The sequence below is a fragment of the Hyperolius riggenbachi genome, chromosome 2, assembly GCF_040937935.1.
Source record: "Hyperolius riggenbachi isolate aHypRig1 chromosome 2, aHypRig1.pri, whole genome shotgun sequence".
Lineage (NCBI taxonomy): Eukaryota > Metazoa > Chordata > Amphibia > Anura > Hyperoliidae > Hyperolius > Hyperolius riggenbachi.
In genome coordinates this window covers 110,302,104-110,708,361 of record NC_090647.1, presented here as the reverse complement: position 1 = coordinate 110,708,361, position 406,258 = coordinate 110,302,104, and the positions used below count along the sequence as shown (strand labels likewise).

The 406,258-nt window shown below is 45.3% G+C and overlaps 6 protein-coding genes across 19 annotated transcripts in view; 4 read left to right on the top strand and 2 right to left on the bottom strand.

Moving 5' to 3' along the window:
* Positions 1-270: 270 nt before the first annotated feature.
* Positions 271-226,250, top strand: KDM8 (lysine demethylase 8). Of its 6 annotated transcripts, XM_068267211.1 has the most exons (12): positions 271-414; positions 11,455-11,574; positions 18,169-18,306; positions 24,096-24,165; positions 132,279-132,407; positions 203,956-204,492; positions 206,723-206,808; positions 208,605-208,765; positions 215,694-215,826; positions 219,713-219,757; positions 221,680-221,829; positions 225,356-226,250. In XM_068267211.1, exons 6-12 carry the CDS (start codon positions 204,051-204,053, stop codon positions 225,518-225,520), a joined length of 1,182 nt encoding a protein of 393 aa, XP_068123312.1. In that variant the 5' UTR covers positions 271-414; positions 11,455-11,574; positions 18,169-18,306; positions 24,096-24,165; positions 132,279-132,407; positions 203,956-204,050; the 3' UTR covers positions 225,521-226,250. The 6 variants fall into 6 exon arrangements, with proteins under 6 accessions (XP_068123312.1, XP_068123308.1, XP_068123309.1 ...); XM_068267207.1 differs by lacking the exons at positions 271-414; positions 11,455-11,574; positions 18,169-18,306; positions 24,096-24,165; positions 132,279-132,407 and adding exons at positions 142,386-142,465; positions 225,162-225,254; XM_068267208.1 differs by lacking the exons at positions 271-414; positions 11,455-11,574; positions 18,169-18,306; positions 24,096-24,165; positions 132,279-132,407 and adding exons at positions 142,390-142,461; positions 225,162-225,254.
* On the top strand, positions 142,373-171,846 carry MFSD5 (major facilitator superfamily domain containing 5). Of its 6 annotated transcripts, none has more exons than XM_068267202.1 (3): positions 142,378-142,465; positions 168,980-169,245; positions 169,569-171,846. In XM_068267202.1, exon 3 carries the CDS (start codon positions 169,606-169,608, stop codon positions 170,959-170,961), a length of 1,356 nt encoding a protein of 451 aa, XP_068123303.1. In that variant the 5' UTR covers positions 142,378-142,465; positions 168,980-169,245; positions 169,569-169,605; the 3' UTR covers positions 170,962-171,846. The 6 variants fall into 6 exon arrangements, with proteins under 6 accessions (XP_068123300.1, XP_068123303.1, XP_068123302.1 ...); XM_068267201.1 differs by having other exon boundaries at positions 168,980-169,311; XM_068267204.1 differs by having other exon boundaries at positions 142,379-142,461; positions 168,980-169,311.
* A 2,133-nt stretch (positions 226,251-228,383) lies between the features above and the next one.
* Positions 228,384-249,427, bottom strand: PFDN5 (prefoldin subunit 5). The gene is made up of 6 exons (XM_068267198.1): positions 249,315-249,427; positions 244,515-244,617; positions 244,387-244,418; positions 237,391-237,465; positions 235,381-235,486; positions 228,384-229,360 (listed from the first exon to the last, which is right to left on the bottom strand). Exons 1-6 carry the CDS (start codon positions 249,384-249,386, stop codon positions 229,290-229,292), a joined length of 459 nt encoding a protein of 152 aa, XP_068123299.1. The 5' UTR covers positions 249,387-249,427; the 3' UTR covers positions 228,384-229,289.
* Positions 249,428-260,397: 10,970 nt separating this feature from the next.
* ESPL1 (extra spindle pole bodies like 1, separase) lies at positions 260,398-316,040 on the top strand. Of its 2 annotated transcripts, none has more exons than XM_068267196.1 (31): positions 260,398-260,535; positions 263,010-263,108; positions 265,096-266,184; positions 268,217-268,321; positions 270,843-270,963; positions 272,615-272,751; positions 274,415-274,605; positions 274,702-274,944; positions 275,078-275,222; positions 276,702-276,855; positions 277,433-277,572; positions 279,831-279,965; positions 283,305-283,424; positions 285,559-285,730; positions 287,491-287,619; positions 287,714-287,870; positions 289,009-289,118; positions 290,152-291,152; positions 293,019-293,391; positions 294,251-294,418; positions 296,337-296,550; positions 297,360-297,535; positions 297,617-297,744; positions 297,937-298,059; positions 298,870-299,025; positions 304,397-304,567; positions 308,230-308,334; positions 311,002-311,117; positions 313,659-313,742; positions 313,831-313,995; positions 315,786-316,040. In XM_068267196.1, the coding sequence occupies exons 2-31, from the start codon at positions 263,028-263,030 to the stop codon at positions 315,985-315,987; spliced, it is 6,411 nt and encodes a 2,136-aa protein (XP_068123297.1). In that variant the 5' UTR covers positions 260,398-260,535; positions 263,010-263,027; the 3' UTR covers positions 315,988-316,040. The 2 variants fall into 2 exon arrangements, with proteins under 2 accessions (XP_068123297.1, XP_068123298.1); XM_068267197.1 differs by lacking the exon at positions 260,398-260,535 and adding an exon at positions 260,544-260,589.
* A 17,424-nt stretch (positions 316,041-333,464) lies between these two features.
* Positions 333,465-372,979, top strand: MYG1 (MYG1 exonuclease). Of its 2 annotated transcripts, none has more exons than XM_068265098.1 (7): positions 333,465-333,719; positions 339,904-340,016; positions 345,242-345,401; positions 346,531-346,680; positions 363,279-363,401; positions 368,102-368,283; positions 372,722-372,979. In XM_068265098.1, exons 1-7 carry the CDS (start codon positions 333,480-333,482, stop codon positions 372,879-372,881), a joined length of 1,128 nt encoding a protein of 375 aa, XP_068121199.1. In that variant the 5' UTR covers positions 333,465-333,479; the 3' UTR covers positions 372,882-372,979. The 2 variants fall into 2 exon arrangements, with proteins under 2 accessions (XP_068121199.1, XP_068121200.1); XM_068265099.1 differs by lacking the exon at positions 333,465-333,719 and adding an exon at positions 333,794-333,865.
* A 13,185-nt stretch (positions 372,980-386,164) lies between these two features.
* AAAS (aladin WD repeat nucleoporin) overlaps positions 386,165-406,258 on the bottom strand; it is a 44,402-nt gene continuing 24,308 nt past the window's right edge. For both annotated transcript variants that reach the window (XM_068267193.1, XM_068267195.1), the window contains 12 exons: positions 402,371-402,417; positions 401,456-401,554; positions 401,054-401,197; positions 399,106-399,226; positions 398,907-399,031; positions 397,573-397,633; positions 397,112-397,202; positions 390,150-390,243; positions 390,002-390,069; positions 389,838-389,919; positions 386,494-386,578; positions 386,165-386,417 (listed from right to left, as the gene is read on the bottom strand). In XM_068267193.1, the coding sequence (XP_068123294.1) occupies positions 386,274-386,417; positions 386,494-386,578; positions 389,838-389,919; positions 390,002-390,069; positions 390,150-390,243; positions 397,112-397,202; positions 397,573-397,633; positions 398,907-399,031; positions 399,106-399,226; positions 401,054-401,197; positions 401,456-401,554; positions 402,371-402,417 (1,161 nt within the window). In that variant the 3' untranslated portion in view covers positions 386,165-386,273. The remainder of the gene's footprint in view (positions 386,418-386,493; positions 386,579-389,837; positions 389,920-390,001; positions 390,070-390,149; positions 390,244-397,111; positions 397,203-397,572; positions 397,634-398,906; positions 399,032-399,105; positions 399,227-401,053; positions 401,198-401,455; positions 401,555-402,370; positions 402,418-406,258) is intronic.

Here is a 406,258-nt window from a genome sequence, read left to right as displayed (position 1 = left end):
GCCAGTCCCACCTCTAATGGATTAACATTCAATGCCATGTGCATCTGCAGACTGCCTACTAGGCTACATCATTTCTTCCCCAATTCAATGGTTATTTCTCCCCACCTATCAGCATTCTAGTATGAATAATGATCAATCAATCTGATCTCAGAGATTAGATTGAGGTGATAACTGGAGGTGGTACCAGACAACCACATGACAGCGATTAGCCAGTAAGAGATCAGGGAGTTGCAAACAGCCAAGTAGCCAGTTAGCTATGGAGTGGAGGAGTTATACCTATATGAGCAATATTCATCCTAATTTATCCAAAAGTAGATTGGATTTATCTTTGGATTATAAAGGAAATCTTTTTTTATTTTCATTTTTTCCTGTGTGGCCTTGTAAACCTCCCCATGATAACCGGATAACCTGCAGGTAAGATATGTCTTTTCATGGACAATGAAATAAAAACCTATTTCCAATGAAGCTGTTTTTGTGTGGTGGGCAGGGATCTTATTTTCCAGAGCAGAGATCACCGGAGATGGCTAATCTGGTAAACACCAAAAGTGATTTTATAAAATCCTTTGCCTGAAAACAAAAGGCATTAGTGTAAAATAATGTTAATGTCAATAACCATATTTTTCTGTAAATATTGAGATAGTCAAAACTTTTATTAGCAGCATTTTCATTTTAGGTTGTAGTGGTTTCTTTAAGATAGGCCACAACCACTTCCTAGGCCACACTGCTCTTACCGCCTCTCTCCAACTGCCAGTAGTAACTGAACCTTCCAGTTGCAGCAGCTACTGACTCTCCTCTGCAGAGCAGAATTTATTGTGCAGATAAGAAGCAAGGTATAGTACATTATACAGAGGGCCCGGAGCTAGTCTACTTTAGGGGACCCACCGTAAATCCCCATAGAGAATTGGAGCTGTGCTGAAAACGGAACAAATTTTCCGCTTTCAGCTCTTTTAAACTCCCACAAGTTATACATGTATGGAAAGCTCAGAATCTGCTCTAACGAATGATGCCACTTTCGGTGAGAAGAAACTGAAAGTCACCGTGAACGAGGCGCCGAAAGGCCGCAATCGCGGCTCCGTCAGCCATCTTACATCTGTGTTGGCTCATATTGTTCTCCCTCCTCATTGGAGGGATTGTTAGCTGGGGGCGTGCCAGAGGAAAAAAAAAAAAACAACCGTCAGGTAGCTAGTTCTGCGTTTGTCTTGTCCGGGGAGAAGGGAGAGCAGTTTCTGACACGCCCCCAGCTAACAATCCCTCCAATGAGAAGGGAGAAAAATGAGCAGCACAGAAGTAAGATGGCCGACAGAGCCGCGATCGCGGCCGTTCCGGCGCTTCCTACATGGTGAGTTGCACCTTTTGCTCACCGAAAGTAGCATCATCCGTTAGAGCAGATTCTAACCTTTCCAAAGATCTATAGCTTGTGGGGATTTAAAAGAGCTGAAAGTGGAAAATTTGTTCCGGTTTCAGCACAGCTCCAATTCTCTATGGGGATTTACGGTGGGTCCCCTAAAGTAGACTAGCTCCCGCTCCCACAGCTACAAGGGGCAGGAGTTTTCTTACAGGGTTCCTTGCTATATTATTATATAAGAGCTATGGCTCGCCAGACGGAGGAAAGCCAATGCATCCTCACTGAGGACGACATAGACATTGGCATTGAATGTTGGCTTGAAGATGATGAAACATTCCTCAATAAGTTCATCAGTGATGATTTTATTAAATTCTTGCTGGATCCCATCATTAATGACTCCACCAATGACTTCCTTGGCCTTACTGGCACAGAGCAGCAGTCGGCCACAGCCACTGAACCAAATGACAAAACCACCAACCAAACTGGTGTAAACATCAGTAATGATACCAGCAAAAATGAGGAATGCATGATGGATCCGTCAATCAGCTCCCAAAGCAAATATAATTCAATCTCCAGCACATGCATGGAGCCCTATTTTTCAGCAACATCATCAACTGCCAAATTCCAGGTCAACCTTCAACCTAACCCAGCTTCAATCAATGCAGAGCTACAGCCTATTACATCAAATGTCTTGCCACCGCTTACAGCTAAGGCCCCATAGAAAATGGCAGCAGATACAGGTACACTTATGTTGATACGTACTTTTTTTAAGAACACCTTGGTGCTTTACAGGGTAGACACTCTGGCTACCTCACAGGGGGACACTCTGGCTACCTTGGGGGGTGAGGGGGCTGGGAATTCTGGCTACTTTACAGGGGGGCACTCTGGCTACCTCATGGGGGGCACTCTGGATACTTTACAGAGAGGAACTCTGGTTACCTTACAGGGAGGTGGGCACTCTGGCTACTTTACAGGGGGGCACTCTGGCTACCTCATGGGGGGCACTCTGGATACTTTACAGGGGGGAACTCTGGTTACCTTACAGGGAGTGGGGCACTCCGGCTACTTTACAGTGAGAGCACTCCGGCTACTTTACTGAGGGGGCACTCTGGCTACTTTACTGAGGGGGGCACTCTGGCTACCTTATGGGGGGCCCTCTGACTACCTTACGGGGGGGGGGCACTCTGGCTACCTTGCAGGAGGGACACTCCGGCTACCTTGTGGGGAGTACTCTGGCTACCTTGTGAGTGGACACTCTGTCTACCTACATGGGACGGGGGGGGGGGGGGTGTTACTGGCTACGTATACTGGGGGGCATCTTACACTGTGGGGGATGCATCTGGATATTGGGGGCTTCTATGGCTATCTATGCTGGAGGGAGCAGTACCTGGCTAATTAATACTGGGAGCTCCTCTGATTACCTATATAGGGTGGGTGGCTACCCCTGACCAGTGATGCTCGGATACCCCTTTTTATAAATCGAGTTTGGTCGAATTCGAATAGTAAATTATTCGAATTCGGTCGAATATTCGAGTCGAATATTTTTTACTATTCGATTTGACCTCGGACTTCGACCTCACTATTCGAGTCGGTATTCGAGCTCATTATTCGAGCTGACTATTCGAATTGGCCTTAAATAGCTTCCAACACTTGTTTTGAGGGTGAATGATGCAAGAAACATCTTTTTTTCCAAGTAACAACAGCAAGTGATTATGTGGGGATGTTCCTTTAAAAAAAAAAAAGGTGGAAAGAGAAGTTGTGTCCAAAATGTTGTTCAGTACTGTATATACTTCTTCTTCTTCTTTATCTTCTATATCTTCTTCTTCTTCTTCTTCTATATCTTCTTCTTCTATATCTTCTTCTATATCTTCTTCTTCTTCTTCTATATCATCTTCTTCTTCTTCTTCTTCTTCTTCATCTTCTTCATCATCATCTTCTTCTTCATCTTCTTCTTCTTCTTCATTATCTTCTTCTTCTTCATCTTCTTCATCTTCTTCTTCTTCATCTTCTTCATCTTCTTCATCTTCTTCTTCTTCATCTTCTTCTTCTTCTTCTTCATCTTCTTCATCTTCTTCATCTTCTTCTTCATCTTCTTCATCTTCTTCATCTTCTTCTTCTTCATCATCTTCTTCTTCTTCATCTTCTTCATCTTCTTCTTCTTCATCTTCTTCATCTTCTTCATCTTCTTCATCTTCTTCATCTTCTTATTCTTCATCTTCTTCATCTTCTTCATCATCTTCTTCATCTTCATCTTCTTCTTCTTCATCATCTTCTTCTTCTCCTTCTTCTTCTTCTCCTTCTTCTTCTTCTTCTTTTCCTTCTTTTTCTATATCGTCTTCTTCTTCTTCACTTATTTCTCTTTTATATTTTTTTTTAAAGAAATGCAGCTATTTTTGAGCGTAATAAATAGCTGGTTGAGCACGCATGTTGGAAGCGCCATTGTATGTGCTCCCTGGCAGTGGAAACACACAGACAGCAGGAGGTAAATTCAGCAGCAGGAGGAGGAGGATGATTGTGTGGCAGCAGGCAGTCAATGAGGCAGGCAGCGAGACGAGACATAATAGGCTGTGGTACCTAGCGGTGGTACCAGGCCGTAAATACACAGCATGAGGTTCCAGACAGCGGTCGTGAAGCCCACATCATGTCCAATACACAACTGGGACAACACAGTTTTCAACCCGGACACCTCTAAAAATAATATCACACAGTATTAATAAAAAGTATATATAATTTTTGGTTTTTTTTAAAGAAATGCAGCTATTTTTGAGCGTAACAAATAGCTGGTGGCGCACGCATGTTGGAAGCGCCATTGTATGTGCTCCCTGGCAGTGGAAACACACAGACAGCAGGAGGTAAATTCAGCAGCAGGAGGAGGAGGATGAGTGTGTGGCAGCAGGCAGTCAATGAGGCAGGCAGCGTGACATAATAGCCCTGGTACCTAGCGGTGATACCAGGGCTGTAAATAAACACAGCAGGAGGTCCCAGACAGCGGTCGTGCAGCCCACATCGTGTCCAATACACAACTGGGACAATACAGTTTTCAACCCGGGCACCTCAGAAAAATTAAACCTTTTTTTTTTTTTGGTTTATTTGTTTTGTTTTTACAACAAATTACACAGACAGATATAGCTATTGTTTGACGTAATAGCTGGTGGCAGAGTGGCAGCAGAAGGTAATTCTGTGTACCCTGGCAGTGGGAAACACAGACAGACAGCAGCAGCAGCAGGAGGAATGGAGGAGTAATGTGAGCAACTATTGTTTGACGTAATAGCTGGTGGCAGAGTGGCAGCAGAAGGAAATTCTGTGTACCCTGGCAGTGGGAAACACAGACAGACAGCAGCAGCAGCAGGAGGAATGGAGGAGTAGTGTGAGTGTGGCAGCAGGCCAGGCAGGCAGCGTGACATAATAGCCCTGGTACCTAGCGGTGATACCAGGGCTGTAAATAAACACAGCAGGAGGTCCCAGACAGCGGTCGTGCAGCCCACATCGTGTCCAATACACAACTGGGACAACACAGTTTTCAACCTGGGCACCTCAGAAAAATTAAACCTTTTTTTTTTTGGGGGGGGGGGGGGTTTATTTGTTTTGTTTTTTATAGAAAATTACACAGACAGATATAGCTATTGTTTGACGTAATAGCTGGTGGCAGAGTGGCAGCAGAAGGTAAATCTGTGTACCCTGGCAGTGGGAAACACAGACAGACAGCAGCAGCAGCAGGAGGAATGGAGGAGTAGTGTGAGTGTGGCAGCAGGCCAGGCAGGCAGCGTGACATAATAGCCCTGGTACCTAGCGGTGATACCAGGGCTGTAAATAAGCACAGCAGGAGGTCCCAGACAGCGGTCGTGCAGTCCACATCGTGTCCAATACACAACTGGGACAACACAGTTTTCAACCCGGGCACCTCAGAAAAATTAAACCTTTTTTTTTTTTTTTGGTTTATTTGTTTTGTTTTTTATAAAAAATTACACAGACAGATATAGCTATTGTTTGACGTAATAGCTGGTGGCAGAGTGGCAGCAGAAGGTAAATCTGTGTACCCTGGCAGTGGGAAACACAGACAGACAGCAGAAGGGCAGTACACAGCAGCCCACTGTAGGTGTAAAATGTGTGGCTGCAGGCGACGTAATTGTCAAAGTGAACCAGGCTGGCTTAGTGAGCAGGAGCCAGGAGGTGGTAAAGGGTGGTAAGGCACATTAACGATGGTTCTTCAGTTCATGTCCCCCTCTCGCCGACAACAGGGGCCAGGAACTCGCCTTCCACCCACGCCTCGTTCATCTTGAGAAACGTTAGTCTGTCCACAGACTTGTGAGACAGACGTGAGCGTTTCTCAGTGACCACGCCACCAGCTGCACTGAAGCAGCGCTCAGACAGCACGCTGGAAGGGGGACAGGACAGCACTTCCAGGGCGTACTGCGCCAGCTCGCTCCAGATCTCCAGGCGCTTGACCCAATACTCCATGGGATCAACAGGGGCATCGCTGTCAAGCCCGCTGTAGGACCCCATGTAGTCAGCCACCATTCGGGTCAGGCGCTGGCTGTGACCGGAGGAGGATGCTGCTGCATGCACCTCCTCTCTAGTCACTGCTGCCGGAGCCTCTACAGTCCTGTAGAGCTCGTTGCTGAGAGACAGCAGGTCTGTGGGGCGCTTGCTGCTGGATGCAGGCACCTGCTGCTGCCTCTGTGCTGGCTGGACAGTGGGGGTGGAAGGCTGGGGGAAGGCTTCCTCCAAGCGCTCAACAAGGGCCTGCTGCAAGCTCCTTATTTGTTGCGCTGGGTCTCCTCCTGCAGGCGGCAGGAACTGGCTCAACTTCCCCTTGAGGCGTGGGTCCAACATCATGCTGATCCAGATGTCCTCCCTCTGCTTCATCTGGATCACCCTGGGGTCCTTGCGCAGGCACGTCAGCATGTGCGCTGCCATTGGGAAGAGGCGGGCCACGTGTGCTGGCACATCGACGGCAGTGCTGTCCTCATCCTCCTCCTCTGCCGCCTCATCCTCTCTCCACCCCCGCACCAACTCAGCTGCGCTGTGCTGATCCCCCTCATCAGCAGCAAGGTCAGGGACCTCCACCAAGTCCTCCTCCTCCTCCCCCTCAGAGGTGGACTGTGCAGCTGCATGACGCTCCTGCTGGTCCAAGGCTGCCGCTCCCTGTTCCAGCAAAGCATCGAGGGCCCTGTTCAGCAGACAAACCAGGGGCACCCACTCGCAGACCATAGCATGGTCCCTGCTCACCATGTTAGTGGCCTGCAGAAAGGGAGCCAGCACTAAGCACACCTGCTGCATGTGCCTCCAGTCATCATCGGGGACGATGGACGGGATGTTGCTGGTCCTGTCCCTTCTCTGAGCGGCGGAAACAGTGGCTTGGGCAAGGTACTGGTTGACAGCGTGCTTCTGTTCAACCAGACGCTCCAACATCGCCAGGGTGGAGTTCCAGCGAGTCGGAACGTCAAGGATCAGCCGATGGCGTGGCAGCTCCAGCTCCTTTTGCACGTCTTCCAGGCTCGCACAGGCTGCAGCCGAGCGCCGGAAGTGACGCACAACGTTCCTTGCCATTTCCAGCAGTTCGCCCATCCCCTGGTAGGTGCGCAAGAACTTCTGCACCACCAGGTTCAGCACGTGGGCAAGACAGGGGATGTGGGTCAGGTTTCCCCTGTCTATTGCGGCAACCAGATTGGCCCCATTGTCGGCCACCATCTCTCCGACTCTGAGGCCTCTGGGGGTCAGCCAAATCCTCTCCTGCTCCTGGAGTTTGGCCAACACATGGGTTGCCGTCAGTTTGGTCTTCCCAAGGCTGACCAAGTGCAGCAGCGCTTGGCAGTGGCGGGCCTTCACGCTGCTGCTGAGGCGGGGGGTTTGGCCAGGTGTGCCGGAGGATGGCAGAGGATCGGAGGAACCTGCTGCAGTTCCCCTGTCCCTGCGGGGTGGCACCACCCACTGTGTTGCTGCTGCTGCTGCTGTGCCCGCTGCTGCTCTCCCATCCTCACCCCCTTCCACCAAGCTGACCCAGTGGACAGTGAAGGACAGGTAGCGGCCTGTCCCGAAGCGGCTGCTCCAGGAGTCCATGGTGACGTGGACCCTTTCACCAACTGCGTGCTCCAGCCCTCGCTCCACATTGGCCATCACAAAGCGGTGCAGTGCAGGAATGGCCTTGCGGGCGAAGAAGTGTCTGCTGAGGAGCTGCCAGTCTGGGGCTGCACAAGCAAGCAGCGCACGCATGTCGCTCCCCTCCTGCACGAGCGTGTACGGCAGGAGTTGGGAGCACATGGCCCGTGCCAGCAAGCCGTTCAGCTGCCGCACGCGACGGCTGCTGGGAGGCAGAGCCCTAACCACCCCCTGGAAGGACTCGCTTAAAAGGCTCTTCAGCCTCTAGAACTCCTCATGCTGGTGGAAATGTTTCGCAGCAAGGTGGTTGATGAGCGAGCTGGTGCTGAACTTTAAGGGGTCTGCACCTCTCTGCTCAACTTCCGCTGACAGTGGTTGCAAGTGGCGTACTTGCTGTACACTGTGGGCATGGTGAAAAACCGCCAGATTGGTGACAAAAACAACCCCCTACGGCCTGAAGCCGCTGCTGCCTGTCTCCCTGTGGTGGTTGGGGCGGGGGCTTGGGTGCAGCTGGTGGTGGTACTGGCAGATGCTGCTGCTGCTGAGCCTGAGACACCAGCAGGCTGTGGGACCTGACTACTGCTGCCAATGCTTGCAATGATGCGCCTCCTTGCAAGGCCCACAAGCGCATCCTCCTCCTCCTCAGAGCTGCTGATGACGACATCCCCTGGAGCTGGTGGCACCCAGTCTTTGTCTGTCACCGTGTCATCATCATCCTCCCCCTCCTGAAACATGTCTTGCTGGGATGATGACCCCCCAAACTCCTCTCCTGATGCATGGATGGGCTGCTTGACTGTCGCCACAGTCTTGCTGTCCAATCCCTCCTCCCCCCAAAGTGCCCATCAGCATCTCCTCCTCAAGATCGACAACAACAGCAGACAATTTACTCATGATGCCTGGGGTCAAAAGACTGCTGAATGACAGGTCGGCGAGTGACAGTGAACTGGCCTCCTCCCCAGGCCCTGCTGGGCGGCTGCTGCGAACAGGGGTGGTGGTGGTGGTGGTGGTGAGGGTGGAGGCCTCGGATGCAGAGCTGATGGCGGGCTGCTCATCCTCTGTCATCAGTTGCACCACAGTGTCTGCATCCTTTTCCTCAATGGGACGTTTCCGACCCGGCTGGAGGAAAATCGGAGCAGGTGCTACGCGCTGCTGCTGCTGTGTCTCTGCAGCGTGAGTTGCAGATGCTCCTGCTGGGCGGCGCCCAAGGCATCCACGGCCAGTGGCTATAGGAGGAATGTTAGCCACTGACGCTGCTGCTGCTGCTGCTGCTGCGGAACTGTGCATGGTGGCGCGGCCGCGGCTTGCCACAATGCTGCTCCCTCTCCTCCTGATTCCCTTGCTGCCCTTCCCCTTGCCCAAACCGCGCTGGCTGCCACTTCCAGACATCTTAGATGTTTTGGGCGTAAACACAAAAGTTTTTTAAAAGGGCGGGTGAAAAGTGGGGTACTTTAATGGAGTGGGTTGGTGGGTGAGGTGACACTAATCACTAAGTGATTAGATCGCTAACTGATTAGTACAGTACAAATACAAAATACAATAATCGGTAATCAGTAAGTGTGAACAGTGAGCATTGAGTGTGTCCCCTAGTACACTAACTAGAAATTACAATAATCAGTAGTAATCACAAGGAAATAGAGTGTGTGTACACTACAGACAGTGAGTGCACGCACGCGCACACACGCGCAGGAGCTAGCCTATGAACAGTGACTGAGTGAGTGTCCCTAGTACAGTAAGTAAGTAGTAACAGTCAGGAAGTACAACTAGAAATTACAATAATCAGTAGTAATCACAAGGAAATAGAGTGTGTGTACACTACAGACAGTGAGTGCACGCACGCGCACACACGCGCAGGAGCTAGCCTATGAACAGTGACTGAGTGAGTGTCCCTAGTACAGTAAGTAAGTAGTAACAGTCAGGAAGTACAACTAGAAATTACAATAATCAGTAGTAATCACAAGGAAATAGGGTGTGTGTACACTACAGACAGTGAGTGCACGCACGCGCACACACGCGCAGGAGCTAGCCTATGAACAGTGACTGAGTGAGTGTCCCTAGTACAGTAAGTAAGTAGTAACAGTCAGGAAGTACAACTAGAAATTACAATAATCAGTAGTAATCACAAGGAAATAGAGTGTGTGTACACTACAGACAGTGAGTGCACGCACGCGCACACACGCGCAGGAGCTAGCCTATGAACAGTGACTGAGTGAGTGTCCCTAGTACAGTAAGTAAGTAGTAACAGTCAGGAAGTACAACTAGAAATTACAATAATCAGTAGTAATCACAAGGAAATAGAGTGTGTGTACACTACAGACAGTGAGTGCACACACGCGCACACACACGCAGGAGCTAGCCTATGAACAGTGACTGAGTGAGTGTCCCTAGTACAGTAAGTAAGTAGTAACAGTCAGGAAGTACAACTAGAAATTACAATAATCAGTAGTAATCACAAGGAAATAGAGTGTGTGTACACTACAGACAGTGCACGCGCACACACACGCAGGAGCTAGCCTATGAACAGTGACTGAATGAGTGTCCCTAGTACAGTAAGTAAGTAGTAACAGTCAGGAAGTACAACTAGAAATTACAATAATTAATCAGTAATCAGAAGGAAATAGAGTGTGTATACACTACAGACAGTGCACGCACACACACACGGTCACACGCAGGAGCTATGAACAAACAGTGACAGTGAGTGTCCTAGTACAGTTATATAACTACAATACAAAATACAATCACTCAGTACTAGTAAAGGACAGCAGAAATACTGGTATAGATGAGAAATAAACTAACAGAGGACAGGAGAGAACAGCTGAGCTGCCCACACAGGCAGGCCCTGAGGCCTAAAGTTGTGTAAGCTTGCCTGCAGCAGCTGGCTCTCTAGTAACACACAAGCTACTAACTAAAATACAATGTCTATCTAACTAACAACAATATAGGTGTATATAGGAGGTGTATGTGAGCAAAAACGCTAGGTGAATGACCACAATAAAGCTCTTGCTAAGCCAAAGCACAAAGGAGCAGATCTCTCTCTGTACAAAGTCAGGCAAGGACGGAAAAACCTAACATGGCGGCCGCTATTTATAGGGTAGGGGCTGGCCAGGGTCCCCCTCAGTGATTGGCTGCCGTCAGAGGGCCTGGGAGCCCTCTGATTGGCTCTGAGGACATCAATCTGGGCTATGACGCTATTCGAGCTCGGTATTCGAGCTCGAATAGCGCTGTTAGCTCGAATAGCGTGAATAGTGAATGTGCTATTCGAGTTCACTCGAATAGCCCATTCGAATATCTCCAGCTATTCGGAGCTCGAATACCGAGCTCGAATAGCTGAAAAAGAGCTCGAATATTCGAGCTACTCGAATATTCGAGCTCTGTTGAGCACCACTGCCCCTGACTAACTAATACTGGGGGTGAACTCTGGATAGCTATATTGGGGGCTACCTTATACTGGAGGACATCTCTGGCTACCCAGCCTCCCCCAAGTATTAGGCAGCTAGAGGAACCGTGGTGTTAAGTAGCTAGAACAGGGTGAGCAACCTCTCATTTACGCTCTACTCTGGACTCTGCATAGGGAAGGAGGGAGGGAGACACTCATGGAGGGGAGTGAGACGCCTTTCCATCACCAGGTGCCTGTAGGCACGTGCCTACAGTGCCTTATGGTAAATCCAGCCCTGAGAACTGTCATCATTTTCTGCCCAGAGAGGGAGTAGGGAAATCTCTCCAATAGTGACAGAGACAGCAACAAATAAAAATTTTATCTTTTTCTTTTTTTTTTTTCACTGAGGAGCTAGAATCCCTGACTAGTTTTTATGGCTGGCTCTCATTTCCTGTCCCTACAACTATCAGTTCTCCTATGAAAGCCACACGTTTCCATGTAGGACTCCGGAACAGGAAACCACAGAGAATTCCCTCCAATGGGGACACAGACAGCAATACCCATACATGCCTATAGAAATCTGTTAAAGAAAATATTTTGTTCCTTTCATTACTAACTGAGTTGTCCTCTCCTTTAGCTATGCAGTACAGGCCGCAGCAGGGTATGAAGAGGAAGGAGCCCCCTAGTGTTTCCACTTTCCAAGCCTCCGCGATACCTCAGTCTCACCAGACCACTAGTGATTCAGATATCTTTCCAGGTAACGGTTACATAACCGTAAGGAAAGATTTTTTGTATATAAATCTTTCTTTTGGGTACAGCATGGGAGAAGATTGTCAGAAGAGGATGTGGTCTAATTTTAATCACATTTTTGGCTAAGTAGGTTTTGGAGTAAATCTGCTGTTGTTTTTATTTCCTTTTTTTTTCTTTCTAAAATGCTACTTGCCTTGGCGTCATGCCAATCCTTTGCCTTTATTACTTGGTGAGTTACTGACTCTGAACATGCACAGGCTGCATGCTTGTTCCGGGTTTGGCTCGGAAACTAAAGAAGCCGGGGAATCAGCATGACAGCCAGGATACCTTTAAAACCGAAGTTCAGGCTCTTTAGTTAATTATTACTATTATTTAGTTATTTATATAGCGCCAACACCTTCCGCAGCACTGTACAAAGTTACTCTAACTGTCCCTCAGAAGAGATCACAATCTAATCCCTACCATAGTCCTCATATGTCCATCAGAGTCTAGGGCCAATTTTTAGGGGGAAGTCAATTAACTTATCTGTATGTTTTTGGGATGTGGGAGGAAACCAGAGTGCTACTATCACCGAAGTTCCTAGGTATATTAGAGACAATAGTGGGAACAAGGCAAAACAATTATTTTAAAAAATATCTAGTAGTTTTTGGAAACTTGTCTTAAAGTTACGATAGTTAAAATGTTTTTTCATAATTGCAGTTAAATGACCGATTGCTGTGGTTTGCCTAATAACGTGATTTTTTTTTTCATTCCATTACATTTTAAGAATATGGACAGTGTGGGGTCTCTCCTTCCTAAGTGTTTTTAACTCCTTGTCACCTATGGAAGCTTGTATAGCCAAAATTCAGAGTCCGGACTGGGTGTGGCTCCGCACCTTGAGCTATGCTGTCCCACATGGTCCATGGTATATAGGGCGATCTGTAAGAGAGGGGCAGCAAAGCCTGCTCCCCTTTCTGAAAGCCTTTGTTTTTATCATGGACAACGGGCTCATTCCCAATTCTAACAAAGAGTCAAAGCATGTATGCCTGAATGAGTGAATGAATGAATAAAAGCAGTTATTAATAAAATGCAAAGTCAGCTCACAAAGCAAAAAAATGTACTTTTGGGAAGCTATGCCTTATAAATGAATAATACTGTATATTTCTCTACTAAAAATGTGTTTGATTGACTCTAAACTTTATTACCATCCTTTAAATTGATATATTATTAGTTTTAAAATGTTAATATGAAGGAAAATGAACCAGGATAGAAAGGACCAGTGTGGTTTGAATTATAAAACAACATATTTTTCTTATGAAATATTTATGGTATGCGTGACAAGGTGTGTGACAGGGGCCTGATCAGGGGTGTGGCAGGGGCATGGCTTAAGTGTCTCTCTTTCCCATCTCAAAAAAGTTGGGAGGCATGCTGTATAGACCTAATTATAAGAGCACTTGAAAAAAGAGATGGAAATTAGATACCTTAACAGAGGGAAGCCCCCTGTGTCCCAACATTCAAGAGCTGGCTCCCTCTAAGTGTATTCGACAAGAGCTTGCTAAATATGCTTTTGTAGCCATGCACCTGTTTGTGTACGACAGTGACTGTACTGCACATACACAAATACACATATAGTAGCATGGATTTTTACTCTGCACGAGACGGACCGTATGCCTGCATGCAAAGTACAGTTGCCCTCGTACACAAATGGGTGTGCAGCCACAGAGATAAAGTGGATCTCAGACAGCAGTGATGGGTCATGGCGATCCAGGGAAACCTCTGGATGCCCCAATACATGTGTAAGCAGCTAAAACTCTCCCCACAGGTTTACTTTAACAAATTAAGGACCCTTGACATGTTGCTGGAAGGAAGAAGACTTAGGGCTGGTTCTCACTTGTTTTAAAAACGTATCCGTGTCCCCGTTTTTGGGCCCGGATCAAAAACGGGGACACGAACACCAATGTTAAAAATAGCAACAGTCTTCACTTACTTCAAAATCGGATCTGTGGGTGATCCATGGGATCATATACAAAAACTGAACGGAGAGTCCCGACTTGTCAGGACTTCACGGACCCGGATTCATCACAGATACACAGAGGGGTAGTGACAGGCAATGCAAAAACGGATCTCTCTCTACATGGAGAACTTTGCACACAAAACGGAGGGAGATCCGCATTGCCTACTGCCTGCTCCTTCCCCCTACAGGTTTCCCCCCAGGTAGCCTGAGGGGGTAGCAGCCAGGATGGGGGGTAGCATGCACAGCGGCGGGGAGAGGGGACGCCCCCCCTCACCTGGGCCCCCCCCCGTCCCCGCTCCCCCTCCAGCCATGTGCCACAAGAGTAAAATGAGCGAGCAGGGAAGAAATTACCTTACTTCCCCTGTTCGTCGCATAACTTCCTGCAATGCTGCCCACTAGAAAGCGGCATTGCAGGAAGTCACGGCAAGCAGAGGAAGTAAGGTGCTTCAACGCTCGCTCGCTTATTTTACTTTTGCCGCACATAGCTAGAGGGGGAGCGGGGACGGGGGGCCCAGGTGAGGGAGGGGGGACCAACCCCCCTTCCTGCCCTGTGCCTGCAGCCCCCCCATCCTCACTGCTACCTCCTCAGCCATCTGTTTGAAAAAAAAAAAAAAGACGCAAACAGATCAAAAACATATGCTGCAAAAGGGCAGCACGGATCCGTTTGCGTTCTGGTTTCTTTAAACGGGGCGCCCGGACCGCAGATTGCGTTCTGCTACCGGGTCTAGTGTGGACCGACCCTAAGAACCTCCAGGCTATAGGAGCATTAGGTTAAGTCAGGTTTTACACCTAAATTAACGGTGTGATGCAGTGCAAGCATCGCTCCATAGAAGCCAGTCTTCATATGACCCTGTGCCAGGTGCAGCAGCAGAGTCATTTATTATTATTATTTAGTATGTATATAGCGCCGACATCTTACGCAGCGCTGTACAGAGTATATTGTCTTGTCACTAGTTGTCCCTCAGAGGAGCTCACAATCTAATCCCTACCATAGTTGTATGTCTATGCATGTATGTATCGTGTAGTGTAGTGTATGTATTGTAGTCTAGGGCCAATTTAGGGGAAGCCAATTAACTTATCTGTATGTTTTTGGGATGTGGGAGGAAACCGGAGTGCCCGGAGGAAACCCATGCAGGCACGGGGAGAACATACAAACTCCTTGCAGATAGTGCCCTGGCTGGGATTCGAACCAGGGACCCAGCGCTAATCACTACGCCACCGTGCTGCCCAGTCATATGCATAACCCAGCCTGCAGCTAGTGATATATTCCTTGCTGGGCAGCAAGTACATTACTGGGATTCCCATCGGTCCGCGCATGTGCATACTGGCTGTTCTGGATTGGGCAATGGTCCTGTCACTTATATGCACACAGGACCATTGCCCAATCCGCAACAGCCAGTATGCTATTGGCAGCGAAGGCTGTTCAGGCGGGCTTACAGATAGCCCCTACGTGGTATACGCTGCATGATAGCATTTTGGACCGATCACACCTTGCTGTAGGAGTGCCATAAATCAAAGCGAGCGTGCGTTATTTAGGAGCGCATGCTACGCTGCACTACCGTGCATACCGTGCTCCCATCGTTCACAATTGCTGCGTGCGACTTCCATTGCTGCATAATCTGTGCGGTAGGCATGGATCATGCGGCAACGCACTGCAGACTTTGGGGTTGATTCATTAAGCTGCAGTGTTAAAGCAGCACGAGCTTAATGACACCAACGCCCTTTAAATACAGCACTGTACTTTATGCACGGTAGTGCAGCGTAGCATGCGCTTCTAAATAACGCACGCTCGCTTTGATTTATGGCGCTCCTACAGCAAGGTGTGATTGGTCCAAAATGCTATCATGAAGCATATACCACGTAGGGGCTATCTGTAAGCCCGCCTGAACAGCCTTCGCTGCCAATAGCATACTAGCTGTTCTGGATTGGGCAATGGTCCTGTGTGCATATAAGTGACAGGACCATTGCCCAATCCAGAACAGCCAGTATGCTATTAGCAGCGAAGGCTGTTCAGACGGGCTTACAGAAAGCCCCTACGTAGTATATGCCACATGACAGGCAGCATTTTGGGCCAATCACATCTTGTGGTAGGAGTGGCCCTAAATTAAAGGGAGCGCGCATTATTTAGGAACGCACGCTACGCTGAACAAACACGCATAGCGTGTGGCGCTGTATTTAGCGGGCGTTGGTGTCATTAAGCTTGCGTTGGTTTAACAGAGCAGCTTAATGAATCATCCTCTTTATGTCAGGAATGTTAGCAGTAAAGCATAAAGTAATGCAACATTAATTTATCCAGAAAATCTCTACAAAATGATTCATCATCACACAAAAAAATATTAAGAAATGAATAACTAACCACTCGTTTTATATTAATATACAGTGGGATGCGAAAGTTTGGGCAACCTTGTTAATCGTCATGATTTTCCTGGATAAATCGTTGGTTGTTACGATAAAAAATGTCAGTTAAATATATCATATAGACAGTGTTCCCCAACCCTGTCCTCAAGGCCCACGAACGGTGCATGTTTAGTATAAATCCACAGAGGTAGTTAATCAGCTCTGCTGCAACACTAATTACCCCACCTGTGTGCAAAACATGTACTGTTGGTGGGCCTTGAGGACAGGGTTGGGGAGCTCTTTGGAGACACACACAGTGATATTAGAGAAGTGAAATGAAGTTTATTTACAGAAAGTGTGCAATAATTGTTTAAATAAAATTAGGCAGGTGCATAAATTTGGGCACTTTTTGGACAGGTTTTGTCATTTTATTGATTCCAAAACCTTTAGAACTAATTATTTGAAGTGAAATTGGCTTGGTAAGCTCAGTGACCCCTGACCTACATACACCGGTGAATCCAATTATGAGTGTTTAAGGGTGTCAATTGTAAGTTTCCCTCCTCTTAATTTTATCTGAAGTATAGCAACATGGGGGTCTCAAAACAACTTTCAAATGACCTGAAGACAAAGATTGTTCACCATTATTGGTGTCTGTTTCCACAGTAAGGAACATATTGAGGAAATGGAAGACCACAGGCTCAGTTCACGTTAAGGCTCGAAGTGGCAGACCAAGAAAAATCTCGGATAAACATAAGTGACGAATGGTAAGAGCAGTCAACCCACAGACCAGCACCAAAGACCTACAACATCATTTTGCTGCAGATGGAGTTACTGTGCATCGTTCAACCATTCGGCACACTTTACACAAGGAAGTGCTGTATGTAGAGGAAGCCTTTTCTCTGCCCACAGCACAAACAGAGCCGCTTGAGGTATGCTAAAGCACATTTGGACAAGCCACCTTCGTTTTGGAATAAGGTGCTGTGGACTGAAGAAACTAAAATTGAGTTATTTGGGCATAACAAGGGGTGTTATGCATGGAGGAAAAACAACACAGCATTCCAAGAAAAACACCTGCTACCTACAGTAAAACGTGGTGGTTCCATCATGCTGTGGAGCTGTGCAGCCAGTGCAGGGACTGGGAATCTTGTCAAAGTTGAGGGACGCATGAATTCCACTCAGTATCAGCATATTCTGGAGACCAATATCCAGGAATCAGTGACAAAAGTGAAGCTGCGCCGGGGCTGGATCTTTCAACAAGACAACGACCCTAAACACTGCTCAAAATCCACTAAGTGATTCATGCAGAGGAACAAGTACAACGTTCTGGACTGACTACCTTCAACCAGAAATACCTTAAACCAGAATCCAGACTTTCATTGGAACCTACAGGAAGCGTTTAGAGGCTGTAATTTCTGCAAATGGAGGATCTACTGAATATTGATTTCATTTCTGTTTTGTGGTGCCCAAATTTATGCACCTGCCTAATTTTGTTTAAACAATTATTTCGCACTTTCTGTAAATCCCATAAACCTAAATTTCACTTCTCAAATATCACTGTGTGTGTTTCCTATAGGATATATTTAACTGACATTTTTTATCGTAACAACCAGCGATTTATATAGGAAAATCATGATGATTAACAAGGTTGCCCAAACTTTCGCATCACACTGTATGAGCAGATGAATATATATTAGCTGAATAAGTTGGCAGCATTCACTTTGCTACATGTGCCCCTAGTATGCGGTAGAGATGGGTATTTTTTCTTTACCCATTATGCTACTCTTTGTTCCAACTACTACGATAACTGCCACACCTCTGGCATCACTGCTGCTAATCTATACATGCTTCCCTAAAGGCACTTACACTGACACACCTGAATAATCATCCTGCATTTAATCCTATTGTCTGCTTGCAGAGCAGTACTACTTACATTGTCAGATCCTGTCTAACTTGCATGTTTGTATCATCTTTCAATGCCAGCAGGAGCTTGCAAATTTACAATTACACACAATATAAACTGCTTACAGTGGCATCGCTAGAATGGTTGGTGACATAGGCAGCAGGACATTATAATTATATCAGTGTAGTTACGCAGAGCCCGATGCACCAACATGTCCTATTTCTTTACCGTCAACGGGAGTCATTTTCCTACAGCCACCAATTACATACAGATGTTAAAGTGTACCCATACGTGACATGGTGAAATAACAAGTGTATGTACAGTACAAAACATATTAATAACCAGGCTGTTTTACTTGTTTTATTTTGCAGCGTGAAAGAGTTAATTTCTAGGCATGGAAGAGACAGCTTCTGTCTTGTCGGTACCTTGTCGGGAATATAGTAAACTTCACTGATAAGCAGATTACAGCCATAAAAGGTTTCCTGGCAGAATACAACGTCTGAGGGCAGGTAGAGATAAAATGCATAAACTATTGACCTTTTTCTAACTCTGGGTCACAGTAAAACATTCAACCTACTTTGTAAGTGTTTAAATATAAAATAAAACCAGGGGATACTTTAAAAAGTCATTTTTAGGAGAAGGAGGATAAATATAATTGTTTATCTCATCCATGTAAATTACAGACATCCAAGGGTTGCCGACTAATCTGAATATAATCAGATTGGATGATGGTTAAAGGTCTGTAGGTGGGGTCAACCTTTCACAGACCTCCCACCTCTAACCCTCTTCGAAGACAAAGTCATCAGCCAAACTCATTCCTCATTTCAGTACATAAAAATCAAATTGATTGCTGTGGGATTTTGCAACAGTTCTTGATTGCACAATTTTATTTCTGGTCACATGCAACTGATACTCAGAGGACTTGCCAAAAAATATATACTTTTTTGGGGGGTGGGGTGGGAGGTGGAAACTGTCACCGACAGTCATCTGAGCAGAGTAGGGAGCACTGATGTGAAGCAATCTTACACACAAAAACAATATTGTAAAGCAATCTAAACCACAAAATGAAAAAGCTAATGGACTGTTGATGTGGGTTCCAGCTTCCTTTCTGCTAACCCCTGCTGAATACCATTACCATCCACAGGACGGTGTGCTGTGCTGCACAAGTAAGTCACAAAGGAGCTCAATCAGCTACTTATTAGTTTTAGGTTAGTTTAGGTCAAAATGCTGAATAATGGAAAAAGCATTGGAATTCCAGAGAAATTTATTTTTCCTTGAATCGCTTTTTAAAAGCATTTGCCTGTATGGACCATAACAAGCCGAGAAAGTCCTTCCAGGAATATGTGGACATCAAACTAACAAAAATGTATTCAGGTAATACAGTTAATGACTAATGGCTTTTGAAACGTTAAAGGACTAATTTAGGGGGAATACAAATTGAACTTACCCGGGGCTTCTAATGGTCCCCCGCAGACATCCTGTGCACGAGCAGTCACTCACCGATGCTCGGGCCCCACCTCCAGTTCACTTCTGGAATTTCCAACTTTAAAGTCTGAAAACCACTGCGCCTGCATTACCGTGACCTCGCTTCCGCTGATGTCACCAGGAGCGTACTGCACAGGCCCAGACTGTACTGGGCATGTACAATACACTCCTGGTGACGTCAGTGAGAGCAAGGACACGGGCCGCTAAAGCGCAGTGGTTTTCCGACTTTAGAGTCATAAATTCCAGAAGTGAACCGGAGGCGGGGCCGGAGCATTGGTGAGTGGCTGCGCGGGCACAGGATGTCTGCGGGGGACCATTAGAAGCCCTGGGTAAGTTCAACTCTTTTTCACCCTACCCCCCTACAGTAGTCCTTTAAAGGGACTCCGAGCAGTGCAGAAACTATGGAAAGATGCATATCATTTTAAATCTCTCTTTCTCCTCTTTCCAATGATATATAAACCGCTATTTTCGCTATTTTCGCGATTGAAATTGCCGCGGCCCAAGGTAGACAAATACCAAAAGATATGGGATCCTTGGAAAAGATATATGGGTTTAAACTAAGGTGGTACACTGCACTGTATAGGTTGAGCTTTGGTAGATTCAGTCTTCCTGTTTTCCCCTCTTCTCCCTCTTTCTTTCCCTTTTCTTCCTGACTTTACTTCCTTCCTCTTGTTTTCACTTTTTGGCTCCTAGGAGCCCGGGATTGGGTTACTCGATAACAGTCTACAGTAGGTGTATTCTCCTGAGTTCAGGATCACTAAGAATCTTAACTTTTTACATATAGAATGAGAGGCCTTTGGCAAGACTCATGTGTTCCTATACTCATTATATAATCTTGTTATACACGCCTACACTGTTGAAGATTTTGTTTGATTGTACAATCCTATTTTGTATTTTCGGATATATTATTGTCTTTTATTACAATTTAAAAAACAATAAAAATTTTGAAACAGAAATTGCCGCGGGCGCGATTTCAGTCACGAAAATAGAGAAAACTAAAAGGCGTAGGGCGACGATTTAGGTGTCGCCAGAAAGAGGAGAAAGAGAGCTTTAAAATGATATCCATCTTTCCATAGTTACACTGTATTACACAGGGCGACTTTTTCCTAAAGTCAGCAGCTCCATTCTGCTGCTGACACTGGGGAAAGTGTCGTCCTGTGTAATACAAGTAACTATGGAAAGATGGATATCATTTTAAAGCTCTCTTTCTCCTCTTTCTGGCGACACCTAAATCGTCACCCTACGCCTTTTAGTTTTCTCTATTTTCGCGATTGAAATCGTGGCCGTGGCAATTTCGATAGTGAAAATAGCAAAAACTAAAAGGCGTAGGTTGGCGGTTTATATATCATTGGAAAGAGGAGAAAGAGAGCTTTAAAATGATATGCATCTTTCCATAGTTTCTGCACTGCTCGGAGTCCCTTTAAGTTTCTTCTTCAGGCAGGATACAGAAATGGATCAGAGCCATACAGTTCTGATCCAGTTCTGTACAATACCTGAAGAAGAAACTTAACATTTCAAAAGCTCATAATAAACCATGTGTAGTTAGTCAATAACAGTACAGTATAATCCCAATATGATAAACTCTGATATAGTAAACATTCGGGTATAGTAAACTAAATTTCATGTCCTGACCAAGCATTATTAGAACTATATGGGAGTAATGCCTGGCAGTGCTGGGCGTAATGGAAAAAACTACGCTTACGGATCATTACGCGCAATTTTACGCTATTACGCATTACGGAATTATGCTTACGGCGTAGACATTCATTTACGGTACATTTCTGTAATTACGCATAGCCCGTACGCAATTACGCGTAAGAATACCATAATTCAGGTTGTTACGTTAATGGCTTACGCGTAAATTCCTACTAGCAATTAATGTGGTCATGCTGCCAAGCGGAAAAGTTGACGCATGGATCAATGTTAGGTAGCCGCCGACTTTAAGGGTTAATAGCAAAGCCCCCTTAATTGCTAAGAGCCTCAAATTTGGAGAATATATTAAGGAGATCAGAAGGAAGAAGAGGAAAAAAATTTTTTTCAAAAAGACCTTATAGTTTTTGAGAAAATCGATGTTAAAGTTTCAAAGGAAAAATATATACATTTAAAAACCCGCCGACTTTAACGGTTAATAGCAAAGCCTGCTTAAAATTTAGGAACACCAAATTCACAGGGTATATTAAGGGGATCAGTGGGAATAAGAGGAAAATTTTTTTTTCAAAAAGACCTTATAGTTTTTGAGAAAATCGATTTTTAAGTTTCAAGGGCAAAAATGTCTTTTAAATGCGGAAAATGTCAGTTTTTTTTGCACAGGTAACAATAGTGTTTTATTTTCATAGATTCCCCCAAGTGGGAAGAGTTTTACTTACTTCGTTCTGAGTGTGGGAAATATAAAAAAAAACGACGTGGGGTCCCCCCTCCCAGACCTCTTTAACCCCTTGTCCCCCATGCAGACTGGGATAGCCAGAATGCGGAGCACCGGCCGCGTGGGGCTCCGCACCCTGACTATACCAGCCCGCATGGTCCATGGATTGGGGGGTCTCGGAAGGGGAGGGGCAGCCAAGCTTTCCCCTCCCCCTCCGAGCCCTTGTCCAATCCAAGGACAAGGGGCTCTTCTCCACCTCCGATGGGCGGTGGAGGTGGAGGCCGCGATTTCCTGGGGGGGGGGGGGGGTTCATGGTGGCATCTGGGAGTCCCCTTTAAAAAGGGGTCCCCCAGATGCCCACCCCCCCTCCCAGGAGAAATGAGTATAGAGGTACTTGTACCCCTTACCCATTTCCTTTAAGAGTTAAAAGTAAATAAACACACAAACACATAGAAAAAGTATTTTAATTGAACAAAAAACATAACCACGAAAAAAGTCCTTTAATATTCTTAATTAACCATTAATACTTACCTGTCCCTTTAAAAGCCAGTTCCCACGCAATATCCTCGGAAATATACTAATCAGTTACAATGTAACAAAGTTGTTACAATGTAACAACTTTGTTACTTTGTAACTCCACCACACCCGACGTCACTCGCCGCTCACCCGCCGGCCGCCGCATACACGCTAAGTCCCCGCCGGCTCCCGCCGTCCACTCCGCCCACACCTGTCACCCATATACATGCTGGCACCCATGGGTGCCAGCATGTATATAGGTGACATGTGGGAGAGGCGGGGAGGGCAGCGAGAGCCGGCGGGACTTAGCGTCTTTCACCCGACAGAGCTCTGAGCTATATAGCTCAGAGCTCTCTAAAGCATCTTTGTATTTGGGCTCCAAGGAGCCCCATTGGTCCTTAGCAGACCAATGGGGTTCCTTCAAATCAGAAGGCCCCCCAATCAATGGACCATGCGGGCTGGTATAGTCAGGGTGCAGAGCCCCACGCGGCCGGTGCTCCGCATTCTGGCTATCCCAGTCTGCATGGGGGACAAGGGGTTAAAGAGGTCTGGGAGGGGGGACCCTACGTCGTTTTTTTTTTATATTTCCCACACTCAGAACGAAGTAAGTAAAACTCTTCCCACTTGGGGGAATCAATGAAAATAAAACACTATTGTTACCTGTGCAAAAAAAACTGACATTTTCCGCATTTAAAAGACATTTTTGCCCTTGAAACTTAAAAATCGATTTTCTCAAAAACTATAAGGTCTTTTTGAAAAAAAAAATGTTCCTCTTATTCCCACTGATCCCCTTAATATACCCTGTGAATTTGGTGTTCCTAAATTTTAAGCAGGCTTTGCTATTAACCGTTAAAGTCGGCGGGTTTTTAAATGTATATATTTTTCCTTTGAAACTTTAACATCGATTTTCTCAAAAACTATAAGGTCTTTTTGAAAAAAAATTTTTTCCTCTTATTCCTTCTGATCTCCTTAATATATTCTCCAAATTTGAGGCTCTTAGCACTTAAGGGGGCTTTGCTATTAACCCTTATAATCGGCGGCTTTTTTATATTATACGGGAGCGTAATATTACGCGATTACGGCAGACTGTGTAATTTCAATGGGAGTTTACTGTCTTACGCGTAATTTGTTACGCGTAATAACGTAACCTATGGTCTACGCGTAATTAATTACGCGTAATACCGTAACCTTACACGTAACGCTTACGGTGCATTTGTAGTGAATTACGATGCGTAATTACGCTAATGCGTAATTTCGGCCCAGCACTGATGCCTGGTATAGTAAACCCTGATATAATAAAACTTCAGTTATAGTAAACCTGTTTTTTGGTCCCAGAGGTATTTTGTATCAGACTTTTTTGGAAAGTTGGGGGCGCATACATCATAGTCAGTTGGAGACCTATGAGCCAAGGTTGGTAGCCTGCTCGCTATCTGCGCATTACTCTGGGCCTGCATGGATTACTTCAAAAACACCATCTAGTGAGACCTATGCTTCCTGTGTTAGCTACTGCCTGATTACTGAGGGACTTGCCTTTCATCTGGGACTTGCTTGTGCATGGCTGCAATGCTACAACATCATCCAGGCTGCACAGAAGTGTGGACAGTGGAGCACAGTATTAATACTGTACCTGCGTTAACTGATGAGATATATGCTTCCTGTGCAATCTGCTGTGTGATTATTGCATCCAAATTCCTGCATATAGCACACTGTGCATTTTGATCTAGCTTAGACAATGTCTGTGCTCACTTGCTGAATCACTGTAAAGAAAAAATGACTCCTAAGTATTTGCTGAATTAAGATGCAGCACTACAGTATATTTTATGGGCTTGAGTATACGTTTACCAAAAGGGGATTCTACTGTATTAACCGAATCAAACTTTGTCCACGTATCTGCTCCGCGACTAATACCAGACCATACTTTACTTGCTTTGCCAGGAATACGGATACAGTACTGCTTTGTCTCCTTTGCCTCTTGAGGAATATCTGTGCAAACCTATAAGCAAAGGTAAGAACCAAATATGAAACAACTAAATGGTTCCAGATTTGAGAGGCGTAGAGTATCCATCAGGGGGACAGGAAGTACTGTTGCATAGAGCCCAGTGAATATATTGTCTGGTGCTTGGGCCAGAGAGGACACAGTCACTGATGCCCCACAGAGGCCTGAGCACAAATCAGGACCCTGGCCACACCTAACAAGAGCACCATTCTCCATGTGTGTATACTCACACACAACAAATAAAGATAATATCCATCACAGGTAAAGAGCCTACAGAAAACTTGTGCTGCACATTGGGTCTACCAAACACATTATACAAATACCAAGACGTCTCTGGCAGGATTTAGTAAGCAATGATGTCACCTCCTGCAGGGTAGTAGCTCCACTTAAAGAGGAGCTGTTAGGTATAAGGTCTCAGAGAAAATAAACACATATATCAGTAGCTAAAGATTGGCTGTACTTACATTACATATGCATTTCACTGTCCACGTTTGGATTTCACAGAATTTGTATATAGTATATGCAGAGATAGATGCTCCTGACAGCTCATGGCAGGCTCCATGTTTTTCTGTCAAATGTGTCGTCATGTCCTGCCTGCTTCCTGATCACAGATAAGCTCCTACTTGAACAACACAGTGTGCAGTGAATATTAATGAGCCATGTGGCTAGGAACAATAGCTGACTCCTGCAGTGTACTCTGCCCAAGATTTATCAGTGCTACGCGATTACAAGCTGCTGTAACGTCTCATTAGCAGCCGAGGGGAGAGCCCCAGAATGCTTTGCAGTATGGTATGCGGCTTGCGTCTTCTTAAGAATAACAGACTTGCTGATAAGCACACATCAAAGGTAACTGAGATTTTTATCTTCACTAATTGCTTTTGGGCTTCCTTCTAAACTGTTTAACACAGGAGAATAGAGGTTTAAATTAGCTTCTGCAGCCTGACAGTTACTCTTTAATTCAATTAAAGGGTTTAAGAAACCCCCTTTTAATACTCTCTTTTCTTTTTTTCTATAACAATAACAACAATAACAATAATATTTATATAGTGCTTTTCTCCCTGGGGACTCAAAGCGCTGTGACCATGCATTATGCAGTCTCAAAAGCTAGGGAAAAGACTGAGGTGAGTTTTTAGCCTTTTTTTAAAGCTGTCCAGAGAAGGAGCCTCTCGTACTGATTGTGGAAGTGAGTTCCATAGAGTAGGGGCTGCATAGGAAAAGGCCCGAGCACCAAATGTTAAGTGTATCCTGTATCCTGGGAATAATCAGCTTCATCTTGTTGGCAGAGCGGAGGGTGCATGGAGGGGCATAAAGTTCCAATAGATCCGCTATGTATTTGAGTCCTATGTGGTGTAGAGCCTTGAATGTCAGCAGGCAGATCTTAAAATTGATTCTCCATTTTACTGGCAACCAGTGAAGAGTTTGCAGTACTGGGGTGATGTGTGAGCTGCGGGGGGCATTGGCTAGGAGTCTGGCTGCAGCATTCTATACTAGCTGTAAGGGGCGGAGAACCTTATCTGTAGATCCGATGAACAGGGCGTTGCAGTAGTCTAGGCGGGAGGATACAAATGCATGAACTAGGACAGGTAGGTCTTCAGCTGGGATAAGGTGTTTGATTTTCGCCATGTTTCTTAGATGGAAGAAGGATGACTTGACGACAGCTGATATCTGCTGTTTGAGTTTTAGATTTCCATCCAGGATCACCCCAAGGTTTCGCACAGAGTCTTTATACCGTACAGTATCTCCCCCAATTGCTAGTTTGAGGTGGTGAGCGTTTTGAACTTTATCCATCATGTGTGGACCACCTACCACCAACACCTCTGTTTTGTCAGAGTTCAGCCTCAGCCAGCTGGTGTTCATCCAATTTTGTAACTCCACTAGACACTGTAACGATTGCGGAACTTTCTCCGTGATCAGCGCACAACGTGTGCGCTGACACGGCGGAAATCCTCCACAAGCGTATATTTGCAGGCACCCAGCAAAAGGTGCTACGCACCTGTAGAGGGAAATTCCTGTCGGCAGATGGCGCTGGGAAGTGCAGAGGAACCAATCCTCTGACCTCCACAAGTGCCAGACAGGAATTGTACGAAGCGCAGAACGCAATCGCAAGAGAGGCTATTGCGAATGAGATTGAGCAAAGGGACAGGTTGTATGTGTGTGCGCCAATCCAGTCGCCACCCCGCGACCCCGCACACACAACAGCAGATATGAAATAGGAACGCGATCGCGAGAGGTGCGATCGCCAGACGTGACACAAGGCAGATCAGAATAGAATACGAGGGTAGCAAAGGCACAGCAAATAATACAATAAGGAGATACGGAAAATAACAAATGCTAGCTAACCGCGAACACCGCACTCATTCGCAACAGTGCACGCGGTTATGCGCGGTCTCCACGTGATAAGCACAATAGAGACAAGCACGCCTAACTAACCATCGACAGACAAACATGAAACAGAGGACGCGAGCGCTTGCTTAACGGTTACCTCACCGAGCCTCCAGCAAGCGTAGCAGACAAGACAGACACACGAAAACAGGGACAAGCGAGAGATAGGATCCACAGCACTAGCGAAAAGTGGCTAGCGCGATCCAGGTACAGAGTAGCAGAACAGAAGGATCCCCAGCGCTAGCGAAAAGTAGCCAGCGCGATCCCAGAAGACAGAACAGAAGGATCCCCAGCGCTAGCGAAAAGTAGCTAGCGCGATCCCAGGAGACAGAACAAAAGAGATAGCTGGTAGCAACTGCTGCACCAGCTATACTCCAAGAACAGAGATCAGAACCATTTCCTGTCGACCACCTTTGGGACTGGACAATGGCAACAGGCAAGACAAGACAGAACAGGCAATACAGATAATACAACCTGACTGGGCTAGAAGGGGAGCCTAAAGCAACCCCCAGGAATTAACTATACTAGATAGCAATGGCTGACACTCCAGCAGTGTCCATCAGGAACAGCCACAAAGATGTGTAAGACCGCACACTAGCGATGTCGGGGAATAGGCGTGCAGCGGATCCACCCCTGTACCCACAGGGTATAGCGTACAATTCCTCCAAAACGATCCAGCACAGCTCTTTTAATCAGAAGATTATTTTATTGGATCATAAAAATACAAATATTAAAGCTGCATAGTGGCTACGGTCCACCGTTTCGGACCATCACAGTCCTTGTTCACGCCACACAGCCAAATGAACAACTGCAGACATGCTCTTTATATAGTCAAAGCTCCAACAGGGCAACCAATCAGAGGAACCTATGCAAATGACTGGACCTGATGGGGAACTACAGGGCTTGTCCACAAAGGGTACCGCCCTCCCACTCCATTGGTCAAACATTTTGAAATGTATGATGTCACAGCAGGAACATAAACACATAAATAGAAACATTTCTAACTCTGATCTATGGCACCTGTTGAATATCTAAAAAGATCCTGGGAGGAATCCAGGGGGACTAAATAAGGAATACGACTTAAATTTTGTGTGGTAGATGTTCTATGGCTCTGGGTCTGTTGTTTGGGGGTGGGGGGTGTCCTTTGGGTCCCCTTCTTATTTGTCACTTATGTATCATAGGTTCTTTTGCACATTTTTACCATGCATTATTGAACTAGGGGTGTTATTTTATGGGTGGAGTCCAGGTCATCTATTGATAGCACTGGGCATGCGTATTTTTGTTTGTGTCTGTTTCGTATTTTTATACGCATACTATGCGTCTGTTTTTCCGCATCGCGGTGGCAATAGGACGCCAGTATAGGCGTCATTGCGTACGTCCTTCCGCATTGGTTGTCATGTGACGGTGGTTGCCATGTTGACGGCGGGCAGCGCTCGGTGTTTGTTCGTTTACAGTTTTATACTGTATTTGACACATCCAAACCCATGCCCTCTGCATCAGGATGCCCTGGATTCGTCCCAGGATCTTTTTAGATATTCAACAGGTGCCATAGATCAGAGTTAGAAATGTTTCTATTTATGTGTTTATGTTCCTGCTGTGACATCATACATTTCAAAATGTTTGACCAATGGAGTGGGAGGGCGGTACCCTTTGTGGACAAGCCCTGTAGTTCCCCATCAGGTCCAGTCATTTGCATAGGTTCCTCTGATTGGTTGCCCTGTTGGAGCTTTGACTATATAAAGAGCATGTCTGCAGTTGTTCATTTGGCTGTGTGGCGTGAACAAGGACTGTGATGGTCCGAAACGGTGGACCGTAGCCACTATGCAGCTTTAATATTTGTATTTTTATGATCCAATAAAATAATCTTCTGATTAAAAGAGCTGTGCTGGATCGTTTTGGAGGAATTGTCCATCAGGAACAGACCATGGAAAGGAAATGACCAGCAAAGCCTTCTGGGAAACATAAAGCTCTTATAGTGCCAGTCATCAAAGAAGGCAGGTAGGGGATTTGCATAACGAATGTATGCAAATTCCCCAGCAAGAGAACAGACCAGAAACTTGCAATGGAAAGACAGGTCTCTGTTCCAGAGACCTGCAGCCCACAGACTAGAGGAATGGACAAACAGCTGTCTGCCTGTGCAGCCAGCTGAGCGGATCATCACAGTACCCCCCCCCCCCCCCCCCCACCCCTCTAGGGATGGATTCCAGACATCCCTCAAAACTGGTATCATCACAAAACTCTAACTGAAGACTCATGAAGGTCGGGACAGCCCAACAAGGCCCAATTCCAGAGTCAGTCCATCCGAAACCGACCTCACCGGAAGCAGAAGCCACCGAAACATGCCCATCAGCACTACAAGTCTCAGCGTAACACCCATCAGGACTGTGGACACCAGAGAAGAAGCCATCGACACCCTCCAGACAATACCCACCACCTTCCAAGGAGCGTCCAAGAATACCAAACCTGCCGCAATACCTGTTCGAAGTGTCCCTTACAACACCAAAGCCATTGCTGATCGTATTCAGGGCACCAAGCAAAACCTTTCCCGGAATCTCCCAGAACGCCTTGAAGCTCCGCAGAGATCCCAAGAAGCCAGAACGCTCACCAGGCTCACATGGAGAACCACCAAGAACCCCTATGGAACCTATGATCATTCCAGACTCAAAATTAGCAGGACACCCATCAAGATCAGGACTTTCAGGGACCACTTCTGGGCATGCAAGCAGGCAGGCTATATCAGAACATGTCTCCACTGAGGAAGCATCTGAGTACGCTGGTAACTGAGGCACACTTGGGCTTTCTGGGTCACAGAGCACATCGGGGTACACTAGTACAGGAGAAACCTCAGGACATGTCGGGGAACTGCCAACCTCAGAGTCCGACACGACAAGACCAAAACCAGTACCGGGCAGAAAATCATCACGAGTAAAGGTCACAGGTACTGGTCTTTCAAAAGAAGACTCGGACTCAAATTCAGAATTTTCTGTAACTGTAATATCATCATTGACTACACATGAATGAAGCTCCACAAGAGCTGCAAAAGTAGTCAGCAAGGCAGCAATGCCTACTGAAGTGGGCAACACCTCAGAAGGACCTGGGAGGCAGGAGACATCTCCTACAAATTCTGAACCCTTTGGGAGGAACTCGGAGACCTTCAGATCATCAAACAAGACCTCAGGAACATCATTTTTCAAGTTGTCTAAGAAGGATTCTGTACTATCCATGTTACAGGGCAAAACTAGAACTTTACTTTGAGAACAGGGCAGATGTCCCAGGGAAGGTTCCACCATAAACTGAGACTGAATTTCATCATCATGAGTGGAACGTACAGGAATATTCACTGGACCACACACTGACTCCCTAACTTTAATCTCGCTGCACCCAGAATTCTGCGTAGTAGTCAAACTAGCTTGCAACTCCAAAACTGCAGAAAGACAGGTAAAAATAGCAGCAATACCTAGACGAGCCTCTAGGGGCAGGGCAGGAGATATTGTACAAGGCAATATTGACTCATCCAGAGTACTGGGTGGAGAGTCAATACTTTCTTCAGAATCAGACTCGCAAATGTCAACGGAAGTGGACATCATGCCTTCATTCATGGTACAGGGCAGGTTCAGAGAAAGCTTCTCTGGACAAGGCAAAGAAGCTTCAGCATCAGATTCGCAAAACCGAAGCGCTGTCTCACTCTTAGATTCGGCTAACAATGTCGAATCCGAGGAGTCAGAACGCAAAATTTGCGGATCCAAGATCGCTTTAGGTTGCGAAACTGACGCTTCCATATCGCAAACCTCCGCGATCTGCGGAGCAGACTGCAAGGCATCTAGGACAGAAACACTGGAGCAACTGTCATCAGGCAACAGGCCTGCACAGGTGCGAACAGAATAAGACATAGATTCATTTGCAAAAGAAGTGGCGACAACAACAGGAGAAACTTTATTAGACACATCAATAATTTTCTTAAAGTTGCATAACTTAGGAATTTTCCCCATGGCAGGCTCACAAACGGACGATCTTAGAGAACCTGAGGGAAAAAATCTGTCTTCCTTAGACACAGGACCACACAGACCTTTTGCAGCCATACGTGCGGTGGCGACATCAGACCGCACTGGTTCAACTTTCACACAAGCAACTGCTCTGAACGACTTGCACTCAGACTTCAAACACTCAGTTGCTTTGGGAAAGGGAATGCATTCAAAACTCACTTTCTTTAAATCCAGAGGATTGGAACAATCGTCCGCTGACAATGTGTTTTTAGCAGATTGAAGCGCATGTAGTTCATCCAAAATCATTCTCCACACGTCAAACAGCGGAGTCACAAAGTCAGAGATACATTCACCATTCTTGATTAAAGTGCACGCAGACTCAATGCACGCATACAAAACTGCTTCGTTTTTAGAACGGTAATGATTGCAAAACGATCTCCAATCACATTCCAATTCATAGACCAGGAGCTCGATCTCCCATTTCTCAAATGGGGGCTCCCATGCACACTTAACAAAGGATGAACAATCATAGTGCGCACAGTCTACAGATGGAACTGGAGCAGGAACAGAACGGGAATCTTTTACCTCTTTATTGGGATCAATTAATTGGTGTGTGTGTAATTCATCCAAAATGATCTGCCACACATACATCACCAGATCCACAACACACTCGTCACATTCATCAGACTCAATCAAAAGGCACACAGAGTCAAGACAATCGTTCAGGACATCCGCGCTTTTTGCGATGTAAAAATCGCAAAAGGCTTTCCAATCCAAATCAAATTCCTCCACCAAGGCCCCGATTTCCAATGAGGCAAATGGTGGTTCGAACAACCCAGTATCTAAATAATCTCCATATGGGTGGGGATCAGGAACGAGTACAGATTTTTTAACTGCTTTAATATAGTGTGCGATCCTACCTATAGCAGGATCCACATAAGCTTTGGATTGGGGCAAAAAACCTAGAAACCGATCAGCAGATGCATTATAAACATCATTATCATACTGCATGGTTTTGCCCATTTCAGACTTGACAGAAATAACCTCTCTATCTGTGGTTGCCATGGGCAACCGATCTTTCCGCTGGGAAGCCTTCCTAGATCTTTTACGTTTAGACTTAGAGGCTTTGGATGGCTGCTTTATGGATGAAAGAGTAGATGGAACAGCTGATTGAGCTGCTGACAACAACTCATTAAGGGGGTATGGTAATTGAGGTAATCTCAGCCAATTGTGAATTAAAAAGGCCAAGAATTCCAGGGGTCTTTGACTCAGGGTGGTATGATCTAACACATCATAACCCCACATTGACATTTCGCCCCCAACAGAATGTAGACCATTTGGGGGGCCCAGGTAGACACTGGGGTGCATTGGAATTCAGGGTTCGCTAACAGTTTCGTACACTCAGACAAAAATTTGTCTGCTGATTCAGGTTCAAGTTTTTTAAATCTCTTAAAGGTACAAGATCGTACAAATCGGAAATTCCGTCTACACTGGGGTTTTGGGTTGGGCTGGTCATTCTGTAGCGATTGCGGAACTTTCTCCATGATCAGCGCACAACGCGTGCGCTGACACGGCGGAAATCCTCCACAAGCGTATATTTGCAGGCACCCAGCAAAAGGTGCTACGCACCTGTAGAGGGAAATTCCTGTCGGCAGATGGCGCTGGGGAGTGCAGAGGAACCAATCCTCTGCACCTCCACAAGTGCCAGACAGGAATTGTACGAAGCGCAGAACGCAATCGCAAGAGAGGCGATTGCGAATGAGATTGAGCAAAGGGACAGGTTGTATGTGTGTGCGGCAATCCAGTCGCCACCCCGTGACCGCGCACACAAAACAGCAGATATGAAATAGGAACGCGATCGCGAGAGGTGCGATCGCCAGACGTGACACAAGGCAGATCAGAATAGAATACGAGGGTAGCAAAGGCACAGCAAATAATACAATAAGGAGATACGGAAAATAACAAACGCTAGCTAACCGCGAACACCGCACTCATTCGCAACAGTGCACGCGGTTATGCGCGGTCTCCACGTGATAAGCACAATAGAGACAAGCACGCCTAACTAACCATCGACAGACAAACATGAAACAGAGGACGCGAGCGCTTGCTTAACGGTTACCTCACCGAGCCTCCAGCAAGCGTAGCAGACAAGACAGACACACGAAAACAGGGACAAGCGAGAGATAGGATCCACAGCACTAGCGAAAAGTGGCTAGCGCGATCCAGGTACAGAGTAGCAGAACAGAAGGATCCCCAGCGCTAGCGAAAAGTAGCTAGCGCGATCCCAGAAGACAGAACAGAAGGATCCCCAGCGCTAGCGAAAAGTAGCTAGCGCGATCCCAGGAGACAGAACAAAAGAGATAGCTGGTAGCAACCGCTGCACCAGCTATACTCCAAGAACAGAGATCAGAACCATTTCCTGTTGACCACCTTTGGGACTGGACAATGGCAACAGGCAAGACAAGACAGAACAGGCAATACAGATAATACAACCTGACTGGGCTAGAAGGGGAGCCTAAAGCAACCCCCAGGAATTAACTATACTAGATAGCAATGGCTGACACTCCAGCAGTGTCCATCAGGAACAGACCATGGAAAGGAAATGACCAGCAAAGCCTTCTGGGAAACATAAAGCTCTTATAGTGCCAGTCATCAAAGAAGGCAGGTAGGGGATTTGCATAACGAATGTATGCAAATTCCCCAGCAAGAGAACAGACCAGAAACTTGCAATGGAAAGACAGGTCTCTGTTCCAGAGACCTGCAGCCCACAGACTAGAGGAATGGACAAACAGCTGTCTGCCTCTGCAGCCAGCTGAGCGGATCATCACAGACACGCATTTATGGATGCTGATGGGTTGTAAGGCCCTTCAGAGTACCTGCTCACAAATCAGCTCCAATGCCCCAATCTATCACCACACGCTTCACCCTATGTGGCGCGTCCCCGCTTGAACAGGAGGTGAGGAAGTAACACCTACCTGACTTCGGTTACACCCAGGCCTTAAAGAGAAACTCCGACCAAGAATTGAACTTTATCCCAATCAGTAGCTGATACCCACTTTTACATGAGAAAAATAATGATTTTCACAAACAGACCATCAGGGGGCGCTGTATGACTGATTTTGTGCTGAAACCCCTCCCACAAGAGGCTCTGGTACCGTACGGTACTCTGGGCAAACTGTCACAATGTAACAATGTTCAGACAGGAAATAGCTGTCTGTTAAAGCCAGACCAGCTAGAAACAGCTCCATAATCTGCCCACAGTAACAATGTCACCATGTAATACAAGTCAGAATGTGAATCTGGGAGAGGAAAGATTTTACAATGAGCAAACACTGACTAAATCATGTATACATAATTATTGTAAAAATGAAGCACTTTTTTTATTACATTATTTTCACTGGAGTTCCTCTTTAAGTGTGCAAAGTATTGGAGCTGAATGCAGGGTGAGCAGATAAACCTCCAGGCCAAACAAGACACACAGAATATATTGAGTCCAGAACAGTCCAGGGTCATACACGTGAGATCAGATATGCAAGGTACAGAGCAGTAGGCAATAAGCAGAGTCTAATAACAATCCGAGTCAGGGCAGACGGCAGGCAAATAACAGAGTCCAGTAACAATCCGAGTCTAGGCAGGCGGCAGGCAATAACAGAGTCCAGTAACAATCCGAGTCTAGGCAGGCGGCAAGCAAGAGTGGTCGAGGTACAGGCAAAGGTCAAAATCCAGGAATCCAATGACACAGAAGTATAACAGCACCCAGGCAACTAGCAAAAGCTAACGCTATCACGGGCAATGACAGGAAGCACTCAGCAGGCTTATATTCTACATGCAACCAATCAGTGGCCGGCCACATGCACCCAACAGCCAATCACACACAGGCATTAATCAGCTGACAGTGAGGTCAGCTGAAACAGATGACCACAACAAGCCAACTGACCCACCCAATACTGAGCAGCAAACCTTTCTGACAGTATTAGTCATAGCACAGTGGTCAAGCTCACCACCTCTGATGTGGGAGACCAGGGTTCAATCCCAGGCAGGGTCAGAAATTATTATTTCATATTTAAATAAAACCCCTGCTAAGTGTCAGCTGACTACCTCAGTCGTCGCCTCAGACCATACTGCGGCCGAGAGGAGCGGATCCTTACAGTACCCCTCCCCTGAGGAGTGGTCTCCGAACACTCCAACCTGGGTTTATCTGGAAATTTGCTATAAAATTCTTTAATTACCTCATCAGCGTGAACATCTCTGGCCGGAACCCAAGATCTTTCCTCTGGCCCATAACCCTTCCAGTCAATGAGAAACTGAAGGGATTTCCTGACAACACGAGAATCTAAAATTCTCTCGACCTCGTACTCCGGATTACCATCAATTTCTACAGGAGGAGGGGGACTGGACTGATCACTCTTTGCTGCAGACTTTAAAAGAGAAACATGAAAAGAATCCACACCCCGAACAGACGAAGGCATCCTAACCCTGTAAGTAACTTTATTGATTTGTTCAATCACTGGGTACGGACCAATAAATTTAGGACCTAACTTAGATGAAGGTTGTCTTAAAGGGATGTTTCGTGTGGACACCCATACCAAATCCCCTGGGGCAAAGACTGGTTCCGGAGTACGATGATGATCAGAAAAAATTTTTTGTCGTTTTGTAGCAACCTCAAGATTAGTTTTTACCTGTTGCCAGACAGATGTCATATGTAAAAAACAATTTTCCAAACTTGGAAGATCAGATGGAGGACCAGAGAGAGAACAGAACTTGGGATTCCGTCCAAAAACAACCTGAAAAGGAGACATTTTAGTAGAAGCATTAATTAAATTATTCATGGCAAATTCTGCGAAAGGTAAATACTCCAACCAATTTTCCTGCTGACTGGCTACAAAACATCGTAAAAACTGTTCCAACGATTGATTCGTTCTGTCTGACCGTTAGACTCAGGATGGAACCCAGAGGAAAATGACAGAGTGATTCCAATTCGATCACAAAATGCACGCCAAAATCGTGACACGAACTGGACCCCCCTGTCAGCTACAATATTCTCAGGTATTCCATGTAATCTGAATATGTTCTCAATAAATAAAATTGCCAGCTCTTTGGCTGTAGGCAGCTTGGCAAGAGGTACAAAGTGACACATTTTGCTAAATCTGTCTACCACTCCCCAAACTACGGTATAACCTTGAGAAGGAGGCAACTCAACAATGAAGTCCATAGAGATTTGAGACCATGGCTTAGACGGTATGGGTAATGACAGAAGAGACCCTTGAGGAGATTTACGTACTGCTTTACTCCTGGCACACACATGACAGGCTTTTACAAATTCCTGAGCATCCCTTCTTAAGGAAGGCCACCAAACATGTCTCTTTAAAAGATCAATAGTTTTAGTCTCCCCAGGGTGACCCACACTCTTGGAATCGTGAAATTGTTGGAGAACCTGCAACCTAAGGTTAAGCGGAACAAACAATTTATCAGACGGTTTTCCTGCAGGAGCTTCACTCTGGCAGGCCCTCAAACTCTCAGAAAGATCAAGAGACAGAGTGATATTTGCAGACACAATACAATGGGAAGGTATAATGGGTGTATCAGACTTAGACAGCACACATGACTTCTCAAAACAACGGGATAAGGCGTCTGCCTTGATATTTTTAGAACCCGGTTTGTACGTAATTCTGAAATTAAAGCGTGAGAAAAATAATGACCAGCGTGCCTGACGAGGATTCAACCTCTTAGCATTTTCAATATATTCTAAGTTCTTATGGTCGGTGTAAACGGTGACTGGATGCATAGCCCCCTCTAACCAATGACGCCACTCCTCAAAAGCCAGTTTTACACCCAATAGTTCCCTGTTTCCAATATCGTAATTTTGCTCGGCAGCTGAAAACTTTTTAGAAAAAAAAGTACAAGGGTGAAGTAGTTCAGGAGTACCTGCAAATTGAGACAAGACAGCTCCCACCCCCCGTTCAGAAGCATCCACTTTCAGGAAAAAAGGGCGCTGCACATCAGGATGCACCAGGATGGGGGCGGAGCAAAAGGCCTCCTTGAGAATTTTGAAGGCCTTAAGAGCAGAAGGTCCCCAATTAGAAGGATCCGCCCCCTTCTTAGTGAGATCAGTCAATGGAGCGACCTTGATGGAAAAACCTTTGATAAATTTCCTATAAAAGTTAGCAAATCCTAAAAATCTCTGTAAGGACTTCAAATCAGTAGGTTGTGGCCACTCCAGGACTGCTGACACTTTAGCTGGATCCATGGCCAAGCCAGAATCAGACATGACATAACCAAGGAAAGAAACTTCATTTTTCTCAAACTCACATTTTTCCAACTTAGCATATAAGGAATTCTCCCTTAATTTTTGAAGAACCTGTTTTACATGCCTACGATGTTCAGGTAATGAAGAAGAAAAAATTAATATGTCATCAAGATACACAACAATAAATCGACCCAAAAATTCACGGAAAATATCATTTACGAAATCCTGGAAGACGGCTGGGGCATTACATAAACCAAATGGCATTACCAAGTATTCATAATGCCCGTCTTTGGTGTTGAAGGCCGTCTTCCACTCATCACCTTGCCTAATCCTGATTAAATTGTAAGCTCCCCTAAGATCCAACTTGGTAAAAATGCGAGCCCCTGCCACCTGAGTAAACAAATCGTCAATAAGAGGTAAAGGATACCGATTTTTTACTGTAATTTTGTTGAGACCCCTGTAATCAATACAGGGTCTAAGACCACCATCCTTTTTTTCTACAAAAAAAAACCCGGCACCTGCTGGAGAGGTCGAAGGACGAATAAATCCCTTCTCCAAATTTTCTTTTATATAATCTTTCATAGCCTGATCCTCAGGACCCGAAAGATTATACAAATGACCACGTGGTGGCATGGTTCCTGGTAAGAGATCAATAGGGCAGTCATAAGACCTGTGGGGAGGTAGTTTGTCAGCAGCCTGTGGACAGAAAACATCAGCATATTCATGATACACTTAAGGTAATTTTTCATCAATAAGGACTGCATTCAATTGCACATTATTGAGACAATGATTAACACAATGGGATGACCATTTGACTAGTTGTCCTGTCTGCCAATCAATAATAGGATTATGAAGCTTCAACCAAGGGAATCCCAAAATGATTGGACTGGAGGGAATGTTTAGCACAAAAAATTTTAAACGTTCTGAATGAAGTGCCCCAACTTTTATCGAAATGTCTGGCGTGACAGAAATTGGTTGACCGTCCTGTAAAGGTGTATCATCAATGGCAGTCACATATAGTTTTTCAGGCGAGGCTGAAACAGGAATACCGAGCTCCTGGGCCAAAGACAAATCCATAAAGTTACCAGCAGCGCCACAATCAATAAATGCCTGCCCCTGATAATCTTTCTTATCCCCTTTGACACTAATGGGCAATAAGACACGTTCATATATGAGAGGAAATACCTGCTCGCCTAGATGGGTTTCCTCGACCCCACCTAAGCGCTGAAGTTTTCCGGCTTCCTTTTAACTGGACACACTCGAGCAAGATGCCCTGCCCCACCACAGTACAGGCACAACCCCTCTGTACGTCTCCTTAACTTCTCAGCAGAAGACAATTTTGAGGAACCTATTTGCATAGGCTCCTCGTGGACGGAAGATGAAGTGGCTCCAATATGGCTTATAGATGAGGTGGAGACAACTGAAGGAGACCTTCCTTGACATCTCTGACGAACTCGACGGTCAATTCTGATGACCAGCGTGATGGCTTCTTCAAGAGAAACTGGAACTGGGTGGCTTAACAAAATGTCTTTGATAGTGTCGGAAAGACCGAACAGAAATTGATCAAGCAGAGCGGCCTCGTTCCACTTAGTAAGTACAGACCATCGCCGAAAATCAGAGGCATATTCTTCGGCTGACCTGCGACCCTGTCGGAGATCTCTGATCTTTTGAACGGCTGTGGTGAAAATGTCAGGATCAGCATATAATACAGACATTGCTTTAAAAAATTCTTCCACTGAAGATAAGGCGACATGCTCCTGTGGCAAACCAAAAGCCCAGGTCTGAGGTTCCCCTTGCAATAAGGAGATAACCAAAGCCACTCTCTGAGACTCAGAGCCGGATGCAATAGGCCGAACCCGGAAATACATCAGACAGGTGTTCATAAAATTGCTGAACTGCTCGCGGGAACCTGAAAATTTCTCCGGTAATGGCAATTTGGGTTCCACAAAAGACCCCGGAGGCAGAGGTCGAACTGGAGAGGTGGAGGAAGAAGCATCAGAAGGTGCAGAAGCTTGATTATGTCCTTGTAGGGTAGTAACCATCTGGGTCAGCTGATTTACAGCTCCTGTTAACTGTAAAACTTGATGACGTAGGTCCTCCATGTATATATATATTTTTTGGGCCCGTGATAATGTAAGGCCCTTCAGAGTACCTGCTCACAAATCAGCTCCAATGCCCCAATCTATCACCACATGCTTCACCCTATGTGGCGCGTCCCCGCTTGAACAGGAGGTGAGGAAGTAACACCTACCTGACTTCGGTTACACCCAGGCCTTAAGTGTGCAAAGTATTGGAGCTGAATGCAGGGTGAGCAGATAAACCTCCAGGCCAAACAAGACACACAGAATATATCGAGTCCAGAACAGTCCAGGGTCATACACGTGAGATCAGATATGCAAGGTACAGAGCAGTAGGCAAATAACAGAGTCCAGTAACAATCCGAGTCTAGGCAGGCGGCAGGCAATAACAGAGTCCAGTAACAATCTGAGTCTAGGCAGGCGGCAGGCAAGAGTGGTCGAGGTACAGGCAAAGGTCAAAATCCAGGAATCCAATGACACAGAAGTATAACAGCACCCAGGCAACTAGCAAAAGCTAACGCTATCACGGGCAATGACAGGAAGCACTCAGCAGGCTTATATTCTACATGCAACCAATCAGTGGCCGGCCACATGCACCCAACAGCCAATCACACACAGGCATTAATCAGCTGACAGTGAGGTCAGCTGAAACAGATGACCACAACAAGCCAACTGACCCACCCAATACTGAGCAGCAAACCTTTCTGACAGTATTAGTCATAGCACAGTGGTCAAGCTCACCACCTCTGATGTGGGAGACCAGGGTTCAATCCCAGGCAGGGTCAGAAATTATTATTTCATATTTAAATAAAACCCCTGCTAAGTGTCAGCTGACTACCTCAGTCGTCGCCTCAGACCATACTGCGGCCGAGAGGAGCGGATCCTTACATGGGTCTTGGGTGCCAGGCTTGAAGGACAGATACAGTTGTGTGTCATCTGCATAACAATGGTATCCTAGGCCATAGTTCTAGATTATTTTGCCCAGTGGGAGCATGTAGACTGCAAAGAGTAATGGTGATAGTACAGAACCCTGTGGAACTCCATAGGGAAGTGGCACTGGATTAGAGTAGTGTGTGCCCAGACATACTTGCTGTGTCCTCTGCCAGATAGGAAGGTCTGAAACCAGCTAAGAACAGTACCCCTTAGGCCACAGTAATTCTTCAGTCGCTGGATTAGTATTTCATGATCCACAGTATTAAATGCTGCAGACAAGTCAAGAAGAATCAGAATTGAGCAATCACCCTTGTCCCTTGCAGTAAGTAGATCATTCATTACTCGGACTAATGCCGTTTCAGTGCTGTGTAGGGATGGTCGGAATGCCAATTTCCGATTCCGCGGTAAATCCGCATTCCGTCATGTACCGATTACCGATTCCGCATTCCGCTACCAATTTCCGCATTACAAGGCGGAATTTCCGCCGGAAATCGCGGAAATTCCGCCCGATTTTAACATCGATTTTCTCAAAAACTATAAGGTCTTTTTGAAAACTTTTTTTTGCATCTTGTTCAGGAGATTCTGTTTAATAAACCCTGAAAATTTGGTGTTTCTAGGACTTACTGGGGATTTGCTATTAACTGCTAAAGTCGGCGGATTTTTACTGTAATGTAAAATGCAGAAAATAGCCAGATGCAGGTTTTCTGCATTTTACATAACAGTAAAAATCCGCCGACTTTAGCGGTTAATAGCAAAGCCCCCTTAAGTCCTAGAAACACCAAATTTTCAGGGTTTATAAAACAGAATCTTGTGAACAAGATGCAAAAAAAAGTTTTCAAAAAGACTTTATAGTTTTTGAGAAAATCGATGTTAAAGTCGGGTGGAATCCGCCTACGGCACTTGCATTACTGATTTCCGCATTCCGATGCGGAAATGCAATTTCCGATCGGAATTTCGGAAATTGCATTTCCGTGGAATCCGAATGAGCATCCCTAGTGCTGTGCCTTTCCCTGAATCCTGACTGAAAAGTATCAAAGATGTTGTTATCTGTAAGCCTGGCTTCTAGCTGGTTGGCGACTGCTTTCTCGATAACTTTTGATAGGAATGGTAAGTTTGCCACAGGTCTGTAGTTGGTTACAGAATCAGGATCTAGTGATGGTTTCTTCAAGAGTGGTTTTATGATTGCTTTCTTTAGTTCTTCTGGGAAAAGTCCACTTTGCAAGGAGCACTGAGTGATTTTGTGACGTGCTGGCCTGATCAGCTCTGGGCACTGCATTAAGGATCCAGTTGGGCCAGGATCCAGGTCGCAGGTAGTGGGTCGGAGACTTTGAATGAGAATTCCAAAATCTTCTTCACTCAGAGTGTCAAAGACTTGCCATGGTGGTACGGTAGTAGGCAGATGCAAAGTCCAGTGGTCAATTGTTGTTGTTGGTGTAATGCTGGCACGGATGGTAGACACCTTGTTTGTGAAGAAGGCAGAGAATTCTTCACACCTTTCCCTGGAGAATGTGGTTGGGGCTTTTAGGCAGGAAGGGTTGCAGAGTGATTCCACTGTGTGGAAGAGTTGACCAGCTCTGTTGTTGGCTGTAGATATTTTGTGCGAGATAAAGTCTGATTTTTTTTCTTGGTTATTGCTTGTTGGTATTGTCTGAGGTGTTGAACTAGGCTAGATTTGTGCTCCTCAGACCCTGATTTACTTTCTGTCTTTCTGGTCTGCGCCCTTTCTTTTTTAGATCCATGATGGTTTTGCCAAACCAATTAGCTTTCTGCTTTTTGGTTGCTAATTTGGTGTGCCTTGGGGCAATACTGTCAAGTGTTTCATATATCGTGTTGTTGTACTGGGTTACTAGAGTGTTTGGGTCCATTTGACTGTGGAGCAGATTTGTAAAATCCAGGTTTGCAGTTATCCTCTCTGGCAATTGCATAACTCAAGTAAAGCATGATATAAATACAATACAGTGGATTGCAAAAGTATTCGGCCCCCTCGAAGTTTTCCACATTTTATCATATTACTGCCACAAACATGAATCAATTTTATTGGAATTCCATGTGAAAGACCAATACAAAGTGGTGTACACATGAGAAGTGGAAAGAAAATCATACATGATTCCAAACATTTTTTTACAAATAAATAACTGCAAAGTGGTGTGTGCAAAATTATTCGGCCCCCTTTGATCTGAGTGCAGTCTGTTGCCTATAGACATTGCCTGATGAGTGCTAATGACTAAATAGAGTGCAGGTTGTCTAAGAGAATATTGGGAGCAACAACACCATAAAGTCCAAAGAACACACAAGACAGGTCAGGGATCAAGTTATTGAGACATTTAAAGCAGGCTTAGGCTACAAAAAGATTTCCAAAGCCTTGAACATCCCACGGAGCACTGTTCAAGCGATCATTCAGAAATGGAAGGAGTATGGCACAACTGTAAACCTACCAAGACAAGGCCATCCACCTAAACTCACAGGCCGAACAAGGCGAGCGCTGTTCAGAAACAGGGCCGCCATCAGAAATTTTGGGGCCCCTCACACAACATCAAGCCTGGGCCCCCCTACAGACTGCTGTGCACGCCCAGTACAGTGCCCCAGTATAGCCAGTACAGTGCCCCAGTATAGCCAGTATAGTGCCCCAGTATAGCCAGTACAGTGCCCCAGTATAGCGCGCCAGTATAGTGCCCCAGTATAGCTAGTATAGTGCCCCAGTGTAGCCAGTATAGTGCCCCAGTATAGCCAGTATAGTGCCCCAGTATAGTGCCCCAGTATAGCCAGTATAGTGCCCCAGTATAGCCAGTATAGTGCCCCAGTATAGCCAGTATAGTGCCCCAGTATAGCGCTCCAGTATAGCGCCCCAGTATAGCTAGTATAGTGCCCCAGTATAGCCAGTATAGTGCCCCAGTATAGCCAGTATAGTGCCCCAGTATAGCTAGTATAGTGCCCCAGTATAGCCAGTACAGTGCCCCAGTATAGTGCCCCAGTATAGTCAGTATAGTGCGCCAGTACAGTGCCCCAGTATAGCCAGTATAGCGCGCCAGTATAGTGCCCCAGTATAGCTAGTATAGTGCCCCAGTATAGCCAGTACAGTGCCCAGTATAGCCAGCACAGTACCCCAGTATAGTGCCCCAGTATAGCCAGTACAGTGCCCCAGTATAGCCAGTACAGTGCCCCAGTATAGCACGCAAGTATAGTGCCCCAGTATAGCCAGTATAGTGCCCCAGTATAGTCAGTATAGTGCCCCAGTATAGCCAGTACAGTGCCCCAGTATAGCGCGCAAGTATAGTGCCCCAGTATAGCCAGTATAGTGCCCCAGTATAGTCAGTATAGTGCCCCAGTATGGGTAGGTGGTGCTCGTCCCCGCCGCTGTTGTTACCTTAACAGCGGCGCTCTCCCCTCTCCGGCGCGTACTTTCCAGCAGCATCTCCCGGCTGCTCTGTGTGAGGCGGCAGGAAGCATGGCAGCGGCTTCCTGTAACGGCGATCTGTATCGCCGTTACTATGGGAACCGAGCCATGCTTCCTGCCGCCTCACACAGAGCAGCCAGGAGATGCTGCTGGAAAGCACGCGCGGCGGAGAGGGGAAAGCGGCCGCTGCTAAGGTATTAACAGCGGCGGCCACTGGGGGAGGGGAGGTGGGAAAAGACCTCTCAGGAGGGGGGGGGGGAGGGTGGCCCGAGGCTGCGGGCCCTAGGCCCGCCCCGGGCCCGTGACGGCAGTCACGCTTGTACCCCCCTGATGGCGGGCCTGTTCAGAAATGCAGTCAAGAGGCCCATAGTGACTCTGGACGAGCTGCAGAGATCTACAGCTCAGGTGGGAGACTCTGTCCATAGGACAACTATTATTCGTGCACTGCACAAAGTTGGCCTTTATGGAAGAGGGGCAAGAAGAAAGGCATTGTTAACAGAAAGCATAAGAAATCCCGTTTGCAGTTTGCCACAAGCCATGTGGGGGACACAGCAAACATGTGGAAGAAGGTGCTCTGGTCAGATGAGACCAAAATGGAACTTTTTGGCCAAAATGCAAAACGCTATGTGTGGTGGAAAACTAACACTGCAAATCACTCTGAATACACCATCCCCACTGTCAAATATGGTGGTGGCAGCATCATGCTCAGGGGGTGCATCTCTTCAGCAGGGACAGGGAAGCTGGTCAGAGTTGATGGGAAGGTGGATGGAGCCAAATACAGGGCAAACTTGGAAGAAAACCTCTTGGAGACTGCAAAAGACTTGAGACTGGGGCGGAGGTTCACCTTCCAGCAGGACAATGACCCTAAACATAAAGCCAGGGCAACAATGGAATGGTCTAACACAAAACTGTGTTAGAATGGCCCAGTCAAAGTCCAGATCTAAATCCAATCGAGAATCTGTGGCAAGATCTGAAAACTGCTGTTCACAAACGCTGTCCATCTAATCTGACTGAGCTGGAGCTGTTTTGCAAAGAAGAATGGGCAAGGATTTCAGTCTCTAGATGTGCAAAGCTGGTAGAGACATACCCTAAAAGACTGGCAGCTGTAATTGCAGCAAAAGGTGGTTCTATAAAGTATTGACTCAGGGTGCTGAATAATTACGTACACCCCACTTTGCAGTTATTTATTTGTAAAAAATGTTTGGAATGTTGTATGATTTCCAATCCACTTCTCACATGTACACCACTTTGTATTGGTCTTTCACGTGGAATTCCAATAAAATTGATGCATGTTTGTGGCAGTAATGTGACAAAATGTGGAAAACTTCAAGGGAGCCGAATACTTTTGCAACCCACTGTATAGAATACAAAAACCTTTGTAGAGTGTTTTTCTCACATAGGATTTAAAGTACATAGATATGTCTCAAATCAATACATGGTTACAAGGTGGACTGGAATTAGTGAGGTGTTCATAAATGCCAGACTAAACAAGAGGCTTTTCAGTTTGGACCTAAATGCTTCCAGGTTTGGAGACGTCCTTATTGTATGTGGCAAGGAGTTTCCAAATGTAGGGGCACCATGTCTCCAAAGGTTTTGAGATGGACTTTGTAGGGGGGAGGGGAGGGGGGAGTTATTAGATCCTTTTGATCTAAGTTTGTGGAAGGTGTGATGCAGTTGCAACAAATCCATCAGATATCGGGGGCCCAAATTGTGCAAGGATTTGAATGTCAGTAAACCAATCTTATATAGAATTCTCCATTCTATTGTCAGCCGGTGGAGTGAGTGAAGGATCCATTTTAGGTGGGAATGACGGGGTTGGCTTGTTAACAGCCTTGCTTGTCAACAGTTCTGTGCAGGTGGTTCAGGTCTTTGTTTGGAAGGCCTGTATAGCGAACATTGCAATAAACCAAGGTGATGTGATGAAGGCATGAACTAGGGTTGGAAGGTCTGCTGGAGGTATGAGGTGCTTAATTTTAGCAATGTTTTTTTAAGGAATGTTTCACAACAGCTAATTTAAAGAGACACTGAAGCGAAAAAAAAAAAATGATATTATGATTTGTATGTGTAGTACAGCTAAGAAATAAAACATTAAGATCAGATACATCAGTCTAATTGTTTCCAGTACAGGAAGAGTTAAGGCCCATACACACGTCGGATTTTAGCGAACGACCCGTCGTTTGAACGTTCCGTCGTTCGGACGTTTTCGCGTCAAATCCGACGTGTGTACAGACTATCGTTCGGGTGATAAGACTGGTTACCAGCGATCCGCCCGGCGGATCGTTGGTAACCAGTCTTATCACCCGAACGATAGTCTGTACACACGTCGGATTTGACGCGAAAACGTCCGAACGACGGAACGTTCAAACGACGGGTCGTTCGCTAAAATCCGACGTGTGTATGGGCCTTTTAGAAACTCCAGTTGTTATCTCTATGCAAACAAGCCATTAAGCTCTCCGACTAAGTTAGTCGTGGAGAGGGCTGTTATCTGACTTTTATTATCTTAACTGTAAGTGAACTGTTTACTTTTTCTCTGCTAGAGGAGAGTTCATTACTTCACAGACTGCTCTGAAAGAATCATTTTGAATGCTGAGTGTTGTGTAATCTGCACACATTATAGAATAATGCAATGTTAGAAAAAACACTATATACCTAAAAATAAAAGTATGAGAATATTTTCTTTGCTGCTAATCTTCTAGAAATTATTCATAGTACACAACCAATTCATTATATCATATTTTTTTTTCGCTTCAGTGTCTTACCTAAATTAATACAGTATATGCGTTTATATTTGTGGACTGTGTCTACCAGATTTTTCTCTGTACCACAAGGTGACTTTGTTATCAAGAGGGGTGAAATTGAATTTTTAATCCAGGGAGGTTAAAGAGTCTTCTTTTCAGTAATCTATACCCCCTCTTAGTTTAAAAACCACGCCCTGGATCCTGTCGACATACAGACCAGCGAAGATTGAACTTCCTTTCCTAGTTGTTTATGCTCTGTAGTTGGGACTAGCACCGTACACAGTTAAAATTGGCCCCAACCATTAGCTCCCCTACTCTAATATATTTCACAACCCTGTATTCCCTGCCGGGGTATTGGCTAATAAGTTGTTTCAGTGGGCTAGATATGACTAACTGAGATCAAAAGATGTTGGCGGTTAGTTTCCAGTGCTTGATCCTTTTATTAATCAAAATTGGATATTATTATATCCAAAATTGGATATTACTTTCCCAGGTTTATGTCCTGCTGAGAGAGAGCACCTAAGGGGCCCACTTCCCTATATGAGATATTGGGAATCTGCTTTACCTGTTGAGCCCCAGAGGGTTATACCCCATCAGATGTCAGCGCTATATAAATACTTTAATTACATATTGAAACAGAAAAAAACCCCGGTCTGCCAGTGCTGATCAGTATCAGCTGATCATGTGAGTGCGAGCTCCCGTCAAATCTGGCTCCTCGCGACATGACGCCACATAGCGTCGCTGAGACCTGAGAGAGCTGCTGTCCCGCCACCATCCTGCATTAGGCGGACGGGAAGAGATTAAATAGACAGTTCTCTCCCAATATTTTTATTGAATGAGTGGACAAAGATATTGTTTTATACACACTAAAAGTAACAGTCACCAGGAGAGGAATTTTAAGATTTTGACTCTATTGTACAGATGCCCCTCCTCTCGTCATGTGGTGGCTGGATAGTGTAATGGTTAAGGGCTCTGCCTCTGACACAGACACAGGAGACCAGGGTTCGAATCTCAGCTCTTCCTGTTCAGTAAGCCTACACCTATTCAGTAGGAGACCTTGGGCCAGCCTCCCTAACACTGCTACTGCCTATAGAGCGCGTCCTAGTGGCTGCAGCTCTGGCGCTTTGAGTCCGCCAGGAGAAAAGCGCGATATAAATGTTCTGTGTCTGTTCTGTGTTCATCATATATATGCAGATATTTCAGAATTATGCTGGAGATGTCATAAGGAAATTGGCACTCCCATTCATATCTGGGAATTGATTTTTCAGATCTACCGCGTAACTTCAATTCCCCTGAGCTGTCTCGTCTATCTCTACTTCCAGCCTAGGCCCAGTCACCAGATCTAAAAAGAATATGCTTAATCACTGTCTTACAGCGACGATAACCGTGAAGCCAGATCTTGGAAGGCATCTCTTTCTCCCTCACTAAGACGTTGGGTGAAAACTATGAATTAATTAATGTGGATGGAATGAATGAATATAGTCTTATATGTCCTGTTGGCTGGTTTTCAGAGACTCAGCGGCATTTTGGGATATGCTATAGTGTAGTTTGTAATAGATTCTCATAGCACGGTTGCGCTAGCATTTTGCGTGCGTAATAATGCGCGTAACGGTTTTCACACGCAATCGTGAATTTTCATGCGCAAAACGCTAGCACGATCGTGCTATGCGTTAGCTTTGTGAATAAAGCCCGATAAGTTTCCTTTTTTTCTTACTCCAGAGCAGTTGCCCTACCTTATCTGGCTGGATCTCCCCCTTTTCCTACATATGCCCCCACCTTGCCCTTGTATATATTCCCAGACCTCTTCCCCTCCCTCATCCCTTGTTGTTCCTTCTCTCCCCTCTTGGACCTGATACTAATCTGATGGTATCTGATTGTAGACTCTATTCATTTTTGTTCAATTTATGTCTAGTGATGAGCATGCCGGTTCTAGCTACAATGTGGCCCTGGGGCAAAAGTAACCTGGCCCCTCCCACCCCGACACTCATCCCCTTCCCCCTAGTATAGTAGTCAGATGCGCCCCTAATGACCCCACTCCCCTGTAGCGTTATGGAGGCAGTTGTGACAGGCAGACACTCACCTCCTCCGAGTTCCAGGTACTGGAAGTCCCTGTCTGTCTTCTCTGCTCTGCACTTCCTGCTCCTCACAACAGGCACTAGAGCCCAAATGGAGAAGCAGGAAGTGCAGAGCAGCAGTGCGCCAACACTTAAGAGAAAACAGATGGACTGGCAACACCTGGAACTCAAAGGAGATGAGTATGTGCCTGTCACCACTGCCTCCATAACGCTGCAGGGGCGAGACTATTTAGTGGGGTGTTGGCAGACACTTGGGGGCCCCTATGGATGCTAGGCACCTGGGGTTATTGCCCCCTTTGCCCATATGGTAGTGCCAACTCATGTGACGAATAACTAGCTGATGTAGAATATATATATATATATATCCCTCCCACCCCAGCCGTCACACACTGATTGCTATTAGACTAACAGGCGCCTCAGGGCCCCCAAGACCTTAAACTCTAGTTATCTGGCTTGCAGTTACTGCCATGTATCTCTTTTTCTTTATTCTCTCTGCTTCAAACACAATAGGTGAATGATAGCTGAGTGAGTTGTGCGTCCCCTCCTACACTGCGCCCTGAGGCTGGAGCCTCTCTCGCCTCTGCCTTGGCCCGGCCCTGGTGCATAGTAACAGCGCTTGTTCATTTCAGAAATGTATTCGCTACCTTTGACACAGACATGAAATGGAATAACCTTTGTTGTGCTCTTGGGTTCCTCCAAATTCTCAGAGCATGTTGTGCTCCTGGGCTCCTCCACCACTCAAAGCATCTCTCCTGCTGCAGCAACTGGCATTACAGCAGTAAGGAAGTGGAGTTTTATTGAAGGGGGACACACTTGGCCGCAAAAGAGGAAATCTTAGTGACGGCACTGGAATGGTCTCTGCATACCTTAAAGTGAACCAGAGACGAAGCACCCTCATGTATTTGCCATATATATCAGTGGGAACAGTAGAGAAAACACCTACCTTGCTCTCTGCTTCATCCTTCTCTGCTCAGTCTGCCTGTTATCAGCCCTGATAAAATCCCCAACTAAGCATGCAGTCTGGCTTTCCTCAGGAATCATTATAGCTGATGTCTTTTCAAGCCCAAGCCTGCCCCTTTCTGGCTCTGCTATAATGACTCAGCTATAATGATTCCTGAGCAAAGCCAGACTGAATACTCAGTCGGGGATTTTATCAGGGCTGATAACAAGCCGGCTGAGCAGTGAAGGATAAAACAGAGAGCAGGGTAGGTGTTTTTTCTAATGTTCCCACTGATATATATGGTAAAATTCATAAGGGTGCTTCGTCTCTGGTTCACTTTAACTGAGGAGCCTGCAGGTACATCAGGGTCGAACAAGATGATGGCAGAGAAAGTGGTATAGAGTTGCCAGTACAAAGAAAGCTTCCCTCCCATCCCTCCCCACCGCAGCACCCTCTGTTGCCTCACCCTCAGCCCGGCCCTGCACTGACCCACCAATAATATGTTGTACATTTTTATGACACACCCATTTTTTTCAGCTCTAGACCATATTTCATGAATAACTAGACAAGTATAAAAGGCAAATGTCAAAAGATCAAAACAGTATTTAATTAAAAAGGAATTTGGAGTGTCTCTTTGGAAACAATGCATTGTTCTGGGATATTATAAGGCGTGTTGTGTCTGTACATGTTATACAGCCTGAGATTAAGCTATTGATAATATACAATATCATGCATCAGTAGGAAAGACACCTTAAGCTACTTTCTTTCCGTGACTCCAAATTCCTCATTGTCTTCCTTCCGCCGTGGGTTATATACGGGGCACGGCGTATCTGGAACACCGCACAGTCTTTATCTCCTCTTATTCCTGTATACACTGATAAAATTATCATCTCAGTGCACGAGGATTCCTAATGAAGTATGTAATTAGCTGATCAGTCATGGTTTTTCTTGTCAAACATTTTCTATGGAGTTTTGGAAAGGTTATGAGACAGTGACCCCCCACATTGCTACCACCAAGATAGCAAAGACTAAAATCTCTGCTGCTAAGCCCTGGCACAGTGTGGATAAAACACGTAACAATGGGAATAGGTGCAAAATAGAAAATCATTTCTAGAGTGAAAGTGAGGAACTGGAAGTCTCAGTCAAGGATCAAGAATTAAACGTATGTGTCAATCAGCAATCAGACGGGAAACCCAAGCACAGCCCAAGTGTTGCAACAAGCTTTACCAGCAGTGATGGACTAAGGCAAAATGGGGTCCTAGCAGGGCTGGATTTAAGCCAAAGCCCCATAGACCATGGCCACAGGATCAAGGGCAGGTGGGCAGCAGGCTATACTGGGATGGGGGGATGGGTCACCTGGCTACCTATACTGGAGGGAGGCTATCTATATGGAAGAGGTGCAGGTCATTTGGCTTCTTATAATAGAGGAAAGGGGCGATGGGCTACCTAAAATGGAGGAAAGGGGAAGGATCATCTGACAACCTGTACTGGAAGGGGGGGTGTCATCAGCTGCTGACAGCGACCTTGGGTGGTAAAGAGTACAAATACAGTCCTGGGCCCTAGGCAACATCACATCTTTGGCTTCTCCTGCTTGCCACCAAGTAAAGTGAGATGAGAGGAGATAGCAGCCAGGTCCCTCAACACTCACCAGTTCCTGGGGCACCTGCTTTGTGGACGATTCACCTCTGCTAATCAAAAGTACCAATGCACCTGATGATCTTACGCTGAGGCCCTCTACTAATAGCTGATGGCCATACCGCCCAACAAGTGAAGAAAGAGGGACACTTTAAGACACTCCCCTGCCACACCTCTAACCACGCCCAGCCACACCCCTAGTCATCCATATCCCAAAGAATTCATAAGGAACATATGTCGTTTTATCATTAAAACCACAGTGGTCCTTTCTATCATCATTAGTTTTATTTCATATCATTTGAAAGTAAGAAATATGTCAATTTAAAGGATGGGAACAAAGTTTAAAGTCAATTAAATAAAAACATTTTTAAATAAATATTTTTTTTTCAGTAGAAAAATACATATACTTGAATAGATCTGTTCTGTACATCAGTCCTGAAAGAGAAACAGATGAGGAAGAAAAGGGACAGAGGGATTTGGCTCCCAAAGAGGGACTGTCCCTCCAAAAAAGGAATATTTAGGAGTTATATGATGACCCAGGTGGCTGTAACAAGGAATAGAAAGACCCTTAACCTCCAAATTTGTTTGAGCTCATAATTACTGGTAATATAAATATTCACCACCTTACTACATGGGATCATCTTTACTGCATTCATTGTATACTCTTTACTAGATACACTTTAAAATCACATTTTTACTTTTATCAAAAACAATGGCTTTAAAGAGAACCTGAGGTGAGCAGATGGGGGACAGATGGGACACTCTCTACCCTCCCTCCGCCGCACTATAGCCCCCCCAAAATTAGTGACATTATTTGTCGCTATCTCGGAGGTAAATACAGGGAGAGGAATTCCCTGTTCAAAACACCCACCAGGGGCATTCCTACAGGGTTTCCAGAGTTACCATTGGGCAGCTCTCTCTCCCTGGCCGCACCCCCTGCCACTACCCCGCCTCCCTGCACGCTGCGAGAGACTCACAGTCTCTCCTTGCAGCATCATGACCTATGGGTCACAAAAGTGAAAGTGAGCCAGTGCGGCCCACAGGAGCGGCGGGGAGAAGCGTTTTTTGCGGCTACCTGATCCGCTCAGCCCACTTTTCTTTCATTTTTTTTAGCCCACCTCAGGCTCTCTTTAAGAATCTTTGGATCTTATGGCTCTAAAAATGTTCTGAAAGGACAGCTAAGATCAAGTCAAGTATATGGCTCAGCCTACAGCAAACACACAATAGTAACAATAAAGTGTTGTCTTTAAAATAACAAAATTTTGAAGATATTGTTTACAAATAGTGGTCGGAAAAATACAAGTTGCAGTAATAAACCAGCTGTGATCCACAGGGCCCTTCTGGCACTTTTATCCTCACCCCAGGCAATAGGCTGCCTGTCATTGAGAGGCAGCCTAGTGGCCCATCAGAGTGCGTGGATCACGTCCTTTAATGCAACTGAACCCGAAGGGGCTCAGGGCGGGAGGAGTGGAGCGGGCATAAAGTTACTAATGCTCGCTATGCTGCAGTACAGCATATGGGCAGCTGCTATGGGCAGTAGTAGGTTTTTTTATATACACTTAGATTTTTTTTATATTGGATCCAATACAGATATTTGTATTAAATCCAATATAAAAATTAGAATTTTCCGGTTGATGTAATGATGCTACATACGCCCGACACCAGGAGGCGCACACATCATTATAAGAGGGACACGCCAGGGGGTGTAATAGCCAAAGGACAGGAAGCGGCAAAATAGGACGAAGAGGAGATCGCCAACAGGGATCGCTGAGATGACAGGAATACACTCGCAGGGAAGCCGCGAGGTGCCGGCGAGGGATCCCGCATGCCAGAGATGCCACAGGTGAGTAATTGTAATTACTGGACGAGCCTGACTCGTCCTTACCGATTCTAGCATTTGTTTTAGCACAAGTCAGTTTGCCCCTAATGCTAGGGAGGTTAATGGCTGTTTATCTGCCTATTAAATTAATCACTTTTATTTGCACTATTGCCAATTCCTTATCTTTTACTTTAGTAAACCTATGCCTTAATGGCTATTTGTCTGCCAATTAATGTTTGATAATTATTGTCTGTTATGTGCACCATCGCCAATGCTGTGTGTACCGTACCTCAAATACCGGGTGAGACAATATTGTACTTTGCGAAAGTTGATTCTGATTTCTTATTTTATTTACAGTATTTTATTCACATCCTTAATTAAAGAGTAATTTCTCAATATTCATCTTTGAGCCATAATTACATGACTTAAATCCTACAAACTGCAAAAAAGCTTATTTTTATATTAAATGATAATCTGATATATATAAGTGTAGTTTTCGTGGCTGTGAAATGTGGGTCCACAGATACACACTGATCAGCCAAAGCACTTAAACTGCCTGCCATGTATTGTGTGGGTCCCTCCACCGAAGCGACTCTAATGCTGGGAATACACGGTACGTTTCTGTACCGTGTATTGAGCCGCTGATGGCTCAGCTGATAATTTCCGACGTGTCCGATACCCCGCCGGATCGATTCCCCGCTCGATACCGTGGGCAGGACAATAGGGAAAAACGAGGAAAAGATAAGACGTGCCCGCGTATCCCCAGCACAACTCATCAAAGATTAGACTCAGGAAGACTTCTGAAGAAGCTCTGTAGTATTTGCTGGCACCAAGACCTTGGCTGCAGTACTTTTAAAGGGAAGCTGAGCCGAAGCGCGGGTTAAAAAAGAGATGATTACCTAAAGAGAGGGAAGCCTAAGGATCCTATCGAGGCTTCCCTCAGCCTCCTCTGTCCTCCAACTTGTGAGCGCGGCCCCCTCTCACATGCAGTAGCCACGTGAGCACAGTTGCGCTTGTGCAGCAGCACAGAGCCACTCGTGCATGAAGGGCTCTGGCTTACTGTGCATGCGTGGCCTGGGCTGATGGCAGAGAAGGTGCGCGGCCCTAATAAGTTTGCCAACAATCCATTGTCGGTAATCTTCTGACGGAAGCCTCAATAGGATCCTGAGGCTTCCCTCTCTTTAGGTAATTATCTCTTTTTGTTCCCAAGCTTTTGGCTTGGATACACGTTATATCCTGTACATTGCAAGGTGGGGCCTCCATGGATTGGGTTGAGATCCCAGGAATATGGAGGCCCCCAAAAAAAATAATCAGAGCAGACGACCAACTTTTCTATTCTTCTATTGCTCCAAGTTCTGATTCTGATGCTCACAAGTCCACTGAAGGCACATGTGATAGTGCTCATGGATTAGCCTGGGTACTCTGGCTGGTTTGTAGCTACACAGCCCAATATGCAGCAACTTGAAGTGCATTGTTTGTTCTGACACCTTTCACTCCTGAGCAGGATTATTTCTTTTCAGCAATTTGTGCTACTTTACTACTTAGGTGGGATGGACCAGATGGACTCATTTTTATTGCTTATGTACAACAATAAGCCTTGGGCACCAAAGACACTGTGTCACCAGTTCACTAGTTGTCCTTCCTCGGACCCCGTTTGGTAGGTATTAACCACAGTATACCAAAAACACCCTGCAAGCCTGCTATTTTGGAAGTACCTTAGTCATCAAGACATCACAACTTTGCCCTTGTCAATGTCATGCAGATTCTTAGACCACAATTACAGGATTACTCATGTTTTCGATGTACTCCTGTCTAGGAAAACTATAATAAATAAAACCAGTGGGGTAACTACAAACCATTGGGCCCCCCAGAAAAACTTTGATAGCCCCCCCCCCCCAATGTTCACACCCTTTCCCTTGCCTACCCCTGGTGACCCTCACAACCCGAGGGTTCATCTTGCAAGGGTCAATAAACAAGTGTGGACATTGTAACCTTCAAACACATAACAAGTGTAGCCACACCTGATCTGAAGGATGGACCCTTTTAGCAGAGAGAGTGAAGTAGTAGCTGAGGCCCCCTAACAACTACGGGCCCTCCTGTGGTTGCAGGGGCTGCTCCCCTCTAGTTACGCCCATGAATCACACCATTGAGAGTGAGGTAGAGATATATGATAGGTGTTATCTGATTGGTTGTTATAGGCTACCAATTATCTTCCTTGTTGATTATGCACATCAGGCTCATAACTCCCATCAGAACTCTTGACTGTGAAACTGAGTCTAGGAGATCTTTGAGATCTTTAATGTGGTCTTACGTATTTCACAGTTCAGAAAGAAACTGATCCTACTGCCATAGGAGAAGGTAAAATTCAAGTTTTATTAGAAATGATTTCATAAAAATGCCTAGTTCCATTTCATAACACGATTTCGCCGTACTCTAGCTGAATGCACGTTTTATAATAAGCTTAGTTTTGGCAGAGTATGGATGACTGCTGAGTTTTATGGACCATTCTTAAGAGCGCTACGCAGGTGTTACTACTTATGGAGAACTCTTATTCTACCCAGAAAATGCTTAATTATCTCAGCAGCCACAGAAAGAAGCGTTAAGATGACATGGCTGAAACATTTCCAGGATGATCGTTTCTAAAAGCTGATGCTTGCTATGGTACTTCGGGATTTACGTTGTTTTGTGAGAGATGCAGATTTTGTTTGGCGACCCATTTAGAAGCAGTAACTACAGGTAGTCCTCCACTTACACTCACTATAAAATAACCCACGGATGTTGCACAGAAAAATATCCCTGGATGCCAGTGCCAATACCTCGATCTGGTCGCCAATCCCAGACCCAATGCTATGCAATATTCAATGAAGAGACACCACTGGCTTGCCACAATTAAGACTTGTATTGAGACAGGTTACCTTTCATGTTGCGGACTATTCGTCTTTTGTCAGGTGAACCCCATACACCTGACGAAGGACGAATAGTCCATAAAATGTGTTGTAACCTGTCTCTATACAAGCCTTAATTGCAGCAAGCCAGTGCTGTGCCACCTCCTCATTCAGTAGTCCCCGACTTACAAACTCCTGACTTACGAACGATCCGCAGATGCGAATGGCCTGAAAATGGGACGTTTCATTGCGTAGGAACAAGTCAAAACATTTTTTTTAAAAAAATTCAGGTCGCATTCACAGTGGGACGTTGCGGTTTAAGGCTATGTTAAAGTTGCAACATGCTTGCATTGAGAGGTAACACACAGTAAGCAGTGAGTTACCACAACACAACATTTCTCACTGTGAATGGCCCATAGGATTAGCATTGCAGTGCGGTAAGCTGCGTTATAAGACTTCATAATGCAGCTCTGCCACGTGGCACTGTGAATGCAACCTCAAAGAAAAAAAATGTTTTTCTTACACACGTAAAATGGCAATTTGCTGCGGTACTCTGAGGGCACAGACAGAGGTGACACAGTGGAGAGGAGCAGAGGTGGCATAGAGAGTGAAACTAAAGGCACTGAGGAAGTGACACAAAGTGGACCACTGGAGGCACAGGGGGCATAGAGGAGGAACAGATGACAGAGATGGCACAGTGTTTCAACTTGAGCTGATACTGAAGTAATTTCTTATTCACAAGTTTTCATTTTTATATATACTTACTTAACCTGTATTTATAGGTATATAAGATTTTACTGCTACCACGTTATCTGTAGCAGCCAGGGCTGTATTTGGGTACAGACATTTTACGAAGAATCACACAAACACATGCAGTCATTGAGAATCATTACGCCCGATTGCACATTGTGTACATTTTCTAGTAAAAATGTTTCTGTACCGTGTTAGCCAAACAATATATGTTTGGCTAAGAGACGGCCCTGCTCCATCTACAGGACCACATCAGTTCTACAGGATGCTGCCCCCTGAAGCTGCTCCAACCAGTGCAGGCAAGTCCTGGCCGCACACAAGCAGCTCTCCATCATCGCTGCTGGACCAGTATTAGCCTCTATCCGACCTCTGGCACAGTAAGCCACTGATCCACACCGGTCCCAGTCTCAAGTAGCCCAGCATGGCCCCCAGGTGCTCTCCTCCACCGCTGCCAGAGCCACAGCACCACAGACACTGAAGGCCCGGGTTCCCCCATCATGCCAGGTCTCCTGCGCCCACAGCCCTTTGTCGCTCCAGCCCAAGGCCATGGACCAGGCCGCAGCCACCAGAGCCTCTACACCAAAGGCACATAAGGGGTACCAGAGTACATGTTTGCCATATGCTCCATCATCAAGCTGGGTTCCCTGCAGCCCCTCTGTTGGACCTTATACTGCCAGACTGACCGACCGCACTGACTAAGCCACAGTAATGGCTAATGCCCTGCCACTGGGACATGCAACTAGGCCACCAGCCAGCTACGGCACTGAATGCCGCAACCCGCAGGGACTTTTTCTTTCCTTTTTTTCTCTCCCTCTTTCTTCTCTACTATCTCTCCACACTACTTTTTCCATAGGCATTCTGGGGGGGCATCCGAATAGCTGCAGAGCTGTTGAGAGCGCTGCAGAGAAGGTAGCGACTTCACTCACATAGCACTTGGATGTCCCCTCTGGACCGTCTACTATGTAACTATGTAACTAATTATTATGTCCCATGCACTGTGTACTCCCTACTAATGTAATGTACATTACTGCTTGTGTTTTGCTGTACCATCACCGACCCTGTATGTGCCAAAAATAATTCCGGGTACAACCCCCATTGTACTTGGCGAAATAAATTATTCTGATTCTGATTTTGATATGTAGGTAGAAAAACAAAGTCTTGTAAAAGTAATACCTTTTAATGGCTAACTGATAAAGTTAAATAATGCAAGCTTTCTGGGATCGAGTCCCCCTCTTCAGGCATATTTCCAGATGTAAGCTGTAGTAAAACACTGATGCAGGTACATTTTCTACCTACATATATGTGCATTTTCTACAAACCCAGCCTTACACCGTCTAAAATGAAAAAAAAAAAACATGTTGAGGGTGAGGTTTGGTAATGATTACCTCTGTATGCAGCCATCCTTAGCAGGTTTTGGTGCTTCATATACACTGGTGTAGCTAAGGAGTTGTGGGCCCCGATGCAAGTTTTACAATGGGGCCCCCCCAAGCACTCTATACATAGCAATTGATATGCAGCACCAAAACCTGCCAATGGCAACTACAGTGTCAGAGGTGCAAGAAGGGGATGGGAAACAGTGTGTTAATGATTACCACTATTCAAAGTATCTATAGAAGTGATTATTATGAGCACAGGACCAATAGAGAGCTAATACTGTAGTTGAGGGAGGGCCCTTCGGGCCCCTCTGGCCCAAGGGCCCCGATGCGGTGGCTACCTCTGCACCCCCTATTGCTACGCCACCGTTCATATACAGTGGGTTGCAAAAGTATTCGGCCCCCTTAAAGTTTTCCACATTTTGTCACATTACTGCCACAAACATGCATCAATTTTATTGGAATTCCACGTGACAGACCAATACAAAGTGGTGTACATGTGAGAAGTGGATCAAAAATCATACATCATTCCAAACATTTTTTACAAATAAATAAAGTGGGGTGTGCGTAATTATTCGGCCCCCTGAGTCAATACTTTGTAGAACCACCATTTGCTGCAATTACAGCTGCCAGTCTTTTAGGGTATGTCTCTACCAGCTTTGCACATCTAGAGACTGAAATCCTTGCCCATTCTTCTTTGCAAAACAGCTCCAGCTCAGTCAGATTAGATAGACAGCGTTTGTGAACAGCAGTTTTCAGATCTTGCCACAGATTCGCGATTGGATTTAGACCTGGACTTTGACTGGGCCATTCTAACACATAGATATGTTTTGTTTTAAACCATTCCATTGTTGCCCTGGCTTTATGTTTAGGGTCATTGTCCTCCTGGAAGGTGAACCTCCGCCCCAGTCTTTTGCAGTCTCCAAGAGGTTTTCTTCCAAGTTTGCCTTGTATTTGGCTCCATCCATCTTCCCATCAACTCTGACCAGCTTCCCTGTCCCTGCTGAAGAGAAGCACCCCCCGAGTATGATGCTGCCACCTCCATACTTGACAGTGGGGATGGTGTGTTCAGAGTGATGTGCAGTGTTAGTTTTCTGCCACACATAGCGTTTTGCATTTTGGCCAAAAAGTTCCATTTTGGTCTCATCTGACCAGAGCACCTTCTTCCACATGGTTGCTGTGTCCCCCACATGGCTTTTTATGCTTTCTGTTAACAATGCCTTTCTTCTTGCCCCTCTTCCATAAAGGCCAACTTTGTGCAGTGCACGAATAATAGTTGTCCTATGGACAGAGTCTCCCACCTGAGCTGTAGATCTCTGCAGCTCGTCCAGAGTCACTATGGGCCTCTTGACTGCATTTCTGATCAGCGCTCTCCTTGTTCGGCCTGTGAGTTTAGGTGGATGGCCTTGTCTTGGTAGGTTTACAGTTGTGCCATACTCCTTCCATCTCTGAATGATCACTTGAACAGTGCTCCGTGGGATGTTCAAGGCTTTGGAAATCTTTTTGTAGCCTAAGCCTGCTTTAAATGTCTCAATAACTTGATCCCTGACCTGTCTTGTGTGTTCTTTGGACTTCACGGTGTTGTTGCTCCCAATATTCTCTTAGACAACCTCTGAGGCCCTCACAGAGCACAGGCAATGTCTATAGGCAACTGACTGCACTCAGATCAAAGGGGGCCGAATAATTATGCACACACCACTTTGCAGTTATTTATTTGTAAAAATGTTTGGAATCGTGTATGATTTTCGTTCCAGTTCTCATGTGTACACCACTTTGTGTTGGTCTTTCATGTGGAATTCCAATAAAATTGATTCATGTTTGTGGCAGTAATATGACAAAATGTGGAAAACTTCAAGGGGGCCGAATTCTTTTGCAACTGTAACGATTGTGGAATTCTCTCCGTGATCAGCGCACAAGATGTGTGCGCTGACACTGCGGAAATCCTCCACAAACGTATAATTTGCGGAAACCCAGCAGAAGGTGCAATGCACCTGTAGAGGGAAATTCCTGTCGACAGGGGGAGCTGTGGAGTGCAGAGGAACAGCTCCTCTGCCCTACCACACACGCCAGACAGGAATTGCACGAAGGGACGGAACGCAATCGCAAGAGAGGCGATTGAGAATGAGCACAGAGACAGATTGTATGTGTGTGCACCAAACTAGTCGCCAACCCGTGACGGTGCACACACCACAGCAGATATGAAGTAGGAACGCGATCGCGAGAGGTGCGATAGCCAGACGTGACACAAGGTTACAGCAAGGCAGAGCACGAGAGTAGCAAAGGCACAGCAAATCATACAATGAGGAGATACGGAAAATAACAAACGCTAGCTAAACGCGAACACCGCACTCATTCGCAACAGTGCACGCGTTTATGCGCGGTCTCCACGGGATAAGCACAATAGAGACAAACACGCCTAACTAACCACCAACAGACAAACATGAAACAGAGGATGCGAGCGCTTGCTTAACGGTTACCTCACCGAGCCTCCAGCAAGCATTCGTAGCAGACAAGACAGACACACGAAAACATGAATAAGCGAACGATAGGATCCACAGCACTAGCGAATGTGGCTAGCGCGATCCAGGAAGACAGAACAGAAGGATCCACAGCACTAGCGCAGGATACTAGTGCGATCCAGGTACAGAGTAGCAGAACAGAAGGATCCACAGCACTAGCGCAGGATGCTAGTGCGATCCAGGTACAGAGTAGCAGAACAGAAGGATCCACAGCACTAGCGCAGGATGCTAGTGCGATCCAGGTACACAGATCAGAAGGGGCTACCAGTAACAACCGCTGTTCCGGTTAGCACCCAGACACACAGAACGATTTCCTGTCAACCACCGCTGGGACAGGACAATCGCAACAAACAAACAAAACAGATAAGCAATCCTAACTGCACTAAGCAAACCTGCCCAGTGCAGTTTCCAGGGATTACTCTAGGCTAATCTTCAACAAAGAGCAAGGCTGACACTCCAGGCGAGTGTTACACAGGATCTAACTCTTATGACCGGCCACTTACTGTGGTATCACATAGTATTTATAGAGCAAGCCCACAAGGGATGTGGCTAGGCAATCTGCATGACAAACATATGCAAATTCCTCAGCAGCAAGTTGCAATACTGACAAAAGGTCTCTCTTCCAGAGACCTGCAGAATGCAGACCTGAACAGTGGTCAAAAGGCTGCCTGCCTGCGCAGGCAGCCCAGCGAATCCTCACAGAAACCCACTGTAAATTGTTATGTATAGGATCAGGGGCGAAACTAGAAATCACAGGGCCCCCGTGTGAAACTTTAGATAGGGCCCCCTCCCACCTTCTCTCCATAACCAGACACCTCAAGCATCACTACAGGATACAGCACTTAGGGAGGGGTAGAAAAGCTGAAGGTAGAACAGGCTGTACACAAGACCCTGCTGCACACTGAATAGGGACTGTCTACAAATCTTTCTAGGATTTCTTATCAGTGGCTGAGCAGATGCAGTCATTAGAAAGATCAGAAAGATTTTTTCTCTCCTTGCCCTTAGTTCAGTCTGTCAGGATGGAGCCTCCTGTGGCTCTTGGGCCCCACTGCAGCTGCATCCCTTGCAGGGCCTATTGTGATGCCCCTGTATAGGATGTAGAGAGCGCTTGGAGGGCCCAATGTAAAACTCACACTGGTGCCCAGAGCTCCTAAGCTACGCCACTGATCAGAAGTTAACCACTTCTGGACAGTTGTGATTGAAATCTACGCCCTGTTTTGATGCTGTTATACCTGCCAGGGTGTAGATTTCACATCACCGCCGCCGAGCGTTCTCTCTCTGCTCTCTCCCCGACGCAGCTCACTCGTCCTGCCGTCTCTATAATGGCAGAGCTCTGTGAGCCAGTCAGGAGCCGCTTTCATTGGCTCCTGACACTGTCCATCAATGTAAGCAACGCCCATTGGCTTACATTGATCACACGGTCAGGAGCCAATGAAAGCAGCTCCTGACCGGCTCCCAGAGCTCTGCCATCATAGAGACGGCAGAGTGCGTGGCCTTAAGCGTCATGTGTGCTTCGTGGACGGCGGTAGTGGGGGGTATGTGCGGCGATTCCTTATGCGCCGGTTTCTGGTCCTTAATAAGGGGGCAGAGACTGCTGGTACTGAAGGGGTTAATGTATGTTGGAGTGGTTTATATAACTGGCGTTCAATTTTAAATTCCTCCACCACAGTACAGACACGCTATTGTGAACATTTCATTAAAATCTAAGCAGAGCACCTCTCAGCAGTGTTTAGGCATAGAATCTAGAGAAGGCAATAAGATACAGCATATAGGGAATAGGGATAGGTTAGATGGATGGACAGAGCACATTGCCAGGCCAAGCATTAGTCTCTGCTGACATTGCTGCAAAAACTCCAAATACTTCTTCCAATCAGCAGATCTTTTCACCAATTAGAGCGAATCCACCCTGCACCCCACTGGCAGCTCGCTGGCAAGGGAGCAGGAAGTGGTGAGTGTGGCTTGGAAATATTGTGTGAGTCACCAGATGAAGTGGCACAGCGACGTGTAACTCTTTATTTGCAGTTTCAAGAAGGGAAATAAAAAAAATAGCGACATTTTGTAAGTGAGAAATCAGTGCTATAGCTTTGGGCTGTGCTCTCAAAACCTTCTGCAAGCTGGAATACGTTCCAATAAACATCACATTTTTAAAAAGTGATGGGTGCAGAACAGTACAACACATAAACTGCAATCACACACCACTAGTAATTAAGCGCTTCTTGACTCTTACTGTGGTCTGATATGACCCAGGTGAGGGTTACAAAATTTTTAAGTAAAGCAGACAAATACTTTCTAGGGATGGTTGTTGTCTGTGAGGCTATAAATTTAGCCCTGCGCTCAATTCTGTGCTTACAGGGAGTTTATAAATTGTCGAATTCTGCAAAATGGGTACTTACCTAGGTTGAGGCAATCGAGAGGCTTCTCCCATCTCTCTCCCCCTTGCAGTTCCAGCGGTGAGACTCCCCTAAGCAGGGTCGGACTGGGACACTGGGGGCCCACCAAACAAATTTCAACCTGGGGCCCACACATCCCATGATTGCAGTGAAAAAAGGGTGTGACCATGCACCGGAAGGTGGGCGTGGTCACAGGGCCGGGCCGAGGCATAGGCTGGAGAGGCTCCAGCCTCAGGGCGCAGTGTAGGAGGGGCGCACAATTCATTCAGCTGTCATTCCTAATTGTGTTTGAAGCAGAACGAAATAAGAAAAGGAGATACATGGAAGTGACTACAAGCCAGATAACTAGAGATTAAGGTGTTAGGGCCCCTGAGTGCCTCTAAGTCTAATAGCAATCAGTGTGTGACAGCTGGGGTGGAGGGATGGGGGGGCGCACTTTGGTGTCTCAGCCTTGGGTGCTGGAGGACCTTGTCCCGGCTCTGCGTGGTCATGATGTATTATGGACAGGGCCAAATGTACATGATCTTAGCAGCATTGTAATTCAGAGACACGGCTGCCCAGCAAAACTTTGCATAGAGTCCCCTCCTTCAATATAAAGTAATGTCCTACTTTGCAGAGGTTGCGACCGCAGAGGTTGCAGAGGTTGCGACCGCATCGGGGCACTTGGGCCAAAGGGGCCCCGAAGGGCCCTCCCTCAACTACAATATTACCTTTCTATTGGTCCTGTGCTCATAATAATCACTTCTATAGATACTTTGAATAGTGGTAATCATATAACAAGCTATTTCCCATCCCCTTCTTGCACCTCTGACACTGTAGTTGCCATTGGCAGGTTTTGGTGTGTCGTATCAATTGTTATGTATAGAGTGCTTGGGGGGCCCCATTGTAAAATTTGCATTGAGGCCCACAGCTCCTTAGCTACGCCAATGCTCCCAGCATGAGTGATTACAGCACTGAGAAGAGAATTTGTGTGCTGCAGGCAGCAATTGGAGCTCTGTCAGACAAGGAGGGGGGGCCCACCAGAGACCTGGAGGCGGGGCCCACCGAGGGAAAATACTGTACTACTGTGGCCCAGTCCAACCCTGCCCCTAAGCCTGATGACGAAGGCTTGCCCATGGAGTCGTGTTGTGCAGGCGCAGACGGCTCACGCCAGTGCAGTAGCACAGAATAGAATGGCTTCATCTATTTCCACTGAGCCCGATTGTCGGGTCTGTGCTACTGTGCAGTCTCGAGCTCACGAGCTGTCCGGCGCCTGCACTGTGAGGCTGCTTGTTCTCTTACAGGATGCGGCCGCATGCTTTAGGGATCCCAGTGTTGGAATGGCAATGAGAGGGAAGACCAAGAAACCGAAGCAGGCAATTTGGGCACCCACTAGCGCCAGAAGTTTGGGTGCTGAACAGCCCCTGCTATTTATAAGGCACCCCTGGCGCCCAAATTACCCCTTAACCTTCCTGGCGGTAAGCCCGAGCTGAGCTCGGGCTATGCCGCGCAGGAAGATATCTCAGCCCCTGATGGAGCGATTTGCTCCATTTAAAATGCTGTACGCGCAGCTAGCACTTTGCTAGCCGCGCGTACAGCTTGATCGCCGCCGCTCTGCGGCGATCGCCCGTACGCAGCGGCGCAAGAGGGGCCCCCCCCCCCGCCAGAGCCCTGCGCTGCCCGGACCAATGAGTTCCGGGCAGCGCTATGGGCTGGATCGGAGGTGTCTGACGTCAGGACGTCGGCTGACGTCCATGACGTCATTCCGATCGTCGCCATGGCGACAGGAGAAGCCAAACAGGGGAGCGCGTTATATACGCGTTCCCCTGTTTGCTATTGATGCCGGCGACGATCGCACTAGAGGGACACATGCGCCCTCTAGTGGTGTTTCATGTAGCTACCACTCTGGTAGCTTTACATGAAACACAAAAAAAAAAATTAAAAAAAAAAGGATTTTTGCCATTTTGGCAAAAAAAATTAACCGCCAGGAGGGTTAATAAAAATTGTGTTTTTTTTCTATAGCACTGGGGTTGGGGGCGATTGGCAGCGGGGGGATTAAGGTTAGGCGGGGGGGGGGGGGGGGTTAGGCATCAGGGTGTTTGTGCAAAGGGGGGGTTAGGCGTCAGGTAGGTAGTTTGTGCGGGGGGGGGGGGGGGTTAGGCATCAGGTAGGTAGTTTGTGCGGGGGGGGGGGTTAGGCGTCAGGTAGGTAGTTTGTGTGGGGGGGAGGTGTTAGGCGTCAGGTAGGTAGTTTGTGTGTGGGGGGGGGGTTAGGCATCAGGTAGGTAGTTTGTGGGGGGGGTGTTAGGCGTCAGGTAGGTAGTTTGTGCGGGGGGGGGGTGTTAGGCGTCAGGTAGGTAGTTTGTGCGGGGGGGGGTGTTAGGCGTCAGGTAGGTAGTTTGTGTGGGGGGGAGGTGTCAGGCGTCAGGTAGGTAGTTTGTGCGGGGGGGGGTGGATTAGGCGTCAGGCAGGTAGTTTGTGCGAGAGGGGGGGTGGGTTAGGCGTCAGGTAGGTAGTTTGTGCGGGGGGGTTAGGTGTCAGGTAGGTAGTTTGTGAGTTTGTGCGGGGAGGGGGGGGGGTTAGGGTTAGGCGTCGGGGGGAGGGTTCAGTGTAAGAGTAGGCTTGGGCTTAGCCATAGTAAAATTCTGTATTTAGGGATGGTCGGAAATGCCGATTTCCGATTCCGCAGAAATTCCAATTTCCGTCAATGCCGATTACCGATTGTGCGGATTTCCGATCTGTTTCCGATTTCCGAGTTCGGATTTCCGAGTAGTGTCTTTTTATCATTTTTTGCATTCTCTGATTGGCCAAATACTTCCGAGTTGACTCTGCATTCTCTGATTGGTCCAATGCTTCCTAGTTCTGTGATTGGGCTGAAATTACCAAATTGCAGTAATGCAGTATTTCTACATAAATCCGATTTCCAAGCTCCATTTTCCGATTTCTGAGTTCCGATCGGAAATTCAGACATTTCAATTCCGCAATATCCGAATGAGCATCCCTACTAATATTCTACACTTTAATAGTAAAATATTGGCGTGAGGCATTGTAATTGCTTGTGTCTTCATTTGCCATGGTCACATCAGTGAAGCGCACACCAAGGGCCCTGATGCGGTCGCTACCTCTGCAACCCCTATTGCTACGCCACTGTCTGGATCCTAATGAGACTCCCCCCATCCTCCCTCGGTTCCAGCGCTGGAAGCCACGAATGGCAGACATGTAAATATTTACCTGCCGCAACCAGCACAGGCGCAGTAGCAGCTTTCTGATTGGGCTCAGGCAGAAATAGCCGACCCTGATTGGTCCTGCTCTACTCACGCCTGCGCAGTAGAGCGGACCCGATCGGGCTCAGTTATTTCCGCCTGAGCCTGATCGGAAAGCTGCTACTGCGCCTGCGCTGAAGCCGGGGAAGGTAAATATTGCAGACGCTACTGCGCCACAGCCAACATCCTTGTTGGCTGTGGTTTTGGGGGAACCAGCGATGGAACCAAGGGGAGGGGTGGGGGGACGGATCCAGAGGCTTCCCCTCCCTAGGTAAGTACTCTCCGGTTGGGGGGGGGGTGGAGGGTTTCTTACAGAGTCTCTTTAATACCAAACTACAAGTAACTGCATTCACATGCCCACTATTTCACTATCCTTCTTGCAATCCTTGTAACAAGAGTGGGATACCCAGAGACTGGCCAGCATTATTGTTATTATTAATTAGTATGACATCTTTCATGTCGCTTTATAGAGTATATAGTCATGTTACTAACTGTCCCTTACAGGGGCTCACAATCAAATCCCTACCATACTCATATGTCTCTTATAGTCAATGGCCAAAAGGGGGAGCCAATTACATTTATCTGTATGTTTTTGGGATGTGGGAGTAAAGTGGAGAAAACCCACACAGACACAATGAGAACATACAAACTGCTTGCAGATAGTGCCCTGGCCAGGATCCAAACCAGAGACCCAGCATTGCATGGCCTGAGTGCTATCCACTGTGCCACCATGCTGCCCCAGCATGCTCATAACCTCAAGATGGATGGAAGAGACAGCTTGGCCACATATCTCACCCTAACCGCCCTCCAATTATGGAAGAGAGGAGGATAACATAGCACCATCAAAAGAATAAGACAAAATGGGGCCGAAGGCAAGGTAGTGGCTCCTCACTATAGTCTTTCTGGTCAGCTGAGGTGAAAGAGAGGTCAAATAAGGTGGCATCGGGCCCCTTGACACCACTAGGTCCCAGGCACCTGCCTGAGTTGCCTTGTGGATGATCCTGCCCTGCCTAACACAGAGGCAGTCCTGTCACTAGACTCCAACTTAAAGAGAAGCAGTAACTAAGAATTGAACTTCATCCCAATCAGTAGCCGATACCCCCTTTCCCACGAGAAATCTTTTCCTTTTCACAAACGGATCATCATGGGGCTCTGTATGGCTGATATTGTGGTGAAACCCTTCCCACAGTGTGATGTCAGGACCATAGTTCTGACATCACACTGTGGGAGCCTAGTTGCATTGTGGGAAATAACAGCCATTTACAGCTGTTTACAACTGCCAAAAAAGCAAGCAGCATCTCCTTCCAGTGACATCACCTGCCAGCAGTACAAATGTCACCATGTGATAAATGTCAGAATGTAAATAAGGGAGAGGAAAGATTTTACAATGGGCAAACACTGACTAAATCATTTATACATAATTATTGTAAAAATGAAGCACTTTTTTTTATTACATTATTTTCACTGGAGTTCCTCTTTAAGGTTCATAAAGCTGCTTTAAAACTTTTCTTCTCTCACTAGTGGGAAAGAAGACAAGGCAGCAGGGTAATAAAAGCTGAGCCTGGATAGGAGCTCTTTTAACTGAGGCTTTTTATGTTTGCCTGGATTTCAGCTTTAAAAAAAAAATCTCATAACATTTACAAAGATACAGGTACGTTCTGTACACAGACATAAAATACGGCAATCAAAAGGGCTATTTTGAAAGGCGACTGGTTCCTGGGCAAGCAAAAGAGGGATTTATGTGGATTTTTAAAAGAGCTTATTATGGCTCCTGTATACACCGCTTTTATGAATAAACCAGATTACTTAGACTATGACCAGGGATTTAGCATCTGCATATTACCAGTATATTTAATGTTTGCCTTGTTATTTTAACCTCTTTGCTGCCACGGGCTGTTCTGGCAGCAAAGGGTTATTATAATGGCATATTCTGTACACCATTTTACTAGCTGGAGAAGGCCCCCTTCAGACTTCCTGCTGTGTGAGCGGGTGGGGAAATCCCCCATAGCAGACACATCTGTAACTAGTTTCAGCTGAATGGCGCCTGTGTGTTTCTTGCCCTCCAATTCTCTGTTCATTCTAGGTGAGACATAAGGTGTTAGGAAGGCCAGAGCAATCAGCGCTTTCACCAAGTCACTTCTTAAAAAACTTTATTTGCCTGGCCGCCGCTCAACTTCCTTGCCTGGGCAACGCCAGTTGCTCTGTTTCTAAAACGGTTTTTAATATTTACAAAACCAACCTGCTGTGCGCACTGCAAAGCAAACAGAAAGCAGAGACACAATGCCTGAGAATATTGGGTGTAAAACATGTCAGATATGTGCGTTTGTTTACTTTGTGTGTGTTTTGTGAATGTTGTCTGCAGAGTGTGGGGAAAGTTAGACTTCGCTTTTAGTCTCTTCAGTTTGGTTTCTCTCCAGTGGAGAGGTGCTAGAGGCTGCTCAGCTCCTGCCGGCTGCTATTCCCAGGGTGGGTGAGACTGGTGTGATGGGCAGGGCTAGCGGTTCTTTCATCGCTAGCCAACTACCAGGGCCGCGACTCAGGCAGACGCTGCAGGAGCCAGAGCAAAACTCTCATACGGGAGGATGTTCTAGAAAGAAAAAAAGACCTCCTGACTAGCGCCAATCTAACATCTGAAGGGTCTATAAAATCTTCAAAGAGGTGCTAGATTCAGGCGGAGAGGGCGCTAGCCAATTAAAGATCCAAATGCAGAATTATAAATCAGCTATAAATTTCCAGGATACTGGGGGGCTTATATTATTACAGTGACATTAGTGCAATATTGCACAAAATATGCTCAGACCCACAGCCCATACATACGGAAACGGTAAGTATATGTTGTAGTGCCCCATAGTAAATCCATTGCAGGGTCCTTAGTTCTGCCTCAAAATCAGTTTTTGGGGAAAACTTTCAGCACCCTTAATACAAGCGTGCATGAAATAGAGGCGTGGAGACATTTGGGCACCTGGGAAAAGCCTATAATAGAATATGGGTATTTTAGGATATTCTACTACAGTGGTATTTTTGGTTAGTAAAATGCAGCAGAGTCCCCAGTATCCGGCATCAGCGGGGATCGCTTGGTGCCGGATACCTGTGCTTCCCGGTTGCATGAGCAATAGGAGGAAACAGTGCAAAGCTCCCCCCTTAGATACTTACCGAGGCTCCAGCGATGTGTAGCAGCCTTCCTGTACCTCCCCGCTGGCTCCAAGCGGCTTTTGGGCTTCCCCAGTGCAAGAAGAGTGTCAGCTGACCCGCATCGGGTCATGTGACACGGCGGCTTCTGTACACAGACCCCAGAAACCACTAGGAGCCCACAAGGAGGTACAGGAAGGCTGCTACACATTGCTGAAGGCTCGGTAAGTATTTTAAAGCCTGCCAGCACCCACAGAAAGCCCCCCAAAAGAGGTTGCTGTTATCCGTCAGGCATGTCGGTTAGTTGAGACTTCCGGTTGCCTGATATCCAGGTAACAGGGACTCTGCTGCATTGGTAAAAATTACCAATATTTTACTACAACAAAACCCATCACTATTCTCACGCAAAATCCTCCCTCTACGATACTTAACCCTAACCACCACCTTTGGACTCCATACCTTAACCCCCCCAAGGCTAATCTTAACCAACCCCTACTCATGCCTAGCCTTACTGGTCCCCCCCATGGTTAACCTTAACCACTCCCCCCTCACATCTATCCTTAACCAACAACCCTCCCCCCAAAGTATGGAAAGCATACCTATTCATTACGATGAAACACGCCCAGGAACACATTATTGCCGGACGCATGTAAGTTCCCATCTAGTTATATCAGAATCAATTTTATTTTGCCCAAATAAGTTTTTTTTAAACACTTTTATTGAACAAATGCACGGTCAATACATACAGTATCATACAGTTTATAATTAGAGTCCAGTACAGCATGTACATATGGTATGGTGGGTGGCATTATTAACAATAAATCAAGATACAATTTCCGGTTTATCAGTAGGATACTTCCATATATCTTAATAAACATTATAGATGGGAACAGTACCAATGTACAAATAAATTGTGATATAAGCCAAGAAGACTGTAGCCATCCTTAATAAAAACAATCGAATCAACCATACAATGTTCAGTGTTGAACATTCAACATCAAAATCAGTGGTGCTCAGCAGAGCTCGAATATTCGAGTAGCTCGAATATTCGACCTCTTTTTCAGCTATTCGAGCTCGAATACCGAGCTCGAATAGCTACAGCTATTCGAATAGGCTATTCGAGTGAACTCGAATAGCCCACTCACTATTCGAGCTATTCGAGCAAACAGCGCTATTCGAGCTCGGGTACCGAGCTCGAATAGAGTCATAGCCCAGATTGATGTCCTTAGAGCCAATCAGAGGGCTCCCAGGCCCTCTGACGGCAGCCAATCACAGAGGGGGACCCTGGCCAGCCCCTACCCTATAAATAGCGGCCGCCATGTTCGGTTTTTCCGTCCTTGCCTGACTTTGTACAGAGAGAGATCTGCTCCTTTGTGCTTTGGCTTAGCAAGTGCTCTATAGTGGTCAATTACCTAGCGTTTTTGCTCACATACACCTGCTATATACACCTATATTGTTGTTAGCTAGATAGAGATTGTATTTTAGTTAGTAGCTTGTGTGTTACATAGAGACAGCTGCTGCTGCAGGCAAGCTTACACAGCTTTAGGCCTCAGGGCCTTGCCTGTGTGGGCAGCTGTCCTTCTGTCCTCTGTTAGTTTATTTCTCATCTATACCAGTCAGTGTTTCTGCTGTTTATTCTACCCTGTCTTGTCCTTTACTTACTGATTGATTATTGTATTTTGTATACTGTACTAGGGAGTAGGGACACTCACTGTTACTGTTCATAGCTCCTGCGTGTGTGTGTGTGTGCACCGTCTGTAGTGTACACAGTACACAGTATTCCCTTCTACTGAATCATCTGATTACTACTAAATCTGATTATTGTATTTTCTAGTTGTACTTACTGTACTAGAGGGACACTCAGTCACTGTTCATAGGCTAGCTCCTGCGTGTGTGTGTGTGCGTGCACTGTCTGTAGTGTACACACACTCTATTTCCTTCTACTGAATCTGATTACTACTGATTATTGTATTTTCTAGTTAGTGTACTAGGGGACACACTTACTGATTACTGAATTATTGTATTTTGTATTTGTACTGTACTAGTAATCACTTAGCGATCTAATCACTTAGTGATTAGTGTCACCTCACCCACCAACCCACTCCATTAAAGTACCCCACTTTTTCACCCGCCCTTTTAAAAAACTTTTTTGTTTACGCCCAAAACATCTAAGATGTCTGGAAGTGGCAGCCAGCGCGGTTTGGGCAAGGGGAAGGGCAGCAAGGGAATCAGGAGGAGAGGGAGCAGCATTGTGGCAAGCCGCGGCCGCGCCACCATGCACAGTTCCGCAGCAGCTGCGTCCGTGGCTAGCATTCCGCCGATAGCCACTGGCCGTGGATGCCTTGGGCGCCGCCCAGCAGGAGCAACTCACGCTGCAGAGACACAGCAGCAGCAGCGTATAGTACCTGCTCCTATTTTCCTCCAGCCGGGTCGGAAACGTCCCATTGAGGAAAATGATGCAGCCACTGTGGTGCAACTGATGACGGAGGATGAGCAGCCCGCCATCAGCTCTGCATCCGAGGCCTCCACCCTCACCACCACCACCACCCCTGTTCGCAGCAGTCGCCCAGCAGGGCCTGGGGAGGAGGCCAGTTCACCATCAGTTGGCGATCTGTCATTCAGCAGTCTTTTGACCCCAGGCATCATGAGTCAATTGTCTGCTGTTGTTGGCGATTTTGAGGAGGAGATGCTGATAGGCACTTTGGGGGAGGAGGGATTGGACAGCAAGACTGTGGCAACAGTCAAGCAGCCCATCCATGCATCAGGAGAGGAGTTTGGGGGGTCATCATCCCAGCAGGACATGTTTCAGGAGGGGGAGGATGATGATGATGACGTGGTGACAGACAAAGACTGGGTGCCGCCACCACCAGCACCTGGGGATGTCATCATCAGCAGCTCTGAGGAGGAGGAGGAGGAGGAGGATGCGCTTGTGGGCCTTGCAAGGAGGCGCATCATTGCAAGCATTGGCAGCAGTAGGCAGGTCCCACAGCCTGCTGGTGTCTCAGGCTCAGCAGCAGCAGCAGCAGCATCTGCCAGTACCACCACCAGCCGCACCCATGCCCCCCCCCCCAACCACCACAGGGAGACAGGCAGCAGCGGCTTCAGGCCGTAGGGGGCTTTTCTTGTCACCAATCTGGCAATTTTTCACCATGCCCACAGTTGACAGCAAGTACGCCACTTGCAACCACTGTCAGCGGAAGTTGAGCAGAGGTGCAGACCCCTTAAAGGGAATGTCCAAGCAAAATAAAAAAAATGAGTTTCACTTACCTGGGGCTTCTACCAGCCCCATGCAGCCATCCTGTGCCCTCATAGTCACTCACTGCTGCTCCAGTCCCCCGCTGGCAGCCTGCCATTTTTACGCGTTACTGGTTCAATGCGTACATTTTTACACATTGAACCAGTAATGCGTAAAAATGTATGTGTTAATGTTCCTGCACCAGCGGGAATGCGTAAAAATGAACGCAATGCGTCCTGCCGACCTCCGAGGTCGGCAAGCTTCCAGCGGGGGACTGGAGCAGCAGTGAGTGACTACGAGGGCACAGGATGGCTGCATGGGGCTGGTAGAAGCACCAGCTCTCTGATCAACCATCTTGCTGCTAAACATTACCACCAGCATGAGGAGTTCCAGAGGCTGAAGGCATCTGGTGCTGGCAGTGGCACCACACCCATCACTGCACAGCCTTCAGCAGCAGCAACAGCAGCCACCCGCCCTCCTGCTCCTCCAGCAGCACCAGCAGGAGTGCGGAAACGCACTGCTCCTCCCCCCTCTGCAACTCCTGCCGCCGACACTGAGGCCTGTTCTGGCAGCCAGTCCTCAGTGGCCTCCTCTGCTGTCTCCGCTGATTCCCGTGCTAGCAAAAGGCAACGCCAGAGCCTTTTGAGCGAGTCCTTCCAGGGTATGGTTTGGGCTCTGCCTCCCAGCAGCCGTCGTGTGCGGCAGCTGAACGGCTTGCTGGCACGGGCCATGTGCTCCCAACTCCTGCCGTACACGCTCGTGCAGGAGGGGAGCGACATGCGTGCGCTGCTTGCTTGTGCAGCCCCAGACTGGCAGCTCCCCAGCAGACACTTCTTCGCCCGCCAGGTCATGCCTGCACTGCACCGCTTTGTCATGGCCAATGTGGAGCAAGGGCTGGAGCACGCGGTTGGTGAAAGGGTCCACGTCACCATGGACTCCTGGAGCAGCCGCTTCGGGACAGGCCGCTACCTGTCCTTCACTGTCCACTGGGTCAGCTTGGTGGAAGGGGGTGAGGATGGGAGAGCAGCAGCGGGCACAGCAGCAGCAGCAACACAGTGGGTGGTGCCACCCCGCAGGGTCAGGGGAACTGCAGCAGGTTCCTCCGATCCTCTGCCATCCTCCGGCACACCTGGCCAAACCCCCCGCCTCAGCAGCAGCGTGAAGCCACGCCACTGCCAAGCGCTGCTGCAGTTGGTCAGCCTTGGGAAGACCAAACTGACGGCAACCCATGTGTTGGCCAAACTCCAGGAGCAGGAGAGGATTTGGCTGACCCCCAGAGGCCTCAGAGTCGGAGAGGTGGTGGCCGACAATGGGGCCAATCTGGTTGCCGCGATCGACAGGGGAAACCTGACCCACATCCCCTGTCTTGCCCACGTGCTGAACCTGGTGGTGCAGAAGTTCTTGCGCACCTACCAGGGGATGGGCGAACTGCTGGAAACGGCAAGGAATGTTGTGCGTCACTTCCGGCGCTCGCCTGCAGCCTCTGCAAGCCTGGAAGACGTGCAAAAGGAGCTGGAGCTGCCACGCCATTGGCTGATCCTTGACGTTCCAACTCGCTGGAACTCCACCCTGGCGATGTTGGAGCGTCTGGTTGAACAGAAGCACGCTGTCAACCAGTAACTTGCCCTGGCCACTGTGTCCGCCACTCAGAAAAGGGACAAGACCAGCAACATCCCGTCCATCGTCCCCGATGACGACTGGGGGCACATGCAGCAGGTGTGCTTAGTGCTGGCTCCCTTTCTGCAGGCCACCAACATGGTGAGCAGGGACCATGCTATGGTGTGCGAGTGGGTGCCCCTGGTTTGTCTGCTGAACAGGGCCCTCGAGGCTTTGCTGGAACAGGGAGCGGCAGCCTTGGCCCAGCAGAAGCGGCATGCAGCTGCACAGTCCACCTCTGAGGGGGAGGAGGAGGAGGACTTGGTGGAGGTCCCTGACCTTGCTGCTGATGAGGGGGATCAGCACAGTGCAGCTGAGTTGGTGCAGGGGTAGAGAGAGGATGAGGCGGCAGAGGAGGAGGATGAGGACAGCACTGCCGTCGATGTGCCAGCAGACGTGGCCCGCCTCTTCCCAATGGCAGCGCACATGCTGACGTGCCTGCGCAAGGACCCCAGGGTGATCCAGATGAAGCAGAGGGAGGACATCTGGATCAGCATGATGTTGGACCCGCGCCTCAAGGGGAAGTTGAGCCAGTTCCTGCCTCCTGCAGGAGGAGACCCAGAGCAACAAATAAGGAGCTTGCAGCAGGCCCTTGTTGAGCGCTTGGAGGAAGCCTTCCCCCAGCCTTCCACCCCCACTGTCCAGCCAGCACAGAGGCAGCAGCAGGTGCCTGCATCCAGCAGCAAGCGCCCCACAGACCTGCTGTCTCTCAACAACGGGCTCTACAGGACTGTAGAGGCTCCAGCAGTGACTAGAGAGGAGGTGCATGCAGCAGCATCCTCCTCCGGTCACAGCCAGCGCCTGACCCGCATGGTGGCTGACTACATGGGGTCCTACAGCGGGCTTGACAGCGATGCCCCTGTTGATCCCATGGAGTATTGGGTCAAGCGCCTGGAGATCTGGAGCGAGCTGGCGCAGTACGCCCTGGAAGTGCTGTCCTGTCCCCCTTCCAGCGTGCTGTCCGAGCGCTGCTTCAGTGCAGCTGGTGGCGTGGTCACCGAGAAACGCTCACGTCTGTCTCACAAGTCTGTGGACAGACTGACGTTTCTCAAGATGAACCAGGCGTGGGTGGAAAGCGAGTTCCTGGCCCCTGTTGTCGGCGAGAGGGGGACATGAACTGGCTGCCGGAATCGTTAATATGCCTTACCACCCTTTACCACCTCCTGGCTCCTGCTCACTACTAAGCCAGCCTGGTTCAGTTTGAATATTACGTCGCCTCGCCTGTAGCCACACATTTTACACCTACAGTGGGCTTACCTTCTGCTGCCACTCTGCCACCAGCTATTACGTCCAACAATAGCTATATGTTAAATTTGCTGTAAAAAAAAAAAAAAGTAAACCATTAAAAAAAAAAGTTTAAATTTTTCTGAGGTGCCCGGGTTGAAAACTGTGTTGTCCCAGTTGTGTATTGGACACGATGTGGGCTGCACGACCGCTGTCTGGGACCTCCTGTTGTGTTTATTTACAGCCCTGGTATCACCGCTAGGTACCAGGGCTATTATGTCACGCTGCCTACCTACCTGCTGCCACACTCACACTACTCCTCCATTCCTCCTGCTGCTGCTGCTTTCTGTCTGCTGTGTTTCCCACTGCCAGGGTACACAGATTTTACCTTCTGCTGCCACTCTTCCACCAGCTATTACGTCCAACAATAGCTATATGTTAAATTTGCTGTAAAAAAAAATAAAAATAAACCATTAAAAAATAAAAAAGGTTTAATTTTTCTGAGGTGTCCGGGTTGAAAACTGTGTTGTCCCAGTTGTGTATTGGACACGATGTGGGCTTCACGACCGCTGTCTGGAACCTCATGCTGTGTATTTATGGCCTGGTACCACTGCTAGGTACCACAGCCTATTATGTCTCGCTGCCTGCCTCATTGACTGCCTGCTGCCACACAATCATCCTCCTCCTGCTGCTGCTGCTGAATTTACCTCCTGCTGTCTGTGTGTTTCCACTGCCAGGGAGCACATACAATGGCGCTTCCACCATGCGCCACCAGCTATTTATTACGCTCAAAAATAGCTGCATTTCTTTAAAAAAACGAAAAAAATATATATACTTTTTTTAATACTCTGTGATATTATTTTTAGAGGTGTCCGGGTTGAAAACTGTGTTGTCCCAGTTGTGTATTGGACACGATGTGGGCTTCACGACCGCTGTCTGGAACCTCATGCTGTGTATTTACGGCCTGGTACCACCGCTAGGTACCACAGCCTATTATGTCTCGCTGCCTGCCTCATTGACTGCCTGCTGCCACACAATCATCCTCCTCCTGCAGCTGCTGCTGAATTTAGAAGAAGAAGAAGAAGAAGAATAAGAAGATATAGAAGAAGAAGAAGAAGATATAGAAGAAGAAGAAGAAGATATAGAAGAAGAAGAAGAAGATATAGAAGAAGAAGAAGAAGAAGATATAGAAGAAGAAGAAGAAGATATAGAAGAAGAAGAAGAAGAAGAAGAAGAAGAAGAAGAAGAAGATATAGAAGAAGAAGAAGATATAGAAGAAGAAGAAGATATAGAAGATATAGAAGAAGAAGAAGATATAGAAGAAGAAGAAGATATAGAAGAAGAAGAAGATATAGAAGAAGAAGAAGATATAGAAGATATAGAAGATATAGAAGAAGAAGAAGAAGAAGAAGATATAGAAGATATAGAAGAAGAAGAAGATATAGAAGATATAGAAGAAGAAGAAGAAGAAGACGATATAGAAGATATAGAAGAAGAAGAAGAAGATATAGAAGAAGAAGTATACAGTACTGAACAGAATTTTGGACACAACTTCTCTTTCCACCTTTTTTTTTTTTTTTAAAGGAACATCCCCACATAATCACTTGCTGTTGTTACTTGGAAAAAAAGATGTTTCTTGCATCATTCACCCCCAAAACAAGTGTTGGAAGCTATTTAAGGCCAATTCGAATAGTCAGCTCGAATAGTGAGCTCGAATACCGACTCGAATAGTGAGCTCGAATTTCGAGGTCGAATCGAATAGTAAAAATATTCGACTCGAATATTCGACCGACCTCGAATAATTTACTATTCGAATTCGACCTAACTCGAATAATAAAAAGGGGTATCCGAGCATCCCTAATCAAAATGTAACCTTGCGTGCTGGTTCCCCCTTCTTCCTCCGCCCTATTGAATTATAAAGTAGTGAGGTAGCCAGGGACCTTTTAATCTTGATATGGATAAGATTGTAATTTTAATATTTGTACTCCCAGTGATTCTACTCAACTCTTGGCCAAATAAGTTTACACTTACAATGAATTTGACTTAGCAGCAGTTGCTTAACAGATGCAGACAAAACAATACAGTGTACATATTTCAAGTCAGTGACTCTGAGCAGGACCAAAAAAAACATACTGAACTTCCCTGGGGCTTCATCCAGCCTCTCCTAGTCCGCAACGTCTCTCAGTGTCCTTCAGGCTTGCTCCGTTCTTCTCCCAGCGGCTCCGTTACAGAGACGACTTCGGCTGAAGCCGCCACTACTGCGCATGTGCCGCTCCACGCCTGACTCACTCGTGTGCCTGTCGCTGTAAATGTAATGCGTACATGCGGTTCATTCTTTTCTTGAACTGCGTGTGCGCAGTATATTTATGCCGACACGTGCGCGAGTGAGACAGGCGCAAGGAGGGGCTGCATATGCGCAGTAGCAGTGACTTCAGCTGAAGTCATATGGAGGCTTCCGTGACTGAATTCCCTTCACAATTATAGAGCAGAGGCAACGCCATACTTTACTTTCTTCCAGCCGCCGTAAAGCTCATTTCTTTGTGTCTCCCATCTCTGCATGTCATGTGACACGCAGAGATGGGAGATTGGCTGTATGGTGGCTACAGTGAAGAGAGGAGTAAGGACAGTTGCCGCTAGACCTTGCCACAGGACTGGGCTACCTCAGCCCCTACAATGACAGTGGGTGTTGTGGGGCTACTGTTACTCCCCAGTGTGTGAATCACAATATACTGAGGCCAAAGGAACAGCATGGCAGCAAAGCAAATACCATATATACCAGCATATAAGCAAACACGTGTATAAGCCAAGGTACCCACTTTTCTCCCAGAAACCAGGAAACAGTGATTGACTTGCATATAAGTCCCCTCCCCAGTATAGCCCCCTCCACAGTAGCCAGATGTGCCCCCAGTACAAGTCAGCCACCCTCCCCATAGCCAGATGTGCCCCAAGGATGATACAACTGTGTCTCAAGACGCCACTAGATGGCGTCATAGTTATGAGACACAGTGATTGCCACACAGGAAGAATCCCCGATCATTGCACCACTGACACATTGCTTGCACTCTCCGCTCCACAAGCCAGGGTACACAGGTAGTCTTGAGCAGCATACTCTGCACACATGTTGCAGGGGATGGGGGCACGGACACAGCAAGGAGCCAGCTGACAAGAGCAGGATCACTAGTGCACAAGCTTAAAGTGAACCTCCGGACTAAAAATCGACTCAGCAGCACTGAAAAGGCTTTGTGTTTCTTTAACAGTTTCACAGCATCAGAACTTAGTTTCTCTTATACAAGCCTCATTTTTAGCTGCACAGAAGAAAACTGCCTGGGCTTTTTCCCCCTAATGCTGTGCAAAGCATGATGGGATTTCTGATTTTGTTGTTCTCGTTCTGCTGTTTTGGTGCAAATTTTTTTTTTTTTACATTTTGATTTTGACATTTGAAGCCTAGCGTGTGCAGCTGGGAGGGGTAATCAGGACACAAGATAGTTGGAACTGTGTCTCCTGCTCCTTGTCACCTCCTTTCAACCAAAAAGATGGCTGCCCCCATGACAAAGATGGCAGCCCCCATGAATCACAAACATTTGCCTGTTCTTTTAAAACAGGGTGGGTAAGAGATTATATTACCTATCTATTCTAATTAACATAACTAATGTAACTTGATGACAGTATGTTTGTTTAGGCTGAAGTTCCCCTTTAACACTCTTCTGCTAGTAACAAAACCTGCTCCACCATCTGTTCTGCTCCACTGTCTCGCATATAAGCTGAGGAGGTAACTTTTGAGGACATTTTTTGTGCTGAAAAGTTAGGCTTATATGTGATATATAAGGTACCATTTTTTTAAAAAAAGACAGCAATGGCACTCAAAATATTTCTGTCACTTTTTACGGCAGTGAAATTGTACTGTGACGGTTTTTATGTATACAGATTGTGCTGTACAAAGAACAAATATGCTTTAGAGGACAGTTTGCCAATACTACAAGCAACAACTTCATGTCAAATGAGTTGCAGAAGAAATACACAATTATATGCATGCTTAACCCACTTACTCCAGCCAGCTAAAACTTGGTGACACTTGTTACGCAGATATTAATAGGGTGCTTAGTGGAAATGTGTACTATATTCAAAACATCCACATAAAGATGATAAAACAGCATTATACTCTGATGATCAGATCAGTAGTGTGAATAGGTCAACATTCTTCCAATAAGTGTGTAGCCCAGCACAGAAGGACTAAAGCTGGCCAAACACTGGTCAATTATGATCCGATATGCCAAACTGATAAATCCCTACCAGATTAGAATTCGGTTGGACCAAATGTACAGGAAAAATACAGCTGCACTCTTCGCATCTGTGTCGGGGTGCTGCTGGACTACAAGCAGCAACACTGGAGAAATGGAAAATGTTCGCACTCACCAACAAGTAGCTTCCATACGCTTTATTAGACATCCATAAAACAGCAAAGAAAGGCTGACATGTTTCGGAAAAATTGTGTCCTTATTCATAGCCTTATTCATTGGGGCTATGAATAAAGACACAACTGTCCCGAAACATGTCAGACTTTATTTGCTGTTTTATGGATGTCTAATAAAGCGTATGGAAGCTACTTGTTGGTGAGTGCGGACATTTTCCCTTTCTCCAGAATTCGGTTAGATAGTGATCGAGTCCTTCCCCACACCGGAGGCTCAGTCTTGACAGATTTCAGCAGATTTCTTGCCCTGTCCTCCTCACATTGAGATTTTCCAGGATATCTGCTTAAATTGGCAAATTTGATCAAAGTGATTTAATCAGCCAGGAATCAAATGGAAAAAATGTTTTTAGCTTAACTCTGCAGATTAAGACTCTTTTTCCGATTTAGGACACAGAAGAGAACTGATTCCCAACAGGGGTAAAAGAGGCCATTCATGAGCAATCATCCATTAACAGAGGAGAAGGCCTTCAATTCCATTTATGATCAACATGCAATGCAACCCAAAGATTTAAAGAGAATACACACCTTTTGCCTGGCTCAATTAATATCTGCATATTGAGTCTTAATTAGCTTTGGTTGGATGGAGCATGTGAATTGTCTTGGAACAAGGGGAAATCCAATTTGATCAAAAGACCGCACTCACGTCAGTGGGTAAGCTGGTGCCGGGCTCCAAGGCTATCAATAACAGTTATCATGAAGGAGTCCGCACACAGTGCGTATGCCATACGGGGATACGCGCGATCACACGTGTGACGCTGCGGCACCCTGATTGGTGGATAGCTGTTCACCTGTTGATAGGCCTAGTATGGCGGCCATTGGCCACGCCCATTGCGCGCATGACGGAGACATGGGTAGGACGAGCGGCAGTGTGATTTTTCAACTCCGAGTGTGGGCTTGTGGAGTCTGTGAGCGGAGCAGGCTGATGGACAGGTTAGTGAGCCCAACGGCATTTCACAGTGATGTAGTTTGAATGTGCAACGTTTTATTGATTGATGTGACCGCCCATGGGCGGAGTTGGGAATTCTTGTTTGGGGGTATTTAATGTGGTTTTGTGTACTGACTAGGTGTATATGTCTTTTATGCTATCCGCTTTGATAAAGGGGACCCTGGGTGGCCCCGAAACGATCATCGGCCTATGCAGGTCAGACTATTTATTCACACACATGTGATGGGACAATAAAAATTTACGTGTATTGCTCTGATAAGTCTGTGTGCGGACTCCTTCATGATAACTTGGAACAAGGGGACTCTATAATAATTCTTTCTCCTGTTGGACTCAAAGCGCTCAACAGCCGCAGCCACTGGGACACGCTCAAGAGGCCACCCTGCAGTGTTAGGGAGTCTTGCCTTGAACCCCCTTCTGAATAGGTACTAACCCTAGCTAGGATTTGAACCCTGGTCTAACATGTCAAAGGCAGAGCCCTTAACCAGAACACTATCCAACACTATAAGACCCAGAGCCTTCTCTCTCCATAGGTAAGTATTTGTTATTTAAATTTGGCTTCAGGTTTGTTTTAAAAAAAGTAAATGAAGTTATGTGAAACATAAGCTAATTTGAGTCAACTTATTCGGAGAACTTTTTAGCTAGCTGGGCGACTGAATAAGTATTTTATAGATTAGGTGCAAAACAAAAGTTTCTTCTACAGGGAAATTGGTTGATCCTCATCAGTGCATGGCATGGATTAATGTGGCTGTATGGAGTAGGACTTGAAGCACCTGTGACAGACTACCCAGTTACAGATTACCTACTACTCTCAATGGAGTGTGTGAGGGGCTACAAAGGACCAAAAAAGTCCTCTTACTGAAATGCTATGCAAAACAAATGTTTGTCTTGTTAAAACAGAAGGTATTTGCGATTATTCAGCTTGGAGTGAGCATATGGTGTCTCCCACAATGCTTCACTGCTGAATATGCAAATCACTCTTTGATGTCCCTGTAAGTTAAACACACCTCCAGATCCGCTGGATTGCAATGATGTGTAAATGATGTGTACATTTTAGTAAGAGGGCTTTTTTGGTTCCTTCTACACACTCCAATGAGTTCTGGTTCACCATGAGCTTGCTGGGCATTCTGTAACTATAGATTAGGTGCAAAACCCTCTTTTGTGAGAAAGTTCAGGAGAAACGTTTATTGAATTACAGCCATGTCGTCTGCATAACTCCTTCCAAAGGCACAACAAAAAATAAAAAATAATTATCTTTCCTACCAACCCATCATTCAATCAATCTGTGTTTGAACGTTCATGTGTTTTTCTAGTAAAAACTCTTTGGCTGGTGGTGCACCTCAGTATTATTCCACAGTATAAATGTTGTTTTTTTAGTCTTTAGTGGCGTATTCCTACCACTTTGTGTCACTCCTTCCTCGTGTGTGTCACTGAGTGAAAAAGGCACCTTTTGTTTATTAAGGCAAAAACACTGTGACACAGCAGCCTTCCAGTAAACCTCCTCCCAGATTCCTCGCCTGCTGTGTATTTATGTGTATGAATGTGTGGTGTGTGCGTATGCGCTCACATTCTCCATTACATTACCTCACACTTTCCAGTGCCACTGGAACATATTGTAACTATGGCAATGCAGCTTAAAAAAAACAAACCTTAATTACGAGGAACTATTTTGTTCAAATGTCGAAGCCACTCCACTCCCTGAAAGACAGGCGGCTGATGGAAAACACTGAGCTGGCCCTCAGGGGAATAGTTTTAACAATTAAAATATGAAGTGACTTTATTAACAACGTTTGCAAACTGAAGTCATGTGTGGCAAAGTAAAGCTGGTTTGTTTTGAGCTGTTTTTATGTTTACGGTTTTATTGAGCTTCGGAAATTGTGAGGTTCACTAGAGGATATGTATCAATTGTGTTGCTAATCAAATAATGGAAAACAAGCAGATTGTGACAGGATTTTTATACAAGGGACGCTTGGTTCATTAATTCCCCTCAAGAATCTAGTGTATGTTGTAGCTGTGTTAGAATAGTAAGGCATTAAAACTAAACCTCCCCTCTGAAATGACAAGTGTACTAATTAATATTATAATTCAATCCCTTTTGCCCCCTGATCAATAATGTAGTTATAACACATTCCTGATTTACAACCTTTGAAGAGTCAAGTGGGTAATTCGGGTAGTTTGGAGAGCACACCTTACCAAACATTGGGTGTATACAGGCTCGGTCCGCCCACGTTGCCAAGTGAGGATTCCTCAGGTGAGGGTAGCCTGAGGAAGTCTGGGGGTAGCACCAGGAAGAAACAGGAAGTGAAGAGAGTGCATGGCCAACCTATACTGGAGGCAACTGTACCTATCTAACCTATACTGGGGGCAACTGTACCTATCTAACCTATACTGGGGCAACTGTACCTATCTAACCTATACTGGGGCAACTGTACCTAGCTACCAATACTGGGGGCACCTATACGTGGTTACCTACCTATACTGAGTGTGTTTTTTGGGGGGCTCACCGCAACTATAATGTGCGGTGCAAATTGTCGGGTGCTGTGAGATCATTCCAATTCTGGGGGGGGGGGGTCACGCATCCTCACAAGTTTGCTTCAGGCAGCAAAAGTCTAGAACCGGCCCTGGGTGCATAAACAGGATGCTAAGCAACTACTGTAAGGCTTGGTGGTGTATTCTCCACAGTCAGCATGCAACGCATGAGCTGGCGTGGAGGAGGTACACACACTAGCACCAGGAAACAGGCTATCCCTAGTATAGTGGAGGGGAGGACTGACTCCAATAGGAGATTGTGGCGCACAGAGCCGGTGCAGATCTGACAGCCACAAACAATGCTTTCGTATAACGTCTCAGCGCAAAGTAGCGCTGAGCGCACAAACCAGAACTGAGGAGATCAGGACAGGTAGACAGAATGAACGCTTGCTAGCTAGCGGCTACTTAGCGACAGCAAGCGTCCAAAACCAGACAGACTGGAATGAGGCAGCCAATGCGCTGCGGCGATGGCGTGCCTCACAAAGACAGGACAGGACAGTCAGGAAACAGCAGGATCGAGATAGATGAACGTAACACAGATAAATATACAATAAGTATGTTTTCCTAGCGTATTACAATTACAGCTATCAATGAAACTATTTGTAACGTCTGACTAACATATGTATATATCGGCAATGAACCGATATATGACATAAGCAGGAACGCTGACTAAGACTGGAGTAATACAGGGGACAGGACTCAGAAGGATTCGCTATCTCTTCGCAGAAATGAACGCAATCCACAAAACGGTAACAGGACAGGATTCAGAAGGATTCGTTATCTCTTCGCAGAGATGAACGCAATCCACAAACGGTAACTGGACAGGATTCAGAAGGATTTGTTATCTCCTCGCAGAGATGAACGCAATCCACAAACGGTAACCAGGAGCAGGGTAACTACCTCAGCACGGGTGGTCACGGTACGCGCAACCTACCAAAACGTGCTGGAAAGCTGACTAACTGCACACAGGATATAAACAGTTCGTGTACGTATACATCAGCGACACTGATGTATCAACGTAACACAAATACAAGGAAAATAATAAACGTGCTGGTATGCATATATATGGGCAATGAACCAATATATGATGCAAAACCAGCAAAGTATCTTTAGAACAAGAAACACGATCGGGGCTGAAGCGACAGCAAGACTGGCTTACACTGAAGCTATGAAAACCCAAGGAAACCCTGCAGGAAGCAGATCTTTATACTGAGGTCATCCAATGGGAGCAGACATGCAGATTCCCACACAGGTGAATGATAATCAGTCACAAGCTGACAGCAGGGAAAGACAGACAAAGCTATGCAGCTTGCATGGAAATAGATCAGAACTGCCTGAGCTGCAGCACTACTACTTCCAGCAATAGCTGCTGCAGCAGCGATCATTACAGTACCCCCGCCTTTAAAAGCGGATTCCAGACGCTTTTCAAAACTGAAATTCCCAACAAAACAGTCTGACTGATAATTCATGATGACCGGGACAGCCCGGCAAGACCGAATTCCAGAATCAGTCCCCACAAGACTGGACCCATCAGAACCAGAACCTACAGAACCATGCCCATCAGTACTACAAGCCCCAGTGTGACACCCATCAGAACCATGATTTCCAGAAGAAAGCCCTCCGAAATTCCCTGAGCGATACCCACCGCCTTCCAGGAACCGTTCAGAAACGCCAAAGCCTTTGCAATGCCCACCGGTACTGTCTTTACCAACACAAAACCCACTGTTGAACCAGTCCAAGGCACCAGGACAAGTTTTCTCAGAGACCACCCAGAACACCTTGAAGCTCCAAAGAGATCCCCATAGGTCAGAATGCCCCTTAGGCTCACATGGAGAACTATCAAGAACCCCTATGGAACCTAGGGCAATTCCCGAGTCAGGGCCACAAGGACAAACATCAATATCAGGGCTTTCAGGGACCAGAACCATCTCTGGGCATGCAGGCAGTCTGGCAACATCAGAACGTGTTCCCACTAAGGAAGCATCAGAGCACGCTAACACCTTAGACACACTTGGGCATTCTGGCACACAAAGAACATCTGGGCACACCGGCACAAGAGAAACCTCTGGGCATGTCAAGGAACTGTGAGCCTCAGGGTCAGCCAAGACAGGACCAAAACCAGGACTGGCCAAAAAAAAAATCATCATGACTAAACTTCGCAACTACTGGACTTTTACACGAGAATGCTGGATCGGACTTAGATGTCGCTGATTCCAGCAAAGTCAGTAACAAATCAGATTCAGGGACACTAACAAGACAGGACAAATCTTCTGATGTATGCACTGAACCAGATAGGGACTCCACAACTACCTCTGGACTGGACAGAGACTCATTTAATACACTGGATTGGAGCTCATGAGACGCTACAGAACAAGTCAGTATTGCAGCAGCCCCCACTGGACTAGGCAAAACTGAGGAATTCCCTGGACAGGAAGGGGACTCTGGAACCTCTGCCACAGCGGCCAGAGAACCAGAATCTTTCAGGATACAGGGCTGGGTTTCAGGAACACTCATCAGACCGGACTGAAATTCTGAGATTTCTATTATTTTGACCAGAGAATCAGAATGATCCATGTTACAGGGCAAGACTTCTGAAACATTCAGAGGACAGGGCTGGAGTTCCTCGGCTGTTACAACACTGGAGAGGGACTCAACAACATTGGTTAAATCAGACTGTGTACAGGGCAAGGTATCTAACACACTTGCTGACGAGGACAATATTTCAATGGCTTCTGCTTTGCTGGGCAGAAATTCATCAAGTTTTATTAGAGCAGACTGTAATTCCAAAACAGCTGCTAGACAAGTGAATATTACTGCAACACCAACTGAGGTAAGCAGTACCTCAGACTCCCCTGCTAGAGGGTTTGAAATATCCAAAGTACTGGGTGAAGCATAAGACTCTGCGACCACAGCTTCACTGGACAGGATCACTGAACAGTCCATATTGCAGGGCAAAACCATGGAAGCACCTGCTGGACAGCATAATGATTCTGTGACCTGAGTTTCATTGGAGAGATCTACTGCACAATTCATGGTACAGGGCAAATTTATTGGAACATTTTCTGAACAAGGTAATAATTCTGCGATTTCAGGTTCACAGAGCAGATGCTCTGAGCTATTCACGAAACTAGAGCGAGGTGTAGAAACAGGAAGATCAAGACACAATGTTTGCGCATCTGAATAACCATTCAATTGTGAAATTGGAAAATTCAGATGCTGGGGTTCTGAGGTTTCTGGACAGGATTGCTGGGACTCGGAAACTGATGTAGTGCATCTATTGGCATCTGCTGGATCAGACAGGAGTTGAACCTTATTAACACGGGTAATTTCTGCAGAAGTGTTTGCAGAGACAGGCAAGATTTTTCTGGTGTCTGTTTCACTGAACAAAGACTCATGAGTACTGGCTAGGCTGGACTCAGAAGTCAGCAGGACCTCTGGATTCTCTGCTGAGAAATTTGTGCAGGGCAAAGTTAAGAAAGTATCAGTGGCTTCTGTTTTACTGGGAAGTAACACTGAGTTATCCATGGTACAGGGTGGAATTGCAGGAACTTCAATTTCACACAAAAAGAGCTCCGAATCACCTGCTGAATCAGCCAAAGGTGCTGAAGCAGGCGGGTCAGAACGCCAAATTTGCGAATTTGGAGTCACATAAAAATCATCCAAAATCAGTTCCCACACATCAATCAATGGAGCCACAAAGTCATACTCACACACACCAGTTTTTATTAGGTTATAGGCAGACTTAATGCATGCATTCAATACCAATTCACTTTTTGCACTGTAAAATTGACAAAATGAACTTGAATCATTCTTCCATTCATTGACCAGAGCTTCCATCTCTCCTTTCTCAAATGGAGGATTCCAAGCATACTTAACAGGCAGATCATGGTTTGCAGATATGATTGTAGCAGGGACATATATTGGGTTAATTAGCAGGTGATTGGCAGATTCCTTATTCCTAAGAATCTCCAATACCTGTAGCAAGTGCTGAACTGTAGTGTATGCAAACTTTCCTTGCTTTACAAATAAGTTGATTTGTTCAATACTCTGTAATATCTCCTCATAATCATACTCAGATAATTCTTTTAAACAAAAATCTTTATTTTCCCTAGCCAGGGAGGAAAGTTCATTAGTAGTTTCATAAGTCCATTTAACTCCCCTGAAAGACAATTGCATTTCATTATCTGTTAATGGCAGAATCTCATTATAGGTCTCAGTCGCTAAGGATAACGACTCTGCAGATCGGACACGTTTCTTAGAACGTTTGCGTTTGGCCTTAGACCCTGCTGTTTTTGGTGATTTATTCAAGGCTGCAGGAAAATTATCAGGAACACTCTCTGCTTGCTGATCATTTTTGCAAACAATTGAAGGAGCAGCTGATTGGCCTGCTGCCAGGAGTTCATTTAGAGGAAAAGGCAATGGATCTATGCGCAACCAGTTATGGATCACAAACGCTAGAAATTCCAGCGGTCTCTCATTCAAATCGGAATGATTGAGAACATCACATGCCCACTGAAGCAATTGCCCTTTAAACAAAATATAAACTAGCTGGAGTGCCCAGGTTGAAACAGGAGTCGCTTGGAGATCGGGATTGGCCAGGAACCTGGCACATTCAGAGAAAAACTCATTTTCTGTTTCAGGGTTAAGTTCTTCAAATTTCTTAAAGGAACAGGAACCATAATTAACTGTGTCATACTTTCTGGGAATCCCCCCCACAATGGGGATTGGTAATGGGGTTTTCATAATGTAAGGCTTGGTGGTGTATTCTCCACAGTCAGCATGCAACGCATGAGCTGGCGTGGAGGAGGTACACACACTAGCACCAGGAAACAGGCTATCCCTAGTATAGTGGAGGGGAGGACTGACTCCAATAGGAGATTGTGGCGCACAGAGCCGGTGCAGATCTGACAGCCACAAACAATGCTTTCGTATAACGTCTCAGCGCAAAGTAGCGCTGAGCGCACAAACCAGAACTGAGGAGATCAGGACAGGTAGACAGAATGAACGCTTGCTAGCTAGCGGCTACTTAGCGACAGCAAGCGTCCAAAACCAGACAGACTGGAATGAGGCAGCCAATGCGCTGCGGCGATGGCGTGCCTCACAAAGACAGGACAGGACAGTCAGGAAACAGCAGGATCGAGATAGATGAACGTAACACAGATAAATATACAATAAGTATGTTTTCCTAGCGTATTACAATTACAGCTATCAATGAAACTATTTGTAACGTCTGACTAACATATGTATATATCGGCAATGAACCGATATATGACATAAGCAGGAACGCTGACTAAGACTGGAGTAATACAGGGGACAGGACTCAGAAGGATTCGCTATCTCTTCGCAGAGATGAACGCAATCCACAAAACGGTAACAGGACAGGATTCAGAAGGATTCGTTATCTCTTCGCAGAGATGAACGCAATCCACAAACGGTAACAGGACAGGATTCAGAAGGATTCGTTATCTCCTCGCAGAGATGAACGCAATCCACAAACGGTAACCAGGAGCAGGGTAACTACCTCAGCACGGGTGGTCACGGTACGCGCAACCTACCAAAACGTGCTGGAAAGCTGACTAACTGCACACAGGATATAAACAGTTCGTGTACGTATACATCAGCGACACTGATGTATCAACGTAACACAAATACAAGGAAAATAATAAACGTGCTGGTATGCATATATATGGGCAATGAACCAATATATGATGCAAAACCAGCAAAGTATCTTTAGAACAAGAAACACGATCGGGGCTGAAGCGACAGCAAGACTGGCTTACACTGAAGCTATGAAAACCCAAGGAAACCCTGCAGGAAGCAGATCTTTATACTGAGGTCATCCAATGGGAGCAGACATGCAGATTCCCACACAGGTGAATGATAATCAGTCACAAGCTGACAGCAGGGAAAGACAGACAAAGCTATGCAGCTTGCATGGAAATAGATCAGAACTGCCTGAGCTGCAGCACTACTACTTCCAGCAATAGCTGCTGCAGCAGCGATCATTACAACTACATCCATACAATCAAGCAAAATGTCCGAAGTAGGTTGGCACACCTAGATTGACAACTGTTTCAGGGCCACGGAGGGCCCCCTTATTGTTTGTCTGCACTGATTCTGATAAAGCAGAATCTCCGCTGGTCCAAAACAATTGTCAAGTGTTGACTAAAATTGCTTCAACAATGGGCCATATGCAATTAACTTTTTGTACTGAGTTTTCTCCTAGTTGATATTTTTACACCTCATTAATAAAATGCCTTTAAGCCACCAGCAAGCAAGAAAATAGTCAGAATCATTTTGATAGTCCTTTTTACCTACTTTTCAGTGCTGGAAATTTATTTCAAACAAAAAGTAGAAAATATTCTGGGAGAATTTGGCCCATATGCAAATACCATAACTTTTCTCCTTGAGTTTTCACACCTTCGGCCATTTGCAATCCACTTTTTCTCCTAAGCTTTCTCCTAGGACCTAGGTGATATTTTTAAACTTGTCTTTTAAATCACCAGCAAGCAAAAAGATACTAAGAATAATTTTGGCAGTACTTTTTCACCTAAGTTTGGGTACTTTTTTTAATTGCAGAATGCTGAAAAGTTATTTCAAACAGAAGATGAAACATTATTTCCTAGGAGAAAACTCAGGTGAAAAAGTGAATTGCATATGGACCCTTGATAATGTTTTATCTCCTCTTTAAAATATTGTTTCAACATTTTGCAAATGAAAAAGTATCAAAAAGTGGGTGAAAAAGTAGTGTCAAAATTATTTTGAATATTTTCTTGCTTGCTGGTGGTGTAAAAAAACTATTAGATGGGCCATTGTCAATAAAATTATTTTTAAACCACCTGCAAGTAAGAAAATGCTCAAAAATAATTTTGATAGTACTTTTTCATCTACTTGTTGGTACTTTTTCAGCTGCAGAGTGTTGAAAAAAATTATTTTAATAAGAAGTTGAAAAATTACATGCAATTAACTTTTTCTCCTGAGTTTTTTCCTAGAAGATAATTTTTATTTTTCTCTTCAAAGTAACTATTCAGCACTTTGCAATTAGTATCAAAAAGTATCAACAAATAGGTGAATAAGCAATCTCAAAATTATTCTGAGTAGGACTTTCACACTTCCTGGCATGATGATGCGTAGTGTGCGCGGTGGGGGCACGCACAGCCGATTTCAGGTCAAAGTCGCTGATTAATCTCGCTGTCTTAAACCCCCTAGTGACCAGCCCATTTTTTACAAAATAGGCCACTGCAGCTTTAAGGGCTCGTTGCAGGGCCGTACAACTCAGCACACAAGTGATCCCCACCCCCTTTTCTGCCCACTAACAGAGCTTTCTGTTGGTGGGCTATGATCGCTCCCCCAGTGTTTATTTTTTGTTTGACAAATATTTATGTTTTTATTTTTATAATATATTTCCCAAGTTCTTGAATTAATTTTTTACACCACCCCCTCCCTCCCTCCCCCCGCCAGCCAATCAGCACGATCAGCTGTCATAGGCTTCAGCCTATGACAGAGGATTGCATTTGTGTGTTTCAGGGGGACAGCCGGGTCACACAGCGTTGCCTTAGATAGCAGCACTGTACAGTGTTATTATACGGCGAAACAGTCTCCTAGCAGCGATCACCGCTGGGAGGCTGATGACGGAGCGGAGCACTGCGTGCGATCCCCTCTCCGCCCCTAGCACGTCACGCAATTGGCGTGGAGCGGTCCTGGGGCTGCCGCCCCGCCAATCGGCATGGATCGGTCGTTAGGCAGTTAAGTGGCTGCAGCTCTTGAGCGCTTTGAGTCCGACAGGAGAAAAGCACTATATAAATGTTTGGATTATTATTATTATTAACGGAGCCACCAGCAGGACCAGGAGAGGAGCTAGGACCTTGTGGGCTATGGGGGGGTCCAAATTTTGTTTTTAGCCTGAGCGCAGGGTCTTTTTAATTGCTTTGCTTTAGTGGTGTAGCTGTAACATCTGCAAATATGGCGGCTGCGGACACGCAGCCGGGTATACCCGCAGCCGCCTTTGTTCCCTGTTCACAGGCCTCATCCGTTCCGTCGGCGTCTAGCACGCCGGGAACGGTACTCTCTCGTGCTCATAGGGTCGCTGTATCGAGTGGGCGCGTGTGGAGACAGGACCTTTATGCTGAAAGAAGGCGCGTCAGCTGACCTGCCGGTTGGCTGACGTCAGAGGTGACTGACGCCGTTTCGGATTGGCTGATTTGTAAGGGGCGCGGCTGTGAGCTGTCCTCGGCTTCCTAAGCCTTCACTGGTCATTTGCAACTTGTCTGCTGTTGCGAATACACCCGTGTTAGCGCTCAGACTTTAGACTAGTATCCGGTGTGCTTTGATCTGGGAGGAAACCAGGGATTTCACACAAGACTAGGACTATTGTTATATTGTATTACTGATAACCTGTGTATGATTCTGGCTATACTCTGACCTTGCTATTGCTCATCGAGTCTGTACTTCTGCCTATCTGACTTAGTTGCTGAACCTCTGCCTGATAACTCACTATTCTTCTGCCTCACGTTTCTGTACAGTATCTGCCTCTCAGTTGCCGAACCTTGCCTGTCAGACCTCTCTACTCACCAGTGGGCCCTTGCCACTGGTGAGGTGCTCTTTGACTAATACCCACCAGCTCCCCTGGTGAGGGCTAGCACTGTTGTTGCAGCTAGTGCCCACCAGCTCCCCTGGTGAGGTCTAGCACTGTTGTTTCAGATAGTACTCACCAGCTTCTCTGGTGAGATCTATCCATTTGTTCTACTGTTGCACCAAACACTTTACACGTCTGTTTCTCAGCCTTCTATACTTGCATTATTGGTGATACTGCAGATCACTACATAATCGGGTATAGAGTCTGTATTATTGGTGATTCTGCAGATCACACAATAATCAGACATCTGTGTGCTACACCAATCGTTACAGAACAGCAGACCAGAAAAAAACATGAATATACTGGCTAGTCATGTGGAAGTCTTGATTACGGCTGTTGATCGACTGTCTCTCATGGCTGTTGATCGACTGTCTCTCACAGTTAGCACTCAACAGACTCAGATTTACCAACTGTCTGAGGCCCTACAGAACATTCCAACACATGCTACACCAGTGTCATCCCCTCTTGTTTTGGAACCCAGACTACCTCTTCCAGAATCGATGCCTTTCATATTTCGAATTATGTCCTACGGCATCAGGGTCTGAAAGCCAGAGGGTCGTTTTAATAAAGACTTTATTATCAGGAGACTCGCAGTCATGGGCCTATTGTCTCCTAGATAACCATGAGGATTTGGCTTCTGTGCAGGATTTCTTTAAGGCTATGGCAGTTATATACGATGATCCCGATTTAGCAATAACGTCAGAGAGGAAGCTTAAAACCCTCAGACAAAGTCATAACACTGTAGAGTTGTATGCAGCAGAGTTTAGAAGGTGGGCAGTGATGACTAGATGGGAGCAGCATGCTTTACTTGATTGTTTTTTATCTGGATTGTCTGACGCTGTGGCCGATTTAATGTTCGGTCACCCTGAACCTAGGTCCCTTGACGAGGCAATATCTTTGGCAATTAAGATCGACCGCCGACTTCGCCATCAGAGACGGACTCGGGTTAAGATCAGTAGGAAAGCTGGGGTGGTTCCTTCACTTTCTCAGGATGACTCAGGACAACCCGATTACTTCAAGTTTCGCGAGTCTGAGGGAGATGGGAGATCTCTTTCGAGATCCTGTTCCCCGACGCCTGAGATAGATCATATGGTTCAAGATTGTCTCAAGGAGACGGACACTTCATATCGCTCTCTTATGGTTGGTGGTACCACGGTGGGCGACTCAGCTGTCCCGATAGGAGATAGTAGATTACTCCTTCCATGCACTATTACCTGGGGAGATCAAGTCCAGGATACACAAGCATTCATAGACTCGGGTTCAGCAACCAACTTTATGGATTATGATTTTGCAGTTCGGCTTGGCCTTCCTCTCCAGTCGTTGGGACATCAGTTCATTCTCACTGCAGTGGATAACTCACCACTACAGGGAAAGCGATCCTTCTCGCAGACTCCTGTATTGTTATGTCAGATTGGGGTTCTCCATAGAGAACAAATACAGTTTCTTGTTCTCAAAATGGCAACCTCCTCGGTGATCCTTGGTATGCCCTGGCTTCAGAAGCATTCCCCTTGGATCGACTGGAGTTCTAGACAATTACTAAGTTGGTCCTCTTTCTGTCAGCAACATTGTTTGGGGAAAGTCACGTTATGCGCCACGGAAGTCCAGGTGGAGGGTTTGCCTAGTCAGTATTCTGATTTCGCAGATGTATTCTGTCCCCGGGCTGCAGACAAGCTTCCACCCCATCGAAGCTTTGATTGCCCCATAGATTTAAGATCAGGTTGTATGCCTCCTAGGGGCCATCTGTATAATTTGTCTGGGCCCGAAAAGCTTGCTATGCAGGAATATATCACTGACAATTTGGCCAAAGGTTTCATCCGCCCTCCTAGGTCCCCGGTCGGGGCAGGTTTCTTCTTTGTAAAAAAGGACGGTGGCCTCAGGCCGTGTATCGATTACAGGGATTTGAATAAGATTACAGTAAACAATCGTTATCCTCTGCCCCTGATTGACGATTTATTCTCTCAGATTACTGAGGCTGCTGTGTTTACCAAACTTGATCTCAGGGGGGCATACAACCTGATCCATATAAGAGAGGGAGACGAGTGGAAGACGGCGTTTAACACGCCTGACGGGCACTACGAATATCTCGTTATGCCCTTCAGGTTGTGCAACGCACCCGCCGTCTTCCAAGAACTGATAAATGAGGTGTTCAGAGAGGTTTTGGGAAGATTCGTCCTCGTCTATTTGGATGATATTCTCATTTTTTCCCCTACTTTGGCCGAACACAGAAAACATGTTAGATATGTCTTGGGTAAGTTACGGCAGAACTCCTTGTACGCCAAGATAGAAAAATGCCTTTTTGAGGTTTCGGAGATTCCTTTTTTGGGGTATGTGATCTCCACTGCAGGTCTATCCATGGACCCCAAGAAAGTATCTGCTGTACTGGAGTGGCCTCAGCCTGTGGGGTTGAAGGCACTCCAGCGATTCCTTGGCTTCACCATTTACTACAGGAGATTTATAAAAGGCTTTCCTTCTGTAGTCTCACCTCTGACGGAACTTACCAAGAGAGGGGCAGACACTTACAACTGGTCGTCAGAGGCACAAGCCGCCTTTTCATCTCTCAAACAGTTGTTTTGTGCTGCCCCCATCTTGAGACATGTGGATGTGTCCCTTCCCTTTATTGTTGAAGTGGATGCTTCAGAGATTGGAGTGGGGGCTGTGTTATCCCAGCATTCTGGCCTGCAAGGCAGGTTGTATCCATGTGCTTACTTTTCTAGGAAATTCTTCCCCGCTGAGAAAAATTATGACATTGGGAATCGCTAGCTATTAGCCATTCAGCTCGCATTTGAGGAATGGCGACATTGGCTGGAGGGGGCTGAGCACACTATAACAGTACATACGGACCATAAAAACTTAGAGTATATTGAAAGTGCCAAACGTCTTACCCCTAGACAGGCTCGGTGGTCATTATTTTTCACGCGTTTCAGGTTTATTATCACCTACAGGCCAGGTAGCAAAAACGCGAAAGCAGACACGTTATCTAGATGTTTTGAGCCTGAGTCAGTGCAGCCTGCCACTCCAGTTGGCATTCTTCCTGAAAAATTGTTCTTGCAGCTGTTGATTTTGGGGTTGAACAGACTTCGCTTATAACAGTTCTTCTCTATTAGACAATAAAAGACAGTCTGAGAAATGGGAGTTCATTCCAGGGGATGTAATTTGGGCTCTGCCAGCTAGGTAAAGAGAGTCCAGATCTTCCTCTATCCTTCGTTTGGGTTCTCTTGTTCAGGGACATCCCTTTCCCTCCCTCCCTGGGTTCGCTGGGGCAGATAAATTGGGGGAGAAGTCCCATGATTGGTGTCTTGACACTCAAGATGAATTGTGTCCAAAGTCCACGCCTAGAGAAGGGGGGGGGGAGGTACTGTAACATCTGCAAATATGGCGGCTGCGGACACGCAGGGTATACCCGCAGCCGCCTTTGTTCCCTGCCTCATCCGTTCCATCGGCGTCTAGCACGCCGGGAACGGTACTCTCTCGTGCTCATAGGGTCGCTGTATCGCGCGGCGCGTGCGGAGACAGGACCTTTATGCTGAAAGAAGGCGCGTCAGCTGACCTGCCGGTCGGCTGACGTCAGAGGTGACTCACGCCACTCGGATTGGCTGATTTGTAAGGGGCACGGCTGTGAGCTCTCCTCGGCTTCTTAAGCCTTCACCGGTCATTTGCAACTTGTCTGCTGTTGTGAATACACCCGTGTTAGCGCTCAGACCTTAGACTAGTATCCGGTGTGCTTTGATCTGGGAGGAAACCAGGGATTTCACACAAGACTAGGACTATTGTTATATTGTATTACTGATAACCTGTGTATGATTCTGGCTATACTCTGACCTTGCTATTGCTCATCGAGTCTGTACTTCTGCCTATCTGACTTAGTTGCTGAACCTCTGCCTGATAACTCACTATTCTTCTGCCTCACGTTTCTGTACAGTATCTGCCTCTCAGTTGCCGAACCTTGCCTGTCAGACCTCTCTACTCACCAGTGGGCCCTTGCCACTGGTGAGGTGCTCTTTGACTAATACCTACCAGCTCCCCTGGTGAGGGCTAGCACTGTTGTTGCAGCTAGTGCCCACCAGCTCCCCTGGTGAGGTCTAGCACTGTTGTTTCAGATAGTACTCACCAGCTTCTCTGGTGAGATCTATCCATTTGTTCTACTGTTGCACCAAACACTTTACACGTCTGTTTCTCAGCCTTCTATACTTGCATTATTGGTGATACTGCAGATCACCACATAATGGGGTATAGAGTCTGTATTATTGGTGATTCTGCAGATCACACAATAATCAGACATCTGTGTGCTACACCAATCGTTACAGTAGCACAACCACAATACATAGTAGAGGCTGCTCTCATTAATTATCGCGGTCCCGCAACACCACCATTGCACAGCAATTAGAACGATCACTGGTAGCTTTAGAGCAGACGTAGCATGCACGCACTAATTTTTTTTAAGTTTCTTTTTATATAGTTTTAAAAACATACAATAAAAACAACATTCCCCAAACAGAAGGGGATTACACACATATAAACCATTAGAAGAAGCTTACAGTAAGGACACTCTGAATACAAAATTATTTTACATAGAAAATGGTTAGACATTAAGCATGTAATATAACTGCATCCAATTACGAAAGTACAGAATCATATAATCTATAACAATTGATATGTACACAGGTAATAACCTCTCATTAACACCTTTTAACACCCATTCCCCCCATCTCCCCCAGATACTATAAGCAGATTGTAAGGGCAAATTACTAGAAATGCATATTTTGCATATGTAAAGGTTTGTAGCTTTGATTGTACATCTAAAGTGTGAGAAAACGCTGAAAAGCCGCCACCTGTGCTCAGAACAAGGCGGCTGATTCCGCATCCAACGCGGCGGTTTGCACGCATAGGCCTACATCTGCCAGTATGGCTGAACGCGGAGAAACCGCCGCATGCCTTGATAGCGGTGCGGCTGGCTCCACGTCCAGAGCGGCGGGTGGTACGCAAGACATGTCTGGTGTGGCTGGGACTGATAGTCCACACAGGTTCAGAAGGACGCGCGCGCGCGCGCTGAGAGGCAGAAATTTTATGACAGCCAGAAGGGAGTCAGCTGACCAAGCCGGTCAGCTGACGATTGTACCAGTTCCCATTGGTCCAGCACTTAGGGGAGGCGCTGGAGAGCGCTGGGCTATATATACTGGGTGCTGGTCATTCGCTGGTTGTCTGCCATTGCGATCACTACGTGGAAGCACTCAGACCTTATTGTCAGAATCTGTGTTATCATTCTGTTATACTTCAGACTAGTTCCAGGGTGTTGATGATCAAGGACCTCACACCCAAGATTAGGGACTTGTGTTATCATTCTGTTATACTTCAGACTAGTTCCAGGGTGTTGATGATCAAGGACCTCACACCCAAGATTAGGGACTTGTGTTATCATTCTGTTATACTTCAGACCAGTTCCAGGGTGTTGATGATCAAGGACCTCGCACCCAAGATTAGGGACTTGTGTTATTCTGTTATACCTCAGACTAGTTCCAGGGTGTTGATGATCAAGGATCTCACACCCAAGATTAGGGACTTGTGTTACCATTCTGTTATACTTCAGACTAGTTCCAGGGTGTTGATGATCACGGAGCTCACACCCAAGACTAGGCATTGTTTATTATCTGTTATGACTTTCTGCTTTTCTGACCACTCTTCTGTTCACCGATTCGGTACTTCGCTATATCTGATACTCTGTTGCCAAACCCTGCTTGCCTTAGGATTACCGAATCAGCCTCCTGTCTTTGTACTTTGTATGTCCGTGTGTTGCCGACCTGGCTAATCCGACCTTGAGAGCCATCTCCCCAGTTAAGAGATAGTTCACAGATCAGTCAGTGACATCCTCCTATTGGTGTCACGCACGCTCTGGTCCTTTCCTCTCCCAGTCTGACTTCTCCCTGCGGGAGATTCTCAGGCTGCTGAAAGGTACTCATACTCTAGCAGTATTCCTTACTGCCTTTGTACCTGTCCTCCTGATATTGTTCTCAAAGTATTACTGTTGCACCAAACACTCATATCTCTCAGGTGTCCAGAGGTTAGTAATATATCTGATTATCGGTGATACTGCAGATCATCAATAATCAGGTATATATCTGTATTTTTGGTGATACTGCAGATCACCAATAATCAGATCCTCTCTGTGTTACACCGATCGTTACATAAAGCTTACATAAGGTGAGAAGACCCGTTCCTCCTTGTCAAATTTTACACATTATTCAAACTGAGGATATTGTTTCCCGGTTTTTAGTCCATATTCCCCAAACTTTTTGAAATTTAGTGGCACAACCACTGGCAATGTATGCTGCCTTGTATAAGTGCAGGGATGTGTTAATAAGGTTTTTCCAGAATGGTATTGTTGGAGGGTCCTGTTGTTTCCAATGCAGCAATATGGATTTTCTGTAATAAAACAGCAGAAGACCCAATAACGCTCTTTGAGCTCTAGTTGGAGCTAAGGCTGTTACTTCTCCGAGAAGGCAGTGCAATGGTTCAGATGCACGCACTAAATTAACCAGCGATGCTTGTGTGCAGTAGGGTTATGGTCCCCATATCTCTTTTTTTTTTTCATATTATCTTTTTATTAAAGCTTTCCAATACAATAACTTGGCAGAAGTATCAAAGTACTGAATGTATAAGAGAATAACAAGGAGATCCATACATATAGGAAACCATCAGAAGGATCAAAAACAGTTAATCAGAAAAAAAAACCACCCAGGTAATATCGAGCACGGTCATAAATCCACCAACGATAAGCAAAACCTAACAAATGTTTAAAGGTCCGTATATATACTTAGTCTAAGCTCATTACGTAATTGGCCCATAGTTCTGTTCAATTTTCCATATGTCCCATAACCGCCAAACCTTATCAAAAAGGTCTACCCTGTCGTTCAGCCTAGCCGTCATTTCCTCCAACCGCTTTACGTCCAGAATTTTCTCAAGTAACATATCTCTTGTTGGAGGAGATTGAGAATGCCACAATGCTGCAATAGATCTTTTAGCAGCATTAAATGATAGCCACAAGCGTATTAGTTTTACGTGATAAGTTTGGCAGTGGGTAACCTAGAAGTAAAGTAAGTGGTTTACGTTCCACCCGTGTTCCCAAAATTTCACTTAATAATTGGGCAACTGATTTCCAAAAAGGTATGATACGCAAGCATTCCCAGAAAATATGCATCAAACTACCAGTGGCGTTCTGACATCTCCAATAGCAAGCTGGGACATTGGATTCCTATTTGTTGATAATGGCTGGGGTCCTATACCACAAAAGCATAAGCTTGTAATGATTTTCTTTGTAGGCAGTGCATATAGGGAGCATAGCAGATGTCTGCCATAGCTTCTGCCACATGGGAAGAGTAACCCATATCTCTTTAAAGAGGTAAAGGTCCAAAGTAGGTTAGCACACTATGGGCTTGATTCACTAAAAATTCCAGCAGCCGTCTCCACTGTGGCCACCTGATCTCTGTATGACGCGCATAATGATGCCTCATGCAGGGAAACAGGAAGTAGAGAGGAGACGGCTGCTGGCGAGGACACGTCACATGGAGTGAGTGAGCAGGTGAGTTAATTACAACCCACACCACTGTGCCAGCTCTGCAGGGGGGACAGGAGTGAGGCCCATGGAGAGGGAGCAGCAAGGAATGATGTCGGCTCCCCTCCCCACTTCTGCCTCCCTGACGCAGGATGCTGCCTGAGGAAGAGGCGTCACCTGGCGTCATGGGCGGCTCGGGGCTGTATAGAGGAATTGTCTTGTCTCCTTTGCCTATCATAGTATGAACACATTTTAGAATCATAGGACTGATATATGAAAAAATAATGTAATAAAGGTGGCTCTTGATCTGAGCGATCTGATGTTTCATCCAGATTCTTCACTGGTGATGGTGATCAATATTTTGTTCATAAACATTTATGAATGCAATCAAGTTGAAAGATTACACTGCTATATTTTTATATTTTATATGTGTTAACTTCTCATAAATGTCTTATTTGTCACCTAATTGATAAAAAAAATAACCTTTTAGCACATTTACAAGCAAAATAATCACTCTGTAATGATCTGCTCTGCTGTCTGCACAGGCAGACAGCTGTTTGACCATTCTTTAAGTCTGAATGCTACAGGTCTCTGGAAAAGAGACCTGTCTTTGCTTTGCAAGTTTCAGAGTTGCTCTGCTGGTGAGGAATTTGCATACACTTGTGTAACGATTGTGGAATCGTCTCCGTGGTCAGCGCACCAGACGTGCGCTGACGCGGCGGATTTCCTCCACAAGCGTATTATTGCGGACACCCAGGCTAGGTGCTATGCACCCACAGAGGGCAATTCCCACCGGCAGATGGCGCTGTGGAGTGCAGGCGAACACAGCCGCTGCACAGCCACAGATGCCAAATGGGAATTGTACAGATCCGGGACAAGGTACAATCAGGCAGGGCTGGATAGCCCACAGGGAACAGAGCAAAAGGACAGAACCAATGTGTGCCCACCAAATTAGTCGCCACCCAGCGACGGCGAACACACAACGGCGGAAACGAAGTAGGAAACGCAATCGCAAGAATGGCGATTGCCAATAGCGACACAAGACTGAGCAGGACAGAGCACAAGGGTAGCAAAGGCACAGCAAATCATACAAAGAGAAAGATAAGGAAAATAACAAAAACGCTAGCTGAACGCGAACACCGCACTCATTCGCAACAGTGCACGCGTTCGTGCGCGGTCTCCGCGTGTTACGCACAACAGAGACAAGCACGCCTAACTAACCAAAGACAGACAAACACGAAACAGAGAACGCGAGCGCTTGCTTAACGGTTACCTCACCGAGCCTACAGCAAGCGTTTCGAATCAGACAAGACAGACAAACGTGAAACAGGAACTAGGCAGAAAGGATCCACCGCTCTTCCGTCAGAGCAAGTGTGATCCAAGCAGAAACACAGATCAGAACGATCCACAGCCGCTACCGCTAGCGGTTAGTGCGATTCAGGAAGACAGATCAGAAGGATCCACAGCACTAGCGAAAAGTGGCTAGCGCGATCCAGGTACAGAGTAGCAGAACAGAAGGATCCCCAGCGCTAGCGAAAAGTGGCTAGCGCGATCCCAGAAGACAGAACAGAAGGATCCCCAGCGCTAGCGAAAAGTGGCTAGTGCGATCCAGGTACAGAGTAGCAGAACAGAAGGATCCCCAGCGCTAGCGAAAAGTGGCTAGCGCGATCCCAGAAGACAGAACAGAAGGATCCCCAGCGCTAGCGAAAAGTGGCTAGCGCGATCCCAGAAGACAGAACAGAAGGATACACAGCACTAGCTCAAAGAGACTAGTGCGATCCAGAGAAGATAATAACAGAACAGAAGGGCCTACCAGTAGCAACCGCTGCTCTGGTTAGCACCCCACAGACAGACAGAACAGGCAATACAAATAATACAATCCTAACTAGACTAGGGAATCTGCCTAGCGCAGTCCCACGAATAACTCTAAACTAATCTTCAACGAGAAGTAGCATGGCTGACACTCACTAGGAGTGTATACTACAAACCCTGAAGGAATGACCAGCAAAGGACTGTGGGTAATTTCAACCTTTATACTGCCAGTCATCACAGGAGGCAGGTAGGGGATTTGCATAACGAATGTATGCAAATTCCTCAGCAGCAAGCTGCAGAACTGACAAAAGGTCTCTCTTAAAGAGACCTGCAGAATGCAGACGTGAACAGTGGTCAAAACGCTGCCTGTCTGCACAGGCAGCTGAGCAGATTCTCACAGTACCCCCCCTTCTAGGGTCGAATTCCAGACGACCCTCAAAACTGATATCTCCAAACCTCTCTAACAGAAGACTCATGAAGGTCGGGGCAGCCCGACAAGGTCCAATTCCAGAGTCAGTCCACCCGAAACCGACCTCATCGGAAACAGAAGCCACCGAAACATGCCCATCAGTTCTACCAGTCTCAGTATAACACCTATCAGGACTGTGAACGCCAGAGAAGAAGCCATCGACACCCTCCAGACAATACCCACCACCTTCCAAGGAGCGTCCGAAAATACCAAACCTGCCACAATACCTGTTCGAAGTGTCCCTTACAACACAAAAGCCACCGTTGATCTTATCCAGTGTACCAAGCAAAATTTCTCCCGGAATCTCCCAGAACCTTTTGAAGCTCCACAGAGATCCCAAGAGGGCAGAACAATCACCAGGCTCACATGGAGAATTACCAAGAACCCCCATGGAACCAATGACAATTCCGGATTCAGAATTACGAGGACACCCATCAAGATCAAGACTTTCAGGGACCACTTCTGGGCATGCAAGCAGGCAGGCCATAGTAGAGCATATCTCCACCGAGGAAGCATCTGAGTATGCTGGTAACCGAGGCACACTTGGGCTTTCTGGGTCACAGAGCACACTGGGGTACACCAGCACAGGAGAAACCTCAGGACATGTTGGGGAACTGCCAACCTCGGAGTCCGGCACGACAAGACCAAAACCAGTACCGGGCAGAGAATCATCATGAGTGGAGGTCACAAGCACTGGACTTTCAAAAGAAGACTCGGATACAAATTCAGAAATTTCTGTGACAATAATATCATCATTGACTACATATGAGTGAAGCTCCACTAGAGCTGCAAAGGTAGCCAGCAAGGCAGCAATGCCTACGGAAGAGGGTAACACCTCAGAAGGACTTAGGGGGCAGGAGACATCTCCAAGTTCTGCACCCTTTGGGAGGAACTCAGAGACCTCCAGAACATCAAACAAGACCTCAGGAACATCATTTTTCAAGTTTTCTAGGAAGGATTCTGAACTATCCATGTTACAGGGCAAAACTGGAACTTTATCTTGTGGACAGGGCAGATGTCCCAAGGAAGGTTCCACCATAAACTGACATTGAATTTCATAATCATGAGGGGAATGTACAGGCATATTCACTGGACCACACACTGACTCCCTAACTTTAATCTCGCTGCACCCAGAATTCTGCGTAGCAGTCAAACTAGCTTGCAATTCCAAAACTGCAGAAAAACAGGTGAAAATAGCAGCAATACCTAAACGAGCCTCTAGGGACACTGCAGGAGATATTGTACAAGGCAATATTGACTCATCCAGAGTACTGGGTGGAGAGTCAATACTTTCTTCAGAATCAGACTCGCAAATGGCAATGCGAGTGGACATAATGTCTTTATTCATGATACAGGGCAGGCTCAGAGACATCTTCTCTGGACAGAGCAAAGGTGCTTCAGTATCAGGTTCGCAAACCCAAGGCGTTGTCTCACTCTTGGACTCGGCTAACGATGTCAAATCCGAGGAGTCAGAACGCAAAATTTGTGAATCCAAGATCGCAGTCGATTGCGAAAGTGGACATTTCGAAGACAGGGATTCAGAGGTCTCCAGGCTGGATTGCTGGATCTCAGAAACACCAGCTGACAATGTGCTTTTACAAACATCAACTGAATGAAGTACACGTTGTTCATTCAGAATCATTTTCCACATACAAATCAGCGGACTCACAAAGTCAAATTCACACCCCTTTCCTTTTCTTAAGGCAGAAGCAGAACTTATACATGCTCTCAAGACAGACTCACTTCTGGCAATGTAGTACTCACAAAACGACTTTGAATCGTTCTCCAATTCGTACATCAGCGATTCGAGCTGCTTTTTCTGGAACGGGGGCTCCCATTCACACCTGACTAGATCTGAGCATACATACTGAACAATGTTAGAAGAAGGAGTTGTGACAACAACATGAGAAACTTTATTAATCACATTACCCTTACTCTTGAAACTGCATAGTTTGGGAATTTTCCCCATGGCAAGATCATAGATGGAGGATCTTAAAGTAGTACTGGGAGAAGAAGATCTGTTTTTACAGGACAAGGGATCCCACATATCATTGACAAAACTGACACACCCACGCTGATCACAATCGGCAGGAACATCTGAGAAACAGGCATCAGATCGTACAGATTTAACCTCTAAACAAACAGAAGAAACTTCATCAGAATTCACACAGGTGTCCACAAACGAGGCACACCCATTCATTTCAGGTCGCACAGTGTCCAAACTCACTTGCTTTACCCCAGAAAGACAGGAATAATCATGTGACAAGGGTGTCTCTTTATTTGAAATAATTGGTTGATGTGTGTGCAATTCGTCCAAAATAGTCTGCCACACATAAATCACCAGATCCACATCACACTCATCACATTCATCAGAATCGATCAAAAGGTATATAGAGTCGAGACAATCATTCAGGTCATCCGCGCTCTTTGCAATATAAAAATCGCAAAAGGCTTTCCAATCGAAATCAAACTCTTCCACCAAGGCCCCAATTTCCCATGAGGCAAATGGCGGTTCAAATAGCCCGGTATCGAGATAATCCCCATATGGGTGGGGATCAGGGACGAGCACCGATTTTTTAACTGCTTTTATATAGTGTGCGATCCTACCTATAATAGGATCCACATACGCTTTTGTCTCAGGCAATGACATCTGAATCAAATCAAAGGTTCCCTCTGCCCTGGGAATTTTGGTTTGGCTGGTCATTCTGTAACGATTGTGGAATTGTCTCCGTGGTCAGCGCACCAGACGTGCGCTGACGCGGCGGATTTCCTCCACAAGCGTATTATTGCGGACACCCAGGCTAGGTGCTATGCACCCGCAGAGGGCAATTCCCACCGGCAGATGGCGCTGTGGAGTGCAGGCGAACACAGCCGCTGCACAGCCACAGATGCCAAATGGGAATTGTACAGATCCGGGACAAGGTACAATCAGGCAGGGCTGGATAGCCCACAGGGAACAGAGCAAAAGGACAGAACCAATGTGTGCCCACCAAAGTAGTCGCCACCCAGCGACGGCGAACACACAACGGCGGAAACGAAGTAGGAAACGCAATCGCAAGAATGGCGATTGCCAATAGCGACACAAGACTGAGCAGGACAGAGCACAAGGGTAGCAAAGGCACAGCAAATCATACAAAGAGAAAGATAAGGAAAATAACAAAAACGCTAGCTGAACGCGAACACCGCACTCATTCGCAACAGTGCACGCGTTCGTGCGCGGTCTCCGCGTGTTACGCACAACAGAGACAAGCACGCCTAACTAACCAAAGACAGACAAACACGAAACAGAGAACGCGAGCGCTTGCTTAACGGTTACCTCACCGAGCCTACAGCAAGCGTTTCGAATCAGACAAGACAGACAAACGTGAAACAGGAACTAGGCAGAAAGGATCCACCGCTTTTCCGTCAGAGCAAGTGTGATCCAAGCAGAAACACAGATCAGAACGATCCACAGCCGCTACCGCTAGCGGTTAGTGCGATTCAGGAAGACAGATCAGAAGGATCCACAGCACTAGCGAAAAGTGGCTAGCGCGATCCAGGTACAGAGTAGCAGAACAGAAGGATCCCCAGCGCTAGTGAAAAGTGGCTAGCGCGATCCCAGAAGACAGAACAGAAGGATCCCCAGCGCTAGCGAAAAGTGGCTAGCGCGATCCAGGTACAGAGTAGCAGAACAGAAGGATCCCCAGCGCTAGCGAAAAGTGGCTAGCGCGATCCCAGAAGACAGAACAGAAGGATCCCCAGCGCTAGCGAAAAGTGGCTAGCGCGATCCCAGAAGACAGAACAGAAGGATCCACAGCACTAGCTCAAAGAGACTAGTGCGATCCAGAGAAGATAATAACAGAACAGAAGGGCCTACCAGTAGCAACCGCTGCTCTGGTTAGCACCCCACAGACAGACAGAACAGGCAATACAAATAATACAATCCTAACTAGACTAGGGAATCTGCCTAGCGCAGTCCCACGAATAACTCTAAACTAATCTTCAACGAGAAGTAGCATGGCTGACACTCACTAGGAGTGTATACTACAAACCCTGAAGGAATGACCAGCAAAGGACTGTGGGTAATCCCAACCTTTATACTGCCAGTCATCACAGGAGGCAGGTAGGGGATTTGCATAACGAATGTATGCAAATTCCTCAGCAGCAAGCTGCAGAACTGACAAAAGGTCTCTCTTAAAGAGACCTGCAGAATGCAGACGTGAACACTGGTCAAAACGCTGCCTGTCTGCACAGGCAGCTGAGCAGATTCTCACAACTTGTCATGCAAATTGTCTAGCTGCTTCCTTTGATGGCTTGCAGTATAAATGCCTTTTGCTCCCAGAATTAGCCCAGATGTGACAAGTGGCTCGGCAGACCGTGATGTCACAAACAGGGAAATTGCGTTAGCCTCTGGCCAGGAAATGGCTTATTATGCCAAGAGCAGTCAAGTCCCCACCTTTGATCTGCTGTGAAATACACTTTTAAAACTAGTTCCTCCCCTCCCCAAGGAAGTTACAGCCTCCGGGCGTATCTCACAGTATAAAAAGCAGGGCCAGATGCCTAGAAAGGATCTTCTCTTGGAGGTAGCGCATAGCTAGAGGGATCCCGAGCGAATCAGAACGGCGTTCTCCCGCCAAACCACGTTCTAACCTACGCGGTAACGTTATATGCCATTTTTATTTTTATGCAAATATCCTTGTGTGTATCTTGTAACTTTTACTTTGTAACTTTTTTTTACTTTGTTTTTTGTACATCTTTTGTATATATTATTTTCTGCATTGTTCCATTTTTTTCTGGAATATTAAATTGTTATTTAATAAGATTGACTTCTGTTGTACTAAACTAACACTCATAGCCTAGAAGAGACTGAAGTGTAACTAAGTTCATGCCTGATTGTATGATTGAGCGACGTTACCGTATGAGATTGTAATTGCATTGTGTGTATGGGGCACTTCTGCGCTCGACAGCCGAGTGGGAAGTCTAACAGTATCGTTCGGAACGACTGTTAGTGGTTTTGCTTCACTACAGTGTAAGATTGCAACTGTGTGTGTGTGTGTGCGTGGCGTTCTCGTATTCGGCCTAAAGCGCCAAGCTGACCCAAATACGAAAACGCAGATTGCATGTTGATGCCCCAACAGCTGAGTGGATGTGTCTAGCAATGGCTAGTGGTGGCAGTGGGAAGTGTTTGAGGGGTCCCAGCCTTGTTTGTAGCTTGAATAAGGCTGCTCCCCGCTTGATCTGGTCAAACCCGCAGTCGGGAACCGTATACGCAGGCGTGCCGCGGGCCGGTTCCTGACACAGTGGAACTGCAGCAAGGTAAGTAAAGCTTAACGTTTACCTTTATAAGCTCAGATATCTGTTAAGACTGTAAGCTGATAACCAGAGGACACTGCAGGTACTATTCCGTTAGCAGGGCGCAACCACCAGGTGGCGTTAATTACTATTCCCCCTCCAGGCCGCCATGGATAGTAGGGCAAGATGTAACTCTGGTGGAGTTTTATCGCCAACTAGTGGATACCCCCGGCTAACGGAAAAAAAACACACTGCATTCACGACTTGCAAAAATATTTTCATATAGTGATTTGTCAGACCGTAGGACAGTTTTCCAGTTCATCTCAGTTCATACTAAATAAGCTTTAACCAAGAGAAGGCAGTGGCATTTCTGGAACAGGTTTATATATGGTTACTTTTTTTGCATAGTAAAGTGTTAACTTGTATGTCTACATACAGCGCTGAACAGAGTTTACAGGCAGTGGTTTTCAGAAGTGTCCATCCAGTCATTTGCACCACAGATTAATTTATATGTTCAATACAGTGCTGTTCTTCTGAGGTCTCGTTCACACTAGGTCCGGAAACGTATCTGTGGCTCTGTTTTTCAGGCCGGATCAAAACCAGAGCCATGGATACCAGACAGAAGCTGTCTTCACCCATAAAAACAGCAGATCTGTCTGCATTTGCGGGGACCCGTTTTCAAAACCTGAACGGAAGGTCCGGATCTGCTGCATTTTCACGCAATGGATCTGGATCCTGATACACGGAGGGGTAGTGGCAGGCAATAGAAAAAGAACGGATCCCCCTCTACACAGGCAGATCTGGACACAGAAACAGATCCGTCACAGCCTGTTGGGGGAAAGGGGTCGCAATGCTGGAGGGATATAGCAGGCAGGATGGGGGTAGCAGCGGTCAGCGGGGATGTCCCCCCCCCCTCACCTTGATCCCCTGTCCTTGCTACCCCCTCCAGCTACATGCCGCAAAACTTGTTACAATGTATAGCGGCGGCGAGCAGGGAGCTTCCTTCTCTCCACTTCCTCCACTTGCCGCATCACTGCCTGCAATACTGCCCTACAGAGGGCAGCATTGCAGACAGTGACATGGCAAGCGGAGGAAGGGGGATGTCCCCCTTCCCCGCTGACCGCTGCAACCCCAGTCCTGCCTGCTATACCCCTCCAGCATGGTGGCTGCCTCTCCCTCCACAGCTAGGCATACGTTTCCACGGACTATGCTACAAAATTGCATTTCTGGAAAAAAGGTTGGAGAAAAAAAAAGTTTAGAAAAACGGATCCGTTTGAAATGAATCCGATCCTGAACGGACCAGTGTGGACCTAGCCTGAGGCCTTGAAGATCTTGCCCATCATACATTGGATTTTGGCTTTGCCCATTTCTTACCGAGTTCCTCCAGATTCTGTAAATTATTTAATAATATTTTGTACTTTAGATAAATACCTCTCCACACTTTTATCCTGAATTCCTGATGGACACTATCTGTCCATGCTTTGTTTCACAAAGTGGTATATCCTTCTCATTTTTTCTTCTGAAAGATTTGGCCTTTCTGGAATGCTGTTTTTATACTTAATCATGTTATTGACTTGTTGCCAATGAACCTAATAGTTGTGGAATATTTCACCAAGTTCCTTTTAGCATGAGTTAGGCAATTATATTAAATGTGAAGCTGCAGCAGCTAAAGCAAATAACCGTCTGGGATACATCAAATTGGAAATAAAAACACAAGATGGTAGTATACTACTGCCCTATATAAAGCACTTGTGAGGCTACATCTTGAGTATTGGTTACAGTTTTGGGCACCGAACTGCAGGAGGGACAATGAAGTATAGTTATCTAAAGGATGGAAGGTCCCACCAAGAAAGGTTAGATAAACTGAGCTTATTTAGCTTGGCAAAGAGATGACTCAGAGGTGAACTAATTACCATGTATACATAAATCCAAGGGCAATATGAAAGCTTGGCAGAAGAGCTATGGATCCTTAGACCTGTGCAAAGGACAAGAGGACATGAAGAACACACCGATGAAAAGGACATTCTACCACCTTTTTAGAAAGGGGCTCTTTACAGATAGAGCGGCTAAGATGTGGAATGTCTTACTATTAATATTAGGTGCATAAAAATAACACCTTGATCCAGGCAGAAAGATATTTTTTACATTTGTGGGTTTTCTTTCTACTAGATTATAGTGAGGCTAAATTTAACCACTTCACACCTGCTAGACCTTTTTTTCCATCGATTATCGACGAGAGCAGTTCTGATGTGTTAGCTATAGTATGTCCCTGTTTAATCAGTAATATCGTTATCACTACTTAGGACACCTTAGGGCTCGATTTACAAAACAGTGCTAACTTTAGCACTGGCCCTTAGCACGTCTAAACTCACTCCAAATCTGGTGAAAAATGAAATCGCGCGCAAAGTGTAGCGCGCAAAGTTTTGCGCGCAAAGTTTTGCGCGTGCTAAAACAAGAGTACGCGCGCTAATGCAGTACTTCACGTGAAGACGTGATGACGCCTCAGATCGCGCGTAGTGAAAACAATTGCACGCGATGGGAACTATAATGCGCTAATTTAAGTCTGCTGAGTACATTACCACAATCTATCTATCTAGTGCGCGAAGTAACATATTTAGCGCGCGAATCACGCATCGTGCACAGCGAATCTCTGTGCGCACGCTACTATAACACATCCTGCGCGCATTATACTTTGCGCACGCTGCATTGGTCAAAACTAGTTAGCGCTTTACTTTGCGCACGCAAATGTCTAGCGCGTGATGGCTGAGTTAACACCTTTTCGTAAATCGAGCCCTTAGTCATATATATGGTACATCATTGTTTTTGGAACAAAGTAGACTTTCTTTGGGTACTTTTATTTCCTATGCATTTCAAAAAGTAAAAAAAAAAAAAAAAAAAAGTAAAATTCAGTTTAAACAATAATAATAAAAATAGTTTCTCAGGTTTCACCAATTATTGTTTTAAAATAAAAAGTGCTACTGTAAATTAAAAAAAATGCACATGAAATGAAGCTGTGTATTGCATTTATCATAAAACTTAAATTGTGTCGCTGCTACAATATATGGTGATGATATTTGATTTTCAAATAAATATTTTTTCAGCATTATGTACCGTACTTTTTTCTTTTAGTACTGCAATAAGAAAAACATGTCCAAAGTTAAATAGGGGTAATAAAAGTTTTATAGAAGGTGTAATTAGTTGCTTTATGCAGGGGGTGTGATCTCAAAAGTGGGCAGGGTTATAGGATGTGGTTAAATAGTCTTTTTATTCTAACAGCCTCCCCTCTTTGTTATAGCTTGCCCGGGTGATCTAGTGATTCCCTTATTTATAGCATTTCCTGGAGTCAAGTGGAGCTTTTATCTGTGGTCCAGTGGTTCCCATCACCTTTGTATATTTTCACTGGTAGTCTAGTGTCCCCCCTCCCCCTTTGTAGCTTTTCCTGGACCCCCTTCATAGCTTGCCCTGGTAGTCTAGTGCCCTCTCTCACCTATAGCTGTTCCTTGTAGTTTATGGTCCCTTCCACCCTTTTATAGCTTTCTCTGGAAGTGTAGTGGTCCTCCCTACTCCCTTACAGTGGTACCAAGTAGTCTAGTGGTAGCTTCCATCCCTTATAGACTTCCCTGTTAGTATTATTGGAAGTATCAACATAATTCTTACCTAAACTGCAGTATAGTAAAACAACCACAAGATGTCACTGTGTGTAAAATATGATGATAAGTTATATGGGATTGTTTTTTTGCTGTATTCACTCTGTGTTCCTCTCTGTTCTAAGTAAGCTGTATTACCTGATGGTGGTGTATGATGCATGTCTTGCTTCAGTAAAGAGTTCAAACTTGTTATATGGTGTGCCTATCTGTGTGTACAGACCGCTCTGCTCCATCAAGTTTGATGGCTTCCCTCTACGCTTATAGCTTTTCCTGGTAGCCTAGTGGTTCCCTCCTTCCTCTTTCAGTCTTTCCCTGGTAGTCTAGTGTGGCCTCTATCCTTCCCACAGCTCTCACTGGTAGTTTATTGCTCCCTGTCCCCTTTCTTTGCAGAGATTGGCAGAAGAAGCAATGCTGGGTAAGTGTCTCTCTCTCACCTCGCCCATTCCTGCGGTGATCGTGGTCTTCCCCTGGCTTGTACTGATGCCAGCCTCTTGTATCGCATACACTGACATCAAGCCGAAACCAGATAAATGTCCTATTTGTGCACCTTAAGTGCAAATAGGATGTTTATATAAACACCCATTCTGACGAAGTGCACATGCACGTGTGCTGAGGAAAAATGCTTGCACGTGTGCGCAGATTTATACCCTACAGTCCATGGCAGGAGGTGGTTAAAGGGAACCTGAACAGAAGCCATAGGTATGCATACAAGCATACCCACGGCTATTTAGTAAAGAGGGGACCACCAGCCCCCTCAGGAAGCGCTGCTTCTCCCTGGGTGGCCACTATAAATTACATGGCAACAAGCGACACTGAAGCAAAGTCGCACTGTGCCCGGACCAGGAAGCCTGCGGGTCCTCTCTGCACATGCGCAGGCTTCCTGGCTTCTTCATCCCCTCCGCACGTGAACCACATAATGACGCGCGACAGAGGGAGGGGGAAGAAGCCAGGAAGCCGGCGCATGTGCAGAGAGGACCCGCAGGTTTAAAAATTTTGTCCCTACGTTGCGAATTCATAATTTTGTATCTGCCATACAAACAGTAATTCGGTATTCCGTAAGCAAAATTTCCATCACGTAATTTCACGTTTTGACGCAAATTCGTATTTAACGCAAAATTTTGTAATTTCATGTTTTCTATAGAAACAGTTATTTTAATTACGAAAATGAACGTCATTTCGTTTTTAATAGTAACTATGCAAATGTAATTAATTACTAAACTCAGAAAAGTTACTCATTGATTGTACTTACTGATATTGCAAAGGCCCATGCATGTGCTGTCGCTTTAAATGTATCAAGAGCTCTACCAGCAGCCACATCTAAGACAGGTGCTCTTTGCCAAGGTGCACTTAGCGGTCACGCATGCTGAGACATTTGGTTTTGGGCCTTGCAATATCTGATAAGGCAAAGGTCCCTGCATGTGCTGTCGCTTTAAATGTATCAGGAGGCTCTGGATTGGAACACAATTTTGAGAATGGCCAAATTTCTGCTTTAAACACGAAATTCTGATTCATTTCCGTTATCAAAATGAAGGTAATTATGAAAAACGATCATAATTACGAAATTCTGCATAAACGCAAAATTTCACGTAATTTCGGGAAATTTTTTCGCTTGCCGCCATAATCATAATTTCGCATAATCATACCTAGGTCATTACGCTCATCACTAGACTTTGCTTGAGTGTCGCTTGTTGCCATGTAATTTATAGCGGCCACCCGGGGAGAAGCAGAACTTACTGAAGGGGCTGGTGAGTGTCCTCTCTTTACTAAATAGCTGCGAATATGCTTCTATGCATGCCCATGGCTTCTGCTCAGAGTCCCTTTAGTGTCACAGGATATATGAGACTGTCCGGACTAAATGCCATTTACGATCATGAATTGAATTATATCCCACATTAACGTCTAATCATCATGATCGGGGTAATTCAGGGCCGCTGTATCATGTGCTCCTGGAACTCCAGTCTTCTTAATCTGCCTCTCATATTTATCACATTCGTCTAAAACTCTTCAACAACAGTGACCTATTTCTTCAAGGCATGATTCGTAAAATGTGGCTTGTTGTTAAATGGCATGACACGCAGTTATTCAATAACAACACAGGGTGGATATTGTTCTACCACAACACTTCCCTTAGCTAGATCTAAGGTCGGGCGCCTCAGACAGAACATTTTTGTGGCCACCAGACAGCAACCAACCAAAATTTTCAGCTGCTACATTATAAAGTGCACAACATTTCAAATAATTGTATACTGGGTGTGCTATGTTGTTTTATTATAGGAAATGGTAAATGTTTTAGTTGTTTGAATTCCCCTATACCACAGAATAGCCATATTTAAGGATTGTGGAACTATCTCCGTGGTCAGTGCACAAGATGTGCGCTGACACTGCGGAAGTTCTCCACAAGCGTGTAAAACGACAGAACCCAGCTTTGGTGCAATGCACCTGTAGAGAGAAAGTGAGCACAGAAACAGAATGTATGGGTGTCCACCAATCTAGTCGCCACTCAGCGACGGTGAACACACAACAGCGGAAATGAAGTGGGAACGCAATCGCAAGAGTGGCGATTGCCAAAAGTGACACAAGACCGAGTTAGACAGAGCACAAGTGTAGCAAGAAAGACATAGCAAATAACAATGATCAGAACGCCAAGGAAAATAACAAACGCTAGCTAAACGCGAACTCCGCACGCATTCGCAACAGCGAACGCGTTAAAGACACGATCACCGCGCGTTAGGCGCCCAATGATAAGCGTGCCACCCTAACTAACCAATGTACACAAACACGAAATAGAGAACGCTAACGCTTGCTAAACGTTTACCTCACCGAGCCTACAGCAAGCGTTCGTACCAGACAAGACAGAGAGAAGGAGTAGCCAGCAGCAACCGCAGCTCTGGCCTACACTCCCAGACAGAGCACAGAAGGAACCACCGCCACTACCGCTAGAGTGGATGCGATCCGGACAGACAAATAGATGAAGCAACCGCTGCTCTGGCTTGCACCCCTAAGACGGAGTGCAGAAGGAACCACCTCCACTACCGCTAGGGCGAATGCGATCCAGACAGACAAACAGATGGAGCAACCAGTAGCAACCGCTGCTCTGGCTTGCACCCCTACAGACAGAACGATTTCCTGTCGACCACCGCTGGCGACAAGACAATCGCAACAGATAGACAGTACAAGGCAAAACAGATAATACAACCTGACTACGCTAGAAGAGATGCCTAGTGCAGTCCCAAGGAATTACTCTAAGATAATCTTAGCAAACAATAGCAAAGGCTGATACTCCAGGTGAGTTAGCAGGAACAAACCATCATGACCAGCAAGGAATTCTGGGAGCAAAAAGGTATTTATACTGCAAACTATAAAAGGAAGCAGTTGAGCAATTTGCATGACAATTGTATGCAAATTCCTCACCAGGAGAGCAACTCTGAAACTTGCAAAGTGAAGACAGGTCTCTTTTCCAGAGACCTGCAGCACTCAGACCTAAGGAATGGTCAAGACAGCTGAACAGATCATTACACCATATAAGAAAAACCTTACCTTACCAACCCACTTATTAAATCATTGGAGCAGATGTACTGCACACAGTTGGAACATTATCTGCACCTTCACTTAAAGGAATACTGTAGGGGGTCGGGGGAAAATGAGTAGAACTTACCCGGGGCTTCTAATGGTCCCCTGCATACATCCTGTGCCTGCGCAGCCACTCCCCAATGCTCCGGCCCCGCCTCCGGCTCACTTCTGGAATTTCAGACTTTAAAGTCTGAAAACCACTGCGCCTGCATTGCCGTGTCCTCGTTCCCACTGACGTCACCAGGAGTGTATAGCACAAGCCCAGTATGGTCTGTGCCTGCACAGTATGCTCCTGGTGACATCAGCGAGAGTGAGGACACAGCAACGCAGACGCAGTGGTTTTCAGACTTTAAAGTCTGAAATTCCAGAAGTGAACCGGAGGCGGGGTGAGTGGCTGCGCAGGCACAGGAAGTCTGCGGGGTTCCATTAGAAGCCCCGGGTAAGTTCAACTCATTTTCACCCGACCCCCACAGTATTCCTTTAACATGCATGCATAGCTGTGTATGTTTTCACAACTTCTTTCTAATAGCCGCATTCTGCTGTCTGGCCTTTTAACTGATTGGGAGTTGCTGTCAACATTGTGCACAGCAGATTAGAAGACCCTGTGCTATTTCTGTCTCTAGCCTCAAGTTATATAGCATTTCGCTATTTACTACAGTGACCAGATTTTTCTGGGCTGATTTCGAAGGGAACGTTATATAGTACATTATACAATACATTGTAAAGTAGAGAAGTAACAGAAGTGCAGCAAGCAGGTGGGGACCATGAGGGGTGGGTCAATGAGGAGGTGCAGGCTTAAAAAAATAGCAGCCTGAATTAACGTGTATGGTATAACTCACTTTAGCGTAACTAAATGGACTAGATCAGGCATGGGCAAACTTGGCCCTCCAGCTGTTAAGGAACTACATGTCCCACAATGCATTTGCCTTTATGAGTCATGACTGTGGCTGTCAGACTCCTGCAATGCATTGTGGGACTTGTAGTTCCTCAACAGCTGGAGGGCCAAGTTTGCCCATGCCTGGACTAGATCCTAACAGAGGTGTGCGGATCCTATGTTAATTAATAGGATCCATTTACATTTCTCTGTTAGAACAGATACGTTCGTCCCGTTCCACCGAACAGAATAGTTTGGGGTGGGAGCAATTTTTGAACTGCCTGAGGTCTAGTTCACAGTGGTTCAGTTGCGTTGCAGAATATTCTAACTTGCTGCAGGCTTTGTATTAAAGTCTATGGCCAGTCTCCATTGCAGTTCACACTCATTATAACACGTGCGTTATGCAACTGACCACTGTGAACCAGGCCTCAGAAATCTGATTTCCCATTGTTTTCGATATAAGTCGATCAGTGAGAAAATTGAATGGTGTAGGATAGAATGTCAATTAATTGATTGAAAGACCCAAGCAATTCTTTTCTGAGTTTTTTATCATTTTTTTCATAATTGGGGAAAAAAATTACTCCAGGTGTGTGAAGCATAAGTCACATTTTTTAAATGTTACAATCAATCTAAAAAATGTATGTATGGTGTTTGGCCACCTTTAGGCCCTGTTCACAGTGGTCAGTTGCGTTGCACAATAATCCTGCATGTTAACTCACTGCCTACAGGGCCGGTTCAAGTAACAATTGGGCCCTAGGGCAAAATTATCCTGGGGGCCCCCCAACAGATACCCCCACCCAAAAAGCGTCATTAGAGGCCCTTTGCTGCAGCCAAATATCCCTCCTGGGCCCCTGAGTTGGCTGCTGACCCTCCCCCAATCACCTCCCAACTTACAGACTCTGCAGAGTCCCTGGAGACTAACAGTTAAGATGGGGAGGGACACCTAGGGGGCCCCTACAGGCTCTGGGGCAATTGCCTATTTTTTTTCTATGGTAGCTCCGGCCCTGACTGCCTATACTCTCTGCATGCAGGCTTTGTATTAAGGTCTATTGCCAGTCTCCATTGCAGTTCACAATAACGCATGAGCTCTGCAACTGACCACTGTAAACCTAGCCTTAGGGTGGCCATACACGTTCATTGCCACCTAATGTGGCAAACAGATCAATCCCTCTCTCATTTGAATATGAACAGAGAGGGATTGAATCACCCATACACTGCACACAGATTTTCTGTGAGATTTTCGATCTATCAAACTGCAGCGTTTCACAGTGCAACGTTATGGGCCGTTAATCTGCTGCTGCTCCCCCACCACATCCGATCGATTAAAATTTATTGTCTGGTTTGATAATAATGTTGATTGATTTCAGCCGCAAAAATATTGAAATTATAACTGATGTGGCTCGTTGCATACATAAGTGGATTAACCACTTAAAGGAACACTATCGATTAACATGTTTTTTAACCTGGGTTTAAGAGCGTTCCTGAAGTGCTGGTAAATAATGATGTATACATTCCATTTGCTTACTCTTTTGTTTACTGTAACAAATTCCGTTCACTCTGAGCTGACGGCAGTCTGCTTTAAACTGATGGCAGCGTGAACCATGAAGGGAGGGGGAATTCCCTCACAGTGCATCTGTTAACCCTGTGTGTAACTCTGTGTGTGAGAGAAAGCTCTCAGCAACTACAGCTGCCTGAGTCCTGTGTCTCTGACTGAAGTGTCTGAAGAGAGCAGAGGAAGTGTAACTTGTTATAAACATTTGTAATTGTCTGTGACACCACAGCTTTTCATACTTTTTTTTTTTGCTTTCAGAGAAAAATACTCTGTAGTCTGATATGAAAAAAACCAACACTGGTTGTGCATTGAAGCAGACAACCTTTTGCAAATGATTTGTCCCAATAGAGCTAAATCCTACACACAATGAATTAAAGCTTTTGCCTCTATTTAACATGAAAAGTAGGAAAATGTTTACACAGCTACTTAGACATTATTTGTACATCGTCATTTTAGAACACTTGGTTTCATAATGTTCCTTTAAGTACCAGCAGTCTCTGGCCCCTTAAACACTTCAGGACCTTAGGCTTACATCCTTCTAGTGACCAGGCTATTCAGGGTCGGACTGAGCCACAGTAGTACAGTTTTTTCCCTCGGTGGGCCCCCCCTCCAGGTCTCTGGTGGGCCCCCCCTCCTTGTCTGACAGAGCTCCAATTGCTGCCTGCAGCACAAAAATTCTCTTCTCAGTGCTGTAATCACTCATGCTGAGAGCAGTGGTGTAGCGAAGGAGCTGTGAGCCTCGATGCAAATTTTACAATGGGGCCCCCCAAGCACTCTATATATAACAATTGATACGGTGCACCAAAACCTGCCAATGGCAACTACAGTGTCAGAGGTGCAAGACGGGGATGGGAAATAGCTTGTTAATGATTACCACTATTCAAAGCAGGCACGTGCACAGGGGGGGTGCTCTGGGTGCCCAGGCACCCCCTTTTTAAAATCTTCAAAAAAGGCCCCTTTCGCCATGAAAAATAAGCTCCGGCCCTACCGCGATAAGCCCCGCCCACCCGCGGGAAGCTCCACCCCAGCCTGGGACACTTTCAAGTGAAGAGGCCCAGACAGGAATCCTAGTGTGGCATACTGACCTCTCCCTCCACCTAGGACCCATACTGACCTCTACCTCCCTCAGCACCCATAGTGACCTCTCCCTCCACCTAGTACCCAGTGACCACTCCCTCCCCTAGCACTCACAGTGACCTCTCCCTCCACCTAGGACCCATACTGACCTCTCCCTACCCAGTACCAAAGTGACCTCTCCCTCCCCCAGCACCCACAGTGACCTCTCCCTCCACCTAGCACCTACAGAGACCTCTCCCTCCACCTAGGACCCACAGTGACCTCTCTCTTACCCAGCACCCACAGTGACCTCTCCCTCCATCTAGCACCCACAGTGACCTCTCCCTCCACCTAGCACCCACAGTGACCTCTCCCTCCACCTGGGACTCATAGTGACCTCTCCCTCCCCAGCACCCACAGTGACCTCTCCCTCCACCTAGCACCCACAGTGATCTCTCCCTCCACCTAGGACCCATAGTGACCTCTCCCTCCCTCAGCACCCACAGTGACCTCTCCCTCCACCTAGCACCCACAGTGACCTCTCCCTCCCCAGCTCTAGCAGTGATCCTGCCTACCCCAGCACCCACACTGACCTATCCCTCCCTCAGCACCCACAGTGATTTTTCCCTCCCCCAGTGGCTACCCTCATGTCCCCTGCAGCACCCACAGGGATCTCCCATCCCAAAAGCAGCACCTACAGTGACATCTCCCATTGCCAGCGCCCACAGTGGCTTCTCTCAACACCCAGCATCCACTCCCTCCTCCAGTAACCACACTGACTTCTCCCAGCACCCACAGTGGCCTACCCTTCCCCCAGCACCCACACTGACCTCTACCTCCTCCCTTAGCAGCAACTATGCCATTCATAGCAGCACCCATAGTGATCTCCCATCCCCTGCACCCACAATGACCTCTACCTCCCGAGGCCCACAGTGATCTCCCCCAAAGGACCCACAGTGACCTCCCTTTCCTCCAGCACCCATACTGACCTCTACTTTCCACAGCACCCAAAGTTACTTCTCCCCCCAGCACCCACAGTGACCTACCCTTCCCCCATCAACCACACTGACCTCGACCTCCCGTAGCAGCAACTATGCCATTCATAGCAGTACCCACAGTGACCTCCCACCCCCAGCACCCAGCAATCCCACCAATATTCAGCACCCACATTACACTCAACCAGTAACCCCCACTATAGCAAGCACCCAGTACTTGCACCAAGCACCCTGCACCCAATACTCACATCTGGCCTCAATATGGCACTTAGTACTTGCATCAAACAGCCACACGACACCCAATACCTGCACCCCTTCACCCTATAGCTGGCACCCAGTACTCACACTTACATGGCACAGTACTTGCACCCAGCTCTGACATGTCACTCACTACTCACACCTGCACACAGCCTCCACATGGCACCCACTCACATAACCAGTACTAGCACCTGATGCACCTGCACTCAGAACCCACGTGACACACAACACCCACCCAGAGCTAGCACCCAGTGCAGGCATGGCACCAAGTATTTGCACCTATGTGATACCCAGTACCTGCACCCAACACCCACTTGTTTCATCTGCAGTAGTTCCAGTTGCACTAAGCCTCCACTTGGTGCCCAGCACCCACACAAAGCACTCACATATGACATCCAGAACTTGCACCCAGAAAAAGGGACTGAGTACCTGCAATCAACACCTACATGATGGTTGATACACACCCATACTGCCAGAATCCACATGACACCCTGTGCCAGCACCCAGAACCCACATGGCACCCAGCATCTGCCTTTAGCACCCACATGACAACAAATATCCCACTAACCAGCACCCATCACCCATATGTCACGATGTACTCACTCCCAGTACCCACTTGGCACTCAGTATTAAATTGCACCTAAGACCCACATACTCCCATAATCAACACCCACATGGCACAGTACTCACGCGTCACCAAGTTCCAAAGTCATTATATGCACCTAGTACCCGTCCATGGCCAGCACCCAAATAGCACCCAGTACCCATCCTTGGTCCAAACCCATATGAGACTCAGTACTCTCCCATGGCACACATCCAGACCACGCATGGCACTCTCTACTCACTCATGTCCACTCACATGGCTCCCTGTACCAATTAGCACTCACATGGCACCCACTATTGTTTATCACCATCTGCTACTTATTCAGCACCCAATACTGCATAGCACCCACTGCAAATAAACACCCAATACAAACTGGACCTTGGTACCCAAAGCAGCTTGACACAGACTTTACATTGGCATCTCGGCACCCACTGCAACTTACCACAAAGTGAACCTTTGCGTCTTACCATCCACTGCATCTGGGCACCCACTGCACCTTGGCACTTACTGCAGTTTTGCATCTACTAATGCTTAGCAACCACTGCATATTGGTAACCACTTCTTTGCCTGAAAAGAGGCTTGAGTGCTGATCAAGAGGGACAGAGGTCCCAGTAATGAAAGGTGAGTCTGTGCCTCCACTGTGGGCTTCATCGTGCCCACTTTAACCCACTAACAGTGGGCACCTATCACTGCTGATGTGAGGGTGGTAGCACCAAAAAAGGTTCGAAGGAGACACACAACCTGTCTGATACTGCTGTAAAGGTTTGTGTGTGTGTGTGTGTGTGTGTGTGTGTGTGTGTGTGTGTGTGTGTGTGTGTGTGTGTGTGTGTGTGTGTGTGTGTGTGGGGGGGGGGGGGGGGGGGGGGGGGTAGATAAGACTGCCTTATGCTTTATGGAGAGGGGGTATTACATACACGATTTAGCACGATTTATCGATTTCAAATTTGAGCACCACACCCTTGAGGATCCTCTGCATGGCCCTGCCCCTTCCTGCAGCACCCACACTGACCTCTACTTTTCCCATCAGCCACCCCTTCCCCTCATAGCTGGCACCCAGTACTCACACTCACATGACACCAAGTATCTGCACCCAGGCCTAAAATTGCACCCAGTACTCACACCTGCACACAGCTTCCACATGGCACCCACTATCTGCACCAAGTATCCACTTAACCCAAAGTACCTGCATTCAAAACCCATGTGATGCCCAAAGCCCACCCAAAGCCAGCACCCAGTACAGGCATGGCGCCAAGTATTTGCACCCATGTCACACCCGGTACCTGAACCCAGCACCCACATGACATCCAGTACATGCACCCAGATCTTACATGGCACTAAGTTCTTGCAATCAACACCCGCATGACACTCGATACCCAACCATAGCCAGAACCCACATGACACTCAGTACTTACACCCAGAACCCACATGGCACCCATCATCTGCATTCAGCAGCATGACAATCAATACCCCCCTAGCCAGAAACGGGGAGGGGGGGCATGCGGGGGAAGACAATGCCAGGCCCCTTTTTTAAATTTGAGCACCCCCCACTTAAGGACCCTCTGCACGGCCCTGATTCAAAGCATCTATAGAAGTGATTATTATGAGCACAGGACCAATAGAGAGCTAACACTGCAGTTGAGGGAGGACCCTTCGGGGGCCACTCTGACCCAAGGGCCCCGATGCGGTCGCTACCTCTGCAACCTCTGCGGTCGCAACCTCTGCAAAGTAGGACATTACTTTATATTGAAGGAGGGGACTCTATGCAAAGTTTTGCTGGGCAGCAGTGTCTCTGAATTACAATGCTGCTAAGATCATGTACATTTGGCCCTGTCCATAATACATAATGACCACGCCCACCTTCCGATGCATGGCCACGCCATTTTTTCACCGAAATCATGGGATGTGTGGGCCCCAGGTTGAAATTTCTTTGGTGGGCCCCCAGTGTCCCAGTCCGACCCTATTTGTTACAATTAAATGTTCTGCAGCTTTAAAAGCTTGCTGCAGAGCATCACAACTTAGCACACAAATAATCCCCCCCCCCCCCTTTTCTGCCCACCGACAGAGATTTCTGTTGGTGGGCTCTGATTGCTGCTGCCATGGGTACTTTTTATTTGTATTAATTCATTTATATTATATTTTTGAATAAATTTGACTATTTTTTGCTTAATTTTTATTACACCCTTCTTCCCCCGCACCAGCCAATCACAGCGATCGTCTCTCATAGACATTAGCCTATGAGAACCGATCAACCTTTGAGCCTCTCCAGGGGACAGCCAAGTGATGTGGCTGTCCCCAGTACAGCGCTGCCATAGAGCGCTGTACAATGTAAATAGACAGTGGTTTTGCTGTCTAACAGTCTCCTAGCTGCGATCACCGCTGGTAGACTGATGATTGAGTGGAGCTCTGTTACTCAAGGATACCTGTGCCTAGGAGCGCGCGATCCCCAGCAAAACACACCCCCAGAAGTTCACACCAATTGGTGTTGCGCGGTCTTGGAGCTGCCACCTTGCGACAGCCGATTGGCGTTAGACGGTCGCAAGGTGGTTAAGGACCAGAAACTTTCAGGTACAAAAACGATGCTTATCGTCGTCACGCCACATGGATCCGTCACTTTCACCGTTTGCGCCGCTCTCCTGTCGCTGAAGCCTACTCGCTCTGCCAATACTATGACAGCAGAGCTCCGTGAGTCGGTCAGGAGCCGATTTCATTGGCTCCTGACCCTGTGATCGGCTCACAGTGATCACAAGGTCATGAGCCAATGAATTTGGCTCTTGACAACCTCACTGAGTTCTGCTCTGTGATTGCAGAGCAAATGTAGGCTGCAGTGATGGGAGAGCGGCGCGATCGGTGGGAATGGTAATTGAATGGTCGGTTCAATATCATATCAATGGTAATTGAAATCTACCCCTGGCAGGGATAACAGGTCCCAATTCATTTACCAACGTCCAGGAATGATGTTTTGAATTTCCTAATTCTACTGTACATATGAACTTAAAAAGAAAGGGAAACGGAAAGAAGAAAGAAAATAGGGGGAAGGAAGCAGAGTGCAGGACAGAGTCAATTCAGCTTACATGTGTTAGCATGTCAGAGAAGTCCTGTGCAGAAGTTTACACAGCTCACACAATGTTTACATAGGCTGAATTTGCATACAAGTAAAAATTGGAAGGAAAAGAAGATGAACAACGTTGAAACTCTGGCTGAGAACAATGAAGGATGTAACGCAAGCTTATGTTTATGTTGGTGTGCCATGAATTACAAATGATGAGAGTACAAGCTAATAAACACATTTGTTAAAGATTAAGGAATCCTGGTTAAATTGATGAACACCTTGGGGGCCAGCACTGGAGGTTGCACAAGCCAAAATCACTGCATTCATTCTTCATACTTGCGTGTCCCTTTTCAGAAAGTGATGTTCCTCACCTGTGTGTCTTTTTGTTTGGAAAATAAGTGTACTTCTTTGTGAACTGTGCATTACCTATCTATAAATCTTAATATTATACAGTGGTCTAAAATAGTACTGCCTCCCTTCAAGATTTTCCTTGTTTTGCCTATAAGCTAACCTGACATGAGGGGAGTCAAAGAATTCATACTTACCTGGGGCATCCTCCAGCCCCATGACCACCGTTGCCTCCCTTGCTGTCCTCCCAGTTGCCTCCATTCGCCTGCTATCAGCCCTGGTAATCCGCCTTCAGTCACGTCAGTCAGAGTCCTCTGCGCATGCGCGGCCAGGCCATGCTCCGCATTCACGTTGCCAGGAGTGACTGAAGGCAGATTACTGGGCCAATAACAGGCGAACGGAGGCACCCGGAAGGACAGCGAGGGAGGTAACGATGGTCATGGGGCTGTAGGAAGCCCCAGGTAAGTATGAATTATTTTACCCCCTTCAACTCAAATTCTCTTTCATTTTCTTTTTACCTACACATACATTTTTATTATTATTATAATTATAATTAGTAGTATTTATATAGCGACGACATCTCCGCAGCGCTGTACAGAGTATATTTCCTTGTCACTTAACTGTCCCTCAGAGGGGCTCACAATCTAATCCTTACCATAGTCATATCTCTATATATGTATTGTGTAGTGTATGTATCGTAGTCTAGGGCCATTTTTTAGGGGAAAGCCAATTAACTTATCTGTATGTTTTTGGGATGTGGGAGGAAACCGAAGCGCCTGGAGAAAACCCACACAGACATGGGGAGAGCATACAAACTCCTTGCAGATGTTGACCTGGCTGGGATTCGAACCGGGAACCCAGTGCTGCAAGGCGAGAGTGCTAGCCACTACGCCACCTTGCTGCCACATACATGTACCATGAGGCTTAATTTCCGCCGAATGCGTCACATTATGCTTGTGGCACATCACAACAGATCTCAAAATAGGCATCTTCTGGCAACACGCATCGCTACACTCGGTGGCGCACAGCTCGCCTTGCGTTATCACTTTGGAACGTGACACACCATGAAGACAACACAACAATGTGAATGGGCCCATTGTGTGTCCACTGCTGCATGTGGTGAGCGATTATTTGTTATTACTGAAAATTTATATAGCGCTGACATTTTCCACAGCGCTGTACAAAATGTGTAGTCTTGGATGAGCAGCTACTGCGCAGCCGTGCTTTTATCATGGCCATGTCCCTGCCAGTGGAAGAGCGTGGCCCCGATGTTCCGGAGGGTCAACGTGGAAAGCCTCTGGAGGATCCAGGTGCTTCCCTCTTCAAAAAGAGAACCCGAGGTGGGTTTTACAAATCCTATTAGAACACAGAGGATGGGTCTGCATATAATGCACAGCGTCTGTTACTATACAGTTCTCACCCAGGCCCCCCTGCGCGCTGCTGTGCCCCCAAAATAAAGCCGCTGTGCTATCGACACATAGCGTGCGGCGTGCTGTGTGCTAATAGGATTTGTAAAACCCACCTTGGGTTCTCTTTAAGTAAGTTATCTTTTCTAACCCTTTTTTCACCCCGGGTTCTCTTTAAATGTTTTTGTTGATTTTCCAAGGTATATAAATAAACAGGAGTACAATAAGTACAAAAAAACCTCCTGTATTCTGGTTTTATGTAAATAATATATGATTAGCTAGTACTAATGCTTACAACTTTTTAACAAATGAAATTAACTACTTGTAAGGTTTCCTTGTGCATTAATGATTCATTATGTTTTCATGCAAAGCGTTTAAGATTTTGATTGTAGGCGAATGTCAGCATCTTTGATACTGAGAACCAATACTTTTATGTGTCTAGCATACTTTGAAATTACACTACTGCCACCTAGTGTCAACAGATGATATAGTCAATAGGAAATATAATGTGAAATTATGAATTAACATTTACATTTGATTCTATTAAAGGACCACTAATGCGAAATTCATAAAATTTTAAAGTACATATACACACATTCAAATACGAAGTACATTTCTTCCAGAGTAAAATGAGATATAAATTACTTTTCTCTTATGTTGCTGTCACAGTAGGTAATAGAAATATGACAGAACCGACAGGTTTTAGACTAGTCCATCTCTTCATGGGGGATTCTCAGGGTTTTCTTTATTTTCAAAAGCACTTAGTAAATGTCAGTTGCTCCGTCCAGCTACCAAAATAGTGTGCAGCAAGCCGGGAGGCAGCATCTTTGTATAGATCCTTTTCAGGGAGTGTCTTTATAAAGAATCCCCCCATTAAGAGATGGACTCGCCCAAAACCTGTCGGTAATGTCAGATTTCTACTGCCTACTGTAAGTGACAGCAACATAGGAGAAAAGCAATTTATGGCTCATTTTACTCTGGGAGAAATGTACTTCTTATTTGTATGTGTTTACATGTATTTAAAATGTTAAATTTTTCCGCGATAGTGGTCCTTTTTGGCCTGATTCACACTGGCCTAAAAAAAGGTCCGTTTAGTGGACCCTAACAGAACTGACCTTGACGGAGGTGACCAGATGGAGGTGAAAAGATCCTATATTAAGCAATAGGATCTGTTCACATTGCACCGTTCGAACTGATTCATACGTCTCGTTCCGCCAAATGGACTGCAAGTTTGGGTCTGCATCGATTTTTCCAGATCAACAGATGCATCACATTGACCACGCTGAATGGAGGGTCATGGATGGGAAACTAAGCCTTTAAAAAACTAATCCATGCCACAGATCAGTTTTTACATCCATCCATGCCACTGCGAATCTGGCCTTATTCTCACAGCTACTGCCTTGGATGAAGAATTATAATTTGTATATCAAAATCAATTGCAGGTAAAGCTTGTATTACAACCCAGCCATTTCATATGTGAAGGGACGTTACATTTATAAACAACATAAACAGAAAGCGTGGTCTCACAGCTTCTACAAGGAAGCTGCATGAGCAATCCATTTAAAGACAGGTTTAACTGTAATTACTAATTTCTATGATGGTTATCATGGTATACATAAACTAGTGAGATACTTACCTAGGTAGAGGGAAGTCTCTAGATTGCAAACTAAAAGAAGGTGGGCGGGGATACACTTCCGCAACTCTGCAGAGTGCTGTGGTTTGACCAAGCCAACATTGGATCCAAACTTGGTGTGCCCACAGACAATCCCGATGAGGTCCCAGCCCGGCGAGTGGGAAACCCGGTGAATACGCACTACACAGACACCCCGGGACCTGAAAGGTAGTGGCTGGTTCTGGTTGCCTCCCTGAGAAGCAAAGGTTTACCACTGTGCAGACTTGGCACTAGGTGCATTGTTACTGTCACCTATAACCCCCACCCTAAAGATACCATCTTGATGCTTATGGTACCTGAATGAGTTAGGTATGGGAGCGGTATGTAAGTGACAGTCTATATTCTCAGAGCACTCTGTTGAGGTTTTTAATTGGTTTTATGTTGTATTGATTGGTGTACACACCTAATTTGAATTAAATATGGCCTTTCTGTAACATGGAAAGGACTGCTGAGTGATGGCACTTTATCTCATTAATAATAAACTAAAAGAGGTTCCCAGCCTCTGGTGCAGGGATGTCAGACTCCAGTCCTCCAGGGCCGAGGTCCTCACACATTTTTGGCACAGCTCTAATTAATTGATAGGGCTGAATCCAGAAAGGAGTGGGTCATCATGTAGATCACATTTCTCTGTCCATCCTAAACTCTGGCATGGATATGACCCTTGAGGACTGGAGTACAATACCTGTGCTCTAAAGGCTTCTCTCTCTTTTAAAGGAGTCATCAATCATATAGTGCTACCCCTCATACTACTTACACGGGGCTTCCTCCAGCCCCTGGCAGACGCTATGTCCCTCGCAGCATCTCCACTCCGCCGCTGGCTCCCGGTCCCCGACAGTGCCTCGCCAAGCATCCTCTACTGTGCCTGCGTGAGCACCGCTGTCAGTCACCTCCACGTGGTCTGGAGCAGACTGCACAAGTGCAGAACTACTGTACCTGCACAGTAATACCCCGGACCATGTGGAGGTGATTGACAGCAGCGCTCATGCAGGCACAGTAGAGGACGACGTAGAGGTCGTCCTGCGCACCGTTGGGGACCAGAGCTGAGAGCGGATATGCAACGAGGGACATAGTGGCTGCCAGGGGCTGGAGGAAGCCGCGGTTAAGTAGTACGGGGGGTAGCACTATACGATAGATGACTCCTTTAAGGTAAGTGTTTAGCTTTGGGGGGGGGGGGGGGTTGGCGCTGCTTGTGCAGGCAGTAAAGTGGCTGTTTTGATCCATGTGTGATCCATATACCTCGGCTAGAGACTTGGTGTTCCCTTGAACTAACCAGAGCCCTCCTTTCCAACTCCTCCATATAAAGGTCTACTACAATGGAAGCTGGCCATGGGATCACCAGCTTCCATTGTAGTAGACCTTTATACGGAGGAGCTGGAAAGGAGGGCTCTGGTTAGTTCAAGGGAACACCAAGTCTCTAGCCGAGGTATATGGATCACACATGGATCAAAATCTAAATGTAAAGCACAACCTTTGATCGCACAAATTACTTCAGTTCACACGGAAAGACACAGAAACAACAAGTTCATCTTCTTGGACTGAATGTTCAGTGACAAGGTTGGGAGACTCCTTTTTGCCCACTGGGATACAAGCTGTGTGCCATTAGAACTCTAGCCCACTAACATGAGATGGTAACTACCAGCACAGAGGGAAAACAAGGAATGCAAAAAACTCATAGAAGATTTTATATTTGTGGCTATGCAGACTGGGCCTTAGTGAAGACCGCAAGATAACAAGAGCGCCCTAGAACAAAGGAACAGTCACCGTGTTTGCTGTACTCATTTTCGAACGTCTTCAAAAACCTCTTTCGATTCTTTCTAATTATAGAAGGCAGTCACTGTGTTTGCTGTACTTCCTATTTTGCAGTATAGCATAGTGTTCTTTACTGTTCTTCTTAGTACTTGATTATGTATTATGTACCACATCAAACAATCACTGTAAAATAACAGCAGATCACTTTAGGTCCAATACAAAAATCCTGGAGGTTCTGTCTCTCTCTAACTGAAGGAGGAACTTTATTGTACACAGCTTATTGAATACAAATGTTTATTTTAACAGCCTACATTATATTTTTTTAGTCAATGTTTGCCCATTGAAATCTTTATCTCACCCCTAAATTTATGTTTTTAAACTGATCCCAGCATTTTTTTTAACAAATAAGAGATGCCTGCATCTTTACTACCGGCAAGTTGAATCACTGTGAAATGTTAATTCCCCTTTCTATAAAGTGAGCAGGAACATCACAGAGTGCTCTGGGGAAGTATATAAATATTGAAAAAAACGCGCTCCCATGGTTTAAGATAAATACCAATGTTCATTGGGGGTCACAACCTTCATTAAATTCCCTTTACTTTATTTCTAAGATATAGTTCAAATGTGCTGTGCTCAATCCAGTTGCCTCCCTCTACAGATGCAGTGGTATACCCTAAGAAAACGTTACAAATCGCACATTGGGGTTGATTCATTAAGCTGCGCTGCTTTAGCAGTCCACTCCACTGAACCCACCCCCCGAGCCCCGACGGGTCCAGTGGCTTCAATGGATGTGATCCACGCACTTTGATTGGCCCAATAAGCTGCCTGTCACTTGCATAGTATAATACCGGTATTACAACTTACTGATATTACTACTATCAGCAGCGCACGCCAAAACTTATTGTCTAAAGTGGATGTAAGCTCATGGTATTCTGAATAATTTCTTATGTTCTTCTGTCTATCAAGCCTACCATAGAGTCATATGTCATCCATACCCTATGCTAATGAAGGCCAAAGCAGCCTTAAACAGCCATATGTAAGCTAAACTATATGGCTCTATATTTGTAACATAAGCATTACAATTAGTTTTCCCTGGCTTTAAAACAGGTAAAAATGGAGAACATTAGCAAGAAAGAGGACATAAAAATGAGTACATGGTCAAATGAAATAAGCCGTACAAACAGAGCAGTGAGTCAAGTTGTGTAGGCTAGAAAAATAAGAGAAAATAAGGGAACTCAATTGGTCCCCTGTAGTTCCTTTCTCATATTAATAGGAAGCCCAAACCCAAAGGGCAAATTAAAAAAGGGGGAAGGTGGGGTGGAGGTGTTAAGGGCATGGGCATGTTTTAGGCTAGTTACATTCTAAGAAGTCAGTGTCAGTGAAAACTCACTACAAGGGAAGTGGCCAATTTTCAAAGAGTGGGTTTAAGGGACACTTAAGCCAGGTTTTACTTTCCTGGGGCTTCTACCAGCCCCCTACAGCCGTCCCGTGCCCTCATAGTCGTTCACGGATCCTCCGGTCCCCCGCTGCCAGCTAGTTTTGTTTTCGCTGACAGGCCTGGCCACGAGTATTTTTCTTCGCGTTCCCGTACAAAATACTGTCCTGCACCTGTGCAGGAGCTACTGAGGAAGGGAACATGAAGGAGGATATGCCTGGCCAGGCCTGCACAGGCGCAGAAAGCCCACCGACTCCCTGTCAGCGAAAACAAAACTAGCTGGCGGCGGGTGACTGGAGACTCCATGAGTGACTGTAAGAGCACGGAACGGCTGCAGGGAGCTGGTAGAAGCCCCAGGCAAGTAAAACTGATCTTTTATTCCTGGCTTAAGTGTCCCTTTAAGGCATGTGCCATCAGAATAAGAAAATCAGAGATTCATGAATCTTTTATAATTATCACTATTTTTATAATCTAAGCAGGGAGACCAGGGGGTAAACATTTCTACATCCTGCCTTCACTGGTAACAATGATCTATTCCATTTCCATTATGTGGTAAATTTATCAAACTATTATTTGATTATCAGAGCAGCCCTGGACATTGAGTAAATGCCATGTAAGAAATCTTTAGAAGGATTTCATCGGCATGGAGGTATACTGTAATAAGGCCACTTAAGGTGTTGTGTGATAGTTTATTGCAATCAATCATTTCAACAGGATTAAAGATATCTGACCAGTATATGGAAATATTGGGGCTGCCGCACCAGATGTGGTTAAAGGTTGTGGAAAACATTTTATTAAGTCGGGTTGGGATGTAGAACCATTTTGAGATCATTTTGTAGTTTAATTTCTGTGTTAACATTACGTGATCCTTTCTGGATCAAGAGGCAGCACTTCAGTGACTGTGAATGTATGCCCTTCTTCAAATTCCCATTGACATTTCAATAAAAGCTTAGCTTCTTTATAAGCTTCTGGCAACAATGAATGAAAAAAAGTGTGTGTAGTTGAATCTGCTTCTAAACAGTTGTCTTCAAATGGAGAATATGGTGGCTGCCATATTTACAGTGGGTTGCAAAAGTATTCGGCCCCCTTGAAGTTTTCCACATTTTGTCACATTACTGCCACAAACATGCATTAATTTTATTGGAATTCCACGTGAAAGACCAATACAAAGTGGTGTACATGTGAGAAGTGGATCGAAAATCATACATCATTCCAAACTGCAAAGTGGGGTGTGCGTAATTATTCGGCCCCCTGAGTCAATACTTTGTAGAACCACCTTTTGCTGCAATTACAGCTGCCAGTATTTTAGGGTATGTCTCTGCCAGCTTTGCACATCTAAAGACTGAAATCCTTGCCCATTCTTCTTTGCAAAACAGCTCCAGCTCAGTCAGATTAGATGGACAGCATTTGTGAACAGCAGGTTTCAGATCTTGCCACAGATTCTCGATTGTATTTAGATCTGGACTTTGACTGGTCCATTCTAACACATAGATATGTTTTGTTTTAAACCATTCCATTGTTGCCCTGGCTTTATGTTTAGGATCATTTTCCTGCTGGAAGGTGATCCACTTCTCACATGTACACCACTTTGTATTGGTCTTTCACATGGAATTCCAATAAAATTGATGCATGTTTGTGGCAGTAATGTGACAAAATGTGGAAAACTTCAAGGGGGCCGAATACTTTTGCAACCCACTGTAAATATGGCAGCCACCATATTCTCCATTTGAAGACAACTGTTTAGAAGCAGATTCAACTACACACGCTTTTTTTCATTCATTGCTGCATGCTTATTAAGGGTCTATGGTTAAAAGTATTAGAAGCAGAGGATCGGGGGGATAACCAGGCAACTGGTATTGCTTAAAAGGAAATGAATATGGCAGCCTCCATATCCCTCTCACTTTAGTTGCCCTTTATGCAATACCCGTTGCCTGGCAGCTCTGCTGATCCTCTGCCTCTAATACTTTTAGCCATATACCCTGAACGAGTAAGTAGCGGATTAGATGTTTCTGACATTGTTGTCAGATCTGACAGGATTAACTGCATGCTTGTTTCTGGTGCTATTCAGACACTACTGCAGCCAAATAGACCAGCAGGGCTGCCAGGCAACTGATATTGTTTAAAAGGAAATAAATATGGCAGCCTCCATATTCTTCTCACTTCAGTTGTCCTTTAAGTTCGTCGAGTTCCAGCATCCTACCTATATTGAGAAAATAAATAGTCCTGGGTAGTGAATCATGCTTCCATTTTGGGGAAAACATTGATCCTGTCCAGCAGAGAAGCATGCATTGTTTCTAATAGGGAGAGGGAGCCAGGATTCCAAGTTCAGAGAGTGAGCAACGAAATACCATGATCCTGTTTTCTTTAATCAGTGAGTGATCTTAAATACGTTTTTGTAGTTTCAGCCAAAATAAACTTGACAGGTTTCCATGGGAGTCCTCCAATTGCTTCTCCAATCAGGGTCTCCTCCAGAGCAACTCAGTCTTCCTCTTGCCAGTGCACATGCCAGTCAAGCCCTATTATATTTGGCAATATTAGGGGTAACCAATTCCCCCTCCCTCCAGGTGTATAACTACAGGGAAGCAGACCCGGCAACCCAACTACTAACCTTCCCTTCCTCCAATAAATGGGTCTATCCTTCAGATCAGGTGCTTGTGGCTATACTACGGGTGTAAATATTATGACTTGTTTTATGACCCTTGCAAGATGAGCCCCCAGGCTGTGAGGGACACCAAAGATAGGCAAGGGAAAGGGTGTGAACATTGGGGGCCCAATCAAAATTGTGCTTGAAGAAATGAACCGAGGGTGAAGTCTAGCAGCTATCCACATCAATGAATAGACACTGAGCCTAGCCTTCTTAATCAAAATTCGTTATTTTTTCCCTTGCTTTTTTTGTATATAGATTTTGTATATAGATGGTTGGGGACTGAGTCTTTCACTACATGCAAGGGTTATCTTACTTTTTAATTTTTATATATATGTGGCTATTGACTGTGGTCTATTCGTGCACTGCTGCTTCAGTGACCCTCTTGATTTTGCTGGTGTTGTCCATAGTGGGTTGTTGGATGCTTGAAAAAGGGCTTGATTAAGCTCAAAATGGACTGGTGCCGTCACATCATACTGCACAACTGTTTATCACACTTTCAAGAACTCACAAGTGGATTGTTTACACGTTGCTTTATTACAACCAACTGATTTATGAATTTTGGATTGAAAGGGGCTACTGTGAATGCCATTTGGGAATTCAACACTTATTTTCTATGGATTTTTAAGAATGAAATGATAGATATTTTCTGCTACAATGTACATATCCCACTTCTTAAAGAAAATGAAATGAATTGATGTGGTGATCACCAATAGCCATATGATTGAATCTTCTCTATATTTGAACACGGCGGTGTCTTGAAATAATTACCAAGACCTAATGAGTAGCAGGAACTGGAAAAAAATGGGAACAACTGCTCTAATCTAGATAGGCCTGAACAAAGATTAATTTACACTGTAGACAGCAGCTCCAATCAGAATGGAATTTGCATACTCCATGAAATGTTTTGCTCAGCGCTGCTAAGTACTGTAGCATTGTTATACCATTTCATTTGTTCTTGCAGTTAACTGTTCGACCACAAGATGGCAAGTGCATTGTCCACTCTTTCTATTGTGCCTATTCTTCCTAATTACATTCCTGGGAATTGGGCATTCAAATCAGCAGGACCATCTCTACCCCAGAGTAACTGCAAGTACAGTATATTAATTTAGTGCAGCTTGTTAAAATGCTGAAAATACATATGTATATATTCTTAGGGAAAGTCGAGCAATAGATTGTTTATACTTGTACTAAATTCTCATATTAAAACATGTTCACTAACTATAACCACATGAAAAAGAAATGGCTCTTAGTTGCATGCCGATATAAAATAAACTTTTATTATGTCATACATCACAAAAATCATAAAACCACAAATACCTAAATATAATACCCATATCTGATCTTAATGGCTCCAGGACGTTTTTATAAGTCAGCCAGTGCTGCTGCCGCTATGCACGTGAAAATAGTGAAAAAAGAACCCAACCCACCAAAGAAAAAATACACCTTTATTTCCAAATACTATATTGTCACCATACTTTGTACTAGGGACATAATTAAAATCTTGTGATAACCAGAACAAATAGGCAGATACAATGTGTGGGTTTTATGCACAGTAGCAGTGTTTATATTAAAACTATAAGGTATGAAGTTGGAGAAATAGTGTATTTTTTCATTTTTTCCTTGTTTTTCCCTTTAAAATGCACACAAAATAAAGTAATTACTGAAAACAAATATCAACCCCAAAAAGCCCAATGGGTGGTGAAAAAAACAAGATATAGATCATTTAATTGTGATTACCGTGTTTCCCGGAAAGTAAAACCTACCCTTAAAGTTTAAGCCCTAGCAGATATCGAGCAGCATGCCCAAAATATAAGCCCTCCCTGAAAATAAGCCCTAGTGACAGTGGCAGAGGCAGTACCGACTCCCCACCCCTCTCCCCCCCCCCCCTGAGCCCCCCGTTATGTCGCCACATTACCTCCTGCTGGCTCCGCTTTCAGAAAGTCGCATCCCCGTGCTCATAGTCAGACCCCCGGCGGCAATTTTTCCAACCGCAGATCAGCTGGGATCTGCGGTGAAGGCAGCTGCAGATTCAGTGTAACAGCGCCTCTGTATACAGGAAGTGGCATCTCTGTTTACTTCCTGCATACGGCAGTACTGTTACACTGAATCTGCAGCTGCCTTCACCGCAGATCCCAGCTGATCTGCGGTTGGAATAATTGCCGCCGGGGGTCTGACTATGAACACAGGGATGTGACTTTCTGAAAGCGGAGCCAGCAGGAGGTAAAGCGGCCACGGTGGAAGTGGTGGGGGGCGGGGGCTGGCGGAACTTATGCACAAGTGGGATCTGGCTATACAGGGGGGGGGGGGGGGTTATCTGGCTATTAAAAAGAGAAACTCCGACCAAGAATTGAACTTTATCCCAATCAGTAGCTGATACCCACTTTTACATGAGAAATATAATGATTTTCACAAACAGACCATCAGGGGGCGCTGTATGACTGATTTTGTGCTGAAACCCCTCCCACAAGAGGCTCTGGTACCCTACGGTACTCTGGGCAAACTGCCACAATGTAACAATGTTCACAGACAGGAAATAGCTGTTTAGAGCTGTCTGTTAAAGCCAGAACAGCTAGAAACAGCTACATAATCTGCCCACAGTAAGGCCTCTTGCACACTGCAAGCGATTCCGATTCAGATTCCGCTTTTTAATCTGTTTTTACATCCGATTCCGATTTGCAGGGTGCAGGGAGTAAACTGCAAATCTGAATCTGAATCTGAAGTAAAAACTGATTAAAAAGCGGAATCTGAATCTGAATCGCTTGCAGTGTGCAAGAGGCCTAACAATGTCACCATGTAATACATGTCAGAATGTGAATCTGGGAGAGGAAAGATTTTACAATGAGCAAACACTGACTAAATCATTTATACATAATTATGGTAAAAATGAAGCACTTTTTTTATTACATTATTTTCACTGGAGTTCCTCTTTAAGGGGGTGTCCCCCTCATAAACAAGAGGGGGATTTAACTATACATTAGGGGGGTTCTGGTTATACACTAAGGGGATGGGGATCTGGCTGTACAATTAGGTGGGTCTGGTCTAGGTATACTTAAGGGGGATCTGGCCATAAACAAAGGGATTGTGGATCTGGCCATAGACTTGGGGATCTGGTTATTCACAAGGGGGTTTTCGTTGCCCCCACAAAATATAAGACCTCCCCGAAAATAAGCCCTAGCACATCTTTTGAAGGAAAAAATAATATAAGACAGTGTCTTATTTTCAGGGGAAACACGGTAGTAGTGATTAGGGCTGATCGGAACAGCTGAATTCCGATTTCGTCGAAATTCCGTGTACCACATGCGAAAACCGAATTTCGTGTTCCGAATTTTCGTGTTCCGAGTGCATTTCTATTGAATTAAATAATGCCAACTTCTGCGGTTAATTGTAAAGCCCCTGTACATGCTATCATCACCAAATTTGGCATGTATATTAAGCAGATGAGTAGGAACATGGTAAAAAAAATTTGTGAAAAGACCTTATAGTTTTTGAGCAAATTGATTTCAAAGTTTCATAGGAAAAATGGTTTTTAAACTGTGTAAAATGACACTGCTGCAGTACAGGTTACTGCATTCAGAGTTCTGTATACATATGGTATACATTTCATGAAAACAGACAGCGTGGGGTCCCCCCTCCCAAGCCTCCTTAACCCCTTGTCCCCCATGCAGGCTGGGATAGCCAGAATGCGGAGCCCCGGCCGACTGGGGCTTCGCACCCTGAGCTATACCAGCCCGCATGGCCCATGGTATGGGGGGGGGGGGCTCTGGAGCAGAGGGGCGGCCAAGCCTCCCCCTCTCCCCCAGAGCCCTTGTCCAATTCATGGACAAGGGGCTCTTCCCCACCTCCGGTGCCCCAGGAGGAGGTGGGGGCCGCCGACGTCCTGGGGGGTTCATGGTGCCATCCGGGGTTCCGCTTTAACAAGCGGACCCCGGAAGCCGCCCCCTCCCCAGGAGAAATGAGTATAGGGGTACACGGTACCCCTTACCCATTTCAGCATAGTTAAAAAAAGAAATAAAAACACGACAACGAAAAAAGTCCTTTATTGTTCTAAATTAACCAGGGATACTTACCTTGCGATAATCCCATGCCAGTATCCTCAGGAATAACAACTGGAGTTTCTCAACTCTTCCTGTACTGGAAACAATTACACTGATGTATCTGATCTTAAAGGGAAGGTTCAGGGACTAACTAAAAAAAATAAAAATCCATTTCCACTTACCTGGGGCTTCCTCCAGCCCGTGGCAGGCAGGAGGTGCCCTCGGCGCCGCTCCGCAGGCTCCCGGTGGTCTACCCGACCTGGCCAGGCCGGCGGCCAGGTCAGGCTTCTTCTACGCTCCATGGTGCGTTTCACGCCGGCGTGATGACGTCATCGGACGTCCTCCGGGCTGTACTGCGCAGGCTCAGAACTACTGGGTCGGCCAGCGGAGACCACCGGGAGCCTGCGGAGCGGCGCCGAGGGCACCTCCTGCCTGCCACGGGCTGGAGGAAGCCGCAGGTAAGTGGAAATGGATTTTTATTTTTTTTAGTTAGTCCCTGAACCTTCCCTTTAATGTTTTATTTCTTAGCTGTGTTACACATACAAATCATAATATCATCATTTTTTTTTCGCTTCAGTGTCTCTTTAAGCTGTAAATGTTTTGATTTTGTCTCTATATTGATTGTTGCAACATTCCTGGATTTCCAGGACAATATTTCAACTTGTAAAGATCCAGGCTTCACACAAACAGTATATACAGTGGTGTGAAAAACTATTTGCCCCCTTCCTGATTTCTTATTCTTTTGCATGTTTGTCACACTTAAATGTTTCTGCTCATCAAAAACCGTTAACTATTAGTCAAAGATAACATAATTGAACACAAAATGCAGTTTTAAAATGATGGTTTTTATTATTTAGTGAGAAAAATAACTCAAAACCTACATGGCCCTGTGTGAAAAAGAAATTGCCCCCTGAACCTAATAACTGGTTGGGCCACCCTTAGCAGCAATAACTGCAATCAAGCGTTTGCGATAACTTGCAACGAGTCTTTTACAGCGCTCTGGAGGAATTTTGGCCCACTCATCTTTGCAGAATTGTTGTAATTCAGCTTTATTTGAGGGTTTTCTAGCATAAACTGCCTTTTTAAGGTCATGCCACAACATCTCAATAGGATTCAGGTCAGGACTTTGACTAGGCCACTCCAAAGTCTTCATTTTGTTTTTCTTCAGCCATTCAGAGGTGGATTTGCTGGTGTGGTTTGGGTCATTGTCCTGCTGCAGCACCCAAGATCGCTTCAGCTTGAGTTGACAAACAGATGGCCGGACATTCTCCTTCAGGATTTTTTGGTAGACAGTAGAATTCATGGTTCCATCTATCACAGCAAGCCTTCCAGGTCCTGAAGCAGCAAAACAACCCCAGACCATCACACTACCACCACCATATTTTACTGTTGGTATGATGTTCTTTTGCTGAAATGCTGTGTTACTTCTACGCCAGATGTAACGGGACACGCACCTTCCAAAAAGTTCAACTTTTGTCTCGTCGGTCCACAAGGTATTTTCCCAAAAGTCTTGCCAATCATTGAGATGTTTTCTTAGCAAAATTGAGACGAGCCTTAATGTTCTTTTTGCTTAAAAGTGGTTTGCGCCTTGGATATCTGCCATGCAGACCATTTTTGCCCAGTCTCTTTCTTATGGTGGAGTCATGAACAATGACCTTAATTGAGGCAAGTGAGGCCTGCAGTTCTTTAGATGTTGTCCTGGGGTCTTTTGTGGCCTCTCCAATGAGTTTTTTCTCTGCGCTCTTGGGGTAATTTTGGTCGGCCAGTCACTCCTGCGAAGGTTCATCACTGTTCCATGTTTTTGCCATTTGTGGATAATGGCTCTCACTGTGGTTTGCTGGAGTCCCAAAGCTTTAGAAATGGCTTTATAACCTTTACCAGACTGATAGATCTCAATTACAGTACTTTGTTCTCATTTGTTCCTGAATTTCTTTGGATCTTGGCATGATGTCTAGATTTTGAGGTGCTTTTGGTCTACTTCTCTGTGTCAGATAGCTCCTATTTAAGTGATTTCTTGATTGAAACAGGTGTGGCAGTAATCAGGCCTGGGGGGTGACTACAGAAATTGAACTCAGGTGTGATAAACCACAGTTAAGTTATTTTTTTAACAAGGGGGGCAATCACTTTTTCACACAGGGCCATGTAGATTTGGAGTTTTTTTTTTCCTCAATAAATAATAAAAACCATCATTTAAAACTGCATTTTGTGTTCAATTATGTTATCTTTGACTAAAAGTTAACGTTTTTTGATGAGCAGAAACATTTAAGTGTGACAAACATGCAAAAGAATAAGAAATCAGGAAGGGGGCAAATAGTTTTTCACACCACTGTATTTTTAAATAAAGGGACTACACACCTCTCTTAACCTCCCTGGTGGTATAATTCTTTCCAGATTTTAGGGTCAGAAAGCGGTACCATTTTTTAATGAGCTTTTAGACTGTAGAATTTTAGCTTTTAGACTTTTAGAATGTAGAAAAAAAATTATACTACAGAGAGATCTGCAGCAGCCCCTACACATTACTTACCTCCCCGGGATCCAGGACTGCAATTCTTCTTTCTGTCCTCCGGGTGGTGTTCTACCCCCACATTGAGATCACCATCTGTTTTCATGTAAAAAATGGCAATCTCACCTGGATGGTGAGTGTCAAAGGACCAGAAGAAGACGGGCAGTGATGTCCAGATCCAAGGGGAGGTGAGTTATAAACATTGCTTCGCTGCAGGCTCTGCATACACCTCCCGGAGGCTACCCAACCCAGGCTCAGGATTACTGCTCCCACCATCTTTTTTTTACTGAGCCTGGGTTGGCAATACCGCCAAGGAGGTTAAAGCATACCTGGGAGATTTGCAATGCTCATTATTATTATTATTATTATTATTATTTATTTATTTATAAAGCGCCAACATATTCCGTGGCGCTGTACAATGTAAGAAAACAAACAAGGGATACATAATGATACAGACATGATATACATGGAAATATGAACACTGATACAAGATACAGCACTGCTGATTACAATTTGATTTAACAGGATGACTAAAATGTATAAATTTCTAACAGTGTGCAAGCAATTGAATTAATAACATTCCATGACACAAAAGGGTGAGAGCCCTGCCCTTGCGAGCTTACAATCTGAAGGAATGGGGTGGAAACAAGAGGTGGGGGAAGTATACAGTATATGTACAGGCAGTGCGTAATTAGGTTATTTAGTGGGTGCATGGCCTAAGCTAGAGAATATGCTTGTCGGAAAAGGTGGGTTTTGAGGGAGCGTTTAAAGATTTCAAAGGTGGGAGAGTGCCGGATGTGTTGCTCATAGAGGAATACTTACCTCGGAAGGGGAAAGCCTCTAGATCAGTGCTGGGCAAACTATGGCCCGCATGAGTTTTTACACCGACCAGCCGTCAGGCAGCCGGATTTCCCTCCTCCCCCCTTGTAAAATAGCGAGCGGACACCGAGATATTTTGAAACGCACCTCCAGTCATGGAAGTCCCGCGTTGTCTCCATGGCAACAGGACGTCACATGATGTGACGTCAAGAAGTGCCAGCGTATTACACACTGGCAGTCAGTTGTTGCCATGCAGACTATGCAGGACTTTCATGAGCGGAGGTGAATTTCAAAATCCCCTGCTGCCCGCTCTCTGCTTTAAAGGGGGAGGTGGAATTTAAAGAATGCGGCCCCGGCCTTGTAAAGTTTGCCCAAGCCTTTTCTAGATCCTATAGAGGCTATCCCTATTCTCCTCTACCGGGTAGATCAGGGGTCCCCAAACTTTTTCAGTCAAGGGCCGGATCAAAATATTTCAGACTGCTGGGGGGGCGGAGTATACATAAAATGATGAAAAACATAACATTGAACCTAGGTATTACAAACAACATCTACTAACAAATGCAGTCTCATGTCTCAGCATGTTCAGATAGTATTGCCCCCCCCCCCCCCCCCCCCAACTCAGCAAGAGCAGTTATTATGCCACCAACACAGAATCAGAATCATTTATTTCGCCAAGCATGAGGGGACATGCCCGGAATTGTTTTTGGCACAGTACAATACAATGGCTCAGGAAGAGTGCATAGAAGGAGGAAGAAGTACAGAGAAAGAAAGAGTGCATAGAAGGAGGCACAGCAGATATCAGATTCACACAAACATTGTAAAAAAAAAACAAAAAAAACCCCCACACAATCACAATCCTAGTGTCTCCCTACGGTGTCGATAGTTAGGTCTTGTGGGCTGGACGGCTGTACGGCCGTAGCGCCGCCGGCCTCGCCACTCGTTGAAGCTCGCTTTGATGGTAGAACGTGGAGGGAGTTTAGTAGGTTGACTGCCGAGGGGAAGAACGAGTTCCTATGTCTCGTGGTTTTAGTGGAGATGGCTCGTAGCCTCCGTCCCAAGGGCAGAATGCTGAAGTAGTGGTGGCCAGGGTGTGAGGAGTCATTTGCAATCCTCAATGCCCTGGTTTTTAGTCTTTTGCTGTGTAGTAGGGCAAGTGAGGGGAGCGGGCACCCAATGATCCTCTCCGCTGACTTGATGACCCTCTGTAGTCTGTCCCTATCATTGACAGTGGCGCCAGCATACCACACCAGGATGGAGGAGCAGAGAATTGACTCAATGGTGGCGGAGTAAAAGTTGGATAGAATTTCTTGAGTCATGCCGAACTTTCTCAGCTGGCGGAGGAAGAAGAGTCTCTGCTGTGCTTTACGTTGGGTGGCAGTGATGTTGGGCTTCCAGCTGAGGCCACTGGAGATGGTAGTACCTAGAAGCCGGGCGCAGGGCACTCTGGTTACCTCCTTGCCGCCAATGTAAATTGGGGGTGGGGTGGGAGCCGCCTTCCTGAAGTCGATGATTAACTCCACGGTCTTTGCGGTGTTGAGCACCAGCCTGTTCTCCTAGCTCCAATTGCAAATTCTCTCCACCTGCTGACGGTACTCTTGGACGTCGTCCTTGGTCACAAGGCCAACGATGGTGGTATCATCAGCAAACTTGATAACCTTGACAGAGTCTGCCTCGGACCTGCAGTTGTTCATATAGAGGGAGAACAGCAGTGGTGACAGTACGCAGCCTTGGGGGGCTCCTGTGTTCGTGGTCGCAGCTTGAGAGTGGATATCGCCCAGTCTGACGACTTGGGACCTGGCAACCAGGAGGACTATAGGATGGCAAGAAACGACCTCAAGCGGGAGTTGGGAGCGGCCAAAAAAAGAGTATGCGGAGAAAATTAGACTTAACCTGCGCTCAAACGACTCACGGGCGGTATGGAAGGGGTTGAAGGCCGCCACAAACTACAAGCCCCAACCCCAGCATGCAACACCCAGCCCGATACTAGCAGAAGAACTCAGTAGTGTCTACCGCAGGTTCGAGAATCAGGAAGAACTGGAGGACAACCAGGTACCGGCTACCCCTCCCCCATGCACTGCTGGCAACACCGCAAGACTGCCCCCTCCCACAGTGGTGAGTGAAGCAGAGGTCCTGCGCCTCCTCTCAACCTTAAATGCCAGGAAGGCCCCCGGCCCAGACGGTGTATCTCCAGCTTGCCTGAAAACCTGCTGCAGGCAACTTGCTCCCATCCTCTACGCGATCTTCGCCAAGTCCTTAGGGGAAGGCAAGGTCCCGGCGTGCTTCAAGAAGTCTACCATCATACCTGTGCCTAAGAAACAAGGGGTCACCGAACTGAACAACTTTAGGCCCGTGGCCCTGACATCCGTCATCATGAAAACCATGGAGCGCGCCGTCCTGGCCCACCTCAAGCTCTCCACCTCGCCACTCCTAGACCCCTTCCAGTTTGCATACAGAGCAAACAGGTCCACTGACGACGCGATCAATATCTGCCTAGAGCTCATCAATGACCACCTTGATAGACCAGACACTTATGCTAGAATACTACTTCTGGACTTCAGCTCGGCCTTCAACACCATCTGTCCACGCATTCTCCAACGAAACCTGGCTGCACTTGGAGTCCACCCAAGTCTACAACTTTGGATTACAGACTTTCTTACCAACAGGTCCCAGCAAGTGCAGATATTGTGACGCTAGCATAGGAAGTCATATGTGAGCCCTAATGTCATCCCCGCTCCTCACAAAAATCCCCCGTCTCCAGTAATTGCATGAACTGCAAATTATCCACGCCTACACCTGGCAGTGAATGACTGCTTTCTGGCTTCCATGTGGAAGGGTAGTGCCAACTCTGCTATTCTACACTATATGCAGTCACCAATATTTAAAGATGCAGCAGGCCACATATATATGTAATACATTTTGTGTGTGAAGGGCCTGTAAAAAAGCCTCAGGGGGCCGCGGGCCTTAGTTTGAGGACTCCTTAGTTTGAGAACCACTGGACTAGATTCAGCGCTGGAACACACGAAGTACGACCTTACTGCTTCTGTAACTTAGAACTGACCCACTCAGGGACCAATGATAAAAATTGAGCCTGATTAGGTCCGTGCTACTGCGCAAGTACAGACAGCTAACACATGCACAATAGTATGGACCTGATCGGGCTCAACTTTTACAGGATAGCTGAATGCGTAATATAAAAGGTGAAAATCGCTCTTGTCCGTTTTATAATATAATTCAAACCACACTGGTCCTTTCTATCCTGGTTCATTTTCCTTCATATTAACATGTTAAAATTAGTAGTATATCAATTTAAAGGATGGGAATAAAGTTTAGTCAATCAAACACATTTTTTAGTAGAGAAATATATATACCTAGAAAGAGGGACAAATGAGGAGGAAAGAGGGTCTGGGGTTCCCAAAGAGGGAGCTATGCGTGTAGAGGGAACACTCAATTGTGCACTTCTGAACACAACAGCATCAGGCAAAAATGAGGGCAGGGCAGGGACCACGGGTAAGGAAACGAATACCGTACATGCTACAGCAGCCTTGCCCTCATAAAGTGCAGCCCTGCCCCCTGCAGCTTTCCACACACATGAAATAAATGCTGGAGGAAATGTAGTAACACAACCCCGCCACTCTCTGCCAGTAGCGCACCCGCCTCCCACTGATGTTCTGCTTCCTGCTAGGTGACGCGGCCGCCGCACGTCATCTCCACCCTCCACGCTGAGAGCTGCAGCTAGAAGCTGGCTGCTGGAGGACGGGAAGCAGGAAGCGGCGGAGGGTCGCTACATGGTCGGTATGTTAGTGGGGGAAGCTGGGTGTGCGATGTTGTCTGATGATGACGTAGCTTGTAGCATTATCTGGTGGGTGCCGCTGTCTGGTGGGGGAAGGGGCGGCTGATTTGTGCACAAGTGAAAGCTGCCAGTCGGGGATGGTCGTCAGTCTGCTCACACTAGCCAGAAAATAGCGCTATTTCTGCTGCCATACCAGCAATGCTTGCTAGGAATATGTCTGCTGAAGTTTTGACAATTATTCATGTATGTAAATAGATGCAGCCAGGTTAAATGCTTTCCTTTTTCAGCCCTGACCATCACTGTTTAGCCCTGGTTCACACAGGCGACTACTGGCATTCCAACTTTTCAGCATACCCTATGCTTTCTTCTGCGATTTCACAACCTCCTTCATTTATTTCATAGTGTCTGCACAGCACTGTTGGATCCCCGGCATTTGGGGACATCGTTTACCTCAGGGGTCGACCGACGCCCGCTGGGATGAATGAGATTGATCATCTCGTTGCTTTTGCTGGCAGTATCACATGTAGTATCCTGTGGTGCATACATTTGAAATCGGCGCCGGTACACTTGGGCGCAGGATACAGCCGGTATATGACTGAACCTGCTTCTGCACAAGTCCGGGCCATATTAAACAAACAAACACAGAACATTTATATCGCGCTTTTCTCCTGGCGGACTCAAAGCGCCAGAGCTGCAGCCACTGGGACGCACTCTATAGGCAGTAGCAGTGTTAGGGAGACTTGCCCAAGGTCTCCTACTGAATAGGTGCTGGCTTACTGAACAGACAGAGCTGAGATTCGAACCCAGGTCTCCTGTGTCAGAGGCAGAGCCCTTAACCATTACACTATCCAGCCACTACATTATTCATTTTAATTACTATTCCATATATCATTATTATTAATTACTATTCCCCCTCCAGGCCGCCATGGATGGTAGGGAATTATATAATTTAGCTTCCAGTGATTGCTGGAGGCTGAATTATTATTATTTTTATTTTTTTTTAAGCAACCTCGGCTCCGTCTTCTGACAGCGCCGACGTTACTCACCGAGTGCTGCTCAGTTGTGATTCCCGTCTATGGAGGCGCCGCCTGTGCCCAAATCTAGCAGCACCGAAAAGCACTGCTCCATCCTGTGGTGGTTGCGTTCGGTGGCTTCGTGTTTCCCATGGGGGAGGTGGGACAGGAACAGAAGCCCATGTGAATGAGCCTTTAAAGCAGTGGTCCTCAAACTAAGGCCCGCGGTCCGAATGTGGCCCCCTGAGACTTTTTTACCGGGACACACACACACACACACACACACACACACTCACACACACTCACACACACTCACTCACTCACTCACTCTCTCTCTCTATTACTTATAGATGCGGTCAGCTACATATTTAAATATTGGTGATCCGCATATAGAATAGTAGTGCTGGCACCACCCATCCACATGGAAGCCAGAAATCAGTAATTTGCTGGTTACCAATCAAATTCCACATCAGGTAACACTGCTGTCCAATTGGACTGCAGGCTTTCACCTGGGTAAGCTTCACTGTCTGGCCCGTAGACTTCTACATCATTTTATGTATGTTCCGGCCCACCAGCAGTCTGAAGTATGTTGACCCGGCCCTCGACCCAAAACGTTTGGGACCTCTGCTTTAACCACTTGAGGACCCACCCTTTACCCCCCTTAAGGACCAGCGCTGTTTTAGCTGATCTGTGCTGGGTGGGCTCTACAGCCCCCAGCACAAATCAGGGTGCAGGCAGAGCGACCAGATCGCCCCCCTTTTTTCCCCACTAGGGGGATGATGTGCTGGGGGGGTCTTATCGCTCCTGCCTGATGGGTGTTGCGGGGGGGCACCTCAAAGCCCCCCTCCGCGGCGAGATTCTTCTCCTCTCTCTCCCCCCTGGTGATCTGGGCTGCACAGGATGCTATCCGTCCTGTGCAGCCAGTGACAGGCTGTCCCCTGTCACATGGCGGCGATCCCCGGCCGCTGATTGGCCGGGGATCGCCGATCTGCCTTACGGCGCTGCTGCGCAGCAGCGCCGTACAATGTAAACAAAGCGGATTTCCGCTTGTGTTTACATTTAGCCTGCGAGCCGCGATCGGCGGCCCGCAGGCTATTCACGGAGCCCCCCCGCCGTGAATTGACAGGAAGGGAGCGGCTGCTTCCTGATTAATTAGCCTGCAGCCGGCGACGCAGAACTGCGTCGCTGGTCCTGCAGCTGCCGTTTTGCCGATGCGTGGTATGAGTGCGCGGTCGGCAAGTGGTTAAAGTGTACCTGAGATGGGGATTGAAAGAAAAAATATACATGCCTGGGGCTTACTCCAGCCCCCTCCGGCCTGATCGATCCCTCCTTGTCCTCACTTGCCACCTGGGTCGTCCACAACTGGCCCTGGTAAGTCGTCCAGTCAGCGCAGACACAGTTTGGCCACGCGCTCCCTTGTCGCACAGGTGCAGAATGTTGGCAGCGGCAGTGTACGCATGGCCCAGGGCCAATTGCAGAAGGACCAGGAGGTGACTGAGGACAACCAGGGAGCAATCAAGCTGGAGGAAGGCCCAAGTATGTATATGTTACGGCCAGAACCCGAAGTGTGGCCACTTCTAGTTCTGGCCGGCCACTTCGGGTTCTGGCCGGCCAATGTGCGAAGTGGCCGCAGCGCAGCGGCCAATGTTAGAAATGGAATGTTTCCTTTGATTATTAATGTAGTTTTCCGGCCGTCTCTGCCCGCAAATGTAGCAAAACAGGTAGTTCATTGAATGAAATGAAGCTGGCGGCTCCGCCTCCTCTCCTCCGCCCCCGCCTCTCTCTCTCTCTTCTTCGGGCAGCCGGCGGGGACACGCGTGTCCCCGAGAGTCGTTCGTGGCGGCAGGAAAGCAGAGCGGGGAGGCTGCAGACATTGCTTCTGCCGGCACCCGCTCTGCAGGGACGAACGACAGGATTGCCTGCCGCGACGAACGACTCTGGAGGGGACACGCATGTCCCCCGCTGCCAGTATCGGGGAGGAGAGAGAGGCGCAGGGGCGGAGGAGAGGAGGCGGAGCAGAAGCCGGGCGGCTTCATCCTTCTACATTGCCGCCAGCTTCATTTCATTCAATGAACTAACTGTTTTGCTACGTTTGCGGCCAGAGGCGGCCGGAAAACTACATTAATAATCAAAGGAAACATTCCATTCCTAACATTGGCCGCTGCGCTGCGGCCACTTCGCACATTGGCCGGCCAGAACCCGAAGTGGCCGGCCAGAACTAGAAGTGGCCACACTTCGGGTTCTGGCCGTATCAGGGCTGTGGAGTCTGAGTTGTGGAGTCGGAGTCGTGGAGTCGGGCAATTTTGGGTGCCTGGAGTCGGGAAAAAATGCTCCGACTCCGACTCCTAATGAATTTGTAACTGTAATTAAAATAGAAAATATGATAAAATGTTCTATTTCTCAGATAATAGTCATTAAAAATAATGTATATATACAGTATATATACAGTAATAGCTGTGCTTAGTCCACAAAAATGAAATAAACCAATCAAAATTAGTTACTTGTGCTGCTTCAATAAAGCAGTCCCCGTATTTTTAAAGTCAGATATACATATCTGATTGTGACTGTATATATGATGTGTACACAGGAATCTCTTATATATACTAAATAACATCCATGCTGTAAGTATAAAGCCTGATGTGTAGCCATGTCACTAATAGAGATGGTCAACGAGATGGAAATAATTCTGCATTGATGCTGATTTATGCAAATGTATGCACTCCCTTTGCTGATGAAATCAAATAATTTGGTTCTTGACTACAAATTAAAGGGTAACTGAGACGGATGAAAAGTAAAGTTTTATACATACCTGGGGCTTCCTCCAGCCCCCTTCAGGCTAATCAGTCCCTCGCTGTCCTCCACTACCCGGATCTTCTGCTATGAGTCCTGGTAATTCAGCCAGTCAGCGCTGTCCGGCCGCATGCCGCTTCCACAGCCAGGAGCGTTCTGCACCTGCGCAATAGTGCTGCACAGGTGTAGTATGCTCCTGACGGCGGAGTGTGTGCATGCGCACTACGCCTGACTGGCTCAAGTACCTGGACTCATAGCAGAAGATCCAGGTGGTGGAGGAGGACAACGAGGGACTGATTATCCTGAAGGCGGCTGGAGGAAGCCCCAGGTATGTATAAAACTTTAATTTCATCTGTCTCAGGTTTACTTTGTTACACAGTAGTACTATACTCTACATATGCACTCCCCACAGAGCTGCAGGGAATCCACTGAGAATGCTGTGCACATTGAACACAGAGGTGTTGTCTGTTTACAATCTCCTCATTCCCCTGCAGAGTACCTGCACATCATTCTTACATGCACATCATTCTTACATGCACCCACACTTACATTGCCTAGGGCCTGATAGATGTTCTTTGTTCCGGTTTGTACCTTTTACAAGTACTCTTACCAAGGACTAGTTTTAGTCTAAAGGGAATAAATATAGTAGTCTACATATCCTTCTCACTTCAGTTGTTTTGTAAAATTCCTAAGCGTTGGCAGTTAAGAGACGAATTTCATGTTACATACTTTTAATCAACAAAATTGTAATATGCAAATTAGAGGAGTCGGAGTCGGTGGAATCCTAAACTGAGGAGTCGGAGTCGGTGGATTTTTGGACCGACTCCACAGCCCTGCGTAACATATATATTTTTTCTTTCAATCCCCATGTCAGGTTCAGTACCTGAAGCCAGAATAAGGAAAATTGGATACCTACCTGACGGTAATTTTCCTTTCCAGATGTATCCATGGCAGCACGATCGGGTTAAACCCCGCCCTCTTTAACCCCCATAGGACCTGTATCTATAAATTTCTCCCACAAGCTCCTCCCCTAGTCTTTCTCCTCCTAGCCACCGAATCTAGGGAGGGAGCCTCGTGCTGCCATGGATACATCTGGAAAGGAAAATTACCGTCAGGTAGGTATCCAATTTTCCTTATTCCATATGTCTCCATGTCAGCACGATCGGGAGTTAACTAGTAATAACCACTCAGGGAGGGATGAGGTGCAATGCTGGCAAACAATTTATTTACATTACAACGTATTTGATCTCAACACATTTGCACCAAACTGCAGCGTAGAGTTTGCTGCAGGGTCAACTCTGTAGTGTTTCATAAAAGTGTTCATAGACGCCCAATTGGCCGCCTGACATATCTTTTCTGGTGAAACTTTGGTAAATGCAGCCCATGAGGCCGCCATCCCTCTTGTCGAGTGTGCACTAACTTGATCAGGTAGGGGTAAGCCATTGACTTTATATGCTTCCTGAATTATTTTAACTAACCAATTAGCTAATGTTCTTGAGGAAGCAGCTTGCCCCTTTCTATACCCTGAAGGAACTACGAACAATCTTTCCGTCTTCCTAAATTCTTTTGTTTTTTCCACATATATTCTTAATGTCTCTCCGACATCAAGTGGATGAGGGTTTGAGTCACCCTCCTCTCTTAGTGTTGGCAATGTCCAATCCTGGTTGAAATGATATTCCGTGACTACTTTGGGCACAAAGTGTTGAATTGGGCGTAGAACAACGCGATCGCAGAAGAAAGTTAATGAAGGTTCCTCCCATCCAAGAGCTTGTATTTCTGACACTCTTCTTGCTGAAGCAATCGCCACTAAGAACACTGCCTTGTGTGTTAATTGTATCAAGGAACAACTTGAAGATGGTGAAAACGGTGGTCTTGAGAGTGTGTCTAATACTAAAGGGAGATTCCACTTAGGGAAAAAAGTTTTCCTAGGTGGTCTCTGCTTCATAACTCCTCTTAAAAATTGTATAACTAGAGGATGATTTGCCCATCTTACATCTGTTAGGGCTGATAAGGCCGTTATTTGTACTTTCAAGGTACGATATCCTAGCCCTTTGTCTAGCCCTGTCTGGAGGAACTGTAAGATCTGTGACACCTGAGGATGTAGAGCATCAATCTCTGATCTACTGGCAAAGTCTCTAAATCTGTCCCAGATTCTGTGGTACGTGACGTTAGTAGAGTATTTCCTTGATTTCAGCATTGTCTCTATTACCTCACTAGAGCAACCTAAAGATTGTAGCTTCCCCCTTTCAACTTCCATATTGCAAGATTTAGTCTTGTCGGGTCTGGATGAGATATTGGACCCTGTGTTAACATGTCGGGTATTATCGGTATCATTATTGGTTCCTGTAGTTTGAGTCTCCATAATAGAGGGAACCATGGCCTTCTTGGCCAGAATGGTATTACAGCCAGTAGTACTACACTCTCCCTGAGCAACCTGATCAGTAGGCGTTGAATTAATGCTACTGGGGGAAATACATATGCTACTTTGAAGTTCCATCTGGTCGACAAAGCATCTGTTGATTCCGCCAGTGGTGTCCACTGTCTGGATATAAATCTCTTGCATTTTGTATTCTTGCTCGTTGCCATCAAGTCCAGTTGTGGATTGCCCAAGTGTTTGCATATGTACTGGAAGATCTCTTGATGTAATGACCACTCGTTGTGATCTAGTATCGATCTGCTGAGGTAGTCCGCTTTCTTGTTCAGAACACCTGGAATATAAACTGCCGTTAGGCTGTGGAAGAGATTCTCCGCCAGGTTGAATATCGGTGTTACTTCTGTGAGCAGTTTTCTTGACCTGGTTCCCCCTTGTCTGTTGATATATGCTACTGCCGTTCGGTTGTCCATCTGCAGTTGGACATCCCTGTGTATTAGCTCGTTTTTGAATCTCTTGAGAGCTAAGTATGCAGCTCTGATTTCCAGAATATTGGCAGGGGTCTTCCTTTGTGGTGTACTCCATAGTCCCTGGATGGATTCTGATTGTAATTGGGCTCCCCAACCCCTGCTGCTGGCATCCGTGGTAACAGTGATCTGTGAAAATGTCTGAATTGAACGATCTCTCTTGAGGTTCTCGAGATTCAACCACCACAATAGACTGTTCCTCATGTCTCTTGTGATCACGATTGTCTGATTGATGGACTTGGATTTCCACTGGCCTAGAAACCCATTCTGCCATTCCCTGCAGTGCCATTGGGACCATCTTACCATAGGTATGTTTGCTGTCATTGATCCCAACAGACTGAGACACTGTCTTGCTGTTAAGGTTGTAGCAAACAACCTGTTCTGAATCTTTGTTTTTAACTTGTGAGCTTTCTCCAGAGGAAGTCCTATCGAGTTCTTGTCCGTCTGTAGACGTGCTCCTAGAAACACAAAATCTTTCGTAGGCTGTAGCTGACTTTTTAAGATATTTATCTTCCAACCAAATTTCTCCAGGTGGTGCAAAAGTATCTGTTTGTGTTGCAGTATGGACTGTTTGTTCTGGTCTAGAAGCAGTAGGTCGTCCAGATAGTGATGAAGTCTGAGTCCCTTTATTCTCAGTAGCTGCACTAGCGAGACAAGGAGTTTGGTGAACGTCCTTGGGGCAGTGCAGATTCCAAAGGGAAGACATCGGAATTGTAGATGTATTTCTCCCACTTTGAACCTCAGATATTTTTGGAACTGCGGGTGGATCATGACATGCAAATAAGCGTCTTGTAAATCCACTGATATAGCCCAGTCGTTCACTAATATTACTTTGGTTATGGTGTGAAGAGTTTCCATCTTGAATTTTTCCTTCATGATGAATGAATTTAACGTTCTGAGATCCATCACAGGTCGGAGGTCCCCGGTCTTTTTCTTTACGAAGAACAAGGGAGAGTACACTCCCTGTCCCCTTTGCTGTTCCGGGACCTCCACTACTGCTTTCTTTGTTAAAAGTTCCTGGATATATTCTAGCAGTATTCTTCTTTTCTCCTGATTCCTTGGAATCTTTGTAATCTGTATAATGTTTGGTGGTTTCTTTGAAAAAGTCCAGCGATGGCCTTCTGACACTGTCTGCGTCACCCATGAATCTTTTATATTTTCCATCCAGACCTCCTTGAATACTTGCAGTCTTCCTCCCACTGGTAGTGTCTGGATGGACTGACCATCAAAAGGACTTCGTCTGGGTCGGTGGTTGTGTGGTTTTCTTTTGTTTGTTGAATCTGGCTAGTGTGGACTGAGAACTCTGCCAGTTCCTACGATATTCTCTCCCTGGTCTGTAGGGTGTATTGGTTCTGTATTTGACCTGTTGAAAAGAGTTCCTCTGTGGAAATCCCTGTTTCTTTGGCTTGCGGTCCTGAGGAATCATGCCAGATTTTCCTCCCGTCACCTTCTTTATGGCGGTATCTAATTCTTCCCCAAACAAACTCTTCCCATCATAAGGGATTTTGCACCAGTCCTGTCGGGAGCTTGGGTCAGCCGACCACCCCTTCAACCACAAGGCTCTTTTGGATATTACTGAATGCAGCATGGCTCTGGTTGAACACTTCAGTATATCTATGGCAGCCTCTCCCATGAAATCTGCGGTCATCTTTACATCATCTAATGCCGCTATTATTTCCTCTTTCTCCGCGTCCGCTCTAATGGCGTCTTCTATATTTTGGACCCAGGATCTTAATGCCTCTGCCACTGACGTCAATGCGACTGCTGGTTTACAGGCCGCCCCTGAAGCGGTATATGACTTCTTTAGTTCGGCGTCTATTTTCTTATCCATTGGGTCTTTGAATGAGGCTGCATCGTCTCTAGGTAGTGTTACATGCTTGGCTAATCCTATTACAGATGCGTCAATTTTTGGGGGATCTTCCATTTTTGCCATTTCCGTATCTTCCATAGGATACATTTTATTAAATCTATTGACTAAGCTGGGCTTCTTATCAACCTTTTTCCATTCTTCTTGTATTATACCCTTTATGGTCTCAAACAATGGGAATCCTTTGGTCGATTTTTTCAAATGGGAATAGTATTCTCTTTGACTCGTCCCTGGCTGTTCCTCTTCATCTTGCTGATGCCATTCAATGGCCTCTCTGATCGCCTTTATGAATGGCTGTACTAAGTTAAAGTTAAAACCAATCATAGATTGATCTTCCTCCTCATCTACATTGTGAGATGGTTCCGGTAAAGCTGCTGTGAGGTTCTGCTGGTTCGGGGTCGATAACGATGCTATATAATTGCCCATTGATTCTTGGACAGCGTCCTTTATCATTAGAGCGATATCTTTGGGCTGCTCCGTCTCCCTAGCCATAGTATAGAAGCATGCCTGACATACTAGTTTCCCTGTCATGACATCGTCTCCACATGCCCAGCATCGTTTTCTCGATGAATGTCTATGATCGTAACGTCGCCTATTAGGCGATCTGCTGTGATCTCGCCTCCTAGACCTCGAACGTCTTCTAGAGTGTGATCTTCTCCTTGACTTTGATCTTGCTCTATATGAAGAGTAATTTCTGCGTTTCGAACGAGATCTTGATCTCGACCTTGATCTTGATCTAGATTGAGGTCTATGGCTGCGTCCGTCGTTACTGCAACGACAGTAGACAGCCAATTAGTATGCACTCTTTTCCTAAAGAAAAACACCGAGTATACACTTACTGCCCTCTTACCTCTTACTCTTTGGCCGGTCATTATCTGGTAATGTGTGATCCTGGGGTGACGGAGGATCCTGTTCAACACCTACAGCATCTGCTGTAACATATAAAGAGACTCAGTATATATATATCTATTTATGCACAAAATATATATATATATATATACATATATATACATATATATATATATACCCATATATATACATCTCCATCTCCCTATACATTTAATCTACTATATATATAACTAATCCTACCTAACCAACAGCTTCAATGCAGAATTATACAAGCCTAACTAGCCCTATAAATATAAGAGCGACAAATGTATATATGAAGTCTCTGCTGACCTGCGTCCTGTCCATCCTGTCCCTCCTGTGACATAGTGAAGACCTGCGCGAGTAGTTCAGCTACTTCCCTGCTGACATCCACGCATAGAGTGACAGCGAGGAGTCTTAAATAACCCTCCTCCCGAATCCAGCCAATCACGGAGGCCGAAGGAGGCGGGCTCTGATGAGTCACCAAACTCACATCCCTAGACCAATCCACGCCAGAGGGGCGTAAGCCGACTCCGGCGAGGGCCAATAGGAACTTACAGGAAGCAGGAAGCGACAATCAGCCACAGTGGTGCGCATGTGAAGCGCACGCTCTACCACATGCCGCCGATCCCCCGCACCAGGATCATTACCATAGGCGGCGGCCATTAGCCGCACACACACCAGCAACAACAGGAGGCACAGCTGCTGCTCACCCCGAGACCGGAATCAGGGATCCCTGCGCCATGCCATTTAGTTATGGCGGTAGGGACAACATAGGAGAGGCCAACCTATGTGTGAGGTAAGAGGGGTTTACTTGGAAGCTTGATAGCAGTATCGCTCGTATCCTGTTCATTCAGCAGGTGCACTGGTCCATGGAGGTTAGATGAGGTGAGCGAGGAAAAAAGAAAGACTAGGGGAGGAGCTTGTGGGAGAAATTTATAGATACAGGTCCTATGGGGGTTAAAGAGGGCGGGGTTTAACCCGATCGTGCTGACATGGAGACATATGGAAAAAAAAGTTGAATACTTCAGTAGAGGGAAGCCTATGGATAGTCCAGAGGCTTCCCTGGTCTTACACCCTCTGTTCCTACACTGGGACCCTTTTTACAATATTTACTATCATTGTTGAATAATGCATTCAGCCGTGCTACTTTGTAAGTGCACAACTGTTTAAGAGATTGTAAATATTGTACGTTTTTTATACTGTGAGGTTCTTTTAATTTGAAGCTATTATTGCAAGAGTATCTGGTTTCAAATATGAAGTGGACATTCTAGCTGAGGTCTACTGCTGCTGATGATTTTGCCAGTGAGGTGGGAAATGGCTATGCTGACTTACATATAGGTCCTTGGATCTGATCAGTCCATTTACATTGGGTGTGGTGTTTTTTATCATCTGCATTATTGTATGATTATCATAACAAGATACATATGGGAATAGCCTGAATTTTATTGGCTGTTATTCTGATGACCAACATGTTGTGTAGCGCTACCTTCTAAAATTAGATATTTGGAACGATTAAGAAGGGTGGCGATCCAACTGCTGTTTTTTAATATATTCTGTATAACTTTTAAAGTCCGTTTTTTGTACCGTGTAGTGCTTCCAACATAAGAACTAATGCATCATGATACCCAAGCAGTTTGGGGTGACCCAAAACCTCTAAGAAAGTATAGGGGACTAAAAGAGACCAAAAAGCAGTGTCATTTTCTTTCTTAACTACCTAACGACCGCGTCACGCCAATGGGCGTGAACGCGGCGGCAGCCCCAGGACTGCCTAATGCCAATTGGTGTCAAGTCCTGGAGCTGCAGTTTCCCCAGGGAACGGCTGTGCGCATGCAAGATCGTTCCCTGCCCGTCTACAGAGCGGAGCTCCGTGATTAGCCTGCTAGCCGCCAATCACGGCTAGCAGTCTATTTGTAAACGAAAGGGGAAATAAATCCCCTTTGTTTACATCAGTACAGCGATGCGGTCCCCGGCAGCGCTGTACGAGATCGGCGATCCAAGGCCTGTGATTGGCCGGGGATTGCCGTCCTCTCATAGGCTGATGCCTATGAGAGGCGGAGAACAGGACGGATCGCTGTCCTGTTCAAACCTTGAGGTGAAGGGGAGGGAGGGGGACGGCGGCAATGAGAGCCCCTGAGGCAAAAAAAAAAGTGGAGCAGCGATCGGACACCTCCGGCGGCATGTCCCCTTTGGGACAAAAAAAAAGGTGAGTCTGATCGCCATGCTCCTTAGCTGGGCTGTGCAGGAGGCTGAAAAGCCTGCACAGCCCAGTGAACCAAAAAAGGGCTGGTCGTTAGGGGGGTTTAGCACTGTAGTCCTCAAGTGGTTACAACAGAAAATATTTGCAATAATTCAGCTTTAAGTCATTAACTATGGTTTCCCAAAATGCATCACTACTGAATATGCAAATTATCTCTTTAAGACCCTGAAGCCAGGCTTCCATCCAGAACTGGTGTATGGCAAGCCTATAGTTTATAAATATGCAACCTGTTAGTGTAATAAAAGCGGTACATCACCTCTATAGAATTACATTATATACTACACCCAATTGGGTCATTCCCATTTTTTAAATCATTACAGTACAGTGATCAAAGCACAGATAACCAGGGAATGAAATATGATTGCCCTTTTAGAACTACAGTATAATCTTGTTATAATAAACTCTCGTATAGTAACAATTTGGGTTTAGTAAACTACCTCTCCAGGTCCCGGCCAATTTCCATTAAGTCTATGGGAGCAACACCTAGTATCGTAAACTTTGATATAATAAAACTTCTGTTATAGTAAACCTTTTTTTTGGCCACTACATGACGCTGACTCTGGATAAAGTAAACAGTGGGCGGTGCATGTGTCAGAGATTTAACATTTTTTAGGTTAGTCTTACCTGACAGACTCGCTTGATATTGGCAGATTCATTCACTTTCATTGAACCTGCCTGATATCTTCTGCTTCAGTGAAATTCATAAATAAAATCAGTCTGTTATAAAACGAATTGGGGACAGAAGAAAAACTCAGCACTCACTGGAGTAAGGCAGGGGTCACGCTTACCGGCTTTCGTACGAGTTTTCTGCACAGAAAAACTGACTTCAACTGAGAACTCATGTTAATCAATAAGCAAGGTCACACTTGAATGCAGATTTCGTATGCAGAAAAAAACTGACATCTTGCGCAATTTGTCAGTTTTCCCTATAAATTACATTAGCTGCTGTAAGGCAGGGATCACACTTGTCTTTCAGTTTTCTGCAAAGTGTAGAAACTGAAAGACAAGCGTGACCCCTGCCTCATGGTATTGTACTGCACAGAGCAGGATGAAGTCATGCATTGCATAGGGATCAATACATGTTGGTAATATTTCAGCTGAAGTGTAATGGAAATAAAGCCTGCAGTGTAGTTAATTGTTGTCTTATGAACATACTGCTTATGCAGCCCATGAAACCTCCATGGTGGCTAAAGGCTCGTACACACGCCGTACTAAAGGCAACCACGGGCGAATCGTTCAGAAACAGCCTTATCAGTCCGCCGACAGACTGTACACACGCTGTACTGTCTGCTGAAAACCCGCCCAGCGGGAGGTGACGACGGACCCGTCGTTGCCTTTAGTACGGCGTGTGTACGAGCCTTTACAGGAAACCCATTGGATGAGGTTTGGGCTGGCACATTAACAATAGAATAAAAGTTGCTGCCTTTTCCCCCTAGAACATCACATACAGGAATTCTCACTGAGCACCCCTATTCACTACCCGTATGAAATGCTCCTAAAGTGAACCAGAGGTGACCGTGATACGGAGGCTGCCATATTTATTTCCTGTTAAACCTTACCAGTTGCCCGGCAGTCCAAATCACACCAGAAACAAGCATGCAGGTAATCTTGTCAGGTAGCCTTGCAGCGCTGGGTCCCTGGTTTGAGTCCCAGCCAGGTGAGCAAATGCAAGGAGTTTGTATGTTCTTACCGTGTCGGCGTGGGTTTCCTCCCACATCCCAAAAAACATGCAGGTAAGTTGATTGGCTTCCCCCTAAAAATTGGCTCTATGCTATGATGCATACGCTACACAATACAAACGTAGGCCTATGACTATGGTAGGGATTAGATTGTGAGCTCCTCTGAGGGACAGTAATGCTGGGAATACACGGCTCGATTTTGAGCCATTAAGATGGCTCGATAGATAATTTCCATCATGTCCGAATACTGTTTGATCGTTTTGCTGCTCGATTCCTCAGTGAAGTGAATTGAAAAAAAGATAAGAAAAATGAGTGGAAGATAAGAGAATCGAGCGGGCAAAACGATTGGGCGCAGAATAGAGCGCCAGAATCGACCCGTGTATTCCCAGCATGAGTGACAAGACAATGGCCTCAATTCACTAAGCTTATCTCCTGTCCTTAATAACGTTTCTAGAGTTGTTACCATGGTGATAAGGCATGCAGTATTCAGGAAACATTTGACCTCAGGCAAACCTAAAGTTAACTTTTCTGTCTTTAAGTTAAAGTGAGATCTCTAAATTTAACATTTTAATCCTTAAAATAACTACAGAATTCTAAAGTTAAAGACAGGCTTTTAATTAACTACATGTGAAAATAACTACAGAGGAGGTAACTTAAGGAATGAAGAGATAAGATAACTCTCTCACTGTGTGGTGGCAAGTTTTCTCTTGCCTTAACCACCCTGGCGTTCTGATTAAATCGCCAGGGTGGCTGCGGGAGGGTTTTTTTTAAATAAAAAAAAAACTATTTCATGCAGCCAACTGAAAGTTGGCTGCATGAAAGCCCACTAGAGGGCGCTCCGGAGGCGATCTTCCGATCGCCTCCGGCGCCCAGAATAAACAAGGAAGGCCGCAATGAGCGGCCTTCCTTGTTTTGCTTATATCGTCGCCATAGCGACGAGCGGAGTGACGTCATCGACGTCAGCCGACGTCCTGACGTCAGCCGCCTCCGATCCAGCCCTTAGCGCTGGCCGGAACTTTTTGTTCCGGCTACGCTGGGCTCAGGCGGCTAGGGGGGCCCTCTTTCGCCGCTGCTCGCGGCGAATCGCCGCAGAGCGGCGGCGATCAGGCAGCACACGCGGCTGGCAAAGTGCCGGCTGCGTGTGCTGCTTTTTATTTCGTTAAAATCGGCCCAGCAGGGCCTGAGCGGCAGCCGCTGGCGGTGTTGGACGAGCTGAGCTCGTCCAGACCGCTCAGCTGGTTAATATCTCCAGCATGATCTTAGTGAATTGAGGCCAGTATATTCTGTACAGCGCTATGCAATATGTCTGCGCTAGATAAGAATCTGTATTGTTAAAATCGCACAAAAGAAAACATACCAGTGCGTTAGGGGACATCTCCTATTACCCTCTGTCACAATTTCGCCGCTCCTCGCCGCATTAAAAGTGGTTAAAAACAGTTTTAAAAAGTTTGTTTATAAACAAACAAAATGGCCACCAAAACAGGAAGTAGGTTGATGTACAGTATGCCCACACATAGAAAATATATCCATACACAAGCAGGCTGTATACAGCCTTCCTTTTTAATCTCAAGAGATCATTTGTGTGTTTCTTTCCCCCTGCAGCTTATCTTCCACTGAAGTGTCAGGCTTTTTCTTCCTGCAGAGTGCAGACAGCTCTGCCTGTATGTAATTCCTCAGTATGTGAAAGCCCAGCCAGCTCAGAGGAGGATTTATCCAGCTTGTAAAAGATAATAGAGCAGAGAGAACCTGCCATAATCTAAATAACACACAGGCAGTGTGCAGAGAGGGGCCTGGAGGGGGGAGATGCATCACAGAACCACAACACTGAAGAACTTGGCAGCCTTCCAGACACAGACTGACAAGTCTGACAAGAGAGAGATAAGTTGATTTATTACAGAGATGGTGATAGTAGAACGTGCTGCAGTAAGCCAGAACACATTTGAATAGCTTTTGGAACTTGTAGGATGATAAAAAACAGGATGCAATTTTTGTTACGGAGTCTCTTTAAAGTTCTGACAGTATTGTCAGAATCACCTGATCGGCATATGCTCTTTTAGGGTCTATGCCTAAAAGTAGTAGAGGCAGAGGATCAACAGGATAGCCAGGGAACTGTTATTGCTTAACATATGTCAGCCCCCATATCGCTGTCACCTCGGGTTCACTTAAGACTAGACGCCCACTTGTGATTGCGAAATTATTCTTAAAGCTCTTTACAAACTAACGATTCTGGAGCAATTTAGAGGGAAGCGATTTTGAACCATCACTTTCTTCTATAAGATCGCTCCAAAAATCATGCAGAAATCGCACAGCACCTGCAGTTTCGGCAAATCGCATTTGCTCTGTAGGTTCCACTCCATTCACTTTAATCACCCTACCGCTTTTGGAATCACCAACGATTGCCAGCGATTCCAAAGCATGGCTCAAAGCGCTGTAGTGGGGCATAGCTCCACATAGCGTCTCTCACGCCACAACAAAGGTGGAGACATGGCCATAACTGGACTTTAAGGTAAATAACAGAGACAGCATTGCAGGTAACTTGAAACATTATCCTTGCATATTTCAGTAATAAAGTAAAGCCCAAGACCTGCTGTTGGAGGATGACTGAGAGCATGATCTCTGATCACATTTGTACACAGAATTCAAACTACAGGGGCACAGGGAGGAAATACACACTAGGTCCCTACATGCTGTAATCATAGGATCTTATTGTATATCTCTCTCTGCTTCTAAACAGTGTCATATGTCACAAAGCATGGGCACTTCTGTACACGTTTGGCATTCTTGAGGGAAACATGACATTATGCCACACCCACAAGTTCTAGATTTATTGATAAGCAGCTATGTGCATAGATCAGGCCCCAGGCACATTCCCACACCCTATGGCACACCTACAACTGACGCTTTCTAATTACTGTATTCATAAATCTGGCCCTGTGAGTATTAACTGCCACACGCAGAAAATGGGTGGATGTATATAGGAGTTAGTGGCCAAAAATCAAACTGCAGGGAAACACACTTTCAGTTGTGGGTAAGAAAACATATTTAATATCCCTTATATTGTCTTGTGCCTGAAGCACTTTTTGTGGTGTAATAGACCACTGCCTCAGAAACCTTTATGGTGAATAATTTTTGAGTAGATTAAGGAAAACCTACGAAAATGAAACATGGTTTTCATGTGTCATGGATTCGGTGGCGCCATGTGCGCAATCATACAAAAATTGCACACAAAAAGATGATGTGGAGTGCCCCTTTAAGTCTTAGCGTGTTTAAAAATAAGCTGTGTTTGTATCAGAGCCCATGCTCTTTCTAGAGGATGTAGTGTGTTTATTCTTCCGCAAAGAGAGAAAACATAAAATCATTACCTCTACTCCATGGGGTTTGGTTCCTCCACTTAGCGTTTCCCCTTTCATTCTTTTGGGTCTACATCAAAAATAGTGAGGAACCAGACCACCAGTCGTAAAATTCCTTTACTGACCAGAGGTACGTCAATTCCTCCACGTACTCTGACTCAGGGAATTACTTTTCATTCACAAAAGAAGTAATTTTATTAAATTAATCAGTTTTACATATATGCCAGGCATACCAAAATGATCAGAGATGCCTTAGATCTGATTTGGGGGTGGCTGAACCACAAATCAGCTGTCTGCCATCTTCTGGAGCTGAGATACTGGTTTCTCTGCAATGAAATATGGGAATTCACCTGTGTTTTTGACTCAGATTAAAGCAGAGAATGCCAGGAATACGCCTGTATCATTCTCTGAGTTCTGATCAAATGACACCGAGATATAACCATATCAGAGATTTACTATTCTTTTCTGTCTTTCATGACAAAAGGGTGGAGCTGGATCATGTGGCAGACACAGCCCATCTCCCCTTTCCATCTCCACCCTCCAGCGGAGAAAGGGTTAAATGGCTGGACACACAGGCTGTAGAGAGAGAGAGTTCTCACCAGCCATCCATATACCATCAAGGATTTGGCTGTTTATACATCTTGGACTAATTATACCCAGAACTTCATATCTTCTACTTGTACTTACAACTCCAAATGACATATGGTAACTTGACAAACTGCTCAAGACATTATACCCAGTTATTTTCACTGTTGTTCCCTTTTAACTATAACAATCTGTTTCAATTGCTGTATTTTAGTTCATGCATTATTTTATTCTAAAATAAATTACTAATATTGCTATCTTTAGAAGGGTTGTTGAATTGACCTTTTTTTTTTCTACAGGATTTAGCCAGAGTTAGATTTGCGTATCCGCAAGCTTATTCCGGATCGGTGGCAGCGACCTGGTCTCTATATGATATCATAGATTGTATCGATTGCACATACAATCGGAATTGAACTGTGTGTGAACTCACCAACCAATCCAAAAGGTTACTATGCCTGCAGTGCTGAATGCCTTCAGGATTTCCTCAGGGTCTGAGGCTGAATGGTAATCTGCGGCAAAGGGAACAGGAATTGGAGGGTGACTGCATATTTATTACCAGGGCTGTGGAGTCGGAGTCGGGGAAATGTTGGGCACCCGGAGTCGTGGTTTCATAAACTGAGGAGTTGGGAGTCAGGTGATTTTTGTACAAAATCCACAGCCCTGTTAAATATTAGACTAAGGAGTCGGAGGCTGGGTCATTTTGGTTACCCGAAGTTGGAGTCCTGGTTTCATAAACTGAGGAGTCGGAAGATTTTTGTACCGACAGCCCTGTTTATTACAACATGTAGCATACTTACAGAAATACAGATGTGCTCATAAATTTGCATACCCTGGAAAAGGAATCAGGAAAAACACATCTATATTTTATTTTTAACGGATTCAAATTAAATGAGACTTCTCAAAACACAATCACAAGGACAACTGAAGCAAGAGGGATATGGAGGCTGCCATATTTATTCCTTTTTAACAATGCAAGTTGTCTGGCTTTCCTACTGATCCTCTGCCTCTAATGCTGGGGATACAGCTTTCCCCCTTATCAATCGAGCCGCTGATGGCTCGATTGATCATTTCCATAAGGAAGCGCCCGCGGGAACGAGCGGGAATCGATCCGGACAGCGGCGGGAGTCGAGTCGAGCCGCCGATTCGTACCGTGTATCCCCGGCATTATACTTTTAGTCGTAGACCCTGAACAAGCATGCAGCAGATCAGGTGTTTCTGACATTATTGTCAAATCTGACACTGCTGCAGCCAGATAGATCATCGGGGCTTCCAGGCAACCGGTATTGTTTAAAAGGAAATAAATATGGCAGCCTCCATATATCCCTCTCTTTTCAGTTGTCCTTTAAAACAACTCTGTAGTCAGAAAAAAAAAAAACCCTGATACTTGCTCATGGAAATGGAAAGCTCTGTATCCTATTGAGCCTTCATGCCCCCTCTCTCGGTGTTCTTGATCCCCTATTGTCACCCGGTAAAGTTACACCACCTCCGGAATCATTTGTGTCCCCAAGTGCTCCCGAAGACTGGCGGCTCTGTACTGGGCGTGCAACGCATGCATCATGTTACGGATCTATTGCACTGCACTGCAAAACGCATGCAGAGTGCGGCTAATGTGCTGCGCCACCTTGCCGATCTGTTGCATTCCTGCTGTAATCGTAAACACAACACTCACTGTGAACCTAGCCTAAGTTTTTTTTATTTTCGGTTTGCTTTAACCTCTTGCCGACCTCCTAATGAAAGATGGCGGCGGCAGATAGGCTCTGTTGTTCCTCCACAACGCCATGTGGCGTCATGTCGCGAGGAGTGATATTTGACAGGAGCTCGCACTACCGCAAGCTCCCATCAGTAAACAGGCCCCAGCAATCAGCCCGCCAGCCAGTGATTGGCGCTGGCAGGCTGTTTATTTAGGGAATTACTCAATTAAATATTTATAATGCGCTGACACCTTATGCATCGCTTTACAGAGTATGGTCACTTACCTGTCCCTCGGAGGGACTTGCAATCTATTCCCTGCCATAGACATGTCTAAATATGTGTAGTGTAGTGTTTTATATCCTAGTCTAGGGACAATTAAAGGGGAAGCCAGTTAACTTATCTTTTTGTTTTTGTTTTTTTTTAAACAAAATTTCCTTTGTTTAAGGAAAAGCTTAGTTAGGCTCTTGTAGGCTTTTTTTTTTCTTAAAATACAAAATAAAAATAGCAGCAGCAATCAAATAGCACCAAAAGAAAGCTCTGTTTGTGAGAAGAAAAGGAAGTAAAATTCATTTGGGTGCTGAGTTGTATGGTGGAGCAATAAACTGTTAAAGTTGTGACATGACGAATTGTAAAAAAAAAATGGCCTGGTCACTGAAGTGGTTAAAGCCTTTCGCTGCTAAGCTCTCGCCATCTAAAAATTGCACCTCTTTTAACCAATAGGGAGGGTCAATGTAATGCCTGGCCTATAAATCTGTGCACAAAACCTGCCTTATCTACATTTCAGAGCTTTTTCACAGGAATACACCAGGCCATCCCCTCCAGTCCTCCAACAACCTTCACCTTACTTCCCTACTATTTTTCCCACTCCCATGTGCACCTGCAGGATTTCCCCCACCCTCTGGAACTCCTTTCTAATGCCCATCAGACTTGCTATCTCCTTCAACACATTTAAGCAAGCACACAAAACCCACCTCTTTAAAGAGAACCCGAGGTGGGATTTAATTATGCTAGTGGGGCACAGAGGCTGGTTGTGCACACTAACACCAGCCCCTGTTGCCCCATAGTGTGCCTCCAGGACCCCCCTGCGCGCCGCTATACCCCCCGCAGTGCTAGCGACACACAGCGTGTCGCCAGCACAATGTTTACCTCTGTCTGTCTGTTAGCGTCGCTCCCCCGCCTCCGTATCGGCGCTACCCGCCCGCGTCCCTTCCCTCCCGCTTTTTGAAGGGAAGGGACGCGGTCTACAACACAGTAAGGGCTCATTCACACTAGAAGCGCTTTTCTGAGCGTTTTGAGATTGGCGGTTTTTAAAATCGCTCCCATTCACCTCAGTGTTCTCTCCAGGCTCTTTTAGCCGGGTTCTCCACCCGGCTATTTGTGTTGAGCACCCAGCTGTCATCAGCTCGCCTCCTCCTCCTCCTCCTATGCTGTAAGCGGAGTTGTGCCGGACCTGCATTCCCACATCGATTTCCCACCCGGCTACTTTTGCATGCCACCCAGCTGGAAGAAAATTCTGGGGAGAACATGGCACCTTCATTAAAGTCTCGATAAAAATCGTGGAAAAATTGCCGCGATCACGTATGCGGAAAGCGCTGTGATTTTTACCGTGATTTTAATGGACGTGAATTGGGGCAATTTAAAAAAAAACACTAATCAATTGCAAAACGCTCACAAAAGCGCTTCTAGTGTGAATGGGCCCTAAATCTCTACTGAATATTTATTCTACTGCCCCACCTAGTTTGTTCATCTCCCCTCCCCTTAGATTGTAAGCCTTTAGCAAAGTAAACTCCCTTCCCTAGTGTAATCTACATGATCGTGTGCACATTTTTCTTGACCGCCTTGTACTTGTATTACTGGACCTACCTAACTAGCCAAATATCACATGATCATGTATCTTGTACCCTGTTTGCTTTGTATATCTTTATCCTTTCCTCTATAATAAAACCTATCTGTCCCTGCATCATCGTTTTCCCCTGCCTGTGTGTCCCTGACTTTTTTGTACTGAGCATGTGCACAGCCAGGGCAGTTAGGACACAGGGCCAGATCTGACAGTTTTGCTGTGTGTGGTTCACAGAGGTTCTCATTGCATTGTGGGAAATAGCAGCTTTTTCCAACTGCCAAGCAAGCAGCTCCCTGTGTGCATATACTTCAGACAGTAGTGGGGGATGAGCAAGCGGGACGGGTATGTATGCGCATTGCAGGGGTTAGTGGCGGTGACCTATCGCCCGTTTTCTAACAGGCGGGCCTTTTTACTAGTGTTGTATAACCTTGTTATGTCTGTCATTCTTTGTATAAATGTATGTATTTATTGTCCAGCGCTGTGTAATATGTTGGAGCTTTATAAATACAATAAATACTACAGCAAATAATTCTGCCTTAACCACTTCAGGACTCAGCCTTTACCCCCCCCTTAAGGACCAGCACTGATTTCTAAGATCTGTGCTGGGTGGGCGCTACAGCCCCCAGCACAGATCAAATTACAGGCAGAGCGACCAGATCGCCCCCCTTTTTTCCCCACTAGGGGGATGATGTGCTGGGGGGGGGGTCTGATCGCTCCTGCATGCGTGTGGGTGGCGGGGGGGGGGCACCTCAAAGCCCCCTCCACCGCAGGATTACCCCTCTCCCTCTTCTCCCTCCCTGCCCCGGAGATTGGAGGCTGCACAGGAACGGATCTGTCCTGTGCAGCCTCTAACAGGCTCTTGCCTGTCATGTGACAGCGATCCCCGGCCGCTGATTGGCCGGGGATCGCTGATCTAGTACAACGCTGCTACTGTTAGCAGCGTTGTAAAAATGTAAACAAAGCGGATTATTTCCGCTTGGGTTTACATTTAGCCTGCGAGCTGCGATCGGCAGCCCGCAGGCTATTCACGGAGCCCCCCGCCGTGAATTGACAGGAAGCAGCCGCTCGCGCGCGTGGCTGTTTCCTGATTAATAAGCCTGATTAATTAGCCTGCAGCCGGCGACGCAGATGTGCGTCGCTGGTCCTGCAGCTACCACTTTGCCGACGCGCGTTATGAGTGCGCGGTCGGCAAGTGGTTAATGCAGGATTATGCAAATTTAGTAAGCCGCTTGAAAAGGATCAGTTGAATCCCACCTTGGCCGAATTTAATTGTTGCATTTTGAATCAGTTTGCGCATGGCTAATCGTATTACCTAAGCTAATGATAAGTTAAAATTACATGTTGTTAGCTAAGTAGTTATTAGCTTCTAATGCTGGGCATACACGGCTCGATTTTGCTGCTTGATTCTCCCACCCGATTAATTCCCCTTTCGATTCCGCAGGCGATTCTCTTCCACTTATTTTTCTTATCTTTTTCCATTGTCCACAATGCAGAACCGAGCGCGTAAACGATCGGGTAGAAGATCGGACGTGTCGGAAATTATCTATCGTGCCATCTAAATGGCTCAGAATCGAGCTGTGTATTCCCAGCATAAATCGTTACTTTATGCAATGTTCTTCTTCAGTCTCCACCAATCCCAGGTCCTATCTATAAAAAATAAAACCTCAGGAAAATCAAACCGTTACCTCTATTTGTAACTTGTTGTGGGAGTGCTGCATAGAACAAGCATTTGGAATAATCAGTTATCCAAAATGCCTTGTGTGCCAGCCAGCAGGTAATGTGCATGCCCTGCAGAGTGTAAAGTTTTTGTTTTGGCAGTACATTCACTAATTGTTTTTTTGGTAGTCGCAGAAATAAAGTAAAGGGGTCCATACACTGGTCAATTTCAGCCATCGGTCGGTTCTATAGAATCGATAGATTACGATCTATTTGATCTACCTGACAGGATCGAAAATCTAGGTCGATCTGCTGCTGGCAGCAGATCAATGGCCCATAGATTTGCATTGGATCTAATAGTGCAATAATGCATTTACAGGGTGGGCCATTTATATGGATACACCTTAATAAAATGGGAATGGTTGGTGATATTAACTTCCTGTTTGTGGCAGATTAGTATATGTGAGGGGGGAAACTTTTCAAGATGGGTGGTGACCATGACGGACATTTTGAAGTCGGCCATTTTGAATCCAACTTTTGTTTTTTCAATAGGAAGAGGGTCATGTGACACATCAAGCGTATTAGGAATTTCACAATGGTGTGCTTGGTTTTAACGTAATGTTATTCTTTCATGAGTTATTTACAAGTTTCTGACCACTTATAAAATGTGTTAAATGTGCTGCCCATTGTGTTGGATTGTCAATGCAACCCTCTTCTCCCACTCTTCACACACTGATAGCAACACCGCAGGAGAAATACTAGCACAGGCTTTCAGTATCCGTAGTTTCAGGTGCTGCACATCTCGTATCTTCACAGCATAGACTATTGCCTTCAGATGACACCAAAGATAAAAGTCTTAGGGGGTCAGATTGGGAGACCTTGGGGGCCATTCAACTGGCCTACGACGACCAATCCACTTTCCAGGAAACTGTTCATCTAGGAATGCTTGGACCTGACACCCATAATGTGGTGGTGCACCATCTTGCTGGAAAAACTCAGGGAACGTGACAGCTTCAGTACGTAAAGCGGGAAACACATCATCATGTAGCAATTTTGCATATCCAGTGGCCTTTAGGTTTCCATTGATGAAGAATGGCCCCACTATCTTTGTACCCCATACACCCATATACCACACCATAGCATAGGGATCTATCCAATGTGGGTTAGTGTCAGACCAATAGCGGTGGTTTTGTTTGTTGACTTCACCATTCACATAAAAGTTTGCCTCATCACTGAACAAAATCTTCTGCGTAAACTGAGGGTCCTGTTCCAATTTTTGTTTTGCCTATTCTGCGAATTCAGTGCACCGATCTGGGTTATCCTCATTGAGATGCTGCAGTAGCTGGAGTTTGTAAGGGTGCCATTCGTGAGTAGCTAATATCCGCCGAAGGGATTTTCGACTAATGCCACTCTCCAATGACATGTGGCAAGTGCTACGCTGTGGGTTCTTGCTGAATGAAGCTAGGACATCCACTGATGTTTCTTCATGAATGACAGATTTCATGCTTCCACATTTTGGCAAATCCAATAATGAACCAGTTTCACGAAACTTAGCAAGGAGTTTGCTAACTGTAGCATGGGAGATGGGTGGTCTCGTAGGGTGTCTTGCATTGAAATCTGCTGCAATGACCCGGTTACTGCGTTCAACAGACATCAACACAATTTCTATCTGCTCCTCATGTGTTAATCTCTGGGACATAATAATGGCTGTAAACAAAGAGAAACTTGTAAATAACTCATGAAAGAATAAAGTTATGTTAAAACCAAGCACACCATTGTTTTTCTTGTAAAATTCCCAATAAGTTTGATGTCACATGACCCTCTTCCTATTGAAAAAATGAGTTGGATTTAAAATGGCTGACTTCAAAATGGCCACCATGGTCACCACCCATCTTGAAAATCCCCCCCCCCCCTCACATATACTAATGTGCCACAAACAGGAAGTTAATATCGCCAACCATTCCCATTTTATTAAGGTGTATCCATATAAATGGCCCACCGTGTAGATCGATCGGAAATCTGTTCCTAGTGTGTGGCACACATCAAATAGATTCCTGTCAGATTCGACTTGACAAGCATCTGACAGAAATCTATCTGATGGTCGAATCTGCTGCAAATCTATAAATGTATGGCCACCTTAAAGAGACACTGAAGCGGAAAAAAATATGATATAATGAATTGGTTGTGTACTATGAATAATTACTAGAAGTTTAGCAGCAAAGAAAATATTCTCATATTTTTATTTTCAGGTATATAGTGTTTTTTTCTTACATTGCATCATTCTCTAATATGTGCAGATTACACAACACTCAGCATTCAAAATGATTCTTTCAGAGCAGCAGGGCTGTGGAGTCGGTCCAAAAATCCACCGACTCCGACTCCTCAGTTTAGGATTCCTCCGACTCTGACTCCGACTCCTCGACTCCTCTAATTTGCATATTACAATTTTGTTGATTAAAAGTATGTAACATGAAATTCGTCTCTTAACTGCCAACGCTTAGGAATTTTACAAGACAACTGAAGTGAGAAGGATATGTAGACTACTATATTTATTCCCTTTAGACTAAAACTAGTCCTTGGTAAGAGTACTTGTAAAAGGTACAAACCGGAACAAAGAACATCTATCAGGCCCTAGGCAATGTAAGTGTGGGTACATGTAAGAATGATGTGCAGGTACTCTGCAGGGAAATGAGGAGATTCTTCCTCTATTACACATTCTTCATGCACAATCTGAACAAGGTTTATGGGTGACAGACAACACCTCTGTGTTCAATGTGCACAGCATTCTCAGTGGATTCCCTGCAGCTCTGTGGGGAGTGCATATGTAGAGTATAGTACTACTGTGTAACAAAGTAAACCTGAGACAGATGAAATTAAAGTTTTATACATACCTGGGGCTTCCTCCAGCCGCCTTCAGGGTAATCAGTCCCTCGTTGTCCTCCTCCACCACCTGGATCTTCTGCTATGAGTCCAGGTACTTGAGCCAGTCAGGCGTAGTGCGCATGCACACACTCCGCCGCCAGGAGCATACTACACCTGTGCAGCACTATTGCGCAGGTGCAGAATGTTCCTGGCTGTGGGAGCGGCATGCGGCCGGACAGCGCTGACTGGCTGAATTACCAGGACTCATAGCAGAAGATCCGGGTGGTGGAGGACAGCGAGGGACTGATTAGCCTGAAGGGGGCTGGAGGAAGCCCAAGGTATGTATAAAACTTTACTTTTCATCCGTCTCAGGTACCCTTTAATTTGTAGTCACCAAACCAAATTTTAACAACATATCAAATTATTTGATTTCATCAGCAAAGGGAGTGCATACATTTGCATAAATCAGCATCAGTGCAGAATTATTTCCATCTCATTGACCATCTCTATTAGTAACATGGCTACACATCAGGCTTTATTCTTACAGCATAGATGTTATTTAGTATATATAAGAGATTCCTGTGTACACATCATATATACAGTCACAATCAGATATGTATATCTGACCTTAAAAATACGGGGACTGCTTTATTGAAGCAGCACAAGTAACTAATTTTGATTGTTTTATTTCATTTTTGTGGACTAAGCACAGTTATTATTGTATATATACATTATTTTTAATGACTATTATCTGAGAAATAGAACATTTTATCATATTTTCTATTTTAATTACAGTTACAAATTCATTAGGAGTCGGTGCATTTTTTCCCGACTCCGACTCCAGGCACCCAAAATTGCCCGACTCCACAACTCCGACTCCACAGCCCTGCAGAGCAGTCTGTGAACTAATGACCTCTCCTCTGGCAGATAAAAAGAAAACTGTTCACTTACAGTTGAGATAATAAAAGTCAGAAGACAGCCCTCTCCACGACTTTGAAAGTCGCAGAGATTAATGGCTTTTTTGCATAGAGATAACTGGAGTTTCTTAACTCTTCCTGTACTGGAAACAATTACACTGATGTATCTGATCTTAATGTTTTATTTCTTAGCTGTGCTACACATACAAATCATAATATCAAATTTTTTTTTCGCTTCAGTGTCTCTTTAAATGTGTAATTGCTCACTATACAGTCAACTAGTTTGGATGCCAACCATACTACATTGGCAGCACCACCCACAGTCATCAGAGGGGCTTCACTGAACCCCCAGCAGGTCCCCAGAAGCTGCCTTCTCCAATACATCTTCGGCTCTTCTTGGGAAGCCTTCTGAAGCACTTGCGTCCCTGAGTACGTCCGAAGACGAGCGCATCCGTACTGCATACACACGAGTCTGGACACGTCCTTCTTTAGAAGTATTCTGGGAGGTGAGTGCTTTTGACTGTGCACAAATTCAACGGGACAAAGAGGACCAGAACCTTCTTTCTCCATTGGTGACTATCTCATTTTAAAAAAAAAAAATTTTTTGCAGCTATACAAATACCCTTTTTCCAACAGACAGTGGGGCAGAAGTTTTCTCGCCTGCAATTTGCTGAAAGTACTGTAATGACCGTTGCACCATAACCGTAGCAAATTTGGGAGGCAGTAAAATGCAAAAAAATGTTTGAATACAGTATTTGAATAATTTATATAGTATGACTTATTCTGGTTCATGCTTGTGAATTCTAAGCATCTTTGTTTTCATTTACAGCTTTCACCTTGTCAGAATGCCATTTCGGTGAGACACGATGTTCGTCATTGCCTACTTGGTTCTCGTCGGGCTTCTGGCTCTGTGGGCTGTGTTGGAGTTTTCTGCCTGCCATTCTAAAACTTTGACCACAAGCAGTGCATTAGGAAACCCCGCCTTCAGACTGTTTCAGTATGACTTTTTCAAAGCCTATTTTCCTGCTTTGGCAGCAGACTGGTTACAAGGTCCCTATTTGTATAAACTATACCATCACTATCACTTCCTTGAGGGGCAGATTGCCATCATTTATGTTTGTGGATTTGGTGCCAGCGTGTTGTCGGGCTTGGTGAGTGGCCCCCTGACAGGACGACTGGGCCGAAGGAAATCCATTATACTCTTTTGCCTTCTGCTAGCAGCTTGCTACTTATGTAAGCTGTCTCAGGACTACTTTGTGCTTATAACTAGCCGGGTGCTGGGTGGATTTTCTAGTGCCGTGTTATTTTCTTCCTTTGAGTCATGGTACGGTCATGAACATTCTGAACATCATGACTTCCCTGCAGAGTGGCTTCCTCACACCTTCACACAAATAGCTGCATGGAATGGAGGCATTGCTATAGTCGCTGGAGTTACAGCAAATGCGTGTGCGGAGTGGCTGGGTCTGGGGCCAGCCTCTCCTTCTGTGCTTGCCGTACCACTTTTAGGCATCTCTGTTTTTCTGGTGTTTCAAGAATGGGATGAGAACCATGGACAAAGCCTCAGCATTACTAGAAGTTGTGGAGATGGACTAAGATGCCTTCTGAGGGACCGTCGAGTTCTTCTTTTAGGTGCCATCCAGGCATTATTTGAGAGTGTGGTTTATATCTTCATTTTCTTGTGGACTCCAGTGCTGGACCCTCATAACACCCCGCTTGGTATTGCTTTCTCCGGCTTTATGGCAGCCAGTGCAACTGGATCTTCTCTCTATCGCATGGCCACTTCAAAGAAGTATCACTTGCAGCCCATGCATATACTATGCTTGTCTGTGCTTATGGTTTTTTTCTCCCTTTTTATGCTGGCCTTCTCCACAGGCCCAGGACAAGAGCGACCAACAGAGTCCTTTCTGGCTTTTCTTCTCATTGAACTTTCTTGTGGCCTCTACTTCCCAGCTATGAGTTTTCTGAGGCGTAGATTGATCCCCAAAAAAGAACAGACTGGAGTACTGAACTGGTTCAGAGTGCCCCTGAACTTACTTGCTGGATTGGGTCTTCTTGTGCTCCATGATAGTGACTACCAGAGCGGTACTAGGAACATGTTCAGCTTGTGTGCGGTCACAATGCTGCTTGCACTTCTCAGTGTGGTTGGCCTGTTTTCACTGGTGAGGAACGATCCTGATATTCGGATGCCAATTTCAGAGACTGAGCCCAACCAGAACGAATAGTCACCAGCAGCCAAACCAATGCTGAGTTGGGTGCTAGAACTGTAAATCACTGCACTGAAGGTCAAGGGATCTGAGAGAGACATGTATCTAATTTGTTGCAACTAATATGGTGAACAAGAGCTGTAGAGTTTTTATCATTCCATGTAGGAACATTTATGTCCATTTATATACACCAGGCCTGGGCAAACTACAGCCCTCGGGCCAGATTTGGCCCACGTGTGCTTTTGAAGGTGGCCTGCCAATAGGGAGCCACATTCCCCCTCCTCTCCCTCCTGCCTTTCTTTTAAATATACGTGCAGGGCACGTACAAGAAGTAACATCACCGAATCACCTGTTCCATTGGCAATCTCCATGGCAACAGCAGGGTCATGTGACTTGCTTTCATTATATACCAGCACGTGACATGACACCGCCATCACCATGGAGACTGCCACTGGAACGATCGATTTGGCGAGTTACACCCAATCACTCCTTGGCCACCCAAGTCCGGAGGGAGGGAGCGAAAAGGAGCATGCAGCAATAAAGAGGAATGCGGCCCGATTGCAAAAAAGGTTTGCCCATCCCTGATATACGCTGTTGCCTTCACCAATGGGGTCGGGGAGATTCTGTATATGGAGACAGATTTGAAAGCAAATGGTGGCTGTAGCTAAGTCTCATGCTTCTTACATATTAAAAGTGTGTGCTGAAGAAAAACTATCTGCAAATGCCATTTAATTGAGTGTATGTGTGCAGCGCTGCCGTTACTGAACAGAGGATCAAAATTAATGTATTGTGCAAGAATGATTGATAGAGAAGGGGCATTGCTAAGTTGTGTGGTATTTTGTCTTGATGTTGATTTTTTTTTTTTTCTTACAATATTCATTAAAAATGATTTTGAACAAAAAATGTTTTATAGAATAAAATAATCCGTGCTTTGGTATCAGTAGGTACTAGGTACATAATAGTGTATTGAGAAGAGTGGTAGGTAGTCCCTGACTTACAACCCGCCTATAGCTCTGTGCTCTAGCACTGTGCCTCTTTAGTGCATGAGATGTCATACAGCCAGGCCTGGATTTACATCACAGGAGCCTAAAGACACAGATGTCACCCTTCAGCCTACAGCGTGGAAAATTATATGCATCCGAGCAACGTTCACCTCCCATTCATTCGCCAATAACTTTATCGCTACTAATCACAATTAATTGATCTATATCTTGTTTTTCCCACCACTAATGAGGCTTTCTGTAGGTAGTACATTTTGCTAAGAATTATTTTTTTTCTAAATCCATTTTTAACAGGAAGATTAAGAAAGAAATGAAAAAAAATAATTATTTCTCAGTTTTTGGCCATTGTAGTTTAACTTTAATACATGGTACCGTAATTAAACCCCCAAAAAGGATCATAAGGTTTTTTCTTTTTCCCTTTGTGTAAAAAGACGCTACTCCCAACTATATATGAAACCATAATTAAACCCCATGTATATTATTTGTATATTTGTCCCGCTTATTACGCCTTTTAAATTATGTCCCTATCACAATTTATGGCACCGATATTTTATTTAGAAATAAAGGTGCATTTTTTCAATTTGCGTTCATCACTATTTACAAGCTTATAATTAAAAAAAAAATGAATAAGATGCTCTCTTAACATGTATATTTAAAAAGTTTAGACCCTTAGGTAACTATTTATGTATTTTTTTTTTTTATTGCAATTTTTTTTTTTTCATTAAAAAAATGTATGTGGGTGATTTTAGTTTGGGAGGTAAACAGCTATTTTTAGATGTAATATAATGTAATTCTTTATTTAAAAAATGTATGTGGGTGCAGTTTACTATTTGGCCACAAGATGGCCTCAGTCAAAAAAGTTCCTGGAGCGTACGATCACGCTGCCAGGAACTATTAGGAGGCTGTACATTTTTTTTTCTGGGCAGAAATACAGTGCTCTCTGCTTAGAAAGCGTCGGTATTTTTCCGGGGGGCTTAGATCGGTGAATGGGAATTATATTCCCATTCACTGATCGGGGGGCTAGAGGCAGGCAGCGGGAGCGCCCGATCGCGCGCACCACGCTGCAGGAGCAGCACAGTCTATCTGGACAGATATATCCGTCCAGATAGGGTCAAGTGGTTATGAACCTACAATCCTCCCCCACCAAACTGCACCACAAGTGTGCTGGCTGTCCCAGCTTTCACTTCTCCCTTACTTCCCTAGCCTGTCATAGGTAGCTACAGGTATACCCAATATTAACTAGATAGTGGTGCCCTCGACTGAAGGAAGATCTCGTCAGTGGAATGCCCAGAGCTGGGTGAGTAACCCCTCATTTACACTCTGCTCAGGACTTTGTATAGGGTAGGATGGAGGGAGGTACACAGAGAAGGGGTTGGGCCACCTTTCCATGTGCCTACATTGCCTTATGGTAAATCAGGCCCTGCATACAGCGCATGTCGCCTGTCGTAGAATGTGCATGGTGCAATGCCCCGGAACTAGGGGTCGTGGCCATCTTGTAAACAAAGTGGGATTTAAAAAGCAATTAAAATTTCACAGGATAACCGCAGCAGGGAGATATGCACACATGAGGTGCAGATAACAGGAGGAATCGGGTAATATGTTTAATTTATGAAACAGCAAAAAGTTCCAGATCTGCTGAATGTTCCCCTGGAGTGACCGCTGCATGATCAGCCACTACTGCACATGTTCATGCTCAGTCCATTTAAGTTGGAGAAGAGCTGAATAGTCATAAAGCAAAGACACACATTTCCTGTTCTGCATCCTCCACTGGAAAAAATAAGCAATGCAAACAACAAACTTGTTAGTGAAATGACTGAGCGCTGACGGGTGCAATCTGCTGGAAGAAATGTACCATGGTTACATTTTAAATGTTGCATAGTTTAATAACAAATATTCCTCTGATATTGTACAGCAAACAGCAGCTGTGGGCAACCAGTGTACTGAATCAGTGACCTACTGTTACTGCAAAGGTTCACTGGATGTGTGTTTGTTTGGATGAGGTTATATCATTTTATGTTTTATTGCATCAATGTGACCATTCAGCAGGTGTTTGACAAAACTGCTCAGGCGGTTTCCTCTTATGAGTCTTTTGCTATGTAAGCTTCATGCTCTAGTGCAGAGCTGGGCAAACTATGACCTGCAGGCTGAATCCAACAGGCGGCCAGATTCCTCTCCTCTCTTCCCCCCCTCACTCACTGCAGAGTGGCGGTGTTTTGAAACTCCCCTTTATCGCCGAATCCCACATCACATCTCCGTGGCAACAGGGCGTCACATGTCAGGATGTGCTAGCAGCCAGCGCATAATATGCTGGCACGTTCCATCATGTGACACCCTGTTGCCATATAGGCGTGACACGGGAATAGACTATCATGGTGAGGTGCAAATCCCCCGCTGCCCGCTCGTAACCTCGCTGGGAGGGAGGGGGTTGGAATTTAAGGAATGCAGCCTGCGGTCCGCTTAAAGAGAGTCTGAAGCCTTATGAAATTCCGATTTTTATTTGACATTTATCTTCTGCACTGTCACCAGTGCTAAAACACCGCATCCCTGCGGCAAAATGCTGTATTTAAACCTCCCAAATACCGGGGCAAAATTCCACAACTTTCCAAGTTGTGGATTTTGCTGCCCTGGGATGCAGAGCTTAGCGCTGTAGCTCTGCCTCCATTAGTGGCGATCCTCACTGATCGCTGCCTCTCTCCGCTGCTCTTAGTAAAAGAAGAATGAGGGGCAGGGAGAGGCGGGGACTGACATGAGTAGAGGCAGAGCTACAGTGCTAAGCTCTGCCTCTACAAGGAATTGCCCTGGGTATTTGGGGAGTTAAATGACAGCGTTCTGTGGGGATGCGGCGTTTTAGCACTGGTGATATTGCAGAAGATAAATGCCAAATAAAAATAGGAATCTTAGAAGGCTTCAGACTCTCTTCGTTTTTCCAGTCCTGCATTCTCAGAGACGAGGGCATTGCTGAAACCAGTGACTCCACTTTCTGTATTTATTCTGCTGGAATTCCGGTCTGTACACATGCACTATTCGTGTCACTTGTCAGGATCAAGGTGTGGGTAAGGCCTGGAACCCATTACAAGTCGCAAATTGCAATCCGTGGCGTTTTGAATTCGTTTTTTGTAAGCGATTTCATGAGTTTTCTGGCAGGGTTTTTAAAAAGTGTAAGCTTTTTGCCAGTGATTGCGATTAGCGATTTTAATACTGATTTTTCGTTTCAAGTTATCAATTTTTTTTTAACAGTTTGCAGTAATTCAAAATCGCACACCAATCACTGTGTGTAGCGTTTCATTAACAATTTGCCAGCGCTGATATACTTTACATTGAAGCACAACCGCTCCTAAAATGCTGCATATCCTGCGATTACGATTTTGCTAATCGCAGTCACTACTGTGGAATTTGTTACATTTATTTACATTGGCAGAGCTTTTATCATAATCGCTAGCAATTTAAAGCGATCCCTAAATGCTCAAAGCGCTCTAGTAGGTTCCAGCCCTGATACTGTGAGGTAACAGCACATATAGACGCATCCCTTAGCTACAGCTGTGTGTCATGTACTGCTGCTGTGGGGAGGTGTGGAGGGACAGCGACTTCAGGCAACAGGGTAAGGAGGGGGACCATGCACTCCACTGCCATTTATTATTATTATGAATAATTGGATTTATATGGTGCATATTATGCAGCACTGGACAATAAATAAGGTTACAGACAAAGTTCAACTGAACTGTGAGAGGGATATGGAGGCTGCCATCTACCTGTTGCCTCACAGTCCTGCTGATCTCTTTGGCTGCAGATGTCTGAATCACACACCTTAAAGGGGAACTGAAGAGAGAGGTATATGGAGGCTGTCATGTTTATTTCCTTTTAATCAATACCAGTTGCCTGGCAGCCCTGCTGATCCTCTGCCTCTAATACTATTAGCCATAGCCCCTGAACAAGCATGCAGCAGATCAGGTGTTTCAGTGGTTCAGACTTATAAGTCTGATCTGACAAGACTAGCTGCATGCTTGTTTCTGGTTTTAACCACCTGAGCGGTCTGGACGAGCTCAGCTCGTCCAACACCGCCGGAGGCTGCCGCTCAGGCCCTGCTGGGCCGATTTTAATGAAATAAAAAGCAGCACACGCAGCCGGCACTTTGCCAGCCGCGTGTGCTACCTGATCACCGCCGCGTGCAGCGGCGAAAGAGGGTCCCCCCAGCCGCCCGAGCCCAGCGTAGCCGGAACAAACAGTTCCGGCCAGCGCTAAGGGCTGGATCGGAGGCGGCTGACGTCAGGACGTCGGCTGACGTCCATGACGTCACTCCGCTCGTCGCCATGGCGAAGAGGTAAGCGAAACACGGAAGGCCGCTCATTGCGGCCTTCCGTGTTACTTCTGGCCGCCGGAGGCGATCAGAAGAACGCATCCGGAGCGCCCTCTAGTGGGCTTTCATGCAGCCAACTTTCAGTTGGCTGCATGGAATAGTTTTTTTTTTTTATTAAAAAAAACCCCTCCCGCAGCCGCCCTGGCGATCTTATCAGAACGCCAGGGTGGTTAATCAGATACTACTGCAGAGAAATAGACCAGCAGGGCTGCCAGGCAACTGGTATTGATTAAAAGGAAATAAACATGACAGCCTCCATATACCTCTCTCTTCAGTTCCCCTTTAACAGCCCATTCACACTAGGGTGATTAGCGGATGCTTCCCGCAATACTAACTAATGGCAGTGATCTCACTGCCGCTGTTGCCACCGATCGCGGGCGATTTGCGATTGCCGGCAATCGCAAGACGCAGCATTTTACCGCGATTCTACTCACGATAGTGTTTAAAAAGTGCTAATTGCAATCTCTTAAAAATCAAAAACGAGATTGTTCACACATTAACGGTAAAATCATCTGCGCAAAACGCTAGCACTAAGCCAGTGTGAATGGGCCCGAAACAAGCATGCAGCTAATCCACTCAGACTTCAATCGGAAACCTTTAATCTGCACGCTTGTTCAGTGTCTATGGCTAAAAATAATGGATATTTACCTCAGTATCAAGCAAAAAGAATGGAGGGTTATTTCAGGACAGTGATTCAAATGTCCATAAAACATAACATTTAATATAATAAGGTAAAAGGCAGTTATCCAAACGATAAAAGTCATTCTGTATATAGAGGTGGCCCTCATTACTCATTCTGATGTTGTAAAAGTATTGGAGGCAGAGGATCAGCAGGACAGCCATTGTTTAAAACAGGGCTGTGGGGTCGGTACAAATATCTTCCAACTCCGACTCCTTAGTTTATGAAACCACGACAACGACTCCAACTCAGACTCCGGGTACCCAAAATGGCCCCGAATCCGACTCCTTAGTCTAATACTTAACAGGGCTGTGGAATTTGTACATAAATCACCCGACCCCGACTCCTCAGTTTATGAAATCAACTCCTCCGACTCCGGGTGCCCAAAATTGCCCCGACTCTGACTCCATAGCCCTGGTTTAAAAGGAAATAAATGTCAGCCCCCATATATCCCTCTTATTCCAGGTGTGCTCTAAAGACAACCTTGGGGGAAAACACACACACACACACCATCTGAGATGGCACCAAGAGTTACAGTTAGCTTATGTACGTAGCTTTAGAACTGTATGCCAGCTTTGTACCACTCAGTACAGTACAAACCTATGTAGCTATCAATCCACCATTTACTCAGCTAAAAGTTATTGCTACACTCAATAACACATTCATTCAACATATTGATAGGAACTGCAGGGGGCAGTAGATCACTGTCAGATTTCATTATTGATCGAATTTGCTGAAAATACCACCCATGTAGGGTCACCTTAACGCGGACCTGAACTCAGAACTTCCTCTAAAAGATACACAACAGAATAATAACATTTAAAGGGAAACTGAAGAGAGAGGTATATGGAGTCTGTCATGTTTATTTCCTTTTAAGCAATACCAGTTGCCTGGCAGCCCTGCTGATCCTCTGCCTCTAATACTATTAGCCATAGCCCCTGAACAAGCATGCAGCAGATCAGGTGTTTCAGTGGTTCAGACTAAGTCTGATCTGACAAGACTAGCTGCATGCTTGTTTCTGGTTTTAATCAGATACTACTGCAGAGAAATAGACCAGCAGGGCTGCCAGGCAACTGGTATTGATTAAAAAGGAAATAAACATTACAGACTCTCTTCAGTTCCCCTTTAAAGAAAAAAACCTTTCTTTGTTACGGCTGGAAGCAGACATATGGATAACATACTGTGCTTTCAAATGAGCTTATCTGCCGTGGCCGTCAGGTGACACGGGAGAGATCAACTTACACCTTGTGATTACACACAAATGAGGGGGGAAATAGACAAGCTAAACTATATACATACAGGATGCATTGCTCGGTACTTATCCGTTAGCCGGGCGCATCCGGCAGGTGGCGACAAAACTCCACCAGAGTTACATCTTTCCCTACTATCCATGTCAGCCTGGAGGAGGAATAGTAATTAGCGCCACCTGCTGGATGCGCCCGGCTAACGGATAAGTACCCATTTCTCTGTTTTCCTTCTGTCCTGTACAAGAGTTCAGGTCCACTTTAAGGCCCAGTGCACACCAAAAACCTCTAGCAGATCTGCAAAACGCTAGAAGTTTCTGAAGCAGATTTCAGAGGGATTCTAGGCATGTTTAGAGAGGTTTTCTAAACTTGCCTAGTGTTTTTTGGAGCATTTTTGTGTAGCAAATTACAAATATTGGTACAGTAAAAGCTGTTACTGAACAGCTTCTGTAAGAAAAACGCCTGGAAAACCGCTCTGATCTAGCGTTTTTCAAAGCAGTTTTCCACTTTCCTATACTTCAACATTGAGGCAGAAACGCCTCAGAAATCTAAAAAATGCTTCAGCCCCCGAGTTTCCGTTTGTGGAAAAAACAACCTACTTTGGTGTGCACCATCCCATTCACTTTCATTAGCCAAGCAGTTTTCCCCCTAGTTAAAAAATGCTCCAAAACCGCCCTGGTGTGCACCAGCCCTAATATAGAGATTTTCCTATTGACATTTCTGTATACATTTAAGTACAGCTGTTTAATGATGTGCTAATAATTTCAGGTTGATGCACGTTTTGTTCATTTTATGAAAATATATGCAGCTTGGAATTAGACCAAATCAAAACCAGATCAAAATTATCTGTCGGTGCATTTGTTCCAATTCCAAGCTGGTTACATTTGCACACCATTAACAATTTGCATTAATACCAAATTATTGGCATCTGATTAACCAGTTCTAATTAACCACCATGGCTTATAATAATTGCAGGCTATTGGATTTCGGCTTGGTCATGTTGAAAGCAATGCTGTTATACTTCTGGGACTGGAGATGCACTTTAATGTGACCCTTAATTTAAAAAAAAACCACAAGAGTTTAATTTAGGCCTCCTTCCATGGACTGTTTATAGGCAGTGAAATCCCTCTCAAACGCTCACAACTGCTCAATGCTGCCTGGTAACTGCTCACTGCTGCCTGATAACTGCTTGCTGAGCACACAGCTCAACAGTCCGTGGAAAGGAGGCCTAACTTGGGGCTTGGACCAGCCCCCTGCATCCGTCATGTGCCTGCAACCTGCCAAACCGATCCTCCATTACCCCGCCACGGCTTACTTGCGTTTCTGCTGACTAATCAGTCGGCGGTACACTGCGCCTCGTACACGTTCAAGTCATCCAAAGCGTCCTGCGCAAGCGCAGTAAAGAGGCCTCTTACTGCGCTTGTTGACGTGAATGCTTATGAAGCTACATGTGGCAAGGGCCGTGCAGGCGCAGCGGACCAGAAATTAAAGTAAGCCACGGCGGTGGAATGGAGGATCGGTTCACCATGCTGTGGGCACAGGACGGATGCAGGGGGCTGGTCCAAGCCCCAGGTAAGTGAAACTCTTGCTTTTATTTGTCATTGTTGCAGCTAAACAATGTCTTGTGAAGGTTTGATACGATATAAATCAAAAATAAGTACAGGCCACAAATGCTGCAATTTTACCAACATATATTGACTACCTAAAAAGGCATTCAAATTGCATTCAGCCAGGTTCTCACATGACTAACTAGCTGTACAGATGGTATTCTCCAGTGCCTTAATGGAACCTGATGTGAGAAGCATATAGAGGCTGCCATACATGTTTCCTTTTGAACAATACCAGTTACCTGGCAGCCCTGCTAATCTATTTGGCTGCAGTAGTGTCTGAATCACTCCAGAAACAAGCATGTAGCTAATCTTGTCAGATCTGACAATAATGTCAGAAACACCTGATCTGTATGCTTTATCAGGGTCTATGACTGAAAGTATTAGGGCTCGTTCCCACTGTTGCGACGCGATTTCGGCCGCATTCCGACGCTTGTAAAAACGCATGCGGATGCGTTTCCACATGCGTTTTTACCTGCGATTTCGCATGGCAGGGTGCCATGCGAAATTAACCATGACACTGCCAGGGCTAAATAAAATTGAAAAAGGTGCGAAATCGCACGCGAAATCGCGGGTAAAAACGCATGTAACAAACGCATGCGTTTTTACTATTAAATACATTAGCGGCGATTCGCACGGATTCCTGACGCAGGCGAAATCGTTGGCTCTTTTGTGCGTTTTTTTCACGCTGAAAAAAACGCACCTCAACAACGCTACAGTGGAAACAGGCCCATCCACTTGTATTACATGTGCGGATCTGCATGCGTTGGACGCATGCAGATTCGCGATAGTGGAAACGAGCCCTAAGAGGTAGAGGATCAGCAGGATAGCCAGGCATCTGGTATTGCTTAAAATGATATAAAGATGGCAGCCTCCATATCATGAGAAGAACTGACAGTGAGGTTAGTATGTAATATTCATTTGCAGCTACATCATGTGTTTATTTTAAATAATTTTCCTTGCTTCAGGTTCCCTTTAAAAAATTCTCCCATTCACTTACATTAAAATCATAAAAATCGCTGCGATTTTAATGAAAGTGAATGGGAGAAATTTTTAAAAAGCGCTAATCAATCACAAAGCACTCAGAAAAGCGATTGGGGCCCACTCACACTTGAGCGGTTTGCCGGCAATTTTGGCAAAATGCTCAAACGCTAGCGCTTTTGAAAGCACTAGTGCAATGAAACCCTATTGGCCCGTTCTTACATAAACGCAAACGCGTAGCCTGCACTATTTTCAGGCGATTTCCTGGCGATCGCGTTTCAGTGCTATAGAAGCGCTAAACGCAATCGCGAAAAAAATCACCAAGTGTGAATGGTGATTTTTATCCTGTTGCGCAAAATCGCCATAGAAAAACGATAGCAAAAGCGCTAGTGGTTTGCGATCAGCAAGTGTGATTGGGCCCTCAATGTGGATCTGGCCTTGGGCCAATAATTACCAAGTGAAGAGCTCTAAGGCCAGAAACCCACTAGGAGCGCTTTTGAGTGATTTGCGATTTGAAAACTCTTGCTATGGGTGTGATCCCACTGGAGCGATGTGATTTTATAAAAATCCCCCATAGCATTGCATATGCAAGAGCTTTGTCAAATCACTAGCGATGAGAAATCGCTCCTAGTGGGTTTCTGGCCTAAAGGATGGGCAAATACATGTAGAAAAAAAAAATGTAGCCACTGCTTACACATAACAACTTCCAAGGTGAAATCCCATTGGTTAATTTTCCAGCTGCATACAATTGCATATACAATTTGCATAATCCTGCAACAGCTCAGTTATTTGCATCTCTATAGCCATCCCTGATCTCGTAGAGACTGCATCTCAGAGACGGGGAGAGGACATTTCCCTTCTCGTGTAGGCAGCTGCCAGGTTGTCCATATACAGCACTAGGGTGTGCAGTATTTCTCTATAAGGTCCTTTTTCCACTAGCTGTGAATTCTCATCGCATGAAAACTGAAGCCAATGCATGTCAATGGAGTAGTTTCCATTGCATGCAAATTTTAATTTGCGATTTGATGCAACCTGCGGAAATTAACCTCCTTGCCGGTCCAATTCCCACCGGCAAGGGGGCAGCGCAGCAATTTTTTAAAAACATTTTTTTTTTTCAAATCATGTAGCGAGCGATAGCCGCTGAGCGGCGGCATCCCCCCACCCACTCCGATCGCCTCCGGCGATCAGAGTAAGCAGGAAATCCCGTTCAGAACGGGATTTCCTGCAGGGCTTCCCCTGTTGCCATGGCGACGGGGCGGGATGACGTCACCGACTTCGGGACGTCAGAGGAAATCCCGATCCACCCCTCAGCGCTGCGGGTAGCGGCGAATCGGCAGGTAGCGCCGGCGATCGCGTACCACACGCAGCTAGCACTTTAGACGCAGCTAGGAAAAAAAATTATGCAAATCGGCCCAGCGGGGCCTGAGAAATCCTCCTGCGCAGGTTACCCCGAGCTGAGCTCGGGATAACCGGCAAGGAGGTTAAAGGCTCATACACACATCAGACTATAGTCTTTGGAAAATGAAAGATCACAGACCAATCTTACCACCCTTCATGTAGTATGAGAGCCATACTCTACACAGTCTTTTCTATGGAGCTGAACTCCACATCAGAAAAAATCTGTGCAAGATGCTGCACACACAGATGCTGTACAGACACAAAAGATCAGTATCGGCAAAAGATCTGTTCCTGCCAAAAACCCATTCCTGCAAATTGCAATGATAGTCTATGAGATCTGCAGATCATCATACACACATGATTTAACTGACATTCATCTGCAGATCAAGCAATCTGCAGATCTGAAAATCCATCCTGGTGGATCTGATCTGCAGATGAATGTCAGTTAAATCATGTGTGTATGATGATCTGCAGATCTCATAGACTATCATTGCAATTTGCAGGAATGGATTTTTGGCAGAAACAGATCTTTTGCCGATACTGATCTTTTGTGTCTGTACAGCATCTGTGTGTGCAGCATCTTGCACAGATTTTTTCTGATGTGGAGTTCAGCTCCATAGAAAAGACTGTGTAGGAATGGCTCTCATACTACATGAAGGGTGGTAAGATTGGTCTGTGATCTTTCATTTTCAAAAGACTATAGTCTGATGTGTGTATGTGGCCTATGGGTGGCATGCTGCAGATTTCCACAGCACCCATCCGATTCCCTTAAGCACTCAGAGACAGACGCACCTGGACTTCGGAGGACACGCGTGGCTGGATGTGATTGCATCCGGCTAGTGGAAATGGGTCCTAATACTCAGGAGATAGGAATTGTGTGCGATTAGCGATTTTAATTCTGATGGGTCCTTTCAATGTATTTCAATTTTTTTATACAGTGTGCAGTCATTTAAAATCGCACACAAATCGTTAGTTGGGCGCAACCACCAGGTGGCGTTAATTACTATTCCCCCTCCAGGCCGCCATGGATAGTAGGGAAAGATGTAACTCTGGTAGAGTTTTATCGCCACCTAGTGGATGCGCACGGCTACCGGAAAAGAACCAAAATCGAAATGTGTGGCGATTCATGAGCGATTTGCCAGCGCTTCAATACTTTACTTTGAAACGCAAACGCTCCCAAAATGCTGCATGTCCTGGGATTGCGATTTTGCTAATCGCAGTCACTACTGTGGAATTTGTTACGTTTAGGGCCCGTTTCCACTAGAGCGAATCCGCATGCGTTGTCTGCATGCGGATTCGCATAACCAATACAAGTGGATGAGACTGTTTCCACTTGTCAGTTTTTTGGTGCGTTTTTCTGTGCAGGATTTTTCTGCACGGTAGACCCTGCAGAATTCGCCTGCGTGTGGAATGCAGGCGATTCGCAGGCAATGTATATAATAGGGGAAATCGCACATGCGTTTTTTGCCGCGATTTCGCGTGCGAATTCGCACTAAAACTAATGTACATTGGGCCAGGCAGTGACATGGTTAAAATCGCTGATAGCCTGCCTATGCGAAATCGCAGCAAAAATCGCATGCGGAATCGCATCCGCATGCGATTTTGTCAGCGGTGGAATCCCAGCGATTCGCACCGCACTAGTGGAAACGGGCCCTTAGGGAAAACGCTAACGAATTAAAGCGCTCCCTAAACGCTCAAAAAAGTTCTGTAGCGGGTTCCAGGCCTCGTATGTCCATTGACTTGAATGCATTCTGAAAAATATACTACCCGTAAAACCCATAAAACGTGCTAATTTTCTAATGATAATGTCCATGGAGCCTAGTATAGTAATTCTATCATTTATGGATGTGCATATTTGGGAGAACTGTTTAGTATTTCCATTAAAAAGGATATGAATTTCAAAATCATGTCTGTCAATATCATCATTTTTAGAATCCGTGTCTTTTTTTTTTTAATTTAAAACAGACACCACCTTCTCAAAGTTCTTGCATGTCTGTATATATGGCGGCCAGACCCTTTATGGAATGTACATACCACTGTGTTGGCTGCCCATCAAAACCAGGAGTCTTACCACCAGGAAATGGCTTAATAGCTGTAATGGCTTATACCACAGTAACAGGATTACTAAAAAAACACTCCCTCATTCTCCAGACTTGGGAAATTACCTGCATTATGTGCCCCATAATAAATATTCTTCAAAACAGAAGTCCACAAAAGCATATAAAGCCTGGAATGGGAAATGCATAACCAGGAGTTGGGTAAATGGAAATTTTAATGGCAGAATCTTTCACTGTAAATAGAAAATACACTGACAGATTTCCTGAGCTAATAGGAGCAAGAATAAGGGCTTCACACCAGGGGCGTAGCAATAGGGGGTGCAGCGGTAGCGACCGCATCGGGGCCCTTGGGCCAGAGGGGCCCCGAAGGGCCCTCCCTCAACTACAGTATTAGCTCTCTATTGGTCCTGTGCTCATAATAATCACTTCTATAGATAGCTTTGAATAGTGGTAATCATTAACAAGCTGTTCCCCCATCCCCTTCTTGCTCCTCTGACATTGTAGTTACCATTGGCAGGTTTTGGTGTGCCGTATCAATTGTTATGTATAGAGTGCTTGAGGGGCCCCATTGTAAGACTTGCATCCGGGCCCACAGCTCCTTAGCTACGCCACTGCTTCACACGCCGCACTTTTGCAGCATATTTGCTGATCGCCGGTGATCAGCAAAGTGCTGCTGTTAATGTATGCCCATGGATACATTCACACTGCAGCGATTGCATCAATCACAAACACGGTGCATGCAGTGTTTTGGGGAAGATCGCACTGTGATTCTCATTCTATTGAAGGAGAATCGCAAGTGCAAATCACGAGATTTGGGCTGCCAAATTGCAGGCGTGATCGCGGTTAAGTACCCAATGTGAACTAGCTCTAATAGAGACTAAATTGAGTGGTTGTCGTAATCCGTAGTTAAAGCCAGATTAAAGTACACCTGAAGTGAGAGGGTTATGGAGGCTTCCATATTTTATTTCCTTTTAACCACTAAGCGACTGCTCCATACCGATTGGCGTGAGTAGCGCGGCAGCCCCAGGACCGCTCCATGCCGATTGGCATGAATGGCTGCGGGGGGAGATTGTAGGAGATCCCGCATGAATGACTGAGCTCTGCTCCGCTGTCAGTCTCCCAGTGGCGATCGGAGATTGTTAGACAGCTAAACCGCCATCTGTTTACTATGTACAGCGCTGCGATTTATGGCAGCGGTGTGACATGGCTGTCCCCCTGGGCGGCACAAAAGTGATCCACTGTCATAGGCTGAAGCCTATGACAGTCAATCACGCTGATTGGCTTGCTGGAGGAGGGAGGCAAGGATTTTTAAAAAAAAGGGAAATTTATTTAAAAAATAATGAAATAAATATTTATAAAAAAATAAACACTAAGGTAGCGATCAAAGCCCACCAACAGAGATCTCTGTTGGTGGGTAGAAAATGGAGAGGGATCACTTGTGTGCTGAGTTGTATGACCCTACAGCGAGGCCTTAAAGCTGCAGTGGGGGGGGGGGGGGGGGTTAAGACCGCGGTCCTCAAGTGGTTAAACAATACCAGTTGCCTGACGTCCTGCTGATCTCTGTGGTTGCAGTAGTGTTTGGATCACACACCTGAAAAAAGCATGCAGCTAATCCAGTCAGACTTCATTCAGAAACATCTGATCTGCATGCTTGTTAGGCCTCTTTTCCATGGACTGTTGACAGGCCGTGAAATGCATCTCAAACTCTCACAACTGGTTGCTGCTGCCTGGTAACTGCTCACTGCAGCCTGGCAACTGCTTGCTGAGCACACAGTTCAACTTAAAGGGGAACTGAAGTAAGAGGTATACGGAGGCTGCCATATTTATTTCCTTTTAATCGATACCAGTTGCCTGGCAGCCCTGCTGGTCTATTTCTCTGCAGTAGTATTTGAATAACACCAGAAACAAGCATGCAGCTAGTCTTGTCAGATCTGACTTTAAAGTCAGAAACACCTGATCTGCTGCATGCTTGTTCAGGGGCTATGGCTAATAGTATTAGAGGCAGAGGATCAGCAGGGCTGCTAGGCAACTGGTATTGCTTAAAAGGAAATAAACATGGCAGCCTCCATATTGAAGAGACTCTGTAACAAAAAAAAAAGTTTGGTACTTATCCGTTAGCCGGGAGCATCCGGCAGGTGGCGCTAACTACTATTCCCCCTCCAGGCCGACATGGATAGTAAGGAAAGATGTAACTCTGGTGGAGTTTTGTCGCCACCTAGAGGATGCGCCCGGCTAACGGATAAGTACCAAAAGTTCCCCTGGGGGGGTACTCACCTCGGTAGGGGGAAGCCTCTGGAACCACTGTGTCCTGTGGCGGTCTCGCTGCAGCCCACGGAACGCACAGTCGACAAATTGTCAAGCTGTGCAATATATACCTTTTCTGGCTCCAGCGGGGGCGCTGTTGCGGCTCTCTGTTCGGAAATAGCTGATCTCTGTCAGGTATGCTCTACTGTGCAGGAGACTTGTGCCTGCGCAGTAGAGCGGGCCGACACCGATCGGCTATTTCCACATGTTTCCGAGCAGAGAGCCGATACTGCGCCTGTGCTGGAGCTGGAAAGGTAAATATTTACATCCCCGCTGTTCGGAGGGGAACAGCGAGACCGCCGTGGGACACAGGAGGACAGCGGAAGCCTCAATAGGATTGGGAGGCTTCCCCCACCCGAGGTGAGTACCCCCCTGGGGAACTTTTTTTTGTTACAGAGTTTCTTTAAGGGTCTTTGGCAGGCTTGGGCAAACTTGTTCGGCTGTGGGCCGCATACATCTGCTCTCCTCCCCTCCCTCCCTCCCTTTAGAGTTGGGAGCAGGTGCGTTATAATGGGTTTAACTCGCCCAATTGCACCTTCCCGCTATCCTTCGATCTCCATGGCTATGCCGGCATCATGTGACACGCTGCATGTACTGATGGTGAGTCACATGACGCCACTGTGGCTATGGAGATTGCTGCTTGAAAGTGCGATTGTGTCAGTTAAACTTCTCATTACACGCAGCACACAACTTTGCAGGGAGGGAGGAGAGGAATCTCACCCTCTATCGGCGGGCCGGATTAAAAGTGCCGACGGGCTTTACTTTGCCCTGCCCTGGTCTATGGCTAAAAGTATTAGAGGCAGAGGATCAGCAGGACAGCCAGGCAACTGGTATTGCTTAGAAGGAAATAAATATGACAGCCTCCACTTCCCTCTCACTACAGTTGTCCTTTAAATTGTTCTTCCTGCCATGGGATGCTGCTTGGTCATCTGCTGCTTGTTGTCCCCAATTCCCTCTCCCTAGAGAAGAACGGGTTGTCCAGCTACAGCCAAGCAGTGTCTGTACAGTGCTTGTTCTGAAAATGATCACCTTAAAAGGGACACTGTAGGGGGTCGGGGGGAAAATGAGTTGAACTTACCCGGGTCTTCTAATGGTCCCCCGCAGACGTCCTGTACCCACACAGCCACTCACCGATGCTCCAGCCCCGCCTCCGGTTCACTTCTGGAATTTCAGACTTTAAAGTCTGAAAAGCACTGCGCCTGGGTTGCCGTGTTCTTGCTCCCACTGATGTCACCAGGAGCGTACTGCACAGGCCCAGTATGGTCTGTGCCTGCGCAGTACGCTCCTGGTGACATCAGCAGGAGCAAGGACACGGCAATGCAGGCGCAGTGCTTTTCAGACTTTAAAGTCTGAAATTCCAGAAGTGAACCGGAGGCGGGGCTGGAGCATCGGTGAGTGGCTGCGTGGGTACAGGACGTCTGCGGGGGACCATTAGAAGACCCGGGTAAGTTCAACTCATTTTCCCCCGACCCCCTACAGTGTCCCTTTTAAGGTGATCATTTTCAGAACAAGCACTGTACAGACACTGCTTGGCTGTAGCTGGACAACCCGTTCTTCTCTAGGGAGAGGGAATTGGGGACAACAAGCAGCAGATGACCAAGCAGCATCCCATGGCAGGAAGAACAATTTAAAGGACAACTGTAGTGAGAGGGAAGTGGAGGCTGTCATATTTATTTCCTTCTAAACAATACCAGTTGCCTGGCTGTCCTGCTGATCCTCTGCCTCTAATACTTTTAGCCATAGACCCTGAACAAGCATGCAGCAGATCAGATGTTTCTGACATTGTCAGATCTGACAAGATTAAGGCCTGGTGCACACCAAAACCTGCTAGCAGATCCGCAAAATGCTAGCAGATTTTGAAACGCTTTTTCTTATTTTTCTGTAGCGTTTCAGCTAGCATTTTGCGGTTTTGTGTAGCGGTTTTGGTGTAGTAGATTTCATATATTGTTACAGTAAAGCTGTTACTGAACAGCTTCTGTAACAAAAACGCCGGCAAAACCGCTCTGAACTGGCGTTTTTCAGAGCGGTTTGCGTTTTTCCTATACTTAACATTGAGGCAGAAACGCATCCACAATCCAAAAAATGCCTCACCCCGGGAGGATTCGTTTCTGCAAAACGCCTCCCGCTCTGGTGTGAACCACCCCATTAAGATACATTGACCAAGCGGAACGCTGAAAAAGCCGCTCGGTGTGCACCAGCCCAAACTGCATGCTTGTTTCTGGTGTCATTCAGACACTACTGCAGCCAAATAGACCAGCATGGCTTCTAGGCAACTGGTATTGTTTAAAAGGAAATTCATATGACAGCCTCCACATGCCTCTCACTTCAGGTTGCCTTAAACAATAGCACTACATCGTCATTTAGCATTCTTTCAAGGCAAACCTCTAAACAGGACAGCTCTGTAGACATTAGATGTTTGCATTCCAAGCCGCGTCACGTGACTACTACGCTTCCTCCTTCAACCCGGAAGGAGGAAGTGTTTGTAGTCACGTGACTGTGGATTGGAAGGCAGCATGGGAGGCGCCGTGGGACGGATTAAAGAAGACTGCTGCTGGGTAAAGGCCCATACACACGTCGGATTTTTGCGAACGACGGGTCGTTTGAACGTCCCGTCGTTCAGTCGTCCGCACACCAAATCGCTCACAATCGGCGGATCGCTCAAAATCAGTCTTATCACCCGAACGACAGTCTGTACACACACCCGATTTGGCATGCGGACGACCGAACGTCGGGACGTTCAAACGACCCGTCCGGAAAAATCCAACGTGTGTATGGGCATTTAGTTTAACCCCTTCCCCCCCTAAACAAGCCGCTCAGGTGCATTAATTATCCGGATGAAATCCAACTGAAACCCATTCGGATTTCATCCATTAGTAATCCGTCCCTCATCACTGCTCAGTCTATGATAACTGTGACAGGTCTTGCTCTTGGGGTCAGATTTCCACAGCCTGGAGAAGTAAGCTGTATTATGGTTCCAGCCTAACCAGGAGAAACTCAGTTGGAGAATTCTGTTTTTCCAGGAGGAAGAGGACACTGCATTCAGATTTGGATGCACTGAGTTGCAAATGCGCATTTATTTGAAATAGCTGCAGTTCAGCGCAGGGTGCACCCGAAAGACAGCTCACTGGCTGCAGGCAAACTCCTGGGTGGCATTAATGCTATTCCCCCTCTAAGCTGTCAAAAACTCAGGGAGAATATGTAATGTGGGCACCGGCTATTCGTTCTTGCTAGCACATTGCACATGTGACGTCACACATGCGCCCCTTGTGCAGTACGCTGGCAACCACGTGGGGCGCAAACACGGAAGAGGTGGACAGTGGCCGTATGGAGGGGTACATGTACACTAGGGGCACAGCGGCAGGGGGGTGTGAGGTGACGTCTCGAGGCTGATTGCTGAAAGATTTCATGCTTAAAACAATCGGGAATAAGCCTGCGGTTTATGGCGGCCAGCAGATCTCTCCGATCAGAGAGAAACCTGTCTATTGGTCGATTGGCCACCAAAATCGCTAGATGTATGGGTAGTACCTTAAGGCCACTTCAAATTTGGAGCCAGAGAACCCTATGGCTGCTACAATTTAATGGGATGTATTCAGAGCAGCAGGTGTATGTGGGATGCATGGGCTTGACTACCCTTTTATTGCAAGAATGAAAAGAGACAGAAAACTGTATTGTTTTTTCTCCTACTTGACTGCTAAACTGAGATTTCCTTCAGGCTAGAGTCACAGTGGGACGTTGCGTTTTGATGCCACGTTAAAGTCGCACCACAAGCTTACAACGCAACGCGCCCAAAAAGTGGCAACGCAGCGTTACCGCCGCATACAGCAGATACAGTAAAAAATACAGGCAATGAAAAGTATGCTTCCAAGTCATTACTGAGCATGTGCAAACAGTCCAACGCAGCTAATAACGTGTATAACGCACAGCATGCAGTACTTGTACTTAACGTGCAGCGTTAGACACCAACGCAACGTGTGCACTGTGAACAGGGCATTGATTTTTCATTGCAGTGAGTTATTCTGCGTTAAATGCTGTTTTAACACGCGACTTTAACGTCCCACTGTGAACTTAGCCTCAGAAAAAAAAAATCTGCTAGATCTAAATGTCCATAATGGATCTCTTTATTTATAAAGTTTTCAATGTGGCTGGATAGCGTACTGGTTAAGGGCACCACCCTTGACATGGGAGACCGGGGTTCAAATCCTGGCTAGGGTCAGTACCTATTCAGTAAGGAGGTCAAGGTAAGACTCCATAACACTGCAGGGTGGCAACTTGAGCACGTCTTTAGGGCTCTTTCACACTACAGGCCTTTTTCGGCGTTTTACGGCCATAATTGGCGTTTTCCATGGTAAGATGAAAGTCCATAGACTTTCATTTTACCTTTCACCCTTAAAGAGACTCCGTAACAAAAATTGCATCCTGTTTTTTATCATCCTACAAGTTCCAAAAGCTATTCTAATGTGTTCTGGCTTACTGCAGCACTTTGTACTATCACAGTCTCTGTAATAAATCAACTTATCTCTCTCTTGTCAGACTTGTCAGCCTGTGTCTGGAAGGCTGCCAAGTTCTTCAGTGTTGTGGTTCTGTGATGCATCTCCCCCCTCCAGGCCCCTCTCTGCACACTGCCTGTGTATTATTTAGATTAGGGCAGCTTCTCCCTTCTCTCTTATCTTTTACAAGCTGGATAAATCCTCCTCTGAGCTGGCTGGGCTTTCACATACTGAGGAATTACATACAGGCAGAGCTGTCTGCACTCTGCAGGAAGAAACAGCCTGACACTTCAGTGGAAGATAGCTGCAGGGGGAAATAAACACACAAATGATCTCTTGAGATTCAAAAGGAAGGGTGTATACAGCCTGCTTGTGTATGAATGTATTTTCTATGTGTGGACATACTGTACATCAACCTACTTCCTGTTTTGGTGGCCATTTTGTTTGTTTATAAACAAACTTTTTAAAACAGTTTTTAACCACTTTTAATGCGGCGAGGAGCGGCGAAATTGTGACAGAGGGTAATAGGAGATGTCCCCTAACGCACTGGTATGTTTACTTTTGTGCGATTTTAACAATACAGATTCCCTTTAAAGAGGAACTCCAGTGAACATTTTAGTGTTGGCAGGTGATGTAGCTGCTGCATGGTTTTTGGCAGTTGGAAACAACTGTAACAGCTATTTTCCACAATGCAACAAGGTTCACAGACCGGAAACTGTCAAAAAAAAAGTACGTACATTTCTTGTGGGAGGGGTTTATTGTGGGCGGGGGTTTCACCACAATCTCAGCCATACAGTGCCCCCTGATGGTCTGTTTGTAAAAATGAATAGATTTCTCATGTAAAAGGGGGTATCAGCTACTGATTGGGATAAAGTTCAATTTTTGGACCGAGTTTCTCTTTAACGTTGCGTTTTTGAGCGTTGCATTTTGACGCTCCCAGGTGCTTTTTCAGGGCCTACCTCGGCGTTTCTCATTTAATTGATAATCATGTATTGGCATTAAAACGCCTTCAAAACGCTGACAGCCAAAGGCAGCGTTTTGGCCTTTTCTATAGTTGCCTTTAGTGTGAAAGAGCCCTTAGTGGCTGCTGCTCTTGAGCCCTTTGAGTCTGACAGGAAAAAGGCACTATACAAATGTTTGGATTATTATTATTATCATCATTATCATCAAAGGATTCAACACCTTCAGAAAGCATTTATAGTTTAATATTCTGATGAATCAAGATCTTGCCTTCTATTGCGAGTTTTCAAGTAGTCCTTCATGACAAGCCTAAGTTTGTGCCCATTCATGGTAAGTCTCACACATACAGTATAATATGTTATTAACCTCTTGCGTACCAGCAGTCTCTGGCCTCTTAAGGACCAGAAACTGCTGATACCACAAAACAGTGCTTACAGATATACACGCCGGTCATGCTACTCTCCCGTCGCTGACAGCAGAGCTCTATGTGCCACTTAGGAGCCATTTTCATTAGCTCCTTACCCTGTCCATCAATGTAAGCCAATGGGTTTGGCTCACAGTGATCACGTGGTCAGGAGCCAACGAAATCGCTTCCTGACCGGCTCACAGAGCTCTAACGTCATACTGATGGCAGGGCAAGTGAACTGCAACAGGGAGAAAACGATGCGATCGGCAGTAGATACAGGAGCGCATTGCGGGGAAGTTGAAATCTACGTCCTGTCAGAGCCGTGCAGCCACCAGCAGGACTTAAATTTCAACCAACGTGGTGTGAAAGCGGTTACAGGACAACTGAAGCCAGAGGGATATGGAGGCTGCCATATTAATTTCCTTTTTTAGTAAGTAATACCAGATGCCTCCCTGTCCTGCTGATCCTCTGCCTCTGAGGGCCCGTTTCCACTTGTGTGATGTGAATTTGTCGCGGAAGACGCAAAAACGAATTCGCATGCGGATGCGAATTTTAACGCTAATTTTACTGCAAATTTGCATACGTTTTCGCATATGTTAGTAAGTATGCGAATTTAACCATGTCAGTGCCTGTGTGCTTTTACATTGATTTTATGCAAAAACGTACGCGAATTTGCCTGTAAAATTTGTGTTAACATTCGCATAGCAAAAACGCATGCAAATTGTATGCGTAATACAGATAAGAAATAGAACATTAGTAGCAAAGAAAATGGTCTCATTTTTTCCAGAACAGGAAGAGTAAAAAAAAATAAATCTTCAGTTGTCTATACTGAGCAAAAATATAAACAACACTTTCAGTTGCTCCCATTTTGCATGCGCTGAACTAAAAGATCTGAAACATTTTCTACATACAAAAAGACCATCTGTTTAATGTTCGGTACACACGTTACAATTTTCGGACAGATTTACTGTCAGATCGATTATTTCCAACAGGTCTGATCTGATTTCCGATCGATTTTCCATATACGTGAACAGATAATCGATTGGAAATCAGATGGACGTTTCGGAAATAATTAATCTGGCAGTAAATCTGTCAGAAAATTTTATTGTTTCTACCTAGCATTAAAGAAAACCCGAGGTGGGTTCTAAGAATGCTAATTGCACACAGAGGCTGGGTCTGCATGTAATACTCAGCCTCTGTTGCTATACAGTTCCCCCCCACAGGCCCCCTGCGCTCTGCTTGACCCCCATAAATCCTACGCCTAGCTGTCGACACGCAGTGTGTAGCAGCCGGCTGTTTACCTCTGGATCTGTCATTCTGGGCACTCCCCCGCCTCCTCCATAGCTCCGGTCCCCGCCCGTGTCCCTTTCCTCCAATCAGCGGGGAGGGAAAGGGCGCGGGCGGAGACTGGCGCTATGGAGGAGGCGGGGGAGCGCCGAGAGTGACAGATGCACAGGTAAACAACTCCCTCCTTAACCCCACCACTCCTCCCCCCACCTCCACCCTCTCAGCCACTGATCTGTCCACCCACTTTACCGACAAAGTAGCCAGCATCCGACGGGAAATCTCATGCCTCCACTCCACCACTTCTTCCTCTCCCACCAATACCTCTCCCCCACAACACCCAGCACTCACTGCCTTTACTCCTATCACAGAGGATGAAGTCAGCCGTCTCCTAGCCACTTCTCCTGCCACCTCCAGCCCCCTGGACCCTGTGCCATCCAACTGCCTCCGTCCTCACTTCCCTGTTCTGGCTCCTGTCCTCGCCTCTCTGTTTAACCTCTCTACGGCCACCTTCCCCTCTGACTTCAAACAGGCCACTGTACTTCCCCTACTTAAAAAACCCTCACTAGACCCCTCACTTCCATCCAGCTACCGCCCTATCTCCTTACTCCCTTTTGCATCTAAACTCCTGGAGCGTCTAGTCCACCAACGCATGCCCCATTACCTTGACTCCAACTCCCTGTTTGACCCCCTACAATAAGGATTTCGGCCAGCCCACTCCACCGAGACTTCCCTCACCAAGGTCGTCAATGACCTCACGCTTGCCAAGGCCGAAGGAAAATGCATTATCCTTCTCCTCCTAGACCTCTCATCAGCATTTGTCACTGTTGATCACTCCCTGCTTCTCCAGTCCCTGCAATCTGTGGGTATCCAAGACCTTGCCCTAGCATGATTCTCCTCCTACCTCTCAAATCTGTCCTTCAAGACCTCCTTCAATGGTTCCTCCTCAACCTCCATCCCACTTTCAGTTGGGGTCCCCCAAGGCTCTGTTCTTGGTCCCCTGCTGTTCCCCATTTACACCGCCTCCATCGGAAAACTCATCTCCTCTATGGGTTTCAACTATGCAGATGACACCCAGATTTACCTCCATACCACTGACCTCTCCACCACCACCATGGAGAAGGTATCCTCTGGCCTCTCGGCTATTTCATCCTGGATGTCTGCCAGGTTCCTAAAATTAACCCTGGACAAGACTGAACTACTAATCTTCCCGCCCCGTGCTGCTTCACCCCCCACTGACCTCTACGTCACTGTCAATGGCACAATCATTTGTCCAACCACACAAGCCCGCTGCCTGGGTGTCACCCTGGACTCAGCCCTCTCCTTCACCTCCCACATCCAAACCGTAGCTAGGGCCTGCTATTTCCACTTACGCAACATCTCCAAGATCTGGCCTTTTCCTGACCCCAGACACTGCCAAACTCCTTGTCCATGCCCTCATCATCTCCCGCCTGGACTACTGCAACTCCCACCTGTCAGGCCTTCCTCAAAACCGCATCACCCCCCTACAATCCATCATGAACGCAGCAGCCAGACTCTTCTTTTCCTCTCACCACTCTGACTCCCCTACGCAAATCCCTTCATTGGCTTCCAATTCACTTCAGAATTAGCTTCAAGATCCTATGTTTGGCCTACAAATCCATACACAAGTCCTGCCCAACCTACATCTCTGACCTGGTCAGCAGATATACAACTGGCCACCCACTTCGCTCCTCCAACAACCTCCTCTTAACCACCCCACGCATCTCGCACTTCCATGCACGACTGCAGGACTTCACTAGAGCTGCCCCTATCCTGTGGAACACTCTCCTACTGCCCATCAGGCTCGCTCCCTCCTTCAACACCTTCAAAAAAGCACTCAAAACTCACTTCTTCAAGGAGGCCTACATCAACTCAACACTGCCCTTATCCTTTCTGCCAATAACTTCTTGCTGCACCCCCTCCTTTTGTGTCACCAACCCCTCCCGCTAGATTGTAAGCCTTTAGCAGGGCCCTCTCCCCTTGTGTATCATGCTTGACTGTGTGCACTTTACCCAGAATTTGGAACTTGTAATTTTTACCACTACCACTGCAGTTTATGATCTGGCATTGTACTACTATCTGCATTGTGTTGTGTATCTTATTGTATCTTATTGCTATTGCCTGTATTGTTGTATCTATTGTCTATTACCTGTATTGTTCTGTCACCCCTGTTATCATTGTCTGTAATCCTATTTATTGTACAGCGCTACGTAATATGTTGGCGCTATATAAATCTAATACATAATAATAAACAGCCGGTTGCAACACGCTGTGTGTTCGATAGCTCGGCGTATGATTTATGGGGGTCAAGCAGAGTGCAGGGGGCCTGTGGGGGGGGGGATTGGTATAGCAACAGAGGCTGGGCAGTATATGCAGACCCAGCCTCTGTGTGTAATTAGCGTTCTTAGAACCCACCTCGGGTTCTCTTTAAAGAGAATCTGTATTGTTAAAATCGCACAAAAGTAAACATACCAGTGCGTTAGGAGACATCTCCTATTACCCTCTGTCACAATTTCGCCGCTCCTCGCCGTATTAAAAGTGGTTAAAAACAGTTTTAAAAAGTTTGTTTATAAACAAACAAAATGGCCACCAAAACAGGAAGTAGGTTGATGTACAGTATGTCCACACATAGAAAATACATCCATACACAAGCAGGCTGTATACACCCTTCCTTTTGAATCTCAAGAGATCATTGTGTGTTTCTTTCCCCCTGCAGTTCTCATGCACTGAAGTTTCAGGCTGCTTGCTTTTCTCCTGCAAACAGCTTTGCCCTTGTCTGTAATTCTTCAGTATGTGAAAGCCCAGCCAGCTCAGAGGACGATTTATCCAGCTTGTAAAAGATAAGAGAGAAGCTGCTCTAATCTAAATAATACACAGGCAGTGTGCATAGAGGGGCCTGGAAGGGGGAGTTCATAGCAGAACCACAACACTGAAGAACTTGGCAGCCTTCCAGACACAGGCGGACAAGTCTGACAGGGGAAAGATACATTGATTTATTACAGAGACAATGATAGTATAAAGTGCTGCAGTAAGCCAGAACACATTAGAATAGCTTTTGGAACTTGTAGGATGATAAAAAACAGGATGCAATTTTTGTTACGGAGTCTCTTTAAGGCACGTACACACGCCTGATTCCTTCAAACGACGGGGCGTCAGACCCGCCCACGGGGCGGCCATTCTGACGACAGTTTGCCCGGCGGATTGGTCAAAACCAGCCTTAGGGCCCTTTTCCACTAGCAGTCGCTAGCGTTCACGCTGAACGCTAGCGATTGCTGAATCGCAATTACCGGTGATTCCCCGTTTGCGGCCGCGATTTTGCTATGCTATGCACTGCATAGCAAAATCGCGGCAAATATCGCTCCGCCGCGCATTCGCGTTCCCGTCAAAAAACGAATCGCGGTAGTGGAAATGACCTACCGCGATTCCTATGTTAAAAAGCAAACCGTAGCGATTGTAAAATCGCTAGCGGTTTGCGTCTTTCCGATTCAGCCAGCGCAAACGCGCTGGTGGAAAAGGGCCCTTAGGCCTCTTTTCCCCGAACTGTTTACAGGCAGTGAAATGCCTCTCAAACTCTCACAACTGCTCGCTGCTGCCTGGTAACTGCTCGCTGCTGCCTTGCTGAGCACACAGCTCAACAGTTCGTGGAAAAGAGGCCTAATCAGCCTGCTGAAAGACTACACACGGTCGTTGGAAGGAATCAGGCGTGTGTACGCGCCTTTAGGCCTCTTTTCCACGAACTGTTAAGCTGTGTGCTCAGCAAGCAGTTACCAGGCAGCAGTGAACAGTTACCAGGCATCAGTGAGCAGTTGTGAGAGTTTGATAGGCATTTCACTGCCTATCAACAGTTCGTGGAAAAGAGGCCTTAGTGAGCACGTCTCCTTTGCCGAGATAGTCCATCCCACCTCACGGGTGTGGCAAATCAAGGTGCTGATTAGACAGCATGAATATTGCACAGGTGTGCCTTATGCTAGATACTAGATAAGTCTTTGGAAAATCTAAGGCCAGTTTTTCCACCTCCATGTAGTAAGAGAGCATACCTACACAGGGCTCTATTCATAAAACCTTCCCACAAGTTTTCCGCTCAAAACAGCGGATTTTCCCGTCCATTTAGCAAAGTGGGCATTCAAAAAAGCTGTTCCCGCATGAAAATCTACAATCCCCCAGCAGAGCGAGAAATTTCCGCCTTCTCCAGTGTTTTTCTAGATTTATCTAGAAAAAAGTAACAAAATGGCCATTCATAAAGATTAGAGGAAGCGGTATGTGGACAGGAAATACCGCTTCCTCTGATTTTGCGGATTACATACAAGTGAATGGGACAGACCTCCCAGAGAGAGCAGTGCACGGAGGGACTCTGCCGGCTGAAGTGTTTCCGCATGCCTTCCGACAGCTTACCGCCAGCTTTCAGCGGGAGATCTCCGCTCTTGCATCGCAGCTTTCAAGATTTCTTTGAATGACCACCCAGAAGTGTAAAATACCGCTGCGGTATTTTCCCTCCAGGAGTTTTCTCGCAACAACTTTTTTATGAATAGAGCCCACAGTCTGTTCTCAAGCTGATAATACCCATCAGATAAAAATCTTTGCAAAATAAAGCCTCATACACACACTCAACAAAAGTCTTTTAAATGCTCACTTATCAAACAACTTTTGTTTTTGAAACAAATCAAAAACGTGGTTTACTATTGTTCAAACAACTGATAAGATGCAGCTCAAGTCAAGCCAACAGTTGCTGGTCATTATCTCTGGTGTATTGTCTTCTGGTTACGGTATCTCCTGCTGAGTAGAACAAAGCCTAATTGCTAGGCAGGTAGATGGTTAGATAGATAATTTCCAACATGTTCAAAATAATCTATCTGGCAGGTAAATCTAATGCTGGGAATACACGGCTCGATTTTGAGCTCGATTGATCATTTCCAACATGTCCGATCTCCGGCCCGATTGTTTCGCAGCTCAATTCTGCATTGAACACAATGGAAAAAGATAAGAAAAACGAGCGGAAGATAAGAGAATCGCCTGCGGAATCAAGTGCGGAATCAATCGAGTGGCAAAATCGAGCCTTGTATGCCCAGCATAACAGAAAATTGGGTACTTTTCCGTTAGCCTGGCACATCCGGCAGGTGGCGCTAATTACATTAAAAGTTCACATTACCACAAAAGTGTTAATGTAACCTCTTGTCGACAGGTGGCGCTAATTACATAAATACTTTACGTCTCTTAAAACGTTAATGTTGCCGAATGTATAGTGTTTGAAATGGCCGGCTCGCTGCGGCCAAATGTATATTAAAAAAGTGAGTTAATTAAATGACAAGCCGGCGCCAATGTAACAGATCAAGCCGCCGGATTCGTGTCTCGCTCTCCTCCCCCCTTGCCCTCTCTCCTATACAATACTGGCCGCCCTGGGGGGGGGGGGGGGGACATGAGTGTCCCCCCAGAGTCGTTCATTGCGGCATTGAATCCTGCTTGTTTCATTGCGATTAACGACTCTGGGGGGACACGCGTGTCCCCCCCCCCCCCCCCCCCCCCCAGGGCTGCCAGTGTTCTATAGGATAGAGGGCAAGGGGGGAGGAGAGCGAGACACGAAGCTGGCGGCTTGATCTGTTACATTGCCGCCGACTTATTTGTCATTTAATTAACTCACTTTTTAATATACATTTGGCCGCAGCGAGCCGGCCACTTCAAACACTATAATTCGGCAATATTAACATTTTAAGTGACGTCAAGTATTCATGTAATTAGCGCCACCTGCCGACAAGCGGTTACATTAACACTTTTGTGTTCATGTGAACTTTTAATGTAATTAGCGCCACCTGCCGGATGTGCCCGGCTAACGGAAAAGTACCGAAAATTGTATGGTGTGTACCTAGCATTAGAGCTACATTTCACAGCATACTGTAAGAAAGGTGCTGGTTTTAGTTCTTGAACTTTGTTGAAAACTTTACTTGCTACAACTAAGAAAATGGAAACTGGCAATATATTCTGATCTTGTTTGCTATGCCTATATAGACATTTGCTATGTCTATATAGAAAAAAAAGAAGAAAATTCAGTATTTAGCATGCCTGGCTACTACTCCTCTACTTTTATCGAAAGAACATTTTGATGGCTCTATAAAATAGAATTTGGTAGCACTGTTAACCCTGTCTGGTTTTTCTTGCAAGTCGAACCTCAGAGCTGCCTTGCAGGGTAGAGCCTAAAGAAAGCCTAAAGAAATATAGCCTGACTAGTCTAGCCTAATCTACCAGGAAGAGAATCCAGATTTATATTTCTGTTTATCACAACAACATAATGTGTTTTGGCTACAAGAACAGTAGTATTAACACTTTTAGAAAATAGCTGTAATTATGTTCTGCATAAAATTATATATACAGCCCATCTTTCTGAGAAGCAAAACGAGACAAAAGATGTGCCCAGTCAAGATGAGACTGTAGACCCAACAATGCAAATAAGCTTGAAGGTTACTATCCAAGCATCCTGAGCTGACCCCCTCCATGCCACGCCGCATTGATGCATAGCTTTAACTGTCCCTGTTTTGGAGGGACAGTCCCTCTTTGGGAACCCCAGTCCCTCTTTCTTACTCATTTGTCCCTCTTTCAGGACTGATGAACAGATCGGTGTAAATATACAGTAGCAAAAAAAAGTATGTGAACTCTTTGGAATTATATGGATTTCTGCACAAATTGGTTATGAAATGTGATCTGATCTTCATCTAAATCACAGCAATAGACAATCACAGTCTGCTTAAACTAATACCACACAAATAATTAAATGTTTCCATGTTTGTATTAAACACACCATGTAAACATTCACAGTGCAGGTGGAAAAAGTATGGGAACCCTTAGAATAATTACTGGTTGAACCTCCTTTGGCAGCAATAACTTCAACCAAATGTTTCCTGTACTGTAGTTATATAAGATGTTTCTGTCTGTGGATAAACTAGGATTCAGTGACTGCCTTTGTTTAAGAGAAACTGTAACCAAGAATTTCCCATAAGAAATCTAACTTGTCCATTCTTATCCTCAGTTCCCACTACCTCTGCAATTACTCATTTATCCAGGAGGGGGAGGCATGGGCTCACTATACAAGCTGAACTAAGGTGAAGGCAGGGGGGGATGTGTGTGTTTCTGTATCTCTATAGTAGAGCATTGCTGCAGAGACCTTGTTTTCATAGTGTTGCTTATGGACCACACAGACAGGGAAAATTGATCTCTTTATTTATGGACCTTCACTTTCTCGACGCACAACTGCACTGGAATCTGGATGCAGGCATCAGCGTACACTACCCTACTCTCAGCTTGAGAGGATTCCTCCAATCAGGAAATGCTTTTCAACAACCAATAGCTCTGCAGAGTGACGTCAAATGTTGAATCTAGAGCATGTCTGCAGGAAGAGGAAGCGAAGAGCTGCAGGGAAGCACGTGGTAATGTATACGTTTTGCTATTTGAGAAATGGCTGTCATCTTAGGTCATCACAGTAATACCCTTGTCTTCCTAGTTGCTCTCAGTGAGTGATAATGCACCGTGTGGGTTTCTGGTTTACCAAACACCTGTTTTTGTTTTTTTTGTGGGTGTCATTAACCCCACATTTCATAATTGCCACCTAATGTCCTGTTGCTCTACACTGCAGGTGTTACAACATTTCAGCATATGCATCAAAATAGCGTAAAAATGATACTGAGCATGTGCAAAGTCATGAAGCATATAAATTAACCCCATTAGACTAGATAGTGTACTGGTTAAGGGCTTTACCTCTGATATAGGCGATATAGCACTTATTCAGTAAGGAGACCTTGGGCAATACTCCCTAATGCTGGGAATACACCGTAAGTTTTTCAGCAGATAGATAGTTTGATAGATAATTTCCGACATGTCAGATCTTATTTTCGATCGTTTTTCTGATCGATTTCTCATAGAAGTGAATTAAAATGGATAGGAAAATTGATTGAAAATAAGATCGAACAGTAAATCAACTGAAAAATCTCATTGTGTATTTCCAGCATTACACCGCTACTGCCTACTGAGAGAACCCCTAGTGGCTGAAGCTCTGGCACTTTGAGTCCAACAGGAGAAAAGCGCAATATAAATGTTTTGTGTCTTGTCCTACCATAATGCCCACCAGCAGCCATAACTTTGCAACCCAAGTTATCCAAGTAGACATAGTTATGGTCCTTTACACCAGATTGTCAGGATGTTGGTGATGTGTGAGTTCTGATAAGCTAGCTTTCTTGTATCCACACAAGCAAATTGCAGGAAATCCACTCTGTGATTCTTGAAGATATGCAGGAAATTTTGAATTAGAAACCATTTATTGGCTAACTTAAAAGTAAGCTTTCGGCTAATAACCGTCTTCAGGCACTATTCCTGTTGGCAGCTAAGGATATGCAGTAAGTTAAAGGGGACCTAAACATATCTTTAAAAAAAAAAGCGTTTCACTTACCTGCGGTTTCAACCAGCCGCCCTAAGCCTGAGCCGGTATAAAACGATCCGGTCCCCCGCAGCCACTAGGTTTCATTTTTGCTGACTCGGCCATGTGGATAGACACTGCGCCTGTGCGGCCCTAGCTGCGTTTGTACTCGATCATGCTCCCAACGACAGGAACAACCTGCACATGGGCAGAAGGAGAAAATCTCATACTGCGCATGCACAGGACTCTTCCGGCAATGGGAGTGTGATCGAGAATTTGCGTGGCTTGCATACGCAGTGGCCATTGACGGGCCAGCTGGAAAAATGAAACTGACTCGCTGCAGGGGACCGGAGGATCCTTTTGTCCCGGCGCAGGCACAGGGTAGCAAATCACTGGTAGTGTTCACACTGTAGCGATTGCCAGCTATTAGCGATTTGCTAAATTAGGGCCGCCTCACACTCAAAAAGCAGCCCTGGTGGTCTATTTGGCTGTAGAGACTGAATGACACCAGAAACGAGCATGCAGCTAATTTTGTCAGATTGGACAATTTCAGAAACACCTCAGTGTTCTCCCCAGGCTCTTTTAGCCGGTTGCTCCACCTGGCTAATTTTGGTGAGCACCCGGCTGTCATTGGCTTGCCTCCTCCTATGTGGTAAGCAGAGAAGCACCAGCCCTGTATTCTCCTGTGTCACCCACTCTGCTACTTTTTCATGCCACACTGCTGGAAAAAAATTCTGGGGAGAACACTGCACCTGATCTGTTGCATGCTTATTCAGGGTCTATGGTTAAACTTATTAGAGGCACAGGATCTGCAGGACAGCCAGGCAACTGGTGTTGCTTGAGGTCGCATTCACAATGGGACGTTATGGTCGCACGTTTATAAAGTCTTATAACGCAGCTTACGTCACTGCAATGCTAATCCTATGGGCCGTTCACAGTGCGACGTTAAAGTCACATAAAAAAATTGCTGTGGTAACTCACTGCTTGCAGTGCATTGCCTCTTATCGCAGACACGTTGCGACTTTAACGTTGCGTTAAAAAAAGCAACATCCCACTGTGAATACAGCCTAAAAGGAAATAAATATGGCCGCTTCCATATTCGACTCACCTTGGGTTCACTTTAATGGAAAGAGTATAGAAGTGGTGTGACATCATGTATTTGCATACAAAATCAGAGGTATAGGCTGGACATTACCCATGAAAGGATTTGAAGGCGAATAATTGGAGATTGATTTTTAGGTAAACTGGAATCCAGTGAGGGGATTGACAGAAAGTGGGAATGAAGCACGAATATATCTGGCATTGGCTAGGGGACAAACAGGAGTGTGGATAGGCAAGTTTGAAGAGGTGGATTTTTAAAATGCATATTTAAAGTACATTTATCCCAGAGAAAGATGCACCATAAAATACTTTTCTCCCATGTTGCTGTCTCTTACAGTAGGCAGGAAATTTTTTTACAGAACTAGGACTAGTCCATCTCCTCATGTGGTATTTTCAGTACTTCCTTTATTCTTTACAAAAGCACTTTATGGAAAGGATCTATTAAAAGATGCTGCCGCTCCGCCCTACTCATCTGCACACTATTTTGACAGTTGGACTGAACAACTGTCTTTCAGTAAGTGCGTTTGAAAATAAAAAAAACCTGAAAACCTCCCATGAGGCAATGGACTGGTCCAAAACCTGTCAGAAATGTACTGACTACTGTAAGTGACAGCGACATAGGAAAAAAAAATGTATGGTGCATTCTGCTTTTAGAAAAAATGTACATTGTATGCATATGCATGCACATGCATTTTACATTTCAGAATTTTTCCTCATTTTTTCTCCTTCATAGGTCTTGCTATGGCCTGTCTCCATTGTCTTAGAAAAGAATAGTGCGGAATCCATGCCTTATGTGATGCAGAATACTGGATATGTCCCTCCAGACAGATGATGCAGAACCCCTTGTGGCCTCAGTTAAAGGCTGTGCTACCGGCCAATCGGGAGGAGTTCCCAGCGGATTTAGGCCCGGATGTGGATGAAGCTATAGCGCACTGTGTGAAGGAGGCGGCATCCAGCATGTATAATGGTGACTTGGCACAGTGCATGCATTTGGGGAAGGTGATCATGGACTACAGCTGGGAGAAGCTGAATGGCTGTAACTGGAGGGATGTCTCCAGGGACTGGAGGACTGCCTATTCCTATGGCTGCCTCTATAAGGCGGTAGGCTTATGTGGTTCGGCAGGAGTCGCTCAGAGGCCAGAAGATGAGGCTCTGCGGGTGTGTGATATGGCGCTGCTTCTTGGAGCTGAAATCATCAATAATGTAATGAGCAGAATTATTTCTGTACTGAAGACGGCAACCCAGTCTGAAGAATTTCAGGAAAAATCAGGTATCCTTCCCACAGGCAGTCTGCCATGGTTGCACTTCCTTCTGCTTGATATGGGTTTGGTTTATGGGTCAGTCCATGCAGTTGATACTTGAGTTTTAGAAAGGTTCGGGGAGTTTGGATTGTCATTTGTTTCCTTTAACAGCAGTTTTGGATAGAGTGGATTAAATGGAACATATTGAAAACTCGTAGAGCTTTCCTTAAAGAGGAACTCCAATGAAAATGATGTAATGAAAAAAGTGCTTAATTTTTACAATAATAATTTATAAATTATTTAGGCCTCGTTCCCATTGCGTTCCGATAGCGTGTCCGTTCGTGTTGGCAGTTTTTTGAGGCATTTTTTTCCCTTCCCGGCACTTGGGTGGGCGATGCGTTTTTTGTTAAAGTGGACCCAAACTAAAAATACAAGTAGCTGCATGATGACAAATATAAAATATTTTACATTTATTGGAGAAACCCCTCCCTTCCTTTCATATTGCCGGCAAATAATCCGGCAAACTGGTGGAGTAGATGGTGTCCAGCAATGGAGGAATTGCTAATGGCTGCCTCCAGTATAACCCTAGCTATGAAAAGAGAAGGGTGAAAAGCATGCACTGAAATGATCATAGGCTTGAAGGAGTGTTTATTTATATTTGTATGTGTCAGAGGGGTACAACTAAATATTTTGAATTAAAAAAATGTTTGGTTTAGGTCCGCTTTAAACGTGCTTTTCTAAGCGCTTTACCAGAGCGGTTTTTTAATTCACTCCCTGACGCAAGTCAGGAAGTGAACTCTTTGATCCGGAAAATAATAAATGCAATGTATTTATTCTTAAAAACGCAAATGCAATCGCTGCAGAAAGCGATTTTGTGAGCGTTTTGCATTTTCCCTGTACCTTCCATTCAGGGCAAATCGCCCTGAAAATGGTCCATGCAGTGCTTATATCAACTGACAGCGCACGGAACGCCCCAATCTGAACTACACCATAGGAAAGCATGGTGTAGCCGCTTTTAGGGCGCTTTTAAAAAATCGGCGGCGCTTAAAAAGTCTAAAAGCGCCTCTAGTGTGAACAAGCCCTTAGGCCTGGAACCCACTGAAATCCGCAAACGCAACCGCTAGCGTTTTGTCTGAGCGGTTTGCAAGCGGATTCATGTGCGTTTTCGGTCGCGTTTTGCAACAGTGTATTTTTTTGCTCAGCGGTTGTGCAGCGTTTTGCGTTTCGCGTTTTTATCCTGATTGGTCCTGTGAATTATTTTTAATTTTGTTACAGTGTGCTGAACCGCAAAACGCTAGCAAAACCGCTCAGTTTAGGTTTTGCTGAGCGTTTCTGCTAGCGTTTCAATACTTTACATTGAAGCGCTAACGCTCCCAAAATGCTGCAGGTCCTGCGTTTGCGTTTCTGGGAAACGCAAACGCTCCTGTGGAAGTTGCCCCATCCATTAACATCAGCTGAGCGTTTTGGCAAAACGCTAGCATATCGCAGCGCTGCCAAAATGCTCAAAAAACGCTCTTGTGGGTTCCAGCCCTTAGTCAGTGTTTGCCCATTGTAAAATCTTTCCTTTCCCTGATTTACATTCTGACATTTATCACATGGCAACATCTTTACTGCTGGCAGGTGATGTCTGTGGAAGGACAATTTTTGGCAGTTAGAAACAGCTGTTATTTCCCACAATGCAACAGGACTCCCACAGTGTGATGCCAGCAGCCTGGTGCTGACATCACACTTTTGGAGGGGTTTCACCACAATATCAGCCATACACAGCCCCCTGAGGATCAATTTGAGAAAAGGAACATATTTCTCATGGGAAAGGGGGTATCAGCTACTGATTGGAATGAAGTTCAATCCTTAGTTACAGTTCCTCTTTAAGGGCTATATTTACAGTTAGATGTTGCATTGCATCAGACAGTGCCATTCACACTGGTGCATTAGAAGTGTGATGGATCTGTCAGGCATTACTGCATGCATACACAGATGGAAGAGCAGCCACGTGAACCTATTCGCCAAATGCTTGTGGAATAGCTTCAGAGGTTCCCAGCACTGGAACAACAAGCTTGAGGGAATGGGGAAAGCCTCGGAATTGTTAGTGAGTCAGTAAGGGGAGGGTACAATTAACGACTCAGTCACTCCATACCCATAAAGAAACAAGGCAATTTCCCAGCAAACAAAATGCTGAAGCTGGACATGAACCATGTGGACTGATTCTTTTATTTAACTCCAAGTTGCATTTTTATGTTCATTTGGTCTGTAACTTAGATCATCCTCCAAGGAGACTGAAGAGACACAGAGATAATCAAGGGAAAGACCTGGATACCGGACCAGAAGCTTCCAGAATCCCGGAGGTAGATCTGATGTCTGTACTTGTTTTTTCTTTTTTTGTTCCTTGATAGGAACAAAAAAGGGAGTCTGAAGCCAGATTAAAAAAAAAACAAAAAAACATATACTCACCTAAAGAAGAAGAAAGGCTCTGGGTCCTATAGAGCCTTCCTGTTCCTCTCCTGGTCCCATTGTTTCTGCGCTGGCTTCCACCTCAGCAGTCTCCAACTGAGTGCTCCCGAAGATGGGCTACTCCATACTGCACATGTGCGCGATAGACCATCGTTCCTGCGCTGGCTTCCCCGGAGACTGCTCTCTGCCGCTGCGGGGCGGGCTTCGGAAGTCTTCAGGAGCTTCAATGCTTCCAAAGACGGGCCGCTCTGTACTGCGCATGCAAGAACGCAGTCTCTCGTGCACATGTTCAGTACGGAGCGGTCTGTCTTTGGGAGCACTCAGTCGGAAACTACTGACGGGGGAGCCAGCACAGGAACGATGGAACCAGGAAAGGAACGGTTAAGCGGGGTCTACACGTGCCGATGTATCTTATCAATTGAGCTTCTGATGCGACTCGATTGATAAGATCCGACAGGCTTATTCGCTGCGGCTGATTCCCCGCTCGTTCCCCGCGAGCGGACAATAGCGGGGAATCGAGCGGAAGATAAGCGGCGCCGCCGGGGACGAGCAGGTATAGAATGAGTCGCGGTGGGTGCGCGCGGGGATGCGGAAGAGTCGATCCGGCGGCTAATCAAGCCGCCGGATCGCTCCGTGTAGATGGAGCATTAGGTTCTATAGCACTGTTCCCCAAGTCTGTCCTCAAGGCCCACCAACAATGCATGTTTTGTGGAAATCCACAGAGGTAGGCAATCAGCTCTGCTGAGACAACAATTACCCCACCTGTGCATGTTTGTGGTTTTCTGCAAAACGTACTGTGGATGGGCCTTGAGGACAGGGTTGGGGAACTCTTCTCTATAAGACCCAGAGCCTTCTCTCTCCTTAGAATACAGTATCTGTTTTTTTTTTTTTTTTTTCTTTAATAATATTTCAGACTCCCTTTAAAGGGAACCCGAGGTGAGAGGGATATGGAGGCTGCCATATTTATTTCCTTATAAACAATGGCAGTTGCCTGCCAGCCCTTTTGATCTTCTGGCATAAGTAGTGTGAGTCAAAACCCTGGAACAAGCATATGGCTAATTCAGTAAAACCTAAGTCAGAGTACCTGATCTGCTGCATGCCTGTTCAGGGTTTTTGGCTAAAAGTAATAGAGACACAGGATCAGGAGGACTGCCAGGCAACTCTCATTGATTAAGGCTTCTTTCCCACCAGCTGCGTTATGCAGCTCTTGGTGCGCCTTTTTTGTGCTGTGCCAAACACCGCACAGAGCGGCGCTCCAGGAAGTAAACACTGCACGTCACAGTGCAGTGAATATTAATTAGCCATGTGGCTGGCCGCGGAGGAGGAGGGGAGACCTCCTCCTCCAACATCACTGAGCATGTGCAAACAGTCTAACGCGGCTTAGCTGCGTATAACGCACTGCATGCAGCACTTTCTTTTAACTTGCTGTGTTACAATGTAACGCAACGTGGGCACTGTGAACAGCGCATTGATTTTTCATTGCTGTGTGGTGGGCTGCGTTACAGGCTGCACTAACGTGCGCCTGCAACGTCTTACTGTGAAAGCAGCCTAAAAGGAAACAAATATGGCAGCCTTCATATCCCTCTCACCTCGGTTCCCTTTAAAATAACCAAAACATGGATATATCGCTAAATATTTTCAAACATTGAAATAAAAGTAATGAAATCTTTAATCTTGTCTTCATGTTCAGAAAATCTCCCGTTCTCTTAGCCCTGTGCTGAGTGCAAACACCACAGTCCCGATAGTCCGCTGCCCTTCCTTAGAGCTCTTCAGACAGAATTACCTCATCCCACAGAAGCCAGTCATCCTGGAAGGGGTCATTGACCACTGGCCGTGCATGAAGAAGTGGAGGTAAGGGTAATATAGCTGTTTGCGTATTAAACCATATTAATGCTGTCTTGCCAAACCAGGATTTTTCTTTCCTCTTGATTTTCTAGTTTGAAATTGCTTTTGGACTGATTTATTAATAATCTCCATATTATGAATAACAAATCATGGCAGTTATGGTCAACCATTCCTTTGGGCTTTAATTACAGTCCTGAAACTTTCTCTTTGTGATATATTGATTGCTCTGTACAGTTTCAGTTTTATTACTTGCCTAAAAGAATTTCATCTTTGTATTTATCTGCATCTCATTTCCTCCTGTCCTGTTGCATCAAATTAGGTGCATGCCTTCAGTAGGGGTTAGGTAAAATATAGCTCTATAGTCAGATTTCCGTTAGCTAAGAGAGAGAAACATTTAGAGGCTTACCAGAAAAAGCTGATCAATTAACCAGCAGCTGTCAATGTAAATTCATCAGCTTGCCAGTTGATCAGAAGTTTGGCATTCTACAAACTTTTGCTTTCTGGTCAATTTGCACACCAGGTGAATTGTCCACTCATCTTTAACCTCTAACAAATGTGAGTGAGCTGTTGCAAAAAAAAAAAAAAAAAGTTAGATAGTTAACTAAGAGGAGGGACTCTGATTTGGTCCAGAGGCTTCCCACATCCTCCTCGACCCAAACGCCTCTGGTCAGGACTCTGTTTGAATTCGTAACCATGCTTCTTTTTGTGTACGAGTGTGGCCATACTGTGCCAGCGAGAGTACAGCTGGTCTGTCTGCCTAAATGCAAGCCTTAACCACTTGAGGACCTAGGGCTTTCTACCCCTTAAGGACCGGCCACTTTTTTTCCATTCAGACCACTGCAGCTTTCACGGTTTATTGCTCGCTCATACAACCTACCACCTAAATGAATTTTGGCTCCTTTTCTTGTCACTAATAAAGCTTTCTTTTGGTGCTATTTGATTGCTCCTGCGATTTTTACTTTTTATTATATTCATCAAAAAAGACATGAATTTTGGCAAAAAAATGATTTTTTTAACTTTCTGTGCTGACATTTTTCAAATAAAGTAAAATTTCTGTATACATGCAGCGCGAAAAATGTGGACAAACATGTTTTTGATTAAAAAAAACACCCATTCAGTGTATATTTATTGGTTTGGGTAAAAGTTATAGCGTTTACAAACTATGGTGCAAAAAGTGAATTTTCCCATTTTCAAGCATCTCTGACTTTTCTGACCCCCTGTCATGTTTCATGAGGGGCTAGAATTCCAGGATAGTATAAATACCCCCCAAATGACCCCATTTTGGAAAGAAGACATCCCAAAGTATTCACTGAGAGGCATAGTGAGTTCATAGAAGATATTATTTTTTGTCACAAGTAAGCGGAAAATGACACTTTGTGAGAAAAAAAAAAAAAAAAGTTTCCATTTCTTCTAACTTGCGACAAAAAAAAATGAAATCTGCCACGGACTCACCATGCCCCTCTCTGAATACCTTGAAGGGTCTACTTTCCAAAATGGGATCATTTGTGGGGTGTGTTTACTGTCCTGACATTTTGGGGGGTGCTAAATTGTAAGCACCCCTGTAAAGCCTAAAGGTGCTCATTGGACTTTGGACCCCTTAGCGCAGTTAGGCTGCAAAAAAGTGCCACACATGTGGTATTGCCGTACTCAGGAGAAGTAGTATAATGTGTTTTGGGGTGTATTTTTACACATACCCATGCTGGGTGGGAGAAATATCTCTGTAAATGACAATTTGTTAATTTTTTTTACACACAATTGTCCATTTACAGAGATATTTCTCCCACTCAGCATGGGTATGTGTAAAAATACACCACAAAACACATTATACTACTTCTCCTGAGTACGGCGATACCACATGTGTGGCACTTTTTTGCACCCTAACTGCGCTAAAGGGCCCAAAGTCCAATGAGTACCTTTAGGATTTCACAGGTCATTTTGAGAAATTTCGTTTCAAGACTACTCCTCACGGTTTAGGGCCCCTAAAATGCCAGGGCAGTATAGGAACCCCACAAATGACCCCATTTTAGAAAGAAGACACCCCAAGGTATTCCGTTAGTAGTATGGCGAGTTCATAGAAGATTTTATTTTTTGTCACAAGTTAGCGGAAAATGACACTTTGTGAAAAAACACAATTAAAATCAATTTCCGCTAACTTTTGACAAAAAATAAAATCTTCTATGAACTCACCATACTCCTAACGGAATACCTTGGGGTGTCTTCTTTCTAAAATGGGGTCATTTGTGGGGTTCCTATACTGCCCTGGCATTTTAGGGGCCCTAAACCGTGAGGAGTAGTCTTGAAACGAAATTTCTCAAAATGACCTGTGAAATCCTAAAGGTACTCATTGGACTTTGGGCCCTTTAGCGCAGTTAGGGTGCAAAAAAGTGCCACACATGTGGTATCGCCATACTCGGGAGAAGTAGTACAATGTGTTTTGGGGTGTATTTTTACACATACCCATGCTGGGTGGGAGAAATACCTCTGTAAATGGACAATTGTGTGTAAAAAAATCAAAAGATTGTCATTTACAGAGGTATTTCTCCCACCCAGCATGGGTATGTGTAAAAATACACCCCAAAACACATTGTACTACTTCTCCCGAGTACGGCGATACCACATGTGTGGCACTTTTTTGCACCCTAACTGCACTAAGGGGCCCAAAGTCCAATGAGTACCTTTAGGATTTCACAGGTCATTTTTGTTTCAAGACTACTCCTCACGGTTTAGGGCCCCTAAAATGCCAGGGCAGTATAGGAACCCCACTAATGACCCCATTTTAGAAAGAAGACACCCCAAGGTATTCCGTTAGGAGTATGGTGAGTTCATAGAAGTTTTTATTTTTTTGTCACAAGTTAGCGGAAATTGATTTTAATATTTTTTTTTCACAAAGTGTCATTTTCCGCTAACTTGTGACAAAAAATAAAATCTTCTATGAACTCACCATACTCCGTACGGAATACCTTTGGGTGTCTTCTTTCTAGAATGGGGTCATTTGTGGGGTTCCTATACTGCCCTGGCATTTTAGGGGCCCTAAACCGTGAGGAGTAGTCTTGAAACCAAATGTCGCAAAATGACCTGTGAAATCCTAAAGGTACTCATTGGACTTTGGGCCCCTTAGCGTACTTAGGGTGTAAAAAAGTGCCACACATGTGGTACCGCTGTACTCAGGAGAAGTAGTATAATGCGTTTTGGGGTGTATTTTTACACATACCCATGCTAAGTGGGAGAAATATCTCTGTAAATGACAATTGTTTGATTTTTTTACACACAATTGTCCATTTACATAGAAATTTCTCCCACCCAGCATGGGTATGTGTAAAAATACACCCCAAAACACATTATACTACTTTTCCTGAGTACGGCGATACCACATGTGTGACACTTTTTTTTGCAGCCTAGGTGCGCTAAGGGGCCCAACGTCCTATTCACAGGTCATTTTGAAGCATTTGTTTTCTAGACTACTCCTCGCGGTTTAGGGCCCCTAAAATGCCAGGGCAGTATAGGAACCCCACAAGTGACCCCATTTTAAAAAGAAGACACCCCAAGGTATTCCGTTAGGTGTATGGCGAGTTCATAGAAGATTTTATTTTTTGTCACAAGTTAGTGAAAAATGACACTTTGTGAAAAAAAACCAATAAAAATTAATTTCCGCTAACTTTTGACAAAAAATAAAATCTTCTATGAACTCGTCATACACCTAACATAATACCTTGGGGTGTCTTTTTTTTCTAAAATGGGGTCACTTGTGGGGTTCCTATACCGCCCTGGCATTTTACAGGCCCAAAACCGTGAGTAGTCTGGAAACCAAATGTCTCAAAATGACTGTTCAGGGGTATAAGCATCTGCAAATTTTGATGACCGGTGGTCTATGAGGGGGCGAATTTTGTGGAACCGGTCATAAGCAGGGTGGCCTTTTAGATGACAGGTTGTATTGGGCCTGATCTGATGGATAGGAGTGCTAGGGGGGTGACAGGAGGTGATTGATGGGTGTCTCAGGGGGTGGTTAGAGGGGAAAATAGATGCAATCCATGCACTGGGGAGGTGATCGGAAGGGGGTCTGAGGGTTTGGCCGAGTGATCAGGAGCCCACACGGGGCAAATTGGGGCCTGATCTGATGGGTAGGTGTGCTAGGGGGTGACAGGAGGTGATTGATGGGTGTCTCAAGGTGTGATTAGAGGGGGGAATAGATGCAAGCAATGCACTGGCGAGGTGATCAGGGCTGGGGTCTGAGGGCATTCTGAGGGTGTGGGCGGGTGATTGAGTGCCCTAGGGGCAGATAGGGGTCTAATCTGATAGGTAGCAGTGACAGGGGGTGATTGATGGGTAATTAGTGGGTGTTTAGGGTAGAGAATAGATGGAAACACTGCGCTTGGGTGGTGATCTGATGTCGGATCTGCGGGCGATCTATTGGTGTGGGTGGGTGATCAGTTTGCCCGCAAGGGGCAGGTTAGGGGCTGATTGATGGGTGGCAGTGACAGCGGGTGATTGATGGGTGGCAGTGACAGGGGGTGATTGATGGGTGGCAGTGACAGGGGGTGATTGATGGGTGATTGATAGGTGATTGACAGGTAATCAGTGGGTTATTACAGGGGAGAACAGATGTAAATATTGCACTGGCGAATTGATAAGGGGGGGGTCTGAGGGCAATCTGAGCGTGTAGGCGGGCGATTGGGTGCCCGCAAGGGGCAGATTAGGGTCTGATCTGATAGGTAACAGTGACAGGTGGTGATAGGGAGTGATTGATGGGTGATTGATGGGTAATTAGTGGGTGTTTAGAGGAGAGAATAGATGGAAACACTGCGCTTGGGTGGTGATCTGATGTCGGATCTGCGGGCGATCTATTGGTGTGGGTGGGTGATCAGATTGCCCGCAAGGGGCAGGTTAGGGGCTGATTGTTGGGTGGCAGTGACAGGGGGTGATTGTTGGGTGATAGGTGATTGGCAGGTGATTGACAGGTGATCAGTGGGTTATTACAGGGAAGGACAGATGTAATTAATGCACTGGCGAATTGATAAGGGGGGGGGGGGGGGGTCTGAGGGCAATCTGAGCGTGTGGGCGGGTGATTGGGTGCCCGCAAGGGGCAGATTAGGGTCTGATCTGATAGGTAACAGTGACAGGTGGTGATAGAGGGTGATTGATGGGTAATTAGTGGGTGTTTAGAGAAGATAACAGATGTAAACGATACATTTGGGAGGTAATCTGACGGCGGGTTTGCGGGCGATCTAATGGTGTGGGTGGGTGATCAGATTGCCCGCAAGGGGCAGATTAGGGGCTGATTGATGGGTGGCAGTGACGGGGTGACAGGGGGTGATTGATGGGTGATAGGTGATTGGCAGGTGATTGACAGGTGATCAGTGGGTTATTACAATTAATGCACTGGTGAATTGATAAGGGGGGGTCAGAGGGCAATCTGAGCGTGTGGGCGGGTGATTGGGTGCCCGCAAGGGGCAGATTAGGGTCTGATCTGATAGGTAAAAGTGACAGGTGGTGATAGGGGGTGATTGATGGGTGATTGATGGGTAATTAGTGGGTGTTTAGAGGAGAGAATAGATGTAAACAATGGATTTGGGAGGTGATCTGATGTCGGATCTGTGGGCGATCTATTGGTGTGGGGGGGTGATCAGATTGCCCGCAAGGGGCAGGTTAGGGGCTGATTGATGGGTGGCAGTGACAGGGGGTGATTGATGGGTGATTGACAGGTGATTGACAGGTGATCAGGGGGATAGATGCATACAGTAAACGGGGGGGGGGGGTCTGGGGAGAATCTGAGGGGGGGGGGGTGATCAGGAGGGGGCAGGGAGCAGGGGGGGGGATAAAAAAAAAATAGCGTTGACAGATAGTGACAGGGAGTGATTGATGGGTGATTAGGGGGGTGATTGGGTGCAAACAGGGGTCTGGAGGGTGGGCAGGGGGGGGGTCTGATGGGTGCTGTGGGCGATCTGGGGCAGGGGGGGGGGAGAAATCAGTGTGCTTGGGTGCAGACTAGGGTGGCTGCAGCCTGCCCTGGTGGTCCCTCGGACACTGGGACCACCAGGGCAGGAGGCAGCCTGTATAATACACTTTGTAAACATTACAAAGTGTATTATACACTTTGTATGCGGCGATCGCGGGGTTAACATCACGGATGACGCGATCGCTCCGCCCATGCCCTTAAATGGACCGCCGCCTCTGTGGGTGAGCCGGTCCTTAAGGGCTCCACTTCCCGGCCGCCTCTGTGCGTTAGGCGGTCGGGAAGTGGTTAAAGGGAATGTCCAAGCAAAATAAAAAGAGTTTCACTTACCTGGGGCTTTTACCAGCCCCATGCAGCCATCCTGTGCCCTCGTAGTCACTCACTGCTGCTCCAGTCCCCTGCTGGCAGCATGCCGACCTGGGAGGTCGGCGGGTCGCATTGCGTACATTTTTACGCATTCCCGCTAGTGCAGGAACATTAACACATACATTTTTACGCATTACTGGTTCAATGCGTAAAAATTTACGCATTGAACCAGTAATGCGTAAAAATGTATGTGTTAATGTTCCTGCACTAGCGGGAATGCGTAAAAATGTACGCAATGCGTCCCGCCGACCTCCGAGGTCAGCAAGCTGCCAGCGGGGGAGTGGAGCAGCAGTGAGTGACTACGAGGGCACAGGATGGCTGCATGGGGCTGGTAGAAGCCCCATGTAAGTGAAACTCATTTTTTTATTTTGCTTGGACATTCCCTTTAAGAAAGCCTGGAGATCTCGGGCGAAACATGTTGGCGGATACTACCAGCATCGTGTTAGCAGTTGTGATGGCCTTATTTTACAGAACACCTTGGGGCCTTTCTTCACAAAAAATTGAGGCCGCAGACATGCTGCTGTTTTTTTTTTTTTTTCAATTCATACTGCCGCTTTTTTTTTTTTATATATCACATCATAAATGAATCCCTTTGACAGTATATTTGTTCCACTGCAGCGTGGAGTACATCCAGCAGGTGGCAGGCTGCCGTACCGTTCCTGTGGAGCTGGGATCCAGATACACTGATGCAGAATGGTCTCAAAGGCTGATGACTGTGAATGAGTTTATTGATAAATACATTCTGGATCAGGTATGCAGTGCCCTTTATAGGCTTTATAGTTACAATTTTTATACAGGGAAATACTGTACAGGTTGGTGACATTAAAATGCCTCCCATTATAGGTGTTTAGACACCAAGGAAAATTCCCTCCTTTTAGAAAGACAGTTATCGGACGAGTATAATCTCTCAAGATTTAGGGCCTGTTTCCACTAATACGGAAACCGGGCCGAATTTGCAGAGTTTCCCCAAAGGCAAACCGCGCAGGGAAACTCTGCCATAGGAAACAATGGCGCCGCCGGCCGAATCGCTTACCTTAGCGATTTGACCGACATTTCCATCAGTTTCCATGCGGGAGGCTGCGAATCCCATAGCCGTGCATGGCACGGCTTATGGGATTCGTCAGCGTTCCCGCAGACCAGGAAGTGCCGCCGCACGCGGCACTAGTGGAAACGGGCCCTTAGGGCTCAAACCCACTAGCAGCCTTTTCTAAGCACTAGTGATTTGGAAAAGCTCTTGCTAATGCAGTGCTATGGGGGATTTTTATAAAATCGCATCTCTCAAGTGGAATCACACCCATAGCATTACATTAGCAAGAGCTTTTCAAATCACAAAGCGCTCAGAAAAGCGCTCCTAGTGGGTTCCAGGCTTCAACAAGGTTCGAAAGCAAAAAGTCAATAACCATGCAGATATTTCTCATTACAGCAATGCCTTTTTTTAAAAATTGTGCATGTGCAAACATACATGGTGTGAAAGAGCCTCAGGCTGGGTGCACACATCACGGAGCGTGAAAGCTTGCGTTTTCTGTCTTGTGTTTTGTTTTGTGTGTGTGCGTTTTTACTGTGAGTTTTTCAAGCGTTTTGCGTGCGGTTTTCTGTGTTTGCGTTTCGCATATACAAAATGCATATGCGTTTTTCAATTGCGTTTTCTGCTAATCACTAAGAAGACAACAAGAAGCGGAAATACATTACAAAACAATAAAAAACCTGCATACCATTGCGTTCCCATTGACTTTCATTATGTGCGTTTTTGATTCGTTTTTGAATATTATGAAACAAAACCTGCGTTTTTGAAAACGCATATGCAGTTTTTATGTGTTTTTTTCCTGCGGCCTATAGACTTCCATTAGCGGCAAAAACGCAGCATTTTCCACAATGCTGGCGTTTCTGCTAAGTATGCACCTCGCCTCAGTGTAGAAATTTTTAAAAATTCAACTAAACCCAGACTTCACAAAGGCTGATTCCGAAAGTTAGTGAAAATGATAAGTAGCTTTTGGAAATTCTCTTTCAGATTGGAAAATCCTCTGTGTGGCTGTGATTGCTGCAGCTGTGCAGCTATCCTTGCCGACTCCAGACTTCTAGAGCCTGCTAGTTACTGGTTACTAGAGTTGGGTATCTCCTCACCTACCCCCATAACTGCAGGCTGTGCATCTTTATGTAGACATTGGTCTATATTGAATTCACCTTTTATCCTAAGCTTTCTCCTAGGTGATATTTTCACACCTTATCAGTAAAATGCCTCGTCTCCAGCAAGCATGGGAAAATAATTGAACGTTTTCAACTACTTTTTGTTACTTTTAAACAAAGGATGAAAATATGTATCTCCTGGAAGAAAAAGTGTATTGAATAAGGGCCCTGGTTCCTACTCTAATTCTGGTATTTTGGGAAATGTAGTCATCTATTGTTCTACCTGCCTTATGTGTTACATGGTCACACCATGTAGCAGCTGCAAAACAAGAGGCAACAAATCATTACGTGCTCTGCACACATAAGGTTTAGGTCTAAGGCCTGGTTCACACTGGCGTTAAAAAAAGTTCAGTTCCTGGAACGAATCCTAACGGATGACACGTTAACCTATGGATCCGTTCACATCCGTCCGTTTAAATCGATCCGTTCCGCTGTTCGATTTGTTCCAAGTTTGCTGCAGCACCAATTTTTCCGGACCAATGAGCCCAGCGGAACGGTTGCACTGAGGGCAATGAGAAAACAGAATGTTTCTTCACACTAGCGAAGAAATGGACCACTCTAAATAGAAAAATACACTTTGGGGGTGGGAGTCGGGAGGGGGGGGGGGAGGTGGTTGTGTCAGTTGCCCGTGTGAAAGGGCTCTCAAAGTCACAATAGCAGTGGCGCTAGTACTCGATGGAGAATTCAGTCCAGCACATATTTAATTAGTCCATCTGGGAGTTCCTTTATCAACAGATAAATCTATGAATAACCAAAAAACGATTGCATTCTCAATATGATGAGAGAGGGACATGTAGTAGTGATGTATATTGCTGATTTCTTCCAATGTATGACCCTTTTAGACTGAATTCTTAGGGACTTGGACACCAACCTTTACTTTGCTCATTATTTTCAATTAGTTTATTCCACAGGTTTACCTACTGTCATGCCTCATCAAAGGGCTCCGCAGCCGTGCCAAAATGTTACAATAAACTGTCTCTTATGGAGTGATTAAATAAACATTGCATGGAATTCTGCACTGATCGCTAGCTTCACCCCTGCTGTGAAAACTGCAGAATGAGAAGGAGGGAAAACAAGCCATTTGCAAGCACATTTGGCCCAAAAGCTTTTATATACCATTTCTATACAGTTTTTATCATTAGTGTAGCTTAGAAGCTCTGGGCCCCAGCTTGAGTTTTACATTAGGCCCCCTCAAGCTCTCTATACATAGCAATTGATAAGGAGCACCAAAACTTGCCAAGGACAGCTGCAGTGTCAGAGAGGTGTAAGCTGAGGAGGGGAACAGTCTATTAACCCTCCCCAGCGTTCAATTTCCCCAGGATTTCTGTGCAAAAAGTAATCTAATTAATGTTCATAACCTTTTTTTCCTGGGACTTGACAAAATGTATCAAGCAAGGGTCTAGTATACAGTGCAAGAGAGTATTGACGTGTATTAGTTTACAGTGCAGGAGAGTATTGACATGTATGCACGTCAATACTGTTCACAGCATATTTTGTATTGATGTGTATAACAGTCAGTACCACTAAGGAGGTTAATGGTTACAACTAATCAAAGCACATATAGGCCTAGTGCACACCAGAGCGGTTCTGCTGCGGTTTGTGATCCGCTTGCGGGTGCGGATCCGCTAGGGTAATGTATTTCAATGGGCTGGTGCACACCAGAGCGGGAGGCGTTTTGCAGAAACGCATACTCCCGGGCTGCTGCAGATTTTGGATTGCGGAGGCGTTTCTGCCTCAATGTTAAGTATAGGAAAAACGCAAACCGCTCTGAAAAACGGCACTTCAGAGTGGTTTGCCAGGCGTTTTTTGTTACAGTAGCTGTTCAGTAACAGCTTTACTGTAACAATACATGAAATCTACCACACCAAAAACGCTTCCCAGAACCGCAAAATGCTAGGTGAAACGCTACAGAAAAAGAAGAAAAAGCGTTTCAAAATCTGCTAGCATTTTGCGGATCTGCTAGCGTTTTTTGGTGTGCACCAGGCCATAGAGGCGATCAGTACCACCTATAAAGAGCTAATAAAGCAATTAAAGGAGGGCCCCTACCAGGGCTGAATTTGTACTTTTTACCACCCCAGACCAACTGGTCCAGGGGTCCTGGTGCAGTCACTACCTCTGCATCCCCTATTGCTATACCACTGCTTCACATCCTGACTTCTGCTGTAATTTGTCTTGTTCAGTTTTGGCTTTAGCTGGGCTTGCGCTCCAGTTGCAGATGTAGGTGTGGGTTAGGCACTGTGCATGTGCAGCAGTTTTAGGGCAAAACTAATAGTATGATGAGATGAGGAAAGATAATAGGTTTTGCTCAAGCTGAACTTCTCTTGGGGATATCTGAACTCTTTTTTTTTTCATCATTGTTTAAAGTTTAGCAATAAATGCAGTGATATGATTTGCTTTTCAGTTTTAGATGCATAGTGTAATACTTGACAATTGTTGTCTGTTTGATTTTAAAGCCAGATCGCATCGGATATCTTGCCCAGCATCAACTCTTTAATCAGGTAATGTGGAACCATACCTTGCAGTCTGCTGACATATAAATAAGTAATAATGCAGCAATAGTGCATTTTTTAGTGCAGTATTTGTGTGTAAATAGCAAATACTTTGTCCGACACTTAGATCCACCTACAATGGAGCCCCTAGTGACGACCCCAAATGCACCCACATAATATTTAAATTATGTGGCACAGTGGTGGTGTGGGGCCAGGAACCTAGTCTGACACTTTTACCTGAAGGGGGCTGACACTGTGTCGAATTTTGTCCAGGAACAGCACCCCCTAGTGGCAGCCATATTTTCTATGTCGTACTATGTCCCATATTGGACCTATGCTTGAAAGGTCCGTGTTTAGGATTGGAAAGGGTTAAACAATGCAACTTGCCTGGCCTGCTGATCCTCTGCATCTAAGGCCACATACACACATCAGACCATAGTCTTTTGAAAATGAAAGATCACAGACCAATCTTACCACCCTTCATGTAGTATGAGAGCCATACCTTCACAGTCTTTTCTATGGAGCTGAACTCCCCATCAGAAAAAAATCTTTGCAAGATGCTGCACACACAGAGATGCTGCACGCACTCAAAAGATCTGTAGCTGCAAAAGATCTGTTCCTGCCAAAGATCCGTTCCTGCAAATTGCAATGATAGTCTATGAGATCTGCAGATCATCATACACACATGATTTAACTGACATTCATCTGCAGATCAGATCCACCAGGATGGATTTTCAGATCTGCGGATGATTGCTTGATCTGCAAATGAATGTCAGTTAAATCATGTGTGTATGATGATCTGCAGATCTCATAGACTATCATTGCAATTTGCAGGAACGGATCTTTGGCAGGAACAGATCTTTTGCAGATACTGATCTTTTGTGTCTGTACAGCATCTTTGTGTGCAGCATCTTGCACAGATTTCTGTCTGATGGGGAGTTCAGCTCAATAGAATAGACTATGTAGGTATGGCTCTCATACTACATGAAGGGTGGTAAGATTGGTCTGTGATCTTTCATTTTCCAAAGACTATGGTCTGATGTGTGTATATGGGCCTAATACGTTTAGCCATAGACCCTGAACTAGCATGTAGATCAGGTGCTGTGGCTGAAGTCTGACTGGATTAGCAGCATGCTTGTTTCAGGTGTGTGGTGCAGGCACTACTGATGCAAGAAAGATCAGCAGGACTGTCAGGCAACTTGTATAGTTTAAAAGGAAATAAATATGGCAGCCTACGTATAACTCTCGCTTCAGGTGTGCTTTTAAAGAATAACTAAGTTCAGTACTTGCTATTAATATGACTTGTCTAATAACTTCTGCTTGTGTGGAAGTTATCTCAGCGTTGTTTATTTTCTCTGTTATGTTTGTCAATCTTCCAGATTATTTTTTGTTCCTTTTGGCGTACCTATATTGTAATCTCAAAATCCAATTTACCTGCTATTATGTGTAGGACATTGACTGCTTGCCTTTAATAAGGATTGTAATGTAAAGAAAAATTACTAAAAAGTTGACAAATTGTACTAGATTTACAAACTTCTCTTCAGTGTGAATTTGAAAGCCCAGAATTAGCCCCACATTACTAAAAGGTAAAACCTCACTTTTGCCTCAGTTTAAAAGTTGGAAATAAGGTATCCCTATGCAAATTACAGCCACTGTTAAAGGGTATCAAGTTATTGGAGTTTAACCAGGAGAACTGTGGGTCTTTCTACCTCCTCCTACAGTATAAAATGTAAGTTATCAGATCATCTCACCAGAAGTTTGTCATTGTTTTTTTTTACAACTAGCAAGACCCTGTAGTGCAGTTTGCTGTTGCTGTGCTGGAGTTTTTATTCACCATAATGATTGACATTCCCAGTAGTAGTATCTGACATTTGAAGGCATTGTCTTTTGAGGTGTTACAGCAAATAATCCCAGTTTTCTGTTTGCATAAGATAAATGAATTGAAGGAAGATATTGGCCTGCCGGACTATTGCTGCCTTGGTGAAGGAGATGAGGATGACATCACGATTAATGCTTGGTTTGGTCCAGCTGGCACTGTGTCTCCCCTTCATCAGGATCCTCAGCAGAATTTCCTGGCTCAGGTCAGTACCATGAGCTCCTGATGCTCAAGTGTAGAGGATAGCTAGACTACATAACGATGGCCAGTCATTCTTGTTAGATCCATTATACATAAAGATTTTTTTTTTCTTCCTAGAGCATGTGACCAAGGCCTGGTTCACATTGGCATAAAAATGGTCTGTTTAGCATACCGTAATGGACCAGATCCTATGTTAATCAGTAGGGTCTGCTCTGTTGAAACTGATCCTGTCAGTATGTTCTACTGAGCAGACTACAAGTTTGGGAATGGAGTGATTTTTTTTTTTCCCAGATCGACAAATGTGATAACAGAATAGACGGTTACAAATTGAAATTTTGATGCCCAAATAAAAGCTGGTCCGTCCAGTGTGACCTGACTCTAATCCTGTCAGACTTCAGTCAGAAATATGTGATTTTTCTCCTCTGTGATATTTTCACACCTTGGCCTCAATTCACTAAGCATTACCGCATTTGGTAATGCAGAAAACAGCTGATTTTACCAAAAACCTTCACAAATTCCAGTTCACCAAACCTATTACTGGAGAGAAAATTAAAATTGCTAACTAGTGAGGTAAATTACCTTATTATTGTGCGGTAAAAGCCTCAAGAAATGCTAAGAAATTGCAATTTACAAAGGTAAACACATTTGGTAAATCAAACAAGTGTTTGGTAATTTTCTCCAGCTCTTGGCAGCTGATATCTCACTCTCTCCATGTATACTGTTTATACAGAAGAGCTCCCTCTGGTGGCTGCAGCACATCTAAAGGGATGACCGGAAGCACTGCACAGAAAACCGTGACTCATGTACACAGCTTCCTGTCTGAGGGCCCAATCACACTTAAAAGCACTGTGATTTTTACCATAAATTACTGTACACTCTCGCGATTCCCGACGATCCCGATCAGTGCTATTAGTATTATAAGCACTGTATCGTAATCGGTCCTGAATTGCGAGAAAATGCGGCAGGCAACACGTTTTGAGAATGCCGTTAATCGTGAAACGCCCACAATCAGTGGCAGTGAGATCACTGCCATAGGGTTAATATTGCGCTAGCCCTTCGGCGATTGCGATTCGCGGGAATCACCCGCTAACAGCCCTAGTGTGAATGGGCCTTGACCGCTGACCTGCTACACAGCTGGTAGGGGACACTTACGGAGCAGGGCTTGGTGAATTGAAGCATGTTTGTTCTGTAAATTACCCAACTTCTACCGCATGCTTAGAATTTGGGAAAAAGTGTAAAATACCAAATGCGGTAATTTACCGACCTAAATTATTTTATCAAACTGCCCTAAGTGAATTGAGGCCCTTGTCATAAAATGTCTTCACCAGCAAGCAAGAAAATTCTCAACATGGCTTTGATAGCACTTTTTCACATTTCTTTAGGTATGTTCTCAAATTAAAAATGATTAAAAGTTATTTTAAAGAGAATATTAAAATTATCTCCTTGGAGATAACTCAGGAGAAAAAGTTTATTGCATATGGGCCCGGGTCACAGCAGGACAGCCAGGCAATCTGCATTGTTTAAAAGGAAATAAATGTCAGCCTCTATACCCCTCTAAGTTCAGGTGTACTTTAACCCTCACAAAGCTTTAAAGTGATCCGGTTGTGAAAAAAGTGCCCCATGAGGTACTTATCTCAGGAGAGGGAGCCTCGGGGTCCTAAAGAGGCTTCCACCATCCTCTGCAGTACTTGTACTGAAAATAGTAATGCTCGTCATACCAATAGTGCAACAAGCGTTACCGTAGCAATGCACGTAAACTGTACCGCACATACATTGTGTACATGCATTGCTATAGTAATGCTCGACGCACTATCGGCACAATGTGCATTACAATTTTTAGTACAGGCAGGTAACATTGCCGTGAGGTGGGCAATGTTTACGGCCTTTTGTTAATCAACCCCCATGTTACATGTCTTTTTTTTTTATACCCTTTCAGGCATTCCAATAAAGGTTACATTTTACTGCCAATGGCTTATAGGACTGATTTAAAAGACAAAAACCGAGAGCCCAATATGGTGTAGTAGGTATTAACACAGGAGGAATATAAATGAAAGGTAAGTATTATACTTACAAACACGGGTTACCGCAAAGGCAACCACTGTATAGGCAGGTGGGGAGTACAAGCCTGTCCCCACTCAGGATTAAGATGTCGCTCTCTGTGATAGAAGAAAGGAGGGTATGACACCAATGGATCACTTCGACCCCTAGCCCAACCATATTCCCACACTGCCTCCCACGTCTTCCCACGGCCACCGTAGCCCCCCCCCCCGCCCTCTCCCATACATTATACGACCAATCATACACTATACCACTACCCACGGTATCATCACATCATCTCCCCCTAATACAAATATTATCTTGTATACATGTTTATTATATACTCTATACAGTTCCCTGATGTGGTTTATATCTCTGTCATCTTGTAGTGAGATACTCCTGTTGTTTAATGCCTGAGGAAGCGGGCTTTTGACCCGAGAAACGCGTCTAAAAGCAGTATTGTGGAGTATGTGAATAAATTCTCGTTGATTTGAATTGACAGCATCGTGTCTATTTTAGGTTGGCTGGTCCACCACCACCACCTAGATGTTTTAAACCTTTTATTATCTTTTATTCTACTGGCGCCTCTGTACACCTGTTTATAGGACTGATTGTAGCAGTCTGTCATTGTTCCTTTCCCCCCCCCCACAGCATCCATATTTTTGCAATGCTGCTTCCTAGATGCATAAAAACAAGTTTAGACATTAAAGGACAAGTGAATTGAGAAGAATATGGAGGCTGCCATATTTATTTCCTTTTAAATGATACCAGTTGCCTGACATCCTGCTGATCTGTTTAGCTGCAGTAGTTTTTGAATCACACCAGAAACAAGCATGTGTCTAATTTTGCCAGATCTGACAATATCAGGAACATCTGATCTGCTGCATGCTTGTTCAGGGTCAATGACAAAGTATTAGAGGCACAGATTCAGCAAGACAGACAGGCAAGTGGTATTGCTTAAAAGGAAAAAAATGTCAGCCTCCATGTCCCTCTCACTTCAGTTGTCCTTTAAGTCGAGATACAGGAAAGCTCCACATGATGGATGTATTTTGGTCTTGGTTATAATTAATAAAAACAGTTCAGGAGTTCAGTTCCCTTGCAGGACTACAATCTCCACTCCAAAACACTGCAGAGTCCATTCCTTTTAGCATTATACAGTTTACTGAAGAGGTTTTGGGAAGCATCTATATATATTGCCTCTTTGTTAGATGTGGAATTTTGTAATGTTAAACATTGGACTTTTCCACTTTCATATGTCACGTATGGAGCTATAACATTACATTTTTGTCTTTTCTGTAGATTGTTGGTAGAAAGTTTATCCGCTTATATTCGGTTAGTGAAACAAAATCCTTGTACCCATTCGATACCACCCTTCTAAACAACACCAGCCAGGTATGTCCTCCCTCTTCTGTGGTGACAGCTTCATGCTTTTTGTAGGTTGTAGTAATCTCCACTATTTTCATTTAAACATTTTTTGTGTGTGTTTTTCATAGGTTGATATTGAAAATCCAGACCTGGGGAGGTTCCCTGAGTTCAAGCAAGCTGCCTATCAAGAGTGTATCCTGAGGCCTGGACAAATCCTGTTCATCCCTGTGAAATGGTGGCATTATGTCCGGTCTCTAGACATCAGCTTCTCTGTTAGTTTTTGGTGGTCCTGATATAACCGTATTTTTCAGCATATAAAGTTGCACATAGGTTTAGAAGGAAAAAAAATATATATAGTGTATACTAAACCTGATGCGTCTATGGTCCAGGAGCGTCTTTTAGATATTCTCCCCAATATTGTGTCTCTTCTGTCTTCCAGTCTTCCTAAATAATGTAAACCAGCAGCAGCCCAGCTTAGTGGGCTCACCTAATCCATCTGCGATGAGACCTCTTCTCTCCCTTACAGCTCCACTAGTGCCAGCTTCTGCTGATCCAAGTCATCAGCAGAAGCCAGCACTAGGGGAGCCGTGAGGGAAGAGAGGCGTTTTATCACCGCTGGATTAGATGAGCCATGTTGCTGCTTTGTATTATGCAGGGGGTTACAGAGGGAGAATACAAGGAGTCCCTGACCTTGGTGGTTCGTATCAGCAGGCGTTCGTAAGTTGCAAACTCACTGTATTTGGCATATAAGGCACAGGGACTTTTTCACCCCATTTTTGGAGGAAGAAAGTGTGTCTTGAATGCTGAAATACGGTAGATATTTAATGTGAAGTTTTAGGAATCATTGTGACATATCTTTATTACAGGAAAAAGGACAGGTCCACATTCCAAGCAAGGGTAAAATCCACAAAAATGATTAGCCACACACACATATTGGACAGGGAGTTACCAGGAAGGTGTGTCCTATGCCAAACATCTGGTTTATGTTTAGCTTTGTCATAATAAAAATATTTTGGTTTCTAAGAGAGTTTAGGAATGACTCCTTTAGTAAGAAAATCTATACAGCCTTCACTATATAAGTAATTTTGTGTGTAAATGCTATTGAATAATGCAGTCTGCCTGAGAATGGACTGGGGGAGTTCTTACAAATAAACCTCACCGAGCGTATTGAGCATCACTAACTTTTTGGAGATCCCCCTGAAATGTCCTTTATTTGAGCCATGACGACACTCTTCACCTCTGTGGCCACACTCCCATTCATGTATAAGTGCAACCTTACTGTGCATGTGAGAATATGGTCTGCGCATGCCCAGTACCACAAAGGCTCATGTGCATGGAAGAAACAATGTAAGGATGGCTTTATGCTGCTATACATGTGCAGTATAGTCACAATCTTAAAAAAGAGAATGCAGCCATGAATGCATATTCGATAAGCCCTTTTCAAGTATGCTTAGAGGGACTCAGCCCTGGAACAGTGGGCCACAGGATGATGGGGACAGCCTCTGGACCAGGGATGATCTCTGACCTTAATCACGAGTGATTACTCATGATTCAAATAAGGATTAATTACAGCAGCTGAGCAGCAGGGATTGGGAGGGTATTCACCCATAAATTTGCATCCTCCCTGCCCTCCATATAGGTCCATGTATCCTAATAGTAGCATTCCAAGCCTTGCTGCCGTCCGTTCCTCCTTCCGGCTTAAGCAGCGAGGCTTGGAATGCTACTATTAGGATATATGGAGGGCAGGGAAGATACAAATTTATGGGTGAATAACCGTCCCAATCCCTGCCGCTCAGCTGCTGTAATTAATCCTCATTTGAATCACGAGTAATCATTCATGATTAAGATTGGAGATCATCCCTGCTCTGGAGTATTCAGAGGTTTTCCTCCACTAAGGTATCTACTTATGCTTTTATATCCTGCTTCAGGTACACTTTAGAGTCCTCATCGAGAACCAGGTTAAAGTGAAATAAGCAAATGTACCTATCCTTCTACTCCTAAAAATGACTTTTGAAATTCCATGGTTTTAGGTTTAAAGCTTTACAAAGTAGAATTAATGTTTTATCGTCTCTGCTCAAAGGCAATTAAAGTGGACCCAAATTAAAAATACAAGATTTCAGAAATAAAATCTATTTTCTAAATAATAAATTGCAGCCTTTTTTCATATTTTACATTTATTGGAGGAACCCCTCCCTTCCTTTCAAATTGCCCGGACAAAATCCAGCAAACTGGTGGAGTAGGTGGTGTCCGGCGATGGAGGAATTGTTAATGGCTGCCCCCAGTATAACCCTAGTTATAAAAAGAGAAGGGTGAAATGCTCATAGGTTTGAAGGAGTGTTTATCTTTGTATGTGTCAGTGGTGCAACTAAATATTTTTAATAAAAAAAAAAGTTTGGTTTAGGTCCGCTTTAAGTGTTCTAGAGCTAAAATACATGAACTTTTTTTTTTCTTTAATCTACCCTCTGCTCTCAGTTGTCCAGCCTGGCAGTATATTGGCACCAATGAAGGGAGTAGTAGAACAGGATAGCTCCTTCTTTGCCTATAGCATTTTTTTTAAGTGTTAATCCGTGGCTGGGAGTTTTCTGTGCCTGCGCAGTTACAAGCCTTAACTAGCTGTGTGGGCGCAGAACATTCCTGACCTCAGGAATGTGACCAGGGAGGCATGCAGGCAGGACCGCACATGCACAATAATCCCAGACTGCCAAAGCTGACTGCGATAGAACAGAGCGGCCCAGAAGAACGGTGAGGCAGCCCACAGCAAGCTGCAGGAAGCATGTGCTTAAAGGATACCTGAGGTTACACAAGATAGACGTGTATGCACAGTTCCTAGCACACAAACTATGCTGTGGTGTTTTTTTTCTTCCTCTGCCTGAAAGAGTTAATCAGGTAAGTGGCAGCTCCTGTCCGAGTCAGGACTGGGTCAGTCTACAGTGTGACCCTCACTGATATGTAATTACAACTATAAAACACTTTCCTAGCAGAAAATGAGTTCTGAGAGCTGGAAAGAGGGTCAAAGTTCATAGATTTTAGCTCTTGCATACTTCAATGAATGTGTCACTGAGCTAAAACAGTGAAAAAAAAAACTTAAGTAGATTTAAACATTTTAAAACTGTGGGAAACCTAAAGTTATTTTTAGGAGAAGGAGGATAGATACAATTGTTTATTTCATTAGTTTATTTTCACCTCAGGTGCCTTTTAAAATATATCTAAACTCAGGTACGTAAGCACAGCGTTATCCATTTTCCATGGACTGACAAAATGAGCCCAATGGGTCTAATTTGGCCCTCTTCCCGCATCATATGTTCACCAACCAGCATCTGCAACAGGGCTGTGGAGTCAGTATAAAAATCATCCAACTCCTCAGTTAATGAAACCTCTGACTCCACAACTCTTGCAAGGCTATAGAGTGGGTACAAAAATTATCCGAGGACTCAGTTTAAGAAAATGGCTCTAACTACAGGTACCCAAAATTAGATAAGCTGGGGGGTGTTATGGTTAGGCATGGCTCCCCCATTTGAATCCCCCACAGCAGGGAACTTCGGGAGCAGAGTCCTCCCAAAGACAGGTGTCTCCATACTGCAAGTGTGCGAGAGAAGTCGCAGTATGGAGCACTCAGGCTCTTGAAGATTTCCGAAGCCTCAGACAGAGCAGTATTTGACCAAATTGGTCAAATACTGCTACTGGGGAGCCAGCTCTGGAGCAGGAAAGCTCTATAAGATCCAGAGCCTTCCCTCTCCTTAGGTAAGTATCTGCTAGCAGTTCCCATTGACTTTAAAGTAAAAGACTGCAACTAGGAACACTGCATCTGCATGCCTGAAATAATAATAAAAAAAATAATAAACTTGAATTTATTTAAATTTCCAAAAAAAAAAAAAAAAAGAATTAACCCCTTGGTGAAGGAAACAGAAGAGTTGTCACACAGTCCATGAGTTGTAGCTTGGCTGGCATCTGCTGTAGTGATGGGGTTTACTGCATTGGCAGACAAGGCCAGGAGACTGGTTATCTGCAGGAGGATGTTGAACCATTTGCTGTATGAAGTTAGGGCACCCTCTGGAGTCTGGGCTAAGCCTTGGATGTTCCCGCCTGGGCGTTTGACAACTGCTGGATTTTTATGCTCATCATTTCCATGACAGCTGCAGAGAGAGAAAAATTAGAGCATGCATGCACTATAATATATACAGTAATTTTAGAATGTAAACAGGATCTTACCTGGGGAGCAGCAATGTGGTTAAATAAAAGCCTACTTTATATAACGTTCCCCTGGATTCAAGGGATATTAGGGTAATGAACAATTCATTAACCAGAGCCCCCATCCTATATTACGGGGCCTCTGGCTACCTATATGGGGGGGGGAACTCTCTGGTTATCCGTAACACTTTACATCACAACGTTTTACGTTCTGATGTACACCAAGCCCAACGTTACATGTTTCACGCACTTTTTTGACGTTCAGTTCTAGTTAATCTTTCTTTGCTTTGATTTATATTAGCAAAAAAAATTTACACATTTAATGTAAGGGGGTAGCCCGGGTCCAAATTCTATAATACTGTACACCATCATACCATGTTATTTTGTTTAGACTTATCATACCGTGGATTTTTTCATACCTTTGCAACTCTATCATGGTTTCACTCAAGAGAGCTGCATAGCACCACAAATTTCCTGCGCAAGGAACTCAAGCACATAAAACAAGCAGCAGGACTGAAGTTTGCAATCAGGACGAAATTAGGATGGCTGCTAGTTTAATAAAGGCCCTTGGGGAAAGTCTGACAGTTCTAAGCTCCTCAGTATCCTTTAAGGGAACCGAATGTAAGGTTGTCATATTTTACTTCCTTTTAAACAATACCAGCTGCCTGGCTATCCTGCTGATCATTCTGGTATCAGTGGTGTCTGAATCACACACCTGAGACAAGCAGAGAGTCAGGATCGGCAGGCATTGTATGTATCAATTGGTATTGTATAAAATTAAATAAAAGTCAGTCTCCATGAGTCTTGTTTCAAGCTCCCCTTAAAGGACACCTGAACTGAGAGGGATATGGAGGCTGCCATATTTATTGCATTTACAATGCCAGTTGCCTGTCTGTACTTCTGATCATCTGCCTCTAAATACTTTAATCCATAGAAGCCAAATAAGCATGCAGATCAGATGTTTCTGACTAATGTTGGACCGGCTTAATCGCCTGCTTGTTTTTTGGGGGGCGTGATCTCAATACTACTGCAGCCAAAGAGCTCGCTCCCTCCCCTGCCAATCAACGCGATCGGCTGTCATAGGCATCAGCCTATGATAGCCGATCACTCTCGTGCCTGCAGAGGGGACTGCCGTGTACAGTGCTGCCATAGATCGCAGCGCTGTACCATGTCATTAGATGCCGAACAGTCTTCTAGCTGCTGGGAGACTGATGACGGAGCTCAGCAAGCAGGGATGCGCGCACAATCCCCTGCAATCTCCGCCCCCAGGACTTGACGCCAATAGGCGTTAGGCGGTCCTGGGTCATTAGGTAGTTAAACAGGATAAAATAACCAGGACAAATGGGCAAATAAAATGTGGGTTTTAATTATAGTAGCATGTATTATTTTAAAACTATCATGGCCAAAAACTGAAAAGACAAAACTTACTTACGGTAAGGTCTTTTCCAGGAGTCGGAAGGACAGCAACCCTGAGACTTGTCTCCCTCCATTTCCAACTGGACAGGATACTAGTTAAAAGAATTAACATAATTGATTAGGCAGGCACCCTACATAAGGCAACATTCCCTTACCCTCATCAGTAATAAAAAAGACCACACAGAATGATGCTTCAAATAATTTTTATTAACAATACATCAGGGTGGGTAGTAAGGGTGCTGTCCTTCCGACTCCTGGAAAAGACCTTACCGTAAGTAAGTTTTGTCTTTCCAGGACGTCTCAGGACAGCAACCCTGAGATGATAAACAAGACATAATTAGGGAGGGATTACAGCCTGCAAAACTCTTCTACCAAAACATAAGTCAGAGTTAGAGGTTAAATCAAGTCTATAATGCTTAACAAAGGTATTGTGGCTTGACCAGGTTGCAGCTTCACAGATTTATTAATAGTAGCCCCTGCTCTCTCTGCCCAGGAAGTAGAAACCGCTCTGGTTGAATGACCTTTCGCTAGTCCTGATAACTGCTTGCCCTGGTGCAAGTAAGATAAAGCAATAGCTTGTCTGATCCATCATGCAATAGGTTTCTTTAGATGGCTGCTTTCCGGCAAAGAGAACCAACAAAGCATTGGACTTCCTCCAATTCTTGGATCTCTGAAGATATTCATTCAATTAGACACCTTCTTAACACCTAGACAGTGCAACCTTTCTTCCTTTCGATTTGATGAATTACTGCAAAAAGATGGTAAAAAGATCTCTTGAGATCTATGGAATTTAGATACAATCTTAGGTCAGATAAACGTTTGTACATTTGATCAATAGTAATAGGTCTTCTTGTTCCTTGGTAATGCCCATAGCCCTATGCATAGCTTCAAATAACTCATTCATAAATTCTGTGGAAAAACGAATTTCTGAGACTTAACGCCTTTACCCTCAGATGCGTCTACTTCGCCCTGTGGTAACTCTTCCAATAATAGATATCCACTCTCCCTTTAGACATCAAATTTATCTGAATCAACCTCGACTCTCTACCTCTTGAGGAGATCTGTTAGGAGGATTTAGAAGGACCAGCAATAGGTGCATCAGAAGTAGAAGGGGTAAATGTCGGTGTAACATCTGAATTAGAAAGTATGAAAGCAGATTCTTCAATTTCTTTAATAGCAAAGGACATCTCTGATCTCAACCATCCCATCAAATCTTTAAGCTATGTAGGGGATTCCTCTTTCACTACCTTTTCAGTGCATAATTGACACAGGTGTTCTGCAGAATCAGGCATACGGTCACTGCACATTTCCTAGATTTAGACACCGCTTCAGAAGACACTGCATGCTTATCAGGTTTGACAGCTTAGTCTTATCCAACTTGCCATTCTTGGAATCTGTTTTAACAGCTTCCTAACAGTTTCTCCTTTAAAGAGAAACCGTGACCAAGAATTGAACTTCATCCCAATCAGTAGCTGATACCCACTTTTACATGAGAATCTATTCCTTTTCACAAATGGATCCTCATCAGGGGGCTCTGTATGTCTAATATTGTGGTGAAGCCCCTCCCACAGGAGACTGAGGACTATTTTCCTGGCAGTTTCCGGTCTGTGAACCTCGTTGCATTGTGGGAAATAGCGGTTTACAGCTGTTTCCAACTGCCAGAACAAGCAGCATGTACTTCCAGCTACATCACCTGCCAACAGTAAAAACGTCACCATCTGATAAATGTCAGAATGTAAATAAAAGAGAGGGAAGCTTTTAAAATGGGCAAAAGCTGACTACATTTATACATAATTATTGTAAAAATGAAGAACTTTCACTGGGAGTTCCTCTTTAAGTGGAAGACAACACCCACCGCTATGATAGCTCTAGGCTAGGATTACAGTGGATAAGCTTATGATGCATGCATAGTAACGCAACAGTGTGAACTGCACTGGAGACCAGACATGGCCTTTTTACAAATCTGCATGCCGCTTTTTAGAATAATGCGATCAGGTACAACCCCGCACTGTGCACAGACCCATAGATTTATATGGGCAGTGAATTTCCCTGCTGAATAAATCTGCCACACGACTGAGCACTGCCCTTTGTGCAGATTCAACAATTACTTATAATACTGGAAAAATCTACTGTCCACATTGCTTAAGATTCCAGAATCTTGAAAACCCTCTGCTTTACATTCACCTTTGCCCGAATATAGAGAGGGGATAAAACATACAGGGGAAATTACACTCTAAATACTAAGAGTGTATCTCACTGAAAAATTGTTAATCTCTACAGCCAGTAAAGGTTTAAGTGCAGGCTTGACAAATCAAACAAAATTCAAAACAAATGCAATGCAGATCTGAAACCAATGCAATGCAGATCTGAAACCAATGCAATGCAGATCAGAAACCAATGCAATGCAGATCAGAAACCAATGCAATACAGATCTGAAGCAAAGTAATGCAGATCAGAAACAAATGCAATGCAGATCAGAAACAAATGCAATACAGATCTGAACCAAAGTAATGCAGATCTGAAACAAATGCTATGCAGATCTGAAACAAAAGTAATGCAGATCTGAAACCAATGCTATGCAGATCTGAAACAAATGCTATGCAGATCTGAAACAAAAGCAATACAGATCAGAACAAATGCAATGCAGCTCTGAAACAAAAGCAATACAGATCAGAACAAATGCAACGCAGATCTGAAACAAATGTAATGCAGATCTGAAACAAATTAAATGCAGATCTGAAACAAATGCAATGCAGCTCTGAAACAAATGCAATGCAGCTCTGAAACAAATGCAATGCAGCTCTGAAACAATCGCAATGCAGCTCTGAAACAAATGCAATGCAGCTCTGAAACAAATGCAATACAGATCTGAAACAAATGCAATACAGATCTGAAACAAATGCAATGCAGATCTGAAACAAATGCACAATAGATCTGAACAAGTTTGAAACAAGGAACTCCTTGAAACTACCCAGAGATTCACTTCCATAGATTGTCAATCCCCATCGCTGCAGTTCATGGTTGACAAATCATCTTATTATAACCCTGGGGAAGCCTATTGCTGCAATGGCAACAATTCACCTTCACCTCCTGCTTTGCACCCACTGCTAGATTGCATGGACACAGAGGACAAGAGAAAGTATAAACTTATACCAAGGAAACATCACTCTAAAATCAACCATGTGAGTGTACATCCCTTCAACAATTGTCGGTCTCTACAGCTAGCATAGGTTTACTGCAGGCCTGACCAATCAAATGGGAAGCAAATGACTCCTGGCAACTATCATTGCCCTGCAAGTTTCGATTAGCTCACTAGATTATAGAGGAAACAAGAGAGAGGGTAAAACACACAGGGGGAAAATCACACTCTAATGTGAACTATATGAGTGAATATCCCTGCTGCTGGAACAAGCTTGGAAGCTCTTGTCTGTGATCCCATATTTCCAGCATAGGGGAGAACGTCAGGAACAGTACCATTTCTTATGCTGTCTAGTTCTCCTATATTGGACTCCCCCACCAGCACCAGTCTCCCGACCATGGCTTGTGGCCCAGGGATTTCATGCATGAGCAGTGCTGCCAAGAGGACATCCATCCGGCCAAATAAACTCAGCATCTATTCCTCTTGGGTGTTTCCAGGATGGAAACCAAGTTAAAACTGAGGAACCAGGGGAGGGTGCTTGATAACCCTCAAATAATAGCCAGTATAAAGGCCTTATAACAGAAGACACATACCAGAGAGGGAGTGGAGCTTGACTCCTCAGAACTATGGGAGCAAGAGCCTGCGGACGCTTCCATGGTCAGCATACACAAGACTGACCAGGATGCACAACCCTTGAATAGGTCACCTGAAGGTTTCCGCTCAAACATAATGAAAAGGTTTGCTTTACCTTAGAAATCCACCGCATTACTGAGCAGACTAGCTCAATCAGCGGCTAAATGCGGCGAGATGTCCGCTGGGATGCACGCCGAGCCATGGAAAGCATTCTACTTTCTCCTTGGTCACGTAATGCGGAAGTCACATGTCCCTCTGCGCGCGTCCTTCAGCGGAAGCCGCTCCGGCGTGTAACACAGACTGGGGGAGAAGCCGATGCAGACATCAAGCACCCGCGCTGGCTCGCCTGACCAGCGCTGACATAGGGGACACTTGTATGCCGCGGCTCCTGAAATCTATCATGGTTGGCCAGCTCTCCCCACACAACCAGCATCCTGCTGGACAGGAAAACAACTGATGAGGGTAAGGGAATGTTGCCTTATGTAGGGTGCCTGCCTAATCAATTATGTTAATTCTTTTAACTAGTATCCTGTCCAGTTGGAAATGGAGGGAGACAAGTCTCAGGGTTGCTGTCCTGAGACGTCCTGGAAAAATGATTTGTCAATTTTTTTTTAATATTCCTGTTAAAATGTATTTAGAAAAAAAATTCTTCGCAAAATGTACCACCCAAAGAAAGCCTAATTGGTGACGCAAATGAATAAGAGGAGTGCTGAAATGTAAAAATTGCTTGGCTGCATAAGGTGAAAATACACTGAAGGCTGAAGTGGTTAAGCATACCTTGTTTCATGGCATGCTTTTCCTGTAAAGCTGGTTGAATCTTCTCAATCTGCTTGGTAAGGAAATCAACCTTTCTCTTAAAGAATTTTTTGGCATCTTCAGCACTCTGGAAAGAATTAGAAATTCAGAGCAATTGTAAACATTAGAAGAGGTCACAATGCAGTATTGTACATAAAATAAAACCTTGCTCAGCTGTCTGACATTTTAAATCACCCGAGAAATTTGAAGGCCTATACTAGGCGATAGTAAATCCAAATTCAACCCTACACAGTGGCCTTAAAATGAACACATACCGTACAAAACAAGCAAACTAATCGTACTAATATCGGAATCTTGTTGCATCTCTAAATACCCACAACTGTATGGAGGTAAACTCTGTGTGCCTTCCAGAACTAAAGAGACACTGTACTAAGTAAAACAAAACAAAAAACCCTCGTGGGACACTTACCTCAGGAGGTGGGAAGCCTATTGATCCTAATGAGGCTTCCCCCATCCTCTGTCCCTCGGTACCAGTGCTGGCTCCCCCCAAACCACAGCTGACAAGACGCAGTAGCACCTGCAGTATTTACCTTTCCAGCTCCAGCGCAGGTGTGGCTTTCCGATCAGGCTTAGATGGAAATAGAGCCCGATAGGAAAGCCGCTACTATGCTTGCGCTGGATCACAGTAGGTGAATATTTACCTTGCCGGTGTTCAGAGGCTGGCATGTTAGAAAAGAGGATAGAGAAAGGATCCAGAGGCTTCCCCCTCCCGAGGTAAGTATCCACCAGAGGTGGTTTATAAAAAAAATATAAATTACAGATTTTAAGGCTTGGTTCACACTACTCAGAATTGGTCCTGCACACCAAATTGTACAAACGTACTGTACCCCTCCATGGATGAGCTGTGGTCCACTGCCTCTTTAGAGTGGATGCATGCCATTCATTAGATAAATGACAACACAGCCCTGTCCAAAAATGTTGTGCCAGCTGGATTATTACAAAGTAGTGATAAGCTACGGATTAAAGAGAACCTGAGGTGGGATTTTATTATGCTAGTGGGGCACAGAGGCTGTTGCCCCATGGTGTGCCTACAAGACCCCCCTGCGCGCCGCTATACCCCCCCGGCCCGCAGTGCTGGCGACACGCAGCGTGTCGCCACCACAATGTTTACCTCTCGCCTGTCTGTTAGCGCCGCTCCCCCGTCTCCTCCGTATCGGCGCTACCCGCCTGTGTCCGTTCCCTCCCGCTGATTGGAGGGAAGTGACGCGGGCGGGTAGCGCCGATACGGAGGAGGCGGGGGAGCAGCGCTAACAGACAGGCGAGAGGTAAACATTGTGCTGGCGACACACTGCATGTCGCCAGCACTGCGGGGGTATAGCAGCGCGCAGGGGGGTCTTGGAGGCACACCATGAGGCAACAGAGGCTGGTTTTAGTGTGCACAACCAGCCTCTGTGCCCCACTAGCATAAGTAAATCCCACCTCGGGTTCTCTTTAACAACGGATGGGGGGTGGGGGGGGTTTAAATTTACCCAGGAGACATCTCCTTTAATCCAACCAACGGCACCTCTCACGCTGCGTTCCAATCTCCGGGTTGAAGAAGGAAGCGTAGTAGTCACGTGAAGCGGCTTGGATTAAAGAAGACACCTGCTGGGTAAGTTTAAACCCCCCCCCCCCCCAAACATGCCGCTCAGATGCACTAAATTAGGAGGATGAAATCCGAATGAAACCCATTCAGATTTCATCAGTTAGTAGTCTCTAGCTCATCACTATTACAAAGAAAAGCATGGTACCGTTCTGTGGATCTGTTTGTCTGCAGAGTTGTGCCCTGAAGATCCAACTGGATTGTCAAATGGGGCATACAACAGCAAGACGGAGGGAGGCCCGATGCACTAAGAAGCTTGGAGAGGTATGAGGGCATATAGCTCAGTCACACAAGTATATAAACACTCTTCCCCTCTACGGTTTATTTAAAAAGAACACATTTTACTACAGTACTATCTTTCTATGGCTCAAACAAATTAAAAACCTTACCTTTTCTACATAGTATCCAGTCCCGACATCAACTAGCACATTAGACACGTTGTTGAGTGTGCCAGGCACGTACATCTAGTGCACAGAGCTGTTAAGGCAAGTAACACTATTCCAGAGCTTTAACAGAATTACTAAAATCTAATTCACAAAAATATCAGATCTTGCATAGAAAGTAGTGTTCGACAATCTGACTAATGCACTTCTTTTCTTGCTTCATTCCATGTAATGAATTAGGTGATCGTTACGATGGAACACTGACGTAGCCAGTTACCTGTATCCCTTAGGGAAGGTTCACACTTCCAGCCCCTAGAAGTATATGTGATCCATCGCTGGCGGTCCATTCTCCTCCAGGGTCCCACTGTCACATTTTAATGTGACCGAAGCACGGGTTACAGCTCCTATGCAGAACACTTCCGGCGGCATGCGCGCACCTACGTAGAAGCCTTTGACTCCATGGGTCAGCGAAAACTACCGAGCTCATAGCGGGACCTAGAAGACCAGAGCTGCACCGAGGAGCAACACTAGGGGCTGGAAAAAACTTCAGTAAGTAAATCTGCATACAGGGATATCCTTTAAAGAGACTCTAACGACAAAAAGATCCCCTGGGGGGTACTCACCTCGGGTGGGGGAAGCCTCAGGATCCTAATGAGGCTTCCCACGCCGTCCTCTGTCCCACGGAGGTCTCGCTGCAGCCCTCCGAACAGCCGGCGACTGTGCCGACTGTTCAATTCAATATTTACCTTTTCAGGCTCCAGCGGGGGCGCTGTGGCTGCTTTCGCTCCGAAGGAGGCGGAAATACCCGATCTCAGTCGGGTCCGCTCTACTGCGCAGGCGCCGGAGACTTGCGCCTGCGCAGTAGAGCGGACCCGACTGAGATCGGGTATTTCCGCCTCCTTCGGAGCGAAAGCAGCCAGAGCGCCTGCGCAGGAGCCTGCAAAGGTAAATATTACGTCACCGCTGTACGGAGGGCTACAGCGAGACCCCCGAGGGACGGCAGACGGCGTGGGAAGCCTCATTAGGATCCTGAGGCTTCCCCCATCCGAGGTGAGTACCCCCCAGGGGACGTTTTAACGTTACAGATTCTCTTTAAAGTGAATGGGAACTGCATTTAAAAAAATGAGACATATACTTACCCAAGGAGGAGGGAAGGCTGTGGGTCCTATAGAGCCTTCCGGCTCCTCTCCTGGTCCCCTCGATCCAGTGCTGGCTCGCCCGGTAGCAGTATTTGACTAAATTAGTCAAATCCTGCTTTATCCGGCCGAGTGCTCCTGAAGAAGGGCGGCCCTGTACTGCACCTGCGCAAGCACGCTCTCTTGCACGCTCACGTGTGTGCAGGTAGGAGCCGCATGTCTTCGGGAGGACACGGCTCCCGAAGACTTCCAAATACCCTTTCGGCGGGGGATTTAAACGGGGGGAGCCAGCACAGGATAGAGAGCACCAAGAGAGGAGACAGAAGGCTCTATATGACCCAGAGCCTTCCCCCTCCTTAGGTAAGCATTTGCTTCATTTTTTAAAAAAATGCGGTTCCCATTCACTTTAAAAGGATACCACAACTGAAATGTGACATAATGAGATACACATGTGTATGTACAGTGCCTAGCACACAGATAACTATGCTGTGTTCCTTTTTTTCTTTCTCTGCCTGAAAGAGTTAAATATCAGGTATGTAAGTGGCTGACTCAGTCCTGACTCAGACAGGAAGTGACTACAGTGTGACCCTCACTGATAAGAAATTACAACTATAAAACACTTTCCTAGCAGAAAATGGCTTCTGAGAGCAAGAAAGAGGTAAAAAAGGGGAATTTCTTATCAGTGAGGGTCACACTGTGGTCACTTCCTGTCTGAGTCAGGACTGAGTCAGCCACTTACATACCTGATATTTAACTCTTTCAGGCAGAGAACGAAAAAAAGGAACACAGCATAGTTATCTGTGTGCTAGGCACTGTACATACACATGTCTATCTCATTATGTCACATTTCAGTTGGGGTATCCTTTAAGGAGATCTCGAGGTGAGAGACATATGGAGGCTGACATTTATTCTCTTTGTAACCTCTCTTTGTAACTTGCCGGTTATCCCGAACTCAGTTTGGGGTAACCTGCGCAGGAGGATTTCTCAGGCCCCGCTGGGCCGATTTGCATAATTTTTTTTTTTGTTACAAGCAGCTAGCACTTTGCTAGCTGCTTGTAACATCCGATCGCCGCCAATCCGCTGCTATCCGCAACGTCGCGCCGCCCCCCCTCCAGACCCCTTGCGCAGCCTGGCCAATTAGGGCCAGGCAGCGCTGAGGGGTGGCCCTGGATTCCCTATGACGTCCCGACGTCATCCCGCCCCGTCGCCATGGCGACCGGGGAAGCCCAGCAGGAAACCCCGTTCTGAACGGGATTTCCTGCTTACTCCGATCGCCGGAAGCGATCAGAGTGGCTGCGGAGCTGCCGCTGCTCAGCGGCTATCATGTAGCGAGCCCTGGGCTCGCTACATGATTTTTTATTTTTTTTTTAAAGTGCTGCGCTGCCTCCTTGCCGGGGGAATTAGACCGGCAAGGAGGTTAAATAATGTCTCTCAAAATGCATCTGTCATGTGGAGCCTTCCTGTATGTCTTTTAATGTTCAATCTTGTTTTTGTGCACCTGGGAAGTGGTAACACAAAAACCCAGATGCTGTTTGGGGTGAAAAGACAATTTCAAACTACTACAGTCAGTCCTATAGTCTGACTAGATTCAATTCAATTTTTTTTTCATTTCAATTCAATTCACTTTATTGTCATTGTGTAACAACGAAATTACTTTTCATGACAACCCCACGGTGCATATAGGGAAGCTAGTGATAGTAACAAGGAAGAGAAGAAATTATACAAGTATGCCAGGTATTACAGATGTTTAAACAATTTGTACACAGTGTTAATTATTTCAGAGAGGATTCAGAGTTTATCAAGTTTATGGCGGATGGGAAAAAGCTGTCTTTCAGTCTGTTTGTGTGCGGATTGATCTAAAACGTTTACCTGATGGAAGGAGCTCAAACAGGGCATTTCCAGGGTAAGTGTTGTCCTTGATAATGTTTTTGGCCCTTCTCAAGCTGCGAGTATTATACAAAAGTTCCAGTGATGGTAGTTCAGTGCCAATAATGGCTTCTGCTGTTTTAACAACTCGCTGCAGGGCTTCTCTAGTAGCCTTCGTGCAGCTGTTGTACCAGGCCATCATGCAATTGGTCAGAACGCTTTCTATAGTGCATCTGTAGAAATTAACCAGCAGCTTCTGTGGGAGGTTAGCGCTCCTTTAGTTTTCTTAGAAAGTAGAGGCGTTGTTGTGCTAGATTTGCTGCATGCTTTCTTCAGGTGTGTGATTCAGACACTACTGACCAAAAAGATGTGCAGGACTGCCAAGCAACTGGTATGTGTGCATGAAAAAGAGGCACTGGGAAATGTTGGTGCTCAATTTCGGCAAGTACAAAATCTGTACATTTACAAATATCTTACAATAGTAAAATATCGGTAAATAATATTTGTACTACAACTACACAGAACCCTCCCTCTGCCTAACCTTAAACACCACCTGCTGATGCCTAACCCTAAAACTCCCCCAGAATGGCGACCCTTAAAGGGAACCTGTACTGAGTAAAATTATTTAAAATAAACACGCAGTAACTTCAAATGAACATTACATAGTTACCTTGCCATCAGTTCCTCTGAAGCTCACCATTTTCTTCTGACAATGGCCTCAATTCACTAAGCTTATCTCCTGTCTTTAATAACTCTTCTAGAGTTGTTACCATGGTGATAAGGCATGTAGTATTCAGGAAACATTTTACCTCAGGCAAGCCTAAAGTTAACTTCTGTCTTTAATTTAACTCTCCAATCCTTAAAATAACTCCAGAGTTAAAGACAGGCTGTTAATTAACTGCATGTGAAAATAACTACAGAGGAGGTAAATTAACTACAGAGGAGGTAACTTAAGGAATGAAGAGATAAGATAACTCTCTCACTGTGTGGAGGTAAGTTTTCTCTTGCCTTATTATCTCCAGCATGATCTTAGTGAATTGAGGCCATTGGACTCAATTCACTAAGATCATGCTGGAGATAATAAGGCAAGAGAAAACTTACCTCCACACAGTGAGAGAGTTATCTTATCTCTTCATTCCTTAAGTTACCTCCTCTGTAGTTATTTTCACACGCCTGTCTTTAACTCTGGAGTTATTTTAAGGATTGGAGAGTTAACTTAAAGACAGAAGAGTTAACTTTAGGCTTGCCTGAGGTAAAATGTTTCCTGAATACTACATGCCTTATCACCATGGTAACAACTCTAGAAGAGTTATTAAAGACAGGAGATAAGCTTAGTGAATTGAGGCCAAAGATCCCTTCCAGTTCTGACAACATTTTGTCAAAACTGAAATATATCAGTTGCTGTCAGTTATAGCTGAGAGGAGAACTGATGTGTCCATGTTTCCCCATGGCTCAAGTGGGTGATGTTACAGTTTAACGGTGTGCTGACCAGAAAGCTGTTATGGAGTAATGTCCAGTTTCAAAATGGTGGACAGAGAATTTCATTGATCACAGTGGACAAACGGGATGCAGGAGAGGAGAAAGATTAATTAGACTACACAAGAGGTAAGTATGACTAGTGCATGTTTATTTTGACTTAATTTTCAGTTCAGGTTTTCTTTAAAAAGAGAGCCCGTAGTGGGCTCAGCGGATCAGGTAGCTGCAAAAACCGTTGCTCCTGTGGACCGTACTGGCCCACTTTCACTTTTGTGAGTGTCTCACAGCGTGCAGGGAGGCAGGAGAGCGGCAGGGGGCGCGACCATGGCCAGGGAGCTAGAGTTGCCTAATGGCAGTGGCAGCTCTGGAAAACCTGCAGGAATGCACCTGGAGTGGTTTTGAACAGGGAATTACTTCCTGTTCAAAGGTCCTGACTAGTACTAGTCAGAGCCTATTAATGGGACTCAAAACGGAGGACGCCCTCTGTCAAAGGATGCCATTAGTAACAGAAGTATGTACTCCATTACACATTTTTTGGGGGGTCTTGGAAGTCCTTTAACCACTTCAGTCCTCAGTCGCATTTCACTTTACGCATCTGAGCAATTTTCACCTCCCATTCATTCGCTTATAACTTTATCACTACTTATCACAATGAACTTCAGCGCTGCGTATGTTGGCGCTTTATAAATACAATAAATAAATAACTGATCTATATCCTGTTTTTTCCACCACTAATTAGGCTTTCTTTGGGTGGTACATTTAGCTAAGAGCTACTTTACTGCAAATGCATTTTAACAGGAAGAATAAGAAAAACTGAAAAAATACATTTCTCAGTTTTCAGCCATTATAGTTTTAAAATAATACATGCCTCCATAATTAAAACCCACGTGTTGTATTTGCCTAATAGTCCCGGGTATTACACCGTTTAAATTATGTTCCTATCACATTGTAAGGTGACAATATTTTATTTGGAAATAAAAGTGCATTTTTTTCCGTTTTGCATCCATCACTATTTACAAGCTCATAATAAAAAAAAAAAAATAGAATTATTTGAATTATTTCATCTTTACATGAATATTTAAAGGAATACTGTAGGGGGGGGGGGGTCAGGGGAAAATGAGTTGAACTTAAAAACGGACCCAAACCAAACTTTTTTTTTTTTAATTAAAAATATTTAGTTGCACCACTCTGACACATACAAAGATAAATAAACACTCCTTCAAGCCTATGAGCATTTCAGTGCATGCTTTTCACCCTTCTCCTTTCATAACTAGGATTATACTGGGGGCAGCCATTAGCAATTCCTCCATTGCCGGACACTATCTATTCCACCAGTTTGCCGGATTTTGTCCCGGCAATTTGAAAGGAAGGGAGGGGTTCCTCCAATAAATGTAAAATATTTTATATTTGTCATCATGCAACTGAAAAAAGGCTGCTGTTTATTATAATTTAGAAACTAGATTTCTGAAATCTTGTATTTTTTATTGGAGTCCACTTTAACTGGGGCTTCTAATGGTCCCCCGCAGACATCCTGTGCCTGCACAGCCACTCACCGATGCTCCAGCCCCGCCTCCAGTTCACTTCTGGAGTTTCAGACTTTAAAGTCTGAAAGCCACTGCGCCTGCGTTGCTGTGCCCTCGCTCCCGCTGATGTCACCAGGAGCGTAGTGCGCAGGCACAGACCATACTGGGCCTGCGCAGTACGCTCCTGGTGACCTTAGCAGGAACGAGGGCACGGCAATGCAGGCGCAATGGTTTTCTGACTTTGAAGTCTGAAATTCCAGAAGTGAACGGGAGCATCAGTGAGTGGCTGTGCGGGCACAGGAGGTCTTTGGGGGACCATTAGAAGCCCCGGGTAAGTTCAACTCATATTCCCCCGACCCCCCTACAGTGTTCCTTTAAAAAGTTTAGACCCTTAGGTAAATATTTACTTTTTTTTGTAATTTTTTTTTATTAAACATTTTATTTAGGTATTTTTGGGAGGGTGGGATGTAAATAGTAATTTTTGAATGTAAATGTGTTTTGTTTTTTTTTAACATGTACATGTAGTTTTACTATTTGGCCACAAGATTGCAACCATGAGTTTGTTTACATTACGTCACTCTAAGCATAATATGTACACTTAGAGGGACGTAGGGGGGACGCAAGAGGCAGAAAGAGCGAGGCTTCCGAGAGAAGCCGTCGCTTTTTCTGCCGGGGAAAGGGATCAATAATCGGGCACCATGTCCCGATTCATTGATCCCCGGGCTAACGAACCGCAGCGATTGCACATGTGGCCTTTTGGACATACCGTACGTATATTATAGGTCCAAAAGGCCAACATGGTTAAGCACCTGTAGTATTATTTTGTATGGATTCTTTGTGGTCAGTAAAAATACCTCATTTTGCATGTTTCATTTGTATATGAGGTCACTTATTTGTTGTACTAACATAATCATAAGATTCCACTACCAACAGAAAATAAAAATGTTTTCTTTGTCGTATTTTTCAAACGACTATATAATAAACCAAGTGAAAAAGGATACAGAACTTGTCAAAGGAACAAGCACTGGTTTCCCTGCAAAGAAAAGTAAAAAAATAATATTAGTGTACTGTTGTGCTCCCCCTCCACATTCCCTCTAAAAAAGAAAAAACAAACAAACTAACCACCTACCTTCATTGCTTTTATTGAGCGTATTCAGACATTCCTTGGCCTCTACAAACTTGGTTTGCACCACTTTTAGCTGGGCAATGGATGAAGACAGGAACTCTACCTCCTACAACAGAGAAACAGGCTTCATGTAGACTTTAGCAGACAAAATGGTCCTAACAACTAAAATAGTAAATAGTACTACTTGTGTGAGAGCTGCAAAACACTCTGCTCACCCCCTCGGCCCATACTGCTCCACAAGCAAACAAACGTCAGCACTGAAAAATGGGGAGTGCATTGAACAGTGAAGAGGAGGATGGGGAGAGTGATAGAAGGGAGCACTACAGCTCTTCCTATCTGAAAATATGACTTTAGCTAATAGTCAAATCTTTCATGGAGTAATTATGGTGACCAAGGTGAGAAACAGACAATGCACAGATGTATTTGGTATGACTGAGCAGTTTTGCAAGAAGTGAAACTATACCTACTTGAGCCTAAGGAGGGGACTGCCAAAAATAAAGTATTATTTTAACTGAACTGCCGCTGTGAAGGATGTATTGGGAGGATAGGGTGCAGTCCGGAACACTGCAGAAAGCGGTGGCCATCCTGGTACATTAATCCCTTCCTGCACAGCTGTTGTCCCCTCCTTGGACCAGAGGGGGTACAGTTTCACATCTTGCAAATATGCAACCATTCATCCTTAGTATGTGGATCCAGCATGAACATACCCCTGTACTTACCTTAGGTAGCTTTGTTTCGAGTAAGGTATACTTTAACCTCCCTTGCGGTAATCCCGAGCTACACTCGGGCTAGCCGCCAGGATCTCTGTGCAGAGTATAGCGCGCAATGGGCATTTTACCCACATTCTAGGGGATCCAGACGTTGGTAGCTGTCCTCCGAATCACTCTGGTGAGATCACGGTCATCGGTCATGGAGCCCAGGGATGTGAGAGAGCTGGGGCTGCTGCAGGCGTTCTGGCAGCATGATTTTTTTCCTGATTTTAGGGTCTAAGACCCTAAAATCCGCTGGGGGGGGGGGGGGGGGGTTAAAGTAAACCTGAGATGAACAGATTTAAAAGATTTTTTATTTACTTGGGTTTCCTCCAACCCCCTGTAGTCCATCAGCTCCCTTGATGTCCTTCCGGTCCAATCCGCTGTGCTCCTGTGTCCACCTGGGTTGTGGGACACTGCGCAGGCACTGTTACAGGCCGTGTATCTACTCCATCAGGCTACCATGCCCTGGAGCATTCCGCACAAATGAAGTGAGTCTTATGGTGCCCATACATGGCACAATTTTTTATAATTAGATCATTTTGTTCAATTAATCCCTTAGATTGAATATAAAGATTTTTCCAACATGTCCAATCGGATTTTTAAGGAAAAAAATCGATACTTTTCTTGATCAAAAAAAGATTATTTTATACTTTCATTCAATTCGATCATTTTGGTCAAATAAACGGGAAAATTTAACATTTTTATATTGTACCGTGTATATAGCGAAATGCACATGCAGAGAACACTCCCTGCCATGAAAGCAAAATCAGAGGTTGTGTGCAGTCAGGACCGCGCATGCACTGTAGTCCATTAGCTCATCTCAGGTACATTTTACAAGTACAACTGTCCCTGTGCAGTAAGCTGAAGCTGCTTATGCTGGGTATACACTATGAGATTTTATGGTTGATTTATTGTCAGATCGATTTCCAACATGCCCGATTTCCGAGCATTGTCCGATCGATTTCCTAGTAAACCTCGATCGAAATGCATAGCGGACATGTTGAAAATAATCGATCTGACAGTAAATCGACCATAAAATCTCATAGTGTGTACCCAGCATTATATATGAGTAGCTCTGTTACTGCACAGGTACAATATGACCATACACAAAGGGGAGCGCTGTTGCAATCTCAACAGAACTCCAGCAAAGCCACAGACAGCAATCACAAAAAGTCAGCAAATGCAGAATCTAGTGTCTTAAAGAGGGACTGAAGCGAAAATAAATCCTGCTTTTTACCTGCTATTTAGCTTAAGCAGTATGAGGAGAGGTGAAACGCCGCATATGCACAGCAAAATGAGGGCTTTATACCCGCCAAATCCCCAGGGCAAAATGCGGGGTGCGCTTCCTGTAAGAGGCAGAGCTTTGCGCTGTAGCTCTGCCTCTACTGGAGTCAATCTCTGCTGATCGCCGCCTCTCCCCGCCCTTCTCAATCTTCTTTTACAGAGAGGGGTAGGGAGAGGAGGAGATCCGCGGAGATTGACTCCAGCAGAGACAGGGCTACAGCCCAAAGCTCTGCCTCCCCGGGCAGCAAAATCCACGACCTGGAAAGTTGTGGAATCTTGCCCCGGTATTTGGGGAGTATATACCCCTCGTTTTGCCGCAGGAATGCAGCGTTTCCCCTCTCCTCATACTGCTTAGAGAGACTCAGAGATGAGTCTTCCTGCTGTTTTTTTGTTATTTACCCGGGCTTCCTCAAGCCCCATAAGCATGGATGCATCCACCGTTCAGCTGCAGTCAACTCCCGTTACGCGGCTCAGTCAGACTCAGTCTGAGTGACGTCAGCCAGGGCCCTCCGTGATTGCACAGAAGGACCGCTGCTGACGTCACTGAGCCACTTACCGGGGAAGATTGTGGCTGAAGGGAGGACAGTGAGGGACACATCCATGCTTATGGGGCTTGAGTAAGCCTCGGGTAAGTAAAAAAAAAAAAAAAAAACCATGAAGACTCAGCTAAATAGCAAGTAAAAAGCAGGATTTATATTCACTTCAGACTCTCTTTAAAGGACTTACGAGGCAAGGACGGTAAAAAAAATGTAAATACCTATTACGTTTTATGACCCTTAGGGGACGCTATCCGCACCCCCCCCCCCCCCCTTTCATTCCGCCGTGTTTGTATAGCAATTCCCATGTTCGGGGTGGGTGGGGGTGCCGGCTACCCCCGGCCCGATCCCTTGGGTCATCCACAGCTTCCCCACTGAAGATGGCCGTACATAAAGCATGCGAGAATGCCAGGAATGAGGTCGAAGCTGGAGGAGGACTTAGAGCTGCGCAGCCGCACTTGCAGCTGTGAGAACTGCGCAGCCACGGCGGGACCCGGAGGCCATCTTCAGTGGGGGAAGCTGAGGACTCCCACCCAAGCCTGGGAATTGTTATACAAACACGGCGGAATGAAAGGGGGAATGCGGATAGCGTCCCCTAAGGGTCATAAAACGGAATAGGTATTCAACTTTTTTTTTTTTTTTTTTTTTTACCGTCTTCGCCTCATAAGTCCTTTAAAGAGACTCTGTAACATCAAAAGCCTCCCCTGGGGGGTACTCACCTCGGGTGGGGGAAGCCTCCGGATCCTAATGAGGCTTCCCACGCCATCCTCTGTCCCACGGGGGTCTCGCTGCAGCCCTCCGAACAGCCGGCGACAGACCCGACTAGATTCAATATTTACCTTTTCTGGCTCCAGCGGAAGCGCTGTAGCTGCTTTCGGCACGGAAATAGAAGGAAATACCCCATCTCCGTCGGGTCCACTCTACTGCGCAGGCACCGGAAACTTGCGCCTGCGCAGTAGAGCAGACCCGACGGCGATCGGGTATTTCCGCCTACTTCGGAGCCAACAGCCGTCAGAGCGCCTGCGCAGGAGCCGGGAAGGTAAATATTGACGTCACCGTTGCACGGAGGGCTGCAGCGAGACCCCTGAGGGATGGAGGACGGCGTGGGAAGCCTCATTAGAATCCGGAGGCTTCCCCCACCCGAGGCGAGTACCCCCCAGGGGACGTTTTGTCGTTACAGTTCCTCTTTAACTTCATTATCTTCATCAGTTCAATTACAAATCCATAAGCCTCATACACATGCTAGAAACTCGGGCCGATATGGCCCCATAACTGCCTCTGCCAAGAATCTAGTGGGTATACAGCAGCCCCTAATGCCTTGGCCAGTCAGGCAGACCAATACAGCTGATCACAGGCTGAGAGCATTATTCTCCCCACTCATCCTAGCTGCAAGCTGCAGCATGATGTCACTCCCACGCTGCTCCTTATAGCTACAAAATTTCACTAGTCTATAGGCTAGCAATGCTTCTGTACGGTGTCAACCCTGTAATTGCACCAGAGGCATCAAGTCCCGATCCCTGCCAGGTACATGCCTCATACAGGTGTACAAGACTTTAGGGTGCAAACACACAACTACAATTACTGTCACCTGCAGGGACTGGCACCTTATCCCTTGAGCAATGGTTAGGATTAAGTGCTGTACAGATGCATCACTAGCCTATGGGATAGCTACACATTCTGCTGCTGTAGAGGGGGAGTAGGGACGATGGCACAGCAGGGTGAAGAGGGGGAATAATGAATTTAGATGACCCAGCACTCCAGATATTTCGGGCAATGAGTTGGGGCAACCTGTCAAGGCTGTCTCTTCAGGAGTTCAAAACTGACGAGTTTGAACATTTGGTGGTTCATGCAGCAGTCGTGAAATGATCTTCTACCTTGAATGATCACTTGATACATTTAACAAAAGTTATTACAATTTTCTACTGCCAATGATGTTCCCTGCACAGACTGATACATCCTGTCCCTATACAACTGAGAGAAAAGGGAACGATCAACAGACACCCTCATGCTTTAGAGGATTTTTACATAGCAACTGGGAAAGACAAAAAAATACAATAGATGGCATGCGCAAGGCGTTACATGCCTCTATATGGAAACAGGCCAAGCTTACCATGACTCCCCACAGAGACAGCGTGCAGCATTGCTGAGACTTGTAGTAGTCCCAAGACTGCAGCAAAGCCGCCTTCTCTTGCCTGCTCGGGCAGTACGGCCCCTCCATATGCCCCACGTACCTGGTCCAGCTGCCCCTTCAGTCCCTCCAGCTGCGGCAGAGACAAGTCGGTGATGTTCACAGTCTGCGCCATCTTGGAGGAGGAGGAGGAGAACGCCCTCAGCACGCAGCGCTGCAGCTTAGCTACCAACCCGACACACTAGAGAGAGAGCGCCTCAGCCCCGCCCACTGTCCTCACCTCCCTTTCTGTGGTCTCCCACATGGGGGAGCTCTATCACATATGTTGCTCAGTGATGAAATCAGTTAAATTTTGAAGTTATTAGCAGTATCGAACTCTCCAAACACTGTTGTAACTACAGATAACTACAGAGGTACAGACTAACCAGCAAGCTCATGGTGACCCAGAACTCATTGGAGTGTGTAAGGGACTACAATGGTCCTAAAAGCCCCCTTACTAAGATGTTAAGAAAAACAAAAATTTGCTTTCCTAAAACAGAAAGAATTTGCGATAATTCAGGTTGGAGTGAGCTCGAGATGTCTCCCAGTGCATCACTGCTGAATATATGCAAATTAACCATTGTACCCTTAGAAGCTTAACACACCTCCAGAACCGCTGGATTGCAATGATGTGTCAGCTTGTTAAATTGTACAGAGCCATAATAATCCAACATGCATACAGACTGTTTCGGATTGTTTGATCCTCATCAGTGCATGGCATGGATTAATTTGGCTCTATGGAGTAGGGCTTGTAAACCGAGAGGTACAGACTAACCAGCAAGCTCATGGTGACCCAGAACTCATTGGAGTGTGTAAGGGACTACAATGGTCCTAAAAGCCCCCTTACTAAGATGTTAAGAAAACAAAAATTTGCTTTCCTAAAACAGGTTGGAGTGAGCTCGAGATGTCTCCCAGTGCATCACTGCTGATTATATGCAAATTAACCATTGTACCCTTAGAAGCTTAACACACCTCCAGAACCGCTGGATTGCAATGATGTGTCAGCTTGTTAAATTGTACAGAGCCATAATAATCCAACATGCATACAGACTGTTTCGGATTGTTTGATCCTCATCAGTGCATGGCATGGATTAATTTGGCTCTATGGAGTAGGGCTTGTAAACCGAGAGGTACAGACTAACCAGCAAGCTCATGGTGACCCAGAACTCATTGGAGTGTGTAAGGGACTACAATGGTCCTAAAAGCCCCCTTACTAAGATGTTAAGAAAACAAAAATTTGCTTTCCTAAAACAGAAAGAATTTGCGATAATTCAGGTTGGAGTGAGCTCGAGATGTCTCCCAGTGCATCACTGCTGTGTTGTAACTACACTGACACATGACTTGGTGGGCTTCAGTGCAAATTTTTACAGACACAGTGCCCCAGCACCATGATACAGAACAACTAAAGAGGAACTGTAGAGAAAATAACCTAGTTAATACAATTTCTTATTTAAAAAAAAAAAAAATCATTTATATAGATGAGTCAGCGTTTGCCCATTGTAAATTATTTCCTCTCCCTGATTTACATTCTGAAATTTATCACAGGTGCCGGCATCTTTAGTCTTGCCAGGTGATAGCTGCAGAATGTTTCTTTGCTGAGAGTGCTATGCAGAGTGAGATACTGCTTGCTTGGCAGTTGGAAAAAGCATTGTTTCTCACAATGCAATGAGATTCACAATCACAGACAGCAAACTGTCAGGACCAAGGTCATGGCATCACACTTTGGGAGGGGTTGCACCCCAATATCAGCCAAACAGACCCCCGATGATCTATTAGAGAAAAAGTAAAAAGTTCTCCTGGTAAAGGGGATATCGGCTACTGATTGGGATAAAGATCAATCCATGGTTAAAGTTCCTCTTAACCACTTCAGCCTGCGAGTTCTTTTTACCTTAAAGCGATTCCAAGCCGAAGCTCGGGTTCAAAATAAAATATTAATCTGAAGAGAGGGAGATCTCAGGTTCCTGTTGAGGCTTCCCTCTATGGTCCAATGTCCCCCATCCTTGAGCATAACCCCCCCCCCCCCCCTCTACACTCCTCTTCTGTTATGAGTGCGGCCATGCAGTAGCCACGCAAGCACGGCTGGGCATGTGCAGTGGCACCGGCTTACTGGGCATGTGCGGGCGTGCTTGCGCGCCTACTGCACTGCCACAATGAAAGAAGAGAAGGTGGCGAGGCCCTGATATGATTAGCAACAATGCCTTGTCACTAATCTCCCGGGGGGCCACCCACGCTCAGCGACGGGGGACATCAGAGCACTGAGGGAAGCTTCAATAGGATCCTGAAGCTTTTCTCTCTTTAGGTAAGTATCTCATTTTGTACCCGAGCTTTGGCTTTTGCAGATTATTGGGCAACCCAGTGGCATAGCACTCTTGCCTTGCAGCACTGGGTCCCGTCCCCGGTTTGAGACCCAGCCAGGGTACTATCTGCATGGAGTTTGTATGTTCCCCCCATGTCTGCGTGAGTTTCCTCTGGGCACGCCAGTTTCCTCCCACATTCCAAAAGCATACAGATAACTGTAGATTACTTGGCTTTCCCCTAAAAGTGACTCTAGACATACACTACAGTATACATAAATTAGCCCTAGACTATGATATATAGGTAGACATATGACTATGGTAGGGACTAGAATCTAGATTGTAAGCCCCTCTGAGGAACGGTTAAGTGACAAGACAGCATACGGTACTCTGTACAGCGCTGCAGAAGGTGTTGGTGTTATATAAATAATAATGATCCTTGATTGGTAGTCCACAAGGGGGCAATGGGATCAATAAAACTTGTGGCCGAACAAATGCTTTAAAGGGAATCTGAAGTGAAAATAAAATATAATGAATTGTATGTGTAGTACAGTTAGGGCTAGTTCACACTTGCTTTAAAAACGTATCCGTAGCTACGTTTTTTGTCCCGGACAAAAAACTGAGCCACGGATACCAATGTTAAAAATAGGAACAGTACACACTCAAGTTAAAAACGTATCCGCGTGCGATCCGCGGAATACGTTTTTAAACCCGGAACGCAGAGTCTGGACTTGCAGCATTTTTCACGGACCCGTATACACGTACGGGTAGTGAAAATCAATGGAGAAACGGGCCTCCCTCTTCACTGACATTTTGGGACACTGGAAACGGATAAGTTTCCAGTGTCCCTTGGTGAAGGATGGGGCCGCCATGCTGGAGGGGGTAGCAGCCAGGACGGGGGGCTGCGGGGAAAGCGGCGGCCAGGGGGGTCACACCCCCCCCCCCCCCCCCTTGCTCACCTGGGTGCCCCCCGTCCCCGCTCCCCCTCCAGCTCGCACATAATGTAATAAATTATACCTGAAGTTCGGCGAGCCGGGCACTTCCGCCCACACCGCTCGAGTCACTTTCTGCAATGCCACCCTCTGAAATGCCGCTTTCCCCGCAGCCCCCCGTCCTGGCTGCTACCCCCTCTAGCAAAAAAAACAAAAAACACGCAAACGGATCCAGAACGTGTGCTGCAAAAAAGGCAGCACGGATCCGTTTGCGTTCCGGTTTTTTAAAATCGGAGCCCGGACCGCGGATGCGTCCCGCACCCGGAGCTAGTGTGGCCCTAGCCTTATAGAGCATTAGTAGCACAGATACGAGTCACATATTGTTTCCAGTACAGGATGAGTTAAGAAACTTTAGTTGTTATCTATGCAAAAGAGCTTCTGTGAGCTCTTTGACTAATTTAGTCAGAGAGCAATGCTATTTTCTAAAGCACTTAGGCTTTGTTCACATTATAAATTGCAATCGCTGACGCCAGCGTTTTGCGATTTTGTGAGTGATTTTTTTTTTAGCGCCTCCCGGTGCTTACCTGCGCGTTAGCTTTTTTTGTACAGCGCTTTTCTAAGTGAGTGATTTGTTTTTTCACTTCCTGACCTCAGGGCTGGAACCCACTACAGTGATTTTTTTGAGCGTTTAGGGAGCGTGAGAAATCGCTAGCGATTTCCCCCTAAACACTCTGACAATGTAAATGGATGGTGCAAATTCCACAGAAGCGACTGCGATTAGTAAAATTGCAAACGCAGGACATGCTGCATTTTGTTAGCGTTAGCGCTTCAATGCAAAGTATATAATCACTGGCGTAATCGCTCATCAAAACTTGCACGGAGCGATTTTGCTAGCGTTTTAAAGTTAATGTACACTGTAACAAAATTAAAATTAAATGAAAGGACCAATCAGACTTTAAAACGCTAATAACTAATCGCAACACAACCGCTGGCAAATTGAATACACTTTCTAAAATCGGTCCCTAAAATGCTCATGAAATCTCTTACAAACTACTCATACAAAACGCTAGCGATTGCGATTAGCGATATCGTTTTGTAGTGGGTTCCAGGCCTCAGTCAGGAAGTGAACTCTTTGACCCAGAAAAGAATAAATACAATTCTTAAAAGTGCTCGGGAAATCGCTATAAAAGATTTCCCTATACCTTCCATTGAGGCAAATCGCCCAGAAAATGGTACAGGCAGCGCTTTGTTGAGCGGATCGGAATGGAACCGCTCAGATGTGAACACTCTCATAGGGAATCATTGCTCAAGCGCTTTAGGGGGGATTTTGAAAATCGCCAGCGTTTAAAAAAGCTGGAGGAAGCCCTGGATAAGTAAATCAGGGGGGGGGGGGGGGTGTGTGGTATCTGCTTGATGATTCCTTTAAATGCTAGAGATTTTAAACGTCTTGCTAATTTTTACAGAATCACATCACTCCAGTGTGAACACACACATAGGATAACATTAGCAAGAGCTTTCAGGCTGGGAACACACTAAGCCAGTGATGGCGAACCTTTCAGAGGCCGAGTGCCCAAACTGCGACCCGAAATCGACTCATTTATCACAGAGTGCCAACATGGTGCCAACATGGCAATTTATATTGAATACTGGCTGCCCGGCCCCATGTGTGCGCCTTTAGCCATTTTGTCACTCCAAACGAGAGAACCTGTGCCCCCCCCCCCCCCCCCCTGTGCCCTCCCTTCATGAAAATAATCAGAATGAGGCAATGTTTCACCATAAAATAATCATAAAGCAGCAATGTTTCACTAGAAAATAATCATAACGCAGCAATGTTTCAATAGAAAATAATCGTAATGCGGCAATCGTTCACCAGAAAATATTTATAATGTGGCAATCTTTCACCAGAAAATAATCGTCATGCAGCAAAGTTTCACTAGGAAAAAATCGTAACGAGGCCAGCGTTTCAACAGAAAATAATAGTCATGCAGCAATTTTTCACAAAAAAAAAATCGTAATGTGGCCAGCGTTTCAAAAGAAAATATTGTAACCTGTAAAAAAAAGTATTTATTCACCTGGCAGAAGTCTCCTCTCTCGGCAGCGGCCAGCAGCTCCCCGATGATCTTCCTGCAGCCAGCCGAAAATCCCGCACTGACAGGATGCGCTGACATTTGACCAGGCGCCCCTGCGAGCAGAGCGGGGAGGGGGTGAGGGCGGAACATTCAAAAGCATCTCCGTGCACGGATGCTAGTCCTGTTCTGCCCCCTCTAGATACATGACATGCAGACTCAGAGTTCTCAGCGGCGGGGGTTATTAATTAAGATTAGTAATGGTGGCGGACACAACACGCGTGCCCACAGAGACGGCTCCGCGTGCCGCCTCGGGAACGCGTGCCATAGGTTCGCCATCACTGCACCAGGCAGTTAGAGATGGCCTGAACCTCCGATTTTCGGTTCGTGAACCTCCCGCGAAAGTTCGGTTCGAGCGAACTTTCGCAAACCGCAATAGACTTCAATGGGGAGGCAAACTTGGAAAACTAGAAAAATTTATGCTTGCCACAAAAATGATGGAAAAGATGTTTCAAGGAGTCTAACACCTGGAGGGGGCATGGCGGAGTGGGATAGACGCCAAAAGTCCCGAGTAAAAATCTGGATTTGACGCAAAGCAGCGTTTTAAGGGCCAAAATCACATTGAATGCTAAATTGCAGGCCTAAAGTGCTTTAAAACATCTTGCATGTGTATACATCAATCAGGGAGTGTAAAGTACTGCTTCACACTGACACACCAAACTCACTGTGTAACGCACCGCAAACAGCTGTTTGTGTAGTGACGGCCGTGCTGGACTGGTGCGCACCATGGCGAGGGTGCAGGCCGTGGCGGTTTTCAAGCCCATATGGTCGCTGGGCTGAGATAGCTGAATTATGATTATTATTATGAATTTATAAAGCACCAACATATTCCGTGGCGCTGTACAAAGTAAGAAACAAACATGGGGTACATAATAATACAGACAATGGTGTACACCAATATACAAGATACATAATTAGTGACAACATACAAAGCTTGATACAAAATACAAAATATAGAATTGGTAATGACAGTGATAAAAGTAACATGATGAATAAAATGTATAATGATTTCTAAGACACAAAAGGGGGAGAGAGCCCTGCCCTTGTGAGCTTGCAATCTAAAGGGAATGGGGGTGGGAAACAAGAGGAGGGGTAGTATGCAACAAATATATAGAGGCAGTGTGTTTTAGGATACCTAGTAGGAGTGCAATTTGGTCTTAGGACAAAGGGAAGTGGCCTAAGGTAGAGCATATGCTTGTTGGAACAAATGTGTTTTTAGAGAGCGTTTAAAGGTAACAAAGGTTGGCGAGTGACGGATGTGTTGTGGGAGGGCATTCCAGAGAAGGGGTGAAGAACAGTGACTGTCCAGCTGATCAAATTTGGTCTGTCCACACTGAAGCAACAACCTTATTATCTTGGGTGTGCCCCCCCCCCCGAGACACTCATATAGCCGGCGGTCATTGCTTCATTGTGATACGCAAGCCCCTTCACCGCGGCAAGGTAATGATCGCGAAGGGGAATTGACACATGTAAATGCCTTTTGTTTTGTTGTTGCAGCCGCAGTGCAGCCAGAAAAACTAGGCAGGCATGTAGATGCACCAGAAAAATTATTATAGCGGCCGCTGCTAGTAGCGGCCTTAAAAATTCAGGAATCCGCCTGGAGTCCTGGACCCTGTTGGTGGTGGCGGAGAAGTCAGTCAAGCGGCCTGCAGGCAGAGATGCTGTGTGGGGAGCGACTTAGTCTTGGGTTCAGGCAGTCACACGGCGTGCAGGCAGAGATGCTGTATGTGGGGACTGACTTAGTCTTCGGGCAGGCCTGCCCGTGCTTTGCAGACCACGTGGTCAGATGGTCCCTTGACCCAACGCTGTGTGCCAGAGATGACACCACTTGCCTTTCAACATCACGGTACAGTTTGGGTATCGCCTTTTTTGAGAAATAATTGCATATCTTCCACTGTAGTGTGTGGCTTTGCTTTTGTGTGCTGCTTTCCCTCAGGTGGTCATCCCATTGCAGTTTGTGCTTTGTAATCTTGTGCCTTTGTAAGGTAGTTGTCCCTACGGGTGTCTTGGTCTTTCCATGGCTCAATTTTCAGTGGCAGAGAGTACAGATGGCATTGCACTCATCTGAGGCAGACACACAAAACAATTTCCACACCGCTGAGCCCTGGGGTGATGGCACTTTGGTGGTGGCGGCCGACTGAGTGTTAAGTGGGGTGCCAGAATCAGAGCGGGAGGAGGAAGATATGTCACGCTTCCGTGTGGAAGCTGAGAAAGAGGAGGTGTTCTGTGTTAAATAGTTAACTACGACCTGAAAATATTGGGGTTTGATGGCACATTCCTTTTTCTGAACACTGTACTTTGGTCACGGGCCACAAGAAATCACAACAGCACAACCTCGAACAGACCTGCCAGGTGGCCTGCCTCTGCCTTTTGTTTTGTCAATATTGGGGGAGATGAAGTGAAAGGTATGCACTGACTTGACTAATAGAATGTGCAGTCAGTCACACAGGTGCTGTTAACAGGTATGCATGGAGTGGTATATCACTGCGTGCGCTCACGTAGGTAGGTGGGTGCACTGAAGTGAACGACAGGTAGTAGGTATATGCAGGGATGGGTATTACATGTGCACCTGTCACACACACACAGGTACCGGATAAGCAAAGTGACACTGCGTGCGCTCACGTAGGTAGGTGGGTGTACTGAAGTGAACAACAGGTAGTAGGTATATGCAGGTATGGGTATTACATGTGCACCTGTCACACACAGACAGGTACCGGATAGGCACAGTGACACTGCGTGCGCTCACGTAGGTAGGTGGGTGCACTGAATTGAATACAACAGGTAGTAGGTATATGCAGTGATGGGTATTACATGTGCACCTGTCACACACAGACAGGCACAGTGACACTGACTGACAGGGCTGTACATAATGCAAGTGGGCCACACACAAAAAAATAGATCACAAGAACAAGATTAGCTCTCAAAAGAGCTGTTGAGGGGTGCTTTTTTAGCAATAACAATCAGCCAGGAGCAAGCTAACAAGCCTACAAGAGCCTAACTAAACTTTCCCTATGAGAGTCTGCAGCAGCTATCCCTTCACTAATTACTGCAGGCACACGAGTGAGTCCACTGCCTGACGCTGCCTGCCCTTTATAAGGGGGGAGTGGCTCTAGGAGAGAGTGTAGCCTAATTGGCTACAATGTGCCTGCTGACTGTGATGTAGAGGGTCAAAGGTGACCCTCATGATGCACTATGGGGGCGAACCGAAGTTCCGGAAAAGTTCCCGGTTCGCCGTGATCGCGAACCACGGAAGTTTCACCGGGAACGGTTCGCCGGCGAACCGTTCAGGCCATCTCTATAGGTAGTGCGGGAAACATAGCATTTTGCTGCAGAAGCGTTTGTGTGTTTTTAGTGTGTTTGCCTTTTTCCCCACACGTGTTTTTCTTACGTTTTGTGTGGGTTTTAATGCGTTTGCGGTTGGCATATACAAATCGCATATGCTTTTTGTATGCGTTTTTTTATGTGTTTTATGCAAATCACTAGTAAGTCAACAGGAAGCGGAAATACGGTACATCATCAAACTTTTTTTTTTTTTACTGCATATTAAAACGTATGCAAAACACATACAGAATGCACTAAAACGCAACACCTCTGCGTCACCATTGACTTTCATTATGTGTGCTTTTGATGCATTTTTAAAAAATATGCAACAAAACCAGCTTTTTTAAAAACGCACATTGCACAACATAAGTCTATGCGTTTTTTCATGCGGCCCATTGACTTGCATTATGTGGGTTTTTCCACATTGCTAGCATTTCTGCCTAATGTGCTCCTTGCCTCAAAAACACAAAGCGTTTAGAAAAGCTTTTGTAGGCCTTGTCCCCATTACAAATCGCCAGCGCTATCGCAAGCACTGAGCGATTTGGTTAGTGATTTTAAACGCGCATTTCCTGCTCTTATCACTTTTCTAAGTGCTTTTGTGGAGTGATGATTACAGTGGTGTACGTAGGGCATTTGGCACCCGGTGCTGGGTATTAAAAGACACCCCCCCCCTAAAAAAAAATGGGCGTGGCCACAACCTGCGGCGTGCTTCGTGACAAAAAATGGGCGTGGTCATGATCGGATGAGGGCGGAGCTAACTGTAATTTAAAGTATTAGCTAGTATAGTTGCCCCAGTATAGCTAGTATAGTTGCCCCCAGTATAGCTAATACAGTTTTCCCCAGTATAGCTACCCCCAGTGGAGCTAGTATAGTTGCGCCCCCGAGTGAAACTAGTTGCCCCCAATGAAGTTAGTATAGTTGCCCCCAGTATAGCTAGTTTAGTTGCCCCAGTATAGCTAGTTTAGTTGCCCCCAGTAAAGCTAGTATATTTGCCCCCACTATAGCTGCCCCCATTATAGCTAGTATAGCTGCCCCCAGTATAGCTAGTATAGCTGCCCCCAGTATAGCTGCCCCCAGTATAGCTAGTATAGCTGCCCCCAGTATAGCTAGTTTAGTTGCCCCCAGTATAGCTAGTTTAGTTGCCCCCAGTATAGCTAGTACAGTTGCCCCCAGTATAGATGCCCCAGGAGGGGGGAAGCAGCGCTAGAAGGAGGGGCAGTGGGGGCAGCGGTGGGGGGGGGGGGGAATATCCCCCCTCCCTCACCTGGGACCCCTCCTTCTGCCACTCTCCACCTCCATAGATTAGCGGTGGCAAGTGCGGGCTCGACGGCATGCGCAGAATTACTCACCACTTCCGCTTCCAATCGCTGGCAGCGTCATGTCGTCACAGATCTCCGCCTTCAAGGGGGAGAGAGGCAGAAGGAGGGGTCCCAGCTGAGGGAGGGGGGGGGGGGATATTTCCCCCCTCCCCACCGCTGCCCCTCCTTCTAGCGCTGCTTCCCCTTCCTGCTCTGCTGCTGAGGGGGGTCGTGGCGACACCCCCCTAACTGTCTGTCTCCCGGTGCGCCACGCCCCCCTGCACCCTACAGTAGGAACGCCACTGGATGATTATTTACACTTCCTGATGTCAGTCAGGAAGTGAACTCTTTGACGTGGAAATGAATAAATACAATGTAATTATTCATAAAAGTGCTCGGGGAAATCGCTATTCAAAGCGCTTTTTGAAGAACTTTGTGATTTCTCTATATTTTCTATTGAACACACTCAGAAAATGGTACAGGAGCTGCATTTGCGATCAATAGAAAGTGGAGCGCTCAAGTATGAACACTCTCATAGGAAATCATTGTACAAGCGCTTTTTTAGAGTGATTTCAAAAATTGCCAGTGGTTACAAGAAAACTAAAATGCTTATAGTGTGAACAGGCCCTCAGTGTGCACGAGCCCTCTGTCAGGGCAGATGTGAGAAGTCTAGAAGCAGCGAGTTTATGAAAGCCAGTGCACGGTGGAGCAGTTGGTCAGAGCAACCACAGTCCTTGGGGCAGGCATTATAGTCTCCTTTTTGTACCAGTTTTTCATGTACTATTGACAAATATGCCTCATGATTGAGTACCTACTGGAGAAAGCAATGTCTGAGGATCTGAAGTCATGTTTCATTCGATAAAAACTTATCAGCTCCTTAAAAACGTACAAAAAAACCTTAAAAAAATAAAAACGTTTGTAGTATTGCATGACTGCATTTTAGTTCATGTAATCACAATTCTTATTACAGTGTCAAGGGTCATCTTGTTGTTGTCCTACTCCTATACCAAACAAACACACACGGAAAAGCTATAGTGGCATATCACGTGACGCCGGCCTTTCTGTAGTCTTCTGCAGTCTGCACTAATGTGTAAACCGAGACTACAGCTCCCAGTATGCAGCGCTGCTTTTGCCTTTTGATGACGTAACGGAGCCGCTCTGGTAGGCTGCGGAGCGAGATTTGAAAAGTCGCAGCGGCGCGGGCAGTGAATTGGAGACTTGTTTGTACCGTACGCCGGAGGCTCTACGGGCGGAGAAGAGGGACAGTCTGTTTTCGGTTGTCACAAAACCGCTCCTTTTCTCGCGCTGTGTCTGGTAAATAAAGTTCGCTGACTGGTTTATGTTGTGTGACCGACTTCCACTTGCTGTGTACTGTTTCATCGTCACTGCTAAATTCATTACTTATCATTAATGATCATTACGTAAAGGGTTCAGTCTATCACTCTATTGAAGTTATAGCTATTATGTTATAGTTGAATATATGCTCCTTATGGAGTCTTTGGGTTATCTGACTGAAAGGCAGGCTGTTAGAAAGGGGCTGTGTGGTGGTGTCACCTACATATGTAACTTTTTACTTGATAGTTTATTTCACGATACTGTCTGAGTTGTTGCAGACTAGATAAGATTTTGATCTGACTTAATTTACCATGATCCATGTTTACTGGGGGCTGAATTTGAACCTTGTTTTGATCTCATCCACTTCCAAATGCTAAAATCAAGATGTAAGCTAATTAATTATTGGCTTCTAAATCTTGTTCTTCCAATCATTGTCCAATCAAAATTGGATATGTGTCCAGTATGTAACTAGAAATCCCTGTCCCCCCCCCCCCCCCACTGTAAACAAGACCCTGCTGAACCCTAAGCAAGGACTGTCTGCAAATCTTTGTCTGCAAAACTTAAGGGCTCTTTTCCACTACGGTGTTTGCAATGGCTGAATCGCAAAACCGCAAACCGCTAGTGATTTTTCAAATCGCTATAGTTTGCTTTTAACATAGGAATCGCGGTAGGTCATTTCCACTACCGCGATTCTTTTTTTTTTTTACCTGATCGCGATCGCGTGGCAGAACGATTGACGCGATTTTGCTATGCAGTGCATAGCATAGCAAAATCGCGTTTGCAAACGTTGAAAAATCGCCGTGAAATTTTATGCATCTGCTGAATCGCAATCACTAGCGTTGCGCGCGAACGCTAGTGATTGCTAGTGGAAAAGGGCCCTAAGATTCCCTATCAGTACCCAAGCAGATGCAGGTATTAGAAAATTTGTGCAGACAGCAGAAAGTCTTTTTTTTTTTTTCTCTCCATGCCCTTAGTTGCCAGTCTCTCAGCACAGAGGAAAGAAACTCCTCCCCCCACAGGGCCCTCTGTGGCTTCTGCCCCCCCCCCCCCCCCCTGCGGTTGCATCCCTTGCAGGGTCTATTGTTATGCCCCTGGGAGAATTGCTCACAAACTAAGCTAGCATGGTTGAGGTAAGCCAGCATGAAAGGCCATAGGGTCTACAACTTGCATTCTAATTGTCTGAATAGTATGAGTGTACTGTATTATTTCTGCAACCTGTCTGAAGCCTAGCAGTTAAAGAGGGTGCTGCCCACTCAATCCTGTTGTGTGAATTTCCCTATTCTTTCATTCTGGCTTACCTCAACCATACTAGCTCTTCACAAACTTGATTAGGTACTTATCCGTTAGCCGGGCGCATCCTCTAGGTGGCGACAAAACTCCACCAGAGTTACATCTTTCCCTACTATCCATGTCGGCCTGGAAGGGGAATAGTAATTAGCGCCACCTGCCGGATGCGCCCGGCTAACGGATAAGTACCCTTGATTAAAATAGACTGCGACCAACTGTGCCTGCTGGTAGATTTGGGTGCTGTTTTCTGACAACTGGGTGGTCAGGAAAATGCTTTAGGTGAAGCATTTAGCAAAAAAGGACTAGAAAAAAAAAAACTTGACAACTGAACAATGCAGTAAATTCTGCCATATGTTTGCAGTCAGCGGCATAGCTAAGGAACTTTGGGCAAGTTTTACATGGGTCGTGTTCCACCCCCCCCCCCCCCCCCCTTACCCCAGGAAAGAGGAGGGGAGGGGAACAGTCTGATTGCCACTGCAGTGGCTGGATAGTGACACAGGCGACACGGTTCAAATCTCGGCTCTTCCTGTTCAGTAAGCTAGCACCTATTCAGTAGGAGACCTTGGGCAAAACTCCCTGACACTGCTACTGCCTATAGAGCGCATCCTGGTGGCTGCAGCTCTAGTGCTTTGAGTCTGTTAGGAGAAAAGCGCAATATAAATGTTCTGTGTCTTGTCTCTTCAAGCATGAATAGAAGTGATCATTACCGGCACCATTGTAGAGCTAATACTGTGGTTATAGAGGGCCCTACTGGTCCAAGGGCCCTGGGGCAGTCACAACCTCTGCATCCCCTATTGCTACGCTACTACTAATATCCTATACAATAATCCTCAAGTGTGTCTGTGTCCCCGTCCGTGTGTTTGCGCTACTGCGAATGTGCAGCACGGACAGGAGGAGGACGAGGCTGGGTGGGTGTGTGCGAGGGTGCCTGTCGCACTCTGTTCTGTAATGCCTACAGACTGCTGCTGGTTGGATTTCTCTGACTCTCCTCTAAACACACATCCACTCACCTAGCCACACACTAGCATTCACTTTTTAACAGACAGTTTGGCTTATTATAGAGATGAAGAATGTATTCAGATTCTGGTTACCGTTGCTGGTGTCTGTTTTTGTTTTATACAATTTATGCATCTTGCTTTACTAACGTTCTTTTTCTCCTGTTCCAGGTGAAACCTAAAACACAAATGAAGGCCCTGAAAGGTGCAGATTTTATTAAGCTAACTTCAACAACAGAGTCCGTAGCGAAACTGCAGGCAGATCTCAAGGTGATGATAGAAATATATGGCTTCAACATTTTCAGTGATGAGTACTGTAGTTAGTTTGTAAATGAAACAGCAACTCCACCGAATACTTGCTTTATTTAACTTAACGTTGTTAAAGATTTGGAGCTCTGGCCAGCATTTGTTGGCTGGGGGGGGTTTCTTTCACGTTAAAGGTCACAAGACAGGCAGTGAGGCTCAGTTCCCACTTGCACCAGATCAGCGGGAGTGGACAGTGTAATGTATGCTCCAATGGTCCAGCTGTAGCCCAGGGCAGATGCACTACCCCCATAAGCTATATGGGGGGAATGCATCCGCCTGCCCCGGGATTATCGTGGACTGCACAGAAGTGCAGCCCACTTACTGCAGTGGATCCCACTGATGCATTTCAGAGTGACAAGTGAACGGCTGCTATATTTAAAATAGGAGCTGTTCATTGTCCATTTAGCAATGGGCCAAAGAACGGACAAAAAAAGTCCACTCCGTGCTAAAGTGGTAACAGAGCCTTAGGGAAATCCATCTAGTTCCTGATGTGGCAGTTGAACTTTCCTGGTATTTGAATCAGTCACAGCAACTAGCTTTCAAAATACCTTCAAACTCAAGCCCAGACTTTTATTTTTCCAGTTTTGGATAGAATGGGGAAGGGTTATAACAGATTACTGTGTCCTATGTCTCCATTAGGAGGAAACTGAGCCCATGGTGTTACAATAGAAAAAAGTAAGCAATAGTGAGTTACTTGAAGTAAAGTCAGTGTTCAAGATACGTGGGAGTGGCAGTTGCTTGTATTGCATAATTTTCAGGTTTCCTGTCAAGCAGGAAGGGACAAGTGTCTAGGCCCGTACACACAAACTAGCTTAGAAGTCAGCTGAGGCGGCCAATAACGACCGCCCCTGCTGATAATCTGGTGGATGTACAGCAGCCTTTGACACCTGATGGCGGCCCAGGCAGATCAGTTTGGAGGAGCGACAGCTGATGCTCCATCATCCCTCCCTCTAACACACACACGCACGCGCACACACACACGCGTTATTTTACAAACCGATGCTGTGAACAGTGCTACATAGTTCTTGTTCCTGGAGTGGTGCTTTTAATGCATATATACAAACTTTTCACAAACTGCAAAATCATCAGAATATAAATCAGTGTGCCAAGTCACCCTAATGACATCATTTAGTTTATGGTACTCCCGTAGCACAAAGTGTTCTCTTTGCAACTAACTAGTTTGGAAGGCACGAATTTTGGTCAACCATGTTTGCCCGAAGCCTTTCCATTGAAGTCCGGATTCCTTTGGCCACCCCGTCTGCGTTGCTGCGGCCCATCCCAAGCTCAGCAACCGTGAGCAGAGCTGGTGGGCGGACTGTGGCAACACAGATGAGGGGGTCACAGATCTATGGACGTCTGCAGAGTTTTGGGGTTTTTGGGGAGAGGTTTGGGGTGGAATTTAACAATGGTTATTTCCTGGCGAACTGGTGATTTATATTCCCCTTGATTTGCTGAAGCTACATTAGGGTACTATATGTACTACATTAGGGTACTATATATATTAAAATCATTCAAAATAGAAAAGTACAAACATTTCACTTAAGAATTTTTTTTAAACACCACAAGTAGCAGCAGCAACATTAACATTTACATAAAGATAACAGAACATCAGTTAGCTTCCCAGAAGCGACAAAATCTTAACAGACATCATAATCTTTGAACACGTGACCCCAACAGATTACACATCCCTTACATTATCAAGAGGGTGGTCTGATACCCTTCACAAATGCCCTATAAGCTACCTCTTTCAGGGAAAGGGGAGAGGTTACTTTCCTCTGATATTACTCAAAAGTATTCTATCATGTATTAAAGTTGAATCAGGTAGACCTGGAATGTCTAACCATCCACCCCAAATTTTTTCAAATTTACCTGGGGCTCCCCTGTGTGCATAAATTATCTTTTCTAATTTTATGTGGCTATTATTGCTTATAAAATAATTTCTTTCTTTCAGTCATGTCTGTCAGATGTCCCATGTGACCCATCAAGGCCAGACCAGCTGTCAGATCAGCGGATAGTGTGTGATCGTGTCCTGCGTGCCTGTAACCACTGGACAGCAGAGACTTCTTGCCAAGGCCAGCACTTGGATAGTGTGGTGTTCTTGGCAGAACTTGCAAGTAGGGGTTTATATAATGCAAACCCTCAGCGTTTCCACCTGGAGAAAATTCTGTTTCATCTCCTGAAGAATGCGTCATCGCGGGAATCTTTTCACCAGGCCTGCACCCAGTTATCAGACCTACTTTACATCTTCCTTTGTAAATGCCCTCCTGATGAGCAGAACAGTGGAGACTTTATGGCAGTGAGTAAGAGCAGCTTCCAGTATCTATGGAAAGCTGCAGGGGAGCTGGAGCAGAAGCCGAGCCCACCTCCTTCGAGCCCACCTCCTTCCAACAGAGAGCTTTTTACACTTAGACTTCATGCTCTGCGATTCCTGATGTTGATGGAAAAGTCCAGCTCACATGCTACCTCTAACATTACTGTACCCCGACATACCAAGTGGGCGGTTGCAGCTTTTGACTCTAAAGGAATGGTGTGCAGTCAGCCTGATGCTTGCTTTCTTAGTCAAAGTATTGAGGATCTCTTGATAAAGCCTTTAGTAGAGATGGGACAATTGACTCATCCATGGGGACAGTGTTTAGTGGAGCTCACGTTAGAGAGAATTCGTGTCCTCTGTAAGCACAGCTGTTTTTCCCAAAGTAATTCGATCATACTTCAAGCAGTTGCACGTTTGAAAGAACCTTATCTATGCTGCCAGTCTGGATTAAAGCTTTTAAAGTTCGCCATCGGAATTCAGGAAGCTAAGAAGGAATATGAGATTGGGAAGCATTTGGAGAAACTGGCAGAGGCTGTTGGTGTAGCCTTCTCGAGTGCTGATGGCTGGCAATGCCAGGCTCTGACGGGCTGCTGCCAGTTCACAGTGCTGTGTCTAGAGGGCTATTTCAAGCAAGCTGAAAAGTCACAAGCGCAAGATGCAAACAGTCTTCTCAGTTTGGCAAAGTTCCTGGACATGCATTTTAAACTTCTGGATAAGCAAGTGTCTGTAGTAAGTGTGCTTTTTCCATTTACCGTATGTATTTGTGGAATTTTATTCAACAAATGAAGTCTTTCTTTCCCCTTTATGAACAAAATAATTGCTTTTGTCTGTGTCTGCTTGTTGGGACGAAGCACCTATGTTTGGCACAGGTTTTGGCTATGATTTCGGCTCCTTGGGGTATCTTGTAAATGGCAAGGCTGTGGAGTTGGAATTAGAAGCCATTTTTGGTTTTCTGGAGTCAATAAATGTGTCCAGATTCTTTATACATGTAGATTGTGGGCATATCTGTAGTCTTTTTAGATCCAAACTTTATCAGGTTGGGGTTGTTAAAGAAGCCCAATGATTAGTGTTGGTGCTCAAATTCGGCATAACTAATTTGATACACCCGAGTACTAAAGCGCACCATTTCAGTACCGATTTAGTGGACAGGGTAAAGGGGAGTTCACTACTTGTGCTGCATGGTAGGTTTCGCTTAAAGTGAACCTGAGATAAGTCAAGTAAAGAATTGATACTTACCTGATGCGTCCTCCAGCCCCATGAGCTCTGTTGCCTCCCTTGCCATCCTCCCCATCCACTCCATTAATCTATAAGAGCTCCCAGTAATAGGGCTTCAGTTGCGCCCGTCGGGCCACTCTGCACATGCACGGCCTGCCACTGGGAGCATTCTGCGTATAAGCAGTGCTATCTGCAGAATGTTCCCAGTGATGGGGGCGTGTGGCCAAGCTCCACATGCGCAGAGCAGACTAAAGCCCTATTACCAGGGACCATTACAGAGGAACTGAGCCACCAGGGAGAGAGGCAACAGAGTGCATGGGGCTGGAGTAAAGAATCGATTCTTTACTCATCTCTGGTTCACTTCAAGTGAAATGCACTGTAAAAGTGCAAGTCGTGAACTCCACCTGACCCTGTCTGCTTGTTCGGTACTGAAAAGGTGCTGAAGTGTGGTATGCGCCAGTACAAAATAATCTTGTTATAATAAACTGATATAGTAAACATTTAGGTATAGTAAACTACCTCTTCAAGTGTGAGCAGAAAGTTTTGCAGGACACATGCTGCAAGTCCCGCTCACAAAGGTATCAGAGCCACTCACAGGAAGCAAGTGACTGCCTCTTTTCAGTGATGGCTGCTATTTTTAAGGAGCCATGGATACTGTACCAGCAATTTGTTCAGGTCTATGCCTGCGCAGTAGCACAATGTTATTCATGCATGGATTCCACCCCACACCCCCATGTGCACATGGAGCTTTGTGTTCACACTGCCCAAGTTGCGTTACATGTAACGCTGCACGTTCTTCAGAAAGTGCAGCATACTATAGCGTTACAGCGGCTTAAGCTGCGTTAGACTGTCTGCACATGCTCAGTAATGTTGGGGAGGAGCGGAGAGCGGCCAGGCACATGGCTAATTAATATTCACTGCACGTTATGACGTGCAGTGTTTACTTCCTGGAGCGGCCGCTCTGCGCGGCGATTGGCCTGGCGGGACCACGTGATGCCGCATGCGTCCAAGAGTACGCATCACGGACGCCAGAGTGAGCTGCACAGCGCGGCTCACTCTGACGTCCACATCGAAGAGCACCAGGCGTTGCGTCAGGTGCACGTTATGCGACCTTAACGTGGCACCTAACGCAACGTCTTAGTGTGCAAGTAGCCTAAATAATTGGATTTTATTGGACTGTTTTTAGTGAGTGGACTTAATTTTAGCTCAGAATAGCTAGCTGCTTGATCACTAGTTGTTGGGGGATTACATAACTTGGTGCAAAGTAACTGAAAAATTGTTAAATAAAATCTCCTGTTATGGCAGAGTGCCTTGTACAGCTAGGCCTACTAAGTTATGACTTCCAGTCAGAGGTACTTGAAGAAACACTGTTGTAGCTAATGTTATAGGCTACCGTTTGTTGCATTGTTCACCAGTAGACGTACAATGTGTGGCAACTTGTCTGGAAGGCCATTTTTTATTTCACAAGTAGTTTCTAGGGCCACTGTCAGGTTTCAAATGGTTTGCCTGAGAAGCATTAGTCATTTTCTTTATGTGCTTTTCTCAGATTCCGGTGGATGAGGCTCGACAACTGAAAAATTTGAAACAGCAGCAATTTTGTGGCCTTCAGCAGTTTTTGAATGCAACAAGCTCATTCCTTCAAACTTGCAAGGTATGTTCTTCCATTAGAGCTCAGTCCACCTCAGTTTGCTCTGGGTGTAAACCTGTAATGCTGGGAGTACCCGATGCGTTTTTTCCGCTTGCTTCTCGTTTTTCTTTTTCCATTCACTTCTATGAGAAATCGAGCGGTAAAATGATCTATCGAACCATCCAAATTATCTTTTGAACCATCTACCTGCTGGAAAAAAACGCATGGTGTATTCCCAGCATAAATGTCAAATCTTCGGGTTGTCAGAAGCTTGCACAGGACAGAAGGAAAGCATAGAGAAATGCACCCTGTATGTATTTAGAGTTTAGCCTGTCTAATCCCCCCTCATCTGTGACTAATCACAAGTTGTAATTTGATCTCTCCTGTGTCAGCTGACTGTCATGCAGATAAGCTCATTTGAAAGCACAGAATGTTAACAAGAAGTAGAAACACTGAAGATTAATTGTATAATTTGTATCACCTGTAACAAAGAAATGTTTTTCTTTAAAGGTCATTATGCTGTTGAGTATCTTTTAGAGCAGAGCGAAAGTTCTGAGTTCAGATGTGCTTTAACTACTTTGGCCTCCTGGACGTACTAGCTACGCGCAGGAGGCCATGTGCGCTGCCGCGCGCGGCCATGCTCACTCCGCGGTTCGCTAGCCAGGCAATCAGTGAATCGGGCTATGGTGCCCGATCACTGATTGCTCTCTCCCCCGAGAAAGAACATCAGCTTTGCACGGAAGCTGAGGTTTTTCTGTTCCTATTTCCCCCGATGTCACTCTAAGCGTCCGTGTTGTGCTGAGTGACGTCATTGTAAACAAACTCATGGCTGCCATCCTGTGGCCAATAAGCTAACTGCATGAAAATGCAAAAAAAAAAAAAAAAATAGACCAATATGTACAAAAAATGGGAAAAAATTCATTATTTTTCAGTTTTCGGCCATTATAGTTTTTAAATAATGCATGCTACTGTAATTAAAACCCATGTAATGAATGTATTTGCCCTTTTGTCCCGGTTATAAAACCATTTAAATTATGTCCCTATCACAATGTTTGGCGCCAATATTTTATTTGGATATAAAGGTGCATTTTTTTCAGTTTTGCGTCCATCCCTAATTACAAGCCCATAGTTTATAAAGTAACAGTGTTGTACCCTCCTGACATAAATATTTAAAAAGTTCAGTCCCTAAGGTAACTATTTATGTATTTTTTTTTTATTGTACATTTTTTAATTTTTTTTTTAATTACAAAAAAAATAAAAATTGGGAGTGTGGGAGGTAATGAGTTAATTTTTTGTGTAAAAGTAATTTATTTGTATTTGAAAAATGTTTAGGGTGTAGTTTTACTATTTGGCCACAAGATGGCCACAGTAACTTTTTTGTTTTAATGCGACCTCCAAGCGTCCTTCCGGACTCTTCGAGGAAGTACTTGGAGGCTGGGTAAGTGTTTTTTTTTTCACAATGATCGCGCTGCTCATTGGAGAGCAGCGGATCATTGCGGGGCTTAGATCAACGAACGGGAATGGATTTTCCCGTTCATTGATCTCCGGGCGGGAGCGTGGAAAGTACGGATTTCTCCGTCCCTGGGGGTTAAAGGATGGAAAAAGGGACGGAGAAATTCGTACGGGCGGGGGTAAAGTGGTTAAATATCTATGTAAACATGAAATGTTTCCATTTTTTTTTTTTTATTATAAGCTTGTAAATAGTGATGGATGCAAAACGGAAAAAATGCATTTTTATTTCCAAGTAAAATATTGTCGCCATACATTGTGATAGGGTCATAATTTAAACGGTGTAATAACCGGGAGAAATGGGCACATACAATATGAGAGTTTTAATTATGGAGGCATGTATTATTTTAAAACTATAATGGCCAAAAACTGAGAAATAATGATTTTTTTCCGTTTCTTTCCTTCTTCCTGTTAAAATGCATTTACAGTAAAGTGGCTCTTAGCAAAATGTACCCCCCAAAGAAAGCCTAATTGGTGGCGGAAAAAACGAGATATAGATCAGTTCATTGTGATAAGTAGTGATAAAGTTATAGGCTAATGAATGGGAGGTGAACATTGCTCGGATGCATAAAGTAAAAACGACTGAAGGCTGAAGTGGTTAAAGCAGACCTCAATTCAGAACTTCCCCTCTGCTCTAAAAGATAATCAACAGCATAATAACCTTTAAAGAAAAACCTTTTTTGCTAAAGCTTACAGAACACCTGCAATAAATCTGCAGTGTATCTACTTCCTGCTCTTGTGGAAGCAGACAAAGGGTTAACGTGTTTACATATTAGCTGTGTCTGCCGATGAGTGTCGAATTTCTGTGCTGACACAGCTGAGATCAAAATCACACGTGATTACTTGACGATAATGGGGAATTAGACAGGCTAAACTCTCTAAATACACACAGGGTGCATTTCTCTCTGTTTTTTTCCTTGTGTCCTATGCAAGAGTTCAGGTCTTCTTTATGGCTGTATAAAAGGTTGCATGCAGTTTCCTGGCCTGTTGGTTGTATTTTCTAAACCTTTTTTTCCATTTATCCTTTATTATGCAGCACTTAAATAATGATGAGCTTCATTTGTTGGTGGGTGCTTGTAAAGAAACTGTGTCTAAAATGCTAGCTTTCATCGATGGACTCCCTGAGAAGGACGCTGTAGAGTTTCTCAACATAACCGGTACGACAGATTATTACCAAGTCAAACTCTTGATGTAAAACGGAGTATGAAATGCAGCTATGATGTATAGAGCTTGTATTACTGCTGAAATATTGCAGATGTTGTGAATGGAGATGGCACTGTAGTGGCTATTGGTTTACACAGCTAATAGCCACTATACAGTTTGTATACAGCTTTGTGTGTTGTGCCCTGGTCACATAAGGTCTTCAGTGAAATCCCATTAAAGCTAGATTCTGCTCTGTTCTTTGAGCTCTGACAGTTTGTGAATAAATAAACTGGCAAAAGTATACTACAGCTTGGCACACGTTTCCCATTACTGTCACCCGGCAGGTTTGGGATATGATCCCTCAGGTGACAGTTTGGGGCTAAAGGCTGTACAGACGCAGGCTAGGGATGCGTTCTGTCACCATGGAGGGAGGTGGAGGGGTGGAGTATAGAACATGACGGAGGGGCAGAGCGGGGGAAGAGAACAAGAATGTTGGGTGGGGTGATCTAGCATGCTGTCTCTCTGGTTGCTATACCCGGACCACTGATCTCACACATTAGATTCCTGCCCGAGGCGGTCTCCTCCAACTTTAATCTTAAGCGTGCGTGAATCTTAACAACAAGGCTCATCTGTTTTGAAAGCTTAAATTGCAATGCTGCTGTAGAAATGAGTTGCAAGTTAGAGCTCTCCATGAGATTTAGTTTCAATAAGAGATGCTGGTGTATTCGTCGAACTGGCAATTCACAAAACTTTACAATTTACATATGGATCAACTTGTATGGCATTGTTTTTTTTTAGTAGTTAATACATATACAGTATGTTACTGGGAAAAAAATTCGGATCAATTTATCAGGGGGGTAAAAAATACGGTTTAGGGGTCTGGTTTCCTGTGAGATCCACTTTGTTTAAAGCACACTTGAAGGGAAAGGGATATGGAGGGTGCCATTTTTTTTCCCTTTAAGCAATATCTGTTGCCTGGCTGTCCTGCTGATCCTCTGCCTCTAATACTTTGAGCAAGCATGTAGCAGATCAGGTGTTTCTTATATTGTCAGATCTGACAAGATTAGCTGCATGCTTGTTTATGGTGCAGCCAAATAGATCAGCAGGGCTGCCAAGGCAACTGGTATTGCTTAAAAGGAAATATGGCATCCACCATATACAGTACTTCTTGCTTCAGGTTTTTTTTTTTTTTGAAGGTGGACTGTATTCTTAAACAGAGAAGCTGCAAAAAAAATCCCCTTTTTGCTACAGATTGTTTCATCTCCTCACGGAGTATTGCATTTTTTCTTGACAAAAGCACTCCCTGGAAAGGATCTGTACAAAGATGTCGGCCAGCTTCCCTAATTTTTGGCACTCTTAATTTTGTCAGCTGAGCAACTGCCTTTACAGTAAGCGCTTCTGAAAAATAAATAAAACCCCTCTCCATAAGGAGATGGACCAGTCTAAAACCTGTCAGATTTTTACAAACTACTGTAAGTGAAAGTGTAGTAAAAAGAACATTCCAGTGCATTTTATGCTGGAACAAATGTACATTTCATACTTATGTGTTTTAATTGTTAAAGATTTTTGCAATAGTAGTCCTTTACATTCTTATTGGTTTTATTATCATTCATGCTGTTGTAGTTGGATAGTGCAGTGGCTTCATGTTGTTTTTTGTTTTTGCAGCTTGTTGCGTGCACAACTTGGCCTACTGGTTATATAGCCAAAAGAAGTACGGGGAGGCCTCTGCTATCATGTCTCTGCTTTGTGTGCGTCTTGCAGTGGCTGGTGCTGAAGGAGATCCTGACCTGCCAGTGGAAAGGGTATTTGTTGATTTTTTTTCTGCGCCTCAACTCTTTCAAAAAGCAGCAGACTAAAAATTACTTATCAGCTTTTTGTTTTCTTGTTGTATTTTGGCAGCAAAATGTGTGCTAGCAGCTTAGGTGATCTATGCTAGCCTAGGTCACCCAACCTAATTCAGTAACAGTACAAATGAGTGCAGTACATGTGCAATGATTTTTATACTATAAGCCTATACTAAAAAGCCCGAAGAATTCTTCTTGGCACACCATGTTTCGTTTTTTGTTTTTTGTTTTTTGACGTTGTGCTACTCTGGACAAACTCAAATGTATTTGCTCTTATGAAGGCACGTGGTGTCCGAATAAAATACGTGCGCAATTGTCACTTATGCAACTGTGAACCAAACTTTAACTGACCAATTTAACCAAATTTTAACAAACTTAAACCACTTTCACTTTTTGTTCAGTTAGTAGACCTAATATAAATGGCCAGCCTGTTGTGTGTTTTTTTTTGTTTTTTTTTTTAAGTTCCTTTTTTTTTAATTTCCTTTTAGGTGTCTGAAGACTTAACTGCAAAAGTTGTTTAGGTGATACCTTTAGGCTAGTTACACACCAGGACGTTGCGTTTAGGAGACGTTATAGGGCACATAACGTGCCCCTAACGCAACGCCTGGTGCTGTCTGGTGTGGACGTCTGAGTGAGCCGCGTTGTGCAGCTCACTCTGGCGTCCGTGATGCGTACTCTTGGACGCATGCGGCATCACGTGGTCCCGCCCGGCCAATCGCCGCACAGAGCGGCCGCTCCAGGAAGTAAACACTACACGTCACACTGTGCAGTGAATATTAATTAGCCATGTGCCCGGCCGCTCTCCCCTCCTCCCCAACATGACTGAGCATGTGCAAACAGTCTAACGCGGCTTAGCCGCGTAGAACGCACAGCATGCAGCACTTTGCTGCGTTAATGTAACGCAACGTTGGCAGTGTGAACAGCCCACTTGTGTTACATTGCTGTGCGTTGGGGGAGCGTTACAGGCTGCACTAACGTGCGCCTGTAACGTCCGTGTGCTTAATGACTAAGGGCCTTTTTCCACTAGTGCTGAAATTGGGCCAAATCTGCAGTGTTTCCCAACAGGCAAATTGCATGGGGAAACTCTGCCATAAGGGGTAATGCAGCAACTGTCCGAATCGTTTGCCATAACGATTCAGTTGACATTGCAGCAAGTTTTTGCGAGAGTGGCAGTGAATCCCATATCCGTGCATGGCTTTTGGGATTCGGCTGCGTACTCGCAGAACAGGAAGTGCTGCCGCGCATCTTGTAGGATGCGCAACAGCTAGTGGAAATGTAGCCTAACTGTACAAGATTTCTTTGCAAACTTTCAAAACTTTTAAATTTATTCTTCAGACTTGATACAGAAATGGATCTTAGCCATCCAGTTCTGTATCATGCCTAACGAAGAAACTTAGTTTCAAAAGTTTGTAAAGAAATCTTGTACAGTTAGGAATCCTGTTCAGAACCTCAGAAATCCTTTGCCTCTCCAAACCAGGGAATCCAGATACCAAGTAAAGAACATTTTTGCTGCTTAGTGAACCCTGTTAACCAACATAAATGAAAATGTATTTGAAGTTGAACCGTATTGGCGATTAATGAACAATTTTTTATTTTTTTTTCCGTGGATACTTCTGTACAGCTGCACCGTTACTTCAAGCTGCATGTGGAGAGTTACAGGAAGGCTGGTCACACAGCTCTTGGTCTTGCAGCTGTGACTCTCTGGCTACGAGCCCTTCAAGGTCAAGTCATTCAGCAAATGGCAGAACCAGTTGGGCTGTGGGTCAGAATCAAAGTTGATGGTGCAAAAAAAGATGAAGATCTGAGACTTCAGTAAGTAATAACTTGTAGATGTGCTCTATAAGGCACAGCATTTATATTCGATTTTCCACAACTGATCTACAGTTTATTTGCTTTTATGAACTTTAGAACTCTGAAGGATGGGCTTGCTGATTACTCACTTGACCCGGAGGTGATGGTCTCTCTTCTTGCAGAAGAGCTAAAAGGGTACAAATCTGTCCACGGGGACATGGGGCAGGAGCGTTACAACACTATATGTGACCTGCTCGACCTGTGCGCTGAAAATGGGCAGTTACACCACCGCCGTCCTCCATTCCTGCTGGAACTGGCTCAAGTTTTGTGTTATCATGATTACTCAGGACAGACTGAATGGTAGGTTGGCTTCAAGCTGGTCCATGGAGAGTAATTATTTTAGGGTCTTGCTTTTCAGAACTAATTTATACCCGTTAAGCATGTTTTTAGAGGAGAATAATTGTCTAGAGGTTGTTGTGTGGCTTTCTTTTAGCACCGCTTTGGATGCAGTACAGGATTGCCTCCGACTTCTCGAGTCTGTCATCGAATGTAAAGAGAATCGAGAAAGTTTGCTGGATATAAAAGCTCAGGCACTTCTATGGCAATATATTTGCACTTTGGAAGCCAACATGCGTGAGGTGAGTGGTTAATGTCAATAATTTGCTTTAGTGCAGAGTACACCAGAGTGACTGGGGGAAACCCATACAACCACTAGGAGAACATACAACCTCAATACCAATAGTGTCCTGGCCCAAATGTAAACGGGAGATCCACTGCAAAGCAAGAGTTCTATACACTATGCCACTATGCTGCCCATTATAATTTGTAAATTCCTAGCATGACGAGCATGATTATATGACTGGGCACTGTACTGCCTCTCTGTACACTGTTATCTAGCAGCCTTTAGTAATGAGGCATGGCTGACCTGGAATCCTACATTCTTCCTATTCAGTTTTTTTAGTGGCTGGATAGTGTACTGGTTAAAGAGACACTGAAGCGAAAAAAAAAAATATGATATAATGAATTGGTTGTGTACTATGAATAATTACTAGAAGATTAGCAGCAAAGAAAATATTCTCATACTTTTATTTTCAGGTATATAGTGTTTTTTCTAACATTGCATCATTCTATAATATGTGCACATTACACAACACTCAGCATTCAAAATGATTCTTTCAGAGCAGTCTGTGAAGTAATGACCTCTCCTCTAGCAGAGGAAAAGTAAATAGTCCAGGAACAGTTGAGATAATAAAAGTCAGATAACAGCCCTCTCCACGACTAAAGGCCCATACACAAGTCGGATTTTAGCGAACGACCCGTCGTTTGAACGTTCCGTCGTTCGGACGTTTTCGCGTCAAATCCGACGTGTGTACAGACTATCGTTCGGGTGATAAGACTGGCTACCAATGATCCGCCGGGCGGATCGCTGGTAACCAGTCTTATCACCCGAACGATAGTCTGTACACACGTCGGATTTGACGCGAAAACGTCCGAACGACGGAACGTTCAAACGACGGGTCGTTCGCTAAAATCCGACTTGTGTATGGGCCTTTACTAAGTCGGAGAGCTTAATGGCTTGTTTGCATAGAGATAACAACTAGAGTTTCTCAACTCTTCCTGTACTGGAAACAATTACACTGATGTATCTGATCTTAATGTTTTATTTCTTAGCTGTGCTACACATACAAATCATAATATCATTTTTTTTCCGCTTCAGTGTCTCTTTAAGAGCTCTGCCTCTGATACAGGCGACCTGGGCTTGAATCTCGGCTCTTCCTGTTCGGTAAACCAGCACCTATTAAGTGAGGCGTCCTTGGGCAAGACTCCCTAACACTGCCACTGCCTACTGAGAGCGCCCTTGTGGCTGCAGCTTAAGCGCTTTGATAATACCACTCAGCCCCTACCTTTTAGACCAGACCTAGCACATGTCACATGACTACACTATTTTTTTTTTTTTTTTTTTTTTTAGCTAACCAATTTGAATAAGTTTCTTTGTACTTTCATTCATGTGATTGAGATACATGAGGGGAAAAAAAACAAGTGGAAGGGGGGAGAAGTAATACTTTTATCTGGAGGGGAGTTTTCATACCATGGACATTTCTTGATATGTTCAATAGGGTTTGGAGGAGCAGCGAAGGAAAGAAAAGCTAAACAGCCAGCAAAAGTACACCGGTGTGGATTTTGAACCCAATGATTTGAATTATGAAGACAAGCTTCTTGATGACCAGTCTGCAAGGGATGGCATTTGTTTCACCTTGGCTGGGGAGGAAGGTAAATGTTCAAATATGTTTAAAGGACACCTAATCTGAGAGGCATATGGAGGCTGCCATATTTATGCTCTTATAAACTATTCCAGTTGTCCGGCAGTTGTGCTAATATCTTTGGCTGAAGTAGTACCTGAATCACACACCCAAAACAAGCATACAGCTTGCGACTGAAGTGTCCCAGAGTGCTTCCAAAGACTGGCAGCTCTGTGCTGTGCGTGAGCGTGCAGCGCGGAGCCGCCCATCTTCAGGGTCACTCAGGGACACAAGTGCTTCTGAAGGCCAAGGCAGAAAATTTAAACTGGTAAAGGAGCTGGAACGAGGGGAACGAAAGGACATAGGTAAGTATTTGCCTTTTTTATTTTTAGTCTTCACATTTACTTTAAATCCACTGAGTCTCCTTTCAAAGTTTTCAGGTTTATTTGTACCCCCTATTCATGCTATTTTCCCTGTTCCTTATCTGTTAATGTGGTTAACATCTTGTGCAGAAAAGTGCCATTCCTCTAGGATGAAGGGTAATATCGTGTTTATGGGTGCACAAAAGTGACCAGTGTTCTTATTCTGAATTCCTTTTCCTTCCTAAGGGCCGATGAAAGGACTGGATGAAGCGCTTAATCTGTGGAAGGATATTCTCTCTGGGCCAAACATTCCATCGTTGAATAGTAATGAACAGACAGTTTTCTCCTTGCATCTGTTGGCTTCTCTTTTCCGACTCATGGGCAAGGTGAGTTCAAGTGTGTGTATGTGTGTTCATCCCACAGTTTCATGAAAAGCAACTGTGCACCGTTAAACTGTGTAGGGGGAAAAATATTTATAGAAAACTAATAGTACAAACGACTCTACAACACTTTTGTAAAAGTAGACTACAGTGTTGCCCTTCTCTGGTCCCACTGTGGTTGGGTTTCATGTATGCAAGTCCAGTGATACTGTCTGGTGTCCATAGCCACAACCTAACCTACCTTGCTCTCAGGTTGCCAGTCCCAGATAGCTGTGCTAAAGCCAATCCAGCTTGTAAATCACAGGTTACCATGGTAAAAACCACCAGGATTTAGTGCGAGCGCGTCACTGTTCAGTCAGTAAGTGCATAGTCCAAATTACAATCTGCACATCAATATGGGGCCAGAATCCAATCTACACGTGTAGCAGGACACTCTAATATAGTGCGTTAACCAGAATATAAATCTCCGCCACTGTATACAAATCTATCTTGGTGCAAAGTGATGGTGATCACACACACACACACACACACACACACACTCGTACACACACACACACACTCGTACACACACACACACACACACACACGTGTGCGCGCACGCCTCAACAGATAGAGAAGTATCTCCAGAGGAAGCCGGCGAAACCGGTCGAGGGTACGCATGTGCTGCGTCCCGACCTCCCTGCACCTCTCCACCGTGGACTTGCCTGGTCTTTGACCTTCCATCGAGGCACCCTGCTAAACCTACGGATCCACACTGCTCCCAGCCTTCACCAGTTCCTCCCAACAGCCAGTGCTTGCCAGCTATCAACCTCAGCTCTGAGAGACGTAAGCAGCCCAGCGGGCACTATCTGAAAGTGACTTTCCATACTACATGTGTACTATGCCCTGCATGAGAATTGCATAATGTGACTACACCGCTGGCTGCATAGATGTTTGTGCTGCATTGAACGACTTACACTATTAATTCAGCTGAATCACACTTGAGCTATATACCATTACAATGCTGTGTGTACTTCATCTCCTTGCTTGGGGATCACACAGTGTGCTATTTCACATGGCTGACTGAGAGGTGCTCTCTGCTGCTGTACAATCTGCTGGCTAATAACTTTCTGGCTTACTACTACTGCTTGCTTGATTATGTCATCTACCTGTGGATTGCATATATCTTCTGATGTTTGGAATATACATATATCTGCTGGCTGTAAACTCTTGTGGCTTGCCACTACTGCTTGATTACTAACTGCATGACATCTGGAACTTACATCAGTTACTTATATGGATCACACTGTCCGGTGATGAACTGCATGCTTGGTGCACATTAGAAGAAAACAGTCAATAGACTGGCTGTAGTTACAAGCTGGCTGTTGCTTTCTATAGAGGCTCTCAGCCTATTTACCATCCTGAGCTCAGTTGAATAATCAATGTTTTAGCAGTGAAGCAGATGCATATGCTTCACTGACCATTTTGTGTGGCTGATTTGGGAGTGGGGGGTTGGTGGTCAGTGGCTGTGGGTGAGGGGTGGTCTGTTGGGTGGGGTAGGCAGTGAGGGGGAGGGGGGCACACATTTTTAATGATCATTTTATTGGTACAACTATGATGATTGATAAAGATTTTATATATATTTTTCTATAATTTGTTGAATGTGTTTGTTCAATCGGATCACACCTGCTTGAGTACATCTCACAGTGTTTGGTAACAGACAAGGTTTCAAACTGTGAACAATTCAGCAACTTGATCTTGAAAATGTCAGATGGTCTCAACCTCCAAAAGAAAAATACAGCCAATCATAGTGTACCACAGCGTGTTTAATATGGATAAAAAAGGCATTGCACTCACAAGTCTGGATTATACATCCTCTTTGTATGCCAGTCATCTGGCCCAGGCTCCTGCATCATCCCCACAATTCACCAACAATCTACTGCTCCATATATCCAAAAAGAACAGTCTGTATGTCTCCCAGCAATAAAGTTTAGAATCTGCATGCTCGCTCTAGCTCCATGCTACACTTTTTGTCATCGGGTCTGAATCGTTAATTTAGAGGGTGGAAATTGTCACCAGCTTTTATTTTAGTTAAAATGGCAAATTCATGGGTTCAATTTAGATTGATGCATCGGATTCCTTCAATTCAGTGAATTTAAACAATTACTTTTTATTAAATCTAATACATAAAATCTACAGATATGACATTTATATAAATTGTGATCCTTGTACATTCTAGGGAGGAGGTTTTATGTGCGGGAAGTTTTCATACATTTTTCTTGCAGCCTTTGCAGGCCATACAAAGCTTCCTACTAGTGCGACATCTATGCCGGGGTTTGGGGGACAGCATACGTGAGGCTGGAGCGCTGTGTCAGTTAACAAGACTTCTGCTCTACTTAGAGAATGTGGACTATGCTCAGGTAAGTCTGTCCCTTATTTTTACTTTTGTTTCTTATAGCAGATCCCAGTTTGTTTTGCCTGACTTGTTTATGGGTTGATTTCCTCTTATATGATAAAGCATTTCTTTGTGGATTTTCTCAGTACTGGTTATCTTCTTGACAGAATATGAAGGGACAGCAAGCAATGAAGTTCACAGTAGATAAAATTGTAATGCAGCCTCCTATTTTTTTTTTTTTTTTTTTTAACAAATAGGTTTTATTGAGTTTTCATTTAAAACAACAAAACAAGTACAGCACCATACAATTGTATATACGACATCCCACCCACCCCACCCTTTTGATCCCGTCCCACACAGTCAAGGTGCGCCATCATGTCTTTAACGTGTTCTTTTAATTCTGTACATCGTAATCTATACCCTGTTCTTTAAGATGTTCTATATATGGGATCCAAATACTTTCAAACTTGAGGGCAGAGCACTATTAATTGTTGTGATCCATTCTACCACTGTCAGAGGATCTTGTCTCATCCAGTGGATTATAATAGTTTTCCTCGCATAATAGCATAGAAGATCCCACAATATCATAAGTCTCCTGTTAGGAACTATTTCTCCCTCAATTCCTAGTAGATGTGACTTTGGGTTGATAGTAATAGGTCTTTCAAAGATTTTTTGAAGTAAGGTATTTATTTGTTTCCAGTAGGCCTGTAGATGAGGACACATCCAGACCATATGTATAAAATTTGCAGCATTTTGATCACACCTAGCGCATTTATCTGATCTTCCCGGATACATCCGTGCCGGTCTCATGGGAGTATAGTATATTCTATAAACAAATTTTAGTTGAATAAGCCTATCTTTTACGGAAAGTTCTGCGTCGCCAGCGGCAGGCTGATTAATCAGGAAGCAGCCGCTCGCGCGAGCGGCTGCTTCCTGTCAATTCACGTCGGGGGGCTCCGTGAATAGCCTGCGGGCCGCCGATGGCGGCTCGCAGGCTAAATGTAAACACAAGCGGAAATAATCCGCTTTGTTTACATTGTACGGCGCTGCTGCGCAGCGTAAGGCAGATCGGTGATCCCCGGCCAATCAGCGGCCGGGGATCGCCGCCATGTGACGGGACGTCCTGTCACTGGCTGCACAGGACGGATAGCGTCCTGTGCAGCCCGGATCACCAGGGGGGAAAGGTAGGAGAGGGAGGGGGGGAATTTCGCCGCGGAGGGGGGCTTTGAGGTGCCCCCCCCCCCCGCAACATGCCTGCAGGCAGGAGCGATCAGACCCCCCCCCCTGCACATCATCCCCATAGGGGGGAAAAAAGGGGGGCGATCTGATCGCTCTGCGTGCACCCTGATCTGTGCTGGGGGCTGCAGAGCCCACCCAGCACAGATCACAACAAACAGCGCTGGTCCTTAAAGAGGAACTCCAGTGAAAATAATGTAGTAAAAAAAGTGCTTCATTTTTTACCATAATTATGTATAAATGATTTAGTCAGTGTTTGCTCATTGTAAAATCTTTCCTCTCCCAGATTCACATTCTGACATTTATTACATGGTGACATTGTTACTGTGGGCAGGTTATTTAGCTGTTTCTAGCTGCTCTGTCTGTTAGAGACAGCTAATAACAGCTATTTCCTGTCTCTGAACATTGTTACATTGTGGCAGTTTGCCAGCAGTACCGCGGTATTCAGAGCCTCTTGTGGGAGGGGTTTCAGCACAAAATCAGTCACACAGCGCCCCCTGATGGTCTGTTTGTGAAAATCATTGTCTTTCTCATGTAAAATGGGGTATCAGCTACTGATTGGGAAAAAGTTCAATTCTTGGTTGGAGTTTCTCTTTAAGGGGGGGTAAAGAGTGGGTCCTCAAGTGGTTAAAGAAAAAAAAATATTTTTGTTACAGCTTACAGACCTGCAATAAATCTGCGGCCTCTAATTCCTGCTGTCATGGGAGCAGACAAAGGATTAACATCCTGTGTTTACATATTAGCTGTGCCTGCCAAGGACTGCCAAATATCTGCACTGAGGCAGCTGAGAGATCAAATTACACTTCTGACTACTTGAATATGGGGGGGATAGACCGGCTCTTCTCTCTAAAAACACACCGGATGCATTTCTCTCACTTTTTTCCTTGTGTTGTGTGCAAGAGTTTAGGTCCACTTTAATAAAACATATGTTAAGATTTGCAGTAATTAGCATTGCACAATGTCTTGTGAATTGCAAGTCTGTACACTTTGCAATAAATATTATTCACATTCTTCAAGGCAGAACCCAAATGACCAGGTGCATAAGCGTGCAAGGATGTATGTGTGTTCATGAACTGGACATCCACTTGCAACCAACACCACTCTTTGATGCAATTTTGTACTTTTGAAAAACAAAGCAAATAATTGTAAAAGAGCGGTGCAAGTGGATTTCCAATAAATATTGAAATATCTCACAGGCTTGGCTCATCTTGTTCCGTTCCTATTCGTTTCCAATGTTATTGGAGACAGCTGTCCAAAGCACATCCTTTCACTATGAGCACATATCACCTGACACTACCCATTTACTACCTCACAGCAGCACTACAACTACCGTAAGCTGGTTTTTTCCAATGCTGTAGGCAACAGTCTTTGAGCAGTACTTATTTTTATCAACAATCCATCTGACTTTCATGAGACAGCCTGATTTTACTGATGCTTGAAAGACGGGAAACAAAAACCGAGAGCCAAATCTGGTGTAGTATGTTTGATCAATATGGGAAAAAATGTAATTGAGAATATACTCACAAGGTAGGTGAGTAGGAGGTAGGAGAACACAGTTCTAGGTCATTCAAGAGCTAGAGGCGCTCTAGCTCTTGAATGACCTAGAACTGTGTTCTCCTACCTCAAATTGCCTGATGAAGCGGGATGTGTGCCTGTGAAACGCGTTGCACTATATTTGGAGACCAATAAATATCTTGTTTGTATTAATTACGGCTTGGATTTAGCCTGGTCATTGTTGTGAGGGTAGTGGATCCACCCACCCCCTCCTTTTAAACGGATTTTAACTTATCCTGTTTTGGCGCCTCTATTTCACCAGTTTTATTGATTTTACTAATGGTTTTGTTTTTAGAAAGGCCTCTTATGGGAGCTGTGCTCTGCCTTGCTCCTTGGTCTGTATGGTAAAAGTGGGCACATGATTGAATGTTACTATTGCACTCACCTTCCAACTCTCTTCATTGTAACTTTTGACATAAGAGCAGTCATGCTGTACTTTAAGCTAATAGGATATCAGTCAATTCTCTGGCACACCACAATAACAATATATTCTTTCTGTTTGTGAGCTTTATTATGGTCAAAGCTTGATATGTCTCTTTTTTTTTTTTTTTTTTTTTTTTTTTACTTTCCACAGGTCACTCTCCAAGAGGCAGAAGCAGCTCTACAGCATGCAGAGAACACCAGTGATCATTATGCGCTGGCTGAACGATCCTGTCAACTGCTACGCAGCAGGCTGTGTCGAATCAGTAATCAGGTAATGGATGACCATTGGACATTAATTATTGTTCATTTAAACCTGAAGCAAAAAACTTATATAATTGTTTTTGTAGTATGTATACAGTAATTAGAACATTAGTAGCAAAGAAGAGTCTCACAGGGGCGTAACAATAGACTCTGCAAGGGATGCAGGGGGGGCCCAAAATCCGTAGGGGAGAAGTTTTGTTTTCCCTGTCCTGGGAGACTGACAACTAAGGGCACAGAGAAAAAAAGCTTTCTGCTCTCTGCACAATTGATCTAATGACTGCAAAACACATTCAGGTGGGCACTAGCCAATTGAATAACATTGGTTCTCAGTTTACCTGTGCAGAAAGCGGGGGGGGGGGGGGAAGGGACCCCATCCAAAGTTTAGTAGGGGGGGCCAGTGATTTCTAGTTACGCCCCTGAAGTCTCATATTTTTATTTACAGTTTTTAGCTTTTAACACACTGAAGCCAGTTTAAAAACGGCTTTTTACCTTTTATTTATGTTCGGCATGTTTGCCCCTGTTAAAACGCACACTATCCCGCGGCAGAACAAGGGGTCTTTGCCCCCCAAATTCCCTGGGGCACACTGCGGGGAGCACTTCCGTGAGAGGCAGAGTTTTTGGCTGTAGCTCTGCCTCTACACGCGTCTATCAGCGCTGATTGCCGCCTCTCCCCACCCCTCTGTCTTCCTTCACTGAGAGGGGCTGGGGAGAGGCGGAGATCCGCTGCTGATTGATGTGCATGTAGGCAGAGCTGCAGCCGAAAGCTCTGCCTCCCTGGGCAGCAAAATCCACGACCAAGAAAGTCGTGGATTTTGCATAGGGGATTTGGGGGGTAAAGACCCCTCTTCTGTTGCGGGATAGCAACATTTCAACAGGGGCAAACATGTCTCACATAAAAGGTAAAAAGCAGTTTTTAAACTGGCTTCAGTGTTTCTTTAAGCTATGAAGCAAAGCAGGGGGGGGAGGGCATAGTCGAGGGACTCAGATGTCCATATGGGGCTGTAGGAAGCCCAGGTGCTGATCTGTTTGGCTGCAGTAGTGTCTGAATCACACCAGAAACAAGCATGCAGCTAGTCTTGTCAGATCTGACAATGTCAAACACCTGATCTGCTGCATGCTTGTCCAGGGTCTATGGTTAAAAGTATTAGAGGCAGAGGATCAGCAGGATAGCCAGGCAACTGGTATAGCTTAAAAGTAAATGAATATGACAGCCTCATATCCCTCTTACTTCAGTTGCCATTTAAGTCTTTTTAGATACAGTTAAGTATAATAAAACTTTAAAGCCCAACTACTGCAAAACTAAATTTTAGGGTTGGATATTTTGGAAAAGGGTTAGGCCTCGTTCACATCTAGCTAGCGCAGATGGCCGTGCGATCCGAACGCAACGCATACAATCGCACACCATCTGCCCGCTGCAGATCCCATCCATTGACAGTGATAAGATCAGCTCTGCGCTTCCAGGCAAAATGCAGGCAGCAGTACGCAAGCGCTTCCCAGCGCATCGTACTGCTGCGCAGCACAGTAGATGTGAACGGTAGAAGGGCTGTCTATGCCCTTCTGCCATTCCTGCATTTCAGCACATCATATGCGCTTCCTTATTCGCACGGAAGCGCGTATGATATGAACAAGGCCTTACACCTTTTGGCCTTTTTGCTGATTTATATCCACACTTGGATGATTTATCTAAGTTCTTGTCCTGATAGGAAGTTGGTAAATCTCTACAGCAGATAGCCTTTTATAGATTTGGGAAGTTAGAGCCATCAGGAAATTAACATCATGGAGGCAAAGACAGGAAGTGAGCAAAACCTAATGTGACAGTACAGGCATATAAATTGTTGTCCTTGCCTTTTCTGTAACTAAAGCCTGCTACAACCTTAGATTGTGATTGGCCAGTCACTGGCCAATTTTACCAACTCCATGTAGTATGAAAGACAACTGATTTTTAATTTTATGAAGAGATAGGTTTAGGTGAATCCTCATATTACATGAAGGTTTTGGCCAATCAAAGTTGGCTGTGTGTGCACATCCAAAGGATAGGCTGGAACTTCCTTTAATTGCGATGGGACTATTGAACATAAGGATATGGCTTTACAGATACAGTGACCATTACAATAAATGTGTGTGTATATATTGCTATTTTGCAGGTTAAGAAGGGAGTGGAGCTTCTCACAAATTTGCTTCAGCACCCATCACTCCAGAAGTCATCAAAAGCCTGGTACTTGTTGAAGGTTCAAGTCTTGCAGGAGCTCTCCATGTATCTCAGGCTTCCTCCAAAGCTTCTGCTTCCAGATCTTTACAAGCAACTCTGTGCCCCGGGTAAACTCCTGTCTTGTGTGACTTCACTCTTCCTCACAACATGTCTAGAAATTTACCAGTTTACATTTTTGTTTTTTATGATCATATGACCATTTTTAATGGCATGTCCCCTGGAAGGCTTCTAAAACTGAAAGGTTTTTCAGTCTGACACCCCCTAGGACTGCACACTCCAGTGCCCTGAAGGAAACCTGAGACAAAAAAGGCATTAACACTTCTCCTATAAAGGTTAGCATTGCCTTCTTGGTCTTCTTGTGAATCAGTCCTGGAGCTCCATGCCCTGTGGCTTCTGGTGTGTAGCCCCACCCCCTGCAGAACAACACCATGGTATTTTCTCAAGAAAATAATTTTTCAGCAGGGGGTTGGGGCTACATGCCAGAAGCCCACGGACATGGAGCTCCAGGACTGATTCACAAGAAGACTACCTGGCAGGCTATTAGTATTTATGTAGTGCCGACATCTTCCACATAACTGTATACAGTCTTCTCACTTAACTGTTCCTCAGAGGTGCTCACAATCTAATTCCTACCATAGGCATGGGTCCATCATAGTCTAGGGACCATTTTAGGGGTAATCCAATTAACTGTGTGCTTTTGGGATGTGGAAGGAAACCCACGCAGACACAGGGAAAACTTACAAACTCTGTGCAGATAATGCCCTGGCTGTGTTTCAAACCAGGAGCACTGTGCATCCCGTAATTATAAAGCCACCGTGCTGCTCAGTTATAACTTAATAGGAGAATTGGACCCATTGAGTGGGTAATGTACACAGCAGGTCTGTTTTTAGTACCTAAAGTGATGTAGCATGACATACGCACATGCTTATATAGAACCAGTTCTGCAGTTGGATGAAGTTGGACAGCAATGTGTTGCAGATTTTTTTACCCTTAAAACCAAAAATAACAATGAGATTACAGGAAAGCTCTATTTAAGATTCCTTCCATACATAGTTTTTTCTCGTCAGGTTATTTTACACTTCAGATTCACATTAAACAAAGGTAAAACTCCCTGGTAAAAAAAATATATATATATATATATATCTGAAATCCTGACAAACAATTCATCAGCACCCAGCAAGCTTAACTAGGGCCAGTAATTACCGTAAATGGAAGAGTCCTTTGGGAAGACACCTGAATGCTCCATTCTCCATGCTCCAGAGCATACTCCTAAATGTCCTGCAGCTCTACGCAGCTACACAAAGTATAACAGGAAAAAAAAGTGCTATACAAATGCTAGTATTTCATTTTTATGTTTGCTCAGTTGAATGGGAAAATCACTGTTCTCACCTGTTCTGAGACGCTGGGGTATTTCTATATATGCATAGGCCCTGAATAGCCAAACTGCGGTTATACTGCTGATATTAAAAGGGTACATCAACAGACATTAAAAAAAATGCACACTAACAATATGTCTCATTTATTAAATAAAATCCCATTATAACTTTTTTACTAATTGAAAGATTCAGTCCAGGCTGCCCTATGTGGCACATAAATTAATCTGGCTCCAGCAAAGTATACTGTGAAATGTACTTTAGTGTTGCAATTACATTACATCACAGAACTGAAATCTCGCGGGAACTGGCCATTGTGAGGCCAGGGTAACGTGGTATGCAGTGCATTACTAAAGAAATGCACACTTCATCTGATTACCGGGCGGTGCTACGCCAGAGTTTGGTGAATCGGGCCGAAATTGCCTATCTCTTGAGTTAATTCTCAGTTAAGGTTTGCTTTAAACATAATGGTATCTCTGGCTTGCTGTTTACAGGTTTGCAGAGCCCAGAGACTGCTCTGACGGAAGCACACAAATTGCTCAGGAGTGTTGTCCTCCTCTTACTGGGGAAAGATGTCCTCTCCACTCCAAAAGCTACCACTGAAGCACGATTTGTGGATAATGGTATGATCAACATGTTATATGAATATGCAATACTTGGGCAGAACGACTGGACTGTTTGGTATGTTTCATGCTTTTTTTCTTGTTGTTTGATCAGGTGAGAACCTTCTCCAGAAGTGGCAAGTCCTTGCTGATCTCCTAAGCTGCTCTCAGGATCTCATCAGCATGCTGAGCTGTCTTGGCAGTGTTTCTGAGGCCAAGTCATTCTGTCTGGAGGGACTGAGATTAGCCAAAACTCTGCATAGCATGCGGCAGTAAGTACCACACTCTTTGCATCACCGTTGAGGCAGCTTGGTGTGGTGTTCATAACTGAAGGCTATAAAGCTTAATTGTGAAAGGACACATTCTAAATATAACTTTTTGCCACTGCATTTTCATTTTAAAAATCTGTTATATAGTAGTTTGCCTGCAGCTGGACATAGACACAAGGTAGCTGCTGTAGACTGGCATCTTCCTGTTCAGAAACTGAGATCTTGATCCTTTGAAATGCAAGTCTACAGCATACTGTGTCAGCATAAAGACTGGCACAAGCTCTTACCCTTCTTTCCTATTATTTTACATAGAACTGAATATGCATGAGGTGTAGTAGTGTTCTATACTCCTCCCTTCTCACTGCGTTGATCAATGCCCTTTTCCACTGTAATTCCAGGAAATCTAGTTTGACTTTTATTTTTCCTACTGTGGAGGTCATACGGTCACTTCAGATTGACCCACCAGCTAAATCTACAGAGGGCAGTAAGCACGCTTTAGTGCACTGAGCTGTACATATGACTTAAGAAAAGGTTATTTTGGCTGCCATTTCGGCATCTATACTCTAATATCCACTATGGGACTTAAGCCAATGGTGGAGCACTCTCCCCAGCTCCTGATGTTGGACTATGTCTGACATGGAGCAATATGGCTGCTGCTGGCTGCACAGCCATCATATCTATTCCAACATGGCATCAGGCCCCTCTGATCAAAGTGTTGTGTGTATTGTGCAGCGGAACCAAAGTGCACGAGATGGCCCTTGCCCCTCCAGTACTGATGGACGGTTCACAACTTGGAGGTGGTGACGCCACTGGCTCATCCCATCTCAGCCCGCAGAGATCACCCACGCCCCCAATGCCTCCCTTTGTTTCTTAGTTGGTGAAAATTTGAATGTCAGGAGAGCTTTTAATGCGGTTCAGATTCTAAATGTATGGGTCTAAGGGGTGATTTTTACCCATTCAAGTGAGCTTGTTTGGATCACTTGTTAAACTTGGATCAGGTTTCCTCACCTCATACCTTTGCAAACATTGTGCAATACTCTTATGTTGAGTAAATTATCTTTATGGTCATTTTGTTATAATAGTTCCCTTGTGTGTCCTGTTAAATGTGCCTTGAGGATTATGCCAATCTTTCTCCATATAGCTGTGTGGACTTCCTAGTGAGAAAAGCAGAGCTTGAAACTCTTCGTGCTGAGACTCAGCTGTGTGAGGAGGATCTGCAGTATGTGGTGTTCCTCATGGAGTCTTGCACAGGTAACACATCCAACTTTTTTTTTTTTTTTACCAATAAAGTTTATTTAACAAAAACATGGAAATGTGTGCATGCAGTAAAGCAGGTAAACCAGCAGAGGCAACAACAAAGCAAGGGTTATATACAGTACAATATCATAAGCGTAAACAGTTGGTCAGTCATATCAATTGTGATACAAAGTATGAGGACATGAGAAGTATTGATCTTCAAGGGTGATACAGGAGTGTACAACACATCCAACGTTAACTTTGTGCTTTATACTATCCCGTTAGTCTACATAAGCCTGGCGTCAGATTAAATATTGTCTTGTTACCTAAAGTGTAGCGGAGAGGTTTTAAACCGAATCCTTTTATACTTACCTGGGCTTCCTCCAGTCCCATGCAGGCGTGGACTCTTTTGCCGCCTTCCCGAGATGCTCTTATGTCCAAAGGTCAGCTCCGGTATATTGCACGCGGCCGGACAGCATATGTGCAGTGGAGTACGACTGGCCAATTTACCGGAGCTGATCACGGGATGACTGAGTAGCCTGGGAGGACAGTGAGGGGGAGTTCACGGCCTGCATGGGGCTGAAAGAACTCCCAGGTAAGTATAAATGTTTAGGTTTTAAACCTCTCAGGTTTCCTTTAAAAAGGTTCTTAAAAAGATACTTGACTAAAGTGAGAGAAGCCTCAGGATCCTATTGAGGCTTCCCTCTGCGTCGTCTGCTTTCCCACTGCTGAGCACAGACCCCTTTCACATCGGGGTCGTGCTATTCTTCTGTGAAGTGCTTGGTGATGCATGTGCAGTAGTAGCATGGAGCTGCTTGTGCTACTGCCCAGCCATGTTGATGCCATAAGAGGAGCATGGTTCCGATGAGATTGGTGACCATCTGTTGTTGGCGATCTTCCAGGAGGCTTCACTCAGCAAAGGGACCGCAGAGCCCCGAAGGAAGCCTCAATAGGATCCTGAGGCTTCCCTCTCTTTAGCGAAGTATCTCTTTTTGTAATACACTTTAAAACATAACAGAGTTAAGTAATATTTGTTTCATCTTATCAGATTTTACTGCCAAGTCAAAGCCAAAAGAAGTGAAGATAAAAATATCTAAAGGAAAAAAGACCAACAAAACGAGGAAGACTGAAGAGAATCCTCCTAGCCCTCCAGCAGATGATTTTCTTAAGCGGGTACAATTTCAGTTTGTAGAAACCAGAGAGTTGGATAAGCCTCCTCAATCACCATCATCTGCTCCTTCTTCTGAGAAGGCCCTTCCATGCTTCCTTTCCCATATGCTGGAATGCAAATGTCCACTATGCTCTGACCTGGTCCTCTCCACACTCTGTGCTCAATGGATGGTAACTAAAGCAGAGAATGAACCTCAGAGCCGTGGAATGCTGAAATCTGCCCTCAAGCGTTGTCAGTACATATCTAAGCATTTTTCTAAAGTCCTGAAGGAGATTCTTAACGTAAAAAATCTAAACTCTGTAAGTCTTGGTATTACTGATGGGCTTATTGCTCGAGTATATCGGGCTATGGTTTGTACAAGTCGACCTCCTAGTCTTCCACAAGAAGTAATAGAAGAAAGCTTGGGCTTTGTGTCTTCACGCTCAGCTGCTTTTCCCACACATTGGAAGGCAAGCCTGTTACTAGCAAAAGCCTTGGATTCAGTTTACAAGCTTGCCACTAAACATGGAGGTTGCATTGCAGATCTCTTCATGCAAGTATGGGGCTGGAAGCCGCAAGATGGAAATGGAAAAAAAGTGAAGGACATTAGTTCCAAGAACAGCCAGAGTACTAATACTAATAAAAGAAAAGGATCCCACAAACTCTCAGTTCCAGATCTACCAGATGTCTTTTCCCATGATGAAGGTGAAGCTTTCCTCCTTCCCATGCCATTCAAGACTCCTACAGTATCTCGAAAGGACCGCCTGACAAGCCAGCCAAAGTCAGCTGTAGCATCGGTTGGCAAAAAGAGCTCAGTCACAATCTACAATGAATTGTCTCCCAAGCAAGAAGTAGAGCCAAGGGCACCACGAAGACGAAAGACTAGAGCAGTAATAAAGGTAAAAACAAACTGTAACTGATCCTTATGCCATCCTTCATGTCTTGCCAACATTTCCTTATGATCAAATACCCATGTTTCCCCTAGTGCTATAAAAGTAAAATATAAACATTGATGGCTAATACAGATGTAAATGTAATCACGGACTGCATTCATACAGAGCCAAAATATTTTTTACAATGCTTTACAGCTGGGGTGCCCATTGCGTAGATGGCAATCTACCAGTAGACCACAAAGAACTTCTGGTTAGGTCAGACAGACACTTGAGTGATCCACACCACTTCTCCTTTTTTCTGACTTGGATGAGATTAGTGTGACATGCCGTCCTGGAGTTTTGCACAGCAGTGGAGAGGATTATCATGTCACAAGGTGGTGGATCATACATGGAAAAGCATTATGTGCAATTTTGTTGCGGGGACACTTTTGCATCCAATTGCCTGGTGGCCAGTAGTAATCAATGTATTGTTGGAGTGCTGCTGTGCATGTGTGTTTTATTCGGAGTTTGCATCTGTAGGTAGAAGCCACCCGGTAGATCATATAGTCTTGGTAATTTGTCACATAGATCACAAGATGAAAAGGTATCGGCAGCCTTCTTTTACAGAAAACTCTGAACAATTCACACTCCTAACTGGCTCTCAACTAGATATACTTTGTCTGTGGTTGTCTACCAACATATTTGGGGTTTTGGGGATGTTGGTTTTTGTGCAATGTTGCTGGATAGCATACTGATAAGGCTGTTGCCTTTGATTTCAGCCTTTGACCAAGGTTTGAATCCTGACTCAAGCCAGTATGTAAAACGGGAAGGAGTCCTTGGGCAAGGCTCCCTGGTGATCCTGGTCGCCTGTAGAGCGCGGCCTAAGTTCCTGAAGTGCTTTAAGTCCACTAGGGCAGTGATCTGCAAACTTGGCTCTCCAGCTGTTAGAGAACCCGAGGTGGGTTTGAAGAATGTTATCTGCATACAGAGGCTGGATCTGCCTATACAGCCCAGCCTCTGTTGCTATCCCAAACCCCCCTAAGCTCCCCCTGCACTTTGCAATCCCTCATATATCACAGCCACGCTGCTGACACACAGCTTGTCAGAGCTGGCTGTGTTTCTCTATAGTGTCAGTCTGCTGCTCTCGCCGCCTCCTGCAGAACTCCGGACTTCCCTCCCTGCTGATTGGAGGGAAGGGACGGGGGCAGGGACCGGAGCTATGCAGGAGGCGGGGGAGCAGCCGAGACTGACAATACAGATGTAAACACAGCCTCACAGCAGGGCTGTGATTTGAGGGATTACAGAGTGCAGGGGGACCTTAGGGGGGTTTGGGATAGCAACAGAGGCTGGGCTGTATAGGCAGATCCAGCCTCTGTATGCAGATAACATTGTTTAAACACACCTCGGGTTCTCTTTAAGGAACTACACGTCCTACAATGCATTGCAGGAGTCTGACAGCCACAGTCATGATTCATGAAAAGCGAGATGTAAATGTTCTGTTTCTTAATGATCTGATCATTTGCACATTACTTATTTGGAATGATATGAAGCTGGCAAACTTACATGAAATGTGATGTAGGTAGTGGCTGGGAAAGTGAGGCGACTAGTCTGTTTAATAGACAAATCATGTAATTGTTTAACAGGGCAAGGTGGTGATTTGATAAGGCTGGATGACACAATGGTTTGGGAAATGTCTGTTCTGAGTAGTATATATTGTCAGTGAGTACTCCTCTGTAGTTGTGAGCATATTGCCTTACTAGCAGGGAGTGTTTAACCATGATCTGGAAGAAAATAAACTATAGTATTTATGCATAATTTCTGACTCTTGCATTTTGGGCTTGGCTTCTGATTTAGAAATTTGACCAGCTTTACTTCATATTGGTCCTGTTTCAGGTTGACTTTAGTGACAGTGACCTGGAAATGCCAGATAACACTGAAGCTGACCCAACTTGGAAAGCCAAGAAGAAAGCAGAGCCCACCAAAACTGCCCCCCGAAGGAAGACTTCTGCAAGAAGTTGTGCATTCTCCACTGGCTCAGAATCCGATGAGGATGATGTGTCCACTAAAACTAGGCGAGGAAGAGGCAGCACAAGAAAACCCCCAAAACAAAGCAGCACTCCAGAGATACAGAAGCGTCGTCCTGGGAAGATAGAGGTGGCACCAACAGAAGTTCTTAGGTCAATTGAGGAAGAACCTGAATGCCTATTGGACCTCAGTATTGACGATTTACGAGCCTCTGATACAGATGAACAGAAACCATTAAGAGGTAAATGCAGCAGAGTCTTGCTTATCCAGAACTGACTGGGATTAGCTGATGCCAGATATGTGGGCTTTCTGGTTGCTTGAGATGCAATGTTAAAAATAGTCCCAGCTAATACATTACTATATCCCACTCTATACACGTCAGTGTTCTCCCCAGGCTGTTTTTGCCGGGTGCTCCACCCAGCTAGTTTTAAAGAGCACCTATCTGTCATCAGCTCACCTCCTCCTATGCTGTAAGGAGAGTTTCTTACAGAAGCACCGGCCCTGCATTCTCTCATCACGCGCCACCCGGCTACTGTTTCATGCCACCTGGCTGGAAATCATTTCTGGGGAGAACGCTGCACGTACCATGAACTCTGTATTAAATGTTAAAATACAGTAAAAGAAAGTATATTAGCCTTGGGGGAGCTGAGGAACCAAGTCTTTATGCAAAGCCCATAAACGGCCTAAGAAGTTGCCCTTCACCATTGTGAATACTGCCAGTTATTTGTGCTGGTTGGTTGAGACTTCTGGTTAGTGGAGTTCCAGATAACCAGGACTCAGTGTAATAAGCATTTGCTACAAAAAGAAAACCTGAAAATCCTCATGGGTTTATAAATGAAACGCAGCATTGTTCGGATGTATGGCTCTTTAATATTGAAGTAAAAAATCTTGTGCTTTCACAGGCATGAGAGAGGGCGATGTTGTCCTACAGTTAATGAATAGTTGGCACATCATTTACAGCCTGTTCAGTCTGAACTGTGTAAAGCCCCAACTGCTGTGTGTGTGGTATTTAGTAATCATTTATAATTATTTCTTACAGTATCTGTTAGGTAAAAATGCAGTTTTGTGAAAGTATTTTCTATGTCCTTTATGTACAACAGCTCGTAAACAGCCAAAGTCCTCAAAGGAAAAAGCAGTAGAGTGTGAAGTACTGAGAAGAGATGTTGGACTGGAAACAGATCTTTGGACTGCTGAAGCAGCAACACAGGAAGCTGGACCAAATATCTTCAATATGAAAGGACTCTCATCCTCACTGCCTGCTATATTCAGTAAGCTGTTGACTTGTATTGTTTTTAACTGGAAAATTGCATATTCTAATTTCTGTTGTAAAATTGGGATGGTTTAGAACAGGCTTCTTCAGCCAGGGTCCCTGTCCCTTGAAGACCCTGCAGGAGTTCCCTGGCATTTTTCCCTCCGATGAGAGGACTTGCGAGGGGGTGCTGGCTTGGCAGGCAGGGTAAGAACGTTTCAGATGTATACCTATGGCTCTTCTGTGTTCTTCTCTCCCATTACCGGCCCAGCCTGAGTTTAATCCACTCTACTTGTTCTTCATTGGCACAATGGCCATGTGACTGTTGTGCTGAGGTAACGAACAAGTGGGTAGTAGGCCACAGTGGACTACTACATTGTGTAATAAGGCATAGACTAATGGGGAACACTGAAATGTAAGTTGGTACTAAAAGGAACATGGTAAAAAAAACACAGTACTAGAGAGGCAGTATTATGAAGGGCACTAGAACAGCAGTAGTTCAGTAGGGAGCACTATTATAGAAGAGGACTATAAAAATGGCAGCACTATAGTTGTACAATAAGCTCTATAACTCAGGGTATCCTAAAATCTAAAGCACACTGATGGGGGGTATGAAATATGCACTCTGTAGAAAGAAACTGGAACAGGGCTTAATAAGGGGGCTTTTTCAGCTCAAAGTAGACCTGAACTGAATCACACACCTGACAAGCAAAGGGCTTTGTTTTGTTTTTCTATTCGATGCAAGTACAGCAGTGACATCTAACCATATTCACATTCCCAAGAGAGAGTGATTGTAAGCAGAAACTTTTTTTTTTTTGTTCATAAATATCTGGGTCCTCTCAGTGATTCACACAGCCTGCGCTAGTTAGTACAGTATGTGCAAAGAAAAGGGACTAGGACCAGGGAAGTTCAGTGAAAGCTATAGCATACACATGGATTCTGTGTTCTGGTTGCCATGTGTGGTACTGTGGAAGCAGGTACTGAGCTTGCACAGGCCATTTCTCCTCTGCGCTTTGTCCTATGTACACTCCAGGACTGGTCAGTGCTGTCCGTTCCCTGTACTTACAGGAAAAGCAAGTTGGCATTCGTTTAATTATTTGCACTGGGAGTTATCTTCCATAGGATTTTAGACTTTATTGTAGACTAAATGGGTCCAAATCCACATCCTCTACAGAAAGGCACTGCTCTGAGATGCTGTAGCTGCAATATCGGTGCCATCCTCCTGACCCAAACATATCCAAGTAAGGAAAAGGTACAGGTCCTTTTTTTCAGATCCTTCTCTATCCAAAAATACCTCAGTTGTTCTCATATGATCTATGAGAAAGCAGGCAGGGCAGAATCAAACAGTAAATCATTCCTCTGAATAGTGACAGAGAAGTGGAACCTAACTACATGGTATAGCTCTAGCCAGATATCAACAGAAATTGTTACAAACAGCTGATAAACAAGGCATTTTTCCCACACAAGCTATGATGAGACTTCTGAATTTTTTTTTATTTTATTTTTTTACAATAGTAGTTATGTAGTGCCCTAACTTTCAGAACTGAGTAGACTGGACTGTAGTCAATGAAAGCAATCAAGTAAGGGGATTCCTCTGAATAGGGATGGTCAATGAGATGCAAATATTTTTTGCGAGTTGAAGGGTTATGCAAATTTATGCAGCTTGAAAATGGACTAATCGAATTTTACCTCAGCAGGAATTGATTGGTTAATTTTCAAGCTGCATAGATTTACATACAAATTTTCATTATGCTGCATCAAATCGAAATTTTGCTTCTCATTAACTATCCTACCTCTGAATATGAATGTATGTGGGGCAGGAGCATATTTTGTACTTTGTCCAGCTTCGTTTTAGCAGGGCTTGTATCTTGATGTCGCCTGTAGCCCCAGTGATCAATATGAGAAACACAATCCTACTTTTTCTGTTGCCTTTTCAGGTGCCTCTGATCTGGAGCCTGTCTGTGCCTTACTCAAAGAAGCGCTGGAGTGTATATCTCATTTTCCTCCAAGTCTCCTGTATGCAAGGCTTTGCCAGCTTCTTGCACTGTGTTCTGGAGGACTGGACCCTTTTATGACGGCTGCTTTGGTTAGCGAATCAGTTTCAGTCACGCTAAGACACCAGCTGCTCAGTGACATCCATCGGAAGCTGAGGTCAGTGATGTTTTAATGGTCACTCATTCGCAAGTTTTGTTGACCTTTTTATGTAAAGAAACAAGAATGAATAAATCTGTATTATTTTACCTCTTCTGGATGCCAATGATTGAAATCTACGCTCTGTTAGTTGTCTTTGAACCCTGCCACAGCGTAGATTTCAGTCTCCAGGTGCCGCAAGCTCCCACCACTTTGTTCCAATAACAGCTGAGCTCCTTGCCTCTCATGACCACTAAGAAAAAAGGCTCAATTAAAGTGGCCAGAGCCTAATAGTCCTGAAAAGGTTAAAGTAAACCTGTTATGTTTATAATGTTTTGAGGAATTAAAAGTAAGCTTGCAGGGGTTTTAGTTCCTGCACATAGCTTTTTAGATCTTTCTGCACTACATGGAAGATTCTGTATCCAGCGGCCCCATCCCTGACTCTGAACGGATTCCCATGTAACACACATACAGAAAAGTTCTCAGATCTCTTCCAAGGAGCAAACTCTGTAATGGACTAGCATAATCTTTATTCATCTGGGGCTATTGCAGGTTGATTCGGCATATATAAATAGCAATTTATAAGTGTGTGCAAGTTCACTTCAACATTATGCATAGAATTCCAGAACTGTAGACTGAATTCATGTAGATATAACATTTAGCCACCAACAAGCTTAAGAAATTGGTACAACATGGCTTCTCTTGCATGATTTTGTTTGAAAGTGTATGAAAGACAGAACTTTCTCTGATCCATTGCTGTGAAAATTTCGAATGGCTGTAGATTTTCCTTGGCCAAAAATTTATGATCACAATCCATTTTCTTTCCCCAGGAAACTGAAGAAGGAGGGCTCAGGGGATGTGTCTGATAAGTTGCAGTGTTTGCGTTTCAGCGAGCTGAAGGACCCGAAAATTCAATACCTGGTCCAACTTGAGGCTCTCTTCCAGTTCCCAAAGCAGTCAGTGGAAGCGCAATCCCTCAAGGAGCAGCTTCAGCAGATTCCAGAAAGTATGTTTGTAACAAGTGATACTGATTGTTGTACTGTGTAGGCTGCAGCTCATACATGAATGTATGCTGTTTGTCTTATAGACACAGCAGTGTGCATACTCACCCTAGCTGATTCCCAGCAAAGAAGTCCTGGAGATACGCTACTACTGTGCAGACTGGAAAAAGGAAATTCACCAGTTAATGTTCATATACCAGCAGCCCAGCTGAAGGTAAGATGAGCTTATTTGTGGGGGACATAACAAGATTTTGGAAGCTAAAATAAGCCTGAGGCAAGAAAAATCTTTAAATGCAGCCCTGTTATCTTTTAAAGAATTATTTCGTTTACTTTGTGAACCACTTGTATGTTATGAGAAACTGGTGCAGTGTGACGTTTTTTACTGGACTTGTGTTCTGATTTATAGGTTCCACTGAGCTCCGCCCTACACGAGTTTGATGACATTTTGAAACAGCAGAAAGCTGTAAATGATTTAACAGATAAAAGGGAATGGTGGGAAGGCCGTAGCGCTCTGGATAGCCGCATGAAGGTGAGAACAGTGTTGTGTTTTCTGTAGTAGCCATTGAGGTGTCGTCTCAAGGGTGTAAAATTTAATCTGTATAGTAAGATTGTGTAGAAATTTTCCAGAAACCTTACAGCTCCTGTACTGACCTTAGACAGGGATGGAGATATATATATATGTGTACATACACCATATAGCATTTTAAATTGGTGACAGCTGTGAAAAATGCTCAAGTAGCTTTCAGAGTTTGTGTGCCTTCAATAAGGAGACATAATTGCACTTGGTCTCAGTAAAGACACATGTTTAGTTTGCTGAACTTGCCTAATGTTCCAGCTGCTGTAGAGCTTTACCTCCTTAGCAGTAATCTCGAGTCAGGCTCGGGACAGATATCCGCAGCTCAGAGCGGTAATCCCGTGCCGGAGTTGTATGCAGGAGCTGCTGCAGATCTCTCTTTGGTATATTTTCTAAAAGCTTCTGAAAAACTTGCACTGCTTTTAAACTCTAAATCTGGGCTGGGGTTTTCCGTCTGGTTCGTCATTCACAATTATTGCATGCCATTACCGCCGCGCTCCCAGACGAGCATGTTGGCCCGAGATTTTCTAGCCTGTCCTATCGATGCATGCGACCAATTTTATCCCGACATTGTCAATTGGGCATGCTCTTTTGGCGGCAACTATTTTCGTCAAATTTGATCATTCTCAAATCTGATGGTCGACCAGCCGCCAAGTCTACAGATGTATGGGCCACCTTTACAGCTGCTTCACAGGTAAAAAAAAAAGTGTTAAATAACAAAGGCATAACATTGCTTAGTACATATTGAAATTCTGTCATCTACAGGATTTAATTCAGTCACTTGAAGAACAAGTGTTAGGATGTTGGAAAGCTCTCCTGTCACCGCCATGCTCAGCTTCCGCTGTCGAAGAAGAAGCCAAAGTGCTCTCCAAGGCTCTTATGCTTTGTGGTTGGAGAAGATCAGATCCAACACTTCTCAAGGTAAGCTAAGGCCAAGTACATTTGGGTAACTCTACTGAACTAAGTCCCATCACCTCTCTAGAGGCTGCAGTGTGCACAGCAACATGTACAGGAGGATCTTCATTTATTTATGGAGTAGAACAGATCCAGCACTTCTGAAGGTAAGCTTAAGGACCAAGTACACAGGGGTAACTCCACAGCTGCATCATGGCCCATCACTGCCAGCTCCTATACATTATACAGGATTAATGACATATAAGAAGTGCAACTCAACTTTTAGCATTGCTACTGGACTTCCAAAGTTAATAACAAGGGTTATAAACCACTGAAAGCTTGCATATAAATTTGTTTCAGCATACCTCAGTTTGAAATAAAAAGAACAGAGACAAGAGACATACCGGTATCTCTAAATATAATGTATTCTTGTGATAATTATAATATACAAAGAATATACAAACATTTCATATAAGAAAACTATGATTTAGATGCCAATTGCTAAAATATCTGCTAATATATTCTTAGAACGACCACCAAAAATGTATACAGTACATACCAGTTTCTAGAAGCCGTATAGCAGAGCAAAAGCATAAAGCAATATGTTCCCTAGCCTCTATATTGTTTAAAGCATGGGTGCCCACACTTTTTTGACTTTTAAAATTCCTGAGTTCAAGAGATCTACCAATATTTAAAATAGCCAGGTATAGCTGCCCTTAAAATAGGTAGCTAGGCATAGGTGCCCCCCATATAGATAGCTAGGCATAGGTGCCCCCATATAGATAGCTAGGCATAGGTGCCCCCCATATAGATAGCTAGGCATAGGTGCCCCCATATAGATAGCTAGGCATAGGTGCCCCCCCCATATAGATAGCTAGGCATAGGTGCCCCCCATATAGATAGCTAGGCATAGGTGCCCCCCATATAGATAGCTAGGCATAGGTGCCCTCCATATAGATAGCTAGGCACAGGTGCCCTACTATATAGCTAGCTAGGCATAGGTGCCCCCCTATATAGCTAGCTAGGCATAGGTGCCCCCTATATAGCTAGCTAGGCATAGGTGCCCCCCCATATAGCTAGCTAGGCATAGGTGCCCCCCCATATAGCTAGCTAGGCATAGGTGCCATCCTATATAGCTAGCTAGGCATAGGTGCCCCCCTATATAGCTAGCTAGGCATAGGTGCCCCCCTATATAGCTAGCTAGGCACAGGTGCCCCCCTATATAGCTAGCTAGGCATAGGTGCCCCCCTATATAGCTAGCTAGGCATAGGTGCTCCCCCCCCCCCACATTTAGATAGCTAGGCATACGTGCCTCCCATAAAGGTAGTTAAGCATAGATGCCCCCTCCCTCCACCAGGCGCCGCTCTCCTCCACCCCCCTTCACTGACCCTGCATGCCCGGAGGAGAATGCAGCACTGAGACATCTGATAGCGGCGACCAGCGGTGGAGAGGAGAGTGGAGGGTAATGGTGTGTATACAGGCAAAGCACTTCCTGTATACACGTCCTTACCCACCGCTCTCCTCTGCACTGCGGCTTGTCGCTAATCAGATGTCTCAGTGCTGCAAGGCAGCGGGTATCCTGACAACATATTGAGGACTCGAGCGGCAGACAAAGAGGAAGGGGGAGGACTGGGGAGGAAGGAGGTGGGCAGGCCGCAGCTCTCCCTTTGCCTCTCCCTATTGGCTGTGTGCTGCTCTGCTTAGGGCAGCAGAGCAGCACAATCAGACGGTACGCCGGCGCTGCATAGTCAGCATCTGGCGTACTATTTTAAAATGCCGACGCAATCTACTCAGCAGTCCTTCGCGATCTACTGGTAGATCAACACATCGGGCAGCCCTGGTTTAAAGAAACTAGCTCCACCTTGCTGATTAACATATGCGTATGTAACAAATTACATCTTCAGAAAAATGTTTCTGAAACCAATCTGCTTTTACTTTCACTTCTATCCATGAATCATACTAGGAGAGCCTTCCAGCTATGAGCAAAAACTTTTTCTTGCCAGAATATTTCAGCTATGATTGAGTCATTTACAGCATGAGAAAACCTTAAAGTTCACACCGTATACAGGAACTGATTTAACAATAATTTGAGACCTTGACTAAAAAGGAAAGTCATAAGAGAACAAATAATGAAAAATAAAGAATACAATGGCCTCAATTCACTAAGCTTATCTCCTGCCTTTAATAACGTTTCTAGAGTTGTTACCATGGTGATAAGGCATGTAGTATTCAGGAAACATTTTACCTCAGGCAAACCTAAAATTAACTCTTCTGTCTTTAAGTTAACTCTCCAATCCTTAAAATAACTCCAGATTTAAAGACCGGCTGTTAATTAACTGCGTGTGAAATTAACTACAGAGGAGGTAAATTAAGGAATGAAGAGATAAGATAACTCTCACTGTGTGGAGGTAAGTTTTATCTTGCCTTATCTCCAGCATGATCTTAGTGAATTGAGGCCATTGTGTTTGACATCACCTCTGGCTGCATGTCACAGCAACATGTACAGCAGGATCTTCATTTATTTCAGGGCTGTGTTCCAAGTGAAATGTGTGTGTATATCACATTTTGCATAAAGTAATGGTTTCCCAATGAAAATCCTAGTTTTTACTATTGCTTGTCTTGCATTTGCATATTTCACCCTCTCAAAGTGAACCTGAGGTGAGAGAGATATGGAGGCTGACCTATTTCTTTTTAAACAATGCACATTGCCTGGCTGTCCTGCTGATCATCTGTCACTAATACTTTTAGCCATAGACCCTGAACAAGCATGCCAATCACATGCTTGTTTCAGGTCTGTGATTAAGACACTACTGCAGCCAGAAAAATCAGCAGGACTGTGAGGCATCTGGTACTTTGTAAAAGGAAATAAATGTGGGAGCCTCCACAAGCCTCTCACCTCTACTTTCCTTTATGAAACTGAGCACCTGGATAAGGGAGGTTCGTAATGGTGCGCTGTTGAAGTGAGCGTCATTACTTACCTACAGGGTGCTGCTCCTCTGCCTCCCTATCCCCCACCCCAACTGTATGGCATCTGCCATCTTCTGCAGGAGAGACCGCGGCTGTGCCACATTTGGAAGTTCTCGGTGAAGTATATTGTGGATGTGAGTATATTTCTATGGCAGATCCCAAATAGACGGGGGCCAGAGGAGCAGCACCCTGTAGGTAAGTAATGACTCTTCCCTCACCCTATTACACTCTATTATGAACCTTAAAAATGTTTATCTCCAGGTTGACTTTGAAGGTAAGTTTCTGCACAGCTGTTGGTTCAAGGAGTTCAGTTCAGGCCAAGCGTAGTATTAAACCACAAGCATGTCGTTAAAGTTTTACAAGATTTAAACAATAGCTTCTTATTGGAGTCATTGGAAACCACCATAATTCCACATGCATGTGAATAAGACCTGCCTACATAAAGGTTACCAGCATCAATCACATTGCAGATGAGACTGTACTGAGAAGCCCTAAAAATATGCCAGCCCAGGTTAGTTCTCAAAGTAACAGCTCTCAGTGAACCATTCTCAAACCCGGTAAAGCATTGTAAGCAGGGCAGGATTTACCATAAGGCACTGTAGGCACATGCCTACAGGCGCTTGATGATGAAAAGGCGGCTCACTCTCTCCCCAAGTACCTCCCTCTTACTCTATGTAGAGTCCCGAAGAGTGTAAAAGAGGTTACTCACCCTGCTCTCGGCATTCCACTGACTTCATCGGCCTTCAGTCAAGGGCACCTCTAGCTACTTAATACTGAGGTTCCTCTAACTTCCTAATACTTCGGGGCACCTCTGACTACTTAATATTGAGGGTATTTCTGAATACCTAATACTAAGGGGCATCTGCAGCTATGACAGGCAAGGGAAGTAAGGAAGAAGTGACAGCTGGGACAGCCAGCACACTTGCAGTGTGGTTCAGTGGGGTTTGTAGGCAAAATCTAAGGTGCCAGGACATCTGTGCCTATAGACTCCTGTGTGGTAAATCCGGGGCTATCGGATTTTACGGTCATGTAAACGTAACCACTTGCTGACTGCGTCACGCCGATGGGCGGGGACGAAGCGGCAGCCCCATAAGGTCCTTGGGGCGGGGTTTGCAGGAGATCACGTGTGCGCGCGCATCCCTGCTTGGATGGCGGAGCATAGCTCCGCCTTCAGTCTCCCAGTGGCGATCGCCGCTAGGGACTGTTACACGGCGAAACCGCCGTCTAATTACCCTGTACAGCACTGCAAACGAAGGTAGCGCTGTACTGGGGACTGCCGTGTAACACGACTGTCCCCTCCAGAGGCAGGGAAGTGATTGGCTGACATAGGCTGAAGCCTATGACAGCCAATCACGCTGATTGGCTGGTGGGGGAGTACAAAAAAAAGGCATATTTAGAAATGAATGAAACAAATAAATATTTCTTAAAAATAAACAAACATTGGGGGAGCGATCAGACCCCACCAGCAGAGAGTTCTGTTGGTGGAGAGAAAAGGGGGGGGGGGGGGGGGGGGTCACGTGTGTGCTGAGTTGGATGGCCCTGCAGCGAGGCCTTAAAGCTGCAGTGGCCTAATTGGAGAAAAATGGCTTGGTCTTTAACACTGTTTAAGAGGTTAAACACATGTAAATTGAGGAAATCCAGGCGTCAATGTATTTGCAACATTTTCCTCTAGTGACAGTGTAATTAAAGCTTGTCTGTGTTCTTCAGCAGTGACACTGGTAGTGACGGTCACAGCTGCAGTCACTAGTTTGACATTGGGCGGTGCTAATTTGCCATGAGAATAAATTGGACTCCACAGTGTGGTATAGCATTCTGCCATTACAACCCTGAAGTCCCAGGCTTGTATGGTCTACCCTTATTTATGAAAGTTTCTTTAGGATGCTCTGGTTTCCTTCCACAGCTTAAAAACACATTGGTAGGTAAATGGCTTACTGAGGGACAGTGTTGAGTATCCTTTTGCTGTTGCCTGTAACGTGCTGTAGAAAATGCCTGCACTATGGAAGTGTGTGAAGTAAAGTGGAGCTGAACTCTTGCACAGGACACAAGGAACACAGAGAAATGCAACCTGTGTCAATTTAGAGAGAAGTCTGTCTAATCCCCCTCATCTTCAAGTAATCACAATGTGTAATTTGATCGCTCAGCTGTGTCAGCACAGAAATTCAGCAGTGCTTGGTAGATACAGCTAATATGTAAACACTGGATGTTAAGCCTTTATCTGCTTCCATGAAAGCAGGAAGTAAACGCTGCAGATTTATTGCAGGAGTTCTGTAAGCTGTAACAGATTTTTTTTTTCTTTAAAGGTTATTACCGGGATAATTTTGCTTCTCTTTTAGAGCAGAGAGGAAGTTCTGAGTTGAGGTCTGCTTTAAACCCAACCCAATGATGTGTTCTGTTGCTGTCCTTTTTTTTTTTTTTTTTTTTTTCCTCTTAGGCAATCCTGGGAAGTTGCCACCATTTGACTGGCCAGCATATTCAGTCTTTTGCTCAGGGATTCGCTACCTCAAAGCCAGAACAGGCACAGGAACTTCTCCAGAAATCTGTTGACAGGCTGAAAACTAAAACTGAACATACAAAGGGACACGTTGTACTTATACTGGACAAGGTGAGGATCCAAACATGCTGACTCTAAACAAAACTAAAGTTAAAACAAAGTGGATGAAATTGGCTGTTCATGTGGCTGCAGGCTTAAATTGTGTCCAGTTTTTATATGCTGTAATAGTCTCATATGATCTATTCTTTTCAGTCAATGGTTTCCTGTAAGGACATGCATGTTCAGCTCTCTACAAGTAGCATTAATTGTACTATAAAGAAAGGAGGTGACACTGCCTGCGGGGGAGGAATACATTAGCAATTTAATGAATAAACCATGCCCAGTTGTTTTAGCCTTTTCCAGACCCCTAAGGCCCATAGACACGTCTGATTTTTGCGAACGACTGGTCGTTTGAACGTCCCGCCGTCAGTCGTCCGCACGCCAAATCAGGCGTGTGTACAGACTGTCGTTCGCGTGATAAGACTGAGTTTGAGCGATCCGCCCGCCGGATCGCTCAAACTCATTCTTATCACGCGAACGACAGTCTGTACACACGCCTGATTTGGCGTGCGGACGACTGAATGACGGGACGTTCAAACGACCCGTCCGCAAAAATCAGACGTGTGTATGGGCCTTTAGGCATTGGCCCCTTAAAGCAGGTGGATTAGCCATACTATGCCAGGGAAAAAAAACACATAAGTAGATAAATACTTTATCTACTTACCGTATATACTCGCAAGCAAGCCGACCTGCATGTAAGCCGACCCCCCCCCCCCACACACACACACACACACACACACTTTTACCCCAAAAAAACAGGAAAAAATGATTGACCCTCATATAAGCCGGGGGTAGGAAACGCTGGTCGCGTGATCCCCCCAGTATAGCTAGTATAGTGCCCAGTATGGGTAGGTAGTGCCTCAGTATAGCTAGTATAGTGCCCAGTACAGCTAGTATAGTGCCCAGTATAGCTAGTAAAATGCCCCAGTATAGCTAGTATAGTGCTCAGTATAGCTAGTATAGTGCTCAGTATAGCTAGTATAGTGCTCAGTATAGCTAGTATAGTGCTCAGTATAGCCAGTATAGTGCCCCAGTATAGCTTGTATAGTGCCCAATATAGCTAGCATAGTGCCCCATATAGCTAGCATAGTGCCCCAGTATGGGTAGGTGGGTGGGTAGGTGCTGTCCCTCCCCGCTCCCCCCGCGGCCGCCGCTGCTATTACCTTAGGCGGCGCCGCTTCTTCTATCCCCGTCCTCCTCCGGTAACTAATTCACAGCAGCGCGCCCCTCGCTGCTGTGATGACGGAGGAAACCATAGAGAGCGGCTTCCTGTAGCGGCGATGCAGTTACTATGGGAACCGCTCTCTATGGTTTCCTGCGTCATCACAGCAGCGGGAGGCGCGCTGCTGTGAATTAGTTACCGGAGGAGGACTGGGATAGAGGAAGCGGCGCCGCCTAAGGTAATAGCAGCGGCGGCCGCGGGGGAAGCGGGGAGGGACAGCACCTAAACACCCACCAACCCATGACTCGCAAGCAAGCCGACCCCCCCCCCCCCCCAACTTTTGGCCCACTTTTGGGGGGGTCAAAAATTCGGCTTGCTTGCGAGTATATACGGTACATAACACATCTATTGTACTGTCCACATTTTGATTTCAGTGAATTTAATGTAGTAAATAAAGAGAAAACTGTTGGGAGCCATGTCTTTTGCCCACAGCTTGAGGCTAAATCCTGATGTCATGTCTGCCCTTTACTTTTTTTTTTTTTTTATTCTCCAATCGCTGAGTCACCTCAGCCTTGCTTGTAAACACAAGTGAGCAGAGGATAATGTTTCAGCTAGGCAGTAGTCTGCTCAGCCAATAAGCGAGAAGCAGGAATGTGGGAGGGTCATTGGCAATGGCACAAGAAAGCGCCTGGGGGACTGAGAAAATATAATAGCAGAGAGATTGCTTATTAGATTGGAGAGCTTATACTTGCAGAGAGAGATATCTGGCAGCATTTTAAACACACTGCAGTGTTTAAATAGAATTTGGTATTGTGGCTGACAATCCCGCTTTAAGGACCTGTGATTGCAGAGTCAGGGGCCAATGAAATTAGTTCTTGGTGGCGTAATATCTGTCCTTAACCAGCTGTGATTATCAGCGACGGAGCAGTGGGAGTGTGTGGATACGGGAGATTAAAATCTATGCCCTGGCAGAGAGGCTCCAAAAAAGGGATAGATTTCAACTCCATGTGTCCAGTAGACGTTAACAGAACTCTTCTTTAGATTCAAGTAGAAAGGCATTTCCCGTCATGAAAACTCAAGGCCTAGTACCTCCTGCTTGGGAAATAAGAAATGCACACCTATGGGGTTTGGTGCCTCTTCAGTATCTCACACTTAAAGAGAGTCTGAAGCGAGAATAAATCTCGCTTCAGACCTCATAGTCAGCAGGGGCATGCGTGCCCCTGCTAAAACGCTGCTATCCCGCGGCTAAACGGGGGGTCCCTTACCCCCCGAAATCTCCTCCGAGCAGCGCATCCCCTCTTCCGGTTTGAGGCAGGGCTAACCGCCACAGCCCTGCCTCTTGCGCGTATCGCCGCCTCTCCCCGCCCCTCTTAGTCTTCCTTCGCTGAGAGGGGCGGGGGAGAGGCGGCGATGCACCGCTGATAGACGGCGCTGAGAAGCAGGGCTGCAGCAGTTAGCCCTGCCTCAAGAGCAGCAAAATCTACGACCAAGTTGGTCGTAGATTTTGCAGAGGGGGGTTGGGGGGTCAGGGACCCTCGTTTAGCCGCGGGATAGCGGCGTTTTAGCAGGGGCACACATGCCCCTGCTGACTATGAGACAAGAAGCGAGATTTATTCTCGCTTCAGTGTCTCTTTAAAGGACCTCTCCACTCAATTAAATCCCCCAAATAGTGGTGGTACACCTCCTTTGCAGTATAGTGGCTTGGATTTCCAACACAAAAGGTAGTTTTCTCAGTCAAGCTCATAAATTGCATGTGAGGATGTGATGGTGCAAGATAACACTGCAAAAACAAGAAAAATGGCTATAAGAGGAAGCCTCATAGCTAACATGAATGCTAGAATTATTTTGGGGTCCCTGTGTTAACCATGGATGCCCACGGATTCTACACATACAGTGAGAATATCCACAGTATGATACCTCAAAAAAGCTTACCGCAACCTGAATGAACTTGCCTGAAGTTGCTCACTGGGCTCTAAACCTTGTGACATGCAGCTATCAAAGCAGAGGGGACCACCATAAGGATCTCCCATGTTCGCTGAAAAAAATCAGGTCATACAGAAAATATAAATAGTTCACAAAATCTAGCTTTTCATTTATATGCAAATAGCTGACAGTGGAGGCCTCCTTTATCACACAGCAATGACCCTCCTTTATCAACAAGTTATTGTTTTCTCATATCTGTGGTAGTCAAATGAACCAGTATAGCCGACATCTAGGTCAGTTTCATGTTGGGGGTCCCTAGGCTATGCTGGTATATTACCATAGGCATCATTCACTACCCCATCGGGGATATTACCAGGGATTTATCTGTTACAGTGTGGTCTCTGCCTTCTTACTCTTCCAACAAACCTCAAGTACTGCTGCTTATCTGTTTTACGGCCCTCTGCTGGGCACTAAATTGCTAGAGGTATAAAGTAAACAGAATCCATGTTTAATCAGTCTCCAGCAGATAGACAAAAGAACGTATAAGTTGAATTATCTTTCATATCATGTCTATGTACCCTGACAACAGCACCTCCAGAAACTGCCTTGGGAAAGTATGCCCTGCTTACTGAACAGATCAGTCACTCGCCTTCCGTCTCTGCACTTCCTGCTTAACTACAGCCTCCTGAGAAAGGTGAGCAACTTTTTTTCGTACTTTGACTTTTATCTGTGAACTTTCTGGAGTACTAGGGAGATGCTTACCAAACACACAATTGGAGAACCTCACTCCCAAACAGTTCTCTGCTGCTTTATAAAGCCTGCAGGCTGCTTATAAGCCAATGAGAAGTGCACACATAATACACCTAGCTTGCAGTGATAATCAAGCAAAAGCTGAGCAAGTCAGCCAATTAGTAGGAGAGGGCTTCAGTTGCATATAGACAATGGCTATATGACCAGCAGGGGGCACCAGCGTGCAGGATATTCCCTCTCATCTGCCCCCCTCCTAACTAAACTGCATGGGATACTACAATAATTAAAAACAATGGTGCATGAGCCAGCCTGGGGCCCCGGGAACTGGGAGATGCTGTCTGTGTATTCTGGTTTTGCGCTTGTTGACCAGGACCATAAAAATAGGGGACTTCTCCTAATTACCCAAGCTTTGCAAATGGTTCTCTTGACTCATTTCAAACTTATTTCATGTTACTATTTTGAAAGACCCCAAAATCTTACTACTAGAATACAAACCTGACAATTTAAAATATGTTTTGCACAAGTAAATTTCAGTAATAATTTAAGGTTTGTAGGTTATTAGCCTTTAGCACCTGATCCTGGTGGTAGGGGTGCCACCTAAATCTTCCAGGCACACTGATTTTCTGTCGTAGTTCCTTCCCTTAGCCTTGGAATTCAACTTCCACCACAAGGCAGTGGTGCTAGTTTTGGTCGACCCTGGATTACCGCAGTACTTGCTATATCTAGCCAGCAGACTTGAAAAACAGAACAAGAGCCAAATATAGTGTAGTATAGTGTAGTGTGTACTGGTACTCACAAAGCAGGGTTACCTCAAAGGCAACCACTGTATAGGTAGGTGGGGAGATTAGACCTGACCCCACTCAGGATTAAGAAGTCGCTCTCCGTAGATGAGGAAGAAAGGGGGTAACACCCCTCCACCAGGGGTGGACTTGATATAGCGTAGTACGAATACAGAGGCACCAAAAGGATAAAAGTATCTAAAAAGTTTAAAACATGAGGAGGCAGAGATGGACTCACCTCCTCCAAGCAGACACAAAAATTACCAATGTGTTTGTCAAATACAACAAGTTTATTTACATACTCTGGGGACAATGCACCGCATCTTGCAGGTTTGATCCCGCTTCATCAGGCAATAACGGAGCAATAGCATATGTGGTCAGTAGTTAAGCCAGGCACCTCAGTCTAGCCAGCGTTCCTTGTATCTAGCCAGCGTTCCTTGTTCTGCCACCCAAGGAGGCTTCTGATGGGAGACCAGCAACTCCACAAAGTCTTTGTTTGGCTTTAGCTATAGTTTTCAGGGTTCCTGTCAGGCCTTCATGGCTATTGTAGCTGCACGCGGCCCACAAAGACCCCACCATGCTTCACCCCAACAGAACAGGCAATCCCAATTACCACAAAAACTTTTATAGCCCTTTAACCACCCTGGCGTTCTATTAAGATCGCCAGGGCAGCTGCACGAGGGTTTTTTTTAAATAAAAAAAAAACTTTCATGCAGCCAACTGAAAGTTGGCTGCATGAAAGCCCACTAGATGGCGCTCCGGAGGCGTTCTTCTGATCGCCTCCGGCGCCCAGAATAAACAAGGAAGGCCGCAATGAGCGGCCTTCCTTGTTTTGCTTAGATCGTCGCCATAGCGACGAGCGGAGTGACGTCATGGACGTCAGCCGACGTCCTGACGTCTGCCGCCTCCGATCCAGCCCTTAGCGCTGGCCGGAACTATTTGTTCCGGCTGCGCAGGGCTCAGGCGGCTGGGGGGGACCCTCTTTCGCCGCTGCTCGCGGCGGATCGCCGCAGAGCGGCGGCGATCGGGCAGCACACGCGGCTGGCAAAGTGCCGGCTGCGTGTGCTGCTCTTTATTTGATCAAAATCGGCCCAGCAGGGCCTGAGCGGCACCCTCTGGCGGTAATGGACGAGCTGAGCTCGTCCATACCGCTAAGGTGGTTAATGCAATTTTAGAGATTATATAATAATCAAGATTTAGAAAAAAAATATTTAAAAAAGGAATGCAATAGTGGTGCCATTCCTCAGTCGTGCATGAATGTTACACGAGAGGAAAAAAAAATGATCTACCTAACCTGGGTTCTTCCAGCCCCTTGAAGTCTCTGTTGTCCCTCATCGCAGCTCCGCTGGCAGCTACTCTTCTTTAGTCCTGGGCAGGTCGGCGGCCGCTGCCGGGTCAGCGGCCGCTACGGAGGGGACAGCAGACTTGCCCAATTTTATATCAGATGCATGCTAGTGTAAACAGACTGAATATACTGTACTTTGAACAGTATCTTTAGGTAGGCCCCAGTATTACCATGCTAATTTTATATAGTAGTTGTGTTACCTTCAAAATAAAATTGTGAAAGATGTACCCATGCCAGAAATATTATCTGCTCTGGAAGCATGTCTCTCGTTTGCTTCCAGATATGTACCGCTGATTTTCTCTTAGCTGCCTCAGCTCATTTGCTTGTATGCATCAGACTTCCTCTGACTCCTCCATAATTCTCCCACTGCAATATTCACTAGAAAGCTTTATAAGCTGAATGTTTTACATATTTTGTGCATGTAGCTGGGTGAAGTAAGACAGATGAATGTAAACTTGGCTTCCATTCATTATTCTCCATACTGTAGTACCAGCCTCAGAGCAGCCTTGTTCGGGGAGTAGATCCCAAGAAGACCTTTTATGTCTTGAATCCCCATGGCAATTTACCCGGCACAGAGGAGCGATTCAGGGACTGGTTTAAGAAGTAAGTTGCACTTTTATTTCATCAATATCTGAGTAGTTTGCGGACTCTAAATTAAACCTGAGAAATATAAAATGTGCACATGATGATAAAAACATATGCGATCGTGGCAAATTGTTTTTTTTTGTGACATTCCCAATAAGTTTGATGTCACATGACCCTCTTCCTATTGAAAAAACAAGTTGGATTCAAAATGGCCAACTTCGAAATGGCCGCCATGGTCCCCACCCATCTTGAAAAGTTTTCCCCCTCACATATACTAATGTGCCACAAACAGGAAGTTAATATCACCAACCATTCCCATTTTACTAAGGTGTATCCATATAAATGGCCCACCCTGTACTGCCAGGCAACTGGTATTGTTTAGAAGGAAATAAATATGGCAGCTTCCGTATTCTTCTCACTTCAGTTGTCCTTGAACTCTCCAAGTCCTGCCGCCCTTCTGATTTTAGCGCCAAAGGCCTTTGTAGCCTTCCCAGAAATCCGGCTCTGCTTATAATAGAGCTTATTGCAGTGTCTCCCTACCAGTGGCGTACCTAGGGCATTTGACAGCCGGTGCTGGGTATTAGAAGACCCCCTCCCCCCCCCCCCCCCCCCAAAAAAAAAGTAACGTAGGAAGTATTGCTGCTGCTCCCAGTGTAGCTAGTATAGTTGCCCCCGGTATAGCTAGTATAGTGGCCCCCAGTGTAGGTAGTATAGTGGCCCCCAGTGTAGGTAGTATAGTGGCCCCCAGTGTAGGTAGTATAGTGGCCCCCAGTGTAGGTAGTATAGCCGCCCCAAGGTAGCTAGTATAGTGGCCCCCAGTATAGCTAGTATAGTGACCTCCCTATAGCTGCCCCCAGTGTAGGTAGTATAGTGGCTCCCTCCCAGTGTAGCTAGTATAGTGGGGTCCCCAGTATAACTAGGAGGGGTGGCGGGGAGGGGGGACAGATTCCCCCCCCCCTCACTTGGGTCCCCTCCTTCTGCCTTTGTTAGTCTCCAAAATGGCAGCGGGCAACAAAGAGGCAGGGCGGGTGGGAGAAGAATGACTCGCCTTACTTCCGTGTATCAGCCGCTGGAACGCTGCGTCGCCGTCGCGTGCCTCTTCTGCGCCTTCAATGCTGGTCACGGCATGGGAGGTGCAGAAGAGGGCACGCGACGCAGCGTTCCAGCAGCAAGAACGCGGAAGTGAGTATTCTCCGCCCGCCCTGCCTGTTTGGTGCCTGCATTTTGGAGGGGAAGAGAGGCAGAAGGAGGGGGGACCCAGGTGAGGGGGGGGGATCTGTCCCCCCTCCCCGCCGCTGTCCCTGCTACCCCTCCTAGCGCTGCTCTTCCCCTCGTGCTCTGCAACTATGGGGGTCGTGGTGACGCCCCCTGGCTGTCAGTCACCCGGTGTGCCACAACCCCCCACGCCCAATAGTAGGAACGCCACTGCTCCCTACTAAGAATTGCAAGATTGTTGTGAATTATTTACATTTTGATGGACCAAAATTTGCAGATGTGAGAAAAGTCACAATTTGATTCAGATATTCAGCTTACTGTACTCCTTTATATCCTACCTAATATCTGAAACTTGTAATAGGAGACCATTGAGAGTGACATGACAGGTGATTGCATAAGTAATGGCTACCAGTAGGTAATCAAGACTGTAAAGCATGTCTTGTATGTGTGGATTTTCACCGATTTTGATCATGGTGATCTGACCTGTTGGTTATCTCTGATGCAACAAGCCGCATTAAGTGTAATTAGTTGATTTGTGGCAGTAAGTGATTGAAATTCCGATCAGATGGTAAATTTCGGTCAACCGGATGCAGCTGTAGACCGACAGCTCTTAGCGTTGCAGGGCATTGAACAGTGCAACGCTGTAGTAGATTTTTAATAGATTCAGAGAGGGATTGATCTGTTTGTTAAATTGTATGGCTATCTGTGTATCCACCTTAAAGCGGACCCAAACCAAACATTTTTTTAATTCAAAATATTTAGTTGCACCACTCTGACACATACAAAGATAAACACTCCTTCAAGCCTATGAGCATTTCAGTGCATGCTTTTCACCCTTCTCTTTTCATAACCAGGGTTATACAGGTGGCAGCCATTAGCAATTCCTCCTTTGCCGGACACCACCTAATCCACCAGTTTGCCGGATTCTGTATCGGCAATATAAAAGGAAGGGAGGGGTTTTCCAATAAATGTTAAATATTTTATATTAATCATGCAGCTGAAAAAAGGCTGCTATTTATCATTATAATTTAGAAAATAGATTTTATTTCTGAAATCTTGTATTTTTAATTTGGGTCCACTTTAAGTCAGCATTGTGCTGTGTAAGCACTCAGGCTATAAATACGCTCATCCAAGCGAAGGGCCAGGAGCAATGGACAATGACTGCAGTAGACATATTCATCAAACATTTATAGGCCATCTGCAAAATGGTATTTCATTTGTTTTTGTTTTTTTTTACTTTTTAAAGATTTTAACAATACAGTTGTAATTGTACTTTACTCTGAGCTACTCTGCTTGATTTTACTGCTAATGTAACTGTTTTTTACTTGTAAATCTTCTTTCCAGTGAGCCTGGGTGGACTGGAGTTATTAGGTCTGCTCCAAAGTCTGAAGAACTGCAGAACGCACTGACTAAACAGGATCTTTATATGTGAGTATGGTGCCAGAGCATATTCATCACTGTTACTAAATAAGGACCCGTAGGTGTGAGCTCCACTGTCTTTGTATTCTCTCTGCAGCTTCATTGGCCACGGAGCAGGTGCACACTTCCTGGATGTACAGACCCTGCAGAGATTGGAGTGTAATGCTGCCGTGTTGCTGTTTGGGTGCAGCAGTGCAGCTCTGGCTGTCCGAGGGGATCTGGAAGGTGCTGGTATAGTTCTGAAGTACTTGATGGCTGGATGGTAAGTGTCTATTTAGTGATCAGATTGTGGCTAAGATGTACCTGAAAAGAATGTCCACTTTTATTTATAAATCGCAAAGACTTGTGTAGTACCAATCCATGTAGGGGTAGCTTGTTAAACATGATCTTTCTATTTCAATGTGCAGCACTTCAATGCAACCTTAGCAACAGTATTGTTTGGAGTACAATTGCCATGAGACCTAATTTTATATTGATTATCTAGGTTTCAAGATCAGAAACTCTTTATGTCACTACTGTATATATTGCTGTGTATTGGTATGTAGTCACTGATTTGGCCCCAGTCCTCACTGACCTGTTTAACCTCAGCCTATTCACAGGCACCTTCCCCTCAGACTTCATGCAGGCCACTGTACTACCCCTGCTCAAGAAACTCTCCCTTGACCCCTCATTACTCTCCCAACTACCCCCCTATCTCCCTGCTCCCCTTTGCCTCAAAACTCCTTGGTTAACAAACGCCTGACACAGTACCTTAATGCCAACTCCCTGCTAGACCCGCTGCAATCTGGATTTCGGCCTCCCCACTCAACTGAAACCGCTCTCAAAGTGGTCAATGACCTCGCCTTAGCTAAAGCTGAAGGCAATTACTCCATTCTTCTTCTTGACCTTTCAGCAGCTTTTGACACTGGACCATCCCCTACTCCTCCAGTCCATGGACATTCATGACCTCGCCCTGGCTCTCATCCTACCTCTCCAACCGCACCTTCAATGAGTCCTCATCCACCTCCAACCACCTCTCGTAGTATTCCATCAAGGCTCGGTCCTTGGCCCCCTACTGTTCTCCCTATACACATCCTCCATCCTCCAAGGTTATCTCCTCCATGGGTTTTAACTATCATCTGTATGCAGAGGACACCCAGATTTAACTTCACACCCCTGACCTATCCACCACTACCATGGACAAGGTCTCCTCCTGCCTATCAGCCATCTCCTCCTGGATGTCTGCTAGGTTCCTGAAACTAAACCTGGACAAAACGGAATTTATGATCTTCTCACCCTGGCCATCCCTGACCCTCCCAGATGTGAATGTCACTGTTAACCACACTACCATTCGCCCTACCTCTCAAGCCCGCTGTCTGAGTGTCACTCTGGACTCCAACCCCCACATTCAAAACCTCACAAAGTCCTGCAACGTCCACTTCCGTAACGTCTGCAAGAACCGCCCTTTTCTGACCTCTGTCGCCACCAAACTCCTCATTCATGCCCTCATAATTTCCCACCTTGACTACTGCAATACCCTTCTGTGGTCTCCCCATGACCCAAATTGCCCCTCTGCAGTCCATCATGAATGTGGCAGCCAGAATCCTCCACTCCTTCCATCGCTCCACCACAGCGGCTCACCTCTGTGAATCCGTGTGTAATATGTTGGCTCTTTATAAATACAATAAATAATAAAATGTAGTCTGCCCTCCCACAGATGTTTAGCCTAGGCTATTTAGTTATGCAGTCTTCTCCCAATGCATTCTGGGAGACCCAGGTGTTATGTCTGCTTACTTCGGAACAAACATTCTGCAGTAAGCACCTCGCCAGCACCAAAGATGATGCCACCGGTGATAAATTGAAGAATGTACACAGGGGTTTTACAAAGGGCAAAAACGGACTAAATCATTTATAAATTAATATTGTAAAATATAAGCAATTCTAATCATTTAGTTACATTCAGTAAAGTTCAACTTTAGGTGTAGGTAGTTTTCACTGAGCAATGTACAGTATTACCACTTAAGGACTACAGAATTAATGTACCGTATGTTTCACTATTTTCTCTTGCCTCAGCCCTCTAGTGTTTGGCAACCTGTGGGACGTCACCGATAGAGAGATTGACCGATACACCCTGGCATTCTTACAGGGCTGGCTGAAGGCGGGGCCAGGGGCTCCCATCTTGAAATACTTATCAGAATCTCGTCAGGCTCCCAAGCTGAAGTATATAGTGGGTACAGCACCTGTGGCTTACGGCCTCCCTGTAGCTCTTCAGTGACAGAAGTCTGTCAGGCAACATGTTGAACGGAAAATTTATATTTCTGCAAATGAGTCCATTTTGTGTTTTCTTTTGGCTTTAATGTTTTTCTGGGACATGAAGCAATACAGACTTGATAAGATAACACCTATCTAACCAGGGAGATCCTGCAAGTCAGATCACTAAACACAAAATAATACAAGCTGTGTAATATAACAGTATTAGGTTAATTTTAAGACATTTTTAAAGAGCAGATGGAGACAGAGTGGAGGGCAGATGAAGACTATAGACTATCTGACACATAGGAGAAGAGGGAAGACAACCGTACAAGCAAGCAAATGATCTTGGAGTACACTAAACATCCTTGGGGTGAATGCAGTCTGAAAATAAGCTAAGGATCTATCTCCTCAGAGAGCATATATCGAGAAGCATAACCCGTCAAAGGTTTTGGTTGGCTGGTCTAGCTCATGTTCCACTTCTACTTACTTTTTACATGGGAAGCAAAAGTGAGAAACTTTCACATGATGGTGACCAGCCAATAAGATTCACAACCTGATCACATGGTCAAGACAATCCTATTCTTCTCCGTGATTTAGCAATCATTTATGTTGGAGAAACTGACCACCTGAAAATGTTGGATAGGCTGTCTGTGTTGAGTTACGATTAGGATATGAGGGTTATGGCTTCCATATTTGAATGTATTTGACATGCTCTTCAGTGTAAGTACTTAGGAGAAGGTTTATAGACCGACACTTGGCAGTTTGGAGAGTAGCTAGGTAACCCAAACCACTTTAAAATATAGGATGGTGTCCTATTTGGAATAGCTGTGAATTAATTTAAACATATGGTTAAGTGGGTTAATAGATTCACGTTATATGTCCGAGCCAGAAGACTGCTTTCTGACAGCTTGGTCTTTATGCATTCCTGGGAGGTTGGTTAATAAAACACACAGGGTGACATAAAATGGATTTATCATAGCACTTGCAGAAGGGAGAGTGGAATAAATAAATTCAGTTTTCATATTGAATAACTGCATGCCCCAACCAGTGACAGTACAGATTGATTCTATTGTAGGTATGACTATGGGGGAAGGGAACTCTGCAAGCCCCTGATCAGAAAAAGCTTCCAGTAAGTAACCTATGTAAGGGTACACAGTAATGAGTGTATGGCTGAAAGGCAAATATATTTATTGAAACCCCCATTGAAATGCTGTTTTACTTGTTCTCGCTAAGTTGTTTTATCTATAAAGGTGCTCTAGGGCAATGGTACACAAGACTTGGGTGTTGTGTGCGAAGTAGCTGTTGCTATGGTTTCAATTGCAGCTAGAAAACAAAGCTTGTAAATATGTATTATAGCTACAAGTCTCCACTACAGAGATTCTAATGCTGCAGCCCAAACAGGAGAAAAGCCCCAAGATACCTCCTCTTCGCTCTCATAACCTGCTATTTTAATATTCATTTAGTATTATTCAATCTGTATAAACAAATATTTGGTGAATTAATCTGTCTATTTAAGGTTGTATCAGAGTTATATATTTATTGACCCCTTGGAGAAAATTGGGGTTCTGTATTTGTATGCACAGTGCCTCCCAATTTTTAATAGGATAGATTAGTGTACATTTTAGGCATGTTAATTGGAAAAACAAATGTATGAAGAGATGAGCATGTTTACATTGTGATGTACATTTTTACAATAAAGATTTGCATTTTGTTTACTTTTGTGATTGGAAGTGATTTGTGAAACGGTTATGTAAACCTTTACAAATAAAACTAAGATATGAAAATATAAAATGTGCTGAACAATTACAATTACTGTACATGGGTAAAATGAGTGCACAAACTTGGCATATCCGTACAGCTCCTTCAAGTTAGAGGTAATGCTCTGGATCCTATAGAGCCTCCTCTTTTTTTTTTTTCTCTCTCTCTTCTCTCCCCTCTTTGTTCCCGTTATCCCCCTTTAAAAAATCTCACCTTCAGGAGTGCTCAGAAGCACTAGCATCCCAGAGTGCCTCTAAAGATGGCCACATATAGTAAGGATCCGCTTCTGAAGGCTGCCCCGGGGGGGGGGGGGGGGGGGGGGGGCAGGGGGATGGGACAGAGGCAGGCAAAGATTTATTCAAAGTGCAGGTTAAACAATTTCACTGGAAAAGACAGCAGTGGATTGAGGGGACAGAGATAGGACTGGGAAGGCTCTATGGGATTCAGTCTCCCTGCTTAATAGAATCTAACTTTTTTTAAAGGACAACTGTAGTTAGAGGTACAGTATAAGGAGGCTGCAATATTTCCTTTTGAACAATGCCAGTTGCCGGGCAGCCCCGCTGGTCTATTTAGCTGCAGTAGTGTCTGACTAACACTAGAAACAAGCATGCAGATAATCTTGTCAGATATGACAATAGTGTCAAACACCTGATCTGCTGCATGCTTGTTCAGAGTCTATGGCTAAAAGTATTAGAGGCAGAGGATCAGTAGGACTGCCTGGCAACTGGTATTGTTTAAAAGGAAATCTGGCAGCCTCCATATACCTCTCACTTCAGTTCTCCTTTACGGTTGCTTTGAGGGTCACTTTAAGGGTTTCAAGTCATGGCAGGGCTGCTATAAGAGAAGTACAGCTTTACCCATGCCACCAATCCCCAGTGTATCTCCACTTTGTTTTCCAGTCTCTCAAATTATCAGTACCCATAAAAATGTGTCACAGCTGCCCAGTACCTATAATCAGTCACATTCTTCCCATAGTGTTACCCTAAACTATATCCCTGGTTTGTAGGGCCTACTGAAGTGTCCACCAAATTAAGTAGACCCTATAATACCCAGCTTTGCACGGCCACTCATAGAATGTACAAATTTGAAAGGAACTCCTGTAGTATATCCCCAGCTTTGCAGTGTGGCCCCGCCTATACTTAGAGTAACGTCACCAGTGACACACTGCTTAATTGATTTCTTTTACACCTGACTACATTGCAGTCTTTAAAAAAACAAAAACAACCCTGATCCTATGGCCTTCCAGATGACAATGTTTCTCACTTATAACCCAAAGTACAGTGGAGTCTCGGTTATTCAGCATCGACAGGGATTGGCTGATGCCAGATAAGTGTGCTGTGTGGTTGCTTGAGATTTAATGCTAAAAATAGGCCTAGCTAATACAGTACTTTCACCCAGTCTACATAAATACCATGAACTCTGTATTGAATATTAAAATACAGTAATTGACAGTATATTAAGCTTGGGGGAACGGGTATCGGCTGCGATCAGGTAGGACACGCAGCAAGCAAACTGCTTGCTGCGTGTTAAAAAAGAAAATTATTCAAATCGGCCCAGCGGGGCCTGAGCGGTGACCTCCGGTGTCTCTGGACGAGCCTAGCTCGTCCAGAACGCCAGGGAGGTTAAAATCAGCATGCAAGAATCAAAGCATATTGCACTTAGCACAGCCTCAAACACCATTTATAAAAAAAAACCATTTGAGCGTTAACCTCTCATTCATCCCTCTAGGGGCCACTACGTCCAACATATGTATCCATCTGGATTACTTCTGCTTTAAGATTTTTTTTTTTTCCAGATCACCTCCCCTGTTGGACGGATTCATTGACTCCAATACGCACCATCTCAGTTGCGCTGCACCGTGCCCCATAGCTGCAAAATTCCTTGCAACTGAGGTGTCGTAGCTTTTATCCTCGCCCTCAGCATATTTGCTGATGGCCCTTTTGTGTTCCTGGATCCTAGTCCTTACTGCCCTAGTGGTCCTGTTGTCCAGGATCTGCATGATTACCTGAGGGAAGGGTTCCGACAGGTGCGAAATTAAATGCACTATGTTAAATGCGACGGGGACCCCACACCCACAATTAAAGAGAAAGTGGACATACGGCTGGCTTCTGCTGTGGAGGATGGTGTTAACAGTACAGCGAGGGGGCTTAAGGTTGATCACCCTGTTGTCCCTTTACTGTACCATTTGCCCAAGGTTCATAAATGGCTACTTGATCCCACAGGACGCCCCATTGTGGCCAGTAGAGGTTCAGCATTGTACCCATTAGCAGGGTTCTTAGATGCCTACCTGCAACCCATTCTGTCTTCTTTTGTGCATTGCCTCAAAGACACTACAGATTTGCTAGTGAGACTGGGAAGGCTCAGATGTACCAAGTGATATTTTATTCTGTAGTTTAGACATACAGAGCCTCTTTACAGCGATCCCACAGGACGAGGCCATATCTGTGATAGAAGAGAGGTTGCTTGAGACCAATTTATCTAATGGGCTTGTGTACTTCCTACTTGATATTTTGGAGCTGACACTGAAATCAAATTATTTTAGGTTCCATGACGATATATATCTGCAGTGCCAAGGGGCGAGCATGGGATCACCAGCAGCCCTATCCATTGCCAATATATTTGTGGAATCCCTTGAACAGTCCATGTTTTTGAAAAATCCACTATACGAGAAGCATATTGTACAATACTTTCATTTTGTGGATGACATTTTGTTACTGTGGAAAGGCCCTAGGGAATTGCTCCTGGAGATGGTTAACGAGGCGAATCGGGCACATCCCACCATTAAATTCACTATGGAGGTATCCAATGAGAGTGTGAGCTTCCTGGATGTCTCCAAGGCGTCGGAAGGGTGGTTTGTTACTAAGTTGTACCGTAAGCCCACTGATCGCAACAATTTGTTGCGACACAACAGCCACCATCATGGTCATGTTGTGAAAGCCATACTGAGGGGGCAATTCCTTATGGCCAGGCGCATTTGCACTAATACGGAGTATTACTGTCGGGCTAGCCAGTCAATATGCTCTAAGTTTAAACAGAGTATGATGCCTCTAAAATTGAGAAAGTTAGACAGGAAGTGCTAGCCATTGACAGGTCCACCTTGCTACAGAGATCTGCCAAGCCCATTAGTCCTAAGGGGATACAATTTATCACAAGCTTGGGGAAAAACACTACATTTAATTAAAAATTCTATTTGCAGATTTTGGCCCCTGCTAAGTACTGACAAAGACATAGGGCAGTTAATTAAAGAGGAGCCCATTTTTTCTATCAGGAGGGGCAAGACAATTCAAGATAGTGTGAGGCACACATACAGCCCCCATGAGGTGAAGTGAGCACTGGTAAAGCAGGGACGTACCCGTGCATGAACTGCAACGTGTGTAATGGCATTGGTTGTTTGCCATCCACACACTGGTTGCAAAATCACAATTAAAGGGAGACATTATTCTACACCTTGGGCTATCTATGGGCTTAAATGCCCATGTGGGCTAATGTATGTGGGCGAGACCACTAGGGCAGTAAGGACTAGGATCCAGGAACACAAAAGGGCCATCAGCAAATATGCTGAGGGCGAGCGTAAAAGCTACGACACCTCAGGCATTTTGCAGCTATGGGGCACGGTGCAGCGCAACTGAGATGGTGTGTATTGGAGTCATTGAATCTGTCCAACAGGGGAGGTGATCTGGAAAAAATCTTAAAGCAGAAGGAATCCAGATGGATACATATGTTGGACGTATGGCCCCTAAAGGGATAAATGAGAGGTTACCTCTCAAATGTTTTTTATAAATGGTGTTTGAGGCTGTGCTAAGTGCAATATGCTTTGATTCTTAAATGCTGATTTTTTTTTTTTATGCTGCCGGTACATACATGTTGTTTGCATGTCTTTTTTTTTTTATAGGTGGGTCAGTGGCAGTCCATTGTGGGAAGTGCCTGGATTACGGTCAGTCTTTTTTACTGGTAGCCAGACTGGAGTGCCAAATGATCGTGAAGATTTTGTTTGGGGATGGACAATGGACTATGGGTGAAAGGGGAGACGGCGGAGCCACTTATGTTGGGTGTGGTGGCCCTCCCTTGATGATATATACTTTCAATTTGCTGTTTAACACCTGAGGAAGGATGTAATATCCGTAACATGTAGTGTGAACTTGTTCCTAATACAACATTATTATTTGCAGCCAGTGGTGTGCCGTCTCTTGTGTCTATTTGGGTATGGCCTTAAAGCTGCAGTGGCCTATTTTACTAAAAATGGCCTAGTCACTAGGGGGTTTAGCACTGCGGTCCTCAAGAGGTTAAACAATACCAGTTGCATGGCATCCCTGCTGGTCTGTTTGGCTGCAGAAGTGTCTAAACACCAGAAACAAGCATGTGGCTAATCTGTCAGATCTGACAATGGCAGAAACACCTGATCTGCTGCATGCTTGTTCAGGGGCTATAGCTGAAAGTATTAGAGGCAGAGGATCAGCAGGATAGCTAGGCAACTGGTATCGCTTAAAAGGAAATAAACATGGCAGCCTCCATATAACTCTCTCTTTAGTTGTCCTTTAAACCTGGCTCACTTTAACTTTTGGCGGGGGGTGGTGGAGAATATCCTCAACAGGGTCTAGAGGAAAAGAAAAACCAAAAATAGGCAGAGGTTTTAATACTGTACTTTGCAGCTCAAAAAAATAAAAATTGCCAGATATTTGGGAGCAGAAATCTAAATGGCACAATACTTGCCAATATTTAGCCCCAAAATGCTCTCAACTACAATCCTTCATTGTGCATAATGAGACTTCGTATACAGAATGTGGGCTACAGTGATGCGGGCAATTTTGGCTTTCAGAGTCCACCTAAATACCAGTTTCACCATAGTTGCTAATTTTATGGCTTGAATGAGAAAAAAAAAATAGTTTCTGCATAATTTTTTTTTTATGTCTTAAACCTCACCCTAATAAACCCGATAAGCACTAAGATATATTATTTGGGGCAAATCAAACTGACTCCCTGACAATTTAATGAGCTGCCTGGTATCAATCAAACTTTCAGCTCTGGGGAGTTAAGATTTGCGAAAGAGCAAAACAAATAATCAAATAAGATTCCAGATAATATGGCTGTGCTGCAACATCTGCAGAAGACAGGAATTGAGGATTAAAGAATATTGTACACAATGGGCATGATTCACAAAGCATTTTCACCCGTTTTCCTCTGTTTTCACCTGGTCTGTTACTTTTTAAGCTCCAAAACAGCAAACATATAATATAATTGAGGTAAGAAACGTAATATTGAAATTAAGTTAATCAGGAACCAATTTACTTTGAGTGATTATTTTGCTTGCAAATGTGATGAAAGGTTATTTTTATCAATTAGATAAGTAATTTATAAGAAGTTTTGTGAATAGAGCCCATAGTTTTGTTTTTGTTTTTTCTAACTACAGCGTGGCCTCAAATGGTAGAAAATGTTTGCGTACACTTGCAAAAAGTGAGCAAATAGAAAAGAATATTTAGGTGGCGCTTATGGATGAACCTCACTAGACAGAGAAATTAGGAAAAAATATCCTCCCTCCTCTACTGGTCTGCTGCTACCTCACTATGTTGGGGTTTTGCCAGGTGTGGAAGGTGCATTAACTGCAGAAGTACACGGGGCTATAGTAGGATCCCCACAGTTGAGGGGCCGTCTGGGAGTTATAAAATCAATCAGCTGATTACATGCGCTACAAGGGGGGGGGGGGGGGGGGTCATACATTGTTTAATATGCCCCTGTGGTAAAAATATATCGGCAGAACTAAGAGGGAACTTCATACACGGGTGGGTAAACATTTTAATAATATAAGGAAGGGGTGGGAGGAACATCCGCTTTCCAAACATTTTAAGAGGATGCACGATTGTCGGGTTAAGGATATTGTATTTTTTGGGGTGGAAGTAGTACCTAGGGACCCGAGGGGATTATATTGCCAGGATGTCCAGGGTGGAAAGTAGGTGGATATTCAGTCTGGACACCCTGGCCCCCAAGGGCCTGAACAAAGAAATGGAACTTTTTGGATTCTTGAAATGAGATATGAATAGGTGTGCAGTGATGGATGGATACCTGAGGGGTATTGCTGATGGGAAAGAGTTGCTGATGATGTTGAAATAAAGAGGACATAGAAACAAACAATGGAAATAAATTATGAATGTATCTATTTTTATTTTTGTTTATAAATTAACCTATAATATTACTCACAGAGATTTGTAGAAGACTCAGTTATATGTGCAAATAAGGCAAGGCGGGAAAACTTTTCATTGGAGCAGAATTAAATTGAATGATATCATGGAAAAACATGGAATTCTGGGAGAGCTCTGTGACTTTAAGGAAATGACAGAGGGAGGAGCCTGTGTACTATATGAGGATGGTGTCTGGGACTTCTTGACCAATTCCAATCATTCTGATGAAGACACACGCTTAGAGAGAACCCGAGGTGGGTTTGAAGAATATTATCTGCATACAGAGGCTGGATCTGCCTATACAGCCCAGCCTCTGTTGCTATCCCAAACCCCCCTAAGGTCCCCCTGCACTCTGCAATCCCTCATAAATCACAGCCACGCTGCTGACAAACAGCTTGTCAGAGCTGGCTGTGTTTATCTCTATAGTGTCAGTCTGCTGCTCTCCCCGCCTCCTGCAGAACTCCAGTCCCCGCCTGCATCCCTTCCCTCCCTGCTGATTGGAGGGAAGGGACGGGGGCAGGGACCGGAGCTATGCAAGAGGCGGGTGGAGCAGCTGAGACTGACACTACAGATGTAAACACATCCTTACAGCATGGCTGTGATTTATGAGGGTTTGCAGAGTGCAGGGGGACCTTAGTGGGGTTTGGGATAGCAACAGAGGCTGGGCTGTATAGGCAGATCCAGCCTCTGTATCCAGATAACATTCTTTAAACACACCTCGGGTTCTCTTTAGTGTTGAAACATGTTAATGAGGTTTTAGTGGGGCGCCTCATTAGATCTATTGGAACAAGCTGCTGCCGAACCCACAGTTCCCCAACAGGACCAGCGCATACCGTATGACTGGTGGTGGTTGGAACGCAGGGAAACAGCGGTGAGAAGCACGGAAGTGACGTCTCTGGTTAGAACCCTGACCCAGGAAGTGCTATTGGCGTCTGCCGCGGAGAACGAGGAGTGACGAGCGGCTTCTGGACAGGACCCGCTACCTTCACCTGGCTATTGCTACGGCGGGTGGATGCGGACGGGATAATCTATGACAGTCCCCCTCCTCCTGGACTACTGCTGCGGGAGACCCGGGTCGGAACCATTATCCTTAAGACGTATAGGAGCGGACTGAGGAACACACTTCACCTACTAGTAAGCTCCTTTGATGGTAGATCCTGTGGTACTTGTATGGTTATTAGGATTAAGCTGGCGTATTGCTCTTTACAAGGGATTCAATGTGACTGGATATCTTTATTTAATCTGGACATTTTGTGAGTTCAGTTGGGACTAGTGCAATAGAAGTAGGAACTGTATGAAATTCATGCAAAACCAGTATCCCTCGATCGTGCATTTAGAAATATTAATACCCTATGCAAACTCTATATTTTTATCTATATACACTAAAAAAAGTTTGATTTTAGATTACCTCTTTATGGGTGCACCTGTAATTTTTTGAGAACTCCTCAGCATACTCTCAGGTTGTATGAAAGAGTGAGTACAGAGAGATTGTGTATGCCATATGTATCCTCATTAATTCAATTCATTTTTAATCAATCAATAAAAAGATACGATAACTGCTGTGGAAAGTGTTAGCGCTCCTCACATTACTGATTGTAAAAAAGTGAGCAAATGACTATACTTCAAGCTGCAGTCAGCTTGCACTGAAAGTACTAATACCTAAAAATGGCTACACTGTAGTGAGTGTTTTGTCTACACCAGTAGTTCTCAACCTTTTTAGCACGTGTACCCCTTTGTGAGTCATCCCTAGGCAGATGTACCCCCTACTGAAAAAAATTGAGAACCACTGGTCTACACAACCAACACCATTCCTCTGTGCTTCTGTGTGTTCAGAGAAGTAATGGATTGATAGTCTACACGCAGCACATACATATAAAATATAATAATCATGCTTTATTATTTTATGTGCTGCGTGTAGACTTTATCAATCCTTTCCTTAAAGAGACACTGTAACATCAAAAAGTTCCCCTGGGGGGTTCTCACCTCGGGAGGGAGAAGCCTCAGGGTCCCAATGAGGCTTACCACGCCGTCCTCTGTCCCACGGGGGTCTTGCTGCACCTCTCCGAACAGCGGCCCGACAGCATGTTAAATATTTACCTTTCCAGGCTCCAGCGGGGGCGCTGTTGCGGCTTTCGGCTCCAAAGTAGACGGAAATACCCGATCTCAGTCGGGTCCGCTCTACTGCGCAGGTGCCGGAGACTTGCGCCTGCGCAATAGAGCAGACCTGACGGCGATCGGGTATTTCTGCCTATTTCAGAGCAGAGAGCCGCCACAGCGCCTGTGCAGGAGCCGGCAAGGTAAATATTTACATCGCCGCTGTTCGGAGGGCTGCAGCGAGACCCCCGAGGGAAGGCGTGGGAAGCCTCATTGGGACCCTAAGGCTTCCCCCTCCCGAGGTGAGTACCCCCCAGGGGAACTTTTTGATGCAGGTTTTCTTTAAATGTCATATTTGCGCTTTGTGATTGTTTTTATATGCACTGTAAAGGTGCCCATACACTCGTCAGATTGGCAGCAGATAGATAAGAAATGCATCTGATGATCTATCTGCTGTGTTTTTAGAACATTTTTTACCAGGATAGAATTCCAATAGATTTCAGTTTGAAATCTATTGAAATTCGATCTGATGGCATTTTTTTGCCATCAGATTTCCATTAAGGCCAATTCAAAATGATAAGCAATCTCATCAGATCGACCTAAATTTTCCACCCTGCCAGTTCGATGAAAATCCATCGAAATCGGCCATCGATCGGCCAACCGATTTGCGATCGATTGATCTGAATCGATCGGTCGGCCAGAAAATCGGCTGAGTGTATGGGCCCCTTTAACCTCCCCTCGGTATAGTGGACTCCCTCTGGGTGTTCCTCTTGACTGGTTGGGTGTAGGGAAGGGTGTGGTTGTAGGTATTTAACCTTAGTGGTTTATTGAGATTCATGCTATGATTAAGGACCAGTGCGTGTCCGAAACATGTTAGCGAACGTTTAAGCTGTGTGACCTGTACTCAATAAAGATTTTGATACTTTTTTGGACCATTGAGCGGAACTTCACCTTCTTTAAGTGTCGACAGTTGGGGAATGAGTCACCTGGTTCCAGCTCTGCTCCTAAATATCAAGGGTGAGCGGACATCACACTGATCTTTCTTGTTCAGAGAAGGCTCCAAACCAAATATATATGGGTTTCCTTTTGATGATGCTGGCATCCTAAAGGTTCCTAAAGACATTGAAGCTGCATGTTCATGGCCCAAGCTTACACAGAACCAGGCTGTGCTTTTTTATTTTTCCTCACTGTGAGGCTAGATTCACAGTGGTTAGTTGCATAATGCATGTGTTAAAATGTGTGTGTGAACTGCAATGGAGACTGGATATAGACTTTAATGCAAAGCTTGCATGCAGCAAGTTACAATAATGCAATCAGTTACTGTGAACAGGACCATAGAATTTTATGGGCAGTAAGTTGACATGCAGAATTTTTCTGCAACGCAACTGAGCTCTGTGAACCTGGCCTAAGGCTTAGTTCACATTGCAAATTGCAATTGCTTAAAGTGAACCTAAACCGAGTAAAATTTAAGACTAGTAGACCTAAGCCTGTTTAAAAACTGGCTGTAGGTCTGTCTCACCGCCGCATGTCAGTGCAAATGCGCGCGCACCCGTCCGGCTAACTGGCCCCGTCCTCCCTTCCTAACAGCTGTCTGTGCTGCACACATGCGCAGTAGCAAAAAGCACGGACACAGGGACAGTTAGTTTTTATTAGATAGGATAAACAAATGATGTACCTGCAAATTAATATTACATACTTCCCTTGCCGTCAGTTCCTCTCAGAAGCTCACGATTTCCTTCTAACACTTCTAATTCTGACAAGATTTATCGCTTATCGATACACAATTGTTTATCCCATCAGTTTATTTTCAGTTCAGGTTGGCTTTAACCCCTTTGCCGGTCCAATCATATCGGCAAGGGGGGCGGCGCAGCACTTTTTTTTTTTTTTACATTTTTTTTTTTAATTCATGTAGCCGCTGACAAGCGGCATCCCCCTACGTACTTAGATCGCCGCCGGCGATCTTTGCAAGCAGGAAATCCCGTTCAGAACCAAGCCATGTCAGAGGGAATCCCGATCCATCCCTCAGCGCTGCCTGGCACTGATTGGCCAGGCTGCGCAAGGGGTCTGGAGGGGGGGGGGGTAGCGGCGAATCGGCGGCGGCGATCGAGAAATGCACGCAGCTAGCAAAGTGCTAGCTGCATGCAATAAAAAACAAAATTTTGAAAATCTGCCCAGCGGGGCCTGAGAAATCCTCCTACGCAGGTTACCCCGAGCTGAGCTCGGGATAACCGGCAAGGAGGTTAAACTTGCAATAAATCAATTTCAGTTTAAGAGCTGCAATTGTAATGTCAAGTGTAAACCGCAGCCATGATGTGTGAGGTAGAATCTTCTTCATTCAGCTGTAGGGGAAAAATTTAAAGTACACATGACTGAGAGGGATATGGAGTCTACAGAAGACGTAAACTGGGTCTCGACTTGGATTCAGCAATTATGGCTTCATTTATTAGTGCCATAAAACTACATAACGTTCCGGCATGCAGGCCTTTGTCAAGTGCTGGTCAACTCCCAGAGAAAGCTATTGGCGATTTGAGCACTGGGACAGTCTTTTGCAGAAAGGGATATGGAGGCTGCCATATTTATTTCCTTTTAAACCATGCAGATTGCTTGGCTGTCCTGCTGAGCCTCTAACTCCAAGGGATTCACTTGATTTACCCTTCTACTTCATATAAAATTGTACAATGAAGATTGTATAATTAATGGCCACTTTTAGAGTAGAGATTGCAAGCCAGGCCTTTTCATCCACCATTAGTGCCTGACCTCACAAGTGATTTTCTGGAAGAATTGCTTTCCCAAAAGAGTTGAAGCTTTTATAGTTGCAAAAGGATATAGGGATGCTATTTAGCAATAATAATGGACACTGGGGAATGTAATGCTGTGCAATTCAAAGACTAGAAACAGTTCACACCTCATCAGTTGTGATGCAATACTACGGATCCTGTTGTAACAACACTGAATATGTACTGTTAAAGGATACCCGAACTGAAATGTGACATAATGAGATAGACATGTGTATGTACAGTGCCTAGCACACAAATAACTATGCTGTGTTCCTTTTTTTTTATTTCTTTGCCTGAAAGAGTTAAATATCAGGTATGCAAGTGGCTGACTCAGTCCTGACTCAGACAGGAAGTGACTACAGTGTGACCCTCACTGATAAGAAATTCCAACTATAAAACACTTTCCTAGCAGAAAATGGCTTCTGAGAGCAAGAAAGAGGTAAAAAAGGGGAATTTCTTATCAGTGAGGGTCACACTGTAGTCACTTCCTGTCTGAGTCAGGACTGAGTCAGCCACTTACATACCTGATATTTAACTCTTTCAGGCAGAGAAATAAAAAAGGAACACAGCATAGTTATTTGTGTGCTAGGTACTGTTCATACACATGTCTATCTCATTATGTCACATTTCAGTTCGGGTATCCTTTTACTCACTCAAAATTTGTTGTCACTTAAAGGATACCAGAGCCAAAGTAAATAAGAGAAATGGGGGAGCAGGCATGTGTGGGGAGGCGTCCTTATGCCCACTGCTCTCCCTATTCCCCTTTTTGCACCTCCTATCTTCCTTATTGCCCTCCGGCACCCTCTTCCGTCTTGCCAGAGTGTGACCATGGCCAGGAACGCTCTTTGCATGTGCAGAATGGGGGGGGGGGGGGGGGTAGGAGCAGTGGGCATCAGAATGGCTCACCATACATGCCTGCTTCCCCCTTTTCTCCTATTTACTTCGACCCTGGTATCCTTTAAATTGCTTATTGGTCAGTTGCTTATTTCCCTTTATTACATTGCACAACACTACAAATGGTATTTTTGTTGTGTTTTATTGCAACAAACTAGTATAGTTGTTACTTCAGGGCCCTTTTACACTTACGTGCGGTGCTGTCAGCACTGATATTGTGTGCAACACACATGGTAACATGAAAGTCCATAAATTATCACTCTTTACTGTATTTGCAATATAAAACAACAACATATTACATAGCTCTGGACAATAAATAACGGAGCAGTGCTTTTCGGCGCTGCTAGATTTGGGCGCAGCCGGCGCCACCATAGGCCACAATAGGAATCACAACTGAGCTGCACTCAGTGAGTAACGTCGGCGCCGTCAGAAGACGGAGCCGAGGTTGCTTAAAAAACACAATAATTCGGCCTCCAGCAATCGCTGGAAGCCTAATTATATCATTCCCCCACTATCCATGGCGGCCTGGAGGGGGAATAGTAATTAATATAGCCCAGACTTGTGCAGAAGCAGGATCAGCCATATACTGGCTATCCTGCGCCCAAGTCTACCTGCGCCGATTTCAAATGTATGCATAAATAAGGATACATGCTTGTAATCCAAAGCACTCATATCAAAGCTAACTTCCACATAGGAAACCCAAGTGATTTGTTCCACAATCCAAAAACAGTTATAGTAAAAATAGTATAAAATATATAAAAATGTAAACAAGACTGTCACTATAAGGGCTGGCGCACACCAAGAGCTTTTCTGAGCATTTTTAAAGAGACACTGAAGCGAGACTAAATCTCGCTTCAGGTCTTATATATAGCAGGGGCACGTGTGCCCCTGCTAAAACGCCGCTATCCCGCGGCTTAACGGGGGTCCCTTCACCCCCAACCCACCCCCGCAAAAGTTGGTAGGAAAATGGTCGCTCGTATTCTTCTTCCTGGAGGCAGGGCTAACGGCTGCAGCCCTGCCTCCAGTCGCGTCTATCAGACGCGCATCGCCGCCTCTCCCCCGCCCCTCTCAGTGAAGGAAGACTGAGAGGGGCGGGGGAGAGGCGGAGATACGCGTCTGACAGACGCGCATGGGGCAGGGCTGCGGCGGTTAGCCCTGACCCCAACCAGGAAGCGCTCCCCCGCTGCACGGAGGAGGTTTGGGGGGACAGGGACCCCCGTTAAGCCGCGCTATAGCGGCGTTTTAGCAGGGGCACGCATGCCCCTGCTAGCTATGAGGTCTGAAGCGAGATCTATTCTCGCTTCAGACTCTCTTTAAAAACGCTATTGCTCTGTAAAGCGCTTGGCTAATGTATTTAAATGGGATGGAGCACACCAGAGCGATATGTTTTTTATATCCCAAGCGCAGATCCTGCAGCATTTTTGCAGATTTCTGAGGCAATTCAGCCTCAATGTTAAGTATAGGAAAGTGGAAAATTGCTCTGAAAAGCGCTAGATCAGAGCGATTATCCAAGCGTTTTTTGTTAACAAAGCTGTTCAGTTACAGCTGTAGTGTAAAAAATACTCCAAAAATCGCTAGACATGCTTAGAAAATCAATAGACACATGTCTAGAATCGCCTTACAAATATCACTTCAAAAAGCGCTGAGCGCTTGCTTTTACACTAGCGCTTTTTGGTGTGCACTGGCCCTAAATCTCGCTTCAGAGCATGTGTGCCCCTGCTAAAACGCCGCTATCCCGCGGCTAAACAGGGGTCCCTTACCCCCCAACCCCCCCCCCCCTGCAAAATCTACGACCAACTTGGTCGTAGATTTTGCTGCTCTTGAGGCAGGGCTAACGGCTGCAGCCCTGCCTCACAGCGCGTCTATCAGCGACGCATCGCCGCCTCTCCCCCGCCCCTCTCAGTGAAGGAAGACTGAGAGGGGTGGGGGAGAGGCGGAGATACGCGCTGACAGACGCGTGTGAGGGCAGGGCTGCAGCCATTAGCCCTGCCTCACCAGGAAGAGATCCTCGGGCACCACGGAGGGGATTTGGGAGGTAAGTTCAGCCGCGGGATAGCGCGTTTTAGCAGGGGCATATAAGAGCTGAAGCAAGATTTATTCTCGCTTCAGACTCTCTTTAACAAGGAATTTTTCCAATGACAGTTACTTTGAGGATTTCAGGGAAATGTGACTTTGCAGTCTCTACACTCAGATTAAGTACAATCCTGCAGCACCAAAGGGAAATTAACTATCAGCTCAGTTGTGATGATGTGACGCATTCATACTTTTTTTTTTTTTTTTGCTTTCATACCAAGTCAAAATTTCACAAAATGTTTTGCTTGTATTGCAAAGAGCTCTTTAACCAAGTTACTCTCAATCCAAGCTTTTACTGTAATATTAAGGGGAGGTACACAATAGGTAGTGCTGTGGAATAAGTACATGGCTGCGGTAGAGGGTGGGGTAGGCCATTTTAAAGAGGTGTGTTTTGAGGGCTTGCTTGAAGGTGTTGATGGTAGGGGCAGCTCTTGAGAAGTCCTGTAGGTGTGCATGGTAGAGAGAAATGTGGGGGGGGGGGGGGGGGGGCAGTCAGGTGGAGGTCACTGGAAGACCAGAGGAGGTGGGTGGGTATATATCTGTGGACAAGCACAGTGATGTAGGTTGGGCAGGTCTCTTGTACAGATTTGTAGGCCAGGCACAGAATTTTGAAACTTACTTTGGGCATTATTCACAACGCTTTTTCTCCTGTTTTCATCTGTTATCACCTTATCTGTGTTACGTCTTTAAGCTCGCAGAGTGCAAAAAAATAATATAAACAAGGTAAGAAAAGTAATATTGAAATGAAGTTAATCAGGAACAACTTACTTTGAGTGATTATTTTGCTTGAAGATGTGTGGAAAAGTTATTTTTTATTAATTAGGTGAAAAATAAGTCATTTGTGAGAAGTTTTGTGAATTGTCTCCTTTGAAGCCGATAGGTAGCCAGTGTAGGGCTTTGCAGAGGGGGAAATGTGGAAGCAGAGCGATGTGAGGAATGGATGAGTTTAGCTGCTGCATTTATGACTGATAAAAGGAGAGGAAATGCGGTTCAAGGGAAGGCCTGAATGCTGGGTGTTGCAATAGTCAAAACTCTCATGTTCCCATTCACAGTACAGAAAGCATTCCGGCATGCTGCAACATTGTGCCCAGGAACCATTTTTTTTTGCACCACACACAATTTCCCGTTGGTTGCGTTAGCGCCGCCAAAGTTTGCACAGAACAGTCCCAGCTGCGCATCGGGAATGAATGCACTGAATAGCATTCCTGCATGTGTTGTCTAGTGTGAAAGAGCCCTTATAAGTTTTTTTTTTGCACCTTTTGTTTCAGTAATCTGTTGGTACCATAAGTACACTGTATTGTAGTGCTATATTATACATATTGGGCATGATTTGCAAAGCTTTTTCACCTGGTTTCACCTCACCTAATACTTTTTTAAGCTCCTAAAGAGCAAAAATATTAAGGTAAGAAAAATAGTACCTTATTTTGAGAGATTATTTTTCTTGTAAACGTGCCGAGAGGTTATTTTTATTAATTAGTTAAGTCATTTATGAGAAGTTTTGTGAATGGAGTCCATTGTGCTACAGAAAACAGAAACTGACTACACACAGCCATGCAATAAGCTAAAGGAAGACAGAGGGTCTTCTCCTCCCGGCTATGGAGCAGCATGAGAAGAAGAGCCGTGTATTGCATAGCTGCACGTCTTCCCTGCAATCTGCATCTTTCACCTTGTAACATGCTCTCATCGCTATTGCTGCCGGAAGTCTCCTGTGCGTTGCCTTATTATTCCCGGTCACCCCACTCTCTATGGTTCCTCTTTTGTGCCGGGTCCTGCAGGCCCGCACGTTTCCTCTGCTTTCCATTTCCCGCCGCCTGTCCAGCAGCCGCCACTGCCGCCTTCCCGTTCTCTTCATGCCCGAAGAGCCGAAGCGGCCCCGGTGGGACGAGCGAGCCAGCATGGCGCCCAGGATCGGTACTCACAACGGCACCTTCCACTGCGACGAGGCGCTGGCGTGCTACCTGCTGCGGAGCCTGGAGCCCTACCGGGTACGGAACACCTGACAGCGGCCCGGGAAGCGGGGGAGGGGTGAGCTGCGCTACACAGTTCCGGGGACAAGACCCAGACTGATGGCTTCCTGTAGATCAGTGCCTGGCACTGCACAGTGCTGATGAATGTGCTTCCAGCATGCAGAGTATGTCCTGAAGCCAACTCTTGGGGCAAACTCGATTACTTTTTAAGTGTGGAAAGGGAGAAACCCTTTTATGGATTTTATTGCGGTTTATGTTCCCATTAATTATTAATGAAATGCACCATAATATATTGCATGTAAGTACAATGTTAGGGCCGATTTTGTTATATTAAGTGCTTGTTTTACATGGGGCTCCAAGCAGGGGCGTAGCTAGAAATGACTGGGCCCCATAGCAAAAAAAAAAAAAATTATGGGCCCCCCATGACCTTCCAACCCCACGGACCTCGGACCTCCCACCCAAACATTTTGTGGAGAAATCTGATTTTCCCACAAAATGCATCCAGATTGTCGGCAGATTTCCCCACAAAATGCATCCAGATTGTCGGCAGATTTCCCCACAAAATGCATCCAGATTGTCAGCAGATTTCCCCACAAAATGCATCCAGATTGTCGGAAGATTTCCCCACAAAATGCATCCAGATTGTCGGAAGATTTCCCCACAAAATGCACCCAGATTGTCGGCAGATTTCCCCACAAAATGCACCCAGATTGTCGGCAGATTTCCCCACAAAATGCACCCAGATTGTCGGCAGATTTCCCCACAAAATGCACCCAGATTGTCGGCAGATTTCCCCACAAAATGCACCCAGATTGTCGGCAGATTTCCCCACAAAATGCACCCAGATTGTCGGCAGATTTCCCCACAAAATGCATCCAGATTGTCGGCAGATTTCCCCACAAAATGCACCCAGATTGTCGGCAGATTTCCCCACAAATTGCGACCAGATTGTGGGCAGATTTCCCAATAAAATGTGACCAGATTGGTGGCAGATTTCCCCACAAATTGCAGCGAGATTGTCAGCAGATTTCCCCACAGGGTAGGCTGATAGGTAGACGGGTGGGAGGGAAGGAAGGCAGATAGGTAGCCAGGTGGGCAGTTAGGTAGCCGGGTGGGCAGTTAGGTAGCCGGGTAGGCAGTTAGGTAGCCGGGTGGGAGGGTAGGCAGTTAGGTAGCCTGGTAGGCAGTTAGGTGGGCGGTTAGGTAGCCGGGTAGGTGGACAGTTAGGTAGCCAGGTGGGCGGGTGGGTGGACAGTTAAGTAGCCAGGTGGGTGGGTGGACAGTTAGGTAGCCGGGGCGGGTGGGTGAGTGGGCAGACGAGTAGCTTAGTGGGGTAGGGCCCTCCCTCCCTGCCTTACCTCGGGGGGGCCCCCCATCCTCCTATTATGAGTGGTGCGGGAGAGCGGCATATAGAGCAGGCTCCGGCGGGGTAATCAGGCGCTAGAGGTCCAGCTGCCTCCAGGCTACGGTGTCTCCTCTGTATGCTGCTCGCAATACAGAGGAGACACCATAGCCCGGGGGCAGCTGGACCTCTAGCGTCTGAGCCTGCTGGACCTCCCGCCGGAGCCTGCTCTATATCCTGCTCTCCCGCGCCGCTCATAATAGGAGGAGGGGCCCCCGAGGTGAGGGCGGGGGGGGGGGGGAGGACGGGCCGGAGCGCCGGCATTATTATAATTTAAAAAAAAAAGTCCTCTTTTAGCTGAGGGCGGCGGGCCCACTGTAAAGTAGGGCTGCCGCGGGCCCTATAGCAACGCTATGGTTGCTATAGCGATTGCTACGCCGCTGGCTCTAAGCACTCTTGCCATTGAGCGCCAAAACCTACCAAGGATAGCTGCAGTGTCAGAGGTGTATTTAGACATACCTCCCAACTTTTTGAGATAAGAAAGAGGGACACTTAAGCCACTCCCCTGCCACACCCCTGATCACGCCTCCGTCACACCCCTAGTCACGCATACCATAAAGATTTCGTAAGAAAAATGTTGTTTTATAATTCAAACCACACTGGTCCTTTCTATCCTGGTTCATTTTCCTTCATATTAACATTTTAAAATTATCAATTTATCAATTTAAAGAATGGGAAAAAAGGTTAGAGTCAATCAAACACATTTTGTAGTAGAGAAAATATATATATATATATATATATATATATATATATATATATATATATATATATATATATATATATATATATATATATATATATATATATATATATATATATATAAATTTTCCATAGAGAGAGGGACAAAGTCCTGAAAGAGGGACAAATGAGGGGGAAAGAAGGACATGGCTCCCAGAGAGGGACTGTCCCTCCAAAAGAGGGACAGTTGGGCGCTATGATTTAGAGCATGCATGTCAAACTCCAGCCCTCAGAGACATTACATTTGGCCCTCAAGTGGTTTTCCCACTTTGCATTATGTTTGGCCCACTCTAGACCCCTAGGGAGGCTGTATTGGAGGTGAGGCTTTGAACACTGGGGGAGCCATATGGGGGAGGTAGGGGGAAAGGCGTACGAGAGATATCCGTGCGGGAGATTTGGGCGCAGGATACAGCCGGTATATAGGTGATCCTGCTGTTGCACAAGTTCCCGGCCGTGGTAAATACTATTCCCCCTCCAGGCCACCATGGATGGTAGGGAATGAAATTATTCAGCTTCCAGCAATTGCTGGAAGCCTTATTGTGTTTTAAAAGCAACTTCAGGTCCGTCTTCTGACGCTGCCAGAGCTACTCCCTGTTCGCTGATATAGCCGTAATTCCTATTACAGCCTATGGTGGCGCCGGCTGCGCCCAAGTCTCCAGCGCTGGAATCACAGTGTTCGGGGGGAAAGTACTAAACACTAAGGAAATGTATAGGGGAGGGTGGGGGCCTTGAGACACCAGGGAACTGTATAGGGGTTGGAGGAGGGGGAGCCATAAGAACTTTAGAAGGGAGGAAGGTGGCCAGTAGACATTGAGGTTGGCTCGCGATTAGGTCCCAGTGTACAATTTCGGCCTACTTTGTATTTGCTTTTGACACCCCTGTTTTAGAGAAATGAAACAGTTTAAGGATTACCACTATGCAAAGCACATAGATGTGTTCATTACCAACATAGCAGTTTGAAAAGGGTGCTGTCCACCCAATTTCCCTGAGGTTTCTTACTGGGTCCCTTAAATCAGACTAGTTCAGTGACCTGTGCAGTCCCTGACTCGCGTGGTCCCTAAGGAGCTTGGGGCCCTGGGTAATTGCCTAGTTGCCCGCCCCTATGTAAGCCCTGACCCTGCTTGGGCCATTGGTTCTAGGATTGGTAGGATAGTGAAGAAGAGGTTTAATTGTGAGCTACATGCTTGTGGTATCAGTTGTGCTGCTCAGGAAGGCACTCACTGCAGACAGTAGAGATGCTCAAAGACATGCAAATACCTACTTATGAGTTTATGTAAATTTGTATGCAGATATAAGCAGCTTGAAATTGGACCAATCAGTTTAAACCTGGGTGGGACTTGATTGGTCCATTTCCAAGCTGCATATATTTGCACAAAAATTGACAGCTCAGGAGTATTTGCATCTCTTTGATCATCCCTAATGCCTGCACAGAGAAAGTCTGCAGTGTAAAGGCTGATACACACATCAGACCATAGTCTTTGGAAAATGAAAGATCACAGATCAATTTTACCCCCTTCCATGTAGTATGAGAGCCATACTCTACAGTCTTTTCTATGGAGCTGAACTCCACATCAGAAAAAAATCTTTGCAAGATGCTGAACACACAGATGCTGTACAGACACAAAAGATCAGTATCTGAAAAAGATCTGTTGGTACTTATCCGTTAGCCGGGCGCATCCTCTAGGTGGCGACAAAACTCCACCAGAGTTACATCTTTCCCTACTATCCATGTTGGCCTGGAGGAGGAATAGTAATTAGCGCCACCTGCCGGATGCGCCCGGCTAACGGATAAGTACCGATCTGTTTCTGCCAAAAACCCATTCCTGCAAATTGCAATGATAGTCTATGAGATCTGCAGATCATCATACACACATGATTTAACTGACATTCATCTGCAGATCAGATCCACCAGGATGGATTTTCAGATATGCAGATGACTGCTTGATCTGCAGATGAATGTCAGTTAAATCATGTGTGTATGATGATCTGCAGATCTCATAGACTATTATTGCAATTTGCAGGAATGGATTCTTGGCAGGAACAGATCTTTTGCAGATACTGATCTTTTGTGTCTGTACAGATCCGTGTGTGCAGCATCTTGCAAAGATCTTTTTCTGATGTGGAGTTCAGCTCCATAGAAAAGACTGTGTAGAGTATGGCTCTCATACTACATGAAGGGTGGTAAGATTGGTCTGTGATCTTTCATTTTCCAAAGACTATAGTCTGATGTGTGTATGAGCCTTTAGAGCTCCGTGTCAGAAACTCAGCTGACAGGAGTGCCACTCTCATTGTAATATTCCAAGTTTTCTCTCCAGTCATCTGTAAAATATGCGACAAGTGGAAGGGATGTAAATGCAGCTAGCCAAGTGGTTCCAGCAAGCTGTTATACTCTTGTACTGATTAGCAAACAGGACAGTCTCACCTGCCAGTAGTATGTCTTCTGGTGCATTCATGTGCCCAAACTGCCTTACCACCCGGGACTCCAAGTGTGTTCCAGAGCAGATGACCATCACACAGCTGCTTGGATTGATCGACACTGGCGATGTCCAGTTCTCTGAAGACTCTGTCATGCCTATTAACGACTGAATTCCCACTAACCAATTTGATCAGATTGGAATCAATCCGAAAAACAGATCGATTCCATTAATACGATTGAATTGGTTAACGGGAATTCGGCTTTTAGTGGGCACAACCAATTGGTTGTTTTTGCTGCAGTAATCAATCAGACCCGATTGTTCGTGCAGCCAAATTCCTGCTAAACAATTGGATCAGATTAATAGTATCTATCCGTTTTTTGGATTGATTCCATCAATCTGATTGGTTAGCAGGAATCCTGCTGTTAATGTGCATGACTTATCCTTTCTGATCAATTACAGCATCAAAAAAAAAATTGCAGTGCAAATGTACTGTGCCATTAATGATACAATCCAACTGTGATCAATCATTTCAGATTCATGGAATCGATCCATTTTTCGATCAATCTGACCGCATTGGTTAGTGGAAATGGGCATGATCGATACTTTCCAGTCAATTACAACGGTGATCGGAAACAATCGAATGTATCATTTAATGGCCACCTTAACAGAGCGAATCGGTGCCTAAGTCAGGAATGGAATGAACATGGTAATCTCTATATTCCTTCTATTCACAAACCTAACAATAAACATGATGATTTTGCACAAGGCTAGATTCTTACAGTATGTGTGGTTTTCTGTAGCATAGAAATACAATACCACTGGCAGCCTGTTACTCAGTGGGCACAGTGACATCTAATTCATTTTCACATTCAAAAACTGACAGCGTGCTGCTTCTTCTGGATACTGCATTTTTGTATCAAACGTACTTTATGCTTTTTAAAGAGACTCTGTAACAATTTTTTCAGCCTTAGTTCTTCTATCCTATGAGTTCCTATGCCTGTTCTAATGTGCTGGGGCTTACTGCAGCTCTTCCTAATTACACTGTCTCTGTAATAAATCAATGTATCTTTCCTCTGTCCTGTTTGTCGGGCTAAGGCTTTGATTGTGTGGAATGTACAGGGCTGCTTGTGATTGGTAGAAGCGATACACACCCTCTGCAGGCCCCCTGCATACTCACACACTATGCTTAGCTGAGCCTATTAGAAGCTGGTTAGTTTGTTTGTAAACACTGCCTAAAACTGTTAATTACAAGCCAGGATTGCAGCAGAGAGTGGCAGAAACAGCACAGAGGGGCACAGGAGAAAATAAGGAATAGAATGGTATGCTTTTTAGTGTAAGAATATTAGAGTACAGATTCTCTTTAATACATAAGTAATGCATCAGAAAACTTGCGTGCGAACTCCTCAGATACTGTGCATGCTTACTGTTCACGATAGACAGGCTTCTTTATCCATAATTGGCGCCCAGAAATTTGTAGTAATCTCTTTGCCATATATCCCTTTTTTTACTTTTTTAATGACCAACCAACAGATTCTGCTTTGTGAGGTAAAGGTCCAGCATTTTCACACACCAGTGTTTTACTGTCACAGCTGACCAGGTGACTCTCAGAGCTGCAGTGGTTACATCATTTTCCTTGTCTTTCTAGGATTCAGAGATTGTAAGAACGAGGGATCCTATATTGCTGGCGCAGTGTGATGTGGTGGTGGATGTAGGTGGAGAATATGATCCCAGTAGGAACCGTTATGACCACCATCAAAGGTACGGACATTTGATTGTATGCAAAATATAGTCATTCTTATTTCTGTTAACCATTCCCAAACAACACCATCAGTTCATGCTTAGTGAATATCTAGACAGGCAGCTAAATCTGAGTACTAATACACTTATCTTATGACCTGTGTATAAGGGGGGGGGGGGGGGAGCGACATCTGCAATATGAGCAGTGCTCGTTATAATTGTGGGCTGCTTTGGGAAACACTAAATCAGCCTTTCTCAACCTTTTTACCCTGGAGGAACCCTGCAAATAATTTTTGGATCTCAAGGAACCCCTGCATTTATTGTTCAGATGGCATGGACTTTAAAAGTAGGTGTGAATGTTTATTTCACTACCCCCATTACACTGCCTTCTTATTCTAGTGCTTTTTATTAATGTGTCCATTATTATTCTGATACACCTATTATAGTGTGCTCTATTATACTTCCCCTATGATGGGGGAAAATGCCAAGGTACCCCTGCAGAGTAACCCTGGTTGAGAAAGCCTGCTCTAAACCATGGGAAAACCATAAGGCTACATTCTGTTCGTTATTTCATAGTCTCGTCAGTTGCTATGGTGCATGAGAGTTTTCACACACGTTATCCAAAAACGTATTGGGCTCCATTCACAATGCATTACCACATTCATAATGTAGAAAACTGCTGATTTTTACCACAGTTTTTAAAATGGTTACTTCACTAAAGCTGCTTCCGCATTCCAAAGTAAAATGACCGACTAGTGAGGTAAATTACTGGCTTGTGCGGTAAATGCATAAAAAAGGATTAAGGCTGGCTTTACTCCTACATTTTTGCACTGCAATGCCATGCCATGCTTCTGCCACATCCCACCGCAAGCAAAAAATAACAAACATAAGACCCTGCAGCAGAGTGCACCTATGGGGTCATATAACCCCCAGCTCCCACCAGGCTGTAATGACCCAGTAGCATTCTCATGGTGGAGCTCGAAAGGCCTCTCTAACATCACAAACTTCCTTACATCCAGGGGTATTCTTTCCTGGTAAAATATACAAGAGAAATTTCAGGTCCCTCCTAGAGAACTCTTTTGTTACCTACAAATAAGACATTGGGTTAAATCACTTATTCAGGACAAAGAACCCCCATACACTGTAACGCCTTACGAAAATATCTGTCTCCACCGCCCTAACAAAGGATTAATCTCTACAATATATGGCCTTTTAACCCGCCCATCCCCTCCCATACCACATCTCTACACCTCCAGGTGGGAAGCCGACCTTAACAGCCCTAAAGATAGAGAGGACTGGCTGAATAGCTGGAGCAGAGTTTCCAGCTGCTCCTGTAACCTACATATAGTTGAAGCCGCCTATAAGCTTATGACCCGTTGGTATCTAGTCCCTGCACGCATAGCCGAAGTATTCCCATTTGCAAATCCATATTGCTTCCGAGGCTGTAGAGTACCTGGTGACATGTTACACACTTGGTGGACCTGTCCACGACTCGCACGTTTCTGGTGCCAAGTATATAAGTTACTTTCCTCCCTCTTTCGTCAGCCTGTAGCTAGAGATCACTGGCAAGCTTTATTACATGGAAAAATAGGATCCCTTACTTCAACACAAAATAAATTGGCCTCAGTAGTACTCTTGGGTCATATGCATAGTGCTGCTCCCAGCACAGTGACATACTCCCCACTAGACAGGAAGTACATCATGGTGATTCCTGTCGGTCTGCAAATGTGTGAGGTGATGCGCTTTGTCGTGCATACTTACTGCATCGCCCATTGACTTCCATTTTCCCCAAGCTCCATTTGCGGTAACGCGCTGCAGGCTGTGCGTCGACATTGCAGCAGGATGAACACTATCAGTGGAACGCGGTAAGTGAAAAAGGCCCCATTGATTTGCATTGCTATTGCGTTACTCTGTGGTAAAACAAGGTAACGCAACACATACTTGCAATTCAAATATAAAAGAGCCCTAAAGCATTCAGTAAATCAAGTTAAAATGTTTGGTATTTAACACCAGTTCTCTCCTGTCACTAAGTAGCAATCAGCATGCAGTAAAGTTGACAGACATGGCAGACAGCAAAAAGGTAGAGCCACACAGTTTCCCACCCCATTGTATCCGTTGCACTAGTGGGCGAGATATGAAAACCACAGAGCAGGAGAAAGACATTCAAAAAAGCTATCCTGTATCCCTCTAGATGTGCAGATCTATATATTTATACACAGAAGCGAGCCCTCTAGTGGCATGCACATCTAAAGTGAGGCAGGAAGCCTTTCTATCACTAGACTTAAGCAGTAACAGACACTAGTAGGAAAGATGACAGCTGGTGAGACCTCATTACTGAGCAGGGTTTAGTGAATTGAAGCAACATGTTTCGGTATAGTACAGGCAAAAAAGTCCAAAATGCCAAGTACGGTATTCTACCAAACCTAAATTTGTTGTTGGTTTTTTACCAAGCAGCTCTTAGTGAATTGAGGCCATTGTAGATAGCGTGTTAGGAAAACCCGATCTGGAACAATTCACGGATGTGAACCTATCTCATACAGATGGATGGGCAGTGTATTTATTATTATTTATTGTATTTATAAAGCGCCAACATATTACGCAGCGCTGGACATTAATTTAGGTTACAGACAATATTTAGGGGTGACATACAGCAATATGACAATACAGGAAAACAAGAAAACCAGATCATGCAGCACAGTATGAGTACAAGGTAATGCTTAGTCAGTCACTGGATGGAGTATGGAGATTAGGCAAGTTAGGTTCACTCAAATGCATAGCATGGGTGCACAGTAATGGAGGTGCATGATCAGGTAGGACACAAAAGGAGGAGGACCCTGCCCAAAGGCTTACAATCTAATTACATGCGCTAATGCATGTAACACAACACCATAGTGACCGTCTTGACAGGAAGTGGTTAAATCTGTCCACACCTGCGCTTATTCGCATCAGCTTTGACCGCCCCTATCTCAAAGCTTGTTTAACCCCCCTGGCGGTTTAATTCCCGCTGCTGTGCGGCCGCGGGAGGGTTTTTTTCACTCTTTTTTTTTTTTAGCATGTAGCTAGCCTAGCGCTAGCTACGTGCTTCCCCCTCCCTGCGGCACCCCTCCCCCCTGTACATTCCGATCGCCGCCGGCGCTGCTTGCCCATAAGGAAATCCCCGTTCTGAACGGGATTTCCTTGAGGGCTTCCTCCGTCGCCATGGCGACGAACGGAGTGAGCTCATGGACGTCGTGACATCACAGGGAGTCCCGATCCACCCCATAGCGCAGCCTGGCGGCGATTGGCCAGGCTGCGCAAGGGGTATGCGGGGGGACCCTGTATCCGCGGCGGGCGGCGGCGATCAGACCAAACACGCAGCTAGCAAAGTGCTAGCTGCGTGTTTGAAAAAAAAAATTATGTCAATCGGCCCAGCAGGGCCTGAGCGGCACCCTCCGGCGGCTTACCCCGTGTCACACACGGGGTTACCGCTAACGAGGTTAAGGCCCCTTTTCCATAAGCAGTTGATAGGCAGTGAAAAGCCTCTGAAACTCTCAGGGCTTTCTCATTATACAATGCGTGCAGGAGCCGTTTCGTGCACACGTTGAATAGCCTGCGGCGTTTCGTCGGGATGTTGCGGTGCGACGCTGATTAGCGGCGGTAGTAATTAATCCGACGGGAAGACACTGGCTCCCAGCGGTTCAACTCTCCCTTGTGTGTTGAACCGCAGCGCACCGAAACGCAGAGTCGGGTGTGAAAGGTAAAATGAAAGTCTATGGACTTTCATTTTACCTTGGGTAACACAAAGTTTCGACTTTGCGTTACACCGCAGAAAAAGGGCTCTAGTGTGAAAGAGCCCTCACAACTACTTGTTGCTGCCTGCCAACTGCTCACTGCTGCCTGGTAACTGCTTGCTGAACAGACAGTTCAATTGTCCGTGAAAATGAGCCCTTAGGACTATTGTGAAACCAAGCTGTATGCCCTGCTCTCATAATGGCAAATCAATCGCTTAATTAAAGAGAACCCGAGGTGGCATTGTATTACGTAAGTGGGGCACAGAGGCTGGTTGGTCACACTAACACCAGCCTCTGTTGCCCCATCGTGTGTCTCAAAGACCCCCCTGCTCGCCGCTATACTCCCCGCAGTGCTGGCGACACGCACCGTGTCGCCAGCACAATGTTTACTCTAGCGATGTCTGTCAGCGCCGCTCCGCCGCCTCCTCCGCATCGCCGCTACCCGCCCTCGTCCCTTCCCTCCCGCTGATTGGAGGGAAGGGACGAGGGCGGGTAGCGGCGATGCGGAGGAGGCGTGGGAGCGGCGCTGACAGACAGCGCTAGAGTAAACATTGTGCTGGCGACGCGCTGCGTGTCGCCAGCACTGCGGGGAGTATAGCGGCGAGCAGGGGGGTCTTTGAGACACACGATGGGGCAACAGAGGCTGGTGTTAGTGTGCCCAACCAGCCTCTGTGCCCCACTAACGTAATACAAGGCCACCTCGGGTTCTCTTTAAGGCTGCATACACACGTTCAGTTTTGATTGGCCAATCACTGGCCAGTTTTATCACCTTCATGTAGTACGAGGGTCAACAGATTTTGAATACTATGGGACACTACATGATCGTGTGTGATGGTAAATAACTAACACTGCCCCATCTGCCATCTGGGACACTGCCGTATGCCAGTGAACCCATCACACTGCCACACAGATTCTGTCAGACTTGAGATCCTTGCAGCCTAGTAAGGCCTTCTCGCACTCCTGCTCTCCCCAGCAGGCCTGATCTGCTGTCTGTCTGCTAGGCCTCCACCTGCACTGGCAGTGGGCTAAGCCACACGATGGAGACTATATTTCTATTTTTCTCTATCTTTCTCTTCTTTTTCTTTTTTTTGCATAGACCTTCTGGGGGTCCGCTCAACATATCACTCAGGTCATATTTCTGGTCCTCCTCAGCTACATTCTACAGCATGTCTTGTGCTTATCCATACTGTACATGAACTGTATGTGTTTTCTTACTTGAACTGAACCATCACCCACCCTGTATGTGGCAAAAATAATTCTGGGTACAGCTTCTGTTGTACTTGGTAAAATAAATGATTCTGATTTAATATTTGGAAAATGCTAGACTAAAGGAGAAAACGGCATAAGCTATGGGAATTAGGAACTTCTAAATATTTTTATATGAAGTATGGTTGCTTTAGAACTTCATTCACATGTGACAGATCTTTTAACTTCTTTTTTTCTGTTTTTCACATGCTTGTTTTTGTTACTCATTAGATCTTTCAGTGAGACGATGAACAGCCTGTATCCTGACAAGCCGTGGGTCACTAAGCTAAGCAGTGCCGGTCTGGTATACGCTCACTTTGGGACACAGATTTTGGCAACACTTTTGGGTACAGAGGAAGAAGACCCCATCATTCCTGTATTATATGACAAGGCAAGTGCAATATACTGAGCACATTCAGAAGCCTTTACTGCTTGTACAAGTATACTTTCCTGAAATGGCAGATCAGGAAGAACTATAAACCATTTTATCAGGGCTGTGGAGTTGGTACAAAAATCACACCTACTCAGACTCCTCAGTTTATGAAATCTCCGACTCCAGGTACCCAAAATTGCTCCAACTCCACCGCCCTTAATTTTATACATGTTTGGGATACAAAGGGTGTCTTGTTAAAGAGGCCCTGTGGTGATATATAGTAGAATGCAGTAAATTATTTAGAATACCCAGTTTTAAGGTAATTATTCTGGTTTTAGCATCAGATATACTTTCTATATATTGCTGTATACTGATATGTAACCTTCCCTGTGATGTTTAGCCTATGTGGAGGAGGCCAGGTTTGTTTTGGTCTGGCTTTGGAATTCTCAGAAGCTAAACATTCCACATTAATGCACCTGACAGTACTAAAGATGTTGCCACCTAGGGTAAATTTCAGAATGTAAATCAGGGTGAGGGGAACATTTTACAATGGTCAAACTCTCTGACTAAATTTATAAATAAATACTGTTAAAAAAAAAAAAAAGCAATTGTATTCATTACATTATTTTCACTACAGGAAGGAAATAAATATAGCAGTCTCCATATACCTTTCACTTCAGGTTTCCATTAAGCAGACTACATTATGGTAAAGGTTACTGCAGCTCAGAAATGTAGCATTTTAGTGCGGCGATGTAAGGGATCATTTTAGATATCTTGTTACTGCACTACATGCAGATACAGGTAGTCCTCGGGTTACGTACGCCCGCTTTACGAACGCCCCGCCGATACGAATGGCACGCCGATAGCTCCGCCCCGTCGATAAAAATGGCTTTTAAACTTGTATAAACCGGTACAAAGGGCAGAAGTGACACAGAGGGGGACACTGGAGGCACAGGGGGGCACAGAGGAGGTACAGGGGACAGAGATGGCACAATGTTCCGACTTAAGAACAGATTCAGGTTAAGAACGAACCTACAGTCCCTATCTCGTTCGTTAACTGAGGATTACTTCTGCATAGTCATAAGGCATACTAGTATAAGCCACAAATATGTAAATCTAAATAATTTTGATTTTTTTATTATCATAGATGTATGAAAATTTTGTGGAAGAAATAGATGCCATTGACAATGGCATATCACAGTTTGACGGAGAACCACGTTACAACGTATCCACTACCCTGAGTTCCAGAGTGGCACATCTCAATCCTCGCTGGAATGAACCAGACCAGGACACAGAGGTAACAATCAGATCATAGCCCTAATGTAAGGGCCAGTTTCCACTTGAGCCGCACGTGTCTGCGGGACGCGCAGCGGCACTTCCGGGTCTGCGGATACACAGACGCATCCCATCAGCCGTGCCATGCACAGCTATGGGATTCACACCAATTCGGATGGAAATGCCAGCCAAATCACTTACCCAAGCGATTCGGCCGGCGGTGCCATTGTTTCCTATGGCAGAGTTTCCTCGTGCGATTTGCCTGCAGGGAAACTCTGCGAATTCAGCGCAGAAACCGCACAAGTGGAAATTGGCCCTTAGGTTCGCATCACTTCTCCATGAATTGGCATGATCGGTTGACATTTTCAGCTTAAAGGGAACCTAAACTGAGAGGGATATAGATTTTTTCCTTTTAAACAATACCAGTTGCTTGGCAGCCCTGCTGATCTCTTTAGCTGCAGTAGTGGCTGAATTGCACACCTGAAACAAGCATGCAGCTAATCCAGTCTGACTTCAGTCAAGAGCACCTGCATGCTTGTTCAGGGGCTGTGGCTAAAAGTATTAGACACAGGATCAGCAGGAGAGTCAGGGCAACTGGTATTATTTTAAAAGGAAAAATCCATATCATTCTCAGTTTAGATTCCCTTTAACAATTAGGCCCAGACAGTTAGGCCTTTTTTCCACGAGCAGTTGATACGCAGTGAAATGCCTCTCAAACGCACAACTGCTTGCTGCTGCTTGGTAACTGCTCACTACTGCCTGGCAACTGCTTGCTGAGCACGCGGTTCAACTACTCGTGAAAAAGAGGCCTAAATGTTGCGAGGTTGGATTAAAGGACCAATACAGTGAAAAAAAACAAGTTAAAATCTGACAGAACCAACAGGTTTTGGACTAGTCCATCTTATCATGGGGGATTCTCGGGGTTTTCAAAAGCATTTCTTGAACAGCAGTTTAACTGCCAAAATTGTAACATACCACCCAGCCTCCCGTGCACACCATTTTGGCAGTAAGACTTGGCAACTATCGTTCAGTACATGCTTTTGAAAACGCAGAGAATGCCCCATGAGGAGATGGACTAGTCCTAAACCTGTTGGTTCTGTCAGATTTTAACTGCTTACTTTTTTCGCTGTAGTGTTTTTTTACGAGCTCATTTCCATGGGCAGCTGAACTGTGTGCTCACCAAGCAGTTAGGCAGCAGCAAGCAGGTGTGAGAGTTTGAGAGGCAGTTCACTGCCCATCAACTGCCTGTGGAAGAGAGGCCTAAAGTGGGTTACAACTCCCACTACTAAACTTGTCCCTTTTTCCTGGGTTGTCCACCCCCCATTTGGGAACCCAACACTATACAGATGCATCTCTATGCTGTTGCCTTGCTATGCATCTGTACAGCACTGGGGGTCCCCAACCTGTGCACCCTACCAATCACATCTAATCGCTACAGACGCACAGGCTGGCAATAATGGTCCCCTACATACCCAACTAGTTAGAACCAGTGCTGGGCCGAAATTACGAATGCGCGTAATTACGCACCGTAATTTACCGTTATTTTACGCGTAAGTGCTACGCGTAATTTACGGCTTACGCGTAAGTATGTACGCGTAAGCCGTAAAGCGGGTTTGTAATTACGTCGCCTACCGTAATAGCGTAGGGATGCGTAATTTTACGGTGAATTACGCGTAATTTTACGCGTAATTTCGTAGGCACAACTCCCCTTCTCCAAGAGTAACCAATCAGTTATCAAGTTTGTTTGGGAGCTACATCCTAAGCAACCAATAGTATCTTCTCCCGCCCTTTAGTATATAAGCTGTCAGCCATGATCTGTGTTCTTTGTGGGTTGCTTTCACTTTCTGAGGAGAAGGAGTGAGACAGAGAGTGATACAGTTTTACACATCCACATTAAGTGCAATTCTATTGTATTTTCTTAGATCTTTGATCTGTGTGATTGTAAGCCTGTGTTAGGAAGTTGATTATTGTAGTTAGGGCTTTGTTTAGGGTTAGAATTCTGTTGTTTAGTGTTAGAGGCAGGGGAAACTGATTATAGGGCTTGTGATTTTACAGTGAAAGCGTGTAGATTGTAGAGACAAGAGAGGGCCTGTGATATGTAATAGAGTGAAATCAGTTAGATTCAGGGATCGTGTGCTGAGAGTGAATTGTTTTTTTTTTTTTATCATTTTGATTATTTGATTTGATTGAATTTTATTTTCATTTTTTTTGTGGGGGGATTTATTTCAAGTGCGTTGTCCAAAAGCAATTGATATATAATTTGGACTAGCTCTCCAGTCCTCTCCTCCCTCATTACATTGAAATTTTAATTTGATTTATTTTTATTTTATTTTATACGTTTATCATTTGTCACTTTCCCCTACATTTCAATAAAACAATAACGTTTGGCACTTGCTGAACATATTCCCTACAATGTCTGGCAGAGGTGGAGCAGGCCGTGCCCGTGGCCGAGGAATTGAACCCACTGCAAAAAGATGTTTGTTTGACACCTTGACAGGCAGTGATCAAGAACCAGCAGCCCAAAAAGTACATCCCTATTTCACAGCAGGAAGGGGACGCTCTGCACCAAGCAGGGGATGCACTGTACCCGGCAGGGGTCAGTCCAAAACTGGCAGGGGACAGTCAGTTGGTAGTGGACAATCAGTGCGAGGTAGTGGCCAATCCTCAACAGGCACAGTGAGGAGTGAAGATGTAACTCCAAAAAAAGTCTACAACCTTATTCGCGATTCAAGGATGATGAAGGGCCCACAACGCCCCATTATGGAGAGCCAGGCTGCTGATATTGTGGAGTTTGTGACGAGAGATAGCGGTTCTCAGTCCCCCAATCTTCAGGCCCTGGAGAGTAGCAGCAGTACCAGCAGCACACCCATGCCTGCTCAAAAATCTGCCACCAACATCCAAAATGAGCCTTCACTTCCATATACTGCACATATTGCAGACCTTGTGGACAAAGCTCTTTCGCAGTCCAACCTAAACCTAGAGTCTGATGCCCAGAATTTTTTTAATGAACCTCAGAATGTTATCGATGAGGGATTGGCGGGTGATGATCATGATGACAACTTGTACCATGCCCGCGATCAGTCTCAGTCCTCAATGGGAGAACATAACATCCAGGATGAGTGCTCTCCCAACCTTCTTTCTCCCAATTATCCTGATGATGATGAGCTGGGTTCTTATAAGGGATGTAGTGACGATGATCTGGATAGGGACTATGACCCGCCTGAACATCATGATGATGCCAGCTCAGATGATTCAGAGCCGCAGAGGCTGCATCAGCATACCGTGAGACCTAGTGGAAGCAGTGGCTCCTCTGGTAGGCTTTTTCAAACGAGGCAGCAGCCACAGCCTGAGCCTGCATCTGAAAGCACGCTCTCCCAAATTGTTGTGCCTGAGACTGAAAAAACAGTTAAAAAATCATCTAAGAAAGCCCCAGTTTGGAAGTACTTTACCGTTGATGAATCTGATCCCCACATTGTCATATGCAACATTTGTGGTCATAAAGTGCGTTTAGGGAAGGACTTGTCAAGAGCGGGCACAGGTGGACCACTCTCCCACATAAAAAAGCATGAGAGAGAAAATCAGCTTGTTCAGGAAGCAATGGGTAAAATACCCCGCACAGTGCCCCATCCTTCTTCCCATTCAGGTTCTGACATCGGCACCCCTTCCCCCTGCCTTCACTCCGCAACACAGTCTGGCAGTAGAGGCCACATGTCAGCTACCTCAATTGCACGTTTCTCGTCAGTGGCTCACAGCACCCAGCCCTTAATTACTGAGTCGATAAGGTCGACAAAGCCACTGCCTTCCCATCACAGCAGGATCCGGAGGCTGAATGGGCTGCTGTCACAGGCTATGGTCCAGCAGTTATTGCCCTACAGTCTTGTAGAGGAGGGTACAGCCATTCGCGAGCTGCTGAGGTTTGGCATACCAGAATGGCGGATCCCCAGCCGCCATTTTTTTGCTAGGACAGCAATACCTGACCTGTATCGCCACACTGTGGATAATGTGACCCTGTTCCTTGACTATTCTGTAGGCAACAGGGTACATCTCACGACGGATTGCTGGACCAGCAGTCATGGCCAGGGACGTTATATGTCCTTTACGGCACATTGGGTCACCCTCCAATGTCAACAGGAGGGTTCCAGTCCTGGGGCGGCCAATGAGCTGGTTGCGCCGCCCCGTGGTGTCAAGGGGAACAGTTCCACACTTGCCTCTAGTCATGTCGCAACCGCTACAGCTGAGGCCCCCAGTAAGCGTGCCCGTGGGACTGGCCACAGCAGAGTGGTACATCGACGCTGTCAGGCGGTTCTGGGCTTAGTCAGCGTTGAGCAGCAGAGACTTACTGCACCAAATGTCCTGGCCATTATCAACGGACAGGTGCAGAAGTGGCTGACCCCAAGAAGACTCCAGGCTGGTCATGTTGTATGTGACAACGCAGCAAATCTGATTGCCGCCCTGAATCAGGGCAACATCCCCCATGTGCCATGTTTTGCCCACATACTCAACCTGGTGGTGCAGCGCTTTTTACGCACCTACCCAGGTTTGAGTGATGTGGTGCAGCATGCAAGAAGAGTTGTATCGAAGTTACGTTATTCTTCAAATGCCAAAGATTCGCTGTCTAAATTGCAGGAGAAACATGGCCTGCCCCCCATAGGCTCATTGCAGACAGTGCAACACGTTGGAACTCCACACTTCGCATGCTGAATAGGTTGTGCGAGCAGAAAAAGGCGGTTGCAGAGTACCTCCGAGGAGGACATGGCACCCAGGGCGCACCTGCCCGATTCACCCAGGAAGAGTGGCGGCTGATGTATCAAGTCTGCCGTGTCTTGTCCCCATTCGATCAGGCTACAACATTCGTAAGTGGGGCACAAGTTTGTATCAGCGAAGTGATCCCTCTCGTGTACATGCTGGACGAGAGTCTGAGTAGCCTGATGGCAGCTGGGGAGGATGCGCTTAATGAGCTTGAACAACAAAGCTTGCTCCAAGCCACCCAAACTCAGGCACATGAGGAGGAGGAGCTTACTTTCACGCGGGACTTACTTGAGGTGCCTGACCATTGTGAGGAGGGAGAGCAGGCCAGTGCGGCATCTGTGGTTCATGGGTGGGTAGACATTGGAAGGCAGGACGAGCAGCAGCAGCAGTCAGAGGATTTTGATGTGTTGAGCAGACCGGATGATTTGGAAGCGCAGGCTCATCTCTTCCCCATGGCTGTTCATATGTTGAAATGCTTACGCAGAGATCCCCGGATCCAAAACATTAAGGAGAGGGATGATTACTGGTTGGCCGCCCTTTTAGACCCTCGATGCAAGGGGAAACTGGGTCAGTTCATTCCAGCAAGCCGGCAGGAGGAGAGGATGCGGGAGCTGCAGCAGGCCCTAATACGTCATGTGCAGGAGGCCTTTCCACAGTCTGAGATCACAGCTATCCCCACTCATCGCACCCAGCAAGTAGCTGAGCCTAGCAGACCCATTCTTCCTGGAGACCTTTTTGGAGCAATGAGAAACTTTTACTTCTCTGAGCGTCCAACAATAACAACAAGAACAGTAGAAGGAAGTTTTCACCAGCGGGTGAGCCGCATGGTCAGTGATTACATGGGGTCACTTGGTGCATCTGACAGTATGCGCACAGAGGACCCTATGGAATTTTGGTCCGCCAGACTGGAAACCTGTCCCGAGCTGGCGCAGTATGCGCTTCAACTTCTGTCATGCCCGGCTTCCAGCGTCATTTCTGAGCGTGCATTCAGTGCGGCAGGTGGGGTGGTTACTGAAAAGCGATCCTGTTTGTCTACAGATTCAGTGAACAGACTGACCTTCTTAAAAATGAATCAGTCCTGGATTGATGGTGAATACTCAGCCCCTGCCCTCAGAGACAGAAACTGAATGAGATCGCTTTCAACTCCCTCTGATATACCTATGTGTCTATAAGATAACATTAAATATTTAATGTTCAGTTGTGTTCCCAACATTATTGTGCACTGCACAATTTGATTCAAAGGTACAGCAGTCTTCCCACTTTTATGGAGCTCTATGGTTAACCCCCCCCCCCCCCCCAAAAAAAAACCTTTTATTGATATCGTTGCTCACACCGTTACAGTGCACTGCACAATTTCATTTTTTTCTGCTCCTGCTGCAAAAGTATTTCAGTGTTCCTACCCTCATGGAGCACTGCTATGTCCTGCTATGTTTACTGTTGTCCCTGATGTTGCTGCTGTTTTGTTTATTGGTCTTCCACCTTTCCGGTGACTTTGCCTACTACCTGCCACCAAAATGGCTTTGGCTTACTGAGGGTGATGGTCAACTTACTATATGACTGAGCCGCTGCTCCTCTCAGGGCCACAAGCTAGGACTTTGCCTACTACCTGCCACCAAAATGGCTTTGGCTTACTGAGGGTGATGGTCAACTTACTATATGACTGAGCCGCTGCTCCTCTCAGGGCCACAAGCTAGGACTTTGCCTACTACCTGCCACCAAAATGGCTTGGGCTTACTGAGGGTGATGGTCAACTTACTATATGACTGAGCCGCTGCTCCTCTCAGGGCCACAAGCTAGGACTTTGCCTACTACCTGCCACCAAAATGTCTTGGGCTTACTGAGGGTGATGGTCAACTTACTATATGACTGAGCCGCTGCTCCTCTCAGGGCCACAAGCTAGGACTTTGCCTACTACCTGCCACCAAAATGGCTTGGGCTTACTGAGGGTGATGGTCAACTTACTATATGACTGAGCCGCTGCTCCTCTCAGGGCCACAAGCTAGGACTTTGCCTACTACCTGCCACCAAAATGGCTTCTGCTGACTTAAAAAAAAAAAACTCACCTTTTTCTTGTTCAGTTTCTTGGTGTCCCCACCGTTAGGGTGCACCGCACTTTTTTAAATAATGTACCACCTTCTCTTGATTATAGATAGCTGTGTTCCCACTGTCAGGGAGCACTCCACACAAAAAAAAAAAAAAAAAAAAATCACCTGTTCAATTTCATAGGTGTCCCCACCGTTAGGGTACTCCACACTTTTTATTATAATGTACCACCTTCTTTTGATTATAGATAGCAGTGTTCCCACTGTCAGGGAGCACTCCACACAAAAAAAAAAAAAAAACCTCACCTGTTCCTGTTCAATTTCTTGGGTGTCCCCACCGTTAGGGTACTCCACACTTTTTATTATAATGTACCACCTTCTTTTGATTATAGATAGCAGTGTTCCCACTGTCAGGGAGCACTCCACAAAAAAAAAAAAAAAATCACCTGTTCCTGTTCAATTTCTTGGGTGTCCCCACCGTTAGGGTACTCCACACTTTTTATTATAATGTACCACCTTCTTTTGATTATAGATAGCAGTGTTCCCACTGTCATGGAGCACTCCCAAAAAAAAAAAAAATATACTGAAACTGAATTTCTGGGGGGAGGGTGGAAGGGGTTCAGGTCTGGTTACCTATGATTTACTGGGGGGAGGGTGGAAGGGGTTCAGGTCTGGTTACCTATGAATTTCTGGGGGGAGGGTGGAAGGGGTTCAGGTCTGGTTACCTATGATTTACTGGGGGGAGGGTGGAAGGGGTTCAGGTCTGGTTACCTATGAATTTCTGGGGGGAGGGTGGAAGGGGTTCAGGTCTGGTTACCTATGATTTACTGGGGGGAGGGTGGAAGGGGTTCAGGTCTGGTTACCTATGATTTCCTGGGGGGAGGGTGGAAGGGGTTCAGGTCTGGTTACCTATGAATTTCTGGGGGGAGGGTGGAAGGGGTTCAGGTCTGGTTACCTATGGATTACTGGGGGGAAGGGGAGAGGTCTGGCTACCTATGAACTACTGGGGGGAGCGTGGAAGGGGTTCAGGTCTGGTTACCTATGATTTACTGGGGGGAGGGTGGAAGGGGTTCAGGTCTGGTTACCTATGAATTTCTGGGGGGAGGGTGGAAGGGGTTCAGGTCTGGTTAGCTATGATTTACTGGGGGGAGGGTGGAAGGGGTTCAGGTCTGGTTACCTATGGATTACTGGGGGGAAGGGGAGAGGTCTGGCTACCTATGAATTACTGGGGGGAAAGGGGAGAGGTCTGGCTACCTATGAATTACTGGGGGGAGAGGGGAGAGGTCTGGGTACCTATGAATTACTGGGGGGGGGGGAGAGGGGAGAGGTCTGGCTACCTATGAATTACTGGGGGGAAAGGGGAGAGGTCTGGCTACCTATGAATTAGTGGGGGGAAAGGGGAGAGGTCTGGCTACCTATGAATTACTGGGGGGAAAGGGGAGAGGTCTGGCTACCTATGAATTACTGGGGGGAGAGGTCTGGGTACCTATGAATTACTGGGGGGAGAGGGTAGAGGTCTGGCTACCTATGAATCACTGGGGGGGGGGGGGGAGAGGGGAGAGGTCTGGCTACCTATGAATTACTGGGGGGAAAGGGGAGAGGTCTGGCTACCTATGAATTACTGGGGGGAGATGGGAGAGGTCTGGGTACCTATGAATTACTTGGGAGGGTGGGGGATTAGGTCTGGCTACCTATATTTAACTGGATGGAGAGGTCTGGCTACCTCTATTTATATGTGTATCAGATATACATGCATGGAGATTTATTATCAGATGCATATATATATCTATATATCTATATATATATATATATATATATATATATATCTCTATATCTATATATCTATATCTATATCTATATCTATATCTATATATCTATATATATATATATATATATATATATATATATATATATATATATATATATATATTATTTATACATATACTGTATATACATATGTCCCCAATATCCACCAGCTGTGATCACTTGAAGCCGTATTCATGTGCTTGTCGGTTGCTTACTTGAACCACCAGCAGAAAAAAACGCAAACCTGCTCCAAAATATTCACTGAAACCTCCAGCAACATCTTTCAGCCCTCCTGAAACTCCTAGCGGCTTTCTGCCATCCTCCTTGCATGGAAGCCGGCGTGTTACCTGACCTGCCTAGAGTCGAGTGATACGCCTGCTGCCGTGAACAGAGTACGTCGGAAAGCCAATAGGAGCATGCTAGGAGCTTCAGGAAGGCTACAAAACGCCGCTGGAGGCTCGGTAAGTATTTTGTAATGCCTGCAAACCAGGCCCAAATTCTTCTCCCCCACCCTAAAGAAAGAACCCCTGAAAGGGACACTGAGCAGGGGCACAGGGTATGTTTTTAAAGGGACTCCAAGATCAAATTAAACGCAAAATGTGAACTTACCCGGGCTTTGCTGTAGCCCAGTGTTGGTCTGTAGTTGGCCGGCGGATCCTGGCGACACTCGTGCCGAGTGTCGGGCTCCTTCTTCCGCATACATCACGCGTAACGTCATTACGCCGGCCGCCTCGCGTCATCACGGTGGCCGGCGTGACAGTACGGCGCATGCGCGATTAAACCACGCATGCGCCGTACTGTGACGCCGGACGCCGTAATGACGTTACGCGTGATGTATGCGGAAGAAGGAGCCCGACAATCGGCCCGAGTGTCGCCAGGATCCGCCGGCCAACCATTTCTGAAGAGGCATTGGGAGAAGACCCGGAGGTACGTCGTGGGAACTACAGACCAGCACTGGGCTACAGCAAAGCCCGGGTAAGTTCACATTTTGCGTTTAATTTGATCTTGGACTCCCTTTAAGTATACCCAAGTGTATATGAAGTGTATACACTTCCTCTCTTAATCCCTCTCCATCCCGGTATGCCCACTCTCAATGCTATTGAAAACATGACTCCTACAGAAAGTAGAGCTGAAACATGAAAAATGATGTCTGTGGGTCCTTACAGCGCATGCGCAGTCTCTGTCTCCTCGAATTATTTTCCGACTCTCTGCATCGCATCATAGTTCCGTGCACTATGACGCGTGCCACAGAGAGGAGGGGAGGAAGAAAGTAGAGTAGCCTGAACCTGCATGCGCTGTAAAAGAGAACTAAAAAGCAATGAATAATTGCTACATATACTCTTTACACTTTAAATGTCTATTTTGCACACTGGTGCTTTGTGTTGGACACAGAAGAAGATCTACAAAATTAAGGGATTGCATCACACAAGCAATGTGACACATACAACTAAGTATTCTGCATAAATATATGTTTTTGAAATGCATTGTATTAACAATGTCATTGCATTTCTTTTGCGATTATTTAGTCCAACACAATGTGTCAGTGTCAGAGATCGTACAACAAAAGAGAAGAAACTTATCCTTTTTTAAGAAAAAAATTTATTTTTTTGTGAAAAGTTTTTCTTTTTTTTTTTTTTTTTTTTTTTTTTTAAAGGGGAACTTCAGCCTAAACAAATATACTGTCATTAAGTTACATTAGTTATGTTAATTATAATAAATAGGTAATATAATCTCTTACCCACCCTGTTTTAAAAGAACAGTCAAATGTTTGTGATTCATGGGGACAGCCATCTTTGTCATGGGGGCAGCCATCTTTTTGGTTGAAAGGAGGTGACAGGGAGCAGGAGACACAGTTCCAACTGTCCTGTGTCCTGATCACCCCTCCCAGCTGCACACCCTAGGCTTCAAATGTCAAATTCAAAATGTTAAAAAAAAAAAAAAATTGCACCAAAACAGCAGAACGAGAACAACATCAGAAATCCCATCATGCTTTGCCCGGATTCAGGGGCAAAATGCCCGGGCAGTTTTCTTCTGTACAGCTAAAAATGAGGCTTGTATAAGAGAAACAAAGTTCTGATGCTGTGAAACACCAGGCCTGTGAACCTTGCTGCATTGTGGAAAATAGCTGTTTACAGCTGTTTCCAACTGCCAAAAAACCATGCAGCAGCTACATCACCTGCCAGCAGTAAAAATCTTCAACCAAAAAAAAAAAAAACAACAACAAAAAAACCCCTCAGTCCACCCTACCCCCTGTCCCCTTCAATTGGCGGACATCCTCCTCCACATTCGCCATATGCTGGCGCATCTCCAGCATCTGCTGCTTTAGTATGCGGATTTCCCGCTCATGCCTCCTCTTCGTCTTCGTCAGCCTCCTCACCTGGCCCCTCAGCCTCGTATATGTTGATAGAGGAACTGTAGAAAAAAATGTGCAAAATAGGTAAACCCAGCAATCCATCAACTTGTACATATTTCAATCTCATTGATCATCCCTAAAATTAAGAACCTGTAATGTAATACATATAACATAGCATTTACTTGCTTTTCCATAGTATGCAATGTTAATCATACAGTAAGAGAATTTTACCATAAAGCGGTGTCCTGGCTTGACTAAGATAAGCCCTCTGGCTATGATGGCTGGGGCCAGGTGAGGAGGCCCTTGACGAAGAAGGAGGCCTGGGTGCAGAGGATCCCCGGGGCCGGGCAGTGCGGGCACCACTTGCAGCTGTAGTAAGGAGTAATGAATAATACAATTTAATCAAAATATATGATAAAATGGATACAAAGTAATAACTTTATTGTTTGAACTACAATTACTTTTATTTCTATTTTCAAGTGAACTTTGATAAGGACCTTACTCTAAACACAGAACAAAAAATCATATTCTTATTCCTTTAATGTATTTATTATACATGAAAGAATATGACTCTTCAATACAGTAAAATAAAACTAGGATAGGCTTTAAAGTGATCCTTTGCGGCTATTGCAGCCTCCGGGACGTAATAGTAGCATAGGGGGCGATATTTTTGCTGGGAACACGAAGAATCACTCGCGTTCCCAATGCCTGTCGGTTCCTGACAGCGAAACCGGAAGTGGTCGCCGTGGGGTCCAGGAGGATCTGAGCGAGGCGGCGAGGGCACCGATCGACTGCAGGGGGCTCAGGGAAGCCACAGTTGAGTCAAAATCTTTTTTTTTTTTTTTTACAGGCTTAAGGATCACTTTAAAGAGAGCACTTGGAACGCAGACTGGGGCAATGGTTCATCTTGTAGTAGGAATACGACCCTGGGCACACAGTCAAGATATCAATGGTGTGGCTCCGAGACAACTCTGTGTATGTCCTTGAGTGGCCCAGCAAGAGCTTAGGCTTCAATACGATTGAATAGCTCTGGAGAGATCTTTAAAAAAAATTGCTGTGCAACAAAGCCGGACCATCCACAAGGCAAACCTAGCCACTTGCCTAGGGCCTGGAGAGGATATAGGGTCCAGATGGACGACAGCACCTATCAAATTTTTCTAAAAAAAAAAAAAAGTTAATTGATCATCAGTGGTTATCAAAAACCAATGTTAAGCCTAGGGGCCCATTTTTTTTTAATAACTTTATTTGCATGAATGCAGTATAATCAGTACATATTGCACAAATATCATCACTATGCCCACACAGGAGCACAAAATAATATGTTTTAACCCATTTTGGAATAAGCCCCTAACAAAACAAAATGTGGGAAAAGTGCTGCACTGTGAATACCTTACGGATATATACTTTAACTGTACATACTGCACAACTCTATAGTATTCAGCCCATGGAATTATTTTTTAGGATAAATACATACAGCATATAAAACCCAAAATAGACATACATAAACTAATAGTTTGCTGACTTACATCCAATTTGAGCAACCACCCGCCTGAGCAGGTCCTGGTCCCTCCTCTTTAGGTCGCTCCAGAGCATTTGGACCTGCTTGGTGGTGAGGTCCCGCCGGTACTCGGCCCTCAGGATCCCCTGCACCCTTCTCACCACGTCCCTTTTCTCCCTCGGGGTGGTGAGGTCATACCGGCCTCTTGTAAATTCCTGGAAAAGAAATATTACAGTATTAATGACCACTGTATTATACCTTCATTAATTAAGAATCTTCTTACTTACAGCATAATGTAAAAGATTATAATATTATTCATAATGACAGTTTTCAAAAATTGTGGGAAGCAACCAACTATGACTTCGGGCAGATACTAGGGATCAACGATGACTAGTGCCACCTATAACTGCTGACATTGCTAGCCATAATAACTACATCATTTCATTTCATGTGTGATTGGACTGACAGAGAAGATTCTGTGACAGCAAGCATCAAATATATAATTGAATGGATTCCATGAACTGGCTGCAGCGTCTATAGACTTTGTGCCAGTTCATAGCCATGGGCGTCCGCACAAAATTTTCCGGGGGGGGGGTGCAAAAAGGCAGGGAAGAAGTAGTGCGCCGCAAATTTTAGAGAAGATGTGTGCGCCGAAAAACCAGAGGGTTATGTTGTGCGGCGCACGTACGCGCCGCCCCCAAAAATGGGTGCGGCCATGGACCAGAATGTGGGTGTGGCCATGGGTGGCGACAAATTTTCGTTTACTTAGCAATGTGGGACATTAGATTAGGACAGTGGTGGCGAAACTTTTGGAGGCCGAGTGCCCAAACTGCAACCCAAAAGTCAATTTATCTATCGCAAAGTGGCAACAGCAATTTAAAACTTCATACAAACGTTTTAACTCATACATGAACATTATTGAAAATCCAAGTTGAAAATAAACTGTGAAGATAAACAATTTCTTTCATCCTACTCCTGAAAAATGTATTCGTTTTTTAGAACCTCACAGTTTTATTTTCCGTTTTAAAAAGCAAAAATGTAGGTTTAATGCTATTGTCTCATAGGATAATGATTCAGCTTTTCCCAGAGGCCCCCAACAAGACAAATTTAGCAATCATCATGAGGCCCCCAAGAAATCAACAGGCTCCCAACAAGACACATTCAGCAATCTTGAGGCCCCCAACAAGACAAATTCAGCAATCATGATGCCCCCAACAAGACAAATTCAGCAATCATGAGGCCCCCAACAAATCATGAGGCCCCCAACAAGACATTCAGCAATCTTGAGGCCCCCAAAAAATCATGAGGCCTTCAACAAGACGAATTCAGCAATCATGAGGCCCCCAACAAGACAAATTCAGCAGTCATGAGGCACATAAATAGACAGGATTTCACATAAATAGGCAGAATGCCCCCTTAATATGGTAGACACCTCTCACCTGGATTCTCAATTCTCCTCTACTGGCTGTTGTGCCTGGCAATACTGTTTTTGCTTGGATTGGGGATGACGTGCGGGCTGAAAGGCCTTGCGTGATGCTGTGGCCAGGCTGGCTGGCGGTGATGCTGTGACCTGGCTGGCGGTGATGCTGGGCTGTGCTTGGCTGGTTGAAGTAAATGCTGTCCCCTAGTTTAGGTAGCGCCAGGAACCCCCAGGTTAGGAAGTGACAAGGACCCCCCCAGTAAAGTAGTGACAGGGACCCCCAGTAAGGTAGTGACAGGAGACCACCAGGTTATGAAGTGACAGGAGACCACCAGGTTATGAAGTGACAGGGGACCCCCAGGTTAGGCAGTGAGTGACAGGGACCCCTTTAGGCAGTGAGTGACAGGGAGCCCCTTTAGGCAGTGAGCGACAGGTGCCCCCTCCCTCTCTCTAGCCGCCGCTCTTCCCCCCTCACCTTGCAGCAACTTCAGACCTCGATCAGCGGCGACCCGACAAGTAAGTGCGGGCGCCGGACGCACCCGCTCTATATGCGGAAGTGATGTCACTTCCGCATATCAGTGCGGTGTGCTAGGTCCTAGCGCCCGCACGGCTGGTCGCCGCCTGATCGAGGTCTGACGCGGCGGCCAGGAGGGGGTGAGCGGCGGCTACAGGGGGGTGAGCGGCCCAAATAGCGTTTATTTTCGACTGAAATGTGGCCCAAATTGCGTTCATTTTCTGCTGAAATGTGGCCCAAAGTGCGTTTGTTTTCTGCTAAAATGTGGCCTAAATTGCGTTTGTTTTCTGCTAAAATTTGGCCTAAATTGCGTTTGTTTTCTGCTAAAATGTCTATATTTGCTGCTTTGGGGTTCCGGTTACGCTCCGCCCATACAATGTCATGACCACGCCCATTTTTTGGCGGGGCGCACTATGCGCGCCGCACACGCCCCCCCCCCAGGCCCGTTTTCCGGCGCGCTGCGACCCCCTCCCCAGCCGTCCACAGCCCACCCCCCACCTTCACTTATCCCAGGTTGGACCCAGAAAAAACGGGTCACTGTAGTGAATATGTCTCACTCTACTATTAACAACAGTACTGCTACAAAATGCAAAGTTACAGAGATAAACTAAAAACAATTCTCTACTACAACACCTATGATATCCTTTTACATGATGGGACATATAAAGATTAGAGAAATGCAGTCAGAAACAGTAGCCAAAAACTATACATTCTGTTAATAGATTGCTTACCTCAATTAGCATAACTTTCATCCTGAGGGGAATCTTAGGAGGCATGTTGATGGCAGACAGTGCTGTGTGCGATGGCAGTGCTGATGCGTGTGATGCGTCCTCTCCGCGCGTTTGCCGGTGCCTGCTCTGGCCAACTTCCTGTCTCTACGCATCAGCCAATCAAAACTTCCGCTTGTGACGTACGCGTGTACGTACGCGTACGGAGGCAAAGTACGCATGCGCGTGCGCAGTGTTTGGAAAGGTAAATACGGAATGCTTTACGCTTGCCGATTACACCATACGCATCGTTGGCAATCCAGTGCACACATGCGCGGTACAATCACGGGTAACGCGTAAAGAAAATCCGCATGCGAGCATAATGTTACGCATACGGCTACGATAGCTACGCGGAGATGCGAAGTTACATGGGACACTTACGGTATCCTTACGCGTAACTTCGTAAGTTTACGCGTAATTACAGTGATGAACCGTAAAAAAGTTCCTACGTCGTAACCGTAATTGCGTAATGCGTAATAGCGTAAAATTACGCGGAATGATCCGTAAGCGTAGATTTTTCCATTACGACCAGCACTGGTTAGAACTATGCTTATTTATGAATTTAGCTTAAAGGTGGCCATACACTTATAGATTTGCAGCAGATTCGACCATCAGATAGATTTGTCAGATCCCTGTCAAGTCTAATCTGACACGAATCTATCTGATGTGTGCCACACACTAGGAACAGATTTCCAATAGGTTTTAGAATGAAATCTATTGAAAATCGATCTAAATGCATTATTGCACCATTAGATCCAATGCAACTCTGTGGGCCATCGATCTGCTGCCAGCAGCAGATCGACCTGCATTTTCCATCCTGTCAGATAGATCAAATCGATTGAAATTGATCAAAATTGATTGATTTGCTGGTTTGAAAGAATCCATTTCTGATCGATTTCTATTGAATCAATCGATGGCTGAAATCGACCCATGTATGGGCCCGTTAGGGGTAAAACTCCAGAACCTGAAGTGGTTAGTGTGTTAATGTCAAGTTTGAAAGGAAGGTCGGATTGCTTGTGCATGGGAGTTGTTCTTGGTGTCATTGATGATGATCGTTATTTTAGGTAGGACAAAAGATTAAGAAGGTGAAGAATCACAGGTTCAGTTTTCTCCAGATTAAGTTTCAGGAAGTGGAAATACATAGAGGAGGACTTGGCATTAAAGCAAACAAACCTCCCCATAAGGGAGCTTCATAATGGCGTGAGTTTGTATGGAGTGCTGTTTCTCTGGCCTCTGTCCTATTTGGGGTTGTCCATCTTCTCAAGCCGACCGCAGCTTCTGCAATGCATGCAGGGAGATGTACCGGTAGTCTGGGAGATGCGAGGACAGCGCTGTACTTGCAGATGAGAGCGCAGTGGGTTAGACCATGTCAGACGGTGCCAGCCATGTTTCTGTAACACCGGAATATAAAGGTGTTGGGGATGAAAAGTACTTTTTCAGATGTTTGACTTACAAATCCTTTTTCCTGCAGGCTGGATTTAGAAAGGCAATGGAATTGGCTGGAACAGAGTTTGTATCACGTCTTGACTTCTATCATCGGTCCTGGCTGCCGGCTCGTGCTCTGGTAGAAGAAGCCATCAGGGAGAGATTCCAGGTTCAGTACCAGAGTTTCATTTCCTGTATTGAGAAGGGCGATTGTGTTGAGTGAGAGAGAGAAAGGCGATCGGTTAATTTTTATTGGTTAGTAGGAAGTACCTTTTGTGTGTTTAATGTAAACTTGTCACATGTGTAATGCAGCGGGTTACCTTCTTGGGTGCGTGGTGCCCAGAATCTGGTTCCTCTTCTTTTTTCTTTTTTTTTCATGCTATAGAGGTAGGGAACCTTGCCTTTCCAGCTGTTAAGAACTAAAAGTCCCACAATACATTGCTGGAGTCTGACAGCCACAGTCATGATAAATGCAAATGCATGCTGGGATTTGTAGTCTTATCACCGATGGAGAGCCAAGGTTCCCTACTGCTATTAGCTGAAAGATATATTGCAAGTATGGGGAAAAGTGGCATGTGCTTAGACCAGGCATTGGCAAACTTGGCCCTCCTGCTGTTAAGGAACTACAAGTCTCACAATGCATTCCAGGAGTCTGACAGCCACACTCATGACTCATAAGGGCAAATGCATTGTGGGACTTGTAGTTCCGTAACAGCTGGAGGGCCGAGTTTGCCCATGCCTGGCTTAGACCAAGCAGCTGGAGGGCCGAGTTTGCCCGTGCCTGGCTTAGACCAAGCAGCACCTACATTTTTATCTACTTGACCACTGAGAGGTTTTTCCCCTTTAGGACCAGAGCAATTTTCACCTCCTACTTCTCTTTCACCAATAACTTACCGTAATCACTACTAATCACAAGGAAATGATCTATATCTTGTTGTTTTTTTTTTGGCCAGCACTTAGGCTTTCTTTGGGAGGTACATTATCCCAGTGTTTCCCAACCAGTGTGCCGCGGCATGTTGCCCGGTGTGCCGTACAGGTCTGGCCTCTCGCCAGACCTGTACCTACTTTAGGGTGCAGGAGGGGGGAAGTAGCGCTAGAAGGAGGGGCAGTGGAGGCAGCGGTGGGGAGGGGGGAAATATCCCCCCCCTCCCTCACCTGGGACCCCTCCTTCTGCCTCTCTCCCCCTCTGTTTAGCGGTGGCAAGTGCGGCTCGGCGGCGGGGAGGCATACAGAGAATTACTCACCACTTCTGCGTTCCAAGCGCCGGCAACGTCATGTCGTCACACATCTCCGCCTTCAATGCCGCCCACTGTTCTTCCTGTTTAGCGGAAGCACAGTGGGCGGTATTGAAGGCGGAGATGTGTGACAACATGACGTTGCCGGCGCTTGGAACGCAGAAGTGGTGAGTAATTCTCCCTATGCCTCCCCGCCGCCGAGCCGCACTTGCCACCGCTAAACAGAGGGGGAGAGAGGCAGAAGGAGGGGTCCCAGGTGAGGGAGGGGGGGGGATATTTCCCCCCTCCCCACCGCTGCCTCCACTGACCCTCCTTCTAGCGCTGCTTCCCCCCCTCCTGGGCATCTATACTGGGGGCAACTGTACTAGCTATACTAGGGGCAACTAAACTAGCTATACTGGGGGCAACTAAACTAGCTATACTGGGGGCAACGAAACTACCTACACTGGGGGCAACTAAACTAGCTATACTGGGGGCAACTATACTAGCTATACTGGGCACTATACTGGGGCACTACCTACCTATACTGGGCACTATGCTAGCTATACTGGGCACTATGCTAGCTATACTGGGCACTATACTAGCTATATGGGTACTATACTAGCTATACTGGGCACTTTACTGGCTATACTGGGGCACTACCTATCCATACTGGGACTATACTAGCTATACTGGGGCACTATACTGGGGTAACTATACTAACCATACTGGGGCAACTAAACTCCCTATACTGGGGCAACTATGCTAGCTATGCAGCTGCCCCCCCCCATAGCACGGCACTGTCCACTAGGTCGCGCAAACACCCGCCCCCCCCCCCCCCCCCCCCCGCCGCCGGCGTTCCCCGGAGAAAAATATGGTCAGAAAGTGTTCCCCGGCCCGGAAAAGGTTGGGAACCACTGCATTATCCTAAGAATGATTGTTTTCTAAATGCACTTTAACAGGAATAATAAAAAAAAGAAAAAAAATTATTTCTCAGTTTCCAGCCATTAGTTTTAAAATAAAATGTTATACTGTGGATAACAGTTCTAATTGTCTTTATTTTTTTGCATAAAAAAATGGGTGCTATGGGAGAGTGTGGGAGGTAAGGAGTTAATTTTAAATGCAAGTGTAGGCCTTTTGGTTAAAGAGAACCCGAGGTGTGTTTAAAGAATGTTATCTGCATACAGAGGCTGGATCTGCCTATACAGCCCAGCCGCTGTTGCTATCCCAAACCCCACTAAGGTCCCCCTACACTCTGCAATCCCTCATAAATCACAGCCGTACTGTGAGGCTGTGTTTACATCTGTAGCTCCGGTCCCTGCCCCGTCCCTTCCCTCCAATCAGCAGGGAGGGAAGGGATGCAGGCGGGGACTGGAGTTCTGCAGGAGGTGGGGAGAGCAGCAGACTGATACTATAGAGATAAACACAGCCAGCTCTGACAAGCTGTTTGTCAGCAGCGTGGCTGTGATTTATGAGGGATTTCAGAGTGCAGGGGGACCTTAGGGGGGTTTGGGATAGCAACAGAGGCTGGGCTGTATAGGCAGATCCAGCCTCTGTATGCAGATAATATTCTTTGAATCCACCTCGGGTTCTCTTTAAAAAAAAAATAAAAAAAATTGTGTAATTTTACTATTATCTACTAGAAGTACGCGAACAGTAAGTAATGCATGGACGTGTTACTTCCTTAGTTACAATGACCACAGGCATCTCATTGATCATTGACACGGGAACTTAGATCAATGAATGAGAACTGCGTTCCCATTCATTGATCTCCCCTCTAACGGGCGGCGACGAGTACCTGCGCGGGAGCCATCTGCTGCAGTAGAGGAGTATCTACGACCCTGGACTTCACACGGAGTTTCCCAGGGCGTAGATATACTGCAGTAAATGGTTAAAGGCCCAGCATGTGGTATGACTTCTCCAGCACAAATGCAAGAGAGACATTGATTTCACGCTTTGCAATGGACTAGCAGGGATGCTACATGCAGGCTGTCTCATGGCTGCCCCTGACCTCTCAAGAGATTTACCCAATATTGTCTCCACCTGCACTATATTGCAAGTATACAATGCATGCATCATAAACTGTTGGACACTACTGCACTGTTGTTAAATGACACTTGAAGCGAGAGGGGTATAGAGGCTGCCATATTTATTTCCATTTAAACAATGCCAGTTGCCTGGCATCCTGCTGATCCTATGCCTCTAATACCTTTAGCCATAGCCCCTGAACAAGCATATGCAGATCAGGTGTTTCTGACATCATTGTCAGACCTGACAAGATTAGCTTCATGCTTGTTTCTGGTGTGATTCAGACACAACTGCAGCCAAATAGACCAGCAGGGCTGCCAGGCAACTGGTATTGTTTAAAAGGAAATATGGCAGGCTCCCATATCCCTCTCAGTTCAGGTGTCCTTTTAAGTTAAATGTTCTGCACATTCACACTGGCCAGTGATGTTTTGTGATGTTCCGTGCAATGCTAGATTCATGGGGTGGAGGGAGGGATATTATTGGGATTATGGGATAACTGACATGGCAGCAAATGGGTGACCTGGACAACACCTGGGCCCTTGCTAGTAATCTGGTTCTTTCATGCCTAGTTTCTGGTTACTAGCTGCACCTCTGCTCTGCTGTCCCGTAGGTTTACTCTGTTAGCTATGAAAGCCATTCCGTTGTATTTAGATAAATACACAGCTCTTTGCACTTATTTGAAATACTTTTCTAATGAAATCTGTCATTTCTTGACTGAAGTTTTTCACATCATGATATAGAGCAAGTTCTTCAGTGCCCTGAGGCTACCATGAAGGTTTCACAGCAGTAGTGCAGAGCCATGGCTGGTCAACTTTTCCATGGCAGCTGGATCTACTTGTTTAGCTATTGATTCTAGTTCTGTTATTTCAGTGTAACTCTTGCTGAAGAAGGTGTAATGGTGGCCATACATGTAGCGATGATGGGCAGATTTGACCAAGAGACAAATCTCTCTCTTATCAAATCTGATTACAGAGAGATCTGTCAGCTGCCTGTACACCGCAGGCCGATTCCCAATCGATTCAGCGTGTCTAGTGAATCATCAGAGTTCGCCGCCTCGCCGCTGTTGTATAAATGTGTTAATTATACATTAACTGTTCTGTGTCACGGTGCCCATCCGTCTTCCGAATCTGACGCTCTTCATTAGCCCTATACATGCTGGATGGCATGTGACGTTCTACACGCACCAGTGTGCTTCGCTAATGGAAATTCGGCGGATTGGGAAGACAGAAGGGCACCAAGACACAGGCTTGGGAATGTATAAATGCACACCTACATGCACATATATACACTGCGAGAACAGCGTCGGGTTTCATTGCGTTTGTCGCTCGTCCCGATATCACTCGCCATTACCGCCACGCACCCGATCAAGCAAGTTGGCCCTACAGCATGTCCAACCAATTCATTCAACCAATTTTGGCCGGAAAGTGGTTGCATTGTCACTCAGGCATGCACTTGGCAACTTCAATTTTCATCCGATTCAGATCATAATAATGAAATCGGATAGTCGATCGGCCACGAAGTTGCCTGATGTATGGCCACCTTTACACTTGTAAACTGGGTATTAGTGAGAGTTCTTCTGCCACCAGTGACTGTTGCAGTTATTGAAGTCTTCTTTGTTTGTATTTAGGTGGATGACAGCGGGGAAGTGATTGTCCTGGCGCAGGGCGGATGTCCTTGGAAGGAGCATCTCTTCCAGCTAGAGAAAGAACTAAGCCCGGAAAAACAAGTCAAGTATGTGATCTATGCAGATCAGAGTGGCAAGTGGAGGGTGCAGTGTGTCCCCACAGGTCCCAACACTTTCCAGAATCGGTGAGTAACGTGAGGCTCTCGATGTGTGTTCCTATGTGTCAGGCATAACGCTTTCAGCTCGTTTTTCTTGCCCGACACAGCGTCAGGCATACCGCCCCGGAGGTTAAAGCAACCTTAGCTCCATCTACATAAAAATATTTAAAATGAACCTCCCCTAAGGTAGGTTCATAACTGCTGATGGCTTTGTGGGGAATTGACTTACCTACGTGGGCTGTCTCCACGAAGGCGTCCATCTTGCTGTTCACAGCGTGGCCGTAATTCAAAGGGGCAGAGAATTCAGCATGTTCCCGGGGTCTGGTGTATGCTGGGAGATGCTGTGTCGCTGCCACATGCCGGGAGATGAGCGTTCCTAGCCACTTGGTACATGCCTGGAGATTTAGTCCTTACATCTCCTGGCTGTGAGATGTAGAGGCATTAAAGAGAGTCTGAAGCGAGAATAGATCTCGCTTCAGACCTCATAGCTAGCAGGGGCATGCGTGCTCCTGCTAAAACGCCGCTATAGCGCGGCTTAACGGGGGTCCCTGTCCCCCCAAACCCCCTCCGTGCAGCGGGGGAGCGCTTCCTGGTTGGGGCAGGGCTAGCCGCCGCAGCCCTGCCCCATGCGCGTCTGTCAGACGCGTATCTCCGCCTCTCCCCCGCCCCTCTCAGTCTTCCTTCACTGAGAGGGGCGGGGGAGAGGCGGCGATGCGCGTCTGATAGACGCGCTGGGAGGCAGGGCTGCAGCCGTTAGCCCTGCCTCCAGGAAGAAGATTACCAGCGACCATTTTACGACCAACTTTTGCGGGGGGTGGGTTGGGGGTGAAGGGACCCCCGTTAAGCCGCGGTATAGCGGCGTTTTAGCAGGGGCACACGTGCCCCTGCTATATATAAGACCTGAAGCGAGATTTAGTCTCGCTTCAGTGTCTCTTTAAAAACTTCATCTCCAGGCATGCACTAGGGGGCCAGGCACACCGCATCTCCTAGCATGCAGCAAGGTCAGGAACATGTCTTTCCCGGCATGCACCAGGGAGCAGGAAAGCTCTGGACTCGAGGCCACAAGATGGATGCCTTTGTGGAGACTGGGGCAATGGAGCAGCCATCGTTAGTAAATTTACTGCTGACTTTTAAAGAGAGTGTGAAGCCAAAATAATTTCCTTTTTTCATTGCTCACTTATGTTAAGCAGTGCGATCAAACCTGATTTGCCGCAACAGCACGGCAGAACCATGTATTTATCACCCTGAAATCCCCTGGGCAAAATTCTCCCTGCGCTTCCTGGAGGAGGCAGAGCTTTGTGCCGTAGCCCGGCCTCTGCTCCAGTCAATCTCTGCTGATCGCCGCCTCTCCCCGCCCCTTAGTCTTCTTTCACTGAGAGGGGCGGGGAGGAGATTGACTGGAGGCAGAGCTGCAGTGCAAAGCTCTGTCTCCCCGGGCAGTAAAATCCATGACCTGGAAAGTCTAAGGCTGGTTTACACTAGCTGCTTTCCCTACAAAATAAAAATCAAACAGCTCGTATATTGCTAACTAGTAGTTGCTGTTTTGTTAGTGTGGTGGTGTGTGGCCTGCTCCTCTTTTCAGACCTTTATCTCACACAGGTATTGTCTCTGACCACAACCCCCCTATTGCAGAAGCAGGGTGATCCATTTTTTGGTTTCATCTTGTGCCCAAATTTCCTGGCGCCTTAATTACAAGTACACAGCCAAAGTAGAAGGCCGGCATCTGCAAGGAGAGCTGGCCACACACCACTGCACTAATAAAAATAGCAGGTTTGTGCTGAACTGGTTGGCACTAGCTCAGCTTTCTGCCATGTGTGAGTACATTGCATGTCACACAAACCATACTGCCGTGTTCTCCCCAGGATCAATTAGGTGGGCGTGCCGCCCGGGTGAGGTAAGCCCCCGCCCGGCTGCGTCACACGCTGGGCTCTCTCCTCTGTGTACGAGATCTCCTGCTTTTCAGCAGGCTCGTACAGGTATTGGCTCAGCTCGGCGGTAGGCGGGACCATCTGACTGCAGCGTGCTCTTCCAGGAACGATACAAGCAAGCAGTCAGTCACAGAGAAGGGACTCTGGTGTCTGTGTAGCTATAAAGGCAGGGCGGACTACGGCCGTTTGGCTTTATAAATCACAGCTGCGTCATTAGGTCAGTTGTCTCCCTCCCTCCCCTCTGAATGTGTATCCGTAATTACTTGGCCGTCTTTGTGAAATATACGGCACTTGTGTTTAGAAGACTAGAGAGGAGTGGGGAGTGCAGGCAATCACTCACCTCCTCCCCCGGCTGTCACAAGACGTACGGGGCAGCTGCGGACTAGTTGCATAGAGAGGGGATGTTTTGGCTGCCTGGAGAACGGAGATCACTGACCGCAGCACAGGCAGGGGTCACACTTACCGGCTTCCGTACGCGTTTTCTGCACGGAAAAACTGACTTCAACTGAGAACTCATGTTAATCAATGAGCTAGGTCACACTTTAATGCAGATTTCGCATGCAGAAAAAAAACTGACATCTTGCGCAATTTGTCAGTTTTCTCTATAAATTACATTAGCTGGTGTAAGGTAGAGGTCACATTTGTCTTTCAGTTTTCTGAAAAGTGTAGAAACTGAAAGACAAGTGTGACCCCTGCCTCAAGAGAACAAACCTGATCAGAACAGATACAGGCAAAACGCATGTAGCTGGCAGCTCAGCTGTGACCTCAGACAGTTTGCCCACAAAAAAAAAAACTGTCCTGACGTTTATTCTCCCCCTCCCCCACCCTTTTTAACCCTAAGGATACAATAATAAACCTGTGAAATCACAAGGGCCAGCATGTCCTTTCAGACCATGCTGCACTTTGCATTTTCACACACACAAAAAACACAGTTGTTATCTGTGTGAATTTGTAGCTTCTCAGAGTAATCTGTAGAACATGGACATGCGACACGATTCCTGATCGAATAAATGCATTCAGCCGGAAACAATCGATGCGGTCCACAAACAACAAGGAAAACTTTATCAATCAGATGATTGGTAGAGGAATCAACCCCAAAACCATTGACTGCATAATTGTGTTTGACTGGTACCATTAACGATTCCCAATACATATAGCTGTATAGCTCTGGACATGTGTTAACTATATGATATCTGTTTCACCTGCACTGTCAGATGGATTTCTGTAGCTGCAAATAACAAAAAGCACTGTTCACTTTAAAGTGTACCAGAGCTGAAAATAGTAAAAAGATTTAAGCCCAATCTACACTATAAGATTCTTTGTGCGATTCGATTACGATTCTATTTACGATCCGATTAAATCCGACATGTCCAATCAGGATTCAATTCGCTTTGCCATTGCAAAACAATGGCAAATCGAATCCCGATCGGACATGTCGGATTTAATTGGATCATAAATAGAATCGTAATCGAATTGTACAAAGAATCATATTGTGTAGATGGGGCTTAATACATACCTGGGGCTTCCCCCCCCAAAATCTTTTTACTATTTTCAGCTGAGTCCCTTTAAGACAGATTGTGTATTTCTTAAAGCACGCCTAAAATGAGAGCCATATGGAGGCTCAGTGTTCTCCCCAGGCTCTTTTGGCCACATTCTCCACCCATCTAATTTTGGTGAGCACCCGGCTAACATCAGCTTGTTTCCTCCTCCTATGCTGTGAGTAGAGTTGTGTCAGCCCTGCATTCGGAGCAGTGCTTTTCAGCGCAGCTAGATTTGGGCGCAGCCAGCGCCGCCATAAACTATAATGGCAATCAGTCTATAGCGGCGCTCAGTGAGTAACGTCGGCTCCATCAGAAGACGGAGCCAAAGTTGCTTAAAAAACACAATAATTGGGCTTCCAGCTATTGCTGGAAGCCAAATTATTTTATTCCCCCACTATCCATGTCGGCCTGGAGGGGGAATAGTAATTAAAACGGCCCAGACTTGTGCAAGAAGCAGGATCAGCCATATACCGCTGTATCCTGCGCCCAAGTCTACCGGCGCCAATTTCAAATGTACTCCCTGCATTCCCCCGGTTGTGCCCCACCCGGCTACTTTTTCATGCCACCCGGCTGGAAAAAAATTTCTGGGGAGAACACTGATACTGGCATGACAGAGTAACATTATAATCTGTTCAGTGTTCCTGTAAGATGCATTTGTGGTGTGTTGCAGAGTTGTTTGAAAACTGAAGTGAGAGGGAAATGAAGGCTGACCTATATATTTAATTTAAACTATACAAATTGCCTGGTTGTCCTGCTGATCCTTTGCCTCTAATTAGCCACGGATCCTGAACAAGCATGCAGCAGATCAGACGTTTGACAATATTAGCTGCATACTTGTACTAGATGTGTGATTCAGACACCAGAAAGATCAGCAGGATGCCCAGACAACTTGTATCTGTTAAAAGGAAATAACTATGTCAGTCTCCATATCTCCCATAACTGTAACTTAATACAGTGACTTATGACTGAAATGATTTGGTGTCGTTTTTGCTGTAGACTGTCTCTGCCGGAGGATTGGCGTGGGCTGCGAGCGGATGACCTCTCATCAGTCAGTGGCATTCCAGGCTGTATCTTTGTTCATGCCAGCGGCTTCATTGGTGGGAATGAGACGCAGGACGGAGCACTGGAGATGGCACGGAAAGCCTTGACTACCTAGGCCTGGTTCCTTGTTTACATTGTGCTAGAGGATCATATAGGAAACAGTCATCCATCATATTTATATCATGTGTCATCAGTAAATATTTTTGTATTCAACTCTGTGCCAATAAGTGTGAATTTGTGAATCCACATTCAATCATGTTAGGCCAAGTTGTTGAATAGTGTTGCTGTTTGTATCTGGGTTTCCTTATTCAGAAAGCCTGATAATGCATGCACAGCACTTCAGAAGCATGTCTTGCAGAGTCACGGAGCTGCGTTCCCCATCACATGACTCCGGGGCTTCCTCCTCGGAAACACCATGGAACGCAGCTTCGTGTCTCTCTACAAGAGATGGTTCCGATTTCTGAAGGGCTTTGCACGGCATTAGCAGGCTGTCCTTAGAACAGCAACACTATTGATGAAGCACTAATGTTGGATTACTACAGCTGTGCTTTATCTGCTTTGTTTACTGTTAATTAGGCTGTGTTCACACTGATACCACGTGACCTCACTGCCCATATGAATTGTAGGGGCCTGTTTACACCTCTGTGCTGCAACCAAGTGATTACCGCTTGTGTGTATCGGCCCCTAACCCTTTAATATGAGCAGTTCATAGGCAGTGAAATGCCTTACAACTGCTCGCTGCTGCCTGGTAACTGCTTGCTGAGCACCCAGTTCAACTGCTTTTGGAAAAGATGCCTTAAAGTTAACCTGAACTGAGTAAAATTATTTAAAGGGAACCTGAACTGAGTAAAAGTTTTAAAATGAACAAATGATGTAGCTGCATAAGCATATTACACACTTACCTCGCCATCAGTTCCTCTCAGAAGCTCACCATTTTCTTCTTACAGTGAGCCCTTCCAGTTCTGACAAAATTGTGTGAGAACTGAAATATATCAGCTGCTGTCAGTTACAACTGAATGTGTAACGTAATTTGCATGTTTCCCTTTGGCTCAAGTGGGCGATATAACAGGTCTTTAACAGTGTGCTGACCTGGAAGCTGTTATGGGGTAATGGTAATTTTCATAATGTAGGACAGAGAATTTCATCAATCACAGTGGACAAACAGGACGCAGGAGAGAAGAAAATGATTGAGTAGACTACACAGGAGGCAAGTGTAACCTGTGTATGTTTATATTTACTTTTTTATTTTTAGTACAGGTTCTCTTTAAGATAAACACATGATGTACCTGCAAATTAATATTACATACTTACCTCGCCGTCAGGTAAAACTGATGAAAAGTAATGTCCATGTTTCCCTATGGCTCAAGTGGGCGATATTACAGGTTTAACAGTGTGCTGACCAGAAAGCTGTTTTGGGGTAATGGTCATTTTCAAAATGGAGGACGGAGAATTACATTGATCACAGTGGACAAACAGGATGCAGGAGAGGAGAAAGATTGAGTAGACTACACAGGAGGTAAGTATGATGTGTGCATGTTTATTTTGACTTTTTAATTTTCAGTTCAGGTTTACTTTAATGCTGAGGGAGGTGACCTGAGCGAGGTGCAGCACAGGTAGTCCCAGGAATATCGGTCCTGTGTGGGTTCCAGGACTGTGGTTTTCTTCACGTTTATTACTTTAATGCTGTCCTACAATGGTCCTAATGTGATGAAAACCCAGCCCCTGACCTGAGAGTAAAGGGGCCCATACACTGGTCGATTCTATCAAATTCCCCATTCGATCGGTTTGTGGCCGATTTCGATCGATTTGATCTGACAGGATGAAAGATCTAAGTCTATCTGCTGCTGGTAGCAGATCGATGGCCCATAGTATGGTCCAATAATGCATTTAGATTGATTTCCAAAAGATTTTATTCTGAAATCTGTTCTTAGTGTGTGACACACATCAGATAAATTCCTGTCAGATTCAACTTGATAGGCATCTGACAAATCTATCTGATGGTCGAATCTGCTGCAAATCTATAAGTGTATGGCCACGTTTACTGAATGGTTCCCAAGTCTCAGCTTATAACACTTGCTCTGATGGAGCAGAACTGGCTGTGCAGACTTCTCCAGCATCACTACAGAGTACAGAGCACTTGGGAGGGGGTGGATGGTCTGAGATCCAGGTGCTGTACACAAGACCCTGATTAGGTTCCTAAATTAGTATTTTTTTATGAGAGACTTGTGTAGGCATCTATAGTAAGATTTTGTTTTTTTGTTTTTTTTTGTTAAGCTGTATTGAATTGCAGATGCTGCATGCACCATAATCACACAGCCACTGCTTCACCATCTCTCAGCAACCCTCATTATAATTGGATATAACTCAGGTGAGGGTGGAAATCCTAATTGGTAGCAATTTTAATAGTAAGGCTGGATTTACTCAGTAGTAAGTTGCATACGCACACTTTAGAATGTGTATGAACTGTAATGGAGACTGGACATTTATACAAAGCCTGCATGCAGCGAGTTAGAATAATGTGATGTTACAACGCAGTACTGTGCATAGGCCCATAGAATTGTATAGGAAGGGAGTTTACAAGCAGAATTATTCTGCAGTGTATGTAAAAGGACCCTTAATGTGTTTGGCATCACTTATGAGGTTCCCCAGAGTGTTCCTTAACCATGATTTGTAAATTAACTGATTTTATAGTGAAATTCCTTGGGGTGCTTACACACATCCAATTTTGTTTGGCCAATTTTACCACCTCCATGTAGTATGAGAGCTTACCTACACAATCTGTTCATAGTATTCAGTCTGTTGACCCCTCCTACATTGAAGTGGGAAAATTAACCAATCAAAATTGAATGTGTGTGCCAGGCTTTAGACACAAACTGGTAGTATTGTCTCGCACTCACAACCGGATCAAACCCATAGTCTTTAAGGGGAGTGCGACAGCTGAAAAGAGGGACGCCCTCTATGCAGTATTTAACAAGGAAAAAAGCTGGCACGTCCAAAGGTAATCTTTATTGGTTCCGTGTAAAAAAAAAATATGGCCAACATTTTGGAGCCACATAGGACCCCTTTATCAAGGCAATATTTGCTCGGAGGCAAAGATCTGCTGCTGCTAATCCCAGACAAGACACATCGCTGTCAGCGAGTGTTAGAGGAGCCAGACTCCCACTTCCTTTGCTGGAACTTTTGCACAGCAGCCGACAGATCTTTGCCTCCGAGCAAATATTGCCTTGATAAAGGGGTCCTACGTGGCTCCAAAATGTTGGCCATATTTTTTACATGGAACCAATAAAGATTAACTTTGGACGTGCCAGCTTTTTTCCTTTTTGTTTAGTCACAAACTGGTTGAAACTGGTTTGAAAGTGATGTGGGCTGGTCTTCACTAGAAGAACAGATGTCTCAATGTATTATGAAGCACACTCAGACCATGGGTCAGGAAACTTTTTGCCTGAGAGAGCCATAAACGCCACATTTTAAAATGCCGACTAACCGCTTATACAATTAACTAGCTGACTTGGGGGTTGATTCACTTTACGAGATCTTCACACTTTGGCCCAATAGGCTGCCTGTCAAGTGACAGGCACCCTATTGGGCCAATCAAAGTGCAGGGATCTCATCCTACAAAGTCACTGGACCTGACAGGGTCCAGAGTGGGACAATTGGAGCGGCTGTTCCTTTTGGGGGTAGCGTGAGTAAGTTCGTAGTGTATGCTACAGCAGTAGCGTGCCTACTTTGACAATTTTACTTGCGCTGCTACACTAAGCTGCGCTGCTTGAGCAGTGTAGCTTAGTGAATTAACCCCTACTGATTTGTCTGTGAGCCAGATGCAGCCATCAAGAGCCACATCTGGCTCCTGAGCCATAGGTTCCCTACCCCTGCTCTAGACAATTTATTGGTGAAATCAAATAAATAGGGATCTGAGCAACACAGCAGCTGTGTATATAAAGACTCATCTACACGGTGCAATTTTCCATCAGATCAACCGGTAATCTGATAAGAAATTGCATCATGTGTGGACATCCCATTGGACTGGTTGGAAATTATCTAATAGAGCCATAAATCTGATGGAAAATTGTACCATGTAGATGAGGTTTTAGGGCCGTTTTCCACAAGCAGTTGATAAGCAGCGAAAAGCCTTTCACTCTCACAACTGCTTGCTCAACACAGTTCAACTTTCTGTGGAAATGGACCCCAAGTGTGATTTCAGCAGCCTTGCCAACTACCCAGGCTTGTCCAGCATATACTGTATAAGCACAGTAAAGAATTGAGATGGTCCATGCTATGAGAAGCTTGCATGCAAAGTGTATAGAGCTTGGAAGGCCTATCCAAACAAAAGCAGGAAATTAATGTGATTGGCTCAGTTCTACGCTGCATCCAAACCAGAATTAGCTCCTCATTAACCATTTTCAGTTGAGAAACAAGTCTACAAAGGGTTTTTTTCCCCCTTTTCCTAATTTCAAATTGATGCAAGTGCTATGCAAATTGTGCAGTTTAGCATTAGACTAGTTAACCTCATCCAAATGCATAGCATTATTTATATAGTACCAACATCTTATGCAGCGCTGTACAGAGTATATATTGTCTCGTCACTAAACATCCCTCAGACGGGCTCATAATCTAATCCCTACCATAGTCGTATGTCTATATCATGTAGTGTATGTATGGTAGTCTCAGGCCAATTTTTAGGGGCAAGCCAATTAACTGTTTTTGGGATGTGGGAGGAAACAGGAGTATCTGGTGGAAACCCCACACAGGCATGGGGAGAACATACAAACTCCTTGCAGATGTTGACTTGGCTGGGCACCCAGTGCTGCAAGGTGAGAGCGCTAACCACTACGCCACCGTGCTGCATTTGATTGGTCTATTTACTTACAAGCTTAAATATTTGCATAAAATTTGTATCACCTTCAAACATTTGCATCTCTCATGTCTGGGATGTTGGAAAAGCTGCTTGTCATGTCTACCAGCAGAGGGCGCACTTCCACAATGGATGAATAACATCCCACATTTGGAAGATTACATTCTCTAGGCATCTTCCAGCAGTGCAGAACTCCAAATTTACACAGCCCCCAAGTGACTAGTTACATTTATTGCAGCTAGATGTTCCTTTCACTAAATCCCCATTGCTGGAAATGCCTTCCCAGCAGACATGAGCATAATTTGACTTTCAATTAGTTTTTCAAACTACAGAATCTGCAATTTCTGGGGGCTGAACTGAAAACTTTTCACATGGCTATGCAGATTTGGAAGTTAATAATTAAGTAAATATGTGTTGGGGGAAAAAAAAACATTGTAGTGGCATGTAGATAATTGCCATTGCTGATAACAGTGGCGTGCAGATTCCTTTAATCCCTAGTGACAAGCAAATTCTCCCCTTGGGGTCAGGCAGTCGTCATGTCTTCCTCCACCATCACACCAAGGTCAAGCAGATTTCACACTCTAGTGTAGACAGATGTGTAACCTTACCTATGCTGTACATGAGGTTACTGTTGGCTCATCTCTCTGCCCACATGGCCTGTGTAGCTCCCGGGCCATGAGCAGTCAATAAGAATGCTGGTTGGCGAGGCATTGGATCAGCTGCTAGAGCAAGGGTGTCAAACTAAAATACATAGTGGGCTGAAATTGTACACTGAGACCTTGCTTTGGGCCAACCTCAATGTCTACTGACCACCTTCCTGCCTTATAAAATTCTCTAGTGGCTAGTGGTCCTTCCTCCCCTATACAGTTCCCTGGTAGCTAGACTTCCAACCACCCTTCACAGTTCCCTAGTGTTTAGTGCTTTCCCCATATGGCTTCACCTCCAATATAGCTTCCCTGGTAGTCTAGAGTGGGCCAAACATAATGCAAAGTGGGGAAACCACTTGAGGGCCAAATTTGATAGCTTTGACTGGCAAATTTGGCCCACGGGCTGGAGTGTGACGTGTGTGCTAGAGAAAGGGTTGTTGGCTGCTACTTACAAGTGAAGTATGGGAGGGCAGCCCCAAGACAGAGGTGGTGTTTAAAAAAAAGGGTGTCTGTAAATGTGGGTGCCTGGTGAAGCTGCTAGTAGATTACCAATATTATATTTTTGGCACTGGCTAATACCCACATTAGAATATCAATACTTTTACTGATAGGTTATGATAGACTAACAACCGTCTCATACTAACTCTCCCTCTACCTACTCATAACACTAACCTGTCCTCCACTGACATCTTCACCACTGGCAAATCTCATCTATAGCCTGCACCTCTGGCACCCTAATTAGAACACTGAGTGCTGCTATTGACATTGGGGTCTATGCAGTGCCCAAATTAGTTGCTTTTCAGACAGAGGGGAGCTGGTGCTGAGACACAACCAGCAAAGTCAAGTCCTGGTGGCCATACTATAATCCCCAAAACTTGTCTCATTTAAAATTTTTTAAAGTACACTTGAGATAAATAGTGCAGCATTTTTACTTCCCTAGGACTAGGCATGATCTGATGCTAGGTACACACACCATACAATTTTCTGTTAGATTCTTCTGTTAGATTTACCTACAACATGGAAAAAAGCTATCTGGCAGGTAAATCTAAGAGAAAATCTAACAGAAAATTGTATGGTGTGTACCTAGCATTAAATTCTGGTGATCCGGATTGTTACTATCTGGATTTCACCCAGTAATGCTGTGCGGGTCAAGCTTACCTATCTGACATCTTTGCTCGTCCCTCGGCGCCTCCCACAATGCGTTGTCATGTGATTAAACACTTCCTCCTTCAATCCGGAAGGAGGAAGTGTTTATAATCACGTGACAGCGCATTGAACGCATTGTGGGAGGTGCCGAGGGACGAGCAAAGGCGTCAGATAGGTAAGCTTGATCCTCGCCCAGCATTACTGGGTGAAATCCGGATTGTAACTATCCGGATCACCCAAATCCGAATTTAAGCCCATGCCTGCCTAGGCCTTCCTCCAGGCCCATGCAGGCCAAGGGCTCTCTCGCTTCTCCATTGTCAGCCACTGCAGCTTCTCCAGTCGCGGTAGTACAGCAGGGGTGAGGGGGAGGGCTGACAAACAGTAACTGGCGAAATGGAAGGAAGCCCCAGGTAAGCATAAATGCTGCACTACTATTCATAGCAGGTGCACGTTAAAGTAAATGGAATCGAAATTTAAATTAAAAAAAGTCAGATACTCACCTGAGGAGAGGGAGGCTCTAGGAGTACATTTGAAAATGGCGCCGGTAGACTTGGGGGCAGGATCTAGCTGTTATACGGCTGATCCTGCTTCTGCACAAGTCTGAGCCGGTTTAATTACTATTCCCCCTCCAGGCCGCCATGGATAGTGGGGGAATGAAGTAATTTGGCTTCCAGCGATTGCTGGAGGCTGAATTATTGTGTTTTTTAAGGAACCTCGGCTCCGTCTTCTGACGGACCCGACCATACTCGCTGAGCGCTGCAGTAGGAGTGATTCCTATTGTAGTCTATGGAGGCGCCGGCTGCGCCCAAATCTAGCAGCGCTGAAAAGCACTGCTTCGGGCTCTAGGTCCCATAGAGCATTATATGAGAAAGTGGTATGGGCGCTCTTCAAATCCTGCAAACCCAGTATTTAATTGTCACAGAAAGCTGTTAGGTGAATCGCTATACAAATTGGGGGTAACTATTCCCCTAAACCTTTAAATGAAACATAATGTCTGTACAGTGCTCACACCCCACAGTCACACACAGAGTTCTCTTCCACAAAGTTCCACTGTTTACATTTTACAACTATCTCCAATCTCTGGTAGAAATAAGTACTCTCACCAGCATTCAAAGGCTGATTTGTCACAGATCAGCTAAACTCGTTTCAGATGGATTTCACTTCTGTTCTTTTCCTTTTAGCACTGCGAACTTGCTTCCACTTGTTCCTCAGAAAAAATATAATGCAACATAGCGTAAAACTGCAATCCACTTTAAATCCTTCCATTTTACACACATGCAAAAGTAAGTGCACCCCTGCAAAAGTGAGTGCATCCCACTCTGTGCCCGTGCTATAGCCTCCACCGGTCACAATAGAAAAAAATTCACGCTCCACAGATCAGTATGCTGACCTATCACGGACCAGCAAATATCGCATGGATGTCTCGGCTCTGCCTGTTCAGTAAGCCAGCACTAATTCAGTAGGAGACCTTTGGCAAGTCTCCCTTACACTGCTACTGCCAATAGAGCGCGCCCTAGTGGCTGCTGCTCTGCTCTGGCGCTTTGAGTCCGCAAGGAGAAAAGCGCAATATAAATGTTATTTGTCTTGTCTTGTCTCAACTCAGATCTTTCACCAGCAGGCTTGAGTAGTAGCAGCAACCTTGCCTCAACTTGCTCCTCAGAATAGAGAAAATGCAATATGCATAGCGTAAATCCGTAACACCTTTCAGTTACTTTTACACATGTGGAGTGAGAGAGGAAGTACACCCCCCTCACACAGTGAGCGCACCCCACACTGTGTGCCCGTGCTTTGGCCTCCACCAGATCGTAATAGAACCCCTGAACGCTCACCAGATCAAAATCCTGACCAATCACGGACCAGCAATCAGCGCTTTAGATGTTGTAGAAGGGGTCTTTAACCAGCAGCCTTAGTCAGTACCTACAGGACTAATACACAGCTTCCATAGCATAACACTGTTTTTATTATCCAATAAAAGATTAAAATTATACACACATTTCATAAAAGTATATGTGCATATCTAAAAAAAAAAAAAAACCTCCAGGACGTGTTCACCGCCGCTCTGATAGCATCTGCTCGTCTGCCACTTGAGGCCACGCCCTACCGATTTCATCACAGTGACTCATCAGGGGCTCGGCCGTCGAGTAAGGCTTGGGATGCTTGCTAGCTGATCTACATTCACACCAAGATGGTCACACTTGGACAGAGAAGCCACCACCACTCCCCAGTGAGATGCACTCACCGTGTGCGAAGCCCCACTGTCGGGTCAGAAGGCACCTTGGGACTGTTTTCAGGTCATCCCCCACCACTCCGGCAATGTCCAAGTTTCCTCCAGCAGAAGTTCTCTTCACCATATGTACCTCAAGAAAAACGCTTCACATAGCGTAATACTGTTTCTTTAATAAAAGTTTTTAAAATAATATTGCACTTACAATTTCCTCGATAAGTTTACAGCATAGAAGGTTTCCACGGGCTCTCCCCAGTTAGTTGGCCGGTTGACAAGCACGTCCCCTGACCGCCTTAAGAGTCCTGACCGCCACGCGCTCGGTTATCCACGCCCTCCTTCGCCATCAATCATGCCGCCTCCCTCGCTTGTATCGCGTAGTGTCTTCCTAGACGCGGAAGACACTACGCAATACAAACGTGGGAAGTGGCGTGATCCCGGGTGAAGTAGGGCATGGATGACCGAGCGACCACAGTGCTAACCCCACCCCCACCGGCTTTTTGTTTCACTGGGCTGCCCAGCGATAGGACTTGCCTCCTTTTTTTGTCCCTAAGGGGACATGCCGCCGGAGGAGTCCGATCGCTGTGGCCGTGTTTTTTTTTTCCCCCCAAGCCTCTAGGAGGCTCTCTCCCTCCCCTCCCCCTCTCCGTAAAGAGAGTTGAACAGGACGGCGATCCGTCCTGTTCCGCTTCTCATAGGCATCAGCCTATAAAAGGGACGGCGCTCCCTGGCCAATCAGAGGCCGGGGATCACCGATCTCGTACAGCCCTGCCGAGGACCGCAGCGCTGTAAAGTTGTAAACAAAGGGGATTTCTTTCCCCTTTCGTTTACAAACAGCCTGCTAAGCGCGATCGGCGGCTAGCAGGCTAATCACTGAACTCCATTCCATGAAATGGCAGGGAACAATGGCGCATGCGTGCGGCCGTTCCCTGGGAAACTGCAGGACCAGGACTTGACGCCAATCGGCGTTAGGCGGTCCTGGAGCTGCTGTCGCGGCCACCCCCCATTGGCGTTAGGCAGTCCCCAGGTAGTTAAAAACTTTTATTAAACAGTATTACGCTATGTGAAGCATTTTTATTGAGGTACATATGGTGAAGAGAACTTCTGCTGGAGGAAACTTGGACATTGCCTGAGTGGTGGGGGATGACCTGAACAGTCCCAAGGCGCCTTCTGACCTGACAGTGGGTCTTCCCACACAGTGAGTGCATCTCACTGGGGTGTGGTGGTGGCTTCTCTGTCCAAGTGTGACCACCTTGGTGTGAATTTAGATCAGCTAGCAAGCATCCAAAGCCTTATATGAATTATATGTGAAGTTTGGGACTAAATAGTGAAAGTTTTTTTTTTGATCAAGCTGTGGAAATGTGTATGCACTATGTATAGACCTATGTGGTGTATATATAGGAAGGAGATCTGGTCATCTGTATGCTACAATGAATATATTTTGGTGGTCTGCTGTACACTGTGAGCGCCAGCCTGATATATCAGATTCCCTCTTCTCTGCCGGTCGCTGCTGTTGTGCTGGCTCCCCCGTAGCGGTATTCGACCGTTCCGGTCAAATACCGCTGTTTCCCCGCCGAAGGGAGGCTTCGGAAATGCTTCGGGAGCCCGAGTGCTCCTGAAGACGGGCCGCTCTACACTGTGCACGTGCGCAGTGTGGAGCCACCTGTCTTCGGGAGAACTCGGCTCCCGAATACTTCTGAAGACCCCCGCGGCAGGGGATTGAAACGGGGGAGCCAGCGCAGCACCGAGGGCACCGGAAGAGGAGAGGGAAGGCTCATTAGGAGCCTTCCCTCTCCTTAGGTGAGTATCTGACTTTTTATTTAGTTATGGATTCCCATTAGCTTTAAAGTGAACTTCCAGACTAAAGAAACACCTGGCCTTTTCAGTGCTGCCGAGTAGATTTTTAAAGAGAACCCGAGGTGTGTTTAAAGAATGTTATCTGCATACAGAGGCTGGATCTGCCTATACAGCCCAGCCTCTGTTGCTATCCTAAACCCCACTAAGGCCCCCTGCACTCTGCAATCCCTCATAAATCACAGCCATGCTGTGAGGCTGTGTTTACATCTGTAGTGTCAGTCTCAGCTGCTCCCCCGCCTCCTGCATAGCTCCGGTCCCTGCCCCCGTCCCTTCCCTCCAATCAGCAGGGAGGGAAGGGATGCAGGCGGGGACTGGAGTTCTGCAGGAGGCAGGGAGAGCAGCAGACTGACACTATAGAGATAAACACAGCCAGCTCTGACAAGCTGTTTGTCAGCAGCGTGGCTGTGATTTATGAGGGATTGCAGAATGCAGGGGGATCTTAGGGGGGTTTGGGATAGCAACAGAGGCTGGGCTGTATAGGCAGATCCATCCTCTGTATGCAGATATCGGGTTCTCTTTAAAGAGACTGAAGCGAACAAAAATTGCTATTTTTCTAGTTCGCTTCAGTACTCTCAGTAGATGTAAACCGCTGCAAAACGAGGGCTTTAGACCCCCAAAATCCCCAGGGGGCAATCCAGCCAGTTTTTCCTGAAAGAGGCAGAGCTTTCAGCTGCAGCTCTGCCACTACTGATGTCAATCGCCGCCTCTCCCTCTTCATTCACTGGGAGAGGCAGAGATCCGCACGGCGACTGATACCAGTAGAGGCAGAGCTGCAGCTGAAAGCTCTGTCTCCCCGAGCAGCAAAATCCACGACCTGGAAAGTTGTGGGATTTTCCCCCGGGATTTGGGGGTTCTAAACCCCCGCGTTTTGCGTTGGGGATGCGGCGGTTTACATCTACTGAAGCAAACTGCCAGGTAAAAATAGAAATTTTTGTTCGCTTCAGAGTCTCAACAGTTTCACAGCATCAGAACTTTGTTTTTCTTACCCAAGCCTCATATTTAGCTGCACAGACGAAAACTGCCCGGGCTTTTTTCCTGTGATGCTGTGCAAAGCATGATCGGATTTTTGATGTTGTTGTTCTCCTTCTACTCTTTTGGCACAAATTAGTTTTTTTTTTTAATTTTGAATTTGAGATTTGAAGCCTAATGCGCGCAGCTGGGAGGGGTGATCAGGACACAGGACAGATGGAACTGTGTCTCATGCTCGCTGTCACCTCCTTTCAACCAAAAAGATGGCTGCCCCCATGAAATCACAAACATTTGCCTGTTCTTTTAAAACAGGGCGGGTAAGAGATTATATTACCTATCTATTTTAATTAACATAACTAATGTAACTTAATGACAGTATGTTTGTTTAGGCTGAAGTTCCCCTTTAAGCTAGTTTCACACTGTGGTGATTTACACCATAGAAGAAAAACAGGACAGCAGAGTGGCATAATGATGAGCATTCACCTTGCAGCGCTGGGTCCCTCTCCCCCAAATTAACCCTACACTATGGTGGACATATGGTAGTGATTAGATTGTAAACCTATATGAGAGACAGTGGCAAGACTATATCATGTGTAAAAGCATTGTGGAAGAAGTCAGAACTATATACAAATAATGTGCATTAATTACCTGCATTAATACTACACATGAACACTTGATTTTGTAGGACAAAAAATGAGCTGAATTCACAAAGCCCCGTCAAAAACCATGCGTACACAGAGTGCAACTAGTGTGCATGGAAGCGATTTGGTAATCCTTAATATCACTATTTTTTATATTTCTTTTCCACTCAAGATTTACAATCAGTTTTTCTGAACGATTGTGTTTTGGACTATGAGTCAAGAAATTATTCTACCATTCCACTTTTATAAAAATTGTTCAGAAAAATCAGCGCTCCCAATCGACGTATCGATCAACAGCCTATAGATCTGAAAAGGCAGCAGAGGTAATGTTCCAGAGTTGCCACACACACACACACACACACACACACACACACACACACACACACACACACACACACACACACACACACACACACACACACACACACACACACACACACACACACACCTTTTACATAGTGACAGGTACACTTTACTTCTGCAGACACAAAGGGTATCATTCATAAAGCATTTCCGCATGCGGAAATGCTTAACACCGGTGACTTTCCCGACCACTCAGCATAAGCCCCATTCATAAAGGCTCTTTCCGCATGAAAAGGTGACAGAGCGATACATTTCCGCCTTGTGCGGAGTTTTTCTAGATTAATCTAGAAAAAGTAACAAACACATCCATTCATAAAGATTAGAGCAAGCGGTATCCGGAAGGAAAATACCGCTTGCTCGACAGTAGCGATAGGCGGGCGGAATACATATAAATGAATGGGAGGGACCTCCCAAGCAGCATCAGACAGAGCAGCGCAGGGAGGGAATCGGGCAGCTTTTAAGTTTCCGCATGTCTTCCGCCACGCTGCCGCCAGCTTCCTCCAGAAAACCTCCGCACTTCTTCCGCAACAGGCAGACTTCTTTATGAATGGCCACCCAGAAGTCTTAATTACCGGTTGCGGAGAAGAACGGTGTTTTCCCGCACTACCGACAGCCTGTTTATGAATGATACCCAAAGATGTTTAGCTTTTAAAACGCTCTAAATACACACTTATAAATAAGTGGAAATACTTAAAATACAACTCTTATTAAATTAATTTATTCTTGCTTTTTTAGAACCTTAACAATGTAGTGCCAATTGGTCTAATATAAACCACAGAAATAACAGAAGCCATAGTGGACTATGCCACCTCTAGTTCTGTGTAAATAGTGCAGGGATTTCCTTTGCATTGCTGCCCTCTGCCATCACCAGGGTCTCAGTCTCCGGAATAAAGCGCGGGTACTGTGCGTTCACAAAGTAGAAAGGCACATGGAACAGGCGTCCAGAACTCGCCAACTGCAGGAGAAAGAGGGCAGTTAGAGGACTGGATACATAAAATGAGACAAGCCCCATAAAAAGTAAGACCGTTTACCACAGTAAGCAGCGCCCCCTTTTGGAAACATGGGTGAAACTGGATAAAGTGTGGATCCTCCCCCTCTCTGCATAGAAGGAAACCACTGGAGAGAAGGAATGAAAAAGGTTAAAGCGGACCCAAACCAAAAAATATTTTAATTCAAAATATTTAGTTGCACCACTCTAACACATACAAAGATAAATAAACACTCCTTCAAGCCTATGAGCATTTCAGTGCATGCTTTTCACCCTTCTCTTTTATAACTAGGATTATACAGGTGGCAGCCATTAGCAATTCCTCCTTTGCCAGACACCTGCTACTTACCAGTTTGCCGGTTTCTGTCCCGGCAAAATGAAAGGAAGGGAGGGGTTTCTCCATTAAATGTAAAATATTGTATATTTGTCATCATGCAGCTGAAAAAAGGCTGCTATTTATTATAATTTAGAAAATAGATTTTATTTCTGAAATCTTGTATTTTTAGCAGGGCTGTGGAGTCGGAGTCGTAGAGTCGGAGTCGGGCAATTTTGGGTGCCTGGAGTCGGGAAAAAATGCACCGACTCTGACTCCTAATGAATTTGTAACTGTAATTAAAATAGAAAATATGATAAAATGTTCTATTTCTCAGATAATAGTCATTAAAAATAATGTATATATACAGTATATATATACACAGTAATAGTTGTGCTTAGTCCACAAAAATGAAATAAACCAATCAAAATTAGTTACTTGTGCTGCTTCAATAAAGCAGTCCCCGTATTTTTAAGGTCAGATATACATATCTGATTGTGACTGTATATATGATGTGTACACAGGAATCTCTTCTATATACTAAATAACATCTATGCTGTAAGAATAAAGCCTTATGTGTAGCTGTGTCACTAATAGAGATGGTCAATGAGATGGAAATAATTCTGCACTGATGCTGATTTATGCAAATGTACGCACTCCCTTTGCTGATGAAATCAAATAATTTGATATGTTGTTAAAATTTGGTTTGGTGACTACAAATTAAAGGGTAACTGAGACGGATGAAAAGTAAAGTTTTATACATACCTGGTGCTTCCTCCAGCCCCATTCAGGCCAATCATTCCCTCGCTGTCCTCCACCACCCGGATCTTCTGATATGAGTCCTGGTAATTCAGCCAGTCAGCGCTGTCCGGCCACATGCCGCTCCCACAGCCAGGAACATTCTGCACCTGCGCAATAGTGCTGCACAGGTGTAGTATGCTCCTGGCGGCGGAGTGTGTGCATGCGCACTACGCCCGACTGGCTCAAGTACCTGGACTCCTAGCAGAAGATCCAGGTGGTGGAGGAGGACAACGAGGGTTATCCTGAAGGCGGCTGGAGGAAGCCCCAGGTATGTATAAAACTTTAATTTCATCTGTCTCAGGTTTACTTTGTTACACAGTAGTACTATACTCTACATATGCACTCCCCACAGAGCTGCAGGGAATCCACTGAGAATGCTGTGCACATTGAACACAGAGGTGTTGTCTGTCACCCATAGACCTTGTTCAGATTGTGCATGAAGAATGTGTAATAGAGGAAGAATCTCCTCATTCCCCTGCAAAGTACCTGCACATCATTCTTACATGTACCCACACTTACATTGCCTAGGGCCTGATAGATGTTCTTTGTTCCGGTTTGTACCTTTTACAAGTACTCTTACCAAGGACCAGTTTTAGTCTAAAGGGAATAAATATAGTAGTCTACACATCCTTCTCACTTCAGTTGTCTTGTAAAATTCCTAAGCGTTGGCAGTTAAGAGATGAATTTCATGTTACATACTTTCAATCAACAAAATTGTAATATGCAAATTAGAGGAGTCGGAGTCGAGGAGTCGGTGGAATCCTAAACTGAGGAGTCGGAGGATTTTTGGACCGACTCGACAGCCCTGATTTTTAGTTTGGGTCCACTTTAAGAGAAGTATGGTTTTGAGAATGTTGCCAAAGGCTAAGCCAGTACACATAGAACTGCATACCTAGATAACTGCTCTACACATCAAATAAATAAAGAACTGAACTGGCAGGGTGAGGCTGAAAAAGCTAAAGCCAGAGGCAATGTTAAAAGCGGCTATAAATAGTAATTTGGGCGTCCGGAGACACCCGATAAAATAGACGCTATTTACTGCGCATAGCCACCTATATCTGTTTATTAACATTAATAGCCATTAACAGCAGCTTCAACTGCAGCAAAAATAGTGGGGGTTAGAAGGAGGGGTCTTTAGTGTTAGGATTGCAGGGGTCCTTAGGGGGCTAAGGCTAGACACAGACCAAATTGCGATAAAAAACAGTGTAATTCAGCCAGCAGCAAAAGCTAGAAGCTGAATTGCGTATTCCCCCAGAGTCCATGGGGGCCTGGAGGGGGGAATAGTAATTAACGATACCAGAACTTTTACATTTGCAGGGTGAACCAATTTTTACGGCTGTACCCTGCACCCAAATTTCTTGGCACCTTAATTAAATGTATGCTCGGTTACTGCTACATTTTCCTTTTCATAGTATTGTAGTGTTAAAATACTTTTTCTCATCTCAGACCAATAAGATTTTGTGACCTCCACCAAAAACTAAAAGTTACATAGCCAAGTGATGGGAAGCTTTTGGATGGTCCAGAGGCTTCCCGTGTCCTCCTCCTCTTGTATGGTCCAGAGGCTTCCCGTGTCCTCCTCCTCTTGTATGGTCCAGAGGCTTCCCGTGTCCTCATTGAGCTCACCATTCCAGTGCAGCATCCCTCCTCTCTGCTTGGCCATGGACAAGAGCAGACTGGGCATGTGCAAGTAAGGTCTGCCCATTTTCCACCTTTTTTCTGTGCTTTCAATGGGCATGAGCAGACTTTACTCGCACATGCTCAGTACAGATGCACTCATACATAGTCCGGAACGCGACCACAAGAAACCTGACAACATTTTGTCACATAGGTTTAGAGGGACTCTGCACTGGAACTGCAGATGGATGCGGGAAGCTTTTGGTCTAGCCGGAGGCTTCCCACTAGTGACATACATGACATACATAACATTTTCCCCTACAGGTTCAACTTTAAATACTGCATTTTAATAATCCGAACATTTATCGCTTTTCTCCTGTCGGACTCAAAAGCACTCAGGAGCTGCAGCTACTGGGAAGTGCTCGAGAAGTCACTTTTCAGTTTTAGGGAGTCTTGCCTAAGGGCTCCTTACTAAATAGGTACCAACCCTAGCCAGGATTCAAAACCTGGTCTCCAATGTCAAAGGCGGTGCCCTTAACCAGTACACTTTCCAGCCACTATTTTTTCTTATACAGTATAATACTATGAAAAATGTCAAGGAAGATATACTGCCCCAGTGGTACATCACATCCATTACAATGTAAATAGTATTCGCCTACCAAGGAAGAAGCTCAAATATGGGACTGTTTTTTGTCCTGTAAACCGCAATGGCTGATACACTTGTACCATCATCAGCATTCTCTGTAAAACACAACATGCAATAGAAACATTTAAGATGCATCAAGCAAGCTTGGGTTCAAATCCAAACAGTCATCAACCAGACCTTTCAGCAGGACTGCAAGTCTCTCTCCACTTGGATCCCAAACCATGGACTGGATCTCCCCGCCAATCCTGCAATGCAGGTTTATAGAAAAACCTTACTTTATGGGAAAATAGGATGAATGTTAGGCATGGTATTTTACTACACCCACCTGACTTCCCCCATTTCTGTGTCAAATGTTGTCTCAGATACATCAGCGACCACTGTAGCATTGCGGCTTCCACCAACGTAGCCCTGCAGCTCACCTGTTCACATATATAGATGTAGCAAGTAAACACAAGTAAATATGCTTAAAGGAACACAATCGATTAACATGCTTTTTTAAAATTGAGATGAGAAGAGTTTGGGAATTGCTGCTAAATACTGCTGTATACATTTGAATGCTTATCTCTTTGTTTACTGTTATCAAATTCCTTTCACAATTTACTGACTGGGACAGGCTGAGCAGGGTGACGGACCAGAGAACCATGAGGAAAGGGGGAATGCCTCTCCTTACATCTGTTAACCGTGTGTGAGAAACCTAAAACTGGCGATTAAAAGCCAGGATCACGGCGGGGAGCGGCGGAAACGGCAAAGAGGGATCCAGGAGATCACAGTGACTTGATTGGTATTTTTTTTATTGTACACATCGGAAAGTACAGATTCTCTTTAACGCACATGCATTTACACATATCCAGTGGAGAAATGTACGGCTTAAAGCGGACCAGAACTTCTTCTCTGCTCTAAAAGATAGCAACAGCATACTAACATAAAAAAAATTGTTACAGCGGATACAAATCCTGCAATAAATCTGCAGTGTGTCAAATTACAACTTGTGATTAGTCACAAATGAGGGTGAATTAGAGACGCTAAACTCTCTTAACCACTTTGAATCCCTTGCTTCGCTTATCTACTCCCCACAAAACTTCATCTGAAGCTCAGGGGAGTAGATATGCGTACTTGTGGTAAACAGTGTGCTGTATGCCCAATAAGCTATCTGATTATGTATATAGGGTATCATTTTAACCGTGACAAGTGAGAGAATAGATTTTGTGTTGTTTGACAACTGAGGGCTAAGTCATGTGATTTTTTTTAATGGAAAACTGAATGAAAAGCAATAAAACTGTTATTTTCATGTACTCTATACCCCTAAATAAGTACTTGTAAAAAAAAAAAAAAAAAAAAAAAAAGTGACAGCATTGAAAAGAGAATACATAGTTACCCTAGGGACTTAGCATTTAAAATATGTATGCCATGAGAGTGTATAACTGTTAATCATGAAGATAAGGGCTTTTAATTACTGATGGAGTACAATGAGAAAACAAAAAACACAAACCAGAAACTAATATATTATCGCCATACATTGTACTAGGAACATTATTTAAATGTTGAGATAACCAGGACAAATTAGCAAATACAATATGTGGGTTTTACCTATGGTAACATTGTTTATTTGAAAACTATAGTGGATGGAAATGGAGAAATAGTGTATTTTTTCTTTTTTTTTTCTCATTTTTCCCTTTAAAATGCACAGATAATAACATAATTACTAAAAGCAAATATCACCCTCACAAAGCATAATTTGTGGCAAAAAAACAAGATGTAGATCATTTACATCTGATGAGTAGCAATAAAGTTATTGGTGAATGAATGGGAGGAGCGCTGAAATGTGAAAATTGCTCTGACAAGACAAGACAAGACAAATAACATTTATATTGCGCTTTTCTCCTTGCGGACTCAAAGCTCTGGTTTTTAAGTAAAAAACCCTGTGGTGCTGAAGTGGTTAATACATACAGGGTGCATTTCTCTAGGTTTTCCTTCTGTCCAGTGCAAGAGTTCAGATTCACTTTAACCACTTAAGTCTATCTGGACAGATATATCCGTCCAGATAGACTGTGCAGCTGCCATGCGCGCTCCCGCTGCCTTCCGTTGCCCCCCTGATCAGTGAATGGGAATATTATTCCCATTTAACGATCTAACTCTCCCGCAGAAAAAACGACGCTTTCTATGAGCGCGGCATTTCTGCAAAAAAGAAAAAAAGACAGGCTCCTTATACTTGGTAACGTGATCGTATGCTCCAGGACTTTGACTGTGGCCAACTTGTGGCCAAATAGTAAACTACACCCACATACATTTATTACATTACATTACACTATTTTACATTTAAAATTACCTGTTTCCCTCCCACACAAAAATTTACCCAAATACATTTTTTAATAAAAAAAAAAATATTACAATTAAAAAAAAACACCAAATAGTTACCTAAGGGTCTGAACTTTTTAAATATACATGTCAAGAGAGTATCTTATTATATTTTTTTTAAATTATAAGCTTGTAAATAGTGATGGACGCAAATTGAAAAAATGCACCTTTATTTCTAAATAAATAAAATATCGGCGCCATAAATTGTGATAGGGACATAATTTAAACAGTGTAATAACCGGGACAAATGGGCAAATAAAATACATTAGTTTTAATTACGGTAGCATGTATTAATTTTAAACTATAATGGCCAAAAACTGAGAACGAATGAATTTTTTCCATTTCTTTGTTAATCTTCCTGTTAAAATGGATTTAGAAAAAAATAATTCTTAGCAAAATGTACCCCCCAAAGAAAACTTAATTAAAAACAAGATATAGATCAATTAATTGTGATAAGTAGCGATAAAGTTATTGGCGAATGAATGGGAGGTGAACTTTGCTTGGATGCATACGATTTTCGACACCGTAGGCTGAAGTGGTTAAATTGTGTTCAGAGTGACAGAAACAGGCAAGGGGAAAGTTGCTGGTATCACTCTATAAGAAAGGAAAAAACCACCATACACACGCTCAACAGCGATCTTTTATGCAGCACAATTATCAAACAACTACTGCTATTGTTCAAACAACTGATAAGACTGATAAGACGTCAATCCAACTGTCAAAATCCAACTGTCGCAAAGATTATTTCTGACAGGTCCGATCTGATTCTTGAACGTTTTTCTGATGGATTTTCGGATCACTTCTATACAGAATTGATCAGAAAAACGATCGGGATCCAGTTTAGACCTGTTGCAAATAATCAATTTGACCGTCAATCTGATGGAAAAATTGCATCGTGTATACTAGGCATAGAGCATCCATTCAAAGTGTATTCACTCAGTTATCCCCTCTACTACATAGATTTGCTAAGATTGGACAATCAAGATATTAATGGGTGCCTTCAGGGCCCTTTCACACTGGCGTAGTGCGGCATTTTACCGCAACCTAACGCTAGAGCAATGAAAGTCTATGAGGTAGTTCACACTGTATGCGGTGCGGTGTGCTGCCATGGAAGTTCCCTGTCTAACGCGGGCGCATACCTATGTTACTATGTGGCTCCTACGGCGCAGTGCGGTGGACCTGAAGTCATGTAAGTTTATGGTGACTTTTTTTTTTTTTTTTTTAAAGACTGTCACAAGTTTTCCACGTCGCACATGCGCAGAAGCGTATTTTGCTAATACACTTCCGCACACATCATCCATTCGCCCACAGGAAGTGAGGTAGAGAGCATCACTTCCTGTATGGCCTGCTGCCAAATGGGGATTACCGAGTACTAAGGCCTGTTTTTGGAGTTACGGCCCCTGGGCCGCACCGCTACAGTCAATATGCAGTGTGAAACCGTCCTTAAAGCGGAATATAACCCTGCATTTCAACTTTGCTCTAAAACATTATTTACAGTATATTATATGCAACCAGCATTTTTTTTTTTACTAGACCAGCATTGGAAGGGTTACACAGGGCTTTAAAGCGGAATATAACCCTGCATTTCAACTTTGCTCTAAAACATTATTTACAGTATATTATATGCAACCAGCATTTTTTTTTTTTACTAGACCAGCATTGGAAGGGTTACACAGGGCTTTAAAGAGGAACTGTAACATAAAAATATCCCCTGGGGGGTACTCACCTCGGGTGGGGGAAGCCTCCGGATCCTAATGAGGCTTCCCACGCCGTCCTCCATCCGTCAGGGGTCTCGCTGCAGCCCTCCGTGGAGTCCGGGCAGCGGTGACGTCATTATTTACCTTCCTGGCTCCTGCGCAGGCGCTCTGACGGCTTTCCATTCCGAACTACACGGAAATACCCGATCGCCGTCGGGTCCGCTCTACTGCGCAGGCGCAAGTCTCCTGCGCCTGCGCAGTAGAGCGGACCCGAATGAGATCGGGTATTTCCGTGTAGTTCGGAATGGAAAGCCGCCACAGCGCCCCCGCTGGAGCCAGCAAAGGTAAATATTGAAATGACAGTCGGCACAGTCGCCGGCTGTTCGGAGGGCTGCGGAGAGACCCCCGTGGGACAGAGGACGGCGTGGGAAGCCTCATTAGGATCCGGAGGCTTCCCCCACCCGAGGTGAGTACCCCCCAGGGGATGTTTTTAATGTTACAGAGTCTCTTTAAAGTCCCTAGAGATTTCTGCAGACGAATCCGAACTTCAGTTAGATACTTTTTGTTTACAAATATGTGTTTATTATGACTCATCTCTCTCACTGAGAAGGAGCTTGGAGGACAGCCAAAGAGATGTATCTATTGATAAACAGTTACACACTAACTAAATAGAATGTAACCATCTGAATGTCTGCACGGAACTTAAAACCTCTGTGTTTAACCCTTCCAATGCTGGTCTAGTAAAAAAAAAATGCTTTTTGCATATAATATGCTGTAAATAATGTTTTAGAGCAAAGTTGAAATGCAGGGTTATATTCCGCTTTAAAGTCCCTAGAGATTTCTGCAACCGAATCCGAACTTGAGTTAGATACTTTTTGTTTACAAATATGTGTTTATTATGACTCATCTCTCTCACTGAGAAGGAGCTTGGAGGACAGCCAAAGAGATGTATCTATTGATAAACAGTTACACACTAACTAAATAGAATGTAACCATCTGAATGTCTGCACGGAACTTAAAACCTCTGTGTTTAACCCTTCCAATGCTGGTCTAGTAAAAAAAAATGCTTTTTGCATATAATATGCTGTAAATAATGTTTTAGAGCAAAGTTGAAATGCAGGGTTATATTCCGCTTTAATCTAATTGAGGGAAAAATCAGAGAAAAGTGATTCCCTGCCTTATGGCTCTGATAAAGCAGCCATACAGATACAAAGATCTAAACAGTAGTTTGTAAAACTGTTCCTAGTAACACACGATCCACAAGGCCTGGTACACAGCCAGTACCGAGACCTCCAATCCCAATACCCTGTGTATACAAATGCTTGCCATATTTGATCCGGGTTCTAATCCAAGGTTGCTTTTATTAAAATATATCTTCTATAAATAACATGCAGTCTGTATAATGGCATATAAAGTAGTGGAGGCAACCGGCCTCATTCTACTGGCTGGAGTGAAAGTTTAACTCAAAATAACATTAAATATTTTCTTTGAATGCCCATCTCATTTTACCTATTTTTGGTTGAACAGGTTTACCCAAAAGGTGTCGTCTATTTTGTGGTTTGTGTGTTCTCAGTCTGTCTCTACTTTACGGACTTTCCCCTCCTTCAGCCAACGTCAACAAAAGGTGGCGGGAGCTTTCAGAGTTGCTTAGATGTGTGTATTTCCTCCGTGCTCAGAACTGTTCAACGATCACTGCCACAGATTTACAGCCAATCCATATTTAGCTCATACAACACAGACAAGACAGATTATCTGGATCATCAACACACGGCATATGAACCCCAGAGGGCATTTTAGTTGTGCCCAGGATGCAGGTGATCTTGTCATAGTCAATTCATTGTAGTAAGTTTTGAGATAAAAAAAAAAAAAAAAAAATATAAATATATATATATATATATATATATATATATATATATATATATATATATATATATATATATATATATATATATATATATATATATTTATATATATTCTTTCACAAATAAACTTTAATATGGTAAGTACTGGTACTCCATTTACAGTTAAAAGCATGCATGAATGAATGTTTAACCTCCTTGTTTAACCAAGAGTTACATCCTCTGTGTGGCCGCCTGCTGATGACAGGACGTCATCAGCAGCCTGGGCGCGATCTCCTGCAAAAGAGCACCAGGACTTTATGCCAATCGGCGTTAGGCGCCCATCGGCATGACACGGTCATCTAGAGGATAAAGGTATGTTTTGAACACCAGTTCAAACTCCTAACACTATCATTCAAACCTGTACCCCCTCCATACATTTCCATATTAATCTCCAGTTATCATCCCGTCCGTCCAGCTTGGTCACCTCCTCTCACTCTCACGTCCAGGACTTCTCACGCGCGTCACCTTTACTTTGGAACTTTCCAACAGCCTTGCCTAGAAATTTTTAAATGTACCCTCAAGACACACCTGTCAAACAAGCCTATAATTTGCTACAGCTATAATTTAAAGTTCTACCGCCATCTGCAAACCCCTTCAACAACTCCCCCAGTGTCTCCACACCACTACCCTCTATATTGTAAGCTTGCAAGGGCAGGGACCTCTTCCTTGGGTGTAAGTTTTTAGCATTTTATCAAATTATCATACACCAGCATTGGTGACATTTTTCAAACTACATTATTGTATGTTTTGATATATTGTACAGCGCTACGGAAGAGGTTATATAAATAAAAAACAATAATAATGTTTGGAAAGCATTCATACACAATTGTGAAGTACTTGTAACAAATATATATTTGTTAAGGGGCATTTGTAAGGAAGTCATCCACTGTAAGGTAACTAGCTAGCGTAGCCATTAAAGCGGAACCAAACTCTTGCACAGCACAGAATGAAAAGTGTTCCATGTATAGTTGCTGAATAAATCCACTGCTCTGTGTTCCTTTGCTTGTTTAGCCAAATCACAGTGCCTAATAAATTCTTATGTGCAGCTGTGAATAGACAGCAGGAGCTCTGCCAAGGTAGCTCTACCCATACAGTAAACACTGAGGCTTAACCCTTCCATTGCTCCCTGCAAAGTGAAACCAACTTGTAAACTTCTGTTTTTTTTTAGGATTTTTATAAATTGTAATGATTTTTTGTATCCATAACCGTTATTATGCTATGGCTAATCTTTTACTGCAGAGAGAAAATTCTGTGTTTAGTTTCTCTTTAATAAATGTGTGCATGCTAAAATAATGTTGGGAAACACTGATCTATAATATGGATGGACACACTACCTTCAGGAGGAGAGAAAGACAGACTGTATATTACAGACTCTCCCTGTACAGCAAAGAGTAGACGACTTCCATCTGGACTCCAGCAACCAGTCTGGGGGGACAGAGAGGAAAACAAACAAAAAGATTAAGGCGCCTACACACGCCATACCGCCGCAAACGACGGGTCCCTCAGACCCTCCCACTGGGCGGATATTCAGCCGACAGTAGCACGTGTGCGCGCGCTGTCGGCAGACTGATAAGGCTGTTTCTGAACGATCGGATCCTTCAGAAACAGCCTTATCAGTCTGCCGACAGCGCATACACACGTGCTACTGTCGGCTGATAGTCCGCCCAGTGGGAGGGTCTGACGGACCCGTCGTTTGCGGCAGTATGGCGTGTGTAGGCGCCTTTACACACCAGAGATAATAAAAGCCCAGGAAACAGAATAAGAGAATGGGTGGTTTTATTTATAAGCAACAAACCTGACAGCGTCCTTTGAGAGTAGGCCATCGCTCACACGTCCATGTCTGAGTCTCCCACACCCTGCAACAGATCATCACTGTAATTCTATTCAGCAACTACAAAATTCATAGAAGTAGCTAAGTGTTCGTTTTCCAGGTGGATTTCCCATTATAGAAACTGTCCTTTTCCCACTTGAAAAACTAGGGCCGTGGGACTGTCATATACTGTACATATGGATGGTCATGAGTGGTAATCATTTAGCAGAACGGTTGAGGGCTAACATGCCAAATATTTATTAAGGAGTACCTAAGCTAAAAATGTCAGAGCCTGACATGATAGGCTCTGTCTCAGGGCTGGTTTACACTGTGAACACTTGTGCTCAGTTTGCCAATCAACAGCTATCGGTAAAGTGCTACAGCAGTTTCACCCTATGAGGGTGTTCTCACTGCAGCATTTCTATTTCTAAGAACATCGAAAATGTGCTGCATGTACCATCGTTAAGTGCATAGCTATTGCGTTTTATAGTGTGAACTAGGACTTCATGAGGACGGATTGGGGGGTGGGGTGGCCTGATCCGATGTCTTCAGGTCACATGGCCCTTGGAGACGCTTCACCTCCCTCCTCGGCAGTGCAGTTGCAGCCATGTTTCCAAAGACTGCCGAAGCTCTTTGGAAACCTCCTTCTGCATTGCTGCAGCCCACCCTCTGCTCCGCGGCCACCAATTAGGCAGTGGCTGCCACTCTGGGGGCGGGCCATGGCAACAAAGATTGGCGTGACCAGAGCCTTGGCAGCAATTTTGAAAGATAAAAAGCCAGGGCCCATTCTCCAAGGCAGGTGGAGTAATGACCTGCCGGACTAGATGACACCAGAACAGGAAAGTAATGCATCTACTAGCATTAAGACAGAGCCTGGTTTACACTGGACAGATCAAAAATTCTTTATTGGGCATCAGTTTTTGATCTGCTCCGTTAGCGCACGGTCAATGCAACATTTCCGTCACTTCGGAATTATCGCAGCTGTCCCAAACTCGGGGTTCATTAGGTGGAATGTGGTGAACTGATCCATTCTAACAGAGAAATGTGAACGGATCCTATTAACACTTCCGTTAGGATCCGGTCTGTTTAGAGCTCTGCTAAATGAACCATTTTTTATGCGAACTGGGCCTAAGCGAATTGTCTTTCTGTCTTGAATCATCCTCCAGCCAGCTGTGCCCTGGTTGTGAATGCCCAGACCAAAAAAGAGCAGTAGCAACAGAAGTCGTGGGGCAAAAACTGGCAAAGTGAAAGTCAGCAGGAATGACTTTCATGCCATCACTGTGAATGGGCTCTTAGAGCTTCAAGGCATCTTCCTTTACCTGAACACTGGGGACGGTGTGGCAGACAGCACCTTGCTGCCATCTGGAGACCAAGACAAAAACGTGACTCCTCCTCCTCCAACTCTCTGCAGTGGTACACAAGTCTCTGTAGACACATCCCACACCTGCAGTAAACAAAAATTACATATACTATCTACACTTTGAGGGTATACATAGCAGTACACTTTCCAATACTCACCAACATTGCTGTGTCCACAGGGGAGGCAGACAACAAGACTCCACCTTTAGGAGACCAGCACACACTGGTGACAGGGCTGTGACCAGGATGTGAAAGGATCTGAGAGCAGCCAGAGGAAGGCCTGTTTTTGCAGAGACAATAAAATACTGATTTTAACACATCTAATCCTATATACACTGATGCTAAACAGATTGTAAAAGCACAGCACAGTAATGTACCTATCTATGCGTATTGGGCTATCTTGATCTCCATGACTCAGACCACTCAATGTCCATCATCCCAAACAACTTTTTTCTCAAACACATTAGTATGCCAATCTCTCCTTTTCACCATTAGTATCTAAAATAACCCCTTAGAGGAATACTGTAAGGCTGGAAGCACACGTTACTGAACTGCATGCATTTGGAATTCTGCAATTTGCAAGTGTGCTCCCAGTCTATATGTGCTATATGGGTCTATTTCCACTTAACCTAAATCCGGGTCGAATCTGTAGCGTTTCCACGCATATGAGAGGGGAGGGGAAATGCTGCCCATCTCTTCAATGGCTAGCCACTTAGAAGCGATTCTGGATGTAATGCTACAGATTTCTGCAGCACGCAGCTAAATCACTATGCATGGCACCGCTTACCGATTGGGGCTGCAGCTACGCAACAGAACAGGCGCTGCGGACGAATCAGAAATGACTGCAGCTCCTAGTGGAAACCGTCCCTAACGGAATCAATTTTTCCCATCAATTTAGAAATATGTTGGTTATCTAATGCCCACACAGAGGTGTGCAAAACAGGTGGGGTCCTGGGTGATCACACTGCCTGGGACTGCATTCTGCAAGCAACACCTCAAGGGAGGCAGGAGAAGCAGACAGCCCCCCAAAAACTGCTCTCACCACCAGGGGGGGACCATCCACAGCTGCTCCCACCACTAAGGAGATTCCCCACACAACCTCCTCCCACAAGCATACAAAAATAAAAGCATTTCAAAAACACAAACACAGAGGTGTGCAAAACAGGTGGGGTCCTGGATGCTCACCCCACTTGTTTTTGCACACCTCTGTGTTTGTATTTTCTGAATAGTAAGTTGGCCTCCAAGTCACATATTAGTGGTAGGGCCCCTTTCAACTCTGAAGGGACCTCGACGTGGTGAAAGGGTCTGTAATGCCTTTGCATGCAAACCATTCTGGAAGCGAACATATTCCACTAGTGCTGCTGAATGCAAGTTCCACCTAGTATGTGTAGTTGAGGGTCTCCCCTTTAATTTTGAGCGACAGTGGGGTCAGTTCAGCCTTTGCATAATTTGCTACTGCAGATTGAATACACATACTGTACTACCAAGCAGAAAAGCATTGGGCATTGGTTCCTGATGTTCCGTCACATTTTGAGTCCCCCCCCCCCCCCCCCCCCCAGGGGGACACAAAAGCGTTGAGTGTAGCTGATCCTGGGCGCTAAATGTAGTGGCCAGGACAAGACAACAGGGATCTAGCGCCACCTCTGAATTACTGTGATTAGGAGAGTGACACCATTCTGTACAGCATTCTGCCTCTAAGTGACAGCCAGGACACAGGATGATTCCAGGTCTGATGCTCTCCTGCCACCCACTGTGAAGAGGAGAAATGTGAATATCTTTTCACAGACATAAAAAGTCATAACGATAGTTTAAAAACTGCTTCCATTCATTTGAATGAACAGCGCTTCAATAATAAAGTCCGCATCTGCCGCAATTAGACGGCCGTGTGAACCGGCCCTTACTGAAAAGTTAATTTCTTTAGGTCATCGCCTATAAGAAGAAGCATTCAGCACAGAATAATGATAGCCATATGGAGGGCAGACACAACATAAAAACACTGTCCACTATTGACTAGTCACAGTAAGGCTCCTTGTTTCTAATAATGTTTTCCTGTAAGCACAGTAAGCTACCCTAAAGAAACTGCTAAGCTGTCACACATATTGCTTACCTTGTTGATAAGGAGGTAGGGTCTACATGCCACACAAGTACACACGTCTGGCAGGCTATGGCTAATATAGATGCGCACAGAGGTTTCCATGCCATACACGCCACATCCTTCTGTAGACGATGCTTTAATATGGGTGTGACTGAGCTAAAAGATAAGAATCAGTCACAGCATCAATACACTGCTTACTGCTCTGCACAAAGTAACCATGTAGTGGTGTATGTAGGTACTGAAAGTCCTCAGGCAGGGCTAGTGTACCAAACACTTCCAGAGTGCTAGTGTCCCACAATGCCAGATGTTCTTGAAAATTGCATTACTAGAAGGTCAATGTTATGAGCAGGCAAGTTTAGCAATAGAGTCAGAAAGGAATGGAAGCACAGAATAAACTCCCTCGCTCCATCGTACCTTCCTGCTGTGTAGATCCGTACGGAGTCATCTATGAGAGCCAAGGCAAACTTGTTTGTATGGGGATGCCAAGCTAGGGTTCTTAGCGAACAGCTGGCCCTAAGAAACACAATATGAAATCACATTTGTCAAAATCACATGAAGAACAAGAACTTTGAGGCTCCAATAACAGGAAATGTTTAAGTGGAGGAGGCAGTTTTCCATCACTTTAGGCAGCTGCAAACACACAAAGCGAATAAAACATATCTTCTGTCCCAAATCTCCACATAACTGAAGTATGCAGGGTGCATGTTATTCTGATGTGTATCTAGCACTGTCAGTGTTGGCTCACAGAAGTGGAGGGAGTTTCCCAATCTCCATAGTATCCTCTAAGCTGCCTGGAAGACACATCTGTCAGCAGAGCCAAAAGACTAAAGCCTGGTACACACTGACAATTTTACCACTTCCATATAGTATGAGGGCTGACGGATTTAGAATACCATGAACAGATTGTACGGGGGTGCTTTCTTACTACTTGGAAGCAGTTACATTGGAAGTGTGCATCAGGCTTTAGTCTTTTGGGGGGGGAGGGGGAGGGGGAGGGAGAGAGAGAATCACCCACATGAGGTAGTCAGGGAGGATCTGGGAGGGGGCAGCAGCCAGTCTTCCTGTATACACAGAGTGGAACCTGCCCACCTCCTCCCTGTACTCCACAGGAAGGAGCAGAGGGAGGAGGTGCATGGGGTCAGATGACAGTCCAGTGAAGATGATAGCCCAGTGCAGATCACTGTGTTATGTGAAGGACTTTTCCAAAGAGCATTTATTTGGAATGGCTGCATGAAACCGGAAAACTGTGTGAGTAATGGCATAGTCCAAATTCACCCTTGCTAACAAAGAAAAAGTCGTGAGGAGGGGTGTTAGAAAGGTCACACGTACCAGTAACGGCCTTGGGAGAATTCAGTTGTCAGGTCCTCACTTTTCATCTGTAAATACATTAAAGTAAATTCAAGAAAACTCTTTTAGGGCCAATAATATGTTTTTAATTCACATTTTAATTACCTCTGAATCACAGAATACAATTCTTTGCTTATTCTCATGAAGTCAACTGTAATACCCAAGCAGCTCAGGGTGACCCAGAACCACTAGGAAAGTATGGGGGACTAAAAGAGAACAAAAAGCCCTCCTACTAAAAAGCTACGCTCAGTATAATTTGCCTACTTAAAACAGAAGGTATATGCCACTTATGTGGTTCAAGACTGTATATCTACATCCCGCAGGGCTTCAGTTCCTGCTCAGGGACATAGATATTCGTCTATTGCTGTAGATGGGCGTCACTCGCTCCCGCGCAGGTTCTAGCCGCTGCCCGTTAGAGGAGAGATCAATAATTGGGAACCCTGTTCCCATTCATTGATCTAAGTCCCCATGTCAACGATCGCCAGCATCAACGAGATGCCTGCGGTCATTGTAACTAATGAAGTAACACATTCACACATTACTTCCTGGCCGAGTACTAATAGTACGCTCAGAAAAAAAAATGCGCTAGGACATCTTGTGGCCAAACAGTAAAATTACACCTACAGACATTTTTTTAAATAAAAACAGACACATATACCATTAACCCTTACCTCCCACACTCTCCCATAGTTACCCAAATAAAGTCTATTTATTAAAAAAAAAATAATATATATATATATATATATATATATATATATATATATATATATATATATATATATATATATATATATATATATATTATATATATATATATATATATACAAAAAAAAATATTTACCTTAGGGACTGAATTTTTTTTATATGTATGTCAAGAGGGTATATTAAAGTTATTTTTTATATTATGGGCTTGCTATTAGTGATGGATGCAAAACTGAAAAAATACCGTATATACTCGCATATAAGACGACCCGCATATAAGCCGACCCCCCAACTTTTCCCTGAAAAACCAGGGGAAAATGATTGACCCCCATATAAGCCGGGGGTAGGAAATGCTGGCCGCCTTATTCCCCGAGTGTGTCTTAGTATAGCTAGTAAAGTGTCCAGTATGGGTAGGTAGTGTCCCAGTATAGCTAGTATAGTGCCCAGTATAGCTAGTATAGTGCTCAGTATAGCTAGTATAGTGCTCAGTATAGCTAGTAAAGTGCCCCAGTTTAGCTAGTATACTGCCCAGTACAGCTAGTATAGTGCTCAGTATAGCTAGTAAAGTGCCCCAGTTTAGCTAGTATAGTGCTCAGTATAGTGCTCAGTATAGCTAGTATAGTGCTCAGTATAGCTAGTATAGTGCCCCAGTTTAGCTAGTATAGTGCTCAGTATAGCTAGTATAGTGCTCAGTATAGCTAGTAAAGTGCCCCAGTATAGCTAGTATAGTGCTCAGTATAGCTAGTATAGTGCCCCAGTATAGCTAGTATAGTGCTCAGTATAGCTAGTATAGTGCCCAGTATAGCTAGTATAGTGCCCAGTATAGCTAGTATAGTGCTCAGTATAGCTAGTATAGTGCCCCAGTTTAGCTAGTATAGTGCCCCAGTTTAGCTAGTATAGTGCTCAGTATAGCTAGTATAGTGCTCAGTATAGCTAGTATAGTGCCCCAGTTTAGCTAGTATAGTGCCCCAGTTTAGCTAGTATAGTGCTCAGTATAGCGCTCAGTATAGCTAGTATAGCGCCCCAGTTTAGCTAGTATAGCGCTCAGTAAAGCTAGTTACGTGCCCCAGTTTAGCCAGTACAGTCCCCGCTCGCCATGGCCGCCGCCGCTATTACCTGGCTGCATCTTCTATTTCAATCTCCGTTCTTGTAAACATTCAGAGCAGCGCGCCCGGCGCTGCTACTGTGACGAGCGGCGAGCCAGGAAAGAGCGGTTCCCATAGTAACAGGACGCTCTTTCCTGCCTCGTCACAGTAGCAGCGCCGGGCGCGCTGCTCTGAATGTTTACAAGAACGGAGATTGAAATAGAAGATGCAGCCAGGTAATAGCGGTGGCGGCGGCCATGGGGGGAGCGGGGGACCCGCGGACCAGCGGAGGGGGGGACCCGCGGACCACCATGACTCGCATACAAGCCGAACCCCCAACTTTTGGCCCCCTTTTTGGGGGTAAAAAATTCGGCTTGTATGCGAGTATATACGGTACACCTTCATTTCCAAATAAAATAGTGGCGCCATACATTGTACTAGGGGAATATTTAAAATATTTTAATAACTCGGACAAATGGGCAAATAATGTGTGGGTGTGGGTTTTAATTATGGTAGCATGTATGATTTTAAAACTATAATGGCCGAAAACCAAGAAATAATGAATTTTTTCTTATTTTTTTCCCGTTAAAATGCATTAAGAATAACATAATTCTTAGCAAAATGTACCACCCAAAAAATAGCCTAATTGGTGGCGAAAAGAAACAAGATATAAATCCATTTGTTGTGATAAGTAGTGATAAAGTTATTGGCGAATGAATGGAAGGAGTGCTGAAAGGTGAAAATTGCTCTGGTACAAAAGGGTAAAAAAAAAAACCTCAGTAGTGAAGTGGTCAAGTGAGCAACTGTGGTTTCCCACAAGGCATCACTACTAAATATGCAAATGATGTCTTTATGTCCCTGGAGCCAGGCTTACACCCAGATCCGCTGGTGTATAGCAAGCCTGTAGCTTATACATTTTACAGAGCCACATTAATCCAGCCTGCAGAAAGCCTGTTTCAGACTCATGGTCCTCATCAGTGAAAGACAGGGATAGATTTGGCTGTATGGGATAGCAGAGTTAAAGGACAACTGAAGTGAGAGGTGAATGGAGGCTGCCATATTTATTTCGTTTCAAACAATACCAGTTGCTTGGCAGTGCTCCTGGGCTATTTGGCTGTAGTAGTGTCTGAATCACACCAGAAACATGCATGCCGCTAATCTTGTCAGATCTGATAAGAATGTCAGAACATCTGATTTGCTGCATGGTTTTTCAGGATCTATGGCTGAGTATTAGAGGCAGAGCATCAGCAGGGCTGCCGCGCAACTAGTATTGCTTAAAAGGAAATAAATATGGCAGCCTTCATATCCCTCACACTTTAGTTGTCCTTTAAAATACATGAACTGTTGACCTTTTTTATTTCTCCTGTGTCATCAGAAATTGTGTTCTGCCAGGAAAACTTTTATAGCGGTTAGTTGCTTATCAGTGATGTTTACTATTCCCAAGATACCGACAAGAGAGAAGCTGTCACTTACATGCCTGAAAATGAACTTTCAGGTAGCAAAATAAAAGAAAGAAAAACAGCCCAGTTATTAATGCTTTGCACCGTACATTACAAGTTCTCATGTCACGTCGCTTCCGGTACACTTTAGAAAAAAATCCAGTCTTACAAATAACAGCGCTTTAAAAAAAAAAAAAAAAAGTCACCTGGACTGCCTCTGCTTCTCCCTTGCTTTCAGGCGCTAGTATTTGTTCTACATGGGTGATGTTCTATATGGGCCCATGATCTAAGTGGTTTTTTTCCTAACGTATGGGGCTTAATTCACTAAAGCGTGCTAACATTTAGCACGACAGTGATAAGCCACTTTGCACGTGATATCATGTGCTAAGTATCATTATCACATGGGGCTCGATTCACTAAAGCATGATAACTCAGTTATCACGTGTAAAGGCGCGCGTGTAAAGGATTGTGCGCGTGAAGTTTCCACCGTTCGCATATTAGGTTTTATCGCGCCAATGGCGTTACACTTCACGCACTAACTGCGGAATGCCGTTGAAAACTACAGTGCTTCGGACGATCAGAAGATAGAGTTTGGTAATGAAATCAGCAATGGTGCTTACATTTAACGTGCGTCGCTTTATGTA

What these genes read in the sequence shown, in the direction of transcription:
- KDM8 (XM_068267207.1), top strand. Translation starts at nt 204,051, where the DNA reads ATGATGCAGAACCCCTTGTGGCCTCAGTTAAAGGCTGTGCTACCGGCC. An exon ending in AGAATTTCAGGAAAAATCAG is followed by an intron (nt 204,493 to 206,722) that starts GTATCCTTCCCA and finishes TCTGTAACTTAG; the next exon opens with ATCATCCTCCAAGGAGACTG. An exon ending in TTCTAAACAACACCAGCCAG is followed by an intron (nt 225,255 to 225,355) that starts GTATGTCCTCCC and finishes TGTTTTTCATAG; the next exon opens with GTTGATATTGAAAATCCAGA.
- PFDN5 (XM_068267198.1), bottom strand. Translation starts at nt 249,386, where the DNA reads ATGGCGCAGACTGTGAACATCACCGACTTGTCTCTGCCGCAGCTGGAG. An exon ending in TTGTTCCTTTGACAAGTTCT is followed by an intron (nt 237,466 to 244,386) that starts GTATCCTTTTTC and finishes TCTGTGCACTAG; the next exon opens with ATGTACGTGCCTGGCACACT. An exon ending in AAAGCATGCCATGAAACAAG is followed by an intron (nt 229,361 to 235,380) that starts GTATGCTTAACC and finishes CTCTCTCTGCAG; the next exon opens with CTGTCATGGAAATGATGAGC.
- MFSD5 (XM_068267199.1), top strand. Translation starts at nt 169,606, where the DNA reads ATGTTCGTCATTGCCTACTTGGTTCTCGTCGGGCTTCTGGCTCTGTGG.
- ESPL1 (XM_068267196.1), top strand. Translation starts at nt 263,028, where the DNA reads ATGAAGGCCCTGAAAGGTGCAGATTTTATTAAGCTAACTTCAACAACA. An exon ending in AACTGCAGGCAGATCTCAAG is followed by an intron (nt 263,109 to 265,095) that starts GTGATGATAGAA and finishes TCTTTCTTTCAG; the next exon opens with TCATGTCTGTCAGATGTCCC. An exon ending in CCTCATGGAGTCTTGCACAG is followed by an intron (nt 289,119 to 290,151) that starts GTAACACATCCA and finishes TCATCTTATCAG; the next exon opens with ATTTTACTGCCAAGTCAAAG.
- MYG1 (XM_068265098.1), top strand. Translation starts at nt 333,480, where the DNA reads ATGGTTCCTCTTTTGTGCCGGGTCCTGCAGGCCCGCACGTTTCCTCTG. An exon ending in GGAGCCTGGAGCCCTACCGG is followed by an intron (nt 333,720 to 339,903) that starts GTACGGAACACC and finishes TTGTCTTTCTAG; the next exon opens with GATTCAGAGATTGTAAGAAC. An exon ending in AACCAGACCAGGACACAGAG is followed by an intron (nt 346,681 to 363,278) that starts GTAACAATCAGA and finishes TTTTTCCTGCAG; the next exon opens with GCTGGATTTAGAAAGGCAAT.